Genomic DNA, 557590 nt, shown 5'->3' with positions numbered 1-557590 from the left:
TAAGATTATAATAATAAAATTATTAATACTATAGAGTATATTCTTATAAATTTATATTTTCTAAAAAATCTAAAAAGTATAGAAGAAGCTATTCTTATTAAAATATAAATAAAAATTTATTTAATAAATAATTTTAAGACTAATATATTAATTAGAATAAATATTTTTATATTATATAAGTTTCTATTAGATTATAAGTTATAGTTTACTATCATAAATACTTACTAAAATATTAAAATTTCTACTTATTCTATAATAAAGTCTTACTCTTAAATTAAACGAGTTATAAAAATAAAGTCTATATTTATATTATTATTTAACTTCGTAATAAATATCTTAGATAGCTATTATAATACGCTCTTTAATAATTATAATTATCTATTTAAACCCGAATTCTTAATTTTTCTTAAAAAAGAAAATAATATCTTTATTTATATTATAGATTTTATTATAACTTTTATATAAATAAGAAATTCTATAAAAGTATTAGTTTTACTTTTTAGAAATATAAGGCTAGATACTATAATAGAGTATATTATAAATAAATACTATTAAATTTTTTATAAGTTAGCTAGCTTAATAGCTTATAAGTAATATACTTTAAATTAATTAAAGATAACTATTATTATTATAGCTATAAATAATTTTATTAATATAAATTATACTATTATAATAGATTTTAATTTTAAATATATACTTTTAAATAGCGTAATCGTCTATAATAAGAATAAGGCTTATTATACTTTTAGCTTTATTATAGTAGAATTTAAAGATATCTTTATAGATTTAAAAAGTATTATAGATATTTCTAAAGAATAGTAGATATTAATTTTACTAAAGTTAAACACTAAAATTAAATTATTAAAAGTCTATTTTTTTAATTATAAAGATTAAGAGATAATTAATATTATTTTTAATAAGTTATAATAATAAAGAAAGCTTTATTTTTTTATATAGCTAACTTCTTATAACTAAGTAATTCTACTTTATAATCTAATAAAATATATTATAAAATTATAAAGAAAGAGTTATTATTAATATTTAAGAATTTAATATTATAATAAAAGATAATAACTATCTATTACTCTTATAATTAGATATTATTATTTTAATAATAAAATATATCTATATCTCTATTATAAACGAAGTTATATAATTTTATTAATTTAATATAAAACTTTCTAATAAATGTAAACTTACTATTATTAATTATCGCGATTAGAAAAAATTTAATATAGTATTTATAAGATATAAGAGATCTTTATTATATATATAACGTTAGATAAATACCCTACTATATCTATTTTATACTTTTATATATACTTTTATAAATAATATTATTATTTTTAATAGAACCTTTTAGAAATATAAATCTTATCTTCGATAGCTCTTTTAGCTATTATAAGAGAAATATACTTCTCTAATATTAATAAAATCTTTTCTAGAATTTTTATTTATAATATTACTAAGATAGCGCGTGAACTCCCTTAATATATTTATAATAAAAGAAAAGATTAAGATAATTATTATATCTTAATTTCTATTAAATCTTTATAATTTAAAAAAAATTTAACTTAATAGAATAGCTAAGAAATTCGATTTCTCGCTATATATAGCGTACTTAGTTATTATAGAAATAAAAGATTTCTCTTACTTAAGTAATAGTAGCTAAATTTATTACTTTCTTAAATTAATTCGAAGTTATTTCTAAAAAATAATTTATTAAATTTATATATAAGTAAACTTCTATATTGTTATAGTAGTATAAGATCCTTAGAAATCTCATTTCTAAGAAAGGCGTTTCTTGAGTAATAATAAAGATGATTCTTCTCCTATAAGATTTAGTTGCCTAAATATATATACTAAGCCATACTAAGCTATTAGCCTCTAGCTTCTACTATAAGTATAATTTATAATATATGTCAATAATTAAAAAAAAGATAGCGTTCTCGCTATAAGTAAAGAAACCTATTTTTTTAAAGTAGTTTATTTCTTCGGGTAAATTAGGTAGAGATTATAAGTAAAGAAATTTATTTCTTTAGACCTTTCTTTTCGTAGTATAATCCTACTTCATAGAAGAAATCCTTTTTATAAAAATAATTTTACTGAGTAAGAAGTTATATACTACGATAGATAGTAGAAGTAGTAAAAGTAGTAGGAGTTAAAGAAAGATTTAATAGCGAAGTAGACGGTGACGTAGACAAAGGTATAATCATATTCTTTACGGGAATTAGCGCTTTTATTATAGTTCGAATAGATCTTTCTTAGAAAGTATAATTTTTCTTATAAGGACGTTCTAGCTTTCTAGTAGCAACAGCCTAAATCTCGAGATTTAGTAGAGTAAGTATCTTCTTAGTCGGTGTTTGTATAGCGGGCTACTTCTTCTCCCGACGATTTCTTATAGAATTAGTAGAAATTCGGGTATCATATTCTACTATAAGATCCTTTACTTTTAAGAGGGTATATAGAGAGTATTAAGCATTATACTTCTTATCACTATTCTTTCAATATATTAAATACTTAATATTTCTTTCTATTCCCTATCTATTACTTAGCTTCTCAATTTTAAATAGTAGAAATCTAATAGTAAGATCTAAATCTATCTCTTCTTCTTCTTCTTCTACTAATTATAGTATATATGATTTCCTATAATAAAAATCTTTAGATTAATTTAAAGCAGGTTTTAATTAGACTATAGATATTATAGAATAAATATATATAATACTTAAAAGATCTAATCGATAAGTAAGATTTTTAACTTTCTCTAATATCTTAAATAATCTAACTCTTTAATTAAAAAGCTTAAAATTAATATTGAAAATAGAGTAATTATAATATAGCCTTAGATAAATTAATAATCTCTCGCGAAGATTAATAGCTTTATAGCTATTATTATAACAAGTTTTTATTATAATATTAACGAAAGTAATAATATTATTAATCTCTTCTCGTTTAATAAGATATAATTAATTAAGATTCTCTAGCGATAAGTCTACTAGTAGCTCTAGAGTGTCTTATACTCGAAATCTATAAGCGATTTTATTTAATATAAATCCCGTTAATATAACTAAGTTATTAAGATATATTTAAAGAAATAAAAATACGCTTAACTAGTTATCTATATTAGTAGTAAGATAAAATTATAGAATAATCTCGATAATCTAATTCGTTCTTTTTAATTATCTATTTATCTAGAGATAATAAATAATCGAAATCGCTATAATAGTTTCGAGCTTCTCGAAAATAGCTTTTTAAAAAATACTTATAAACTTAGTATTATAGTCGCTAATTATAGCGATAGAAATATTTTAATTATAAGATACTAGAGTAATAAATAAAGTATTCGCTTAATCGACGATAGTTTATTTATTAAATTCTAATATAAGAAGTTTTCTCTTAGAGAATTTATATGTTACGATAAGAAGTATATTCTTATCTTCTTAGAAGAAAAGCGCGATAATAAAATTTATTACTATAATATAAAAAGGAATTAACGATATAGAAATTGAATTAAGCTCGCTATAAGTCGAATAACGCTTAATTTAATTAAGTTAATATTTAGAATAATACTTTAGATAAGTTTAAAGATACTTCAATAAGCTTTTAATATAGATTAATAACGATATTCTAGCGTAGATAGTATAAAAACCGATATAGAAATTTCGATTATATACTAGCTGAAAAACTTCTTACTATATAAACTTAGAAATATAGAGTTTTTACTTATTAACGTAATTAAGCGTAATATTATAAATAAGATTATTATATTTTTAAAAGCGGAGTTCTTTCGAAAGGTTAGGCTCGGGCTACTTAAGTAAGTTAAGAATCTTAATTTATTAAGAATCCTTACTATACGCCTTAATAAGGCGTTTCTTAAAGTTATTATTTATCTCTATTAAGATTATATAATAAACTAAGATTTCTTTAAGCGGTACTATTCGTTTATTTAGTTCTAGAATACTTTTATAAAGACTTTCTAGTATTACTTACTTTTCTTTAAAATTCACATCTACTTAAAGTCTAAATAATATATTAAAAACGATATTTATCTTATTAGTCTTATAGCGTATAGTAAGATTAAATCTTAATAAATATTAAGAAATATAAATTAATTAAAGATTTAATTTATTTATAAATAATATAGAAAGCGTAGTTTATTAAGCGATCTAAACTATAGTAGAGTAATCGATATAAATTACTACTAATAATACTTCGAATATTTTAATTAAATACTTAATTTTATAAACTATTTAAATTATAGTAGCGATCTTAAGTTTTATAGACTAGTAGTTACATTTCGCAGTATTAATTAATTTACTTAGAAATATTATCGCTTATACGTCTTCTCTAGTAGAAGTAGAGATTTCTTTTTTTTCTCGCATATAATAAACTATAATAGCGAATTTCTATACTTTGAAAATATCGATATTAATATATAACTTCTACTTTTAATCGAAGTATATTAGAAAGAAAAGTAAGCGAAAAGCATTCTATAAATTCTAAAAGATAGAGATTTTTTCCCGAGTCGATTCGTAGCGTAATTATATAGAAGTTCGCTTATATATAAGTCTAGTAAGTTATTTCTTAGAAGTAACTTTAGATTAATCTAAGAAAATAGTAGACTTAGCTATTATTACTTAAGTAAGAGAAGTCTTTTATTTCTATAATAATTAAGCACGCTATATATAGCAAGAAATCGAGTTTCTTAGCTATTCTATTAAGCTAAGAAAGATCTTTAAATTATAAAGACTTAATAAGAACTAAAATATAATAATTATCTTAATCTTTTTCTCTATTATAGATATATTAAGAAAGTTAACGCGCTATTCTAGTAGTATTATAGATAAAAATTTCAAAAAGAATTTTATTAATATTAGAGAAGTATATTTCTTTTATAATAGCTAAAAAAGCTATTAAAAATAAGATTTATACTTCTAAAAGATTCTACTAAAAATAATAATATTATTTATAAAAGTATATATAAAAGCACGAAGTAAATATAGTAGAGTATTCGTCTAACGTTATATATATAATAGAGATTTCTTATACTCTATAAATACTATATTAAATTCTTTCTAACCGCGATAACTAATAATAATAAGTTTATATCTATTAGAAAGCTTTATACTAAATTAATAAAATTATATAACTTCGTCTATAATAGAAATATAGATATATTCTACTATTAATATAATAATATCTAATTATAAGAGTAATAAATAGTTATTATCTTCTATTATAGTATTAAATCCTCGAATATTAATAATAACTCTTCTCTTATAGTTTTATAGCGTATCTCGCTAAATTACAAAGTAAGGTTAGCTATAAGAAGTTAATTATATAAAGAAATAAAGTTTTTCTTATTATTATAGCTTGTCGAAAATAGTATTAACTACTTCTTAATCTTTATAATCGAGAAAATAAACTTTCGATAGCTTTATTTTGGCGTCTAGCTTTAATAAAATCGATATTTACTATTCTTTAGAAATATCTATAATACTTTTTAAATCTATAAAAATATCTTTAAATTTTATTATAACGGAGCTAAAAGTATAATAAGCTTTATTCTTATTATAGATGATTACATTATTTGAAAATATATACTCGAGATTAGAATCTACTATAGTAGTATAATTTATATTAATAGAATTATTCGTAGCTATAATAACGATTACTATCTTCGATCGATCTAAAGTACGCTATCTATAAGCTATTAAGTCTACTAATTTATAAGAAACTTAATAGTATTTATTTATAATATACTCTATTATAGTGTCTAGCCTCGTATTTCTAAGAAGTAAAACTAATACTTTTATAGAATTTCTTATTTATATAAAAGTTATAGCGGAATTTATAATATAAATAAAGATATCGCTTTCTCTATTAAGAAAAGTTAAGAATTCGAGTTTAAATAGATAGTTATAATTATTAGAAAGCGTATTATAATAGCTAATTAAGATATTCGTTATAAAGTTAGATAGTAATATAAGTATAGACTTTACTTTTATAACTCGCTTAATTTAAAAATAAAGCTTCGTCGTAGAATAAATAGAGATCTTAATATTTTAATAATTATCTATAATAGTAGACTGTAATTTATAATTTAATAGAAACTTATACGATATAAGAATATTTATTTTAATTAATATATTAATTTTAAGGTTATCTATTAAATAAATCTTTATCTATATCTTAATAAAGATAGCTTCTTCTATACTTTCTAGACTTTCTAGAAAGTATAGATTTATAAGAATATACTTTATAGTATTTATAATCTTATTATCGTAGTCTTAAATCGATATAGAAGATATTTACTTCTAAATTTATTTCTCGAAATTAAATAAGAAAGCTAGTAAAGCTTAATCTTCGAGAGTAATCGAATATTTAAAATCTAGATAAACTTTTATATCGAAAGAATTCGGATTTAGATAAGTATCTATCTTAATATACTAGAAACTATAAAAAGTGATTTCTTATTTATATTTAGGCGGTGCTACGATAGTAGACTTAATAATTTTAAATATAAGATCCATCTCGATAGTATAGATACCCACTTCGATAGTATACTTGAGATTCTTAGAATTCTCGGGATTCTTAGAATTCTCGAAATTCTCGTGATTCTAGTACTACTATCTGAGGTAATAGAATAGCTTATTTCTAAATTTAAACTTCTTATAATATCGCTAATAAGAGTGTTCTAGTAGCGGCGAGTCGATAAAGTTAACCTTCGGTTTTATATTTCTATAAAATTCGTAAAAACTAAAATAATCGTTTTCTTATTTCTCGATATTCTTCTTATTATAGTCGTTATGAAAGTTATTAGAATCCTTTAAATAACTTAGATCTCACTAAGAATCCTCAAATTTCTTTACTTTATTAATTAAGATTTAATAAGCTTATTACTTCTATAATTAAAAAGATTAAGTAGTAATATTCTAATAAACTTCTTTAAATTAATATAAAATATAACTAGACTAAAAAGATTAATAAGAATTATACGCGTTTTGCTATTAGTATTAACTTAGACTAATAGTAATTTAACGCTATACTAATAAAGCTAATAGTGTTTACTATATATCTCTTTAAGAATAGTTTTAATAAATAGAATCGTTACTTTAATAAGCTAATTAACGATTTTAAGATTAATTATAAATTTAATAATTCTACTAATTAAAGAAAGCTGAAGATTATTATTATAACTAATTAAAATTCTAAAAATTAGAGTTTATAGATTAATTAGATATATCTCTTACTTAATTATATTAATTAAAATTATCTCTATAAAATAGATTTAATATATAAGAAGTATTACTTAAACTAAGCTTCGTTATTTTTAAAATCTTTATTTACTATTAATTCTTTCTTATATTTATAATTATAAGAAATTAATTTAGCGTAATTTAAATAGTAGATAAATCTATATTAGATTAAAACTCGATATTAAGATTATTTTAAATAATATTAAGCTAATTATACTTATTATCGAGTTTTACTATTTTAGTAATTTTAATAATAGTTATAGTATATTTATATAGCTTATAATATCTCATAATATCGTTAAATATATATCGTTTCTTAATAATAATAGCTATTCTCGATACTTTAATAAATTTAAATCTCTTAAATAAAGTAGTACTTTATTTTTTAATATTATTATTATAAGTTAGTAGACGCTTCTCGTTATTAATAAATTAATATATATATTACTCGAGTACTTTATCTCGAAGATAGATCTATAGATTATTTCGTAGTAGCTCTATATTCTTAACTCTCGTAATATCTTTAATTCTATCAATAAAAATAATAATATTTCAAAAATAGATTTTTTTCTCAATATACTTTATATCTATTATTGTATTAGAAGATTTACTATTATAAAAAGGATTAAAAAATCTAACGTCGCTACTAAGAAAGCGGGGTTTGTTACTTTTATTAATAGTATTCTAATCTGATATTTCTGGATTTTCTGAATTTTCTAACGAATCTAATAAGTTAGAAGATTTTAGATTTAAATAATTCTTTACATAGTGATTAATAGCACTAATAATAATTGCTTTTATATTAATAGCTTAAGAGTCTACTTCGAATCCTTCGTCTACTATTCTATTATTATTATAATAATAAATAATCTTATTAGCGAAAGTATTTGAGATTTCTAATAAACGATATTATAGATCTCCGAAGTTAGTTATAATTTAAGAATTACTACTTAGAGATCTAGTAAGCGAGATATCTACTTACTCTAGCGAAGTATATCTTTCTACTTCTAGATTTTTTTTTTTTTTATTAATAAAAAGAAATAGTTTTTTTTTTTTTTTTTTTTTTTAATAAAAAAAATTTTTTTTTTTTTTTTTTTTTTTTTTTTTTTTTTTTTTTTTTTTTTTTTTTTTTTAAAAAAAAAATAAATAAAAAAAAAAAAAATTTTTTTTTTTTTTTTTTTTTTTATAAAAAAATTATTTTTTTTTTTTTTTATTTTATTTTTTTTTTAATTTAATATAATATTTTTTTATTAGTTTTTTTTAAAAAAGGAGTTTGTTTAATGATTTGAGATAATGAAATCTTATAGCTACTAAGCCTAAATAACTATATTATAAAAAGTTAGCTTAACGAGTATATAGAAGTAGCGAAAGATAAAAAATTTTTATCTTTTTAAAATTTTATAGAATACTTTTCCGCTCTTTTTTTTTAATTTTTTTTTAAAATTTTGCTCTTCTTCTTAATATACTTTTATTAAAAGCGAAAGTTATATATCGATATTAATACTTTTAAAGTATAAAAATTCACTACTATAATTTATTATATATAAGAAAAAAAGAAAGTCTTTATTTTTATTAGAGGAGATATATAAATTATAATATTTTTAAATAAATTAATTAATATTATAAAATATAATTATTAATTTATAAAGCTTAAGATTATTATTATAATTTAAATAATTTATAAAATTAGATATCTAATTAAAGTATTAGAAGTATTATTGATAGTAATTTATATTAATTATTCTACTATAATTTAGATCGCTTAATAAACTACGCTTTTTATATTATTTATTAATAAATTAAATCTTTAATTAATTTATACTTCTTAATACTTATTAAAATTTAATCTTATTATATATTATAAGACTAATAAAATAAATATTATTTTTAATATATTATCTAGACTTTAAATAGATATAAATTTTAAAGAGAAATAAGTAATACTAAAAAGTTTTTATAAGAATATTCTAGAACTAAATAAATAGATAGTATTACTTAAAGAAATTCTAGTCTATTATATAACTTTAATAGAAATAAATAATAATTTTAAAAAATATCTTATTAAGGCGTATAATAAGAATATTTAATAAATTAAGATTCTTAACTTATTTAAGTAACTTAATTTATTAAAAAGACTTCGCTTTTAAAAATATAGTAATCTTATTTATAATATAATACTTAATTATATTAATAAGAAATAATTTTATATTTCTAAATCTATATAGTAAGAAATTTTTTAATTAATATATAATTAGAGTTTCTATATTAGTTTTTATACTATTTATATTAAAATCTCGCTATTAATCTATATTAAAGACTTATTAAAATATCTTTAAATCTATTTAAAATATTATCTAAAGTATTAATTTAATTAAATTAAATAATATCTTATTTATAGCGAGCTTAATTTAATTTCTACGCTATTAATTTTATTTTATATTATAATAATAGATTTTATTATTATACTTTCTTTCTAAAAAAATAAAAAAATACTTCTTATTATAATATATAAGTTCTTTAAAAGAAAACTTCTTATATTGGAATTTAATAAATAGACTATAATTAATTAAATAAATACTTTACTTATTACTCTAATATCTTATAATTAAAATATTTTTATTATTATAATTAATAATCGTAATACTAAGTTTATAAATATCTTCTAAAAAACTATTTTTAAGAAACTCGAAACTATTATAATAACTTCGACTATTTATTACTCTTAAATAAATAATTAATTAAAAAGAATAAATTAGACTATTAAGATTATTCTATAATTTTATTTTATTACTAATATAAATAACTAATTAAACTATTTTTATTTTTTTAAGTATATCTTAATAACTTAATTATATTAATAAGATTTACACTAAATAAAATCGTCTATAATTTCGAATAAAAGATATTCTAAGATTACTTATAGACTTATTATTAGAGAATCTTAATTAATTATATTTTATTAAACGCGAGAAAGTTAATAATGCTATTACTTTCGCTAATATTATAATAAAAACTCGCTATAATAATAGCTATAAAGTTATTAATCTTCGCGAGAGATTATTAATTTACTTAAGACTATATTATAAATATTCTATTTTTAATATTAATCTTAAGCTCTCTAATTAGAGAATTAAATTCTTTAAAATATTAGAGAAAATTAAAAATTTTATTTACTAATTAAATCTTCTAGATATTATATATATTTATCTAATAATATTTATAATATAACTAAAATCGATATTAAATTAAGCTAAAGATCTTTATTATAGAAAATTATATTCGTTATAATTAATAGAGAAAGAAGAAGAATAAATAGATCTAAATCTTATTATTAGATTTCTATTATTCGAAATTAAGAAACTAAGTAATAGATAAGAAATTAAAAAGAATATTAAATATCTAATATGTTAAAAAAATAGTAATAAGAAGTATAATACTTGATATCTATTATATATTTTCTTAGAAGCAAAGGATCTTATAGTAGAATACGACGTCCGAATTTCTATTAATCTTATAAGAAATCGTCGGGAAAAGAAGTAGTCTACTATATAACTATCGGCTAAGAAAACACTTATTTTATAAATTACTATCCGGGAATTAAGCTAGAAAACTAGATCGTCCTTAAAAGAAAAATTATACTTCTCTATTACTAGTCTAAACGATTTCTAAAAATTCAACTTCGCCTATTCTACTATTACCACTTACTTTACTATCGAATATTTTTACTACTTCTACTACTCGTTATAATATATAACTTCTAACTTAATAAAACGCCTCTTTAAGAGAGATAATTCTTATATAAAGAAAGAAAGTCTATACTTTATATAAAGAAATAATTTTCTTTACTTAAAGTTCTTACCTAACTTATATAAAGAAAGAAAATCTATACTTTATCTAAAGAAATAACTTTCTTTACTTTACTAAGGAAAGGGAGAAAGTTTATTCTTATAAATCGCTCTTTACTTATATCTGCAAATCTGAAAAATTAATTTCCGTACGATTTCCGCCGGGTCCGCACGATTAGTACGATTTAGTCTATTTAGTAGACTTTATCTATATTTAAACCCTTTCCGCTAGTTCTACTAGTTTAGCAACTTTAAAAAATTTTAGTAACTTCAAAATTTTTACGTAATATACTCTAATATACTCTAAGTATTATTCTATATACATATGGCATTAATATATATTATTATTAATATACGCATTATTATACGCTATATTAGAGTATCACCCACGCGACTAATTTTATTAAATTATTTAATTCTATAATTAAATTTAAGTTAACGTTGATACTCGTTATTATAGAACCTTATCATCACAACGTCGATTATTAGAACTTTTCTTTTTTTATATATATTGCTGCTAAACTAGTAGAACTGATAGAAAAGATTAGAACAGTTACTAAACCGGCGGAATTTAGACAAATTCTAATCAGATTTGCTAATCCGGCGGATTTTGTGATTTCCGCGACATACGCGCGATCAGCAATTTCAAATTTTGTAGAAACTTTTCAGATTTGCAGATGTATAGCGAGAACGCTATCTTTCTTTCTTTCTTATTAATATATATTATAAATTATATTTAATAGATATACTTAATAGAAGCTAGTAGCTAATAGCTTAATATAGCTTAATATTAAGATATATTTAGACAATTAGATTTCATAGAAGAAGAATCATCTTTATTACTACTTAAGAAACGTCTTTCTTAGAAATGAGATTTCTAAGGATCTTATACTATCTTAATAGTAATAGTAATACTATTACTACTTAAGAAACGTCTTTCTTAGAAATAAGATTTCTAAGAATCTTATACTATCTTAATATATTTAACTCGTATATTAATCTAAAAATAGATTTATTAATTTATATAAATTAAATATTATAATTATAATCTAATAAAAGAGTTTAATTATCTCTCTTTAAGCCTCTTTTAATTTTATTATTATACTCTTTACGACTTATATATAAAATATAATACTTTCTTATATCGATATTTAAAAGCTTAATAATCTATATTATCTTTAATAGTTTTTAATAAAAAAATATAAAAATAAAATTAAGCTTTAATTCTTTAAAGTTTTATATTATAATTACTCTAGTAAATAGTTTAATATATCTCTTAAAGAGCTTATATAAGAAGATATTATTAATTTAAACTAAGTCGAAGTTTTAAATAATAATAAAATCTTTAATATTAAATATAATTTAATACTTAAATATTCTATTATAATTTATTAATAATTATTTATTTTATATAGCGGTTTTTATAATTATTATTAAGTCTATATATATAAATAAATAATAAAAATACAAGTAAAGGCCTATGAATTAAATTCATAATCATTTTTTTTTGATCGGGGCTGTCGAGTAAATTTTGGTGAGCGATCTTTGGTGAGCGGTATCTGAATTCCTTACCTTTAAATATCTATAAGACCAAATTTAGTAATTCTTTTTTTATCTAAAACCCCACATTATACTCTATAGTTGAAATAAAAAATTTTAAAATTTTAATAGAAAACAAAAAAGTTATTCTAAAATTAAATAATGTGTACCTGTTTTTTTTTGATCAGGGCTGTCCGGCTGTCGAGCGAACTCTGGTGAGAGATATTCGAATTCCTTGCGCCTTAATAATTATAAGATCAAATTTCAAAATTTTTAAAAATTCGAAAAGCCCAGACTGCGCTCTAAAATTAAAAATTTAAAATCTCAAAAAGTTAATAGAAAATAAAAAAGTTTTTCTATATGTTAATAATGTATACCTATTTTTTTAATAATTACGGACGCTAATTTGTTTACCCGCGGTGTCTAACCAAAAAGCGTAGACCTAACGAATTGATGATTGGCTGCATATATAAATTCAAGGTTTTCTAGTTCAGCTCTATCTTATTCTATTATATATACTAATAAAAGCTATTAAAGAAAGAAGAGTTAGATATCTTATTAATTTATAAAGTTAAACTTTTAATATTATTATAATCTAATATATATAAATAAAATAATATTAGACTTTTTATAATTTATTTTATAGATATATTATAATAATATTAAAAATAAATTATTAAGAGTAAACTAATTAGACTATAAAGATTATTTTAAATTCTTTATAATATATTTATAATCTAGATATTCTAGCGCTAATAATCTTTTATAAATTATATCTTTAATAATTATTATTTAAAATTAATATAATTTTTTTTTTAATATTTAATTTAGAGTAGAATAATAAATTAATTAAAAAAATAAAATATTTTAAATATATTCTTATTATCTTTATAGTTAATTTAGATTTAATAAATATATATAAATTAATAAAAATAAAGTTTAAAGTTTAATATAAGCTCTCTTTACTAAATAAAATCTTTTTTATATCTTAAAAGTTAATTTAAATTACTACTTTTTTAATAAATCTTTTTATTAAATTAATATAGAGATAATAAATAAGACGAATTTTATATATATATTTATTTTTATTTTTATTTTTAAAAATAATATAATTATTAGAAATAATATATTTTATAATTATATTCTTATAGTATAGAGTAATATATATATTTAAATATACTATAATATTATAAAATATTATTATTTACTTTCTAATATTATTTTAAATTTTAAATTTTTTTATTAAAAATTTATATTTTAAATAACTTAAGTGCTATAACTCGCTATTTTTAAATATATTTTCTATTTTAAAATTATTATATAAGAGATTATTTAATATTATTTATTTAAAAAAGATAAGATAATTATTACGCTTAAAATTTTTAAAATAAATAAAAGTAATATATTAATAAATTTTTAATTTTTTTTTAATTATAATAATAGCGATATTATATTCTATTAATTTATTTAATTTATATTCTATATTAGAATTATAATATTACTTTTAATTATAATAATATAATATATAATAATTAAATTAATATTATTAAGATTTAATATTAGAAATATTAATATAATATTTTAAAGTATAGTCTTATTAATATCTTTATAGCTATTAAGAAAGAAGAGTTAGCTATTAAAATAAAAGATTATATTTTAAATAGCATTAATTATAATAATTTAATTATTATTAAAATTTATTTATATTTAATTTTAGATATTAGTTTAATAGCTATATACTTCGCGTAGAAGTTAATTTTAATTATTAATATAATATTATTCTAATCTTATTAGATTATAAGTAGATTAAAGTTAATAATAAGATTAATATTCTTTATAGAATTATTTTTTCTAAGCGAATTTAAATTAAATAAAGATAGAAGTCTTCGATAACGATTTATTTATATTATATATTATTTAATAAAGAAAAAATATAATATTAAGTCTTAAGAATATAAATAAGATTATTAAATAATTTAAATAAAGAAAAATATATATTAATTAAGAAATAGATATAAAGTATAAAAGAAGAATTAAATTATTTATAAGTAAAAAAAGAAAAAATATATTTAGCGCGAAAAGTTTTAGTAGCTAAAAAGAGAATATTATATTAAAAAAAATTACAATATTTTAAAAATTATTATTATTATAAAAATCTTTTTATTCTATAATTTAAAGTACTTTAATTTATAAAAGAAATTACTAAAAAAAAAAATTTAATATAAAAAGTTTTAATATATAAAAAAAGAAATATTATATTAAAAAAAGTTATAATATTTTAATACTATCGTTAGCGTAATAAGCTATTTATATTATATTTAAAGTTTTTCTATCTAGTAAAGAAGAAATTATTTATATATCTTATTTTATAGATCTAGAGAGTTATCGAGCTTATATTATAATAGATGATTATAAGAAGATTTTATAAATAATATCCTCTCTATTAGATCGCTACTTTATTTAATATTTAATTTTATTTAATATTATTATAAAGTAAGTTTCTCGCTATATAAATACTATAGTAGAAAAAAAGAATATTATTATTTATTATATATAAGTCTTTAAAGAATATAGAATTTAATATATTTAGAAGAAGATATCGTAGATAGAAGAGCTTTCTAATATTTAAATTAATATAATATATTCTTATAATAATATCTCTACGCCTCTAATATAAACTTTATTTAAATATATTTTACTTTTTTTTTAGATATATTATTTCGATAGATCGATATAGATAATAGAAGAGATTTTCTACTCGTCTTCGCTATTAATATTATTAATTTAGTTAAAAAAAGACTATTAGCTTAATCTAGCGTTTATTTATTATATCGATTATCTAAGATAAATTATTATTATTATTAAATATTATATTATATTAATTTAAGAGATAGATAGATAATTATTTAATAGAAGAATTATAATTATATAATTGAAAGTTAAAAATCTTTTAATAGACTTTTATAGAGTTTATTTATTAGATATATATCTTAATACTCTTAAATCTTATTTATCTAATCTAGACTTATATTATTCTAATTTATACTATTTTTATACTCTATTTAAAGACTAATCTAATTACTATTTTTATAAATATATTTAAAAATATATTTATAGACTTTAATATTAATATAAATCTTTATATTAATATAAGCGTTATACTTAATTAATAAATAGAGATTATAAGATATTACTTAGTAATTCTATTTAGATTTATTATCTAATATCTTAATAGACCTATATTAATAATATATAAGATATTTAAAATTTAATTTAAAGATAATATAATCGCTAAAGTTCTTCGAAAATTATTTATTATATATATCTTTATCTAAGTTTTAATAAGATAAGATAGTATTTATTCTATTAGTAATATACTAGCTATAATTTCTATAAAGTATATATCTAATAACGATTATATAGAGATTAAGAAATAAATTTTAATTAGAGATTTTAATATTAATAGCGATATCTATTTTAATAGCGCTAAAGAATCGATTTTTAGAATATAATATAATAAGAATATAGATATATAATAGATTTTATTTTTGAAATTCTATAATATAGATATAGGCGGAAACTTAATTTATTACTTATAAAGTTAATTAGAATTAAAATTAATCGATATTTTAATTAGTTATACTTCGCTCTTATAGAGATAAAGATTTTTTTTAGATAGTATTATAGAACTAATTAATAGAAATTATAATATATAAAGAACTAAATTATACTAGAAGTACTTCTAGAAACTATTATTTATACTAATTATCTAATTAATATATCGTCTAAGAGACTACTCTATTAAATAAAAAGAAGAAAAGTTATTATATTATAATAAGGAATAAAAAAAATAGAAGTATATCTACTATCTTTTTCTTTAAAATATTATTTATAAAAGTTTTTAGCTTTAGTTTAAATATTTTAGTAATTAAATTAAATCGATTAATAACTCGTTTATTAAGTAGAAGATTTTTAATAGTCTTAATTTATTTTAAATTATAGATAAAAGTTATAAAGAGATTTAATTAATTAAATTTAATAGATAGAGTAATAATATTTTAATAGAGTTATTTTATAAATTATAAGTTTTCTTAATAGAAGAAAGAGAGAATAATATATTATTTACTAGTCTAATTATTTATAATAACTCTATTAATATAAATATCGATAATTACTTAATAAATATTAGCTTAAATAATCTTCTAATTTATCTTTAATTAATAAAATTTATTATTTTTAATAGTTATATAGATATTATAGATAAAATATTATAGTAATCTATCTTAGTAAAGAAAGCGATTAAACTTACTAAAATAACTTTATATTATATATCTATAAGAAGTTAGTAATTAATAGAATAAAGAAATAAATAATATAGATCTATAATATAAGATAAGCGTTATTTATATAGAGTTATTTTAATTAATAGTTCTACTAATTTATAAAGCGATTTTATTATTACTACGTTAATAAATAAGAAGACTTTTACTTAGTATAATATCTATATTAAATATATTATTATATTATAACTATTTATCGAATAAAAATATAAGAGAATAGCGTAAGAATATATAGATTAAATATTAATATAAAATATTAAATCTCTTATTACTTTAAATCTTTATTAAGATATTCTTAATCTTAGATATATCTAATAGATTATTTATATTATTCTCTTAAGCGATAGCGATCTTATCTAAAATAAGACGATTATAAATACGCGAATTATAATATTATAAATTCTTATAAAATAGCTTATAGTCTTATATACTTAAATTAATCTTTAACTTTTTAAATCTCGATTTAAGAGTATTAATATATAAATTAATACTTTTAAGAATTATAGTTATTTTATAATAAAATATTTAATTAATATAATTATAATAGCTATATCTAATAAAGTTAATATGAAAAACGCGATTAAAAGAAAGTTATATCGTATTATAAACTAATCTTAGATATTATTTATAATATAGATTTCAATTAAATATCGATTTTTTATCTTTTAAAGATATTAAGATAGATATATAAGTAGTAATTATTTTCTAGATTTTATATATATATAGAACGATTAAATAATTAATAATAATCTACTATAAGATTATAAAGGTTATATTATTATATTAAACGCTATAGCGATAAAATTCTTTATAATTATTAATAAGATTTAAGGTTTCTAGCGTTAAGAAGTAGAGAATTTAATTAATAATATACTCGCTAAGGTTAATCGAATTATTTATACTCGTTTTAACGCCTTTATAATCTTATTTTATATTATCTATTTTAGATATACTAACTTTAATCTTTTCGCTATCGTAGTATTATTTAACTATTTTATTTTTCTATAATATTATATTATAGCTATTATAAATCTAATTTATAGAATCTAAATTATATTATATAGACTTTATAATATATAAGTAATATATAATATAGCTAGTAAGTCTTATTAAAGGCTAAGTAGAATTTAAATAAGAGTTAAAAAATAAGTTAAAAGAATATAGACTATTAAAAAAGTTATTATTAAAGAAGTTTATTAATAAATCTTATAATAAAGAGTTTTCAATAGCGTCTTTCTCTTATTTAAAAGCTTTTTCTTAATAGTATTTAGAATTTAATATACGTTAAGAGGCTTTAAAATAGAATAATAAAGAACGAATAGAGGAGAATATCTGCAAATCTGAAAAGTGAATTTCCGTACGATTTCCGCCGGGTCCGTATCATAAGCACGATTTAGTCTATTAAGTAGACTTTATCTATATCTAATTCTTTTCGCTAATTCTATTAGTTTAGCAACTTTAAAAAAATTTAGTAACTTTAAAAATTTTATATAATATACTCTAATATACTCTAAGTACTATTCTATATACATATGACATTAATATATATTATTATTAATATACGCATTCGATAGTCATTATACGCTATATTAAAGTATTATCTACGCGACTAATTTCATTAAATCGTCTAATTCCGTAGTCAAATTTAAGTTAGCGTTGATACTCGTCGTCGTAGAACCTTGCCATCACAACGTCGATTATTAGAACTTTTCTTTATTCGTACGTATTGCTATTAAACTAATAGAACTAGCGAAAAAGGTTAGAATAGTTATTAAACCGGCGGAATTTTAACTAATTTTTGAGATAGTTACTAAACCGGCGGAATTCTTAATTTCAGCCCTATTCGCAAGATCAGCAATTTGAAATTTAGTAGGAACTTTTCAGATTTGCAGATGGAAGACGCGTTTTAAAAGATAGTATTATTAGATAAGAAGATATTATCGCTAATTTAGAAGGAATTTATAGAGAAGAATATATTTATTTAAGCTCTTTTTAAAAGTTTTTTAACGCGTTTATAAGTAGTAGTAGATAGTTATTAAACTCGCTTATAGCCTTAATTATTAATAATAGCGAATTTGTTAAGAGATAGTTTAAGAGCGTTAGTAGAGACTTTAAAAGACGAATAAAAGAAGTATATATATCTTAAGTATTTAATAATATTTTCGCGAGGGGTATCGAGAATAATTATATTTATATTAATAGAATTAATAGAATTAATAGAGAGATAGAAGAATAATAATTATATAAATAGATGAAAGGATTATTCGATCTTAAACGCGTTTTATATAATTATATTTAAATACTACTTCGCTTTATTAATAGTAGATTAAACTTTATAATTTTTATAGCGTTAGAAAGCGTAAAGCGAGCTTTATAATTTAAGAAATTATAAAGTAACTATATATATCGTAAGCTAAGTACTTTAAAGTATAAAACTTCTATATATAAATTTTTAATAAGAAAGCTTAAAAGAGTTAATAGACTAATTTAGTCGATCTAGCTAAAGAGCGTAATAACTCTAAATTTATAATTAGCTATATATATAAATTTAAGATTTTTAAACTTAATTCTATCTTATTCTATTATATATATTAATAGCTATAGAGATTTTTTTTAATCTTTCTAATATTTATATCTCTCTCTTTTAAAATAATCGTAGTTTAAAGAAAATAAATTATCTCTATTATAGATAGTATTATAAAAAATAAAAAATAAAAAATAAAAAATAAAAATAAATTAAAATTAAAATTAAATTAAAATATTAAATTTACTAAAACGCGAACTCGTTAAAAATTAAAAACTATTAAAACTATTAAAATTATAAGATCTATAACTATATAATTATATAATAAAGTTATATTATTAAAACTCTCTAAATCTTATTTATCTTTATCTTTATCTATTATTTTAATTTATTAAAAATAAAGCTATTTTATATTAAAAATAAATATTAATATATATAAAAGAATAAGATAGAGTTTAATTAAAAAATCTTAAATTTAAATATACTACGAGTAAAGGCTTATAAATTAAATTTATAATTTTTTTTTAATTAGAGCTATCGAGTAAATAGATAAGCGATCTTTAATAAGCGATATTTAATTCTAACGCTTTAATAATTTATAAGACTTAATTTAAGATTTTTTTTATCTAAAAGCCTATATTTCTTTTTATAATTTAAAAAAAGAATCTTAAAATTTTAATAGAAAATAAAAATGTTATTTTAAAATCTAATAATATATATCTAATTAGAGCTATTCGACTATCGAGCGAACTTTAATAAACGATATTCGAATTTCTTACGCTTTAATAATTATAAGATTAAATTAAATTTTTTTCTTTTAAAAGCCTATATTTCCTTCTATAATTTAAAGAAAAAATCTTAAAATTTTAATAGAAAATAAAAAAGTTATTCTATATATTAATAACGTATATCTATTTTTTTAATAGTTAACGTATATCTATTTTTTAATAATTACGAATATTAATTTATTTACTCGCGATAACTTAGTCGATCTAATTAAAGAGCGTAGTAATTCTAAATTTATAATTAACTATATATATAAATCTAAGATTTTTAAGCTTAGCTCTATCTTATTCTATTATATATATTAATACTATAATTCTATTAAGTATATTATCGATTTTCTATTAGCTATATAGCGAAAATATATTAACTATTTATTTATTAGTCGAAAGTTGAAAATTAGCTGTTTAACGACTAAAGAATTATTTTTAAATCGATGAAAAACCCACTATTCTTTGCCAAGATCGTCCCGTGTACAGTACTGCTTCAGTTTTCTCGAGCTATTGTAGGTACGTATACATTACGCTCAGATATCTTTCGATGTAGACAATTCCCCAGTTCACCCTTTCGTCCTCGTAATGAACGGGTGCCGTAATGCTTCCGCAGGTGTACATCGTCTCTCAGGATTCAAGGAGAGACAACGGTCCAGCAGATCCACGAACGCATTTAATTCCTTGATCTCACCATCATTCATACCCTTTGCATTAGCCATCAATCTGGTTTTAAGGTCACGTGTAGGCTTGGAAAAGCTCATGATCCGAACAACATCCTTTTTCAAAAGTCAACTGTCTGATTCTCCGAGCTACAAGAGTTCGGGACAGAGAGCCTACCTTTCCCGTGACCTTGTCCTTTTCCACGCTTCTGAAGTTCAATAGATCATCGAAATGAAAGGCGGCGAATTGGGCCTTTCGGAGTATCTTGTGGCTGAATTTGCCTCGGCACTCCATGATTGCACGTAGCATTTGGTTGTTGCTACGTCCAGTGAACAGGATCTTTCCCGTATAGAGCTCAAAAAGGGTACATCCGACTGACCATACGTCAATTCCAAAATCGTAAGGCATTCCGAGAACTATAAATTTCCATCAGTGTCCCGGTCTGTAGCGGCATCAACAAGCAAGCACGTACTGATTTCTGGGGCCCGGTAAAAACGACTAACGAGGTATTGGGTAATTTCATTCTCAGACGCATCAGACGCAGAACCAAGATCGCAGATCTTGAGCACGTTGCGTGCCTCGTTGACCTTTAGCGGATCAGCACATTTGAGCCAATATTGGAAGGGCCAGCCACTCACGAGCACATTGTCCGGCTTGAGGTCCGCATGAAGGACGTTGCACTTCCTTAGAAGGCTCAAGCCCAAGAACATCTGCTGTGAGTACGCTCTGACGGCTTTCAAATTTATGCCCACGTCTCTCCCAAATTTCTTCAAGACTTCACGTAGGTTAATACTGACAGCGTTAGCGCTGAGGTCGAATGGTAGATCGAAGCGATACACATTGCTTATTACCTTAAATTCTCAAAGACCATGCACAAGTGGCCTTTGTGTTCAAAATAGCGTTCAAGTCTTATCATGTGCTTCTTGTCCTCTGGATCCGCATACGAAAGCTTCTGGAGTATCTCAATCTCTTTGAGCCCAGCCTTCTTCCTAGGAACGATCTTAGCTCCAGACGCGAGTCCCAGGATGGATTGGCCTTACATTGTCTCATTGTTTCTGATAAGCTTGATAGCTACAAGACGCTTGGTGGTTTGGTCTGTTGCTCGCACTACTCCAGAAAACATCCCTTTACCCAGATTAGATTGAACGTGATAACGCCCGTCGAGAAGCTCGCCAAGTATGACTTTGTAGTAGCCTTCTGGATCATCCCAGTCATCAAGCATACTCATGTCAAGTGCTTTGGCTTGAGGTATGGCTACGGCTTTGGCAGCTATTTTCTCTGACTTCCGTGATGCGGCTGGAATTTCCGCAAACATATCAAGCTCATCATCTTCGGCGAACATATCCAATCCGTCGTCTGCCTTCTTCTCGACTGACTCTTGGATATCTGCGTCAGGTAGCAGAACATCTCGATCTTCCGTTGCCGTCTCATTGTAAGCCGCAAAAGGCATTTCGTCTTTACGCTGGTGCTCATCATGGCGCATCTTATCTTCTTGCATATCCTTCGTGGGATCGTAATCAGCCGCAGAAGGCTCATCTTCCGGCGTGGGCCCAATCGCTACGGCGCTACTGTTAGCAAGGTCGGTATCCTTAAATACCACGAAGTCGGTAGGTGATTCCTGTCCCGATGTGACTTGGGAGGTAGGACGAGGACTTTTCTGGGTGGACGCTTATCGTCACGTGTCAGCGGGTGCAATCAACGGAAAGCATTACAGCTTACCTTGGGCAGGATTGACCTCCGGCATTACGGTTGACTTTGGTGTCGATGGTGGAGAGGTAGTATCTAACGCTAAAGCCTGAACCAACAATGGGGTTGCTCGACCTCTATGCCTAGCCTTGATAGCCTCACGTCGTTTGCGACGCTCCTCGATCAAGATGGCCTCGTCAGCTGGCTGCGTACTTGTGGGTTGCGCGAATTTCCCTTTCTCCGCCGTGCTATCATTCTTGCTATCAGCAAATTGCGACCCTAGAGAAGACGGAACGTACTCAGCTTCCGAATCACTCCGTTCCCCAGCAGAAGTGTCAATACGCTGTATCTGATTGGGTCGAGTTTCAGCATCTCGTTTAAATTTTGCAGCAGCAACTGGGGAGTGACCCCGATCGCTCACTGACTGTTCTCTCGAAAGCCTCCTCTGGCTTTCTCTGTACCCTCTGTCAACTTGCTCACGCCGATGGCGGTCCCAATTTTCTCCCGTATGATGCCCACGAGTCTCTTCTCGCCTGGAACGGCCTTGCATAGGGGACCGGCTCCGCACAGTTGGCCGCTTGTCCCGCAGCCGCCCATCCGCATCTTGTTCTTCGTAGCGGATGCCCCTGTCCGGACCATTGAATCCATTCGAATCATGATAGGGTCCGCGCGCGTTTGACCTAGAGCCTTGCGGATGGTCTTCGTAGCGGACCTTGAAACGACGGGGATCGTTCCGCGAGCGATCGTAGTGGTCATCGTCAACAGAGCGCTTCGCTCCCCGAACTTCTCTGTAGGGTGACCGAGAATCGGTGCGAGACTTGTGACGTCTGGGGGACCTAAGGGGTGAAGGAGATCGAGAGACTGATACACGTGTTCTGAATGAACGGTCAACGCTGTTGCCTTTCTTTGAAACAAATGTTGTAGTTGCCTTCTCTAAGTCTGACTCGACTATTTCACCCTCAGACGGTGGTGATATTGAATGAGAAGACATGATAAGTCGGTGAAAAGGGTCACTAGAACAGAGTCTTATCTGTATATGGTGATTGGTTGTGAATTAGCCACTGATGCCAGACTGTGGTGAGGCTTTTGGCAATCGGTGAAAGATCCCCTCCCAGCACTATCCATGCATCATTATCGGTATAAGAGTATTCTCGAGGAAGCTTTAGTTTTCAAGAACTTAGGACATTATAACCTTAGATTTTGTTTGTCAGGTTTTAAGGTACATATCGGGAGCGTGCCACATTTATAGGAGGCTAAGAAGCGGCCAGGGCGGCTCTGGCGATTCCTAGACGCCACATGTAAAATCCCAATTCTGATATACCCCAAAAACAAAAAATAAGAATTTCAACTTTTCTATATATCTTCACAATTATATTTATTATAATCTAGAAAATTATTAAAATATAGTAAATATAATATAGATTAAACTATTAAGTTTTTAAAAGATTTAAATATTTTATTATATTAGTACGAGTAAAGGTTTATAAATTAAATTTATAATTTTTTTATTTTTAATTAAGGCTATCGAGTAAATTTAATAAGCGATCTTTAGTAAGCGATATTTGAATTCCTGACGCTTTAATAATTATAAGACTAAATTTAGAAATTCTTTTTTTATTTAAAAGTGTCAAGGAAATGGATGACTGGGTCATGAATTCATGTGTGGTGTAAAAGATGTTCATTATTCTATGTGCCTGCAGGGCAGATATGTGCGGTGCCAAGCCACGCTAGGCCCAATTGGCTGGTGGCTCTGGAGGAGGCCTTGGCGTACCGTGACAACATGCCCGCAAAGAATGAAAAAAAGACACGTCCTCGTGGCTGCATCCCTGGATAGCTACATTGAGCATGAGCCGTCCATATATCCATGCACCTATCCTTGGCCTATAGCCTCCATATCCTTCGCGAATCGAGTGTAACCGAGCGGAGAGGCGAAAGCGAGAAGAGAGGTGAGAAAGGTGGCGAAAACTGGTGTATTGCTGAGGCGAGGGGAAGGTTCTCCGCAAATATGCATAGTGGCCTGGTGTGGGATTATGGAGAGTGTGCCCGCTTGAATAGGACTGCTGTGGTTCGTGCTCTTGTTCTTCTCCATAGTCTTCTCCGTAAATTTCTCCGCAGTTTTCTCCACATTTGCCTGTTGCAATGGCCTATGCTCTTGTTCCTGCTTTGATAGCTGTGCCGGCTTTGGCATTATGACTGACTGCTTTTGCTGTGGCTGCAGTGGGTTGAAATACTTATCGAATGCCTGGCGAAGCATTACTTGAAGCGCTGGTAGAAGGATATTCGTGAAGGAGTGATTTTGCTCTGCCGTGAAGCCGCGAATTATCTGGCTGTTGGAAGACATGATGTAATGTCAAATGGCCTAATGAAAGGATTGACTGATTGGCTGATTTGCGTAGACTGAATCTAGCTGCGTAGCAGAAGCGCGGGGGGCTGACTGTCGGTATATTGTGACTACTGGTCGAGTGACGATATAGACGACTTGAAAGAGGACCTGGGTTAGGTGTGGCTATCAATTGTCAAGGAAATGGATGACTGGGTCATGAATTCATGGTGTGGTGTAAAGATGTTTATTATTCTATGTGCCTGCAGGGCAGATATGTGCGGTGCCAAGCCACGCTAGGCCCAATTGGCTGGTGGCTCTGGAGGAGGCCTTGGCGTACCGTGATAAAAAGCTTACATTTCGTTCTATAATTTAAAAGAAAAATCTTAAAAATTTAATAGAAAATAAAAATGTTATTTTATTATTATATATAATAATATATATTAACGAGTAAAGGTTTATAAATTAAATTTATAATTTTTTTTTAATTAGAACTATCGAGTAAATTTAATAAGCGAACTTTAATATATAATATTTGAATTTCTTACGCTTTAATAATTATAAAACTAAATTTAGAAATTCTTTTTTTATCTTAGAGCCCAGATTTCGTTCTATAATTTAAAAAAAAATCTTAAAATTTTAATAAAAAATAAAAAAGTTATTCTAAAATCAAATAATGTGTACCTGATTAGGGCTGTCCGACTGTCGAGCGAACTTTGATGAGCGATATTTGAATTCCTTGCGCTTTAATAATTGTAAGACTAAATTTTAAAATTCTTAAAAATTCGGAAAGCACAAACAGCGCTTCAAAAATTAAAAAAAAATCTTAGAAATTTAATAGAAAACAAAAAAGTTATTCTATGTGTTAATAATATACACCTGTTTTTTTGATAAGGGAGGCGCAGGGGCGCGGGAGGGCGAGATTCTGATAGTTGCGGACGCTAATTTATTTACCCGCGATGAGTTAGTTAGTCTAGCCAAAAGGCGTAATAACCTCGAATTTATAATTGGCTGCGTATATAAATTTAAGATTTTCTAGTTTAGCTCTATCTTATTCTTTTATATATATTAATAATATATATCTATTATTTTTTAATTAGAGCTATTCGATTATCGAGCGAACTTTAATAAGCGATATTTGAATTTCTTACGCTTTAATAACTATAAGACTAAATTTAGATTTTTTTTTATCTAAAAGCCTAGATTTCGTTCTAAAATTTAAAAAAAAATCTTAAAAATTTAATAGAAAATAAAAAAGTTATTCTATATATTAATAATATATATTTATTTTTTTAATAAGAGAGCTTAAAAGGGCTAGCGGGCTAATTTAGATAGTTTAGTTAGAAGACGTAATAATCTTAAATTTATAATTAGCTATATATATAAATTTAAGATTTTTTAACTTAGCTCTATCTTATTCTTTTATATATATTAATATATAAAATATATTTTTATAATTTCTAGGTTATAAACCTATATATGAATTATTTAAGATTTTAATTTTAGATTTTGAGGTGTGCCAGAATTGGGGAATTTTTTCCCCCCTCAAGGATTATGCAATCAGGGGTACTTGATTAGTATCCCGGGCCCGTAATTATTTTCAATTAACCTCACATCCTAGCTCGCCTCAAAATCTCAGCCATAACATATACCCCATAAGTCTCCAGTGTGTTAAGTCTTCTTCAACATGGGAGGAAATAGCAGAGAAGGTATTCCATGACAAAAGACATCAATAACTTATGTACCAACTAATCCTGATCTTAACGACAAGGTGGTAAGGCCAAGCCTCTCAAAGCACCCAAGAAGGAGAAAAAAGATCTGGACGAGGACGAGGTTGCATACAGAGAAAAGCAGAAGGCTGGTGGGTCATCTCAGATCTTTACCGATGAATTCATTGGCTAATTTGTGCCACCAGATGCGAAAGCGCAGAAAGAAATGGCCGAGAAGGCAAAGGGAAAGGGACCACTGAATGCAGGACAGCAAGGCATCAAGAAATCCGGGAAGAAATAGTTGATGTTATGAGAAGTGCTAGGCGACACGATACAATAGCGACTTGAAGCCCTGAATGGAGCTGATCGGGTTTATCCCAGACACTGCGAATAGTCGACGACTTCCATTGATGGTTGCTCATAATTCATCTACCACCAGTATCATTGTGGGGAAACACAACGATAATCACGAAGTAAACAGATCAATACGTGGTTATCTTAATGTACTTGAAGAGTACGTCTACCTATTCTGCCGTTGCAAGCAGGCCAGTTTTGCTCGGAATCCATTCATGTTATACAGAAGACCTTGAATCATTCTTTCTAGATCATAGAAGTCTAATACCGTTGCAAGGAAGCATCGCTGTAAAAGCTTCAGCTGGTCACCCTTCTGACCCAAATACTTGTAGGTTCATATGCTGCGAATTCATCATCTCGTTTCAGCGCTCGATGCAGCATGAGACCCGTCTCGTGCTCATCTTTTCCGACCTCTGCAAGCTCCTTACCCAAAGCGTCAACTGTCCGTTTGATTTCCTGCCTCGAAGCCATATCATATGCAATGGAGCTTGGTTGCACAACGTTTGTTAGCTCATGGATGACGGTTTGCAGATTTTTCCTCCGTTGATGGAGATTATCTAGCTTAGCTTGGAGGCTTGCGATACGAGACGTAGCTTCAACTTCTGGAGGGGATTTTGGCAGAGACTTCCGTTTGCCTTCTGGTACCTGTTTCGGGGTTCCCAGCTCGGATGGCGTGGGCTTACGAGCAGTGACCTTTGAATTGGAAATCCCTGCGGGTGGCACAGGACGTTTCCTATTCAGTATTGAGTTTGGTGTTGTGGAGATTGCAGACATGGATGGTGAATTTGAGCTCAGCTCTGGAGTTGTTGGAGGACTGTCGTAGGTGGTCGTCGCGTAAGTCGTCGAACTGAAACGGCTGGGTGGTTGGTCTTGTAGGTGTAGGTGTTGTAGATCAGCACGAAATCTGCTCTCGATTCGACTCGGATCGCGTTCTGTGTCACGGTTATTCAACACAGCTTCGGGTATGGTTTGGGAGCGCATCTCTTGCATTTGCTGCAAGTGCGGGCTGTGTACGTCCTTGGCAATGGTCTGTGGAACGTCTGGTAGCATTTGCAACCGGTGGTCTTTGATTTCTTCATTACTTGGATTGCGGGCGAGGGGGGACCTTGCGTCATCAGTCGAAAGACTTGAATTTGGGGATTGAGTATTTTGCCGAAATGTTGGCGGGATCACTGAATCGGGAGAGCTCTCGGTCTTGGCATCTGGCGAGGTGACACGCTGACCGAGCGCCTTGTCATTAAGGGTGATGGATGGTCGGGTAGGTCGAGTCGTCAATTCCTGAGGGGAGTGGCTAGGTGTTGAAGATTCTATTGTCCTGTCTTGGTCTCTCTGATCTTTTTGATGTTTCTCACTGCCCGCAGGAAATGTGGGAGACTTTCCCGGCGGCAGAGGTTTGTCAAGAAGTGGATTCACAATCTTGTGACGTCCACCAGCGCCCCTCCATTCAGGTCGGACGATAGGTGCATTGTTCAGATCCCTGCTTGCGACCCTCTTACGCCCAATAGTACTACCACTACTTATGTGAGTAGAGGTCCCAAAACTCTCAAGGTTGCCATTGAGCCTGCCAGGACTTGGCTCCGCATTCAACTTCACCGCGCTGGGGGTCGTCTGTGGGGGTTTTCCCTTTTCCCTCGTTGTTGGCTCTCCCGAATATACATCCCAATGCGTCAGACTGGAGCCTTGTTCTGGAGAATTAGTACTTGGCCGATTCCAGAATTTCCGAGTCTTCTTGGCGACTGGTATGTTACTATTGAATCTGCCAGATGTGAAGACAGGCGATCGGTCTGCTAAAGGACTTGGAGACTCAGATACCGGTGAAACGTCAGGGCTACTTCTTCTACTTGGGCCGTTGTACCCGTCATTCATGTGTGGAGATCCCGGAGGCGATACGTCGTCGGGGTAGAGGGAAGAAGACCTGATCTTATGGCCGTTCTTCCGTGTCGAATCGCTGTTCAGCTCCGGCGAAGGTTGTGAGTAAACTGAAGATGCAGTAGGAGCTTCAGATAATGGTCTGCCGTTTGTGACGCCGGAAATTTGCAATTTGTTGCTTTCTGTGTCAGCCTCGGATGCTTCTTGGTTGAGAATGGGAACATACAATGGCAGCGCTGGCAGCGCTTTGAGCACATCCTCCGTCCGCTTTCTTCCAAAAGCGGGCCTTGAGCTTATGCTGAAGGAGCCGTTATTGATATTTGGTGTACCTTGTAACGTATCCTCTTCCGCAGTAGTCTCGGTGAGAGTCGAGCTCTCAATCGCGATTTCGGCTTGGCGGTCTTTGTTATTGAGACGTTTCCACATCCTCCCTTGCCTGGCGTATGGGTCGGCAGTATTATTGCACGGTGCCTCCTCGAGAGTCCAGCTCGTAATCTGAGGACATACGCCGGCACAGAACCGGAAGAGTTATGAAGCGATAAGGTGCAATAACACATTCGCTAGATACACGGCAACGTGATTGTGGGTAGAGAGATCGGGCCTTCGAACAAACAGTGTTGTTGTCTGTATGCTTTGTTATCTCACAACAGTCCGATATTTAGGGAGGTATAGAAGACTTTCTCTGCAAAGACAGTTTGACTCGGTACACCAAGCCTGGTTTATGAATTATGACACAGCTGAAACTACTTAGGCGGCTTGCCCCGCCGTTGATTGATCGCCCTCGAGTATAAATAGGTCAGCCTTAACTTTTCATTAGTACCACTCTTATAATTACCACATCACTTCTCCCAAACACCATCGATTGAGCTCGTTTCACCTGTGACGAAGGATATGTCTGACAGTGAGTGCTCAGACCCCTTAAGTTGATCTAGCCGGCTCACAGATTGATGGCGCAGCTCCAGCAGCTACCCAAGCGTGAGCTACTTCTCCTTCTCTCAACTCTCAACACCACTGACTCGAAGATTTTCAGCGCCACAATCGCATCGCCGATCAACCTGATTCTTTTCTCGCTCCTGATTCTGCTCGTCTATTTCCGTCTTCGGCCAAGTCCACCATCTACCCTACCGAAAGGTCCTGCACCGGTTGTTTTCCGTAAAGTCACACCCGGACGATTGTCCATCGCATGTGTCGAAGCCTGACTAAGTTAATCCACGACCAGGCACATTTACCCCACCAACATTGAAGCCATACAATGGTGAGAAGAACATGCCCGTATATCTAGCTGTACGAGGCAAGGTCTTCGACGTTACGCCCGGCAAGAATTTCTACGGTCCTGGTGGACCCTACGAGAATTTCGCTGGACGAGATGCGAGTAGAGGCCTGGCATGTGGTAGCTTTGACGAGGACATGTTGACCAAGGATCTTTACGGACCGTTGGACGATCTCAGCGGACTGGGATCGGATGAGAGGCAGGCAATGCAAGATTGGGAGGATAGATTCGCTGGTACGTTGTTCTGTACTCTCACAAGCCAAGAGTCCGGTTCTCCAAACACAATGTTGAGTCTCGAGACATATCTTAGGAGAAAAAATACTCTCTAGATATGTTTCCAAGCTCTGAGGTCCCGTCTCGCACCAGCTGTGCTGACTACAAATTTTGATTAGATAAATACTTGGTTGTCGGAAAGCTTGTACCCGTATCTGAAGCTCCAAAGGAGGAATCCTAGATTTGCCGATTGGCTCGTCATGGAGGAAGCACATGGTCGGATTTGCTCCTTTCAACATTGGGTAGTGCCCGATGATCTCTTCCATTCAGTGTGGTATGGCAGAACCGCTTTGCTAGCTTGTAGATCCGCCCGCAGAGGAAATAGAGATACGTAGTCACAACAAATTCAAGCAAAGAGTACTCTACTCTACAGTTAAGAATCTACAGTCTTGAGACTGGCGCGGGATCATGAGCGGGAAGCCCGCCGTATGCCGATAGAGAGACAAGGGTCCGCAGATCTCAGGTTAGAGTACTCTACAGGGGCTTTAGGTTCACTTGAGCATTACCTTAGTCTTGGCGAATAGAGGCTTCACAACTACGCATGCACCTCTAAACATCGAAAGATTACTGTCATCCTCGTCACTTTACTTCGAGTTGCATCGCGGCCTCGACTTCCAACATCCAAGCCGGACGGATCGACAATGGGACTACAAGGCTTCTCGTTAGGACATTCATAGCACTTGCTCCAGAGGCTCATAGCCCCCTCGAACCTTCCTCATGGTAGACAAGAAGCCGAACCGGCACGACCCGCATGGGTCTTTGCCAATACCTACCTATGACGAAGCGGTCAATGCCCGTCCTTCCTCCTCACAGCCATTCCTGGGGGCCGAAGAAATCAGCAATGATGCTGAGCGACAAGGGTTGCTTTGGAGAGAAGAACAAAGTGGCCATCAATCGTCTGCAGTGGAATCTCCTCGGTCGAGCCTGTCATTCAGCAACTCCTCAAGAGCTTCTACCGAGGAGTTGCGGCATGAGATGATGACGCAGATGGATGTGCTCGAGCCGGAAGCAAATGGAGGTCGCATAAGAGGAAATTTGCTGCGAAGAAACCAACTCTCGAAGCGTATCACGAGTCTGACACATAGCCTTTCCTCTCTCTCATTCCGTCAATGGCTCCCCTCCTGCGACTATGTCATAGCAAAGATACCTACCTTCATCCGCCAATTCCAACCAAATTGGGCTATCATGATATCGCGTTTATTCGCCCTCTTTCTTGTTTTCTCCCTGGTCTATCTACTATTCTTTTCTGACGTCTTTACCGTCGGCCGCAGGGGACCCGGTTCCGCAACAAAATTCCCTGATATGGTAAGAGAGTTCGTACGTAGCAATGCAAATGCTTCTAGCATACGAGAAAGTTCCAAGTATTTGACACTCTTCGACCATGTGGCTGGCACCAAAGGAAGCTATGTTTTGGGCGAATTTGTAGAGAATATGTTCATAGAGAGTCGATTGGAAGACGTGCAGATGGAACGTTTTGATGTGTATGCTTCGAACAGGCCCCACCACTCATAGATTTTCACTGACAAGCAAGTAGATATCTCAATTATCCTAAGCTGGGCGGAAGGAGAGTTGCCATAATTGACCCTCCGGAATTAGCTTGGGAAGCTGTGATAGAGGAAGAGCAGGCTCATGAGTCTCGCGAACAGACCATGGTCTTCCACGGGCATTCGAGGTCTGGAAAAGTCAAAGGCCCTCTCGTCTATGCCAATTATGGGTCAAGAGAGGACTTTAAGAGACTTCAAAACCAGGGGATTGATATGGGAGGCTCAATTGCTCTTGTGAGGTATTACGGCAGCCAAGGGGATCGAGCTTTGAAGGTCAAAGCGGCTGAACTAGCTGGAGCCGTGGGGTGCATCATTTACAGCGATCCGGCAGAGGATGGCTTTCTTCTGGGGAACGATACGGTCCAGAGGGGAGCTGTCAGCCTAATGAGTTGGGTTGTGGGCGATGTCCTAAGCAGCGGATTTGCTTCCTTTCCTGGAGAAGAAAGGAGAGACTCCAAGGACGGGAACCCTGGACTGGTCAATATCCCATCGGTACATAATTCTCATCTTTGAGTTACTACACGTGTCTCGGAAGCAAAAGTCTCTTGCGACCCCCCCAAGCTGTCTTACAGCCTATGAATGTTGCGTTGGAAAACCATTGCTGACTACGAATCCTCGGCAGATTCCATTGTCATGGCGAGACGCCCAAACGCTGTTGCAAGCGGTAAGAGGACATGGCATGAAGCTGGACGATCATTGGAAGGGAGCAGTCCCCCAGGTGGACGAATGGTGGACCGGTGATGCCAATTCCCCTATTGTACTACTGCAAAACGATCAGGAAGAAGTAGAGAGAAGCCCAATCTATAACAGTAAGGCACTTTTCGAAGTTATCTCTTCTTGTTCGAGACTGCTTTCCGAGTCGCGAGACATGTTGGAGGAAACAAGTCGCATATGTTGCCACCCTTTATACTCCCCAAACAAGTCTTATTCCTCAATTCATTATCGACGAATGGAAATGCTGAGTCCGAAATGTGCTAGTCCTGGGCAAAATCACAGGAGTTGAGCAACCAGAAAAGTCCAGTACGTATCTTCGGCAATTACCTTCCCTCTTTCGGACCAGATGTTCCCAATGCTGGAACATGTCTTGGGGGTAATTGCTCTCTGGACATGTTCCAAGACTTGATCTACCCCCTCGAAGAGGCATTACTGACTCCGGTTCCTTGATCTAGTAATTGTTGGTAGCCACCGTGATGCATGGTCAGTGCGTATTCTGGAGCAATTGCTTCCTTATCCATCCCTCAATCTTAGACCGCGAGGCCATGCTCGCGAGCCAAAGGCTCATTGTACTACCCAGACGTGTCTCATAACCGATATTTTTTTCTCCAAGAAGTAATGCTGACTCTGAATTGTGCAGGTGTTTTGGCGCTGCAGACCCGGTTTGAAACACCATAACTTATGAAATCTCTCAAGCTGACTGCTGCGCAGGGAAGCGGGACAGCAGTAATGCTCGAGGTTGTTAGGATCTTTGGCGAGCTGAGGAAGAGTGGATGGCGTCCGCTAAGAACAATCGAATTTGCGTCATGGTAAGTCTCATGTATCCCAATACTTCATTAGGTTGAGCGGATTGGATCATTCATTACCAAGCCCAATCCTCTTCTATTTTCCTTCCTTTTTAGAATTCATCTTCGTTCTTTGATGTTCCGCTTCAGCACAAACCGCATTGAAACCTTTCATTTAATGGGACCGCTAACAAGAGCATAAGGGACGGAGAAGAGTACAATCTCATAGGGTCCACGGAACACGTTGAAGGAAGACTAGAAGAGATTCGCCGCAATGGATTCGCCTACTGTACGTATATCTCGGAGGGCTTCCACCCTTTTCGGGAGCAACATCTGCGTCGCAAGACATGTATCGAGAGCAGAACGCTCTTTTTCCTCGTCGAATCTGTCGTATGACTCGGGTTCTTGCCTTGAAGAGACTATACTGACTCGGATATTTGCGTAGTGAATGTAGACATTGCCGTGAGCGGAAGCGACTTTGAGGCATCAGCTTCACCCCTCCTCCAAATGGCTCTTCTGCGCGTTCTTGAGCGTGTCGTGGATCCAAAAAAGAACAAGACTCTTCGAGCAGTGTGGGCGGAGAAAGGTAGTAAGCTTGGAGGACTGGGCGCAGGTAGCGAGTATGTATCTTGGGAGCCCAAATCGTCACTTTGAACCAGGTTTTGAGCCGTGAGACTTGTCCCGGGCCTGTGTACCCTGCAGACATGTCTCCAGACTCAAGATTCACTCTTGAAATGGCAATACTGATTCTGTATTCTTTATGTAGCTACGTTGCTTTTCAGGACATCGCAGGGACATCTTCTCTCGACATGACGTTCAAAGGTGGCTCTTATCCCTGTACGTCTACAACTCCGAGCACTCTCCTCCCAATCCGTGCCCCAATGAGTGTCCTGAGACATGTTCCGAGAGTATCGAATTAACGCACGTTGTCTTGGGACTTCTTCTCCATCTCAAAGAAGGACGACTGACATTGAATATTTGAAGATCATAGTTGCTACGATAATTTTGATTGGATGGATACCGTCGGCGATCCTGGGTTTGTTTTTCATAAGACAATGGCTCAACTCTGGGCACTGCTCATACTCGAGCTCGCGGACAGAGAACTGTTGCCTTTTAACTTCATTGACTACGCAGAGGCTGTTAGAAACTACGTTGGTGACCTTCAGACTTATGCCGAAGCTAAGGGTCCGAAAGAGGGCCTAAACATGACCTCTCTCCACCAAGCTGCGGATGATTTTACCGAGAATGCTGCTGAATTTCACGCATGGAACAAAGCGTGGGAGGACGCTGTTGGGCAAGGTTATGAGACCAGTACGTGAAATCGGAGGCCAGATGCCCTCCAGACCAAGTGTCAGGTCTCATTGCGGAAATGTGTCGAGGCTCGAAATTGTTTCTTGGACAAATGCTAACTCCAGAACCTTGAGTAGATGAAATGGCCATTAAACGAATTTCGCACAACACAAGTCGGTTAATCTGATTCAAGCGTCTATGGTCTGGATACTTACTGTTTGCGCTAGGAATGGCGAACTTTGAGACCAATTTACTTGACATTGGCGGAGGTGTAAGTAGTTGCCTGTGTACACACTGTAGCACATTGACCACCAGACTGAGAGAATCTGCAGTTACCTGGTCGTGAACAGTTTGTGCATGTGATTTACGCTCCACAGGCGTGGTCTGGATACGAAGAAACGTATTTCCCAGGTATGGTCATTATCAATATGCCCCCTGGTGTCGTACCGCAGCATCAGCCAATTCTAATGGGACCCAGGAGTCCGTGATGCCATTGACAATGGGGATTGGAAATTAGCGCAGGAGCAGGTTGAGAAAGTGGCAGGGATACTGTCGTCTGCGAGTCACAAGCTCAACCATTAGCGAGCACTCTTGCTTCTTCTGTTGTATTCTGGTACGGTTTCATGACAATTCCCACAGAGAAAGACTGTGGGCGGACACGGATCTCATAGGGGCATAGTACAACGAAGTCCTTTTCCTCATACCAAAAAGGCGCCAATGGGTGGGAAAAGCATATGGATCATGTGCTGCTCTTATGACCTCCCATTACTCCGAACTTAGAAGCGTACAGAGTATGATCAGTATACTGCTCCAACACGATGGCTTGGCGTACTTTGACGGACCACTTGAGGGAAGAGGCAGCTGACGCGGCTCTCGGTACGGGCAATGAAGAAAGACGCAGCGTGTGTCATACGAGGAAGTTGGAGGGGAGTGCATCGTCAAGGGCCATCCCTTCATCGCAATGATTGCACTGGTTTTTCGAGTCGGCAGCGACCAGTAATCTGGCGATCAAGGCCAGGCTCACATCGGATCTGCTCAGGGTCCGCAATCTAACATGAGGAATCTTCAAGCGTGCTGACTGCTTACCCACTCGACAAGCCATTCTTGGATCTTTCAACAATTAATTTTAGATCGTGATTCGTGAATGGTCAAGTCATTCCCATGTCAGGCAGCTGCAGATCTTCAGACCCGCAGCCTCCTTTTTTTTCCCTCTTCACGATGATGCGACGTCGATCCGGGCGCAGCATGAGCAATTCATTGGTCCGGCCCCCTTTCCCCCACCCACACGCTGCAGCCTTTTTGCGACCCCGTCGCAGACCTCGTACGTCTTTTCCCATATGGTGAGAATTTAGCGGCTCCCTGAGATGCAATCATGCGAGAGGGGTGACGATCGGGATGAGGTGATTCGAGGTCATCATTTCACGCGCCCCTTCTTTCGGCCCCATCACCATGGAGTAGGCGCCGTCGGGAATACAAATGTGGAACGGGTGGGTGGGGAGATCTCGGACGTTTGACATTGTGCTCTTACATGAAGCGAGGTTGGGCTTGGGCTGGTGCGATGGGTTTTGATTGATTGATTCTCGATTGCTTGACTTTGATTGGGGCTCACCCCGTCGTAAGCTGGAGGTTAATGGGTTGATTGTGGCTCTGCTGATTGATGGATTGATGGATGGATGGATGGATGGAATTGATGGATGACTATGAAACGTGCTCATGGCTTCAGAAAGCCGCGCGAGTAGAAAGGTAATTCCCCACGGCCAGGCGCGGAATTAATTTCTCATTAATGTCTCAAAAGGACTGCGTCGAATCAGTCGCCTTGAGACGATATGAGCCGTGTGGTGCGGTGTGAAGGGAAAGACTGCACCCCACGGATTTAGAAGAAGAAGATGATCATCATCATCATCATCTTTATTCTAGGCTGATGTGTCGACGTGTTGCCACTTGATTGATCCTGCATGGCCATTACGTACTAATTTTGTGTGGGTGCATATGAGATCTGATGAGAGATTATTTTTGCAATTAATTCGGAGACCGGAGAACCTTCCTTTCCTTTCCTTTCGAATCCGCGTAGAGACCTGCCGTATCGCCATCCGAAGGGCTGATCGAGATCCGCTGCTTGACGGATGATAATGAGGCGGCCAACCAGTGTGCATCCTGCGTCCGATTGGGGAGAAACCTCGAGCGAGGCTTTTCGAAGGAGCCAAAGCACCCGACCCAGCCAACGCAGCTGACACCGAGTCCTTAGCCTTCACCGCGCTAACTTTAGGGCAGAAAATCGTTGCATACGCAGTCGTCTCACTACGCTATGTACGGTCAACGACTCGTGCAAACATGATACACACGAAACACGGCGTACTGGCTTCCTACAAAATGGTCACATTCTACAATTCGGCGAGACGCTGGACTGGCAGATCCTTTGTGTGGATATATTTGCAAGGCTGCTTGCTTCTAAATCAAGAGACCCTTGACGGTGCTCCGTGTGATCCCTCTATGTACATTCTCGAGCGATAGCATGTACTAAGTTTGTTCTGTAACAAACGTCCGTAGACAAAAATGAATCGAAGCATTACTCGTTCGCCATTGGTGAATAGTCGTCCTGGTCCACTCAGGGTTATAGCGGGCCTGATTCAGGGTAAAGCCTCCGTTTCATGTCCTCTGGCATGGCAATTTACCCCAGGAGCTGTCCGGTGGCCGCGCATGAATGCTTGTAAAGTAAATCAAATTTAGAAGCCGAAAAGCACGCAGTGGGCCAAATCCATTCCGAATCCCTTCTCCCCTAGCCGCTCTCTGCAGACGGATGCCTGTAATCTTCCACGAATTCCGTCCCCCAAAATGGCCGTAAATCTCTATCGAGGTCTCCAAAGTCCAGACTCGGAGATCCTCTGCATCCAGAAAACTCCTGATTGCTCCATCGCTTGTTTTGTAAATCGCAGGATATCGCCCAAAATCACAAACTCCTCCGGTCTAAGGTGCCATCTTCGAGTAAGGTACACAAAAAGAAAACATGGAATACATCATTGTCATCATCGTGCAAACGTAAAAACGTTCCTCCAAGGCATGACAGGAAGCCAGCCAGTCCAGTGGAAAACAAATCCTGGGTTCCGTCAAGACTTCCTTATTAATTGGCCGCGATCGATGGCATGCATGGTTGCTGCATCATCAAAGACCCAGAAAATGCAAAAGAGCAACTGTAAATGGGCCCCGTTGGTTGTGGAGCCGCGTATGTGATAGGTTGTGGGGCTTTGGACACACTTTCATAGCTATCGCAGGATGAAGTTGAAGAACATGAGGAAGCCGCCGAAAAGATGGATCCATGATCCGAACCCCCAGAAGATGTCGAGCACTGTGCCGTGACAGGATATGCGGCTAATGATGGAGCTGCTATCCTCCCGGATGTGGGATATTGGTCGAAACCCTGTAGAGGTTGGGCAGAGGTGTGCCAGGGGGCCTCGGGTCCAGGAGCATACTGCGGTTCGCTGGGAGGTGTTGGGGGGAGAGCACCGGTTGAGCGAGTTGTGAAATTGTTACACCTGAGGATTAGATCCCTAAGCTCCGGAACATTTATTCTTCTCCGTGGGTCATGCTCAAAAATGCGACTTAAGATGAAGTCAAGCTCCGGTGACAAAGGAAGTATCGAGCTCAAGAACCTCGGATTATTCCGGTAAGCCCTGAAAGTCGAATCGTCCATGGCCGCCCGTTTCCACGGATTGCGGCCACAGGTAAGGTTCACTAGGATAATCCCCAGGCTCCACACGTCATTGGGCCCAGAGGCATAAAAGGACGGGCCTGCAGGTGTTGCTTGACATTCTGGGATACAAGGGTCAGTCGATGAATGGAATCGAACGTCAGCTCCAGCCACAAAGAATGCCTACCTGGTGACATGTAGAAAGTAGAACCGCAACCGAAGTCGTCCGTGCAAGGTTGCTGAGTCGCAAGGCCAAAATCCGCAAGTTTGACAGTACCGTTGGAGACCAGGATGTTCTCCGGTTTGAGATCCCTGTGATAGATGCCAATGGAATGACAAAACTCAACAGCGTTCAATATCTGGAGAAATGCACTCTTGGCCATGAAATCATTGCCGAGGTAATGGCCCTTTTCCGTGATGCTGGAGAACAGATCACCTTCGGGGCAGAATTCAAGGACTACAAAGGTGCAGTCGTAGGAATCCATTATCTTGACGAGGGAGACCACATTTGGATGATGGCTGGCCGCATGATGTAATTGGATCTCCCGTTGCTGGAAACTCCGCTGCCGTGGATCCAGACCAATCTTGTTCAAGGCCTTGACCGCATAAGGAACATTCGTGTGAACGTCAACGGCAGTATAGACGACGCCATATGCTCCCACTCCCAGAATACCTGTTAGCTCCAGCCAGTCGGCTAAGACAAGGCCAAGTCGATCTTCTGGCGCGCACAGTCCTGATAACAATGGAGACGGTGGAGGTGTAGGCAACATGGCAGACAGAATCCAGTCCAGGCACAGAAGCAAAGAAAAAAATTCCTTAGGGCAGTCCGCAAGGGGAGAAGAATATCCAAGTCTATTTCGAATGGTCCGAACGGCTCTCAATGGGACGTGAGGCTCCAGAAGCAATTATGGTTCAAAGTGGGTCAGTTGATTGCCCTGCGGAATAGAATGTCGAGAGAGCGTGAGGAGAGAAGGAGAATGAGAAGCGGAAGGTCGTAGTCAAGACGGGATCGAGGAGGAAAGTGGTTGGGGATGCGGTGGAGGAGGAAGAAAGTAAAGGCGTGAGCCTCGCAGTATTAAGAGGAGGTGGAAGGAGTGAATGGATGAAAGTGAAGTCGGAGTCACGTAGTGGTTGGTAGCGGCTAGGCTGGGGAGAAGATGATGGTGCACCCCTTTGACTATTATGCATAGCCATGACCCACGCCTCGTACTCCGTTAACGCTCTGGATAGGAGGAGGAGGTGGAGGATGATTCACCCTCACACGGTTTTTTTGCAAGGCGAAACGAGCAGGAGGCTAATGCTTGGCTAGACTATCCTTGGCTAAATGTTCAATTTCGACTTTGAACGGTGAGAAGCCGGCGTTGACGCTAGCAGAGACTCCGAACTACGGGCGTGTCATGTGCAAGCGAAAAGGCAGGGCGAGGCTAAATCCTTGTCGACTAAGACGAAAAGGAAGGAAGATGTGCAAGAGTGGCATGACAAACATCATACATGGGGCTTTGCGGCTAAGTTGCTTCATGACGGCAAACGAGCATTTGTGGGTACTAACTACTGACTACTAACTGGGGCGTGGGAGGGCGAGGCAGGGATCGTTTACGCGTAACAGTGGTGTGCTTTCGTTGGTCTGAAGCCTCATTTCCCCCCCCCTCTCTTTCTCTAGCCACTTTTTGGAAGTTTGAGGTAAGGCAAAGGCCAAGGCAAGGGAAAACCAATTACCAAAGCCTCGTAAGATACCGCCCGATTGTTAAAATAAATCATAGGCACTAAGTGTAGGAGCATAAGGACTAGGGACTACCTTAGGCACTTGAGACTAAGGGAGAGTTGGAGAGACTTGGCTTGTTGGTGGCCCGATTCCCAAATTTGCCTGCAGCCTGCCGCCTGCAAAATGAGAAGCTAGGGGCGGGGGTTGGTAAGAAAATTGGTTGGTGGGCGAATAACAAGTGGCAGAGCGGTGGCAAAGAGATGATTGGAAGAGGGATTACTTGGCCTTTCGGGCCTTTCATTGGTGAGCAACGGCGGGTGCGGGGCCCTTTTTGCTGGTGGACATACAGTCTCACACGGACTCACGGAGTACGGAGGAAAGATCCTTCATGATTCCTTCGCGTAGGGCGTCCCCATCCGAATCATACCAATGGGACAAGTCTCAAGATCAGCAGGATTTGCTGCATCCCGCCTTGTGGCACGACCTGATTCGTAGGAATCCTGCTTACGTTGGAGATTTTGGAATAATGCCTCACAGTCACACCTGCACGATGGCCATCACATGAACATCTTTGCGTAGCCGTGCGTTTGCTATCGCGACTTGCTTTCTTTGGACGAGGGATTTGCGGAGCAGAGGGATAGGGGGTGGTCCCATTGGTCCAATTGTCATTGGCCGACGTCTGGAAAAAAAATACGTACGTAGAACACGTTGCCACGTTTGGCCGTAGCCGTTGACCCTTGGCAGCCTCGTTCCTTTTTTTGAAGTTTTGATCGATCGGTCTGGCTGGCTTTCGATGAACCCTGGAGGACCGCAAAAGCACGATTGCGGCACATAGCCTCGGCTTCCCTTTTCTAATATCGAACCGTGATATGATTGGTGCACATCAATCACTCTTCACTCTTTGCTCAGACGAAAATCCAAGAGTAAGAGAGTAATGATGTCGGCGCCAAGTGCTGCACGTAGGACCAGTCCGGACGGTGTTGTTATATAATTCTTGTTGAGATACTCCGTACAAGCGCGGTGCAAGACTTTGTAGGTTTGTGTGTTACAGAGGATTGAGGAAGGCCTAACACGTCGACAGCTTTCCATTGGGCTTGTTTTCATCATTATGGCGTATGGAGAAGGCATTCATTCCACTCATCCAGACTGGCTACCTGCGCTGCGTGCCAGAGAGAACTCCAGGCTTTGGGAAGAGATTTTTGCTGCAAAGACGATAAAAGCCCGGGGTCCCTTAGGGGTTTTGGCGGTGATAAACTTACCTAGGGCAGCCTCATTCTTTTAGTGTATTCTAGAAGGAAAATAAGCGGCATGATTTCTTGTTCGATAGATAGAAGGTATCGGATATTATTACGTACCTACCTACACTGTAGAAATTGGTGAATAGAGAGTGACCGGAGATTTGCCCCTTTAGACTACCCGTTGCCAACATGGAAGGGAAAGATGGAAAAGATGAGCCTTTGGCAGATTCGCATGTGACGATGTGATGATGTGATGATGTGATGCGACAATATGCATATGCACGAAGGACAATAATTAAACATTGACCGACGAATCAGCAAACGTTTCGCATAATTACTCGTGCATGTACCGATATCCTTTTTTTGCCGCACAGGCCACACGACTGAGTGGAGAATTCAGTGGAAATCTGGTGGAGAAATATTCATGGACCAGCCTGGGCTTTCATCTGATCGTTCCCCCCGTTAACATTTTAACCAATGGCGATCGCTTAGAGTACAAGTAGTTGCCACCTTCCAAAAAGTCAAAACTCACCGCTTCCGAGGTTGGTGCGCAAAGCAGCAGGCAGCACCGCCCGTTAAGCTAAGCCTTTTCTGGTTGTCTAAAAGTACTTTTACCTTACCAAACTTGCTGATTTGCTGGTTTGCTGATTCGGGTCAGTTAATAAACAAGGACTCCGGCAACCGGCAGCCGCTTCCAAAATAATTGCCTCATCGAGGTAGGGTCTGTTGATTCAGCAGGCACAAAGAATATCAACCCTCACTCTCTCCACTTTCCTCGTACGATACCACATTCAATGAACCCTGGCTTTACGGAGGTAGCTACTCTGCCGACCATGCGTCGCCTATAGCAAGATCTTCATCGAATGATGCCGCGAATAGATGATTAGGTGCTAACTCGGTGTAACTCAAACCTGCAGCTGTCGCTGACTCTTTACGGACTGTCCATGGGTTCCAGTGAAAAGACGTCCTTTGCAGAGTCTCGCGCATTTTCTCCACAGAGTGGGACAGATGCCAAACCCAGAAACTCTCAGGGAGTATATGGACATGCTGTTTAAGGACACGTGCATGATGTTGCTGCCGCTTCCGCCCTTTTCAATCCTGATGTGGAGCCAGGAAACAACGTCTTTCTGTTTCTGGAACGACGACTGCCAGAAGACAGTCCTTCTTACCATGTTTAGGGACGATACTTGTTAAGTTTGGAGGAGAGGTGCTCCGACGTGTTCTCGGAGAGGGGGTGCTGTAGATGCACTGTCGTAAAGTCTATTTTCTACCAATGCTTCATTTGCAGAAACAACTTCTGTGCGTGGAGTGACTGCCAGTAATTGAGAGACCGGCAATCTTCGCCTGTAAAGTGTCCCTGTCGGATAGCTTTTGGTCATAGTGATGGAAAGCATGTACATGAAGTTGGGATACCCAGCCCTGACCAGTATCAGTGCTGACTAAAAGCAAAGAATCATCTGGTGACCCATCCAAGGAGCTCATGGGGCTCGACTCGATGGGACAAATGTACATGCAGATGAATCCTTAACCATTTTCCCTCAATAGCCAGGACTCCAACTACATGCCTGTTTCGGACTGTCAAATTTCGTCATCTGCGCTGCAGCATTGAACGCCTGTGTAGTCGTCAAATTGCCACCGCAAACGGGTCCACACCATAGTGGCCGGCTGTTGTCCCCGATGTACGGCTGCAGAATGTACTGCTTATCCTGGTAGTCCGCCTCTATGGCCGTGCTGACATCGCAAACTGGGATGGTGAAAGTACCTTCCCAGCTTGCACCTTGGGCGCCAGGATTCGCCCATTGGCTTTCGAGCGCAGGTCTCACCCTGTTACACCCTGTGTTGTTGTCGTAATCGTAGCCAGCTACTTCATACGGACTTCAGAAAGACAGAATGACATCCAGCACGGTAACGCCAGCCCATTCTCCAGTACCAAGGTTGGCAGCCCCTGGTGGAGCGGCAACCCAACCCCCATTGATGTGATGTCACGGAGATTACGTTGTCTTCTTGCCTTATTTTTTTTCTGTATCAGCGAGGCTTAACAGGCAGAAGGGAGTTCTGCCTGCGCAGGGGCTACAGACCATCAATATAGATATCAGGCAACGTTGTTTACACAGACACTGTAGGGTGCTGGACCTGAACCGATGCCTTGGACACGCACCACCGCCCTGATGAAGATCATTTGTGTACGCCAGAGCTGATTCATTGAATCGTCCGAGCAGGAAAGAGTTCATTGCATTTGTCACATTGTCTTTGTCCACGCCACCAAAGTCGACAAACGCTCCACCCGCAGAATATGATCGAATGTCGCCGGTGCCGTCGTAGTTGTTGCCCTCCATCAATTCGTTGTTGGCCAAGGTAAAACCCTCCATGGCGCCTACAACAATTTCACCAAGAATTCCTCCAAGGTCCGCCAACTTTTGGATTGGACGACAATTTTCAGAGTCAGTATTGGCTATTTGAGGGGTGATTTGAGTCTCAGGACATGTTTCGAGAGTGAGCACTTCCGAGACATGTGTCAAGGCTCAAATTTTGTCAAGCAGAGGAAACATGGACTCCGAGAAATACACGTACAAGTGTCGTCCTCGCTAGCAAACGTTGGCATAGGCAGCCGAAAGACCTCGAGACCTATGTGAATCATTCCTGGGTAGATTAAGGATCTGTGTAGGTATTGCAGCAATAGCGGCATTGGTCGCATCACCAAAAAGTGCGATCCCACCACTAGCTATAGCATCTTCGACCGCCGGTCCCAAGCCAGCCAAAGCAGCCCCGATCCCGATGATTATCTGGAGAAAGGCAAATACCAACCTGAGTGCAGTTAGGCTCTTAACGTCTTTGTCTTCATAGAACGTTTCCCCCAATCATCCTTGCTCAACGCGGTAGCAATGGCGCTGACCTCGAAAACTTGACTGACTCAGACCAGTGAAATACGTGTGAAACCTGTTAAGAGATTCCGTTATATAGTAGGCGTTGGCCACGTCGGGATTGGTATTAAGGGGAATTACGTTGCGTGGGTAAAAATCGCAATCGGAATTGGACCTATCATCCTGACAGTTCAAGTCTGGGTCTCCCACTGCCCAGTTGCCAAATGCTCTAGTGGCGTTTTGAGAGTCAGCAGTCCCTCTTTGACAAATTCCGGGCACAAGACATGGAACGGCAATAACAGAGAGGCCAAAATGAAAGGTTGCTCCGCAAATATATCATGCCACTGAGTCAACGGTGCTAAATGCGAGGGGACTTACTCGGCACCGTACCCACCCTGCCAAACCGTAGCTGTTGGCCGAAATTGCCGAAGAGTAAGTACTAAACCACACGTTGAGCCATGTAGCCATGTCAATTGCCTCCCAACTTGCCGCCATCTGGCCAAAGAAGGATTGTACAACACCGCAGTCATCGGTGTTACTAGCCGCCGATGCTGACATGGTGTTGGCGCTTGAGAGAGTCAGGGACGACATGGTAATGGTATCAGTCCCCGTGGGCAACGAACCCGATCCTGGTCCATGCCTATCATGAGCCAGGGTGATCACGACGATGGTCTGGCCTGCCATAACAGAAAGATCATTGCCAGATCCGAGAAGTTGCGCAGAAGTAGCAGGCAGACCGGTGCTTGTGGGAAACGGCGATTCGTAATTGCCGGATGAGGATAGCGTTCCTGCACCAGCACCGACAATTATCGATGACGCATTATTACCATGAGATCCGGATGTGGCTCCAGCACGCGAGGAGAAAGGCAATGTCCACTTATGGACGAGAAGGTTGTACGTGGGCCAAAGCCAGCGAGAGACGATGCTTGTGTACTAACGGGTGATGAAGATGGGGCAGTGGGCACGTACGGCCTATGGTGTTTGAATGGAGGTCTCGGAGGGCCCTTAGACGGAGAGTTCATCCAAGGTAGAGAAGATGTAAGGGGCCCACCATACGTTGTTTGAGCATGGCTGGCTGAGGATGACCCATTGGATGTCGTCAAAAAGGTCACTGCTGTAGGACTCAGAGAGGGAATGCTAGTTGAGAGGCTGATGGACGGCGAGGTGGTCGGCAGAGCAAGAAGAAACGCCGCAAGAAAGACCAGGCATCATATGTCAAGCAGGAAATCCACGGCGAATGACCATTGAAGGTGGTAGAGAGCAGGGAAAGATAGGTACGATGAAGGAAAGATTCTCAGTCTTTTGATTTACCCCTCCAGGACCATGGAGTTGCTGGCCCATGGAAACATCGTAGATATGTCGTGCAAGATGCCGCGGTTTAAAGTTCAACGACGACTGTGCCTGACTCGAAGCATACTCTGAAGATAGCGTGCAACAGTGACGCAAAATGGGTAGCCACACCTGCTACATAAAGTCGGGCCGTTGCGTCGTAGGGGCGTTTCGACAACTTTGAGGGTTATAATCCCAGACACTGTGAAGGCCAAAATAAAAGCTGCAATGCCGCAATATTGAAGAGCCCATGACTTTCATGGAGCTCGTGTATGTCACCATGGGGCGCAACCGATCGATTGTCCAATTCGTGGTGAATCTGAATCAACTTTTGGCCCCTCCCCCTGCTCTCAAGAGGCTCGCAGTCAAAAACATACCAAGAACAAAACGTAACAACAGGGCGACAGAACCCTTCCAAGTTCCCACTCGATTCACGAGTATCTTGCCTCAATGGTCGTCCGGCGGGCTTCGTGCCACCCCCTTGGCGGAATTTTTTAGGTTAGCAATTACCTGCTAGGAAATGCAGTTCTTAAAATCCGATAAATCCGACGTAACACTAAAATGCCTATTTTTTACTAAAACTCTATAAGAATTCGATATAATAATAATAATAAATATTAATCTTCTATATATAGTTAATTATAAATTTAAGTTCGCTACGCTCTTTAATTAAATCGACTAAATTATCGCGAATAAATAAATTAACATTCGTAATTATTAAAATCTCTCTCTCTTATATCTCTCTTATTAAAAAAATAGATATACGTTATTAATATATAAAATAACTTTTTTATTTTCTACGAGTAAAGGTCTATAAATTAAATTTATAATTATTTTTTTAATTAGGGCTATCGAGTAAATAGATAAGCGATCTTTAATAAGCGAACTTTAATAAGCGATATTTGAGTTTCTTGCGCTTTAATAATTATAAGACTAAATTTAGAAAAAAAAATTCTCTAAAAGGTTATATTTCGTTCTATAATTTAAAAAAAAATCTTAGAATTTTAATAGAAAACAAAAAAGTTATTCTAAAATTAAATAATATATATCTATTTTTTAATTAGGGCTATTAGACTACTTTAATAAGCGATATCTTTTTAATAGTTACGAACGCTATTTTATTTATTCGCGATAACTTAGTTAATTTAACTAAAGAGCGTAGTAATTCTAAATTTATAATTAACTATATATATAAATTTAAGATTTTTAAGCTTAGCTCTATCTTATTCTTTTATATATACTAATTAAATTTTAAAGATTTTTTTTTTAATTATAGAACGAAATATAGATTTTTAAATAAAAAAAGAATTTCTAAATTTAGTCTTATAATTATTAAAGCGTAAAGAATTTAAATAACGCTTATTAAAGTTCGCTCGATAGCTAAATAGCTCTAATTAAAAAATAATAGATATATATTATTAATATATAGAATAACTTTTCTATTTCTATTAAATTTTTAAGATTTTTTTTTAAATTATAGAATAAAATATAAGCTTTTAAATAAAAAGAGAATTTTTAAATTTAGTCTTATAATATTAGAGACTTAATAATATATATAATAACTCTATATTATAGTATAAAGAGAATACTATCTATATAGAATTATTATAAGTATAGACTTTATAGTAAGATAGAAAGATTAAAAGATCTTAATACGCTAAGTCTAATTAGGCTATAATATAAATAAGTAAGATTATAAGATTATTAGAATCGTAACATTATTCTTCTTTTAATTTAAAGCTTCGACGACGACTACTATATAGTAGACGCCGATCTTATAAAAAGTATATTTAGATATATACGAAGTAATATTCTTAGATACATTAACTTAGTATTCTATTACGATATTAAGAGTCTTTTTATAAATCGATATAGCTATTATAAATTAGTAGCGCTAATAGAGAAGACTATTCTAAAGATCTTTTAAATAATAAATAAGAGCTAATAACCCTCGAGGTAATAATAATAGAAGTCTACTATTAGATTCGGATATTCTATTATATTCGTAAATAGTTGCTAGAATAAATTTTCCTTAGTCTCGAAGTCTTTATATCTAATTTTATATATAAGATATTCCCTCTTACTAGTTAAGGAATTATTCTTTTATTTATCTAGCTTAAATTAAACTATTTCTTTAATATCGTAGATTTCTTCTTCTTTATTAATATCGATAGGCGGCGGCGAAGAACTCGATCTATCTTAATAATAGGTTACTATTATTAAGATATAATAGCTATAAATAAAAGATAGAGTAAATATTATTTATGAAAGTCGGGAGTTCTAACTTGTAAGCGAAATTATTTAAAACTTTAGTAATTTTAAATAATTCGAAATTCTTATAGTCTAGTAATTTGCTAAAGCGTATAGTTTTAATATTTCTTTTATTAAGTATAATTATATCTTCGACTTTAAATTCTAGTATTAAAAGTCGATAACGATTAGCTTACTTCTTCTATAAAGCTCGTAATTATTTAAACTAACTTCTTAGATAATTTCTTATAATATTTATTTTCTCGATAAATCTATTAGCTAACTTAATATCTCTCTTCACTCTTTAACTAGCGAATTAATCTTAAGAGGTTAGAGAATTCTATCTCTAAGTGAGAGAATATATTCTTTAATAAGAAGGAATAATAATACTATCGAATAAGGCGTTCTTATTGAAGTTAATTTCGAACTCTACTATTAATAATAGATTTATCTAATTATCTTAATTATAATTAATATAAGCTCAAGATATTATTTCAAAATAGCGTTAGCGTTCTCTATCTATTTATTAATTTTCGAGATAAAACGTAGTAAAGAGTTTAGATTTAGTCTTAATTCTTTCGTATAGTCTTCTTTAGAAATATACTATAAACTAGATACCTCGATCAGAAGATAATAATAAATAGATATTCTTTCTCTCGCTATATGAATTCGATAAAGACCTAAACTACTACCTTCATTTTCAGAGAGTTTAAAAAAACAAATTTCTTCTTCTTACTAAGTCTATCTATAACTACTATAATATATTAATAAGAATCGATTTATATTTAAGATAAATAGATAGTAATATAATGAAGTTAATGAAAATATCTTATTAGTATTATTCGAGAATAAAAAGAAGTTTAAGTAGATCTTACTTACTCTTTCTTATAAGTTTTAGATTTTTTATAGATATAATAACTCTTAATATAGCGGGTAATAAAATTCGTTATTCTTAGCTAATAGTAAAGTCTACTCGACTCTATTATATATTAATAATTTATTAGTGTAATCTTCGAGTAGAGAGTTATAAATATCTCTAATAATTTTAGTTTATAATTTAGAAACGTTTAATATATATAATCTATTATTAATATATAATAACTCGTATTATAAAGATAATAATTACTCTAGTTCTTAACTTAAAATTATTCTTAATTATTTTAAGTAATAGCTTTCTCTATCTAGATACCTTTAACTAAATAATTTCTCTAAGCGATATTATTATAATTATAAACATTTTTTATCTAATATAATAACTTAGAAGTATTAATAGTAGAGACTTCTCTCGATTCTTCTAAGAACTTCTCTTAAGAAGTCTCTATCGAGGCCCTTAATAATAATTCTTTATTAGACTCCTTACTATTAATATTATCTTGTTTACTAAATTTATATAATATTATAGCTAAAGAGATAATACTTTCTCTTATATCGTCTAATAGTATAATAGTAAGGTATATAATATTCTTAATACCTTTGTTAAGATTATTATCTTTAAGAATTATATAATATTAATAACAGGATATAATTATTATTCTTGTTTTTAGATAGATCTTTTACTTATCGAGTAAGGCTATTAGATTTAATACTTTATTTCCCTAAACGATAAATAATATAAAAGTTAAATTCGAAGAGAAACTTTGTCTATCTTACTTAATAAAAGTTAAGTTATTTAAAGAATATAAAGTATTATAAGTTCTTATAATCTAAAATAACTTTAATAGATTCCTCGATAGAGATACTAGTTAGTTTAAGATATTATTCTTTAAAAATCTATATTATAGCTATAAGTTTCTTATTATAGATATTATAGTTATACTCTATAGAAGATATCTTCTTAAAGAGAAATATTATAGATCTAAGTACTTTATCTTTATCTTCTTATAATAAAATAATAGTAATTATAAAATTAGACGCGTTTATTTCTAGCTAAGTTTTTTTATTTAAGTTAAAATAAGTAAATATAGAGGTAGTAGTAAAAGCTTTCTTAAATATTTCGAAAGTAAGTTATTTAGAGTACTCTTAAGTTTATATAGATAGATAAAGTCTTTCTTCTATTAAATATAAATAAGATTCGTTAAAAATATAGCGATTTTAGAGTACTTCGTAATAAACTTTCGATAGAAATTAGTAAATTCTAGAAATACTTATATATCTTTAATATATCTAAGTTCTTTTTATTAAGTAATAATCTTAATTTTCTTTATATTTATTTCTACTTCTTTTATAATAATAATTAATTTTAGATATTTAACTTTAATAATATAGAAATTATATTTATTAATATTAAGATAGAGGCTAGCTTATTGAAGTTTCTCTAATATCTTTTCTATATACTAAATATATTTATCTTTAATATTATTATAGATAAAAATATTATCTAAATAAATAGTATAGAATATATTTAAATATTCGCGTAAGATATTATTAATAAATACTTGAAAAGTAGTAGAGATATTATATAACCATCTGCAAATCTGAAAAGTTTCTATAAAATTTGAAATTGCTAATCGCGCGTTGGTCGCGGAAATTATAAAATTCGTCGGATTAGTAAATCTAATTAAAATCTATCTAAATTCCGCCTAATTAGCAACTATAATCTACTTTTTATACGCTATCCGCCGATTTAGTAATTACTATTTACTATTAAAATACTATTCGTCGATTTAGTAATTACTATATACTATTCGAATAATATTTGTTAATTTAATAATTACTATATACTATTCGAATAATATCCGCTAGTTTAATAATTACTATATACTATTTAAATAATTTTTTTAGAAATAATAATCGTCTTATACTAATATTTTATTATTTCTATAATTCGCGATATCGATTTAACTCTATAAGTCGAGTTTAACTTAACTTAGTTATATTATAAGCTTAATTCGACTTAACTTAATAATACTATCGCTAGATATTAAATTTATATATATAAATTTATATTACTATATCGAGTAATCTATCTTCTCTACTAAAGATAAGAATATTATTATTTATAATATATCTCGTAAACGCTAATTATCTAAGAAGAAAAATCGTTATTAATACGCTTTCTCTATCGCTATAATCGCGTTAAAGTTAATATAATATATATAAAGATCAATAATATATATTTATATTTCTTATTACCCGATCTTAACTCTATTAACCTCTTCTCTTAATATCTAAATCCCTTCGAGATTTATATATATTAATACTCGTTAAAGTATTAGATATCTTTCTTATAAAATTAAAATCGACTTTCTTAAGTTAGAAGTTTTGACTTTTAGATAATTATATATATAAGAGTATAGCGAGTAATAATATATATAAATCTCCCCTTATAATATCTTACGTTAAGGCTTTCTTCTAATTTATTATATTTTTAAGATAAAGATCTCGATTCTAGTATTATTATATAGACTATTAATAACTCTCGTCTTATACCCCTATAATAGCTTATATTAAGACTTTCTTCTAATTTATTATATTTTTAAAATAATATATCTCGATTCTAATATTATTATATAGACTATTAACGACTTAAGAGAAACTTTAAATAATAGCTCTTCGTTATAGACGATAATATTCTTTAAGTTATAAGAAATCGCGAATTAGTTTAATAGTAGTCTTCGGCGTCGAAAATACTTAATTAGATACTTTTTAAAGCGTATTAATATCTTTCTAATTAGAAAAGAGCTCGCTCTCTCTTCTCTTTCTAATTATAATATCTACGTATATATTCTATAATTATAAAATCTCTTTTTACTCGATAAACTCTAAAGATAATTTAAAAGTTATTTAAGTTAAGAAGAATATTTAAGTCGAGAAGAATATTCGAGTTAAGAAAGATATTCGAGTCGAGAAGAGTAACTAAGATCGATTTTATCTATTATATATTTAGTTTTATTTCTAATATTCTAAGATTTAGATTCTTAATATCTCTATTATCTTATAATATAGCGTATATTAATCTCCTTTACTACTCTATAGCTCTTATTTAGAAAATTTAAATTATAAATATTATTATATTAATTAAAGTCGATAAAGCTATTAATATAATAAAATTTCTTATCTTTTATCGACGCGGGTATAATATATATACTTCTCTCGATACTTACGAGGCTATAGAATCGTTATTTTTTAAGAATTCTTAAATTCCGCGCTATTAATAGCTACGCTCTTTCTACTTTCACTATATTATAATATTTCTAAACTTATTTATTATATCGATATTTAAATATCTTTATAAAAATATCTCTATAGATAAGTCAATCTTTATCTAAAATCTCTATAGACTAGATCTATTACTTTTATTACGACTAATACTTTTCTTATTAGTTTTCCTTAAAAGAATTTTATTAGTATCGAAGGTTTATTAATTATATTTATAGACTTAAGCGTAGTTTCTATATTATCTTTTTTAAAAGAGTTAATTAATAGATTTATAGATGATAACGTCTTTAAATAAACGAGCTATATTTAGAGAATCCTTCTTTAAAAGTCTTTTAATATCGAATATTAAAATAAATATAGATCGAATATCGATATATCTTATTTATAGTTCGTCTTACATATATTAATATTATTATCTCTTCTTAAATAGATAATATTCTCTTAATTTTATTTGATCTATTCGAATAAAGGCGATTAAAGCTTCGAGAAAAGTATTTAACTTTAATTATTTAGTAACGACCTCTATTAGTTACTCAATAACGACTATTATAATAATTTATCTATCTTATAATATTACGCTTTTTATTATTCGCTTATTAACTTTAGATATAAAGATCTAAAGAAGTTCCTATCTTAGTCTTTTTTCTTTTCTTTTATAATCTCTTAATTATAAATAATAATACTTCTATATCTTAATACTTAACGAGATTATATATTATAATTATCTTCTAATATATAATATTATAATATATAATCTATTTAATATAGTTATTATACTTATTCGTTAGTTTATAATACTTTTTAAAGAATTTAATATACGTCTTTTCTCTTATTTAAGTAGTTAATTTATCGAATAAGTTAAATAATTATATTATTTCGAATAAGTAATTAATATTATAAAACTTTAGAAAATTAAAGTAATCTTTATTTATCGTTTTATTTAGAGATTTATATACTTAAAAAATCTCTTTTAGTAGATTAATTCGAGTTAGAGTCGCGAGTAGATATTAAATAATATTATTATTATAAGAATAATATCTCGTTAATATAATAAGATTAAGAATAGCGTAATCTATATATAGTATATTCTAAATTTAATTTAATTAAGATCGATATAAAGGTAGCTATTATCGTCCTCTATAGAGTTTAGTTATTCTCTTCTTATCTATTATATCTTCTTATTTAGAGACTTAATACGTCTTAGATTAATATAATTAGAAATTATTTGAAAGCGAGTATTAAGAAGCTTATTTATCTTATTCTCTATCTTTATAATCTTAATATATTTAATTTATTATTTAAATAGATAGTCTATAAGTTTCTTAACTATTAAGAAGTATAGAATATCGAAGTATTATAATCGATATATATTAATAGCGAAGTAGCTATTAATAAAAGAACGGCGATTATAAAGTATTATATCTTAGTAAGTATTTTGATATCTTTTTAATATATCTCTTTTATAGTCTTAGCTACTCGACTATACGCTTAGAGTATTTATTTAGAATATAGAGTTAAAGAATATAATCGCTTTCTCTCTATAAGTAAGATCGTATATATAGAATAGTATCTATCGCTTAAGATTAAAGTAATTATTATTTATTTTTTATAGTTTAATATTATAGTAGCTAGTATTAAATAATATCTTCGAGTTAAATCATTCGCGTATTATATATTAATATTATATTTAAAATATTCTTTAATTATTAAATATACTTTGTTAGTAGATAGTATATCGCGAGAGTATAAGAAGTTATTTTTAATTATTAAATCTAAGATATAGTAATAGATCTAGGCCTTAACTTCTTTTTTTATAATAATTAATATTATTTCTAAAATCGCTATACTCGATCTACTATATACGTATCGCGTATTTTATTAAAGATTTTTAATTATAATATAAATCGACTAAGTATATTAATTCTTATATATTTAAGAGAGATAAGTTTTATTTAATATTAAAATAATAAGAATAATAATAGAGTTATTAGATAGCTTATTCTACGTTTTCTACTATTAATCCGCGATATATATCTCGCTATAGACTCTCGCTTTATTAGTATTTCTTTAATATATAGATTAATAATATAGACTTATATTAAAAGGTTTATATATTAGAAACACTTTAATAATACTTATAATATCGAAGTAAATAACGTAATATATCTTCGATCTTAATTCGAGTTTAAAGTTATAAATTTTAAAAGACTAACTAATTTAGCCGCCGTCGATATTATCGCTATATATATTCTATATCTTATATCTTAATAATTTCGCGTTATTAAAGCTATAGTCATCTCGAAATCGCTATAAATAAATATCGCGAAAGAACTTATTAATATTATTATTAAAGAGTTTTAACTTAAAAAATTATAGCGCTAGCGTATAATCTTCTCGAGAATTTAAATAGATTTTAAAAATTATTTATATTGGATATCGACTCGACGTTCGATCTAGTTTAATAATTAAATATCGATTTTATTTAATTAAGAGACTTTGATTTAAATTATAGTTTTATCGATCTTCTAGCGTCTCGCTCTTTTAAATATAATTCTATAGAGTTAATTATTAAAGATGAAATTATAATATTATAACTTAAGTCTATTATAGAGATAAGAGAGTACTATTATCTTATTATTTAGATTTATTATTTATATCGCGTTTATTTCTTTTTCTTCTATCTTCTACTTATTTAATTACTATTATAATATTAAATTCGTAGTTATATTATCTTCGAATAAATATATATCTTCTTCTCTTACGATAATTAGAGCTATTAGATTATTAATACTTATTAACTATATCGCGATTTATAATATCGAAAAACGCGTATAAAAGAATCGATTTTCGCTTTCTATAACCTCGTAGATATCTAATAAGTCTACTATTATTTTTATATTATTTTTTATAGAAGCGATATACTCGATATATATTCTCTTATCTATTATTAATTAATTATAAGATACGCATTCTTTAATAATTAATAACGTATTAACGTCTTAACGAATATATATTATTACTCTAGCCTTACTTATCGCGAAGTCTAATTTTAACTTTATATTCTTTATAATTATATAAAAGATATTTATAAATTTATATATAAAAAATATCTTATATTAATAAGATATTTATAAAAAGAAAGAGTCTATAACGAGCTATTTAGAGGAGAAATACTTTTATTACTTTTAAATATTTCTTTATATTTAATACGTATATAATTAAAGCGCTTTTATATATATAAAATTATATTTATATATTTACTTTAAAATAGTAAAGTCGTCTATAGAGTATATAATTTAGAGATATATATTTTATATAAAAAGAAATTAATTTTACTTTAATTTAAATCGTTTAATTTAGATAGTAGTATCTCTAAAAATAATCTTAAGTATTATAAAAGAAATATATTAAGTCTATTTATCGTTATTTATAATATATAGTTATTTTATTATATTTAGCTAGCTAATATATCTTTATATTAAAATAAAAGCCTTTTAGATATAAACGATCGAAGTTAAATAAATTATTAAGAGTTATATATATTCGAAGAGAAGATAATCTAATTAATCGATTTTTATAGATATAAAAAAGAAAGAAGATTAATATATCTACTAAAAAAGAAACTCGACTATCTACTAATCGATTAAAGAGTAAATAAAAATTATATAGATATAGTATTTATTAGTCGCTATATCTTACTATTATCTCTTATATTAAAGAGTTAAAATAAGTATTAATTTTCGAAATACTAATTATCGAAGTAATTATTATCGCTTAAACTCTATTAAAGATTATTAATTTCGAAATTATTAGTAGAGAATAGATCTTAGAAAATCTATATTATTATTAAATAAATTTATATCCCTAATAGATATAGTAGCGAAATTCGTACTTTTATTATTAATATACGCGTTACTAATTTTAACGCTAGTTAAAGCTTCTATTAAAGTTTTTATTAATAATTAATTAAAGTTAGTTAAAGATATAATATATTAATATTTAATTAAGACTATTAAGATAGTTATTAATAAAGTTAATATTAATTAAAGTTTACTTATAATTAATTAAAGTTAATTAAAGATATAATATATATTTTAGAAAATAATATTAAATATTCGACTCGAACTCTATAGTCTTATTTAAATTTCTTTTATCTTATATCTTACTTAATCTAACGCGCGTTTTCTTATTATTATATTATATATATTATTATATTAATATCTATATTTTCTTTAAACGATATACTTATAATAGTAGCGTTTATCGAAATTAATTTCTATTTTAAAATCGACGTTCGCTAAGTTAGACGTTATCGCGAATCGAGATAATATTTATAAAGAACTTCGATTTTTAGAGCTTATATTTAAAGTAATAAAAGAGAAGTTCTCGCGTTAATTAAGATATAAAGACCTTTAAAAAAAGTTTATAAGATTATATAAGAGAAAGATTAATATTATTATAAGCGAGATTATTTAATTACTATTTATTTCTTAATTATATAATCATATAAGACTCTTAGCTTTCTTCTTAAATTCTTATATAAATTAATTTTATTAATTAATAAGGTGTCTATAAAGTAAGAGAAGCGATTATTTAAGAGGGAATTAATAAAAATATAGAAAGATGAATATATAAAGATCTAGAAGCTCTTAATAATTAAGAGATTAATAAATCTCTATTAATTTAATAGATTATTAATCAAAAACCCCTCTAGTATTAACTTTCTTTAATTTATTATTATTAATAATCTAAATAAGTATAAGCTTATCTCTATTTAGAAGTTAATAAATAATTTAATAATAATCTCTTAATTCTAAAAGTAACTTAGTCTTAAAGCTCTTATTATCTATCTTTAATCAAAATAATTCTAAGATAATATTAATAAAAATTCTATAATATTATTTTATCTAATTTATAGAGTAAATAATATAAGCTTAATTATAAATAATAATAATAATTTATAAGAGGTATATAAGTATTAAAAGCGAGTATATATATTTAAATAGCGAATATTCTTATAGCGCGTAATTAAAGATTTATTAATCTCGCTTTTTTATATTAATAATAAGTATTAATATTAATTCTAGCTTTAATTAAGACGTTAGATATCGAAGCTAATATCTTTAAAACTTCGCGAGACTTATTAATATACTTATATTTTTAATCTTAATAATTTTCTAAGAATATTTAAGTATTTAATTTTTTCTTCTATTAAGTTAAAGTAAATCTTAAAGTTTTTAATCTCTTTTAATCTTTATAATACTCTATCTTAATCTTAATTCTATCGAAATTTCGCTTTCTCTTTATTCTACTATTATTTAACCTTTAATCTTATTATCTAATTTACTTAATATCTATAAAAAAAATAAAATAGATTCTTAACTTATTAGTATTAGCTTAAATAAGAATAATTCTTAATTATAAGTTTATCGCTATTTTTTATAAAAGAAGTTCATTAATAATTTAATAGATAACGTTATTATACTTAAAACTTATAAGAGTAATAATACGCTTTTATTATAAAAGAGAAAGCGTTTAATAATAAAAGATATTATATTAATAAAGCTCTTAATTAAATAAGATTATATTCTTTAATTAATTAACTCTTATAATATTAAAATTAATAAGATTATAAATTAAAGAAAGATATAGAATAATATAAAGATCGACGATAGAGATCTAATATTAGAGTATATATTCGAGTATTATTAATTATTTATTCTTTATATTAATTAATATAATAGAAAAATAAAGCTTAATAAGAAAGAAGAGTTTTAATAATTTAATATAATTTAGTAAATTATAAAGTAAGTCTTATAGCTTAATTATAATAATATAAGTATTAATAATATTTAAATATTTAGAGACTTAGACTATATCTTAGATTCGCGAGAAATATTAATTTCTATTATTTTAAAGATTTATTAACTCTATAATTTAATATAATAATATCTTTTAAGTAAATATCTATAAAGAAGCTATTAATATAAATAAGCTTAACTTTAATAAGATAAATATATTTAATTCTTTTATTTAACTCGCTAATATAAATATTTCTTTAGACTCTAATATTATTAATAAGTTAAATATTTAAATAATAACTTACTTTACAATTTAATATTCTTAAAGAATATTAAAATATTATTATTATTAAAGTCTTTAAAAAGTCTCTCTTCGCGGGTAAATATCTTATATTAAGATTTATTTGAAAGAATTAATAGTTTTAATATTCTTTGATTAAGATATTTAATATTATTTATTTATATAAAGATAAAGCGAACTATATAGTCTAAATAATATTTAAAATAAAATTCTTTCTTATTATTATTCTAGTAAAGACTTTCGTAAATTAATTTATAAAAATTATTAAGCTTATAAATCTCGATAATCGCGATATTATATAACTTCGTATATTTTATATATATAAATTAACTTGATATTATAAAGTTAGCGCTAAGCTCTTAATCTCTATAAATATTAAATTACTTAAATATATAATTAATAATTAAGCTTAATCTAAATAAGAGAGATTCTTAATTCTAATAATTCTCGAAGTTATATAAGAATTATATAAAAGCTATAATTAAAGATAAAGAGAAATTTAAATATAACTTCGCTATCGACTAGATTTACATTAATAAATTTTATAATATAAAATTAGATATCGCCTTAATTCTTATATTAATTAACGTCTATAAGATAGAGTAATCTAGAATTATAATTAACGATCTTATAAATATACAAAAACTATATAAGAAGAGGATAAGTATATTATAATAGACTAGCGAAGAAGTATAAGTATTATCTATTATTTATATATAAATACTTAATTATATTATAAATTAAATTCTTTATAGATATAATAATGATAATTCTCTTAATAAAGTAGTTATAATAGAGAAATAAATCTTGTTATATCGATAATAATAGAGAAAGTATATTATAAGATTAAAAAGCGAATAGAGAATATAAAAGCTCGCTTACGTAGTCTTATCGAATAAGAAGTTAAAGAGAAATATTAATAAAATATAGATAATTCTAGATAAGCTAATAATTAAATAAATAGCGAAGATAAGAATTATTAATAGCGATATTTTACTTATTAAACTTTTATTATATAAGATAAGAAAGATTATCTATATATTAAGCGAGAATTAAAGAAAGATATTATAGAATATTAATTAAATTATTTAAAATTAAATTAAAGTGAAGTATATTATATAATATAAGAAGATTATAATCTAAGATTATAATATCTCTAATTTTATCTATAACTTATACTTTAATAGAGTTTATAAGCTTTAAATAGTAATAGTAATTTTAAATATTCTTAATTTTTTTAAATAATATTAACTAAAGCTAATTAATTCTAAGTATTAAAATAATAAAAATTATTATAAGATAAGATAATAATAATTAAACTTTATAAAGCTAGATAATAAGAAAGATAATTAGCTTTAATATCTTAGAATATAGTATTTATAATTACTATCTAGACGAGCTAATATAAAATATTTTTAAGCTTATCGTCTTAAAGTAGCTAATTAATACTCTTAAAGAGAATATATATAAATATATTAAAAAATTAATTATTTTTATAAGTTTCTCTATTGTTAGTCTTATTATTAATCTAATATATTTTTCTTCTTTATCTAATTAATCTTAAATAATATTAATAAACTCGTAGTAACTTAAATAAGAGTATTTAAATTATAGAAACTCTCTAATACTTCTTAGTAATTTTTTTTAAAAATTGTAATAATATAATAATATGACCTTTCGAGAATAATAACGAATCTCGCTTTCTAGTTTTTATTAAATGTTTTATAAATATAGATATAATCTTAATAAGATTCTTTCGCTCTATAAATCTAGATATTAATTAAAAGAAATAATAAGATATTTAAGTAGATAATAGAATAGTATAACTATTATAGAAAAATAAAAAGATTTATAATTATTACTTAATATTAAATAACTTAAATAGCTTAAATAATAAGATATTAAATCGAAATATATGAAGAGAGATAATTTAATCTTAAATATATAATAATATTAGAAATAAGAATAATAATATTAGAAATATAGATAACGCGAATATATAGATAGCTTAGATATCGCTTATTCGATTTCGATATTACTATTATATTTAGTATTCGAATTAAATAAGCGATATATTTAAGTTAATTAATAGTAATAATAGACTTAATATTTAACTTTTACTAAATATCTATAATTCTTTTAATTATAATTTTTAATTATTAATATAATCTCTAATCTAGCTTCTAAATAATATAAATTATAATTAAATATTTAAATTAAATAGACGATTTAAATAGTCGATAAACTATCGAATTAAAGTTAAATAGTTAATTATCGCGCTAGTTATTAGCGCCTATAATATTATATTCTACTATTTTCCCTTTATAATTTATTATTTAATATTTACTTTATAAACTTTATACTATAAATAATATTTAATAAAATCTTTATCGAAGTTACTCTTAATTTTAATATCGAGTTCTATTTAATATAAATCTTTTATCTTAATTTCTAAGACTAGCTTTTAATCTAAATAAATTATTAATAATATATTATATTCTTCTTTTAAACTTTATTTATTACTAAAGTAAATTATTAAATAAATCTCTATCTATAAAGAAGATTAAGTTATTTATTAAAGTATTTTAACTCTAACTCTAATTCTTAATATTCTTCTTTTTTATATCTTTCTTTTACTATACTTTATATAAGATAATTCTTAGAAAATCTTAAAGTTTTTAATCTCTTTTAGATTTACTAATATCTCGCCTTAATTTAAATCTACTAAAACTTCGCTTTCTTCTTATTCTACTATTACTTCGCCTTTAATCTTATTATCTTAATTTACTTAATATCTATAAAGAAAATAAAATAGATTTTTAACTTATTAGTATTAGCTTAAATAAGAATAACTCTTAATTATAAATTTATCGCTATTTTTTATAAAAGAAGTTTATTAATAATTTAATAGATAACGTTATTATATTTAAAACTTATAAGAGTAATAATACGCTTTTATTATAAGAGAGAAGATATTTAATAATAAAAGATATTATATTAATAAAGCTCTTAATTAAATAAGATTATATTCTTTAGATTAGCTAACTCTTATAATATTAAAATTAATAAGATTATAAATTAAAGAAAGATATAGAATAATATAAAGATCGACGATAAAGATCTAATATTAGAGTATATATTCGAGTATTATTAATTATTTACTCTTTATATTAATTAATCTAATAAAAAGATTAAGTTTAATAAAAAAGAAAGATTATAGTAATTAGATTAGACTTTAAAAAATTATAAAGTAAATTCTATAACTTAATTATAATAATAGAAATATTAAAAATACTTATATTTTTAGAGGTTTAAGAGTATATCTTAAGTTCGTAAAAAACTCTTAATATCTATTATTTTAAAAATCTATTAGCTATATAATTTAATATAAAGATATTTTTAGATAAATCTCTATAATAAAGTAATTAATATAGATAAGCTTAACTTCGATAAGATAAATATATTTAATTCTTTTATTTAACTCGCTAATATAAATATTTTTTTAGACTCTAATATTATTAATAAGTTCGATATTTAAATAATAACTTACTCTATAATTTAATATTCTTAAAGAAATATTAAAATATTATTATTATTGAAGTCTTTAAGAAAGTCTCTCTTCGCGAGTAAATATCTTATATTAAGATTTATTTAAAAGAATTAATAGTTTTAATATTCTTCGATTAAGATATTTAATATTATATATTTATATAAAGATAAAGTTAACTATATAGCTCAAATAATATCTAAATTAAAATTCTTCTTAATAATTATTCTAGTTAAAATTTTCGCGAATTAATTTATCGAAATTATTAAGCTAATAGATCTCGAAGATTATAATATAATATAACTTCGCGTCTTTTATATATATAAATTAATTTGATATTATAATATTAGCTCGAAGTCTTTAATCTTTATAAATATTAAATTATTTAAATATATAGTTAACGATAAAGCTTAATCTAGATAAGAGAGATTCTTAATCTTAATAATATTTAAGTTCTATAAGAATTATATTTAAGTTAAAATAAAGAGCTTATTTATATATAACTTCGCTATTAAATAAATTTATATCGATAAGTATTATAATATAAAATTAAATATCTTCTTAATATCTATATTAATTATCGTCTATAAGATAAAGTAATCTAGAATTATTATCAAAGATCTCGCTTATATATAAAACTTGAATAAGAAGAAATAAGTATATTATAATAGAATAGCGAAGGAGTTTAAGTATTATCTATTATTCGTTTATAAATATTTAATTATATTATAAATTATATTCTTTATTAATATAATAATAATAATTCTATTAATTAAGTAGTTATAATAAAAGATAAATATCGTTTTATCTAAGATAATAGAAAAGAAATATTATAATATTAAAAAGTGTATAGAGAATATAAAGTCTCGTCTACGCGCTTTATCGAATAAGAAATTAAAGAGAAATATTAATAAAATATAGATAATTCTAGATAAGCTAATAATTAAATAAATAATAAAATCGAGAATTATCGATAGCGACGCTTTACTTATAAAGCTTTTATCTTATAAGATAAGAAAGATTATCTATCTTATTAAGCGATAATTAGAGAAAAATTCTTTAAGATATTAATTAGATTATTTAAGATTAGATTAAAGTCAAGTATCTTATATAATATAATAAGATCTAGAGCTAAAGAGTATAATCTATTTAAATTTATATATGAGATTATACTTTAATAAGACCTATAAACTACGCGCTATAACTATTATTTCTAATATTCTTAAATTCTTTAAGATGTATTAATTAAAGCTAATCGATATTAAGTATTATAATAATAAGAATTATTATAAATCTAAATAATAGCGATTAATCTTCTAAGCTAGATAATATAAAGAAGAAATAACTATAATATTTATAAGATAGTATATATAATTACTATCTATATAACTTAATAAAAAATATTTTTAAGCTTATCGTATTAAAATAGCTAATTAATACTCTTAATAAAGATATTTATAAACGTTTTAAAAAGCTAATAATATTTATAAGTTCTCTTATAATTAATCTAATTATCGCTCTAATATAATCTTCTTCTCTATTTTATTAAATTTAAATAATATTAATAAACTTATAGTAGCTTAAGTAAGAGTATTTAGATAATAAAACTCTCTAATACTCTTTAGTTATTTAATTTAAAAATCGCGATAATTTAATAATATAACCTTTTAAGAATAATAATAAATTTCACTTTTTTATCTTAATTAAGCGTTTTATAGATATAGATATAACGCTAATAAGAGTCTTTCGCTTTATTAATCTAGATACTAATTAAGAAGAAGTAATAAGAATATTTAAATAGATAAAAGAGTAATATAACTATTATAGAAAAATAAAAAGATATATAATTACTACTTAATATTAAATAATCTAAAAAGCCTCAATAATAAGATTTTAAATAGAAATATACGAAGAGAGATAATTCGTTCTTAAATATATAATAATACTATATTATCTTTTTAGATACGCTATTTATAAGTATACTCGATTATTCTAAAGCTTCTATACTATTTTAATATATAATTATAATTTAATATTAAATAACTTATAAGATCTAAATAAGAAGATTCTAAATAAAAAGATTAAATAAAAGATACTTAACTTGAAGAGTTAATATTTATAATAAATATAAGAATAACGATATAAGTAAAGAAGTAAAAGATAAGATAATTTAGATATACGATAGATAGAGGGATTAAGAGAGATATATATTATTCTTAAATAGATATTTTAAATATCTAAATAATATATAGTATAGTTCGACTTTATATTATATTATTCGACTTTGACTATTTAACTTAATTATTAATTAATTCTCTAAATAGATAGAATAAATAATATAATAGAGTTTATTAAATAAAGGTCGGCTCTATAAGATCTATTTCTAAATTAGAATCTCTATTAATTCTATAATATTCTTTCTAATATATCCTTCTCTAGAATTATTCTACTTCTTTTAGAATTCTATAATTTAATTAATCTTAGATATAAAATATAAGTCTTTATAAGTTAGCGTCGCGTTATCTTTATCTATTTTATCTAAATTATTCTATATTAATATTAATTTAAGAATTTAAATAATATTAATTATCTTACGTAACTTAATAATAGAAGAGTCTAACTATAAAAAGATTCGCTTCTTTTTAAAGTAAGAGATAAAAAAGAGATATCTAATTAAGAGCGCGCTTAATATTTTTTATAATTAAATAAAGCTCGATAAGGCCTTTAAGTAATTAAAGAATATCTTTTTAAGAGTCTTTACGTCTAATATTTTAAGAAAATAATTAAGTAATTACAAATTAGATATAGCTATAAAAATTAATTATATATATATATAAACTTATAAATATAGACGATTAAATAAATAATCTATCTCTATTAATAATGTCGATTTTATATTATAATTATATATCTTTAATCGAGCTAGTTTCTATATATATTTAAGAAGAACTATAATCGATACGCTAATATTATCTCTTAATATTATTAAGATTTAAATATTAATTCGCGTTATAATAAATAATATCGATTTCGATATATTTATAAATATATTAAAAGAAGATAAAGTATATAACGCTATAATAGATCGAATTATATATTATATCGATAATAAAGATATTAAGATTAATTATTCTCGAAAGTTTAAGATAATTATATTATCGATATATAAGCGAGACTAGAATTCTATATTCTTTATAATTAAAGAATATTAGATAAATAAGTATTTATTTTTTATATATATCTACTATTACTAATACGCGAAGAGATTATTTATCTTAAGAAAAGAAAAAGATAATAAAGATATTAAGAGAAATATATAAAGCGATATAATAGTTCGAGTTAATTATTCTCGCTATTAGCGAAAGAATTCAAAGTTATAATATATATATATATAAGAAATAGTTAGATATTTATATTATAATTATTATATTCTCTAAAGCTTAATTAATTTCGAGAAATTCTATAATATAAAGAGTTTATCTTATTAAAATAATCTATAATCTTTACTTTCTCTAAATATCTTCTCTACGCTTTATATAATATAAGACCTTTATCTTTAATATAGCTAGCGTCTTATGTTATTTAATAATATTAAACTTAAATAACTTCTAGAAAATTCGCTAATATAAGTTTTCTTTATAGACTATATTTTAATAGACTTCGATTAAAAAAAATATATAATCTTTATTAAATAGAGAGAGATAATATAAAAGGCGCTAAAGCTAATATTTAACCTCTATATTCTATTAATAGAGATTATAAAAAGACGATATTAATTATAGTAGAAATATACTATTATATATAAAATAACTTTGAGTTATTAAAAAGAATTATATATTATCTTTAATAGTTATAAAGTTTATAATAATATTGTTATCGATAATTATATAAATTATAGCTTTATATATAACGCTATCTAAGAAATAAAATATATTATTAATATATTAAAGTAATTGTTATCGATAAGTATTTATATTAGAAGATCTATAATTATATATATTAAAATAGATATTATTTATAGAAAAATACTCGAGAATAGAAAAGTAAATAAAGAAGTATAATTAGAGTAATAATATTTAATAATAAATAATAATTAACTTAGCGTTAATTATTAATAAAAAATTTATTTAATTCGAATAGAGATTATTAGCGAAAATATTATTTAGTTTAAATAGAATATTTAAGTTAAATAGATAGTCGAATTTAAATAGAGATTTAACGCGCTTTAATTTAAATAAATTAAAAACGCGTTAATTAATAGCCCCCCTTTTTAAGTTAATAACTTTCTTTTATTCTTTTATTTTTTTATCTATTTAAATATATTTACTTTTATATTTTATCTATTATTATCTTTAATATTTAATATTAATTTTATTCTAACTTTTAATAATAATAGAAGATTTATAATACTTTATATTCTACTAAGTAAGTCTACTACGTTTAAATTATAGAGATTATAAAAACTTTAAAATAGAACGCGAAAAAGAGAATAGCAATAAAGAGAGTTAAAAACGCTAGAAGAGAGAAGAAAGCTAAGAAGATAGAAAATATAAATTATAATCTACTTATTCGCGAAGATATTATTAATTATATATTAATAGAAAGCGAGTAAAATAAAGAAGATTAATAAGAGAAAAAGATACGTTAAAGAATATAGATAGATAGATTCTAGATCGTCTAAACGTCGTAGAATATATAAGCTTAAGAAGAATATATATATAGTATCTAATTACGATAATAATAAATTCTTAAATAACTCTATTAATTTAGAGAAGATAAAGAAGTTATTAATAATTATAACTATTATATATAACGAAGCTCTCTCTTAATATTAATGATACTCTCTTAATTTTATATACTATTATAGATATTAGAAAAGATTTCTCTTTTAAAGTTGAAGATAAAGGCGAAGATCGTAAACTCGATATATTCTTATTTAATTTATATCTTCTATTAAGCTAATATCTTAATAGAAAGCGATAGAAAAACTTTTATTCGAACCTCGATTAAGTATTAAAATTATTAAATCTAGAATAAAGAGTAATAATATTAATTATTAGTTAATTAGTTTTAAAATTAAGTAATATCGATATAAACTAGCTAATATAAACTATAGAATTTAAAATAATTCTTATTAGCGATAAAGAATTAGAATTAATAAGAGCGAAGTAAGAATATACTATATAACTAAATATCTAAATTAATAAATATATACTAAGTCGAGATAGAAAATAACTTATTAAGAGAAATCGTCTTTATAATAATAAAGCTAGAGTACTTCGTATAAGAGCTTCGATATAAGAATAAGTATATATTTTAAATATAGTAGAATAATAACTAAATCGCTATAGAATAATTTGATATTAAAAAGTATTACGTTAAATAGAGTTATTAGATATTATTATATCGAAGTCGCGTTATTAATATATAGCTCGTTTAAGCCCCTTTATTAATACGCCTATTAAATAAAATAAAGAAATTTAGAGCTTTATTAACGTCTCTAATAATATCAAATTATATATTATTAATAGATTAAAATAAAGAAAGATATATAGATTATACTTTATAAGATAACTTAAATAAAGATAATCGTTAGATCGCGCTTTAAGATAATTTAATATAATAAGAAAAGCGCGATTATAATATTAAGAAAGAGTATCTTAATATATTTGAGGCGATGAAAGAGTTATCTTATTTATAATAATTATAATTAGCGAAAATCTTAAATATCTAAATCTTTAAGAGCTAAGTTTCTAGTTAAAGTATTATATTAACGCGCTTAGTTAAGTAATAATTAAAATATAAAAAAATTAGAGATAATAACTCTATAAGAATACTCGATTTATATAAAGTATCAATAATTAATCTATATATTTCGAGGCGAAGAAAGATATTAATACTCTTAACTAATTATTATTATTAATACTTTAAGCTCTTTCTAATAAGAATATAGCTTTTTGACTATATAGGCAATTTTCGTTTAACTCTAATAAAGAAAATTCGAGATATTATTTAATCTTATCTTAAGGTCTATATAACGTTGTCGCTTAAAGATATAAAGGCGATAGTTAGCGACTTATTAGTCGACCTTTAATTTATATATCGAGATTTATAAAATAAATAGAATATAATATATTTTATAAAACTTAGATTAATCGACTTCTCTAGCTAATAGTCTCTAAAATAAAAAATACTTCTTATCTCTAATTAATAGTTATATTATTATATAAAATTTTCTTTTATAATAAGAGAGTATTTCTCGAATTTAGATAAAGAAGTAAGTATCTTTAATTACTCTTATTTAATAATACTATAATTCTTATAGTAATCGCTCTTTATTATAGTCTAAAGAACTATAATTCTAGATATTTTTATATTAAAAGATAAGATAATAAGAAAGTCGAAGATAAGCTCTTTACTATTATTTTACTACTCGTATAATTATAATACTTCTTAGAAATATACGAGTATATTAAGAAGTTCTAGAGAGATATAAAATAATAGAAAAGGCTTATTATATATCATATATTACGATAGCGTATTCTAAAGATATATCTCTAGATTAATAAGAAAGATATAGAGACTTTCTAAATTAAATAATCTTATATAAGAATTCGCTAAATAATATTATCGAGAAATCGAGCTTCGTAAGCGCCTTAAAAAAAGTTATATTAAGATTCGCTAATATTAAATTATTTAAGAGGTTAAATTTAAGTCTAATCGAAGATAACAAGAAAATCTCGCGAGCTATTAAAAAATAATTGATATATAAAATAACTAAATAAAAAGAAATCGGTTTAATAAATAATAACTAGAACTCGAATCTCTCTAAGCTCGAAGTATAAATACTCCGCGTCTCGATAAGTAGAGAGGATAAGTAAAAAAAGACTAAACTTTAATATATCGTCTATAGCTCTACTATAGTAGATAAGAGAAAGACGATCTATAAAGAGAATAAGTATCTATAGATTAATAAAGTTATACTAGATAAGAAGAAAAATATAAAGAATATATAGCGTAGTAAACTTTAGAATAGAGAAGTTAATCTCTTTATCTACTATGCGACATCTATAAATCTGAAATGTTTCTACTAAATTTCAAATTGCTGATCTTACAAATAGGGCTGAAATTAAGTACATTTCGTAGGTATTAGTAACTATCTTAAATTAATTAGTTAAAATTCCGCCGGTTTAGTATACTATCTCAAAATTAGTAATCAAGTTCCACCTAGTTTAGTTAACTCATTCTAATCTTTTCTATTAGTTCTATTAGTTTAATAGTAATACGTTATCGAAAAAGAAAAGTTCTAATAATCGACGTTACGACGATTAGGTTATACTGCTGTTAAGTATTAATATTAACTCAAATTTAGCTAAGGAATTAAATGATTTAATGAAATTAACGATAAGTAATACTCTAAAATAGCGTATAATAATACGCATATTAATAATAATATATATTAATGCCATATATATTTATGAATAATCTTACTAGTAGAGTATAAATTAGAGTATATTACGCAAAATTTTTAAAGTTAATAAATTTTTTTAAAGTTACTAAATTAATAGAACTAATAAAAAGAATTAGAATAAGAGATAGTAAATAGGGGAAAGAGAATAAATATAGATAAATTAATGAAAATTAGATTAAATCAGAAGAAAAATATAATTATAATATATAGTCGAAGAAAATAGAATACGAAAAGTAATCTCTTTAATTTATTAGATGAAATTAAATAAGAATTAATAAAGAATTAAGTATCGCTATAGCGCTTAAAATTTTAATTATTTAAGAATCTATATCTTAGAGATTATAAATATTATTAATATTATAATAAGATATCGCGATAAATCTTAAATCGATAACTTTTATTAGATATCTAGAGGTATCGAGTTCGATTTAAATCGAATACTCTAGAGATATTATTATAATCGACGATATTATTTAATTCGAATACGCTATAAATATTAATATTACTAGCGAGACTAGTTAATCTAGAATTTTTATAGATATTATTATAATTAATAATACTATCTAGCTCGAATAGTCTCAAAAATCTTTTTAATATATATTTAATTAGTCGAATTAAACTTTTAATAGATATTATTATTACTAATAATATTATCTATCTTAGATAATCTAAAAAATCTATCTTACGTATAGTCCCTCGAATTTTTAAATATATACTATTAAATTAATAGCTTATAGTCGCTTTAAAATCTAGTTAACTCAAATAAATACTATCTTAGCTTATTAAACGCGAAGTTTATTATATTTACTTATTTTTCTAGTTTTAAATTATATTATTGTGAAATAATAAGTTATAAGAATTAGATTTTAAAGATTGCAAACCTAGTAGATTGCAAATCCTAGTGAATACGAGTAGGTAAGGACAATACTTTACACGATCAAAGTAACGCATCCATCTTTCAAAGACTCTGTTCAGCGTGTTATCGCATAGAACCTTCCAACTATCTCCTAATTTCTTGGGTCAAAATCCTTGATTGTGCACGTAGTAGACCACGCCAGCAGACAAACCTGCCACTCCGGTGACTCTTTCTGCCAGCTCGCCGAACCTGGGAAAAGCACATCGGAATTGGCCACGACGGGGACAACAGGCATATTTGCGATAGGAAATTGCCTTCGACTTCGATACATCCACGTGTATCTGTCGCTGATCTATCTGTTTTGCATTAATCAAAAAGCTAGGCATGTCGCTCACTGGCTGTCCTACTCCTTGTCCTTGCTAGCGATTCAGTATCTCTACTATATCCTGATACACAGACACCCTTAGCTGACACTGCTGTCTTTTTGCTAGGCGCTAGCATTTCTGCAAATGCCCCGCAACACTGCTTTCCACTCGCAGCGTCACGAGCCGTTCCGATCCCAAAGCTCCCTTGAGCTTCAGCATGATTGCATCACTGGCCCTTTCTCTTTCCTGAACCCCACTCGCGCTGCATTCAGACATTCCATCCCCGATAGCAAGGGCTCTAACGATCTCGATCTTGGTTTGGAAGAAAAATCCCCCGAGCGGAAGGACGAACAATTGGCATCAAACATCGAGTTGATATGGCGTTCTCGAGACAACCGCAAAGGCCGTCATACTCTCGTCGTGGACCCGTCATCTGATCCCTCCGCCCCTTTTCTGGCGCCCAAATCAACTTCTGGCCTACGAGAAGTCGGTAGAGGCATCATCCGGATGACGAGGCAATACCCTTACTGGGATGTTTCGTGGCTCGTTGCCACAATATTCACTCTGGGCTCAGTAGTCTGGGTAATCAACGCCTTTTTCGCCTACCTGCCTCTTGCGCAGCCCAGTACCTTATTCAATAACGAGGTCCTGGTAGGGGGAGGAGTTTCTGCCTTCGTAGGAGCCACCATTTTCGAGATTGGGTCTGTTCTTCTCATGATAGAGGCTGTGAACGAAAATCAAGCAGGGTGTTTTGGTATGTGTAGTCGGGAGCAAAACCCATGATCGTCGATAGCGCAATCGAAACTTCCCCAAATATATATGGGAAGCAAAAGATAATCTCTTCTCAATATTCATCCCTATATCCTAGCAAGGGAAAGCTGACTCCAAAACGTTCGCTAGGCTGGGCACTGGAGCAAGCCTTCTCAGGCAACGGAGGAGGCAAAGGCAAGCTCAGGATCAGGCCTGACGAGGACAAATGTGTCCATCATCACACAAACAAGGGCAACTTTGTTGGCAAGGGATCTGGTATGGTTCAACAAAAATAAATCTAATCCTCCATGCTCACAAGTCTTCAAAAGTCAAGGCATCCTCCGGCGAGGCTCTTTCAGAATCCCAAGCCTCATCCAATGCCGACTTGGAAAAGTCTGTGGACTCGAATAGTCCCGGCAGATCATGGGTTTGGTTCCCATCAACACATGACCTGAAGACCCATTACGTACGTATTCTCGGAACCCTAATCTCACTCTTAGGATCGGATTCCGAGCCTTGCTGTACATCTCGCGAAAATTCACTTTATAGACGTATTTTCAGGGCTGAAATGCCATCTTGATCAAGCAGCGCTGACTCCAAATTTTTCGATTCAGTTGCGAGAATTGGGTTTCCTTGCGTCGCTTGCTCAATTATGCGGAGCGTAAGTGACACCGAAGCAGCTATTTGTCGATAAAGGGGTACTGATCGCTGCACACTTGGAAAAGTACAATATTCTGGGTTAGTCGCTTACCTTCTATCACAATATTAAAGATCCTGCTTACGCTGATCAGATATCTGGCTTCACTGCTCTCCCTGGCATCAACAACAGAATGTCCCAAGGTCTACTTGATGGCATATATTGGGTACCGCAGATGGTATGTACATCTTTGGAGCAATTACTTCCTATTCCAGAATGTTATTCGATGTGCAAGACATGTGTCGTAACCAAAAGGCTCTAAGAATCCCTTCGAGCTGTTCCACTGCTCGGGCTTTGCCTTTATGAACGAATGCTGACTTTACAGGTTGGGGGATCTGGTACAAGCTGGTATCCATCACTTCGGAACAAAATTAACACGATTTGTTAGGTTTTATCATATCCGGGACGCTTTACATGCTTGAAACGCAACCGAAATGGTACAAGCCGGCATGGGAAGTCCTTGGATGGCACATTGGGCTTTGGAATGTATGCATGTTGTTCAGCGAACTATCCTACTCAATAATTAAAAGGGTCGCAGGACAGGTTTTAGAAGCAGAAAGCTCTATAAACCCCACCTCCCCCCCTTGGAACCTGTCTTGCGACTCAATGTTCCCTTAGAACAGGCAATACTGACATACTTCAGTTGATAGGAGCCCTGGGGTTCACCCTTTGTGGTGCGTTGGGTCCTGCATATGGCAATAGCGGCGCCCAATACGAGGCTTCGTTGGCCACATTTTGGGGGTCATGGGCATTTTTGATTGGTTCCTTGATCCAATGGTACGAAAGTTTGGACAAACATCCCGTGATAGAGCGATCCAGCTACTTGTCGTGAAAGTTGAGAAAGTAAACCTGCGATCCAGGCCATTTTCCGGGGCATTCTCCATTACGATTCTTCAAAAACTATCACATTTAAGCACCCGAGAATGATGATGGAAAACACATGAGTGAGAACAGACCATGGCTGGTAAAGGTAGTTCCCAGCTCTTGATCAGGTACACTACAGGCAAGGTGCCAGAAAGAGTCGCTGTCGAAACTTTATGAACCTCCCACCAATATAGATAGATCTGCATAGCTAATATTCTCGCCATATTGCGAGTATCATATCAAGACCATTCAGATCCAACTCCAACCGCTAACAACGGAGGGTTTCTGCTTACTTGGGGAGTCGTATCGTCTGTGAAGTCTTTGTTGCGTGATGGGTTTTTGGCTATTATACAGTAAATCATATGAAAATTCAAAAGATTATTATCTTCTAAAGTCGCGTGGAAAGAATCATTAAAACCGATGCTTTTTTGATGATCTTTGTCAAGCCTGACAGTATTCAGATTGTGGCACTTTTTGCGTAATGCCTCGTGTACAATCGAAGTGAAAATGGTTGGGAAACCTCCCTACCGTCTTGCAAGCTGTTCGATGAGAAGCCTGAATGCTTTCTTCGCTGAGCAACCAAGACCATTGGAACCTAGGAAAACTTCCCTATGAAACGATAGCGACAGGTTCTGGTGTTGCTGTGTACATAGAACCCCTTCGGAGCGGGTGGGCGGGAAAATGGAGATGGGAAGGGGATGTTTATGTTCAAAAGTCTGTTTTTTCGACCGGACCCAATTCCACCGTGATGCCTGCTATCTACTCGAGGGGGAAAAAAGAAAGAAAGAGCAAAGATGAGAAGGGTGGGATTCGAACCCATGCGGATTTTCATCCAAATGAATGCAGCAACCAGGTCTGATCCACAGGAAAGCATTGCCTCTCTTGTAAACGATGTCCACGAACCACTCAAGCGGAGAGCCACCAATTGTCTAAAACTTGAGAACGTATAACATCGGAGAGAATCAAAAAACAATGTGACTCTTCTGCAAATAGAGTAGCCAACGATTACCGACTCTTCCCTATACGCTGCCCTTTAACTTGTGCCTCAAAGTCTTCCAGCAGCCGCTGCGCGTTCCTTAACTCGCATCTGGGCAGCGACATGTTCCAACGCACCTTGTATTCGTAGCCCATACCCGTCTGTCATTTGCCGACAATTTTTACAATCTCCCATTCCTCTTTATTTAGTGTCAAAGCTCTTCGGTCCCGAGGCTGCTGAGGAAGTGGTGGGGTAACGGTGGAGTGAGAGGTATGTAGATTTTCTGAAGTCAAAAAATGTACTTACGGCGATTGGAAACTACGTACTGAGCTGAATATTGGGCGCTCTCCAACACATAGCCTCCCTTTTCTCTTTTCACTAACCGGCCAAGTAATAAAGTTCGATTTCTCTAAAAGCGCCATGTTTTATAAGAAGAGCTGGTCTCTGATAATCGGCCAGTAAATTCCGACTCGGACGGCGGTTTTGATTCGGATACGAAATTTATATAGGATGGAAAGAGTAATATAATAGGTTTGCATATGAAAAAGGACCGTTCTATTAATACTTCTAAGAGCGAATCTACTTATAACAGTAAGGCAAAAGAGGAAAGAAGAATTAATTAAGGAAATTAAGGAAATTAAGGAAAATAAGAGAAAGGAGAAAAAGGAGAAAAAGGAGAAAAAGGAGAAAAAGGAGAAAAAGAAGGAAAGAAAGAGAAAGAAGAAAAGGAGGAAAAGAAGAGAAGAGAGAGAAGAGAGGAGGAGGAGGAGGAGGAGGAGGAGGAGGAGGAGGAGGAGGAGGGAGGAGGAGGAGGAGGAGGAGGAGGAGCAGTGCAATACAATGCAGGGAGTCTAGTGTAGAGCAGAAGCTAAGGAATATTGCAAACATTGTATCCTTCGAGAAGCGTGTACTTACATGGTCAATAGTTTGCCCATCTGCGCCTTTGAATTACGTTCCCACTGGAACCTTGTCTGTAGCATTAATATGGCTACTCTATTCAATACGTGATCATACATATTGAGCTCGAGCCAGTCGCTTCTCAGTAGGCCAAAATTGACTAAATCTATTGTATACAAGTAAGTACGGTATGTTGATCGTGCAATGATCACCCGGCTCGCGACCGTAGGGCGGCGCTCAACCTAGACTCTAAAAGGGGCGTCTGCAGTGCGAAATACAAAATCCGAACTTTAACTCCAATCGTGAATCTCTGTCATTTCTTTCTACACGCTCATTTTATCAAATTGACTCGGCATTTCTAAAGCCATGTCTTCCAAAGAAAAATACACGGTCATTCTACCAACCTACAATGAAAGAAGGAATCTACCTATCAGTAAGTCAAACCCTAGCTGCCTCTCTCCCCTTTGTCTCCATACTGATGGACGCTTTCATAGTCACTTGGCTCCTCCACCGCACCTTCACGGAGAAGTAATACCTCCTTCTTTCCGCGAGACCTCCTCTGACGAGCTCTCTCCCCTGCAACATGCTAACGCCCTGGCTCTCCTCAGCAAACTTGACTGGGAAATAATCATCGTCGACGACGGCTCCCCTGACGGCACCTTGCAGGTAGCTCAACAACTCCAGAACTTCTACGGCAGCCGCATCGTCCTTAAACCCCGCGCAGGCAAACTTGGACTGGGTACTGCGTACGTCCATGGACTCAAGTACGCTACGGGGTCCTTCGTAATCATCATGGACGCAGATTTCTCACACCACCCTAAATTCATTGCCCCAATGATCGAAAAACAGAAGACCGGCGACTACGACATCGTGACTGGCACTCGATACAGCGGGGACGGTGGAGTTTACGGCTGGGATCTCAAAAGGAAGTTGGTTTCTAGAGGGGCGAACTTGTTTGCGGATACGGTGCTCAGGCCAGGGGTCAGTGATTTGACAGGGAGCTTCCGGCTATACAAGAGGGCGGTGCTGGAGAGTGCGATTGCCCGGACAGAGAGCAAAGGATACACGTTTCAAATGGTACGTATACTCCAGAAGGGTCCATTCACCGGCGAGTGGCAACTTGCGTCGCGAGGCATTTGATGGGACCTACAATGAGGACCCTCGAATCTGTTTTCCAACCCAGCTCGAGGCTTGGAGGCAGACACGCTGATAGTGAAATTGTTTGTAGGAATTAATGGTCAGAGCGAAGGGTATGGGATATAGAGTCGCGGAGGTGCCGATTAGCTTTGTTGACCGAGGTGAGACTCTCGTGCAACTTGGTGCTGACGTTCAAGCGGCTGACAACCTCAAGTTTACGGAGAGTCCAAGCTAGGTGGAGATGAAATCGTTGAGTATGCGAAGGTGAGCCCTGTGAGAAAGTACGATCCTCGAGGCTGTCTGCTAAATCTGATACGTCTAGGGAGTTTTGAATCTCTGGTTGAAGGTCTAAGGCCTGATACGGCGTTGTAATGGGAATATACCCCGTGTCTTGGTTCTTCAAAAGGGTTACTAATGCTGTCCGACAATCATAATATTGGCGTTCAGGCGTTTCTGACATATGAATGTTTCCGAATTTGCAAATCCGAACTGCTAACGTTTGTGTACCATCGCCCTCAAACCTCCCAGAAAACGAATCGAGGACAAACCGTCAGTATTGGTATTAGAAATTGAAGACAGAGTATAATTTATCAGCAGCGGATCTATTAGCATGATTCTATTGAGCAACCAAGGGGTCCAGTTCGGAGTCGAACCCAATTGTAGCTTGCACATGGGTTCGAAGGGGCTAAGGTGCATGTCAAACTACAAACAATGGGGCATCCTACCTACAGTGATATATCGTCCACGTTTGCCGTAGGTTCCAGCAACTTGAACCGCTGGCTATCCTATATCTGTAACAAGTTGTGGTGCTGGGACATGGAGCCGGCGGAGAAGATCCTTATCTCCCCCCCTCCTCCCCCCTTGTTCGGCATATACACGGTCTTGGTTAACAAATGCGTTCGAATTCACCAGAAAGATGCCAGTCTAGGACAGATCTTGTCCGAGCAGATTCCATTGCGTCAGCAGCTTCTCGATGAGATGAAATTAAATTCGACCCCCGATCCCAAAATCATCTCCCCCGGACGCCAGTGCTCAGGGACAAATCCCTTCTATACAGTAATACTCTTACATGTTTCTACCTCCAGTCACCTGTATTTATCAGCCAATACTCCCTCCTATCCAAACCGTAGAATAGAGACCTTACCATGATAGTCTGGCCATTCACATACGAAAATAAAGGACTAGCAACTGCCAAAATTGCACTGGCTGCTTCCGTTGCGGTGCCTGGTCTTCTGAGAGGAATGTCGGCATATGAATTGCTCCCTGCGGCTTCTTTCTGCGCCCTAGGTATTCCAAGGGCAACCTGGTTACCATCCGGGGTCGTCACAAAGGCGCCTTCTTCTTTGGCGGCTGTGAGGCGTGTTAGGATGTGGCCAAAGGCGACGCTGTAATGGCAGGTGGTCAACTGGAAGGAAGCGACAAGGAAGAACAGCGAGGGAGAAATACGTATTTGCACGGACACCAAACGAAGGACCCCATTCTTTCGCTATGACTTTCGAAAGACCGGTCACGCCTGCTTTCGCAAGTCCATAATTGGCTTGTCCTCTAGTGTCTATCAGTGAGATATCTCAACGGTTTTTTTTCTGATCCCATACGCGTTGCCATTAATTCCACTCGTACTGCTGATGTTGATGATATTTCTCGGCTCTCCGTCCTTGACTCTGAAATACGGGGCGGCTGCTCTGACAAGTTTGAACGGTGCGGTATTGTGTAAAGCGATGATGGTGTCCCATTGTTTGTCCGTCATCTGGCCCATACCATTAACAACCATACATTCCCGGTTTCGGACTCAGAATCGGAATCGGCTTCTGGAATAAGGCCCATACCTTGTGTATTACTCCGTCCCAAGTGAAGCCAGCATTGTTGACTATAATGTGGATCTTGCCCCCTCCAAATTCGGCGGCTTTCTTCACAAGCTCGTCAATGTACTGTGCGTTTAACATATCGCCAGGCACAGCTATTGCTTGTCCGCCTGCGTCATTGATGGCTTGTGCGACTGCGTTCGCCTTAGCTATTCATTAAAGGTTCATCAGCGTTCATGCCGGGGAACGGTACAGCAACTTGGCGGAGAAGTACCGGCATCTATATCCTGCACCACAACTTTTGCGCCCTCACGTGCAAACAATTGCGCGGCTTCTGCCCCAATGCCTTGGCCTGAGCCTGTTATGATGGCCACCTGACCACCCAGCATACCCTTGGCAAAGAGGTGCCCGGCAATCTGAGCGACACGCTTCTCTGCCATGGTTAAGGACTTTCAGCAAGTGGATTGACAGAATCTCCAGGCTTGGGGTCGAAAGAAGTTGTAGCCAATTGCGAAGGTCCAAGCAGTCATTGAATGAGGTTTTGAGCGGTATTTCTACGAAGAGTTAGGTTTCTGCGGCAGCCGAGGCATGACGTTGTCAGGAGCCCACTCTGCATACGGGAAAACCTTTCTCCTAGCGCACCGCAAGGTCACCCAGGCAAATTGTTTTGATACATACGAGCAATCGCTTCTCTCCAAAGTTGAGAAATCTTCGAACTGTCCCCTCATGACGGAATGATTTCCCCGAAGCGCCCCTGCTTGCTTATGAAGCCTGTATGCTGGCATCAGAAGCAATACTGCTCGTTGCTCTGCTGGCTCGTAGGATGAACTGTGCTGGTTTCTCGGATAAATGAGGTCCAGAAGAGTCGCATGTTCATATCATTTCCGTTTGATCTGTCTGATAGTAACGACGTCCCCTTCCAGCCGCCAATCCACGTTGCTTTTCTCCTTGAGCTCCCGCCATCGTCGTTGTGCCGACCTCTCTAGAAACCCTGGGTCAACGCTCAAGTAGCTCTTCCCCAAGCACTCTAGAGCGCGCCGTCTCATCCCTTCCTCACTGTACTCCAACAGCCGTTGCTGATGACAGCTCATCAATGTTTTCACTTTCCAGAACGCATACCAGTTATCGTGAACAAGAGCCTTGAGCACTGCTTCAACTCTTACATTCTTATAATTGTAGCGACATTTCACTTCAAATGCTGTAGCTAGATTGTTCTGCCGGCATGACACGTCGAGTATATAGAATCCCATGAACTCGTGGTATTCAGATGCGGTCAATGGAGTTACAGGATGTATATTGCGTAATAGATGCAGCAACGCTGGATGGTAAGATTCCATGTGTCTCATCAGTATAGTAGCGCGGATCAAGAAAGCATATGCTCGTAAGGCAAACATGTCTTTGCGGGCTGAAGCTACGATTGCTTCACGAACTTTTCGCATAGCCATCAATATCACTGACTGTTCTCTCGAGTCTTCTGTTGAGACTTGAGGTGCACTCCCTGAAGCTTTTGCCTCTGAAATGGGGTTGGGCCGATCAGAGCGATTCTCAGAAATCCCATCGATGGAAAGAGAGGCAAATGCTCCGTCGAGAGTGTCGTTATCGCCACCATGAGGATGGCACCGTTCGTATCTGTCAACGACTTTGCGGAAGTATTCTTCTTGCGTCTTGAAATTTAGCAGCCTACGGAACGCGTCAGCGCAACCTGATAACAGAGCAATTTACGGACCTGTTATCGCCTTTCGAGGGTAAGCCTATGCTTTCCAGAGGATCCACGGAAACTTGCTTGAGTCTACTCATCCCCCTAGGTGGACGGTAGGGTTCTAAGCCGGGTTCCATAGCGATAGGGTCAGCTGTTGGACGTGACTGGGTGTCCCATCAATTCGCAGGGAAATTGCCGCGAAGAGTGCAATGCGAGCAGGGAAGGCACTGCGAATAGCATTGAAATACAGTCTTTATGCGAATCGATTGGTAGTTAGCTTGGTGCTTGGTGCTTGGTTGAGCTTGCAAACCGAGGATTGGGCCTTAGCTACGAGAGATCGACCAAGACACCTGAAGCTTGAAAGCCAAGGCCGGAGTGGTGTCTTGGAAATTGTGCGACCATACTACAAGAAACGATCGGTTTTGGGTGGCACGGTTGCAGTCCTTGCAGTTGTTATGTGGGTACGGAGTAGAAAGGTTGAACGCGCAGAAGACACACGCAGGGATTACTTGAAGTTTAGCTGCATGCCTCTGCCGGATGCCCGCCATCCTGACTTGAGTCACGTGACATGGTGAAACAGCATTTGACAACTGCTGGAGCGTGCAATAATAAAAAGTAAAGTATTATAATGGCCACCCGTCGTATCCCTTCACGCGCCAAAACGACACCCATTGAGACCCTTCACAGCCTCCTGACCGTGCAGGAAGCGGATACTGCATTCAGAAGCCGGCCTGTAACCAATTTCCTGCTCAATTATGATGAGCTACCTGCCTGGCGACAAGATAACCATTTCATCTTGACCCATTACCGTCCGACATCGAATTCGGTCTTCACTTCTTTCCAGAGTCTATTTCAACTGCATAACGAATCCGTCAATATCCACTCTCACCTTTCCGCTGCTTGGATTTTTTTCTTCATCGCCCTGTCTCTTTATGCCTTCGAACGACACGCGGTCACATCGGCCGATACCATAGCCTTCTTATTCTTCTTTTCCGGTGCTGTCACATGCTTAGGCATAAGTGCTACCTACCACACGGTATCGAATCATTCACCAAAGGTACGGCTACCCCTGACAGCATGCTTCTTCCCAATCTAAGTTCGCAGATCAATCAATGGGGAAATCAAATCGATTACCTGGGCATCGTCATTCTCATTTCTGGAAGTTTCGTGCCGAGCGTATATTATGGCTTCTATTGTGAGCCAATGCTGCAAAGATTCTACTGGGGCATGGTACGTTTAAATAAAACGTAGAGTAGCCCCGCAACGATCCATTTCTGAACAACGGGTCCGTAGATCTCTACAATCGGCATCGCCTGCGCTGTTGTATCCCTGAACCCAAAATTCCGCTCCCCTCTTTGGCGATCATTTCGAGCAGGCATGTTTCTCGGTTTCGGTCTCTCCGCCATCTTCCCAGTCTTGCATGGAGTGTATATGTATGGACTTGAGCAGATGAGATATTCGATTGGTCTTGATTGGGTCCTGTTGCAAGGTTTCCTCTACATCTTAGGAGCCGCCATTTATGCTGTGTGTTTTCGCTCCTCAAATCTCCGTGTCTGCACTGAAAGGCTGATCCAAGATACAAGGCACGTGTACCTGAGAGGTTCCAGCCTGGGAGATATGATATCTGGGGGAGCTCCCATCAAATATTCCAGTAAGACGCATTTCTGAGTTGTCATTCCCCAATCCGAATTGCTTTCCAAGTCGCAAGATATGTCTCAACAGCAAAACGTTCCGGCAAGCCCCAGCTTACTCCTTCAACGTGTCTCATGACTCCTTTCTGTGTCGTGTTAAGAAAACACTGACTCTGAAATCTACCAGTGTCCTAATAACCCTGGCCGCAATGTCACAACTCATAGGCCTGTTGACCGCTTTCCACCATGCACGGACATCGTCCAAATGCTAGAGCGTGACGGTAACCATATACGCTCATACCTCCCCCTTCGGTAACATGATATTACGCTTCAGGTCCGTCGGATGAGGATCGCTTCTATTTGGCTTCGAACTTGCAACCCTTCTGTACGTGGCTTCCCGTCGTTGTACAGTCTCTAGTACAAATAAATTTTGAGCAGCCAGAGTCAACATTCAAGGAGGAAACGAGAGAGACGACTGTCCATCTGCTCCACTTGCCAAGTGATGTTGGGATGTCGTGAAGACATAATAAATACTGACCCTCGCTAGCTTCCGTATGAAGAAACTAGAGAGCGTGAGAGTAAATGGAAAAGCGGGTGGAAAAACCCCAAAGATCACCACCAGCGTTCGCGTACTTGCCCAGGAAAGACAGGGAGAAGAATAATTTTGCCCGGCGAATGTGTCACCATGGGAGCTTTGTACCGCTTGGCTTGTTCATCTTACAGTTTAGAGTACATCGAGGCAAAGCCTTAAAGGCTTGGAGCCAGCAGGCAGCGTCTGCAAGAATTCCCTAAACCATACCCAGTCTACTGCTTAGCTTGTAGTACAACGCCTTCATACTCCCTGCTCTGGATGTAATCCAGCGTTCTCTGGAAGTGCTTTTTCGGAGCCTCTAAGCTCGAACTTTCCTGGTTCGTTTGCAGATTCGAATGTATGAGCTCGATAAGGCCGTTTAGGTATTTCGTCGTCACCTACTTCACCGTCAGTACGTCTTGATGACGCTGTCATGTTCCTGGAATTAGGCCCACCGTCTCATTTTGCTGATCGAAGTAATATACATATCTATTCAAGATCTCCACGAACAGCTCCACTGACACTGCGGTATCCATACAAGCATCTGCCACGCGGAGCGCGCGCTGTAGACATTCAAGCACGCGCTTGCCGTCTCGATAGAGCTGATCAAATATCAGCCGTCACTCGCCGTGATCGATGCATCGATTCAACCTACATTCTTGGCATCCTCCTCGCCTTTCGCCGGAATCTCCACGGCCCACCAGAGATGACTGGCCAAATATACAGCTCGACACTGATCCGGCTTCTTCAACAGTTTACTGCCATGTAACGCGCATTTGGTAATTAGCGTATCATAATTCTCTTTTCCGAATCCTCTGGTGGAATGCAGCGCGCCTGCAATCACGCAAACGGCTTGGAACTGAGCCCTCGAATCGCTGATAGCTTCCTCATATATTGTAAATGCTTGCGCGAAGAATTCATAGGCCACCTCTTCAAAGCCTGCTTGGTCGGCCACTTGACCGCAGGCCACGAAAAGGCGGAGACATAAATCAGCGGCGCCATTGCGGGTATAAAGCGCAGATATCGACGAGTGCATGAATTTGTAGAGTGCGGAGGATTGGGATTGCCAGCTGTCGTCGTAATGTTCTCTTATTTTGTATCTGCGGGCGAGCTTGAGGGATGAGGTGAGTAAAGCAGGCGTAGTGTACTTGATGCGTTCGTTGCCATCCGAAAAGGCGTTGCGAGCAGCTTGGAGCAGCTTGAACTGTATATCGTTGTCGGGCGATTGGATAAGGTGCACCAGTCTAGCAAGCAATCCTTGCTCTGTTACTGTCTCGTCTGTCTCGGCACCTCGTCGCTGACTTGGGACACCGGGATAGCCAGCGGGCTGCTGGATGCCTTCCTTTATGAGCACTCTCAAAATTTCAAGTACGTCGTCTAGTTGTTCGGATGACGAGATTCTAGTCTGATTGCGGAGGAGGTTTTGAACCACCTCACAAGCGACTGCACGGCGCGTAGGATACGTCTGTACGTGAAGAAGGGGTATGAAGTTTGGGAGAGCTAGGGCTGTGTACAAAGAAACATAGGATTTGATTGGTGCGAGAAGAAGAGCCAAAATGTTCGATTGTGTAGGCGCTGAATGCAGGTCGGCACTGTTCGCAAACTGTGCAACTTTTTCGCTGGCGTACGAAAGTATCTGGTCGACATATTCTGCGCTTCAATTAGCAACAAATCCGAATCTCGAAAAGGGTGAGGCTACCTAGCCGTTCGGGATATATGTTTCTATTATCGTGTTAGCTGCGTTCCATCTGGAAGACACCCTTACTCACAGAGCAAGTTTGGATAAGGAGACGAGCAAAGCGATAGTATCTTGGATGTGTAAACGCTGCGTATTGACCAAGTTGACGACTTGTTCGTAAAAAATCTCATAAAGCTTGACATCTTCAGGTATGCCTCGGTTCTTGCTCAAGGGTGGCTTGTCACCATCTTCTTCAGAGGTGGCGGGTTTTTTTGAGTTCTCGTCTGGCTGACCTTCAATCTCGCTCGACGGTAGTTCTGTCGGCTTATCGCCATTGACTTGCTCGCCATTCGTTTGCTTTGCCTCGGTCCCATCAGCCTTTGCTTGCGGCATCTCGTTCCCTTTCGATACTCGGAGTTTCTCCAGTAATCTGGTAGTGGCTTCTTCTTCTGTTTGCTTGCGGTCTTCGGGTGATTCTAACTCTGCTTCTCGCGCAGCATACGATGATAATCGATCCATCAGGCCAATTACTATCGCTTTGATATTGACGTGTGGATTCAATCGAGCAATTGCAGAGAGCAATTGATCCAAAGTATTAAGATGGAATTCGTCTGGAAATACCTGCGTTATCACTAGATCTCGTATTAGTTGCTGAATGTAAAGCACGCTTGTGCCGGTGTGCAAACCTTCTAGAAGATACTCTTGTGCTAAAACGTCTCTACATTGAACGACTTGCTCCAGAAGCGGTTGCAGAATGACCGTCTTGTATGCATCGAGGTCGACTAGTTGACTCAGTCGTACCAGATTATTTCCCACCAGTAGCTGTAACTCTTGCCTTTCCTTCGTTCTCTGTTCCCTCTCTCTCGAATGTCCCTGGTGTTGCAGCCTTACCCACAACTTGTTCATTTCAACAAAATTTGTCAATATGAACGATATTGAATCCTGAAGATTTCCTTCCGGCCCATCCCCACTCCCTGCAGGCAACGAATCTCTTGCCTGTCCAGAGAGATAATATCGGAGGAACAGACCGCGTATTGGATGTTGTACCCCTCGACTCATTTCCATCATGTCTTTCATAATCTCTTTTACAGGCGCATCTTCAATTCCCATATATACAGTTCCAACAGTGATCATGAGGTACAGTCGAGGTACGATATTTCCTGCATACTGGACTAATTCATACAGATCTGCCAGATGATTGACAGGGTGAGATTCGCGGAGGTAGACGGACAGGTGCCTGAGAGCGTCGAAGACAGACATATAAAGCTCGTAATACTGTTTAGGTCCTAGGCTGCTTGTCCGAAGCTCGGACACAAGTGTGGAGCTTTATGGAGACAGCTTGCAGTCAGCCCTGTTGTCTTTCAAAGCATTGAGAGCATTCATAAGTTTCGAGCTTCATACCTGCACTTCAATGCATCCATGAGCTTGCCTGGGGTCTCCAAGCACTTGCGCATGAGGTGTGTTTGTTGCCGTACCAGGACCAAGGCATCTTCGAGTAGCCTAGCTTGATCCTCAATGGCCGGAGGGGAACCCATGCGGTCGGACATTTTGATGGCGGGATGTTGCAGTTGGCAGCTTGTGCTTTGCTGCAAGCACTTTCACCTATGCAATGCCTGTAAAAACATTCGTGGTTCGTTGTTGAGCATTACTATTTGAGCCGCGCTAAGGGTTTCCGTATATGCCGAGACGGAGCTAAAGCCTGGGGAAAAGACAGCCAACTCAGTTATTTCTGTACACACAGAACATGGTAACTATTTCATTGGCAGGTTCAAGTGATGTGGAAACCACCGGAACGGTTTCTTTAGTTCTGCCATTACTTTCATGTCGTTGCCATTAATCTATTGGTCTAACTCTAGCTCGAGCTCACACGCTTCAAAACGCCCTTCGCTATGTAAGACACTTTTTGGTGCATAAATCGTTAATCGCTCGCGCATTTCATGGCTTTTATTAATCTCGAACCATAGAATCGTCAAGCCATCAAACCATCGTACCACCGAATCATCGTCTTCTTGTCCAGCATTTCCGTAAAATGGGGGATCCTCCAGCCTCTCTGCTACACTCACTGCCAAGAGGCATCGAAAGCTTCTTGTAGAAGTCACTCCATGCAGATCAAATTTGGCCTCGCACAGTCGTGGGGCCCCCGCATGGGTTGCGGCTGTTAATGACTTTCGGGAAGCTACTCGGAGCGGACGTATAACAGACAATTTGTGTGTTCGCAGTCTTACGTCTGAAAGGTGCCGTGTGACATGGTTTCAGCCTTTTTTCCAGAGGTTTTGTGCTCTGCCCGTACCGACTGCCGTTGCTGACGCACCCGAGAGCAATGTTGAGGTCGCATTCCACACCGGATAAGAAGTATGCCACATCCCATCATCGTATGTCTTCGTTGAAGCCGTCGGTAGAGTGCTGGAACTTATGACAGCAGGAGGTGGAGGTTGAAGGGGAGACGGAATGCTCGCAGCGGCTTCTGGGCCTTTTGCTTCCGGATTTTTTGCTTCTGCCGGCTGCGCAACCTCCGAAGCCCGATTTGAGCTTGCCAAGGACATAGAAACAGTCGGAATGGAGGTCCAGGTGGAGGCCGAGGATAGCGTCGAGGTGGAGAACGAAATTACGCATTTCACACTTGAAACACTGGTAAAGGTTTGGCTTGGGGGAGGCACTGTTGACGATGATGTTGGTGTTTCTCCAGGATTGACGACGGTGTAGGACGGAGATGTTGTCGGAGCAGGGTTTTCCGTGATATCTTGAGTAAAAATTATATCCACGGTCTTTGCGGGCTCTTTTTCGCTGACAATTTTCGTCGTTATAATCGTTTCGATCAACGGTGGCGTGCTGCTTGCGGAGGCGGTGACGGTCTTAACGCTGTCCGACGTCTGGATGAGAGTGAGGAGATCTGGTACCGAAGTTGATAAAGGTGTGGAAACTGAGCCTCCATCAACGGCCACAACAGAATATGCGACGCGCCTTCGGACTGCAGGCTGTTTGGGAGGTGCCTGGGGTTTCAGTGGAAACGCATGGGAGATGTGAGTTAGAGAGGAGAGCGCTGATATGACTAGAAGAGACGTGAGACGCATGATTGAGGTGATCAGAGCAAGAGAGTATGAACTGGGAATTGTCGAAGGGAGAACAGAGTGGAAGCACTCGAGAATCGAGATACTTTCGCAACAGGTGGGAATTGCGCAGTATGCAGATGCAAATGCAGCGTGGGGGAGAACGAGAGACAGAGAACTTAAGAAAAACATTTTTCTACCAATTGATAGAAATTGAAGATGGCTGGTGAACATGGTATGTATTTTTGGAATGGAGGTTCGCGAAGGAGGAAAGAGGTTGGGCAACCTGAACGATCACCGGAATTCACGTGGCTGGAGCCCGGACGCGCTAGTTATGTATAGGACCTCCGATTAGCGCATTCTACTATCAGATCCGATAAGGAGTTCGTGAAAATAAGTTGCATCTGACTGCATGTCGCAGTGGAAGTTTTGTATCGGTTGGTGCGCCGGCTTGTGGAAAACCCCAAAACCTTTCAAGACATCTCTAATTCAAGCAAATAAATAATGAAAACAAGAAGCCCAAAACAGACCATCAAGCATTAAGACAACCTCATCAAGACCGCGCAACCATCAGCGACCTCAGATACTCGGCAAAACCTTCCTCAATGCTCGCAGAGAAGTTTACAAAGAATGCCATCGCTTTCGAGCCGGGAATCGGGCAATGCTGCAACAAAGCTTTTACATTCAGGACCTGTAAATCCTTGATCGCGACGACGTGCTTCATCCATTCCATGTCCTCGTCCATTTCGTCCAGTCTTACTATCAAGGCAAAATCCGCCTTGCTGTAGGTGTTTTTTTGTTTCCAGTATAAGGCGGGCTTGTTTGCAAGCGACGGTGTCCCTCCTTCGACATAGAGGTCAAGTTGTACCAAGCGCAAGTTCTGCGAGATGAACGCGCAGGCATTGCGCCATTCGCAGCGATCAAAGTCTTTGGTGTATGGTAGAGAGCGTTTGACAATGTTCATTCGCTTGATGGCGGAGAGAGCGGCAGGCGTCAGGTCTTGTAGGAAGGGGAGGATGCTTTCGATATCCGTGCCAAAATCGAAAGTATGCTCCGAGTACAAGACGTGGGAGGCCTCGGCGTGGATCTGTTGGTTCACACCTAGGATCGAGGAATGTATGTCTCCGGGGCCTCTGTAAAGGCAGTATGTCGATTCGGCACTGCGAGAGCGCATTCGATCGGCTATGTACCTGAACTTGCTTCGTCGTCGCATTTCTCGCTTGCGTCGCCCGTATATGAATTGCTCCTCCGTACGTATGCGTAGAGTCATATCCTTGTGATGCGAAAGCAAGAGCTTGTATATAATGAGACGGATCTCTGCTGGCACCTTCAGGAAGGGCGCCGTGGCCATTGTAGACTCCGACATGCGGGCAACGTCTGCGTGCACAAAGAATCCGAGACTGATTCCCTACTCTGCACCACTAGGTAAGATGAATGTGTGGATGGACCCAGCGAAAACTATGTGTGATGAAGATTAGACCACGACGTGATTAAGATGCGCGGTTAAGAGCTCTTATGCATTTCTGCAAAGAACATCGAGAGAAGGGAAAATTGTTCCCATCTCGAGTCAGCTACTCGTATCATGTTAGATACGTATGTTATCGTCAGATGCGTTTGAATGAATGTACTAGTCCTAGTGTGTCCTTGTGGAATCAGCGGTCAGTGTCGTAATACGACCAATCAGCGTACGATCGCATCCGTTCTTAACCTCCAGGGTGCTCCGTAGTCTAGTAGACTGGGGCCAGGTGGGAAATCCCCCGTACCTCCTGCGCCTCAAGGAAACGATATCTGACTGCATCTGAAGATTATTGATTATCTGGCCTCTTGGACCGAGGGAGCGATGATTGACTGTCAAATGTTTGCGGCCTCGGTGGAATTTTCCTCTTGGCGAAAGCTAAACAGAGGAAATTTTGGCCCGTACCATAAGCTCAGCATCGTTGCCAATACACGGTAACATGAATGAATATGGTCACGGATGAAAGATGGTGATCTGGCTTGGTTCCTAGGACGAAGCCGAAAACAGTGGGATTGCAACAGTTGGGGTATCGTAAATTGAATCCAAGGCAAAGCTTCAAACTTCAAACTTCAAACTTCCACAAAGCGCCTCTCACGATGGGCCCCTTGCTCTTCCTCTTCCACTGCCTATGCCTCTTCCAATACCGCTCCCGGCCCTTCCAGGCGTTGTGCCACCTGCTCTGGCCGTTCCTCTTACTCCTCCTTGACCGCCCACCCCAACATATCCATTGCCCCCTGCTCTGCCGACCCCTCGGCCTACACCTCTACCTCTTCCTCGTGGGCCCTTGGTAGTCAACCCTTCTGTCATCCTCCGTCTTTCCTCTTCCTCCTTTTCCCTCCCTCTCGCTTCCTCCCTCCTTGCCTCTTCTACTTCTCTCCTTTCCTTCTCCTGCCGCCTCAGCACCACCTCGTTCTCCCCATCCGCGATATCCTGACTTGCCCCCTGCCATCGCGGATTCAAGATTAGCCGTTGATTGTGTTCGGTCTGGCTGAGTATGCGCGTCCACGTTGTGAGGAGAGTAGATGCATTTGAGACTGTAGCAGAAACTGTTTCCATGTTACTCTTGGCTTTCTCCAAAGAGTCGACGACCCCTGAGATGACCTGGTTCATGGTGCGGACGGAGGACAGTTCGCGGCGAAGAGATGCTTCGTGGGCGGCAAGGTGGTCTTCTTCAGTATCTGGTGGTTGGGCAGGAGGTTGGGACTTCGAAGTCTCAGGTTCAGGTCTCCGCTTTTTGGTGGGCACGGAGGGTGAGGCGAAGAGGTCTTCTGTGTCGTCGGCGTCGCTGTCCGAGAGGGATAGGGAGTTAAGGTCTGGGGGAGTGACACCATTTCGAGCCATTATTTTGTAACAACAGGAAACACAATGTTTACACGACCGAATCGGAGACCTCTTGCGCTGACTGGTTCAGTTGTCAAGCAGGGCGGGGTTGGAAGACGTGTTGTTGATATTGGAGGGTACTCTACGCGCTTAGGCTTTTCAGCCATTCCCCACTAAATTCCCGCCCTGCCACAGCATTTTGACGACATTCCATCCTCAACCACCAGAACATAACTACAACTTCCTTACCCTCTGCTTCCAATCCCTTCTACTCCAGATATTGTAGCATCATGCATTTGCAGCACATTATTTATTACTGCATTGAATAGCTAGCTCCGCCGAATCCTGTGCTCCAACGGCTTCAATTCGCCCGACGATCAACCATCGTTCCAGCACCCCCTAGCTAATATTCACTTGCTGCGCTCTGAGGTCGACAAAAAGCTAAGCAGTTAGCACCACTAAGCGACCGTGTTGAACGCCTCGGGTTGTACTTGGATATTGCAGTATGGCAACAACGCCTCCGTCAACATTAGCTGTATATACACCACCGACGCCGCTTCACGGTGCAAAGTACGACGAGCATTGCCCGAAACCCACTCGCAAAGCCACGCGCAACTCTTCATCACGCACCCAACGCGCCATTGAGACCCCACCTCCAAACCCGGTTAATTCTCAACACATTTCAGCATCCCTAGATCCGAAGAAGCCGAATACGCTACGTCCTGCCCCTCACACCTATTCTCCTCCGTCTTCGACACATACGTCTCCTCGTAAGAAGTCTTTAAGAGGCCCATTTTCATACCACAACAAGGACGCTAGCGCCATGGATGGTGCCGGTCCATCTTCAGGAGCTCCATCGCTCGATCTGTTCCACAACCCTGACAAAAATCCCACCTTGCAACAACCGTCGTTACATCCTGCTGCAAATATGCTTCCCACACCGGCGAAGACACCACGCAAGAAGCCCGTGCAGCCAGCAGCCGTCCAAGCTGCAGCTAGAGTACTTTTTCCTTCTCGACCAGATACAGTGGAAGATGCAATGCCGAATCCACGCAAGAGAAGAAACAAGAGGCATGTCGGTTTCTCCCTTTATAGCTCCATGGAAGATGATGGCGACGCGGGCTCGGAAAACCAGATCGAAATCTATACGGACTCCAAAGACAAAGTTCCAGAGCTGGATCCGAGTGAGGACAATCCATTCTACGACCAACATGCCCGGACTGTCGCTTCTGTAGAGCCTCGCAAAACGAAAGCTAGCAAGAAGCGGAAAGCGGAGCACAGTATAGATACGAGTACAGAGATCGAGGAGGCATTCAACCGCGAAGAAGGCATGGTCTACGTCTTGTAAGCACTTCCATCCCTTCATCTCACTGAAGGTGGCACTGATTCTTGTGTTCAGTCGCGGCAAGAAGATGTATCGAAAATTTCCCCATGATGGTCTAGAGTATAATGACACCAACAACCGTGGAGACAGTGAGCGCGAGTCCTCTACTATACGTCCATTGACTCGTTCCTCAATCAAACCGCGCCTCCTTTTCCCAACGACGCAACAAATCCACGAGCGTACCGTATCTACCATTGACGATGAAGAAGCTCCCACTGACATCGAAGATCCCCAAGATCATGAGCTGACCGACCCGGAGGACGAGAAACCGATTACCACTCCAATTAAGGCCTCAGTTTTCTCACCTGCAACTCCGCCGACCACTGGCCACGCAACTAGAGCAGTCACCAAGAAGGCAGCACTTGACTCGCCTTCAGGTCGACCGGAGCCGGTCCAAGCCGTTCCGTATGAGCGGCGTGGTAAGAAAGTCAGTCCGTTTGATGCATGGGCACGTACGAAGGCTGGCATGAGTGGGAGTGAAGGCAAAGGGAAGAAGAGGGAGGGAGAGGCTATGGAGAAGAATGAGGGAGTAGCAGGGAGCAAGAAAGTCAGGGGCAATGGAGTGGTTTGAACGTATCTAATAGACATGCTACGGCATGTATCCCACTCAGAGCTTTCGAGCTCGCCAACAACGGACTTCGTCTCCAGCTGTGTTTGCAATTTGGGGTTTTATTCAGCGTTTGTCAACGACAATTGTGATAGCACAGCCGATCTGGCGAGCTGTCGGGGGTGGAATGGCAGAAGTGTCTTCATCCACGGTCATAGAGGCTGCATGAATGCAAAGACCGGGAATTTTTCCATGCTTGTAGCCTAGTCTGGCTAGATTGGCTCTCTGCTTTTGCTCATAACATTGGGTATTCGATAAACATCTCAATATCAAATGCAACACCTGCCGCAACCCTCATAATTTGAAGTCAGCCACACCCCTTTCCCCACCCCCTGTTTCCCCAATACGCTTGGAAACCCTTTCCACCAGCTCCTCTTTCTTTTGGCTGCCTTTTTCACTACAAAGCTCATACACCGTCGCTAGATTGAAAGTCAGCGCGTGGAAGCTCCTGCCCTTCTCAACTAATTGATCCAGCAGCTCCAAAGTCTTATCCACCTTGCCAGTGTAGAACAGACAAACGGCTAAATTCTGTGTAGCGAGATCGCTGCTTGGTAAAGCATTCCACTCCTCCACCGCATCTGCATAGCGGCCATCTGCCATGCTGAGCAACGGTCTCAAGTCTGAGGCGCTGGTATCGGAAAGACACTGCCGTGCTGCATCCACATTTCCAACGTGGATGTAGAGAAGAGCCAGGCGCCCTTCTAGGACTTCATCCTTTCCGGTTTTAGGTCGTAAGCTCTCCAAATGCCTTACGGCAGCTGCAGCATCACCCATCTCAGTCAATGCGTTAGCCACGCACAGTCCCAGTTCCTTCAATCTCTCCTGCCATTTTCGGGTTTCTTCCGGGTCCACAGCTTTCTTCACCTCTGCCCTTGCCTCCCTTGCTAGGTCGTAATAACCTCCGACACCTCTCCTACCATCTCCGTATCCCACTCCTTGTAACCGCACGGCGAGAACCCTCAACTCCCACGGTAAGATGTTCTTTCCAGTAACTTCGTCGCGGTAGAATGGGCTGTTGATGTCTTGCAGCGCTTTTGATTCTTCGGCAGCGAAAGGGAGGTGACTTATGAGAGTCAAACAGGCGAGACGGGTGTAGAGAAGCGGGAAAAGCTCGTTGGGAGGGGGCGCAGGTGGCGTGCAGAGCCGTAAAGCTGCAGCTGTGGCGGCAGAACGAAAATTGTGATTTGCGAGAAGGGTCGGTGTTGGGGTGGAGGGAGGTGGCTGGCGTTTGGGCGTGCGGAATTGAGAGGGTAGATCCTAATGGATGTCGTGAGCTCTGCAGGTTGTATAGAATCCGGGGAGATTGCGTACTAGCTGAGATAAGGGGTGGTAGATGTCTGGCCGGAGCAGGTAAGTGAAATCCTTGCTAGGCGGGGGTGGAGGGGCCGTGACGGCGGGTTGAGCGAATGGGCGCTCTGGACTGAAAGATGTGGTAGGTATAGGGATATTCGCGGCTTCAATGGTGACATGGCTGGGTGTTTGAGGAGATTGGACAGCTAAAGGACTGAGATGTCAATGTCATGCTTCAAGGAGGGACAGGGCAAGCATACTCGTCCGAATCGAGGGGCCCCTTGGTCATACGTCTTGCGAGGGGAGCTGCAGGATTGTTAGTAAGATAAGCTTGAAGACCGACTGGCACAGGTGTGGAAAGTTGTTGTCATGTCGAATTACCTCGATTGTAGGAGGCATTTCTTGAATGCCTTTTGGAGGTCGAGCTACCTTCTAGACGCTGCGGACTTGTCATGTTAGGATTTGCCAATTTAATCAGAGGCTGGGTTGAAGTGGAGATGATGTAAAGAATTCGGGTGTACTCTAGGGCCAAGTTCCGAGGGCATCTACCCTAAAGTATAGGTACTTAACCCCTGGAATCAGTCGGTTCTACGCCCCACCATCTCCCCACTACTCCACTCCCTCAAACATGAGCTCCACTGACACTTATCCTGGACTTTTGCACTCCATCTCCCCACCTCTTGTCGCCTTTGAACATCGCCACAATCCTCAATCTCAGGCTTCTAATACCCTTATTTTCTTAGGCGGCCTCGCCGATGGACTCCTCACAGTTCCATACGTTCCCCACATTCAATTCGCCCTCCCTTCCTCGTGGGCTCTTGTTGAAACCACTCTTTCCTCTTCCTATAGACAATTTGGAATTGCGTCACTGGGTGAAGATGTAGCCGAAATAGCGCGGCTTGTTGAATACTTTCACACATTGCATCCAAAAGGTAAAATTGTTCTGCTTGGTCACTCCACAGGAAGCCAGCAAATTATGCACTACTCCATTGCCCCTGGTTCTCGTCCAACGATCGATGGTGCCCTCTTTCAAGCCAGTGCCAGTGACCGCGAGGCGTTGGCGTCTTGGCTCTCGGCAGATGAATACCAGTCTGCTTGCGCAGTCGCCCAATCTTATATTTCCGAAGGCAGAGGAGAAGATGTCTTGCCCTTCGAGGTGACCGCGTCCTGCTTTCAGACCGCACCCTTGTCGGCAAGTAGATGGATCAGTCTTGCAAGTCCAGGAGACCATGAGGGAGAAGATGATTATTTCAGCAGCGATTTTGACGACGAGAGATTAAGTAAAATATTCGGAGAATTAGGAAAGACGGGCAAAAGAATTGGTTTTTTGTACAGCGGAAGTGATCAGTATGTGCCTAGTACAGTCGACAAGTCGAAGCTCGTGGAGAATTGGCACGAGCACGTTAGGCGTGGAGGAGGTATCATCGACGAAGGAAGTGGAATCGTGCGAGGCGCAAGCCATACGCTTAAAGAAGGTGGAGAGCCGCTTGAAAATCTAGTCGGAAGGGTTATTGGTTTTCTAGAGAGGCTGGAAAAAGAGGACAAGTCGTAGAGTAAGGTGCATGCCAAAAGAGTATACAAAATGCTAGATTCTTATGGAGGTATTTTCTCTTCGACTCGATGGATAAGGGGTGAACCTATGCAGGGGAGCATTGATGTAGGCAAATGATGGTCCGAAAACACGCAGCTTATAGGCAAGTAGGATACGGATACCTTAGAGGTAGCAATTCAAGGCTAATGTTACATCGACGAGCCACAATGTATCTCTAGTATGCAATAGTGATGAGACAAGCACAAAGCTCGCCAAAAGTCTGTGCAACGTGACGTGTTGCATCTGCATGCACGAAAACAATAAGAAAGCTCAAAAGGCCCCAGGCTGCTGGAAAAGCCTCTGACCACCAATTGTTGGCATTGCGCCTCCAACTACAGGACTGCCAATATCAGCTGCTCTCACACTCCCACTTATGGACGAATTTCGTCCGGGCTCGTATCTGATGATCCAACCCGATGGGTCCTGTAAACGAGTAAACGAGCCATCTCCGTTTTGTATGTTACCAGGGATATCGCAAGTTTCGAGCATCTCCAGCAACGAATTGATGGGCGCTTCATGTGACGGCTTCACCAATTGCACTTCGCGGAGCAAATCTTCAGCACGGAGCCAGCCAGAAGCCTGCCCGTTCAAAGGCCTGCCTTCCATCTTCTCGCAGGCTGTGCGCACCGCCATTCTGATTGTCGCAGCTCGGGATGGGTTTGCGCGACTGGCGCTGCCGATAGATCCAAAGGCATTGCTATTGTTCGGTCTACCAAAGCCTGTAGACCTGTCAGCAAAAAGGCGATTCATCGGAAAGAGTCCTCCTCACCAGGCCCATTTGACCAAAGTGGCGGACCTGACGTTGGTGGACCTCCAAACAGCGACTGCTGAGCTGACCAAGTATTCCCATTTCCGTTTTGCATCCCACGAGGAAGATTGTCAGTCCTTGCAGCTGTATCGCGGGTGATCAGCGTTGAAACGCAGAAGTAATAAAGACCGACTTACTACTAGTAGGATCTGAGAACCCCGAGTTGATACCAAATCCTTGCCTTACGGAACGAGGTGCTCCGGGTGCCATACTTCCTCGCCGAGAATCGTTGGAATTAAACGTCAGCGGAACATCAGTATCGTCAAGTAAAGCTTTGCTCCCAAGATGATTACTGAGGTCGTCAACGTCCGTACTGGTAGGCGTTGCGTTTCCCCCTTGCTGGTGAGGAGCGGCACTTGAAGGTCTTTTTATTGGAGCTGGGCGGGCGATGGGTTGTGCTTGCGCAGGCGTAGTTGGAGTCTCAAAACCAGACCTGTCGAAGGAGGCTGAAGCATTTCTTGAGTGGGTATGAGATGGTATGTTGTCTCGAGACAAGCCATAGCGAGAAACATCATTCAAACCGACGCTCGGCAGGCCAATGGGCGATATTTGCGACGGTGGAGGATCCATCATCCCTCGTCCTTGCGGCATCTGCCTCGATCCATTGACCCCAGGCGGGAATGGTATTCCATTTGGTGCCATGAAGTTTCGGTATTGGTGACCGCCAACAGTGGCTTGATTTGAGTACATGGCAGGATGGTGTGGCGCTTGTTGTGTCATTGGTGACAGCGGAGGACCAAAGGTTGACGAAGGAAACGAATTTGCTACCATTGATGGCATGCTAGAGAGGCCTGGAGGCTGTGAGACTTGGCCGGAGTGCACACCAGTTTGAGAGTAGTGAGAGGATGGTTGAGATTGCTGTGTGAGAATGGGTTGAAGTGCTCCTTTTCCTCCGCTCAACGTGTTGTTCGGCCCAGCTGACACACCCGGGGAAGTTGTGGAGCTCGACGAAGCGGGTAGCGAGGTTTTGGGAGAATTATTGCGGGACTCTTGGAATGATGGCTGACGCTGGCGCATCGGCGTGGGAGCCTTGGGGACAACCGGAGTGGCGATCTGAAGATGCGGGGACGCATGGCTGCTTGCTGTAAGAGGGGGATGAAGGCCCGGAGGCACTGAGCCAGCGATAGACGGACCGTTGGCCGGCGATGGTCTCTTTGGAATACTTTGGGCGGTTTGCACGAATTGCTTCGCCGCTGATTCATCTTTTCTGTTTTGGGTTTTTGCCTCCGCTTCGCTCTTCGCTCGAGCATCACGCTCTTTCTTTTCCCTGGCTTCCTTCTCCTTCGATTGTCGCTCTTCACGTTCCTTTTTCTTGCTCTCCTCACGCTTCCTTTTCTCGTGTTCCTTTTGCTCTCGTTGTTTCCGCTCCTGTTCTGCCTGTTGTTCTTTGGCCTCTTGCAGCCGTCTCTGCTTTTCGGCTTCCTTTCGTTGTTTCTCTTCTTCCTGAGCTTTTTTCTCCGCTTCTTTCTTCCTCCGCTGCTGTTCTTTTCTCTGGCGCAGCTCCTCGGCCTTTTGCTCTTCAAGTGCTCTGGCAGCAGCTTCTTCGGCGGCCTTCTCCGCGTCACGTTTGGCTTTCTCCTCATCCTTGGCTTGCTTTTGCTGGCGCTTCTTGTCCTTCTTCTTTTGCGCTTCCTTGGCTTTCTTGGCTTCACGTTGAGCATCGACACGAGACTCGTCGTCTAATTCCTCGAGCAATTTTTGTTGTCGCTCAAGTGCCACTTTCTCTCGGTATGCAGTTAGGACTCGTTGTTCGAACATTCGCGCTGCGAATATTTGGAACATTCTACGTCCTTCTTTCATCCGGTCCTGCTCGCTCATTGACCCCTAAAAGTCGTCAGCACGAGTTCAATGAGTGTTTCATTAGCCATTACCATTTCGTCTTCTTCATCGTCTTCATCGTACTCTTGACTATCGTACTCATCGTCTTCATCGTCATCATAGCCATCATCGTCCAGAGGCGGACCATGATTGTGACCTTGCATTGACGGATGACCCATACCGTTAGCAGCATACTGTGCTTCTTCTTCTCGTTGCATCCGCCGTTCGGCAAGCTGCTCCATCATCTCGATAAACTTCTTGCCATCGTTCTTGATCAGATCATCTGCAACTGTCAGTATCCCATCTGGAAAGCATCAGCACATTGGGAGTAATGACTGCCTGTATGGGCGCGTGGCGTACCTTGCACGGTTAGGTTTTCAGGAAAATTGAAGAAGTCCGCAGCTGGTCCAGCTTGGTCTTCTCCGTCGTCGTCCTCGCTTATCTCATCGTCCTCCTCTTCATCACTGTAGTCATCTTCTTCGACAGCCTCGTCATCTTCGCCGATCTCCTGAATGCGGCCCCTGGAAGACCTTCCGTTGACGATTTGAGGATGCCGATTCGGCGGAGCTCGAGACATTGGATGATGGAATTGAGGAGGTGCCAATATCTTTCCGTCCTCGCCAATGATCTGCTGATTATTGGCATATTGTTCCAGTTCTTCGTAATAAGCGTCGTATAATACCTCCAGCTCCTCCTCAATGGCTGTCCGCTTCCGACCGCACACCGTGCAACTACAAGAATGCTTTTGCTGTTCCTTCATCTTCTTCAAAACGGCTTCCTTTTCAACTTTGACCAAAGATCGCCGGTCTCCTTCACCCAAAGACAGCCAGAACTCTTTGATCCTCTCTCGTTCTTCCGCTGTCGATGTGTTCCAAATGCGGTCTTTGGAGGCATTTTGTGAAGGCTGATGGATTTCTGACGGGAGTTGCTGCCCAAGTGGAGGTGGAGGCGGTGGAGGTGGCTGGAATGATGTGGGGTTAGAGGGTGGCATATGGTTGGCCGCAGAGTAATCTACCTGAGGAGCTGAGATGGACTTTGCCTTCTTCTTCTTCTTGGCTTTGCCACCAGACGGCTCTGGAGGTGCATGATTGTGTGGAGTGTGACCATTAGTTCGGGGTGGAGGGTAATTACTTCTGTATTCCCAAGAGACGTCCTCCCCATCATCAGGTTCATACTGCTCTGGTTCGTCATAATCCGAACCTCCGTAATCATAACCATTGGCCTCTCCTCGAGCTTGTGCCGCAGCCATCTCTTTGACGATGTCCTGATATGCACTGTCTGCTACATTCGCGAATTCCTGTGCGAGCTGGGAACCCGTCATTGCATGCTGCTCTGCGGCCTTTCTCGCGGCTTCCTTTTGACGTCTTTTTTGTTTCTTCTTGTTAACCCCACTACTACCAGGCGCATCATCCAGAAGTTCGTGGTTGATGTTGCTGGTGGACTGTGCAGGCCCTAGGGAGGATATTCGAGCGGTGGCCTTGCCCGCTAGCTGATTAGGCTTCGTAGTCTCCAGAGGCTTCATAATATCCGGTGGGGGTGCACTAGTCTTTATGTCTTTCGCCCCGGTGGCCTTTGACACATTCTTCGTGGCTAACGGCTTGGTTTGATTCTTTGAGCCCGATGTTTTAGTTTGTGCATTTGAAGGCATTTTGCTGCATGCTACCAGCTCTGAGGGAACGTAAGCACTACAATCTGCAGAGCTTGCACAGAAGCCTCCAGAATCCGTGGAGAGTCAAGGAGGGTCTGTCAAAGTAGTGGAGACGAGCATTCGGTGTTGATGAACGGGATCCAGTTCCTAAGCAGGATTGAAGGAACAGGTGGCGGCAGAAAGGTCCGAGGTAGAATTGATTGGTGGTCCGTAGTTTCAACAACCAGAGCTCCAAACTTGAATGTCAGTGCTCGGGAAAGGAAGTTTCCTGGATCATATGCTTTGTTCGAGGATTGAGACGTCCCACCAGCCCCCCAAAATTACCGCTAGTGTATCGAAAACCATCCCGCCAATTGACCGAAATAGATGCAATTGGTATCAATCACTGCTTACTTTCTGTATGGATGATCTATACTGATCAACAGCTCCTATGCCCATCTACCCCATTGCATTGGATTCATGACGGCGGGACTGTCATTGAAGTCCATCTACTTTTCGGATCCAACCATACCCAAAGCTACCTTTCCCGCAAGGCTGATTACACGGCACCTTGTGTTGAAACGACTCTCCTCGGCCGCAGGCAGAGAGCCCCCTTCTCCCGTTCACCATACACCGGGGTAATAAGAGAGAGCGTTACGGATTTGGATACGGCTCCAGTGCTTAAAGCTGCACCGCGCCCAGTTTGCGCTTGTTGGGATTGTATTACCGGGGCGGGACAAGAAGAGGACCGAGACACTCCTACAATGACTCAACAACAAGGGCAGAATGTGATGCGAAGGTACGTTGTGATCATTTCTGGAAAATTCAACACTTGTGATAGCATGGTTCACTCAGCATTCCCAATATGAGGAGAAGCGGAGTCACATTCTCATACGGAAGATCTCAGAGGTTATCATTTTGGAGAGTCCATGCCCGGGAGTTACTCTGTTGGTCAACATGAACGGGCTGTACGTGGAACTTTGCCACGCCAGATTCGAGTCTTCCAGGTTAAGCCAAATTGATACATCTTTACATAGAAATGATACTTCAGTCTCTTCTTAGATGCTGACATTTTTAAACATCCAGGAAGCTGGTAATTATTGGCGACGGTGCCTGCGGAAAGACAAGTCTTCTCAGTGTCTTCACCCTGGGATATTTTCCTACAGTAAGTAGCATCACCACCGAGGCGTGCTCCATGGCTAATTATATGTAGCATTATGTGAGTTCAAAAAAATCTACAGAGATCTGCGGGATGGCAAACGTAAAGATACCTTGAACAGGAGCTAAACCTATTTTTCCTGTTGCAGGTGCCTACGGTATTCGAAAATTATGTCACGGACTGCAGAGTAGACGGAAAATCTGTGCAATTAGCACTGTGGGATACAGCAGGTCAAGAAGACTATGAAAGATTACGGCCTTTGGCGTATTCGAAAGCACACGTTATTCTGATCGGCTTTTCCATTGATACACCAGACTCACTAGATAACGTGAAACACAAGGTACGCTTATGACACTCATGAAAGTGGAGAATGCTCGGATTTGCTGATCCTCGCAGTGGGTCGAAGAAGCCAATGAACGCTGTCCCGGAGTTCCTATCATCCTTGTTGGCCTGAAAAAGGACCTCCGAGAAGACCCCGTGGCTCAAGAAGAAATGCGCAAGAAGTCACTGCATTTCACGAGCGAGAACGAGGGAACAAATGCGGCTCGGGAAATAGGTGCACGGAAGTACCTGGAGTGCTCCTCTCTGACCGGCGAAGGAGTGGATGATGTGTTTGAAGCTGCGACTCGAGCAGCCTTGCTCACTTTCGAGAAGAGCGAAAGAGGAGGATGTTGCGTGATCTTATGAGGATTTGCACGAATACGAACTTTACGCTGCTGTTCATGCGTCTCGATAGAGACTAGCGACTTGGGTCCTACCGGGATCCGACCCTGACTGAACCTGCTTAGCATTTTCTGGCGTTGCTACGGCTTTGTCTGTGTATTTTAGGTTGCTTTTATCGGAGGGAGGGCGGCCATTGAATATGCAGGTTCGAAAAGCGTTAGATGGGGCATTGCGGGACTTCGAAGCATACCTCACAAAATGCATTCTTATTCAACTCGGACATGCGCATTCAAATTAGTTCAGTATCTCCCATCACGAATGGATCGAATGCACACTCTTTCAAGCCATCGGCTGTGCCGTATTACTATCATGTGCCGACGACGATGCATGAAACTGATGGATTCATTTGACAACTGAATATGATACGGTATAGTCAGGCCTCATCATCGTACAGCCTCCTCATCCCCTTGTCCATCCTTCATCCCAGCCTCCGCGACTAGGCCCCTCCGTCTGCGCTCTCGCATACTCAATCGGTATACCCCCATTTCCCACGACCCCTCCCCCTTCCGCGACCCTTGGGCCCCCAAAGATTCCCTTCCTGCTCACGGCCTGCCTATACAACCTCCCTCCATCACCCACACCTAATCGCAATTCCTCGCAGGCGGCGCGCATGGCATTGTATTGGCGTTCTAATTCTCGGTCTCGCAGTAAACGGTCACGGTGCATGACTAGCTGGGCTGCACGGTGAATGGTCCAATGACGAAGGGAGCGCAGGCGGGAGAGGCGGAGGGGGCGAGGATTTAGAGGGTGGTGGAGATGATAGCGTATTAGAGCTGTGGAGACATACGTTTAGTTTGGGGGACAGGAAATGGTTGCAGGGGAGATGCACTTATTCGCGGATCTGTCCTCGGACGTTTGCTGTTGCGAGCCTGAAGTTTTGCAGTTGTAGAGAAGGGCGAAACTGGGTATGTCAGTTGCGTTTGTCCGACAATGGGCTTGGCCAAGCGCATGGCCGAGCTTTCTCGAGTCAAGACTGGGATTCGGAGAGCCGTTGCGAGCGATCTCAGGACCGGGGAGAGCTTCATTATGGTACAACGCAAATTGTTGTATTTCGGTAGTTGACGAGAAGTTGTTTGTCTCATTCCTGCCAAGTTTGCATTGAATTGTACCGCACTAAATTTATGCATACTGTATCACCCGCCAAGCATTAAAGGTAAAATTACCATCTAGTCCTCCCCGAGTTCGACACCTCGCATGGATTATCACTCTCCGGGAGTATTGGGCTGAGTCCATGGCTGCCACGACAATCTCCCCATCCAACCAATTTCTAGGCTCGTTCCTCTTACACATCAATCATCTAAACACAACGAAGGCACCGAACACCTTCTCCACAATCTACTACCGACTTAGTCGCCTTGCACACCTTGCCCTTTGCAAATGTCCAACGCTACGCTTCGTTTCCTATACCCTACGGAATAAGGACGCAATCGAGCTTGAGACTATAAGCGACGTCTCCCAAGGATGACTCCCTTGAAAGGTATGGGGCGTTTGATGGTTTTAGTGGTCAAGTCGTCAATCAAAAGGTATTCAGGCTCTAGTGTCAAGTCTAGCGAGCTCTCTCAAATCGCTTTTTGCGTTTCACACTTTGGAGATCACCTCTATCAAAGTTGTCTAGGTATCTCTTTTGCAAGTCTTTGTGGCATCTCCTCGCTCTGGATGCCAAACGGCTCATCCCGTGTTACAAGAAACAAAGAGCTAGCGCAAATTGGGGCTTCAGCATGATCTTACTCCAAGCCGAACGACTTGACCTTGGAGACAGAATCAAGATTCCAGCAGAGCCTTTCGTTGGCCGACAATTTCCTTGAACCCTGAAGGCTATGTGTCCAGTCCCCGAGCGGTTGATGCAGCCAAGACCTCCGTTCGTTCTGGCAGTCGGCGCGCTATGTATATTCATCACTGGTATCGCGATTCTTGTGCTTTCCTGATTCTTCAATAAAATTTCCTCTGCTTGTCTTGGCTGTCGTGATAGCCTTTGCAGGGGACGACGAAGGCTTGCTTGTAGCAGACTTTCAGCCGTTACAATTTATCAGCATGGTGAAGAACTTCCCTGGAGGATATCTAAGTAAGAATACTTATGCTAATAGGTAATGGCCAATTTTAACTTTGGCGATTATCTTCCGCTGCGCGGGACGGGCTAGAGCGCAGTGGGGTAAGACATCTTAGCGGCACTAATCCCCAGGAAAGATGCATGTAAACCCCGCCCTCAAAACGACCATCTATGACGTCCTCCTACATCTTGTCGGACCGTCTTTGCATTCTTATTCGGCCCTTTCTCCTCTCTTGTTGATAAATACCGCACCTGCTATGCTCATGCTTCACATTGACAACCCTTGAATCATGGCTATATTCACCAAAGGTCGAACAGGAGCGAAAGCCCCATACTTTGGGTTGACTGGAGGATGGCTTACATTCTGGGTGGTAAGCACTCTTTCCGACTCAATTTCTTCCCTTCCCATACCCCTTTTGGAGTCTGAAGACGTGTTCGAGTAGCATGGACACATGTTTTGCTCTTCGAACATGTCTTCAAACTCAGGAATCCGTCTTAAAAAGAGAAGTGCTAACCTCGAAATGGTGTAGTCGGTTGCTTGTGCTACTGACATGACCTTATTTGGATACGACCAAGGTGTTTTTGGTAGATCCCTCCATTGTCAACAGCAATTCAAGACTTCGTTAACCTTAATTCCATGTAGGCGGTGTGATTGTGACCCCGGACTTCCTTGACACATTGAACTTATCTGGACCCGAGCATACTTCGCTCCTGGGAACAGTCACTGCCCTATACGACGTTGGATGCTTTTTCGGCGCCGTGTACGTATTCTCCGGGGCTAGATGTTGGTCGCATCGACTCTCAAGACATCTGTGTCTTGAGGATCCAGAACCGCATACAGGTTTCAAGGCTCGAAATTCCGTCTTGAATGATCAACACTAACTTACAATCCTACTCCAGAGCAGCCTTTTCTCTAGGTGAAAGATTGGGCAGGAAGAAGTCCGTCTTGTTGGGAACGACCGTGATGAGCATAGGAGCCATCCTTCAGATCTCGTCCTTCAGCGTAGCACAAATGATTGTTGGTCGCATTGTTGCAGGTCTCGGCAACGGCTTGAACACCGCGACAGCCCCTGTATGGCAAGCTGAGACGTCCAAGGCCGCCTGGAGAGGCAAACTCGTAGTCATTGAGTTGATTTTGAACATTGCCGGCTTCTCTCTGAGCAATTGGATAACTTACGGCTTCTCCTACGTCAATGGGCCTGTTGCTTGGAGATTCCCATTGGCTTTCCAGTTCATCTTCATATTCATTCTCTATGGAACAGTTCCCTGGCTTCCGGAAAGTCCAAGATGGCTGATTGCACACGGGCAAGTTGAAGAGGCTGAGCACATCATAGCTGATTTAGAGGCGACGACGGTTGACGACGCCTACGTTGTCACGGAGTCCAAGGAAATTCAATGGGCAGTCCAATATGAGCGCGAGAACGGCGTTAGCTGGTGGGACCTGTTGAGAGGCAAATCCGGCAATGGGACATCAACAGTCCGTCGATTGCTTCTTGGAGCTGGAGCCCAGGCAATGCAGCAACTCGCCGGCATCAACGTGACCAGCTATTATTTGCCAACAGTGTTGATCCAATCTGTAGGGCTGAGCGAAAAGCTGGCTCGTTTGCTAGCAGCTTGCAATTCCGTCAGCTACCTCGCGTTTTCCATGATAGGGATTCCTAATGTTGAGAGGTGGGGCCGACGAAAAATGATGATATACGCCTCCATTGGCCAAGCGCTTAGCTATATGCTCATCACCATTCTTCTGCGGTACAATGAATTGCCGGGCTATAGCGGCAGTAAGCAAGTTGCCTCGGCATCAGTGGCCTTTTTCTTTACCTATTACATATGTTTCGGCATCGGGTTTCAAGGTGTTCCTTGGCTGTATCCCACAGAGATCAACTCTTTGTCCATGCGGACGAAAGGTGCCGCTCTTGGCACAGCGTCGAATTGGGCTTTCAACTTCATGGTGGTAGAGATAACGCCAATCGGCATCCAGTCCTTGCACTGGAAATTCTACATCATCTGGACAGTCTTTAACGCATCTTTCGTCCCCATTGTGTACCTCTTCTACCCCGAGACCGCAGATCGGACCCTCGAAGACGTGGACCGTCTTTTCCGCGAAAATCAGAACGTAGGTTTAATATCACTGTTATCTCCCATTGCAACAAATTTGCTGATGTTCCGTCTGCTAGATATTTGTTTTCAGGGATCCAGATGCCATATCTACAAAGAGACCGTTGGCGTACATTGAGCATGAACAGGCCGAGGTGAGGCGAAATAGTAGTGTTGTCAGCGCAAATCCAGAAGCCATTAGGCGGAGGTTGGAGGCTCTGGACAGAGCGAATAAGGAGGTAGACGAAGAAAAAGGGGCAAAGGTATTGGAACAGGAGTAGATGTTTGTTGAAAAGTGAAAGCTCGAGAGTAAGTTGGGGTGGAGTGGATACAGACTTACAGAAGAAACACCGGGCATCTACCGGCTTCCTGCCCAGGAGAATGGGTTTGATTTACAACGGACCCGAGCGATGGCAAATTGCCATTCATGTAGCGCAGTTCAAGGATCAATCTTGTTTCCGAAGAGACTATCTTTTGTCTCTCCATTGTTCGGCACTACCTGCTGGCTCATTCCGCACGTTTCGCAGATTTTGGGGCTGGTTGTCCTTGTTCCGTGCACAGATCAGACAAAGGTTATCAGTAGTCCTTCCTTATAGGAGACCTGCTTTTAAAGTCTCTTCGCTCATTTCCCTACCTAGACAGTTATTGGATACTTCAGTAAAGGCTTTTAAACTTCTTAGCGCCGCTCCACTCCTCACTGCCCATTTAGCCCTCCTCACACCTTCCTTCCACCGTCCATTACCTGGACCCCTTTCCGTCACCACAACCCCTGAATCCCCTTCACCCATGTGGCTGGTCTCCCCCCTCGCAGATGCCACTTACTACTAGCATTGCCGCCGTATTCATTAAGACGACTTGCATTATTGGATCTTCGTGTTCGAGCTTTCCTTCAAGTAGCCGCATCAATATGTCTGCATTGTCTTTCGGCGCGTCTCCCCCTCGGATTGCACTCAGAGGATGAGTTGGGAACCCGAAGTCAGTCGGCTCTAATTGGAAGTGCTCGATCTCGACCTCTGCCTGTTCCGAGCACTCCAATGGCTCATTGACCTTCCAACAATCAGTCATCCCTGCGCAAGAGATTTCATCCAGTCCTTCCCGCCCAGACACAACCATCGCTTTCCGCATACCCTTGGCCTTTTTCAATCCCGATATACGCAATGCTTCTGCGAATACAGGACCGAGCGCTCCTTCCGTAACGCCTATCAAGCGGGCTTCGACCAATTCCTCTATTGGGTGGGCCAGCGGGCCGAGTAGGTTGAAAATCGTGCGTATACCCATCTCCTTGCGTAATGGACCCGCATAGCGCATACCAGGGTGGAAGTTGGGGGCGAAGAGGAAAGCGTAGGAAGACTTTTCATAGATCTGCGGGATGTTCTGGGCGTTGGAGGCTGTCAGGCTTGGCGGGGTTGGTAGTATGGAGGATAGGATGTCTGCTGCGCCAGAGACAGAGGTCTGGGCTCGATTGCCATGTTTGGACATCAAAAGTAGAGAAGAGGCAATGAGTGAGGCGGTAGTGCTGATATTATATGTCTGGAGCGAGGAGCCACCTGTACCGACAATATCACACTGGCTGCCTATGTTAGAGTATGTCGACATCGAACGCAGGCAAATGTACCAGCCCGCCATGATATGTTCCTTCTGTGACTCCTCGGGTCTCCACAATGCTCTTCAGAGCTGGTAAATCCACATGAAAGGCGGCTTTGCGCATGCGATCGGCACATGCTGCGAGAACATCGGCATCCTTGTCTCGTGATGTCAGTGATAGAAGTGTCAGGAATGTTGCGGCTTGAGCTGGTGAGAGTCGATCTTCGAAGATTAGGGAGAAGGCCTCGGCAATGTCATCTGCGCTGGTAGGTGTCTGCGTATTTCGCAGACTCTTGAGGAGGGACGTGATAGGAGTGTATTGGGAGGATGGGTGTCCTGTGGAAGACATGGTTGACTGTACCCTAGTTTCCGGTCTCTGCTACAGAATCAGGGAAGAAATCGTCCTTTTCTGTACATCTTTGAGCCTTGAGACTCGTTCCCACAATATTGACAACTTGACCGTACTTAAGTAAAGGCTAGAAGCCTGCCACTGCCAGTCGAGCCAGTCTAGACGCCGGCCCGGGAGCGCTGCCCGCGCCCCGCGAAGCCACTACTAAGTAAAAGTAGTCTACAACACAAAGGTTTGGGGGTTGATCGATTAAGGTACTCCGTATAGTACAGTAGGTACAGCACATTTTCCCCTATGTACTGTATATTCGCAGCTTTGGAAATGTACTCCTAGGATCTCTTGCCAACGGCATTCTAGCATGAATATATTCTATCTTCTGTCGTAGAGTCTGATTGCGAGACCACCAGGGCTAGCGATGGTTTCACGAGGATGCCTCAAAAACATCAAACCCCTCCACTGCCGGATGACCCAGCCAGACCCCTGAAAGATGATACGCTGACCGACGCCCACGCCTCCGTTTCAGTTACTCCTGGATTGCTACTGCCTGACTTTCTTTCCAGCGAATGGCGTCTTCAACAACAAGCCTCATCTCCTTCGTCATCTCGAAGCCCCCAACTTCATCTTCAGCTGCCTATATCCCCTCAGAATGCTCTTCGGGATTGACACGGAGTGTTTCCTTTCTGACCTCGCACACAAAATTGAGCTGCAAGGAGGACTTTGGCAACACAACCTTCTCCTCACCCTGCTTAACCGTCTTCTCTGTGGCATAAGCAAATGGCTTTGTGCTCGCTTTGACAGGGTTGAACGATAGAGCAGTTTCTTTGTAGACTTCTCTCACCAGCGTTTGGAAGATTTCGGCGTCTGTGTCTGCGACATGGCCGCCTGGGATTTGAAACACATTAGGAAAGAACTTTTCGTTGGCCGCGCGCTGGAGAAGAAGGATTTTGGCGGGAGATCAGGAAGTCGGGTGGAAGATGACCGCGCCCACGATGATCTTATCGTATGGACGACCAGCTGGTGACGAATGATTGATCCGGTATTGTGACTTCGTTAGACTGAGCAAAGCCTGCAAGTCTATTCCGGAAGTCATGGTCGTGAGAAGTGTAGATAAGCTGAACGAGATGCTTGCTTTGAGGCTATGTCTGAGAATTATGTGTGTGTATTTGTGTTCTTAAGCCTAAGGGATAATGAGACGACTCGGCCGAAGAATGGTCTAGGTTAAGCCTTGATGCCTCGAGGTGGTTTACGTTTTACACCAGGTACACTACAACCTCGATGATCTCGATGACATTGTTATGCCATCCCCAGAAAATGAAAGGCAGTATGAGGATAAAGTAGCCTCTCTTGTTGGTCATCTTCGTTCCTTATAATTTGAATGGAACTTACGACGCGGAATCGATACCGACGCTCCAATCGGGGGCATTGTGTATTCGCAGTCATACGGTCTTTTCAAAAAATCGATACAACAAACATCTCACGTAATGTAGTATCTTGCCTTAGCAATTGCGGCATGTTTGGCACGGCCCTAAAATGATACAATATGATACCCAGCCTTAGGTTGCCTCGTTACTACCTCTCATTAGCTGACCAAATTCAAACACGGGGCATTTCAATCTCTTGGCCTGTCAGGCGTTATACGTACTCATCAGTGCTGCCTAGCGCCGATGCCTGCGTACCGTCTACCGTAATCATCATCATCCGTGGTGCCGGCGACTGATATGCCAAATTTGAGCTCATGCATGCAGAAAACCGCTGCTTCGGCCCCCTCCAAAGAATCAGAAAAACCCAACAAAAGCGATATGTATCTAACGAAACTTACGCCTTGTCTACTTCTTATGTTCACCGCCTTATACAGCCCTGACAGCATGGATAAGGGGATAAACATGCTGTCCGTGTGTGGATATGGCCGGTGATATGGATGGCCCAAGCTTCTCCTTACCAGCACCAATCTATATTTGTATATCCAGAGGCACGAATACGATTCATGGGAAGCAACCGGTCGCTATTCCAACGGATTGGCTGACGCAATTCCCGAAGACCTCACCACAAAGACCAGACTCTGAGATGGCACCTTGTGCAGATCACTTGCGTCTCAGGGTGCTGAGGCTGGAGCTATCTGTTGATCTCTTCCCATTTCCTGCAGCAGAGAGGTCTGCGTGAGCCCAAGGAAGATCTAGCTTTTGTATCAGCGGTCAGGCTTGATGTGCTCTCGTGAGGGCAAGTAGCTCGCTTGTTCAATCAGGTATATATCCCGGCGCCGAAAGTTCAAAGCCTGATTCAGTAACGCTCGTGGGTCCAGTCCCGGGACATGATAGGTGGGGAAGGTATGCTGTTTCAGCAGATTTGAGCGATTCACGCTTTGTACATAATCTTCTACCTGTCTTGTGGCATGCACATGGCGGCCAGTCAAACGGCAAGCCTCTAGGCACCTTTGGTGATGGCGCAGTCTGGTCGCTTCATGGGCAGAAAATCGTGACTGGCGGCGAGGGTGGCATTACTTTAACAAAGCGGACTTCCACTATCGGCAGCTACTCTGGGGTCATTACAACAAGAGATGCAAGGCCGAGATTCCGGTAGACCACCCTCTGCGGTCATACAGCTTGACTGGAGCTGGCTTGAAATCCAGAGCACATCCGTTAACTTGCGTGTCCAATGTTCGATGGCCACTCCCGAGCAGAGACTTGACTCGGAACCACCTTTTTACATTTCACTCAACCAAAAGTCCGCGCTTTTCTCGCAATCTTTTTTTGCCCGCTCTCAGTATCCATCTTGCCCCCAGAAACCTGTTGAAGTAGGTCTTAGTGTTGGTGCGGATGTCAAAATCCCTGTCAAGACTCGAACTGGTCTTCAAGTTCACATGCCGTCCATATAATTTATTTCCAATATCCCTTCTGGAAATCAAACCCAAATGCATCAAGGATTGCTGCTTCGCCCTCCATCGTCGCCTAAATTTGCCACTGTCGTCTAGTATCATGTCTGAGTGTTCACTGCAGGTAGACCGAGGATTGAGCCACGGAAAGCTGTTGTGGACAAAGAACGGTTTTGGAGAAGACGCTGGCTGTGTCGAAGCCTCCTAAATGGTTATGCGAAAGTCCTCAACCGGGTGGAACTGCATCATTGCAGATCCAAAACCCTTCCCTTTCTCTTCACTCCAATGGCCGATACTTCGAACACCTTGCCTAGAAGCATGCTCGGTTTCGTTCCATACAGATGCAGCCGCAAGAAAAGTATCCTTGTCGCCTTCGCCAGGTGCACCTTGCACCTTGAGAAAAAAAGTGTAATATTACATTGGCCCGAAGTAATCATGCTGAGTGGACAGAATTAGTGTAAGTTCGTGGCGTTTTCTGGAATAATATATCACCCTACTTTGTTAACTGACGTTCTGGCAAGCGAGGAATGGCTCTCTCTGCTATGTCACAGTATATGTACTAGGTTGAGCTGACCCAATAGTCTGGAAACATCACTAGCTGTTTCGACAGGAAAGGTTCCGAATCGAACACTTCGCTCGGGTCTCCCACTGGCCAACAGTGGGCGTCGGCGAACAAGAGTTCTTCAAGCAACGAGAACAACATCGAAAACGATTTGTATTGAATTATGGGTAACCTATCGGCTGAGGTTTCGAGAAGGATGGACAGTGTTATACATTCAACGTCAGGTAGAACGAGCTCACAGATATGGCTCTCCCCTTACTGTTCCGAGGTCTGAAATACTCCAATAGGCAGCTGGCGTCCAGTCCTTCTGACCATAGGCAGGGAGATGACCAGGAGTGGGAGTCAGTCCCTCCCAACAGAGGAGATTAGATCTCCGAGCCAGGTATATAGCTTATGCTCGAGAGATTCGCTTCGATTGCTTGGACTACGCGCTGATGGGTCTCTCGCATAGTCTAGATACCCTCCTCTGACATTGAGAGGGATTTCTGTCTAGTGAGTTCATTTGACGCCGTAAATTGATCAAAATGGTGGGCGTTTTGCAGAATTGTTCCTTTCTGGTGGCTGGCAATCGGGTGCTGCTGAGGCTAAACTGGCTTGGAATGCGTCGCAAATTCAGTGTACTGGTATCACGGTCGACAACAACAAGACTACCAATTGGTGGTGGCCGGCGGGAGAAATAGACCTTCCATAAGACGATTTCCCCAGCAAAGAGTACGAGACATACTGCCGTTAACATTGGCTTGGCTAGGTCATGTTGAACTTTGCAAAGTCACTTCCATCGATGGATCTGGGACCCAGATGGCAGCTAAGATTATGTTTCCCAAAAAAAAAGGCCACGAGACTTGATCGTTGAGATACTATATGTGGGTACCGAGGTAAGGTACCTTGGCTTGGGAATGGTAGAAACCGTTGAATACTGAATAGCGTGGAGATAAGATTAGGGGTGGTGGCAGTAGCCTATGACACGTTTCGTAAGGCTGATGGCGAAACGCTAAAGTGTAAAGAATCTGGCGGTTCGATCCGTGTCAACTACCTTATCGAGTTTGTACTAAGAACCAACTTGTACGGAAACTCCATACTTCCCATTCCTATAATGCATATACTTGTAATCAATGATGACGGGCCTCCATCGTAAGTACCAAACGTTACATCATCTCAGGGTCAGTGGTAATGTAAAATACTAATGATTTAACAACATGAAAGCAATCAATCCTCCCCATATGTCCACGCATTTGTGCATGCTTTACAGAAAACAGGTCATCATGTATCAGTCATACTACCCCATCAGCAGCGTTCATGGATTGGAAAAGCCCATTTTGTAGGCCATGTGACCAAGCCCACCTACTTTCGTCCGGGAACACTCCACGAGGATGACGGCACTACTCATCCAAGACCTCTGTCGTCTGAAGAAGACGAGGAGGAATGGGTCCTCGTCAATGGAACTCCAGCGACATGCGCTCAACTCGGGCTTCATCATTTCTTCCAAGATAAACCACCAATTGATCTGGTTGTCTCAGGACCCAATTACGGACGGAATTCTACCTCGTTGTTCAGCCTGTCAAGTGGGACCATTGGTGGAGCTATGGAAGCTGCTGTGTGTCGGAAGAAGGCCATTGCCCTCTCCTTCGCCTTCTATTCTCGAGACCATGATCCAGAATTGATTGCTGGAGCTTGTCGTTTGTCTGTCAAACTAGTCGAGCATCTCTACAATCACTGGGATGAGGATGCGGACCTTTACTCTTGCAACGTACCTGTAGTCGCAGATGTTGAGAACCACAAAGTCCTCTATACCCATGCTTTGCAAAATTACTGGACTTCAGGTAGTTCTTTCCAAGAGATTGAAGCTACCGAGGATGATGAAGATCCTCAAAGCCGGGAGCAGGAGATTAGGGAGAGCGAGGAATCACAGAGCGCCAGCGCCCAGGGAAAGACGACGAGACACCAGCATCGGCACTTCAAGTGGGCACCAAAGTTTAGCGATATACAGAAATCTATCGACGAGAGTCCACCAGGCAATGACGGATGGGCGATCCATCAAGGATATACCAGGTGAGTTGCTTGTCGCACCGTAGACATTGTAGTGCAGCCTCGCTAATCTACTTCGCAGTGTGACTCCTTTAAAAGCGAACTACCGGCATGCGTCCAATATATCGATGGGAGAGATTAAGCTGTGAGTAAGTCAAAAATGTATATAATCTCAAAGCCACATAGCCGCACACAAATCCTTACAAAGGTCTAACATAATTATCCACGTGCTCGTTGGCCGCTGTAAAATGACAGCTCGCATTTGATTACCACGAGTTGGAAGTCCATCACTGACCTCTCTTGCTGAGCTTTCTAACATCCTCATGACTAGGTCTCCGGCAAACTCTCGGTCATCAGCTCCAGTATTCTACGCCGTCATCGACGCAGATCCTTATGTGCTCCCACTGATTCACAGCGCTCTCTCAGCGAATTTTCCTACTCAGTCCTATGGATTCCTCGACTCGCCTCGCACAACTACCATCCGATGTCCATAAGTTGCTTCAAATCATGCCGTACGAATCTTTAGACTTCACCCATCTCCTGAAACACCCAACAACTACCTTGGCAAATAGCTACATTATCCGTAAAGCATTGATCCGCAAACACTATTTACACAACACTATAACGAGTTGGTGGAGCAAGCATCCCAACGACACCAGTCTCAAAGGTCATGTGCCGCTGACGGTAGGGTTTGAGGTTGATTATGCAGAATTTTTAGACGAGGCGCTTGTGGAGTGTTGGGAGCTGAAGGAAAGCTGGGAGAAAGACGAAAGGGAGTGGTGGGTCTTGAAGCCCGGCATGAGTGACCAAGGACAAGGTGTGAGGCTTTTTAGCAGTGAGGAGGAGTTGAGGTCTATTTTCGAGGAATGGGACGAGCCTGACAGCGAAGACAATGAAGGTGTGGAGACTCCACCAGCTATCAATGGCCAGGACGTGATCGGTGCAGGAACCATGACTTCGCAGCTTCGACATTTTATTGCCCAACGATACATATATTCACCTCTGCTTTTGTCATCTCATGGAAAGCGGAAATTTCACATTCGCAGCTACGTACTCGCTGTTGGCGCATTGCGTACGTACGTCTATAAGGACATGCTTGCGCTCTTCGCACCGTTGCCATATACCGCCCCTGGCGCCTCATCTTCGGATACACGTTCTACAGCCTCAGACAACCCAATAGATCCAAGGGCCCACCTAACCAATACCTGCCTTCAGGATGGCAGTCGCGAAGGCAGTGTTGTACGTTTCTGGGATCTGCCAGAAGACGCAGACAATCTACCGTATCACTGGAAGAATGACGTTTTGGAGCACATCTGCCGCGCAACGGGCACGCTCTTCGAAGCTGCAGCGAGGGAACAGATGATTCACTTCCAAACACTGGAGAATGCATTCGAGGTTTTTGGGATCGATTGGATGGTGGACGAGAAAGGCGGGCCATGGTTGTTGGAGGTCAATGCCTTTCCCGATTTTAAACAGAGCGGCGAGGCATTGAAAGCTGTCGTTCAGGGGCTATGGAACGGGGTAGTTGGCGTTGCCGTCAAAGGCTTCTTCAATCCTGGGGCTGTGACCGAAGAAGGGATTGAGGAAGAGCGATTCGGAATGCGAAGGGTGTTGGATGTGGATTTGGGAAGGAGATGAGCCTCCCCATGAACGAAAGCTCAAGCCGCACGGTAGGAAGAAGTCCAGCCAGCTCACTAGAATTGAGTTCCAGACCGCGCTGTCCAACCTCCGCGAAGACTGGCCCTATCACTTCTTCTTTGCCGCTGCCGCCTTGCCAAAGAAATCGCTCATCTTCTTCATCCCCTTCGTATCGACCTTCTTAAGGTCCTTGATACCTCTAGACTCGCTAGCTTTCCTTTTCTTCTCTTCCTCTTCCTTCTTCCTCTTCTTCTCTGCTCTTGTCTCTGCGGCATCATCGTCCTCGTACATGCTCCTTTTCCGGCTATAGTCTCCGAGTGATCGCGAAGCAAGCGCTTCGGCGCGCATTTTGGCAATGTTGGCAAGACGCTCGTCGACTAGCTTGAAATCTACTTGACTCTTGCCAGATGAGATCAACGTGTTCAAAGGTTCTGCTATTGCTGGTGGGACGTAGCTTGATATAATGTAAGAAAGAGCTGTGCGCAGCCGCAGAAGGTGGTAGAGCTCGCTTTCGTTTGTCGCGGGAGTGATGTCTTCTGGAGTCGTCATCTCTGTGGTTGTCGAAAGCGCAGAACCCGTCGACTCTGCGGAGGCAGTACTGGCCTGTGAATCAACGGCATCCGATACGATTGACTCCGAGGTCGGCGTTTCGATCTGAGATGTTGTTGCATCAGAAACGGAGGTTTCTGAGTGCTCTACAACCATCACAGGAGTCTCTAGGGCCTTGCGGATAAATCGTTCCTCCATGCTGGCCGGCAACCCCTTGGCAATTATAGTCTTCGCTTTCCGCACCAGTTCACGCAAGAGCTTCTCATCACTGAGACGATACATCTTCTCGCCTCCAGCGTCCACGGTATCGCACACGGCTCCCATCCTCTGCTCCATTACCAAGCGTGTCTGCTCATGACCTGATATATGACCGAAATGTTTTGACTTCTCGGAGAGCTTTTCCAGGAGGTCATCTGCGGAAAGGAACAATCTCTTAGGCGTGGATGATTTTGCTGACGATTCATCAACGAATGAAGGCAACAGCAAGAATAGCTGGTCGATCGGGGTCGCAATCAGCATCTCTGCATTCTTGACTGTGTACCCGTCCGAGATCGGCCTGTCATTGGCTTCCGCGAGTTCTGGCTTAGGCTTCTCCATAGTCCTCGGAGCCTTGCCGGATGATGCATCCTCATTGTGGCTTATAAGCCTGGTTTGGCGACCTATCAGCCAACTTCGGCATGCAGATTTTGGCGCCGTGACACGTGTGAATTCGTAGAGTCCCTTGTCAGGGTCAAAATAATATCGGCTTGGAGTCAACGTCCGCGGATGAGCCAATGTACAAACGCGGGCTTCCGGGGAGGCATGTTCGGGCAAAACGAGGATTTTGGGAGGGCAATCAGCCTGCGGGAAATCCATTTTCGAGTCGCGGACGGTCGATCGAGAGATTACTGCGCTGACCGAGTCTTCGTGGTTCTCAAAGAGCAGCTTCGAGGACGCAGCCACGCGTTAGAGACGTGACAAGCGTCCCGCGACGCGACGCGCTTCTAAGCGCAGGTTTCATCAATCTTGATAAGTTCATGACACAGCGCTGTCATTCCTATTCTTACGAAAACAACTTGGACGCAATTGTGGCCATTAAGTTCGGGAAACTGTTTACAAAAAGGGTCGATGGCTAAGATCTAGCTGCCCACAGGCGAATGCAGAGGCTCCCATTGCATCGACGCGATTTGCAGTACCATGTCTACTGGTATGCTTTCCAATACAGGGAGAAACGAATCCGCTGCTGATCGGGATGTTCAGGGGCCTTCGACCTAAGATGGCCGCCTCGATCGCCGCATGAGGCTCTTCTAAGCTCTCCGACGGGCCGGCAAAAGATCCGGCAGTACTACGATCGGACGTCTCCCTCTCCATCGCCTCTAAAGATTCCATCCACTACAACCATTCTGGGTCCGATGAGACGGAAATTGACCCCTCCGGATTCCCCTGGCGAAGATGGCGGAGAAGAAGATGAAGAGACCTTGCAGTTGAAGTTGGCTGCGATCGAGGCAAAGCTCAAGCTCAAACGATTACAGCAAAAGAAAACTAAAGCCGGTGTATCTAGCTCAAATGTTGACTGCGAGAACCGCGGAAAGGATCAAAGCTCAAGAAAAGAGAACCTTCCGCCGCCATCTCAGAGTCGAGGGACATACGGAAAAGTGCCCTTGGCCCGCCCCAAGTCTGCTACGGACGTTCAGATACCGGTGTCTCCGCAGAGAAAGCACGTCGCGGCTGAAGAAGCACATTCGCCTGGGAGGGTATTGCTAGGCATTGACAAGGGTTTGAAGGGGAAAAACATTTCGTTGCGTCGTCCTCAGGGGGCACAAGCTAAAGACGAGGATCCTTTCCGAAATACAGCGCCACTTAGTAGTGTTCCAAGAAGTGTAGGACTTTCACGCAGCTCCACTGTCCCTCAGTTGGATCAATCGGGTAGATCCAAGTCCTTTAGCGAGAAAATTGCGGAGACGAGGCAGCAAGACAAGGCCCGCAAAGAAAAGGCGGATAAGCTGCAGCGACAGAAGAGTTTAGGGTTCGGGGTCCAGCAACAGGATATTGATGCCTTTAAGACTGCCGCCGACAGTACAGAGCAGGTTACGGAACGTCGATCAAAGCACGACCCTCAGGTTGCGAGCAGCGGCTTCTCGAGAGACGAGGTACTCAAAGCTGTAAATAAACCCAATGGAGGCCTGAATGAACGAAGCAACACCAGTGCTGGTGTAAGACGTGCTCGAGCCCAAGGCAAGTCTTCTAATGATATTTGGATAAACCCCAACGCGCAACCTGAGATGTTGAAACCATCTTATCCCGCATCAAACGATTCGAGGAAAAGGGCGCGATCTCTGTCACCAAAACCCAAAGCTTCAGATCCGCCTCCGAGGGAAGCCAGTCCAGAAACGTCCACCTCTCTCTTCGAGCCCTTCGCATCCCTTCACCTCTCTAAGCGCCTTCTGCCTCACAACTTTTTGACTGGCACCTTTTCCGAGAAACACATCTTCTTGCTCCCGTCACTCCTTAGCGCTGTCAAGTCTCCCGACTTTTTACTTCCAGATGTCCCGGAGCCGGATCACGTTGTCCTCGCTATCATCGCGTCTAAGTCATCGCCTCTAATTCACAAAGGTGCTCACAAATCCACAAGCGCAGAGAGCACCTCCATCGCTGAAGCGGCCGACAGCGAACAGAATACAAATGGCAAATATATGGTCCTTACGCTGACCGACCTGAAATGGACGGTAGACCTCTTTCTCTTCGCGACTGGCTATACAAGATTTCGGAAGCTCACTCCTGGAACGGTTGTTGCTCTTCTAAACCCTGAAATCATGCCACCACCACCCGGTAAAGCGGATACGGGTCGATTTAGTCTCAAGCTTGCGTCCAGTGATGACACCGTCCTTGAGATAGGCACCAGCCGTGATCTGGGATGGTGTAAGAGTGTACGCAAAGATGGTAAGCAATGCGGAAGCTGGATCGACAAGCGCCACACCGACTTCTGTGAATTTCACGTCGACGTTGTTGTTGAGCGTACGCGAAGAGGAAGAATGGAGGTTCAAGGTATGAGCGCGCCCTTTGCGCCTGGCGGAAGGCGGGGAGGGAGGACAGGGCATTTTGGCGACTATAGACGGGGACAGAAGCCCGCACGAGACGACGGACTTTCCAGAGAAGGCCCTCAGTACGATCGCGGTAGTGCTTCCCGATACTTTGTCGCCCCCTCTACCCCAGGTTTTAGTGCCGCTCAGCTACTGGATGCAGATGGTGGGATTGAACGGGGAGGGAGTAAGGAAGAAAGGATACGTAAGCGACTAGCGGAGAGAGAGAAAGAAAATGAGATCGCAAAGAAGCTGGGAGAAGGTGGTAACGGAGCAGGAAGCGAGTATCTGCGCCTGAGGACAGGAGGCGAGACATCAGCGAAGAACGCGGACCCTCAGGCAGCTGATCCCATCGATGCGACATCGCTTGGACTACTGGGAAATAAAGCGAGAAACGTCCACCTGAGTCCCATCAAGAAGAAGAGGAAGGTCAGCGCACTGAGCGTGGATGGCTCCAGAAAGAAGACACGTTTTGTGACTGATCGGGGTATCAAAGAAGCTGGGCGGGAGAGCTTTGGTGGGGACGTCGCCATGGAGGATGCGGACGATGATGATGACGATGACGGATTAGAGGTTGTGTAATCTATATGCGCCCCCATCAAGAATTCGTGATGAAGCTGAGACTCCTTTCCTCAAGATATCAAAAGAACAGGCAGGCTTTATATCCCCAGCAGTCCGTGGGAGTGGTTTTATTCTTCACTCCCCCTTAGCTCTGTACACCATCTGCGCACTAGCATAACCATGCTGTCAGAGGATACCTAGGCTCTATTTTAGCTCTCTTGACGAATGGCTTATGCCTTGAGAGCCCTTACTATTTAGCTCGGCCGAGCAGCTCCAACGGTTGCATCGCGAATTGGTAGAACGGCTTACGTCCCTAAGTCCAATCTCCCACAATACCGCGAGAGTCGAGCAAAGTCGCCTGGGTAAGATGGACCGAGGGACTGCAAACTTCTTGTGCTTGCACCTGGAAAAGAGCTAGATCACTGTTCCTGTACCTCGTCGGGCTCTACCACCCTTGTCAAGCGTGTAATATTGGAGAGCTGAACACCTGGAATCGCAGCGGAGTCGGTCAAGTTGACGAGGCCCGCCGCAGCAGGATTGATGGCCAAACGATCGCCTGGTGTCAAGCCTCTAGCCGCGAGATCGAAACGAGAGCCCCAGGCGTAGATGATCACGAAGAGGCGTCCATGCTTTCCTTATGGTGTCTCGTCAGTACCACACGTTCAGAATCCTCCGCAGATGAAAATACCAGCGACTCCGTGCCCACCTCCCCGTCCATATGGGTCTCTGGTTTTGTGCAACACGCAGTGGTCGAGTATAGACTTCCCGCGTTGCGTAATTTCACTCCACAGCCCACTATCTGTTCCGGGAGACCCGTCGACGTTACTCCCGACGATGAGGGCTATTTTGCATTCACCTATCCTAGGACTAGTGTGCCCCTCTATGGAAGTGAACGTTGCTTCGAAAAAGACTCACGGGTACTCCATACTTCGGGCAAAGTAACATGGTTTCTCCACTGCGCAAGAGTGAAATCCGAGGCTTTCGCGAAATACGGAAGGAAAAAGGCATGATCCAAGGAATCTAGATTGAAGGTTCCTTTCCTGACTGGCGCTTTGCCGTATAGGAGGGAAATTCAGGCTTCGTAGACTGGCTCGCCGTAGTCGCTGCGGCTGCAGTAATCTGCGGAGAAGGCGAATGCTGACAGAGAGACTAGTATGAGCAACGTACGTAATATGACATTGCATTGCGCAGTTGAAGCTGTTATATTCATGTCAACTTTCATCTTTATTAACAGGCATGAAGGACGAAAGATGAGAGGCCTCTGGCTTTTTTTTTATTTCGGCAATTAGGACGCACCATGGCCTCATATCGCATGTCCGTGGATTTGTTCCCCTGGAAGTCAATGCCTGATGTCCGTGACCACCATGCGCAGTTGGTGAATTCATGCGAAATGCGATACTGGCCGAAAAATCGGAACAACCTCCGTCGTGTGTGTGTACGGCGAGAACATGGACACTCACGATATGGAGTCCTACTAAATTCTAACAAACATTGTTAGCTACGCCGACATTTTTGGATAGATTCACAAGGCTGCTGCATACAAACACACAGCAGTGCGTGTCGAGAAGGATTGTCCTATACGGAGCATCGGTCTATCGGATTTTGTCTGCAGTAAGTTATATGTACAAGTCCATTGCATATTACATGCAAGGTCACGATAAGTCAATGCTAAGGCGTTGTCAGTCGGGTAATGATCGGGCCATCACCAAGAAAAAAACAGAAGCGACTTACATCATAGAGCCATGTCCTGGCTCACTTACCACCACCGCCTCAGCTAGCTTCTCTTTTGTAATATCGGGTTCCCTTCTCCGGTAGTACTTCTCTTCCCAAGCTGCCTCGATAGCCTCAACCCTATCCTTTGGCACCAAATGCACAGAACATCCACCCCAGCCTGCTCCGGTGACTCGGCCACCGTACGACCCGGCCTCTCTCGCAATTTCGCACATCTCATCGATCTCGGGACAGCTGTGAACGTACACATCTCGGCTGGAAGTGTGACTTTCATTAAGTATATCGCCCAATCTTGGAAGCAAAACGGTATCAGCATCAGCGGGTGGGTTTAGCAGTAGCTGTTTGAAAGCCTGTACGCGGAGAGCCTCAGTGAAGACGTGACGCGCTCGTAGCCCAAGATGGAAACGCTCGGCACGGATGGGAAACTTGGTCATGAATCTTCGCTCAAGAGCCTCGACTGACATAGATAGAGTGGAGGCAATCTCTTCACGAGTATAGCCTTCAGAGTTGTCGAGAAGCTTGTCTATAAGCGAGAGCATTACTCCGATCTGTTCTTCAGCACTGGAACGCTGATCCGCTTTCTCGGACTCGTAGTAAGCATTTTGGAAACCACGAAGACTACTGCCCAAGGGCCCAGAGTCGGTCTTGAGCTTCAATCGTAGTTTGGCGGCCAAGACCTCTGCTGCAAGCGTGCATTCGACGACACGCAGATTATACTGTTCAGGAGCTGCAACATGTTTATCTGCAGCAATAAAACTTTGGGCGATCATGAAAGTTATTGGAGGGTCAGTTTTGGGAAACGGTAGCGCCTCGGCATACAACTCGGGCGAAAATGAGATGCTGACTGCATCACCTCGAACGGAGAATACAGACGCTGCTTGATCCATGCCTCCAGAATTTACTCCGACGGACCGCTCCGATACAATGGCAAGTTCCACCAATTCCTTTTTGGGGACTTTGTCCGAGCCATTGGCCCGCAGAGTTGCTAAAGCACTTGCGCAGACGAAAGCAGCGCTACTTGATAGCCCACCGCCCGCTGGCACAGTGCCGTCAATAAGGACTTGCATTCCACATGAAGAGAAACAGGAATTCTGTTTTCGAAGAAGGTCGACGGCGCCGCTGAACCCGGCTTTGAAGTAGTTAGTCCATTGAAGTGTGGAAGCATCAATCTCGACGTTTCCATCTTTCTGTACCGAAAACTCGCCCGATTTGAATTTGTGAGGGTTGAGATTTTCAACTTGAACCTTCACTTCTTCTTGATTTTTTCTCGGTACTGGGGAGACTGCAATGAGCACATCTGCGGCTATGGCCATGGGAAGGACCTCATAGAGCGAGTAGTCGATGTGCTCTCCAATGAGATTGACGCGGCCTGGGCTGCGAGCAATGAACTGGGGAGACCGTCCATATAGCTCTGAGAATCGAATTTTGAGATGTTCAAAGCGTGCCCTTTGGGACTCGAGAGCATCTTTTGGGTACAAGTCTTCCAGGTTTTTGACCACTGGGACGGGCTCGTTCATCGAACTTTTGGAAGGCATCCCAGAGACTTGGAGGGTAGATAACCCGGTGAAGGTGAGGCTTAGATAACCTTTTAGATGGATGATGATCTTCGTGCTCAGAGTTTCTCAGTAAATTTGTGACTATGATTACTGTAAATTTAGACGTAAGGTATGTAAGATATGTTCGAATTGGCACGCCACACGACCTCAAGGCCTGTTTATTAGTGATGAGCCCGAGCAACGTCTTTGGCGGTGCTCTTGCCCCCTGTTACATTTGCTATGCTATGCTGAATGAACCCCTCCGACAAAAGGGAATTCAAGCGTTTTGGCCGTGACTTTGATACAGTCTGAGTAGACAAAAGGAGGTATAGTACACCAAGTGTGTGGAATTTATCATTGAACGAGGGTGGAGATGCAGAAGCACAATCTATTTCCCCACACTACTTGACGCTAGTAAAGTAAATCTTGGCAAACTCCTATGGACATGGCCGCTTTAGCGGGTGAGCTAGCTCGGCACCTCGGCTAGCTATGAGTACTCGTAAGCAGAGTTGAAGAAAATGTTCACACACAATTCTTCTTCGCGCTCTCACTCAGCCTGACATAGATACTTCAGATACGGTATAAATGAGGGGGGAAAAAGCTCAAAAGGAAGCGGTGCGCCATCTCTTCTCTCTGACTCTTCGACTTGACAAAGTAACGTTATTTAATACAGTGAACATCATGGAATATCATAGTACACTTCACACGACTTTGCCAATACTCGCAGACTCGTCCACCTCGATGCTTCCATAGTCACTCATCTCAATATCTGCCCTTTTTTTGCCACCATCTTACCCTCATTGAACTCATGAATCTTCGGAGTTATCTCGACACTCGATAATCTCTCGGATGTTTTGCTGCGGTCCGAACGACGTAAAGCAAGGCTAGTAATTTATGGGGTCGTCTATGTTTAGTGAAGACGGTGCGCGTCTGATCAGAGGATTTCGAGGCGGAATACATGCTGCTAAAAGGCCAATAGAGACTTCCGCGGTCGTCCAGAAGGTTTGGCGGGGTTGCAAAATGGTTGGTGTTGCCTTTCGAAGGATCCAAGGAGACTATACTATGTCAGTGTTCGCCATTAAGAAAAAAGTGCTGACTGCGACATTGAGAATATGCCGTGTGGGGAGCATATTAGCAAACAGCTTGGTGACGTAAAATAATCATACTATGCCAAAGACGAGTGATCTATTCAATTAAGTCAGCATTCGAATGATACTGATAGTGTATGCGTGAGAGAGCAATTCGACTCACAGCGTGCCCAGCAAAATGATGGCAGTCAACCCGACTTTGGCCCTTCTGCTTATCTGCAACTTGCGAATACACGGGTATGGCAGCGCAAGAACTGCAACATCACCTAGTAAATCCATGATAGCGAACCACGAGAGTAACCACTCCTGCGAGATATGAACATTGTGGCTTTCAAGAACTACCTGCATTAAAAAGAATGTGAGACCCCAAAGCGTGATGAGGACTATGAGAGTACTGTTCACGATTCGGAGTGATTTACGCTGGGCAAAGATGCGGCGGTAGAAGAAGAGTACGCTAAGTTTGATGCAGCTGTATGTGAATTTCTCGATGACAATAGTGGCATTGTCAATCTGTAGCGAATGTTGAGTTAGTGAAACGTTTTAAACTTCAGTAGTACAAGCTTTGTGCTAGATGTATCGGAAATATATACCTACCTTGGTCTGATGTGCAGCGCGCCAACAACAGTCGACTCGTTATCTCTTCTAAGCTCTTCTATGACAGCGGCTATGTAATGCGAGAACGATGATTCTTTTGGGCCTTTTCATATTTACACAAGCTGATTAGGAAGAAGAGGCTTTGTTATCATACCGACGATCCGCATAGCACCTTGACCAAGGACTAGGAAACAAGAGCAAGCGATCAACCAGTCATCGATCCCTACAAACGTGGGCGTAAGACGAATACGCACATGAAATCCCAAGCACACAGCTACAAAGCCAAGCAGTGGTAAAACAATGGCCGTAACGATGACACTAGCGACTCCGTACATGCTGAAAAGCAGTCCTTGATATGTTTAGAAGGGTTACTTTGCGGAGTCAGTAAGATCTCAACTAGTGTAGGATTTCGACCTGAACGACGCTGTTGCCACCACCCATATTAATTGTGGTTCAGGCGTCCATCAGCGCTCAAGAAACTCATCGATCCAAGGGGTAGCAGGTGTGCTACGCATTTCGTGCCGCAAAGGATAAACGAAACTTTGCGATGCATTTGTACGACCTCATCTACATAAACATACTTCCATTTTTGACTGAGACTTGATGTTTATTGGCTAGCAGTCTGGATGCACACCATCAGAAACAGATTCTGGGAAGATCTGGGGTCACAGTCTAGGAAGACCGCTAAGCAAGCCAATAGCTTGCGCGGATGTCCTGCTATTCCTGCACACATCCTTCAATGACATATCTATGCATACCATATGTCTCGTCGGCGAACACGGCTCCATATCACGTACCTCATTCATGTACTACCCGTCCATAAAAAGAAAAGAGGCCTTATCCTATGAACGAAAGATGACCCGCACCTTCTGATTTTTCGAATAATAATGGTGGGGTCTATACCATGCCCACACTCCTTGTCCTCCTTAAGCATGATCGAGCCTGATTACACGCAATCGTCACCCCATATTCTGAAAAGGGTTGGGGTTCAGCTCACCATGTGTTCGGGCTCTTTGATGCCATACTCCGCGGCGGAGTCTCGTGCTCTTGCTGACCGAATAGCATCGACTTGGGTGCCTGATTGAAGACATGTTGCGCCCCATCTCCCTAGGTGGAACTCATTTCACATTCAGGGTAATCTCTTCTTATACTTGAATTAGTACGCCGCTTATGAAGGACACAAGATGGAATTGGAGATCCTGAACGGATACACCATTACGTTAGCGGTATTTGTCTTGATATCTTTTCACAGATTGAATATCAGCGCCAGTTACCGTCTTCCCTCTCTTCAATCCATAAGCAATTTCAGTAAAGATGTACTCTTGGTTTGGAAGAAGATATGGCTCTCAAACCTCGGTTTTAATAGCTCATGTCTTCTTGTGCTGTCTCGCTGTGCTACTGACAGCGAACGAGATCCTTTTGGGAGACTCTTGACAGACGGTGTATATCAGCAGCATTCGGCGGAGTCTAGTGAGGGAACGGCGAAGATGTCAAGTGCGGGATTGTAAGTACTATCAGATGCGATTGGATCAACCTTGGGGAGAAGATAGCAGGGATTTGCCGGTTCTTTTCAGACTGCATGTGGTAATGGTATAACTCTTCTCCACAGAGAATGACTACTTCGATATCAGTCCCTTAGAAATGCAAGAGCAAGACGCATTCTATAACTTCGCTGGCGCCAACTCGCCTTAGGTTTTGGGATCAGTTCTGTCTGTGAAAGGGGGCAACACATTCGAGCTCCTTAGAGACTGCTACATTCACGATGTTGTGGAAAGGCAAGCAGTCACTGAGCGCGACGGCTCCCCGGCGGTGGAGTTGCATCATGTGTACATGGAACCAAAAACGCTTTGGGATAATGAATAGCTTGCAAAAGCCTAGACAAGGACTCAAAGAAACATAGACGACCCAACTTTCCGTGAGTACGGACACGGTGGTATCGCTATTCCAAGACAATCAATTACAGCACCTAGAATTTTCCACTGTTAAATTTTATGTTCGAGGTGCATTCATCAAGCAGTACAGTGAAAGAGGTAGAGCATGTCGATGAACAACCATCGCTTGCGAGCGACTTCGCTGCTAGCGATTCAGCTTTAAAGAGAACTACTCTTGAATTGCCCTGGGGATTCCGTTTACCGTAGGGCTCTTTTTACCCTGGTGGTTCCATTTGGCCTGGGTTTCGCTTTACCTTGCGTTCCATTTGCTACTGCTTGGCTTGATATTTCCTACCTCCCCCCATCTACTAAGCTGCACCCGTATGAGAGATATTTGGAGTCCAGGCAGATGTTCCATCTACAACACATTGACTCAAGGAACTGGCAGGCGTCTCTCAGTCTCACTTGATTGGTAGACATGCCGATCCCAACGTGGATTCTTGCGTGGCATGCCGGTCAGTATTCTTTCATCACCATGGAATATCGTTGTTAGACCGCCATGTCCTGTATTCTGACCAACCCACTTCCCCAACCTACGGCCAACCATCCTCCACATCCACAATTGTTTGGGTTCCATGCCAACGCCGTCACAGCGGTCTCCTCTTCGTAAATTGTACTCTTAGCCACGCTTTCCTTAGGTTTACTCCCATGTTGCAAGCCAAAATACACCATTTCTCCCTTGTAACCTTCCGTAATACGACTCATACCCTGATGAGGGCCCTGCCCTGGTCTCCTCACCCACTCATGCTTGAAGACAACTTGCTGCCAGCCTGCATCTTTCCTCCCGAGCGCTTTTCTCATCGGGTTCGTGATAATGACACTCCCATCGGCTCCACCTGCAGCGATAGAAGAATGACATTTGCCTACATCCACGATCCCCTGTCCAGGCCCCGGCGCGCTTCCCAGCTTCCCGCAGGCAATGCTGGCATAGAAACAACGCAAACCCCACAACCGTAAGGTCTCCGAGGTCTCCTCTAGAGCGACCACTGAAAGGAGGCTGTCGCAGTACGCGAGACTTGATGGTGGCGTACGTGTGCGCGTTGAAAGGACGTAATCGGTTGTAGGTGCGCGGAGAGAGGTCAGGCGAAGGTTGCCGGATAGCGAGGAAGAGATTAAGAGGGTGGGATGAGTGGGATAGGCGGTTGTGAGCGACAGTATGTAGGTCGAGTGTAGTTGGAGGAACAGCCAAGGCCCGATGTTCACATGCGTTGTTTCGTCTTCTAGGTCGTAGCCACTGAGGGACGGGAGGCTTGGGTTCCGGGATCCACCATTGGACGCATTAGCTGCTTCAGGAAATTCATTGTGCTCAGCTGGAGCAGGGGTAGGAGGCCATGCGCTATCATCTGCCGAGTTATTCGAGTGCAAATTTGGTAGCGATGAATGGGGGACTTGAGGGTAGATATTGTAGATTCCGAGGGCGCCATTGGAGTATCCAATGGCAAGATCTGTGGCCGAAAGCCAAGTCAGGCACGTGGTGACCGGTCTGACGTCTTCTTGCTCTGTAACTGCGAGAGGTAGAAGCCCCGAGCTGGCCGAGAACACTGCTGACTGGACCTTCACTATTGGTATTTGAATTGTTGGTAGCCATTCCACGTACGTCAAGCAATTGATCACGGCGAAACTTACAGTAGCTCGTATTGGCCCCTTGCCCCTTTTCAAGCTGGACGTCCAAGACCCTGGCGCAACCGTCACCCCAAATACCGGCGAGCAACCCAATAGAGATCTTGCCAAGAGCGTCTTCGTCTCTCTTGGCCCTGGGTACAGGGCACCATCTAAGTTGAGTAATTTCTCCCCATTCGGTACATAACACCTGTTTGAGTTCAGGTCGTTGGGTGGGACCCATGGTGTTGTTGGAGGATTCAAACGACCATATCTGAACACTCGAAGGAGCAGAACACGAGGGTGTGAATGCTGGAGCTTCGATTGGCGTTGTTGCGCGAGTGGAGGTCGAAGCTTCAGCAACTGCCAATGCCAGATACTGTGTATCACCGTAATGATTTGGGGCCCAATCTAGACATCTTACACGGGTACCAACATTCAACATCCAGCCAAGCCTTCGTCTCTTGCTGTTTCTGAATTCTTCTCCAGATTGTTCAGACGATTCGAAATCAGTGTCCCATGCTTCCTCGAGGCTTAGGGTTTGCGACAGTGGTAGGGTAAATACCTTCTGTCTTCCGTAAGGCCCCATAAGAAAGCTGTGACTGCTAGATGTAGTCGGAGGCAAATAAGCGACACCCTCTTCCGAGCTCAGCACTGGTACTTTTTGCTTCTTAGCAAACAAATTTCGACCTCCGTGGTCATAGTACCAGTCCCAACCTACCGTTGCTTCCATCTGACGCTTTTCGTCGGTGTGCGAGACTGAATGGCACATATTCCCTCTGCATGGTAGTGTGGGATCAGCAGCCCATTGGTCTCTTGAATTGACAACATGCAAAATGTCTTCGACGTCTGAGCCGGAAAACAGCATGACCCGGCTTCGGTCATGGTCAGTTCTCGTCGGATTCTCGAGCATACCTCGAGAATGAACGTTAGCATCTTGATTGGAAGAGTAACCCCTTGGCTTTCGCTTATGGTCTTTGGTAGTACTTCGAAGGTCACGTTCTTCTGGATCCGAGCTTGCATATGACTGGGCATCTTCATACTCTTCCTCTGGTGTCAGGATCGCCGAGCCATCAGAAACTTCGTCAGCGAGAGACTCTTCCTCTTCGTTGCCGTCGACATGGTCTTCTAAAAAATCATGGTCATTTTTTGAGTCTTGCAGCTGCTGCAGTACTTCAAGATCTTCCTCAGAATCCGAATTCAACAATGTCGAGGCCTTCAAAAGCATCGACGGTATATTTCTTGTTGGGCACTCGCTGTCTGCCAGACTTTCGGACGGAATTATTTTGAGCCATAGCCTGAAGTGCAATATTCTACTTCATCACAAAGCGCCGATTCTCTTGCCGCATTCTGTGTTTACGTGGGTTATAAGACTCGAGCTTCGGCGTTGACTAGTCAGCAATTTGCTCAAAGCCACCGTTGAAGCATAGACTTGGGCTTTGAGTTACTTTCATAATTTAGCAAGCATTGAATGGTCACTTCAATTGGCCTCTGACCTCGTCGTTGTTGTTCCCTCAGTCCGTCAGACGTGCCAAGATCGCTAAACCTCTTCGGGTTAGCGGCCCTTTGCTTAGCCTCTTTGGGTTAGAGTAGTCCGCTGACTTCGCAGCCTTCCGTAGTAAGCAGAAGGTGCTAATCCGAAGGAGCTTAGCGGACTGAGCACTCTGAGGGATTGAGGCAACAGACAGGAGGCCTCAGAGTCATCAATCTACTCACTCGCTCACTTACTGGTCCTTCGCAAGCTCGTTAGCGGTTAACGGTGCTCGTGGTTTGAATACTACTCTGGCCGCTCTAGTTATTCCTTTGGTTCGTCATGACCTCTCTACCTCCTCAGCGCCAACAGCCCTCCCAACAGCGCCGATCGTCGCCTGAAGCCTCATCCTCGCAACAACACCGGAGATCAAGCATACCTCAATCTACGACTTCGGAAGACTCACAAACTGTTCTACTAAACCACCCCTCGTCGTCGGAATCCTCTCCGGAGCCAGAGCCTCAGCCGAAGCAACAAGCGAGGCCGAAAATACAAACAGCGGAATCAAATAAGGAACCTCGAAAATGCTGGATATGCTTTGCGGACGAGACAGAAGATACTCCAACTTCTTCTGAGTGGCGGTCACCTTGTCCATGTTCTCTGACAGCTCACGAGTCGTGCCTCCTGGACTTTGTGGCGGACCTGGAAGCCCCACAAAACAGGAAGAGCTATGGCCCTCCGAAGATAGAATGCCCGCAGTGCAAAGCCAAGATCACCATAGCTCGGCCTCGTAGTCTTATTGTGGAAGGTGTGCGAGCAGTGCAGCGCGCTGCTGCACGACTCATCTTGCCCTTCACTTTCGTCACCTTGTATGTACACTTCGGACCCCGTTCTTCCTCATCCGAACGACTCTTCGAGTTGCAAGACATATTCCGGATGCAGAAGACCCTTGACACCTCTCCGAACTGTCTTGTTACTCGGCTTTGCCTCGAAGAAGTAAGGCTGACTCCGAATTTAGGGCTGGAACGGTAGTCACGGGATGTCGGATGCACGGGTTTAGCACCATCTACCTTTTATTTGGCCCTGAGGACGCCGAGCGTTTGTTAGGAATCGATAATGCCGTCGGTATCTACAGCAGATGGGCCCTGGGTCTGCCCTTTATTCCCCTCGCACTCATAGCTGCGAGGACCAGATACGCTGACAACCTCTTACCTATCCTGCCAATATTCTATTTTGCGTCGACTGGCCCGCAACGGGACGGCCCACTTTGGCCACCAAGTGCTTCAATGACCGTGGCTATCTTACCCTACATTCGCGCGGCGTACAATGAATTCTACGACAGAGTATGTGCGCCGAGGGAGAAGGCTTGGATCAAGCAGATCCAACCGCGAGCTGGTGATCATGAAGGAGACGAAGAGCATGAACAAAATCAAGAACAAGCAAATGAATTCGAGGATGGTATGGACATCGGGCTTGATCTACAGGTCGAGATTGTTGAAGAGGAGGAAGGCCACGAAGAAGGGCAGCCAGCAGGTAACGCTCCGGAGGAAGAGCAGGGCCCCGCCAATCAAGGTCAAGACCGAGTTCAAGATCAGAATCCGAACCAGAATCGGCCTGCGGAAGGTAACCAAGCTCATGTCCCAAATGTACAACGGCGTTTACACCACCATCAACATCAACACCAACACCAAAATCAGAACGGGGTACAGGGTCTCGTCCTGAATTTCTTCTCTCTACCTCAAACCATCATGGGTGCTCTACTCTTCCCTAGTATCTCTGCGGCCATGGGTGCTCTGCTTCAAGTAGCATTACCTCGTTCTTGGACAACACCACCAGGCCGCTGGGATCGATATCCAGCTGGTTTCTTGCAGTCTCGCTTTGGGAGGAGCATCGTCGGAGGGTGTTTGTTCGTTGTGTTGAAGGATACGCTCATGCTATACTCGAGGTATAGATTGGCACAGGACCACAAAAGGAGAAGGGTGGTCGATTATGATGCGAAGAAAGGGAAGAAGGCCGGTGCAACTAGGTAATGATAATTCGGTTGCATTAGGACAGCGCTCAATGGGCGAAGAAGATGGACACATGGATGGCACTTCTTTGAGGATGGCAAGCCTGCGATAGTGATAGCAGGGTAGACTTAGCTCTGGGATTAGTTCATCTGAATAATGTTCATCAATGAAATTTTTGTAGCCACCATTTAGTGATCTGCATTGCAGTGATTGTACCTACCTTACCACCTTACCTACCTACCGTACCGTACTAAGTCTTACTCGAGGCGGCGTGCCATGCCCATTCTGGATTAGTCTCTTTTGACATCCATCAGAGAAGTAACATCTCTGGTGTCCTGGGTGCCAGTATCAGCGGAGCAAAGTAATGTGTTAACTCTACAAAAAAACAAGCAAATCGAGATGAGATACCTTCGATGTGTCTCAGACTGATTATATGGATGTCTCGAAAATGACAGCATATCCTTCCTTGGTTGACATTTGTTGGCGACAAGCGCATCCGCTGATGGCTAAACCCCATGTCTGCAAGACGTTCGCGCTGGAGGCATAAGATGTCGGCAGTACCGGAGGATGAGGAATCACTCTTAGCTTCTGGCCGAGAATCAGAAGACCTTTCTCGCGGGTTCGGAAAGACAACAAGGTGGCAGGGCAGATGCCGTTCACTTTTCCGACAGCGCGGGATTGGGGCCGGAGTTGCGACCATCATGACATTGGCTACACTTACTGCAGGCTTCATAGCCCTCTGGATGCTGTATGTATATCATCCTTGAACTTCTTGATGTTATTTCTGACAGTCTAGATTCTCCAGAGAATCTGGAGCGACTGCGGGTTGTGACTCCGTTCTGGAGGGCTACCAATGTCAACCAGAGCTTTCTCATGCTTGGGGACAGTATTCTCCATATTTCAAAGTGCCATCCGAGATCTCTTCTGACGTACCATCTCATTGTCATGTTGCCTTTGCACAGGTACTTTCTAGGCACGGGGCTCGAGATCCTACCATGTCAAAGACCTTGGCTTATTCTCAAGTCATCGGAAAAATCAAAAGCAAAGTGAGGATCTTTCAAGGCGATTTTGCTTTCCTTGCCAACTACAGCTACACATTGGGCGCAGACCAGCTCACCGACTTTGGAAAGCGAGAACTAGTAAATTCAGGGAGGGCTTTCTTTAATCGATACGAAGATCTTGCCAAGAACACCCTACCATTTGTCAGAGCCTCGGGTCAGCCGCGTGTCATTGACTCCGCTCAAGAATTCAACAAAGGGTTTCATCGTGAAAAGACAGCTGGAGGAACCCAGGATGACGAGTACCCGTATAGTGTGACTGTTATCAGCGAGGCTGACGGTTCGAACAATACCCTGGATCACGGGCTTTGCACCGCTTTCGAGACCTCTAATATTAGCTCCACCGCTCAAGCCACATATGCCTCCGTATTTACTCCATCGATCACTGCACGTCTGAACGCCAATCTTCCAAACGCAAGCCTCACCCTTACAGACACAATTTTAATCATGGACCTGTGCCCATTCGAGACGGTGGTTTCATCGTCCAGCAACCTATCTCCTTTCTGCGCTCTCTTCACTCGAGCCGAGTGGAAGCAGTATGATTACTACCAAACACTGGGCAAATACTATGGCTATGGCGCTGGTAATCCGCTTGGACCTACGCAAGGTGTTGGATTCGTCAATGAGCTTGTTGCGCGCCTAACGGGGAAGCCGGTAGTTGATCATACGAGTGTCAATCGAACGCTTGATACAAACCCCAATACTTTCCCCCTGGGAAGGAGCCTGTATGCAGACTTCGGGCACGATAACGACATGACTGCCGTCTTTGCGGCGCTAGGACTGTATAACAGCACCCTTCCTCTGAGCACGACTCATACGATGACTGTGGAAGAAATGCACGGGTATTCGGCCGCTTGGACTGTGCCTTTTGCGGCCCGGGCGTACTTTGAGAAGTTGCAATGTGATGGGGAGGAAGAAGAAATGGTGAGGGTGCTGGTGAATGAGAGAGTGCTGCCCTTGGAGAGTTGTGGAGGCGATACACTGGGCAGATGTATGCTTGGTAGATTCGTCGAGAGTCTCGGCTTTGCGCAAGCTGGTGGGTATTGGAACCAATGCTTTGAGGAATCAGGCGAAAGAGGCGACGTCGAAGTGGCTTAGTAAATCTCCCCAACCTTCGTGTTGTTCGGTCTGAAGGCTAGCACAGCTCAATAAGCGGCATCATGGCGGTATCTCTCCATTCACAATGACGTTTCGAGGGATATCAATACTCCGAAACGAGTAATTTGGGCTTTCCACCGCTTACATGCGCAATATCAGCGGGCAATTACCCATTTGTCACCCGGATCCCGAGAGCTTGTAATTGAGATTTGCCCACAAAGCTGCCTCATCATGACACCCTTGTGGCTTGCTCCTAGGATACAAGGCCTCGATAATTTGACGATGCTGCAGGTATTCTTACCTTCGTTAAGTCAATGAATGGGGATCTAAACCTCCTTCGACGATCATCTTGTCAGCTCAGGGGATTTCAATTTAGGAAGCTTGTCAACTCATGATGATCTCAAAGGCCACTGACTTGCTTTAATCGAGAACTCCAGAAATCTCCTGCCATAGAGAACGATTGCAGAGATGATAATTCACTTTTCTGGAATAGCGGTTCTGGCCGGTATGAAGACTGTAATTGACATCAAAACAGAATCCTTCGCTAGATCTGACATCCATATCGATTAATCACGGCTTCGTCCTACCGAATAATTCGCTTTCACAGATATCCTGTCTTCTCTTAAGACAGCTTGGGCATGACTTTGGTGATTGTATTATTCAAGTCCGGGCGTTTGCCGTCACTTGTTTGGTAACGAGTTCTATATCTTGGTCAACCCTCAGGAAATCTCATCACACCTATTGACGCTTGGAAAGGGGTTTTAATTCTCATGCTCAAACTTTAAGAGTCAAGCATCCCCTACTGTTAAGTCTTGCGGACCAAGTTGACATTGTCCACCCGACAAAGAACCTTCTCCGAAGCTTCATGCGTAGGACGAGGATGAGACTGAGCGTTCTGCCCTAATTTGTCCGCCACGTCGTCTAAAATTCAAGCCGTAATCCTCTCAGTCGAAGGCTTGCTATGAGATGCATAACAATAGATAGGTAACAGCTCTCGGGGAGGCCAATTGGTGACTTCCAGAGTGAAATAAATCAAGGCATGGACTGGGGAGAATCCATTCGTCCATGTTATATATAAAAGTCACTATTTCATCTGCGGCTCTGTGGTACGACTAACTGATGCTTTCGAAGGCGTGCACATGTTGGCAGGATTTTAAGTCAATTGCTCACTAAGTCATCGAAGGAGCTCGATGGACACGAATTTGACCGGTGGTGATCCGTGAATGCGGGCAAATGGCGGTCGGTACTTCTCCTTCAGATTGCTTTCACGGCTATTTATACCCATCATTTGATCACACTTGCACGGGATCAATGACTGCACCATTCTAGAGCAACCAATACCCTATCAAGCGAAGAGCAAGAAAGAGCGACCACTGCGGCGCCTCAAATCCGACAAGCAACAGCGGCGAACAGTGTATTACCGAGTCACCCCTGTTCTGCTGGGCTCTTGGTCTTCCAGGACTTGGTCAAGCAGAAGGGTCTGAATACGTGATTTGTACGAAGCAAACAGTGCCAGACAACAGAAAACCTTGTCACACAGTTAACGAGGAGGAAAATGTCACTCGTTCAAAAATTTCTCGTAGCAGCCGCAACGTTCTGCGAATGTTGATCATTTTTGGTGTCTACGTATCAAGAGTGAATGTTCACACAATTCAGGAGTTGCATTGTTCAAACTCCGGGTTTCAATAGGGGCCATTTTCAAAGGCATTGTTGCGCACGTTTTGACAATAGGGGTCCGCTAAAAACCAACCGAACGACGGGCGAAGTGGGTGCGACGAAATCTCCAAATTGATCACAAAGTGGAAATTCACTCAATTGAGACCTGGTATTGACGATCTGTTGTCCTATTGTCTATTCCCAAATATCTTGCTTTTGTCAGATATAAAGGTAAGTGCTCGTCCGTTTTTTTTTTTGCCTTGCCTATATGATCAACGTAACCACATCCTACTGCTCACCCACCACGCACATTCTTCTTTGATCTCGTCACCCCATTAATAAAATCCCGCTCGCTGGTCGAGTGCATGAACACTGTCCTCTTACGGTCAATCACAACATCGAAATGGCAGCAACAACTGGCTGGAAGGACGACTTGGAGGTCCCTCACCCCTTCCCGGTCGCTTCGAACTTGCCAACGAATACACCGCCCCTCGCCGAATCTGCTGTTTCTTCCTTTTCCGGCTCCAGCGGCATCCGCAAATCTACCAGTATGTTGGTATTCGTCCGTTCAGTCCCCCACTAACCTGTGTAAAGTTGACATGAAGAAGAAGAAGGAGACACACCTTCGTATCTCAGGCCCTGCCCCTGCTCACCGTATCCGGGCCATCTATGACCAGAAGATCGCCGCATTGGAAAATGAGGTGAATTGCCTGAGAAACTGGTGGTGGGTGGACATGATGGATCGCCCGGACAAACGAGACTGGGGCCAGGACGGCCGTTGGAGCGAAATTTACAAGAGGGAGCACTGGCTCCGAGGGTTGGAGTTGGCAGCAAACGGGTGGGTCAAGGCTGACTTCGCAAGGGAGAAGATGATGCGGGCAGACATGAGAGCCAAGGAGAGGGAGGCAAGGAAGGCCAAGGAAGCGGCGGAGAAAGCGAAACGGGGAGCTGGCCACCGCGAAAGTTGTGCTAGCTGCGGTGAGAAGGGAGCTGGAGGAGAAGAACGATCAGGTCGCAATCGACCGCCAGTTGGCTATGACTTTATTGGCTGCTACACGGTAGCGGAGGAGAGACATTGGGCTATGCTCGTTAACTGTGTGACAAGGTTTTCTGTTGTGCTTGTCCGTGGCCCTTGGGAGGACCTGTCACGGTGGCTGGATAGCAGGCAAGCTGTCAAAGAAAGTAACATTCTGGAGCGCTAGACCCCTACTCACGTAGCTTTTGGGCATCGACCCGGTAGCGTTGGTCACTCATGACAGAAATGGCCCCAGAAAGAGCGCTAAACAGCCTAGGAACTTCCTCGTTGATGCTGCTCTGGTCGAAGGTTTGAGGGTTGGTATTGTCTCGACTGTCATTTCTTTGACACCTATCCCAATAGCAACCCTTGTGACATTCGAGAGGTATGAAAACTCGCTGCATGGGACTTGACACGATGAGAAACTGTTGACTATATCCAGCATTGTGCTCTTCCGCTGTCTTAAGTATCACGTGAAACGAAGGGGGATTTATGCCACATTTCCAATCCATCAGCTAGTCTCTTTACCTTCACGACGTCATCCCAGAGCGCTCCTTCTGTACATGACATCATGTCCCATAGTCCTCAGATACTAACAAGGTTGCAGATAATTGCTCGGCACCAACCCTGGTCTGCTCTTCTTGCCTGTCGCCTCCGCCTCCCACCATCCATCATCTTGCAGTCTCAGAACTGCTAAGACATCACCCTTTGCGAAGCTCAGCTCCTCCGCTATAGCGGCGCGATACATATACAATGCTCTTGCTGTATTAGTGTATTAGCATGATTGTCGCCACAGTATCTCTTCCATCATGGTCACAAAGATACGCAATGTCCACAGGTGGAGGGACTCACCAAAATGCAAAATTGGTCTTCCGTCTTGAGTGTACTTCCGTCCGTCCGCTGTGCTCCTACTCCTAATTCTGCTAGCTCCGTGATCTGGCTGCTGTGGCTGCCCGCCGTAATAGCTGATTGGTCGCCCTCCGTTTCCTCGCCCTCTTTGACCGCCGCTACTGACATCTCCGTTGGAAAGCTGCATTGCCATACCGCCGCTGCTATTTGGCCGTTCTTGTCTTGCGTACTGTGGTTGTGGCGAGGGTGCCCGGCCTACGTCGTCCGGTGAGTTGTGCTGAGAATAGAGGGGCTTTGTAGGGCTCGCGCTGGGGCTTTGCCTTGGGCGGCCGACATTGTTATACGGATTCGGGCTTGCAGCTCGTGGATTGCCCTGCTGACCTTGCCCTTGGTATCCAGGTCTTGGGCTAGTGCTCCTCATAGGACGAGGTGATGTCGCGCGAGGCATCTCAGGCCCGCTACCACGGGTACCAGGGCGAGAAGAACCGTACATTTCTTGATTCTGGCCAACATATTTGCGAGTGGTCGACTGCATCTGCGCAGAGGTGAAGGCCGGTTGCGGAGCATCAAGACGTCTGACAGATTGGTCGGAGTAAGAGGGTGGTGGTGTGCCTCGTTGCGCAGCTGAAGTATCTCCATTCTGCATTCCGGATGCGCTCGGAGGTCCAGGGGTAGCAACGCCCGCATAACGGTCTGCTGACATGCGGACTGAGGATTCTTTGTTGACACCTTTAAGTTCAGCGAGAGCAGCGGCGATGGGGTCTAAGTCCTTGACGGGAGAGTGCATGTTCCTTGGAGCGGGCTTGTTGCGGTTGGAATCAGGCGAAGCAACATCGAAGACGTTGGGTCCAACGTTCAACTGGAAATTGGCTCTTGGATCGACGGGCTCGGGACTTCCTGAGTAACGGTCATGTGAGTTTCGAGCATGGCCGTACTGGCGAGTTGGGCTAGAGTCATCATGCCGGCTATTCGAAGAACCCCAAGTGTTCCGAGCAGTAGGGGTAGCTATTGCTGGAGCCTCTTTCTCGTGCTTGCTCTTTCTACGGAACGGGCTGTTGCTGAAGAAACCACTTCTCTTCTTCTGGATCTGTTTCGTCGGGCTCATTGCAGGCACCATTTGACCTTCGCCGTGCTTGATAGGCGATTGCTTTCCGCTCACAGGCTCCTGACTCGAAAAGGACGTAGGATTTGAGTACTCACTCTGAGAGTCTCGACTTGATGGTCTTACAGGGCTGGCAGCAGAGCTACGCTCAGAAGGTGGTGCAGTTCGACAGAACATAGTCATTCCGTCGGTAGGATATTCGTTGTGGGGCACAGTGGGCAATTCATCTACCTTGTGCTGATAAGGAGCCTGCGTCTGGGCCTGTCTTCGATAGTCGATCAATGGAGGTAGCTGTTGCATGGCTTTCTGTGGGGTCATGGTCGTCTCACGACTCGGAGGTGTATTCGTCTCAAGGTGGCCCATGCGTGCAGCCAAATCTGACTGAGGATCGTGGTGGGATTCGAACGTTGAGGGTTGAGGAGAAGAGCTGCGGAAAGCAGGATTGATGGTCCTCTGGAACTGAGCGACTGAATAATCGTCTTCTGAGGCTTCCGAAACATTGTCATTGACATCGCCACGACAGAAGTTGATATACTTTGGAGGATCGGGAATCTCTTGCCCAGTCCCTTTCTCCTGAATGAAACCAGAGATGTCCTTTTCGACTTCGCACCCTTCAAGTGAAAGCCGTATCTTCTCGCACGACTTGGAAAAGTTAGCAAAGCCTTAGATCGAGCTTTGATAGACACTGACAGCGTCATCGCTAACACAAACAGTCGAGGCCACGTTTGCAAAAGTCCACAAACTGCTCTTCATAAAGTCAAGTCTCTCCTCCTCAAGATCTTGAAATTTCTATGACCATTAGCTGCGCTCAACCTCTACAGAGTGCAATGTTTCTCACATCACATGCAGCCTTCCAGTCTCTATTCCATCGTCCTGTCGTTTCTTCAAGTATTTTAACGGCTGCTTCATACTCGTTGCTTGTGGTAGCTAATTGGATCTGGGTCTTCTCCATCTTGGCTTTGTTCTTGCGCTCTTCCTGCCCCATTACCATATGGCCTTGGGCTAAGTAGCCTTTTATCTTCAGACAGTCCTGTTCATACCGGTCTCGAGACTACTTCAGGTCAGACAGAAGCTTCGGAGTCTCGATTATGTTTGCGCACCTTGTTCACCGCTTGAGTCTGCTGTTGCTTCTGCTTGAAAAGTTTCTCGATACCAGTCTGTACAATCTTTCTCCGCTCTTTCATTCCTCCGGCAAACGCAGCCAACGGTTCTTCTAACTCGCTTTTCATTTGGCCTGCGATCCCCTGATGCGCTTTTCCCATGGCTTCGACTTCTCCGCGCATGACGTCGAGGGAGGCTCGTAGAGTACCGGCTTCTGACGAACCGAGCGGTTTGCGACATAGCGCAGTCATCTTTCGGGCATAATCGTCTTCTATCGCAGCTCGAGCTAAACACATGTGAGCCTTCGACTCCATTCGAAGTTGCGCTCCGGTGTGTACTGTTGTAGAACGCCTTCAATTCATCGCAAGTTGCTTTCCCATTTTGCATACGCTCTAGCAGTGGCTGAACACCAGCGTCATCCTTGCCCCAGAAATTGTTCGCGACTGCCAACATCAGCGCCATTTCCCCAAGTGCACGTTCCATATTCTTCTTACAGGATAGGGAAACGCTGGGCCCTTCTGCGACAGTTCCAGGCATTCTGCCGACGTGCTGGGGCGTCGATCGCCCGGTCCCCCAATTATTCTTCAAGTACAGTTGTTAACCTCGAACGTCAAACTTCTTGAAAAATGACGGACTTGATTGTATGCAAATTGTATGTGAACTGTATATGAATTGTAAGACAGTAATATAATTACATGGATAGGAATGATACTCAAAGGCTAGCCTTTATTTTTCATCTTCCATAAGCTCAAGATTTTTAAACACGGCTGTTGTCCCAGAGACAAAGGGGGGGGAGGCTTATACTGAATAGGCTTTAAACCAGATAGTTCATCTTCGGTTAGCGGCGCCAAGTCCTTTCGGGGTTGAGCCTCAGAACATTGACCTTTTTCTACTTACATGCCTCACTTCTGTACTCTATTCGAATGACATCAAGCTCTCTCCTTCCCCCTCTCTTGTTCTCTTGTTCCGCCCAAACAGTGATCCTATATCCACAGTCACCAGATCCCGTCAGGATCCTTACGAATGTTTGTCTATCCTAGATGACCAGCTTCCCTCCCCCTCAGCCTGCAGCTCAGAACTCGATTGCTTCCAGTACAAACAGGAATTCGGGCGCACAGCCAGTGAGGGGACAACAGTCAGCCTGGGGGCTACCTGCCCCGGGAACAAGCGCTCGCCGTGGGCTCACTCCTTTGTCAACTAATCTTGGCTCCTCGTCGCTTGAATATTCAGGGCGCCCAAGTCACACCTCATCCTCCTCGCCATTCACACCATCCTTCTCGTCCGTTCTCAACTCCTCAACACAGAACGAAAACAGCAGACAATCATATCCCTCCTCTATAGCAGCGACAACCTTTCCTTCACTGCAATCTGGATCTCAACAAGCTCCATCAGGTCAGTCGCTCTTGTCACCTCGGTCAAGAGCCATCACGCCATCTTCGACTCCATATTCGGCGTCCTCCGCCGCGGCTTCGACCACCGCATCTCAAGCTGGAGGAGGTGGGGGTAGTGGTGGCGGAGGAAGCTCTAGGCATCAAACTTTCTCTCCTCCATTACCACAATATAGTTTGAGCTCTCCCACAACCAACGCCTTTGATCGACCATTCACGGGGTCAATCTCCTCTTCGGCTGCGTCTGGCCAATCCTCTGTATCTAAGATTGTCGTGACTCAGGTCTTTCTGCTGCTGGGCTCTATAACGGAGAAGGAAGGTAAAGCAAAGTGGGACGCCCAAGCAGAGGCTATCCACAAGGTATGACTCTCCAAACCTCAGCCTCCAATGATTTGCTCTGTGTAGCTTTATTGTTGACCGTTTCGTTTGTAGCTCGTGGACTCGAACGGCATGGAAGTCTTCTCTAAATATTTTCGTCGCCTCCTTGTTGGGAACTCTCCCCAAATATTCCCAGGTACCAATCGCAATGTTGAAAATCCCAGCAACTACTACCTATTAGTGCAAGAGATAGAGAAGATAACGCAAGATTCTGAGCAAGCTCCAAAAATTGCAGAGATAATAGACACTTCTGAAGGCGATATCTTTCGTGACTTTGACCTTGCGACGTTCATGAATCACTTCGGACTAGATCCGTTGGCGAAGACTTTGCTGGCTTCAGCTTTTACGCACGTCTCGAAAACAGATCTGAAGGCTAAGGGTATTCTCCAAACCACGTCGTATGTCGGCTTCTGTTACTGAATCTTTGCAGCTGGAGCCATACTTCTTGAGAATTTCGACGGCATCATTGCAAGCCTCGCAAATCTCGAAAACGACAACTACGATGTCGCTCCTTCGTTACTCGCAACATGCGCCCTCAGATTCTTCGAAGATTTACCCCAAGATTCAAGAGCAAATATTGACCTGAAGCGCCTGGGCTACGCGCTGGAGCATCGCTATTCTCAAAAAGGCATAACAGTGCCATCGGAAGTACGATCAGTACTCTTCTTATTCAACCTGTTAGAAATGAAGTATCACCTGGTGAAGGAGATTCATCTCCGTGGCCCTCAAGTAACGAGCAGTCCTACAGCCGCAAAAGAATTTCTATCACGGCATACGGATGAAACCTTGGATGAGAGACAGGTAGCCGGTGCACTTCTCTTCATGGTGCTGATCCCAGCGCGACAGCAATACTCTCCTGCTGTGTTTGTATCTGCGGTTCACGACTACGTGGAGCGTTTCTTTGACTGGCAGACAGTGGTTCGGGAGCTGGATCTCAAAGGTCTTGAGGTCTCAAGGGACCAATTCCTCGCTCTATATAATGCACTGCTCCCAATGTCTCAGGAGAACGCTCAATTTGACATCCAGCAACTTTGGGGAGGTCGATGGCGCAACCCCCAGACACAGGTCTCATTCATCCGAGCTTTCCTATCGTGTCAGCCATCAGAGCTCGATGCAACGAACATACCCGACCTACGCCCAGCTTACGATGCCCATGCGTTATTGGATGCCCCTGAGAACGTTGCGCAGCATGCCGAAAGAGCAATACGAGACACGATGATCTCATTAGATGCAGTCACGGCTATGTTCGATCTCATCGTTCGCCCTGATGAAATGCCGTCTCAGGAAGTGGAGGCACTATTGGCGGAGATTATTCGTGGCAAAGAGGCACTGTTTCTTTGCTCGTCTGCAGGGATCGCAAAGCCATGGAGCAAAGGACAGGAGTACATCATGTCAAGTCTATTGAGGATCTTCCTGGACAAGGAGCGACCAGATCACAACTATGTTCTTCACTCACTGTGGAAACAAGACAAAGGATGGGTCGCGACGAAACTCGTCGAAACCCACATCGACGATCCGCTTGAATTAACCATGATAATGGATCTTGCACGGGAGCAAGAGTGGTTGGTGGACTTGTTCACACTCATGAATGGATTTGGCCTAGATCTAGCTGCGCTAGCACATCGCGAAGGCCTCCTTGACCTTGAAAGTTGGGCAGATGACAAAATCGCACAGGATGCCAGTGGATTCGTTATGGGTGTTTTCAAATTCTTGATGCTGAAGGCCCAGGACGAGCTCCGAATCGCACGAGACGAACAGTCGGAGCCGCGGACGGTGAGCCTGGCCATGAAGACGGTCTATGATTTCCTGGCCATGCTAGACCAGCATATGACAGATAGATCCGAGCTGAAAGCACTCCAACGACAATGCTTACAGGCATACCCAAGATTGATCATCTATTGTGAAGGGATAGAAGAGAACGTTGATGTCGACTGCAAAGAGAGCAACCGATTACCAAAAACTGCGGACCATGAGATGCAAGCGCTATACAAAAGGATGTACAATGGTGACCTGAAGGTAGAGAACATCTTGGAGTATTTACAAGAATGTAAAGCCTCCAATGATCGGAACAAGGTTGATCTCTTTGCTTGTATGATACACGGGCTCTTTGACGAGTTTTCATGTTTCGGCGAATACCCCCTAGGCCCGCTAGCAACGACTGCCGTGCTGTTCGGTGGTATCATCTCAGTCGGCCTCATATCAGATCTAACCCTTCGAGTGGGTCAAGAGATGATTTTGGACTCCGTCCGGGACTATCCGCAGGAAGCGTCAATGTACAAGTTCGGCCTTCAGGCATTGCTACATGTTCTTGATAGGCTTCGAGAGCCGGAGTGGACCGAATACTGCAATCGACTGGCGCAAATTCCCGATCTTCGTGGTACCGAGCCGTACAGAAGAGCCCTCGAGGTGCTTTCACAAAATGGTTCTCAAGGACCGGATGATTCAAATGCTGTCAATGGCTTAGCGGATGGAATAAGCCTTCCAAACGGCGACATTGACGACTTCCTTTCTCCAGACACAACCTTCCGCTTCAAATCCGTCAACGCAGAGCCCTCTTCAGCTTATGATGAGCCTGACGAAGAGACACAAGAAAAAGTCGTCTTCTTCTTTAACAATGTTTCTGAGCAAAATCTGAAGAGTAGATTGGGTCAGCTCCAGGAAGCGCTCCAGGACAGGCATCATCAATGGTTCGCCTTCTTCCTTGTTGAGGGGCGTGCCAAAGTCGAACCAAATTATCAGCCGCTTTACCTTGACATATTGAACCTCCTTGGCAACAAAGTTCTATGGAATGAAGTCCTTCGAGAAACCTATGTCAGTGTCCAGAAAATACTCAACGCCGAGTCCACAATGCAATCTGCATCCGAGCGAAAGAATCTAAAGAACCTTTCTACATGGCTGGGGTCTTTGACGATTGCACGCGACAAACCAATAAAGCATAAGAACATCTCCTTCTTGGACTTCCTCATCGAGGGTCTCGAGACACAGCGATTGATCCTCGTTATTCCGTTTACCTGTAACGTCCTGGCACAAGGCACAAGGTCGATCGTATTTAAGCCACCGAACCCTTGGGTTATGGAAATAATCGCAGCCTTACTCGAATTATACTTCCATTTCGATATCAAGCTGAACCAGAAGTTCGAGATTGAGGTTCTCTGTAAGGAATTCGGCATGGTTGTGAACGAGGAGGATGCTTCGACGACGATTCGAAACAGACCTCTCCACGACGAGGACTTGCCGAGTAGTGTGCTACCCGACGGGCTGGACGGCTTCGACGATATGAATTTGAGTGGAATTAGCCGGACCGGTCGAAGCTCAAGGTTTGATACTGACACATTGTCTTCTGCTTTGCCGGATCTGGAATCTGTGCTCGTGTTTCCGCCAGCCACCGGCAGCCCTGCTACTCAAGCTCGACTACGTGACATTGTTCAAGAGGCCGTCAAACGCGCTATCTTGGAGATCATCGCTCCGGTTGTGGAGAGATCAGTCACCATCGCAACGATCGCAACTAGTGCTCTGATTCATAAGGACTTCGCTCGCGAATCGGACGAAGATCGAGTGCGCAGAGCTGCACAACAGATGGTGCGCCAACTGTCTGGAAGTCTTGCCCTCGTTACTTGCAAAGAGCCCCTCAAGATGAGCATGACAAATTACATCCGCATGGCGCAGCAGACAGATTTTCCAGACCAAGCATTTCCTGAAGGTGCTATTCTGATGTGCGTGAATGATAATCTGGACACGGCATGCAACATAGTAGAGAAGCAAGCTGAAGAGCGATCTATGCCCGAGATCGAGGCTCACATCGAGGCTGAGATAGCACAGCGACGACAACATCGGGCCGAGCACCCCAGCGAGCCCTACATGGATCCAGCTTTCAATCGGTGGGCCGGATTCATCCCAGATCCCTACAAGCAGGCATCTGGCGGTTTAAATCAAGAGCAAATGGCAATCTATCTTGAGTTTGCCAGGCAATCCCGGGGACCCGCAAGCCACACTCAAACTGCTTCAGCAGACAGCGGGAGACAGCTGCCCGACGTACTACAGGAGGCATTTGCATCAGTGCCGAATGTCCACACTCCCGCCGAGACGCTACCAATGCCACACCAGCATTCTCAGCAGCAGCAACAGACCGGTCGTATGCTCCCGCCGCCGGTGCCTAATTTGATGGCCGCAGCCCAGACAAATGGATACGCGGATCTTGACGCCGTTCAGGATCGCTTATCCCAGCTCCTTGGTGAAACCAGTCGAATGGTGAAGGAAAATCCAGATCGATCTATGAGTGAGATACAACGAGACCGTTGTTTGGTAGAGGTCCTTAGCCAAGCATGGGACCTGATTGCCTCGTCTCCAGATACCATTGCCATGAACTGTGCCGAGGAGATCTGCAAAGGGATCTATGGGAATTCCATGATACGTCTCGAGATCGAAGTGTTCGTGCATTTACTGGCACGATTGTGTCTGACGTACCCAAGCATCAGAAAGGAGGTCGCGATATGGGCAATGAATTTAGAGGAACAGAAACTTTTCAACATCGATGTAACGGCCGCACTGGTCAAGGTTGATCTTTTGCAACTAAAGCAACTCGACATGTTTTTGACCGGTTTGATCTATGACCGGGAGGAGCTTGCGCTTGAAGTCTTGTCCGACATCATGGATGCCTTGCTGCTCAACGACCATCCGACGGCACTACGGGCCGATTTTGCGAGCAGCTTAGGTGCTCTAGGCCAATGGCTCATGGAGGATCCCGCCCTGATCAAGGCCGAGGAACTTGTCCAACGACTGAAAGAGTGGGGAGTCAATGCGACTGTCGACGTCAGACCCGACGAGAGTCTTATTAGAAAGCATCAAATGCAGTACATATTCGCAGAATGGGCTGCAATATGCGATGCTTCGCCAAAAAGCCCTAGCGAAAATATCTTCCCAGCCTTTATATCACAGTTGCACCAGAAACAGTTGGTCAGCTCACAAGAGGATATGTCTGTGTTCCTTCGATTCTGCATTGACGACGCGATGGATAATTACGGCCATGCTAGTCTGAATGCTGATGGGAACTCGGACGAACCGTTTTTCAAGGTCGATTGGTTGGCCAGGCTCATTGTGCTACTGGTGAAGAACCAAGGCGAAATCAATGGGTCTGTGAAACGTAACAAGGCCGCGTATATGAATTCAATCTTGGCCATTCTTACCTTGATAATCAACAACCATCACGTCATGCAAGGAGAGCGCTTCAACCAACGGGGTTTCTTTCGCCTCCTTTCGAGTATTCTGTGCGACTGGCATGACTTTGGGCGAGAAGGAGATACACCGGACCGAGACATGCTCATCGTCTTCGCAAACAACTTTCTGATGTTGACACCTCATCACTTCCCAGCTTTCGCCTACAGCTGGCTTATGCTGATCTCGCACCGGCTTTTCATGCCCAGCCTGTTGAAGCTCTCAAACGATGAGGTGAGCTATGCTCTCTCCTCTACGCACTGCTTTACTAATATCTGGCAGGGTTGGGACTCATTTGCCAAGCTCATGGAGGCAGCGCTGTCGTACATCTGCCAGTTTCTGAAGCCGAGCACCATCACACCTCTCGCAATGGACCTCTACCGAGGCATACTCCGCATTGTTCTCATCTTGCACCACGACTTCCCTGAATTCTTGGCGGAAAATCACTTCCGCCTCTGCAACTCTATCCCACGGTACTGCACGCAGCTTCACAATCTTGTGCTCAGCGCCTATCCGTCTTCCTTTCCAGAGCTCCCTGATCCATTCGTGACAGGACTAAAGGTAGATCGTCTAGAAGAGATGAGAAAAGCCCCCAGGATCGTTGGCGATTACACTGGACCTCTCATTCAAAGCAACACCAAAGATGTCATCGATGCATCGCTAAGGAGTAATGAGATCTCGAGTGACAATCTTACTCATCTAGCTAACGCAGTGTACACGTCGATTGATCGTGGCCTAGCTGTGGATCCCTCTCTTCTACACGCTATCGTCTTGTACATTGGTCAAAGCGCAATTGCGACGGCTGGGCAGAAGGGCGGTCAGCCATTTACCGGTGACTCTCCTCAAGCCTCTTTAATGACCAAGCTGGCGAGGGAGCTTCATCCAGAAGCACGCTACTACTTCCTTAGTGCTATGGCTCACCAACTTCGCTATCCCAACAGTCATACCCACTACTTCAGCTATGCTCTCCTCCACCTTTTCGGAACAGATCTGGCGGATCAGCAGGAATCGGATGTGCGCCAGCAAATCACTCGAGTACTGCTTGAGCGTCTCCATGTGATCAAACCACATCCATGGGGCCTTGTCATCACAACATTGGAACTGATCAAGAATTCGGACTACAATTTCTTCCAGTTGCCATTCATCAAAGCTTCACCATTGGTAAATCTCTACATACGATTTTCTACGAATGAGTGCTAACCTATTGTTGTAGATTCGAACTATGTGTGAACGCTTTTCGCATTCGGCGCAAGAGCGAGAGCATTGGGGTGATCAATTTACTCAGCACATATGAATGCGGCGCTGGCAAGGCGCACGGTGACATGACATAGGGGCACGCGCAGGCTACTTTAATAGAGGAGTTTGACGATTGCAAAAGCGACGGCGAACGGAGACTCGGGGCTATGACAGGAGGTGTTTGTGCTTTATTCCATCATACATCATCATCTGCCCACAATTATGTAGGGCGAGAGGAAAGGTGATATACTGGCTTTGTGGTGTTGCTTTTGATCAGACCCGTAACCCATGGGCGGTCCACCCATGATGTCTACCATGACTGAAGAGACTGAAGAAACGGAGGAGCAGCTATGCTAGCTCATGTATCATAGGCAAAGGGTGAATTGTAGGATAATTGGGTGCTTTGATTGCTATAATGCCTCTCCAAGCACAAGACTTTGGCCATATGTTTGCCATGTCAGAGCTTAGACAGCTTTTCAAGCCACAGCGGATTCAGTACGCCAGGGTCAAAAGGCGGCTGCTGCTCCTTCTTCCTCATCATCTCGTCATGCCACTTTTGCAGCTCCTTTTTCAGCCATTCGCTGATCTCTTCGGCAGCTTTTCCGGGCATTTCCAGGTGTACAGCATGGTAAGCCCCCTTCACGTATTTCGACTGTACTTTACCAGAGACAACGCCGCCATTCCCATCATCCCCGACCCCGGTTTGGTCAATCACCGTTTGGGGATACGCAGAATTGCCAATATCGGACTTGGTACCCCACAGAAACAAGAGCGGTGGCAGAATCTGAGGTAGAATACGCCTCACATGCTTGACTTCGCCACGATAGAAGCCTGGAACTACAACACTATCGCCGGGACGGGTCTTGTAGTCTGGTGCCGCCTCGTAGCCCGGGAAGGGCGGGTCAGGCCGCGCATAATTGTATACTTCTTGGGCTTTGGGAGTCGTCAAGGTCACGGCGTGCGGGTGCTGCTGCGTTGGCATGTCACGCAAGTCATACTTGACCACGCGTTCAAAGACGCGCGGATCGAAGACGGCGTAGTAAGGAGTCGCGCGCAATTTGGCCGCTGCTTCTTCGCGAGATGTCCACGTATCTCTTCGTCTTGCCAGAATGGCGATCCGATGCTGGGAGTGCTCTGGAGGCTTGTCGACTCCGTGCGATTGGAGTCGGTATCCGGTTTCGAAATAGGGCTCAATTAGTACCATGCCTGCGAAAAGGCGTTGGTGGAGGTGGGACACTAGAACTATGTTATTACAGCCCCATGACTGGCCGATACCGTAGATTGGAGGAGGCATCTGGGCTGCGAATGTATTGACCATGTGGAGCATATCCCTGGCGCTGTCGAGCCAGTGCGGTTCGTCTCCTATGATTTCTTCATTGAGTAAAAATGAAGCGCCATGGTGGGTCACGTCGCACGCCCAGGCACCGCGGATTGGTAGGTGGGCGACAAGTTCGTCGAGGAATGGCTCGTAAGATTCTTTGGAAGAGCCGATGCCGTGGGCTAGGATTAATGTAGGGTCTCCTGGTTTTGCTTGTCGGTCTTTTGGAACATAGTTTTTGAGAGATAAACGTAGATGGCCGTTTTGCTCGTCTTGGATTCCTCTTCTAAAGCCTCGAATGTGAGATGCAGGAATGATGTGCGAGGTGATGTTGAACAGATGCTCGGACATAATGGCGCTTGCAGGTAAGACAATCAGGAGTGAGTGGGCCAATTATCAAGACCTACTCTTTGGTCTTATATCAATCTGTGTCGAGCACAGGCTCTGCTAGCATTCTGCCGTTTTTCTTTAATTCCTGCCATTCTCAAGTCAAAGGAAGTAATAGCGAGGAGGTCGGCTTGGCTGAAGTCGATTACTCTACCTCCGGAGCAGCACGCTGACGCGCCTGAGACGCCCGAGACGCCAATGCACGACATCTCTAAGAATAGTAAAGTACTTAGCCTAACAAAAAATATTTATAAAAAACCTTTTTCTATTAATCTTTATTGTATTTAAAAAAAAAAAAAAATTTTTTTTTTTTTTTTTTTTTTTTTTTTTTTTTTTTTTTTTAAAATAAAAAATTTTTTTTTTTTTTTTTTTTTTTTTTTTTTTTTTTTTTTTTTAAAAAAATTTTTTTTTTTTTTTTTTTTGGGGGTAAAAAAATTTTTTTTTTTTTTTTATAATTATAAAAAAAAGGGGAAAAAAAATAAAATTTTCTTTTTTTTTTTTTTTGGCTACTTTCATGTTTACCTACGTCACTTCTAGCCTGTCACTCTCCTTTCTTTGTCTTACTTAACATTGTATACATCTGGCATCTGTAAATTGTCCATTCATCACAGCTCAAGTGACGTTCCTTTTGCAGGCAAATCCCGCATGTAATTGAGGTAGATGTTTCCATGACGAGAGGTAGCTTAGCTCTGGACTCTTCGATAAGTGAGACCTTAGCTCATCCGGTATTTCCTTCACGGTATCATCAGTAGTCTCTGGATTCTCATCCGAGTGCAAGAAGATCTTCATTTCCTGCTGATCGCAAAGTCACCAGCGCAGCATGAGTCGAAAAGAGGTGGTAGATGACAATCACTATGAAGAGTTTGAGCGTCATCATGGAAATGTGAACGCACGAACAAGTGCCAAAGGCCTATGGCTTATGCAACAGGCCTCTGACCTAGAACTTGACAAAAAAAATTTGCACCGCCTCCATTGCTCTGCTCAGATGGGAATATTGGCACAAAGATTGTTGTTCGCATAGGACGGCAGCGCAAGAAGAAATTCTTACCGCTATCGAACAGAGTGTAGAAGTGGCCAACATCTGGAGCAAGAGCGCTTGGGATTGGCCTTGGACCTATTTTGGAAGGCTCGGACTGGCCTCCGCTTATATCAAGGAACTCGCGGTTCTGGTGGTTTCCCCAGATGCAGAGCTTCTCCATCTGCTATCCTCTGGCTGGCCTAGCCCTTTCTTCGCAAGTTCAGGATCTGAGAAAGCTTTACCTCTCCCTTCCCTCCCCATCCCGCAACACCATTCTCGACTTCCGGTCTGACGGCTACGTACCAAGCCCACGCTCTCTTGTCGAGCTCTTCGCGGTCCAAGAGTGCCCAAGATTGGAACACTAAATCCAATGCCCGTAGGACCAGGCCTAGGTTCCATTGTTTTTCCACTTTTAGCATGGCTGCAGACTTCTTCTTTGGCGACGATGCTTCGTCCGTTGGAGACGGTACCGAGGCAAACGACTTAAGCAGATACGCTCTTGCGGATTGAGCAGTGTAGATGGGCAAGCCGGAACCTTCCGCACCCTGCGCACCAGAGACCAGCGGACCATTAGAGGAACGCAAAGCTTCGAGGTCAAGGCCCCACAGTGCTGGCTCATCATCGGCTTCGCTGTCTTGCTTCAAAGTCTTTTGACTGTCCATAGCATCTGAGGTCTCTTTCAGATTTCCTGCCGCCTCAGGTTTCTCCTTCCACTCGTAACCCCATCTCTTCATAACTCTAATACTCCTTCCCATTACACGAATTTTGGGCTGCCCTTGGCCCCAGCCATCGTTTTCAGCACTAGTCCCCTTCTCTATGCCCAAGCTGAGGGCTTTAGTCCTTGCATTCACGCTTACGACTGCTTGAGCCAGGCTTAGTCGGGAGGATAACGGCTGGGTTGGCATTGTGAATTCCAGTAACTTGGTCGCAAACGCCAAGACTAGTGGGGCTCGATTGGTGTGTACAATAATCTTCGCCAGCTCTTCCTCGTCAGCATCGGATTTAGGGAGGGCCAGAGACTCTTCGATCGCAGCTGGAGTAGCAACGTCTCCCGTAGATACGGTCTTCTTGCGCTTGGCTGGTGATTCCGAAGAAGGGTCTCCAGGCTCCCTCCCTCTCTTCTTGGTGATTCTTTTGGCAGCACTCAATACTTGCTTTGCGAGCTTCTCATCTGTAAATATAGCCTGGATAGCTGTGATGGATGACTTTGCAAGAGAGTCTGAGCTGAGTCAGAGGTCAGCTTGTTTTAATTTTGGACCAGACCAGAAAGACTACTCTTGCCTTGTGAGGTTGGCGCTCTGTAGCTCCTTAATCTTGCTCATAGCCGTTGGAAGCGGTATTCTCGCATCTTGGGAGAGAAATCGCAGCAGCGCCTGAATCTCTTTTTTGGTGGTCATCTTGGCTCATCAACAGTTGACATATTTCCTATATCGGGAGACAAGAGAGTCGAACCGTGAGACCGAAGGACGCCTGCATCACTCATGATGGCAAGGTGGAAGGAGGCAGCAGCTCCACCTAGCGTTTTACAGGCCCGCTTCACGGACTTATCTAGTCTGCAACCCTTAAAGCCGATCGGGAAAAACACGCTGTTGAAGCAGCGTCCGATCTCTATACTGAGTTACTTGGTTACTGACGCTGCAATCATCACTGCCATTGTGAGCTTCAGTTCTCCTTGTCACATTCACCTCGCCATGGTAAAGGACTCCAAAATCAAAGAGTTCCCGGATATTAGCAATAAACTTACAGCACCGACCAAGAAGTCTATCTTCGAAAAGCAGAAAGCGGAAGCGGAAGCAAAGCGTCAAAGAGAGCAGGAAGAAACAGCTGCTGTCTATGAGGATTTCGTAAAGTCTTTTGACGATGAGGAGAATGGAGTGAGATCAAGTGGTGGCCCTTCAAGAGGAGGAGGCTTTGGAGATCGAGGAGGATTCACGGGACTTGGAAAGAGACACTATTCTGGGCCACCTGCCGGAAATGCTGGCAAAAGTGGCTTGGGTGGAGGACGTGGTAGTGGACCAGGCAGTCTAGGGCCACCTTCGACATCACTATCACGCAAAAGAGCTTACGATGGATCGCTACCTACGCAGAGGGAAGGTCTGTTCGCTTTTGAAGATGCTAGGGAGGGTCCAGCAGACCCCAAGACTGCTTTACAGCACTCAGACGACGAAGACACTGGCAGTAATTCGAGGACGCAGGAGAGAGCTATACCAAAGCCTACAATTCGTCTGTCATCTCTGCCACCAGGCACGTCGCCTGCCGCAATCAAGGCTATCCTGCCCCCAAATTTGACAGTGGACGCAATACGAATGTTGCCTCCCTCTGGGCCCGGAACAATGGAGCGGAAGTCTTCATCAGCGGTTGTGACTCTGGCTAAAGACACACCCGCGCTCGACATTGATACCGTTGTTAGCGCTCTGCAAAACAGATACATGGGCCGTGGCTTCTATCTATCGCTTTCGAGGCATTTATCCTCGGCTTCGATAGGCCTGGATACGCCATCGTTGGGCCTCTCGTCTTCAATATCCTCCCTCCCATTTGGTGCACGTCCTATACCACCTCCCAATCTGGGGAGAGCACCCCCAGGTGGACATCGCGGCGGATTTGCTCCACCATCATCGTACAATTCAACACAATATGGGAGAAGCGCTCCTCAAGTCCAAGTCAATGTCAATCCACCAGGAGATCTTAAGCAGCTCAAGCTTATACACAAGACTCTGGAGGCGCTACTGACCCATGGCCCTGAGTTTGAGGCTCTCCTTATGAGCAGAAAGGAGGTAAAAAACGACGAGAAATGGGCATGGCTATGGGATTCTCGTAGTGCTGGCGGTGTGTACTATCGCTGGAGACTGTGGGACATTCTTACAGGAGCATCAAGACGAAAAGGGCGCGACTTCTCATCTTCCCAGCACATCTTTGAAGGTGGAGCAGCATGGGCAATGCCAGATAGAGGCCTGCCTTTCGAGTACGCGACCCGCCTCGAAGAGCTTGTCTCAGACTCGGATTACGACTCATCTGAAGACGAAGACTCTGGAGACGAAGGACGTAGACGATACGCTCACCATCACGGAGGAGCACCCCCACCCGACGGACCCAGTCTAGATGCCGACAACGAAGCCTACCTTAACCCACTTCAAAAAGCGAAACTTGTCCACCTCCTCGCAAGACTTCCTACAACCAACGCCAAGCTCCGTCGAGGCGACGTAGCTCGCGTAACGGCTTTTGCAATCCAGCACGCCGGCGAAGGCGCAGAAGAAGTAGTCCAGATGATTGTATCCAACGTACAAAACCCCTTCGCGTTCACCAGCGCCAATCCAGACCGCCAGCCCCCAAATGAAGAAAAAGACGACGACCCACCCGCGGAAAACACACCCAACCCTTCAACAATGGAAAAAGAAATAGAAGACCTTTCCCCAGCCAAACTCATAGCTCTGTACCTAATCTCCGACATCCTCTCCTCCAGCTCCACCTCCGGCGTCCGCCACGCTTGGCGCTACCGCCAACTTTTCGAAGCCGCCCTCAAACGCCACAAAACCTTCGAACATCTCGGCCGCCTAGACAAACGCATGAATTGGGGCCGTCTGCGTGCCGAGAAATGGAAACGCAGCGTCCAAAGCGTGTTAGCGCTATGGGAAGGCTGGTGTGTCTTTCCGCAAGCGAGTCAGGAGCATTTCGGTAGCGTCTTCGCCAATCCGCCGCTTGGGAAGGAGGAGGAGGCGGCAAAGATGGCGAGTGAGGAGGCAGAGAAGGTGGCGGAGAAGGCGAAGAGTAGGTGGAAGACGGTGGATGAGCAGACGGCGGAGAGAGAAGCTGAGATGGCGAAGCGGGCGGAGGAGGATGATAAGATGGATGTGGATGGTGAGCCGATGGTTGAGGATGAAGGAGATGTGGATGGCGTGCCGATGGAGGATGAGGATGAGGATGTTGATGGCGAGCCCATGGTTGATTCGGACGACGAACAACCCAGCGTTCCTAGAACAGAAGGATCAGAGGATCAGCCTAAAGCAGAGCTGTCGAGGCGGGAGGCACTGGCTGCTTCCATTGCTGCGAGATTGGGCAAAGGAGCTGGTCCAGAAGCTCCGAAAGCTGCGTCGCCCGCTGCAGCTGCACGGACGCGAAGGCCGAAAGCAGCAGATATGTTTGCGGATTCTGATAGCGAGTAAGATGGTAAAACATGTATATTTGATTACATCCTGGTAAATAGTGCTGTGCTGGATCATGCCGGATCGAGCCGCCTGTCAGGCAAGCTATCACCAAAAGCAAAAAGAGAAAATGAAGGCGGCACTTAGTTGGAATTAAAACCGTCTCAATGTCACGTTAAACCTGGCCACCAACCCGAAACAATGCCCCGTCGGTGAACAACCTGATTCAAAAACAAAAAGTATCGAACAGCACAAGAAACTCCCCTCGTCGACATCGACTCTGTTAGAACCCTGAGGGTTGGTAACGTACCCGACCGTCAACGTTGCCTGCCGGACCTGCGTTTTGAGAGAGAGAGAGGAACCGTTCAGACATGCTCTCTCGAAAGACGGATGTTTCCGCCCTCGCTCGTTGCCGGTACGACGTTTTCACAACCAGAGTGGGGGAGCTCCGGACGGCGAACTGGGTGGGGCCTCTTTGGAAACAGGGAAGGAGAACACTGAGGCATGCATGGGAAGAGGAGCTGATGCGATTGGATGGATACGGGAACCGGGTCTCGTGCCAACGTGCAAAAGACTGTTTGTCTGATTATGCTTTTCCGCTGAGCGTTGAGCCACCGAATAAGATGTTTCCGCTCGATGCGCGTGAGAGATGCCGATTCACCGGACACCAGACGCTCGATCCACTAACGCTCACGCATATTAAATACCAGTCACGGTGCCGACACCACGCTGCATTCCTCGGCCCTAATGGATACCACCGTGAATTGAACCACCCTTTACACTCAGCCCTTCCTTCAAGTCTTCTTACAGCAGAACCGCAGCAAGCCCAATGGCACCACCAATCACGCCTCCCGCCGCCTCGATCCTCCCAGCACCGCTTTTGCTCTTCGATGAAGCCGTGGTGCTCGCACTGGTCATCGTGGCAGTGCCAGTCGAAGAAGTAGCTGCAGCAGATGAGGTGCTAGAAGCGATGGCTTGGACGTCGGAAGGCATGAGGGTACCGCAGGTCTTGCAGGCTTCAGAGCCGGGGTTGGCGATACGGCATTGGGCGAAAGTGGCTTCGCAGATGAAGTTGGGCAGGGTGCCTTGGTATGCGGCTATGTTTGAGGGACCGGTGCCGTTGGCGCAGGTGCAAGTGAATTCGAGGGATGACTAGAAGGGGTTTGTTAGCTAAGTTGGGTGGGGCGTTTTGGGGTTGAAGAATGGATTGAGAGTGGGAGAATGAGAAGGTTGGTGAGGGTGTTGGTGATGATGATGGTGACGGTGGTGGTGATGCTGCAGCTGGGAAGAGTCTTGTGTGGGACTTACGCCAGTGCAAGAGTTAGCTTTGGTCTGTGTTTGTCCACCACATAACGTTGGGCAGTTGGCCGTTTCGCCTTGACACCATTGATCTACGTTCCCCGTCAGCATTGGCGTTGTCAATAGGATTGGAAGTCGAGGAGAGGTATCATACTCTTCTCAGTCAAATCGACAGAGGTGGGATCGAAAGTGGTGTTGCTCTGCGCGGCGGCAAAGCTCAGGACGAGGGAGATAAACAGGAAAGTAAGGGATAGCATGTTGATTTTGATAGCGCTGTTTTCGCACTGGATTGAGGCTCTCTGATCTGAGGGATTGGTGAGTGGATTGATGAGATTTATAAGGCAGATGAAGATGTTGATGTTGATGATACTCTTTGACGTGATAGAGTAGCAGGTGTTTGGGGAGGGAGAAGAGTTGAGTTGAGTTGAGTTGAGTGAGTGAGTTGTGTGATGATGAGATTGCTCGGGGACTGGGGGAAATTTGAAACCGAAATATCTTGGACTTTTAAATAATCGCGCTAAAAAGATAAGTAAAGTACCTTACTGCAAAATAAAGTAAGGATAGAAAATACGCTAACGATTTAACGTCCAGAATCCGACCAACCGGGACAGATGGGTTCCAACGGCAACGATTAGGTACATGTACATGTATATCTTATTAATTAACATATCGCCACCTCCAGAATTACGGCGGACGAAGGCTGATACTACGACAAAATCAAATCATTAGATTTTTTTCTGATTCTATTTTCTTTCTTTACGATTTCTAGTATCTATAGATTCTAATGTCTTAAGTTCTCTTTATAATATTTATAGAATACCTTCTTAAGATAATCTTATTAAGATTTCTTCTCGAAGTATTCTCAAGACACTCTTTAGGGCATACTCTCCGAGGTACTCTTCGTGATACGCTTCGGGTACTCCGGTATTCCCGAGTCGCTTCGGGTACCTTCGGGGACGCTCGAGTACTCTCCGGTAATCTTCGAGATCCGCTTCGAGGTACCTGAGAATTCTTCGAGAAATTCTTTTAAAATACCCTATAAGCTAGAGTTCTCTTTATAATATTTCTAGAATACTCTTCTTAAGATGATTTTTTAAGATGTCCACCAGGTCCTTCTCGAAGTTTTTCTCAAGACACTCTTTAGGGCATACTCTCCAAGGTACTCTTCGTGATACGCTTCGGGGTACTCTCCGAGTATTCTCCGAGGTTCGCTTCTGGTACTCTTCGGGGTACGCTTTCGAGTACTCTCCGGGTAATCTTCGAGATCCGCTTCGAGGTACTCTTGAAGAGATATTCTTTCGAGAAATTCTTTTTTAAGAAATACTCTTTGAGTTGACAGGGGTTGCCTAGCCAACATGACTAGTGGGCCTTGACCATAGTAGATATCAGGCTCTACACCAGTCATACATAGTCCAACTTATCCTTCTACCTCTGAACGTATCTAGTTAATCCCTCTTGCAATCAAGTCGATTTTGTTTTTGATAGTTTAGTTTTGTCGTAGTGTTATAGCATTCGTCCGCCGCCGTAACAGATCGATTTCAACGGCAACGATTCATAGGTACATATATATGATTATGTCGCCACCTCCAGAACCTCGATTCGTCTCCCCCATAATATAAATAGGACATAAATAGTAAAGTAGTCACGGATAATAAATACCTTTCACCCGACGGCATCCGCCCTGCAGGCATTATTCTTCCTCTTTGGCGTTTTCAATCTTGGCTTGGCTCTCAAAACTTGACTTCTAGTGGAATCGATCAGTATACATTGTAGGATTATCACACCTACGTAGCTCTTTGATAGTCGCCCAAGTCAAAAAAGCTGGTGCGCATGAATATCTGTCGAATCCCGAATCGAAAAAAGACGCCTCATACCGAATTGCTAAGTCCTGTAAAAGGGCTCCCAGGACCTCGGTCTCATATGCGCCTTGGTGAAAGTAAATCCTTTCCCCCGAGAACCATGGGCTGGCAGTCCACATAACTTCAACATATCATAACTCCTCTTCCATTTCCTCTGCCTTCACTGCCTCATCTACTGCCTGTGATCCGAGCTGGCCGCCAAATATGACCTTCTCTTGTGTAGACAGGCCCAAGATATCGCCAAAGCCAGGCTTGTCCTGTGCTACCGGCCCAACATTCTTCTTGTCTTGCGCAGTGGCTCCAAGCACATCTCCATTGGCACCCAAGAGTCCCAGTCCAAGCTTCGATCTCACACCTTCCTCGTCTAGTCCTGAGACGCTCGCTCGCTGCCTCTTGAGTGGGCTGCCAATCATTGCATCCTCAGGTGCTTTGGAAGAGCCTCCGTCATAGACAGTACTCGGGAGGAGCGTCGTGGGTGATTGCGCTACGTTTTGCTGATATGGAGGGGTAGAACCTGCGGTAGGAGTGTTGGAGGGGGGAGATTTCCTGTGAGCAGGCGCAGGCGAAGGCAAGTCCATCTGATCAGCGGAATGCTGTCGTTTTAACTAGATTGATTGTGAGCATCGGCGAGAGTCTTCAGTGGACTGAGGTATGCTTACCCTTATCTTCTGGACACCTTCTGCCAGCTCGCCTTGGCGTCTGGCGTCCTCTGGCGATAGCATACCATTGGCTTCCTGGATATCATCTCCCTCGGTCTTGATCAACACTTCTTTCGAAATCCCAACGTCTTCGTCGCTGTCTTCATCGTTGGACCTCTTGTTGCCGGCTTTGTCTTTGACCCCGTTTGTCTCAGATCGCTCATTTGGGTCTCGAAACGTCGAGAAGCCCATAAGACCGTTCGGGTTTAGAGGTTTCAGCTTGGCAAAATCGGCTTGCATTGATCTTCGCTTGCCGTTCGAGGCTGCAAGCTTGTCTGGGGTTTTTGGTGATATGGGGAGGATCCCCATCTTCTGGAGTTGCTCTGGTATACATTAGCTCCGTAGCGTATTTTATGATTGAAGAGTGCTTACTTTCGCCACGGTACAGAAACGTGAAGACAGCGAATGGTCTATCTGGAGGATCGATCCCAGTCACCGTCTGCGTACTAATCGACTTCGGATCTAGTGACTTCGGCTGGGCAAAGCTCGTTGTATGATCTACTTCTTCAGTGCTGTTCCCATCAGTCTTTGCTCCGTTCTCATTGCCTCTGCCCATCTCATCGTCATCATCGTGAGCATCGAATTGGGGCGAATATTCTCCCCTCTTGATCTCTCCAGATGCCAGTACCCTGAACAAAGCAACCTTGATCTGCCCCGTTGATTCAGGTACTGGGTCATCATCTGAGTCCGAACCTGACCCCGAAAGGAACATCTCATCCGAATCCGACATCTGCTCCAAGGGCGATTGGTTGTCTGCCCCATACCGAAGAACACCTTTTTCGGACCGGTCTTGTCCTCCCAGCAGCGAGGACTCAGCTTCGTCATCGCTGTCTGTTTTTAGCTTTCTCCGCCGTCTCTTTTTTTCTATCTTCTGTCGTCGTCGCTCAATCTTTGCGGCTGCATCCTTCCCTTCCAGATCAAGCCCGTTCAACCATCTCTCAAGCCCTACTTCTCGAAACAGGAACTCCCGTTCTGCAAGGCCCCCACCCTCTGACTCGGGTACACCAACCCATCTTGAGTTGACCCATGTCTCCTCTCCTCTTCGTAGAAGCGTAGCAACCTCCTCTTTGGCCCTGCCGTCAAAGTAGATGTACGCAGCGATGGTCTCGTTGGGTGATGTAGTTAGAGGAACGTAGGGACCGATAACACTCCCATATCTCCCTCGATCTCCTGTGAGGCTTGGTAGCCCACTGACTATTCGAGGTCTTGGGTAAGGGTTCTCTGGTGCTGATTTGGGTTGGGAGTACGGGACATTGAGACCCGGCGTGAGTAGTGTAATAGAGATAGCGAACGTAGATTGCTCAGGTTGGTTGGACGTCGAGTTCTGTGGTATTTTGGCAGGTGGAACCGGGATGTAAGAGCTTATGCGAGAGAATCGGGATTGCTTCTGGATGGAGTACTCTGGAAGTGGACCTTCCGGTGTATGAATGCTGACAGCAAGACCCTTAAAGCAAGGCATCTCTGCTAAGGACTGTGCTCTGTCGACCCAGAGCTTGGTGAATCGGCTCACCCCAAAGAGCTATCGTAGAGCTTTGCTAGCAAACCTCGTCAGTGCCAACAGGACAGATTCGCTGCGACGACCCGCGTGGCTGATGTACCCAGTTTGTATGCCTGGATCGGCGGCTGAATTTGGATCCAAGAGAGTTTGTCGGTCAGAAACCTTGGGGGCAGGAGAGCTTCGGGAGACACCAAGTCTTCAGGCGGGGCCGGGACGAGAAGAGCTGGCCGGTGAAGCTGTAAGAGCGAGCATCGCCTCTACAATGAATACGGCATATGCAAAAAAGGGGAGCTAAGAAGAAGAGCAAGTGATCAGATCATCTCTGTGGTGTTGAGTCCTGGGAAAGAGTAATGCTCGTGACGCGGAGAGTCGCCTTCTTTCAATATGGCTTTAGCCTCAGACGTAGGGCTGAAGCAAAATTGGGGATAACGACGGTACGAGCAGCACCATGAGTGCTAGTTTGAGCGTGTTTCAACGCAGATTTTTCGGGCAGTCTTGCACCGACGTACTGTTGGTCATAATGTTTCCCTGACCATTTATGTTAGTCGACTGATACGTCAACATTTACTCTACGCTAACATGGTGGCAAAGCTAGGAAGACATGCAAAGCCGACACACAATATCATAGAACTCCAGTGGGAACACCTTGCTCATAATCCCACCCGCGATACCCTCATGACCCACATCATGTTCTCAACGCCCCCAGTACCCTACCATCGCGAACCTAACCCAATCACAAAGAAGCGAAAAGTAGAGGGGCCAGAAAGTATGCCAAACAATCAATGAAGCAAGAATAGTCCACCAGCGTTAGTCAGTCATCCATCCATCCGCACTGACAAGAACTCGGAGGTGTAAATCTCTTGTCCATGGCTCCCCTCTTTTGGGAAAACCCGATGGTGAAGCAGCAGGCGCTGAAAGAGGTGGACCACCAGTGATCCCCTGCATCGCCTGATTCTGAATGAGGCTTTGGCTTTCAGTCTCGGAAAGGTAAACGGTGTTTACCAGGTGCGTACTCGGATTGATGACAGGACCCGGTTGGTAGGTATTTAGGATCTGCATCTGTTTGCAATATGGCTGACTAGGGTTTAGTGGGCGGCGCTCTTCGATCTTCACAGACTTGGGATAGGATGCTGGACTTGTAGGACTTTGACGTTTGAACCGTGATCCCGGGAATTGAGAAGACCCTGAGCTCGATGCTGCTGCGCTGGGAGACGCATTCGATGCACTGGCGCTCGCGTCCTGAGTAACGAAGATGAAACCTTCAAGGATCGTATTGTTCCAGTAACAGAACCAAGGCCTGTCGACTGGTTTTGCAATTGAGTCACTCGTCCATTCATCATCGTCTTGCCGTCCTATCAAGCTTCCGTGGTTTTCAAGTCCTTTGTCGGAGAACCAACGCTTGAGAAGCGACCGCTTCGCGTTTGGTATTCCACCGGGTATATCTCCTTCGTGGACAATGACAACCTTGTCGTACTGTTGCTGAAAAACATACGCAGGGCCCTTGTTGAAGTCGTCTTTGTCTTTCATGAGCACCAAGTTGGCTGGTTGCTTGAGTTGCGGAGGCTGGGAGCCATAACGCACGTAACCGTCAGAGGGCGTCTCATATGATAGAGATATTATTGGAGCATTCGAGGCTGCCATGGTCACTACCATACTTAGATTGGCGCCCGTTGCGCAGTCCCAAGCACAGCTTTGAGCACTGTTGGTCAGGCATGAGTTCGTGTTAGAGACGGAATTGGTCAGAGAAACAGCAAAGGTGCCAGTTGGAAGAGCTGGAAGGTTGGCTGGGGTGGAAGCAAGCGGTACTGCATCCGGCAGGCTCGGCATCATGGTCGCCGTGACTGTGGCAGTCGGTGCACTGCTTGAGCAAGTTAGCGATTGTAGAAATTGAGTAATTTGGTATATCCTACGCTGAGCTTGCTGAGGCTGTGACAGTATGTGCGGCTTCTGGCTCATTGTATCTTGTGGCTTCTTCGATGTGCTTATGGGCTATCATACCCCCAATTCCTCCTCCCAGTATGACCGCGAGGATCACGACCACTGACATGACAAATAAAAGCCAACATGGGATTACGCCGCAGCAGACTCGAACTCTGCTCTTGCTCTTTTCTCGGACTCTTTCCTTGAAGCTCCCACCTTCGTCTTTTGGAATGGCGGAAATAGCAGCAGTCGAATTTAATTGCGTGGAGCTGTCACCGAAAGGATTTGTGGAGCTTGCGTTGTCTCTTGAGCTATTCAGATGGTGCCTGGTGCTATGCAATGTCTCCTGTGAGTCTTCTGGTGCAGCTGGCACAGCGCTTCTCCTGATACTCCCGCTTTCGGAAATGTAATTTGGCGGTACGCCACTTCTCCTAACACTCCCCATTCCTGACGTGTACTTAGGTGGTATGCCGTTGGCGAATCGAGTATAGGGAGGGAGTTGCTCTGCATAGCCATCCGGGCCTATAAGGTCGTCAACATCTTCTCGATCAGGTCCAAGATGTCGCTGATAATCCTGATCCATGCCCGGAAAGCCAGCAACAGGAATTTGCTCATCCTCCGGGACAGTGTTTTGCGGGTACATGCCGTAGGGTTGTGTAGGTCCACTAGGTCCGGAGTAAGATCTCTCTGGTTGTCTTATCGTTGACGTTGTTGCTATGCTTGGAGTTCGTGTCAATCCGATGTCCTGCGGATACATTCCATACGGGTGGCTAGGTCCCATTGCTCCCCGATAAGGACTTTGTGCGCGAGAGAAGTCAGACATCGGTGTGGTCCTTGTTGATCTTTGTAGTGCTGGAGTAAAACTTCCGAGGTCTGAAACGGACGTGACACTGCGAGGTCCATGAGAGACTCGTGAGGCATGATCATCAACTGTAGGTGCAACTGAACTGCTCGTTTCACTTCGCTGTGACCCTCTGCTTCGCCGTGTTCGCGATTCGAAGGATTGTTGTCTATACGATGATCGCCTGGACGGAACGAAAAGTGAAGTGCCGTCATGACCATCATCACGATCCGTAGGGGTTTCGTAATGGCCATCGGTCACTTCATATGGCTCCAGGGCAAATTCATCGCTGAACACGTCTGTATGCGAGGAACGGACAGATCCACGGGCTCGTGATGGTATCTCGAGCATTGAACGTCGGTCGGCCTGGTTCGCCATTGGGAGAATCTCCGTTCTGCGCAAGTTTGGACACCAGCCTCGGAATCAACAGCGGCGCCAATCAATCTCTGTCGACGTCAATGCATTCTCAACTCTCTCCTCTTCTCAACTCCGCTCTCGTTTGCGGCGGCCAACTTCTGGAATCGTGGTGGTTGAAGATGGAATTGTGGACAACTGATCGGGCCAGGAGGTGCGTTCGGCCGGTCAAGGCTTGGCTTGGCTTGGCGCTTCAACGGAAAATACCAAAGACAAAAAAGCCCCTGAAAACATCCAAATAAAAAAAAAAACATTAAATCAAAAAAAACCCTAATAAAAAAAAACACCATAATCTAATACAAAAAAATAAACTACAAAAACCAGAGAAAAAGAGAAACAGGTGGACCAAAGCCTCTCTTTTGTGATGTCAAATTGCACGTGGATGGCGATTTGTTTTCCGATCCATTGATCATCGACCGGTATCTGCCACGATTCGCATGCGTCTATAAATGTCTTCATACACAGGCTATTCCTTGCTCATTTTGTACATACTATCTATCATACATACGATATAGTCACAGGTTCGCGGATAAACATGGTCCGAAATCTTCCAGTTACAGACTTGACACTCCGTACCGTCGAAGGTATTGGACTGTAAAATAGTTCTCTAGTATCGCGATCAACTCACCAACATAGTACGGACGTTTGCGTGTCCTAATGACTTGATCAGGTAATGACTTGATCAGGCTAAGATGGAAGTACCGTATACGGTTCTGCGGCGAGGATAATATACCAGGTCTCTGCCCGTGTTCAAGGATTTAATGCAGCTTGGCGCTCGAGAATCAGGGTTATCCTGGATGCACAATGGCGTGCAAGGTCTTACGTCTAAGGTATGGTACTGACCGGCTCTGGGACAGCCAGTCATTCCACAATATTACAGCCTTATGTAAAGTACCGGATGATATGATAGTGCTTCTGTTACGGGCACCAGGGGGATTGATTGTTTCGAAAACCAGCACTTTGTCAGGTTTCCGCCCATGCCTTGTTGAAAGATACAGTAGCTGCTGGCCCAACGCTGGAGATGAGCCCGTAGATGACAGCTGGGGAATGATCGCTCCAGGGAGTATTGCTATCCTCCAACGTTTCACTCCTTCTTGCAATGTAGGCCTAGGCTTTGATTTCGTATTTTCGCTTGAACATCTCATCGACTTCGGTCAAATAATAGGTCCCCTTGGTAATGGTCTCGGGGTTGCCCTTGGGCGTGTAGCCCTTTTGCAGATGTGCCTTTTCTCGAAGTAGGCACATCTAGTACATCGTCAGCAAGTACGTTCTCACCCGCCTAATGAATGATGGCTCACCTCATCATACGTCTCAGGGGGCACCGTCCTTCTTGCATCTAACCTCTCATGCAAGTTGAGCTGCTTAACCATGGGGCTGATGTCCCCTACAACCTTCAAGCTGAAGAAAGAGCTAGCCAGGCCGCTTCCGTAACTGAAAATACCAACGCGTCTGCCTGTGAACCCCTCGCGAGGTGCGTTGCTCAGTAGAGCGACCAGAGAACCGTAAACGCTAGCACAGTACATGTTGCCGCACATCGTAGGCACTTGAACACCAGGCTGCACTCTCGTCTGGAACTTCTTCTTGCTAAGAGCCATGAAAGTTTTCTCAACGGTCTTGTCGGTCAGCGATTCCTCATAGCTCAAGTCTCGAAGCTCCTTCGGCACTGACTCGAACGTTGGATTTTCCGGATTGACTCGGTAATCGTTGTAAAGCAAACGGGCGTAGGATTTAGCAACCAGCTTACACGTTGGAGAATGGAAAAGCACATGGTCGAAACGGTCAAGTGGGGTGACATCTTCTGGTGTGTTATGGACTCCGTTTGCAATCCCGCTCTTTTGTAAAGACGCTTCGCGTTCGTTGTACGCCTTGTAGCAAGCGTCCACTGCTTCAGTGTAACAACTGACGGAGAAGTGGCCATCCACAACGGGATACTCGGAGGTCAGATCTGGCTTGTAGAAGTCGTACGCATGCTGCATGTAGGTACCCCGCTTGCCTGGCTCGAAGGCAAGAGGCGCATCAGGACCTACTAGCATAGCAACACAGCCGGCACCACCTGTAGGACGAGCGTTTCCCTTCTTGTAGAGAGCGATATCTCCAGCGCAAACGATAGCGTCGCGTCCATCCCACGCAGAGGATTCTACCCAGTTGATGGCGTTGAAAAGCGCGTTAGTGCCCCCATAACAAGCGTTGACAGTGTCCACTCCTTCAATGTTGGTGTTGCCGACATCTTGGAACAGTTGCATAAGGACTGACTTGACCGATTTGGATTTGTCAAGAAGCGTCTCTGTGCCGACCTCTAGGCGGCCGATGGACTTGGGATCTATGGAGTATTTGCGGAGAAGGGTTGAAACTGTTGTCAGGGCGAAGGAGTAGATGTCTGCATGATGTCTCGGTCAGCTTGAGGGTACTTTGAAACCCTGTATTATTTATGTTTACCTTCTCGATCATCGCAGAAGCTCATTTTGGTCTGTCCAAGACCGATTGTGTATTTCCCTTGGCTAACGCCATCGAACTTTTCCAGCTCAGCCTGGTCGACACACTATACATTCGAATCAGTAAAATCCCTTATGTGAGAGTAGGATGGAATGAAAAATAGGGCAGAAGCATTGGAGACCTACCTGGCTCGGGAAGTAGATTTCGATGGCCTTGATGCCAATGTTCTGGGGTCGAGATGCCATATTGGACGTAGTCAGGCTGCAGGGCAGAAAGTTGGAAGTCGCGTGAGGAAGTAAACAGATGGAAAAGGGGTGTGAGAAGACTAGAGTACTGAGGGAATGATGTATAAAGACAGTTCCAATGCAATATGCGCACAGCTGAGCTGTTTCCCCTTTCTACTCGGGTCTCAATGACCTGTAATAAGGATAAATACGGTCTACTTGGTACTTGAGTAGGAGCTCAACAATCTTCGGATTTTCTCCACCCCGAGATTTTCACTCCGCTTTTCATTGCTTGCGACTGTGCTAAGCTTTCTCGGGTCTTTGCCGAACACCGGGGACGATCAATAGTATGCCGAGTCAAGTGAAGAATAATAAACATTGAAGGAATCCAGATAAGGCAGGAAAGGATAGGTACTCGTACGGTACTCAAAATAATGTCCAGATACAAGCGCCTACTCTTGACTTTTGATGCTTTCGGCACTCTCTTCACTCCCCGAGAAACCATCGGCAAGCAATATGTATGTACGTTTCTGACTGTTTCTCGGCATTTCGATCTAATTCGTGAGACCTGCCTTGGACACGGCAATGGCTCTTTCCCCCCGGTTGTGCTCGCTGGCCTGATCTTACTGTTCGAAACTGTGTGATGTGAAAGGCAACGCTGATTCCCACGTCTTCATCAGGCCGAAGTTGCCCGAAAACATGGGCTGTCTGGCTTTACTAATGATCAGATAGAATCGAGTTTTCGAGCTGGTAAGGCCTCAAAATCTTTAGGCACCGGGATTTTGCTCCAAGATCCATAGCATGCTAATCTTCTGCACGATCTAGCATTCAAATCAGAGGCAGGTCGATTTCCTAATTATGGAAAGACCGTGGGGATGAGTCCTTCTCAATGGTGGTCCAACGTAAGATGTTTTTCTATAATTCTATTACACGAGATGCGTGCTATATGTTTCAATTAGACTTGGGCTGTCAACCATTCAAATCAATTTCCACAACGTTTTGTTCGTTATCTTGAGGCCATTCTCCCTCGAAGTCGAAGTATCCAACAGAAGGTTCTCTTGGGAAAATGGGCTTGTCTTAGTGTGTGTGTTGCTTGCCTGCAAGGCAATGTGAAACCAATATCTCATGTCCATCTTCCTGAGTAGAGATTTCCTAAGAAACCTGGCAATTTACAGATCATTAACGCCACATTTCGTCCTTTCAACTCTGAGAACAGCCTGCCTGAACGACTTGTACCGGACCTGTTGACTCACTTCAGCTCTGCAGCAGGATACACGTTGTATCCCGACGTTCTGCCCTTCTTCAAATCCTTAAGGCAGATAAAAGTAGCCTCACATGGAGACTTCGTTTGGTCTAAGCCTATCATTGGCGTCATCACGAACTCGGACGACCGTGTGCCGTCCATCCTCTCAAGCTTGGGCTTGCAGGTCGGCTTGTGGAGACACGGAACTGACTTCCAGGCCTCCTTCAACGCAGAGGATGACATCAACTTTGTCATGCTGAGCTACGACGTCGGTTTTGAGAAGCCTGATTCTGATATATTTGATACCACGAAGCAGATGGTGCCCGGACAAGAGCGACTTCTGCACATTGGCGACGATCTACAAAATGATTACTACGCGGCAAAACAAGCTGGATGGGAGGGGCTCCTGCTGGATCGAAATGCTCAAAATAGACAGGAGAATTCTGGACCAGTACCGCGCATCACGGATCTGCAAGAATTGACACCATACATCAAATGATCCTTACGAAAAATCTTTAGGTCCAAGATAGCACCCACACTCAAACTAGGTGCACTATTTGAATTTGCTGGAAGACCACACAATCAACGTTTTCTTTTCAAAATGTTGTATAAACGTTTGGAGCGTGGAAGCCATTCGAATTCAAGCAGAAGAGTTTATAGGGAGAGACATTCAAATTCCACCCTGTTGAGCCATATTGAGGTACTATTAGGGCATGGCAAGAATAAGCATTCCCCGGAGAGCTCTCAGAGAGCCCCCGAATGATTCGCGTGCTTCGAAGTATTTGAGTGGTTCTTTGGGGGAGCCCCCCGAAACCCTCCAGGCCCTCCGGGAGCCCTTCTCACAAGCTCGATAGTGTAAAAAGAGTCCACTCATATTTCCTTACTCTTAGTACATCTTTACGTACACTTTATCAAATTTCATCTACGCTATAACATTGGAAAGCGCATAGTTTAGTCTATAAGTTTATAAGAATTTATTTTTATTTTCTAATAGAGGTGAGGAAAGGAACCAAAAAAGATAGATTTAAAGATTTTGAAGTTGCTTTTTCCAGCTTTCTCTTTGGGACGGTACGTCTTTTACCAAGACTCCCAAGCCAAGACCGGATAACGCCCCGGGCGATGCTTTGGGATTACACCCAGGTGAAGGAACCCCAGCCTCGATGTGGGGTTAAGTCTAGGCTCAGTGCCCGTATCGCACCCAAAGAAGACACCTAAAGTTGAAATTATCCGCTTGCAAAAAGAAAGTCTTAGGTCTCCAGCTATAGGGCTCTCTTCCGAAAGTAGGGTTAGGGCTTACACTAGCGCTGCCTACGACTTTTGGTGCAGACCTCCGTACTCGTATAATCCAGAAGTGAGTTCTTTGATAGAGTAAATTAAGGACACCAATAGATTAACCGACATTCGGCTAAGTGGAAGGATTTATTGGTGTCCTCGCTCTATCAAAGAACTCACTTCTGGATTGTACGAGTAGAGATGAAGAGATAAGGTGAGTTTTAGCACCGGGGAGCAAATTTGAAGGATCTGATTGGTTACTGAAGTTTTGGCTCGCTGAGAAAGCAAGCTTTCCAATTAAGAGAAATCAACATGGATTATACTTCGGATGCTATTCCCATTGCTTTCGACATACCGGTATTTCAAGGACCCGTACTTTACCTGATGGTAACCGATTCCCGGGCACTTGCAGAAGTCCCTGCATCTCTAGATTCGGGCTCTAAGCCAGACGCTAGTGAGATGCCGAGCTTCGCACATATACGGAGATAAGTGGACTTTACTCATGAGTTCATGACCATCTGGCTTGAGACAAAACCATATAGTTCAGTGAGTACCGCTCTGAAGTTTCTCTACGGGTTTCTTTTTTCTTTGACTTGCACACTATACCCATCCTTGCCAGTCGCTTCTGCTTTTTAGCCCCACTGTTACATAGCATAGCGCCTGCACCATGGACCTATCGAGCCCCGCAGCGATAGCCCGCCTCATCCTTCCCAAAGTCCCTCTCATGCTCCAAATCGCAATCTGGCATTCCCTCCGGATTCCTCAAACTGCCACGAAATGGGATCTCAAAACCGAGCTTATTGTCAAGACATTGCGATCTATGCTCAATTCCTCCCACCCTACGCCAATCTCGGAGCAGCAGAGGACGTCCTTGCACGACCCAGGAATAAAAGGGAAGATGTGGATATCGAAAACTACATTTCCAGCTCCAGAACAAGACCATGTTCTCAGAATCCTTCATCAAGCCGTAGAAGATTTGAAAGAGCCGGGCGAGAGATATACACCTGCTGTCATGGCTGCTGTTGAGGTAGAGTGGACCGGCTACCGTGCTAACGTTGACAATCATCGCCAACGGCCTGACCTTTCCGAACGCCAACACTACTCAAAACTCATGTCAGAAGTAAGAAGTGACGTGACGTTACTCTACTTTCATGGTGGTGCGTTTTTCATGATGGACCCTTCTACTCATCGGGCCACCACCTCCCACCTCGCTCACTTGACCAATGGCCGCGTCCTCTCTGTCCGCTATCGTCTTGCTCCTCAAAATCCTTTCCCCGCCGCCCTCCTCGACGCTTTGATAGCCTACCTCTCTTTACTTTACCCTCCTTCAGCAGAGTCATTCCATTCCCCTGTCCCAGCACCCCACATAGTCTTAGCAGGCGACTCTGCAGGTGGCAATATCTGTGTCTCCCTCGTACAGCTACTCCTCCAAATAAATCGCTCCACAACAAAATCAATACTTTTCCACAACCACACCATTGATTTACCTCTGCCTCTGCCAGCAGCGTGCTCGACCATGGCTGCATGGCTAGACATTACACGGTCTATGCCCTCCGTGACAGCGAACGCCCGTTACGACTATCTTCCCCCACCCTTCAGTCGAGAATACGCATCTACGTTCCCACACTGCGAAGCTTGGCCTACGGATCCACCAAGAGGGGACCTATACTCGGATACCAGCATTTTATCTCATCCTCTGGTGTCTCCGCTGACAGCGAAAGATTGGACCGGTAGTTGTCCGCTGTGGTTTTCTTACGGCGAGGAAATGTTGGCGGATGAGGTGCAGGTTGTAGCGTCAAAGGCGGCGAAGCAGGGTGTGACAGTTGTCTCGGAGCAGTGGGAAGCTATGCCCCATTGCTTCGCTCTAATACTGTTGGGGAGTTCGATGAGCAAAAAAGCCTACCAAAATTGGGGAGCATTCTGTCAGGACGCCGTGAAGGGAGAAAATTCAAGAACAAGAGGGCTGTGGATTGAAGCAAAGACAGGAAAGGAGAAAGAGGTCGACATAGAAAATATATGTAGACTTAGTGATGGAGAGGTTAAAGAGAGGATGGAAGCAGCGAAAGCAGCAAGACATTTAGGTGTCGAAGGAGAAGGCAAGTTGTTGCCAAAGCTGTAAGACGAAGCCGATTTCACAATGTATGCAAACTGAACCGGCACATATGGGTGTTTCCATGTCACCCAGATAGAAGATTGATGGAACGAGAAACCCGATACTAGTGTTACAGGCTCGCAGGAAACATCTCGGAATCCGTCAAGTGCATTGCTAGGATAGTCAGGGGTCGGCATGAACCTCTTTGGATATCAGAAAACATTAACTGCCGTTGGTATATGCAAACACTACAAGGGGTGGGTTGCCACTTTCCTGGGCAACTTACCTGCCGTCCCCACGCGCAAATAAATGTTACCTTGCGCCCTATACTCTCAATCCACGCATGAAGATATACAGATAAGCATGGCTTCTTCTTGAAACCGTCGACCGTGCTCCGGAACAACATGATCTGAAAAAGAGCTTTCGGTCGCTCTAACTTTGACAATGGGTCGATCGATGGGATCGTCGCGAGCTTCAAATGGGGTTAATTCCTGATGCAGGGCTCAAAGTATTAGCTACTGGTCATTCCGCGAACGTGTGCGTGCAGTAGGGACATTGAATGCAGGATCAGACTGTTGAGCTTGAATATTGTTTTGTTACTTCATGAGATATCAGAAGTTATCGTTTAGAAGTAGGAGTCATCACGGTAGAAATGAAAATCGAATCATGGAAGAAGACCTACCAATTACCACGCTCAATGGCCGGCGGTATGCGGCCTTATGACTTCGCCCACAAGATTTATTTAAGATAGCAGCAATCATTTCGGTGTCAGTCCGTTGTACATGAAACCCAGAGGGTGATCTGATGTTTTTGTGGAGATGTAAAAATCGAAAGACAGTTTGAGAGCTTCTCAAGCGTGGGGCTTTGCCGCGGGCTTGGCATCCCAGATCCCTACTCATTTGGTCATGTCTCTCCAACAGCCCATCAAAGACGAACCCATCGCGTGAACTGTCTACGGACGAACCTCCATTGCGAGTTACAAGACTCGAAGTCCATATCCGATAGACCAACAGCCCAAGACCTCACAAAATGGGAGGTAAGCAAGCTCTTTTCTTCCGCCTGCTCTAGCCACCGCGCCCAAGGCAGTGCAACGGTGCTGCTTCCCACCTCCCTGCTAACACCTCCTCTTAGACTTCAACGCTATCGCTCGTAAGTGTGATACACCGCTGCATAGCTCCGCCTCTCGAATACGATATTGAGCAAGCCGAGATGGACTAAGCAACATGCAGAGCAATTCACGGAATTCTACTACAACACCTTTGATCAGGACCGCAAGAACCTGGCTGCCCTCTACGTTCGTAGCCACCTCGAAACTCTAGACTCCGATTTACTGAACGAGTGCCTGAGAAGCGCGACAACTCTATGCTCACATTTGAAACATCAGCTATCCAGGGCGTGGCTGGCATCATTGAGAAGCTAACGGTATGGAGCACGCTCCAAACACAACACGTCGATATGCTAACGCGGCTCCAAGAGCCTGCCATTCAAGACTGTTGCCCATAAAGTGTCTACCCTCGATGCACAGCCCTCGAACGAGAGCGGAGGTATATTGGTCATGGTCACTGGGGCACTGCTAGTAAGCCCTTGCTCTATTGGTGGCTGTCTGTGGTAATAGCTGACGTATTGGCTGTTTCACAGGTCGACGAGGAGCAACGGCCGATGAATTACACCCAAGTCTTCCAACTGCTTCCGGACGGCTCGGGCAGCTATTTTGTGTTCAATGACGCCTTTCGGTTGATCTATTAGTGGATAATCGATACGATGGGGTGGAGAGGAAGGGCGATTTGCGGATGTCCTCAAGATGATAAACATCTCCTGGGCAACACGAGATATCGGCTGTTTGTTGCAGGTAGAGCAGCATAGCGGGAGTTTGTACTTTAGTTTAGAAGCACTTGGGTACTTTTCCCAAAATCTGAGGGTGAAATACACAATTATGTTCCTTGTAATTGATACGAATGGTTGCTCTATTGCTGTCATGATGTGACGACGTGGCGCTGAGGCTGGGACTCATGTCGCCTCTTGCAGGCAACAACTTGCTACTTTGCCTTCTCCGAAAACCGGTTGATAACAGCACACCATACTCTCAATGAAGAGAAAGCTTGCCCATTCCGTTATTTTACCAAAATCAATGATCGTTGGATACGGCCGCTCTCATAGAACTGCGGCAGTCGCAGATCTCTGAGCCCTGCGCTAATTCGTAGACCTACCCACGCGGCAGAAAGCCTAGACACTAACCAAATGGAGATTACGGCCCCCCACCAAATTTCTATGCGGAATACCATGTTTCTCCATTAATAGCCGTCCTTCGTCCATCACCGTCTAGAACAGCCTACGATCCTTTCAGGCATACTAATTACACACTCATTTATGGACTAAGAGGGGGAAATTTGGGTGTGAAATTGTATGGGGGGGCCCTTGATCTCCTAGCTTAATATCAGGTTAGTGTCCAGGCTTTCTGTCACCCGCGTGCTACCTTAGTGAAACCTTGACATTTATTGTCAGCAATCTGAATTCTGGAGAAGCCACGACCAAGAACCTCAAGTATTGACCAAAAGCTATCTTCACTGAACGATATCTACAACGTCCTTAGTTTGCAGCTCTTGCTGCCCGTCGACCATCGTTAGACTTCTTCCCTTGAAGCAACCTTGAACGCATAACCGCCAAAAGAGCAATTGCGCGAGCGCTCATCCCCTCACCTGTTGAGCCAAGTTTGGCGAGCACAAAGGCCCTTCAAGACGACGAGAGTAATCTGGAGGTTCTAAGATGACGCTCACCGAAGAGCTGAGGTCGCGCAACTTCAGTGAGTAGCGCGACAGCTCTTGGACACGGGGCTCTGCTAATACACTGCGTGCCACAGGCATCTATGGGCAATGGTGAGCGATACCTCTCTCTCATTGACTTTTATACGAGTTCTAGAGGCGTTCATCATCGACTCTAGAAGAAGCTTGAAAGAGGGGGTTACTGGTTGTTGGCTATCAAAGGCGCCGAGCCTTGGCGCTGTCACTCAGAGCTTCCAGGCTTCGAAACTATGGGTGACGACTACGAAAGCGCTCAGTAAAGGCTGAGCTTGCAAAACGTCGTTGGAAGAAGCAGAAATGGTGTCTGAACATTCGCGAATATCGCTGCTGATGATGTTTTGATAGGATGGGAGTACTGTGCATAGTCCTTTGCATTGCTCTTGGCATATCGCATCTTATTCATGCCGGCCTGCTCATCATATTCGGCATACTATGCCTGTAAGTGACTTTGATGCGTCCTGTGAGAGAACCCTACTGATTGTACATATAAAGCTGCTCGGGCCTCACACTCATCTTCGTTGAAATACCCCTGCTCCTTCGCATATGCCCGACTTCACCCACCTTTGACACTTTCATCCGACGGTTCACCACCAACTACATGCGTGCAGCTATCTACGGTACCATGAGCTTGATTCAATGGCTTAGCATCATCGAAGGACCCACGAGCTTGATCGCGGCAGCACTCGTGTTGCTGCTTGCGGCATCCTGCTATCTCATCGCTGGACTCAAGGGGCAAGGGTTCGTGGGGAGCAAGACGCTGGGTGGACAAGGTGTTGCACAAATGATTGTCTAAGGGTTTTGGGACTAAGGTTAGGCAGCCGTACCGAAGATTGATGCAGTGGAGGTCTTGGTATGAGGGAAAAGCCATGTTGATGGAGCGATTCACCAAGAGCGAGTTGACCCCATTGTCACCGCAGTATCATGGCGTTGTGGAAGAGAAGCAGTCCTTTGTACCAGTACACTGTCTTTTTATTGATTCATCCTTGCATAAACAGCGGATTAAGCGGGTCTCCTGAAGCGTGTGCTTTGCAGGGAAAAGCCTTGGAGCGCCAGGTGAATTAAAGGAGCGAAGGGAATGCATGAAGGACCAGTCAAAATCGATGGGTAACTCCACCGCCGCGCATCCCGGTTTTGCACCCGTTGCGTCCTCACAGCGGGGAAAGTAATACCTAATAAGACGTTGAAAAACACGTGAGTTGCAGAGCCCCACAACCGGCTCCACCGTTCTCTGCACCTCTCCTGACCGAGTACTCGTAGTAGACTAGGTACTTATCCATTGACGCAAACAGTTCCTCACATCTGCCTACTAGTACTACTGTAAGATACTACCTACCTACCTATCCCATTCAACCTGAGAGGTGGAAGAATTCGCGCATGGTGCGCACAGCTGAAAGAAAACGCTGGCCTTAAGCACGTCTTTTGCTTCCTTTAACCTTGAAAGCAACCGCTGCCGAGACATCCTTGGCGCCAATCATTCTCATCTCTGCCGTCTGCCCTGTTAAAGGATTGGACCACCCCCACACTTGAGCAGAAAGCTGCATCTTCCATTTTCTGCATCTTCTCAACCTCTTCTCTTCTCTTTCAAATACCATCATCCATTGCTTACGCTACCTAGAGAAGAAGTGAGTCGAACTGCAAAACCTTGCTCTGCCTCCTCCTCCTTTAAATGCTCCATCGATGGACAACAAGAGGGGAAGCCCCTCAACCTGTGAAAGAATGTACATATGCAGGGGATGAATATGTTTTGATACTTAATAAAGTCGTTATCAAACCCTTCCTGCATTGTCCCATTATCCCCTTTTCCCTCTGATGCATGCATGCTACCAAATTGCGTCATTGCTTTTGATCTTAAGCAGCTGATATCCAGTATTTGGCACGTCACGCTGGCGACTAACCAAGCATTCACAGAGTCAACGCCAACGGATACCTGCTATCCTTCATTATCCTCGAGGCCAACTAGAGAATCATGTCCGTCCCACAGGTACCTCCTCGTCCCGCTCGCTCGCAGCAGCAGCATCCCAATATGGCTGCGCCGGATATCCCCCAAATCCCCCCACGGCCGGGAGAACGTCGAACCTTGGAACGTTCCCAATCGCCAAACCGGGACAGTTTCGCCCGGTCTCCTTTCCATGAGCCTCCTCTGGGCATGAGCCTCGGGAACAAGAGTGGGGCCACATACACCCAAAACGCCTCCATTTCCAATTTGGACCTTCCGCAACGTCCGCCAAGTGTCTCTTTGCCATCGATCGGGCAAGAAGGAAACGAATACGCAGAAATCAAGTACAAAGACGAGTCTGCAGCGGCCGAGCCAGAAGGCAGCGGTAATGAGCCGCAAGAGACAAGAAATGTCGGCAGTGATTTGCCTTTACATGCCCCAAGGCCATCCTTCTCCAACTCTACGGCCAAAGCTAGGGTCTCAACGGTCACTCGTACTGACTCAACTCAAGCAGCTGCAGCAGGCATTGGGAAAGCGCTTCCTTTAGTCGACGACAAGGATCCTCAGGACCGTGTGCTGAAACCTAGAGTGAGCTTCCGCACAGCATCTTCCGCATCCACCGAACGTCCTGGTTCTGCACAAGCCGAGGATGATCGTGGCATTCCTGAGATCGGGCAGCGGGTGCCTATGTACCCAGATGCCGGAGATGTTCAGGCACCGTCTCCGTCTCCTTTCCAGCAACAGTTCCCCACTGCTGTCGGATTCCATAACTCTGGTATGCAGAAGCCTTCTAGGCATCATCGTAGAACGCCCAGCGGCAGAGAAATCTTACCTCCCGGAAGCTACGGAATGCATGGCCATGGTGTTCCGTCTACGGATCAGTTCGAGAGGTCCTGGTACGAGAAGCATCCTGAGGCCCTTGAAAAGGAAGAGCATGGACAGTATGGGCCGGGTATTGGTGGTGGTAGAGGCGAATGGGCTCTCAGCAGTGACGATCTCAATAAGCTGGTCCGGGAAACTTCAAGTAAGCAAGCTCAAGAATGGTCTGATTGACGCTTAGCTAACGTAAATTTCGCCAAGGATCTGGACCTAATACGCCTGGATTGCCAAATGAGCAAATTGGGTATATCGCTTCAGAAGAATATGCCTCTCGTCTGAACACCCCGGCGTCTGCGACCTTCCATAGACCATTGCACTCAAACCACTCACAACCACACGTCGAGTCACCTCTTCGTAAACAAAGCTTCCCTGTCGATGCCGAAACTAGCTACGGACTCGAGAAGAAGGATTCCCATGCTTCTCACCGTCTCTCGTCAGAGCATGCTTTGGAGAGTGAGACAGAAGACGACGAACTCTACGTTTCTCCACCGACCGTCCGAAAGAGCAAGATCCATGGAAACGGCTATGATCCGCCCACAGTGGATCTTGGACCGCGTGGAGGCAACACTGAAGCCGTAGGCGGCTTTATTGAAGAGCGAGGCCACGGCGTGCCCATACTCGCCTCGGACGAAGTCGCCAAGACACCCGAGGCAGAATACCAGCAGCCTGCTGTTTCTCCGGCCCAAGAACGAAGAGGCAGCAACTACTATTCTGGTGTCGACTCGGAATACCAAAGTGGATTTAAGATCGGTAGTCGCTCTGGTAGCGCGTCCAACAGCAGACCAACGAGTCGGCCTGGTAGTATTTATTCACTTCCAACTCTGTCAAGATTCTCAATTCACGATGAGGACCGTGAAAACATGCATACACCATTGGAAGATGTCGATGAATACGAGCCCCTCTTTCCTGATGAAGAAGGAAATAAGAGACCAGTCACTGCAGCCGAACGTCTCAAGCTCCGCGAACAAATGAAAAGATTTCCTAGTAAGGATATCTGGGAAGACACACCAAACAGTCTGCAGCTCCAAGCTACCGTGGAGACCCCCGAGCCATCCAATGAGCAGTCTGATCCATTTGACAAGGCGCCTGCTACAGTTTTTGAGACGCCTGAGCAAGAGAGTGCTCGCAAAGGCGAGGTCAGCGAAGAGGAGAAAGCGAAGTTGATATCTAGAGAAGAGAGACTAGCCAAGTCAAACTTCAAGCCTCATCTCCGTCAAGAGATGCACAGGCCTGGGTTAGCACAAAGATTTCCGAGTAGAGATATTTGGGAAGACTCGCCGGATAGCGCTCGCCTTGAGACCACAGTGGGAGACTCACAGGTCAGCGATCCCAAAAGCCCCCCGGACGAAGGTCTGGAAGCTGGTGCAGTAGTCCAAACTTCTGGAGCACCAAAAGAAGGCATCATTGCAGGAGAACAAGCTCGAGATGGGGCAACTGCTGGTGCAGCCGCTGCCAAGCCTCATATCCCCCCAAGACCCAATAAAAGCAAGGTATCGCCGCCGTCCGCGGACCTAGGCCAAGCTCCACCATCTATCCCGGTTCGCCCACCAAGAAGGGTTCATCAAGTCCCTCCTGCCGATGCGCAGGTTCCGATCGTCCCGTCAAGGCCTTCAGCCATTGAGGCAAAGCAGCCATCTCCAACTGAGACTCGAAAGGGTCCAATACTGCCTGAACGGCCAAAACCGCAAGTTCCAGTACGCCCAGCTAAACCTGTTGGCCGCGACTCCTCAGAGAGTGTGTCATTGTCCAAGACCACATCAATATCTTCTGTGGGCAGTGATGGAGCAATTACTAAGGAATTGACTTCTCCGCCTCCAGCGCCGAAACCGAAACCTGCGGTTCCTGCACGGCCTGCAGGAGGCAAGATTGCTTCATTGAAAGCTGGCTTTCTGTCTGATCTAGATTCACGGTTGAAGCTTGGTCCGCAAGGCCCCAAGCCTCAAGAAAAGGTAGAGCCAGAGGTAGAGGAGGAGAAAGCTCCTTTAGCTGATGCGAGAAAGGGTCGTGCTAAAGGTCCGGTGAGACGCAAGCCAGCGGCTCCTACGACCACAGAGTTGGCAGCTGCGGAGGGCCAGGAAGACAAGGCAGATGCGAGAAACTGGCAGATGCAGAAACCATGGACCGTTTGGGAACACGATGGAGCTTTAAAGGTTGGACAGCAAATATCGAGCACGCTGGGGGTAGAAGCTATTTCGCCGGAAGACGTCTTCAAAGCCGCTTATTTCCCAGTAGCAGACAGTCAAACGGACGGTACGGATGATGCAAAAGACATGCACCAAGCCAAGCTGGCAGTCGAGGAGTCTCTGATGGCCAATGAGCCGTTGACACAAAAAGAAGTTCAAGCACCAGATGCATTTCACGCACCGGGGGCATCAGAACTGCCCACCCCAACAGCAGAAAAGGCAGATCCGCTCAGCAGGGAAGCTACACCAGGCCCTTCGTCGTCGTCGTCTGTCCTGCCACCGACTGAGACAAACACGCAAAGGCAGACGGAGGAGAAAACGACACTGCTCAATCCTGGCAACAAGATCGACAAGACACCAACTTCCACTAACGCTGGAGAAGCACAAGGCAGCGCAGAAAAGGGGGATACACTCTAGTTCAAGATTTGTAGGCATGATTTCGGGGTTCGAGGGAGGAATGACAGAATTGGAAGTTCGATTCAATGCCTAGGATAGGGAGTTGGATTGGAAACCGAAAAGTTATAACGTATAACCGCAACCAAACATGTTCATACCACTTCACATCCCAACTGCTTCTCGGCCATGTCTGCTTCTGTAGCTGTATACGTGCTCCGGCCTTCATCTAGAAGGGTTATAGCCAAGATGGTCTTGTGGTTTGACAATTGAGTGGATCTGATTGGTCCCCTCCATCAAGCCGAGGCTCCTGCGGGAATGGCAATTGACAATTGCATGTCACCCACCACTCAGCATATCTCCCTTTCCTTTCGCCCACACTTATGTTCAGTCCTCCTTCTCTGTATTATAACTATGGCTTCCAAGACCTCAGTGTCTTTCTTAGGTAGAAGAAGTCTGACCACATCGAATGTCTCTGCACCAACCACCCGGAGAGCTTATTCACATTTCCCCCCACGCGGCGGCGGCGGTGCCTCCTGCAGCAATCGAGATCCAATTGCTTTTTAATCAGTAGAAGAACCCTCTCAACCACTCCATGGCGACGCCTTGCAGATATCGATGACTCATTTGACCCCCGGAAGCAGGAGCGTGAGAGCGATGAGGTCGATGTCTGCATCGTAGGCGGAGGTATGTCATGCGGCAGTCCACCCTTGAAGCATGCTAATGCCTCGCAGGACCTGCCGGCCTCAGCGCAGCCATTCGCCTCAAACAGATCGCCAACGAAGCCGGCAACGAAGCCTTCCGAGTTCTTCTTCTCGAGAAAGCAGGCGAGCTAGGCGCTCACATCGTCTCCGGCAATGTCATCGAACCGTCCGCTGTCAACGAACTGCTCCCTGACTGGAACAATCCAGATAACCCGTCACGTTTCGAAAGTGCTACCCCGGCTACTCATGATAAGATGCGGTTCCTTACCAAAAACAGCTCCATACCAATCCCCGCGCCCCCGCAGATGAACAACAAGGGCAACTATATCATAAGTTTGAATCAGTTCTGCAAATGGCTAGGGGAGAGAGCGGAGGAGGTAGGTGTGGAGGTTTACCCGGGCTTTGCGGCCAGTGAGGTGCTGTACAATTCGACGGACGGGTCAGTGAAGGGTGTGGCTACGAATGATCTGGGCATTTCACGCAGGGGGAAGCCCAAACCTTCATTTGAGCGTGGGATGGAGTTTAATGCTAGAGTCACGCTCTTTGCTGAGGGTTGTCATGGTAGTTTGACCAAGCAAGTCATCAAGAAATTTGATCTCCGCCGCGACAGCCAGCCCCAGACGTACGGGTTGGGACTCAAGGAGGTCTGGGAAGTCAAGCCGGAGAAGTTCAGGAAAGGGGAGATTGTCCACACGATGGGCTATCCATTGCCTTCATCTACCTACGGAGGCGGATGGCTTTACCATTTCGGCGATAATCTCGTCTCTCTTGGTCTTGTCGTTGGTCTCGACTATCCCAACCCCTGGCTCTCTCCCTATGGCGAATTCCAGAAAATGAAACACCACCCCATCTACAAATCCGTCATCGAAGGCGGCAAATGCATTTCCTATGGCGCCCGAGCCCTCAACGAAGGTGGTTTCCAATCCATTCCCAAATGCGCCTTTCCCGGCGGAGCCCTCATTGGCGACACAGCAGGTTTCCTCAACGTCCCCAAAATCAAAGGCACCCACACAGCAATGCGAAGTGGCATGCTCGCCGCCCAAGCCGCCTATTCAGCCTTGACATCGAACCCAGACAGCGGCACCGTCTTTCTGTACGATTACGAAGACGCCCTCCGCTCCAGCTCCATTTGGAGCGAACTAAAACAAGTCCGTAATATGCGTCCGTCTTTCCACTCACCCCTCGGTCTCTACGGCGGTATCATGTATTCCGGCCTCGAAGCCTACCTCTTCCGCGGCAAAACGCCTTGGACGCTCAAGCACAAAGAACCCGGCGACCACGCTGCCACGAAGCTGGCGTCCGAGTGTCCAAAGATCGAGTACCCGAAACCGGATGGTCAAATCTCATTCGACATTTTGACGAGTGTGAGCAGGACGGGCACGAACCATGAAGAAGACCAACCTGTGCATTTGCAAGTGGAGGATTGGGAGGCGCATAAGAATGACCAGTGGCCGAAGTACAAGGGGATCGAGAACCGGTTCTGTCCGGCCGGGGTGTATGAGTACGTGGAGGATGGGGCCAAGGAGTTTGGGGTCAAATTCCAGATCAATGCGCAGAAGTACGTGTCCATTTCCTCCACCGGCTTTACCGCCCAGACAGACACCCCTTGCCATCTATGCTTTGCGGAGTCGGGCGCTGACGACCCTGATCAGTTGCATCCACTGCAAAACGTGCGATATCAAGGCCCCGGCGCAGGATATCAATTGGCAGGTAAGACCACCCCCTCCCCCCATATCTACGCAACACCGATCCACCAAACACCGCTGACGCTTCGATCCTCAGACACCGCAAGGAGGCGAGGGACCAAAGTACTTCATGACCTAGATCGAACGTTGGGTCCCGGATGATGGATGATGGTCGAGTGTATCGCTTTAGGTGTACATATGGGTGGGAAGATGAACATATGGGATTTGGAAAAGGGGGTGGTTCGGTGCTGAGAGAGGTGAACAATGGTCACTTCACCTGTGGTCCTTTGATGTCAATGTCAGCTGGGCGCACGGCCTCGCACGGTGCATGGAGCCTTTACTATAAGGACCCGAGACTGTCTCCCTGGGTTCAAAGCTGTGCTGTGCTGTTCTACCTACGATGTGGATGTCTATCTAGTCAGTCAGTAAGGAACCAACTACATCGTGTCCGAGCCTAAGACTGCACTACGAGCACGAAAATGCAGCTGTGTCTTCGGACGATTCGCCAAAGTACATGTAGGGTGTGATTAAGGCAAGCATCTGACTTGGTGACACGCTGAGCAGGAACGTTGACCAAGTGGGGCGGTCCAAGCTTGAAGACAATAGACAGCCAGCCACAACGTATTAGCCTGTGGATACCATAGCCCGACACAACTTCTTTGACCTCGGTTGCAATTTTCCAATCCTGATACAAACGTCCTTTCCGTATGCAGCCTACCGCAACTTAAACCCCTGATATCCGAGAATCACCACTACCCGCTGAAAGTGTCTGGTTGGCAGGGCAGGAGAAGGTGCTCGGGGATTCTGTCATGATAAGCGGCTGCCCTCCTTCAAAGGCTCCTGCACGGAGAAGAGGAGGAGCAATCACCAGTATCTCGGCGGCGGGGGACGCTCATCGTAACCGCCATAAGCCCTCGGAGGCGATCGAGCCCTAGGCCTATCATATCCATTGGCAGCATACGGGTCCTCATATCCACGACGAGGTGGAGCGCCGTAAGGATCATCGCGGTAACCGCTACGAGCGGGTGGTGGATAAGGATCGTCAACGGGCGGGCGAGCTGCGCGAGGTGGAGGCGGAGAACGGTAGCTGCTGTGACGGGAGTAGTAATCATCACGGGGTGGGGAGCGGCGACGGTAATCATCACGACGGGGGCTGTAGCCACGCGATGGAGGTGGACCACGGCCGTAGTAGCCATCTGATGGTGGATAGCCGCCGCCGCCGCCGCCCCGACGAGAATGGTGGGGGCGAGCGAGAGCGATAGCGGTCGTTGCGGGGAACCTCGTCTTGGGTCTGTCGATGGCCTTAGTCGTGGAAGTGATTAGAAGTATCAGTGGGAAAACGTACATCAGCCAGGCAGCGAACGCTAGCTCCTTTGAAATCTTGATTGTCCAATTTGTCAACGGCGACTTTCAGGTCTCCGGCGGTCTCGAATTCCACGAATCTAGCGCTGTTAATGACGGTATAACGCTGAGTAGGTGTATGAATCTCACCCTTTGCCATCGCGGTCGCGGCCAACCTCGGAGTAGACGACGTCAAGCCCAGAGCGACGTGCAAAATCTTTGAGATCCTAAGGTCCAAGTAAGTCCGAGTCCAGGTGCGTACAGCCCAGCCAATTAGGAATGAAAGGCCCAATCCTGCTCTCCGGGGCCAGGAGCACAATGTATGCGAGATCACCAGTCCAGAACATCCCCAAAACAAAGACAAGGGAGCATGCAGGGCATTAGGTCTTGGCTCAATGCAGCCAAGCCATCCAATCCTCGGACCAATCTGGCCAGTGAATGGCTAGTTCGGACCAACGCGAAGATTCAGACTTTCGACTGTCCTTCGCACTGGATGCAGGTTACAGAGCAACAAAGCGTAGCTCGAGAGTGCAATAAGTGGAGACTCCTAATAGAGCCACAGACAGAGATGGACCCCAACGAGCATCATCCATAGATCCTAGAACCAAGGGCCAAGAACAGATGTAGTGAAGTAGAGAGCTAACCTGCCAACTGGTTTCCCCCGGAAGACCAGAGATCTGCATACGATAGGCCGTACGTCTGGGACGAGGATGCGTACGGTCGGGCGCAGGAAAGTCTCGTTGACGGGAGCCGCGGGCAAATTGAACGGTCAAGCGGGATCCGTTCATGTCGGATCCATCTTCACGTGTGCCACTGTCAGTGGTCTTCTGGCTTTAGGTGATAGAAGTGGGGATGCACGTACGGAAAGCTGTCAATGAAGGCGTCAGCAAGTGTCTCGTGAGGACGATTTTGTGCGGCATAGGCATTGGGAGCTCACCAGGAACCACATCCCTAGCATCCAATGCATCATCGTACTCGATGAAGCCGAAGCCGTTCATGAGCTTGATCTCGGTGATGTTTCCAGTACCATCCTTGAAGTGGTTCTGGATGTCTTCCTTTGTGACTGTGGTAGTGGTGGTCAGCGAGCCCTGTCAAAGGGGCTGAAAATGCCAGTAGGTGCGGGCCATTCCATCACGGATCCTTTTGAAGCCAGAGGTGAAGTCGCCAAACATTGAACAAGGCTGAGCGCAAGGAAAATCCGTCCAGAGTTATGGGTCGACCTCGGTTACAGAGCGCGTAGAGGAAAGATGGGATCATAGGATTGGCTTGAGCATACCGTCACGAGGAAGATTGCCCAGGTAGAGGCGAGTGGAGGAGACCTCTGCAGACATCTTGGAGACTTGGTCCTCGAGTTGTGCGACAAGGTAGTGAGGCGCGCACGAGATCGAAGGTGAGAGAGCAGAAGACTAAGGCAGTCTCTGATAGATATCAAAGAAACAATTCTGGGCTAAAATGCTACTGACAAAATCGGACCTCGTGGGTGTGAACGGTGAAGGTGGTGCAAAACAAATAAAGGAAATGTGGTGGATGAGGTTTTCGAAACCTGCCAAGACTTTACTAGCGTCTACGGTCGGCCACAAAACCCAAAAACCAGGTACGTATCCAACACGCAGATATTGGACATTTCTTCACCATGCCTACCCCCACCTAGGGCGACGACTGCAGCAGGTTTACATCAGGACTTCCCTGTATGGTCAAAATATTTGAACTGCTTTTTCCCCAGAGCTCCAGGCTCCGACCTCTTGTCTGGACCTTTTCGAGCACGATCAAGCTAGAGACACCAATGTGCAAGACAGCTACCAAATCACGAAACTCACACCGACAGTTACAACCTGACCAGAAGCACAATTTGTCTTCAGATTCCTGCATGGTATCGTTTACTGATATAATACAACTCATAGAGCGCCAGCTAGGCTATGTACACATTGAAGTGAAGATGGCGAGCGGATACAATTCCAGCACAGTGTTCTCCGTCAGATGCTAAAGGCAATCATACAGCTCCTCAAAACGCTCCAAAGAGGTCATCGAGATCCTCAATTTGTATGTCTTCCGCTTCTCTGGTATCCCACGTCAACCCAACTCCACTGTCTCCCAGTATGGAAGTCGACTCTTTCATTTCCACGTCTTCTCCTCCTTGCTTGGGTTCTTTTCCGACCATGATTGGTTGTATCGCTTTCATTAAAGGGCTGCTCGTAATCATCAAACTGGAATCCTGGCTGTGATGTCCACCAAATAATGCTTCTGCAGCTTCTCCGGTTCCTTTTTGCTTTCTCTTCCTCAGTCTCTTCCACAACCCCTTCACTTGGATCTTCGGTTGATGGTCTGATTGTCGGGTCGTCCAAGCTCATGCCTCGCATACGCATACTGCTCGCCGTCTGGGTGAATTCCTTCTCGTCTCCTTCAAGTGGAGGGCTTGCAGCTTTGTGATTATGTGAGAGCGCAATGTCCGATGAAGAACCGTTTGATCCATCTCTTGCTAAGCTTGACCTTCCGGAAAATGATGACCCTGCAGGCGTCGGTGGTGTTGCGAAATCATCGACGCCCGGCACCGCTACATCAAGGTCCTCGGACAGATCAATCTCCGGACTGGGACTCATAGCATCACGATTTCGTTCCTCTGCAGCCTCGGTGTCTCCATCGATGCTTGCGCTACTGATGCTGGGAGATATTATGCGCCTTCCTCCTTTACCTCCAGAATGTGCCGAGATGATGACGTCTGAGAGGGCGGTGGGAAAGTCTTGGCGGGGGAGTGTGGTGAGGAAGTAGTAGACTTTGCGAGGATGGACGGTGGTCAGCTCTTTATCGAGTGGGCACGGCGACAGGGCACTCCATGGGCGCTTGAGGTATGCTGACAGTCGGGATGAGAGTAGGGCAGCCGGGTTCGCCGAGCTAGATGATGATAGTCAGCGCAAAAGTCGTGGATTTGATGGAAGATGAGGATGCCTTACCTGGAGACAGCATCGCTTATACTCGACAGGACAGTTGCAAGCTCTTTGATCAAGTGTGGCCTATTCCCGGTCTTTTCTAGCTGCTCGATCACACCAACCACGATATCATCACTGATGCCCTCTGTGTCGACTTTGGTGTCTGTTGACGCCCGTGGTGACGGTGGTGGGGTGTGTTCGTACGCAACGCGGCCGCTACTCTTAGGCCGATCTGCAAACGACACAACCTTGGTGGAATGTGAGGTCGCCGATGATTTGGGTCTTGGTGGCGATGTGGGTGAAGGTGAATTTGAAGTATGCGACCTCTTGATTTTCTTCGTCGGTGGTTGTTGAGGTGTTTCCGTGGCAAGCGAGGCCTTGGAAATCGAAGGGCGGTGAGCTCGGGAGGCGTTGGGCAACTGTATGCCCAAGGATGGGAGAGACAAGGACTTTCGACGAGTGTTGTACGGCATTTTGATGATGTCCTTAGGGTTTCATGGATCAGAGTGAGATGTCGAAGGGTCGCGGGATTTTTCGGATTTTGTTTGCTGCAGTGGTGATGTAGCACGGTAAGCTTGTTGTGGTGGTTTGCAACGGGGTCAAGAATGCGAGTCAGACGGGTCGCGAGAATATCATTGGAGCACTGGACGGCAAGGAGGTGTGCACAGGAATGCAGCCTTGCAGGCGTGCAGATGCAGGAGGCGAGCGATCGGTCTCTCCCCAAGCCTGGGCTGACCACCTGTTTTTTGTGATTGATTCTCTTTGTTCTGACTGGTGTGGATGAAACGAGAAGGCAACAGCCAATGAAAGTTTAGGCGGCGTTGAAAAGGTTGCTCAAAGGAGCGTAGGCTTCGACCGGGTTTTCTTGACAGCAGGTTAAAAGAAAAAGAAGAAGAAAATGATATGGCCTGTAGCGAGTACCAAGGGACACTCCTGCACCTAAGGTGGTTGAGAAGAGGATGTTTGTTGTATGGGGGTTGAAAGGCAAACAAGGAAATTACGGGTGACAGAAAAAGGAGACAAGATCCAACCCTTTCCAACGGGAAGGGGAAACGGCGGAAAAAGGCCAGAGCGCCAGGAATTCGCAAAGATTAAAAACGTTGCGTTTTCAATTTATCACTTTATTACTTTACTTTTTAGGTGGCCAAACTTTGAAGCGCTGACCCGGCAAATGAGTGTGGCTTTGCCCCAAAGGACCAGTGCGGAATAAAGGTATTGGCTTTTGATTTGCTGGATGCTAGTCCGAGAAGAGGAAAGCGTGATACTGAAGCGAATACCCAAGGTAAGGGAATCCTGCGGCGACGCGCTTCAGGGATGCCCAACCCTGGGACTCCGTGGCGAGACACAGTTCCCAGCCCGTTTCTTGAGCTACCTATGACATCGGTTTTGCTGTCATCATTGCCGTGTGTGTACGAAAGTCGGTAGCAACTCACCAACTTCCTTTCACTTCTCTCCACCGTCTTTCCTTCCTCCATCCGATCGGCTCGGAAAACGCTCTCTCCAATACATACCTAAAATAAAATTAAAAAAAGGGTATAAAGACTATAGATTAGAAAATCCTGTCCCGCTCTCTTCGCATCCTGCCTTCAGAGTTAGGCCCTACGAACCGTCTCTAGAGCTCGGGAAGAGGGCACGACAAACAACGACCAACAAAGGCACATCACATCTCACCATGAGAGGACCCTCTCCACGACGGCTCCCGCGCCCCCCCCTCAACCCTGCATCCACGATAGGCCACACGCTTTTCTAAGCTGGCCGGATAGCGGGGCAACAACCCATGCAGCAAAAGGGATCTCGGATATCCAATCATAATAAGTACCTAAAGTACCTCACCAATCAGCGCAGCTCAGCCAAAAGCGGCGATCCCTTCTCGAAGCTTTGTCCTCCCCCTTGCCGCCCAAGTGGCTCTAGCTCCGAGACCAGAAGACGAACCGTCTTTCCGGAAATCGAAACCTTGGTGGTGCGGAGATACTTCCTTTTTTTACCGTACAGTAGGTAGTATCTTGGCTCTTCTTCTTCTTCTTCTTCTTCTTCTCCATGGACCCTCGAAGGTAAAAAAGGGGGAAAAAAAGAAAAAAAGAAAAAAAAAAAAAAAAGGGTCTCCTCCAATCGGAACCCTAGAGTCTGCCTCCTCTCACGGCCGGGCCTCATCGCTGGATCTAATTCCGATGAGCGCATCCGCTGCAAATATCGTGGCCTCGTACGCTGTCGAAAGCTCGTTGGAGGGCATCACGGGATCTAACCCTGTGACGCCCCTGACGCTCCGCTTTCGACACGTTGCGGACTGGGGCGGGCCATTTTCGTCGGCAAACGTTTTATCCATGGCTCGACGGTGTGGCCTGTCCTGTCCCGTCCTGTTGAAATGATATGACGCCGGTCATTGGGTTGGAACGATGTGTGACGTACCCGTAATTAATGGCAGGAAGGGAAGAGAGCCAAGCGTGGTCATCGTTTGTTTGTTGTTGTTGTGCCAGCTATGTCTCTCCGTTTTGGTTTGTGGGGGGGGGGTGGACTTTGAGCTTTGGGCCCCCATAGGTAATCTTGATAGCTGCCTCTTCCCACAAGGAGCAATGTCAATATTCAGTCAAACCTACTCTGTCAAAATCATCGGTGATTCCTTTTCCAAAGCTAGCTACAGTATCAACAAACATCCCATCGTCATCTCCTATGACGATGACCGCGTGAATCACTTCGGAATGGAACAGAGTGCCTCGTTTGCTGGCTCAATCGAGTAGAAAGAAGGCCAGAATGGCAATGGCATGTGCGAGAGAGTTGAGGGGTCATCATTACCCAATGCTGTGCTGTTCTACAAATACGTTTTCCTCCGCATGCTAGCTATGTATCGACTGTGCTAAAAGAGCGAGTACAATAAGCTCGCGGATCATATCCCATATCTCGTGTGCTCCCATCAATGCCAAGAAGCCTCGGTAAGCTTCGTAACCACTCATATGATAGTCAACTTGTGCCAGCAACAGAATGCACACAGTTCACCTCCTATATCGCTTCACCGCGGCAACTCTTGCCCTCAGGCCCATGATTAGCGATATCAAAATTCAAAGCTCTTCTCCATATCGATATCCTCACCTTGCCCCCCACCCATCCCTTCAATATCACACCCGGTTGGGAACAGACTCCCCACCCCACCCTCCGCTCTCAAGAACCCAAATTGATCCAACTCGTTCCGTGCAGTCAGATCCCCATAGTTCTGCCACAGCTCGAAAGGACCCGCCCCACCGTAAAGACCATGGGCCGGAAAGCCGCTTAGGTTGTTGTCGTAGTTGGCCAACGGCGGCTGCTGGTGTCCAGGATGAGTCGGCGCTGCTTCCTCCTCCGAAGACGTCATCATATCTGATGTGTCTCCGCCAACTTTCTGCGCCGCGAGCCGTAGCAGCTTACGCATATTGGAACAGGTGCGACGCGCTTCGGGACTGGAGTTACCAATATGATCAAGCCAATTGACGGCGGCTTTGGCCTCCGCGAGGATCTCACCCGCGGCGGACGGCATATGTTCGGCGCGGAAGGCGAGCTCGAGGAGGAGAACTGTGAGGGCGCGTTTGAGGTAGTGCAGCTGCATCCACCACATTGTACCTTCGTGGAGAATGGTAGATTCTGGTTTGTGAAGGATAAGGCTGAGTGTGGCGCGGGCGGATTCGACGCACTTGGTTGCTGAGCTGAGGTCTTCTCGTCGAGAGTAGCTTGATTGATCTTGGATACGTTTACCAAGCCTGCATAGGCACGGACGGTTGATGATTGTTCGTGCGCTGTGGAAGAGGATGCGAAGAGCCACTCGGCAAGACTCCGTTTCTGGGTCTGAGGATGGACTGGCGACGTCGAAGGGCGGCTTGACGCCGTCTTTCCATTCAAAAAGCCTTCTGTCGAATCTATGTATTCTGCTTTCGATGTTTGCCCATTTCTTTTTTCGAATACCGGGTTGATATAACTCGCCCACAGCTTCATTGGCTAGCATACAAAGCTCCACGTAATGCACGAAATAGATTGCCGCGACCTTCGTGGTGCCCTTTATTGTCATCCTATTCGATGAAGGTCCTGGTCCAGGCTTCCACATGCCCGAAGTCGAAGTATGGTGTCTGCTATCCATTGCTGATCTCTGATCGGACGATGCAGAAGGTGCGGTTGTTGTACCCGGCGCCTTACCCTCGGCAAGCTTCCTTGGAACTGTGACACTGCAATCCCGAGGATTGATCATCGCTGGCCGACCAGTCACGAGTGTGAGCATACTCTCTAGTGTCATCAGGGCGAACCAGTTGTAAGCATGAAACTCTTTTGTCTCCTCCGTTACTGAGTCCGAAACGTCCTGCAAGTGCAGACCCAATGCCTGTGCCGACCTTACCGCCAGACCAGAAAGGTTCCAGGCTCTTTGAAACATTAGCATAGCTTGTGACCTGGGGAGCCATGAATTTACCGGTTGAGCTGGTGGGTCACTAATAGATACATCGCGCCCAAGCTAAACACCTGGACCTGGCCAAGGTAGCAATCATCATTCAGAATGCCCGTGTCTACTGCTAGCACGCGTGCTTGTGAGAAGTACAACATGTGGTCTCTCGCATCTCCAGTCCAATCAGCTTGGATGAGATGGGCGTGTACGGCGGCAATGGCAAACACAAGCTGGAGCGTAGCAATAAATGTACGATCTTCGAAGCCTTCGGGATCCATAGTGCTGCAGAGCTGATCGTACTGATTCATGAAGTCCACTTTGTTGAGAATGGGAAATGACAGGTGCATCGTCGAGAAGTATGCGTTCACGAGAAAATCGGCTGTGGACTTGACCGGCAATGAAAAGGGGTCGATTTGATGTCCAACCACAGCGGTATCAGTATCTTCTGCGTACGGCTGAGGTTTTCGAGAGAAGCCCTGGTTCCAATCTTGAGATGTGAACGTTTTCGCTTCTTGCTTTGGTAGCAATTCCTTATTCAATTTGTCAGTCCACTTGGTTTGGGAGGACTGTCCTGCAAAAGCCGGGACATGATATACAGAGCTCTGTTGCAGGGTGTCGTCTTGGTTGATATGGCCCGTAGAACCCATTGAACCAAAGTCAGAAGCGTCCAGTTCACCTCCATCATCAAGACTGCCGCTTTGGCTTTCACCTGTGATCGTCTTTTTGTAGGCGTTTTTGGCGGCCTCGTCGTGCGGTGGCTAGGAACAACGAGTTATTTGAAGTCTTACCTTCGGATTATAGAGTTATACCATGAGTATGGCATCTTGTATCGCCTGTTGATCATCATCATCTACCTGAGGCACGAACTTAAGGAGTAGTTCTTCGTACGCTTTGAGCTTCTGCCAAATCTCGTCATGCTGTCTAACAGTAGATCAAGTCAGCAGAGTCAGGGCGTCAAGTGATAGTCGAGGTACAAAGAGGCCTGCTAGAGCGAGGCTGGTGTGAAGGTGCAGGATTTGAGCAGTAGAAGAGCGTGGATTGCTTGCGTCTAGCCGGTCTCAACGAAAGTGAAAAGCAGAGTAGGCATGGCCACCATAAGAGCATGAACCTCACGCTTACAAGGGAAATGGTGCTTCATACCTTCTCCCCTGGTCACGCTTTCCACTCGCATAGTAACATTCTACCCCGAGCTCTCTGCAATGCCGACACGTCGGCTGCTCCCCATAACATTTGATCTTCCTAACTCTACACGATTCGCATGCCTGTCTGACTCGTGGTGAACGTGTCCCTGAGCCGGACGACTGATTCCAGGTTTCTTCATCTCTTTTGAGTCTTTTAATGGCAATCTTTGAAATTTTTTGCTCAGAAACTGACCGTCCGGTGGGGCTGACGGCCAGCTTGCTAGGTTTTGATGCAAAGCTGCTCGCCTGTTTTGGAGACAGCACTGGGCTTTGCATGGTAGTGCTTGACTTCCTTTGCGGGTTCTTGGCAGCTTGAGTGGCCTTGAACTGTGTCAGGTAGCGCTGATATTCCCGGAAATCATGGGTCTTTTGGTACTCGGCCAGTTCCGCTTTGTATCTTTCCCAGGGTATGGCGCCCTTCGTCTTCCATTCTCCTCTCTCGTCTCGTGTGAGTTGTTGCCATTTCTCGCCAACTACTTTCGACAAGTCAGTGAAGGACAAATTTTGCTCTTTCAATTGCTCGCGTGTGTGGTTGGAGAAGAGCACGTATGCGGAGTACGGCCGCTCAGGGACGTTTGGATCCGGCTTGGGATGATGTCTGTAACCCCGTTTCGTGGGTGCGCCACCCTGCTGTACGTCGTTGCTGCTGGATGAGAATCCTCTCCGAGTGTTCGGTGGAAGAGGATCGATTCCGTACAAGGGAGTGACGAATGCCGGGTCCCGAGCGAGTCGTTTGGTGTTGGCAATCTCTCTTTGTAGTTTTCTCCGATGCCCAAGGTCCACATTAAGAATCTGAGCCTGATCAGTGGAGACCCGTGCGGCAGAGTATGTCATATACTGACGTCCAGATCATTCTCCGTGACCTCCAGAACCGTCTCCCAAGAATCGAACCCTGCTTCAATAAAGCGTTCGAGGTAGCGATCCATACCGAGCCATGTTAGGGTGAGCTCAAGGTCCGCCATGGCCAGCGAGTTGTCTTAGCTTTGGTAATTGAAGGGATAATGATACAACCGAGCACCGCGGACTATTCGCCAGGATCAAATCATGCGGGAGCTCCTGCTGCAGTAATCAGATTCACCTGGCGTTTTCAGCGCCGGCTTGCGCCCCACCTTCTTGGGCGCAGAGGAGAAGTAGATGTGCGGCCAAGAGAAGGTCAAGGCTACTATTTTGTGTAGTAGTTGGACTGCGAAAAGGGAGATGAGTAAGGAAGAGACAGCAGAGTTGGATGATATAGTTAGGAATGGATGGGGTGGGGGGGTGGAAGGTGAAAGGAAATGCAACATTATTTACTCCCAGAATCCAAAGTGGAAGAAAGTGCAGCTCTAGGCTAAGGTCGGTCATGGCGGATGAGGTACCGTAGCCGGAAAGGCAGCAGATAATCCAGCGTCCTCTCGACCTTGTACAGTAGGAAGCTGCACCGTTTGGCCTGGCGTCTGGCACGTAACGTAAAGTATTGGAGGAGAATGGAGATGGTAATGTACTTTCAGTACATTCACAACAAACTGATCATTATTACATATAATCTCTCTCGTGGCACATTCAGAAGTATTGTGGGATGAGCTAAGGTAAAGTAGAATAGAATACGGATAGGTACATTACATGAGAAATGGTGGTAAGCTGTTGTGAACCTTGTCCCTAGTCCCTAGCTAGGTACCGTATGCAAGGAAAGATCGTCATGAAAAAGCGGGAGGTGTCTCCGGTCCCAATCACCATCGGTCCTCGGAGATTCCTCCGATATCAAAAAGTAGTCCCCCTGTCAAAAGTAACCCCACCCGATTACATACTTGAAAGAGTAAACCAACCTTGGCCAAACCCTGAAAAAGAGTGAACCCCTCCCAGATGGATAACAACCACGGCAATTTCAATTACCATTTGATTGCTGTCGCTGGGCACTTGACCATACTACCGGTACCACTATAGCCAACGGCTAGATTATCTTCATCAAACTACCTACCAACAGAGACAGTAATACCGCTGCGACTTTGATTTACCCCCCCAGACAGACTTTGATTAAGTAAGCACGATTCGAGAGCGAGTCGTAGCTACTAGCGCGAATCGGACATGGGATTTTGGAAGTAAAGTAATTAGTACTAAAGTAAAGTATTCATTTCCGGAGACCGAAGTCCGGAAGTTGGGGATGCGATTTCCAAAGTTGATGTAATCATGTCACCCACAAAATCGTGACATATGCCAAGACAGCCCTCCTGATGACCTCTGCTTTTACTTCGTATTAATTGGGGGCATTAGAAGATGATTTCGATGCTCGGAAAAATGATTCATCTAGCATACCTACCAGTCATAGAGGCATTGAGCCTGCATCGTTTCCATGAAATGGTATGAAGACATAAAGTAGGTACTCGGGCATAAAGAAGAAGGGAGCGCGCCTTCGATTTGGAGAAGTGTCCGTTGCACTGATGACTCCGCTGTTCCACTTCCCAACAGGCTAATATAAAGTGAAGTAGCATTTCAACGGGGGGTGTGTCTCGGCCAACGTCATTTGGGTGAATTTGCCCCCATCTCTTTAAGGGTATCAATGGACTCCCTTGCCCTTTCGCCTTCTCGCATACTTTACCCTCATTCCCATAACAAACATGGCACCGGGTGGATTTAGCAATGCTTGGAGAACTATCACCGGCTCACACCTCCGGTGGTCTTGACCAATAAAAGGTCCACTTTGCTCGCTTAGACCAGGAATCACCAAATTTAGTCATTGAACAGTTCCGTCCGGTAACAAGGACCGTCGAAGGCATGTTGTCATAAGGCTCATGATAGCGCCTCCTACTGTTAGCGACAACCTGATCAACCCTTACATCTATCCAACAACACAGCAGAACTCACCCCATCCACCTTCACCTTAATCGCAGTAGTAAGAACAAAACAGAACAGAGCAGAACAGAACAGAACAGAACAGAGCAGAACAGAACAGAACAGAACAGAACAGAACAGAACAAAGAGAACAGAACAGAACAGATTCCGGCTTGCGACAAACCGTTGATGGCGCCATGGCTGAAACGACTGAATCAGAGATAAAACGGTCCGATACCACGGCGACTGACAGCTCTGGCCAGTCTATGCAAGATGTCCAGCCATCATCTCCCACAAATACCACAATTTCCTCCAACCCAAACGCCTCGGAACAAGCATCAAGTCAATCCAGACCTGCAACGTCCGCGGGCAGAAGAAGAAAGGTTCCTGATTCAGTCACTCCCAATGCCTGCACGAATTGCAAGAAGGCGAGGGCCAAAGTGAGTTGCTGCTTCCCCATTCTTTCGTCTTTTCATGTGTGGTGGAAAGTCAACATACTAAGCCATCGTCCATAGTGCGACGGCGTCAAGCCTGCCTGTCGACGCTGCGTGCAACGTCACGTCTCAGGATCTTGTCATTACGAGATACATGCCAAGACAGCAAAGGAGCAGATGATTCGAGAAATTCAACGTCTGCAGCGGAAGAATGAACACTTGGAAGAGGAGAAGGATTCATTAGGGGAAAAGAACAGCTGGATCGAGAAAATCATAGCTTCACTCAAAGACGATGGACAGGGTATCGAGATCATTGGCAGAATAAAGCGCGGCGAATCTAATCGAGCGATTGCTGAGTGGCTTGGGCGGCCTTCGGTCGGATCAGGTACCCAGGCACTGTCTCCCACAACCGAATTTGAGATCGGTCAAGCCATCGAACAGTATCATCGAAACTTGGTCGAGAATCATGATCCTCGCTTTTGGACCAACGTGTCCACGGAAGCGGAACTGATCGAGCACCTGGTCAAGTTGTACTTTACCTGGATACATCCCGTTCATATGCTGTTCGACGAGGCGCACTTCACGTCAAGCTTCAGGGACTGTGCGGATGTTTACTGTTCGTCAGCCTTGGTCAACATCATCTGTGCCATGTCCTGTCATCTTCTCCACGACACGGGGAGCGACGATGAGCAAACAAAGTCTGGAATCCAATCTCTTCAGACACAGTTCATCAATGAAACAAAATCTCTGATGAAGCATGCGGACTGTGCGAAGATGACCTCGATACAGACTTACGCAATAATGTTCCTCGTTGAACTTGGATCCGGACACGGTCTCATTGCTTCTTCGCACCTAAGGTTGGCTGTGGAAAGCTTGATTGCCAAGCAAACATCAGAGCAGTCTTCTGAAGCGGAGGAAGTGGCGGCATGGGGGATTCTGACCTTGCACACGTATGTTGCCAGTCCAAATTGATGTGGTCTGACTCGTGAGGCTTATGGAGGCAGTGCATGGTCAGGTCTGACCTATCAAAAACCCATCGCTCCTATCTCGACGCGTGCCAACCCTTTTGCGAACATTGCTGTAGACCTACTTGGAGGTAAATGGAATATGCATCAGCAACCTGGCGACAGTAAGCTGGAAACTGGGGAAGAGAACGCCGACGACCGACAGAGCTTCGCAGCCTTGACCGCTCGTGAACATGCAAAGCTCTATCGCATCGTCCACGAATGCATTCTTGTCTACTGCGGCAATCGTGGTAAGGTTTCGGCCAATCCCGTATTAGATCTTTTCCAGCGGTTCTTTATATGGAAAGATGAACTACCCCCAGTTCTTCGAAGCGTCGAGGGCCAACCGCTTCCTCATGTTCTATACTTACAGTAAGTGTCCCCTCAAAGCATCGTCATTCAAAGCATTGCTTATACGGGATTTTTTGCAGCCTTCAATACCACACTGCTATCATTCAGCTGCTCCTGCCACTCCTGCATCTCGATCACTATCATCAGGAGTCATACGAACAACTCGTACGATTCGTCGTCGACCATGCAAAAATAGGCGTGCAACTTTTGATCCAATACAAAAACATCTATACCAACTATTACCTCTCGCCACTTCAAATTTTTTGTCTGGTTCACTTGTGCGATGCGGTAGTGCGGTACGACGGTCAAGGTGATACGACCCCTAGAACAGTGGAATTTTGCCTCACCTCCCTCGAAGAAGCCAAGGTCGGCTACCCCGTTGCGGGGCCTTTGCAGAAGATGTTCCGTCTCTCTCTCACTGAATACGGTGTCCCTGTCCCCGACGAGCTCGAGTATATGATGGGCGTATCAGCACGCATGGGGCCCGAGGAACTGCTGGATGCGTGCACAAGATCGACTTACAAACAGCCGATCACGCAATTCTTGCCCAACATGGAGGCAGGATTAGGACAAGATTTTATGAATGAGTGGCAGCGTTTGACTGAGGGCACGTCTGCGGGACCGCCGCCTGGAGGAGAGTCTGGCTCTGGATCATCTGGAAGAGAGGGGAGGTTAAAGATTGGCTCGTTGTTGAACATGTGATTGCGTGAAGGTGACGACTTTATGCCTCGACAGCGAAGAAAGCGTGCTTGGATGGCTTGTGTGAAGGATGGGTTGTGTAAAGGACGGCAGGAGCAAGGTGCTTATGATGATCCGACTTAATGTACAGCTCTATTCGCTGTCCTACTCTTCTCATAGATCCACAAGGCCCACGCTTTGGATTTCGGCTTGATCTGCAATACCACTTCAGTTTCCAAGCCCGCATTAGCCAGGGTGTCAAGCTCTCGGTTTTCTGTCATTATGGGGAAAATCCCAGACAGTTTCCATAGCGGACTCAGTGGGATGGGTGGGAGTTGGTGCGTAAGTGCTCATAGACGCTGGTAGATCATTAAAGATAAATTACCTCGGACTATCAAATGTAATAGGTTTGGGAAGGGGGGGGATACGTCTTTTATATGAAGCTCTTCCTGATTAATCATTAGTTTATTACGTCGGAAATCACGGCAGTGATATTAACTACACGTGTAAGGAAATTCAGGGTGGCGTGCTGTTTACCTTTTACTTCTTCCATCTCGTCAGAAGTCGTGAGTCGAGAGTGGCGCTCACAGACAAACGCCCCGTCTGTGGAGATGTAGGTGGGAAAGAAAGATCGAGGAAGGTGTGCCGACACGCCAAAGCATCCGAGGATCGGCACTGGTGGCACCAACTATTCTGTGACCGTACACCGGTACCTACTACTCTCTGCACTGTACTGTTCTAGCCTAAAACCGCCATGGCAATCGTCGGCTTCATATTCAGTTAGAAGCTTCTTATCACCATCAAAATCCACTCGGAATTTACTCCCATCACTACTCCTACTCTGTGATTGAGCAATTGGACACACCGAGCTGCAGATATGATCATTGCGATCAGATGCTAAGGATCAACAGCAGATGAGCAAAGTCCGTGCATCACCGTCCGCCAACGCCTTACCATACAAGTACGTCTCTCCACTCATCCAGCCTTTCTGACCAGAATACCAACCAGTACAAACCGATTATTGACATACTCTGCCAAACAGAAATCCTCATGCAAAGCCCACATCGCCTCTCCTGTCCGCCACGCCCCGCCGCAAAGGCATTTATATAGCTAGTAGCATAGCAGTCTACGCCTTCACAGCATATGGCTTCTACCTCTACACCACCCTTTTGGCAGAACCAGATCACCCACTTCCGTTCCAAGACACAGACGTTACGGATCGCTACCACACTACAGCCAAACACTTCGACGCTGATGTCTCCTCTACAGAGAACATTTGGGGCATTACGAATCTTCGACGTCGTCTTGCTGAACAAGCCAAGGGAGATGTGCTGGAGGTAAGCGTGGGCACGGGCAGGAATGGAGTGTACTATGATCTGGAGAAGATAAAGAGTTTGGCTTTTGTCGATCAGAGTGGAGCCATGGTGGAGATTGCGAGGAAGAAATGGAATTCTCTCCATCCCGGATATGAGCGTTGTTCATTCCATACTCAATCAGCCATGGACCCGCTGTCTGCTTCCGCAATGCCGAAGGCAGGGTTTTCGACGATTGTGCAGACTATGGGCAGTTGCTCTACACCTACACCTGCTGCTACGCTGGCGCATTTGGGGAATTTGGCCGATCCGAACGATGGGAAGCTTCTGCTGTTGGAGCATGGAAGGAGTTATTATGATTGGATAAACTGGATACTAGACAAGGCTGCCGCTAGGCATGCAGATAAGCATGGGTGCTGGTTCAACAGAGATGTGGGAAGGATACTGGAGGAGAGCGGATTGGTGATCGAAAAGGTGGAGAGGAGTCATTTTGGGACCCTTTGGTTTGTGGAAGCGAGGCCAGGTGTAAGAGGTGGAGGAGAGTTGGTGGCAAGGAAAGAAGAGACAAAGGAGGAAAGGGAAAAAAAGGAGGGCAATAGCAATGGTTCCGCGGCAGGGGATGAGCAGACCGTAGTTCTGTAGAGGGAGAAAGGAGACAAGATCAAGGTTGGGAAAGGTGTGTAACGCAATGATACTCGATACGAACATTCTGCATCCACTCCGAGGGTTTTCTCCAGACTTTGCAAAACCTATTGCTCAACATCTCTGGGATCTGGATAGGTGTGTCTATAAGTTCGGGGTGCCAGCGCTGAGCAGCGTCAAAAATGCCGGAGTCCTGTCATACCTACCAGACAGTCATGGCTGTCCTCTAAACCGTTACGCAAGATATGCATACTGAGACGAACAGCGGAGACACTGGGAAGCCGAGACTAAGAGGCTGTTGCAAAGACGTCAAGCTCGCACAATCCAAGTTGATGGTCTCATCGCATCGCCCGCAGTAGAAACACTGATGCACTAGTGTTTATGAAGTCTTAGTTGTAATCAATGCTGTGAAATCACATCTGCATTTGGAATCTCGTTGCTAATATTAATATTCCCAATCTTAAAATCTGATCAACGAGCACCTACTACAACCCTAGCCATGTCTTCTCGTGAACAACAGAATATCGCTCGGCGCTCCAGAAGCCCCCATAACCGCCGTCATCATAAGCGCTCTCGATCTCCCAACTCTCATCTTTACCACCACGTCTCCCACAAGCACAAACACTCGAAGCCTTCTGCGCCGGTGCACCTCCCATTACAAGCTTCAAAGCTGCACAAACATGACTTTGAAACCGTCAAGCCGATGTTTGAGTTGTACCTGGACATCCAGAAGCAGAAGGTGCTGGAGGGCTTACCAGATGACGAGGTAAAGGGCCGGTGGAAGAGCTTTGTAGGCAAATGGTATATCTCTATCCGTTGCATATGACCCGATTCTACAAGGATTGCGAGATACAAGGAGCTGACTTTTGTGAGGAATCGTGCTGAATTAGCCGAAGGTTGGTATGACCCAGCGACTCTTCAGAAAGCACAAGCATCTGCTGCGTCGAACGCTGTCAATACCGAAAGACAAAACCAGCCGCGAGACTCGCCGAGCTATGGTTCTCCGAGGAGAGCAGAAGAAAGCAGTGATGAGGACGTTGTTGGCCCCACGATGCCTGGTGGTGAAACACAAGTCTACAAGAGTGGCAGGAGACCTGGGCCTGTAATACCCAACCCACAAGATCTAGAACTACGAAGAGGTACGGCTCCTGGGAGCATGCCCTACTTCAATTCAAAACACTGACAGTTTTGCCTCCCCTACAGAGCTCGAGCAAGAAGACTCCCTCGCCCACCGCCAAGATCTCCGTGAGCATCGACATCTCGACCGCAGACAGCAAAGAGAACGCCTTGATGAACTCGTTCCCCGCGCCGAAGCCGGTAGCAAAGACCGCATTCTGGAGAAGAAGCGCGAGAAAGCGGACTCGAACCGTGCTTTTGCTTCCGCTAAGATGGAAGCTGGAGGCGTGGAAGAAGTGCCTGAGTCAGATTTGCTGGGGGATGAAGATGGGGGACCCGAGGGGTTCAAGAAGCAGAAAAAAGAGATGGATAGGAAGAAGAACGAGAGGGAGGTGCGGAGAGAGGAGATCTTGAGGGCTAGGATGGTGGAGTTGGAAGAGAGAAGGAGGGAATATCGGGCTAAAGAGGAGAAGACGATGAGCGGGCTGGTTGCATTGGCGAAGGCAAGATTTGGATGAAGCTCTAAACTTGGGAAGGCAGGGAAGATATCAAGCTGCAGAAGGCGGTTCTTCTCGTGAGTGCATGGCTACTTATCATAAACGCTTGTAGTTGTCATCCACAGCTCCATTACATATGTCTATGCTCAAGGCTAGTCTGCTCGAGGCTCAAAACCATTGCCTCTCGCGTGGTTGACGCTGCTTGCATGATCTCAAGGCCGTGCGTTGGTTGCAACAGCCTTCTCCAGGACCTCCAACATTAGGTACGTCCTCTCTCGTCCATCCGCTACTAGTATGCGACACCCCAGCCTTTGCCTCGCTTCTGTCGTCCTCGGCGTCAAAAAGGCAGTTCTGACCTGGTCGACGATGATCTCCCATACCCATTACTTTCGTAAAAGACTGTAGCACTATCTCTTTCACATGCATGCGGTATCACCACAAAGCATCCTCGGCCTCGTGCGAAGGATGAAAGAGGAAGAATGCTTTGCGCGAGTTGCCGGTGGATGCCAAGCCGAAAAATGGCGCTTAAAGCAGCAAGGTTTTAGTATTAGCATGAAACGATTCTCGCGCGATAGGCCGCAAACGGAGCTCATTCATTGGCTTGCTTCGCCCCTTTTTTTCTTTCAGGGTCCGCCATGTTCGGTGGATCTGCAGGGATGAAGGGGCGTTAAATGCATAATTCACAAAGCAGCAAGTGGCAGCCTGGCTCCCGCGGGCATGAGTATAAAGACACGGTGATTCCCACCCTCAAATTTTAGAAAAATTCTCGCTTACTGGCCTTTTAGAGTTGTCGTCGTTGACGTCCTTGCCCCAACGTCAATTCCGCATAACCTCCGCCTCCACCTCCGCCTCCAATCATCTCCACCATCAATATCATCACATTAGATAGAAGATACCCGTTTCGCAGTTTCTAATTTAATACACTTGAAAAGGCACTTCTCACGTGCTCTTTCCCCCCACTCTCAGACGAGACTTTGCCCCTCCTTCCGATTTGAATTAGCGACTTTCTACCTTACCTCTAACCTCAAATCACATCCACCTCCTCAATCACAGATCTACCTCGTCCAATCGGCAACTCATCAACACTCACTTTTCCAATCCGGTTGACCTGAGTCACACATGCGACAGTGTTGAAGGGCAGGGAGTGTCAAGTCGAGCACCGGCTGTAGGGGAAACATTCGCTTGTTCATCTCCCGCATACGGTACGAATTCTCACAATCACACTCAACTTCCTCGACATAGGCGACCTCTCCCACCGTCGCACCATCCTTCGCCCCTCTCGCTCGAACCTCGATCTAGGATCTTTCAATCTTTCTTTCGAAGGAACCTGTTCACTCTGACCTCACGCGACACAGACTGCCGACTCTACTACGCTCACTTGCCGTCACCGACCTTGCCTTCCGACACCACCTCATCGCAGGTCACTCGATCGCAGGAATGGAAACCCTCACTACACACCCGTCCACCGCACAGCAGGCTACGGCCTTCACCTCACCTGCCTCCTTGTCTTTCCCAGGCGGAGCTGGAGAGCTGACGCCACCCTCTGAAAAAGATGGGAATCCCCAGGCGAACGGCACGAGCGGTTCATACCCAGGTGGTCAGCAGCAACAGAAAGGAGCGGATGCCTCATCCAACGGCAACGGGGTGACTCCCACAACTCCTGCTGCGACCCCTGGTGCTGGACAAGGTGTTAGTGGATTAGGTACGCTCTTCATCTCGTAGACTATACTGAGCACCATTAACTGACCTTATCGCAGTACCTACCTTGCAGTGAGTATAAGTCTTGTTATGCCTCTTGTTGATCCCGAGGCTTAATGGCATGTTTGAAGAAATATCGTTGCCACGGTCAACCTTGATTGCCGTCTCGATCTGAAGACCATTGCGCTTCACGCGAGGAATGCCGAGTACAACCCTAAGCGTTTCGCCGCTGTCATCATGCGTATCCGCGAGCCTAAAACTACCGCATTGATCTTTGCTTCCGGCAAGATGGTAGTTACTGGTGCCAAATCTGAGGACGGTGGGTCTTTCCAGTGCCATGTCGTACGCTTCCTGCTTACTGACGGCTTTCCCCCCAAGACTCTCGTTTGGCGTCGCGCAAATACGCACGAATCATCCAGAAGCTCGGTTTTAACGCTAAGTTCACGGATTTCAAGATCCAGAACATTGTTGGCTCTTGCGATATCAAGTTCCCAATTCGTCTTGAAGGCCTTGCGTCTCGTCACCACCACTTCAGCTCGTACGAGCCTGAACTCTTCCCTGGTCTCGTAAGTCTCTCGGAGAGTTTTTGTTCTTGATTGCTTCCCTGTCACGGCGCAAATGCTTACTCTGCATCTTTACAGATCTATCGTATGATCAAGCCGAAGATTGTGCTCCTCATCTTTGTCAGCGGCAAGATCGTCTTGACTGGTGCGAAAGTGCGAGAGGAGATTTACCAGGCGTTCGAAATGATCTACCCTGTGCTGAATGGTATGCATTGAATTCTATTCCATGGATAATCCAAGCTGACAACCCTAGATTTTCGCAAGGTCTAATCCAACTGCCTCGAAAACATCCGCCTCTGTGGTCGATCATCCTGTACTACCACGCCCTACAACCCAAGTCCGCCTGTACATTACACCTTCCATTTTCCCTCCTGCTTCGGCTTCACAACCATCTGCTTCAACTCCGCTGATTGCATGCACGAGCTCACCTGCACATCGGCTGCTCGCTGCACTGCTCTCTACAACCCCTTTCACAACCACAAATGCATACAAAAATGGAGTTCGGTCACGAGGTTTCGGAGAGTCTTCAATCAGCGAGCGTTGCATATTTTTTATCCGAACATACATTATTAGAAAGTCGCACGGCGGTTCTGTGCGCTGGTCGGTGGATACCGCCGGGGTGCGATCTGCGAGAAAGAACAGAAGTTCGTTTTCCAGTTGCTCAGAGAGACCGAGATACCAGATTGAGAGGCCGGAGTGGAGGAGCGGATGATCTTTTGATCGTCGTGCTGGAGAGTCTTATCATTACGAGTCAGCTTGCACAAGTGCTTGCCAAGTTCTGAGTCTGGCTTCGGCAGGCAGTCTATGATCTAGGTGCGCCGATGATCAGATACAAATTTGATAGAATGGAATACCAAATCTATTCCACCAATTGTCGGTGCATATGATCCATCAGCACATCTCATGATGATCATGTGCGCATCTTTGTCCTTCCTCCCTTTCCAATCCCCAGACATGTGTGACTCTATGAACTCAAACCCCGTTTCTCTTCCCTTTCATCTCCCCTCCCTTCATCCATTCCTTCTTCATTCCATAGCATGGCCACTTCTCCCTCCATGACCCATGATTCTGCTCCATTAGACTCCATTCTTATCATCGGGGCAGGCGTCTTTGGACGTAAGTATCAGAACATATTTGGAACTCCCCTTCCCTGTCGCCTTTCCAGCTGACTTCTCATAGTATCGACAACCCTCTCCCTGCTCGCCTCCGGCTACGCCCACACCACAATCACCCTCCTAGATCCCTATCTCCCCACGTTCGACACCCTACCCCCGTCCCCGTCCCCGTCCCCGTCCCCATCCCCGTCCCCGTCCCCGTCCGCCCCACCACAAAACCCACACGCCGCCTCCATCGATTCCTCCCGCATCATCCGCCCCGATTACGCTCTGCCACCGTACGCAAAACTCGCCTCTCGGGCCCAGAGCGAATGGAGGAGAGGATACGGCGGAGAGGGGGGTGTACAGTGAGAGTGGTGTTATACTGTCGGCGGAGAAGGGGGGGGCGAGTATGTGGGGAGCGCGATGGGCAATGCGGAGGTTCTGGGCTATAGGGTTGAGGGGTTGGGGAGCAAGGGGAGTGTGCGGCGGGTGTTGGGGACGGGCGGGGAAGGTGGGGAGAGCGGGTATGTGAATTGGGGGAGTGGATGGGCTGACGCTGGGAGAGCTATGGATCGGTGTGTGAGAATGGCGATGGAGGTGGCGAGGGAGAGGATGGGGACGGAGGGGAGGGAAAGGGGACGGGTGGTGTTCAAGAGGGGGAGGGCGAGGAGGTTGATCTTTCGAGATGGCGAGGGAGAGGGGAAGAGGAGGGTCGTTGGCGCTGCGTTGGACGACGGCTTCGAAGTCCTCGCGGACCTCACCATCGTCGCCGCCGGCGCCTGGAGCGGTGCCCTGGTCGATCTTCGCGGAAGGGCGGAAGCCCGCGGGCAAGTCCTGGCTTACATCTCCCTCACCGATGAAGAGAGGGAAAGACTGAAGGACATGCCTGTCGTTCTGAACCTCAGCACAGGCATGTTTGCAATCCCGCCGATAGACAACGCGTCTGCCCCACCGCCCGGTCAGGAGACGAGGCCGAGAGATTGGGTGCTCAAGGTTGCGAGACATGCTTTTGGATATGCGAATCCGACGGTGGTGGCGCCTGAGGGGGACGATATCGTCATCAGCTTGCCTGCAACGAGATTTTCTCCCATACCAGCAGAAGGAGAGGAAGCATGCCGTTCCTTTTTGCAAAAGACGATCCCCTGGCTCGGCGACCGCCCCTTCGGCAGCACGAGGATATGCTGGTACACGGATACTCCGACTGGTGATTTTCTGATCGATTACCATCCGGAATACGAGGGGCTTTTTCTTGCTACGGGTGGTAGTGGACATGGGTTCAAGTTTTTACCTGTGCTGGGGGATAAGATCGTCGCTGCGGTTCAGGGAGCTTTGGAGGACGAGTTGGCGGGGCTGTGGAGGTGGCCGAGGGAGAAAGTGCTGCCGTTCAGGGGGTGTGAGGATGGGAGTCGGATGGGCGATAGGGATATGGTTCTGGAGGAGGAATGGGCAAAGGGGAAGAGGAAGGGAGAGAGGGTGAGGAGTAGTAGGCTATGATGGCCTTCAAGGGGCCGATCATTGAGACTTCAGCCTGCAGGTCCACCACACCATCGATCTTGCCTGACAGCTTGACGACGTGCATGCGGGCATGACGGACCGAGAGCTGAGTGATTCTCAAGCCAGCGCGTGTGTCCTGAGTATACTGATGGGCCTTGAGATCTGGTATTCGGTTTTTTCGGGACGGACGAGTTATTAGTATGGCGAGCCTGTGTTCCTTTCTCTGGCAAAGCATTTGGAACGAAAGTGCAGCCACACATAGGACGCAAGAGCGATTCAAAACCGAGTGCTGGATCCCGACCCAAAGGCCTGTCAATGGCCTCAATTTTTAGGCCGGTGCGCTCAATCAAGTACATCTTCCGTCAGGTCCGATGACATCTCACAGGACTCGAGGTCGAAACGTACTCTACGTTTCAAAGATATCATTCACGCAAAGCCGAGTCACTTGTCGGCTAGCTAACTCCATGACTCATTACTTTGTGCTGATCATCTACTTACGGAGTTGTGATCTCTTTGGGAGGACTCGTTGACGAACGCTCAAAGTTGGCCCGGACCATATGACTCAAACGTACTGCATTCGTCTCCTGATCTATCCAGCAGGTGGAGCAATCACCCCACCCTTGACTCCCTACGGGCTACGACAACCCAGAATTCCCTACCGTCGTCGTCGTCTCCTCGAGCCACGGCTCGACCAGATATTTCCTCAGGCCGGGTTGGTGGAGAGACAGATCGACGTCGGAAACGCCAGCTCGTGCTTTGCTGTCACTCTGCCGTTCAAGCAACAAGACGTCTCTCGGAATCTTTTCGAACACGCTATCGATCAGGCTCGGAGGCGATGGGCTTGGTTTACGACATCTCGAGAGCTGGACGCCGGAAGGGGCACTGAGTTTGGGAGTCTGGGGTACCTTCTGGGGGAAATACGCCAGCAGATTTTCAAGGTGGTACTCGGGTGGTTCACGTCGTTGTCCTTACCTGACCTAACCGCTGCCGATACCAACCCCTCTCCGGCTGGTGCGGCTATCGTTACCAACGTTGGGACTTGAGTTCGACGACTTCTTCTTATCCAACACTATTCTCAAATTCGAAAGCTCCGAGGGACTCCAAGATTTCCTTTTAACAGTCGTCAAACTTTCATCTAACAAAGGTACGGCGCATCGTCGTCAGCATTTGGGTTCCTTGCGGCTGTCGTTCTCGTCGTCTGCTCATAAACTGGAGGAATGGCTGGAAGACGACGTGCTTGCAGTTACCGGCGTCGCTGCAACATGTCAGCTTTGAGTTGGACTACAATCGACCTGAAACTCGTGCGAGAAGCTGCAGACGACGGGGCGACACAAGGCTATTGAAAGACACCAAGGCGGCAGCAACTCTTGTTGAGGTCTTGAGCAAAGGGATAATGAGGAGTGCTCCGGGGGCATTGGTGGAGATGAATGAGAATGACAGGAAAAGGTTGCTTCCAAAACATTTCGAACTCTTCGATGCTGCGGTGAATGACGTTGAGAGATGACCGGGGAAGTTTAACGAGGATACTGTTGCTCATAATGACAGGTTGAAGAAGGAGGAATCTGGATATGGCTTGCTCAACAAAGGGAACCGCCAAAGCATGGCACGCGGTGGCAGCGTTAGCGATCACCGCCCTGCACGTTGAACGGAGGTATTCATGCTCCAGTTGCAAGCATATAATCAGCAAGAAATACTGACTGCAAGTGCCCTTCTCCATAAGACGTGAGCAGGCAAGAAAGAGTGCGACCCTCGGAGCCTTCAGCTTGAGCTCTTTTCGTACAGTTTCGTCAGCAATTTGACAGTCAAGCTCTTTTGGAGTGCCTTGGGTACGCTGCGAATTGTGTTTAGTATCATTAGAATACCGATCAACTGTGCTGTCACAATTGCAGAAAGCCAGCGATATACACAGCAAGTTTCTCAGCTTTCGCGAAACCCTTTGGTCTTTTGCCAACGATGTCCCCCTTTAGCTTTAGTCAAGGCATGGTTTAAGACATCGAAATCTTGCTGGAATAATTATAGTAAGTCTCTCCCTGCGTCCTGGTGCTTAGTATCAATCCCACCAGGAGAACAGCGTCTGATGTCGTTGCACATTTCTTTGGTAAAATCCCAGCCCAATTTTAGAGGTCCTGCGGAAGCCATGAATGCTACTGTTTAGTGAGAGGTAATCCGTCCACTTGTTAGAGATGGAGAAACCAGTATCTAAAAGTACTTTATGCAACCGCACGAATTTACCCTTCGCCTCGCACCCTTAGGCACGAGCGCCGATGCGCCCTTGCAGCGTCGCACGCCAAGATGGCGCTTAGTAAGCAGATCTCAAAATAGTGAGCGGCTATCCTCGCAAGATCAATCGTTGTTGATATCATGACCGACTATTCTTCCAATTCATTCGCCAATGCATTACTTTCCTCTGCGCGCATACCCTGTATAAATAGCTATCTATTTCTGCGCAATGGCACCCAATGAACCCGAGAGTCCAAGCAAGAAGAGAAAGCAGCCTGTTAATGGAGTGAAACGCGATCAGCCTTTGTTCGCTCAACGCAGACCCAATCGTTCATTGCAACAGCCGCCCGACTTTCTCACGGACAGTCTCAACACTTCATACATCCCTAGTCCTAGCCCACCGAAGAGCCCAACACGTCAAGATGTGCGCGCAAGGCCTAGACAGACGTTAGATTAATTCGAGGTCACTAGCAGCTGCTTTCAAAGCTACACCAAGGGTCAATGACGAGAACAGACCACCCTCTTCCTCTTCCTCTGATCACAAGCGCTCTTTTCAGGCACTGAATCCACGCCCAACGCAGAACGTATCTGGCCCAAATCAAAAGTCATCCAGCAAGCCAGCGCAAAGTCCTGTACCCGCGCGAACACCCAGTCCGTTGAGAGGACGGGCCCTTTCAGTCACATCGCCTGCTGCCTCTGAGTCGTCTCCGCCTCGTGGGTACGCTGAGGCCTACCAGCGCATTGTTGAAGAAGAGAACCTGGCACAGGAAGAATCAGTAGAGGACATGGAGGACATCACCGGATATGATTTCAATGAGCAAGATAGATCGCAAGATCTTGATCGTATGCGACTGCAGAGGATACAACACTCTGCATCTCCTGTATCTTTGAGGGCTTCTCGAAGAGCTTCACCAGGAGGCGCTCTCGGAGGGGGCGCACAAGCTGAGGTTGACGACAAGGAGAACATCGGGCATGACTCAGATGGTGAATCAAGCGCATCCTACATGGAGAACGTCACGGACACATCTATGGATAGCGGGTCGTCTCAGTACGCCAAAGATCTACAGAGGGTCCAAGGTGCATTGAACAGTGGAAAGAAGGCGTTCAGCAAAGCGAGGGTTGGAGATAGAGTCGGACTCACTATAGACAATCTGCAGCGCAAAGGAAGCAACGATTCTCTGGGAAGCGCGTTCAGTGCCGGGAGTCTGAGCAACAGAGGCTCTGACCCATCCGTCAACGTGCCCAAGGCCTGGGGAAGGAAAGCAAAGCCGGGGAAGGATTGGCTCAGCCGAATCAACAGCAGAAGTGGCAAGCTTACTGGTGATGTGCCCAAGCGTCATTCCTCTGGAGATCAAATTATCGCAGAGAATCAAAAACGTGAATGGGCGGAACCAATTGACGAGTGGATCTCAACCGCAGCTGAGGTCCCTTTACCCTCTGTGGAGGGTTCTTCGCAGACAGCCTTATCGTCTCAAGGCTCGACACCTACGACAGCAGTCCAGCGGAGTACCTCTTTGGACCGAAGAAGGCAGTGGGAGGTCAATGATGATGAGTTTACTGGACGATCCTTTCAGGTGTCTGATAGTCCACCAATTCGGATTCGAAGTGTTGCTCTTGATCGCATCCGAGAGCGAGAAATAGAGAGCGTCGAGAAGAGAGCGGTAACAACAAGCAGACTGGGCGAATTGCGCAAGATGTCATCCGCAGAAAGCCCGCGAAGAAGGATAGGGTTTGAAGTGATTCAGGGAGATGACAGTCGTGGTTTGAGTGAAGGTTCTCCACAAAGACATGCATCTGGCAAGTCCACTCTAGAGTCAGAGCAGCTGGATCCAGACGAAGACAACACTCCAGACCTTAACCCAGATGACACAGGAGAAGCTATTCCGGATACCCCTATTGTGATTTACAGAGCAAATTCCAATGGCATTGTCTCTTCGAGTGAGAAAAGTGCCAAGCAGCCCGAATCAAAAACGCAGTCGTCTCGCCAACCCAGCCATGAACGGAAGGACTCCCATGATCTTCTCAAACGGCTGGCTAGGGCGACGAGTGAAAGTCCCAGTCCCGCAAAACAGTCCAACGAGCCAGGCCAATCACCAAATCAAGAGGGCCAAGATCAAGTCCAGCAGACACCGCAGAATCACAGACCTACTAGCGACCTCAAGACACCGGTCATAACAGGTGCGTGGGTGGATCAGACCATGGACGACACGCCTCGGGTTTCGAGGGCAGATATCAATTTAAAAACGCCTCTAGTAACTGGTGCTTGGATCGACACCCCTCTACCTACTGGCGGTCGAGGCCCTCCAATGCCAACGCCATCTGACGCACAGGACGAGAAAGAACTGGGTAACGGCAAACTCGGTGCTGCAGAGCTGATACACAAACTCAGTCCCAATACTATATCTGCGCGCCCAAAATTGCAGAATCAGGCTCCTCTCAAGTACTCAGGACCTCCTTTGGCTAAATCTGCACTACAAGAAATCATCAACGACGCTCGAGCTCCAAACCGAGAAAGACAACCCAAGAAAACCTCTTCAGATTCCGAATCCGAAGAAGATCCCACCCTCCACCTCGGCGAATCCACTATCCAATCCCTCGAGGAATTAATCGCCAACGATGAAGACTTCTCCACCCTCCTCGCCCCCACGCCACCATCTCCCGAAACCGCACCGTCATCCTCCGAACCATCCCCTTCCTCCCAAGCTGTCACCACGACGTCCAGATCCTCACGTCTCTCCGACCTCCAATCATACACCCACCTCCTCTCCCGCCTCACAAACCTCGCCCCCTCCCTTCGCGCATCAAAAAAACAAATCTCCGCCCTCGAACGTACCATCTCCGCCTCTCCATCCATCCATCAAACCCAGACCGTAGCAGAGCGCGACCAAGGCGAGTGCACCGAAGGAGGCGAATTCCACGACTTCATCTGGCCCTGCCAGCGCTGCGGCTGCCCAGGCCGCATGGAGCCAGACCTGCAACCCCTTCTCGACCTCCGCGACCACATCACCTCCCTCACCATCCCCATCCCCCGCCTCTGGCGATGGCGCAGAGACGACTGGCGGCCTCGTCTCACCTGGCTCGGCGTCTTCACCCTCCTAGCATGGGCGCTGTACTGGGGCGAGATGTGGGCTCGAGCCCGCTTCTGCCATCCGATCTACGCGAGAAGCATGGTGGGTTATGGCGTCGACATCAACGCCCCCCGCCCGCCGTTCGTACTGGCGAAAGTGGTGTATAGACACACGGCTGTTGGGACCGTGATGGCGCCGTTCTATCACGTCGCGAGGATCATGGTCAAGCTGGTCGCGAGTCTGGTGGGCTATCTGGCGGGCTTCGTGGCGGGTGACGGGGCGAAGCAGCCCGCGAGTCGGGACGACAGGATCCCGAGACCGCCGTGGGGCCCGGATCTGAGGATGATGGACGATGAGTATTTGTGAGTGGGGTGTAGATCGAGTCTAGCGCGGTGTCCGTTCTTGAAGATGGATGCATATGGCCGAGGGCTGGCAATTGGATATCTAACCCGAAGTAGACATATGGAACGGGAGCGAAAGTGTTGACAAAGTGAATGAATCAATCAATGATAAACGGAGATGCACATGGTAGTCTCCGCGTTTTGCCATTAGGATCCACCATTTCCACGTCAGTTATCGATACAGTGGATTGGAGATGGGAATCGAAGAAATCTACTACTGGTGCACAAAAGCGCACATGGTTCGGCTATGGCGGTGCTGCCTCCGGATGTTTGAGTACCTATCCATAAATCACTGTCGCCGGGATACGTAGGTAGAACCAGGTCTTCATTCCAACGTATCCGTTCAGCGGCTGCGCTGGGGAATCTAGATCGTACAACCGGTGGCGGCTTTTTTTCATTTCTGCAGATACCGATGATCAATCTAGCCTCCTGCAAGCGATGCATCCAAAAAAAATACAAAACACCACCGTCGTTATCATAAGCCTCCGGGGGGGTTTTTTTTATATACGCCCAAGCCCCTGACATCGACATCCCTCTATTTACAGCACTTTTCCTTCTCCCCCGAGAACCCTTTCCTCACCTACCTCCACCTCTGTAGGCCTCATACCCCGTCTCCTCGCCCTGGGGTACCCCTATGTATCCAGTTCCGCCCGTCCTCCATCTATCTAGCCCATACTGTTGCTCATTTTCGGTAGTCCCAACGGGTTGCGCGGCGCTCAATAGATCCCGCTCGCTTTCGTTGCCGTTACTGTAGAGATTACCTCTTCCACCACTCGATTGACGAGATCGATCCCGGTAGGCTGGATGCATCTGTCGCGGTTCCTGCGGACTTTGTCTCCCCAAGTCACCTTCGGGCCCGGGACTCGACGCTCTAGAACTGGACGGAGAGCCGCCATCCCTTCCCAAAAAGGACCTGGGTGTGCTACTACGTTCTGACACAAGATCCTGAGCGCGTCCGTAAAGTTCTCCATCGCCACCATGCTCCTCGGAGAAATCTGTCCTGTCTTTAAAGTATCCAAAGTCGAGATGAGACTCTGGGACAACTTCGAACATGTTTCTCTCTTTCTGCTGCTCAGGCGCAAATCTTGCGGTTTTGCCGGGGACATCTCTGGACATGGGATCCATGGCGATGTCTGAGTAGCCCATGGGCGTTGACATGTTGTTCTCGGAATTGAGGCGGCCGCGGTAGACTTGCGCGATGACGTGTTGAGCTTTGGCGTGGACCATGGGTGTAATGAGTTTGGAGTAAAGAGCTGGGTGGCCAAACTTGGTACCGACACGATCGTTCTTGCGGGTCTTATGCCCTGCGTCCGTGAGGTGTTCGGGATCTTTGAGCGTAGCTCGAGTGTAGAATTCGTTCTGGTCGTCAAAAGTGGAGGCGCAATACAGTTTGAACCCGATGAGCAGGAGCGGAAGCGGCGCCATCACACCGATCATGACCCATGTGCCTGCGGATTTGAGGATGAGAGCGATGATGAAATCAGCGAATATGGTTGCGAAGACGAGGCGATTGAAGAGTATCCGCCAGTATTGACCACCAGATTCCGTTTTCGTGATCAGGACATAGAGTAGAAGATACTTTTTAAGCCAGTAGTCGACGGCGAAGTAAAAGGCAGTGATTGGGATGACGAGAGGTTGGACGGTGACGAAACAAAGGGCTACTGTGGCGTAGAAGAGGAAGTAATTGTAGTAGACGGCATAATCGATAGCCGGTGGGGCTGTCCATTCAATAGTTTGTCGAGGTGTGGGGCTCATGAACGTTCTGTTGAACCAGCCCCACGTAAGGTTGAGTACCTGTGCGAGGTCTGCGGCAGCGCCCAGATTGCGTTGCAGAAGCCAAGTCAACCAGAATGGCGATTCTTGGCATAGGCCGTATACCAAATGAAGCAGAAAGTCGCCTTGTTTTATTGCATCCCAGGCGCCCACATGATGCGGATTCAGGACGACCCCCTGTACGAACGTGAATATCACGGAGAACGTGGAGAAGACGACCAAATTATTGAAGACGAAGAAGGCGTATAGTTTAGTAGCGACATGACGCTCTCGAGAAGTTTTTGTTGTGTCACCAGCATGGATAGAGAGCCTTCTGAAAATGATGGGAAGTATCAGATAGACCAGAGAGGTCAACGCCGGAGAAGCGATACCTTGCACGATGGACCAGAACGTCGAGTGATTGTGGAATTCTTTCTTGAATCCTCCCCAAATATTGGCCAGGTTGCTCAAATTTGACAGGAAAATACCAATCAGCGCGTTGGGAGCAATCCAGATAAGGGTCAGAATGGCAATCCAAAAATTGTTGATAAATCGCTTCCAGTTCCTGTCCTTCTTCGATAAAGGTAGATTCTTCCAAATGAGATCGTTGGGTCTTGGGGCCATTTTGATCGTCGTGCCGTGAGGATGTTTCTTCTTCGCCGCATATGCCACGGTATGCGCGTCCTCGATCCTCTCATAACTGGCAAACCCGAAGGGCATAGGATTACGCTTGTCGATTGATTCTCGCACATGCTTGATTTCCATCTCCAGCTCGCTGATTCGATCAGTAAGATAATCAATCGCATCCACTTTCTGACCACCATTATTCTTACGGTATTTCTTGGATGGCGTTATTGTAGGGCGATTCGCTGGGAGGCTGTCTGGGTTCTTCAAATACTTCGCCAATACTCTCTCCAACTCCCTGACTGCCTGGTCGTGCTCTTCAATTAATTCTGGAAGCTCCTTCACATTGCGAGCTATTGCTGCTCGAGGTAAACCACTTGTCTGTTCCACCTCATCTGTCAAGCGTAAGATACCCTCGTCAGTCCGTGAGGCTGTGGAAATATCCGTGAGCATCAGGGTCCGCGAATGCAGCGCTGTTAGGTATTCAGCGCTCTCGAAATACTGCCTTCTCAATCGTGTGACTGCCGCATAGTTTCGCCACAGAAAGAAAGCCACGATGATGTTGATTGCCCAGGCACAGACAACATGAACCCATAAAGCTGGCCCTGCGACATACTGGGGAGTACTGAGGGTTAAGAAGCCGTGACTGACCACTCCGTGTACATTCTTTTTGCTACTGATGACGTTGGCTGGTAGCAAGATGGCAATCGCGACGATTGTCACCAAGGTGAATATATTCCTGCACATTTTCGTGAACCGTAGGAATACTGCAGCATCAAGCCCAACCTTTTCTACAAGCTCTGCTTCCTTTATTGAAGCAACCGGCCAGAACCAGGCAAACATGCCTTTCCCAATCCGCGGCGGAGCATGCTTGTCATCTGCATATTTCAACTTTGGGGCGTAGACGACCGAATTATGAGGTCGCATTATAGAGAAGGCGAGAGTGATCAGAATCATTGTTCCCACGGAGTATCCCAAGGCGGAAAAGACGGCGATTTGGTGAAACTAGGTGCGATTGTAAGTAAAGATGGCTTTTGCACAGGGACGTTCAAAAGCTTACAGTGTTGGAAAAAGGGTCTGCAACTAAACACAAGAGCTGCTGAGCTCCCTTCAACTGCGCGCAGTCTTGGCCATCTACCGTCCCAGCTGTTGGGTCTGACATTGTTGCGGCAGGGGAGGTTCGACTTTTCGAGGCTCGTTTGGTATGGAAGGAAGTTCGGGAAGTCAGACAGACACGACGATCAGGTCACATGAAGCTCAAGCAAGACATGAAGACTCTCAGACCGTTTGAGAGCGATGACAGCTCTCCTCAAGTCCGGTGTTGGATCTTGGCAACGGCTTGGATGCTGTAGGACTGAGAAGCTGGTTTGGCGGTGAATGCAATTGATGAGGACAGTCAAAGCAAATTGAATCAAAGAAAGGTCTTGTATAGAGGGTATACAGTGATGACAAAGATTAAGCGAATGATAGGGTGCAAGACAAAAGATTGAAGATGTTGCAAGGATTTCCATTGTTGTCTCACAGGTTATTCGGAAGCTAAGAAAGTCAGGCCCTTTTACTACTGTGCTATAAATATCCTGTTCGCTCCTTGTGAGTCTGTGACATCGCGGAGGAGCCCGCTCGTAAAATTTGAACAGAGTAATTATTCTTTCAGTGAATACGAGTAGTGGAGAACACGCTATGCATCATGGGCATCCTATCCTCATCAGGACTGAAAAATTGCAAACATTCCTACTCCCGTAAATACTGCCCAGAAGAGCTACTTTTACAATATCCTTGGCACACGACCCAGAATGTTCACTCTCCTTGAGTCCTTGTCACGCGACGACCCTCCGAGTTGACCTCGATGGGACTTCTCTTCCACTATAGCACGGGCCTCACTATCTATCCGCTGACTCATTTGGGAGCCTGAAGTCATAGATGCGTTGTGCGGAAAAGGATCCACGCGTGCTTCGATGCATGCCAACAAACGGGCGCTCAGCTGTTGTGTTGATGGTGAACAGCTATGCCTGGCTGGTCTCCTGTGCTTTCACGCTCACGGTTCTGACTACCGCCTCTCCGCCTTTGACCCGTATTGCCACTTGAAAGTCGCCTAACGCCTTCAACCTATCTCCTTCGATGCCGTTATCTTGATGCCCCAACTCATCATCCTCATCTTGGACAATGGCTATATCTTCTGCCCCGATTACGACCCTTGCTCCTCCCGATTTTTCTGCCAGGACTGCCTTTATCGATTCCGCCATATCTGCCGTGGACACAGAACCAAATATAGTGATCAATTGAGGCTGGGAGGGTTTCGGCAAAGGCACTGACGCCGCCTCAAGTTCTGCAGCGGCTGAGCTGGTGGCTCTTCTTGATCGGCTGGGCGGTTGATGAATGGGGGCTTCCGGCTCAGGGGCGCTTATGGGAGTCCTGTAAAATATGAGACTTGGGGGCAAGGATGCCTCTATGATTTCTGAAGCTCGTTGTGGCTGCTTTCATTGTCAGTCTCCGCCATCGCTCAGAAATAGCGTAGGAAACGCGTACTGCCAGGAGGTTTGTCTGGACCTCGACCACTCTCTCCTTCTCCGGCATCTTCTCCATTGGAGCCGGCTCCTCCTTCGGCTCCATGCCGAACGTAAAGTCTCGCTCGGCGACTAGACTCTGTGGCTTTAGACCTTGTAATTTAGACGTGGTCATATATTCCGCCTTTTGCCTCGGATACCAAGTGTTTCGCATACGACCCGGCTCAACAGGGCAGATGGAACCTACAATCACAACTATCAGTACACCGACTGACAATTACAGCACGTTGTGCGTCACCCTTTCGCCCAAAGCCTTTGATATCCTCCAATAGCTTCACATTGATTGTAGTTGGTAGTTTCGTAGACTTCTTCTTCCCTCGCAATTGCCGGTGAAAAGGAAACCATAACTGCGAGATGTCGCCTCCCGCTATCCACCGTATACATGATGAGCATAGATTAGATCTGTTGGGAATCGAAAGCGCAGCCATGATAGTTGATACGGGTTAGTAAAGAATGAGGAAGGAATTAAAAGCTTTGGCTTGATCTCTCAGAATCTGGAGCTAGTCTCAGCCCTACGAAGATGAGATGCGGCATGCGGAGAGAAAGAATATCGCCAGCAGCAAGTAAACCCGCCATTTCACGCATTTGCAGGTAATTGCAAACATACAAGCGCATCTAATCGCAACACAGGAAGCACGCTGCAGCAATTCCGAAGCAGGAACGCCCTTTGCCCTCGCCATACGAAGCCACCCTTAACAGGCAACCCCCACTCTGTTGGAGACTATTCTCGCTCCGTCTACTTTACCCGGCCCTCTGTTTGACCGCCGGCATAAAGACCCTCAGGCGCCGCATATTCTATCACTCCCAGAAGCCTATCCTTAGAAAGAAGTTTCCGGTCAGACCTCCCAGCTATGGCGAAGCGATAGCATACATGATGCCCGACAGACCACTCACCGTCCTCACCTACGCTGCGAGCGCCTCACTCGCCGCAGTCGCTCTTGTCTATTTCTTCAACCCCAACTACCTCATCGATAGTGACTCATCCACGAGCTCAGCGAGCACCCGCAAGAAGGGTATCGTAGGCTTGTTCAATCCAGCCAACGACTGCTTCATCAATTCCATCCTTCAGTCCCTAGCTGGTCTTGGCGATCTACGACTTTACTTGATACGAGAAATACATCGAAGGGAACTGGGAGGTCCCGAAGTTTACGCTGCAGTACCTCTCGTGGATAGCAATGGCAAAGAGGTGGACGGTAGGAAGCTCGCTAGCTTGCAGAGTGGCGAGGTCACACTGGGATTGAAGAACATGATCGATCGTTTGAACGAGCGGCCAATCTACAAGAAGACAATTTCCGCCGCGAACTTCATAAGAGTTCTAGAACACGCGTTTGGGACAAGAATAAGCAAATCCCAGCAGGATGCGCAGGAGCTGCTGCAGATTGTGGCCGAGAGGCTGTCAGAGGAATATCATGCTGGTCAAGAAGCCAGGAAAAGAGCCCGCACAGCACAGAACGGCGTTGTATCGAATGCGGAGTTGACACAGCCAGAAGCTTCTCCACCAAAGGAAGCCAACACTACGGATGGGGGTGCAGACACTGAGATTAATGACGCTACCACAAATGCGCCAACGACCCAGGAGCCTGTGAATGCAGACGAAATAGACCCTCTGGCAGAAGAAGAGGACGGTTTCCCACTTGAAGGTCAGACGGAAGCGCGTACAGAGTGCCAATTTTGCCATTTTGTACCTAAAGCGAGCCCGACAGGCTTCGTCATGCTCAATCTTATGGTACCACAGAAGAGCTCGACGACGCTCAACGAGTGTTTTGATGCTCACTTCAAAACGGAATTCATTGACGACTACAAGTGTGATAAATGCCGCCTCGAACATGCTGTGGAAGCCTACTCCAAAGAATACGAGCGTGCGAGGTCTGATGAGCGGAAAGCGATGATACAGACTTCAATAGAGAAGTTACGGAGAGCGTTGCAGGACGATCCTGAGAAGGCGCCAGAAGGGGTCGAACTACCAGACACAAAGCTAGCGCCCAAACGTAGGATAGCCCGTCACATCGAATTCACTACTTTCCCCAAAGTTCTCGTCGTACATTTGTCGAGATCCGTCTTCGATCCACGCAGCAGCTCAATCAAAAATTTAGCAAAAGTGACATTTCCAGAAAAATTGCCCGTAGGCGGATTGCTGAATCGAAGAATTTACAAGCTGCTAGGCATGGTCACCCACAAGGGAACTCACAATAGCGGCCACTACGAGACGTTTCGAAGACAGCATCTATATGCTCCTTACTCGACGCCACATGTGGTCAATGCATCTGGTCCATATAGTGCAACCCCCAGTCAATCTAGGTCGACATTACCAAGTCCGCAAGTATCTGCAGAATCGCCAAATCTGTCCCAGGAGACGAATGCTTCAAGTTCGAATCCAGATACCGCCGGGCGGATCTCTTCTTCATCTGCCTCACCCTCCTCGAACTCGCAATCACCACCTTCCACACGTCCATCATCAGGATCAATGAATGGGACGCACGCCCACAAAGAACCCGACGTGTCAACAGCCAAAAAACAGGCTCCAACAGGAATCGACGGTGTGAAAGACCGTCTTCTGAACCAAGAACAGAAGTCCAGACCTACCACAGCAAACACTTCCAAATCTTCGACGATGGACGTCAGCCGGTTCAAGCGCAAGAAACGACCTGTCGATCGCTGGTGGCGCATCAGCGACGACAAAGTCAAGGAGTGCAAAACTAGCGAAGTACTGTCGATGCAGAAGGAAGTTTACATGCTTTTCTATGAGGTGGAGAAGGAAGACAGCGAAAGGCGCTGATGATGGAAACTTGCCTAAAAATGAACAATCTTGGCACCCTAGTGCTTAAAGAGATGCAGACAACTTTGCAACAGCTCCACCTTCGTCGCCTTGGCGGTTTCAGGAAAAAGCCCCATTCGGCGCCATTGAATCAGCCCCCAAGCCAGATCGGGCTGCCTGACAGGCGACCGTCCTGCTCGTACTTAACGCTGCCGCAGAGTGAAGCGAAACGAAGCGAAACGAAGCGAGCCGCAGGCTGACACGCATTGAAACTCCTACCACCCTTACCCAGCTGCGACCGCAACCGTCTGGTAGATCTGGAGGCGAGTAAGAAGCCGCCGAAGACAGGGAGTCAGATGTAGGGTAATAAACCTGAACCTCCGATTTACGGCGACCTGATTTTAGGCGCAACAGATCGCCTTGGCTATGAAACAAAGAGAAACTCAGTCGTGTCTTCGATGTCTTTGTGGACGGCGAAGATGCGTGGCTGTGGTTGCTGCCTGGCATTTTGTGACATATGGAGCGTGCAGCGGGTAGAAGAGCTGGGCGCTTTCGTAATGAAAAGGCTTTTGTCCTGATTAGCTGGAAAAGGCAAGAGATTGAAGACTTCGGGTACACGTAATGTACAAAAGAGAGGGAGTGTCAGAGGTCAAATTATTTTTGCAAATGGCGTACATATGTATATATTCGCCACATGTCCGTACATAGCTCGACGACCATTGATCCTGCGAAAATTTCAGTTTTCCTGTGACACATCACCCATCACTCGGTGATTTGGCGTTGCACCCGAACAAGATTTTGAGGTTTAGTTTGCGAATGTCCAACACTTCGACAGAATGTAAATACGGCTAATATCATACTCCGACAAATGCTCCAATCCTGTGCAAATGCTCGATACGGAGATAAAAGGCATGAAGCGATGATATGCACGGTAAAAGGTTGAATGGATAGGTAAATGAAATCGCGTTTCCAGCGAGGTTCACGCCACATGGAATGCGTGACCGAGGACACATCCATGCCCCGACGCCCCCAAGTGAATGCTCCAAACCCATGGGTATGGCATCCATGCAAACTCCATCGCTATGCATGCAAGCAAGCAAACAAACAAACAAACAAAGATTAATTGAATCGTAGACCGGTGGATCAACCACCGGATCGGACCCCAAGCCCGGACCAGCCGAGCCCGGGACCCTTCCCCCGGAAAACCGCCTCCTTACCTCCCGGCCTTCATCGCCTGTCTCTCCTTGATCGAGAAGGGTTCCTCGGGGAAGACCCAGCCCCGGGTCCGCCTCGCCGACCTCTTCTCGCCCTCCTGGACGCGCTGCATCCACCCGTCCCGTCCCTCGGGCCCCGGCTTCCGCACGTGCTGCCTCGACAGCAGACCGCTGCTGCCGGGCGGCGGACCCGGCGGGCCGACGTCGATCCGGTAGCCGCGCTGGCCCTCCAACGGGGCGTCCCCGGCCAGCATGTGGAGGTACCACAGCGCCAGGCAGGCCGTCAGGCCCGTCTGCTCGCTCAGGCGGACGGGCGGCGCGAGTTCGAGGTAGCCGAAGTAGGGCTTTGCCTTCTTCGGTGCCCATGCGCACGCAGACGAGTTCGATTTCCGTCATGATGAAGCCGTAGCGGGTGTTGCTTTCGCGCAGCAGGCGGTGCAGATGGGAGAGGCCGGCGAGGTAGAGCGTTTGCTTGCTGTTCTTTTCCTTGCTCATGCTGCTGTTCCAGACCTCGTACGTCTTGACGAGGCCGACGACACGGCCACGGCCGAGCGCGTGGGTCTCATCGTTGGCGTAGGCAGAAACATAGAATGGGCCATCTTCTCTGTTGCGCTGCGGGACCATGGTGATGTAATGTTGGTGGCCTTGGCAGGTCTTGAGGGCAGCGTTGATTTTGGCGGCGTAGAATGTGGTAATGACGTCTTGAAGGCCGCGTTCGTTGGAGGGTTGGACTATTGACTGACTGCCATGTGGTTTCGGGAGCGCCGCAGCTGGAATGGGAACGTTGAGAAGGCCGGAGCTTTCTTCGCTGTAAGAGAAATCAGGAATAGCCACGATGGTGTCGAGGCTGAAGTCTTCCCAATCTACCAGATTTCGGATGTCCCACCAGCAATGCATATGGTGGCCAATGCTTGTGGAGACCTTATCAACCAGATCGACTGCTGGGTTTGGTCCTGTCAAGTACTCCATAACGGTCGTTGTCGGCCCATCGAGGCAGAGCTCGGGAGTGAGATCACGATACTCGGTCGGTACAGGGACATACAAACTCAGAAGAAGCAAAATCTGGCAAAATTGGCAGCACAGCGTTAGGACACTGAGATGGTTGGGTGAGGTAGACGGGACGAGTGCGGTAATTCGGATTGCCGTACCGTCGCAGAGAAGCAACATCCACGGCAGGGGTGGAAGTGGATCTGACATGGCCGAAGGATCTGCCAACATAGGATGAAGAAAAGGGTGCGGGAGAGCTGATCACAGAGTTCTCCGCCCAGGTGTCCACTGTCGAAGTGTTCGAGACTGGAGTAAGTGAAGAAGAACATTGCGGCGGGCTGGTCGTGCTTCGCTGAAAACCTGGCCTAGATGGTCGTGGTTGGTTTGGCGGATTACAATTCGTAGAAAAAGCTCGGCGATGTGTTTTGCCGCTAGAGACATCTTGATCAAGGCCTTGATCCCGAGTGCGGATTTTTGGGAGCAGGGTGGGCCCGCACGGGATTATAATTGGAGAACTGCTTGGTGTTGTTGCTCGACTCTTCGGTGACCCAGGCGAAGACCAAATAGAAAAATTTCCCGCTGATGAGTTGCGGCTATGCCCCGAGTGTTCGCCTTGGTCGGGCGTAGCAGGACGATATTGGTATGGTTTGAGAGAAGGCATGGCTTCCAGATTTGGAGTACTGTTGGACTTTGTTTCCAAGAGGGCAGCAGACTGCTTACGCGATGCGTGATAGTATAGGCTGGTATATCTTGCGCTGTGTATTAGTGGAGACCGGCTCCGATGTCTCGTCTATGATGAAGCAGTAGGAAACAGAAAGAATGAAAATTAAGAGATTCGTTGAGAAGGAACTGAGAGACGTTTCGTCGGAGGCTTCGTAACTCTGGAGAAGGAAAAAAGTGATAGGAGATGGAGAGGACTTGAGGGCGATACTTATCCTCGACGAACGCTCTCCATTACACCATTGGAGATGAAACATATCAGCAAGCTTCAAGAATCAACATACTGATGTTACAGATCTGAAACGTAACATCACTGGTTTGGGCGGACTACTAGGGCAGACAACAAGGCCATCATGGCCGTTGAAACATGGCATTCTGTCAAGACAGTACGATGTCGCGCGTCACGCCGTCAGTATAGTAAGTACGGGGCGGGTTCGGTCTCAAGCTATTTCTAGGGTACCGCGTCTCGCGGACGACCCTTGGTGTAGCCCCGCCATCGTACGGGTTGCCAGTTGGGCCAAAATACAGGCCTCAGTTGACGTATTAGAACTTTAGGAGGTAGCATTGGGCATAGCTCAGAAGTTACCAGCGCGAAGCGCTATCCCAGTTTAGAAGTTTTTCAAATAGCCAGGCGCCGGCCAAATATAGAGGAACAGAGGATTTCCGGGTCTTTCAGAAGGTCGCGAAGGTTTCGTGATTTTGGTGTCACCTTGACGCCCGGTGAATTGGAGCGTTGCGAGTGACTTTGGCGCGTAAAATCTGGGGCAGGTAGACACACGCGTTGATTGGTCCCAAGCTGTAGTGGCGCTAATCCCTTTTTGGCGGAACCCTTGGCGCCAGATGCAAGAACGAAAGAGTCATAACTCATCAGGCAAGAACGATTGGCTTTCCATGGAGCAACTCACCCATACGGGGCCTCAAGGACATCTGAAACTCTTCCTAGAACGAGTTTCAGTCTTCTTCCTGCTTCTGGTCATGCTCCTCCTGCTTTCTTCCCAAGCGCATCTAGCCCACTATGGACTTTGACTCGGGAAAAGATGCAAACCAAGGACTTTGGTTCAGCAGCCGAGAGCAAGCAAGCACCAAATCGATATCCGGGTCAGCGTGCTTTTACGAGCGATGCAGCTGTAGCGAAGCCAATCTTGGTATGCAGCGGTGGGAAAGTCATTTATGCACCTTGGTTTATCCACCATTGCTCTTCCTTGATATGGATGCAAGAGTGCTCCATAATGATGGGAGTGTTTGTCCTAGTAATCAGCTTCATCTCCTAGAAGAGTGTGCCGAAAGCAGGCCAGCATGTCCTTTTTCTTGAGGACAGTCGATGCGCGGCTTTGGGTCAAGTCGATGATCCAATATCCGGATCAAGGTTCTTCTCGCCCATTTCGTCCATGGTCTCTTCTACATTAGCCACCCACCACTCAGCCCAGTCAACGACTTTCTTCCCGTTACGAGCTTCCTCGGCTGCAAAGACCATAGCATGGCTTCTGATCACATCGTCCAACGTGCATCCAATATGCACTCGTTGAGCTTCAGCCACATTCATCTCCTGCGTGCGTACGGCCTCACACGCTTTTACAAATTGCTGCACAAGTCCTGCATCGCCTCCACCATGCCCTCCGCCCGGCTGATGAGGGTGATGAATTTGAGCATGTTCGGAAGCGAAATCGTAGACTCGGATGGCCTTGCTGTCGTACTCAATTTCTCCTTTGGTCCCATAGATTCGACCTCTTCTCTCGCACTGTTTCTCGGTCGAGGCTACCATATGGAACGTTGCAACTTTTGCGCCTCTCCCTCTGAGGCGGGACTCGATTCCTTTACTTCCATTCAAAGGGAGTGGAGTCTCTTCCCAGGTCATAGTCACCACCTGGTCATCGCAGACACTGTTGTCGGCTTCCCAGACGCAGCGGCCAAACCATCGTTTTCCATCGATTTCAGACTGTGGCGTGCTAGTGTCGTAGTCTCTTGCTAACTCCGCTTCCAGCATCCTCATGGCAGTGCCTTTCTCGCCTTGTCCCATCAAGTCTTCGATTTCAGGAGCAACAATGTTGACGGGCCATCCAGCTATGCCTTTCGCCAAGCGATCTTGTACGTAGATCTTCTTGGCGCTATACAAGCACTCAGGTTCAGCAGGACACGACAGACAATTGGTGGCATTCCCCGCCAAAGCAGGCTTCCGTGACCTTTTGAAGTACAACAGAGAGCCTGAGGAAGATACGCTGGAGGGAAGATGGGGCGGGTTTGTCGATGACGCTGGTGGCGAGCAGAGCAACCAGAGTAGCAGATCGATGTCATGGCACGATTTGGTAAGTAGAGAAGGACCCATTGACTCTTTGCGCCAATTGCCTCTGTCTTCTCGTCAGTCATAGCTTGTCTTGCTTAGACACATTCTCACCTGACGTAAGAATGAGAAAAGTGCCAATAGCCCACGGGCTCGGTGTGTTCGATTGACAGGACGTCTCCAATCACTTCATCTTCCAACAGCAATTGCCGAAGTAGCATATTGTGAGGACTGTAACGTAGAACATGGCCGATTGAAAAGATAGCTCGGTCAGGCTCACCCCCTGGAGGCTTCAGAGAACGATATATTCTCAAGCAGTCCTGCAGAGTAGTTGCCAATGGTTTCTCGCTCATGATATGTAGATGCAAAGGTGCGAGAGTAGTGATAATCTCGGCGTGCATCTCATCCAGTACACAGACAAAAACACCATCGACACCTTCCAGCACAGGCTCGCTCTTCTCCTTTCTGTTTCGTCTGTCCAGTTCGAAATCTAGAAATTCCTGCCAGGTTTCGAAAACCTCACCAGGTCTTGGCTCTTTTCTTCCAGAGACGTACTTTCGCCAGAACGAATGCCTCTTGCCGGTAATGGGCTCTGCTATGGCGCCAACGTAGCCATTGATGGTGTGATTCTCCGATATAGCAGTGGCATATGCATTGCCTCGAGAGCCAGCGCCAATGATGAGGAAGCTCAATGGCCGACTTTCTTGGATCAAGTCTGGAGGGATACTGCCGCCGGAATGACCGTTAACCAGAGCCATTGTCCACAATGTAAAATACCGAGCAATCAACTCATTCGCGGTATCTACACCATGATTATTGTCCTTTTTTGGGGTCCAATTTCTGAGATAATTTGTAGAAAGTACTCAGGGGCTCGTTCTTTCCTTCTGTAGATCTCACTCTCTTCCAGCGAGGTTTTCCCGGCGGATCCGCGCCGAAACATTTCTCACGCGTTTGCACTTTGCGGAGAATACAATGATCTCTTCCTTCTTAAAGTCTGCACTTCTACCAAAAAATCTAGCGTGGTGCTCGAGTCCAGCGACACAGCGAAAAATGGCTAGGATGCGTTCTAATGATCCTTTGATATTTATTGACTGCGAGATGACCGGATTGGACCCGGAGAAAGAGACAATCATGTCCATAGCATGCTTCATCACAGATGCTCAGCTGAAGCTTCAGGACGAGCAAGGCTGGGAGGCAATCATACATCACGACAAGTCTACTCTAGATCGAATGGGCGAGTGGTGCACCAAAATACATGGAGCGTCAGGCTTGACAGCAGCTTGCGTTGCATCCACTACGACCAAGGAACAGGCAGCGGAGGGTCTACTCGAATACGTCAAGAAATATGTCCCCGAAGGACGCAGAGGCTTGCTAGCTGGTAACAGCGTACATTGTGACAAGGCATTCCTCAACAAGCCTCCCTACAATAGGATCACGGACTATCTAAGCTACCGGATATTGGATGTCAGTAGTCTGAAAGAGGCTGCGAGGAGATGGGCTCCCGAGGCAGTCTTACTGGATGTGCCTTCCAAGAAACTTCTCCATCAGGCCAGAGAAGACATTTTGGAAAGCATCGAGGAAGCCAAGTACTATCGCGAGAAATGTTTCGTGAGGTGACCATTATCACAGCGCATATATACGGCCGAATAGAGCAAAGATTGACGTATTCCTGGTGATATTGATCCTTTTTCAGGTGGTGGCTTCTATCGGTCTTCGTTGGCCAAAAGCTACTGCGGCCAACCGCCCCACCGCGCGCTTTCAAGTTTCCGCCCCACTTCAACAAATTTACAGACCTCTTTTTCGATATCCATTGCACGCGCATTGAAACCTCTCATAACCCTACAACCGACCGCAAGTCACTACAGCTACACTATCCATCACAATGAGTGTTCAGACAGTTTCGTTGAAGCCCTTCACTGACCAGAAGCCTGGAACGTAAGTCGCCTCTCACAACATCAACAACAAACACACCGTCTCCGAAGCTCGCTGGTCCAATTCCCATAAAAGCTAACGTCTTTATAGGTCAGGCCTTCGGAAGAAGGTTACTGTCTTCCAACAACCCCATTACAGCGAGGCTTTCGTCACCAGTATCCTCCTCTCAATCCCCGAGGGCGTAGAAGGCAGCTTCCTCGTCATTGGGGGGGGATGGAAGATTTTACAACCCAGAGGTGGTTCAATTGATTGCTAAGATTGGTGCTGCATATGGAGTCAAGAAGATTCTGGTCGGACAAGATGGCATACTGAGCACGCCTGCCGCCAGCCATGTTATCAGGAAGCGAAAGGCTACTGGTGGAATCCTGCTCACCGCCAGTCACAACCCTGGCGGTACGTCCTCCACTCTCTTATTTTCGACCTCCAGCGAAGCACCGGCTAACATGTTGCACAGGACCCAAGGCTGACTTCGGCATCAAGTACAATCTGACAAACGGTGCCCCGGCACCCGAATCTGTCACAAACAAGATCTTCGCTACCTCCAAATCCCTCACCGAATACAAGATCGCCGATATCCCCACTGTTGACATATCGAAGATCGGAACCAAGACATACGGACCTCTGGAGGTCGAGATCATCGATTCAACAGCCGACTATGTGGAGATGCTGAAGGATATCTTCGACTTCCCTCTCATCAAGTCATTCCTGGAAAGCCACAAAGACTTCAAGACTCTCTTCGACGCTTTGAACGGTGTGACTGGGCCTTATGGTATTGCAATCTTTGAGAAGGAGCTAGGACTACCCAGCAGCAGCACCCAAAACTGCATACCCTCCCCAGACTTCGGTGGTGGTCACCCAGATCCCAATCTAGTCTATGCCCACTCTCTAGTAGAGGCTGTTGACAAGCACAACATCCAATTCGGCGCGGCTAGCGATGGAGACGGCGACCGCAACATGATCTATGGTGCCAACGCCTTTGTATCTCCTGGAGACAGCTTGGCCATCATTGCTCACTATGCCAAGCTGATTCCTTACTTTCAAAAGCAAGGAGTCTACGGTCTTGCTCGGAGTATGCCCACATCCGGAGCCATCGATCTTGTGGCCAAGAAACAAGGTTTGCAGAACTACGAAGTCCCAACTGGATGGAAATTCTTTTGTAATTTGTTCGACACCAAGAAGATGTCGATTTGCGGTGAAGAAAGTTTCGGCACAGGGAGCAACCACATTCGTGAGAAGGATGGTCTGTGGGCTGTCGTTGCCTGGTTGAACATTATCGCTGGTGTTGCAAAGGAGAAGCCTGGCGAGACACCTAGCATCGCCTCCATCCAACACGAGTTTTGGGGTATCTATGGCCGGACGTTCTTCACCCGCTACGATTATGAGGGCGTTGACAGTGACGGAGCAAACAAGGTCGTTGCGAATCTGACTGAGCTCATCACTACGAAGAAGTCTGAATTCGTTGGGTCGACCATCCAAGGACGCAAAGTGCTTGAGGCTGATGACTTCTCGTACACTGATCTGGATGGCAGTGTCAGCAAGAACCAGGGCATCTTCGTCAAGTTTGACGATGGCAGTAGAATTGTTGTCAGGTTGTCAGGAACGGGCAGCAGTGGTGCCACCATTCGACTATACGTTGAGAGACATGAGGGCGACTCATCCAAGTTCAAGTTGGACGCGCAGGACTACCTGAAGGATAACATACAACTCGCCGTCAACCTGTTGAAGCTAAAGGAATACGTGAACCGGGAAGAGCCCGACGTTAAGACTTAGGTCACTTTGAGTTTGAGTACTGTTGTTGAGGGAAGATTGTTCATAGACTTCGCCCCTTCAGTGCCCTATGAGCTTTTTCTGTCAAAAAAAAGTCAAGCAAAATCATGGCGAAAAAAAGGTTGGTCCTCAATACAGCCCAAGCGACACCACCAACACCATTGGCTGGTAAACCAGACGGTCATGATTGCTGCGGTATCCCACAAACTGACCTTCTCACTCCTGCAGTTCCTCTGGGCGTGGTATGAAATTTTAGCATCCAATCTGTCTTCATTCTTCCCTCTCTACCTCAAACATGAGATCTTTCAGGATCTGGAGTCAGCATCGCCTTTTCCAGTCTTCATCCTCCGTTCCTGATCAGATATCTAGCGACGTAGAGCGTGTCCGGTTCACCTCCTACTAAATGCAGCGTCCTAATCATCCTTTGCGATTAGTTAATGAAATGTGTGCTGCTAGTGTACCGATGGTAAGTCACACAAACAACAGGAGGCATTGTTTCCGAGCGATGGCTTCTAACTCATGATGATGCTCTAACTACTTGACCACTGGACTTGCCCCACAGTACATCTCAATGCTTCTCGAATTTGGGATACCCCTCCGTCTTTCCTGTCCAATGGCCGCTGTCTCGGCTACTCTGTACACATCAGCTTTCATGCTGCCTTTCCGTCTTCTACGATCCTCCTTCTGTATTATCCAGGCTGCTTCCCAAAAATGCAAGCGGTTCTCAACAGTGGCACCTTCGCGGATCAACCAGTGGGCAGTTTTGAACATCCACCATACGAGTCTACCGACTCGAAGAGTATCTAGCTGATCAGATGTAGCTCCTGTGGAAAGTGTTGACAGGCAGAACTTTGACATTGCAGAGGGTTATCTATTTCCGAAGGTATTCCTGTATGGGTTGACCTTTCTGAGGTTCTTTGTTCTTTGGGTCGTTCGAATTTGACACGATTGCTTTTGAACTTTGATTTCTTGGCTTTTCTCGGCTGACGTTACGCATGACTGTTCCCTTTATCAAGCGTGCGTAGAATGTCAGATGGAAGGTCGTTTTCCGTTCTGATGCTAGAAGAGAGGTTGGCTTTGATGCCATTCTCGCGAATGCAATCTGCTACAATGGATCGCGCTTTCGACTTCTAAGTTCGAGTTTGTCTAATACATTGAACAATACTCCGTATGTTCTCGATACGTCGTGTTATATCTCGTAGAAGGTCGTATGAACAATCAAATTCAAGCTTGTACTCAAGATAGGCAATTATGTCCCCCGAGGAAACTCGATTCAACGCCAGGGGTGTTGTCTTAGAAGGAACACGGCAGGAAAACGGGCAGCATTAGGAAAGAGAGATATAGATGGTTAGAAAGAACATAATTCCGAGGCAGCAAGACATCGACCGAGGCGATGAAACAGAGGCCGAATCAAGAGAAAATGGAGGGATTAAGTCGATTGGGGTCAATTGAGGACGAGCAGATACTGCTTCTCTATACCTTAGCGGATGGCTTGTATCAGAACTGTCTCGAGATTCGAATCTGAAACCGTAGTCGCCTGCCTATTCTGGTGGATACTCAGAAATGCATAGCAATGAAAGCTGTCATGGTTGACTTTGCTACAAGTTCCCCTCGCCCCTCGGTGACGCACAAGCGCTGCGCCTGCCGCGTGTGTTTGCCCCTCCTTGGCTCTTGACCGTTGCTTTATTCTATTCACTCTCATCTCTCAAACCGACTCCTGTTTCTTTCAACTCACCCTCAGCCATTCGTTATCCCTGTCATATACCATGTCTAGCTCTTCCAAAGGTGAAGGTGATGGCGTTGCGCCTCAGAACAAAGGCTCGTGGTCTACGTTTCTGAAGGTACGTAATCCCCCAACGAAACGATGCCTCGCAGACTCGCTGACTGCACGTCCAGTCGATAGCATCTTTCAATGGCGACCTCTCATCTATGACAGCTCCTCCGTTCATCTTAGGCACCACATCCCTCACAGAGTTCTCAGCGTACTGGACTGAACATCCATCCATTTTCGTTGCGCCAGCTTTGGAGCAAGACCCTGCGAAGCGAGCCCTGCTAGTATTGAAGTGGTTCCTCAGTACATTGAAGCAATCGTACAGCAGTAGAAATGACAAGTTTGGGTCGGAAAAAAAGCCACTGAACCCGTTCCTAGGAGAGCTGTTCATCGGGAAGTGGGAAGATGCTGCAGGGACGACGCAATTAGTATCTGAGCAAGTCAGGTAGGCAGTATCCGGGCGCCAGCATTGAACCCGATTGTTGATATCTCTTGAAGTCATCACCCACCAGTGACAGCTTACTGCATTACGAACGACAAGCACGGCGTTCAGGTATGCCTTCTTTGTCCCACCAACCCGAACCCCCTAACATACGGTTTCTCCAGCTTCAAGGATACAACGCCCAAAAGGCGTCATTTTCCCGGACAATCCACGTCAAACAAATCGGTCACGCCATCTACACCCTCAAATCCCACAACGAAACCTACCTCATCACCCTCCCAGCCCTCCACATCGAAGGTCTCATCTACGGCAAACCATTCGTCGAATTGAACAACTGCACTTACATCTCTTCTTCCTCCGGCTACATGGCTAAGATCGATTACTCTGGCAAAGGCTGGGTTTCCGGCAAGAAGAACTCCTTCACGGCTACCCTCTACCCAACAGGTAAAGAGAAGGAGATCTTATACACCGTCGAAGGTCAATGGACCGATAGCTTCACCATCAAGGCTGGTAGCGGTAGTGGCCTGAAGAAAGCCGAACCGATTGAGACACACAATGCCAAAACCACAAAAACAACACCACTGCAGGTTCCCCCTATCGATCAGCAGGATCCATACGAGTCCAACAGAGCGTGGCAGAAAGTCGCGGAAGGGATTATCAAGAGCGATATGGATGTCGTGCATAATGAGAAATCGAAGATCGAAATGTCGCAAAGAGAATTGCGGAGAAAAGAGCAGGCTGAGGGGCGGGAATGGCAGAGGAGATTCTTCAAGCGATCGTCGCCTCCAGATCCGTTGTTCGAGAAATTGGCAAAGCCCATACCGGGTGAGAAGATCGAAGCTGAAAAGACGGGCGGCGTGTGGAGGTTTGATGAGTCAAAAGTGCAGGAGGGTGCCAAGGAGCCGACGCAGGCTGCTCATCGTGAGTTGTGAACATGGCTTACAAACAGAAATGGAAAGGGAGCACTTGGAGTTGGCTTTGCTTTCTGAAAGGCATAGTGTAGGAAACATGGCCGGTCGCTGATACACATTACCCATAGCGTGATGCGTTTTTTTTTTTTTTTTTTTTTTTTTTTTTTTTTTATTTTTTTTAAATTTTTAAAAAAAATAAATTAATTTTTTTTTTTTTTTTTTTTTTTTTTTTTTTTTTTTTTTTTTTTTTTTTTTTTTTTTTTTTTTTTTTTTTTTTTTTTTTTTTTTTTTTTTTTTTTTTTTTTTTTTTTTATTTTTTTTTAATTTTTTTTTTTTTTTTTTAATTAAGTTATTTATTTTTTTTTTTATTTTTTTTTTTTTTTTTTTTTTTTTTTTTTTTTTTTTTTTTTTATTTTTTTTTTTTTTTTTTTTTTTTTTATTTTTTTTTTTTTTTTTTTTTTTTTTTATTTTTTTTTTTTTTTTTTTTTTTATTTTTTTTTTTTTTTTTATTTTTTTTTTTTTTTTTTTTTTTTTTTTTTTTTTTTTTTTTTTTTTTTTTTTTTTTTTTTTTTTTTTTTTTTTTTTTTATTTTTTTTTTTTTTTTTTTTTTTTTTTTTTTTTTTTTTTTTTTTTTTTTTTTTTTTTTTTTTTTTTTTTTTTTTTTTTTTTTTTTTTTTTTTTTTTTTTTTTTTTTTTTTTTTTTTTTTTTTTTTTTTTTTTTTTCTCTTTTTTTTTTTTTTTTTCCTCCTTTTTTTTTTTTTTCTTTCCCCCCCCCTTTTTCCCTTCTCCCCCCCCTCTTTCCCCCCCCCCCCCCCCCCCCCCCCCCCCCCCCCCCCCCCCTTTCCTCTTTTCTCCCCCCTCCCCCCCCCCCCCCCCTCCCTCCCCCCCCCTTTCTCCCCCCTTTTTCTTTTCCCTTCCTTCCCCCCCCCCCCCTCCTTCCCCCCCCCCCCCCCCCCCCCCCCCCCCCCCCCCCCCCCCCCCCCCCCCCCCCCCCCCCCCCCCCCCCCCCCCCCCCCCCCCCCCCCCCCCCCCCCCCCCCCCCCCCCCCCCCCCCCCCCCCCCCCCCCCCCCCTTTTTCCCCCCCTCCCCCCTCTTTCCCCCCCTTTTTCCCTTCCCCCCCCCCCCCCCCCCCCCTCCCCCCCCCCCCCCCTCTTCCCTATTTTCTTTCATTTTTTTTTATTTTTTTTTTATTTTTTCTTTTTTTCTTTTTTTTCCCTTTTTCTCTTTCTTTTTTCATTTTTTATTCTTTTTTTTTCTTATTTTTTGTTTTTTGTTTTCTCCTTTTTTTTTTCTTTTTTCCTTTTTTATATTTTCTTTTTTTTTTCTTTTTTTTGTTGGCTTGGGTGTTGGTGGTGGGGGGGGGGGGGGGGGGGGGGGGGGGGGGGGTGGTTGGGTTGGGGGGTTTGGGTGGGGGGGGGGGTGGCGGGGGGGTGTTGGTGGGGGGGGGGGGGGGGGGGGGGGGGGGGGGGGGGGGGGGGGGGGGGGGGGGGGGGGGGGGGGGGGGGGGGGGGGGGGGGGGGGGGGGGGGGGGGGGGGGGGGGGGGGGGGGGGGGGAAGGGCCAGGGCAGGGCAGGGCAGGGCAGGGCAGGGCAGGGCAGGGCAGGGCAGGGCAGGGCAGGGCAGGGCAGGGCAGGGCAGGGCAGGGCAGGGCAGGGCAGGGCAGGGCAGGGCAGGGCAGGGCAGGGGTTGAACCACATGGTCGGATGGACCGGTTGTAGGGATCTAAGGGCGGGAAGGGAGAGGGGTTTGGTTTGGTTTGTGGTGGTTCGGTTTGGTTTGGTTTGGTTTGGTTTGGTTTTGGTTTGGTTTGGTTTGGTTTGGTACGAGGTGACGGTTTGGCCACTCGACTCTATCCTCTATTTGGAGATGGGGAACTCGGCGTTCCCGCCGACTGGGTCGGTGGTGTGGATTTTCTTTTGCTCCGTCTGTATGATGCGGTACTAGTACGGTGCGAAAGAAAAAAAAAAAAAGGGAGGGGGAGGGGGTTTGAGTATCCGCCGTTGATTGTTTTGGAGTAGGATCGAGCAGCTGAGGCGGAGGGACTGGCTATGAACACTTTAGCTACCCTTGAGGAAATGCCCGTTGCCGGGAAAATAAAAAAACACATGGGTAAAGAAATTGTATGGTGCGGCACGAGAGGTATCTCCCCAAAACGCCAAAAACTTCACGCCAAAAAGTCAGAAGCCACCCATATAACTTTATGTATGTAGGTATCGCGCTCGTTTCGCGTAGAGTTGAAGATCAAAAAATCACCGGGGCCATACAAAAAACCCAATTTTTTTCTCTTGTTTCACATTCCAAAATTTCCCCGTATCATGTATTCCCGACCGCCGTGCTCGGGGTCCCGTTGTCGTTCCCAACACCGGCGTCCATGACTCCGTTGCTCGTTTCCCCATTCGTCACGCCCCCATTCCCACCCGTACTCATCGGGCTCTCGGCTACGGCTTTCGTCCCATTCACTTCCTCGTGTCCGTGCACCCCATTCGTTTCCTTCTGGCCCCGCGAAAACCGATATCTGTCCACCAACCCCTGATTCACCGCCGTCAGCGCCTCCCGCCCTTCCAGCACCGCCTCCACGTTCTGCATCACCAGTTTCTCGAACGCCGTCGCCGTTTCCACGCTCCCGCCGCCCGTATGCGACGTCAATGTGACGTTGAACATCTTGCTCAACCGTTCGCTGACCCGCGGTTCGTGCGCGTGCACGTCCAGTCCGGCCGCGCTGATGTGTTTGCTGTCCAAGGCGTCGGCGAGGGCGTCTTCGTCGATGCAGACGCCGCGGGCTATGTTGACGACGCGGGCGCCGGCGGGGAGGAGGGAGAGGGTGTGTGCGTGGAGGAGCGGGCGGCCCGTGTACGGGGTGGCTATCAAGACGCAATCGGATAACGTGAGCAGCTCCTCCATGGACGGGCAGAAGATGGCATCTGCTTCCCGTTCCATGTCCGCGTTCTTCTGGATGACATCATGGTATATAATCTTCATGCCGAATGCGGCCCGGACTTTTTTCGCAATCGCATGCCCGATGTTACCCAGGCCTATTATGCCGAGGGTATGGCCTCGCGGATTGTGAGACTCAAAGGGGATCAGCTGGTGCGCCTTGGTCCATTCATCGGAAGAACTCGATCGCGCGGCGAGGGAGGACCAGGTCATGTGGCGGAAAACGGAGAGGATGTGGTAAAGCGCCATGTCGGCGACGGATTCGGTGGAGGCGTGCGCCCCATTGCAGTAGAGAATGCCTGTATCCATAAAGAACATCTATCAGCAAATTCCCACTCTCAGTACAGTATGTGCATGTTTCGGAGGTCCTCGGTGTCGGAGGCACCTCCCGCCGGCCTTGCATCGATGCCTTGCATTGACGATCATGCAGTCGGGAATCGTGCAGCTGTCAGCACGGTGCATAAATAAATGCACACGCACATACCGAATTCCGCCAGGACCCCAGTATCAACCCAGTCGAACCCCGCCCCCGCACTCGCCATCACCTGCATGCTCGTCGGCAGCAATTCAATCAATTCTCTATCCCACAACCCCATCTCCCCGCCCGTATTCCAGAATGGCCGTATCGTCGCCGAGAAGTCTCCCCATGTTTTGTCTTCGAGATGTTGTTTGAAGACGGAGCGCTGTAGGGAGGAGGGAGGGGGGTTGATGATGTTGTATTTGGAGGAGAGCTGGGAGTGGAGCGTGTGGTTGTAGAGGATCGGATCGCCGAGGTGGAGGATGGTAGGTTTGGAGATGATACCGTTTGTGTGGTTGTTGTCGTTGTCATTGGGGGTGTGGATGTGTTTGGTGTCGTATGAGGAATCGGCAGTAGAGCCCATGTTGGTGAAAAGATTGAAGAGGTTTGTGGAATTGAACAGGAAGAACGCAAACAAAAAGCCGCCGGGTGAGATGTTATATACCTTGCACTCCCACCTCTTACACCTCCCCCCTCTCTGCTCTTTTTCACTCTCCACCTCTCAGCTCAGCTTCCTGGTTGTTTCCGTAGGAATTACTCAATGGGTAGTAAGTGGACGGCACTCGTTCCGTCCGTTTCCCCAGACCGGAAGCAAAGCCAAATGGTGAAGGCAGTCAGCTCGAAGGTCCACTACCGATAGTGCCACAAGCTTCTTTCCCCGGATTTCGCTTTTCACACCGCAGGCAGTAGCGGAGATATCAGTTCATGCATCATCGCCATCTTCTAAGTTGTGTCTCCGGTATGAGTGATCAAGGATAACAGGGGGCCCTGGACGAATAGCGGGGCTTCAAGCATCTTGTAGCGCGTGCTCTCTTCTCCCCTGAGCTTTGGCGGACTTGAGCTCTTGCACTCTAGTCTCTAGCTCTTGAATTCTGCTCTGGATAAGAAAGGGGAGAGACTAGAGAGAGAGGAAAAAGGGAGCCACAGCCGCGACAGCCGTCCTCATGATCAGGCCACCGCCCTCCTCTCTTCCTGGAACTCAGCATGGGGCCACCCAGGGCCGCCCCAAGTGCAAGCCTAAATATGCCCAAAGCAATATCTCAACTAATGAAAAGTCTCCGCCTGAGTTGATGAGGTCCGAGCACGCGGCCAAGGAAGGAACTAATCTTTTTGCTGCATCGAAGATCTCCTCGCTTAGCCCACCCAGGGACTCTCCAGGGCAGCTCCCCAGGGTAAGCTCAGCCTCTCAGGGCCCAACCCTTTGGGGCTTCAGGGGGCGCTATCTTTAGTTTGTCCGGAAGCACCAGAGCTGTGGTGGCTGCATATCTGAAGCGAACTTGTTTGGGTATGCCCAGCCGGCCACTCGTAGTACAGTTACTGTACTGGTGGTACCTTACCATCTTACGAACTACGGTAGGCTTAAGGAAAGACGAGTCTGCATGGGCCTTGTGTGGGATTTGCATGACGATTTGCATGAGATTTCCCATGCTAACAAATCCGATCAAAGCCGGCACAGACTAGCAGGCCAACCCCAAAAATCAAGGATATCGAGCGTCGAATGAATGAGTCAGTCAATCATCATACAGCATCATTCTTCCCCCCCCCCTTCAAAACTGCTTGCACGGGATCAACTTCCTTGCTGTACTTAATTTACAAGAACCAATCGGTCTCTAGCTGGTATCTCATTCATGCAAGTCTGTAAGAGACTGCAGTAGGTAGATACAACGCAGCTTGGCTCCTCTTCCTCCTGTCACTACGACCTGTGTCAGACCGCTGTTTGACTTTATCGAAATGCCGTCATGCGATCCTATCCATTCCTTTTCGTCGCTTACAACTCCTCCTTGACCTTGTCCGACGCCTTTTGACCCGCTTCGCCAGCGCGGTTAGTGGCTGCCGTTCCTGCTTCCTTCACGTGGTCAGCTCCCTTTTGCCCTTGATACTCAGCCTCTTTGCGGCCACTAGCAGCTCCAATCTTGAGTTGATCAAGAACCCATTGAGCACCGTTTTGTAGGCTGCCGAATATGCCGGCTCCAGGGGTGTTTGTGCCGTGGCGGAAGTATTGAGCATTGCGACGGGCCATAGCCTTGAGTTCATTTGTATTGCTACCTTGATAGTTTTTAACACCGTATGAATCGAGATATGACTTGAGGTCAGAGTCGGACCAAGTATCGAACGTGTTTTCTTTCACGGCATTCGTAGATGCTGCAAGGTAGGAAGTGACCGAGGCGTAGTTGCTGCCTCCTGATTTGGATGCGCTCGAATAACTGTCTTGGGCTTGCTTAAGGAGATCATCACGAGTCGCCCCAGCCTTGTTCGCAGCCTTCTGCGCAGCTTTGTCATTTGAAGAGGACAGGTATTTCCTAAAAAAAGCAAAACAAAGAGATCAGCGTGTTTCACAACATATAGCCGCGCCAAAGGACTTACTTCAAGTTATCGACAGTCCAAGTGTCAAATGTCCATGCAGACCAGCCAGTTGACGCCTTGTGCTTGTTGAGGCGGACTTGCTTCATAAGCTCGTCTTTCTTGCCGCCTTGAGGGACGGGTACACCCCGAGCATCAAGAAATGCCTTAAGCCGGCTGTCACTCCAGGTACCAACGGCTTGGTTGAAAGCGTCCTCTCCCTTGAGTTGGGCATCATCAGTGGATTGAGCGAATTGGTTGTTGGCTTTGGTCGTTGCAGCCCCGAAAGCGCTTGAGACTGAGGAAGCTGCGTTATCACCGGTCAGGGCACTGCGATGCTTGCGTGCGAGCGCCAGAAGTTCATTCCGCTTGGATCCTTGAGGCACTTTGATACCGTTTTTGTCGGCCCACTCCTTGATCTGGGAGTCGCTCCATGAGTCGAGAAGGGCGTCGCTCAAACTCTCTTTGGCTGCTTGGGCAGACTTCGAGGCGGAAGCAGCGGTGTCCTTGAGATTGGTGCTAGCGAGGCGTGAGTTGCGGCGGACCGAAGCAATGAGCTTGTCACGGGTGCTCGGCTGAGGTACGGGCACTCCACGCTCATCGAGGAATTCTTTCAGGTCAGACTCGGACCACGTCTCATACAGCCAGTCGCCAGGATAGTGGACGGATTGTCCAAGCTTTTTTGCGACTGAGTCATAATTTGATCGAGCTGCTGCGATCATGGTGTCGCGCTTGCGAGGCTGAGGAGCCGGAATATCGTTTTTGTCGAGGAAAGATTTCAGCTGAGAGTCGGTCCAGCTGCGTAATGGTTGTCAGTAATGAATGTGAGTAGTGAGGAATCGAGGAATACCTATCGAAAACCCAGTCCTTCACAGAATGATAGGATTCCGAGGCAGAGTCCGCACTATCCGTCCAGTAGCTCTTGACCGAGTTGACCAAGCTGTTCTTGTTCGAGTCTGCGGCTTTCTTGCTATCGGCTCCCTTGGACTTGAGATACGACTGAAGCTGGGGAGTATCCCAGTCCTTATACGGGGTAGCAACTTTTTCATTCCAATTGGTCTTCACAAGTTTCTCGAGATCTTTGCGGTTTGCGGGTGTAGGGTACGGGACATCGTGGTCTGAGAGCCAACGCTCCAGCTCGGTTTCATGCCATTTGTTATATGCTAACGAGGTGGATTAGACTGGCTCGTGAGAAGACACGCGTACATGTGCATGGAAATGTATATGGATGGAGTGAGTGAGGATGGAGCTGAAGATCCTTGTGACGTAATTGGTCATGGCAGAGCATTCCCGAACCAGTATTCGATGAGGGAGGTACACTAGATAACAGGGGAGCAGAAATGAAATGAGTACGAACCTGCCGTGGTAGCACCACCGAACCAACTGCTTGCGACAGTTGACTCTGTTGCCAACGCGAACAGCAAGACGGAGGAAAGGGAAATCTTCATCTCGTATCACGGTTGATGTATGTGCCTCAACTGCAATAAATCTATGGAAGGGTTCGTCAGAAGGGATCACGGCAGGAGGTAAGCTGTCAATGAGTTACAGAAGTGGTTGATGAGGAAGTGAGGTCTGTGTTGTGGAGTAGAAACTTCCAGCAAAAAACGGGGAAAGCTGTTAGCGCGAAGGAGCCTTGTAATGACGTAGCCGGGCAGCCACGAAATGACAACACACGCCCTTTCTCACGCGTTCACCAGTTGGCCTGGCGCGTTTCGGCCTTCTGCAAAAACTGTTGCTTTTACGAGAAGTTGCGGCACAATGTTCAGAGCTAATTCTCGGGGCTCAAGCACGAAGAGATTCAGTCAAGCCACACTCGTTACTGGGGCTACTAAGTTGACTGGTCATAAAGGCAGATAAGTGCTTGTCATCACCATAGCATTCTATTTCCTGGCTGCCCCGTATTGATGGAGGGCATTGCAGTGAAGATACGTCCTTGACTTTCATTGCCTGTCAAACAGAACATGCTGCAGCAGTAGGAGCAGTAGAGCAGTAGGAAGGGTAGAAGGGTGTTCCCCGTCGCCCTTGGTATGTCTCCTATCGTACACTTCCACCTCGCAGGCTTGCCCATGTCCCTTCAGCTCAAAGTGTCCCGTCCCATCATTCCATCATGGATTCCTGTCGGCACCACCTTGACCTGCAAGCAGTCAGCAGAGTCCAGGAGAAAACGTAGCCAGCAACTTACCACTCCAGAATCCCTTATCCACTTTGTCCTCCTTATCGACGCTTTTCTCATTAGGACGGTCATGCCTCTTTTCCATATCCTCGTTGTGCGCTCTCACCTCGTCACTGTGAGTATGCTCTTCAGGCGCATCATGCTTGTGAATCTTTGGTTGTGGCCCGCCTCCCTCTCCTCCACTTGCTCCTCCACTCCCACTCGTACTGGCCTGACCACCGGAGTCACTCTGCTGCGTATTGTGACCTTCACTTCCCTTTTTGGTAGGTCCACCTCCTGTGCCTTGACCGACTGACGGAGGAGGTGGGCCTGGGTGCTCGAGGTCGGCCGAGGGGTTCGAGCCTTGGTCTGATGGGTTCTCGCCCTTTGGGTCGCCTTCTCCACCGCCGTAGGAGGAACCGCCAGCGTAGAGACGGTGTTGCTGGGCATAGGCTGGTGCCAGGAATGATTGAGGGGAAGAACGGATTGTGGTGATACGTGTGACAATTGGGGTCATTCGTAGTCGTGTCATGGTTGAAGTATAAATGGTATTGATGGGTGCCAGATTGGATGGTTGATTGCAGAAGGCAGGTATTGGGCAAGTAGATGGTTGATGTGTTTTATTTGAAGTCTGAATGACTTCTTTATTGAAAGTAAAAGCTATACGAGAGAATACAGCTCATGTCACCAATGTCGAAAAGTCCGGAGCTCCACGTCAATAAAACGTTGATGACGTAGTTGACAACCGCTTGCCCGACCGAGGGACCCAAAAATAACATCCATCCCACAATTCCTTCGCCAAAATCAAAACTCCTGTATCCTCAACTTCTAAACGTCGACCTTTGAACCCATCTCTACCCACCTCCATATCGTCTGTCCTGGCGTCAGTCTTTGGCATCTCGACTTCTTGTAAAGAATGCATACCGCTCAAATTGTCCTGCAACGACTCACATCCTCCAATGGCTCTGCTAAATCTCTCGAATCATCCGAGCTGACCGTTGACTTTGTCGATGATGAGGCCGATGTGCCCTCGTAGCCCTCGTCCATCTTCAATGCCTTTTCACTCAGTTCAAAGTCTTGGGCTCCATCTAGCCGTGCGAAAATTTGCCGTGTGGTGTTCTGGATGTTGAACATGATGTTGCATCGCCTGCTGTTGCTCGAGTGGATGGTCCTGTTGATCTTCTCCAGTTGCTGAATGTCGTTGGTAAATTTTGCTGCGAGTTCCTTCCAGCGGCAGCTCCTCACGTAACGCTGCCATCTGCCAATGTGGTCGTTTCCGAGATGGTAGTCCTCGATGTGGTCCATCACCCAACTTGGGTTCAGCCCGGATGCATCGATCATGCCGTCAATTCGCTCTCCGATTTCGCGATCACCTAGGTCAAGATTCTCAGCAGTCTTCTTCGTCAATGATTTTTTTGCCCTTACTCGATTTCGTGCCCCGAAAGGAGACATTTTCCATACTGTAACCAAGTCTCGTCCTTCTCCTCCATCGGGGTAACTCTCATCAAGCAGTATTGATCGAAAAGCTGCTCACGCAGAAACTTTCTCAGCTGGGCGACGTCGGATGTCAATTGCTGCTGGGCATGGGCAACTCGGGCAACATGAGTGGTGACTTCATTGTCCATGCGACAGATCTGGGCCCATCTTGGGCGGGGGTGTTTGCCGACAGGAGTGCAGATGAAGGTATGGTAGGCGGAGTAGATCTCCATGAGCCGCGTCCTGAAAGTCCTCTCGATCTTGTCGGTGCCTTGTAGCGATTCGTACTTTTTCGTTCTGAGTATGGCTTCTTTGATTTCGTGCAACTCTTTCTCAGTCGGCTGGCGTCGGGAGTGAGTGGCACCGGACTCGTCCTCTTCTGGTATGGTTTTCATGGGGTTCTTCGCTAGCTCATCCACATTCTTGACGAACCGGTGTCTGGTTTGCAGGATGTCCACGACATCTGCCGCGTCCTCGAATGCGATCGCAATTCGTTGGCGGTGTAATCTCAGGGCGTCGGATCTCATCTTGTGTACGTTTTCTTCTGTGGCGGTTTTTGAAAGGTAGTTGCTGGTGAAGATACGTTGTCGCTTTGCCATGGACAGCTCGTATTGACTGGTCATCTCGGTCCAGAGCTCATTGTTGGAGGTCCGTGAGGGCTTGGACTGACGGTATGTGAGGAAAGTCCAGCTGGCTGGAGGGTAGGCAGACGCGTGGAGGGTCATGTAGTCTGCCATGATGGCGGAAGAGAAGTGATGTTGTTGAGCTGGTCGATGAGTGATGTGTATAAGTGTTCCGAAAGGCGCTTGATACGGTTTGTCTTTACTTCGTACAGTGTATGGAGATGTGGAAGTGTGAAGATCCATGTGGGCATTCTCCCTACTTTTTATACCATCCTAGTGGCCTCTTTGACTCATTTTATTCCCTCAATATATTTGTATAAAAAAATTTCTTCTGAGAGATTTCTTGGCTCCGAAATCCGCCGTTCAGAGTGGTACGCTGAGTCTGTTACCCTATGCCGGAATTCCGTGCCAACAGTTCTCTTCCAGACCATCACACTACCGAACAGAGATCTCTTCTACCACCCTGTCCCAGCTCAACTTACATCGCCTGTGCCCAGATGCCCCAAATGGAAGACATCCTCAAAAGGGCGTCAAATAGGGGTTCCTTGGCATCACGAAGAAAATTTCTATTCCACCATCTCACAATCCAAGACTCCCTCAATCTCAAAATTCCACCCTAGGGATAAATTCTAAAAGAGCAAGTTACGTGACTCACACCCCTTTCTCTGCTGCCGAAGGCTCATTTCTCAAGATGGGGAAAATCGACGCATCTGTTGTAGGTGAGTGAGTGAGTGAGTGAGTGATTCGCATGATTGATTGATTCCACATGCAGCTACTTTGACACTGCATCCAAACATACCACCGCAATGGCAGGTATCAATCCCTCGCAGCTTGGTCATTGTTCGGTTGTCCGGGATGGTGTGTCCTACTTGGCTTCTTCCACCTTTATCTAGAACCTAGGCCGAGAGGTCTTTACCGCCAAATCCTCTCTTTCTCTCTCTCTCTCTTGACTTTTCTCATCTGGGTGGAAAAGATCGGTTCCCGACACGACTTCCTAATACTGTTACGTGGCTATCCTACGGGAAGAAAAGCTAGCAGCATGCTCGAATAGTCTCGAGTTTCTCCTTCGCGCGCAAAATAGCTCCTATTTCCAACGCGTCGCCAATGCCTACTGATCTTCTCAACAGCTCCTGCGTTTTGGATTTGGATAGCATGGATAGACAGTACAGGAACATCCGTAAACAATGCTACCTATCTCTGCACGGCATAGCGTCCCCTAACATCGCCGTCGCGTAGACTTCCTGCCGCCCTCACGCTCCCCTCTCCGCCGCATCATCGACCGGAGCCAGAATGTTGGTATGGCGTGGCCGTGTAATGCTCCCCAATGTCCTTGCTAGCGGACGTTACATTGGCCGTGTCATCTCCGTTCGGCTTTGCTGGTTTGAAAGCACCCCCCCTCCCTCCCCTTTTCACTGCTGGCACCTGCAGTATCCATACTGCGCGGGGTTTGCCCCTCCCAACCTCCTCTCTCCTCCCCAATATTCCGCTCGTTGCTCTGCGGAGAGAAGTCCTGACCTGGAGGCAATGAACAGCGATCGAACGACGGTGTAGGGAGCGGGGGCCTTGGAATGGCCGAAGGTGGTTTCCGGCCATTTCGGTGTCACTAGTGGCTCGCTTTCGCCATGGTAGAACTCGTAGCGTCTCAGCCTTGCTTCTTCGAAACTCTGCTCTGCACGGTTGCAAAAGCCAGGGATGCTAACGAGGACGCATGTAGTATCCGGAACGCCAGGCACGATCGTTTGTTCCGGGCCACCAAAGGTGGACAGAGCTAATTCGCCGACTTGCGGTGGATTGCGAAGGCCAGCAGCTGTGCCGACTGCTGGAGATGGTGTTGTTGCGAGAGGACGGGATGTGCAAGGTATCGAACCAGATGCGGAGCCAGGGAACGGAGGCTTTGGTGCGTCGAGACGTTCTGTCTGAAAAGCACGGGGCCAGAAAAAGAGAGGCTGCGCGGCGTAAAACTGAACTGGAGGTTCGTCGAGGACGTTGGCTTGGACAGTTGAGGCTCTACTTGTACTGCCAGTAAGGATACCCGAACAGTTGAATTTCCCCATCAATTTGGAAAGCGCTGGGCGTACGACTAGCTTTCTCAACTGGCGGGCTGCTGACAGTTTGGTGGCGGAAGCAGCGACGCACCAGGCGCAACTCCTTCCACAGTCAGCCCAAGATTGGCCGATTCTCCATCCGAGAGGTCAAAGCCTGTTGAAAGGTTCTCAATGGCTTTCTGCATTAATTTTACTGCATCTTTCATGCTCGCTCGCCAGTGCATGGTGCTTCTCGTGCTTTTCCTTCAGAAGCCGACGACACTCTTGTGCCACTTGGAGCCCGACATGAAGGTTGAGGTCCTTCTCTCGCGGAGTTGATCTAGCTCTTCCTGAAGCAACGCGTAGTACTTCACAGCTTCAAAATGTGGGTCTTGATTGAGCTTGGGCTGGCGGACCTCATCCTCGAGTCCAGCGATCTGCTTACGCAGCTGGTCTTCGACGGCGCTAGATGGTCCTACAGTCTGCTGCGGATCAATCAAGGCTGCTGGGAAGGCGGAAAACATGCCTTTTTCAACGACGTTGGACGATCGTCATATTTTTTGTCGGTCGAGTAAGGTTACTGGAGAAGCGGAAGACATGGCTCCTTCGGAAGCTCGTGGCGATATGTATGTAGCCTAAGATGGGGATCAAGGCCCTTGTGCCGGTGGAGAGCGCTGGAAGAGGATCGATGCTTGAAATGGCAGCTCAAGCCTAGGGGTACCTGTTGGATTGCGGAATTATCATGCTCTAATATCCATGAGAACTCAGCTTTTTGTATGTTACAAGGCCCTATGTTAAGACGCTAGGCGAGGTGTTGAGGGTGAGATCTATCAGTAGAACTAGAAAATATAGACTTAAGTCAAAAAAGCAAAGGATTTGTACAGACGCGCTTGTCGACGCGATTACCGGATCATGCAGTAATCTCCATCCCAGGCATCCCCTCTATCCCCCCCAACGCTGCCCCAAAACTCCTCAAAATCGACCCCTTGTTCCTCAAACTCCTCCCTAATTCTTCTGCACCGCCTTCTTCTGCCTATAAAGATTTCGGAGTCAGTGTCTCTTCTTCACGGCAAATATCCGAGTGATGAAACAGCCCAAGAGAATGAAAAGAACTCTTTTGTTCCCCAAGCGTGATTCGCTGCTCGAAACGTGGTATGAAAGAGGAAGAACATGCTCCGAAATGTACATACCGCTCCCCCGTAAATGGCCCCGTCTGACTCGTCTCACTCTGCACAATCTCAATCCACCGAAAGAACAAATTCTCCTTCCCCATAGCCGTCAAATGATTCTTGATCAACTGCAGCTTCCTCGTGCCTTCGTCTCCTGCGCCTTCTTCCTGCTCGCGCCACACTTCCCAGATCAGCCAGCCCGATTTCTCGCTGTGGACCAGCACGCTTGTTCGGAAGTCGTCGATCTCGTTCTTGCCTACGTCAACGAGCGCTTGCGCTTCGATCATGCCGGAGAAATACAGATCCCAGTTCTGATCCAGCATTTGGTAGCTGGTCTTGCTTTTCACCCAGCCCTTGTCCACAGCCGGCAACACCCTTTCTCTAAACAATTTCCCCTGTCGCCCTTCCTGTAGCCACTCCTCTTTAACCCCGTCCCTCTTCTCCACCTCCCCTCTCATATCCTCCTCCTCCCCACTTCTCTCCGTAGCAAAGAGCGGAACATCCCACCTCCTACTCCTCCGAACCACAACCTCCACATCCCTAAACCGGCACCACCTCCTCCAACCCACCGGGCTGGCCTCCCCACCCTTCCCCAAGAAGAAGTCCCACGGCCACATCCCCACGAACCTAAACAGTAAAAAATCCCCTGCAAACATCAACGTCCTCTCCCCGCTTATTCCAAGTAGTGTCCATTGATCCGTATTGTCTTTATCGATGTTGGCGGGACTGTCATAGCCGAGAACGGAGAGGAGGAGGTAGAAATAGGTGGGGAGGGCTCGCTGGAGACGGAAGACGAGGATTATGAGAATGAAGATGTTGAGGAGGAGCGGGACGGTGAAGATGCGCCGTTTGAAAGCGGGAGGGTGCGTGTCGAGGTGGATGATATAGAGGTGCGATTTGGAGGTTAGGGTGTCGAGGAAGGTCGACAGCTCCGCGGGCGCTGGCTTGAACGGGGAAGGAATGGGCGACGTTGAAGAGGTATTGGGAGCGGTGGGCTTCGCCGGCGGCTTGCCCGAGCTCTTTTTGGGTTTGGGCATCGTGGGCACTCCCCTCTGACGCACAGTTCCAGGCAAAATGACAGGTTTGCTGATGACCGGAAGCTCGAGGCCTCCCGAGCGACGTCACAATCCCCAAAAAAAATACGCGAGCGCCAAACGCGCCTCTCCAACACCAGCCAGAACAACGACATCCATGCCTTGGAAGTCGATGGAGGATCCAAAGCCAAGAGGGCGCTCCGGCCTCATCGCCAGAGCTGTCGTAGGCCTCTCCTCATTTCTACCTAAGGACAATAACTAAGCGATCCAGGATACAGCCCTCCTCCCCGTCCACGCCGCCGCCTCCAAGCCCGCCCAGCGAGCCTACCTCGGCACCTTCCTCTTCGCCGCGACGAGCATCCTGCTCTTCTGCGTCTCGAGCGTAGCTTACACGCTGTTTTACTACAACTATGTGCCGCAGAATAGCGTGGAGCGGGTGGTGCATTTGCAGTTCGGGTGCGTTTGTCTCCGTGGTGTTTCTTGGGCGGAGGTGCTTGTTGATACAGATGCTAATACCGATACTGTGGAGTGTAGGGATGGTCATCCCCACGGCACAGCCCACCTCTCTACATCCCTGACATCGCTCCAACCCTACGACATAACCCTCAGCCTCCACCTGCCCCGGACCCCCTCGAACCTCGCCGCCGGAAACTTCATGCTCGACCTCTCCCTCCTCGGCCCTTCTACGACCGGCACTCCCTCCTCGATCCTCCCTTCCTCCCTCTCCTCCACCACCAATACGACCACCACGATCGCCCGCTCCCGCCGCCCCGCAATCCTAACCTACACCTCTGCAGTCGTCGAGACTGCAAACACCCTCAGCGGACTACCATGGTATATCCTGGGCTGGAAGTCCGAGAGCGAAGTGCTCTCGGTCAGTATGTTCGAAGGCGTCGAATTCGCAAAAGGTTGGGCGAATGTGCCGCAGAGCGTGCGCGTGGTGGTGGAGGCGGATGAGAAGATGCAATTCTATGAAGTGGGGGTGCGAATCATTGCGAAGTTGGGCGGGTTGAGATGGGTACTGTACCACCATCGTGTCCTATCGTTTCTATTCTTCACCACAGCGTTTTGGAGCAGTTCGATGATCTCGATGGCGCTGGCGTGGTTTGCTATTTCGACGTATCTTGGGTCGCCGACGACTGTAAAGACGGAGCCGGAGACCAACGGCACCATTTTCAAGCGAGAGCGCTCAGACTCGGACGCATTTGATCCGACGTCAATGGAGGATCTTTCCGACACGTCAAGGACGTTCCCTACGCTTGGCCGACAGATCCCATTGCATTTCACTGGACGCAAGGACGTCAAGAAGGAAGAGGAGATCAAGAGGGAGGAAGACGAAGTCTTGAGATCAACGGCAGTCCAGCCATTAGCTGCTGAAGCAGACGATGAAGACGACGACATGTCGCAGGAGACAAGCGGTTTCAGAGACTCGGGAATTGGGACCGGTCTTGATGATGAAAGGTTGGCAAGTGTTCAGCGACGGCGTAGAGCATTGATGAATGGAAAGGACAGTGGAGCTTGATCTATGATGTTTTCTAGTAATCAAGATTTCTAGTGTTAAAGATGCATTCATTTGAGCTCGCCTGATACCGCTGTTGCCAGCTGAAACCCACCTCGATGTTGGCTGAAATACCACCTATTTCAGCAAGCCAATGGCCTATTGCCGAGAAGATAGGATAACCTGCACTTTCTCCTGTAAACAGTAAGTATGAAAGTAGGGGTTATCTACCCAGGATCTCGTGATAAAGCATGTCATGTAGCCAATACTGAGCGACAAGATGCATCGAGAAGAGCCAATATCTGGTCATTCAAGCAATTTCAGACCCCAGTGGCAGAATTTACACCTCCAACTGCTGAGTGTGGGCCAACGGTAGGGTCGGCTGCATTGGCGGAGCCGGAAGACGTCTCGTTCGTTGAAGGATGGAGTGTATCGCTCGACCAAGCTCCAGACGCCGCGCCAGAAAGAGTTTCAGACTGCGCTGCCTTTCTACGCCGCTGATACCATTGACGGCGATGACTCTGCCCTGAAGACGCCTGGTTTGAGGCATCTGTACCAACTGCAGAGAGACGACGAGGCTGATTCTGTGATGGCTCATCGCTTGGTCCATCAGTCTGGCTACTCTTGACAGCTGATCCACTAGGCTCGCTCTTATTGTTGCCACGGCGTGGGTTGAAGTTGCCACGCTTTTTCTTGGTCTCGTGTTGGCCTTGGCCCGAGTTCTTCGAGTCAGAGGTGGTCGGCCTGGAGTCAGACACGAAAGCGTCAGATGTGGACTCCGACTCAACAGCGGGCCCTTTGCCCTTCTGATTGCGCTTGGCTCCGTTCTTTTTGAAATTGCCGCTCTCATGGCTGTGTTGGTGGGCTTCATTCCCGTGGTCGTGAGAGGCCTGCAGAAGATTTCTAGAGTCAGCATTACCTCTTCTAAGGCAAGCAACCGAAGTACGTGAAAGTTTTAAGGAGTGGAAGCGGTAGTTTTGTCTCTAAATGCCAACGTTGTTTTGGAAGTTGCCCCAGATGTACGTACCTGACCTGCGCTTGCAGACGTGCCACGCTGGACACGAGGTACGAAATCAGGGGCAGTAGCGCGAAGACTCTTGGTTCCAGAAGCCGAGCTGTCCGATGATCGTCGGTTTTCCTCGCTAGATGACTTTTCTGTAACATGGCTGAGTTTGGGCTGCGGGGCGGTGGCAGGATCGGAATCGGTGAGCATAAGACTGGCATCGATCTGTTTGTGCCAGAGTTCGTGGAACTTTCCTTTAGACTTGAGAAGCTCACGCGGCGACCCTTGCTCAACGATAACACCATCTTTGATGACCAAGATAGTATCAGAGCTGGCCACTGTAGACAGTCTGTGAGCGACGGTAAAGGTTGTACGGCCCTTGGTCAATATTTGCAGGGCATCCTGGATGTTTCCTTCGGTCTCGGTGTCGACAGAGCTCGTGGCTTCATCCAATAGGACGATCTCAGGATTCTGGAGTATGACTCTGGCTATTGCGACCCTTTGCAATTCGCCACCCGAAAGCTTGACGCCACCCTCGCCCACCTTTGTTGAATAACCTTTGGCGAACTTTAGGATCTTCTCGTGTATAGAGGCGGCTTTGCATGCCTCTATGACATCTTCGTCTGTCGCAGCTAATCGCGCATAGCGAACATTCTCCATGATACTGGTATCGAACAGCGAAGGGTCTTGTGGCACCACGCCGATGTGTTGACGGAGGCTTGACAGGGTGACGTCTCGTATGTTCTGGTCGTCTATCATGATACTGCCCTTTTTGACATCATAAAAGCGGAAGAGCAGTCTCAAAATAGTGGATTTTCCACCGCCGGTTTCTCCGACCAAGGCGACCTTTTGACCCGGTGCAGCATAGAAGTTGAAGTCTTTGATAACTTCTTTCTGGTTGTCATAAGAGAATCCCACATCGTGGAAACGGATGGTCCCACGCTTGAACTTGAAAACATCTTGACCATCCTTGACACTGGGTTTCTTCAGGAACAAGTCAAGCAGCGACTCAGCATCTGTAAGATACTGAACCAATTGACGCTGGACATTCACAAAGTTCTGAAGTTTTCCTAGGTAGGATTAGTGACAGTGCTTGTAGAATATCAGCAAAGAAGACTGCAGAAGGACTTACCAGTGAAGTTACCCCAATATGATACAAGCATCACGAAACCGCCAATTGGTGCACCTTTGGCAATCTGATAGATGGCCAGGATACAAGCGCTGATCATCCCGCATTCGATGATCGTATCTTTGGCGACTTGAGAGATGTAGAAGAGATAATACCATTTCTGCTGTGCCTTGATGTTCAGACCTGCAAGAATGTTCTTCGTCAGCGCATATAATCATCAGCGATAGGAGATGTTTGCTCACCGACGATATCCGCATATCTGGCCTTCTCGTATCCGTGGCGGTTAAAGTATGAGACCGAACTCCATCCTCCAACGCTGTTGTACATCACCTGGAATTCTTTCCTCGTGAGGGCATTGAATATGCGCCTTGGCTCCGTCTGCTGGCCAACAAAAGCAAGCGAAGCCCAGACAAAAATCGCCGTAGTTGCAGCCACGATTAGGGCCATGTAAGGGCCGAACACCCAATACAGGTAGACAAACGCGACGGCCACGTCGACAAACATGGGTAGCACTTTGAACAATAAGGCTTCAGCGATGTGTTTGAGAGAATTGCCTTGGGATATCGCCGTATATAGCTCCGCAGATTGCTTCGTTGTGTGGAAGTCTCGGGATAATCCCATGATGTGGTTGTACGATCCGGTTTTGAGAGATCCCTCGGCGTACTGTTCAATAGGTAGCCACAGCATGTACCTGAGCTCACCAAGGATCGAGTTTTGTACCCAGCTAAACAAAACCCAGAGACTGACTTCCAGAAGTGGAACGTGGCCCTGAGACGTGCCGAGGCGGTCAATCACAATCCCAAATTGGCGTGGCTCAAGGACGTTTAGTGCTCGCGCAAAAAGAAGGCATAAGCAAACTCCAAGCATCTTTGCCTGGAGTTTTCGGCTGCTTGAAGGCCATAGATAAGGTATGAAGATGGAAAAAGCTTTTGCGTACCTATTCACAAATCAGCGAATAGTCAACCAAGATTGACATTAGGGTAGAGCCGAACCCTGAAGAGGGCAATCGTGTTTGGGGCTGGGACAAATGATGAAACAAGGATAGTGCCTTACGTGAACCAATTTCCTTCAGCCTGCAGCCGCTTCTCGACCAGTTCCTTCTTTTCTTTTCGCTCCTTCAGATCCTCATCGTCAGACTCACCATCTGCATCGTCCATTTCTGCTGAGACAGTAATGGATCCATAGCCTGACTTTCCATTAGAAGTATGGGTGTCGCTCGATTCGCCTTTGTGGTGCCCAAGAAGGGACGCGGATTCTTCGTCGGCCTTGGTGCCTTTGGAAGACTTGGTGAAAAGGACGGTGGAGAGCAAGACTAGAATAAGCAAGCGGCAAGCTTGGACTGCCGTTTGAGCATAGACGAAAGCGCTTCGCGGCAAACCAAAGGCAAGGCAGAGGGTGAATATGATTGCTTCGACGACCAGCCCAATGAACCATGATCCGTAGTAAGGGTACCATACAACCGGATTCTCGGTGTCCATGATGCTCACAGCGAGAAACGCCCAGACGAGAAGGGAAAAAAGGGCGTAAACCTAAATGATTGGGGTTAATGGAGAGGACTCATGGAGTCTCGACCAAGCTTGTGGTCATTGGAAAAGGCACTCACGTTGCCATCGGTGGAGGAGTGACGAGCGCCATTAACGGCGGTGTCCGTCAAGAGCATACATGACTCCACCAAGAAAGAGACGACGATCAAGGACACGAGACAGACCAGAATCCTGCGAGGACCCGAGCGACTGGCTTTCAAGTTCTGCAGTGTGCATATGCTGACGGTAGCGGCGACCAGGAAGTACGCAAGCACCAATGCTGGTGCAATGTAGTGTAGAGCTTGAAGGAAGCGCTGCTGCTGTTGTGCTGCGGCCACCACGGCCGTCATGGTTCCATTCATGGGTGACTGCAGAGACACCATCCCTGACCTTTGCTTGCTAATGGGAAGTGTTGTGTGAGACGATGGAGAGTTGTGACAGATTCTAGAGGGGTATCAATATCAAGGGTGTCAACCTGACATAGGTTTCTTGAGTTGTTACTATGAGAATATTCAGAGTTAAGTTGTACGGGGGTGAAAGCTTCGAAGAAGGCGATTTCCGCGCTAAAGGGCGCTAAAGGAAATATTGATAGCTTTCCTGAAAGGGTAGTAACGGCTAACGCCATTCAAGTGGTCAAAAAGGGCAGCCGGGCTCAGCTCAACCACTTTTCGGCAGGATTCAGCCGCAACCGCACGGGCACGGGAGAGGGGAGGGACGGGGAGAAGAGCGGCGGTCATTGCGTGATATAAAGTAAGTCTTTCTGACCTGCTTCTAATATTTCTCATTTTCTTTTCTCATTTTCTTCTTCGCTTTTCTAGTAGCTGTGGCCAGAATTGAAGGGTCCCGATACTGGCCACTGGGAAAGAGCGACGACTCCATACCCGAAAGAATATCTGATTTTGCCCTGGGATTTGGCTTATACTCTTGACATTGCCTTCAATCATTGAACGTAGCCTTAAAACCGCGCACCTGCATTTCTTTGGTGGCTGATTTACTGTCACAGACTCACAAGGCCACAGCACCTTGAACGGCCACCATTCCTACCCCCCAGACATGATATGTATCCTCTCTGTTCCCTGTGACATAGATTGAGTAGGATGTCGAATCCGATGGAGCACCCTCCAAGTCAAGCCGAAATGTCAGTAGTCAAGGACCTTCGATCGCTTGAAAAAGGATATCAACAAATCTCCAGTGGTAGTTGACTCTCCTTGACATGCACCCGTAGACTCTCCAACCTTAGTCGCCCCGGTTTCATAGAATTAGAAGCTTATGAGGTGTTCATCATCGTATGATCATGTCCGAGAGAAAGATGTTGGCAACTGAATAAAAGAAATGCCCGAGCCTCCGGGGCCGGCTTTTGGCGCCGCGGCACAACAGTCGCCAATGCACCTCGCGCAATACGACACCCGCCATAGAATTGGCACGCATTGGAGCACAAGCATCTCAGCGTCGTCCACAGCAATCGCTCCAGAATCATGGACTTTGCTCCTTATCAAGACACCACTCCAGAATCCACACGAACCCTCTCTCCACCTCCAAATCGAATCTCGTCTCCTGCCCGCAACGCCAGATCTCCCCCTCCAACCCGACCAAACACAGACCCATTTGGCGTGTCATCCTTGCCAGAACCCAGTCATTTCAGTGATGAGCCTAGGGAAAATGCAGGGTTTGGAGGAGGAGATATAGAAAATGGCAGGCTGGACGTCAATCTGTTCGAGACGAGCCTACCACTACGGCTAGACTACGAGGCAATGCTGGCATATCTGCTGCTACCGCCTGCAGGAGGGGTATTTCTACTGGTGGTGGAACATAAGAGTGATTACGTACGGTACGTTAGACTTGGAGAAAGAGGTGTTTACGGCACTCCTTGCTTCCCGTGGAGTTGCTCTGTAACAGTATCTCTGTGCAGTTGCGCTTTTGCTCAACCTATTCTCTACCTACTTGTCTCTGCGCATCGACCGCCATCTCTCTGTGTCTGCTGCATGCATGTACTGACAAGACGTTCCGAAGATTCCATGCTTGGCAATCAAGTCTACTATTCGCGGCGATTTTCGTGGGCCTCACCCTCCGACCATTTGCGTGACGCACATCATTGACCTCGTACCAGGTCCTACACCTGATCCTCTCGTGGTCAAGCATACTATCATGGATGTTATTCGTCATTGATATAGGTCTTATCGGATTCCTTGCTATGCATGCCTACCGAGACGGTATAAATATTCCCCCATACCTACTTTCATGTTGATACTGACATGGCTGCAGCTGATGGCTTGGATCGTTTTGAAGTTCCGTTCTTTGGGGGTTTGGCGAGCTCCTTCGTAGACTCTGAGTGAGATATGCTTTTGTATGATATCGATACATCGGAAGAACGGCGCAATTGCTGGGCAAGATACCCGTTAAGAGTTGGCGGTCAATAGACAGCGTTGTACTCGTACTGTACATATAATGATAGGTAGGGCCATAGATCCTTGGACCAGTCGTTTAATCTATCCTCCGGAGAATTTCAAGTCTTGAGGCTCTAGAATTTTAAGAATGCCCCCTCTAAACTTCCACTCGCATGTTTTAAGTATTCACAAGCTCGACGTTCCGGATATGCTAAATTCCAGAAGAGAGCATCTTACGAAAACCGATAATCTTTTCAAACGATGAAGCTTATCTTTCGAGCCCCGTACAAATGCCTCGTGGCGTATGCGCCACGCTACAAGGCAGTGCTCTCAGCCTCGTCCCATCTCCGCCCCCTTCTGCGTTCCTTCCAGCTATAAGAACTTCCATCTGCTTTCTTCTGGCTTCCTAGTCATGCGACTTATTCCTCACTATGGATGGCGTAAGTATCGCTGCATCAATTGTGGGCATTGCCACGGCAGGCGTCCAAGTCTCTATCAAGCTCGTCACTCTCGCATCTCAGATCAGCACCGCATCAGACCGTATTTCATCCATCGGGAATGACATCTCTCTTACATCAGGCGTACTTCATCAGCTGGGTGAACTGATAAACCGGAAGACCACGGACGATGGCATCAGTATCTTGAACCAAGATGGCCTCAAGACTACGAAGACGTCCGCGGCGATGTGCGAGAGGATATTTCAAGAAGTTGAAAAAGAGATGAAGAGAGCGAGTGAGCAGCTGAGAAGATACAAGCCAGGTCAAGGTCGGATGAGCGGGGAAAAGATCGAGTTGTCGATGACTTAAAAGGCGAAATGGCTGTTCTTGCAGCCAAGCATTGATAGATGGAGAGCGGACTTGAGGGATGCAAAGTCGACGTTGATGTTGATGCTGCAAGTGGCGAGTTTGGCTTTGAGCAAGAGAATGGCAGATGCATCCATGTCAATAACCGAGCACCAGGACTTTGTACGTGCCATAGTGGCTTTGGAGCTACAGCGACGAGAAGAACGTACAACTTCCTTTCAACAGCAGAAAGTGTTGAGGTCCTCCAGCTCAGATGATACAACCAAAGAGAACGCCGATACGACGCCAGCGGGAGAAGGCACGTTGAATTCCGATCGTAACCATCAAATACCCGAACCCGTGGTACAGGCAGGCGAAAAGCGTACTGCAGGAGTTATTAAGTTTCGCAAGTTGTTGTCAGACGTACGTGCAGGATTTATGTCAGAGCGCGTTGAAGGTCCTGGAGTGGCCCGACCAAGGGGGCTCGAAACCCAGCATGTCGCGAACATACCTCCGGCATCCTCTCCGGATTCTAAATTGCCACGCACGGATGACACCAGCGACGTGCCAGAGTATTACACCATGGATTCTTCACACGTATCGTTCTCCTCTGACAGTGACAGCGGGACACAAACAAACCACAACACAGAGCTTCAGTCGTTCCTCCTCAAGCCCATATTCGAAGACCTGTTTGACAAAATCGAACTTCGCTGGTCGGTAGAGAACACAAATCTGCGACCTTTGGCAATTCGCCAACACCTGGCCGAGAATAAGAAGAACGATCTTCCGTCAGTCGTTGAGATGCTGCAGCATTTGCATGCCTATGAGCAAGCAATGGTTGACTCTGAAACAACAAAGGGTTCCGGAGGCTCCGTCCTATCTTTGGAAAGAACGAAGACAGACATTCAATCCAGAGACATGCTCTTCCAGGCGGTCCCAGGGCTACAATTCGTGGTCCAGCGCCGAGCACGCCAACCACCACGTTTGTTTTCCACTTCACAGTTCGAATACCGTCACCCATCTTCTAGCACCCCGACTCAACGCTCTAAGTCCGTCAATTTCCATAAAGGTGCGATGTCTCGTCGCGCCCACCCCCCGCCAGCCAAGGCCATCAACATTCAAAATATTGGGCAGCAGGAGAGCCGCAGTTCCCACGGCAGCATCGGTCATTCTCGATGAGCGGGACCAGGGCGACGACGAAGCTGACGCCGTGGTGACGGGACTGTTGGGGAAGTATACGACTCTTTTCGACTCATGAGACGGTCGGGCATGGTGTCGGAAATAGTGGCAGTCGAGTCGATAACAGTAGAATCAATGAGGAGGTTTTCGTACTGTCTAACATTCTTCCCGGAGCAAGTTTGATCCTGAATGTCAATTGTTTCCGGGTTGATGGCTGAGACTGATGTGAAAATGACAGGGTCTCAGCGTCTCTGACTGCCGCTTGTGTTGACTGCTTGCCCTTGGTAGCTGTGGAATACAATAGGGGGCTTTTACATACAGAAGCACGGGATTCAGTGGAGTGTCTTTCAATTATGGCATTCTCGCAGCGCAGGGGATATCTAGTCAAGTAAGTCAAGAAACACGAGGTATCTACACACGGCGCCATCACTCAATAGCTACCCAAACCCAACAGCGCCGGGAATTTGTACAACCGCCCTCATCAGTCATTCCAGTGGTCAGACATCAGCACCAGACGCCATTAACCGACCCAAGTCGCTGGCCTTATTCATCCATCCCAGCAACACCATCGAGTCCTTCATCTTCAGCGCCTCCATCGTCAAGCTCGGCTTTGACTTCTTGGTCAACGAACGCTTCGTAGTTTTCGAGATTTTGCTGGATGTGGACCTTGAACTTGATGACATCGTTCAAGATCTTCTCGATTTCGGTGTGCAATTCCTCGCGCAGGGCGTTGGCACGAAGGGTCAGTTGTTCGAATCTAGCAGAGTAGTCAGCATGATGTGACTCGCATTTACCCTAGAGGAAGTGAGGTTCGCGTACTCGATGTTAGTGTTCATCTCGCGCTGCTCCATTAGCTGGACGCTTTCGTCGAGGCCGGCGCGCATCTTTGCGAGCTCCTTCTCCATCTTCTCGATCTGCGCATCCGATGCAACTTTCTGGGTAGATGTGACCTGCAATAGCTGATTAGAATACCAGTAGACCTTTTGGAGGGAACGGTGGTTCTGCTTACCTCTTTGGTCTTCTCGAACTCCTCCTCGGCCGCTCTTACACGGTGCTCTAAAGCTTCTACTTCACTTCGCTTGTCGTCAATAGCTTCTTTGATAGAGTCCAGCAGCTCATGGTTCTTCATGTCCGCGTCAACTGCCAACGTTCTCCTCTCATTGATTTCTTTTCTTAGTCCGATGAGCTGGCTTTTGATGTTGCCACGTAGGTCAAGGTTGAGGACGTGAGGAGGATGGTAGCCGGTCGAAGGGTCAGCGAGCAGACGATCATTACTGCTGCCGCGCTGTGAGGCGCCCATTTGGGAAGACGAGAAGTTGGGCGTAGAATCAATGTTGAGGTGGAGCTCGAAGTCCTGGCCCTTGGCATTTGCTGCGGTGGCAGGTACCAAGGCGATCTGGTAGCACAGAGAGTTGTACTTCTCAACAACGCGTTCCAGCTCTTCCAGACTGCGGTTGGCGTCGATTTCCTTTTCGCCCGCTCTTCGCTTGACTTCCCCCAACCTGGTTGTTGTGGTCTCGAGGCCTTTTTGCAATCTTTCCCGCTCAGTAGTCATGCGGTCAATGTCCTGTATAGTGATACCCTGCCTGTCCACTGAATCTTGCAAGTTGGTCTTCTCCTGCTCAACTTCTCCGAGCTCTGCCTCCGTGCGTTCGATCTCCTCCTGCAAAAACTTGTTCCGTTGCTCATACTTCTCGACCTTGGCTTCAACGTTGGTGTTGTACTCCTCAAACTTCCGCTTGTCGTCCTCCAGAATCTTGAAATTCTTTTCCAGCTTCGCTAGATCTGGAGCGCCTGCTTCAGCTTCGGCGATATGCTGCTTAAGGACCTCATTTTCTGCCTCAAGGATCTTCATCTCTTCGGCGTACTTCTGGTTACCTCGCTCAAACTCGGCAGCCATAGCTTCAACGTGAGGTACCACCTGCCTATTCGCTTCTTCTTCTCCGTCTTCGTCTCCTTCTTCCACTTCCACTTGTATCCAATCATGATAAGCTCCGCTTAGGAATCGGAAGATGATTCTATCTCCACTGACGTCCACACCGGCTTCTGCACATGCGTCGTCGTACTCACCGACGTCGTATTTATCCATCATCTGAGCTATCTGCATCATCCATTGTAGCATTCCAAGGAATGAGGACCAATTCTGGCCGCCGACCGCTGCCCATTGTGACTTTGAGACTTTATTCTCAAACGGATACCGTAGCTGCTTTAGGATAGCGGGCCCCTCAAAGTCGATACTTTTCATGAAACGGTAGGCGGGATCTACTCGACGATACAGCCATTGGAAAATAGCCTCGAAGTCCTTTTGCGTAGGTGAGGTCATGCTCTTCTGGTTGAGCGAGCGCTTCATGTCCAATTCGAAGTTGTTCCGTGTCAGGTAGTCAAGCAAGTCTTGGCCCACTTTCGCTCTGTAGTTTGGATCTCTCCACGGTCGTGGATCTCCTCGTGCGCTAGCTGGAGCTGGCGCTTGTGTGAAAAACGATTGGTGGCCCATCCCGCCAGTGGAAGAGGATCGAGACCATATGCTGCTTCTTCGCTGCATGCTCTGAGAAGCGCTCAACGATTGCTGGTTCGCTGGCGTCATTGCGCCCGGCGCATAGCTCATTCTGTTTGCGGACACACCACCAAACATGTTGGAAGAAGAGCTTCGCTGCACTGTAGACGGACGGTTTGTCTGCCCCTCCGTGAGAGTATTGAAGTTGACGCCTGATGAGGCACGCTGAAAATTGGGCTGTTGAGGCCGACTGGGAGCGAGCGACATGCGAGAGGAGGAGACCGAGCGAGCATGGTGGGATGTGTGCGGTGCATAGTTCTCTTTGATGTTGGAGATAGAATTGGAGCGTTTTAAGGCGGAAGCAGGTTGTGGAATTGCGGAGTTGTAGTTGATACCACCCAATGTCTGCGAGGTGGATTGTCAGTAGAGCTTGAATATTGCAGGCGTGGAAATTTACCTCTCGAGGCCGGCGCACGCTGAAGAGCCCTGTATCTTGTGACATCTTCAGTGGTAAGCGGCAAGTGCAACGATCAGGTCTACAATTCGCGCAGCCAAGAGTCCGCAATATAGAACTGGTGTCGGCGAGGTTTCTTCAATGACAAGTAACGGCAGCGGTGTAGTTTGCGCCGATGTTGATGGTTTGTTTACTTTTCAGATTTTAGCGTGCCAAGACTTGCTGGCGCTGCCGCGCGCGGGCCGAGGTCCAGTTTTCCCCGACCACCCCATGTACGGGACCATCATTTTGGACCACCTCGACACCTATTCGCTTTCATAGCTTTGTATTCGTACCGATTGGATTGAGACTCTCATCAGACGACGACAAAGAATTATGACCTCTTCGATCGCCTCGTAAAAAGTGATCTGACCGCTTAAACGGAGCTGTATGCTCGACGCAGACCCAGGCGCAGCGGATCGAGATGGTGCGTGAAGATCTAGTATCGTCCGCCGTAAGACTCTGTCCCAAGCAGATGCCAGAATCGCAGCTCATCAGTTTCTAGGTTTCCTGTAAGAATTCTAACAGAATGCCACGGTGCAATGTAATCTAATGATCTTAGTTCTCCAAGACCCATCTGTCGCCGCTTCAGCCCTTGACAAAAGAATTGCCTTCCTACAATCAAAAAACCTTACGCAAGAAGAGATCGATGTTGCTCTGGCGAGAGCAGGAGATGGATCACACACAGAGAATGCAGTGGCACCACCTCCGCCGAGCCAATACCCTTATCAAGGGCAGCAGATGACGAGGCAACCTGCAGGGTATGGATACGGACCTTATCAAGGAGGACCATGGCCACAAGCGCCGCCAGAGTGAGTATGACAGTTGCTAATTGAGGCAGTACATGGACTGACGAAGAATAGACCACCTCAGCGGGACTGGAGAGACTGGTTTATAATGGCAACTGTCACCAGCGGAGTTGGCTATGGCCTTTATGCTGTTGCAAAGGTACTTGGAACTTGTTCCAGTACCCCATATCTTACTGACAGCTATACAGCGCTACGTCTTCCCCCTTATTTCTCCTCCCACACCACCTCAGCTCGAGGCCGACAAAGCCTCCATTGACGAATCCTTTAACCGCGCTTTTGCCCTGATCGAACAACTTACAACCGACACCGCCGCCATCAAAGAATCCGAATCCGAGAGAACAGAGAAGCTAGACACGACCCTAAAGGATGTTGGTAGTGTGATCGAAGATTTGAAGGCTGCAAATACGAGACGAGAAGCGGAGAGTAGAATAATAGCCGATCAAGTGACTGGCTTGAAAGATATGGTACCGAAAGCGTTGGAAGGATGGAAAGCTAACGGAGACGCCAAGTTAGAAGAGCTAGGCCAAGAGGTGCAGAGCCTAAAGAAACTGCTAGAGAATAGAGTTGGCAGGCCTAGTGGGGCACCGACACCAACGGGCAGAGGACATCCGAACGGAAATGAGAAGTCAAAAGATAATCCGTCGGCCTTCAGTTCGGCGAACAGTGGGACGACCACTCCAACTGCCGAGTCTGCCAGTGGTCCATCGGCTCCAGCGCCAGGAGTAACAGTGCCCAAGAGGGAATCTACCCCATTGCGGGGATTTGAGAGGAGTGATCGCCGAGCAATACCTGCATGGCAGATGGCAGCTGCTACCGAGAAGACTGACACGGGGGCTCACCTTCGAATGCAGAAGCAAGTACATCGGAAGCTGGAGCATAAGCAGGAGAAATCAATAGTTCCAAATCCTTGTTTGAGACCCAGTTGACCTGTTGCAAGCCTTTCCTGCATTGCACTCCCAGACCTATCCAACTGTACAAGTGACAGAGACCACGAGTCGAAGCACGAATGCAGATAGAGCTACAATGGACACCGGTACACGAGCAATGTCAAAAAGGCTAGCGTCCGGTCGCATCAATTGTCTGTGCATAGCAGGTAGAAAACATGTCGTCTGTGTTGCTACCAAACCCTTGATGTTACTATTTGTTGGGGCCTATGCAGCTGATTTAGTTTGTTGAAGCGACACAGGCCTATCTTTTGGCTTGAACTGTGATCTCCTTCAGCTGCGTTTCCAGATCGGGAACCGAGCTATTGTCGCCGCCTCGATCCGTCATCACAACCTAACATGGCAAAACCTGAAATCAGTTGAAACGAGGTGGCACTCGCTAGGCTCGACGATAAAGTGTCACGCCTGGTAGACACCGTGGATAGACAATGCACCGCAGTGAATGAGCACCCATATCCAAGATACCACTGCGGCCTCAAGTTTGATTGATTTCGTCCCCAGGTTGCGCGAGTTGAAGGGGAAGTTCAAGTAGCCCCATACAGAGCAATTTGACAAGTTGGGGGACCATCGACCGCGAGAAAGCTGGCGCGGAGGAGGTTTCGCGTAGAGCAAGGGGGAGATTCGAGGAAGCAAAGAGAGAAAGAAGGATGCTGCCGCGCAGTCGACTCGAGAAGTTGAGGCGCAAAACCAGGAGGCTAACGAGCGTCTTGAATCGCAGACATTGGGATGGAGAGGCTTGAGAAGAGGTTGGTGGGAGTGTTACCAGAGGAGAAGAGACCGAGACGAAGTTGACAGATACCAACAGACGGCAAAATGCCCTAAAAGACTGGATACAGTCGGAGCGCGAAAGCTACAGCGAGAAGCAACGCAGAGTCAAATGTCTCTGTGGTTCTGTCATGCAGTCACGGAGACAATTCAACGCGGATCAACAAAGGTTCGATACCAGATCAAGGAAGCTCGGTGAGGATGAGGAGACCCTTCGCAACGAAGTCGAACGTCTCAGGCCCCAGATCACATCCCACAATGGGGTTCAGGAGGCATTTTATCGCGATCGCAAGGCCCCCGAGGAGAGGGGAACGGCCGCAAGAAGCGCCTCAGAGGCTGCTTTACAACAGTTTTCGGAGAACATGAACGCTGCCAAGGATGCTTTATCCAAGGCACACAGGGGATCAACCATGCCAAAGACGTTGTCTACGCAGCCACCGCCAGCAGCACTGTCGCCTACCACCGCCCGGGACGAAATCCGTGGCATAAGTCGTGGTGGAAGCCCCCACTTTCCTACAGGACTACAGTCGGCTGCGACCTTTCCAAACCAATCTACTGGGTGGCTACGCATCGTTTGGCCCTCATATTGATCGCACTCCGGCATTAACCGGTCAAGCGTCATCGAGCGCTCAAGGTAGTCAGTCCGAATCTGCAACCCCGGCGAATGCACCTGATGATACCAAAGATCTGTCGAGCAAGCTGGGTTTCCTTGCCGACTGGAACGACATTGATACCAATAAAATGTTGGCGAAATCGATTCTTATTTCGCACTTCGTGTTCGATACTACATTTAGTCTCTGATATCATTATTAAATTGTCTTCTGAATAGGATCAAACCAAGGGGTCAAGTCTCAAGTACCTTTTGTATAAACAATAGACTGGTCCATGCCCAACTGCTTGTGTTTTCTTGTGTCCTTTCTACATAGTCGTACCGTCCACATAGCTGAGGTATTCGATCATGTTGGAACTACAGGTATTGGCAGCGGAAAAAGCGTATGAATGATAGGCCATGACTATTATACTCTAACAGCTATCTTGACTGTCATGAAGAATGTAAGAAAAAAAGCATCAAGGTGGCCATGCTCTAGTCTATATACACCCTGGAAATATCTCTCAGTGTTCATACGACTGAACCCGATATCTGACTTACGAATACGAACAAATCATGCATGGCGATAGCCACTAACCTCATTAGGCCTAGCTCATTGTAGCCCCATTGCTGTAGCTGACCTCAGTCAGCTTGGCACAGTAGATAGAAGAATCAAAATCTATTACCACATCTACTACTAGGACTATATCGTGTCCCAAATGTACAGATGGACCCTCTTTCCATAATAGCAAGCGTTGTAGGTGTTGCGACTGCCGCGCTGGAAAGCTCGGTCGCACTTCATAATGTCCTCAAGGCTATTCAAAACGCCCCTCGCGATATCAAGAAGCTATCTGGCGAGACCGAAGAGCTGTCTTCTATTATCGCGTCATTACAGTCAACACTCAAAGACGAAGACCAGAAGCAAGCACTGCGAAACAATGATCGTATCATCAAGTCGCTGGAACAGCTGGAAGGTCCTTTGAAGAGTTTCTCGGAGATCAATGGGAAGATTGAGAGTACTCTAAGGCCTTATCTCAAGTTGACGGATGATGGGAGGAGTTGGAAGATCTCGGATTTGAAGTGGCTGTGGGCTAAGGGCGGCATCAATGAACTTTTGGAGGGCTTTCAGCGTAGCAAGCAAACGCTCAACCTCCATATGAGCAATGTAACTATGTGAGCCCTCCATTTGCATACAGATCAGATGCCGGGATTATTTTCGAGTTCTGATGCCCACAAAAGGCAGTGTACTCTCCTTCTCACCGCCTATGACGCTGGCTCCCGACCAGAGAGACCGAGAGTAAACCGCCAAGACTCTACAAGCACGAATGTCGGTGGCGCACTGAAGAAATACGTGGCCGAAACGCTCGATGGGGCATCAGAAGGCTCGTTCGAGGCAGGACGATATAAAAAGTACGACGCAGCAGCTCCAGTTCTCGAGAATCGAGACTCCACGGCGGACATCACTAAGCGCATGGAGAAGCTTAGCCTTCAGCGGATAGCACTCTTTGACGCCGCTAAAGACGGACAGCACGAAATTGTCAGACTGTTACTCCAAGACGGCATGGATGTCAACGCGATAGCCCGAGATGGCCAAACGGCCTTGCATCTCTCCGCCGAGTACGGCCACGAAGCTGTTACGCAAACATTGATAGAATACGGCGCTAAAATCGACCTGAGAATGCTCCCCGGCAAGGCCGACAAGAATGGGAACTGCCCAGGTGGCAGAAATCCACTGCACTACGCAGCACTGAACGGGCATTTAGGCATCATCAACGTACTACTAGATCATGGAGCAGACGCTTCGCCGCAGAGCACAAATCTCAGGACACCTCTACAAGAGGCAATAGCAGAGGATCGTACTGCGGTAGCCATGCTGCTGATCAAGCGCGGTGCAAGCTCAAAAACATGCGATCGCGAGGGCTGGACGCCATTGCATTGCGCCGCTTACAAAAAAAACCTTGATATCGTAAAGGCACTCATTGCCAATGGTGCAGATGTTGAGGCTAGAACATCTGATTGGAATGTCAAGGGCAAAGAGCGCTGGCGGCGTACTACTCCTCTCTTTCTGGCTGTCTGGAACGGTCAAATCGGTGTTGTGCAAGCGCTGCTGGATGCAGACGCGGATCCTAGGGCTGATATCTCGGATGGCGCTACTTGTGTTCATGCTGCTGTCTATGGGAACCGGAGGGGGCCGTGGATTGCTGGTATGCTACTTGATGCGGATGCGAAGCGCGATGGCAGACATGATATCGCGCTGATCAATATGAAGAAATTGGATGGTAACACCGCACTACATGTTGCGGCTGCCAAGGGTCATGTTGATATGGTTGAGCTGCTGTTGAAGAAGGGGGCCGATGCGAAGGCTGTGAATGGGCTTGGGAGAGACGTGTTGCAGCATGCGAAAACGGTAAAGAAGAATGAAGCTGTGGTGAGCTTGCTAGAAGAACATGTTTCCAGGTCGAAGAAGGCGAAGGGGATAAAAACGAAACAGAAGAGCAAAGGAGGTAGTCACGAAAACCTTACTATTGAACCAGCGGACGCCAGCGTTGACCCCACTAAACGCCAACATAGCAGGCAACGCAGCTCGGCTTGTTGAAATATTCGATCGGGGACAGAGATCCCTTGACCGAAGCGAACAAGTATTCGAGGTCCGTGCCGGGGAGTGAGACTCGAAAGGGACAGCCCACATATACCGTTCATGAATTATGAGTTATGAACACTCGAACATTACCTGAATCATATGGCACCTGCCATGGAGTGAGTAGATTCTCGGAGCTGATATTGCGTGTGAACGGTGTAATAATTTTGGAGAGGTCTATGCACGATAAGGCCCGTTACTATAGATAGTGCCAAGCCGCGCTAGGCCCAACTGGACCTTGTGTGGTAGCAGGGCTGCAACCATGACAGTCTTCGACGTTAGTGATTTGTTCTTTTATCTAACGACTCGAGTTGGGCAACCAGCTCTCGACACCCGGACTACTCCTCGCTCGTTACGCCAACATCGGATAACCCCAGCAACCCCTGATTCTTCGGCATGCTACCGAGTGCGGATTGAAGACGTAACTCAATAAGCGCTCCATGGCGCATCCGATACCGCAGATGGTTTTCACAGGATTGCATGGACGGATTCGAGAATGGGATCGAGGCAAGCGGTTTTGGAGAAAAGAAAGCGATGGAGTAGAATGCAAACCGCGCGAATTTGGTCAGTCGATGGAGAGGAACTGCTTGAAAGGACGGTGACAGTCATTAAGAGTGCGTGGATTGTACGGAGGTGAGGAAGCTGTGTAGTGACTGATAACGGGGAGATCGAATTGTTGCCTTGCGCAAAGACCAAGATATGCGGAGCGTAGATGATGATGGGTACTGGCCTGGACATATGATAACATGATAGCTTGATTCAAGCTCTCGGATTGCGATGGTAATCCTGGAGCGTCAACGGAGGACCCCGCTGACAGATTCAGAATACTGTTTGTCATGACCGTTTGAACAATCCTCTTGCTGGGCATGAGCCAATAAATTGCGCTATGGTACACCTATATCGAATTACTTCAAGGTGACAGATGACTTATAAATGTACCCAGCTAAGACATGCTCAGCTTCGCGACTCAGGACGTCAATGATTGTCTGAATAAGCAGAGTATGGCAGATAAGAAGAGACTTACTCGTCATCAAAGCCCCGTAAATCCCACCCCAAATACGCCTCCATCGACTTCGTGTGCTGTTTGCGATATTCCTCCCTCTCCTCCCAAAACTCCCTTCGGAGCTTCTCGGCCTCTTCCGTAGAAATGGGATCCCCGTCAACCATGCCGATGATGTTGTCGAAAACCTCCGTCGGTAATCGCCTCATCCTAGGACTGCGTTGACGTATCTCCCGTGCCCACCAGTCACGGCGCTGGCATGGTACCATCGCGGTGCTCATGTTCCTTCTGTTGGGATCGAGAAGGTGGAGAGTCAACAGCCGACAATGGCCCGGTTTCGAAGCATCGGCGAGGCTGAATTTGTTCAGTCGGGTTTGGAAGATATTCGGGTGCACGACTGTCCTTCCTTCTCTTAGTTTCACGTCACCTATATGCTGGATCGCGGCGTCGCCGTCTTCGGCGCCGTAGATCTCAGGTGCATAGGGCGGAGAGAAAACGTAACCTCTGGCGAGGCCGGCCTCTTCGGGATTGATGCGTCGACGGAACGACATGGTTGGCGGAGCGGAGGATGAGAGATTGCTCGTCGAGTAGACGTAATGCGCAGTAGCACATATTCGCTCATTGTTCTGGCCCTGAACATGCCACGGCTCACCCTCATAACCTGGTTCCTCCGGCGTGAGGTTAATGTCTTGAAGCTGAAGAACCATCTGGACACCAACGTTCCAGAATTCCTTCTTCAGATCCACAAATATGACGTCTTGATATCGTCCTTGACGGTCAAGCCAATCAAGAGCTCGTTGTTCTGGGGGACGGAAAGGATCCGGTTCACGCTGGATCATGGGATCCCGTCCAAGCACTGCGAGGTGCATGCGTTGGTTCTGCCATCCAGAAGCTTTGAGATCGATAAGTGTGTAGTTGAACAGAGGGAGGAACGAATCAATGAGGTTTTCTGTGACGTGGTATAGTGACCGATGAGTACAAGGGTGGACGTTGTTGATATAGCTAATGATACTATGGGACGGGGAGTGGTTAGCTGATATAGATGTGCTCTTGATTTGTAACACCGTACCGTGAAGCGCTTGCACCTCTATCTTCAAATTGAACATCGAAAGGTAGCCATTGAAAGCGGTTTGACCAAGCATGATCGTTGGGATATTTTGGACGTCCTTTTTGGACGCAGTCCTCATCCGATGGCCTTTTCACCGCCTCACCCTCGCCGTACCTTGGGATACAATCATTTGAAGTCAGAGTACCGTCTCTCAGGGTTTTCGTTTGTGCAAAATTGAAAGGGTAAAGATACGGATCCACAATGTCTAAAATCATATGGCTCGAATAACTTGTGGAGTTTGTCAGAATCTCTTCTCAGGGCAGCTGCAGCTCTCTGGAGATCTCTTCGAAGCGAGGCATCTACGCAGTCATCTGATTTGAGCACACCTCCGTCCAATGCTGGAATAAATCGTGTGGAGATAAAGTTGCGAACATAGTACTTGACTTCTTCAACACACTACGTAATTTTAGACGTCAGTCCAATGAAGAGTATTCTGCCGTCTTACCCAATCGGCCATGGAACGTGTTACGTCTTTCCCAGACGCAACTTTTGCACTCTTCCATTCAAAGGTGAAATCAGGATCAAAAATCTTGCGATCCCAGTCCGGCATATCAGTCAGTTCGTTGATCAACACTAGCATAGTCAGTTCCCGAACAGTATAGCAAAAGGTGCTGCAGATCAAAATTGGCTCATCAGCTATCTCAAACGGTCGTGGGAGGAATGGGAACTCACGGATTTTCAGATCCATCGAGTGCTGAAAGAAGCAGGGTGTTCTCGTCGGGCTGAAACAGAGGCTGCCACAATCTGCTTTGCATTTCTGGCCATCTCAACGGCAGCCCAAAACCGGGGACTGTCCATCCTCGTTGTTTCCTAGAAGCCATTGTCCTATGCTGTGACTTGCAAACTCATTGCAACTATGAAGACAGTGCAGATAAGTACACAGTAAGAGTGGATCCAGCGATGACGCGACGAGGATGTTGGATGACAATGTTGGAGGAGAGAGTGGCCCCTTTTCTGGAGAGGCGCAGCTATATGTATGATCCTCTTGTCAGCTTAGATGTGAATATTGTGCCACCACTGAATACGTGTACACACCACACCCTCAATTCCCATAGAGTCAAGGTACGGTGGCCGTAAAACGCCTGAAGCGAAATTAGCGCCGAGTGCAATTTAAGCCAGTCTTCTAACTGCCATCCTTTACCCTCATCTTCATATTCGATCTTCTCAACGACGCGTATGAAGTACCAGCATTTCCAAAGTCAAAATAATCACAGAGCCATCTATTCTACCAGGCGAGATTGCAGGTGGAGCGGTGCTGCCCCACGTCGTAATAGTCTTTCGAGAATTTGGTTGGAAACAGCAGCAACACACCTCATTATGCAGACGCCGCAGCGGGCTCCTCAATCATTTCCTTCCAATGCTTAGCTACAGCCTGTTGACTCATGAATCCCAAAAAGCACGAGATGCTGATGATTGGTGCCTGTTGGAAAGGGGCAGCGTTCGTCGGGGAATTTGCACCGGATCAAAGCCGGAGCACCGAAGAGGGTGGGGGGCCGAAATGTATTTCAGCCTCCAAGGAACAAACCGTTCGTGGGGCGTCGTATAAAAATCGTCATTCCGAGTACGACAGTACCTCGCTCTGCTCTACGAATAGATGCCACATCTCTCGTATCATCTTCTCTCTGAAAGGCTGTGCATCCTGCCAGTGCTCAGCTTACCACAAACAGAAGTAGTGTGTGAGAGATACTGAAGTCTCCATGTTCTCGGCCTGTCTTGTCCTGTGAGACCTCCATTTCACGAAGGTCCCGATGTGTCGTTCTTCAATGTTGTCGAATCTTTGCCTGTATCACTGGCAATTTCTTCAAGAAAGCGTGATGCTACCTTCGCTTTCTTTGTTCATTGACCCAGAGTGTGTGTTTTGGCTTGAGCCTGACAACCTGACCTGTTTTACTTAGTCCTTGAGAAAGGAGGGGTCTCAAAGGGTTCGAGGCCCAGCCATAGCCTCATGTTCATGGCCTCGCATCCGTGACGACTGTGCCTCAAGTTTCATGTGTCTGCTTCATGACATCGCTTCCCTGGCGTAACATCTACCTGGATGTTCTTGCCATAAGGCGTAGAAGCACATGACGTACGGTATGTAGGCTTGGAGGTGAGAAGCGACTATGTTCGACATAGCCTCTACAAAAGTATAAAGAGGAGACCATCCGATCATCTTAGAGATAGGATACAATTCAACCACCTGTCAACAAAGTCTAGCCTTCGTTCACTCTACAGTCTAGTTACTATCTTATTTTCAGTATGGTCTTCTCTTCCAAAGCCGTTTTACTCGCTGCCCCAATTTTCACTCTTCTCTTCTCTACGATCGTTACTACATCTCCTCTTGAATATGCCGAAAATCATGGAGAAGCAAATGATGCCCTCGTCATCCTCAGAAGACAGGTCGCGGACCCAACCAATGTTGCACCAGAAGATGAGACTGACGCAGAGATTGCTGCGGATGGCACTCGCCCTTTACGAAAAGGTATGAGAACCAAGTCTTTCCTCGTCACTTGTCAAACTGATACTTCGAAGCTGTCACTGCTCGATCTATCTATCTTGACCAAGCCACTGCAACATGGTACCAGATTGACGTAGCCTCTAACGATCTTGCTGCCTCCTTCACAAGTTTCACAGACACAACGACTACAACATCTATTCCTCCGCCGGACGATCCCAAGCAGACATCAGGCCCGAATCCTTGGAATGTGGACCATATTTTTGAGCTTCAGATCATTGGGGAAGCGTTCAAAGCTGACAGACCGTACGCCACTGACGCCCAGAGCCTCAGATTGAGACGAAGAAGATGCTGATCAAACTAATAGTACTGATAATCCAACCTCTATCGCAGCAGCTGACTGGACAGCGGTAACCAATGCCGTCTTCACCTTATCTCCGTGAGCCTCCGTACCTTCATCCTCCCTCCGCCAATCCAATTAACCAAGCGCTCTTATAGCGCCTGCACAGCGATAGCCGAAGAAGTGACTGTCCTCCAGAACCTCGAAGGCATCCCCAACGCCGTCAACAGCTTCAAAAAGCAAGTCTTCACTGGCAATCTGACCGGCGTCGGCTTCCCCAGCACGGGCAACACCGCAACATACTACTCCTTCTTCGGCCCCGCGGTACAGAACTATCTTGTATCGAACCAACCCAATTTTTTCAGCGTCAATGGTATCGTAGACAATATTGGCGACCAGCTGTCTAGCGCAGGTAACAACAATGCTGCTATCAAGGCGTACTTTACATCCTATGCTGCGTTCCATTACCAAGGTGCTATCGACTACCTCTCCACTTGGTCTGGCAAACCAATCACACGCACAATTGCAAGTTCTACAGCCGCGACAGGCACTTCCGCTGCAGCCGCGACTGTCACATGTCAGCATAACGCCGACCCGGATAACACGTGTGCCGCTATCGCTGACAGCCTTGGATACTGCGAATGCAACAACGACGGTAATACTTACGCTATCGAGACCAGTGCTCCAAACCCTTGCGGCTGGACAACTCTGCCACCTACGACTTCCTTTGACTGTAGCAGCACCCCGCCACCTGCTCCCGTCGTCGTGACACCTACGACTACGCCTCTCGCTTGCACTTTGCGGTAAGACATTCTTCCCTGGGTAAAATACTAGCCCTATTGGTGTATGCTGACGATTTCTTCCGTGCTAGCGATGAAGTAATCGGCGGCGGTCGTGACCCTGAAATCACGCATATCTGCACCTGTAACGATGGATCGTCTCCTTCTGCGACTGTGAGCGGTGATGAATATGCTTGTCCGGCGCAGGTTAGCATAATCGCGAAGAGGAGTCCATGGAATGGTATCGATTTGGGCAACTTTGCTCAATAGAGCCGTGGTGATTGAGGATGCCGTTTCGCGAACAGCCAGATTGCTATATATCGAAATGTCGAAAATTCAGCATGGGGAATTGAGTGATGTTGTAGTATTGGCTATCTGGTTGTATTATACATTGAATAACGATGCCTTGGGTTATTTCGGCAATTGTAAAATGAAGGAGTGGCGAGTGGGCAAGGATCTTTTCAGTGTTCTTGAATTTTGACAATAAAGTCTGGCCTTCAAGGTCTCGCGGGTAACGAGATTGACCAGTATCACACGCCCCTGTCCTCAAGTGCGTGTGTGTGGCCCAAAATTTCGACGGCCTACTTCCAAACCGTACGCGTATGGCTGAGCCTCAGCAGCGTCTGGAGGTCACGAAGGTGCCGCAGCTTCCTAGGCAACACAGCGCGTGTCTTTAATGTCCATCAGAACATCTCCGCCCTGGGTGACGAGCTCAGATCCCCACTCACAAACGAGCGAATCCCGGCTAGCCGTGAGTCTGAATTACTGAGACTACCCTGTCAAGGGTAGGAGACATCTGTCCACTACGAGCTACATATCCACCTGTTTTGCACCTGACAATGGCTCTATATTCGATTTCGTCTCTTTCAGAGCCATTACATACTTTTTATCCCACCCACCCACACCTTTGTATATAGTTAGCTACCATTTCACTCCAGGTCTATGCTATAGGCATGGGAGTTTTCTCGGCGCTGGGGTACGAATACATCTGTTCAGGCCTCTATTCAGGTGTTATCCCGGCGTCGGGATGACCCAACCACTTGATACCTCATACCTATGTGCCCTGTGTATGTGTGATGCGTGAGAATGAGAACACTAAACTATGGATCTCTACTTTACATATCGTTGATATTCGCCACCGAACTTTATTATATAAATCGCTTAGTTTTATAAAAATATTTAAATAGTTTTAAAAACTTTAATTGAGAGTGAGCGAGTATAAGTATGATTTTTAAAGACGTTATAAATTAATTATACTTCTTTATTTTAATATTATTCGTTAGCAGCAGCCCCTACGGGGGCCCTGTGGAGGTATTTGAATCCAAATAGGGGTGTCTGGCTGTCAAGCGCAGACACCCCCGGGACCAGGCTTTTTAGCCGAGTTGCTAACTCTCTATATGGATGAGCAAGGCAAGTCGAGAATATAGGGGGTGAATCCACTGGGTAACCAAGATGAGTCGCGGGTATAGGGGTGAGTGTAAAAGGTGAGTAACCAAGATGACCATCATAGGCTGCCGAGCGTCCATGCTAGAGATAATTTACATGTTACTCGCGAATATTGATGGGCAGCAAGTTAGGACCGAAGAAGCCTTTGGAAATATCACGTGGAATGGTGGAAGATACTGTGGTGAGTTGTCACAATCAAGACTGATGGAGCATCTGAAGATGTTTGATGACATTCGTGAAGCGTGTCTATAGGATTCGTTCATTAATCTAGCCACGAGGCCCACCTCACTCAAATAAGGAGCTCTTCACCCATCCATGCTGTCTGTGATGAATGTATCCAGTATTGAGGAGTGCCCAGCGCCATTGTGGCCAGAGACCGCATCCCATCGCAGTGTCACTCGGTGACAGACCCTCATGGTCGACGACATTCGGGTCACATCCAAGTTGGAGTAAGGTGAGCAGCTTGAACATTGTACGCTTTTTGAGTACCTGCATCGGATTCCGAATCATCTCCAGGGCGCCGTCATCATTTTCACAGAGAATATAATCGATGCTGTACTCATTCGCTGCGCTATCCGCTTCATTGAACATATCGTTGACTATATTGTCTTGAAGTGGTCCAGGGTCGGCGCCTTCGTCATCGTAGTCCTCCTTGTGAGAGTCATCTTCTGTGTTGAAGAATTCCCGTGCATACCAGATCGCTGCATCAGCTGAACAACCAGTCGTCAAAGAACTCTGGAGCGGCGAAAGCACAGTGTAACACGCCTCGGCCTTCGGGATCAGTTGCGTGAGGGTTAGCCCCACGTCCAATGAACAATCTGAGACATTTGACGATATGAGGCAACTGTTGAGTAGCTGCAAAGAGCAGTGGCGTGAGTCCATTAGCGCTCTGCTGTTCTATGTCATATCCGATATTGAGCAAGAATTGAAGGGTCTCAATAGGTAACGTTGGATGCGCTTGAGACCAATCCCAAACAAGTGACATGGAAGAGAGCATTGGCATAGGAACTATTAAAGGAAACTGTATCCTCGATATCGCAGCCGTGGTTCAATGCAAGGCGTGTCATATTCACGTTTGCGTCAAAGGCCACGCGATCTTGACGTCCCCCTACGAGAATGTTGGTTTCTGCAAAAATTGACCAAATGGCCCAGATGACATCAGTCGTATTGGAAAATCTACGGTGGTGTCATCAGAATTTGCAAAAGATATCCAGGGAATGCAGCGCTTACAAGTTGCAATTTTGTGTGCCTGCTCCACCTTCCAAAAGCAGACGAAACATATCAGAGCTTCTGTGTTCCATGGCATACTAAATTGGAAGTTAGTGTTGGTTGTCTCACGTGCAGCATCGGGGCTGAATACCGAGAGCAATGAGAAACCACCCGAGTCAACATCTAAAGGGGAGGCTTTTCCTTCTGTGAAAAGCCGTTGCACGCCCAATATATCGTTTCCTTCGTATGCAATGGATGACCTGTGAGTCGTCTGGGATTACATTGAACGTTCTGAGGCGTGGAGAGATGCGGCATCCTTGTGATATAGATGAGATATTTTGAAACGCAGCAGAGATCCCGATTGTACGTTGCTGACTTTGGGGTATGAGAAGATATGTTGATCACAAACGGCACATCCGAAGTATCAACGTATGGGGATTCTGCTGGTGGCGTGCTGAATTCAATGTTGAGCCTTCCCATTGATGTCGGGTGCCAAGTCCTACTCGTGAGCTTCAGTTTAGGCCTATTGTCGAAGTCCCTTTCTTGTATAGGCTGGCGTCCGGTCTTTGGCGCCTCATATTCGTGGGCGTTTTCCAACGTCAACGAAAGGCTGGTTCCATTGCTAGTAACCGGCCTTGCCGCCTGTCGACGCCGGATAGCTTGCGCAGATAGTTCATAGCTCCGACAAATCAGTTCTTCTATCTCCAGCGATAGCCAGGTACTCTGTAACGTGGAGCAAAGATGATCGAGTGTGGAACCCTGACTGCCCGATTTCTCCGGATGCTCGCGTCGCTCGGAACGAGCCCTACGGACTCGATAAAATTTGACCTTAGCAATTGCAATGGGAGCATAACACTCTCAGGATCCGTATGATCGGAGGCCAGGAAAGTAAGTCGTCCATTGAATTGTTCTGAAGTCTTTGATTGGGACCCTTGCCGTTCAGGGGAAGCTCCAACTGTTTTGTCATGGAGAAACGCTCCGGGCGAAGACCGAGTACGAACATGGATAGTACTCAAGGGTCTTGATGGGTAGCGAGGTGACTGAAAAGCCATAGCGGGCGATCCAGATGACGAATTCATGCTTGGGGAAAAGTTAAGATATCTGCGCCAGTCGATGCAGGATACCTGTGAACTACTCGCTCTGGAAAGCTGGGTAGTAGGGAGGTGCTTGCGGGAATCGTCATCCTGAAGTACTCTACTGATACCGCTGTGTTCACCCTGCATTTCAGTACTTGGAATCACGTCTCCCCCGAAGTCCGCCCCTTCTATTTGTAGAGGTGCTGCAATAGGAGCTTCTGCCATAACCAAGTCACCCGAAGATTGACCAGCATATGCTAAACTATGGTCATCAGACTCTTGCATTACCGGTGGAATATCGAAGTTGAAGTCGAAGTCAAACTCGAATGGGTTGTGGAAAGCAACATTTGGGCTTCCTCTGGTCTGGTACTGCTCGAGGAGCGGCATATCGAAAATTTGCGGCGCAATGGATTGACGATCAGTAGAATTCAACGAAGCGCCACTTAGAGCATCTTGAGGGCTGTGCTGCCGCGAGGTGTACATTTTGATGTATGATGGAACAACTAGAGATAATTTTAGACCCGCAATCCACCCCAGAGATTGAAACTCACAGTCTGGCGATTGCAATGGCCCTCTTTGTCTCTTCCAAGCACGCTCCATTCGTTCTTGCTCAACATCATGACCTTTGTACTGGAAACGAGCATCTTTGCCAAGACTTTGTCGCTTTCTTTTCAAGGACAGCATGACCCTCAAATCATCGTCTGGGATATACTTCTTGACATCCCATTTCTTGAAACGGTTCTTGAGCTGTACTTCCCTGCTTGGTCTCAATATCGCTCCGGGTTGCAAGTCTACCGCACTCGAGGCTCAAGCTTACGTGATAATGAAATGGTGCTTCTCCGCCATGATAGCAACAATCTCTTTGCGCGGTACATCATCTTCCAGGAAGAGATTCACCAGCTTCTCTCTCCAGATCTCCCATTCTCCGTCCGGTATTCGCCGAGCTCGCTGGGGCACTGAAGACCCACCTTCAGCGGGCCTTGTGGATTGAGAAGCCATTTTGCTCGAAGGAATTCGCCGAAAGATCGAGATTGCCAGAATGTATTTACACTGGGACCGGTAGGTCACCAGGCGAGAATATTACTTATGACTTTGAGATGGTGTCAGAGGCGGTGTGGATCCGCGCACCATCTCCAAGGCAGAAGTCTGCCTGGAGGCCTGCATGGTAGCCTTGTTTTATGAACCTAACAGAAAGTGGCCTAGTGTTCCAAAAGCACTTTTCAAACTATTTCGGGAAAGGCGTGGATTTTGCTAAGCGAGCTTTAGTCGACAAGATGGTAATACATCTTAATCCGAGGCTCATCTCAAACCAATTGACGAAACAGAAAGCACATATGATTTCTGAGAAGGCAGCTGCAATGGCTAGCTGGGATCGTGCTTATATATGGGCATTTCTGCCCATTCAACCTTCCAACCTTTCCAATCTCTTCTCCCAGCAATTAACATAATAGATCTCGTCGTGCCTTCAGAAGGTCCAGATGTGAGTACTGCCGTCTCGATTGACAATTCATAACAATGACTAAGTATTCTACGAAGCCACATTCCACAATGCAAGACGAACTTCGCCAGCTCCAAGAGGCCGAAGGGGAGCAACATGCTGACAGAAAGAAGACTGGGACGAGTAAAAACGTTTGTACTCCACCAACAGCAATTCTCAAAGACCTACGACCGATGCTGACGAGTTTGATAGTCTAAAGCAGCGCCACCCGCGGCTGCTGGTCATTACCTGAAAAGGACATGGTCAACGGGAAATGAACCCTCGGGTGAAAGAGAGCCAAAGCATGCGCTTGTGTCCAACAACTCGTCGACAGTCGATCGGTGGTTGAAAGAATCCATGAGAGAGCAGCCATGGAACAATATCGGCGCAATCCTCGAGCCCCCTCCTACCAAGGAGGCGCCTGGGATGAGAGGTGAAACCGGTAGCAACAGTGCTGTAGCTGGATCTGAAGAGCGAAAATGATTTGAGTCCGATAGGTAATGACCCATTGATGAGATGAAAGTGACTTATAGAGCTAACAAGGTATTTCTAGCCTCGCCGCGGTCAGGCTGTCGGAAAAGAGCGTTGTGTTGAATCATTTGGAGTGTGGAATATAACGGCATCGCTAGGACATAACCACATTCTTTTCATGTAAACGTTTTTTGGGCCTCGCTCTAGGAAAACTCTGTGTCTCAGAGAGCTGCGAATAATCAAAGATCGATAGCAAATCTCAAGAAGGGCCATCAAACCAGTATCATGTCGTCGTGGTTCTACATAGCCCATGTAGAGAATCTCTGTAGAAAATTCCAATTCAATACGGGCCTCTGACAACGGCAAATAGCGCTCGCTGAAATCGCACTCGCAAGTGATGATGATTCAGATCTGTTTGAAGGAACCTGCCTTCAGCTACTGGGTGCTATCTCGTGTTCAATAGAAGACAACATTCCTCACCTAACGATCAGTCCTAGCATGGTAGCTATGTCCAGATTTTCTCAAGGGCCCAGCTTCTTTGCAGCAAAAGACCATCTCTTCTCGCGCAATCGCTTAGAGATGGTGGATGTACCCGAGCGCTTAGAAGTAAAACTCCAGTTCACCCTGGCTTACCCCTATCTCTATCTTGACCACGTTTGATGTTTTTACACGTAAAACTGCTATGGCGAGGGTACAGAGCTCCATAGCGATTTGCTGATACTCTGTGAAAGGTTGAAGTCACGAACGGGCGACGAAGATCCATCGCTGGCTTGTACAAAAGCACTGTGTTTGACTTCCTGTCTGCGGCGCTGGGAACAGCGTCCGCCGTATCTGTGGGCACTCTCTCTTCATCCTCTACGGCCTTTCGCGCAAAAAACAGCACTCGCTTTGCACTATGAGTCACGACGCATAGACGTTTTCTTCTCACGCAAAGTACGCTTACTGTGAACCAGCATCCCATTGAAAGGTCATCCTGTCTAAATGGGCTTCTATGCAGTCGCAGTCGTTGCGGCTGCTGCTGCGGGTCCTCCAGGACGTAGAGATGCTCTGCTCGAGTCCAACAATTCCTGCTGACAACGTGACTGGTACTGCCGCTGGAGCAACTGAGCCTGGCAGCCCATCTGTCGCTGCTCGGCATCGAACTGGGCTCGCTGCACTGCACGCAGCGAATCCTGGACGAACGGACAAACTCCACGGGGGCGAAGATTCCGCGAATCTCGAGCTTTGATGTACTTCAAAAGGCCGTGTTTGCTGCTGAATCAACAACAATATTTTGTGGTTATGTGAAGCGCCTGCATAAACACTTGTCTAATCGGACTTTTGCTTAAAAATATAGGTATATTCATGTGCTGGGATATTGCAGGCGTATCCTCGACCATTCAGAATAAGATGCATCAGATCTAGCAGCATATTCGAAGAAGTCTGGACAGGGAAACCCACCACGGGTATCTATTTCCATACAAACTTTCTGATATCTTTCCGTATCCCTGTACATCGACCAGTATCAGTCCCGTGAAAACTCATGTGGACATCGGAGTCACAGACTATAAATTGGAACCTTCAAAATTGTCTTTGCAGCTTGTAAGCCAGATATAATCTCGAAGCGCCAGCCCCAGTAAGAACCTACCTAGCTCTGATGATCCTCGGACCGGGCATCTCGGGGCTGTACAGAGAAAGTCCGAAACGCTCAGACTAAAGCCCCACCTAAAGGGCACCTGGATAATGCGAGAGTTCTCGAATCGCACCAGCCAGCCAGGTTTCGAGGCAATGCCCCTATCAAGCCAAAGAAGTACCTAAAGTCCCATCCATACGCTGTGAGAAGATATTTCTAGGCTTCCCTACAGGGCCGCTTCGAAAGTAGGGTTAGGGCTGCACTAGTGCGGGTGCAGGACTTTCGGTGCAGACCTCTGTACAGTCCCCCCGGATATGCAGATCCTTGCCGTCCTCGTTGGGACCTGGTCCCAGCGCTTCGGCGCTGGGATTTGATCCCGGCTGCCGATTGGTTCGAGAGAAGCACTGCGGTGACTTGGCCGAGCCTGCAGCACACTTATGCACATGCACATACAGTAGCGCAAACATTGCTTCGTCCGTTAAAGTTCCGCCTTGCGCTAGAGAATGCGTATGATAGAACAAGGACAAGGAGGGCAGGTCAATGCATGCTCATATCTTCTTCTTCTGATATCTCGCATCCAAACCAACGGCCACTTTTGATATTCACAGGTCGAATCCAGACGGCAAACAGAATGTTCGTCTCTTTATTTCAGCTTACCGTTGCTTGTGTCACTGCAGCTTCACTCTACCTATCGTACTGGAACATCACTGCTTCCATCGCTCGTCGGAATGCCATCAGCAAACACCGTTGCAAAGCCCCATTGGCCTATCCTCACAAAGACCCCTTCTTCGGCCTCGACGCCGTTCGGGATGCGATTACCGCAGCCAAGTCAAAGACTTCGATCGCGCGCCAAATCGGACAGCATCTGCGCTATGGAAGTACCTTTTCCTCCAAGTTCTTCATGACTCCCGTCATCAGTACGTCGGAGCCGGAGAACATCAAAGCCGTGCTCTCTACCAACTTCGGCGACTACGGTATCGGCTCACGTCGAAAACGGGCCTTCGCTCCACTTCTGGGCAAGAGTATCTTCCAGGTCGACGGACCGCAGTGGAAGCACTCGCGGGATCTTCTTCAGCTTTGTCTCACGAGGAGCCAGGTGGTGGATCTGCCGATGTTTGACTTGCACGTTACGAAGCTGATCGAGGCCATCTCTAGGCATGGATCCGCGACCATCGACCTGGGAATCTGGTTTCCCCGGCTGATAGCCGATTTTTCCACGGACTGCTTCTTTGGCAAAGGGATGGGTTCGATCGAAACACCTTCGTCTTTGAGCACCGAGTTTGTGCAAGCTATGCACGACGCTCAAGCGGGCTGTGAAGATAGGTGGAAGCTGGGTCATTTCAGCAGCCTGTTCCCGCACCGGGAGTTCTACAGAAAGGTCAAGAGAGTCCACGATTTCATCAATCAGCATGTGGAGAGAGCTATGGGATTGCACGATTGCTCGGAGGGAAGGCCAGAAGTTGGTCGTTCCGAAGGAGAAGACAGGCGCGTCTTTCTCTACGAGCTCAGTAAACTCACCAACGACCGGCATTTCCTTCGCGACGAGATTCTGACCATCTTTTCTGCTGCCTTCGATCCTGTTGCGGCTCTTCTCACGAACCTTTTCTTCATTCTTGCCAAAAGGCCCGATGTATGGGAGCTCCTGCGTGGAGAGGTGAGGCCCCTCGATGGTAAAAACCCGGATATGAGCCAGCTCCGGTCTTTGAAGTACCATCAGTTCTGTCTCAAAGAATGTGAGGGTCCCTCACACGACTTCATGGCTAGAATTGATTGGAAATTAACCATTGGCTTAGCTCTGCGACTTCACCCAATCCTTCCTTCCAACTCCCGAGTAGCGTATAAGGATACCATTCTCCCTCGTGGTGGAGGTCCTGACCAAAAGTCGCCAGTATTTGTCGCAGAAGGAACCATGGTCGCTTTTGGCATTGCCGCTATGCATCGTCGTAAGGATTTATGGGGCGAAGATGCAGATGATTTTCGGCCTGAGCGATGGAGAAATGATAAGTCATCCTGGGTAAGCATTGTCCTTTCGCTCGGGCTCGCTCTACTGTATTTGAAGGTTGCATTTCAGCATCCTGAGGCAGTCAATATTTCACAAGAGAGATGCTAATACATATGGCGCACTGTTTAGAAATTCATCCCTTTCAATGGCGGCCCAAGAGTTTGTCTCGGCCGTAAGTTCTCTTTCTCAATATTTCGTTTCTTTCCCCTCAGTACATGTTTTCTCAGCCCCATTTTTCTGACCAAGAACAGAAGACTTTGCCATGAATTTGACTATCTACACACTCGTGCGCCTTGTGCAAGCTTTTCAGAGCGTCGAGAGCCGCGATGGCAATGAGTGGGTGGAAGAAATACACCTGGCCTGCACGAGCCAGAACGGGGCGAAGGTCGTGATGAAAGCGGGTTGAGCCCTGCAACTGGGATCTGGAGGGGCACACAATTAGACGCACGTGTTTGAGGGAGGAAGACAATATAGAAAGATGTTGATATTCGTAGACTGGTTGCTCCTCTCTTGCTCGTTGTTCGCGTGAAACCTGGCTCTTCCTACAAGGTCGTAGTACTTCTCGTAGGCTCCAGTAAGAGCAGCAATCTTCGGCCCTGGAATTGCGGCTAGGGGCCTCAAATAGAGCCAGTGAATAAGGCCGTTACAACATAGGCTAGAAGAGCGCTAACGGAGATCAATGTGCTTTGTGATGGTCGGGATTTTGAGTTGGCAATGGTATTTAAGCCGTCCGGTCCGTTGCATGAGGGTGCAATGCAGCTAGATAGTAGGGCTGAATAGTGAATGGTGCCAACTAGTCGCTAGATGCATATGAGCCGATCTTCCAAACAAGAATTCGTCATGCACGTCGGGTTTACGAAACGAAGAAGTTCAATTTCCTTTAGTCTCTCTTGAATTTGGTGGGGAAAGAGCCCCGCACACGCTGGTTCTTGTCTTGGGCCATGTGATGCGACAATGCCAATATATGGACTGGTCCTTAGCAACTCTGTTTGCTCATGGTCCGATGAAGCTGGGATATCTCATCCTTAGGACTGGTATCCTCGGTCGTTTAACTGCAGCAAGATTTTCGTCCACTCTTCTAGGGTAGAGTATTAGATCAAATAAAGTTCCATCAACAAAGCTGTCTTCCATCTCTCATGTCCTTTCTGTCACTCAAATTTAAGAGACAACAGTTAACACCAGCGGTGCATCGCGACGGCCCCATGGACTGGCCAAGAATGGTGTTACCATTATCCAATGTAGGTCACCCTGTCCTACAAGTCAGGCCAGCGTTGACTTCTCTCTTCCTTTCTAGTCTCAGAATGTCCGAGCTTCCTGCGACGTTGTTTCTGCCATCTCGAGACACCCAACACCAGAGACAGAGGCGTTCCGACTATTGGATACCTGGTTCTGCCCAGCCACCGAGGACGCCAAGTTCTGGTGGCATATGATAGGTCGCCCTCTAGCTCTGTTACTCCACGAGGCTGGTTACGATATCCATAATCAATATGGAAGTCTTCTGTTTTTCCGCCATTGTATCGCCGGCCGCTTAGGAGCTCGCCCTACATCCACGGGATCTCCGCAGGTCTGGAGAAGTTTCATGACAGACGACTTCAGTCCCGTTGAGTACAGTTGGTGCTGGGACACGCCAAAGGGACCACCCAGAATTCGATTCAGTGTTGATGCAATCGGTCCCGACGCGGGAACACAGTCGGACCCTTTCAACCAGGAGATGACGACCGACCTTGTCCGACACGTTGAGTCTGTTGCATCAAACGTTGACTGGAAGTTGTTCAATCACTTTCGCAACGCATTCTGCGAGCAAGGATTGGAGAAGCGTGTCAGCGAGGGATGTGACGATCTTGAGAAGAGTCACACGTCTTCGATCTTCATGGCGTTCGAACTGCACAAAAGCGAAGTCGCTGTGAAAGCATACTTTGTTCCGGTCAAGGCTGAACAGACGGGCCGCTCAAGGCTCTCCGTACTCTCGGACAGCATCGTAAGCTTGGAAAAGTCGGACCTTCGAGTGGGAGCCTATGACCAGATGCTTGCCTTCATGACCAGTGACGCGGAAGGGTCACATCTCGAAATCGTGGGGATTGCAGTCGATTGTGTACTTCCAAAAGATTCGCGCTTGAAACTGTACGTCAGATCGCCTTCAACCTCATTCGACAGCGTCTGCGCGATCATGACCCTGGGCGGCAAATTAAACACTTTTCCTCAAGCTACGTGGAAGGATTTCCGCAAACTCTGGCAACTCACCTTGGGTCTCGGCGAAGACTTTGCTCCTGGTGCAAATTTACAAGCCAAATCCCATGAGACGGCAGGCGTATTGTACAACTTCGATATCAAAGCAGGAAACCTTTTGCCAGAGCCCAAAGTGTACATCCCTGTGAAACACTACGCCCGCAACGACCTGGCCGCTGCCAAAGGCTTGGCGTCTTATTTGAAATCGAAGGGTCAGGATCGTTTCGTGGAGAGCTACATGCGAGCGCTGGAGGGTATGTGCACACATAGGTTTCTGGGAAGCCAATGTGGACTGCAGACTTACATCTCATGCGCGGTGCAAAACGCGCAGCTGGTATTGACATCTTACCTTTCGCCAGAAATCTATCATGTTGCTAGATGGAAAGCATAGATAGCGGATTATACTGCATCCCCTCCCCCAAGTTCGAGTAGATTTTGACTCAAACATTTGATATAGCCCTTCGGTACCTTCCTTGTGAAGTTTGACTCGGTGCGTTTGGTTCTGATACCACCATGGTTCTTCTTCGAAGTTTTCCTTCTTAATAAAAGCATTGCAGATAGCTCCAATTCTTTCACAATCATCTAACAGGACTCCATACCATCCTCATACTGCTGCGACGGCGAAGGCAGGACTCACAACAGGCAGAGAGCCTGCTGTATTGTTGCGGGGCTCGTCTGAGCGCTCGTTCGCTAACTGGCCTCCATATCAGTTGCGCCCCGCTTGGCATTCGAGTGTCAGCGGCGTAGCCTCTGCAGATCACGTTGGGTGGTCGCGGCCCACTACGATTACCGGGACCTCTGCTGCCCCCTGAGCCACTCAAGAATTGCCCACAGTCGGTGCTGCCTTTTGTACCCTAATGCGAGCCATTTTTGCTTATACCGCATCTATTCGGTTGCTTGGCTGGTACGACTGTTGGAGGGGCAGTTGATGCGCTTTATTGGGTGATGATGGTGGTGACGATGATGTATGAATGCGTAGGACGTGCTTGCCACTGATTGTTCTGAGATGACCAAACAATTCCCCAACCAGGGGCCGCAATAGCCACTGCTTGACCGCTAGCAGAATGCGATGCGCATAGCACTGGAGGTAGAGCGGTTCAATGATGGCAATCCAGCAATATTTCTGACTCGCAAACGAGCCCTTTCACCATTAAAACGAGGAAGCTTTTGTAGCGGCTGGATGTTAACATGGATACGTTGGAATTGGTACGGCTCGAAAAGGCGCTCATGCTGTCAATAAAGAGACGACATAGTCAGGAAAAGGTGCTTTGTTGCTAAACTTTGAGCACTGAGACTCAAGCTCTCCACGATTTCATGAAAGACTCTCTTGCTGTAAGTTCTTTCATGACCTCTTGCTGTTCCACTATTTGCACATCTAGGTTACTGTCATCCCAGTAAACGAAGTCGAATCGGTGGGAAGGGTGCGTTATTTCGGCAGATGATACACACTTGAAGCAATAGTCAAAATTCGGGCATTCTGAGCATTTGAACCGAGAGCCAACGATAATCTTTGGAGGGTCAGCAGTCTCGTCCAACGGAAAATCATCGAGACTGCTACGACTCACTAGTTCACAGCCGTCGCAAAAAAATCGAGGGTGCCGCAAGGACATGCTTGAATGTTGGGTCTGGAACATTCCTGGAAGTGGCCTGTTGTAGGGTCTCAAAATCGCCGCCGCGCGAACATTGCCATGGTATGTAGCAATTGCAAAAGGGATCCACTCTTCGTCGCCTTGGTAGAAGCTGTCAGCGCCTGCATGTAGTAGCATTTTTATATTGGTGATGTTTCCTGCTTTTGCAGCCCAGAGCAATGGCGTCCATCCATCGACGTCGCTCTGGCTTGGATCGAATCCTTGTTCGAGCAAGTACTCAAGGACTGCGCGACACCCTGCAACTAGACCTGCAGCTGCATTGTGAAGACATGTGCGCTGCTGCTTGTCCAGCGCCTCGAGATCAAAGCCACGGTTCTTGAGATACTGAAGACATCTCAACCTCCCTCCATTTGCAGAGATATGTAGAAGGCTCCTTCCTTCCGGGTCAAGGGGGGCTGCTCTGAAGACTTCGCAAGCAATATTTCGAGCATAGGAAGATGACCCTTGAATGCAGCTATCCTCATTGCATCATCGAGAATACCACATTGGGCCTGTCTTTGCAAGTCATGCTTCAACAAGATTCTCGCTGTCTCTCCATCGCCAGATTCCGATGCAAGAGTAAGCGGGGCAGCTCGATATCTATTTCTCAGAATGACGTCCGCACCTCCTGTCAAAAGTAGATGCGTTAGCGATTTTTGTCTTTTCGTGATAGAAAGATGTAATGCTGTTTCTCCTCGGAGATTGACAGCATTCACATCAGCACCGTGCTCTAAGAGCAGTTGGGCCCCTTTCAGTAGCGTATCTGACGCTCTGACGTTTCGCTCTATCCAGCCCCAAGGCTCAGACACCATTGAAGTGAACATCATAGATGCCATATGCAGGGACGTATTTCCATCGCGGTCTGTTGCAGTCATGTCTGCACCGTTGCTCAACAGCAATTCCAAGATTCCTACGTGTCCACAACCGGCGGCTTGATGCAAAGCAGTATCCCCCCAGGTCGTCTTCCAAGCTACGATTTGTCTTTGGCTGGCCAGCAGGTGAGACACTGTATGTTCCAGTCCGTACACAGAAGCAAGCCACAACGCTGAGACTTCAGAGGGAAAGCGACGCATTTGAAAGCTGCCCATTGATTCTCTGAAAAACAGTACTTGAACGGAGGTAGATGTTTTGGCGCTATTTGAAAGGAATGAAAGTATCAAGTCTTTGCAGATTTCTTCTGCTCCTTGACGTGCATGCCGGCCCCAGTTGAGAACTGCGTAGCGTAGCAGAGGGTACCGTTGTAACCGAAGCTCAAAGTCTTTGTCCTCATGGCATGGTCCTTGCTCGAATTCGTCAAAGGAGAGGTATGTAAGACATGTCCGTACTATGTCGACCTGAGCTTCTGGAAAAAGGCAGTCCCCTTTCTGCTCCAGATATTGTTGAAAAGTGTAATGGACCAGGGCCAAGAAGCCCCCCCTCCTTCTCATTTGTGACAAGACCATTGCACACCGACAAAAGCAGGTCTTCCTCCGGAATGTTGTCTTCGTCTAGAGCTGAGTCACCAGTCTCCACTGCTAGTGCGTGCCGTATTTCTAACATCGTAAGGGGCCGGGAAGCATAAAATACCCAACACAGAACTTTTTTGGCCAACGTAGCTTGATCAGGATGCTGAGATTCGATTCGTTCCATAGCTTCGTCATAGGTATTGTTTAAGCCTTCGGGCAAAGCCGTCAAAGCATTCCTCGCTTTGCGAAGAGTTGTCTTTGTTGTCAAGAAATCCAGGTGGAGACGGGCTTGTAGAAACCTTTGCAATTATTAACGCAAGAAGAATGGAACGGCTGAACATTGAGAGATTAGTAGTCTTACATTCCTTCAGCTCTCGCAGCAATGGTCGTTGAGATAAGATCGCATAAGGTTGGATCTTTATCAGCATGAAACTTGAGCCTCTCCGAGCTCGATATCCGCTCTCGAAGATACTCTAAAATATCGTCAGCTCTAGCTCGTATATCTAGTCGAACCGCTTCTGAAAGTTGGCGTTCAATGGTTGGTATGTCCCTTGAGGTGATCAGCATATTGACATGTAGGTGCTGCAACTCTGTCACTAAAGAACCTCTACGCTCTTCAGGGTATTCGTCAAAAGCATCGATGACGAGGAATATTGTAGCACAACGGCTGACAACAGATCTCAGTAACTGCGTGCACTCCGCATGTGATGGACGTGTTGCTCCAGATCCGTGGGCTTCGTAAGCTTCGGTCAGATCAACCAGCAAGACTGGCTCCAAGAACGCTAATTGGCAGACCAAACTCCCCAGTAGGTTGGTAACAGTCTGTTTCTCTGTATCTTTGTAGCTAAGGTAGATGTAGGCAAGGCGGGTATCATTGCGATCCACGATTCCTTGCAAGTGGTTGATTGCATAGGAGCTGTCGAAGGTGTTAGCAGAGCGAATAAGAGCAGGACGCTGCAAGGAGCTCACGCAAAGATCGTCTTTCCGGTACCCTCTGTCGATGTCAGCACATTGCTGTGATGAAAGCCTGCGGGGATTATCAGGTAAATAATAATGTTGACTTACGTATGCCTGGACACCAAAGCGTTTCCCCAGGTCTGCTGAGCCAATGTCTAAATTCCGCGGTCTCCAGTAGCGATCGAGCGGCAGCATCCTGCCGCCCTGGTGTATTGAAAGTGTCTAAATGCTTTTTTTGGAATTCCGCGGTCAGAGGCGAAAGCCAATTATACACATTGCGACAGTACTCATTGCTCTGAGTCGCTACCAAACCATCGATAGATTTGGAGGTCTTTCGAGAGGAAGCTTCTATACTCTGGACGTTACCGAAAATCGCGGCAGATCGTTCTTGCAATATGTCAACATTAACGGAGACATTTGTTAGTCCGTGAGCAAGCAGGTCCAACTTCTGCAAAGACGCCGCAGAGCACTCAATCTGTAGAACTTCCAGGGCTAGCGTGAGGTCGTGTCGTAGCTCGATACCAAGCTCCTTGAGCTTTGCCAAGGTACTCTCCTTGAAAGGGAATAGTGTCCTTCGAAATTGCGCCATACCCTTGGCTTTCCATCCTGATTGTAGGGGAACGACGCGAATCTTGTCCAGCTTCTTTCGAAGGCTCTCAAGGCCCCTCTCCACAGACCTGATACTTTCTTCAATTCTTTGCACACTATCACGGCTGAACACCGTAGATCCAATGGCCGATTTGAGGAGTTTGAAGGTCTCGGTCAACGCCTCAATCGATGAGTACATGTGTGCCACTTGGTCCTCTGCATCCTTCCAAGAATGATAGTAGTCTAGCAAGCCTTGGCAGATAGTTATGCCAAGGGAGATGAGGCCCGCAGCCCCGGAAGAGAGGCCTAGAGGTTCCATCTGTCGACACAGATCTCAAAGTACCATTGAGGAGCTCAAGATGAATGCGGATGAAATGTGCAATAGAATCCTTCAAATAGAATCCTTCAGCCTTGTGTTTCGAAGCTGCCACGGCGCGAGGCGGTGCCATGACGCAGCCGTGCAGCGACGCTATCGCACGAACATGCGTAGCACCGTGCCGCCAGCAACGATGACGGCTCCATTTTCTCTACGATATTTTTCCACCAATGCAACTGCTTCAATATCAGCATGGGCAGATGCATCACTAAGACATGGACCATCGGACGGAGACGAATAGAATAATAGGTTGAATTCCATGATTTCATCCAATCAGGCGCTTCCGCGCGCCAAAAGTCTTGGCGAAGCAAGCGCACTTCCCACGTCTTCTCCGTTCTGAGGAATCTTTGCTCGCCCACGAGTGTGGACTACCCTTACTGGGATTTGAGACTCCAATCATCCGATTACTTTGGCGTAACTGCTCCTAAGCGTCTGACTTCAGCCCTTTCCAGTGTGCACTGCTGCTGAGGTGCAATGCGCCGTTCAATGGCTATCCTTTCGGTCTGCTGCCTTGGTCCCGAGTTCTCGTAGTGCGCCTGGGCAGCCCAAGCGTAAATGGAAAGCTGGGGAACAAGTCTGGGTCTGATCCCAAGGATTGGTGGGTTTCCCATCAATTGAAGCTTGATCCTTTCCCTATTGTGCACGGCGTACACTGCACTTCTTGCCTAACAGGAAATGCTCTTTCGAGTGATCCGATTCCCTCTGTGAATGTCTGACCATGAGACGGTGTACCAAGATCGGGTACGGAAGATCTGTGGTACGGAGGTTCGTGGTCGAAGGCTTCATCGATCACCCTGTTGGCCTTTCCGGAGAGGCGCCCATACGACCTGCGAGAAAGTGTTGTAATTGATGATTATCCGTTCTGAGATAGAGTTAGCACAGGCAAAGCGCAAGACGTCGGTCACTCACGGCTGACATGGCCGACGAACACTGGGTACCACGGCTCTTGGTTGAGAACTCCATTGGTTGTCCTCGTTGCTTTCTGGATAAGGCGCCCACGCTGCATCCATGATGCTGTTTTAGTCTAATGCCGGCTCTTCCGTCCAAATGTGAGCATGTGGAAGCGACCCTAAGGCCTCACGAGCGTCGTGCTTGTCCGAAAAATGCAGAAGAGGGTGATGATCCTCAACGCCGCGCTAGCCCCCTTAGCGCGCGCTCGTTCATCAACACAAGTGCAGCTGACCACCAAGTCCGACTCCTGGGGCAGCCCAGCCAGACAGACGGAGCCTTAGGAACAACAGCAAAAAAGGAAAGACACAAAAAAGGAAGATATAGACAGCCTCAGATAAAAAAAGAGAGGAAAAAAAAAAAGAAGCTCAGTCGAGAATCAAACTCGAATTGTCCAGGAGCATTTCCTCCGCCGACCCACCGACATGCCTCCATAAGGTGCAATGAGACACACCTAGAAAGTCCTGCAACGCTTTCCACTGCGCCATCCGAGCTGGGACCATCTAAACTTCTATTTCCGTCCATATTGCACACACGCAAGCATTTGCCTTGTTTACTGTAATTCCTTCATCGTCACTAATAGAGATACTAAATTGCGCAGATTTTCGACGGTAGATGTTGAGGATACAGGGGCATATGGATGCTCTTATGGCGCATGTGCTGTCTTTGACGCTTTGGATGTTGTTACGGCCAGCGCCCTACGAATTGCTTATACCTCTTCCTGATAGCAGAATATGAGATGCGGATATCCTAAAGTAGCAACGATGAGAATTTGTCCCCATTCCGTAGGCAGGCGTATGGCAACTACTGTGATAAGCATGGCCGAATGAGTATGCGAGCCCCTACGCGTAGCATTGTACACTACCCAATACATTCCGAGCTACCTCAAGCGACAGTCACAAGTGAGCTGAGAAAGCACAGAATGATGGGCAACGACAAGGACTGCCAGTACTACTGTGTAATCTAAATCATTGAATGCCGTCTTTCAAATCTAGCCTGTGGCAATCTAATACGCAGTCCCAATGGTCATCGACAGCATTCCATCCGCCACTTTCCATCGTCCTCGATAATAATGCAAGCTCTGTTGTTGAAACCAGAGCCTATCCTTCCATTCCCCCACGAAAATAACACATGATCTGTTGTTGAAACTAGATCCTATCCTTCCATTCCCCTACGCTGTCCTTCCACCTTTGCTGACCAGCGTGTCCAAGACTTGGGGCAAATCTTAGTCAAGCGGCTCCCGCTGAGGCGTGGCGACGTCTGACATGCTCGCCAAGCTTGTCTTTCCTAGAGCTGCTGTAACTGCAATCCTGGACATGACACTGGAAGACTTTGGAACCAGCTTGGTGGATCTTGGCGTGGCGCTCTAGGTCGGACTGACGACCGAAGGTCTGATGGCATTCTCTGCACATTGGACGCGGCGGAATTGGCGGTCCAATGTCGAAAGGAACGAGATTGATATTGGACGCGGGAATGGGGAACGGGTTTCCTGCTCCGATCTGTCCGTTATTGTAAAAGGTGGGTCCCGTGAGAACGGTGTTGTTGCCAATGGATGCGGCGTTGGAAGCAAAAGGTTGCTCGAGATAGCGAGACCGGTCCGGATTATGCCAATGAGCAGCAGGAATGTCGTTATTCCAGGAGTCTGCAAGCGCTGGGCTTAGAAGGTCGACCGGACCCGTACCGAAGACGTGAGGCTGGTCGGAGAAGGGATTCTCAACAACGCGCAAGTGATCAGACCACTCGAAAGGAGCAGCGATGTGCTTGTTTGGCAGGCCTGCAGCTGGTGGTCCCTGTGCGCGAGTGTTGGTTACAGCGCAAGGTGCATAGCCGTTGTTGTTGTTGTAGTCGTTGACAACAGAATGGTCTCCCACCGAGTACGGCAGCCCCGAGTAATCGAACGAAGCGCCGAAATGGCCTTCTGAAGAGCCTGCAACTGAATGAAACTGTGGGGTATATGTGCCAGATTTACTCGCAACAGCAGTATCATCGTTGCAGGCGATGTCGACAGCAAAAGTGTTTTGGGGCAAACGTGAGGTGCCCGAAAATGTATGGACGCCATTATGTTGTTCCAGGAGCTCCGAGGTCGAAAAAGAAGCTTCGCATCCTGCATACAGGCACACGTATTGATTCGCCCAGACCTCACGGGCTAATCGAAGGCTTGGGCCTGAAGGTCAAATTAAGTCAAAAAAAAAAAAAAAAAAAAAAAACCTACCCGGGCTGAGCTGCGGCTAAGTCATGCATATATGCATCTTGCTGCAGTCTCGGCACGAGATTGGTCCGTCCTTCTTCCATGGCGCTATCGGGCGTCGAGAGCGGCTGAAGCAGGGCGTTGTCGGCGCAGGAACGGGGCGCTCTTCGTGCAGGAACGGGGCGACCAATGAAAAAGATGGTCGATTCGGTCGTCAAATCAGAGGGTGCAAAGGTAGCAGTGGTGTCGAGCAAACCCTTTGAAAGTCGTCGGGGGAACCCTGAGCTCTTGTAGAAGTTGTCCTCACCTTCGCTGGGGGCGAAGTAGCCCCTGAAAGTTTTACCAGCAACAGATGCAGGTCCATACCGGCCTCGTCCAATCAGGACTCGACACTCAAAATAGGGCAAAGAACCTACCGCCCCTTCTCAGAAAGAAAAGGGGCCTGCCTCGCGAGGAAGGACCATCAAAGAATGCTAACATCGGCTGCTGCAGGCTAGCAGCATCAGCTTTTCTCTCCTTGCGAGCCCTTTGGCTCGCCGCTTTCAATTGCTTCAGCGGCCATCTCATCCGTCATCTTCTCCTCACCGCTCTCCTCGTTATTTGTAGAGTTACCTGCAATTTCCGCATCTTGCTCCTGCTGTTGCCCTTTCTCTTCTGGCCCCAAATCCCTCCTTCTAATTCCCCAACCGCCTCTCCACCCCACCCAACCCTTCTCCCAGGGCCCCCTCGCAAAACAGAAGCACAAAGCCGCTCCAATGAAGCCCACGCTAGCACTTCCACTTTTGTGCCATCCCCCTTGCGCATACAGCGTATTCCCCACGGATGTTCCCACAATCTGGCCAATGAACACGCTGACCATGAAAGCTGTGTTGACTCTGTTCCTCGCCTTGGGTTCAATCGCATAGATCGCTGTTCGATTGGCTATCTGACTGGTTTGTAGCCCAAGGTCGATCATGAAAGCTTGGATAATTGGGCCTGCGATGGTAAAAGTGCCTGTGTATGTACCGATTGAGATGCCGGCAATGCAGATGAATTCGCCGATGATAGTGGAGAACAGTGGCACGAATCTGTCGATGACGAGGCGTGAATACGGAGGACCGAAACACATTGCGAAGATGCCAATCAGAGCAAACAAGCCTATATACAACGGACTAAAATTGTAAGGCTCTCCAGCAAGAAGGAAAGTCAAGGTCGTCCAGTAAGAAGTAAAAGTCGTAGACGTACAAAACCCCACCAGACAGGCCTGCATGAGGACAGGATGCTTGAAGAGCATTGTGACGATACTCCATAGCATCTTGAAATAGTTGAGGCCGTTGGGGTTGGTACTGGGGTAATCGGGCAGAAAGAACCAAAGGAGGATAAAGATAAGATACTGAAGAGCAAAGGCCAGCCAGTAGACGTTGCGCCAGGAGGTATATTCGGTGACGACGCCGGAGAGAACACGAGCTATGAGGATCCCGAGGAGGAGGCCGGAGACTACGATCGAAAGAGCTGTTGCGCGCCGATGCGCAGGGGCGAGGTCGCCGACGAGGGGAAGCACTGCACAGTCGTCAATATGGGATCACTCGGGAAGTTGGAATTTGTGTACGTACTCAATTGCGGTGTCACAGTCGTCAAGGCCGTAAGGAACGAGAGAAAGCAGAATACTGGAAAGGAATTCGTAATGCATAGTCCTATCCTTGAAGCCAACAGTACCATCAGCATAGATGTTACGAAGATTCAAACGCCAACACATGGATCTACTCACCAAGAAGTAGCCGTAAACCACACCAAAAGTAGAACGAAAGGCCTTCTTTGAAAAAGATCCCCTAGTGGACACAAGAACAATAGCCCTGCCCCATATCCTGCTTGGGCCAGCGTAGGAATCAAGCTGACCCGTTCTTGGTTGACATGGAAATCATCCGCCAGCTTGTTCAGTATCGGATGGGAATAGTATAAATTGGCCACAGTAAAAGCCCCCGCAAAGCCGAAAAGAAGGTTCAATGGCATTGAAAATTCGAAAGGTTTGTCTGGATTGTAGCGACATCTTTTGGGCGTGTAGGCGATTATGCTGTAGATCCTTTGCCAGATTGTGGTGTTCCCTTGCAAGGACTGCACAGAAGGAGAAGAGACTGTGTCGCTGCCTTCGGGTCTTTTCACCTCGTTCTCAACAGATGATGCCATATCGGTATACCTGGATAAGAAAGACCACTAGGGACGAAGGAAGGGCATTACAAGGATTCGATATCACTAACCCTTCACCAACACACGGCTATAGGCTGCAGAAGTATATAGACACGGAGATGATGGAGCACAAGATAATACATAAATCTGCAAAATCTTGATGACGAATCTGTGCATGACCGAGCGCGCTTATTTCCGAAGTAAAACCCGGCCGACGCTAAACCGTGAAGGGAAGGAGCTTGCTAAGAAACTCCGCTAATACGTCTTAGCGTTACTCCCTAATCTGCTGGCCATGTCATCTATTCCACCGAGCAGTGTTGCTACGTTTAAGTAATCACAGCATAAGAGGCGGACCACGGCTTTCGCAGAAAGGGACACAAACCCACTCACTTGGTACGTCGGCAGTAAGTACAGTATGTCCTGTGACTCGTGAGCATTCTCATAGTAATTATACAACACGGGGTGACTGCCATTGCGGGAAGACGGACGAGCATTGCTTCATAACGAGGCACTTGTGGAGGAGAGACTCAGATGATCTCCTTCCATGGAGTAGAGATTGTACACGCCATGATAAAGCATTCCGGATGACATCGGACATTGTTTTGAGACTATAGGATTGGGACTTCGTGGACAGAAGGAATTAGGATCAATGACTCGCATATTTTGGAGGAGTCGGCTCAGCAGTATTGCCAGGAGAAGCGACTATCAGTGCGCGCGGGGCGACGTTATCGAACCAGACTGTGTCCTCGATCACATTCCGAATTAAGGTGTTGATTCATGGATGTAGGGTTCACGAGGGTCGGCACCTTGATGTGGACTCTGGGCGACGCAGCTTTTAGCCAGTAGGCAGAAGTCTGCCCTCGTTGTGCATGTGCTTCGAATCCTGGCATGGAGTCTGTTAATGTCAACGAATACGGAGCTTGTGATGGATCCGCGACACATGTCCAGATCACCACACTGCCTGGAAATTGGAGGAATCGTTATTGTGACTGATCAGTCCAAAGACAAAATCCCAAACAAATCCAATAATTGTACACTCAATAAGCCATTTGATCAAAGGTCCATCTTTTTGAGAACCTGCTCCCTTCTCGGCAACTTATGCACGGCTTTTTCTGATTTTTCTTCCATAAGTATTTCTGTACAAGTCGAAACCATCCCCACGAGGCAAAATTACGGCTAGTAATCAAAACAGTGGCAGCCGATCCGCTTAAAGCGGCAACCGGGGCTCATGCCAAGACGTTGAGGGGCAGGGTGTAGGATGAGGCTGTGAGGATTATTGATCTGGTTGTTGCCTGGGCTCCGAAGCCTGGGCATCACACCTTCCATCTGCGGAGATTATGAGGGAAGCTTGGTATGATCCCCAAGTCAGATCAGTACTAGCGGTAGAGAGTAAAGACAGGTAACCAGGCACCCTTGTACGCCAATAGAGTGGGTGACAGGCACTAACATCGAAACAGCGTCCTAGATCCCATTCAACGCAGGCCGTCCCAAACCCTATCCCTAGGCCATGCGCCTCCTAGACACCTCCACCATCAAGCTCTCCGAGTTCTACGGAGACGACATCCCAGAGTATGCCATCCTCTCTCACACCTGGGGCAAGGCAGAAGTGTCGTTCCATGACCTGCAGAACGTGGAAGCAGGGCAACTGGATGGATTGGAAGGATACGTGAAAATAAGAGCTTGCTGTGAATTAGCAGCTCATTACGGATATCAATATGTCTGGATAGACACATGCTGCATCGACAAGACCAGCAGTGCAGATTTGTCGGAAGCGATCAACTCCATGTTCCGATGGTACCAGAATGCCCGGATTTGCTATGCCTACCTAGCCGATTTCTGTATGCGTGACGAACTCTTAATGGGAAGTCCTATAGATGAGCAGACATTTCGTAAGAGCAGATGGTTCACCAGAGGATGGACGTTGCAAGAGCTCTTGGCGCCTGGGAACGTGGAGTTCTACGACAAGAACTGGCATTATTATGGATCAAAGTCGAGTCTCAAAGACCAGATATCGCTCATCACTGGTGTTCAACAGGGTCATATGTTTGACATCAGCGGTGCAAGCGCGGCGCAGAAGATGTCCTGGGCTTCTGGAAGGAAGACAACTAGACTGGAAGACATAGCTTACAGTTTAATGGGTATCTTCGACGTAAGCATGCCATTGCTCTATGGTGAAGGAAGAAAGGCTTTCATAAGGCTTCAGCACGAAATCGTGAAGATATCGGATGACGAATCCATATTCGCCTGGATGGACGGCGAACTTCTCGAGAGCGGTGTATTCGCACAAACACCACATGCCTTTGCTGAATCCGGGGATGTGGTTCAAATCATCGATGGTCACCGGTTGTACGTACGTAGAGCCCCGTACGCGGTGACCAATAGAGGTCTAGCCATCGAGATCTTTGCCAGCGAGAAGCATGAAGCAGCAATTATCTCAGATCAGGGCTTCTCATTCCTACCGCTCAATTGCGGACGGCAGCCAGAGTCAGGTGCCGGTTCGGTCCAATGGCTCGTTGACATTGAGCTGAAGAGAATATCTCGAGATGACTTTGTCAGGTGGTCACCTGGGAAATTGAACCCAGCAGTGTGGCCGATCAATGTGAATTGCACTCGGTTGGTGTACGTCCGGCCTGCACATGTCCTCTACGAGCCTCATGAGCAACGACGGTCATTGTTCATCAACGCATCGTCCCTGTGGAAGCGTGGACTTACGATCTCGCCAGCCTATGGTTGTCGGCCAAAGCTGTACCTTGGGGATGGGGCACAGGACGAGAGCGTCTGGAGAATTAAGCTGGGGACGGGCCAGAGCTCTGTAGCACTACTTTTCAAGAGTACTCGAGGTGACAGTCAGCAACTATTCGGAGTGATCCTGCGTGCACTCAACGGTGTCCCGTGCATAGATCTCATCATTCCCTCAGCCGATCCGACCTTCCAAAAATCAATGGACGAGTACGGTCAAATGTCCAAGTACAAGTACGTGGACGGTTCGATAATCCATGCCCCTCGCGGAACAGAAAACCGAGTCTCCAAGATACTACAAGACAATTGTTGGGTGTCTGCGATCTTGACATGGAGAACAGTTGCGCCTGGCGAAAGGCGTTTCTTTGTGGACTTCGCATTCCGAGAAGCCCAAGCGCAAATATCGGAAGTTGCAATTGGGAACGAAGCATCTCCTAATACATCAATACCACACGAAGTCAACTTATACACGGAGCGAAGAAAAGCCGCCGACGACAAACTACATGGGTGAATTTACAATTTTGACTTGCGGTATAGGCACGGATCATGGGGGCACAACTGATGGGCAATAGCGAGGACCTCGATTGCATGCACGAAACATGTAACGTAATTAACGGTTCAACGAGAATGACTCGGCTTCGAGAATCCTGAGTAAGGTAAGCACGCCATTAGCGCACGGACGGAGATGGCTACCACTGGAATTCCCCAGAGCGACGTCGTCGCCGCCGGCCTCTCCCTATGTAAGTAGACTTGCAACACCGGATGGTTTCAACTCGTCTAAGGATGAGGTCTTCCGTATCTGTGACGTGTGATCAAGAGGAGCGAGTACGTTGTGGGCCAATTCAAGAGGAGGAAGTAGGTAGGTGATGTGTCGAATGACAAAGCTCGATGTTCCCAGAAATAGATGCTTGCTTACAACTCTTTCAAATGAAGCTGACTTACAAAATTGTGCCAATAGGAAGGTTGGTTCGCATGCGATTGTAAAGAGTTCTCGAAGCCCAGACATAGTTCTTGTTGACAATGACCCGTCGATTACGGTAGGTGATGTAGCTTGCCTAATTACTACCTTGATTTATTGATGATTTGACATCTATACACGCGTCTATCCAACCTACGGAGGATAAACACGCGGCGCATTCTACGTTCTCGGTTATATATATCTGGGAAAACCCCTACCGCGACGCCGTATCAGGACAAGACCCCTTCCTCATTCTTCCAGTCATTCGCATCTTCGGATCCACATCCGATGTCTTCCGACCCAACAACAATAGACCACGAGATTCCTGAATTGCTAATTCTTCCGGCATCAACGGTTCGAGAGTCTGTGCACCCAGCTACTTACGCCGCGGTCCGTATAACTGCTCCGCTGCTAGCCAGCGTGTATCGCCCAAGCAGACCACGGTGTCCGAATCAGCCACCTATCTGGCCGCTGCCTTGGCCCGCCTTAGGGGTTGTCAGCATTTTATGCAAGATCGCTGGTGCCCGCTGCCTTTTATCAGTGGTCACCTTCCGTCCGCGAATCTCGGGCAGAATACGAAGATATGCTTAACCTTCTGCTTGCGCTAATCACTACCTTCCAATTCCACACCTACCTTACTTCCGCAACAAAAATCCTTCCATCCAATCCCTACCAAACGACTACTCTAACCCTACCTCCAAAGAACAATCAGCGCGCCTTCCACCCCGACCTCACCTCACCGTGTCAAACGTCTTGGCACCCATCACCTACCTACCCGGGGCACGATCCCCCCCGATTCTAACACCCAGCCAGCCGCTCCCCCAGCCATCGGAAATACCAACCGTTACATCCAAACATCATCAGGCACACCCTTTTCTCAGGAGCAGAGTAAACGTACATACGATCCTCCGCGGACGGGTCTAGCACCGCCGGTATCGTCGATGCTGGAACTTACCCCTCCACTCCCCTCCGCATCCCACGCTCCCTCCGCCCCGCCCCGCCTCACCCAAACACCCCCTCCACCATCCCCATCCCATCGTCCGGCAAGCTTCGTGTCAACCATCTTGCCGGAACAGCGACGATCGTGATTTCATCTCCGCACCACACTCAGTCCCCAAAGGACTAGATTTTACAGAATCAGTGTTGATTTTGGATCCGCTTGTCGTGTAACATTTATGACACTCAAAGGGTTTTTTATCGTAGACGTGATCGTTGTTGTTGGAGTGATACACCGAACCGCCACGAGGGTGTTTTTGGCCGACACCCGGAATTTTTCCACGGAGCCGGTGCATGCGCGGATGCCTAAAAGATCGCTACGCCAAGCCCATATTAGGTAGGCATTCCGTGACCAGCGCGGATAGGTACAAAGTTCGACAGCAGTTATGGCTCCGTCCACACCACACCCCAGACCCCGGTCTTTGCGAGAATTTGTCCCGCCGGCAAGGGAGCAGCGTCTCAGAAGCGAGTGTTCGAAATAAAGGTCCCCAGCCTCACACCTGTCGGGAACAAGGGATGCTGATCGCTACAAGCAACGCTGTAAGCGGGATCAAAGCAACCCTGATTCACGAGGCCGGTACGTCGACGAGAAGGATACTGGCCCGGGGAGAGTTTGGAGATGGAATGGAATGGAATGGTTACGTTGCAATCTACACGTCAGTCACTCACTCACGGTACTGGAGCTGGAGCTGGTATTTTGACAGCGAGGTGGATTTATTATAGCTAGAGCATTAGGTATATCGGATGCGTGAAAGTAGAGATGTATTGAAAGTAGAGATGTATGGAAAGGAAAGGAAAGGAAGGGAAGGAAAGGAAAGGAGTCGAGTCGAGTTGAGTCGCTGGGAAAAATTGAGTTGGGTATCACGGATCCATCGCTTTTGTTATAACCGCCCCAACTCCCGACGAAGCATCCCCATGACCGTACTTTCGTTAAAGGATCTTCGTCGTGATCACCATGTCATTACCATCGTTATCATCGTCGTTATCACTATGTCATCGTCATCGTCATCGTCATCATCATCATCATAATCATGATACCCGTCACGAAAACCGCCGCCGTCATCAATGACCCCGGCGATCCAACAGGCTCTTGGCAAGCTTCTTGACGGCTTTGACAAAGTCCTTGGCATCTGCGCACGTCAGCATGCCACCAGCGTACAAATTCGCAGAGCGGCACGGTACCTGTCGGCAAGATAAAAGTCAACTCGTGCGCGCCGGTCGGCGTCCTCTGCGGGGTGTATTCCTCGGTGAAGACGTATCGCTGCAGATCGGCCAGGTGCACCACTCCGGGGGTGTCCCGGGACATCCACGTGGGCGAGATGATCTGGTGGGTGACGAAGGCGGTCCAGATGGGCTTCCTTTGACGGCGTCAGCGCGGCCCGCGATCGGTGTTGCGGTTGCCTTTCCCACTGCTTACCGTTTGAGCGTGCCGGTTTGCGCGGAGGCCTGGAGTCGGACGACGCCGGTGTCCTTTTCCTGGAACAGTCGGAGGGCGTGCTCGTAGCGGTCGTCGACGATACGTCTGCGTGGCGTCAGTCTTCGATCGGACGAGCACCGGCCGGTACTGACCCTGCGAATAACTCCTTTTCCTTGTGGACGTCGTAGTCTTTGATGGTCTTCCAGGGCATCTTTAGGTCTTCGGACCTTAAAGCCAGGAAAGTGCAGAAGAACAGCACCATTACTTGGTCCGTTCGTTAGGTGGGTGGACCGTCTGATTTCGGGGGGATGTGGGACCTACGTTCGTAGCTGGAGAATTTGAGACACGCCCAGAGTTTGGGGTTTCCTTCACCGACATCCTTGAATTCTAGAAAGGGGCCACTCCTTGACACGATCAGTGATACCAAAGGCAAGACGACATCCTTCCGTGAGCGAGCGGGACGTATGGTGCGGCATAGGAATCTAGATCTGCAATCGTGTGATCGCCAATACAGTCGTACGAGGAGATCACCGTTTTCAAATGGTCTGGGAGATCAGCATGGTGACGGGACTCATCGTAGTCTGTTCCACTTACAGCTCGACCACGTTGACATAACCATTTTCCTCGAGCCTGGTGCTGGAGCCCGGCATGGCGTGGGCCAGAGAAGCGGATCTAAGGGGCGGTCAGAGGGTGTGCGAGTAACGACTGATGCTAGCATGACATACGTCTGACCAGTGTCCCCCAACAGTGTTGCAGGTCGGCTTTGACGGAACACCTCTGGCAACCAATGGCTACTGAGAACGGAATTGATGCTCGAGGAGTGAGTGGAGAAGGTATTGGATGTGGTTGGCGAGCGAGGAATATCAGGGGCGGGCGGAGGTCGATGGGCGCCTCTACCAAAGTCGTGTTCCATATCTGGGTGACGATGATCGCCTCTTCCTCCCCCGCGCGGGTCCGGTTGAGGCTCTCGTCGTGGCTGCGGTACGTTCTGGCCTTGGGGCCTTCTCCTTTCGAATGAATTTGGTCTATTGACAACTACGACGGTTAGTGTGTGAAATCTCTCCCAATAGGGCTACTGACCTGGATCTCCGAGGCCAATTCCGTCAAAAGCTCTCGCGAAGCTATCGTCCTGTGCATCCAGCAGTTTCTCAACCTTGATAACCAATTCATCAAACAAGTCAGGGTCGCGTGGCAAGCTAGGATATTATTAGCGTACAGCGAGATAAATGTTTCCGAACTCGTTTCACCCTTCGATCAGTGTGTCTGATAATTCCTCTAAAATAGTGCAGTAGATTTCCAATCGCCGCCGTAAAGTATTACCGCTCTCGGCGCGGAAGAAGTCACACAGATCGTCCCACACGTAGCCGTACTCGGCGCGCGGTACCACCGCGACCCTGCCCACGCCTCCAAACAGCCTCTCGACGTCTCTGATTGTGTAAGTCAAGCTGCTCTTCACAGTCGTCAGATGAGCCGAAATGTCGGGATAACGTCGATGATACGGGAAGTCGCCGATTTTCCGATCGAGTTCCCGCAAGGCTGAGCTGGTCGAGAGGCACTCGGCCATTAGCGCGGTGATTTCGGCTGACTGATCATGCACGGGGTCCAAAAATTTCTCCAGGGCCGCGGCGACGTCTTGGGCCTTTTCGGCGACGGCTAGGAGGGTCGACGCCATCTCTTCTTCAGAGTCGCAGGTGGGTCTCCGCGCCGGTCGAGCGAGATCGGGTCCGATTCCGTGGCGTTATTCATCATCTGTTTCGAAGGCGCAATCATCACTCACGTTGGGAGAAAAGCAAGGCGAGAGGTTGTGAGGGATCGGAGACTGGGAATAGGTATAATAAGAAGTTACGGTTACTTGTGAGAGATTACTGTTGCGCCAAACGCGGATTGACGTGTTCAAATATAAAGTCAACTTTGTTATCCGAAAAGCCCGGCAGGCGAAGGAAAAGCCAATTGGAAATGGGACCGTCTTTCTCACTCTCCACATACCCGGTATGCTATTGCTTGCTAAGGAAAGGATCTCGGCCCTTGCGAGAGAGAAAAAGGCAGATCTTAGGCTGTTCCTTTTTAGTGCCGCCTTGAAAGGTCCTTTGTGTTCTGACGGTGCCCGTTCGTGCATGAGATCATTTCAAACATCAGTGGTAGAAAAAGTCAATCGCGCGCCCTACTAGCGGTGTGGAAAAAGGACGCATGTGCACTGGTGCAGGGTCTTTGCTGCGGGTCGACGGCACCATTGGTTGAGGATGGCAGAGCTTGCAGCGGTCGAGCGTCTGGAAATTGCAACATGCATACAGAATCTGTACACGGATAGCATTATTAATGAATGAGAGCATGGTGAGAAGACGCATCAGCAGCGATCGCCCGGCGTCTGCCCATTTGGTAGGCTCGCGGGTATTAAAAAAAAAAAGCCTGCACACGCCAAGCAATCCTTCTGCCTTTACGGACTGAAATGATACCTTCAATACCCTCTTCACAAGCTAATACTTGCCATGAGAGTTGTTCTTTATGCCAACATCTGTCTATTCCAGAGCAAAATCTTCTCGATAAGACCTTTCGTTGGCAAATTGTGTTGGATTTGCAGATTTTGAGGGTGTGCAGGCTTTTTTTTTCACCCACGTGGTAGGGACAAGGTGGGTAGCAGAACCGACGCACGAAAAGGGATTTAGCTTGACACTAGAGCATGACATCTGAAAACGCACGGGAACAGGAAAGTCCCCGCGGCCAAGGGTGTGGTCGAGAGTAAAAGGCCCTTTCAAAGAAGTCAAGATGATATACCGGCGGAGTTGGGCGTAGCGCGGTCAGTATATGCAAGGTAAAAGGAAGTTTGATAAAGGCAGGAACGGAACGGACAGGAGCTACAGTCGGGAACAGGAAAGTCCCACACAAGGGTGAGATCGAGAGTGAAAGGCCCTTTCAAAGATGTCAAGATGATACGCCGGCGGAGTTGGGCGTAGCGTAGTCAGTATGCAAGGCAAAAGGAAGTTTGATAAAGGCAGGAACGGAACGGAACGGACAGGAGCTATAGGCCAAGGGTACGGGAAAGTCTCCAAAGGCCAAGGGTGTGGTCGAGAGTGAAAAGGCCCTTTCAAAGAAGTCAAGATAATACGTCGGCAGGAGTTGGGCGTAGCGCAGTCAGTATACAAGATAAAAGGAAGTTTGACAAAGGTAGGAATGGAATGGATAGGAGCTACAGTCGGGAACAGGAAAGTCCCCACAGCCAAGGGTGTGGGATCGAGATCGAAAAGGCCCCTTTCAAAGATGTCAAGATGATACGTCGGCGGAGTTGGGCGTAGCGCAGTCAGTATGTAAGGCAAAAGGAAGTTTGACAAAGGCAGGAATGGAACGGACAGGAGCTATAGTCGGGAATAGGAAAGTCCCCACAGCCAAGGGTGCGGTCGAGAGTGAAAAGGCCCTTTCAAAGAAGTCAAGATGATGCGCCGGCGGAGTTGGGCGTACTATGCGAGGCAAAAGGAAGTTTGACAGAGGCAGGAACGGACAGGAGCTACAGTGGGCTGACTCGTCTCAATGTCGATGATTCGTCACTGTGTCCTGGCGAGACGTCACACACAGAAGCCGTTGCGATGGTGGTCGAGAGTGGAAGCGTGGTTGGGAAAGAGCGCATGAGATTGGCAGCTTTATTGTACAAATGCTCCGGCTACATCCACGCCCCCTCAGCAAGCCTGCCGTGCATCACCATCATCTAGAGCCAGTGATGTATGATAGCGACTCCCAGCCAGGGTATCTAGGATAGAAATGCATGAATTATCCGCCTCAAAGCAAGGCTCCATCCGCCTCTTGCGAGCTGCTTCCAAGCCGCACAAGCAGAGCCACATATCCGATGTTGTAAAGAAATGTAGAAAACACGTCAGGTGATGCGAGGACGACCACGTCATGGCGAGGATTGGCTGCTCCTGTCGAAGGTGGTCAAGGAGTCGCTGGGTCGTCGGGAGGTCGTGAAAGGTGTCTACTCCTCGTCCTCCTCCTCGTCGTTGGCCTGTACGGAACCTTGTTAGGGGCAGCTCAACGGCAACAACGGCAGGTGGCAGGGTCACGTACGTTGTAGCTTGCCTTCTCATCTTCATAGCGTTGCTTGTCCGTCTTGGCCTTGGCCTCATACGGCTCGCGCTGCTTCGGATTGAGTGCCTTCCATCTCTCACCGAGGACCTTGCCGACTTGACCTGAATCGCGGGAGATGGTTAGCAAGGATTTCATAGCAGGGGATTTGGAGGTGATCGTACCGAAGCTGATGCCGGGATTCTCCTCCCTCACGTTGTCACGTTGCTCGTTGGCGAAGAACATGTAGGCAGACAGACCACGCTTGGGGGCATTGGGGTCTAGGAGATGGTCTCGTCAGCTCAGATTCAATGGAGGTAATCGAGGCAGCGAAAGAGCTCACCTTTCTTCTTCTTGCCTCCATCAGAGACGGCCTTAGCCTTGGTCTTGCGGGTTGCCTTCTCCTTAGGCATGATGATGGATCTGCCAGATATGCGCGTCAGTCCACGCGTAGATTACATAGATCGCTGGAAGCAGAGCCAATTGGCTGGAAGGACCAGGGTGTGGTTGCAGTAAGCAGTGATTGTATTGTTGCGCTCCAAACAAAACAGCCGACGAGAGGAGATAACCGTGAGGCAGCTAAGATGATACACACGTGGGAAGCTCACCTGATTTGAGTGTTGTAGTGGGTGTGATATGTGGTAGTTCTGGTGTTGTAGAGTCAGCTTCGTCGATGAAGGTGAAGAAGAACGACGACCATGGCAAAGCGTTCAGAGTGAGCGCCAGCGAAGGTCGCGACAGGATCAAAACAAGACCAAATCGCGCGATTTTGGTGTGGGAAAATTGTGGGGGAGAGAACGTGCAGTGATAAATAATGTATTAGTGATGGTACTTACTGAGATGCGCAGTACTCTTGAGTACTATGTATGAGGTACACGCAGAATTTGGGTGGGAGTTGTTTTTTGGTGAGAGAGTTGGGTGAGAGATTTTTGGTGAGGAATTTGTATGAGAGAATTCTTGGGGGGGGAAGGGAGCGGAAGTGGGCACTCAAATAGTAGGGCGCAATTTTGGCTGAGGGGAAAATCACCACTAAGGTAAGTAACTGCCGCTACCGCAGTCTTGCCGGCAAAAGCAGGCGCAATGCAACAACACAACAACGCATTCCTGCCTCTACCTACCTACTCCTTCACTTGAAGCACAAAGCACAAAGCACAAAGAAAAAGCTCCACTGTAAAACGAGACTACATGATTCTCTACAGCATAATAATCGTCACTCTCACCCTCTGCGCTTCCCTTTGTGCAGTGTTTGGGCCGTGCAAGACGCTGGTGGTGCTGGTAGCAAGCAAGCTACGCTACAAGCCTTAGGTGCTACTTGCTTTGTTAGGCCGTCCAACTTCCACGCCTAGCCACAGACATATGTAGCGCCCAGGATTTGGCAAATTGGCTGAAATGTCCGCCTGCTTTGTCTCCAATAGATTGCTTGCTATCTGTACCCGTACCATTATTCCGGGTAACGCTGAGGGAAGCTGAAATCTAGGGGTCAGCCCTGGATCCTATCGGACTGGCGCTTTCTGTGCCTCTGTGCCTTGTGCCTATGTGCCACTGTCTCCTTGTGCCTTCTAAAGAAAGCGCTTTCGCACCCACGTCCTCCTGATTTACAACGTTAAAGAGCGAACTTTGATAGGTAGTCGATTCTCTTGTGCTTGAAAATTACGCTGTGATCTTTGTGAGAGCCAGAGCGTTGGATGGCTTTCGTGCCATAAGACCATCGATGACGAAGAAACATCGACCAATAAAGCTCCGCGAAGCCTTGACCGGCATCCTCAGTCTGCTTCGTTCTCGTCGTCCAATACCAGATCTCGTAGAGTATCATCTCGCGCCCAATCCACCCCGCTCCCGGCTATGACTGCTGCAACGACACTCTTCATGATCCTCCATCTTTGCCTCGCTGTTGCAGCATCTATCCGCAATCCATCAAGCTGTGCGCTGAACCTTGGATCCATTATAATTTCATCTCGTTGGGCTTGGACCTTTTCGGCAAGAACAAGGAGTGTCGCGGTCAAAGCTCGATTCTTCTCCATTGCGCGGATGCTGTCTGCTGACAGCATGGCAGCTTCCTTCAATAGCGTTTGGAGAGTGGAGGACAGATTGGTGTGTGCTATCTCAAGCGTGTCTCGTCGGTCGATCAAAGGATGTAGAGCTCTAGAAACCATAAGCTTATGCGTAGCCTCATCGAGACCTCCAGTGAGATAGAGTACCTCTCCGTAGGCGTTGCATTGAGACCAGAGTGTACAGCTTTGAGTACTGGATCAACGATGAGGACATCTTCCACCACACTCTGCTTGAGTAAATATGTAGCTCTAGCCTCCAGACACTCTTTCTCGGCAATCGTCACCTGCGAATCCATTTCCTCATCCGTCAAAGGTTGCTGCACTGATAGAAGCGAATCAGCCGGTGCTCTTGGAACCTAGACAGATCTATTCACTTAGAGGCACAGTAGTTTCAGCTTCGAGGAGGGCCTGTTCAAGTCTCAATTCGTTCAGCTGGTCCCATAACTCCAGAATCTGGCCTTCGGTTTCGTAGAAGGGAATTGCATCGCCTGACCTGTGCGAGGCAAGGTCTGCGAACGCAATATCTGTAGAGGATGACATTGGCGCATCCTAATCCAGGCTGAAGTCCCAAGACCATCAGCTATCACTCCCATGTGACATTTCTAGAAGTATTTAAGAGCTGCGTGACAAGTGAATTTGAAAGCGGAACATGCCGGGGCGCCAAGGCTCAAGCTCGAAGGAGCTGAAAGGATTCCTCTACCAAGCATAACCACACGGCTTGCAAAACCAGTATAGAAGGATAGGAGGGGAGGGGATGTCGCTGAATATCTACTTTGCTCATAGCGGAGCAGTATACCCGGCCGACCCACGGTCCTTTACATCGTGAGCTTCTTACACCCAGACAGCTGTGGATCTCCCAAACATTGACTCCTGCATAGATTCGACAGTCTCCGGTCATGGATTGCTCAACAGACCGCTGTAGAACCTTCCCACCAGATACTGATGACAGCAAGAGGCAAGCAGGTCAAAATAGAGACCCTCAGTGTTGAGGTACGTCCCAAATGCGTCACGGTGAAGAAGCGACAAGCTAATATATCTATCAGCATGAGATATTCCTCTACGATCGAAGGATCTTAGCATCTCATTCCACGGTCAGAACAAGCACACTCCTTCCCAACGTCCGTCCCCCAGAAACCTATACCCCTGACGAGGCCCCCATCAGCCTACAACAGGATGCGACCCTGGATGGATGGCGCAAGATATCCAAGCTTCGAAGAGCATGGGCAATAAGTTTGATGGAAGGTTCTCGTAATGTCGTGGAAGGTATACGAAGCCTGAACAGTGAGATGGCTATCGTCCGACGTGGGACTGCAATAGCCGTGGAGAATGTTAAGCAACATGTGGGACTCCTGCAGCCGAAGTATCAAGAGTCGAAGACATGGGCAGATCAGACATATGAAAAGCAGACTTCTCTGCTCAACGATCTCGATCAGGGGCTGATGGTACTTGGATCCCTACCAGCATACGAAGAGCTGGGACACTGTCTGCACGGGGTGCAGGGCTCCATAGGAAACAAGCCTTCAGAAACAGTAAAATTTACCCAGGTTCCCTTACAAGACTTCGTGAAAATTTCTGAGGTCGAAGCGGCTGCGACTACCGGGAAAGACTTTGCTCGAGGGTTTGCGAACCGCGTCGCTGATATGAGCGCTGCATTTGAAGGTGTTGTGAGAAGCTCCAGCAGCATGATTGAGGCTTTTCAGCAGAACACGGCCTTGTCACATAGCGATGGGGGTGGTCAGGCGAACAAATTGACGGACGAAGTCGAGGTTATCGCGAGGAAGATTAACAGCGACTACGAGCGTGTCCTAGGTTTACCGAACGCACCAAATTCAATAGTCAAAGCATCGAAAATTGGGCATTCGCACAAGACTAGCTTACTGCCGTCATTATTACAGGCAAATGAAGAAATCAATCGAATTTTGGTGCAAACCATCGAACGAAAAGAGCAAGTCTCGAAAGCGTCAGTGCAAACCCTGCAGGATATTGCAAAAGTCCAGTCATCGGTTGGGTCAGTACACCACAAATTGGCAAATCTGGATGTGGAGGCTGGAAGCGAACAAACCTTCGACTTGTTGAACTTTGTCACCAGGTTGCCTTCGCTGTATGGCTCGTTGCTGATCGAATGTGTCAGACGGCGGGAATGGAGCGAGAAGATGATCTCTGATTCGTCATCTCTGGTAGAAGAAATGGCTACCTACAAGGAGGAAGAGGCTAGACGTCGAAAGAAGTGGATCAAAGACATGAACGGTGCTGTGGACCTCGGGTCTCTTGACGACATGGCATTAGGTATTGAAGTCAATGTTCAAGCGCAGAAGCAAAAATGGCCGAACGTCAGTAGAAGTGACATTACAGCTTACGTACAACGTCTGAGAGAGCTGGGTGACATGCATGGACACGTTAAGGAAGTGGAGGACGCTTTCAAGACCCTAGACACACCTTCAAAACAGCAAGCTCGCAGAGCAAAGGCGTTCAAGAATGGCAGCGTTCACGAGGCGGCCTATGGCAGAACGTCTCTATTACTGCGTGGAGATGATGAGGTCATACAGGCCATGAGGAACGACAAATTAAAGGTCGAGGACAAGCTCAAGAGTGCAGATAGTAGGATTCGCAAACTTGAAGATCTTCTGCACCGGCAGAGTCCAAGACCTTCAAGTGCCTCTGGGTTCCCTCCTAGTAGTGGACCTACCTTCGAAAGATATACTACGTCACCTGTGATCAACCTTTCCTCGGCTTTGTCCAAAGCTCGAGAACCGGGGTCACGCCGATCATCTGTTTCTTCGCGAATATACCCCCTCAACAATGATCCAGAGGAGAAAAGCCTGGCCCAAAGAATAGTGACCCTTGAAGCGGAACTGGCAACCGAGAAGGCTCAATCTGCGGATCTGGAGATGAAGGCGGCAGCAAGATCGAACGCCGAGGATATGCTCAAGAGTCAGGTACGGGAAGCGATTTCCACAAAAGAAGACCTACTAGGTAATTTGGAAGCTCAGGAGAGAGAATTCTCGCACGAACGCCACCTCTTGGAAGATGAGAACAACAAGCTCAAAGTCAAACTCGAGGAAGTCGAGGACGAATTCGATCGTGTCCTCGATAGCCGCGAGCATGATGATAGGATACATACCCTGGAGGAGGAGCTCGAAAGGCTCAAAAACGAGACCGCCGGTGAAGTACAGAGGGCACTGGAGCAAACAGAAACTTTGCGAAATGCTCACGACATACGACGCGAGAGAGCCAGTAACTTGGAGCGTGAAGTGCAACAGCATAAGGAAGAGAATGCCGAGCTCGGAGCAAAGACCCAGCAAATGTCGCGGCGTCTCCAAAACCACGACCATGCTCAAGCAGATCACCGTAGAGCTCTTCGATCGGCACTCGTACATTCGTCACATGATGAGGAAGTTCCTGAAGATTTCACGGCGCTGGTCGAAATTGTTGAGACTGTCGCAGAGAAATCCGGGGCTCATCTCAGGGACATCAAGGACGCTCTTGAAGCACTGCGCGCGGACAATGCCTCTTTGGAGAGCCGTGCTAAGTCTCAAGGAGATGAGATATATGATCTCAGGGAGCGCTTGGGCAGCGAAGAGAGGGCCGTCTTCTCTTTACGTGAAGAGCTCAATACGCAGCAGACACAGAGCGTGACTTTGCAGTCTCAGCTTGACTTCGAGAGACACGAACATGAGGATCTGAAATCAAGATTTGCACTGGGAGAGACAGACTCGAATTCGCTTCGAGCCAAGCTGACAGATGGCGGACGTACTATTGAAGGCCTGTTTGGAAAAATAAAAGATCATGAGGGCAAGCATCAGACTCTTGAGGGTAAGCTCAAAGAGAAGGAAGCCAGCCTTGAAGCTGTACAAACGCGCCACGACAGCCTGTTTGAACTTTGGAGCGCCCAAGCCTCACGAGCCGTTGATGTCTCTACTAAGCTACATAGGCAGAAGGATCTCCTGGAGAAGCTGCTTGAACAAGTGGGTCTTGCGGTCACAAGGGAAAGCGGGAACATGGTCATACAGAAGGCGCCACGAGCTGTTTCTGCAAGCACTATGCTGCACGATCCCTCAGTATCCATGAAACGCAGCTTGTCAGCCCCAATGCCTATAAAGAACGAGACAGAGCCTCTCATCAATCTCGAAATTCTTCAATGGGCCACAGCAGACGATTTAGAGACAACTGAACGTCTCTTTGGAGAATTTATAAAGGAGATCACAAGCTTCGATTTAGATCTCTTCAGTGGAGCCATCTATAAGCGAATTAAGGAAATCGAACACATCGCTCGAAAATGGCAGAAAGAAGCTCGTGCATACCGGGATAAGGCCCACCGCTCACAAGGCGAAGCTCATGACCGGATCGCATTTCGAAACTTCAAAGAAGGTGACTTGGCTCTGTTCCTGCCAACCAGAGATCAGGCTACCAAGCCTTGGGCCGCCTTCAATGTGGGGGCTCCTCACTATTTCTTACGCGAACAAGACACCCACAACCTTGGCAAACGAGACTGGCTCATTGCCAGGATCTCCAAGGTGGAAGAGCGTGTTGTGGACTTGTCGAAGTCTATCAAAGGCCTGAAACCCGCCAACGACCAGGCATCTGTCCAGAGTGACGGCGGTCTTTCACACAACGACGAGAACCCATACGAACTTTCTGACGGTCTGAGATGGTACTTGATCGATGCGGCAGAGGAAAAGCCTGGTGCTCCGATCAATGTCGGACTCGGCAAAGCGACAGTAGCTTCAGCGAACGTGGATGCTAAAGGAAACATCCGGATGAAGAAGTCCTCAGATGACAATGGCGTGACAAAAACCTTGAATCGCAGTCTCGACAGTCGCCGCAGCAGTACGAATTCGAAGAAAGGACTGGTGACTATCACTGGCAATACTACCACAGGGCTTACAGGCCTAGATGGTGTTCTGGAACGCAGCGTCGACCCCGCTGCCGCCGCCTCGCCCAACCTACTCCCGCCACAGGATCCCCATCGCGCCCGTTCGCCAGAAAGACCGCAGAGCAGCCAGACACCAGATTCTCCTGCTCCCGGCGGTCCCAGCACCGATCATGTAGGCACCACCAACGCTTCCGGCTGGGGTGACCGGTCCCTCCAGCTCTTCTCCGCGGGCTAACGGAAAGCGCAGGCGAGAGGCGTGGCGACTTCACCATCAAAGTCTCTGCGACAGACCAAATCTTCCCCTCGGAAGACCTCGCCCGAGAAGCCGAGGTCCAAGGCTTGGGACTCGTTGTGGTCGCTGGATTTGAACCTGGAGGGTGGAAAGGGGAAGAGGTAGCCGGTGCGGGCTCCATGGGCCGCGCTGTACGGGGTTTGGGTGTACAATCGTCGGCGAGATATCTTTGCAGTGAGGTAGATGTGACTTTAGATACCCGGGGCTGCGTCACTATTCGGACGATGATGGTGCTTCACAAGCTGATCTTCTACGGATCATGAGCCAAGTACTATACCTCTCCATTCTTGACGCAAGTACCTCTCCATTCTTGACGCAAGTACCTCTCCATCTTCGACGCATCGGTCTTGCCGAAAACCCGCGCGAAAAGGCATCGGCAAGCTCGCGGTGTTGGAATCTTGAAAGCTTCCTACCTCACAACCCCTCTTCCGCTTTGATCCTTGGTATCATCTCCCCATCCCATCTCTACGTATCATTTCCCTTCGCTTCCTCCCTCCTCTCCCCTCCCTCCCTCCCTCCCTCCCTCCTCCACATCCACCCCCACCCCCAAAATTTCCCCCACCCGTCTCCCCACTCCACCCACACCCACACTCACACTCACACCCACACCCACACCCACACCCACACCCACACCCACACCACACCACCCACACTCACACCCACACTCACACACCCACACCCACACCCACACCCACACCCACACCCCACACCCACACCCACACCCACACTCAACAACGTCCTTTCGACGCCAAAGCCCAAGCCCAAGCCCAAGCCCCCAACCAACCCAACCCAACCTCCCCCCATCTCCCAGCCCTACAGCAACACACGATGCAGAACGCACGGTTTCGCTCATCGGCAGCAAAGACGAAGCGCTCCGGATATCGTGGGTAGATAGGGAGAGGACGCTGGAGATGGAGATGGAGATGGAGATGGAGAATGGAGAATGGGGCCGAGGCGATGGGGATGGGGATGGGGGTGGGGGGGTGGTGGCCCCCCCCCCCCCCCTTTTTCTTTCTGGGGAAGCGGATGGAGTGTCGAATGGAGTCGCCTCCGGATAGTGCAGCTTTGGGATTGAGCACGGTTTCACGTCCGTCGTTGTGTTTGTACGAGGTGAGGAAAGGGATGATGGGTTGGTCTTATGTTGAGTAGTGGGTTTAGAACATATCTTGATCTGCCTGCAGTTGGAGATGGGAAGGGGAAGGGGAATGGCGTCGCTGTAGTGGGTGGGTGGGGAAGCTGGGATGAAGAGATGTCTGCACTTTGGTGTTGGGACGGTGCATGTTTTAGATCGATTGACGTTGATATGAGAGACTGTCCTGGTTTTACTAGCCCGAGGCATATATGCTTGAGGTCTTCTGTGAGCGTGGAGATTATGGCGGCGTAGACATGGAGATTTGGTCGTCGGGTGACGGCGTTGCTGTTGTTCGGATTCCGTTGTTGGGGAAGGGTCGGCTGGGTGTTGTGATGGAGAGGATGGTTGGTCCACGGGTCCTGTACCGGGTCGTTGCCGTCCGAGGACGATTGATATGGGGGGGGGAGCATGGCGACAGCGGGTCTTTAGCTGGGAAGGCTGTAGTGAGAGCATCAGATGGCAGGTTTGCAAGACCCTACTATTCCGTTTGAAGGCTGTATCTCCCAAACCTTGAACGCTCATGTACGTAAATGAAAAGACGAATCATCGTGTTCTATTCCCTGCTGCAGAGGAGTCCTGTGACCCTTCCCCGAGAGTTCAGTCCTGCTTTCAGTCGTCGACCGGTTCAGCAGGCAGCCAACTTCTTGGGCAGCTATTGCAACGATCCGGGCAAATTACAAATTCATACCCCAAAACCTTGGATCCTTACAAATTCATACCCCTAATTACATTTTCATACCCCAATGGGGTATGAATCGGTAATTCGCCATTCCTTGGGGTATGAAAATGTAATTTACCATAGTGCGCTGAGGTTAGGTCTTCGGGGGCTGCGGAATTAGCCCGGACCGGCCCCGGGAGCCCCGGAACTGAAGACCTCTAGGGTTCGCCGTCAGTGTAACTTGTCGAAACCTCGCTCCGAGGCTAAGGCGAGCTCTTACTAGGGGGTTTCAGACCACTTTTTTTGGTGTGGATTTTTCAGATCGTGGAAATTTCAGCGATTTGCCACCAACTGTTGGTGGCAAATCGCTCATTTTCCCACGATCAAAAAAAAAAAAATCCACGCCATCCACCAATGCTACCCTGGGGTAGCATTGGTGAAGAAAATCGGCCCATTTGGTGGATTTCTCATGTCGATATTCTACATCTCGTAGCAAATCTATTCAATTAGAAGGCCTTCCTTCTTACCACTACTACTATTTTACCTCCCATTGCTACTATTACCTCCCATTACTATCACCTCCCACACGTCTACGTCTTTCCTACCGTCGCTCCTACCGTCGTTTCTACCACGCCGTCGCGGACCCCCCTCAATGGCGCGAAAGAAAGCCCTTACGGATAAGTTAGGGTTAGGGTTAACCTCTGAGAATTAGATACGGGGAAGATTACACGGTTTTCTCGGGCAATGACTAAGCGGATTTATCAAAAATCCACCAAAGAAGCCTATTTGGTAGTGGGGGTGTTCAGACCAATTCAGACCAATCCATTTTGTCACAGCTGAAAGTCTGAAAATTCCACGATTCCACAGCAAAAAAAAAGTGGTCTGAAACCCCCTACTATTGTAAATCTCTAACTCACCCCAATCCGCGATAAATTTAGGTTTCAATTTTCTAGGGGGTTTTTAAGGCTCCCGGGGCTTCTTTAGGGGCGTTAAACGCCGGGCACTCAAAGACCTAGTTTGATAAATTACAAATTCATACCCCAAAGAATAAGGTAAATTAACATTTTCATACCCCAAGATTTGGTGGAGGGGTATGAAAATGTAATTGGGGTATTAATTTGTAAGGATCCAAGGGTTTTGGGGTATGAATTTGTAATTTACCCGCAACGATCCTGTTACTGTGCCGTCGGTGGAGAGGTCAACCCTCATCAGGTCCGCAGATTGATTACGATTGAGCCGGTTACGATGTCTTGTTACCTGCCTGATGGGCTCTCGGCGAAGGAAGATCCCAAATGCCCACCACGGCGTCTTTTAACACACGAATTTTCGATTTCAGGCTGTCTCTTTGGCGTTTCTGAGAGAGACGATGCCCATACTAAAGCACGTAGTAAAGTATTATTAATCCAATGGGACTAAAGTCCTTTAGTGACTATCAAGGCAGCATTTTGTGACGTCTTCAGCTTCTCACGTGATGCGGAGCTAGGAGTTCGGAACTTTTGTCAAACTCCGAAGGGGATATATGAATCCCATCTCTACCTTATGATTTGATACCAGCTCATGCACTGATAGTAACTCTACAATTCCAAGTCTGTCTGTACTGCACTCGCTCCCACTCACCCCTGCTTTCTACATTTCATCTTCCCAAGTCAGCTCTCCGATCGGAAAGACGAAACCCCAAGCAACCCCCCCCTTCACTCATCATGTCCTCCACCACCTCAACCCACCACCTCGCCGCCATCCTCCCCACGAAAGCCGCCGGAGCCTTCCAAGTCAAAGACCGCCCCACCCCGACCCCAGGTCCCCACGACCTCCTCATCGAAGTCAAATCCATCGCGCTCAACCCAATCGACTACTACCAACGCGACAAAGGCTTCCCACCCCTGGACCACTACCCCACGGTCCTGGGCTCCGACATCGCGGGCACCGTCGTCTCCGCCGGCGCCTCCGTGCCGTCCGACGCGCCCGAACCGGGCGCCCGCGTCGCCGCCTTCGCCCCGTGTTTCTTCACCAAGGGCCTCCCGGACTACGGCGCCTTTCAGACGCGCGTGCTGGTCCCGGCGGCGAACGTGGTTCCGCTGCCGGCGAAGATCGGCTTCAACGAGGCGAGTTTGCTCCCCATGGGCGTCGTGACGGCGTGGTCGGGCTGGTATTCTATTGGGGTGCCGCGTGATACGGCGTACTCGGCCGAGGATGGGAAGGGGATGCTGATTTGGGGTGGCGCGAGCAGTATTGGCAGTGCGGCGGTACAGGTTGCGAAGTCTATGGGGTTCAGTGTTTATGTCACCGCGAGCGAGAAGCATCATGAGTATCTGAAAGGTTTGGGAGCGAGCAAGGTTTTTGATTATAGGAGCGAAGATGTAGTGGAGAATATCGTCAAGGCGGCCAAGGCGGACGGGGTCACGGTTCAGTCGGGATTTGATGCGGCCGGTCAGGTGAAGTCGTGTTTGGAGATCTTGAAGGAGTTGAAGGGGGAGGGGTCGGCGAAGCTGGCGACGGCGGTCCCTCCGTCGGAGGACACGCCCAAGGTAGAGGGTGTGGAGGTGAAATTCGTCGCGGCTCCGGGGGATGAGAAGGAGAGGACGGAGCACTTCCACTTTGTCCTTGGGGTCTGGTTGAAGGAGAAGTTGGAGAAGGGGGAGTTTGTGCCGAGTCCGAAGGTTCAGGTGGTTGGGGGAGGCTTGGAGGGGATCGACAAGGGGTTGGATGAACTGAAGAAGGGAGTCAGTGGTGTGAAGCTTGTGCTTGAGGTTTGAATGGGCCACGCCTGTGGATACGTTGGGGGCTATGGTTAGGTAGTTTAGCATCAATGACTCTGTCTTCAAATGCAGCCACCTCAGAAGGACAGAATAACAAAAGATGACGCAAACAAGTTGAACGCTCATCACGTCAATTCAACCGCTTCTGTCTGAAAGATGCTAGCGACATCACAACTAGCGGACTGCACACCACGTATCGGTAGAGTCGATCACGCCATCTGCATCATCGGTAACGGTAAGACGATGATCTCGTCGAGAATAGCTTTTTCCTAGTATCGATTAACGCAGGATGTGCCTCCCTGCTCCTTTACTTGCCAGTCTACACCATCGCCTCCTCCATCTTCTTCCTCATCCTGGCGCGGGCACCGAATTTTGGCGGTCCTCACGCATACATATCGGACACCACCCGCGGAGCCTGATGTCAGCCACGCGCCGCTGCTTGCTTGCACTTGTCGTACTGGCTCCTATCGTGAACCAGGCTTTGAGATATGACCCATTCAGCTGGTCTTTCCGCCGGTCTGTGGTCGCGGCTACAATGTGCGGTCAGCACATTCCTAATGCTACCGATGTCATACTCTGTCCAAGGGGGTTGCATCGTTCGCAATATTATTGGGGTTCAGATGCAGAAGAGTTCAACCCTGATCGCTGGCCTCGGGACTCGAGCGGAAGAGAAGGCGCCCGAGATACGTACCGCCTTGCGACGTTTAGAGCGGGACTACGAAGCGGAACGATTCGCAAAGAATGAGATCTCCACTCTGATGGGTAGAAATTTTCGGCGGAAACCTGCGGAGGGGCTAGGTATTCCACCACTAGCTCACCCATTGACCCTGACGCATGTTGGGGGATTTCGGGTCCGTATGACTCAGATGGAAGGGTGGTAGGCGCGGTTTTGGGTGGGATGACTGGTTTTGATGGATTGTGAGAGTTGAGGAGAAAGCGTATGGAGAATAGATGTTAGGGAGATGGTGTTTGGGGCAGGACGCTCCAGAAGAGTGAAGGAACAAACGCGGCGAATGTTGCGGCTGCAGTCTTCAATAGCGGAACAAGAGGCGTACGGTGGTAGTTGAATATACTTATGGATAGACTGTTGTACAGATTTGAATACGAAGGGATAGTTGTATAGACTGAAGTCGAATAAGCTTGCAACACATATGGAACTTGTACGCTTGAGAATACCGAGAGAAAAACTTGCAAGGGGAAAAAGTGGCAATGCTGACAGGGAGGGAAGCTGAGTGCCAAGCCCCAGGGGAAGAACCAACCCCAGATCTTGCAAAGGCCAATAAACCTCGCCAAAATTCACTCTGGTGGACGAGCTTGAGCATGCGAGTATTTAGGAGGCATAGCTCCAGAATTCTACAACACGTGGTTTGCGTAAGAGCCTGCCTCCTTAACGTGGTCGAGACTTGAAGGCCTCGGAGGAAAGTGTAGAGAAGGTGAGATCGGATCAGAAACGGTCTTCCCATGCAGCCCCTTCGCCATCCAATTGTCTCTGTGCACCGACTGATAGGCCGCGGGACGTCGGCTTGAAGGATATGGGGCCGAAAACCCTCTGCAGGACGAAAAGAAAAGGCTTGGCAAGCACCCAAGGCTGCCGAATCTCACTTCGATCATTCTCTCTCACCGCAATTTTCTTTCTGTCGGCCGTGTGTAAGGGTTTTGACGATGGCTGTCCAAACCTTCCTACCCAGATTCCTTCAGCAAAATTTGTTGGTGTGGGTCGTGGAGAGGATCCGAGGTGAATGTCGGACGGCCGCCTGGCTATGTCGACTTTGTAGTCGTCTTCACTCATTGGAGGAAATGAAGCACGTGACTGAGTGGCTTGGGATTGGTTTGTAGTCAATTAGGATTTTGCACTCGCTGAAGGAGAAAGAGGAGAGTAGATAGGTAATGCGAATAGGGTCGCGCAACCATCTCGGTGGATCAGCCCTACTCGAAGAGGTATACTTGTAAGAATATATTCTTAGGGCTCGTGAGATTTCAGGAATCATGAAAAATTGTATAAACAGAATCCTACAGCTTTAAGCAAGGATGGCTTTGTCTACAACACTACTGAGAGTGTCTGTGTTGCCATCTAGCGGCGGAGAAACGAAGTAGTATTAGGGCTTACCGTAATCTATGGTATCTTACCATTGTCTGACGCTTGGCGTGATGTGATTGGCTGACTAATGCGACGAACGTTACTCTATCCTCTGATTGGTGTACTTTGACCACTCTCTGACTTTTTGAAACATTCAAACAAACAATTCACAGCATCCTTACTTCAATGCCCAAAGATCTTTCGTGTCGCCGCCGAACATTGATTCATAGTGCAAAGTGCTTGCCAATTGACTATCGACGATTTCAATCAAACTCCAAGAAATCAACGACTTCCACCGCTTGTTGGAAACCTACTTCTCAGCGGACCTGCCAAACACTTGACGAAAGCCATGCTATAGACTCCGCCAAAAGCTCTGCTGCACCGATCAGATTCAAACACCTCGTCTGCTCGGCTCTCTATGTCGTGGTTTTCCATCCTCCCCGCCAATCTGACCGTCATCGAAACATGGATCATCCGCTTCTTCGTAAGCACACCCAACTGCCCCCGTCCGGCCATGACATCCTCGCTAACAACCACCCTCACACACAGCTCCTCCTCGGCATCATGACCATCGGCCCCTGGGCCCTCTTCCTCATCTACGACGTGCTCCTCTACATCATCCGCGCCGTCGCCTATGAAATCCCCTACTTCGGCGGCCGAGCTCGCGGCAGGGGACGGCCTCGCGCGCCGAGCTTGAAGGAAAGACCGAACGGTAGGAGGAGGACGTTTAGCATCAGTGGGCCTTCGAGCGGGTTCGTTGTGGGGGATGAGAATGACAAGGCGGGGTTGAAGAGGAGGGGGTTGGATGGTGGTGTGCGTGATGAGGCGGGCGCTAATTCGGAGGATGATGAGGCGGTGGATATTACTGCCGAAGGTGCATATGAAATTGAATGGGGTTGTTGAGATATGTGGCTGACTGATACAGAGAGTCACATGATCCGCTCGGCGGATCTCTGGGATGCTAGGACGGACAGCCGGTTCGTGGCGTGGAATGACACGTCGAAGAAAAAGCCCTGAATGGTGTGTCCGTCCGGCATGTTGCTTTTCCCCCCTCAGCTGATCCAGTACTGTCTTCCAGCTGTCGCAGGTGTTGTTTGACAGGTGTCCGCAAAATCACGACTGAATAGAGCAGGGGTAGGATATTCGAGGCCTTGACCGACCGCAAGCGTTCAATCGAGCTGCCATTCCCCACTAAATCATTACGCCTACGTGGCAGCCAGCCCAGCGTTAACAACGTCTCTTGCGATTAGGTGCTTCCCTCGGCCGAAGATGGGGTACCGAAAAGCACAGGCGAGATATCACCAGACCGTTGAGAGACATGGAGAAAGCTCTCCAAGCGTTGAGAACACTGGATACTATTTAACCTTTGGTCAAGGCGCTGCTTAGAGCAATCTCGAGCAATCAAAAGCATAAAAAATAATGATATCTTGAGATCACTCTCCGCTCTTACTCGCCAGCATTGAAGGACCAAAGCCACTGGCTCCGACCACCAGAGTCTCTAGCCCGCACTACCTCCTAAATGACTGAAGCTTGGAAAGGTTCTCTTATCTCAAGACACGTGAAGACTCGGGTTCTGCCTCGAGCAATCAAAAGAACTAGAAACAACGTTATCCTGAGGTCCCTCTCCGCTCTCTCTCGCTAGCGTTGAAGGAGTAGGGCAAGCCCCTGGCTCAGACTACCAGAGTCTCCAGTCCGCACTTCCGCTCGGCGCCATTGCCATCATCATCTAACTGATTGTCTCGGTATTGAAACCACAATACTCCTTGTCCTGCTCCTCCAAGCACTGTGACACCGGCCTGTACACTAGTACGATAGCTCGATGCATACATGCGTTCGGTTCCTGCTACATATTGACAGCGCGGGTTCGAATGCTTCTACATCCCCCGATTTCCACCACTTCGTCATGTACCTCATCTCACCATAGCAGCCAATGGTCCCGTTGCATTATAAATTCTATGCTACCACACTCACGGTACCAACCCCCCATCCTCTCCGGTCTTCCTTCGACTTCTTCTCAGTCGGGACCAGGCAGCTAGACCCTCCTGCAGAATAGGAGACGGGCGTCGATGGGATATCGAAGGAGAACAAAAGAGCCGACTCAAGCGCATAGGAGCCATCGGGAAGCTCCACATCGTCGGATGGCGGGACTATCTCTAACGCTGTGGATAGCGTAATTTGGCTCGGGTGGTCCGGCAGAAAGAAGCATTTCCTTCCGTCTCCTGAAGTAATACTTCAGTGTCTGCAATCGCCCTTCGACAGTTCTGTGCAGCCCACCCGTACATTCGCTCCGCGTCGGACAAAGCCTCAACGTCGTCGGCATCAGGCCCTCTCCGGGAACCGACGAAGCGGGCTTGGGGTTGCCCTATTTGGTCGGAACGCGAGATCGACACATGTCGAGCTCTGGGGCACTGAGCGGAAGGCGCGCTCGAAGACTTGCGGTCCCTGCGGATGGTCGATCGTGCTTCCGAGACGACCCTTTTTCCGCCCCCGTCTGCTCTCGCAGGGCTGGGGTTTTGTGTGAGATTCGATGCTAGCACGCGGACGTGCTTGGGGTCTTTCTGCGGAAGAGAAGGGCGATGGTGGGAGTGGGGCACTGGTGCCGGCAGTGAGGCAGTATTCAATTGGGTGAATTGAAATGTTGTCGATGATGGATTTCATCGCAACTTGGGCCGATTAGCCATCCGCTTTTCAGGTATCAGATGAGGAGTTCTTACCTTGTAACAGGCTTCCCTATACCCGAGAATCTCTGAGCAGGCGTATCGGTCCATTTCGGCTTCGGTGCTCGAACCGAGTGCGGACAGGAGACCGGGCGTTCTCGCCTTCTTTTTATAAACGCCGACGTCGTCCACCACGGTAGCGTCCTCTGTGTCGCCGAGATATCTTCTCGGCTTGCGGGCCTTCTCTGCTTCGGGGCGCCTTTTTCCTCACTTGCCGAATCGTCCTCGGTGAAGCGGTGATTGTGTTGTAGGTGATCGGGTGGCCGGTCTTGTACGGCGTTAAGGTCTCATCGAGGTTTTGTATCGTGTCCTTGAGCTTTCGATCTATGGGGGTGGTCAAGGAGGGCTTCGGTGGTCGGTTTGGTTGGTTGAGTGGGAGATTTAGGAGATCCAGAGAGGATCGCGCAGCTTGCGAGAGTGTTGCCGAGCTAGTTGCAACTGGGGCTGCGATTTATCAGGGGGGAGGTCGCTGACAGTGAGGGGGCTGAACGTTCCTGGCATTTCCCAACCTCTGGTGATATCCCTGATTTCGTCAATAAAGTCTGCTCTTGATGCTACCTCCATGTTTGTCGCTGGATCGGCAGAGCTGGTGTTTCCTCCCACGATCCGACGTCGCTGTCCTCGAAGCACGCATTCACATTCCGAATCAGAGCCCGATGTCATATGGTGTAAGATTAGCCGTGCGACTCGCCGAAGCAGCTGCGCCCGTCAACACCGTCGGGCGCGGCCCTGGAGATCGTTTGGAACGCCTGACCGATCTGCAATAGGAACAGTCGCTGTTGATCCCAGCCGTCTCGATCGGGGCCGAGTCGGGCTAACGTGCCACGACCGTCGTTGATCTTCCCTTCGATGTCTCCGATGAGCATCGGCGGATCCGATCGAAGAGCATCTTGCAGAGCCTTTTTTCCTCGCAATGCGTGGATACCGACGGCGAGCGTCCCTTGCGAGATGTCGCCGTGGCCCTCGATTGAGGAGTCGTCGCTCGGAATCGTCCGGAGCTCTTTTTCAAGCCTGGAAATTTTGTTACTCGTTCAGTATTAGTACTGACCTGTAACAGAGCATCTCCCTTCCTTGCCCTTCCCTTCCGTTTACTTCTTAGCGAGCGTGAGGGCCCCTTTCGCTACGGTTTCGCTACGGCTCGAGGGGAACGGAAATATGCGTACGTGCGTGTGTGTGTAGGTAGATGGTTCGTTCGTCGGGTGTGAATACGCTGTATATGTAGATATGTGGAAATGACGGACGGGGGACATTAACGACCCTGGTCCGCGGATAGGGGTAGGTATGAGATGGGCGATGGGCTGCGGGAATTGGGAATGGCCGGGAAGCGGGGTGGGGGCTCAGTGGGAGGGAGGAGAGGAGATGGTGTGCACGGGCAGCGGCGCAGGTGCAGGTGCAGGTGCGGTTATGATTGGTGGGATCGTTGTGAGCTGTTGGATTCGATCGATGGGTGGTTGGCATGAGGATTGGAGCATCACTGCCACCCCTTGTTATTTGGTTGGCATGAGTACTTTAGGTCATGGGTTGCAGTTTTCTCTGTTTGCGTTCGGTTGGATTCAAAATTTCATAAGACAGGATCACCTTTTCTTTTTGGGACTTGAGTCGACACGTAGCTTGGTTTCGGGGAAGATAGTCTTTGTGTATTTGCGGTAGGGGTCAGATCCGTGATATTAAACGCCATCGCGTTTGGTGGGACTAGTGATGTAGCCTTGCCCTGTATCGATCTGAAAGCTGTACGTATAATGCTCTTTCTTCAACCATAGCCGTACCGGGCCTCCCGAGGCTGCGGGCCATGATTGATAGACCTCACCATCAAATGTCGGCAACGCCGTTCCCATACCGCGTTCCGCTCCGTCCTTGCGCCCCCAACGCCCAAACCCTTGACACCGTCCTCGATCCCGCTACCCCTTTCCCACAAAACCCTCCGATATCTTATCCACCAACCCTCATCTAATTTCTCCAATCTTGGTGCTTGATCCATCCGGCATGCTTTGGCCGACTTATGCATGTTCATACTCCCTCGTCCGTCAACATCCAATTACCAAGGCCTCTTCGCAAGCCCTGGAACGCCTGCCGTTTACATCGGCTAGGTACTCCAACGCCTAGTCGGCAGCTCTCGCGGTGCTCTTCTGTGCCTTTTGACGCCCACTATTCCGATGATGATGGCGACGATGACACCGACGCCGGGCAAGACCACACCGATGGCGATGGTCGAAGGACCGCTCAGTCCGCCATCGTTACCGCTTCCTTTTTGACCTTGTGAGGATGAGGGTGAGGGTGAGGACGACGTAGGAAGACGGTTGAGAAGTCCAGGCAGGCGAGGGCGAAGATCGCGGACCGGCGATGTCGGCGTTTCGGGGCTTGGAAAAGTGGTGGAGGAAGATTGGGTGGGACGGGGTATACCCGTTGCAGGATTTGGCTGCGAGGTTGGAGTCTGCGATTCCGGTGCGAAGGATGTAGGTGGTATGTCCGTTGCAAGAGTTTGCGGAGAGAACGGAGGTACGGGTGCAGAGGATGTAGATGGCGAAATGGTGGAGGGCACAGAGGTTCCCCTGCTCGTGATGTAGCCGGTATCGCGTGTGCCGTTGATCTGAGGACAGTCCACACTGAAGGAGCTAATGCTCATGCTCGTACAACTTTCCAGAGGTACCAGTGTAGCGTTGCTGTTGCAGTAATCCGTATAAATCGTGACTGAAAGGAATCATAATCAGTACATTCCGTCTTGGTTGGAAGCAGCTTCAAAGAAGCGAGCGTGGTAGATACCGGAGCAGCCATTGTCAATGGTGCTCGAACTGGCGCTATTGATGAATGTGGAAAATTGCCCACAATGGCCATTTCCCAGATCGGTGTCTGTGTACACCGTGGCGTAAAGCGTCTTGCAGGAGGAATCGGTGTAAAAGCGGACGGATGTTGTGGCGGAGACGGGGATGATATTGTGTAGGTGCAACAATATTAAAGCAACAGGTAAATAACGCCCTGCCATGGCTCTAAGCTCAGGATCAAAAAGACCGGAAGTTGGCAAGGGGTCAGCAAAGGCAAATGCAATGGGTGTGTCCTCAGCTGAGATTGCATTTTCAGCTGAGGTCACATTGGAGCGTGTCAGACAAGACTGCGGCGTCAGCAAGGCTGGATCGGTACCCGGTTTTATGTATAAATTCATTGGGACCGACAGCCCCTTTCCTGCAAAACTTGAAGGATTACGCGCGCCGGTACCCAATCAGCTGGATATGGTAAGCCGGGCTGTCCTCCTGCATAATCAATATGCTAGATAACGCATCTGGCTGCCACTCTCGCCAGCAGCCTTATCGCTAATGGAATCCAAGATTGAGTTCTCGTCGGATGACAAACGGATTAATACGACGGTCTTCAAAGGCTTCATAGACTTCTCAGCTTCACTCGAGCCTTTTTATAAGTATTACTGTAAGATGTTGTTCAGAGGTCTTCTTTAACCTTGTCGCTGGGCCATCATAAACATGTCTGCCATGCACCTAAAAATGACTCAACGCAGAAACAGCCACAACTCATAGATTGCAACACTCCAGTTAAAGATCTCAGCAACGACAGTCATATATAGCGGCCATAATGTAAAGCCTATGCCAAGCTGAGGTAGAGTATAGCAACGACACTAAGCGGAGCTCCCTACCTTCCAAGCTCCACCGACGGGTTTCGGAGAGCTTTACCTCTCCAACGTTTGAGTATGATGTAGAAATTGTATGTGATGTAGGAGGAGAGGAAAGCAGCCACGGTGAGGGAAAAACTGGCGTTGAAGACGACTGAGCCGCCAATGTTCATGAAGGAGAGTAGGCAGGTTAAGACGAACGAGACGGAGATGGCGTTGAGGAGGACGTCCCAGCCTGGTTCGACGCTTGGCATGAGCAAGACTGTCCGCATCATTCCTAGGGGAAGCACCGGCGAGGCATCTCTGATATCTTCCGCTCCCATGGAGTCAGCAGCCACAGTTTGCTACGCCTTAACTCTGAAAACTTACACATATGCATGGCCGAATTAGGTCCAGTTAGTGAGTACACTAGACCAGTGATTTCAATCAGACAAGAGAGCCCCAAGCTAGGCCAGCCACCATTAATTTGGAACTCAGTGAAAACAAGTCTCGCGAGTTTCTTCTTGGGAGCAAGGACCCAGAGTGGGATAAGGATGGCGAAGAAGCCACAAACGTGGATGAACAGCATCAGCCCTTCAACCAAGGGCAATCTCTTCGCAAAGAAAGTGTTGAATGAGATGGCAACGGCGGCAGCTACAATGATGAGGAAAGTCCCGTGCCATCTCTCGAAGACGTAGCTAGGGTCGTTGAGGATCATTATGCCCAGAATTTGGACCGCGACGAGGTATCCGCCACTGGCGATATTGACTTGCCATCCCAGCACACAACGCCAGCCTAACACGCAATTTTGTGAGAGAGTATCCAGAATTTTGGGCCTCTTCTGGGCTCTGCTTACCAGTCATGAAGCTCAGGATTCTTTGAGCACTTGGAGGCGCAAATTTGGACACCCAATGGTATTGCCCATTCAATGTCGGAGCCATACAAAGTGTCAGCAATGGATCACGATAAGAGGATAGAGAGATCTTACACAGAGGCCATCTCCGCCATTGACAACACAGCCGGTCCGAAGCCGAGCACTGAGACGACATGCATCCAGACTGAGCCGGCAAGACCGCCGTTCGTCAGTCCATATGAGCTGGCCCTGCACTAAAACATCAATCGTGAGTCAACCGGTTTTCCATTCCAACAGCGATATACAGTAAAACCGCTTCCCATGTGCACATGAGGACTGCCGTGCATCCTAGAATCGAAATGTATCGAAAATTACGCTCTTTCACTTTAGCAATCATCTGACACCTAGCAAACCTACTCAAGAGCATTTTCTCACGCGTAATCCCTGCTTCTTGCCCACTCTATGCATGTCATATCAGTCTGCAGCGGTGCCATCCTTGCTAAGCACAGTATCTTTGTGGGAATAGGTATTCACTGCGAACTGTTCACCAGGGCTAGGACCATTCTTTTTGCACATACTAGCCGAGGTGAGAATCAAATACTTAGGTTATCAAGTAATTATGAAGTGAATCAGAACCTGACACGAGAAGAATGTGTCTAGGAATGAGGGGAGTGAAACATACAAAAAGACCTGCCAGTTCGAGCATTCGAACGAAAAAGCATCCATAACATATGAACGCAACTGCTAAAGACGCACGCGCGTTGGCCGCAGGAACGACCAGATCTTCAAGGAGAGGCTTGCGAGACAAACTCACCTGCCTTGTTCTGACTGCCATGGCATATGTAAGCATGCCTCACGCCTCATGCCCACCTAGGACGACCAGCTGGGGGAGGGTGCATCGAAATCTACCACGCCGTCTGGCTCGCTGGATAGCTTGCTCGAAGATACCCCCTATTCTGCACCAGATTTCGACCTGCACTCCGGACATACTATCCAGCCGGCGTGAAAATGATATATACAGAGAAGTTCTTCACATTACCAAGTTTGACGCATCTGGACAGAGGTGACTTGAATCGTGTCATCTTCACTCTTTACTTGGACACAGATTGAGTGACCGGGCAGGCGGATACAATGTATTGTCAGAGAAGAAGTGTTTTCTCTGGGCTGTGAAACGCCATCCCTGGCTGTTCACATTAGCCCAGTAGCATGAGTCAGAACCGACTTCTCAACCAAACGTAATTATTGCGGGTGCATTTAGAACATCTTTACTTTCTGAAAAGAAGAATTGTATGAGATGAGATCAAATCCAGCTGGAAAAGTTTGTAGACCTTTTCACCCGAGCTACCCGGCGCAAGAACAACCACAACGTCAACGACAACCACTCACCACCACCCTCATTCATCCTCACAACACCATCCCATTCTCACCTTTCAACCATGACATCTAACCCCACCCTCTACGGCCTCCCCGCCCCCCCGAACCTCCAAACCCACCAAACCCCCACCCTCCTCCAACGCCGCCTTCACCTCAGCCCTCTCCTCCCTCCTCGCCCTCCCCTCCACCACCACCACCACCACCACCCCCGGCCGCGCCCGCCCTTCCAGATCCAAACCCGACATCTTCACCGCCCACAACAAAGGCGCCAAAAAGCGCGCCCTGGCCGACATCTCCGGCCCGCAATCCCACGCCCGGACCAGCGACGCCGTCGACGCCGCCACGCTGCACCGTTCGAAGCGGAAAATGGAGGACAAGGCCAGACTGTACGCGAGCATGAAGCGCGGCGACTACGTCCCCCCGGCCGACGGCGGCACGAACAAGGAGGAAAACGCGCTCGTGGATTTCGATCGCAAGTGGGCCGAGGCGGACGAGGCGGGCGAGGCGGGGCGATACGAGACGGAATCCGACGATGGCGGGGACAGCGTCGACGACGGCGGGGGGGGGGGGGGGAGACGGTGGAATACGAAGACGAATTCGGCCGTCTCCGGCACGGCACGCGAGCCTCGGCGGCGCGGGAGCTCCGCCGCCGCGACGCCGCCGCGTACGCGGAGGAAGAGCTGGGCCGCATGCGGGCGCGGCCGGCGCGGCCGGAGGGCCTGATCGTCGGCGACACGATCCAGGCGGCGGCGTTCGACCCGGCGGCGGCGGGCATGGAGGCGCTGGCGCGGAAGCGGGACCGCAGCCTCACGCCGCCGGAGGAGGTGCACTATGATGCCGGGAGCGAGGTGAGGAGTAAGGGGGTGGGGTTTTATCGGTTCAGTAAGGATGGGGAGGGGAGGCGGAGGGAGATGGATGCGTTGGGGAGGGAGAGGGAGGAGACGGAGAGGGGGGAGGAGGGAGGGGGTGGAGAGGGAGGGAGAGGAGGAGGGGGGAGGTGGAGGAGAGGAAGAGGGTGATTGCGAAGAAGAGGGGGGAGAGGCTGGCGGAGAGGTTTTTAAATGGGTTGGATGTGCCGTAGAGGGGGGAGGTTGGAGCTTACGGGGTTCTTGTGCGGTAGGGGTCCACTGAATTACTTGAGTATGAGAGGTTCAAATCTCTATCTACATATTACCCTTCCCATTCTTAATTGCCGTCGGGGACCGGCTTTGTGTCCAACTTTCCTCCCGTAGGACTGTTCGGGCCCACTGAAAACGAAATCCGTCGAGCGTTCACCTTGGAGCGCGCCTCCATGAGCGCTTTCGCCAGCTCCTCCTCATGCCTAGCCTTCCCCAACATCCCTTGAATCCACACGCGCGCGGTCGGAAAGAGTGCGCTGCCTCGGTGGAGGACCACGGTTTCACCGCGTGAGTTGATATGGAGAAGACTCGGGAAGAGACAAAGCGGGTCGAGACCCGTGGTGTCAATCTTTCCATCGGGTGGCATCGAGAGCTCCTCCATACCGCACATGTCTTCCGCTTGCCATTTGTTCTCGTCGCTGGGATCGGGCTGCTTTACGACGACAAGTCTGGCCTCGTCCTTCCGAGCGCTTTCCCACAGCGTGACCGACTTTGAGGCAATGCTGATCAAAGCCTCCTTGAGGTCTGCCGACTCAGATGGTGTAGTCAACGGTCGGAGAGTCTCGAGCACTCGTTGCACCGTGGACTTTACTTGACTTGATTCTGTGATGGGTCCGCCAAGCGCGTCGATACCGCGTAGGGTCAAGACTCTCCATACACTCTCACTTCGTCCACCCGTGGCGGAGAGTGACTCGGACACTGCTTCCAAAAACTGGCTCACCCCTTGATGATTCGGTAGGCGATCTTGGCGGAATGAACGGCTGCCATATGAAATCGCACAGGCAGATGGAGATGATATGTTGGACATCTTCTCAACCTGAGGAACTCGGAAATTGGTGTCCGCCAGATCGGCGTTGGGCCAAAGACGGGACTCAACTTGCATAACTCTGAATGAACAGCGTCGGGGTACTGTATCCCGTTCCGTGTCGATAAGCTGGGCGTGATCCAAACAAGGAGTCAAGCGAATTTTGACTTACCTTCATGGCTTCTTCTGGTAGCTTCTGGAAGTATTTTAACGATATGGCTTTGATGGAATCACATATTTGCCGAAATTCATTGGAACTGAGAACATATTAGCATATGGCTGTTATCATCTGAAAGTGGATAGAACGGACTAAAACTCGATCGTTTGTCGCTCGATAGGGAATTCGGCCTTCAATTGCTCCAGCTCCGTAGTCAGCTCCTTGTTTTCCTCGCCTAGAACTTTTTCCAATAGAGCATGTTTTGTCTTCTTCGTCTTCAGCTTCTCTTCGGCCGCAGAGGATCGTTGTTCCAGCTCTCTATTCTGTGCTGACAAATTTTCTTTTTGGTCCTTCAATTCTCGGACTTTATGTTTTTGTTCTTCTTCGAATTCGGCTTTCTTCGTCTTCACGTGCTTGTGAAGTTTGGCTTTCTCCTCCTGCATTTTCCGTTTATTCTCTTCCTCTCTACGTGCCTCTGCTTCGGTATACTGAGTTTCCAGCTCCTTTTTCATCTCTTGGCATCTCTTTCTTTCCTGGTCACAAGCTTCTTGCTCAGATTTGAGTTCCTCATTTTCGTGTCGGAGATTTTCCATTTCTTCGCTCTTGATATGAGTCAATGTCTCCAGTGTCTTGTTCAGTGTTCTGATTTTGTTCTCCTTCTCCATCTCCGTCCCATAAGCCCCTTCAACCACATCTATGTCTGGTGTGAATGAGGATTCCAGGTACTGCGCAATGCCTGCAAGGCGTTGTAGGGCCCGATTCGAGGAAGCTAGTACTTCAGCTGGGGATTGAGACCCTTCGGTACTGCGGCGGCTGAGACCACAGTTGTTGGAGGAGCCGGGTTCCTGATCCCTCTCTTGATCTGACGTTGTATTTCTGCGTTTAGATAGCCTGCCACGAGGACCATTCGCCGGGTTGGACATCGTATTCTGGCCCTGAAAGTTTTTCACTTCTTTAGCTACTTTAAATTTGGAATTCAAACGCTCGAAAGACTCTGTTACGGCGAAGGATTCCGCTTACCTCTTCTTGAGCCTGCGCACCACCGAAGAAAGAAGACTCCGCACGATTAGAGAGACGACGCAGAAGACCGTTAAAGGTAGAGTGACTTTTTGAAATAGTACGTCTGCTCTCGGTCGGAAAGTTACGATTCGGGATACGAGGACGCATAGAGTCTCTCAGCGATGGCTAGGATAAATGGATTGAGGCATTTCGAGTGAAAGGCTCGGTATAACATACGCGGATGTGTCAGGCGACTTTGGATTTCTTGGGGGAACAAGAGACTAGGCCATACCATATTGCATTGAGGTGTGGATGAAGATCCAATCATGCTAGTCCATGTGGTATCTTGGTATGCCCGAGGTGCTTGGTGGTAAGCGGTTCCACCAATAGGACAGAGTCAACTGTGTGCCATTCCCGGCCCATGTACAAAATACCACAGAAGTCTGAGGTCGTATAGGCTCACTGCTGCGCTGGCACACCCCAACTGGTGATTGTGCATTGACCATGCAGGCATCATCACCGTGGGGCAGAAACGCGATGGCTTGGTGCACTCCTCATTCTGATTAATTTTCCTGGCAAGCCCATTGCGTTGGTCTTTGAGTGCCCAGCCGTCAGATACGAGGTTTCGGGATGCTGTAGCTCTGTGGCTATGGGCGTATTTTGGGAGGCATTATCAAGAACTTCAGAATCGCTCGTGCAAAGTCTTCCTTGTGCGAAGACTTGCTAGAATACTGACAATCTTGGTAAAGTTATCGATTGAAGAGTATCAAGGTTACTCCAAAATCGCCGCAGACATGCAGATCTGGTGAGGAAAGCGGAGGCATTCGCATATTCTTCAGCATGAGAGTTGGTGTCAAGCCCAGCTGAGAAGTCCAATTTTCCTCTCTTGCTAAGCACAACTCGAGTCACTGGCTTACACGCTTCCTATAAGTCCATCCGCTGATAATGCCGGCGAAGCTGCGATGATCTGCAGGTAGAGTTCGCGGAATTTTGGTGGGGTCCCTCGGGAAGCAGGGGGGTTACCCGTGTGCCCGTGTACCCGGCTCCTCGCTTAAAGTACCTTGAACCACGGAATTCCCATATACTTGAGTATAGGGCTGACGCCGACGTCCGAATTTCGGAAGCAGCACCCCAGCTTCAAAAGTCAATTGTAGAATTTTCAACCCAACTTCATTGGGTACTGCCTGCTAAATGATCGAGATATGTCTTCCGTGAACCAGGTATATATAGCTGTTATAGGTGAGTTGCTGAGCTGGTCGATATTGTTTCTGATGTCTTTTTTGCGTGGCCTATATCTCTTCTCCCGCGGAAAGTAACAAATCAAAAACCGAACTCGCAATTGACATTTTCTGCTCCTGTCTAGAATGGACTGATTTCTCCAATCGATGGCCACTGTGATCTGAAACTTTTCGGCAACATGTGCTATTGATTCTTTCAGGTTCCTACATTCTTCGTGCTCGTTTCTCTAAAGCATGAGCGAAAACATTTCCTGCGACATAATCTGACACCCCCCAGGAGCCGGCGGCGTAGGCCGCCACTTCATCTCCCAGCTCTCTGTCCTCAGTCACAAAGTCCCCAATATCTCCCTCGTCCTCATCTCCCGCTCCACCAAAAGCCTCCGCGCCTCCCACCGCACCACCCCCCTCTCCCTCGAGACATGGGAAAAAGATCTCGAAGCATCCACCTCGCCCGCCCTCACAGTCGACCAGACTCTCAAGTTCCTACAAGAACTCCCCGACAAGCGCGTCCTGATTGACAACACCAGCAGCCAAGACGTCGCCGACGCCTATCCCGCATTTTTGAACCACGGCATCAGCGTTGTGACGCCCAACAAGAAAGCTTTCTCCAGCAGCCTCGACCTCTGGCATTCCATCCACGAGTCTTCCTACCGCCCGTACGATCCTTATCTCGGCCGCGGCCTACTGTATCATGAATCCTCCGTCGGCGCCGGCCTCCCCATCATCTCCACCCTCAAAGACCTCATCGACACCGGCGACACCGTCCGCCGCATCGAGGGCGTCTTCTCCGGCACCATGAGCTTCCTCTTCAACAACTTCGCGCCCGTGGACGGCAAAGGCGGCAAATGGAGCGCGGAAGTCCGAAAGGCGAAGGAGGCAGGCTTCACCGAACCGGACCCCCGCGACGATCTCAACGGCGTCGATGTAGCGCGGAAACTGGTGATTCTCGCGAGGCTGGTGGGGCTGCAGGTTCAGAGCACGGAGAGCTTCCCCGTGCAGTCGCTTATCCCGGTGGAGCTGGAAGGGGCGGAGAGCGGAGAGGTGTTTATGGAACGGTTGGGCGAGTTCGACAAGCAGATGGATGAGGTGAAGAATGAAGCCGTGCTTGAGGGGAAAGTGGTGAGGTTCGTGGGCAGCGTGGATGTGGGGAGGAGGGCGCTGAAGGTGGGACTGGAGAAGCTGGACAAGGCGCATCCGATTGCGGGACTCGAGGGGAGCGATAACATTGTCAGCTTTTATACGGAGAGGTATGGGGATCATCCGTTGGTCGTAAGGGGGGCTGGGTGAGTCCCCCTTTTTTCTTTTCTTTGTCTCTCCTCTGCTTCTCCTCTCTCCATTTCCTGGCGAGGCGTGAGATGGTGTTGGCGGTGTAGACTTCGTGAACATTACGCTAATAAAACTACGCATCACAGCGCCGGCGGCGCCGTCACCGCCATGGGCGTCACGGCCGATTTGATCAAAGTCATTCAGCGCGTCTCGTAGACGTGTCGAATCACTCTACCCTACATCCACCTGCGTCGTAGGCGGTGGACACGATCATAACTGTGCCCGAAAGAATATCCGATGCGAGCCTCGTCAACTATCTCAACTCCGAACTATCTTCCAAATCCTCAGCCTAGGGCTGTTAGCGAACCTTCAATCAAGTATCGTATGTAGAGGGCGCTGAATCAGCCTGTCCGTCCATCCATCCATACTTACATACTTACTTACTACACGGGCGCCTACCCCCTTTTGATTGTATACATTGAACCAAACAAGTTGTAGATAAGATGAAAATGCACGTATGGTGTCTAGGTATGTTCGTTCGGTGATGTAGATTGGATCGAACACCGTAATCGATGGGTCGGCGAAGTAATCTAAGATATACTCCAGAGATGGAATCTTCTCGTGCAGGAAGGAGCTCAGGTGCGAGTCTTGGTTTCTTTTGCGCATGTTGATGGAAGGGAGAGGGGGAATAGGGGTCAAAGGGGAAGGGAGGGAGAAACTGAAATGAACATAGTGTAGGTATTGTTGGTAAGTCATCTTGGGGATCGGTGTCGAGGATGTTTTTTGAGTTGGATGTATGTATGTAGGTATGTATGTATGTATGTATGTATGTATGTATGTATGTATGTATGTATGTATGTATGTATGTATAGGTCTGTCTACTAGACTAGATTGTGCATGCTCAACGTGTTCCAAACTAGCCGCTTTTGAGAAGTCTTTGATCGATAATCGGTTCGACGTTGGGGATGTGAGGTATGATTACGTGTAGGGATTAGAGGTGGTGTGGTTGATGAGGTTGATTAAGGGAAATAATAGATGAGTAAGTAAGACACACATGCTTTTCAACCCTCAGCTCCCTCGACAGCGTTTGTATTGAATTGCAATCTAGGTGTCGAGATGTCATGCTTGGCTTATCGGAGAGAGAAAAAAAACCTTAAGGAGAAACCTAAAAAAGAAAAAAAAAAGGCAAACAGACAAGATCGATGCGCGTTTAACTATCAATATGTATCTTTCTCACCAATCAAGGAGGCACATCTTTCGTGTTCGTTGTCAACGACGAGTTCGCCGTCTGGGAAGTTTCCTCACGGAATGATCCTCCAGTATCACTTCCCCACTCGGATGCTTTCGACTTTCGATTCTGATACGACGCTATGAATTCGCCCAAGCCTTCGGGACCGTTGGAGCCTGCGTGCTATGTATCAGCCTAGATACTCTGTTCAAATGCAAATATGAAAGTCAAAGTGCTAGCCGATGTTGCAGTTGTTGTTGGCGGGGGATTATTTCTTTGGACATCCTTACCATAAGCATACTCCCTCGGCCTCACCTCCGCGTTCTCATCGTCGAGAAAATGCAGCAGCGGCGTCCAGATCTTCCAACTCGCATCTAGCTCGTCTCCCCGCACACTTCGAGCCTTATCCCCTTTCAGCGCGTCCAGCAGCAACACTTCGTATGCTTCTGGTATTTCGCGGCCGTGGTACGTAAGGTCGAGGTCCATGGCTGAGGTTTTTTGGGTGGTTAGGGATGGGACGAAGGTGTTTATGCTTAGGAAGACGCCTTCGGACGGCTGGACGCGGATGGTCATTGTGTTGCTGGCGAGCGGGTCGGTGGTGAAGATTGCAGCGTTAGTGGAGGGTTTGAAGTGGATTTTGATTTCGGTCAGGGATTCGTTGAGAGCTGAGAGAGGCGTTGAACGTTAGCTGCGTGGGAACAGGAAAATTGGAATAGCGCCAGATAGGAATCTGTCTACCTTTGCCAGCTTTGAGCAAAAACGGAATCCCCGCCCATCGCTCATTTTCAATGTGCCCTACTGCTGCGCAGAAGGTGGCGCATCTGGAGTCATTGGGGACGTCTTCCTCGTCTTTGAAAGCGGGCTTCTCGCCATCTTCGGATTTTTCGTACTGTCCAATGATGGTGTTGACGTACTCGATGGGTAGCATCCAGTCCAAGACTCGGGCCTAGAAGAAATGTCAGCAAAGATGATTCCACATCGCCAGGGGACAGGAGTAAGAACCTTTTCGGCGCACAGATCTTCCGCTGAGAAGGATCTCGGTCGCTCCATTGTGAGCAGTGCGAGTATCTGCGTTAGATCTGCGGCGACGGTAAGACATGAAAATTTTGAAGATGGAAAGAGACTTACGGTTCTGCATCACGTCTCGAATAGCTCCTACACCATTAAAGTAGCTGCCTCGACCTTCTGCTCCTCCAGATTCTGTTATTGAGATCTGGAAACTTGTCAGAGGCTAGAAGTTAAGTTCGCGAAAGATAAAGCCTACCTCGATGTTATCAATGTGCCTGGCGTTCCAAATGGCCCCGAAGATCTCGTTTCCAAACCTCAATACGAGAAGGTTGTTTACGACTTCTTTTCCGAGATAGTGATCCACGCGGAAGATTTCATCTTCCCTCCAGTTGGGATCCAAGGCCCGCTGTAGTTCTCGTGAACTTTCGAGGTCGTGGCCGAAGGGTTTCTCGATCTGGAAAACAGCGTCAACAGCTCTGTGCCGGATATTCGGCACTTGATTTAGTTTCAAGACAGGAAAGTGTACTGACGATGATTCTGCTCGCACCTCTCTCAGAATAACAGTGCTTCCTCAAACCCTCTTGCATGCCCGTGAAGATACTCGGCGGCAACGCCATATAGAACAGACGATTCTGCTCTTTCTTTCCTGTCCCAAGCTGCTCAAGTCTCCTCCGGAGAGCACGAAAAGACTTTTCACCTCCCTCATGGCCGGATACGTAAGAGCATCTTTGGCAGAATTGCTCCAGTTGCTCTGCAAAACGCGGACTCTCGAGGTTGATGGGCGATCTGATGATGGAGAGGAAGTTGTCATGGGTCATCTCATCCGGGGCAAAACCTACGATCTTGAAGTCGGTGGGAAGGAGACATCTTCGTTCCTAAAAGCTTATTAGGCGTGCTAGCTATTCTTTGGGTTGTGGGTGCGGCCTTACGAGGCCAAAGAGTGCTGGAAACTACGTAAAGCTGTTAGTACCAAATATCGGTCTTACAGAAGTTGAACTCGCCAGCTTCTTCTTTGCAAGATCTCCTGAAGCGCCCAGTATCACCAGAATGGTGTTTTCTTGTATCTCAAGAGGGGCCGACATCCTGTCTCGGCTCTGGCTTGTAGAAGCTCGACGCAATCCACTCTCGTCGGTCTTTCAGATGTTCCAAACAAATAGATGTTCAAACCGTAAGATGATGCAAGAAGAATTATATCCTAGGAGGTATTACAAGGCGGTCGATTAATTAGCAGGTCTTCAGCTTTTTCTTGAAATTGTCATCCACTTCTAGTGTAGATGTGCATAGATCCGTTTGATTGAAAAGTACTCTAGAGAAAGCGGTCGCATGAGCGGTAGGCGTGAAGCATCTCTGGTGTGATGCTGATGCTGATACTGTCGGTAAAGAGCAGTGACATGATTTTTGCGGTGACTCCAAATCTGGGCAAACGGCACACGTCATCGCAGTACACGAACAGCAAGTCCGAATCGAGCAAACAACATTGGCAAGGAGCATCATTATCATCATCAGCGAGATCAGTACCTCTATTCTACTTCACTTATTACGAGTACAACTTGGAGGAAAAGAGGTAGAATGATGCTTTGCTTTCAAAAGGAAGATCCTACACTGCTAGTGCAGCTCCCGCGTGTACGTAAAGGCCAGGCTCAAGAGCCAAAGCCTGCTTTGATGATACAATGATACAATGACATGCCCTGAAGCACGTCGCGCTTTTGCTGTCGAGGGGCGTAATGAATACACCACCGCCCATCTCAAATCCCTTTCATCCATCAGGCACCCTCGATCGAGCAAAAAGAAACCTGTTCCCATCACAATGCACTGTAGACACTCTGGTAGAGTCAATGCCTTACTTCGCTTGACTCCTTGTCCTTTTACCCACCCCCATCGGTTTGGCAGCAGGCTTTTCAGGCTTCTTCTCCTTCTTTGCCTTGGGCGCTGCCTTGGGCGCGGAGGGATCCTTCGCAGGCCTCCCCCTTCCCTTCTTCTCTCCCTCAGCTTTAGCCGGCTTCTCTTTCTTCTCCTTTGGCGCAGCCTTCTCCTTCTTCTCCTTCGGTTCCTTCTTTTCCTTTGGCGTAGCAGCAGCGCCCTTGGGTCTCCCCCTTGACTTCTTCGCCTCCTTCACCTGCTCGGGTTCTTCGGTGGCTTTGCGCTTGTTGGCAGGGGATTTGGCGGGAAGTTTGGTTTTGGCGGGCGTGGCTTCGGGCTCTTCCTCGGCGGGAGAATCTTCTTGTTCTTTCGTGCCGTTGGCGTCACCAGAGGCTTTTTCTTCGACGTTAAGCTCGGATTGGTTCTTCACGACGTCGTTGCCGGGGCGGGCGAGGTGGATCGCAGGGTCATTGGGTTGGGCGGATTTCTTGATGGTGTTGCCGCGTTTGGATTGGACCGAGACTTCGCCTTCGGCTTTCTTTTCGGCGACTTCTCCGGATGGGGTGGAGCCGTTCCAGTTCCAGGAGGCTGTCGATAAAGAAGGAATGTCAGTCGCATTTGGTAAACATGGGAGCAGATCTTGACATTCAGAGATACAGTACGCTCAAATTGATGGGTAGAAGCCGCAAAATGAGAGTGGTTGCTCACGCGCAACGCGCTGCAAGAAGCTCCACGTACCTTTGTCGCCAACCTCGGGCGTCTTCTCGCTAGCCATGTCGACTGATAGGCTTTGTTGAGATAGAGATACGGGATACGAAGCGGTGGATGGAGTCGCGAGGTTGATGCGACCTAGTTCAAATGAGAAGATTGTATATCGATGTTATGATGTGTGAAAGGAAGGAAGGAAAGAAGGGCGAGAATGAAGCTGAGGTTGCGCCAGAAGGGGGGAGTTGTTTTGTCTTGGCGATTCTGGCGCGGCGATCGGCGACTTGGATTATGCGCTAGTGTGGGCTAGTAAAATAGCACTGGCAGAAAGACCTCATGATGAAGGTAAGAATGTTCCGTTATGTATCGGCAACCAATAATGAAAAGGCTTATGTTAATAGTGATCAGTGACCAATGACCAGTGTACGAGATGTGATAGCACCACCCATTAATCCTTCAATATAGAGCACTGAATTCAAGTGAGCCAGACAAGTGCCTTGCTGGCATGCTTGTCATTCAATTCGACTATAGAATACATGGGTGCCTCTCTAATGAGGATCAAGTCACTCCCTTTAGGAGCCATCTCCTATTCATCAGATGCTCCATAATATGCTGAAACCCAGCTGTCATACCTTTGTTGCGAGAGAAGAGTGCGCACCCAAGTGAAAGGACAAGTCGTCGGAAAGTAGCATCTGTGCATGCACCGGCACTTCTAGAAACTAGTGCCCATAGTTGGCACCCCATCCACCGCGATTGCTGTTTCCATAGAATCCCGAGCCATACCCAGGCCCGTAAGCTCCGTAGCCACCGGCTTGGTGATTCTGTCCTGCAGACTGATGATGCCCGCCGCCTAAGCCTCCGGGCCCTCCACCGTATTGCGAGCCCTGCTGACCATGCATCTGATGGCCCATATATCCACCGTAGCCTTGTTGACTCTGACCTTGACCTTGGCCTTGGGATTGTGGCAATCCTGTCTGACCTGGAACATTTGCAGCAGACCCGGGACGTCCTCCAGGCTGGCCTAACGCAGGACTGGGGCCACCAGGTACTTTGGACGAATCACCATAGTTGCGAAGTGGGTCGTCGTTGCCGCTCTGTTGGCCCATATGAGACCCAAGCCCCGAGTTCTGCGACTGGTAAGTCGACTGAGAACGGCCAAACACATCGGGCATGCTACCATGGTTGCTAGCACCAGCTCCGGAATATTGCTGAGAGTTCTCTGGTGGTTGTGTCGACCCAGTACGCCCATAGTTGCCGAGACCTCCGGGAGCAGCGCTGTCTCTACCAGATGACGCGTGCTGTTGTGCGAATGCACCTGTGTTCGCTGGTGATGCTGAATGCTGGTCGTAGCCCGTCTGCGGGGATGCCCCATACCCTTGATGTGGTTGACCATACATGCCTTGCTTCCCTCCGGCACCTCCGAAAGGTCCTCCTCCATATCCGCCTTGGCTGCCGCCGTACCCGTACTGAGGAGTTTGTGTAAGATACTGATCATCATATCGACGGACGTCGTCAAACATCGGACGCTCGCGACCATATGGATGATTACTTACTTGATGTTGGTTCGCGTATGAGGCATAGTACGGGTGGCCATAGTACGGATGACCATAAGGATATCCTCCATGCTGGCCTCCAGCCTGGCCTTGAGCCTGTTGCTGAAGCATTTGATGCGGTTGACCTGGCTGTTGTTGACCGGATAAAGAAGGGTTCGGGGTCGAGTGGCCGCTGGTTTGAGCTTCGCCGGTTTGGCCGAATCGGTTCTGAGATTGTTGAGCTTGAGTGGTTGCGTACTGAGATCCTTGCTCGGCTGCAGATGAACCGAAAGCACTACTTCCTCTCTGCTGAGATGCGCTAGCATCTTGAGCATTCTGCTGCGATTGCTGACCATAGGTTCCGTAAATGCTATTCTGATAAGCATTTCGCTGACCATCGGAGGTGTGGTATGAGGACATGTCGTTTGACGTAGACGAGTAACCGCCCTGCTGAGGCTGGGTCTGTTGGTGAGGCGGGTTTTGTCCCTGGGAAGTAGAGGGATAGTTATCGAACTGCTGAGACTGCTGGATCTGCTGACCGAACGGCTCATATGCCTTCTGCGCAGGCGCCGATATCTCTTGCTGAGGCGCCTGTTGTCCATAGCGATTGTACGCGTATTGCGAATTTTGGGACTGGAAGCCTGTGTCATTTGGCAAGGCTTGACTTGGCTGCTGTACGGCAGATGGTTGAATTACGGGTGGCAATCCTGGAGCTTGTCTAGGTGTCGGAAGAGGATCGTTCACCTGAGGTTGAGATGAGAAGCTCTGTTGCTGAGGCGCCGGTGGAAGTGCAGCTCTTGGTGCAATTGGAGAATGCTGAGGTGGTTGCGCCCGAGTCTCAGCGTCTTCTCGATCACTGTCAACGTCCACATCTTCCGTAGTCCCGTTCAGCCCCATGCTTCCGAATTGCACCGCTGCCCGATCAACTGCATGCTTCCCCGGCATTACCACAGCCTCTTGCTGCTCCTGAATCTTTCGCTGGTAACTCGGCGAGCGTCCTGGCATTCCTGTCGCTTTGTATGCACTCGTGGCAAAACCGCCAAGTGGAGGCCGCGAACCTGATTTTTGCTGAGACGGATGAAGGGGAGTGGCACCACCTGCTCCATTTTGTGGATCTATGGTGCTCGCCACTGTACTGGCTGCAGTGGCTGACGGTGGAGGTCCAGAAGCATCGAGGACCTGTTCGAGGTTTGTCTCCGTCAATTCATCCTTCGAAGGGGTAATATTGGCAGGTGGCTCGGAGGCTGCCAAGTCAGATGTTGGAGGAGTGTTTGGGATTTCCGATGTCTCATTCACCGTTACAGGTGGCGGTAGCCCAGGCATACTCGTGTCCTCGGGAATCAATGTGGACGTAATTGGTGGCTGAACAGGGGCATCATGGCTCGGGACTGCGCGAGGTGCCTTGGGTGGGGCAGGGGCAGGGGCAGGCTTGCTGAACATGCTAGCCCAGCTACGAGTACCATCAGGCTTCGAGGGTGGCTTAACCTCTTCGACTGGTGGTGTAGGTGCTACATCTGCCGAGATGTTCTCCCAGGATGATTCCATCGGTGTGCTGTCTGCTGCTGGCTGTTCCCAACCAGCAGTTGCACCATCTGAGACCGGTGTGTCTAATTCGGATGTATTCCCTGCAGGGATTGAGTTGGTCTTGCCGGCGCTTGTACTACGCACGCCGTTGGCTGCAGAAGCACCTCTGCCGCCGCGCGGTGCCCCTCTGCCACGGTCTGAGCCACGGCCTCGACCGCCGCGCACGCTCTCAAATCCACCTCTTCCACGTCCACCGCGAGCTGAGGTCGAGACCTCCGCGCCGGATGATGGCTCTTTGGCCTTTGACTGAGATCGTTCTTTGGTCTTCTTCTTCACCTCGCCCCATTGAGAAATGTTACCTGTAGAAGCGGATCCCATTAACGGACGGCATTCAAATCAAGTAGATAAAAGCGGAATACGTACCCTCGGAGATTCGATCAATGGTCCCCTCCAGATCACCGTTAGTCTCCTGCAATGCGAAAACGAGGTCCTCGTCGGTCCAGTCTGGGAACATTTCTTTGATCGTGCTGAGCTTAGGGGCATACATCTTCTTTAGGTCTCCAAGCTCTCCTTCGTCTTCATAGGGTATTTCTGTAGGGATCTCTTCTTTGTGTCCGTTTGCTTGTCGACTGCCGCCTCGACCACCTCGACTGCTGTAGCCTCCGCGACCTCGACCGGAGCCTCGACCTCTTGGAGCCGATGGCCGCGATTTTACTTCCGACATGATGAAGATGTTGTGTACTGTACGTGAGGAGGTTCGGTGATTGTTGGACAAAGGACTGGAACTTAGTTGTTCCACGTGAGGTCTTCGATCTTCAAGGGCGAAGGCCTAGGTCGAACTCACGAAGAAACCAAGGCGGAATAGAGTAATTTGGGCAGACGTATGAAGGAGGAGAATTGGACTCAGGAATAGGAAGAGGCAAGGTTGAAAGAATCGACGGTGATCTTTGTGAAGCTCTGCCAGCCCTGGTCACGACTAAAGCGCGTATCCTAGAGTCAATTTGTGTTTAGCGCCCGCTGCTTACTAAGGAGCCGCTTCGCTACCATCATGAATTGATGACCCCTCGTGCCCTTGCCTCACTTCGCTATTGACATGTCACAATTGACATGTCTACAAATAGTTGAAGAGAATACATTGATTCACCATTGTTGTTCATTGCATGCTGTGCCGACAAGGACACAATGCAAGTGATCAAATGCCTTGTTGTTGAATTCACTTCCTTACTTTGCTATTGCAGCCTACTACTACCTGCACCATCATCCCGCCCAATATGAAGACAGCTGTAGCTCACAGTTGGAAGTCTTTAGCGTCGAAGTTACATCCTCCTCTGCCCCTGTCGGCTCGAGAGTCACAGCGGCTCCTTTCACTCCTCAACGCCTCTTTCGAGCAGCAACTTGACCGCGAATATTCATCCGAATCGTCAAGCAGCGAGCACTACGCCAACCATCATCTACAATCCATTTTGACAAACCCCCTCTTCGAGGCAAAGCCTCTCTTCGAGGCAAAGCCTCGAATGCGTGCCTCTTCCAGCAAGAAAAGTCACTTCAGTGGAAGGCGCCTGGGACAGCTACAAACCCTTATGGAACGACCTATGGACGCCTTCAAGGAGCGGGTCTCCCAGGGAACAGCAGATTTGGGGACAGCAAAGGCTTTCCTCAATATCCAGTACAGGGCTTGCTTGGCTTCTCCGGCCGCCATGCCTAGGGCAGCGATGCAGTCTTCTGGAGCGGCACCGACCATCCTCCAATGGCTGTGGTCTTCTGGCATGGAGGACACAGGAGAATTCCTTACGGACCAGGAGTTTGTCGCTCATTTGGTCCCTTTCCTCATTGCAGAGGGCCGGCAACCTCGGATTCTGCGCTGGCTACATCGGTTCCACAACCCGGAAGAGAAGCCATTCCCGAGTCTACGCGGATTGGAGACCTGCCTCATAAAAGGCTTCTTGTTCGCAAGGATGATCGAAGCAGAGGCGAAAATTGGGGATGGACTGGAGTCTGCAATCACTTTATTTATTCGAAGCCTTGATGGGCTCCGGAGCTCTGGGTCGACCAAGCGTTCATTGCAGAACGGTGCTATACGGGCAGCGTGGATGCTGACAAAATCCATTCTTCGTCTGCAAAAGGCAGCGCGGCCTGAGCCTAGCAATATTCAATCCTTTTTAGAAAAGATGCGAACTTTCGATGCCGACCCCCTACTCAGTGCAACCCTTAGCATCTATATCTCGGAGCGGCGTGATCCCCAGCCGGCTTTGACATATCTTCAAAATACCTTCCCTAAGGCACTAGTGAACAGGAATGCTGGGCAGTGGTCTCATATTGTTCATCTTGGGTTGAGAGCAGCGGAACTGTTTCTACGGGATGGTCGCCAAACCGAAGCCCTCTGGATCATGGGATTCCTGCAGGAAAATTTCGCACTCGAATTAGCCTCGCGGCCAGACCCAACTCGTAAAGTTCGTGCCTCCGGTCAACCCGAGATGATGTCGAGAACGGAGGAGGACAGTCTACTCTTGCTGGATACGTTGACAGCACAATGAATATACCTTGCGTCCAAGGCCTGTTGACTGTTAAGTGCACAGAACCATGGCTTTATCATCGCAGGGAGCGACAAAGGATCTAAGAGGTTTTCGCTTGTTCATGGCTAAAACGATGCTCTGATCACCGGCAGTGTTGCCGTTCGATCAGACTCATCTTGTCTCTAGCGGTACCAGTCTACTCGTTTGGTATAACTCATCAGTCGCTGCAAATACCGTCTGGCTCCGCATTTCAATCACGCTGAAACTGGGAGCCTGCGGACGTCGCATGTGCACAGCGAGCGATCGCTACTATCGCGAAAGAACCTTACTGTTGAAGTCTTTGGGGTCGACTCCAGGGCTTGCGCAAATGATGGACACACCATTGTTTCAAGTTGAAGCTCTGGTCATATGCATACTTGCACAGTGTATGTGTCCTTGGAAGATCGAGCAAATCAAGCTTGTGCAGTAGGGTTCTCGCCATCGACATCCAGTGGCATAAGTCGAGGGCTTGCATCGATCACTTTCCTCTTTCTTAAAGTGACGTACGGGACGCTGCTTTCTTGTGACTTAAGCCAGCTGCTTGTTGTGTTTAACCAAGTTTGCCTGGTTGTTTTACCTCCGTTTCGGTGATGGCTAGAAAATGGCTGGATTTGCAAAATTATCCCATGCTGTTCTGAGCTTTTCTATGGTTGGATACGCGGGACTGGGCTGGATATGGTGAGCATGTGTGATAGTGCTCCGCTTTCAAGGGCTCATAGTCAAAAGCTTTGGCGATTAATCTTTCCACAAAGCCAGCCTATTCAAAACATCAAGTGTCAAATTCGTCAACTGCTTCAAGGTTTGAGGGCCCGCCCCAGGCATAGTTTTTGATCCTGAGCTCTGAGAAATAGAACTATCGCTTGATCTTTCAGCCGATAAACGATCCTACGGCTCGCGGCTGTTCTCGGCTTATCATCCCCCTTCCTCGAGACGATGCTCAAAATCGAGGACGAATCATGGCTGGAGATCGGTATCGCCTTTATAATTCCTCAACATTTTTCTATTTAGCGGAGTTTATCACCTCCTCAAAGGAAGCCTTCCGTGCTCATGGTACTTCGCTGATTTGTGGCCGCTTGCCGAACCCTGAATAGAAGCTCCAGCCAGGGTCAAAGTTCTACTCCGAGCTTGTACAGACCATGCAAGCCTCCACCGTTCGAAGCAGCTGTGACTATTGGAATCGCCAGACAGCGCTTGGAAGATCTTCGAAGCAAACAAAGGAACTTTGGACGATGACAGCAACACCAGAGATCGAGCACAATCAAGAGTATCTTGACTGCTTTGATGACTGCTAGTTTCTCGGAGTTTTCAAAACCAGATGCAAAACCAGGTGGATCATCCCCTCAGATTCCATTGGCATGGGAATGGTCGGTCGAAGCCAGCTTCCGAGTGTTGTGAGTCCATCCCATCCACATTCTCGTACGCCGCCAGCCTTTCAACAGCCAGCGCTGCCAAGATATAAATTCACGGCGCTTTGATCCACGAGCTTTGCCATGAATTACTGCAAATCTATGGCCGCATATGCCATGTTTCCATGGCCATTTATATACCTCTATGGATTTGAGCGCCATGGTAAAGTCTGGGCAGATCTCTTTCTGGGTTCGAACTGCCGTAAGCACGGATTGATTTCGGGCTGGACATGCAGCCTGGAGCACCGAACTTCGAATATGCAGCCGCTGATTGATTTGTGGCGGTTGGTGGAAGTGTCACCAAATCTCAAGCAGCAAATATCGGCCGGACACAGCGTAAATAGTCCTCACAAATGCAGCATTTGTAGAATTGCAGTAGGTCCCAAAACAAGAAAAAACAACCTTGCTCTCCAGTCTCCGACAACTAATGACTTTTCCCAGACATGCGTGGATGCTCCCGTCGCCTGGACTAGCCCTTGCTTCACCCCATTCGTGATACGCCTCCTGGTCGATAGTCTTACAGCGACATACATAGCGATCTTTCCACCCGTTCTGCTAGTAAGGGCCCTCTGGTCTGACGAGTTGTGAATCCAAGGGTTTTGGCATTGCAGGATGGCTGAAGTAGGTTTGCTGATCGGTGGAGATGCATTGGGGGGAGTGGGGTGCTCTCTACTCGTTCTTTGACTTTACTGCGTTTTGGGAGTGGAGAAGCAGTGGTTTGGTTTTGACAGATCAGATAAATTTGAGACATAAGGTTAAAGATCCCATCTATCTTGTTTGTTCCATTCGGGTTGCTAGGCAGAGCATGTCTGCAATGGAGCCCTCAACAGTATGAACATGGTCGTTCGTGGAGAATTGCAAACGCGTCTCTACATCTCTATCCCTATCTCTATCTCGACCCCAAGGTCCCCCAATCCACTACCGCCAAGCATACATAACACCTTGGCTTGATAATAGCGCACACAATTGAGAGGAGATACTTTGCTAAGCGTCCGACACAGCCGTCGACTTCCTCCGCGGCAAAGAGCACTCGAAACCCATCGCTGTTGATGCATACGGGCTCGCTTTCCACGCAAGAGCTAATCTTGATACCTAGCACGCCCCGTCGACGGCCAGCAAGCGCAGCCGCGTTGGCGCAACCTCCGCCGGCGTCATCGTACTCGCGTTCAAGTAACGCATGATCCGCAAGCTTTCGGCCTCGTCTGGATGCAGCGGTGGGAAAGGCGTGCGGGGCTTAGGGTTGGGGGTGCGGTCGTGGTAGAGGGTCCATAGCACTTCTTCTTCTAAGGAGGATCATCCGCGTTGTTCGAGTGGTTGTATAGTTGGTAGATGCGCCAGAACGTGGTGGTGCAGGTGAGGCGGGAGGGTGGGGTGCTGCGGGTTTTATATTAGTTTGAGAGGTGATGCGGAGCGGTGGAAATGGCGTGGTAAGGGTTGTAAGCGTGGACATCCCCGACTGTGAAAGACGCGTACGGCGGTGGGAATTGGTGCAATCGCTTTTTGACATAGTATGAGTAATGGCTAGAGACTTGCTTTCTATTCCTCTCTTTGCCCGAGCGTTTGTATATGGCAACCGAAATGATTTTGTTGCGACGTCTCTTGCCGTCCGGCTTTGCTACCATCGTTGCTGTTCGGGTGTGAGCTTAATGACACCCGGGCTTGGGATAGCATCTACCTTCGAGGTAGGCATCCTCGATATGTGGAGGCCAATGGTCACTATAATATTCCCGATATCCCTGCCTGAGACCAAGGTAATTAGAATCTCTCCATAGATCGGCGTGTGATACAGTCGAAGAAGAAAGCCACTGCTTCTGATTTGCAAGACTGGTCTTGGTGGAAAGACAATGTCGTAAAGCTCTAGACGTAGCTCCGTAGGCAAGAGGCTGAAGATCGATCGCGGTCGCCGCCATTCTAGCTTTGGCATTTCGCAATTCTGAGGTTGGAGGTCAGGAAGATCGTAGAGACCAGGATCGTGCCCTTGCTCAAGAGCTGGTCATCCCTTGCATGTTAGATGTGCAAAATCATCTAACGCGGGAACATAAAATCCCTCATATGCCGCCAATGACCTCTGTCGTATCGATACAGCGACAAGCCATCAACTTGCCCTTGGGATCCTTCAAAATTCTTCTGTAGCTCCTCCAATGTCCTTTGAGGGACCCCATCTTCCACTTTGTTCTGTATTGTATAGTGGGCCTTGAAGCTCTTATCCTGTTTGCTCAGGAAGTCCTCCCATTTCTCCTTCAAACCATTGTAGATCCCTCGGGCTGGTGGGATATTCGCATCGATAGCCACGCCATGACCTAGGAGGTATGCCTTGCCCGTGGCAATTGGGAAAGACTGTTGCTTCTCGGCTGCAGCGCTGATATCGGCCTCGATGGTGGCGAGGTGGGAGCCTGGAAGAGCGCGGAAGAGGGCGATATGGGCGGAGAGCTTGTTGAGCTTTGGTGGGAAATATTGAGTGCGGAGAGCAGTGACGCGCTTATGATGCTCAGGGTCTGTGTGTAGAGCAAGTATATAGCTATCTTCCTCTTCTTGGGCCGTATTGGGAGTATGATGATCAGCTCGGCGAGCGTATTTGTCTGCAGTATAGGGAGCAGAGGATGATTGGTGGCTGTTAGATGTGGTCATCGTTTCTAATATTTATCGATTATAAAGAAAGGCCTTAAGATCTATTTTCTCAGTCCTTATTTATATTATTAGCGACGTCTTAGCGCGCTTAACTCTCGAATATAGAAGTTATATTTATTTCGACGATGTTAATTAAATTCTTTTAAGAATACCGCCTCGCTTCTCGTTAGCCCATTTGATAGTCTATTATTCTATCGCGTGATTCCTAATAGTTATCTTAATTATCGATATTATTCTTATCTGTATAACTAACAATTAAGCTATTTCGTTAGTATTTACCTTTACTCTTTTATTATAAACCACTCGCTCTCGCTAGCTAATAGCCTTCTTCGCCTCTCTATTCGCCCATTTATTACCGTCGATATTAATATACGTCGGAATTTAGTGTAATTCTATTGCTACCCTAAGATACCTTAGCAAATTAATAATCTATACTATCTATATTATATAGATCTGCCTTGAGTACTTACCCGAGTCTCCGATAGCCTGAATTAATACTTAATTATCTATATTCACTATGACTCTATTAAGTTATAGCTTTATTTGATATATGGCTACTATAGTTAGAGCTTGAAGAATATTATATAACTCCGCCGAGTATATCGTATATTAGTCGCTTAAGTCTAAATAGATACTGAAAGTAGAATTAATATCTAACGATATCGCTAATACTCTCACCTTTTTATTAATCCCGCTACCGTCTATATATATTATTATATATTTCTTATTAATCGATCTTTTAGCTAATTCTTTAACGGCTTTCTTAGTCTTATGAATTATCGTTTTAAGAGGTTTCTAGTTAAAAGCGGCGCTGAAAGGGCGTAGTTTCTTAATCTTATTAATGTCGTCGTATCGTTTTTCGAATCTATTAGTATATCGCTTTAGTAGACTCAGTTTCCTATTCTTCTTAGATTTTCTTTTAAACTTCTATCGCTCGAAACGTGATTTAATGATCTCGCTATATATTAAATTAATAGCGATTTATAAGATAGCTTTCGAGATAATCTTATCTAGCTATTATTTAACTAATAGAAGGTATACTTCTATATCGAGTGCTGGAATAAATATAGCCTTAAATGCTTTAGTTATCTTCCTCTTTATCTGAGATTAAATCCTTTATAGCGATAAGAGGTGAGTTTTATTATAGTCGATAGTATCTTCGAGCTAATATTATGCTAAGTAGTAGTATGTTATTTATAAAATAATTACCGCCTAATAAAGCTGTCTTATGCTCTTATAATTGCCACCCTACGTCGATCTAATAATTCTTACTAGTATACTAATACTTTTAATAGCTTTAGATCGAATCTTCTTATTATAATAGTTTTATAGAAGTTTAAAGTCGATTTTGACTCCTAGATAGCGAATAAAGCGTCTCGCTTTAATATATTATTTCTTATTAAGTTATAGGAGATAATTTAAGCTAAATCTCTATTTTCTATCAAGGTATAGTAGTTGATATTTATTGAGATCAAACTTCGATTTATATTATAACGCCCACTTTATATAAACTTCAATCGTGGATTTTATAAAGTGCGTTATAGTTTTCCTCGGTGGAGTCTTTTACTATTAGAAGATTTATATCATCTATGAAGTTGATAACTATCGTTTCTAAGTCAGCGCGATTATTATATTTATTAATAAGATCTAAGTTATAGAAGAGGTAGAGTATAGGCGATAGCGGTGATTCTTAAGAAATTTCGATTGCTATGAAAGTCTTTAATGTGGAGTATTCGCTTATTTTTAGTATTATTATTCTATTAAATAAGAATAATTCTATCTAATTAACTACTCTTATATCGATTTTTCGCTTTCGAAGATTATAGAGTAGTCGAGAATAAGAGACTTTATTATATATACCTGAAATGTCTAGTAGTAATATCGTGGTTACTTTATTAGAGTTCTAGGTCTAATATATTCTTTCTAGAAGATAGTGGATGCCATATTCATATAATCGTAATCTACGGCCTCCCATATATGTGATTAGTAGAAGTTTATATATCTTCGCAAGATACGCTATTCTTCTAGTAAGAATAAATTTTATTATCTTTTCTATAGTGTTAAGTAGAGCTATTAGCCGATATTCTTTAGAAATTAAGTAGTTTTTATTCGACTTCGAAAGGATAATTATTATTAATATCCTAAAGTACTCTAAGTAGTAGTCGTTCGTTATATATATATTAAATATTCTATATAGATAAGAGAGTAATGGCTTTAGGATCTCCTTAAGAATTAGATTAAGGATCGCGTCTCCCTCGATACTCTCTTTGACGATATCTACGTTATAGTCTTTCTTATCTTATTTATAGTAATTGTACCTATTAGATAAGTTTATAAGTACGTCGTATCGACGCTAATATCATCTAAATTCGCCTATATCGGTGGTGGAAAGAATGTTCTTATAAGAAGATCTGCCTTCGGGCCTGATTCGTTATATTCTCATTTATCTTTATCAAATAGCGAAGAAAGACACGCCTATATTATAAGTTGTTTTCTAGCCTACTTAATCTTTTTTCATATTATTTACGGCGACTTATATACCTCTATTACGAACTCTCTAAACGCCTTTCTAATAGTTCTTTTAATTAGGTTATTTTTAAAGTTCTTAACGACTTTATATTTATCTTATACTTTCTTTAAGAGCGTTGTTCTCTAGCTTCTTTTTAGCGATTTATAACGCTTTTATACTTTCTTATATTCTAGCGTAAATCTCGATTTAGACTATAGCGATAATTTGATAATTAAAGTAAACTCCTTTATAGCCGCTTAAATAGAGTTAATAATAGTTATTACTTAATAATTAATACTATCGTTAATAAGGTTTTTACTATTCCTCTAGAGATTAATTAGATACTCTTTCGATATTATAACTTTAGCGAGTATCTCTCTTAGAACCTCGGCGTTTAGTTTGTTAAAGTTTCGGTATATTGTTGATGCTAACTTTATTACGGCCAGCTTAAGCTTTATAAGAATTAGAAGATAGTTAAATCCGCTTTTAAAATTATTTCCGATATTATAGTTAATGATATTTGTTATTAATACTAGAGTAGCGAATAGTAAATCTATTATTATTTAATAGTTTTCTTTATATATTATTATTTCTATTAGTAATGCTTATTTTATAGCGAATTCTTTCGCTATAAGTATTAGTTCTTCTACTCTCTTATCAATACGAGTATTCGATTCCCTCTATATTGTATAGTAAAGATTAAAGTCGCCTAGTATAATCTATTCGTTATTCTTAGACTTCGTAAGCGTCTTATATAATTCGTCAAGTCCGTTTATTTATTAATCGTCGAGGTTATAGATGTTATATATACGTATAATTCTATTATTTTCGAACTTGATATTAAGAGTGTAGAGGTTCGGTAAGTAATATAATAGATATTATTGCTTTAGTGATATTCTCTTATTAATATAGAAGTATACTTATATATTATTATAATAGGGGTAGATTAAGTTAAATCTATCCTTTAGAAAATAATACGACGTATTTATATTAGTGTTTCTTCAGGGCTTCTAAATTGCTACTATATCGATGTTATAGATCTTTTTATTATCGAAGAGTTCTACTATAATCGTTTTGAATTTCCTTATATTATATTATAGTATTAATAGCTAACTAAGATATACTATTATTTCTCGATATTATTATTAGTGTTACTTACTCGCTCCGCCTAATTCATAGAATTCATATCCCCTTTCTAAGTATTCTCCTTTTCTTAGTTATCGATAAACCGAATATATCTCTTTTTATTCCCATTAACGGAGATTATAATTCTCTTATTATCACTCTTTTAACTTAGGGGCTATCTATCGTTCTCGAGATTATTAATTTCCTCTATCGCTATATTATTCTTATATCGTTTAGCTTCATCTACTACTTTGAAGAGCGATCTATTTCTAAGTAAGGCCCTTATTAATGATATAAAAGTATATCTTCTTTTATTCGACTAAAGATTCGGTGTAGTAGTTCTTTCGAGGTCTGGCCCTCTAATTTCTCCTCTGCTAATTATCCTACCTCTATCTACTAGCCTACCGCGCGTAAATATCAGCCTTAAAAAAAATTTCTTATTTCGCCTACGATTAGACGTATTCTAAAAGTAATTACTTGATTAATCGCTTATTTAATAGCTAATCGATGCCTCCTTCGTTGTTATAAATCATAAAGGAATCTATTATCTCGCCATTCTTATTCTCGCTATCTCCCTCTCTTTACTATATATATCTTATTTTAAGCTTTATATAATCCCTCGCAAACCGGGCATTTGCGAGTATCGGCCATATATTCTTTATGATGATACTCCTCTAAGCATTTCTCGTATACTAAGTAATTCTTTTTAGGGCATATAGTCGATAGGTAATCGTATTTCTAGTATATGAAGTATTACTTTAATCTATACTATTTGTTATAGACGTAATAACTATATAGTTCTAAACCGATAACTAGGCCTTCTTTTAATACTCTATTTTCTTTCTCTAGAGATATTAATTTAATAATTAATAAACTCTTATTATAATTCTCTTTATTCGCGTTGAACTAGTCTAGCTATACTATATCGAGGCTTAGCGTATTAATATTCTCATTTTGAATTCTTTTAATTATCGTAATTATATCTTTAATATTAAATATATTAATTCTTACTCTATAAAGTAGAAGGCTATACGTTTTAGTAATTACTCTCGCGCTGTTACTTATCTTTAGAGTTTAATCCTTACTTTTTCTTAGTTTATTCGCCTTCTTCTTATTTATAGCTATAATATATATATCGCTATTCGCTAGCCTTCTAGCCGTTCTAATAGATTTTCTTATAATATTTATACTCTTTATATATCTATTAATCATCGTAGTTATCTCGCTCGATGTCTTTTTCTTTAATACTTTACTTGCTGTCTCGTCTTATAGCTTTATAATAATCTCATTTAGCTTATTATATAATATTTAGTCTTATTTCGATATTGTTAGTAATATAATAGAAATTCCTTCGGTAGTGGAGGAGGATATCGAGAATCGGCCTAGTACGCTGGCGTAGCTAGTTGTTGATATATTACTTTTCAGACTAGCTGTCTAATGCTTAATATGTATAATCTTTTCCTTTATATTACTATCTCGGTTGCTTAAGTTAATAGCTAGTTTGCGTACTTCATCTAAGATTATCTAGATTTTAGATTTATCGTTCGCTCTTTCTATAAATGCTACCGCCGCCTTAAAAGTAGCAGCTACTTCATCTATTAATGGTTTTTAGCCTTCGTCTATTATTTTTAGTATAGTGTTCATCGACAACTTTAGTATAAATGCGTGTTCCTTGAAATCGTGGCTGTTATAGTCCTATTAAGGCTAGCTGGCTTTATTCGGCATGGTTATAGGGATATGGGCGTCCCCTAAAGCTAATTGAAGAGGTACTGGCCTTACTAAGTACTTTGAATACGTGTATCTACTTTCTATAACTCAATAATATAGCATGAGCGTTGTGCGAAAGTTTTGACGGGCAGGGTATGGCGGCAGATAGGATTGTATCAGAAATGTGCCCCTTTCGAGAGTAGTGTAGGGTTAGGGCTGGTACTACTCCAGCGCTGTGGGGACTTTTGGTGTCGACCACTCGACTTCTGTGTTCACTGCGCAATACCTTTTGAATCAATCTTTTAAGAACTACTACTGCTAATCCTCTCTGATGTGTACTCGTACGTCATTCTCGCACGCAACATTGCGTAGATGAGTCACGAAGCGGCGGCTCCGAAGCGTTGGCTCTGTAAGCATGCAGCAAAGCAGGACCACACAATCACATCTCCATCTCAGAAGCAGTCGTTGAATAGATACTGGCCCCTTGGCTTGCTTATATATCGTTTTATTACCGGCGAGGTGCATTCCTAATTAAGCTAGACGGCTTGGCAGTGTCTGCATCACAATCATCGCGCCTCCAGTTGTCTCACCTCATATCCTCCTTACGATGCATCCGTGGGACTGCGGCGATGTAGACCGCAGCTGTTTGCTGTCTTCTGAGAAAAGAGCCTGGGTCTCTCACTAACATGTCCATGCGTCGAAAAGAGCATGCTGCTCGTTTTAAATCGTTATATTCGAGCATGAGGACCATTGGGCGACATGATGGCCTCATCAAGGTAGTTATGCGCAGGTAGGCGAATTGATATGTTTCAATGAGTATCCCAAGATAATCACTGTGTCTTGAAAAAATCCTCTCAAGCATGCACTATAAAGGATTGGTATTCCCAACTCCTCCGTCCCACTGCTATCATCCTCATCGTCCCTCATCGCACTGCGCTTGACTCGACTTTCTTGCAGAATCACCTTGCACTTTAGAGCCATGAAGTTTAACGCTCGTGGTGGGATTTCCATCCTCGAATTGTTTCTTTACTTCCCCTCCTTCTTCATTGCAGTCTACATCTGCTACCGTCATGGCTTCGGCCGCTCCTCTGGTTGGGTCTTCACACTCATCCTCTGCCTTATCCGTATCATAGGAGCGTGCTGCCAGCTCGCTACTTACCACAGCAAATCACAAGGCTTATTCGAAGCCACCATCATTCTGGACTCTGTGGGCATTTCGCCCCTGCTTCTAGCAACACTTGGACTCCTTTCTCGATGGTAATCATATCTTCACCCAGAAACAACCCTTTCCTCTTCCCCTTCCCCAAACCCTTCGCCTTCACGAAAGACTGATAGAACTCTCACAGCATCGACTCAATCAAAAAAACTAGCACCTTCCCCCTCAGCGCCATCCACTTCCGCACAATCCAACTCCTCATCACCATCGGCCTAATCCTGAGTATTGCCGGCGGCAGCAATAGCATCAGCTCAGGTGACAATTTCAAAGTGCAATCCACCTCCAAAGTCGGCATCATCCTCTACATCCTCGCCTACGTCGCCCTCACCCTCATTAGCCTCCTCACCGGTTTCAAGCTCTCCCAGGCCGCAAGCGGCGAAAAGCGGCTCCTCCTAGCGGTGATCCTTGCGCTGCCCTTCATCCTCGTCAGACTCGTCTACTCCACCCTCGCCGCTCTGACGCATTTCCAGGAATTCAACCTCCTGACGGGTTCGGTTGCCATCTTCGCCATCATGGCCGTCGCCATGGAGTTCGCCGTGGTTCTAATCTACCTCGTCACCGGGTGGACAACCAACGTGGTCCCTGCTTCTCAGCGTGGTCCGATCATGTCTCGCCCGTGGAAGGGAAATTCGCATGGCGCCATCTTTCACCCTGGTGGCCGTCAAGGTCGCAGGCAGGGCCCTATTCATGGCTTGGTCAATGCCGCTGTCGCCGCCGCGCAACAGCAAATTGCTCAGCAGAGCGGCGAGGTGGGGCGGTCCGGCATGCGTTAATGATGCTTCCGCATTGTTTGGTTGAGTTTCAGGTGCTCACCCTACGTGCTCGAGCGATTTGTGATTCATGATCAGCGTTGGCTGCGGAAGGAAAGGAAATGCGGTCTTGCAGAGAGCAATGTGGGGAGGACTCTAGCCTTGTTTAGATTTCAGGAAATTTAGTGCTTTTTGGGCGAAAAGTATTCGTCACCGAGATCTGGTGTTGCTTGACGCTTCACCGCTGCTCAGCTAACTCACTCGCTAGATGTGTCCGAGGTTCTGAGTGAGTGAGAGGGTGGGGGGAAGTCTTCTATGGCTTCTGCCGCCAAGCGGTCATCATCGACATCCTCTTCTTTTTGGGACTACACTGTTCGTCTCTACCATTGAAAATGAGTGTTTCGCTGCTATTGCCTTCGAATCTAGGCAGGATCCTCTTTGAGAACAAATGACAATATTCCAGGCCATCACCGTTATCTAGTCAATTTATGAGGCATGAAGTGAGATACAGTTCACCTTGACTGCCTTGCTCATTGATGATTGACAACAGACGGGCCGATTGCGGAATCAAGTTCCTGAACTGGCGACAATCGCTCGCAGTAGATCGGCCATATCAAGGACTTCTTGTGCTTCATCTCTCTCAGACACGCCGCTGATATCAACTGTTGCGGCATACCTTCGGTGTATAAGACCCAACCGTAATGCGTGTCTTCTGCAAGTCACCCCAGAGACGTCCTGTAAAAACGTCAAGCTGGTTAGGGAACAACAATACGAGTCAGGGCATACGGCTTCAGACCCTAGAGAGCACATCGAAGATTTCGATCAAGACCCTGTTCTGATGCTGTCACTCAGTCCTTCGAACCGAGTGAGCCCTTGTGGTACTGGGCGGACTTTGCCTCCAGCGGACCCTATCTAGAGCCCTCGCAGTACGCACGTCTCTTCCCTGCTCCGGCGTCGCGCGTTGCGTCTACGCCAGGGCCGACATGCTCAAGATGCAGCACACTCGGCTTCGACACGAGCCTCACCGAGTGGCATTTGGAATGGCTGTGGTGCCAACTAGAATACCTGCTGGGTACTTACTGTTGACGACGGACTGAAATGAGATGTTTACGCAGTTTCTGCCGACCTGTGGTCGGAGATTTTGGATTAGCGTGTCCGGAGGTCGTCTCAGATGACAGGGCTTTGGTATCCAGACCGTATGATCAAAGCCACATCTACCCGGGTAGCGCAACGGTTGGATCGACTCGCCCTTCTCTTCACTTGATAGCAAAGACGGGTAAGATGCGAGGTGCCTACCGCTATACACCACCTATCTGCTCTCACGAGACATTCATTGAGCCGGAAAATCGTCGAAGGTGCGACTCGTCTGCTGGGAGTACTCGCGCCTCTGACTGGGACAGCATCCCTTGCACCATGGACGGCTCATCCGTCATCACGTTACGCCGATTCTTCTATGCTGCTGGAGAAAGTCTTGTAGAGATGCTCGTACGCGGTGCAGGCGAATTAGAGCTCTGTGAGGTTCGGAACGATTGGTCGGGCCTGGGTCGTTGAGGTTCGATGGTGCGGAGACGGTGTGGCTGATCAAGCGGCAGGTATCTCTTCGCCCGTTCGTGTCGTGTAACACGTAGCTATGTCTGGGGGAAATAGGAAGGCTTACAGTCCACTAAGGCAAGTTGATCCGGACTGTTCGAGCAAGGAGCGTTGAACGGGGTTAGGTACGGTGTTTCAGCCCATGGAGTTGGTCAGAGATATCAACGCCGTTGATGGTGAAGCGGCTCGATTTCTTTTTGGGGGGCCGCGGGGGGGGGGGTGGGTGTTGACTAACTTCGCATCATTCGGGGTGATCGAGAACAGAGGACGAGCCAGAGTGAGTGAATGAGCCGGACTTACTCAAAACTGAATGCTGATTGCAAGGGAAGGAAACCCCTCAGATACTCACCTACCTCGTGAAAATACCGATAACGCAGTCCACGATTTCGTCTACAAAGAAAGATTATCCGCAGATCCAGTTAGTACAATGTTAGTACATATGACTAACTCTTGAAGGAAAGCCCTGTGAAATCGATAAGTTTTGCTGTCATTTTTGAAGACTTTCCAATGATGATGTTGACTTTGCGCAGTCCTGGAGATTGAGCGGAGTACTATCGATCGTGCTCGATGAAAGTCCGTGCTCACTCGTGCGTTTCACTGATAGGACATCTCAACTCGCATTTCCTCATCCTTAATTCCGCCTTCCACATCTCCCATCTTCCCAGCTCAAGTTAAGTCTTCAGGAAGAACCTTGCCGCCGTCTGTGTGTCTCGCCAATCTCTTCGGCCAAGCGAAAAGAATTCCGATTAGCGGCATTGTGGAACAGAGACTCCACCGTCAAAGTCAGCATAACAGAGGGTTGCTTTTATTCATCCCGGTAGACGGCAAATCCGTATCCGTCACTCTCCTAGACTTTTCATTGAGATCGTGTATTGAGTATAACCACCTGGTAAGTTTGCACTTCATTATTACATGGACTGGATTTCACTTTGTGTCAATAGCAACATAAATGGCCGATGATGCCTAGATATCATTCCAGACCGAACCGTCTGGACACTAGCGGTATAGGTCTCAACGCGACCGATGGGGCGTTAATCGGCACTAATATTCTCAAAACGCTCTTTCTATCTATCTTGGACTCGTAGTAACTGAAAAGATGACCTCTGTCATCGCGGTTGACAATGTGTGAAGCTGACGTTTCGGACGTTGGCCGCAAGCCTGAGATCAAAATTGCTGTTAAAGCAAGGAAGAGGGTATTGGTGACTGTGATTTCTAGAATAAAGAGGTATGTTGAGCTATTGTTTGCAGTAGCGAAAGCTCTAAAAATAATGCCGCTAAGTGAGGTGCAACTGGAGGGCGGCTGTGACACCGGGAAAGAAGGCGTAATTGAGCGCTCAGTGAGCTTTGATCCGCCGCGGTAGTGGAACTGGTCTGGGTTTGGACCAGGAACCAACACACACTGTCTCAACCTCTCCTGGTGGCACAATAAGCGCCCTACGTAGATATCTTGTGCGACTCGGAGACTCTATCTTCGAAGTTCGTAAGTGGTCGGGGTGACATTCACAGAGGGTTAGAAAGAGCAACCGGGTCTGCCCAGAGGCAGTGAGGTCGAAAATGTCAGGCGAGGCATGCTCGGCTCGCGATTTCAAGCGACGACGTAAGCACTGGCGAAAGCAGACGTCTTAGCGCTTTTGGAATTGGCCATCGAGGGCCGAGATGGACAGACATGCGGACTATCGTTGGGTGCTCGGATTGAGCTTCGAGCAATGCGAAGCGTAGAATCCGGCCTTTCATTCGGCGATCGACGGGGGCTTTGCTCATCTGCGGTGCGATTCGGACGAAGTGGCGGCGGCGACGCTGTTGACTCCTAAGCCAGGGCTCAAGAAAGCGCCGACGAAAGAGCCGAAGCTGGGCAAGTCGCGCCGGTTGGGGGGTTCTAGGGTGTGTTCATTGTTCCGGCGGAGGAGATGAGCAGAGAGACATCGGTCGTGTCGTTGGGTTTGGACTCGTTGGTTGCGGTGGAGGTGAGGGGTTGGGCTGAGAGGGAGACGGATGCTGCGATGGGTAGGATGGAATTGTTGGAGAGTTGGAGTATTGTTGGCTTGGCAGATGGGGTTATGAAGAAGAATGGGTTGCGTGAAGGGTTCTGGGCGGAGCCGGGGAATGAGATTTGAGAGCGTCGTGGATGATGTTCTGGTTATCTATCCGCTCGCAACTTCTTTCCTATATCTGGGTGCCCTATTTAATGATCGGACGATCTTCCGGATCGATATCGCGGTCTCTGGAAGTATCAAGCAGTGATGGATGATAGCTGCGATAGTGAGTATCGTGACTTGTATGTCTTTGAGAACCGTAGCCGATATAAAGCACGGTCAGAGAATAAGACGGTCATGCTGTTAAGATTCAAGGTTCGCAAATAAATCGGAAACCCTTTTCACGACAAGTAGAAGGACTCATATCTGAGACAGAGCATATCGCCGAATCCCTGAACTCGTATAATCTTTCCCAAACTCCACTTACCAGTGATCTGAAAAGCCTTTCTCAACATCACCCTTCTATCCTTCAATACCCTTCAACCGCATTCTCAAGCGCTTCCTCGTCGGTACCATTGCGCCCTACTTTGTGAGCCTGAGTAGGACTCTGGGGCGAACCCATTCCGTCCAGATGAACCCATTGACTTCTCAATCTCCGACTTGGGGCATTGACCCTGGTGGATTGATCGGCCATGCCGTGCGTCAAGCCGCCATTACGGCCATTCGGGGCGACGGAGCTGAGGTGTTGATAGAGACGAGGCAATACGACGAGGCAGCTGCAAAGCAGGCCGCAGGCGATCTCCGCGTCTCTGTTGTTCGATCAGCAGACAAACAGGCTGAAATTTGGAAAATACGCTTACACCCATAGAATAGACTTGATCTTAGTATAGGTGTAGTCTTTGGTGCGGGTGAGGGGGACGAGATAGATCAAGCGTAGTATGCTGGCAATGCAGGCCCTAAGGGATATCAAATTAGCTGCCGAACCATTTGAACAAGGGCAGACTCACAGCCCGCCGGTCAGGAAAATAGCAGACAGTCCGATCTTGCGCCGCGTCGACATTTGCAAGTTCCAAATCAGATAGATTGGCAGGCTCAGCATCGCTATATCCGAAAGTACGTTGAAAATGGCGGAGGCAAGATACAGGTCGTTGACGTCGAGACAGTGCCCAGCTGCTTCCGGGCTCCAAATCTTGCTGCGTGGAAAACACAGAAAGATGGGGATGAAAGCGTAAACGATGTAAAAGATGCCGTTCACCGCGATGAGGAATTGGGTTAGCCGGTAGCCTACGTCTCGCTGCACTGAACAGAAGATTCGGAGAATGAGCAGCATGATCGAGAGCTTTGTGAAGAACAACGCCAGGCTGTAGATTATGTCTCCGTAGTTGGAGTACTAGGATCTATTCAGATAATCTTATTGCGCATGAGACAGGCATACGAGATTTGGAGGACTTACTCGCCGATTGTACTGGACATCTTTGTATGACAGGTCCCATTGATGGGTACCGCCACCGTGCCTACCAATAGAGAATTCAATGGACAGGAAGACCATGAAGCTCGCCTGGAGTGGCGGGTTAGCGACTCGTGCCTGGGCAGACCCAGCAACAAAAGCTTGCAAAGGGCAATTCTACCCAACCCAAAACACACGTATCTGGCCGACGTCAGCAAAGGCACTTTTCCCGGTTCGAACTCCCTGTGGGGCTTCCTAACAATCTTCCCATTTCAGAGCTTTCACGACATAGATCTTCTGCAAGTTCTCCAGTCAATGATTTTCTTTTGAGGATCAAAATTTGAGTCATACAATTACGGGAATCAATATACTCCCGCAACTGTTCTGGCAACTCAAACCAAGGTATGGAATAGGGAGTAAAAGATTGGGGAAATTACTTACAGTATATAAGCGAGCCGCCACCATAACCGTGGTCACTATAATACATGCGACCACTGTAAGGGCCTGGTATGGCTGCAGGGTGAATGGACTAGTAAAATCCGGCGTTACTCCTGGCGGAGGGGCCAAACCTGTTCCGTTCGCAGAGGCCATTTGTGGTCGGGGCTGTCTGGAATGTGTTTTTGGGGTTTGGGCCCAGATGGAATGGAACTCGCGATAGGTGACTGAGTGCCATTATAAGTAATACCTGCCAGGGTTGAAGTGGACAAGATGGAAAGAAAATTGGAGTGGCATTGATAAACTCGCATTAGGAATGTAACGATGATACAGCCAAAAGGGGCGAAAATCTGCATGTAAAACGTGATTAGGAAGGACACTAGGGACATGGTGTCCCCAAAGTGCATGAAGAGAGCGTTATGTGCCACTCCTGAAGTACTGGCTCTTGACTCATGCCAAGTGTTCGATGCAAGTAGGGCTCAGACTGCCAACTTGGCCCTCAAGATATGCTGATCTGTTTTGAGTCCCAATTTGCACTAATACTCAGAGACCCAAACTGTACAAATGTAAAACCGGGATTTCTTTTAACAATATGAATGATCTATAGAGCTGAAGCACAAGAGATCAGGACCAGAATGATCATTTGAAAACCTTACTGACTTGGGGAAGCTTTCAATCATTCATAGCCTCGTCTCTGCTCCCCCCCTCAAGACATAGATGCTGACTTAACTTGACTCCCGGGCGAAACGTAGCCTTGCGTGGATTGATCGGCTCGCACAATGGCGAGGTGCATGCAGCATGCATGACTCGCACATAGCCGATATCATTTAGCTATCAATTCCCACCCTCAGAAAGATAAGTCGTAGGATTATATTGGCATGACATGACACATAAGTGCTCTGTCGATTGTACGGGCGCCATGGGGAGGTTTTGCGGATCAAGGGAACCAGTGGACCGCGCAGGGTAAGGTTGCAAGTTGCTGTGCGCTTAGTGTACGAGGTAAGTCAAGGTCGCTTGCTTGATCGGCCTTGTTTTATGCAATCACGCGGAGAAGGCATGAAGGATTCCATCCACATCGCTGCGATGACAGCAAAACCTACGTATCAACGTTACCTCAAGACGTTGCGATTACTAGACCTCAGCCTCGTCTCTAGTCTCCGGTAGGCCTATCGAGGCACAATAATACCGCACAATGATAAGCGGGGTGGGTCTTGGCACTTAAGTAAGCAAAATTGTGCCCCAATGGTCGGGACATTGGCCGAAGTTCAGGGCTCTAAAGTAAGACTTGGGGGGTTGTTGTTGTTCGATGAGAGGATACAAAGGAACCTGTCCCACAGCATGTAAGCACCACTGAGGCTGCGTCCTCCGGGTGCCAGATATGTGGAAGGTGAGAGACGATGCGCGCCAATCACAGCTCCCTTCACCCATCCATCTCCTTTCGTGTATCTGCAGCATAGAGACGGTCCGAGTCCAATATCTTGGGCTGAGAATGAGACCGCTAAATCATGAAAAGGGGTCGGTAGAGCCATTCATTGATTGGCTCTATATCATAGCAACCGCTGGATTGATGATTATCACCGGTTTCGTTGCTGCTGCCGCCCATCCAAGTCTAACAGAGAAGGACCTTAATTTTAAGGTCAAATTTTTCCCTGTGGAGCACGCGGGTGACAGAAATAACTATCCGCACACGCCAAGAAGTCTCTCCACCTTGTCAGCTGAGACAACTCGACGATTATTCTCTTCAAGGATAAACTTTTGCGGAGCGGTCTACTTGTATTGATGAGGTCCTCAAATTTAACTCGCAAGAATCTTCAGCTAGGATTCTTGGTTGTGAAATTATCATCGACTTTCCAATTTTAGGGTGTGCGGATATGTCTGTCACCCGCGTGTGGAGTCGTTGCGCCTACGGCTAATCACAACATGATTCTAGTACATGTGCTGTAAAGTAGTGATTAGCCATCAATGTTGTACCAGCTTTGTTAGGTCGTGAGAGCACCGGTACTGATCGAACTACTTCCTTTGCCTAGGCATAGAGACTTCTATGGTGCAGAATGATTGTCGACTCTGCTCAATTCAATGCCAGTCGTTTCTGAAGGTGGTATCCTTCTAACAGTCCACATCTTGTAGTATGCTTTTGCGACACTGTAAACGTTGAATCCTAGCACTGTGGACCCTGCGGCTGCTGCTACTACTTGATCAAGATCCGTAATAGAGCATGCAGTGCGCGGGAAGAAGTCTCGTCCAAGTCGAGTTGCATACCGGTCGAGCGTCTGCCAGAACGACGTCGTAGTAGATGTGACATTATAGTACATAGTGCTGTGCCAATATGAAGGCAGCAAGGATAGAATGAATGTCAGGGGGAGGAACAATGTGGTCACCATCGTGATTGCACGCAAGTGAAGGTCTTCGGACTTCTCAGCCAATGGTGTGCCATGTGTCGTTTGAGTGCTGGGCGTGCCTTCAGCCGCAGAACTCCCGAATCGGAAAGATATTCCTTCCCTCAGAGCTGCTTCGTTGACTCTTTCAATATCTTGTCGTGAACGTGAGGATGGTGTCCTGGGTGGGACCAGCATGGAAAAGGCGATTGCAGCACTGATCAGGCCACAAATAGACAGTGTCACTAAGATAGCTACTACCAGACCGGCGAAGTCTGCAACGAATAATCGACTGAAGGCAGGGTAGTCGCCTGCTGACACCCTTGGCTCGTATCGAAGGCCAAGGTCCATGAATCTGGAGAAGTGGATATAGCACTCGACAGCAAAGCACAGAAGTCCAACCAAGGCAACGAAGATCGCTCTCCGAATACAAACCATCCACGCAGCGACTATGAACAGGATGACGCTGATCGCCATGAAGGTCTCGGTGACATTGAACGGTGCTTCGATTGCTGCAATAGACTGTAGATACTTCCAATCGGCACTGCTGGTTGTCTGCGCATGGTTGTCTTGGTTCGAAAACTTTCGGGCCTGTGCGACCAGATGACCTGCAGCGACCGCGGGAAGGGTTAAAACCGCAATAAGATCCACATCAATAGACCCAGACTTTCGCTTCCTTGGATGCAGTGTCCATGATACTAGGACAGATAAAGCCGTGAGGTACCAACAGGTGATCGTCCCAGGTCCATAGAGCGAAGACACCAGAGCGAGTCGATTCTGAAGCTGAGAGGGAGCCGTCGCCATGTGAACAATGTGCTGTTACAGTGTGGTAGAGGTTTGAAAAGGTGCAGTTCCGAAGTAGATCTAAATGTATTCTCTAGGCAACTCTCTGGGTGGAATATTATCCGACATCTTGACGCTAGAGATCTTGGCGTCTTGGCATGTGGAACTTGCTTCAGGTACTCGATCAGATAGGGCTGAGACTAATGGGTCAAAACAGGGTTTCTGGCTCGCGAATCTTGTTTTAGTCGGATTTGGTAAAGAGAGGACACCAATGAAACGACTCACCAAGATCAGACAGGGTCATGGATCTAACAAGTGCTAGTCCTCGAGGTTGGTTGAGTAACCAGTCCAGGCTAGCGCTGTCATCTGTGTAACAGGCCCCTGTCACCACGTTACTGTCAGAATACTGTCACAGGGATCAAATGACAATTACTGCGCAACCATGACTGAAGTATCAGGAACATCCAAAGGCCGTTACCCTAATTGACAAGTCTTGTTGTACCTAGTCTCTGATTGTTCTGCGACTTAAGCCAGGACCATAATGCTTTCTGCCCGGAGGACAAGAATTGAACTTGTTGTCGCTAAAAACAAGAAAATCCACCACCTAAAGTAAAAGCAAGACTCTGGGTCCGTCCTGAGCGGCCTTGGCAGTGGTTGCGTCAGCTGCGTGCATTGGCCAATCAACGCACACTCCCCACCCCCCAAAGCTTGATGTCATCGAACATGGCGTTCCCCGTCATTGGATTCCCTTGTTTCGTCATCAAGCAAGAGGCCAGCAGGCCCTTTCAACTGTACAATTATATACATAACTATATACACGACTACATACATATATACACTTATACATATATATCTATATCTGCATACAAATATATATACACGACCATATACACGACTAAAAATACAAAACTATATATATACTATCCACGAACACCGCAACGAAAATGGGCGCCATTGAACCAGCAGCTGCGAACCGCTCCCTCAGCACCATCCGCACGGAGCTAGAATTCCTCCGCGAATCCGGCCTGCTGAACCCTATGCAATTCCAATCCATCATGAGCCAGCTTCCCGTACGTACACATCTTCCATGCTTTCAAAACCCCAAGCTTCATGCTCTCTAACAGCTAGTACAGCAACCCGGCGGTATCCCAAGTAGCTACATCGATCCGCGCTACGCGCAAGGCGCCAACAACTACGTCAACATGCCGCAGCTCGCGCAGGCAACGCAGGACCCGAATCATCCTGCCAACCCACAGCATCCCAAGGTGAGTATATCTATATATACACAAGGGCGACATCCTTTTTTTCAACAACGTGCGAAGCAAAGCTTTGAGGGAGGCTAATCAGATATCATGTACCTACAGCACGGAGCATGGGCCAAGAAGCTCGGGGAGAAGCTCGGCAACGCGGCCATCTTCGGCGCCGGAGCGACGGCAGGCTCGGACTTGGTGAATTCGATTATCTGAGCCGAGAGGGGTTGCGACCCGGTACGGAGACTGGCTTTTGGATGGTTGCTGATGATAGAGGTATGCTTATATATAGATGGGAGGAGAGTAGGGGAGGAAGAGGTGGGAGAGTGTAGGTGCTGTCTGTATTCCATATCTTGGCAAATATTTTGTATTTTGGCACATTGGTAGTACATTCTCTTGGCAGGACATCAAAACAGTTGCTTTCTTTGCAACGCAATAAACATTGATCAACAAGGCTTACAATCGACATTTCATGCTATAAATTTTCAGATCTGCCTGAATAAAAACAATTGCGAAATGTACATTTTTTCCTTTTCTAGGTCGCTTTATTCTAGTATTGTGCTGTGTTAAAAGCAACGAGTTCATTTGACGTTCGGTCGACAGCCTCTGAAGTGGACTACCTATCAAAACAGGGCTTGATACGCAACAAGCTCCCACTGATGCAAGATATGTATGCACAATGACATGTGCCATCTCCCTCAAAACTTCCCCAGAACACTCCTCCTCATCGATGGTAGAAGAGAAGACAGTGAGTGAATTCCCTATTGCCGAAGGCATACATGCAAGTGCAAATGAAGATCTGCACTGCGTGCTGCCGTCAGTGAGCCCGGCAACAGACACGCGCCTATTATTGTGAGATGTATGTAAGGTAATTGACCATTCGCGACTTTCTTTAGGAAGATCGTACAGATGCATGAACCGTCTGTTCGTGATTGCTCTGCCTACCTACTCCAGGTGTCGGGCAGGACATGGCGATGCGAAGATCCCAGGATTCTTGGGTGTTGGGCAATACGTTTCCCTTCTTGGTCTTCTGCGCCCACGGTGAGTATGTATCGAATTCAAACTACCATGGCTGATGTATGAGAACCCGTACTGGGGGCACTTTGCAGGCGGTTTTTGGCTTCCTTTCTCCTCAATCCTCACGCCCTCCATCGGCGCCTTTTCAAAAACTCTTTAGAGAAATCAAAGGTCTCTTTGCCTCTTTTGAAAAGTACAAAGGGCAACACTCGACCTCATACAGCGAGATGGACCCATCGGCCGGCTTGACAAATTCGACCGCAATCGCTGCGTCATTCGCCTTCCTCCTCCTGACCATCGGCTTCCTGTCCCCCCATATTCGCCATCTGCTGTCTCCGCACCAATATCTGCCTCGCGGTCGTAGGGTGGGCCCTCATCATCGTCTCCGCCACATTCTAGCAGACGGCTAAGGTAGCCGCGGCTGTTGCGGGCAAGTGTTTGAGTGCGGCCGGGCGTTTGGCTTCGTGGCGTGTGCGGCTGCATGGTGAATTCTCTTCGCGTTGACGTTTGCGTCGATGGATTTTCTGGTTCAGTTGCGTGTTAGCGATATGGGTTGTACTGTTAAAGGGACAGCGCAGAAAGAGGAGATGTAGACAGAGGCTGCGGTACATCAGGTGTAGTTCAGCGGTAGTCGAGGTAAAGAATTCTGGGAACGGAGTCGTGAGAAACCACGTTGTACCAGCTACCGCGAGGCTGTTTCCGCCATAAGTTTGATCAGCCATGTTGCACATCTTTTCCAGGGTGTACAATGTAAACAAATTCAATAAGATTGGGAGTTGGCTGCCGTACGGACATCAGCTCGGCGATGGTGTGTGGCATAGTAGTTACTAATGAATCTGTTACAATGTAGAATACTACGATATTGAAACTCGCTTTGAGGGTAAAAGTACGACTGGAAGAAGAAGAGAATGCACGGTATTTAAGATGTTGAGAGAAGTGACTAACTATGCTTTAGATCGGCATCTTGAGCTAGCGCTGCTGCAGCAAATTACAAATTCATACCCCAAACTATGGGATTCTTACAAATTCATACCCCATCTTACATTTTCATACCCCTCACCAAAAAAATGGGGTATGAATTTGTAAGTTGCCAGTCTTTGGGGTATGAATTTGTAAGTTACCATTTCTTGGGGTATGAAAATGTAAGATACCATGTTAGCAGCAGCCCTCACGGGGGCCCTGCGACGTCCCTACGGGAGCCCTACGGGGCCCTATTTAGGTCCAAATAGGAGTGTCTGGCTGTCAAGCGCAGAGACACTATCATTAGAAGGGTATTTTAGGGTGTTTCAGGCTATCTACCCCAATTGTTAGTAACCCGAGTTACCGCTAAGTGGTTAAATAGGGGTGTTTACACTTCACGCTGCAGACACCCCTAAGGAGCCCCGCAGGGCCCCCGGAGGAATAATTCCTAACACCAACCCGCCAATAGATGGCAACTTACAAAATCATACCCCTATAAATGGTATCTTACAAAATCATACCCCTGTCAATGGTATCTTACAAATTCATACCCCATTGGGGTATGAAAATGTAAGATGGGGTATGAATTTGTAAGAATCCCATAGTTTGGGGTATGAAAATGTAATTCGCCCAACTTCGCAAGCTACTCACCCTCACTCTTTTGACATCATCATTCCATCTCTGTCACCCTATCCCACCGAACGTCAATTGATCCATAATCTTTAGGAGTAGAGGAGGGACGTTGGCTAGGCATACTATCATTTCAAACGCAGGCAGCCATCCAAGATGCCATCAATCTCGCCACCCGCTGGAATGCACGCCGCTGCATCTTCCAACACTGCTTTGCCATATGGGCATGTTAGCATACAAATATTAATGTGAAAGAATGATGTAGTTGGTTACTATCTTAGAGTGGTAGGTCATTTTTAATTGATTAATTGATTATATCATACTACCCTAAAGTCTTACCCTAGTAGCCGACTATACGAGTTACGTAATCTATTTAATTCTTTTAATTAATCATATAATCTTAAATAAATAAAACTATATAAGTTATCGTTATAGTTCTATATCTTACTATACTTAATTCTTAAAAAGAGATATATTCTATATCGCTAGAGCCCTCTCATCTTAATCGTATTCTTCTTTTTAATCGCTTACTCTAATAAATTCTTATTATTAATTCTTATTAAGAGCTTAATATTATTTAATAAATTTAATATTTCTTATAAAGTTCGTCGCTATAGAGGCGTAGCGTAGTTTTATTAGCATATTCTTATAAGTAATAACTCTCTCTTTTATCTTTCTTCTTTCTTCGATTTACTATATTTCTCGCTTCTTACTAAATAGTCTATATTTATAAAAAATATATTAAGCTATTTACTTCGCTTTATACTTATATTCTTTATTCTCTATATTCGATACTTATCGATTATAAAGAAAGACCTTAAGACTTATTTTCTTAATTCTTATTTATATTATTAGCGACGTCTTAGCGCGCTTAACTCTCGAATATAGAAGTTATATTTATTTCGACGATATTAATTAAATTCTTCTAAGAATATCGCCTCGCTTCTTATTAGTCTATTTAATAGTTTATTATTTTATCGCGTAATCTCTAATAGCTATCTTAATTGTCGATATTATTCTTATTTATATAATTAATAATTAAGCTATTTCATTAGTATTTACCTTTACTCTTTTATTATAAATTACTTACTCTCGCTAACTAATAATCTTCTTCGTCTCTCTATCCGCCTATTTATTATTATTAATATCAATATATATTAAAATCTAATATAATTCTATTACTACTTTAAGATATCTTAGTAAATTAATAATCTATACTATTTATATTATATAGATCTATTTTAAATATTTATCTAGATCTTCGATAGTCTAAATTAATATTTAATTATTTATATTTACTATAATTTTACTAAGTTATAATCTTATTTAATATATAACTATTATAATTAGAGCTTAAAGAATATTATATAATTTTATTAAATATATTATATACTAGTCGCTTAAGTTTAAATAAATATTAAAAATAAAATTAATATCTAACGATATAGCTAATACTCTTATCTTTTTATTAATCCTACTATTATCTATATATATTATTATATATTTTTTATTAATTAATCTTTTAGCTAATTCTTTAACGACTTTCTTAATCTTATAAATTATTATTTTAAAAGACTTTTAATTAAAAGCGACGCTAAAAGAGTATAATTTCTTAATCTTATTAATATTACTATATTATTCTTCGAATCTATTAATATATCGCTTTAATAAACTTAGTTTTCTATTCTTTTTAGATTTTCTTTTAAATTTTTATCGCTTAAATTATAGCTTAATAATCTCGCTATATATTAGATTAATAGCGATTTATAAAATAACTTTTAAGATAATCTTATCTAGCTATTATTTAACTAATAAGAGATATATTTTTATATTAAGTACTAAAATAGATATAATCTTAAATACTTTAATTATCTTTCTTTTTATCTAGAATTAAATTCTTTATAATAATAAGAAATAAGTTTTATTATAATTAATAATATTTTTAAGCTAATATTATACTAAGTAGTAATATATTATTTATAAGATAATTACTATCTAATAGAGCTATCTTATACTCTTATAATTATTACTCTACGTTAATTTAGTAATTCTCGCTAATATATTAATACTTTTAATAGCTTTAGATCGAATCTTCTTATTATAATAGCTTTATAGAAGTTTAAAGTTAATTTCGATTTCTAGATAGTAAATAAATCGTCTCGCCTTAATATATTATCTTTTATTAAGTTATAGAGAATAATCTAAGCTAAATCTCTATTTTCTATTAAGATATAATAATTAATATTTATTAAAATCGAACTCTAATTTATATTATATCGCCTACTTTATATAAACCTCGTTATAGATTTTATAAAGAGCGATATAGTTTTTCTCGATAAAGTCTTTTATTATTAGAAGATCTATAGTATTATCTATAAAGTTAATAGCTATTATTTCTAAGTCGACGTAATTATTATATTTATTAATGAGATCTAAGTTATAGAAGAGATAGAGTATAAACGATAGCGGTGATTCTTAAGGAATTTCGATTACTATAAAAGTCTTTAATATAAAGTATTCGCTTATTTTTAGTACTATTATTTTATTAAATAAGAACGATTCTATCTAATTAACTACTCTTATATCGATTTTTTACTTTTAAAAATTATAGAGTAATCGAGGATAAGAGACTTTATTATATACGCTTAAAACGTCTAGTAATAATATCGTAGCTACTTTATTAGAGTTTTAGATCTAATATATTCTTTCTAAAAGATAGTAAATATCGTATTTATATAATTATAATCTACGGCCTCCTATATATATAGTTAATAGAAATTTATATATCTTTATAAAATACGCTATTCTTCTAATAAGAATAAATTTTATTATCTTTTCTATAGTATTAAGTAGAGCTATTAGTCGATATCCTTTAGAAATCGAATAATCCTTATTCGACTTTAAAAGAATAATTATTATTAATATTCTAAAGTACTCTAAATAGTAGTCGTTCGTTATATATATATTAAATATTCTATATAAATAAGAGAGTAATGACTTTAGAATCTCCTTAAGAATTAGATTAAGAATCGCGTCTCTTTTTAAGACTCTCTTTAACAATACTTACATTATAACCTTTCTTATTTTATTTATAATAATTATATCTATTAGATAAACTTATAAATATATTATATTAATATTAATATTATCTAACTCCGCCTATATCGATAATAAAAAGAATATTTTTATAAGAAGATTTACCTTCGAGTCTAGTTTGTTATATTCTTATTTATCTTTATTAAATAGCGAAGAAAGATATATTTATATTATAAGTTATTTTCTAATTTACTTAATCTTTTTCTATATTATTTATAACGATTTATATATCTCTACTATAAACTCTCTAAATACCTTTCTAATAATTCTCTTAATTAGATTATTTTTAAAGTTCTTAATAACTTTATATTTATCTTATACTTTCTCTAAAAGCGTTATTCTTTAACTTCTTTTTAGCGATTTATAACGTCTTTATACTTTTTTATATTTTAATATAAATTCTAATCTAGATTATAATAATAATTTAATAATCGAAGTAAACTTCTTTATAGTCGCTTAGATAGAGTTAATAATAATCGCTACTTAATAATTAATATCGTTATTAATAAGATTTTTACTATTTCTTAAGAAATTAGTTAGATACTCTTTCGATATTATAGCTTTAACGAGTATCTCTCTTAAAACCTCGATATCTAATTTATTAAAGTTTTAGCGTATTATTAATATTAACTCTATTACGGCTAGCTTAAGCTTTATAAAAATTAAAAGATAATTAGATTCGCTTTTAAAGTCGTTTTCGATATTATAATTAATAATATTTATTATTAATACTAAAATAGCGAATAGTAGATCTATTATTATTTCTATTAGTAATACTTATTTTATAGCGAATTCTTTCGCTATAAATATTAATTCTTCTACTCTCTTATTAATATAAGTATTTAATTTTCTTTATATCGTATAATATAGATTAAAGTCGCCTAGTATAATCTATTCATTATCTTTAGACTTTATAAGCGTCTTATATAGTTTATTAAGTTCATTTATTTATTAATCGTCGAGGTTATAGATATTATATATACGTATAATTCTATTATTTTTAAACTTAATATTAAGAGTATAGAGGTTCGATAAGTAATATAATAAATATTATTACTTTAATAATATTCTCTTATTAATATAGAAGTATATTTATATATTATTATAATAGAGATAGATTAAGTTAAATCTATCTTTTAGAAGATAATATAATATATTTATATTAATGTTTCTCTAGAGCTTCTAAATTACTATTATATTAATATTATAGATCTTTTTATTATTAAAAATTTCTATTATAATTATTTTAGATTTTCTTATATTATATTATAGTATTAATAGCTAATTAAAGTATATTACTATTTTCTAATATTATTATTAATATTACTTACTTACTTCGTCTAGTTTATAAAGTTTATATTTTCTTTCTAAGTATTCTCCTTTTCTTAATTATTAATAAATCGAATATATCTCTTTTTATTTCTATTAACGAGAATCGTAATTCTCTTATTATTACTCTTTTAACTTAGAGGCTATCTATTATTCTTAAAATTATTAATTTCCTCTATCGCTATATTATTTTTATATTATTTAACTTTATCTATTATTTTAGAGAGCGATTTATTTCTAAATAAGACCTTTATTAATAATATAAAAATATATCTTCTTTTACTCGACTAAAGATTTAATATAATAGTTCTTTCGAGATTTAGCGCTCTAATTCCTTCTCTATTAATTATTCTATCTTTATCTATTAGCTTATCGCGCGTAGATATTAATCTTAAAAAAATTTTCTTATTTTATTTATAATTAAATATATTCTAAAAGTAGTTATTTAATTAAACGCTTATTTAATAGCTAGTCGATACCTTCTTCGTTATTATAAATTATAAAGAAATTTATTATCTTATTATTCTTATTCTCGCTATCTCCCTCTTCTTTACTATATATATCTTATTTTAAATCTTATATAATCTCTTATAAATCGAATATTTACGAGTATTAATCGTATATTCTTTATAATAATACTTCTCTAAGTATTTCTCGTATATTAAGTAATTCTTTTTAGAGTATATAGTCGATAGATAATTATATTTTCAGTATACGAAGTATTACTTCGATTTATACTATTTATTATAGACGTAATAGCTATATAATTTTAAATCGATAATTAGATCTTCTTTTAATACTCTATTTTCTTTCTCTAGAAATACTAATTCGATAATTAATAAATTCTTATTATAATCTTTTTTATTCGCGTCGAACTAGCTTAGCTATATTATATCGAAACTTAATATATTAATATTCTTATTCTAAATTCTTTTAATTATTATAATTATATCTTTAATATTAAATATATTAATTCTTACTTTATAGAGTAGAAGACTATATATTTTAATAATTACTCTCATATTACTATTTATCTTTAAAGTCTAATTCTTACTTTCTCTTAATCTATTCGTCTTCTTCTTATTTATAGCTATAATATATATATCGCTACTTATTAGCCTTCTAGCTATTTTAATAGATTTTCTTATAGTATTTATACTTTTTATATATTTATTAACTATTATAATTATCTTACTCGATATCTTCTTCTCTAATATCTTACTTATTATTTTATCTTATAGCTTTATAATAATCTTATTTAGCTTATTATATAATACTTAATCTTATTTTAATATTATTAATAATATAATAGAGATTTCTTTAATAATAGAGAAGAATATTAAGAATTAGCCTAATACGCTAACGTAGCTAATTATCGATATATTACTTTCTAGACTAATTATCTAATACTTAATATATATAATCTTTTTCTTTATATTACTATCTTAATTACTTAAGTTAATAGCTAGTTTATATATTTTATTTAAAATTATCTAAATTTTAAATTTATTATTCGCTCTTTTTATAAATATTACCGCCGTCTTAAGAATAGTAATTACTTTATTTATTAATAATTTCTAATCTTCATCTATTATTTTTAATATAATATTTATTAATAACTTTAATATAAATGCGTACTTTTTAAAATTATAATTACTATAATTCTATTAGAGTTAGTTAATCTTATTTAATATAATTATAAAGATATAAATATCCCTTAAAGCTAATTAAAGAGGTACTAGCCTTACTAAGTACTTTAAATACGTATATCTACTTTCTATAGCTCAATAATATAGCATGAGCGTTGTGCGAAAGTTGAGTGGTGGGCTATGGAATAGGTAGGTAGAAGGTGAAGCCTCATACTAACCCGATTGGGAAAGAAGGTTCTGGTCTGACACCACACTGTTCCGTTCTCCTGCTTCTTCTCCCTCGATTTCGTCACCTTCAACGCAGTAAACAGCATTTTCAGCCGCGTCGCAGCTTTCATGGGGCCTGAGACCCTCGATGTCGTGCTCGCCTGCACAGATCACAAAGTTCTAGGTAATATACCTTGAAGCTTCCGACCCACATATACGCTACAGACAGGGTCTGGGCGCCCCGATCATTTCGTCTTGTTCATATATCCACAGACTCTAGTGGAGATCCGCCGAACTCCCCAGCCCTGCAGCGACGTCCCGGGAACTCCTGGCGCTGTCTCCTGGGGCTCTATCATTCTGCACGAGCTGGTGCATCTAGACGCTAGTGATACACTGGGCGTGGAGGTTGCCGATCGGCTTACAGAGTATACAGCAAGAGCTGTGCTCGCTTTGTTACCACAAGGAACGAATGCTACCTCGGAGACGAATGCGTACGAACGGGCAATTACTAATTCATACCGAAACTATGAATCTACCGAATCATACCCTAATTACGAACATACCCTAGGGGTATGATAGTAATATTACTGGGTATGATTCGGTAATTGTATTCATGATAAAAATCCAAGGAAAATCACCTGGGCCATCCGACCATAGAAAAGAAAATATCTCCGACCGTATTCAATGGGTACCTATCGGCAAATAAGGTACATCAGACGAAAGCCGAGTGGGTGTTAAGCAGCCCCACGGGGGCCCTATTCAGGTCAAATAGGGTGTTGGCTGTCAAGCGCAGGCACCCCGGGACAGGCTTTTTGCGCTTGATAGCCAGACACCCCTATTTGGACCAAATAGGGCCCCCGAGGGGCGCCCCGTGGGGTGCTACTAACAGTGGGCTAAATTGGCCCCCAGCCTGTCTACTAGCTACACCCAGTCTGGACTCTCACAATAGTCTTCACTCCCAATAGTCTACACAGCAAGTTTTAAATTACCGAATCATACCCCAAGCAATTAATCCTACCGAATCAACCCCAATTTTGGTGTAGGGGTATGATTCAGTAATTAGGGTATGATTCGGTAAGGATTCATAGTTTCGGGGTATGATTCGGTAATTAGCCCGCGTACGAACAGATGGCTGGTTTTGCCTGGGCCTTGGGCCTTGGGCCTCGGGGCGCCGTGGTGGCAAGGCGGCACAGGCCTTCATGACTTTTCCAATAGCAACTTCGACGGCATGTGGTAGCTTTTTGACCATGGGTTATCGGAGCACCCCAAACTGCGTGACGGTTTGATCGGGGGTCGGAGTAGATAGGTACCCAGCACTCTCGTGTGCTGAACGTTCTGCCCACAATCTTCCAACAAGCCTAAGAATCTCTTCTTGGGGATTGTCGATACTCTTCTCATGGACTCTCCCAACCATCAGAAGCTCCGCCAAACCAGCCGTTAAATAACGCGTTAGAGGGTTGCGCAAACCTCGAAAGAATTTTGATTGACCTAGAGGCAGATGTTATGCGATTCGCCATGGACTTATGAAGCCGACGCCAAATCGAAGATCAGCTTGAAGACCATTGAAAATCGAATAATATAAGTGAGTCGATCGTGAAGGCTTCGGGCAATATACCTTAGTATAGGCTTGATATCGTCAACACGGACGAATAATGACGGCGCGATCTCTTGCAATGAAAGATCAGGCACGCAGTCGATAGCAAAGACGAATGACACTGTTCGCAGGTCTGGATCACAGAAATCAAACCGGAGCCCATCACACTCAACCTGTTCGTATCCTGTGGAAATTGGAACCCAATTGCGAAAATATCCAAATACAATACCAACAAGTCACGATCGGGCCTAGGCTCTTGCAGGCCTTGAGAACGACGGAGGAACACACGAAGTGCCACAAAACTATTGGCCTCGAGCGAGCAGGCGAATCTTGTTGATACTATTGCTCGCACAAGGTTTTCTGCCTCTCGGACTTTGGTGACCCCCTAAAAGCCCAATATTTTCAAACCTGGGACTGACACATTTTTCATCTCCTGCAGTTCAAAGTCTCCGGGCAATACTGCGCATTGCTCTTTTCGGCCCTCGCTTTTAAGCTTATCTACTCTAAGATCTCCAGTGAACTGGTGTAACTACATAAGGTCACACAAGCGATTCCTTCACTAACCGTTCTCGGAGCCGCTGTGACAGCCTGCATATCTCAGCCTTGTGGGTGGAGGGGTGCGGCTACGTCTCATTTTTCTCAACGTTGTATCAACGCGATCAAGCCAAATAGATGCGTGCAGCACAAAAACACGCTCTCACGTCTACAAAGGAACTGCTGCTAGGCTGGAACCTCTCTAACATCCCGTCCTCTTTCTCCACACTGGTGTAAGAAAGACGTGGCTATGCCTGTGCAATTTCAGCTGGGTCTGGAGCTCACCAATATTGTCAATCCCATCAGCCAAGCCCTGTCAGCACTCGGCTCCCTGGCTCTGGTTGACGCCATCAAAAAATCGGGCTCAGACTTCATTACAGAAATTAAGCTGGCCAACCTGATCGGAAGGCACCGCATCGATCCCGTTATCAAATTCCATTTTCGGGAGATGGTTGCCAAATCCGATCAGAGTATTATATCGAGATATCTGGACATCATCATGGAGTCTGGAAGTGGACCAACGGTCCAGGAGGCACTGAAAAGTCCCCCTCTTTTCTCAATGGTCATTCAGCTCTCCGGACTGGCCTTTGCGCATCAAGAAGAGCCTCTGGCAAACGCCATTGTAGACGCGATCGAAAAAATTGTACAGGAATCAAATGGCGACTTAGGGATCGTGCCGGACTATGTGTCGCTACTGGGGACAATTCGAGCTTGCCAACAGCAGACGGCAGCATTCCGATGGGCGTATCTGTACGATGCAGCCGAGGACAAGATACACGAGGCTTTGGACGGCCTTAACAACCAGTTTTCGAACACACAGTTCAAAGACCGCTCTTTGCCGGTTGCTGTATTGCAAGGGTTGCTAATGTGGTTGCAATCCTTGCAGAGCTTCCCAGAGCACAGACTCTTGCATCTGAGATGTGACACTGGAATCAGTACCGTGGTCGTATGGTGTCACCACATCCTTGGCCTGAGTTTGATGATAACGATAAAGGGAACCGAAATTCGCTTTGGCGATGCGCCATATAACGTCGTGGTCGAAGAAAGCCAGAACCAGAAGGCTAGTGTATCGCTGATGGATCCTCTGGACCCACAGGAACCTCTGTTCACTTTGCAGAACGACGAAAACAGTACGGGGACTAGCTATGAACATCGAGCAGAAGCTTACGGATACGGTGCGAAGTATCTCCAAAACGCGAAGCTGTCCTCCCAGGAAGTGCAGAGAGGCGCGCAATGGGTCATATCTCACAGCGTTAAAATATGTGGAGCTCCTCCTGCTTCGAACTTTCACGCTCACGTCTTCAACCCACGTTACATCGATGAAGATAGACTACTGACTGCTGGCCGATTTCTGTTCGCGCTCGATCAGGTCATTACAGCTCCTAGTGACAACTCGGCCGATATGGGCGAGGATATACCAGCTTGGCAAGGCTTAATGACAAGTTTCCAATGGCTCGCTCTTGTATCTATCGTCATCACGTTTGCCCGGATCCGTGAAGATGACCTCGTGAAGTGTAAGGAGATGCCACTTGCCCTGAATAATCTTCCCATGCTTCCGACCGAGCTGGTCAGAAGATTCGAACGCAAGGATCCCGAGGTATTCTTAGATTTGTTAGGGTCGTTCGACATCCTATCTTACCTGCTGTTAGATCGCCGTATGGGTAATGACGCCTATGTCAAACCTGCTGTTCTTCTGAGTGCGTGGGGCTGGAGTATCTTTCTCGACTCGATGGATTCCGATGATCCTTTTGACGTGCCTGTTGACACACTACGAGTACTGCGCGGAGTTCCTTCTCGCCGAGGCTTCCGTAGGACTCGGATCATCGATGGACCACAGAGTATCTTGATGCTCCCAGATTTGCAGTCTTTGAGTAACAGTAGCCTTCGTGTATATTCACCACCAGGAGTAAGCAGGGCGGAAAAGGGCGTCACTCTTGTCGGCCATCTTGCCGATGCATTTCAGGTCACACAACAGTTCACATATCACCATTTGCATGGCCCCCCAACGTACACGTATGGATTCCGGAAGATGACGGAATGGTCCGTGAGGTCTAGCAGACTTTCTCCCTGCCAATGCGACAAGCCCAAATCGGAGTATTTCACTTTGACACCCAAACACACGGCCTCGTCAGCGAGCAAGATTGCCCTCATCGACAAACTTTTCGAACTGAAGGATAGTCCCGTAGACAGAGCTACGCCGCCCGACGCAACAAACAACCCTTCCCAATTTTCAGACTTGGAAAGAGTCTTCGCCACCAAGGATCGCAAAAGATACTTCGTCTACGTCTCCGACAACCCCGCCGCACGGTGGCTCCAGCTCGATACCCTCTACAGTCACTGCGGACCCGAGAACCTGGTAGGCGGCGCAACCGAATTACTACGTCGCGCTGGGCGGTCAAAACACCTGCCCCGAATGCGCGGTCCGTAAAAGCGAGCTCTTGCCGCCGAACGTGGTTTGTCTTCTGTAGGAAGGCGAGGCTGGGCTGTGGGTTGCTGATTTGCATTTTTCGCTACTTTGTAGATGAAATGACTCTCATCGGATGATCAGGGACCAGTTTGATGCTCGGTGTGGTCTGGGGTTCATGAGTCCGTGGTCGCACGCTTTTGGGCTATCGTATCAAGCTTTTTCTTTTGTTAGACCACCAAGGAAGATTTTGAAATGGTACAGAATTTTGGCAATCTGGTATTTCAAAGCAGGCAAGAGATATTAATGAAGCGGGCGCGGTCGAAATTGACTCAACAAGGAAGAAAATTGAAAGAGGATGGTTGGACTGCGAACCCTTGTGGGAGGATTTTTTTGGTACCAGGAGAGCCGGATTCACTTTCAAGGAAGGATTTTGGAAATGTTTTAGATTTCGTCTGAATTATTATCACCATCCTGATCATGCTTGAGAACTGTAGCCTCTCTTAACTCTGAATCCAGCCCAAAGACCTGTCCAATGCTCATCTTTTCCTTAACCACGACCGCACACATCTAGCTCCAAACCTCGTTCACACTTCTGCTACATCGCTTAAGTGCATGCCAACAGTAGACAATCAGGACGACACAGATACCCAGCTTCCCCGTGAACATTTCCCTAATATCTACCAAGCCGAACTTTTTTTTTTTTTTTCTTTTTTTTTCCCACCCCCCCCCCCCCCCCCCCCCCCCCCCCCCCCCCCCCCCCCCCCCCCCCCCCCCCCCCCCCCCCCCCCCCCCCCTCCCTTTTTTTTTTTTTTTTTTTTTTTTTTTTTTTTTTTTTTTTTTTTTTTTTATTTTTTTTTTTTTTTTTTTTTTTTTTTTTTTTTTTAAATAAAATTTTTTTTTTTTATATATTTTTTTTTTTTTTTTATTTTTTTTTTTTTTTTTTTTTTTTTTTTTTTTTTTTTTTTTTTTTTTTTTTTTTAAAAAAAAAAAAATTTTATTTTTTTTTTTTTTTTTTTTTTTTTTTTTTTTTTTTTTTTTTTTTTTTTTTTTTTTTTTTTTTTTTTTTTTTTTTTTTTTTTTTTTTTTTTTTTTTTTTTTTTATTATTTTTTTTTTTTTTTTTTTTTTTTTTTTTTTTTTTTTTTTTTTTTTTTTTTTTTTTTTTTTTTTTTTTTTTTTTTTTTTTTTTTTTTTTTTTTTTTTTTTTTTTTTTTTTTTTTTTTTTTTTTTTTTTTTTTTAAATTTTTTTTTTTTTTTTTTTTTTTTTTTTTTTTTTTTTTTTTTTTTTTTTTTTTTTTTTTTTTTTTTTTTAATATATTTTTTTTTTTTTTTTTTTTTTTTTTTTTTTTTTTTTTTTTTTTTTTTTTTTTTTTTTTTTTTTTTTTTTTTTTTAAATTTTTTTTTTTTTTTTTTTTTTTTTTAAAAATTTTTTTTTTTTTTTTTTTTTTTTTATAATTAATTATAATTTTAATTTTTTTTTTTATGGGGGGGGGTTTTAGGTTAAAAAAATTTTTTTTTTTTTTTTTTTTTTTTTTTTTTTTTTATAAAAAATATTTTTTTTTTTTTTTTTTTTTTTTTTTAAAATTAAAATATTTTTTTTTTAAGAGAAGAGTTTTTTTTTATAAGGAAAAAAAAGTTTTTAAAAAATTTATATCTTTTTATTTTTTTATTTTTATTTAAAAAAATTAAACCCCTTTTTTTTTAAATTTTTAAAGAGATAGTAATTTAGATAATAAGCGTTATCGTAAATAGACTCTATAATCTAAGCGGCGTATAATAAGATAAATATAGCTTATAACTACGATATCGTTATAATATACGCTTCTCGAGCTCTCTAGATAATATATTACTTTTTTATAAATAACTTTAAAAGTAATTAAATCTTCTTTACTTACTTATATTAATTAATTTCTATATTATCTTCGAGAGTAATAATAAATTTATTAAATTTTAGAGGTTATTTCGAAATAAGTTTCTTATATAATCTAGTTACTAGTTTAGCGATATATAGTTTTTATAACTCTATATTTATAAACTTAGTAATATTAATAATAATAGAGTTATTAGTTTATAAATCGATAATTACTATTATATTATCGTTAAATAATAAATAAGTATCGAATATAGATAAGATTATTCTTAGCTTCTTTATATAGTATTTATAATATATTTAAAATTAGTAAGTATCGAACTTAGCAATTCTATAGAGGGGGAGAATAATACGAAATATCGTTCTCGATGATAATCTTATTTCAGCTGAGATTAAAATAAAGATATCTCTAGTTAATTTAAATTAAGATTATATATATATCTAAGTAATATTATATAGATATAGAGATAGCTATAGAATAGCTAATAATAGAGCGATAATAAGTCGTTAACTAGTCTATTAAATAATAAGAGCCTAAGTGAGAATCCTATACTTCTTCGAGTTATTAAATGCTTATACTACTAGTCGAGACTTCTCGAAGACTTTCTTAATACCCTTATTCTTGATTTAGTTTATAAAATAACTATTAAATATTCGTATTTCTATAGAAATATCTTTAGTCTTCATAATCTTAAATATATTCTTTTCGAGTAGTTTATTAAATTCTTTTAGTCGAGATATCTAGAAGTTTAATAGAGGTAATATGAACTTAGATATATAAATAGTAATATCAGCTGAGTTCTAAAAACGGGTGGGAATATTTCGACGTCGAGGAGGGTTATAACGTAGTAGAGTATTCTAAAAAAAGTCTTAATAATCTTAATTATCGTTATTTTCGTATTAAGTATTATCTAACTATAAAGATTCTTATTTAAGAGACTCGAGAGACTCGATTAGAGTATTTATTTCTTTTAAATATAACTTAACGATAGTAATCTAGAAGTCTATAGAATTATTAGATAATTTGACGATATATGTCTCTCGAGAAGTAGCTAGCAATTTATATAATTCAGTTTACTTCTTTTAATACGTTCTCTATATTAATATCGAGAAACTAATTAAAGTATTATATATTCTTATAGTCTAGAGACTATTTCGCTAATATAGAGCGTTATTGATTTATCTCTTAGCGTAAAGTTTTATAATTTTAGCTATTACTATATTAATAACTTTTATTCTCTTAATAATAGATAGAGTTAATAAATCGTTATTCGTAATATAAGAGAAGATTTTAAAAACTAGTAATATGGAAATAATATCGTTATATTCGACTATATCGTTAAAAGCCTTAATAGCTATTTATAGATAAATCTCTTTCTTAATATTTTAATTCTCTAATTTCGTAGTAATTATTAAATAAACTCGTCTTAATAAAGTATAATATCGTTTTATTAGGTCGATAGAATTAGCGATCTTAATTAATACGTATTTTATTCGCAACAGTGGGACTGTGGGTTAGTGGGTCCATTATGAGGCCATAGCGTTGGTGGCTGTTTGATCAGCCGTTCCATCATTATGCGATATGCGATATGCGATATGCGATAGTACGGAGACAGGTGGACATGGCGAGTACTATTTGTATGGCCACTGCACCAGTAGTGGGCTCTTCATTCGAATTGTTCTCTTTCAGAGCCATATCATTGTTCTTTTATCAGTCATTGCGAAAGGATATTTCGGCTATTTCAGCCATGCGGCCATGAAGCTATTCAGCCATTCCAGCTATTTGAGGCCACTGCAGTCATATGGATATTTCAGCCCTATTTCAGCCCTATTGCAGCCATGCGGCTATGAGGCTACTTAGCCATTTCCAGCCATATGGAATTGTCCAGCATACCAGCTATTTGAGGCTATTGCAGTCACATAGATATCTGCAGCTATTCAGCCATTGAAGCCATGCCAGCCATTGGAGCCATTCCAGCCATTTGCAGCCGTACGGCCATGCGACCATGTCACTACCATTTGGATACACACTTCAGCTATTCCACCTATAACTATTCACCTCAGCTATCGCAGCTACATCGAAATTTCAGTCATTTCAGCCACTGAAGCTATACGGCTATAAGGATAGTTAGCTATTATAGCTATATGGTATGTAGTTATTTCAGCTAAGTCGGCTATCTCAGGCATCGCAGCTATTTGAGTATTTCAGTTATTTCAGCTAGTTGAGCTATTGCAGTCATGTTGCTATTTCAGCTGTTTAAGCTATTGCAGCCATGTGGCTATTTCAGCTATTTGGGCTATTGCAGCCATGTGGATGTTTTCAATCATTGCAGCTATTTCAGCTATTTGAGCTATTGAGCTGTTGCAGCCATGTGGCTATTTCAGCTATTTCAGCTATTTGAGCTATTGCAGCCATGTGGATATTTCAGCTATTTCAGCTATTTGAGCTATGGCAGCCATGTGGCTATTTCAGCTATTTGAGCTATTGCAGCCATGTGGATATTTCAGTCATTTTAGCTATTTGGGCTATTGCAGCCATGCGGTTATTTCAGCTATTTCAGCTATTTGAGCTATTGCAGCCATGTGGCTATTTCAGCTATTTCAGCTATTTCAGCTATTTCAGCTATTTGAGCTATTGCAGCCATGTGGATATTTCAGTCAATTTAGCTATTTGGGCTATTGCAGCCATGCGGATAATTCAGCTATTTGGGCTACTGCAGCCGTGGAGATGTCTCAGCTATTCCAGCTATTTGGGCTACCGCAGCCTTGGAGATGTCCCAGCCATTTCAGCTATTCGGGCTACCGCAACCATGGAGATGTCCCAGTTATTTCAGCTATTCGGGCTACCGCAACCATGGAGAAGTCCCAGCCATTTCAGCTATTCGGGCTACCGCAGCCTTGGAGATGCCCCAGCCATTTCAGCTATTCGGGCTACCGCAACCATGGAGATGTCCCAGTTATTTCGGCTATTCGGGCTACCGCAGCCTTGGAGATGTCCCAGCCATTTCAGCTATTCGGGCTATCGCAACCATGGAGATGTCCCAGCTATTTCAGCTAATCGGGCTACCGCAGACATGGGGATGTCCCAGTTATCCCAGCTATTTGGGCTACCGCAGCCATGGAGATGCCTCAGTCATTTCAGCTGTTTAGGCTATCGCAATCATAAGGGTATCTCAGCTATCGCAGCCATGGAGAACTCTCAACTATTCCACCTATTTGGGCTATCGCAGCTTTGGAGATGTCTCAGCTATCCCAGCTATTTGGGCTACCGCAGCCCTGGAGATGTCCCAGCTATTTCAGCTAATCGGGCTACCGCAGCCATGGAGAGGTCGTAACTATTCCAGCTATTTGGGCTACCGCAGCCATGGAGAGGTCTCAACTATTCCAACTATTTGGGCTACCGCAGCTATGGAGATGTCTCAGTTATTTCAGCTACTTGGGCTACCGCAGCCTTGGGGATATCCCAGTCACTCCAGCTATCGGGGCTACCGCAGCCGTGGAGATGTTTCAGCTATTCCAACCATTTAGGCTATCGCAGCCACAGGGATATCTCAGCTATCGCAGCCATGGAGATGTCTCAGTTATTTCAGCTGTTTAGGCTACCGCAGCCATGGGGATATTTCAGCTATCCCAGCTATTTGGGCTACCGCAGCCATAAAGATGTCTTAGCTATTCCAGCCATTTGGGCTATCGCAGCCCTGGGGATGTCTCGGTCACTCCAGCTATCGGGGCTACCGCAGCCATGGAGATGTCTCAGTTATTTCAGCTATTTGGGCTATCGCAGCCATGGAGATGTCTCAGTTATTTCAGCTGTTTACGCTACCGCAGCCATGGGGATGTTTCAGCTATTCCAGCCATTTGGGCTATCGCAGCCATGGGGATGTTTCAGCTATTCCAGCCATTTGGGCTATCGCAGCCACAGGGATATCTCAGCTATCGCAGCCATGGGGATATCTCAACTATTCCAACTAATTGGGCTATCGCAGCCATGGGACGTCTCAGTTATTTCAGACATTTGGGCTACCACAGCCATGGGGATATCTCAGTCCAACTACCACAGCCATATTCCAGGCTACCGCAGCCATTGGGATATCCTAGCTATTCCAGCCATTTGGGCTATTGCATCGGGCGATGACGCATGCGCGTCAAAGCCTTACATCAGGTGGGAAGCCCCATCTGATGCCGGCCATTGGAAACCCCACCTGATGCCAGCCATTGGTACATGATGTCAGTCATTGGTCTTGATGTCAGTCGTTGGTACATCAGGTGGGAAGCCCCACCTGATGTCAGTCATTGGTACATGATGCCAGCCATTGGTACATCAGGTGGGAAGCCCCACCTGATGTCAGTCATTGGTACATGATGCCAGCCATTGGTACATCAGGTGGGAAGCCCCACCTGATGTCAGTCATTGGTACAAGTCCTTCCGCAGAGGGGCTGCAACTTGGTGTTGAGGGAGTCAGATTCCTACCGCCTTTTCGTCACTCACCCAGCCTACCTACCAATCAGTGACGCTTGCCTCTTAAGGCCGTTACCTGCAACATCAGTGACGCTTGCCTCTTAAGGCCGTCACCTGCAACATCAGTGACGCTTGCCTCTTAAGGCCGTTACCTGCAACATCAGTGACGCTTGCCTCTTAAGGCCGTCACCTGCAACGTGACGCTTGCCTCCTAAGGCCGTCACCTGCAACATCAGTGACGCTTGCCTCTTAAGGCCGTTACCTGCAACATCAGTGACGCTTGCCTCTTAAGGCCGTCACCTGCAACGTGACGCTTGCCTCCTAAGGCCGTCACCTGCAACATCAGTGACGCTTGCCTCTTAAGGCCGTTACCTGCAATATCAGTGACGCTTGCCTCTTAAGGCCGTCACCTGCAACGTGACGCTTGCCTCCTAAGGCCGTCACCTGCAACATCAGTGACGCTTGCCTCTTAAGGCCGTTACCTGCAATATCAGTGACGCTTGCCTCCTAAGGCCGTCACCTGCAATATCAGTACATGACGCTTGCCTCCTAAGGCCGTCACCAGCAACCTCCGCGAGGTGCTGACGTCACTTGGGTTGAGGGCTATTATTCAGGCCAGTCCTTCCGCAGAGGGGCTGCAACTTGGTGTTGAGGGAGTCAGATTCCTACCGCCTTTTCGTCACTCACCCAGCCTATCTACCATTCACTACGGCATTAGCACCTTCTAGCCCGTCCGCGCTAGTGCTGCCGGTTCTTATTACTTACTGCGGTAGATATCGTCAAAAGTCCTCCTCGAGACCTTTACCCTCTTAAACGACGTCTTAGATTTGGGAGTTTTTCTAGCGCTAAGAGGCCTTTTTCGCGACTATCTGCTCAATCCAGATGTCTAAAAAGCTCTTAGCTGCCCCAGTGTTAGATATACCCAATCATATATCTACATATCTACTTGTGCATGCGTTGTTTCTGTATGGCCTCACTGTTTGCGAATACTAATTAAATATTTAGAGTTCTAGCGTTTTATCTAAACTCGATATTATTAAAGTTAGTCTTAGCGTTATAAATAATAATATTTAAAGATTTAATATATATATCTATTTAGTATAATCTAAGTATATTCTATATATAAAAGATAGTTATATTTATTAGTTATTAGACGATCTAAAAGAAAGTTCTCTTATTAATAATTTATAGAATTAAATTATTATTAATATAGAGAACATCGATAATAATTATATAATTAAAATAGATATTATTCTTATTTTTAAGTAAGAATTTAAAATAATCTAAGAATTAAGAGTACTTTTAATAGAGTATATAGAACTCGATAATTTATTTAAATATATAATAATATTCGAAGTTATTATAGCCAGCTTTCTTTAAAGTTTAAATAAGTCTATTAATTAAGAAATAATTAAATCGACGATATAGTTAATATAACTCGATATCGATTAGATAATTAATTAATATAGAACTTTATATTAAGAATAGATATTTATAAAAGCGAATAAGTAAAATCGTAGAATTATTTCTTAAAATAATTTGATTCTTAAGATTATTTAGATAGATTTCTAGTCTATTTATATCTTAAATATATAGTAGAAATAAGATATTAATTTATATTATATGAAAATCGACTCGGCTAATAAATAAATTTACTATAAGTTTTCTAATTAATATTACTATTCTAATTTTAAATTAAGCGATAATACTATTAATAGTAATATTTAATTATATATTAAATTCTCTTATATAGACTTTTACTTAATTATATCTAATAGTAAATATACGTATAACTTCGATATCTAATATAATACTATAAAATTACTTTAAGATATATTAGCTAATATTAAGAAAGCTATTAAATTTAATAATATTATTAATATATATAAAAGAATAAGATAGAGCTAAGCTTGAAAATCTTAAATTTATATATATAGTTAATTATAAATTTAGAATTATTACGTCTTTTAATTAGACTAACTAAGTTAGCCCGCTAGCTCTTTTAAGCTCTCTTATTAAAAATTTATATATAGAAGTTTTATACTCTAAAATAACTAGCTCTCTATAAATACTATTTCTTTATAATTTTATAAATTATAGAGCTTAATATACGCTTTCTAACGCTATAAAAATAATAAAATTTAGTCTACTATTAATAAATTAAATAGATATTTAAATATAATAATTATAATAGTTATATTAGACGCGTTTAAGATCGAATAATAATTCTTTCATCTATTTATATAACTATTCTTCTTCTATAATTCTATTAATTTATTAATTATAAATAAATTCGCCCTTAATACCCTTCGCTTAAATATTACTAAGTATCTAAAATATATATCTCTTCTACTCGCCTTTTAAATCCTCTATTAATATCTCTAGACTATTTTTTAATAAATTCGCTATTACTAGTAATCGAGGTCGTAAGCGAGCTTAATTACTTATTACTACTTATAAACGTATTAAAAAACTCTTAAAAAGAGCTTAAATAAATATATTCTCCTCTATATACTTCTCTTAAGCTAACGATAATATCTTTTAACTCAGCGATACTATTTTTCAAAACGCGTCTTTCTCCTCTACTTATTCTTTATTACTCTATTTTAAAGTCTCTTAACGCGTATTAGATTCTAAATATCATCAAGAAAAAGCTTTTAAACGAGAGAAAAACGCTATCGAAGATTTTCTATTATAAGATCTATTAGTAGATTTCTTTAGTAATAATAATTTTAATAGTCTATATTCTTTTAATCTATCTTTTAATTTTTATTTAAATTTTATTTAATCTCTAATAAGACTTACTAGTTATATCGCGCGTTATCTATATACTATAGAGTCTATACGATATAATTTAAATTTTATAAATTAGATTTATAATCGCTATAATATAATATTATAGAAAGATAAGATAATCGAGTAATATTATAATAGCGAAAAGATTAAAGTCGATATATCTAAAATAGACGAGATAGACGATATAGAATAAGATTATAAGAGCGTCGAAATAAGTATAAACGATCTAATTAATTTCAGCGAGTATATTATTAATTAAACTCTCTACTCTTTAATATTAGAGATTTTAAATCTTATTAATAATAGTAAAGAATTTTATTATTATAGCGTTTAGTATAATAATATAATCTCTATAGTCTTATAGTAGATTATTATTAATTATTCGATCGCCTTATATATATATAAAATTTAGAGAGTAATTACTACTCATATATCTACTCTAATATCTTTAAAGAGCGAAAAATCGATATTTAATTAAATCTATATTATGAATAATACTTAAGATTAATCTATAATACGATATAACTTTTTTTTAGCCGCGTTTTCTATACTAACTTTGCTAGGTATAGCTATTATAATTATATTAATTAGACGCTTTATCGTAAAATAGCTATAAATCTTAAAAGTATTAATTTCTATATTAATATCTTTAAATCGATATCTAAAAGATTAAAGACTAATTCGAATATATAAGACTATAAGCTATTTTATAAGAATTTATAATATTATAATCTATATATCTATAATTATTCTACTTTAAATAAGATCGCTATTATCTAAGAGAGTAATATTAATAATTTACTAGATATATCTAAGATTAGAGATATATTAATAAAGACTTAAAGTAATAAAAGATTTAATATTCTATATTAGTATTTAGCTTATATATCTCTACGCTATTCTCTTATATTTTTATTTAATAAATAGTTATAATATAATAATATATCTAATATAGATATTATATTAAATAAAAATCTTCTTATTTAGCGAAATAGAAATAATAAAGTTATTTTATAAATTAGAGGAATTATTAAATAAGATAATTCTAAACGAGTAATACTTATCTTATATTATAGATCTATCTTATTTATTTCTTCTATTCTATTAATTACTAACTTTCTATAGATATATAATATAGAATTATTCTAATAAGTTTAATCGTTTTTTTTACTATAATAGACTACTATAGTATTTTATCTACGATATTTATATAACTATTAAAAATAATAAACTTTATTAGCTAAAGATAAATTAGAAGATTATTTAAGTTAATATTTATTAAGTAATTATCGATATTTACGTCGATTATTATATTCCCGATATAGTATATCGCTTTCTTTTCTTTCTTCGAGAAACCTTACTAGCGTGACTTAGTATATCGCTTTCTTTTCTTTCTTTAAGAACGTTTATAGCTTTAGCTTAATTAATTAATTAATTCTAATTAAAACTAAGTTACATCTTTCCCTTCTTCGTAAAACTTCTTTCTAGAAGTATATATATATTTCTTATATAGTATTTCTAATAATTAATAATAATATATAGCTTTCCTATATTCTTTAACTATTATTCTTATTATTTTTCATATTAGAGATACTATTCTTATACTAAGAAGTTTTACTTCTATTACTTTCTTAAAAAAAAAATCTTTTTCTAAAAGAAAGAACCGCTACGAGAGTTACTTAATTCCCCCTATCTTTTTAAATAATTTTCCTTCTCTTAAAGAAAATTTATCTCTTATCTTTAACACTTTCCTTTCTTCAGCTTCTTAATAAATCTTTCTTTTTATATTCTCTTTATATCTTTTTATAAATATAACTATTTATAATCGACGAAGTTAGGAAATCTATTCTATTAGATTTAACGATTTTACTCGCCTTTTAATTTTAAGCTTTCTTAATAAAAAATTCTAAACTTTACGAGTAGATTCTTAACGAGAATTATTATTAGATTATTAAATCGATTATATAAACTTATAATCTATCTACCGACGTTCTATGTAATTAAAATTTATATATTTAATAAAATCGATCTTAGAGTATTAACTCGATCTCTTTTTCGAAAATTACTCGATTAGAGAAACCTCTTATCTACTCTCTTTTCTAAAATTATAATTTTAAATCTATAAATACTCTAATAAGAGTAGTTATTACCTTTATATAAGAAGTTTATTATTATATTAATAGTAATCACTTCCTTATCTAATAAGTTAAAACAACTCACTCTAAGTTTAAGAATACCTCTATTTTTAAGAATCTAAGCCCCGACTTAAGAGATTATATAAATATCTTTTTAGAGTTATTATCTTCTCCTTTTTTTAAAATAATCTAATCTTCTTATCTTAATAATAGAACTTCTTTTTCTAAGCTCGATAAAGATAAAGAAAGAAGATTTATTAATCTTTTCTTATTATTACTTATAATACTTACGCGAAAAACTTAATCTCTTTATTAATCTTAGTCTCTATCTTTCTTCTTATTACTTTCAAATTCTATATTAAAAGTAAACTCGATTCTAAGAAAATTAAGTATATTAAATTCTCGGAATTCTTATATAGCTATAAACTTAATAAATAAGATTCTCTTTTTATTAGATTAAGCTATATTCGATAAGATATTAAGAAATAATAATAAAAAATATTGAAACTTTATAAGTATAGGATTTTCTAATAATAAATCTAATAGATCGATTTTTAATTAGCTAGAATCTTTTAACTTAAGAAATACTACTTCGAGATTTAATTCTAGCGAAAATTAGCTTTTATAAGATTAAGAAAGCTCTTAATAAATATCGTCTTTATCTATAGAAGTAGATTCGATAATATAATAAATTATACTATAAATTATATAAGTAACTATAAGAAACTTATAATCTATATCTAGTATTATAGATTTAATAGACTTATAGAATCTTCTAGAATCTTCTAGATAAGCTACTTTAAGGGAATCTAGTAATAATTTCTATATCTTCGATCTAAAATTCTTTTATTTAGATCTTAAAGAATTATATAATATTAATAACATTATTTTTAGTAATAAAGAAATTATATATCGAGAAATATATTCTTTCTATCGGCGTGTAAAAGACTACGTTATAATTAAAAAAGAGAATATTATATATATAAATCTCTCGACTTATTTTCGAGAAGCTATCTTATTCTAATAACTAAATACTCTATCTTAAAATAAGAAAGACGCGATAATATAACTTTAAATAGAATTAAAAAGAATACTTATCCGACTATAAGATCGTTTTAAGATATCTATATTCTTAACTCTAAATTAATTTATAAGATAAGTTTATACTCTTAATAACGCTAATAATAGATATAATCTTATAAGCTATATATAGAGCGTCTCTAAGTATATTATATAAGTAGAAATCTTCGAAAAATATACTTAAACTACTTAGACGTAAAATTACTTAAAAATCGAGTTATAAATTACTATACCTTCTTTAACTTCTTAAATTACGCTTTATAAATTTACGAAGAAGCTTAATAATAGAAAGAAGCTATAGCATTATCTTAATTAGTAAAAGAAATTATAATATAAGAATATATGAAAGAAAGTTCGAGATTAAGATCGAGAGAGAGATTAAGATCGAGATTATAAATAACGATCTAATAAAGATAGATCTTTATCTAGAGAATAATAAGATAGATTTCAGAAAGCTTAAAAGCGACTATTTCTTTCTTCTTGCCTTTTTATAATAGATTTACGAATCTATAATACTCGTTCTTATTAGCTAAGATTATTATACTTAGACTATAAATATTAATAATAGTTAAATTTCCCTATATATCCCTCTTATACTTTTTAAGCTTATACGCCTTACTAGTAGAATTAAGGCGATTAAATATCTTCTTATATATAATTACTCGAATAGCAATTTCTATAAACTTCGCTTTAGACTTAAGCTCAGATTTAGGCTTTAACTACGGCTCTAAGAAATTAAGCTCTAAGAAACGCCTTATTAACTTCTAAGTAGCCACTTATAATTATAATAAAAAACGCTTAATTAAATTAGTTATAATATTTAAATCGAATAAACTATTAGAATTATAGTAAATATTCGTTTTATCTAGCTAGATAATATAGTAATAACTAGAGATATAATAATTAGAGATTTACGAGAATACTTATATCTTAACCTCTATAGAAAGTATACTTTTACAATCTTAAAAACGAGAACTTTATTTCTAAAGGCTATTATAAAGACTATAATTTTATATACTTATAGAATTCTTCGATATATTATATAGGTAATAATTATTATTTTTATAATACGTATAAGAATAAGACTTTAAAAGATAAGAAATCTAATTATAAGGACGAGGAAGTCGATATTAAGTTTATCTCGATTACTTATTATATTATTATAAGTAAAATAAAAGATTTATTAATTTATTAAAAATATTAAAAGAAGTTTTCGTCTAATAATTAGTTATATACTTATCTTAAAAAGAAATCTTATTATTAAATAGCCTCTTTAAAGAATACTAAGAAGATTTCTAAAGAGAAGAATTCTATACTTAACTTACTACTAGAGGAATTAATATAAATCTTTAAGAAAATACTATTATAAAAGGCGTCTATTCTTAAGAAACTCGAGTTAATTAAGTTCGCAGTACTTATAAATTCGAATAATAAAATAATCTTTCGATTATAATATTATCTTATCGAATTATTTAGTCTTTCTTTAAGAGCTTTATCGAAATTAGAATATCTAAATATCGAATATCTAATAAGTATAGAAGATCGAGTTTTCTTAAAGAGATTAATACTCTCTTTCTCTACTAAGAAGTATATAGCTTTAATTATCTTATATGAAATTAACTTAAACTAATATTCTACTAATAAATAAATTACTCTTTTCTTCTTTATAAAAAATAAAACTTTAAAAGAAAAGTCTATTATAATTAAGTTTATTTAAAATATATATATTATAGATAATCTTAAAGTAAATCTTCTAATAGAAATAAATATACTTAATTTAGAAGGAGTAGTAATTAATCTTCTATAAAAGAAAGTAATTCTTATTAAGTATAAAAATATCGCTATATTAATATAAGCTACTATTAGAAATAATATAAGAATTCGATAAATCGTAAGATCGAAACGATATTAAGTTATTTCTTCAAAATCTACTAGATTTATTACTATATCTTTGCGAGATAAGAATCTACTTTCTAATTAAGACTTTCTTTTTAAATCGAAAATAAATGAAGTTTATATACATCTTATAAACGCAAATTTTAATTTTATTTCTATTCGAAATAATAGCTTTACTTTACTTATAATATCTCGCTATTATAGAATTAACTCCGTAATTAAATATAAAGCTAAAAAAGATTACTTGATTTAAGTAGAGAATTACTCTTTAATAGCTAAGGTATTCGAAGATAAAAAGCTTATACTTAAGAAATTTATTAATCTTATTATATTAAAGTTAGCTATCGAAAAGATAACTATAGATCTTACTTTAAAAATACAACTATCTAATAAAATTACTATCTATAAAAAATAGAAATATATCGATATAATATAAAGTATCTTAGAAGAAAACCCTCGTATCTAAGAAAACTCTAGCGATATTATTAATCTTTCTAAAGCGAAGTAGCTATAGATACTAATTACTATAAACTAATAATCTTTTTTAACAAAGTTAAAGAATAAGATTTATTTTTTAACTCTAGAAAGCTATAAGCTTATTAATAAAAAGTTTAATAAGATATATATATAAGATAAGATAAGCTAGTCTAAGAAATTAACTTCTTTTATTTTCTCTATTTTTATAATCTATAAGATAGTCTATATTAAGTTTAAAAAAATATCTAAGCGAAAGAGAAAGATTATTATTAATATTAGAGATCTTAATAAAATTACGATTTCTAATAATTATTCTCTTTCTCTATAAAATAATATAATTATAATTATTTAAAAATATACTTTTATTAGTATAGTTAATTATAATAAATAATTTTATCTTTTTTTAATAAAAAAAGATTATTAATAACGATTTACTATAGTATCTTATTAAGAATTAAAGTATTTTAACGTAATAGTAATAGATTTCAAAAACTTAATTAAAGAATAAGAAAGAAGATTATTATTTTTACTAACCACTCTATTATTATTAATATTACTTATTAAATTATACTTTCTTCTTTATTCTCTAATTAAATAAATTTATAGCTTATATATACTTTATAATATATCTCTTAATTTAATCAAGATATTTAATAGAGACTCGATAAATAAAATGTAATTCTCGACGCTTTATTTAGATTACTTCGTAAGTAAAAAGAGAAATTCGACGCTTAAAATCTAGGAATTCTTAACGAGATTCTTATATACAACTTAATACTTATAAAAATATCTAAAAAAATTTATATTAAACTTATACTTAGCTATTAAGAGAATAAGAAATAATTAAAGATTCTCGATACTCTCGTCGCTTAAAAGATATAGCTTCTCGAGAAATAAGAATCTATAAAATACGTTAAACTCTCGAATATATAATTTCTACTTTAAGATGAAATTATTTACTACTAAGATAAATTTAACGAGTAAAAATAACTTTATATTTTAAAGAAGATAGAGTAGAAGATTTTCGAGCTTACTTATAATAATTATAATTATATTAATTTTTATAGATTATATAAGAGAATTATAAAAATCTACTATATAAGATATTTAACTCGATACTTAAAGCGCTATATTATTTATTACTCGAAGTATTAGCTAAATTAAACTATAAGATATACTCTATATAAGAGTCTTAAACTTATTATAACTTCTCCTTTAATTTTTTATATAATTACTATTAATTTTATTCTAGTATTACTACTTCTAGAAAATAGATTTAATATAATAATAACTATTACTAACAAGTTTTCTAAAAGAAATATATATATATTAAAAAAAGATATATTAAATACTATCGAATAAATAGAAGTCTTACTTCTTATTCTCGCTAACTAAAGAATTTCTAAAGCTATTATTTTAGATAAAAATTTAAAATTCCTTTTAAACCTTTAAAAAGCTATCTTTAAAACTTTAGAAACGAAGCTTCTTATATTTACTACTTATTACTTATAAACGAATAATTAATCTAAGCGAACGAATTAGATAATAAAGATTACTTTAAAATTTTATATTTCTTATATTCCCGATAATTTCTAGAATAAATTCTTTATATATCTTAGGGATAGTTTTAATAACTTTATAAATATATCGATAGAAAAGACTTCTAATAAGATTATCTATAATATAAAATTTAATAATAAATCTAATATAATAGACGAGTAAAGGCCTATGAATTAAATTCATAATCATTTTTTTGATTAGGGCTATCGAGTAAATAGGTGAGCGATCTTTGGTGAGCGGGCTGTCCGGCTGTCGAGCGAACTTTGGTGAGCGATATTTAAATTCCTTGCGCTTTAATGATTATAAGACAAATTTTTAAAATTCTTAAAAATTCGGAAAGCACAAATAGCGCTTCAAAATTTAAAAAAGAAATTCCAAAATTTCAATAGAAAACAAAAAAGTTATTACTATTGTGAATAACGTACACCTATAATTTGATGAGGGAGGCGCGGGAGGGCGAGATTTTGATGGTTGCGGACGCTAATTTATTTACCCGCGATGACTCAGCTGGTCTAACCAAAGAGCGTAGTGACCCTGAATTTATGATTGGCTGCACATACAAATTCAAGGTTTTCTAGTTCAGCCCTATCTTATTCTTTTATATATACTAATATCTTAGTAAAGAATTAGATAGATATTGTAAATAATTATATTCGATATCGATAGAAAGCTTTAGATACTTTAACTTTCGTAGCGATTAACGCGAAATTTAGATATAACTCGAAGTATAAAGCTTTAATTATAAAGAAAAAGAATAAAGCTTTCGTTAAGCTCTATAGAGAATATTATCTTCTTAAACTTAAGAATATAAAACTTTTAAATTAGAGAGCTAAACCTTTTACTATTCTTAAGCAAATTAGAAATTTAATCTATAAACTTAATCTTCTAGCTATTTAAAAGATTTATCTTATTATCTTAATTATAATACTTAAATCTATATTTAAAAAGAAAGATTCTTATTATTAATCTTATAAGAAAGAATAAGCTTCTATATTCGATTAAGAGGAGCTAGTAATTAAGAATCGCTATAAGATTTAGAGATTAATAAATTAATATATTAATCGATTTCATCTGCAAATCTGAAAAGTTTCTTTCCGTACGATTTCCGCCGGGTCCGCACCATAAGTACAATTTAGTACGATTTAGTCTATTAAGTAGACTTTGCCTATATCCAACTCTTTCCGCCGATTTAGTAACTATCTTAATCCTTTCCGCCAGTTCTATCAGTTTAGCAACTTCAAAAAAAATTTACAACTTCAAAAATTTTGCGTAATGCACTCTAATACACTCTACTAGTAAGTACTATTCTATATACATATGGCATTAATATATATCATCATTAACATGCGTATCATTATGCGCTATATGATTAGAGCATCACTTACGCGACTAATTTCATTAAATCGTCCAATTCCGTAGCCAAATTTGAGTTGATATTGATACTCGTCGTCGTAGAACCTTGCCGTCGCAACGTCGATTATTAGAACTTTTCTTTTTCATGCGTATTGCTACTAAACTGATAGAACTGACGGAAAAGATTAGAATAGTTATTGAACCGGCGGAATTTTGGCTGATTTTTGAGATAGTTGCTGAACCGGCGGAATTTTGGCTGATTTTTGAGATAGTTGCTGAACCGGCGGAATTCTTAATTTCAGCCCTATTCGCAAGATCAGCAATTTGAAATTTAGCAGGAACTTTTCAGATTTGCAGATGTTCTAGATCGAGGAAATAAAGATAAAGAAGATATTATAGAGTATCTAGTAAAATAAAAAGATTAAGAAAAGATCTATAATATATAATATAAGATAAAAGATTTAAAGAACGCGAAGGATTTAATTTACGACTACGATTTAAAGTATAGAGAATACTTATAAAAAGAGTATTAAAAGAGGAAATCTTAGAACCCTACGTAAGTCGATAGCGTGAAAATTATTTCTTACGCTACTAATATATCGTTAAGCTAAATATTAAACGAAGTATAGTTTTTAAACTTTATTAAGCCGCTAAATTATAAATATAATTTACTTTATTAACTTATATTTTCTAATATATTATTATATAGAAGCTTAAATTCGAAAATTTCGAGAATCTCGAAAATTTCGAGAATTTCGAAAGACTTTATAACTTATAATCGCGAAGTAAAGTAACTTAACCAGCCCCTTATTTCTTTTCTTTATCTTATTATATTTTCTTTTAATACTTTATAATTAAATATAACTCTACTTCTCGAGAAAAGATTTCTTATAATTCTAACGATTTAGAAGTTATCGCTAAGAAAGCAAAGCTTTAATAATCTTATTCGAGATTTAAAGAAATAGAAATAGCGAATTTTAAAATCTTAAAATTAATTCTCTAAAGTTAAATCGAATATATATTTAAATAATTTAAATTCTTTTAATCGAGTATTATAAATCTTTATAAAATAATCGATTATATTTAACTCGAAGTAAAAGAAGATTTACTCTTAAAATAATAGCATTATAAAAGCTTACTATAATATATTCTTAATTATTCTTTTTAAATTTATCTAAATTACTTTTATAAACTTAAAAATAAATTTAAACGAATAAATATATTTTATAATTAGAATTCTTATTATCTCTATTTATAGCGAGACTTTTTCATATATCTATTAAATCTTTATCACGAAAATTTAAATAACTTTCTTAATTCCGTAGCTCGTTACTTAAGAATATCTTTTATTTTAAAATCTAAATTAATTTTATATTAAATAAAGAGTCTATCTAAGAATAAAGACTATTACTAGAATAAAACTATTTCTATTAAAAAAATATCTAAAGATATTAATTCTTCTTCTCGCTATATAAATCTTTTAAATACTTAGATCGCTAAGATAATAAAAATACGAAGCTTTATTAGATCTTAGCGATATTAATATTAGTCTTAGATATTCGCGAGTAAATATCTATACTAGAATTATATTATAAAAAGTTAATTAATAAAGATAAATATAAAAGATAATAATAGAACTAAGTAATATTATAAGGTTATATTTAAGATTTAATAGTTATATAGAGATAAAGAGAAAGAATAAGATTATTCTTAAGATATTAGCGATTATACTAATATTACGAAGTATAATAATTATAATCTCTATTAAGAATATCTCTACTTTATTTAAAACTCTAAATATAACTTCGAGAAGATAAAGAAAGTTACTATAAAGAAGATAGATTCCTTAAAAAAGTCTAAGAATACTTTACTAAAGATTAAGAAATAAACGATATTATCGTTAAACGCTAATACGAAATAACTTAAAAAGAATAAGGCTATCTATAAGATTAGATCTATAATAAAAAATATTATAATTAAAGCTAAATTCTTAAAAAAGATAGTTAAGAAGTCGGATTCTAAGAAGTTAAAATCTAAGAAAGTAAGTAATAAGATAATAATTAAGAAGAAATTGATTTATTAGTTATTTATCTTTAAGAATTTAAATTTAGAGTTAAAAGTTAAGAAGGTAGATACTTATAATAATTACGTATATATAAAAAAAAAGATTAACTTACTAAAGAATACTCTTTTAAAAATATAAAAAAAGCTAATAGCACTTTTAATCGCGACGAAAAGAATTTATAGAATAATTACTTTATTCTTAGTATAGTATAAAAGCGTAATAAAACTTATTAGAGACGCTACGAAACTTTTATCTTTTCTAAACTAAGATTATAAGTAAGTTAAAAATAAAAAGACTAATATCGAGAGTATTAAGGAATACTAGAATATTAATAAGTTATTATTAGATAAGATTCTTAATATCTTAAATACTATATAAGAGGTCTTCGCTAAGAAATATCTAGATCTAGCTACCTTCGTATTCGTTCACGATAACGATAAAAATCTTTTCGCAGAGTTCGAAGAGTAAAAGAAAGGTTTCGTTTTTAATATTACGACTGGGATATAATAGCGCTAATTATATATCTTTACATCTAGATCTTTACGAGATAAGAAACTACTAAAATACCCTTACGTCGAATACTTTTACGCTTTCCCTTTCACGAGAAGTAAAATACGTATATCTTCTCTTCTACACCTTTACGTCTAGACCTTTATAAGATATCTTAGTTTCGTTCGAGAAAAAAACCCTATACCTTTACGTCTAAATCTTCACGAGATAAGAAAAAGCTAGATTCGATATATTTTTCTTTCTCTAGATTCGGCTAGACCTTATCTCAATACTCTTACATCTCTTAAGAAAAGTATATACCTTCCTTTAAAACCCGCATATCTTCTCTCCTATACTTTCACATCTAGTCTATACTTTTACATCTAGATTTTTATAAGATAAGAAAAAGTCTAAGAACGATATAGCTTTTCACGAGGGAGAGTAACTATTATATTCCCGATATAGTATATCGCTTTCTTTTCTTTCTTTGAGAAACCTTACTAGCGTAACTTAGTATATCGCTTTCTTTTCTTTCTTCGAGAACGTTTATAGCTTTAGCTTAATTAATCAATTAATCTTAATTAGAACTAAGTTATATCTTTCTCTTCTTCGTAAAACTCCTTTCTAGAAGTATATATATACTTCTTATATAGTATTTCTAATATTAATAAAGTTATTATAAATAATTAAGCTAATAAATAACGTATTATTCTTTCTTTCTTCTATTAAGAAGATCTATAATTTATAAAATAACTCTATTAGAATACTATTACTCTATTTATTAAGTTCGATTAATTAAATCTCTTTACGACTTTTATCTATAACTTAAAATAAATTAAGATTATCGAAAATCTTTTATTTAATAAACGCGCTATTAATTAACTTAATCTAATTATTAAAGTATTTAGACTAAAGCTAAAGATTCTTATAAATAATATTATAAAGGGAAAGATATTAGATATACTTTTATTCTTCTTACCCTCTATTATAGTATAATAGTCTTTCTCTATTCTATCTAATAGAATAATCTCTTAAGCGATATATTAGTTAGACGATTAATATAGATTATAGTCTTTAAGAGTACTTCTAATATAATTTAATCTATTATACGTCGTAATTTCTATTAATTAACTCTACGATATTATTTAATTTTTTTTTCACCTCTATAAGGGCGAAGTATAGTCGATTAAAATATCGATTAGTTTTAACTCTAACTGACTTTGCGAGTAATAAGTCGAGTTTCGGCCTATACCTATATTATTAAATTTTAAAAACGAGATTTATCGTATATTTATATTCTTATTATTTTATACTCTAAAGATTAATTCTTTAGCGTCGCTAAGATCGATGTCGCTATTAATACTAAGATCTCTAATTAAAGTTTATTTCTTAATCTCTATATAATCGTTATTAGATATATACTTTATAAAAATTATAATTAATATATTATTAGTAGAATAAATATTATCTTATCTTATTAGAAGAGTCTCTTTAGAAAAAGCTCTCGAAGAGCTTTTGAAAAGCCTTCGAAGGGTTAGAAATTTTTAAAAGCATCTTTCTTTAAGTATATTATAACGTCTCTCTTAATTCTTAAACTTAAACTCTTTAAAATTCTTTAAAAACTTTAAAGCTCTTTAAAGACTCTTCGAGAATTTATATTAATTAGGCTATTAAAGTTAATTTAAAATTAATTAAATATTATTAAAATAATTAAATTTTAAACTTACTTTAATAGCTTCTTCGATATAAACTCTTAAAAAACTCTTAAAGAGTTTTTAAAAAGTTCGAGAGATTTTAAAGAATCTCTCTAAGAATTAAATATAATTAAAAACTAGTATTTAATAAGCTTTTTACTATTAGAAAGCTTACGTCTTAGTATATATTATTCTAATTAGTATATATAATAGAATAAGGTAGGGCTGAGCTTAAAAACCTTGAATTTGTATGTGCAGCCAATCATAAATTCGGGTCCTGTACGCTTTTTTGGTTAGACCGGCTGAGTCAGCCCGATAGCCCTCCCGCGTCTCCCTTATCAAAAATTTGTGTATAGAAGTTTTACACTCTGAAATAACCAGCTCCCTACGGATACTATTTCTTCATAATTTCGTAAATTATAGAGCTCAGTTTGCGCTTTCTAACGCTGTAAAAATAATGAAGTTTAGCCTACTATTGGTGGATGAAATGGATATTCAAATATGGTAGTCATGGTAGTCACACCAGACGCGTCCGGGATCGGATAATAATAATCCTTCCACCTGTTTGTTATTCTTCCACCATTCTACCAATTCTACCAATTCCACCAATATGAACACAATCGTCTTCGGTACCCCTCGCCCAATCCAATTAGAGCCCCTTACTGACGCCCCCAGGCCACCCCTCGGCGAATCCGCTACTGCTGGCAATCGAGGCCGCAAGCGAGCCCAACAGCTACCTACTACTGCTCATAAACGCGTTGGAAGGCCCTCAAAAAGAGCCCGAACGGATACGTCCTCCCCTACATACTCCTCCCAAGCCAGCGATAGGTGGGTTAAACTAACATTCGAATATTGTAGTCACACCAAACGCGTCCGGGATCGGATAATAATCCTTCCACCTATTTGTGTAACCATTCTTCTTCCACCATTCTACCAATTCTACCAATTCTACCAATTCTACCAATTCTACCAATTCCACCAATATGAACACATTTACCCTCGGTACCCTCGCACTCAGTTGAACAAGAGGAGGATCTACAACAGGCAAATGCGGAGAACACTGCGGAGAAACCAAGCGGCAACAAGGCCACCATCGTCAAAAACACGGCTCAGCTCTCCAAGATCCCACGTCATATGCTCTCCACGGTTCCACATCAAATCATCACTCAGCAAGCGGAGAACACCACTGCAACTTAGGGCCCCTTTGGCAACCACATTCAAGCCCACATTTTCAAGAATTTCAGGTCAAAATACCAACTTTCTTTTCGAGCACAGGTATTATACGTGCCAAGAATTCAAGGTTCGTAACGAAAATGCCCCCCTTAAGCCCCGGACAGCCCGTACTATTTTCGAATAACATCATAATAATTTTCAATATAAATCTAAAAGTGCATATTAAAGAGAATAACGTATTTATACTTCTATATTAATTGCGCAAAATTTAAATCGCTTTTAATTTCAATATTAGTTATTTTCTTTAATAATTCACGTAGACATCGCTTTGATTTAGCGCACATTTTTTAAAAAACTAGGGTCGGAGTCGGTTTGCAAACAAATGTGCTTTTTTGCCCTTAAGGCTGAAATAGATTTTGATCTTGGCGCCAAGGTTGCATAATATTTCAATGCACGTATTCAGGCCGTAAAGCTAGTATTTGACTAACGAAAATCAAAATGTAGATTTTGGTTGCCAAAGGGGCCCTTAGCCTATCATCCCCACTGCATTAAGGAGTAAGAGGAGGAACTACAACAGGCAAATGCGGAGAACACTGCGGAGAAACCAAGCGGCAACAAGGCCACCATCGTCAAGAACACGGCTCAGCTCTCCAAGATCCCACGTCATATCAGTCATCCACTCAGTCAGCCACTCAGCTAGCCACTCAGTCTGATACTCTCCCTACAAGAGGAGGAGCAAGAGGAGGAACTACAACAGGCAAATGCGGAGAACACTGCGGAGAAACCAAGCGGCAACAAGGCCACCATCGTCAAAAACACGGCTCAGCTCTCCAAGATCCCACGTCATATCAGTCATCCACTCAGTCAGCCACTCAGCTAGCCACTCAGTCTGATACTCTCCCTACAAGAGGAGGAGCAAGAGGAGGAACTACAACAGGCAAATGCGGAGAACACTGCGGAGAACACTACGGAGAAACCAAGCGGCAACAAGGCCACCATCGTCAAGAACACGGCTCAGCTCTCCAAGATCCCACGTCATATGCTCTCCACGGTTCCACATCAAATCATCACTCAGCAAGCGGAGAACACCACTGCAACTTGGCCTGTCATCCCCACTACATTGAGGAGCAAGAGGAGGAACTACAACAGGCAAATGCGGAGAACACTACGGAGAACACTGCGGAGAACACTGCGGAGAACACTGCGGAGAACACTGCGGAGAAATCAAGCGGCAACAAGGCCACCATCGTCAAGAACACGGCTCAGCTCTCCAAGATCCCACGTCACATGCTCTCCACGGTTCCACATCAAATCATCACTCAGCAAGCGGAGAACACCACTGCAACTTGGCCTGTCATCCCCACTACATTAATATGGTATATCACTACAATAACGTCACAAGAGAAAGATCTACTGCGACGATCACAGCCAATTGGGCCTCTGCAGGAGGAACATCGGACGATACATATTTGGACGAATTGAAACCGTCCGATATCTTGCTCTGACAGCTATTTCATTATTCGAAAGATTTCACTGCGGCAGGAGATAATGTGGGATTCACACCACTGATTGGCATGTTGTCTCCATTTCTTTCCGGTATTTCGATACTTCTTGCCATAAGGACAATTAATTCTCTACACTCGATATACCTTCCTAATTAGGCCTTAGCGCGCCTCTCTCCGCACATATGTGCCTGTATATAGGTCAAAAACGCACAGCAAGCGATCAGAGTTCGATTTGACTTAGGGCTAGGGCCAAAATTCGATTCAACTTAGAAAAATCCAACTCCATGAATTTAATTCATGGGCCTTTACTTGTATTTAATAAAAGAATAAAAATTAAATATTATTAATATATATAATAGAATAAGATAGAGTTAAGCTTAAAAATCTTGAATTTATATATATAATTAATTATAAATTTAGAGTTACTACGCTCTTTAATTAAATTAATTAAATTATCGCGGTCTCGCGAGTAAATAAATTAGCGTCCGTAATTATCAACTATTAAAAAAATAGATATACGTTATTCACAAATAGAATAACTTTTTTATTTTCTATTAAATTTTTAAGATTTTTTTTCAAATTGTAGAGCGTAGATTGCGCTTTTAAATGCTTTAAAATTATTAAAATTTAATCTTATAATTATTAAAAAGCAAGGTACTTAAATATCGCTCATTAAAGATCGCTTATTAAAGATCGCTCCTTAAAGATCGCTTATTAAATTTACTCGATAGGCCTAATTAAAAAAAAATTATAAATTTAATTTATATATCTTTACTCGTTACTTATTATATAATTAAGATATTTAATTAAATTATTAAAGAAAAGTTATTTTAATCTTTATAACTAGTTTATACTCTATAAGCGATACTCTTAAATATATATTATACTAATCTAAGAATAGAAAATATCTCCTCTTAGCGCTAAGAGTATTCGTTAAACGCCGAGAGATAATAAATTATTTTCTCCGTACTATTATTTCGATTACTATCTTATTATATTTATATAATTTAATAAATATAGTCTAGATCTATTATATAGAGTTTAATATATTATTTCTTTCATGAAATCGTCTTACGTAATTCTCTTTGTGATATAAAAAGATCTAATATACTTTATATCCCCCGCGTATCTTGAAAGTATTACCTCTATTCCCACTAATCTCTCGTCTAAAACCTCGATTTTAAATGTTTTTACGATATATAAGATACGCCTAAATAGCCTTTAAGTCTTATTAATTATAATTACCTCGTAGTGCCTTTAATAGTATAGAGATAGAGGTGAGATTTAGCCTTACTCGATAGATATCTCCTTCTTTTAATAACTCTATTATTATACTTTTGAGGAATTTCTAATGCTCTTAAGTGGCTCCCATTGGTTTATAGAGCTTGAAAGCATTTATGAGACTTCCATTTAAATACCAGTGGAATAAGGGTATCTAATTACGATTATAGGCTCGCTGAAAAGTATATATAGTCACTAGAGTATTGAATCGATCTATCTTTTCTATATACTTGTTATAATAGTAGAAAAGCTTAGAAACCTTAAATTCCTTCTTCTAGATATTCTTTTTATTCTCCTTGAAAGCAGGTAAAGTAATACGAGTATTTGTATTGGTTTTGCTAGGACGTTTTCTTTTTTAAAGATATAGTTATTAATCTCTCGAATACTATATTTAATAGTAAGTCCTAAAACGAGATTGTTATCTTGTCAGGCTATTATAAGAATATTATTCTAAACTATTATAGTAAGAACTCCGTAGGGAATATCCTTAGTAAATATCTATTTCATCTCTATAAGTAATTTTAGAAGATCTCGTCGAGTAGGCTTTATAGTTCTATATATCGTAATTCTCCTATCTCTTAGAGTTATAGCCAGCTTCAGACAAGTGAAATAGTTATTTATAAAGAGAATAGTATTCTTTGAGAGGGTATTCGTAGCTAATTTGAATATCATAGCTAATGTTTCTTTAAGTCCTTTAATTTTTAACCTATCTTCTAGTTTTTATATCGGGGAATATTATGCGTAATTATAGATATAGCTCTTATCATTAATTATAAAGAGCTTATATTCCTTCTTAATTGACTTATCTAAAGCTATAGTAGAATAAGATATACGCCCTATCTTCTTAATCATATATTTATTAATCGCTATATAAGAACTCGAGGTTCTAAGAAGACTCTAATTCTTTCGAATCTCGCTGATAAATGAAAGAAGTTTCTTATACCACACCGGCTGCTTTTATCGACCTATTTTAATAGTCGTAAGATTCTCTTAAGTAAGATTTGAATAATATATATACTTTCGAAGAAGAATATAGCGGTTTCGAGCTATTTTCTTTATAATTATTAAAGCTATAGATGTAATTTTATTAGTTCTCTAATAGTTATAAATAGTAGAAAAGTAAAAGATTTCTATATAGATTATAATAGCGACGAAGATTTTCAGCTCTGATATAGTTATAGAGTATCAATAAGAATCGCGAGAACTTTAAGTAGAGGTATATAAATTGATATTATCTCGAAGTATTTCTTAGATAATAGTGTTGAAATATTCAAGAAGGATGGATTGATTTCTCCAGAAGCACTCTGGGACGGGGTTCTATGTACAGGACAAATTCAGGTGGCTGGTCCAACAAGGTGGCTGGGAAGGCTGGGAAGCTTGGGGGCCAAGAATTCCAACAATTCCAACACGCCCCTGCAGCCAAGCGTACCAGCCCATCAACAAAAAACATGTAACTATACAAACATCTCATCGCCCCTGCAGCGTCACAGGCCCTCCAGGCCCCACACCGTCCTGGTGTTCACACCGTCTGGTGTTCGCAAGCCCTCCAGGCTCCACACCGTCCTGGTGTTCACACCGTCTGATATTCACAAGCCTCCAGGCTCCACACCGTCTGGTGTTCAAAAAGAAAACGCAATCGCCGCAGTGGCCTCGTTCTCGGTGCGCTTCCGCTTCGTACCTCTTGTCATCTCGTGATACCACTCTGGAGCCAATTCCGGATGCTCGGTGTAACACACTGGTCTATGCATCTTGCCACACGTCTTGTAACTCTTTCGATTATCACTCCCACTTATAACCCCCGCATTCGTAAATATACTGGCTATCTCCTCCGCCTCCGTAAGCTTCGGCTTTTCCCCCTTTCTCTCCTCTTCCAGGAGTATATTTACCGCTTTGTGAGCCGTCATATCGGGGGTAACAGCCCAGATTTTGGTTAAGTATTGGAGATGATCGGGAAGGGACATCGATAGGCAAAGGATCGTTTGTTTATCGGGCGTAAGTTTGACGTTGGTGGCTGCAATGCGCTCTTCGAGTAACTTGATATGAGTGATATAGTCGGTCACGGAGTCGAATTTGTTGTATTTGATAGTGTAGTATTGTGCGGTGAGGCGCATGAATTCGTTATCCCCGGTGGGACGGTAGAGATCCGCGAGGTGGGACATCATTTTGAAGCCACAATTGAACTCATCAGCTGCAAGTCGTTGCTTGACAGGGCCACTGATAGTGGGTGTCATCGCATCAGCAGCCTCTTTAGAAGAATCCTTCCATTTGGCCAGGGCTGTAACGGTCAATGTCCCGGGAGGGGTCTCTTGGGTATACTTCCATAACTTTTGTTTACGTAACAAGGCACGCACGTCAATGAGCCACTCCGAGTAGTTTGTCTCAGTGAGTTGACGAATGGGTGACTTGAAGGATAGATCCAAGGCAACTCGTTGGGCCATGATTGATGCTGGTGCTGATGCTGTAGGTGCTTGAAATTGATAGGGATTAGGGCTAGGGTTCATGAAGGTGTGTGATGACGATGATGTATATAGCAACGTTATAAAAGCGTCGGAACCGGGCTCATAACCTGTTGAAATATTCAAGAAGGATGGATTGATTTCTCCAGAAGCACTCTGGGACGGGGTTCTATGTACAGGACAAATTCAGGTGGCTGGTCCAACAAGGTGGCTGGGAAGGCTGGGAAGCTTGGGGGCCAAGAATTCCAACAATTCCAACAAATAGTAGTTTATATAAGGCTAAATACAGTATGTGGAGTAAGAAACAGGTTACTTGGAAGATGACTGACAGCTGCCCGATACTTAATTACCATTGGTTGATACTCTGAAAGTGGTGGAATACGCTGGAGAAGATTGTCACGTTTTTCAAGAAATGCCTGTCTCTCACTGGTTTTCGTGGATTTTTTTTTTTTTTTTTTGGGGGTTTTTTTTTTTTTTTTTTTTTAAAGGGGGGGGGGGAAGTAATTTAGAATTTTTTTTTTTTTTGGGTGGGGGTTTTTTTAATAAAAAAAAAAAAAAATTTTTTAAATGGGGGGAAAAATCTCGGTTAAATTTGTTGTCTCGGCGTCGGCGTTTATCGGATAACTGGGAACTTAATAGGGTCGGCGCGCTAAGCCGGGTGAGGTACGGCCCGTACTAAACCAAAACTCTGCTGATTCATCGCCCTGTCACCGCCCCCTTGACTCCCTACCCTGTTCACCCCAAACCAACACACAGGGCCCTTCGCCTGAGAATACCGTCGGCGATATCTCTCATTTATCAGCATTCAATCCTTCCGTCTAGAGCGCCGAGAATATGTGCCAAAAGTGAAGCCCATTGATATCGGAATTGGATCGGACGGGCCTGCATTGCTTCCTATCCGAGAAAGAAAAAGAGAGAATGCCACCTGCCGCTCCTGATCGAACATTTTCAGGACTTGTTGGGGGTTGTTTCAGCATTGTATCGGGCAAGCGCAATGATGCCGAGAACGGCGGCCGTCTTGGTGTAAGTCTCCCTCCTGGATACCCGTTCTCTATCCTCCTCAGCGCATCGCTGCTGCACGTCCAACCTTTCATCGATAGCGTTCCGTTGAATGGAAGTCTGGATTTTCAAGCCGCGAAGCTAAATGGGCATACAGAAGCGTGATCTCGGGCGCTATGCCTACGAGAACAAAATGCCTGACTGGCTATACTGCTTGCTTGAGGATGAGGGAAAGCAGCATCTAGAAGATGCGCCATCCGGAATTTCAGATGTTCTTGGCAAGCTAATCGACCAAGACCGAGACGTCGAGACAGCGTACATCTGCCATTTTGCTGTACGTTATGTTGGGAAGATCAAAGTCAAGGGTAAAAATGAGGGTAACAATTTCTGTGGTTATCACAATATCCAAATGCTCGTCAGCTACATCAATGCCGCAGAGGTGCAAGGTTCTGAAAACTTTGCTAATGGTATTCCCACCATCTGGGAGATACAAAATATTATCGAGGAGGCTTGGGATCACGGTTTCAATGAGTCTGGCCGGCTGCAGACGGGCGGGATCAAGGGCACTCGAAAACACATTGGGACGCCAGAGGTATGCGCAACACTTTTTTTTCAACCCATGCTGCTGGGGGGCACTCTTACGCCATCTTTGAACCGCTGTCGGTAGCGAATGACACAGAGTGAACAAGTCATTGACATACTTACAGGCCCAAGCACTATTTGGTAGCTTGAAGATCCCTTGTAAAGCGGACAGATTCCAGGACATCAAAGGTGGCGCCAAGGCCTACGAGCAATTGCTCGATTCCGTGGAGTACTATTTCTCCAACTCAATCACCACTTCACACCTGAGGACGTCTCCCAGAGTCCAGAACACCGAACTCCCTCCCATTTATCTCCAACGGCCCCGTCACTCAATGACCGTCGTCGGTATTGAAAAGCGGAAAAATGGCTCCCGCAGCCTGCTCGTTTTCGATCCAGCTTACAATCCCTCCAAGGAAATGTTGAAGATGTTAAACCTCGCTTCTGCCACCAATAGTGATACGCCTTCAATATCATTGATCAAACCCTACCGACGTGGGAAGAGGTATCTTAGAAGATACCAGGCTTTTGAGACTTTGCGCCTTGTCCTTCAGCCTTCCCTTTCCGGTCAAAGAACGAATCAGAGCAGCTAGCGAAACAGATTGGACCAATATGGGTCTCTGAATATCATTTAAGGCCGGGGTTCTGGATTCAGCGTTGGGCCTGACCTTCAAGCAAGCTCCCACAAATCTGGTCCTATATTGATGCCCGCAATTGAGGAGGCTCCCACTGTCAGAACAAGTTCCTGCAATGTCATCTCAACCTACTTCTAATTGAGGAAATAAGTCTATTATGTCTTCCTAGAGACCGCGAGCTGTCTGCTTCGCGACGAAAAATCTGTGAGAAGCAACGATGCTAGACCCGTGCCGATTCCTTAAGCTGCACGTCAAGGCGCATATCCCACGTTCGTTCGCAAGCTCCGAAGACTCCCGCGAGCGACCGGAAATCTTTGATATTTCGCCCATCTCTAGAAAGGCTTCAGATAGTCTCTGGTAACCGGCTTTTCCCTCTCTCCTTCGCCCAGCCCTCATAACCGTTCGGAAATTTATCGACGAAGTAGCGCATCACATCGGTGCACCTATTTGCACTGTCAGCTCCAAAGTGCCAAAGACCCCGAGATGCTGGAGCCCTCACATCTTTCTGTATCGAAGATTGCCGGGGTACAATGTTGAGCAATTCATATCCCAGCGACTGGACGTACGTCTTTAGCGATAGCTGCCGATAAGAGCTGCAATTTTCACTTACAGGCAGTACAAAGCATTCCGATCGTCCTGGTCTTCTTCTGGGTCTGACATTTGGAAGTGTTCGAAATAGGCTTTCACGTATTGCTTTCCCATCTTATGGCGGATTGGTCGCAAAGGCGCAAGTTCGACTACTTCGTCAGTGCGGTCGAAACATCGGAGTGTCATTCACATACTTTCATTGTGAGCATATATGCAGGTAGCATCATAAATCACAGGTGTGTTCGAGTTTAGGTCTGTGGAGACGTTGCCGTCCCAAATATCACCATGGACCAATCTCGGCTTGATCATCCTACCGCCAGTCTCCAATGGCCGAAGCAATCGAGGCACCACTTTCTCAAGAGTCAACCTACACAGTTCATGCACTTCCTCGTCATACCCCTGCGACTTCTCTTCGTTCTCAAAGACGCGTCTGATGGAATGAGAAAAGAACTCTTCCCACGTCTGAGTCCACTCAGTGTACTGAGGTATCGTGCCTTGAAGAGTTGGCACATGAAAGCCATATTTACCGACCGGGTTTACGCCGTTCATGTGCAGTTCTGCCAGACCGTGCACCAATTTCTGAACGTCAGGAAGGTCTTCGTCCATGTCTACAAAGCCGCAGAGGAAGAAGTGAATGTTGGGGTCGGAAGCGTAAGTTCCTGAAGCATAGGGGTGGGGGACGATGTACGGGAGCGCCTTGTAAAGCGATAACATTGAAACGAACTCGCCGTCGACCATGGCTTTGCCGGTGTTATTCTGCGTGACCTTCAGAAAGAAAAATAAATCCGAACCGTCAGCTTGCACGGTTGAGATCTTGGCTGTACGTGTCCAGTAGCTGAACCCGAAAGAGGCGATGTCTTTGATCTTGGAGCCTGGTGGCAACTCTACTAGTTTCAGCTACTTCAATCATCAATTCATCTTTATTAAGCGGCTCACTTGCTGAGACATTGTCATCGACGGATTCAATCCACTTTTCGTCAACAGCAACAGGCTTATCCCAAACCGGCTTGCCTTCTTGATCTTCGATTCTTTACCATTGTTGAGCAGTCTGTTGAAACATGAGGTAGGGTACTTGGTTGTATGAATTGTGTGTGCTCCAGAGCCCCTCGAGCGACCATGATCAAACGCGCCAGGGCTTGGCGTCATGTGACCCTGCGGCTCGAAAAAAACGCACCTCCTTGCATGCCGGGTAATACACACCAGTGCCAACGCCACACACCACTATGGCTATGAAGGATGCGGCATAGCAAATGGAGAAGAACCAATCATGAGACAAGAATCCACATCACGGATTACATACATTGAAGCCTTAACTTGCATATACCTGTAGCGGACAGCTATCTGAAACGAGAAATTTCCCATTAATGATAGGAGGGGAAAGGAACGCAGATACATCAGGGTCAACGAAGTCCCATAATTCAACTAACACACAAATCTACAATCCTTCCCACGAGCCATGATCTTCCCCACGACCCAACGCGCCCCTTTTGTCCCATCGAAATGAGAAGTACTCCGAATGTTCGGATACCTACGTAAGACCATTTAGGTCATATGACATTCTCTCCCCCTCGCAGCCCTAGAGGCATATACCTCAGTAGGGTTGCCCGCCTAGCACACCACCGGTCTAAGAGCTTACGGAGACGTAGGCTTCACGCCCTGTTTGAAATATTTTCTGAGTTTCGCTCGCCGAGCAAAGGTCTTGGTTATGAGCACAATTTCTTTGATGTTTCTCCGATGACGGCACGTTGAGCACGGGCACTTGCGTTGGAAAGATCAATATCGTGACTTCCGGACTAGCGGCTTTCGATCTATAAGCTCGATCGGCTGTCAAAAGCTGGAATGGAATCTATCCACCGATGATTGCGTTTCGACCGGAGGCTGTGAGCTTTGGTTACTTCTCGTGCAGATTGGATCGGCCGGAATGGCTCCGCTGGAGGGAAACAGGACGGAATGTGCCGTTCGACGTTTGCATACTATCATCTCCTTCTCGATGTATTGCCGAGAAGTCTTCGTCCAAGGCCTGTCTGACAGCAATGAAATTGATGTGGGAATTGAAACCCTGCAAGAGCTGAGAAGAGCGCATTGATTTCTGAGAAGAGGGTTTGTTGCACTGATTGAGGCTAGAAGCATTGTGTAATACGAAAGACCTGAAATTGCACTAAAAAGAAAGAAGAAGGTCAATACTAGATGTTGCAATGCATGAAGCAACACTTCAGTCCGCTTTTTGACAGGCTCTCATCATGATCGTCTGATTCGTGTCATGACTCAGAGCCTCTGTCTGCAATCAATGCCACGATTGATCTATTCTCCCCTCTTCCGCTCACCACCTGTCATGTTCAGAGACTCGGTCGTTGCTCCTCGACGGGTCCATCGAAGATCGTTTCCCCAATGCTCCTGAGAACGTCCCCGATTTGAGGAACTTTCCGTCTCTGCCACCATATTAGCCGATGCCCGCAGACGGAAGTCACAGTGTCATGAGAAGATGAGTACTATGCACTTGGACTTATACATGCCCTTTTATGGACCCCAATACACGCGTTTCGACTTTCGCCTTCTGTGGCACGGACGTGTTCGAATTGACCCGATTAAAATCATGGAGAGGTAAATCCGAACCCTCCTTCGACCTCGGTTTGAAGATGTGCAACAGCGAGTGGGTAAGAGAGGTTATGTGGGAAAAGTCGACTTTGTGTTGTCGAAACAGGCAAGGGAGATGAGGGACTGAGCTACAGATCACACCGAGGCTGATCTCGACGGTCCTGCAGTAGGAGCGGTAAGCGTATTCTCGAGTCGAGGTCGAACGCGCCTGAGCTGGGAGATTAGTGATGGAATGCTTACGCTAAGCCGATAGTTGGTGGTAGCCGCCAAGTCAGATCGGAGCTTCTAGCTTCGACGACGCGATAGTACATGCCTGCTAATATACTGGCGAGAATCGCTCTGGACCAATTTGGAGTTTGGTAAGTAAATGCAATGATCGAAATGGGATCGATCGTGCTGACAGGTTTGAAGTGTACATACATGAAGCCTACCAGGAAGATACTGCTGACCCCAAGCTTTTTCCTTAAGGTCATTTGCAAACGCCATAGGACTGGCAGCGGCAGGATGAAGATATATATGTCGGAGAGGACACCGAAAGGACCCTGGACATAGGCAATGCTCTCTGATTTCTGGCAGCGCTCAAGGCTAGTAATCGACGGCCAGTTCTCGCCGGGCCTGGGGATACAGTAGGCGATAAAAACGGTAGCGGTTGCGGTGTAGAAGAGGAAATTCATGCCGATTCCAAAGATAAATCGTAATCTTTGTTCCGCGGTTGCACGAAAATAGGCGGAAGTAGAGAAAAGAGAGCTAGTTTAGCAAAGAAAACAGGAAGTTGTAGACAACTCCATAGACTACAATTTCAATCTGACATTTTGGTTCCTTGTCAGAACATTTTCACTAAACCGATGAATGATTTACCTCAACATAATGCGGCGTGAATGCTATGGCTCGTACGTCCCAGCCATGTGGGCCGAGGGTCTTCATTCCTAGATGTCTCTTAATCTTGACGGGCTTGGAATGAGATCGGGACGCGTACCCCATATCACACATGCGGCATACGACGTCGCACCTGTCTTATCATCTTTAGCTTAATCACAGCGACACGAAAAGAATAACGCTCACAATAGCAAGCATGGAAGACGCTGCCACTAGATCTTAGCAAATATCCATCCGCGGGGACCAGTAGACTGACCATCATCCCATCCGAAAGCGTGGCTTATCCACACCTTTGCGTAGATTCTCAGCAAGAAGATTGGCCACATCAGCGCAATACATGTTGAACAGATGATGATGATGGCGGGCGCCCGGGTCTCAGGATTCTCGAAGTTTGACATCTGTCCTGGCGGAGGAGGCAAGAAAGGATAATCCTCGATCGAAGACATGACAGTCGTGGCTTTGTGACGTGGCAAACTGAGAGAATACTCTAGGCTGCACGGAACCGATGGTAAACAGCAGAAAGTATTTTTAGAAGCCAGTGGCATTTACCAGATCGTGCTTCCCCAGGTCGAGTGGAAGTTGCTGTCTAATATTCGCACTGCACGTGTAGAAATATTCCAGGAGACGTGACTCATGTTATTGTTGCTTGCTTGGTTGCACTAGAGCCATCATTCCGTCTGGACCGCTCTGGAATCCGGCGAGCGTACGAGGCTGACATTGCTGGACCTAGTGAATATGCTTATCCATTGTGCGAATCTTCTCCGTGAACCTGCAGACATAAGCGTGAAGTTGATATTTGACTGTATCGTTTCTGCTGCAGTCGGAAGGAGCTGAAAAGATTTTCAAGAGCCTGCAGCCGCAGTCTCAGCAAGATGTCCGACTGGCGCGCATCAGAACGAGAAGAAAAGGGTAGCCAGTGACGGTCGCGCCCGGCTAGCCAGGCAAGGTAATCATGCCGCAGAGAGGCTGTCACCAACATAAGTTTCGGGGTTATCTTTGCGTCCACGATGCAGCTTAACTTCGTCAGCGAACCTAGCCAAGCTTCTGTTCTCGGATCAATTCACTTTGCATCACACCTGAAACCTTTCAGACCGAACGAGGAACTGATATTCCCAAAACTCGTCAGGGCCGAGGGAACATCGGCCTCCTGTATCTTACGCTACTCCTATCGCCGCTAATGAGCCTAAGACTGGCGTGTCTTGCAAATCGCAAAAGGTGTCATTTTTCAGCCTACTGCGCCAGCTCTTCCAAGGAAAGGAGCGAGAGTTTTGTTGGGCCCATCTCAATGTCAAGGCCAACGCTTGCTGCAACAAGAGGTATCGTACGGAGTACACAAAATGAGTTTAGCGACTGCCAGATACTGAAATCTGGACTAATCGATTGGATGGGAATTTCTTTGAGGCTGCAAGAGGTTCGATCTTAAAGTGTTCTGGGCCCCGTGTAAACGTTCATACAAATGCCGTCATCACTAGCCTCGGCCGTGTCTTGCATTAGTCTTGCATAGCACTCAGCCCCTCAACATCCATCCTCTTAACTTGCGACGCTTGATCGACTGCGTCTTCCACAACACACACACACACACACGACTGAGTCTGCGTATCCCATATCCTGATAGTAACATCTCTTGGCAGAACATCAATAGACTGTTGCTTTACATCGGAATAACTCTGGATTGAGAAGATTGACCACTAAATTTTTATTACAGAAATTCAAATCTGCCCAAGAAAATAAATTGTGGTATAAAAAGGATCCCTATAAAGTTACTTTGTTATTGAGCTGTGCGGGATTGAATGTAACGGGTTTAGGATGTTTGGTCGGCAGCCTCTGGAATTCATTACCTGTCTGGATATATGGGATACTGCTACCTCCTTTTCCAGAAGCAGGCACAGATCTCCCTAACCCCACAACCTGGACCTTCCCATGTCCTCTGATTCATTTGTACAGACAAGCAGCCTTTCTGCACTTACATTGTACCGCCTTTTCAACGTTATTATTCGCCATGTCAAACGAGGGAAACGTGGACATCAATACTCACACAGGTCTTGTAAGAACCTTACATCGGCTAGGATGTGGGACAGCTCTCGGTCAGCCGTTGCTATCATTCGCTCGCAGCTACCAGTCGAGGTTTTTGGGCCCCAATACGATGCTGAGACAGAAAACAAGTCTATGAAGTGACTGGGGGAATTGTGGTATGATGTGAAGATCTGATGTAGTCATTAGAGAAGTGTTACTTACCTGTGACATTTCTACAGTTACCCAAGTCAGACATGCCTGTCCTATTACTCCCATATCCGCTGCGACTGGGAGACCGTAGTGATCTACCTCCGAAACTCAACGGCTTTGAAACGAAGCTATTTCGCATGCCTTCAGGCTGGCTAGACGGAACAGTGACAGTGAATGGACGAGACGAATCTCGTATCTCACCAAGTCCTCGATAATTTTTCATATTCCGAGGCAACATGACGGTCTGCTTCGGCGCTGAGGATATGCGCCTTTGCGGCTGCTTCTAGCGCAGCTACAATGCCACTAGAAGAGCTTCGATCAGCGGTGTTCTGAGATTGCGATGCTGTATGAATGGTTTCGATTGGCGCTGCTGCATTGTTTGCCGATGCGCCTTCTTCTAGCTGAGGAGGCCCCTCGCCATCTCTGTGACGAGCGACATGATCTCTGGTGTGTTTGACTGATCCGAGCAACCTGGTCCTGAATCGATCTTGAAGCAGCAGGTCCTCAATAGTTTTTATCACGCCCGCGAACGAGAAGAAAAGTTGACAATATCCAGTGCTCACGATGTAAGCAATGAATATGTTGCGGCTGTTAATTTTGCCAGCATCTGTATCCAGATTTCTTGTCCATACGAAGCCTTGATAGATGGCCAGACCCAAAATGAAACTCAAAATAGCATACGACATCATGGTGTATGGGGCGGATAGAATGAATATAGCGGATATCGAGGCTTTCTTTTCTTTTTTCTCTCCTGGTCTTGTCTCTTCTGACCCACTCTGAGGAGCTGCGCTGAGCCAGTCGCGGATGAGCTCCGGCTGGTATATTTTTCCAATATCTCTCGAGAGACTACATGCGTAGTAAACCGAGAGGCAGCCAGCCACTGTCGCGAAAAGCAGGAAAGCACGAGCGGTCCAATGCGCTAGACTTAGGTCCGTAAGAGAAAGCGCCGTGAGAGCGACTTGGGCGATAATTGCACCCTATCAAGTTCTCAGCCCACGAGATATCTGTAAAGCCCCAAATTGGTCCGGGCACGGTCAACGAGGGACACTTACTGCGACAGCAGTCATGTTGCACTCGCTAGCTACCGAGTCTCGGAAACGCAGTGCTTCATCGTCGCTACCCCGAAGTATGACTCGCTGGAGTCTCTCGTACTCGGATGCCGTGCTCCCAAAGAAAGTCGAGATGAAGAATCCGGCCGTCCCTCCGTAAGATTGGGAAAGGGTCGCTCTCTCGTAGGCTCTCAGATTTAAAGAGATCTGGGTGGCCAGCGATACTAAGCTAGCAATGCTGGTAACAACGCTCACAGGGTCAGCCATTGTGCCTGATCTGTTATTTCAGTCGCGGTTGCTGCGTGAAGATTTTGCCGCTGAAGGTGCGCGTAGAAGGAAACGCGGGTTCCGGTCGCAAGAGCTCAGACTCGAATTCATATCTATTCAATCAAGTCTTTCCAACTGGCCAGTAATCCTGCAAGATGATTTATAAATGGTATGAAATGCGCCGAACGATATGATAGCTAGTGATATGAATGCTGGAAGGGAGCTGAGGAGGATGAGGCTGAGCAGCTAGGATTGTAGCCTAAGTAGGTGCAAATCAAAAAAGCCTGCAAAAAACTAAGAACTTTAAGATGCTTCATAGTCAAGCTGAGTGGGCATGAATCAGCAAACCTCCTTTAAGTCTATCGGCTCCACCTTACCTAACCAAATCGAGCCTGCCACGGTCTTTCACCGCCGCATATGCAAGGCATGGACATGATTAAATAATGGAACGTTAGTACCTGTCTTGTAGTGAAAGCCCACCTTCAATGAAAAGCCATATTAGGATTTAGACAGTCTGATTGTGATTGGAAACCAAAAATATAAAGCAACATTAGGCATCTTTCTGCCGTAAGCGCTGTCCTCTATAAAGTACTTCTACAAAAGCCGTCTACTGTTATCTTGAAGCCCCTAGCGCGTATGGGACACAGGAGACAGCTTCCAGGTCTCGTAGCCTCCCTAGTCTGAAATCCCTGAAAAGTTTCCCCCTAGAAAACGTTAATGAGAACAGCTTATCATATACGATCCGTTTCCAATAGCTTTGCAAGATTGACATTGGCCAAGTATTAGAAAAGTCACATAATTGTTTCAAGAGATACACCCTTCTTCCGCAATAAAGGCATCATCCATATCGTGGACATGGGCAGCTGCAATATCCTTCGGACCACCGCAGTGAACAGCCGTCATCTCCTCGAGGATCTCAGTGCAAGCCATGAAAATTTCAAATCAGTTGACTCTGACCACCGGGAACTTGCCCTCCCATTCCGGGCGCACCGTGGATTCGAGAGGCTCCCAGCGCACAGACGAGTGGATGAGCGGCAATTTGCCGCGCGGTATTCATGACTCCGTCGCTGGTAGCCCTGCTGCCCTTATCCACCTCCCCGCCACACGGGCGCCCACTGGTGGCAAAAAGGTCGAAAACCGCAGTCATTCAATCCAGTCATTACCGAGAGACTGTGTGGATGAAGCCGTTTTTGGAGAACTTTGGGCAACCCAAACCTGAATGTACGCGTTTTCTTATCGAATTCAAGGGTCATTCCTTGAAATTTGCATACTGGGAGAAGGAACTAAAGGTAGTATGAGGGCCACGAGAGATATTGTGGCCGATGTGTTGGCAGAGATGCTCCAACAGGACACTTTCATCCTCGATAACGTCAAGTTGTCTGAGGAAGTTGTATAGGTGTAGAGCGGCCCCAAAATACTGCGTGGGGTTACAAAAACGAGTTCAGAGATCGGTAGCTATAGCAAGAATCCTTGTCAGCTGATGGCCCGCAACCACTGGTGACTGATGATAAAAATCGAATCGCTTTTCGCTTGAGAATGTAGACAGGTCGCTTTCAAACATTCGCAGGCTCTCCATAAGACCAGATCAACGCAATCTTCGCAATCGCAGTCCGATGTGGGTTGCAAACTTTTCGCCCTCCCTAGGCAGGATTAACCAGCTCTTGTATGGACAAGATCAATCGAAGCTCAAATGTCGCGCTAGTCGGTATTGGTCGAACGTGTTCGTGTAGGTTAGGCTTACGTATGAAAGAAAGACCCGTAACAAAATCATGTTAATCTTCCTCTTTGCAAGAGAGCTGTTTCATACTCTTTAACAAGGACTTGAACACTTTCGTCTCCGCGTCAACTCTTTTGATGCTGTCGCAAGGTCCTTCTAGAGCGAATGATGTAATCTTGCAAGCTCTCGATGATTCTTTGCCGCGACTGCTCTGCATGATATGATCATCGATCCCCTGCTGGCCTAGAATGATGGCCATGACAGGATGTGTGAAGGTATTTATGGCAACAGGATCCGAAAACGTCGCTGTTCCAGGTATGCCGAGTGTTGATGACTTGTATTCTCGACTATATCGAGTATCTCTTTGTATCCGATTATTTCACACGTATCGAAGAATCGTCGTCCACAGTGGAAGCGAGTTGCCACACTCACTATGGCAGCGTTGGTGAGGAAGGCCGCGAGCATGAACGGCATCTCACTTACTGCAGCATCGGCCCAATATTTCCTGACCTTTGAGCAAGTCGTTTCGAGATCCTGAAGAACGGATCAGTCTGGACGGACACTTCCCTCAAAAAGGCGGAACGAACCCAAAGCACAAAATACAACTTAAGATCCTGGACAGCTGCATCACTCTTAATGCCGTCATCTCCTGCGTCGTCTCGTCCATCTCTCGAGTGCTCGTGGTGTGTCTCATAGGCCTCATTATCTTCGTTTCCGCTTGCACTGGGTGACTCGCTCTCGGTTTGCAGATTACTGAGTGTCTCGAAAGGATTCAAACCTGGCGTGCTTGAAGAATTCGTCTCGTTTGCCTTCGAGGATGAGAGTCCGTCGGAGCTCAGAGACTTGAAGATGGATTTAAGTCTACCAAAATGTCGATGCATCTCGTAAATCTGTCGAAGAAGCTAGAAGATCACATTTGGTGAAATGTTCATGAGACAAGTTGTTGGGATTAGCCGTCTTTGTGGCAAAGAAACCTTTGAAGTGACTCGTCACCTCAGAGCGAGCCGCGATAGCCTTGTCGAAGGCATAGTAGATCAGATCGGGGACCTTGATACGCTTATCCTTGATGGAACTTGCTGCTTGTTGCATATCAGATATTATCGATCTGGCCTTGATATCGATTCTATCGGAAGTGACAGCTAGCCATCTCTCAACCACCGTGGTGGCTTTTTTGTATGATAGAAAGACCTCGTAGAGATCTGGCGTCAGCTTTTTATCAAAGCGAGGCGGCATGGTACTGGTGTAGACATTGATCGTAAGGTGTAAAGTCGAAAAGAGGTAGGTATGATGAGGTGAGGTTAGTCGTAAGGCAAAGGCCAGTGAGTGAATGATCACGCACCTGTTGACGAAAGAAGCGAGGAGTTTACCGCGACTTGCGGTTCCAGTGAAGCACAAAAGCTGCGGTATCTCCAGTCGGCTGAAACGCATGCATACATTCTAGCAAATACTGTTCTATCATACAACCATGTCCATTGCCAAACTGCGAATCCTAAGGTTCTGCACTAGCCTCTATCATCCTGTCGTACAGAAAACCTTCGCTCCCAGCATCCGATCTCATGAGTGGCATATCCCACAACTTCCATCCTTGCTTTTTGCGCGTTTGCAACTGCCATTCCAGCATGGGCAAAATCCCGCTGGAATTCTTCCACCGCTCTTCATACTCCGCGAGCTCATGATTCCAACCACCTGTTTGGATCTCGTACATTTGCTCTTGGATGTCGGAAGTCGTGCCTCGTATCTGGCGTCTATTGTTGTCGATCATCTGGGAGAGGACTGCTGGTGGCATGGCGTCCAAATAGTCTCTGGTCTTTTTCTCGGCTTCCACGCGTTCTTGCTGGCGATGATATCGTTCGTGATCGGTTTCTGAAGGGCCCTGTATCTGCTTCGCACAAATGTTCTGATCCATGTTTCCTCCATGTGTACCCCTTGTCGCTTTGAAAACTCGGCTTGAGCGCTCCACTAAGCCCCATGGATTGTCCCAATCCGAGGTTTGCGGGCCGTCGTAAAGCATGAGGGATCTGAGATTCTGCTCATTACCACCATGTTCGACCACATGACGAAACGCATGTTCGACCGCTGCTAGGGAAGACTTGTGTTTTTCATAACCTTGGGGTTTCTGAGTATGTAGTGTCATTTCTGCTAATTGTGGGATCTGGCTGAGAGCGGAAAGATGATCCTGTGACTCAGTATCGTCAGTAGGAGCTCAGATTACATATTAGGTCTGGAGACTTGCCGGGTTATCAGGAGGCCAACGGAGGTTCAACGCCAAGTTGGTCAACCCTGGACAGAGGCGTTGGATAGCCTGTAGAAGACAAAGCGGAACATCTTGCATATTTATCCAATTGTCTAAAGCGTCTCGGTGGGGATGGATCGCAAGCGTTTCCAACGAAGGTCCGCAGATCATTAAGGCTGAGAATGGAAGTCGAGACTCTTCGGTCTTTATCTTCAATTCCGTGAGTCTGATGGTTCGCGAGCATATTGATACGAGAGCATTCTCATTTTCTGCTTTCGTGTGGAGGAGACTGATTGATCGCAAGGATTGCTCGCAGCCTTGGAAACCGTACAGGAGGCGGTCATCCCAGAGTGTGATCTTAATCAACTTTGTCCAACCTCCTTTTGCTCCCCACTTCAACAGATCGTCTACCTCAAAAGTTCTGTCTGCAATCGTAAGTTCCGCGAGTTGAGGTAGAAGAAACTCAGGCTTCAAATCATGCCATGGTTCCGATGCTCCAAGGCCGCGATTATTCCTGTAAACATTGGGATCATACGTAGTAAGGCTGTGTAAACCTGGACAACTTCTTAGTGCCCACAAAAGCTTGCTCTTTGCCACACGGGCCTCTTTTCCGACTCTGTCATATGGATAGTTGGGCATGCAGACATGGAGCGAACGTAGCATGTTTGGAGCTAGCCTGAGGACTTTCCAATCCTTTTTGATGTCGCACTTGGAAAAGCTTGTACGCATGTCTAGGTGAGCTTTTGGCCAGTGCTGACCGAGGCTTGTGAGCAGACTCGGTGGAAAAGAACCGTCGCAATTCCAGGAAAACGAACTTAGCTGACGGAGTTTGGGGAGCCAGCCTATCAATAGCTCTAGAGCACCTGGATGAACTCCGTCACGGCCAAAGACATGAATGTTTCTGACCAAAGCAAGGACCGCGGGTCCAGCAGAGAGCCGTGAGATAAGCGTGCTGAGAGGCCGTTTGGTAGGCGTGTGGTCCTCCACGTGGGGGTGAGGGTAGGTACAGCCAGAGATGTCAATATAGATAGTCTGATAGGTCAGCGGTGTCACTATTCTGTAGAAATGGCGCGACACCAGCGCAACCGGAAGCAAGTTCAGGAGACCGTCAGCGCGCAGCTTTATGGTATTAGCTAAGCCAATCATCGCCTTGAGTGTCCTCATACCTTCATGAAGATCTCATTCAACAGCTCGACGGGCATTCGTATTATTTCCATCGTGACTACCTAGAGGTTGATGAGTCCCTTGTGAATCCTGGAATCTTGGAGTGCTGATGTCAGGAAGATTCATGCGGATAGAAAAAGACCTCGAAGGGGAGCTGTGAAGGTTCAGGGAAAAACCACAACCGTGGTGAGTGGTGTACACAAAGAAGGAAGAGTTCTATGGGTGGAATGGACAGTGGTTGGTGGTGTTAGACTTAATCAGCGATGGTGTTGGAGATTGGAAAATGGAATAAGGTGTTTACGAATCTACTTGATGGCGCTAGGCGAAACGAAATAGATGTGTTTTAGCTTCAGCTTGAAACACTCTCAAATTGATATGCGGGTGAGCCCAATTCTGTGGATGAATTCTTTTGAGCTCCTCCGAATAAATTTCTCTATTTCTGCTCCGATACTGTTTATCCATGTGTAAGGGGTGCGGCATAGTACTACTTCATGAGACTACTCCTAGGGGACATCTTTGTGGCATCTCTCTTGCATAAGATTAGATCATAAATCCAGCTGTAGAAACAGCAATCTACAGACAAGCGTACTATTCAGTGTCGAGTTCCCAAAGAATTTGAGCAGCTGACTCTTTTGCATCTGTGAAATACCGTTACTGGCAACGACAGCGAGGATCTCCAGTGGTGCGAAAGGGTACGCCAAGGCGCGGCTGAGTCGCTCTCCAGTTGCACGGGGTTGACAATCTGTGCGCGGCAGAGAGAGCAATGGTTGTCGAAACTGGCCGACAGCATCCACCGAGCGAGGCAATGGAAACCGAGTATGTGACCGCATGGTGCTAGTGCAACTGGACGATGTACTGTCCCACCGAATTCCTCCCCCATTGTTTCTGTATGGCTCCTTGCAGACGCCGCATTCTTCTTTCTCGAGGGGAGGAGTTAGCTCGATAGTTGGGATGTTGCAAAGGAACTGAAACTTGAACGATTTTCTTATCAAGCTTTGCGTTGATAGGTGCCGGCATGATAGTGATACTCAGGTAGGGACGTAGATACTATTCTGAGGTCGTAAGAAGATGGTATTTACCCAATATCGTGGCTCTGAAGAACTTCATAATCTGGAAGGGAAGGGGACTCAGCGCTAGAAAAGTTCTTACAGTGATCATCTAACTGGAGTGTCATAAATGCAATGTGTCAACTGTCGGATACATAACACAAGCCAAGACCAACCGGATCTCCAGCACATTGAAAAAGCCCAAGGGCGTTTAACACAAGCAATGAACAATGAGACTCTCGGCACATCCCTCGAAGTCACTTCTTCGCTCGTGATTTGTCACTGATGCGATCCCCCATCTCGCATTTTTTGTCTCCCCAATTCCGCCTACCACAACTTGCGTTTCCCAAGCTGGTAAGTGAGGCCTTCAGGAGAAATCTTGCCGATGTCTAAGTGCCTCACCAACCTTTCAACCAACGCAGGATGCGACTCACTGTCTGATTCACTGTCGTTCAGGCCAAGACCTCTCCTAATACACCAAAATTGAGCCGTACTCGTCCGGCTCTTTTTCCCTTCCCCTTTTCTTTTTTTTTTTTTTTTTTTTTTTTTTTTTTTTTTTTTTTTTTTTGTTGGTGGGGGGCGGGGGGGGGGGGGGGGGGGGTTTTTTTTTTTTTTTTTTTTTTTTTTTTTTTTTTTTTTTTTTTGTTTTTTTTTTTGTGGGTTGGGTGGTTTTTCTTTTTTTTTTTTTTTTTTTTTGGGGGTGTGGGGGGGGGGTGCTTCTTTGTCCAAAAAAGAAAGCAGGAACCCCCGTTTGGCGGGGGGTTTTTTAGGGGGGGGGTTTTTGGTTGTCTTTTCTGGGGAAAAAGTTGAGGAAAAGTAAACTGTGACTCCCCAAGTGGAGAATTGAAGTTCAGCATCTGGGTCAATCCCTCATCACCAGCGACGTAATACTAGAGAGACCAAAATGAGCGTAGATCGTCAGCGCACTCGAACTCCAACTTAAACTCCAACTCGGTCACGTGTGAGGAGCTAGGGGAACCTAATGCCGTTTCCGGGATTTAGATGCAGGGATCCAGATGGTTTCGGATGTGAGTTGGATACCCATTGTACCGCTCGCTGGCCTTTCTCCGACGTGAAACCCAGTCTCGCTATCAAAAGCCAGTGTGGTGCAGACTGGGATTTACTAGCCTACGCCCATGAACTCCGAGCCATGATATGGGAGCATGTGTCTCATGCTGCTGTAGAGCTGCCGCTGTTTGAGAGCGCTTTCATCGTTGATTCGTTAGGTATGCTATCTTCATCCATGCTTGTATTCTACCCCCGGAACGCCAATGAGCCCAGACCGTACCCTCGCCCCTTGATAATCAGATCCGATCTCAACTGTCTCTCCAGACCGCCAGTGCATTGATTGAAGTAATCGTGTCTGGATGATTTGCCCCTAGATTCTTTGTCCTTAGCTCCACAGCTTGCTCCATCAATGTGATTGCTTCATTGTGACGATCGAGATCGTGATAAGTACAAGCAAGGTTGTTTATGGCGGTCAGTGTATCTGGATGTTCGGCTCCCAATACTCTTCTATTCATCTCTAGCACCTGCACGTTCAGTGCCTCCGCCTCAATCCACCGGCCTTGGCCTGAATACGTCGATGCCAGATTGTTCATGGTGGTCAGCGTGTCTGGATGCTCGGCTCCCAATACTCTTCTCCTCGTCTCTAGCACCTGCACGTTCAGTGCCTCCGCCTCAATCCACCGGCCTTGGCCTGAATACGTCAATGCCAGATTGTTCATGGTGGTCAGCGTACCTGGATGCTCGACTCCTAATACTCTTTTACTTATCTCTAGCACCTGCACATCAAGTTCCTCCGCCTGAGTCCACCGTCCTTGATCCCCATAGGTCGTTGCCAGATTGTTCATAGTGATCAGCGTGTCTGGATGCTCGACTCCGAATACTCTTGTACGTATCTCTAGTACCTGCACTTCAAGTGCCTCCGCCTTACTCCACCGACCTTGTTCCTGATACGTCAATGCCAGATTGCCCATGGTGAACAGCGTGTTTTGATGCTCGGCTCCTGATACTCTTTTTCTTATCTCTAGCACCTGTATATTCAGTGCCTCCGCCTCAGTCCACCGACCTTGTTCCTGATACGTCAATGCCAGATTGCCCATGGTGGTCAGCGTGTTTTCATGCTCGGCTCCTAATACTCTTTTTCTTATCTCTAGCACCTGTATATTCAGTGCCTCCGCCTCAGTCCACCGACCTTGTTTCCGATATGTCGAGGCGAGGGTATGAAGACTACTTAAGGTGATTGAATCGTCTGAATCCAGACACATCATTTGGATATCTATGGCTTTTTGTACCTTTTCCTCCGTAATGTTGAACCTCCCCTGAGCGCCAGCGTAGTGAGCCCCGTTGTAAAGGATGTCCGATTGCTGAAGTTTGCAAGCTTCTGAGTCATAGGTGTACTTCAGGACAACTTGCGCATGTGGTTCCAGAGCTTCACATACTGTCCAGTTTTCGTATGTGCCTACTGGATAATGGTCCGAGATTAGTCTCAGAGCCTCTTCTTGAGCTTTCCCCATCTCTCCATATGCTTCAAGCCATTTCCTCGTTGCAAGCTGCACAAGTCGATGGATTGCGAACCCTTTGTTTCCCTGCTCTTGTATCACAAACGAGAATCGGAGCAGAGTTCCAATAGCCTCTTCAAAGTTCAGAGACTGATCGCCATCTTCACAGAACAGGAATTCGGGAATCCCTTGTCGATCAAGCATACACATGCATGATAAGAGGTCAGCTGCGGCTGGAGTTTGATCTTCGATCTGCGAGAAGGAAATCTGCCATGTTCTGATGACCGAATTTGGGACTCCAGGATCTCTTCGAAGGTCTACCTCGTTTTTGCTGAGTAGGTCTATCTGATTCTTCTCATCATGTCGCAGCAATTGAAGATACTTTGCCACCGTCATCCTTGAACCTTGGACAGCGATGTACGCTGAGGCTTGAGTGACCGCCAGTGGTACTGAATCAAGTTCGATGATCAATTCTTTCTTTGCAGAGTTATCCGAGGGGTCTTCGGGCAACTTTTTGGTAAGTAATGCGATGGTATCATCCTCTGACATGACGTCGACCCGCAGCACTTGTTTCCGTCCTCCAGTGAGACCGAACGCTGTGCCCTCGTCTCTGGATGTTACCAATATTGATCCGGTTCCTGTCTGCGGCAAAAACCGTGACAGGCATGGAGGTTCGATACTTGCTGCATCACTCTGAGTCGTGGGGCCTACAAGCGGGCCGAAAAACATATCTGCATCATCCGCGTTGTCGAGGATCAAAAACCAATCACCACTTTCGGAGCTGCCCAGCCATTGAGACACCAGATTCAAAACATCGACATTGGGGTACTCGATGCCGGGGATCTTGGTGGCGGTAGCGATATTCCGATAGCCCTGTTCAAAGCGAGCAGCATTGTTGGCGTGGACCCAGAACACAGATCTTGCCGGCCATTTCTTTCGCAGTCGATATGCGTATTCAATGGCAATTTGGGATTTACTTTCACTCGTCAGCGATTTCAGCACTTCGAGCGAGTAAACCATACCCGATACCGCCCAAACCTGCCAAGGCCATCCGTCGAAGAGATGTCGATTGGGAGAACCCCTCATCAAGACTCGTTATGATGTCCTCACGCCCAACAAAGTCTTTGTCCTGCGCAAACGGCATTACAACAACAGCACCTGGTTGCGGTAAAACTGTTGCTCGTCAGCAGGTCAAGAGAATTTTCGATTGAAAGCCAGTGGACGCACTTTGATGGGCTGTATTTGTGCTTGAAATTGCTATGAGAATTACTCAGTTAGGCTGTCTTTTGGACTCATGCGTGTCACGCCGTACCCGTATCTTCCCGAATCTCGTCAACCCATCTCCTCAACCTATCAGACAATCGCTCATATCCGACTTGGGACGAGTGTTGGAATTTAGTCATGCTCATGTGGTCAGCAGGGATGGTGTTTGACGTGCAGGGGCCTGGAAACCGTGCCGAAGCAGGCTCCACGACACGCTAGATAGAGATCAGCGGAGGTGACTGGAGCGGAGTGCCATGTACACTCACGCGACCTAAGCCTTGTACTGGATTCTCTTCGGTACAACAATGAATCGCTAGAGACTTCTTGCCCTGTACTTGCCGTCCGGTGATCGCTTTCATGAAAGAGTCCTGGATATCAGCTAGAACTTCAGAGTCTTTTTTCAACACAGCAATGTTGCTTGTATTGGGATTTTTAACCAAACTGAGTTTGATGATGTAGCTTAATGCAAGAGCAAATTTGGTCATATCAGAGCCAGCGTGTGGGGTTCCTAGGAAGACGATGCCATGCAGCGAGTCTGAAAGTTGATGTTCTGCCTCGAAATCATGATTTGACAGTACGATGGCCTTGGTGAAGGTTAGGAAGGCGCGAGATATTGAAGACGGATACACAAGTCACGAGTACAGACAAGTGGACCATACCTGTTCACAGACCAAGCCTCCCAGACTGTGAGCTACAAAAATGAGAGGCCGCCGAAATGATGATGTTCGACGCCGAAGACTGGTCAAATCTCCGACGAGATTCTTGGCATGTTCGCGGACCGTGTTCTGTCCCGCCGGCTTGATGAAGTGGACGACGTCGGCATTGTAACCGTATGTGATAATACGGGCTTCTGGTATTTTTTTGGAGAGCAGTTCTTGAGGCCACGGCCGTGCAGCTCCATCAGCCAGCCAAGTCTTTGTGCGTTTGCCGGTCAAGCCGTGAACGAAGACGATGCTTGATACAAAGGTCAATCCAAAAACCCACTTCACATTGAGATGTAGAAGCCATACTCGACGAGCGGCCCGTGGTCCACAGAGGGCTCGCTCCAGACTTTCGGGCCCAGGCCATCGGGGCCATCGGGGCCATCGGGGCCATCGGGGCCTTGGGAGCCTTCAGGGTCTAGCAGGCTGGTCCGAAAGTCAAAAGAAGATTTTTAAGGTACTTAGGGGGTCATTCGCGCGGGAGCTTACTTTGAGGCTGATAAACTGTCTGTCAATTGTCCGACCGTCCCCTCGGTCGTCCGATCTCGTCGCGAGACAGCGCGCTTACTTCGCAGCTTATCAATGATGCGAGACATGGTCACGGGAGAGAGTACCTTCGCAAACGAAGCGCAAAAGGACGAAGAAAGAAGGAAGAAGGAAGAAGAAAGAAGAACCCAAAAAAGGAGGGAATAGTTGTGCGAGGCTGAGGCTTATCAACCCCACTCTTGCTCCAATCCCTCGGATCGGATAAGCTCGCTGATCCTTTTCGTATTAGGCTTTCCTGTCAATCTATACTACATCCAGCTAGCCGCTCCTGCTCTCATCCCAGCTTCACCCCTATCACTCCCGCAACTCGTCACGCAAGAAGCACACAACGCCGGAGGCTACCTTGACATCAGGTACTTGAAATGCGATTACATGAATCCCCTAGTTCGTTGGGGCGCGACTCGTCATCCCTTGGAAAGACCAAAGACCTGTACCCTGACAGTGTTTCACTAGACCAAGTACCCTTTGCGTCGGTCAGTTCTTTGTACAACAGACTTTGATAAGCAGTGAGTCTTTACATGCAGTACTCTTTTAGACAATACCAATCAATGTGGTATTTTTGTCAAACTCAAGTGCCGTAAATGGGTCTCAGAAGAGTCTAGACCGATGGCGCGAACATCCTGTGCGACTGAACGTGGTGTCGTAGGATTGGGCAATGTTGCGGGCAGCGAGGCTGCGGGTAGCGAGGCTCAGCTCAGGCGCGAGGCTGGGTTTTCCTCCATGTTCCATAGGCCATGGATTCATGGAGTTTGAAGACTAATGCAGCGCTAAAATCTTACATCTCTGTCGGTGGATGACAAAGGCAGAAAGTGGAGAGGCCGAAAAAGTATTGATTAAGCGAGTGCCAACTGACCTGGTCCTGGAAGACAGATAAATAACGCCAATCAGACACTTGACATTGGGCAGGTGGAGCGTCCTCGTCCTGCCATCGCTACCCCATCAATCACGTAATTTGTCACCTCAATAATCCCTACTAAGGGATCAGGAATGATATATTGGCCCGTGAATAAACTCTTCCTGGGCATCCCTTCAAATGGCAAGAAAGACATCTCTCAAGTTGCCAGGGCAATGGTACGGTTCTAGTTCGGCTTCTGATTTTGAAAGCGTTGAAAGTGAAGATATATGGTATATAGTGAAGGTGGGTCATCTCCAGCACCAGACCTAGCACTCATTAGCGAATTATTTGAAAATCTCGAGCGGAGCCCGCTGGGTCAAGAGGCTCGTATCTTGCTAATGCAGCATCATGCCATGTGTGGGTGGCATGATGCGGCAAAGAAGGAAGCGCACCGAGTCTTGTAATTTGATCGCACCGCCAAAGAAGCCCAGAAACATTTAGAGCATCATCCCAAGGTGAGCCTGCGAGGGTGCGATGAAGCCGGGAACAGGAACGGGAAAGCGAAGTCATCCAAAGACGACATCAAGTCCAAAGAAAAGCATGGAGAGGCTACAGATCACCAACGGCAGAGCGCTCAACCTCCAATAAGGCGACCGAGTCTCTTCACAATCACCTCTAGCCGCGCCGCTGCAGGAACTTGAGGATGGCTATGCTGCACTGCTGGAAAATGCTAAGCTTTGCCTCAGTGAAACCAAGCTCTTGAACCACCTGGAGGTTCCAAACCGTGAAAACCGAACATTGGACCTCGAAGCATTGTCAAAAGGTCAGGTGAACAATGTGGTGAGGCCTAAGCCTCTAAGAAGTGTGAAAGTAGTCGCGGAGGCCATAGTGGTCGACAGCAGGGATGGAGGCTAAAACGGATTGAACGCTGCGGTGAAGGATCTGGAGGACTTGGCCAGGTGGTGCAGGAAGTCAGAAAAGTCCACGGAGGGTTCTGGCAAGGTCAAAAGCAGATCAACTGGCGACCATGACCATGACAGAACTCGTGAGGCGCTGGTCAAGCGTGTGAAAGCATTGAAGGCTTTGTTGCCCAAAAGTTTGCAGCCACTTGCAGGTTTGGCAATGATGCAGAGATTCTTCATCGATCGAGATACATCAACGATGAGACTATGGCTTTAGATGCAATATCCAGTATCCCAAGAGCCAACTTCTGGACTAGTGAAGATGGTTGGAGGAGGGGGGTTTGTGGGGGGGGGGGGGTGTGGGTTGTTTGGGGTTGGGGGTGGGTGAGGAAGGCTATTTTTTGTTATTTGTATTTTGTTTTTTTTTTTTTTTTTTTTTTTTTTTTGTGGGGGGGTTTCTGTGGGGTGAGAGGTAAAGAAGGGTTGGTGTTTGTGGGGGGGGGATTTTTTTTGTTTTTTTTGTTTGTTTGTTTTTTTTTTTTTTTTTTTTTTTTGTATGTAAAAAAAGATTTTTTTTTTTTTTTTGTTTTTTTTTTTTTTTTTTTTTTTTAGGGGGTGTTGGGGAAGGGGCCGTTTTTTTTTTTTAAATGGCGGCGGGGGAGGAAAAACGGGGTTTTTTTTTTTTTTGGGGGTTGGGGGGGGGGAAAAAAAGTGGGGGGGAAAGAAAATTTAGCCCTTAGGGGGGGGGATTTGTTGGTTAGGGTTGTGAAATTTTTGAAGGGGGGAGAAGAGCGGGCGAATTGGCAGCTTTGAGAGACGATGCCAAGAAGGCCAAGCATACAACATACGTGTAGGATATGGGAGGTCACGCTAGTCTAGAATCTGGATCGACGGTGGCCGTTTTACGCACCCTCCGAGCTCTATTTTGCCGGGCCCGATCCTGTTCCTCGCACTGAGCTCCCTGCACATGCTAGCCTAGCTCGGATCTGGGAGCAATTGAGGCAGATCTGGTCATTTATAAAAGGTCATCCTGCAATCTCAGAGGAAGTAGCCCCAGTATACGAATCATCTCTGCAGATTTCTCCACTTAGTCCAAGGTCCTGATTGAGCTCAGGGTCGAGCTCTCGGACAGGACTTGACGGGAATCATGAGTACTCTCCACCTGGGTTTGGCCCATCTCGAAGCCAGACAACCCTTTCAGAGCGCCCACGAAAACCACACGTGTGCGCCATGACAGTGTCACAAAAGTCTCCCGTCGCCAGAGACTTTCGAAAAAGTACGCTGCCCAGTGGAAGGAGGGAAGCCACCTTCGTAAGAAAGTCTCGTAAGGATGACCTCAAGCTAGGAGGGTCGGGAACCTGGAAGAGGTAGCAACGGTGCTCAAGCGCGATATGGACTCGCCCATAGCGCTGGCTGCTGTAGAAGAGATCCAAAATACGCCGATATTCACATGGTCGACAGAGGAGAAGTTCTAGCACATCGACAGTCTCCAAATTGCAGCGACAAAGGCCGACAGGCAACATGCAAAAGTCTCCATGTCATCTCCTTACGCCCCAGCCGAAGAGAATGATGAGGTGGCGAGGTTGTCGAAATGGGAGAAGTTGGTTCTTTACGGTGTAATAGAAGGAATCCATGTTAGTTTTGAGGAAAGGCAGAACAGGATCGTCGCAATATGCGACTCTGTATGAGACCGCTGGGAACAGTCTCCACGAAGTATCGGACATAGCGTCTCGCTAATCAAAACCATCAACAAAGCTAAACACTCTCGTGTCAGCTAGCAGGATCTTGCATTATTAATTTCCACGAAACTGCGATGCTATAGTCGTGTCAGAATACTGGAGTGTCCTTTACAAAATACGCCTGGGGAGCATGGCACGTTATGCTCGCCTTTGTATATTCATAAACTGATTGGCTCCTAGGATGACTGAGTCCTTGGGGGTACAAGCCGGTGACTCACCGAGGTTTGTACTTCGATTGGAAGTATCCAAACGGGCGTGCACCCCGGAGATGGTAGCAGGAATCTCCGCTACCGAACCTCGCCACAGTGGGACTGGGGGTCAGTGGGTCCCAGAGTAAGCAGTTGGGTTATTCCCAGTGGCCATACCGGATCCAATACTAACAAAGATTGACATTCATCAGCAGCAAGCGAAGGCGGAATGAGGTACTTCGATCGTATGCTTGAAAGCATCGAGCAGCGCGCATCAATGACTTCGACGAGCTTCAGATCCACGCAGAGATTTCACATGTTTTGGTCGTGGAGTCCAGGTTGCTAAAACCAGTTTTAAATGATAAGGCTATCGTGATACTCACCGTTGCGACCTTCATCATCTTTCTTCGTCATGTTTTGTAATTCTGTATCTAGGTATGGATATCACCGATTCCCGGCGGACTTTTTTCTGGGCTGTTGGTGCTCCTGTGACTTTTGTATTATTCACCGCCGCACTACTGGCTGCGATCTACGGATCCCTCACTCAACGCCTGACGGGAAGGACTTGGAGGGGCAAGGAGAAGGCTGATTGGTATCAGTTGTTACGGTATGTAAGGAGAGATAACATGCGGCAAAGAGATGGTCTCACTTCTTGATACATCATCATATCTAAGCGGCTGGTATATCTACAAGAAGGGAAAGTACCTTGACAGCCCGAAAGGGGGCCACGGGTCCAGTGTGGTTCATCCACTCATAACGTTCTAGCAACGACTCCTTTTCACAACTCCCTGCCCAAAGCCTTGACGTGAATCCTTACGTAAGGGCCCACTTCTTTTAAGAGTCTGTTCACTCAAAACTTCCTCCCTTCTTAGCAAGACCTTTCAATTCCTCATCACACTTGCATTTGCGATCCATTCAAGTAGCCCAGACCCACACCTATCTTCAGGCCGTCAACATCATCTTCTCATACAACGACCGATTCGAGCAATCGAAAGCCTCAACGCATCTTCGGAAGCGGACACTGACTTCCCTCTCATTCGACATTTCACACATAATGAAGCATCATGGAAACCCCCTGCGAAGTCAGAAACTCACTCACAAGTGCTCGGTGTGGTGCAACGTGCCAGAAGAGTGGCTGGAACGCGCAACAAACATTCTTGCAAAGCGTCCAAAAGACGACCGGGCCTTGTACCGCGCGGGAAATATCGCCCAGTGGCAATACTTGGCATGTCTTTGACAGAGAGCAGCCTGGCAGAAGGCGTTATCATACCTTTCCCAGATTTAACATTCCCAGACGCCAAGGACAAAAGAGTTATCTTGTCTTATACTCTGCAACCATACCATCGCTTATCAACACCATCGCATCAAAGATATCCCGAAAGACATCTCTCGATTCTCAGCCGCGAAAGCGCTCGCCTGCAACAATGCTGACTGGACCATAGCCATCTCCTCCGCAGTCGACGACGCCACCGCAAGAGTCGAGAACGCACGGTTGATCATCAGTCCGATGCGCGCAGACTGTCTTCCTGGCACAACGGCCTTCCTCCGCGTAACTCTAGTCATCAACGAATGAAGTCTACGCACGCTTTGGACATGATGGCGGCACGGTATTGCTGGCTTGAGTCTGCTGTTTATGCCTCGGCCTAGTTTTTGGAGGAAAGAGAGTCGAGATCGTAGGGATGTTCGTGTGGTTTTGGGGGGAGGACGGCACGAGTGTGGAAAGGGGAAGGCTGGGCGGTTGGTTGGGAGGGAGGGGGGTTCCCTGGTTCAAGGGATGGATCGAGGAGCATGTGGAGGACGGCTTGAACCGTGACCTAAGGGAATGGCGGCGAAATACTATTGCCTCCGTAGCTATGCTGAGGTGCGATGGGGGAGGAGTTCAAGATCAGGCTGGATTCGCTGTTGGGGGTCATGTTGAGCGGATGGCTAGATTTAAGACTGATGTTATGGAGGGTGAGAGTTTAGAGGGTCGACCTGCCAGGCTGAGTTCGTCTTCCGCTGTAGGAGATACATTATGCTTGTTGTATGAAATCTTCAGAGGAAGTATTTAGCTGCAAATGGAAGGATCTCGGCCTCATTGGGGGATCATAATAGGAGTTTGCATGCTAGACAGGATGACCGTGAGCCATTACTGGGGCCAAGCATATTTGCAGATCAGAATATCGACTATCCAACCTCTCCCCAATCTCATAGATCAATCTTCTTCCCAACTTTGTTCGGTGCGTTCGCCTCCCTCATCAAAAACGGCATAACCTCCACCCCACTGCCCGCTCCATGCTTTCCCATATCAATCACCATCTTATCCACCGGCTCCCATCCATGTTTCAGATACAGCGGCAATCCATCAGGCGAGGCTTCAATGTAGGTCTGTGCGCCGGCTTTGTCCGCATCTTCGAGACCCGGACGGATGAGCATGGAGCCCAGACCCCGGCGCTGGTAGGCGGGGTCGACGGCGAGGATGTGGAGGACTGGTGGACGTGAGCATATGGTGGAGTAACGAGGTGAGTCCAATGCAATCTAGCGCCGTGCTTGGTTCAGATGGTCCTTTGGCTCCGAGTGCTAGCCATCCGGCTTAGGAGTAGGTGTAACAGAGCTATGGAAATTGCTGCATCAAGGTATGGGCGCAGATTGCACCAATAGATCGGAGTCAGGCAAGAAAAAAGTAAAAGTAACTTACAAAACGTCTTCTCCGGCACAAGCCACCTCTCCCTTCCCGCAATCAATTGCGTGAAAAAATCCTTCATCAACCCCTCATTACTCCCCTCTACCACCTTCTTCAGCCTATCCTCCATCGCCTTCCGCTTCTTCTCCGCCCGTTGCTCCGCCGTAAGCGCGTGAGGATAATCCCACTTCGAGAAGGCGACCGTTTTGCTAAACCGGAAGAAAATTAGATATTCATCTGACAACAGAGAAGAATCATAGAGAATGTCCTCGACAAGCTTCATTCGTGTGTCTAATGTGCGTGTGGATAGTAGGGGCAGGGAAGAGGGAGTGGGTTTTACTAACCCGGAACTTTCCTCGACAACTTTCGTGAGACGGCCGCCGTATGCTGCGCTCTCTGCGATCTGCGTGGAGAAGAATTGGAAATCTTGGTCCCACTTCAGGCGGTCGGGGGTGCGGGGGTGGAAATGACTCATTATGTGGTCGTTTGCGAATGCGGATTGGAAGATTCGCGTGATGTCTGAGACATCTGCGGGTCCGACGGGTTGGAGGGTGAATGCCATTGTGGGCGGGCGTGGAGAGTCTGCGATTCAGAGGTTGTGGGTGGGAGTGGGCTTTGCTGGATGGGGTGTTGGGGCTGGTTTTATATATCGGCACGGTTGCAGTGAGTCATCTCGACATTAGGGCGAGCGGTATGATATCATTCTTGTCCAGTCATACCTTGCGCTTGCGTATCCACGGCTTGTTGTGGACCTGTCTAGTAGGGAAAATTAGGTGACTGATATGTCTGACTTGTATGTAGGGATAGTGCCAATTCGTCGTAAGCTTCCACCCAAATCAATTGTATAACCCTTCGCCCTTGCTCTTGCCTTGTCCATCAGACGCCCATCCTCTCTTAGTCCTATCGTCACCTCGAAACTCTCGTAGCGACGCATTCGACTGTGCTGTGCACTATTCTATCCTCTCATCCCTTCCTTATCACGAGCATGTTGCACAGCTAAGTAACCCTCAGTTCCGCCTTCGCGGTCATCGGAGGTTTCATTCCGCCGCATTCCGATTGCTGCGCTTAAACCTTGATCACGTGAAACACATTCTATATTTAACCAGCACTTGCAATGCAACGAATTCTATAGTTTTTCTTCAACTGACTTTCGGCCCAGCGCTCACCATCGAGCTTTGCAAAATTAATCACAAAAAGAAAAGACACCAACAAAACCTCTACCGCACGATGCCCATCCCTCTCAAACAAACCTCTTCACCATTCTCCACCCCCACCCCCACCCCCCTAACAGCGCAGTGATGCCGGTAAAGACAATCAACCATCCATACTGCGTCTCATAGCCCATCTGCCTAACCCCCGCTCCGCCCGCCAATCCCCATTCACAAGGGACCAACCCAACCACCCCGCACAAGCGCGCGCGGTACTCAACGGCCCACTGACCACACTCCCCGACCTCCCCCCAGCCAGCAGTCCAAACACGAGCCCCGTTTCGAGCGCCGACGTCTCCTCCTTGACGCACATGAGCACCCCGGACCACATAGCGCTGTTGCCGCCGGCGAAGAAGCCGTACAGGATGGCGAAGACGGCCAGGAGGGCGACCCGGTCGCAGAAGACGAGCGTGGCGAGGGCGGAGCCGAGGGTACAGACGAGGACGACGGTGGTGACGTGAAAGCGGTCGCCCAGCATGCCGATCAGGACGCTGCCGGGCACGCTGGTCGCGTTGAGCAGGGCGATCATGAGGGTGCCGGTCGTGGCGTCGAGGCCGATGGCGCGGGCGTAGGGGGCGAGGTAGGTGGTCGGGAGGGAGTGGCCGAGGGATTGGAGTATGTTGCCCGGTTGCAGCATCCAGAAGGACTGGAGTTTCAAAAAGGACAACGAAAGCCGCTGTGGGGAGGTTGAGCTTGGCGGTGGGATGCGAGGGCGGAGGAAGTAGAGGAGGGGGGCGGTGAGGGCGAGCTGGGTGGTTGGATCGTTAGCGTTTCTGATCGATCTAGAAAAGAGGTGAATGTATGTATGGATGTGAGTGAAACGGGAGCATTGCCGGAAGACGCACGGAAGCGACAGCCCACGCTCTTATCGTGGTTCGAAACCCATATCTGTCCAGCAAGAATCGCATCACGAACGGCAATCCCACACCCGCGGCGCTCTTACTCCCCAACATGACTCCGTACGCCAGCCCTTTTCGTCGAATCCACCACTCGTCGAGATAAAGTGTTGTCGGACTCTACAGAAATCCACTGCCGAGGGCGCAGATGACGCCTTGGGTGACTTTGAGCTGCCATGTGGAGGTGGCGAAGGATGAGAGGATGAGAGCGATGGTGGAGACGAAGAGGCCGAGGGGCCCGAAGAAGGGGCGGAGAAGGGGGTATCGCGTTAAAAGGGTGAAGGTTAGGGGGGGGGAAAGGTACAGGATCCCCTGCGGTACGGATATACTCGTGAGTTACCATCGTCCATGACCGACTGCTTTCAATTTGTAGGTTTTTCTGTGACATTGGAGATGCATACGGAGGGTGCCAATGCTAGCGATACTGGCCCTGTCACCTTTGAGATCCGGCAGCCTCATGTAATATTCCTGGAAGACGCCGAAACCGAGAGAAAATCTTGCTCGCTGAGATTAGTACATGACGGGATTGTTAGCCCGCCGTGTTCAATCTCCATTGCGTACCCCAGACTGGCGCTTGGATGATGGAACATCCGGCGAGGACCAGCCATGCCGCTTTTCCTCGGTCGGTCGGTGGGAGTGGTGTCTGCTCGATTTCTTCTAGTTGTGATTCGATATCATTGTTGATGATGCTTTGCTGATCTCTGCGAGGGAATGAAGAGCCCGGAGCAGGAGGGTCCGTCGATGCTGTCATTTTCAAGGGTATCAGAAGTGGTAGCTCTGTATTTCGATTTTTGATTTGAACAAGAAAATTGATTGCATGAGAGGTGGTGGTTCGAACGAGGAACAAGTAAGATTACCCATCAAAATTGATTACCCATATCACTTAGGGACTTCAAATCACAACTTCGAGTCAAGCCGGCCCCTTTTTCTACGCCTTGATCCGCTCCAAGCCTCAAACTCCCACGAAAGTCTCAACCCTTGAAGCCGACCGGCACCGAAGATGGTGATATCAAGCGCTCAGCGACCGACCTGCTAGCTCCACGCGGCTTTCCGCGATCGGAAATCGCTTCGCGGGTACACGAGGGCTCGAAGCAGGGCGGCGGATTCTCCATGGACCAAAGTACAAAGGGGTGATGATGTCTATCAGGGAGCGCTTTTTTGGGGTGAAGAGAAATAGTCAATCAATGTGACATGGGCACGTGTTACGGATGTTTTGGTGAGCCGTGGGTACCTGAAGATTATACTTGGGAATGGTGGTGGTAGGAGGCTTTTAGATGTTTGGGAGGTAGACTGGGGATTGGTGGGGAAGAGAATGTGAGATAGGGAAGGACATCCCAGCTTAGGTACGTATAAATGATGGGTAGGAGAGTGAGACCCGTTAAATAGTGCTCTTTGCAAGAAGAAAAACGACTCTTAGACAGATCAATGTCATCAATGTATTCGCCATATCCCCATCTTCCTCAGCCATCTCAAATTCCCCCATTCCTTGGTGCTGAAATCCGAAACGAAGATTAGATCTTCTCACACCGCCATCGAAAATATCAGGCTCCGTTTTTCCATATCCCAGCCTGGTGATCAACGAAGCAGAGAAGCGAGGAAAGCCCACTCATGTCACCGGACTGGTCAGGCGCAATTTGCGTGACTTTTAATCAAAGTCTCAGTGTCCAGACGGAGGAGAATGTCTCATGCCATTCCGCACCGTCGTTCTCGAAGCCCAGCCGATCTGTTCAACAATCCGTTCTTAGGGACGGAAGCAAAAACATAGTCATCACTTACCCTCTTGTCGAGCTCTTCTCGCAGTTGAGTGATCATCGCCGTTCTATACGATATGGAATCCCATTGCAAGAACGTGTTCTCAGCATTGGCTGTATTCACGATGCCCAAGTTGTTCAAGGTTTTGCAACAGTCGCTCACGCTACTCAGCATTCCACACGGATATATCCATACCACTGATTTAAGACAGCCCTCCCTCTCATATGAGACGGGAAATAGAAGATTCACCTCAGCAATCACCTTGTCCAAACCTCCATCCCCCATCCTCCACAATCTTCCTTAAATATCTATATATATACCTTGAACCTCCCCAACACCGAAAAACCCAACTCTACACTTTAGTCCAGTCCGGTCCCATCCACATCCCCCCCCCCATCTCAACCCTCAACACCTAAACCTCTCAACCTCCCTAACCCCTCAATCTCAACCCTCAACACCTAAACCTCTCAACCTCGAACCTCGAACCCCCCATCCCCCGTACCCATCATCATCATCATCCCGCCGATAAATCCCGCCTCTCCGGTCCTAAAAATTGTAGATCCGCTATCACCCATTCTCCACCGCCGGCTTCAGATCAACGACTCCAACTCACTCACTCACTCACTCACTCACTCACTACTCAATCAATCGTGCCATGCTTGCAGTAGGCTACAGTACAATACGGATGGACAAATACAGCATAAAGAAGCTTCTCACACCCCGAGCGCATCCATGCCCAGCCAGCCGGCCATGGAAACAGGATAGAAACAGGACAGGATAGGACAGGACAGAAGAGCGCAAACGTAAGTAATTCAGTAAGTAAGTAAGTCAGTCAAACCCACCGAGCCATCTCCCTCTCCCTCTCTCCCTCCTCTCCCCCCTCCCCTCCCTCTCCCTCCCTCTCTCCCTCCCTCCTCCCTCCCTCCCTCCCTCCCTCCCCTCCTCTCTCCCTCCCTCCCTCCCATCTTCCCTACCCCACCTTACCCACCTTTTTCCCCACCTTACCCACCTTCCCCACCTCTACCCACCTTCCCCACCTTCCCCACCCACGGGCGTACACCATCAACCTCACCCCATGGACTACGTACGTACGTCCTCGCAAACGCATCAGCTCGTTTCTTTCTTCCCCCAGCCCGAATTCCAAAAACGAACGATCCGATCTGCCGGGGGCGGGGGGGTTTTCATAACTCGCTCGTTCGTTCGTTCGTTCGTTTGTTCATTCGTTCGTTTTGTTTATTCCGATAAGAAAGAAAGAAAGAAAGAGTACTGACGAGGGTGATTGGGTGGATTGGACGCTGGGACGCTGGGACGCTGGGACGCATACGACGCATACGACGCATACGCATACGATGGTTGAAAACGGGGGAAGGCGCGAATGTGTATCTTATCGAATTCCACGCGCGTGCTGAAATTGCCCTCTCCTCCCTCATCTTCCCTTCCCCCCTCCCTCCCCCTCCCCCCTCCTTCCTCCTCATCGCCCGGTCCGGTCCGGTCCGGTCCGCCTCTGCTTGCGAAGGGGATGTATAATGCGCTGGGACACGGTGGTCTAGAGGAGGTGTATGTGAGTACTGGCTTTTGTTCCGTTCGATCCTATTCCGCTTTCTTCGCCCCCTGGATAATCTTAATCTTAATCAGTGAGTCAGTAAGTAAGGAAGTAACTGACTAAGTAGCGTAATCCACATCCACATCCACATCCACACACACACACACCCTCTCTCTCGTTAATCGCTACCGATGGCGTGAGTGGGTGAGTGAGTGAGTGAGTGAGTGAGTGAGTGAGTGAGTGAGTGAATGCCATCGGTAGAACGGTATACCATCCTATCGTATCCACGGCGGCGGCGCGTGTGTTGGCGTCGTTGCGTTGCTATCGTGTCGTTTCATAGCGTAACAAGGGTTGTTAAGGTGGGGGTTGAGGTGGTGGTTAGGGTACTGTTCGGTATCTGGTGTTTTATGGATCGGTGGATGTGTGGATGGATGTGATGGATGGATGAGTTTGGTGTGATGGAAGGTGGCGATGGATGATGGATGGATGGATGGTGTGGATGGTGGATGATGGATGGATGGATGGATGGGTGGTGAGTTTGGTGGCAGGTGGGCGATGGGGGAAGGGTGTTGGCTCTACGATGGACGGGGGATTTCGTCGGAAGGGCATGGATGGAGGGAGGGAGGGAGGTGAGGTTGATACTTTTGCTATCTAGAGATGAGATTGGAGTCGGGAGCTTTTTGGGATTTTTTGGGTTGTTTTTAGATCGGTTTTCTTTGACTGATGATTCACAGCCGAGTGGATGGACAGGTCAAGAGCCGGCTTGGGACTGGGGATTATCTTGTACACAACCACCACCTCTGCATACATTGCCGACGAGCGGGCAGACGGGTTCTGAATCCGAATGTTATTTATTGATTTACTTATTTATTTATATATTGAATTGAATCTGATCTGATCTGATCTATTATACTTTTTTCCTTCCCCTCTCTCCGCCCATAACACCCCACCGCACATCGAGAGATGATGCAATCGCAATCGCAAGAAATTCCCCCTTCTCTACCGGTAGAGTAGAGCCAAGTCCAGCACGAACGCACGCTTACCCCCACAACCCCAACCACACAAAATCCATCCCCCAAAAATAATATGTACCAGAATCCAACACCCCCCTCCCCACCCCCCCCGGCTCTAATCCCCCACCACGCTGCCCTCCCTCCGCTTCCAGTGCATGTAGCGCTGCCACGTCTCCGTCCAGACCATGAACCGCACGCTCTTGAAGGCGGCGTCGAAGACGCGCTCGTCGAACTCGCCCGGCACGGCGACGCCCTCGAGCGGGTCGCCGTCGCCGTCGCCGCCGCGTGGGTTGGCGCCGACTTCGTTTTCGCGCACGTGCACGATGTGCTCCCTGCTCTCGTTGCGCGAGCCTTTGCCCATGGGGCGCATGGGGTAGGAGTTTTCGGCGATGGCGTCGTTATCGGCGACGGTGTCGAAGTACACACCGGTGGCGGCGGTGTTGCTGTTGTTGTTGTTGTTGTTGTCGTTGTTGTTGTTCTTGTTGGTGGGGCCGTCGTCGTGGTCGGCGGTGGTGCTGGCGGCGGAGGAGGTGTCGGCGGGGTCGTCCCAGGGGGTGACCTTGGAGTTGGGGGACGCGATGCTGGGCGACCGGGACTGTTTGGCCGAGGCGACGAGGGCGGTGGCGGGGCCGAAGACGGCGTCGAGGCGGGCGTAGATGTGGGATTCGATGTTGATGGGGTAGGAGGCGGTGCCGGCGTGGACGAGGGAGACGAAGATGCTGAGGCCGGCGCGGAACATGGCGGTGCGGGCTCGGCGGAACTCGGCGGTGGAGCGGCAGGCGTCGGCGAAGGCGCGCTGGCACTGCTGGGTGAAGGCGATGACTTTGGTGAGGAAGATGATGTTCTCGCCGTTGAGCTCCATGCAGGAGGCGTAGACCTGGAGGCCGTCGTGGTTGCCGGCCAGGCAGGCGTCGAGGGATTCCATGGGGTACATTTTCCCTTTCTTGCTGGAGCCTCTGGAGGAACCCTTGGTTTTCAGGGAGTGTTCGGAGCCGCCGAGCGTGGTGCCCTCGTCGAAGGATTGGAGGTGCTTCTGGTCGAAGTCTGCGAGGGCGTTGTTGACTTCGCGGGCGGCCTTTTTTGTTCTTGTAGATGGCGTAGATGGGGAAACCGAGGGTGACGATTTCGATGGTCATGAGGCCGGGAATGAGCCTTGAAAAAGGTCGGTTAGCGATCATGGCTGCTTCTCATGCGGTTGGAGGGTCACGGACCACATTGCAGGGAGCCAGTATTTGTTGACTGGCGCGAATTTGTCGCTGTATACAGCTGCCAGCCATATGGGAGCTCCAGGAAGCCTATTGCGGTCAGCCTCCTTTCTTCGTTGAGGACCAGACCAGCATACCCAGCGATTATGGCAAGCGTGGTTTGTAGCCGCCAATGGTAGATGTCTTTGATCATGCGAATATTCCAGAGCAGATACGGACCGAAAATATAATTCCACGCAAATTGCCATACTACGGTTGGAACCCTTCCGCATTGTTAGTGGATTCGCAACCAGCGCACTCTGATCAGACTTACCATTCCCACCCTCGCCGACATAAGCCTGGAGATGTATGATGGTCGACAATGCCGTAGTGGTTGAATTTGCGCGAGATGTTATAGATGATGAAAGACACGGTGAACTGGAGGACCATGTGTTAGCGATGGTGATGGTCAAACGTTAGCAGCGCCTACCTGGATGACGATGCCAATCAACACGAACCCCTCGTATTTCCCCTTTGAGCTGACTCCCTGCCACCAAACCTTGAAGCGAAAAGCCCAATACTTGGGACCGCCAAATCCCTTTCCCTTTGGAAATATCGGCTTGAACAGCTCATCCTTTGTGATCAACGCCGCCTGGCCACGACTGACGATGAGCAATTGCTGGTTGTAGGCCTGGTACAAGCCGATGCCGATGGGCAAGTACAAGCACATGCACCAGTACTCGACCTGGCACGGGAAGGCACCGTTCATTGTGTAGACGATCATGACGGCAAAGGTGAAGACATGCATGGTGAGCAGGGACAAGAGCATGAGGGGAACGTTGCGCATTCGGAGAACGGGATGCTTGCGGTACATCCAGGTGAAGAAGCATGCGGAGTAGAAGAAGAGCGAGTATATGACGATGAAGACGATGTTGGAAATGCCATAGCCGTCCAGATTCTCCGATCCGAAGTCGAATCCGCCTGGGTTGAGGTACACCATTGTGACGATGTGACTGACGCGATTATTAATGCTGCCGAACGAGGAGACCGGTCTCCGGTGCTGCTAATTATTCCTGTATACACTCATCGATCGTCGTGTGCTCGTGGTGTGTGTGTGAAGCCAATCTTCACCGTTTTACTCCGACGAATCAGACGAAAGACCGAAGTGACGGAAGACCAGCAGCTCTGAAAGGTGAGGGTCGATTCGGAGAAGAAGGATTATGGGTGGGATGGAAGAAGTGATTGTTAGGGAATGGCAGGTGAACAGGACTCGAGATACAGCCTCAGTCGCATACTCTCACGTCGATGACATTCAAGATTCCACCTCAAACGACGAGAAAGGAGTCACAATTGTGACAAGACAGCCGGGCGCGAGATGATAATAATAATAATGGGTGTGATTGATCGGAGGTGTGTCCATTAGGGAAGGATGAAAGAAAGGTACCATTCGATAAAAGTAAAGTAAGACGGGATATTTAGAGTGGGGAAATGCACTAAGGATGCAAGAAGTGGAAGAGTGGGAAAGATGATCAAAGTTAAAGTCAGCCGAAGAGGAGGCTCACCCCGCTCCCCAAGATCCTATTGGTCAAAGTCAAAGGGTAAAAAGGATGAAAAAAAAGGGTGACCAGTAGTGCCAGTTGCAACGAATCGTTTGGAGGGAAGCTATCCGATACGAAACTTTGGACGCTATATGCAAGGTACCCCAAAACACATGGCATGGCGTGATCTTACTCGCATCCGGCTAGCATCGTGCACACGCCTTCACCTTAACTGCCCTGGGGGCGCTATGGTAGCGTGGAGGCACTTTCGCCTAGCTCCGGTGTCTCACACCCTCTTTTCTCCCAGGCAAATAATTCGAGCCAGGGTTAAAATTTGGGAGGCGGTGGGACAGGGAGCGCTGTTAGACGGCATTTGAAATGTGATTCGTTAAGAGTGAGACAAGCTTTAGCTAACAAAAAAGGAGACATACCTTAACCAATGCTACCATACATCTCGATCACCTCGGGAGCCTCGGCTAGCTAACGAGTCCAACACGGCCGGCCGTTCCTGGTCTATGACGGACCGTCGGTATGTTGGGTTGATAGTAGAGAACACCCATCGTGAGGAATTCCAGATGCACCTTGGGCGTGGGGCCTCGAGAATCCCTCCGAGGAGTGTGCCACCTATCAGAAATACCCAGCGCAGATGCGAGACAGATGGGATCCATCAATCACACGCCTCGGGAGTGCAAAGCCTCGCGCAGGATACCTTACCCACATACATACTTCAAGGAAAAGAAGGATCGAGGAGCAAGAGAGGAGAGATGATGTGCAAGCCATGAAACAGACACTACTGCAGGCAGCAAAAAAAAAAGACGGGACTCGGCCACCGCATTAGCCTCACCGCACCCAATCTCTCATCTCCGATTGCCTTCCGCGCTAACCGTTAGCTCAAACGATACCAGGTACCTATCTTCCCGAGGTCAGATCCTCGTCCAACTGCCATCTAAAAGTACCTAGATCATCACCCGCATTTTTCCTACCTATTGTGTAAAGTAGTATTTGTAAAAAGGAAAAGCCCAAGCCACCGAAAATATTTAAAAAAAATGGGAAAAATGGGGGCCCAGGGTCCATTTGTCAAACTCCGTGGCCCCCCTGCTCTCGATCCCCCTCTCTCTCCCTGAAGGTATGCATGAGCGTCATCGGAGGATTTTCGCATCGGAGGATTTTCGAGGATTGGGCATTCGCGGCTGAAGCACCCATGACCGCGCCACGAGGCGTGGAACAGGGTCAGGGGTCAGGGGCTTGCGGGAAACGAAACGTGGCTTGCTGCCGATTGACTGACTGATTGACTGACCTGATTGATTACTTTATGATGTATGCTTTTTCATACGATGACGATTCGCTCTTACAGTACTCTTACGAAGTCTGTACAATTGGTACCAGCTGCCCGCGTCATCCTCGGCGATGGAAGTAAAAGTGTCCAGCATGATCGGCTAATTATCTCGCTCCGCTTCCGCACACGATTACGAGCCAACATGATCGGTACCGGAGCCCATCGATCCTGTCCTGGCGCCTGCCGTGGGTTCGATGATGATATGTCTTGGCTGAGTGGTAAAGGTGGCTCTTTTCACTATGACACGATAAGTAGCTTGGGAATCGGTAAACGGCCTTTACGATAGAGAACACTTTCAGGTGCACATTTTTAGATCTGTTCGATTTCAAGAAGAAGAAGAATAATTTGCCAAATCGAATATTTTTCTCGTGGGCGTTCTCGTCGTTGAGTCACTGTGGGATTCAAAAAAAACGATGGACCTTTTTTCCCATTCACGCAACTTTCCATTCAGGCCCCGGTGGGGATTTGATCATCGAACCCTGCCAGTGAGTGCATGGGATAAGCCATCTGTGCCCCTCAAAATCAGGCTGAGGAACAGAACAGGCTTCCGGCCTCCTCCGTCCCGAGGAATCCCCACCGCTATTACCGTAAAGAAAGGAGCACAGATAGGTAGGTACATAGTCAACACGTGACGGACGGAATATCATACACACGATCGCGCATCAAGCTATATCCATGCAAGACTTTCTCATCACATATCATCCCTTTCATCCCCGCAGTCGCGATGGAATGACATATCAACCCCCCCCCTCCCCAGCCCCTAAACACCAAATCAAATCAAATCATCCTCCATCCCCATCCCATCGATCACGTCGCAGGATCTCCGATGCAGACCGGAGTCCCTCTCCGCACCTACCTACCTACCATTAGAATCCAGACCCACCCCCGCAGCCCACGCGCAAAAAAAAACATCTCCGTCCGTAGCGCACTCACGATCCCGCACGGCTCTTTCCGCCTAGGTAGGTATTTTACATAAGCTGGGTAGGTGTAGGTGAGGTGATCGGAAAGGTACGTATCTTAGGTAAGAGAATCGACACGTCTCAGATCGCGACGCCTGTTTCCGCGTCCGGGCCACGGCATTCCGTCGTGCGGCGGGAAAATGGATGATGGGGAGGGGTACGGAGGGGTTAGAAGCTTTTCGTGCGTGCGGATACGAAGGTCCCCACTTTTTGGTGTCTTGTGTGTTGATGGGATGGGGTGGGATGGGATACGGAGCATTAGTAGGTATCTTGCTTGCCAGGGAGCTACGTCGGCGGGCGGGGGGGGATCGGGAACGGGGCAAGGTTTTGCATGCAGGCTGGAACAATGATAGGTATTATTGAAAGGCATCCGTGATGGATGGCTTGCAGCTTTAGGAGGGGCATATAGGGGCAGACGGTGTCGGTCTGACGGGGAGTCCGGCAGGCACATCTTGTGAAGGGGAGATGGATTGCAGAGCAGGAACATATTGAAAGTTCATAGGTTGTTGAAGAGTGGAAAAGCGCAGAGCTAGGGAGGCGAGAAAATGTCCGAGTGAGAACACGATACCGCATTAGAAACGGAAAAGGTCCGGCGACGGACTTAGGAGAGGCCAACGGATGTTGTTGGCTGGGCGGTCTTCACCGCCTGGAATTGGCCGCAATGGTACACCGGCACAAACGGTTCGCGGAATCCTCATACAGCAAGTGAGAGGTTTGCCTAGAGAGACGAACTGTGCTACAGGCAGAGCTGCGCCAGACACTCGGGCCGATGAACTCTGGAATGTAGTGGATATCTCCGATCGAGCCTAGAATGCCCCGAACGCTTCAGCTACGGCTTGCCATCCGCCCTCCCAAACCCAGCGTGCCAGTTATGTCCCGACTCTTCACATGCTCCATGCACGCGGACGCCAGCTCTGGCCTGTGGGTATCGCGTCTAGCAGCAGCATTCGCAGCATCCCTTGCAGCACTCGAAGCACACGATGGCGTCGACACTGTAGACGGGGGCGGGAGAAGTCAGCGATGTTCAGCCGGGGCGGAGATGCGGGGCAATTGAGGACTGGATATTGCAACTCCGCTGCATGACTGGCTGGGGAAGGAGCAGGGGAGGAGGCAGCGCGCTCTCCGACTCTGATATGACAGTTGGGAATGCCGTGCCACGTACCAGTCGCCAATGACACCCCCACCGCGCATCGACACCTGCGGCTCGGCTTGCATGCTCATCTTGCGGGAGCTCTGAAGACGCCACGTCAGCACGGACACCGAGGGTTGTTTAGGAAAGCAGTGTTCACATACAGGCTGCTCGGAGATGATATCCTTGGAGTCGCCATCGCGCAGATGCGCACCCATTGGCTTCTCGGGCTGCGGTTGGAGATCGATGGTTTTGAAATTCTGCGACATTTTTGCTGTGGTTGGGCGGGGAGTGGTTGGCTGTAAGGAAGGTATCGAGAGGCTGTGAGCTTGGGATAACGAAGGTGGGTATCGGCTGATCTGGTTGGGATGAGAGAGAGGTGCGAGGGGATGATGGCGGTGAGGTGAGATGAGATGGTTAAGAGGATTAATGAAGGTGTGGAAAGGGTGAAACAAGCAAGCCTGGCAAGGAATGAATCTTGAAATTGGACGACGCGTCTTAGCGGCTAAAACCGGTTTCTTGGCGCCCAAATCAAGCTTCTGTTCCCGGTAGATGCCGGTAGCGGTGGAAAGCTTGGCTTCCTTGGCATCGTTCCTTGATTTGTCGTTGGGAATATGTAATCCAGCAGCTCGTCAAAGTGAGAAGTTTCGAAATTGTTCGAGCTTGGGTAGGGCTTACTTCACCTCGAATTGTACTCCGGACGGGGTCTAACATCTGGACGTAAAGATTAGAAGCAGCGTCTCCTTTTCCTATCTTCAATACCTTCTCAATCCAAGGCCTTCATTTAACTTTGTTTTGGTACACAATATCTTTTTCAATTACATCTACAACTTCAAAGCTGAAAGTATCCTTGACATTAACCTCAATGTCAAGCCGTAAGCACGACTATAGAAGAAATGGACCGAGATTCTCAAAATCTCAAGGGTGGTCTTCACGTCTTCACGTGCGCTAGAGTAAGCGTGATCCAGCCGATCGCAAGCGAGGATTCGAACCGGTCAAATCTTCGACGTGATATGATATTGCACAGCAAAAGTCGTACTCGAGCACCACGGGGCTTTGGTGCCGCAACTGGCAACTGCGCCCCTAGGCGGCTTCTTTCAAGTGGCTTCTTTGTAGGCGCAGTATTTGCCAGGGGTCCGCACGAGGGGGTGTAGCAGGCTAGGAGAATGGGAGATCATCAGGCACTGTTACGCCACGAAGTTCTTGGAGGCAGGGAAGATGGAAGAAGGGCAAGATATCAGGTGCGGAACGATTGAAGCCGTCAGTGCACAAGGCCGCCACCCTCTGAAATTGACGGTAGGTTGAGGACCCGAGGTGAGGATTCGTGGAGCATGGAGTAGAGTGGAGTGTGGCGCTAATGTACTCGAAACCCATGTTACGGGTCTGTCCCTATCTCGACGAACTTGATCTTGGGAAAAGGAGAGATGAACAGCGCTTGGTATAGGTCTACCCTACCTGCCCTGATATCTCGTCGCCAGGTTCTCTGTCCCCGAGTGTGCGTGTTTGGCGGTATCGTCTCTACGTGTGCGGTACGTTGTGGATTTCCGTACGATGGTCGACGATAACCCTGCAACTCACCGTCACCAAACCCTGCTGCTTCTGCGCTAACCCAGCGGATAGTCTTGTCCCCCTCAGAACCGGACACGCTTTGACATTGTCCGCAAGGCTGTGATGGGCGAGCATCGTTCTGGGCAAGAGAGGAACCGGTAGGGCCGTGTTTCTATACTGAAACCAATCCATGCTGATTTCACCATACAGAGCAGACTCCACTACAACGCAACGGGTGGTACTGCAGATGCGATTGAGGCTTGATTCCTCTGCGTTCGTTAAGATGGGATGCAGCGAGCTATGGTACCTCGGTGGGTGTCTCCGCGAGGCGTGACATGATGGAATAAGACGGTGCCTGTCAGATCGAAGACTTCGATGGCGAAAGGTGTCCATTGGCAAAAGCAAAGTATATTACGAAGGAAGGAATCGAAGCGAGCTGTGTTGGCGCGTACTATGAGTAGAGTAGCGTGAGACGGTTGAAAACTTTGGGAATATCCACGTATGACATACACATGTCTAACCAATCAATCAATCAATCGTATCGTATCGTATCGTATCGTCACGATACCATCGAACTCCATCTACGAGCCTGACCTTGCGTCCTTTCACCCCGTCATACACGTGTACATTTTGTGAACGGGTCGAATTGAAGGACGGGGCGCCAACCGCGCGGGGGAAAAGTCGTGGCTTTTTCGAGCGCCGGAGATCGCTGAGGTGATCCGGTCGTCGGTCGATGCTGGTTGGGTGGGAGGTGGGGGGAGGAAATGTCGTGGGATTGAGGCGTGGTGGGAGTGCGGTATGCGGGTCCTGTTTTGGCATAGTTATTTTCCTGGTGACGAGTCGAGACTTTGTTCAAGGCTTGGCTTGGTCTTTCATCTCGCGTAGAAGGAAGGGTTGGGAATTGTGTGTGGTTGACTGTTGAGCTGCTGCTGCTGGTTTGAAAAGCACACCCACTTCGCTCCTCCGCGCAATGAGCGCACGGCCGCTCCTCCCTCTTATACTGCCACCTCAGCCTCAATCAAGCTTTCGGTTCCTTGCTCATAGGTCCAGATTCCTTTGACCTCCAACCCGGCCTGCTGTAATAAACCTCGCCATTGCCTCTCCGTCCGCTCCTTCACCGCGCCCAACGCCATCATCAGCCAGTCCATCGAAGTGATCGGCCACGCTGCTCCAAAGTCTGGTACTACATTCTCGTTGATCAGGAGCTTGGAGTATCCAGGTGTCATGGCTGGGACAATGTTGTGAAGAATCTGAAGGCACGATGCATCGTCCCAGTCGTGAAGTACGGAGTGGAGATAGTACGCTTTGGCGCCTGCAGATTGTAGTAATTTTAGTCCTGCCAGGTCTGGTGTAACGGACACGGGTATGTACGATTTGGGACATACCTTTGACAGGTTGGGGAGTAAAGAAGTCGTGAACAGCCAGCTCAATGCCTTCCGCGGCATTCCCAACCTGCTTGATGACGTCGGGCTGATCCTGAAGGATCAGACGGCCGGAGAGCTCGGGGTGATTGGTCCTGAGCTCGAGCAGATCATGACCGAGGCCACCACCCACATCGACAAGAAGCGGCGTTTCGGGATTCAGCCCCTGGCCAATTCGATCCATCACGGGGTAGAAGCCTTCGTCACACCAGCTGCGCTTTCCCTGGCGATATCCGCTCATGTAGTTATTGAACTGTTCTCCGTATCCTGGGTGCTCGGCGAGCCAGATGAAGAAAGGGTTCTGCGTTTTGTGTGCGAATTGGAAGGGACCGTCAGCGATGTTTCCCGGGTTTCCGTACCCGGTTGCCTTCAGGTAAGCAGGGATGGAGTGAAATGAAGGTCCGGCAACATTGAAGCTTCAGGAAATGGATCAGTACGAAGAGTGACAATCCTGCGGAGGGGCATGCATACAGATAGCTTATCCCATCGCGAAACTTGGGAACGGTCAAGGCGGTCGAGATTGGTGTAGAAATATATTCGTCTGCCCCTGTTTCACCAACCACGTCCATGGCCGAAAGATGCTTCATTGTCCTGGCTATGCAAGTAGTGAGCGTTCCCGCTTTTGGGAGCCTTGAACGTCGAAGGCACAATGGAAGACAACCCACCGAGCAACGCAGCATCCGCACCTGTAGATTTTGTCAGATCGGACAGGCTTACGGGAGCATCATGCGCTTCTTCGAGCTTCTCGAAGATTTTGAGGTCGACAGCGAGTTGAGTTGCAGCAAATCGGGCAGGCTGACGAGACTCAGCGTAAGACCCCATGAGACTTGTACGCTTTTGGAGACGAGTCACATACCTCTGCCCATCCCATCCTTTGTATTGTTTCGCTTGGCGTCTCGAGAGCAGATACTAATTGATGGGACAAGGCCAGTACTTTCTCCCGTGCTCCTGGCTTTTGTTGGGCAACAGCTTCAGTAGATGCGGCAATAGCTCCTAGGATGTCCGCTACGCTTCGCGTGGAGTGATCTGTGGATAAAGCCATGATCATGCAGTCACAAACTGGACGGCTGTTGCTAGAAACGGAGGGCTTTTCGAGAGAGGGAAGAGTCTAAAGGGCAAATGTTGGTAGAAGAAGGCGTCTTATAATACAAATTTGAGGAAGGTGTCAGCTCAATTCTATGGTGGGTGAGTGACGAAGATTCTAAAGCTAATTAGAAGTAAGTAAGTAGGTAAGGTAAGGAAGGTACAGTGACATGTAAATCGTTGCCAAGGCGCTAGTCCCGAACAGCCCCCTGGAACTCCGAAAAAGATAGGATGTGGATGGGAGAGCGCAGAACTCGTCATCACGCTTCAGCCGCTTCATGGTACGAATATCATCCACCTCGGGAAATACAGGGAATCATCATTGCCAACGGATCAAGCATCTGACATGCATATGCACGGTGGGGGTCCAGCCAGGCAGACTTCACCTGCATTAAGTGTAGCGTGTTCCCATACGATTAGTGCTCGTGGATCGACAGTTTGTAACTCGGCGACCAAGATTTACGGGAGAGCAATGACATCCTCTATCAGATCGTTTTCGGCAACGGTGAGTTTGTAGAGAGCCTAGACTGGCCTTCTAATCTTACTTACTCGGATGTATCTGTCTTGCGCTAATCATCTTCTGTCTTGGAACCCTACACTCTTATCCGTGGGAGAAGCTCCTTTTAGGTCACTACTTCTTGGTGCTCATGTGGGCGAAAGGCAACTCTTACCTCGCAACCATTTCCAACGCCTAAGGTCTCGCTAGAATTGCAAGAATTGTGTCCGTCTGATCTACACTGTCGAAGCCCAAAGTCTGCAAACTAGAGTTCTAATTACCTCATTCCTTTCTTCTTCTCGCTACAACTATTCTAGCTTTGTTGGACATGATTTGAAATGCCCCTCGAGTACGATTTCAATTGGTTTTCTTGAACCACCTTCGGTGGAGTCGAGCTAGCGCGACTCAACCCACCCTCGGTGCTATTGTTGGATCCATTGCCATTCTCACCCGGTACCATCGGCTTCAATGCAAGAGGTACATCACTGCTATGCTGTTGATACCAAGCTCGTTTGGGGCGAGACTTGCCATTACTATCCCGGAGGGACTGGCCGACAGATAAAGCGAATGGACGGAGGCTTGGAATGCAGGCGGCAATGATGATCACATCCGCCTCAACACTGTGTAAACAAACAAGTATCAGAGTTGGTGAAGCCTCAAGAGTGACATAAAATACTCACACGGCCCAAATCAAAAGGTCCACACTGGCATCTGATGCAGCTGTCAGCGATGATCGAACGACCTCAGAGCCGCACTGGATACGAGGTACGCACATGTAAAATCAGCCAGATCAGCCAGCTCATTGAGTTTAGATGTTTTGACAATCGCACATATTGCGGCACTGGAAATGTCAGATTTTCCGGTACGCTACATGGCACTCCAATACGTACAAGGCCGTGGTGCTCATCAGAAAACACAATCCAAGCTTGGTTTTGGGCTTCATTTGAAGTTTCCAGAACGCAAATGCAGGTATGATCGCGAGGAAGACATCTGTGAATGCAGAATACGCTGTAGCGAGTAGGTCAGCAACACATGATCGTTATGGTGATATCCGAATGCTCACCTCCGACGAAGTAGGAGTATCCAGTGAGTACTGTCGCGGAAAGACACCTCGCGGGAATTGCAGGATCCCAAAGAAACCGGGAGGGTGTGCACTGAGCGAACAATAAAACGCAGGATATCCCTGCAATCACACACTGGGCGATTGGCACGCTGTACAGAAGCCATTTTTGCAATCTTGGAAGGCGTAAAATCCTATTGAGAAAGATTGCAACTGACAAGTTGGGAAGTGAGTACGCCATAATACCAAAAGGGTTGGATATATAGTTGAGCTTCGTCGCTTGTATTCTCTGGTGGGGTGAGAGGTAGTATCCATGCCGTCCCATGCCGGCGCTCACACTGGCAGTAATGACAGAAGTGCATACCAGAATGAGAACCTGTACCGGACCATTTGAGTAGATATCCGGCCAACTGAAGAAGAAAGATACAACCAAGAGCGCGAGCTTACCAGAGAAAGAAATGTAAATACATCATCAAGAGCAGTCTCTTTCAAGATTTTGACCCTTGTGAACAGCCTGAGGCTAACAACGAAGGAGGCCAGCGCGGTGAAGACCCAAATAACGGCAACCAACTCGGGGCCTCTGTTCTGATCACCTCCGGCCGGGGGTTCCAAGGAATCCATGTTGGGGTATTCTGATTGAACGAAATTGAATAAAGATGCTTTATGTTTCTATTACACGCAGGCCAAACATAAGCCTCACACCGTCTGGTGATCTCAAGAGACTTTGCAAAGAGTCCCAAGACTTGTAGGAGAAGGCGAGAAGGATGTCATGTGCCGATGAAAACGTATTCCGCAGCGACCACTAAGGAATTCCGCGATCCTTCTACTGCCGTCTCCGCGCAGATCTGACGACATTCCACACTGGTCGAGCTCATGACCGGCAATGTGCGTAATTGCATCAGAGGGTATTAACCCTGTTTGTGCATGTATGTCTAAGCGATATACTACACAACGGACACCGAGCATTGACGAGGTACCCACACTTGTCTCAATCGGAGAGCAAAAGTAGAGGAAAAGAATAAATCCGAAGCTGCAGATGGGCTCATCCGGTGGCGATTCGGAGAACGGGGAACATGCGAGCGGTGTGAGGCATTTATGCAGTCATTGAAACGGAAAGCTCCCGATCCTCCGGACCGTTCGTTTCAAGGCAAATTTAAGGCTGTTTATCACTTTCCCCATCCGTCCTCTATTTGTATTATCTCTCAGACCAATTGACGGAGGTCTACACCAAAAGTCCTCGACGCCAAGACTCCTGCACCAAGATGCCGGGATTTTCTTTAGCTTGAAGGGCGAGAACGGTTGCCTGGATCTTGCGCTTGGAGCTCCAAGGTTCAGCTAATGCGCTCCAGTCGATCCCCGGAGAATAAAATAGGAGTAGGGCTGGCACTGATTTTGCTGCAGAGCTTCGCGGAGGGTCCGAATTAATCATTCGGTGGTCGAAGACGATCAGCGCATTAAGTTCAGCAGCTATTAAGATTGGGCGAATTACTAATTCAACCCCAAAAGTATGGATCCTTACCCAATCCATACCCAATTCACTGAATCATACCCCTACACCAAATTTCACCCAAATATGGGGTATGATTCGGTAATTTGCCATTGCGGGGTATGATTTGATTAACTAAAACTTTAATGAAGTTAATGGTAGTGGTAGGCTTACTGAGCGTCTGGTATAGTCGTCGACTAATTATAATAACGGTGTATTACGCTGCGGGCGGGGTTCGGGGCGGGGATTGTTAGCAGTGGCCCTACGGGGCCCTACGAAGGCCCTACGAGATAAACCCAACAAGGGTTACCTGGCTGTCAAGCGCAGATACCCCCGAAAGCTTTTTAGCTAAGTTACTAAGTTTAACCCTCGAAGCTTACCCCGCCCCGTTGCGCAGCGTAATAAAAATTACCTTCGGGGGCCTTACGGGGCCTACAGGACCCGAATAGTGGTGTCTACAGCGTGAAATGCGGACATCCCTCGGGCTAAATTTCGCCCACTCGGCTTTCGTCTAAATGTTTTTAGGCTGATAGAATTCTTATCAAATGCGGTCGGAGAAACTCCCTTATTTCTATGATCGAATAAGCCAGATCGCGGATTATCTGCTTTATATTTTAGGCCACTTTGATAACTTACTAAATCATACCCCAAGCAATAACAAATTACCAAATCATACCCCATATTTGAGTGTGATTTGATGTAGGGGTATGATTCGGTAATTAGGGTATGATTCGGTAAGGATTCGTACTTTCGGGGTATGATTCGGTAATTTGCCCTATTGAGATTACTCGTTTCCAGCCCTATTTGCAAGTTACCCCCATTTGCACGCTCTTAAACCCGATAAATCCGATATAGATAGTTACTACTACTATAGCTACTACTACTTCTTAATTAAATAGACTACTATTATATTTTACACTTCTGGGTGAATCAGGGATTGGAGGATCGAAAGGATGCCTTGGGACGCTTAAGACCGAGCTAAGCTTGAATGCCAACCTCCTGAAAGTCTCAATAAAACGCGTACGCCCTTCTTTCAAGGCATGTACACAGGTCATGGTTGCTCCGCTCTGAGGCAATGCTGCAGAAAACGTCTTCGACTACTTTGATGGTCAAGGACATGTGAGAGATTTTCATGTCGTATTCTAGCGGGATCCTGCAGAGAACGGATCCAATAGGCTGCCGAGTCGAGAGATAAATCTCCGGTCTTGTCCGCTAGGTAAGCGATGACCAAACATTGAGCCCGACCCGAGTGCATCTCGTAATTGCTCCTACAGCATGACAGCTCTAAGAGCAACCCACATTCGTCTGGGTCACAGCGTTGGAGATGACCTACGTCGTGCTTGGACCCGGTTGAGGCCTAGCCGTATGCTAATGTCACATTCTCTGAAAAAATCGCCGATAGGAGCCTCTGTGATATCTACACAAACTTCCCGTGGCATGCATTTGATCGCATCAAATCCATTAGCTCCAGTCATGTCTACCATGCAATTCTGCACGAAAAAGCCTCGAGCATATCCGTATAACACAGCCGCATAAAAGATCCTACCGAAAGGAGCTCCAGCTCATCGAAATTATCTCGGTCGAACGTCCATCGCCCCATTTAGTTGCTGTTGATGTATCGTTGTGGTCTGTTGGATTGCTTCTGCCTGGATCGAGGACGTGTGTGTGTGTGTGTGTGTGGGTGTGGTGGTGTGGGGGGAGGGAGAGGGGGGTGTGTGGAATGCCGGAGTTAACCGATACAGGACCGCTCGATGTTGCTCTTTCAACCATTCTCATCCTTCTATTTTATAGACTACACCAGGAATACAATCTTCCAACACTATCTACAGTCATGCATTTCACAACCAATTTTATAACAGATGCTTGGAGGTTGCCAGGTGTCATTCTGCCCGGGTTCCTATTCATAACCTTCCTAGCTCTTGCCGCGTTTCTCGTCTACAAAGCAGTCTACAATCGCTATTTCCATCCTTTGTCGAGGTATCCTGGACCATTTTGGGGTAGTGTAACAGACTTATACAAATTCTACGCCATCAATTCGATCCCAACAGAGGGTCTAAAACTGCACCAAGAACACGGTTTCTACTCCAATCGCGTTGATCTAGAGAAAATGGGCTAATGCATAATCGTTGATGCAAGGGCCTCTCATCCGTCTCGCTCCCAACCTTTTGTCGTTCTGTGACCCACGCCTGTTACCGGACATTTATCATGCGCGGGCTGACAAAACACCTTTCTATAGCTCCTGGCTGTTTGGCAACGCGGTTGGAATGTTTCAAACGTTGGATAATAGGGAGCATGCTAGGAAGTCGAAGATCGTGGCTCCATGCGTAAGTCAAAGTCCTCTGTTCCCAGCTATTGTACTCCAGACATCCACTGCCTGAGTGCACAGTGCTCGATGAAGACCCTGAAGAAGTTCGAAAAGACAATCGATGAACGGATTGCAGAATTGTGCGATAGGATCAAACAGAGATCTACGGCACACGAAGCTGTCGACTTTTCAGAGTACGTTCGGTAGGTCTTATTTCCGAATTCTACGCTACATGTACTTTCGTAATACTTGAGCATCCTCTTCCCACCGCCTGAGGTATGTTGTTTGCGCTGTCTGGGCTCTTGCCCGCAAGGCTCTGCTAGATTCGTGATTGCGACTACTCGTCTTGTGAACTGGCTTTTACTTGATTTTAGAGAGTTTCTAACGCCTATGCCTCAGTTGGTGGCTTGCCGATGTCTACAGTCACATCGCCTACGGCGAGCCGCTGGGATGCGTCGCACGGGGACACGACGTCAACGGACTGATCGATGCTATACAAAGCGCATACTCTATGGTCGGTACCGTAGCAGTTCTACCCTGGCTCTTCATCCCTCTCATCAAAAACGCTCTCTTGAAGAAACTGGTCGTGCCGTACCTGAAGGCTTCAAAAGGCATCAAGAAACTCACAGACGTACAGGCAACCCCGAATCTTCCTTTGTTCAACACGCTTCCCAATCACTAATCTTCTCCTGCAGAACTACGAGAACATGATGGTCAAACGATCAACGGAACCCCATCTCAAATTCCGGCCTTGCCTCTTCGACAGGTTCACCTCCCCCCCTCCCTTTACCCGCATAACTTCCCATCCACCACTTCCACTGACATCTTCCCTAGCCTCTTGATCCCTAACCCAAGCCGCGAATCCCTAAGCCCTTCCGAAATCGCCGCCGAGCATATCCTCTTCACCTCCGCCGCCCTCGACGGCCTCGCCGCCTTCATCTCCCCCTTCATCGACCACGTCACCCAAAATCCCTCCATTTACCGCACGCTCATGGCCGAAATCACCGACTTCGAGCGCCGCGGCGCCCTCTCCGGCCCCGTCGTCTCCCACGCCGAAACGACCGCCCTCCCGTACTTCATGGCCTGCATCAGCGAATGCTTGCGCTTCGAGTCCCCCGCGCAGACCATCTTGCCTCGCTATGTCTCGGCGGGCGGACTGGTGTATGACGGCGAGGTCATCCCGGCGGGGACGGAGATGGCCGCTTCGCCGTACATCATCCATCGCAGCCGCGCCGTCTTTGGCGAGGACGCCGATACGTTCCGGCCCGAGCGATGGTTGGAGGATCAAGAGCGCAGTGCGCGGATGGAACGGTATGGGATGTGGTGGGGTTACGGGACGAGGCAGTGTACGGGGAAATATCTGGCGCAGATGCAGATGCAGAAATTGTGTTTGGAGATTCTGAGGCGGTTTGAAGTAAAGGCGAAGGATCCGGAGAGGAGATTTGTGCATAAGAGGTGGGCGGTTGGAATGTTTTGGGAGCAGGAGATGATGTTTAGAGGGCGGGAGATGGGAAAATATTAAGCGCGCGCTGGTGGTGACGCTGTGGGGTGTGCGCTTATTCGGGAGATCATGTCAGGAAATATGGCCATGTGAGGATACTCATAGTGATTTATTGAACGAAAGTGGCATATCGAAGGCTTGGTTGGTGGTGAAGATGCGTCGGATGAGGTCAAGGATTCGGGCGTTGACGGTGAATTCGAGGGTGGGGAGTTCTTTGCCGAGTATCAGCAGTAGCTTGAGATTATACAAATGTGCCTCATTTCATGGACGCCCGGAAACTTTGGTGGGTTTCTTCGCTTCTTTGTAAAGAAATGCAAAGCCTGCGTCTGGTGCAGTCGCGTACCATCGCATTGTGTGCCTAGTGTGAAATTTGATCGTCGCTTGCATCACAACCAGGTCATTGGTATGAAGTAGCTTCGGACTAACCCAGGCCGGAGAGCTTTTGTAGATTATTTATTTTTCTCTTACGAAATTGTTATAGCATCGCGAAGCCTCACCATACTTCCTTAACGGGCCTGCGACGGCTGGAGCAATTCGACCATGGAGTGTGGCCTTGAATAGCAAACAATGTGGTAAGGACGCCAGAAATGGACCTTTGAATTGACGCAGCTTGCGATACGAGATGGTATACCTTTAAGGATGTAGACGAGGAAGGGGTTAAAGCCAAACAGCGGAACGGAGGCGGGAGGTGGGAACAGCAGCGCCATTGTCAGATCCCGGAGTTGGGTCAACTACCGCGGAGTCTTGAGGACGCAGAACTGGTGGAAGACGGTCAGATGTGGTTTTACTTGAGAAAGGGAGTACTGTACTGCTGAGAAGCTCCTACTGTAGACATACATGGTCAGATGCTCCACTATGCACGCGCTTCTGCAGCTGTACTAGCCGCGAAGGCGATCTCGAAATAATGACCAACAAGAAAGGAGGGGCTCGAATCGATCAAGGCATTGCTTGCGATAGCCTGCATGAATGGGACGAATCGTAGTTTTTGCATGATGCCAGACTGGGGATACTAATTGTCGTCATGCGGAAGACGATTGAGCCAAATTCAACAACTTGCTAAAACTTGTCACCATCACTGCACTGCAGTCAACAAGCTGAGCTCCAGATCATTGGTTTTATTTCAGCTGGGCTCGTCTTTAACAATAGAACAGTCAGTCCCCCATCTCCAACGCCACGCTAACACAAAGAATGATCAGTATCAAAGACGCTCAATAATTATGCAAATTTAAGATTCGTGTTGACAGAAAAGATGACGCTCGGCGATTGTGTCAACGCATCCCCTCATGCTGATTTGAGGGTCCAGAAAGCGATACTGACAGGGTCCTGCGACAAAATGGGATGCTTGTGGTGACTCGTTGTTTCGAACTCACGATAGTGCGGCATGCGTTCTCGCTGACCGCAGTCCAAACCGGCATGCTCGAAATAACAAAGAGGGCCTATGTCCCAAGAAATGTGGTGATGAACATGGGTGGTTCTGTGGTTGTTGGGCTAGTGCTGACGGGCATTGGGCGCGAGGGCGCAATGGCTGACCGAAGGAGGCCCATTCCAAACTTCGAGCACGAGCGGGCTTGCCGTGCGCCTTGGTGTAGCCTTCTTCATATTTCATGCCTCTCTGTGCCCTGAGATTTCTTCCTCCAGCTCTTGATTATTGTCAGTCCCGTAGGAGTTTCTGCAGCTGAGTCGTATTCCCAGACAGCCAATCCACCTTGTCCGCTTCCCTCAGAAGTGTCTCACGTAGAACTTTCTCGGCCTCTTGCACCTCGCGGACATGCTTGTTTGCCGGATGATCCCTGAACCACTTCCCAGTCTTTTGCAGCGTCTCTTTTGCATCCCTCACATCATCCCAGAAAGCCTTGGTCTCTTTCTCATACGGCGTCTTTGAGAGATCCTTTGTCCAGCTCTGCGGGTCAGTCTCTGCCCTCTCTAGATATTTGCGCATCACGGCACTTTTCTCTTGACTACCTCCTCCAGACTGGGCACCGATTCCAGCAAAATGTAGCAGCATCTCGCCAGGTTGGTCGCCGTCGCCCGTGAAGAAGTATCGGTTCCACCAGTGGCGAGGCTGAAAGATGAAGTGTTCTTGGTTGGCCGGTAGTTGAAAGACCCAGTCAAGGGCGCTCTGGTCGTAAAAGGGAAGACCGACGCTCGGTTGCAGAACAGGAAGGGCTAGGACCTGACTGAGTACTCGGACGGTCCATTGATCAATCCGTAGTATGAGCATTCCAGCGTTGAAACCATTGTTGTCTTGGGTGCCGAGTATGTGGTAGTCGTGAAGGTCGGAGGGTGGGAGGAAGATGGTCCAGGGGATTTCGGGGTTCATGATGACACTATCTCCGTCAAACCACCTAGCAAGGATTGTCAGAGACATGCACCGAGATTGGGTCGGAGCAATGCCTTACACTATCCAGTCCGCCCGTTTGGCAGCAGGCTTAGCCAACTCGACCATTATGAGAGACTGTAGGTACGCGGGCTTGTTGAAGTATGAGTTGTCCTCATACAGAGCATGGCTAAGCACATGGGTCGGAACTCCCCATCTATCACCATGCTTCCGATGTGTCTCGACACAGCGCTCGTAGATGCCTCTGAGTTTGTCCTTGTCCCCCTCATACAGCATGGTTGCCTGGCGGACCCGCAGACCCTCGTAGCTGGCGTCGAAGTCATCCGTACAATTCTCGAGGCCCGCATGAGTGCCTAACGATTCAGATGGAGGTATGGGAGGAGGATACGTGAATGGTCCGGAATGTTTCCCTGTGAAGCTGAAGAAGTAGATGAAGACGAGGGCGGGAACAGCTATGAAGAAGAGTGGTCGCCGGCGCGCGGCCATAGCTTGCTGCATGGGGAGCAGGCAGGAGCAATGAGGGATGCAATGGCTTGGACAAGAAAGCTATGCAAGCATGAAGAGAAGTAGAATGGATGTTGATGTTGATGCAATTGCAAATGCAGATAACAAGCAATGCCCCCTGATGCTGAAGATGTGAGACTTGGTCGAAACGAACCCTCGGGACAATGTATTCCAACCCCGGGGTTACGCCGACGGTCTAGCGGCTAGCGCCACACCTTCGCCCGAAAGCTTGATCTTTTGCCAAGACCTGCAATAATCCAAGCACCTTTTGCTCAGCATACCTATACGTGTCTGAGGTTTCACGAACAGCTATATCTATATTCCCTCTGTTCCTATCGAGATGACTTTGGCAACACAAAAGGCACGCAAACCTCTCCCGAGATCCTTTAGCTTATTCGTATCCACCCGGAAATGCCTGCTACCCACGAACTCACCCCGAGCCCACCCTAGACTTTATTACACTATTTATATGACTTTATCAATACAACTCCGATTCTAAGAGTTGTTGAGGTTCCAAATATCTTATTCTAAACGCTTTATCATGTATTTTTCTAAAAGTTTTTAGAGACTGTTGTGGAAGGATGAATTATAAGAGAATCGGATTTATTTGGTTTCAGACCGTGCATAACGATCCACTTCCGTAGTAAAAGAAAAGTTGCTTGCAAAATTGGGTGGGACAGAACACCAAGGCGTTTGAGACGAGCAAGCAAAACAATTGCAAAAGGGAATGAGTCAGACAGTCTTTCTCGCAATGATATGGGAGTAAAAGCATTATCAAACATTTGATCGAATGTGTTGCTCTGCGGTAAAGAGACACAGGCTTCGCTAGAGGGGACCAGGAAGTCGTAGGTTTGTTGAACAGCCAACCAGTTCAGTCTTGTCCCTAGGTCAGAGGTTCCTTTGCTTCTAGTGCTCTCATTCTTGCAAGAATATCCATCTCAGCCTCTTTCAGTCTTGCTGACTCTGCTTCTCGACCCATCCCGCCCTCCCCTTCCATCGAAACGGTGCAACTATAAAGCAGGCCAGGCTATAGCCCGGAGAACTCTATGTCTGCGAACATCCTCGTGCGTGTCGAGCATATCGGAGTGGATGAGCTCACCTCGCCATGGATGGACTCTTCGATAAGCGTTTCGAATCGTGCCCTCGCTGATGCCGACGACCTCAGATATCTGCCTAATCGGTGTGCCGAAACTCGCGAGATGAGACGCCATGTAGAGACTGACTGCGATGACCGGCAGAGGAGAGAGACCCGCCAGATACAGCCCAGCTCGTATTTTCCCAGCAATCTGTAGACAGATGTCACGAATACCTCCGAAATAGGCCAGCTCGTCGCTATATTGATTGCAGAGCTCCTCCAGTCGCTTCGGCTGAGCAGGAACTAGATAGTGCTCAAGGTCTGTGCCACCTTCTTCCTGATCTGTAAATCCGTTCTCAGTATTGGGTGAAGGTAATGATTCGAGAAAATTCTGTACACTATCACCGCCGAGCGCCGCAAACATATGCGGTAGGATCAGCTGCTCTCGAGTGGGATGAATACGTCTGTAGGCCTGGTGGATCTCTTCGGTCTGGACGTTTGCGATTCCCCTTATCTCCTCGAGCGATCTGCGTTCATTCATGATGTGCGTTACCATGTAGAAAGTGACGGACACGATGTAACCTGGCGTGTGATGCTCGCCCATACTGAGCGCCAGACGTTGAGCCATTTCCCGCGCGACATTTAACGTGTTATGGGATACAGCGAGCTCTTCGCAGAATGCATCGCAGAGGTAATCGATATCTGTGGTCACGTAGGCCCAACGCACTGTTGCTGGAACGGGCTCGTACATCAACTCCAAGGGTCCGTCCTCCAGTGAGATCTGGCTCGTCCTCTATCTCTGAGTCTTCGTCCTCGAATGGAATCGAGTCAAGGTAGGGCGGTGGTTGGGCGGCAAAGAAGACTCGGCGGCACACGGGGCATGTGTTGTTCGTGCGCAGCCAAATTGCGATGCACGCGGATCCTACTCTGTGAGAGCAAGGGAGGCGAATTTCACATTCGATGACTCCTGTTTCGGAAGACTTGAAGGTCGACGTGTTAGCGTCTCTTGTAGTACGGTTTCCGCTCAATCATCCGAAAAGAGTTGGAAATAGAATTCTTCTGGGACAAGTCTCGTAGCTTTGATTCCGGGCTGACGGGGAGCTAATCGTGTATAGAAATAGACTTACTAGTGTTCCGATACCTTGCAAGCAGATGCAGCAAGCTTCGCTCGAGTCCGACTCTACTTGTAGGAGTGAAGCGACTATAGAGTCTGCGGTCTCGTTCTCGACTTTGAGAACCTGGCTGAGGAACTGCTGCGACATGGTGGGGGTTTTCGATGGCTGATGGTCTCCGAGACACCGACTCAAGAGATTCTGGAACGAATTACGGGGATTTGAAGACATCCGCGTGCGAATAAGTATGAGGTCACCAGGTTTGAACTTGAGGATTTGAGAGTCGTAAAGAGTCACGACAAGAAGTGTTGTCGGCGTGTTGAAAAAGATTGTTTTTCTCGTGTTCGTGCCTCTTTCAGAAAGGCTTTGCACAAAGAGGTGTCTCTTTGGAAAAGGTTTGTATCAACACATTTGGAGAGGTCCCCGCTTCACAGTCCCGCTGTCCACTACCTCTAAGTATCTCACCATCCCGCTCCCTGCATCGCCTCCCTCAGCCCTATCCATCAGCACGATAAAGCTCGTCTCCCTTTCCAAACCCCACAACATAGATTGTCAGATAAGATGGATTACAATGTTCCAAATGCACCACGGATTTGATAAAAATTTGTGCGTACCGTTCATCATGAATGCGTCGCTCCTCTCAAATGGCCCAATTCCCGCGCGCTCAGCATTCTGTCTAGTAAGGCCTGAGTCGCGCAACGGTAGACGATGTGTACACCGTCTATGCTTCTATAGAGGCCGCTGCCGTGGGAGTAGATACTAAGATGCGAGGGAAGAAATTCGCAGTGGGAAGGGTCGCTGATTGCGCTGGCCTGAGATACCATAAAAGTGTCGATGATGAGCATGTCTTGCAAGGAAGGAAGAGAAACATTTCAACGATGGAGTTTGGAACATCAGGCCGTACGAGAATGTCTGGGTTACTGTTCGCTATATTTGGTACTGACAACAAAAAGCTGTTACGCTTTCTATGGGAATAGTTTGATGTGCGTGTTCAGACGCTCCGCGCATAGTAAAACGACGAAACACCGGCCCTGCCAGGAGATGGGATACCTGTTGATCAAAATTCGGAAGCCCACATATTGAAAGCGGCTCCTGGTGGAGCAGAAACCGTGCCATTGTTAGATATTGTTGAAGCTCCCGGAACTCCTCTGGCATCCGTTCCAGTAGCTTAAGATCATATTAGCTGGATCATGTGCTGGCATATTCTAAGTCATGATGTCTAAGATCCAAGTTCTGACTCTTCCATACATATCACTAAAAGGTTGGCTGATGAATCTGGAAGCTGGGGGAAGTCATACGCTCGGGCTGAAACATCTAGTGAAGGACGCATACGGCCGCAGGTAGACACCAACCTAGCCTATCGAGAACGCTAGCCCATGTCCAACGGAGCCTCAATTACCTCTAGCGTTTGCCCGATATCAGCGATGATCGAGGCACTGTCCGTCGTGATAGCTCAAGGGCGAAAGACTCTGTATTCCAGCTGTGGTCACAAGGCCAAAGCGCACACTGGATTAAGACCATCTCGGATCTAGGCTTCCTGAGAAAATCGAATCATTAGCCAGGCTCCTGAGGAGCTAGTCTTTTCACGCAAGGTTTTTTCCCTGTGGGAATCAGCCACACCATCTCCAGCGCTGACATAGCCCATGTTACTGCGCAATAAATCGGCGGCGTGAATGGATGCTATCATCAACGGCATTCCCGGCACTGTTGCTTAGAAGGTAAGAAGTTTTGAACCGGCAGTGGCAAAAAGGTCGCGAATCAAGAAGTACGTCGACAGCCACAGCATCACCCAAAGAACCTACAATTTCGAAATAGAATTCGACTATTGCACAGACTCTTGGATAGTCTTTTGAAAGAAGGATCTCAGCTGCGAGTTATGTAACGGTAAGACGGAGATCTGACCATTAGTAAATGGCTCAAGTTTTTTGAGTGCTTATTGTTTGTCCGTTCGTCCGTCCGTCCACACCTTGTCATCCTTGAGGACCTTCAGGCTCATCAGGATTGGTTCAATCCATTCTGAGCGACCTGGACGAGGAGTAAGACACTGTCTGAGGAATACTACGGGGCTGTAAGCTGACGCAAGAACACAACCCTGGCTTCGCTGGGCAGAGGGATCCCAGCGTCATGAACACATACTCTTTCTAGGCAAAATTTGGCCACAAGGTCTAGATTCTCAAAGTCCGTGTAAGGTCATCCATTAGCTAAGCTAAGAAAAAGGTCATGTCTCCGCGCCCAGTGGAGAATCTTCACGGAGATTAAAGAGGTCCACGTGCTGCAGGCAGCCGAGCGTGTACCTTACACCCCAGGCGCTGGAAAGAGGGGTTGCTGCCAATGATAAGCCGGCGATTCTCAGAACCAAGGCCATTCCAGAAGCTTTCTGGCTCAGGTGACCAGTCTTGTATGCATGATGGAAGTATCTCGTAGGGGTGAAGGTGGTTTCATGTGCTTATAGACTACCGAAAGACCTTTGCCACAGGCCGAGAGACGCGGAAAGCACTCTCTGTCAAATTGCCACAGGGCACCGTGCTTCGGACTTCTTTCCTAAGTTGGAAATCAACGGCATCCGACTGGTCTCAACTGCAACCCCCCAGTGTAAGGGCAGCAAGCCAATACGATGAAGTAATGTGTAATGTATCATTCAACACAATCTTTTTTAGTCACATGTAAAAGGGGTCATGGCGTATAAAGCCCACCTTTTGGGCTCCAGTGTCTGACTTTTTCCCTCTCCAGACCAGAGTTTCCGAAAGCCTTGCAACACACACGCACCTCTTCGACTTACCAAGCCTCTCAAACAAATCCGCACCATGCGTTTCGACATCTTCAGATATGCCTTGCTACTCTCTACAGCATCGGGTCAGTGATCTAACGTTCTCAGGTTTCTTCTAGTTGCATCGATCGTCTTGACTAACCTGACTCAGCTGTCCTCGCCACTCCCCTATTCTCTGAACGGAGTGCGGAGGGGGATATCGTATGCCCTCGTGTCTGCGAGGGAGAAGGATGTGTGCCATGTACTCAGCCAGAGCCGATCCTACCATGTCCCGATATCTGCAATGAACATGGCTGTGTGCCCTGTGATGAGGAGAGCAAGAAGCGCAGCGTACTTGAAGAGAGAGTCGTCCACCCATGTCCTGACATCTGCAATGAGGATGGCTGTGTGCCGTGTGATGAGGAGTCTGTCGTGTAAGGATCGAGGTAGACAGTGTGTGCGAGAAGTCCAGCGAGGTTAGGAAAAAGACGTTGTCTTTACAGAGAAGGAGCATGCTTTTGCGATGATCTGTTCAAATGAGGGCCATAACGACAGGCAGAATGTACTAGGACTCAGCGATCATGCAATCGATGATTGTCCCGTATTCACTCTACAAACTGTGCGAGATTCTGACTAACATACCATGTTCTTCCCGAAGACCAAGACTCAAGGGTCTTTTGTGAACGAGAGATTTACCACCCAGGCCAATTGAGATCTTGAATGGGTCGTTTGGGAAACCTCAAGTAGCAGCTAATGCCTCCTATTGTGACATTAGAACCCCCTTCCTTGCTTTGCCCTGCAAAAACCATAGGAGCAGGGTTACTGTCCTGGCTAGAACGTCTCGTCAGATAAGGTGAGTGCCGTAAAAGCAGAGAAAGATTTTCTACTTTAGAGTTGCCGATTCTGTGGTAGATCCAAGCTGCTTTGCGGATTATCATTGTCCACTACCACAAGGCAGATACCGTGATTCTTACTTGTTTGCACAGATTTTTGCCCGAAGGAAGGCATGTGAGTGAAGAGCCCTGCTGCCCGTAGATCTTGGTCTGAAGTGGGCGCTCACTTGTTACAATGTCCATTCCTTGCCTCTTACCGTGGCATCACATCAGATCATACACGGTTTCTCCTATTGATTCTATCTAACGGATATTAATTCATTCATGGGTGTCCATCAGCTTCGTGTTCTTTCCGTGTAATTCTAGCCAAGCCCGATCTTCATCTGATTGGCTGTCAACTCATGACTAAGCTGTTGCACTGCCCCGCATTCAGCCTTCCACCCGAAGTCAGCTTCCAACTCATGAACTCGTACCATTCTCCAACACCATCTCAATGGCTTTGAGCTTCCTCGATTATCCACCCGAGATTCGTGAGCAGATATACAGTGACGTTTTATCCACTGCTGTCTCCAAAGTCGAATCTGACAAGCCCGACGAGCCTGCCCGCTATGAGTTCCAGCTGGACATTCTCCTGACTTGCCACCAAATTCATCGTGAGGCCAAGAAAGTCTTCCAAGACAATGTTTTCATTAAGATCACTACGCCATGGCCTGAGTCCATTGAACACATCAGGAGCGAGGGTAAAGTTCCAAGCGTGACGACTGGAGAGAAAGCCGAGCTCTTCCGGGATTTCCACCTCTGGGTTTTCATCGATACTCCCGGAAGTCCTTATCCCAGTCGCCATGGGAGATTCAGCATGCTTATCTCCCTCGAAGATCTCGAGTCCTTCAATAGATTCTGGCACTTCTCCAACCTCAATCACCACGGTCTAAACCAGCAACTGCGCCTCAAGCTCACCCTCCAGGATCCCCATGTCCGAGACCGCAAACTTCCCAAAGCGCTACAGACCCGTCTCTTGCTGCCCTTTGGCATGATCAAGGACCTCGACACCTTCACAGTTCACGGCTCGAAGCTCTTGCCCTCCGTGGACGAAGCTCTAAAGAAGGAACGAGCTATTCCCGACCCAACGCCGGAGCAGTGTCTCGAGAAAGGCTTCGCGCTCAAAGACGCTGGTAACGCGCTTCTTAAACTCGGGTTATACCGTCAAGCACTCCAGAAATACATCGATTCGTTCGGCGCGATCCATATCTACGTCTCGGGTCGTGTTCGCACTGTGCATTGCGACGGCTTCTACATCCGCGACCTCAACTCCGGCACTTATAAAGGTCAACGTGCCGACTACGCACGCATGATCTTACGCGTACAACTAGTTGCCAATGTTGTTTTTGCGTACCTCAAGCTGGAAGATTACAGCGAAGCGCATTTCTGGGGCAAGCGCAGCATAGTCCTCTTCCGCCATTCCCTTACCGGCGATGAGAGTGACGAAATTGGCGATGATGGCCAGGCCTGGTTGAATCAGACTTGGCCGGTCAGCTTCCCAGGTCATGATGCGATGGGGAAGATCTTTTACCGGACCGCACTGGCGAGCAGAGCTTTGGGAAAGGTGGCGGATGTGAAGACTCTGATGAAAGCAGCCGCGGTGTATTTGCCAAATGATGAGGTTGTGCAGAAGGAGATGAGGGCTCTAGAAGAGAAACAGGGAGTAGCTTCTCAGAAGGTATGAATGGTAGAACAAGATTTACGAGGATGATTTGAGATTGACTGACGAGAGAGTTCGGATATTTGCATTCTGGCATTTGCGTGATGGTTGCTTAATCCTGGTTTATCTCAGATAGCACGTTGACGCAGATCTGAGATTGACAGATTGAACTATCATTGACATTCTCATAGCCGCCTAGACAGAAAATAAGTAAATTCGACTCTTATGGTATAGCCTAGAGTTACACTGCTTGCAAACTTGGAAGAAGAGCTGATGTGGGATTTTGGAGAGATGATGAAGGATGTTTTGATCCTGCAGCTGACATGCTATTTTTAGCAGATGCACGTGATATCGGTCCAATGACTTCGTCGTACTTCAAATGCTGCCCTCTACTCTTTCTTAAGTCTACGTGCAGCCATCACTGTTGACTCAAAAAAGCCTTCCAATGCCCTCTCAAACATGTTCACCGCTTCCAGTATAACGGCCATACATGGGATCATGCTACCAACAGATCCTGAGGGAACGCGGGGGTATCCCATCGGCTGGTCAGACCGGACATCAAAAAGTCTCTTGTTGCAATCCACCGGGACTCAACAATGAGAACATCTGGGAAAGTCTGTCTAATTTCCCGATCACTCTTCTCAAGCAATTTTAGTGTTTATAGCCTGAAAATATTCTTGTAAATGTTGTTAAGTAAAAGACATTGCGTTGCGCAAGTATAGCATTTTGATGTTCTGCCAAGACTCTTTACCCCCTAGGCGCGCATATTGGAAGGCTTCGAGGCTTCCCCTTAGAAAGCAGATGTTGCAAGTGAGCTTGTACAGGAGGCTGATGCGAGTGGACTGCCTTATTTCTACATTTGGGGCTGCAGCAAATGGTAAGCTGATTGTACATGATCTAGCGAGACTACATGAGTTTACATGCTGCTGAAGAAGATTGGGTTGGTGGCCTTGAATTTGCCATGCAGAGCAATAGAGGGCTAAATTTACAGCCTCATCTAATTGGTTTTTTTCCCTCTGCTTCCTCCTCTTCCTCTTCTCCCTCTTCTTCTCTCCTTCTTCTTCTTCTTCTTCTTCTTCTTCTGAAATTAGATAAGAGTTCTTTCGCGTTGTCTCATTCTCTTTCTGCCTTCTTCTGGTTATGGGTTCCTGCAACTTCTGCGGTCTCTCGGAGACGATGGACTCCAACCTTGCTTTCGTGCGGCGGTCCGGGAAACGGAATGACCACATAGAGCAGGCTTCGGCTCCCCGGTTGAGCAGAAAGCGCGATCTCGTGCTCGCATTTGTCATCGTTTCGCTTCCGTTGCTGGTCATATCAATACTCTTGTTGGCTTTCATTTCCCTCTCAGACCGCGAAATGCCAGCCTCGTATGCAGAAATCACCGCGCTTCCGTATACCGAATACCCTTCACTCGACGCCTTTCACACCAACAAGGACCCTGGGTGTTTCTTGCTGGTTGGGAGCTGGGCAAGCAATATTGCCGAGATGGTCGTCGCGGTTTTCATGGTGCTGTTCTAATACGCTGTTGCTCTAGAATTTCTTCCACACGCGAGGAGTGACCATGAAGCAGACTCGCGGCCTCTGTTGCTGCGCGAGATCATGAGAGGCGCTCGTGGCGCTCGTGGTGTGAGTGAGTAGGCACTGGGTTGCGCAGAAGTCTTATAAGAGACTTGAACGCGCGCTTGGAAATGAGCCGGTTCTGTGCGTTGTCGATATCGCTAGTGTAGGGCTTTCAACAGCGACGCTACTAACGTGAGTAAGGATCTTCGATATGAAACTATACTTTAGACCAACTGACCCGATGATTCGGCCATGGTCATTTTTGGGAATAAAAATGGAGACTCCTGACGGCCGGGAGTAGCGCTAATTATTATCATAGACAATCGGCTCCATGTTGCTTCACAGCCATTCCATATAACGCACTATGCCGATCCGTACCCGGGCAATGGCTCGCTCGTAGACGCTGGACAAGGATTCACAGCCTTCGCTTAAACCTGCGAAGCGACAGTCTACGATGTTACTTTCTCCATAATCAACGGTTCTTTCTGGGACTTCAACACCAGCATCAGCTTCCCACAAAGAGCATCCATCGTACAAGCGCCACTACACCGACCAGTACTACTTGTATCAAGCCGCTTCACTAGCAGTCATGGCGATCAACAACTCCATGGCTAGGTCTATGGGCAAGGCGTTGAGCCAGACTGGCATGGCGCTGGCGTCGGGTGTCTCTTCGATTTCGATGACAAAATTCAGCAACGCTTTCGCTGGACTGTGCACGTCACCAAGGTCCCTCAAGCGCCGTTCTTCTATCTCGTCGTTGTCTGCATTGTATCTTCGGTGTTCGGAATGGCGATGACGGTTCTGGCGTTGCATCTGAGGGGGAAACCAGAGATTAGGGACCAGCAGGCTAAGCTTGTGGTTGAATAGGCCCTGAGTTACTTCGGATGGATCACCATGAAAAGGAGAAAAGGACGAGGAAGGAAAGAGAGGAGAACGGATCGTCGCAGAGGTGCTCTAGTGATCTCACGGATATGTTCAGCTGACCGGTGATCTTGATGGAAGCGAACCTCAGAGTGAGGACTTCTTACCATTCAATACCAATCGACAGGAGATACACTGCGGCAAGCGGACATAATAAGCTGGAACCAATGACATGCATGCATACAGATGGGGGTTCCGACTTCATGCGCCAAAGTGCCACAAGCGAAAAAAATACCGTGGGGTTAACCATTTTCAATCGATGCGTTCATCTCTAGGTGAGAATTGCATCCAACATGGCAATCTTCGCCGCAAATTCTCATCTTCTGCCTTTCCAGCTACTTTGCGCCCTTGCCTTCTCCGCCGCGCTTCTACCTTCGCAATCTCTGTCTTTGTCTAACGATCAACCGTCGATCCTTAGACCACACTTCAACATCACCCTTCGGCTCCCAGGACTTCCAAAGTACGTCCCCACTTCATGTCTTCCCCCAAAACACAACGCACAAAGACACCCCAGCTCATCATCACATCTCTCCCCCCCAGCTCCCTTCCCCCAGAAGACTACACCTATCGCGTCCCCACCACCCCCGTCTCCGTCAAGTTCTACCACTACGGCGACTCCCTCCGCGACGCCATCGCCACGCAGGAGGTCCTCTACGCCGCCTTCCAGGACGCCGCCTCCCACCCGCCCGAGCTCGACATCGCGGCCACAAAGTTGCAGTACAGCCGGAAGTACGTCAACACGGTCGATGTGGTCCTCCTGCCGGAATCGGCGATGAAGTGGGAGATGTGGCGCTTTGCCGTCTTGGGCTTGGGCGCGTTCATGCAGTGGTGGGATAATGTGTGGTTGAGCTTCGATGTTGAGGTTGTGGGCGTGGTGGGGAGGGTGGGGACGGGGTATGTTTTTAAGAATTTTGAGGGGAATTGAGGAGGGTTAGGCGGGTTGTGGGTTGTGGGTTGCGTGGATTGTAGGGGAGCAGCGCGAATTGGGGGCGTCTCACTCATGGGGTTGCCGGGAGGCTGCGTTGGCAGTTACTTAGAGACGAAGAATTCGGTGTTATTGTTCAACCACGAATTTGGGTGTGAAGGATTGTCGATCGAGAATATGCTCCTGGAATTAACACTATATCGTAGTGACCAATGAACAATGCTGCTAGCACGACAGATGAAGTGGCTGACCTCATTGATGTGTTTCAGCTATAATTCTTTCTGCCCGAATGCACTGCTCGTGTGCACTATGTATGCCTATCAAGTCACTGCAGGCTCCCGCCTGGCGCCGCTCAAGGTTGGTTGATACAAGGACTTGTCGTAGTTAGACCGGGCAACAGCTCTGAGACCCAATACGAAAATAGGTCACAACTCGCGTGTACACGCGAAAGCCATCTATTACGAAGATCATGGCAGCTTTACACAGCCATGAGAAAATAAAAAGCACCGCAACACCATTGTACCAGCGCCATTAGGAATCGAACCTAATACGAACTAAATACCCCCATCAACACCATGCAGCAGATTTAGAGCCTTAAGCACAGCGCACAACGGTAGCATCGGATGCGATCATTGTCAGAGATGATGATGGCACTTAGTGATATCTCGACCGACTCGCGAGTGAACAATGTAGACTACTTTTTACATGTGATAGTCAGAGTTGATGGAAAGCTGGAGGGAGATTTCCAAGACTCCGCGGGCACCAGGTCTTGGCGTCACGTGACAAGTCTAAAGATAGTACTTGTATCTGGGGGCTTGGCAAATTTGTCACTCTCGCTACGATACACTGTCCCTATAGACAGAGCTCTAGGCTGAGAATGATCGTAACATATCCGTCGTGGAGTCTGCTTCAAACGAAGTATCTGCTCTCGGCCTCCAGGTTTCTGGCTCAATGTCGGTTGTCAGGACACATGGCTTGAGGGAGTCACAACGATGATAGCTGATGCTTTTGCCTTGCCCCTAGTTTCATGACGGGCGAAATTCTTGTTTGGAATGACGCCAATGACTGACCTCGGCCGACCTGTTGGACCTCTTTATCCATGGATGTTCGTCTCCTTGCATTGAAAGGCGCCGTGGGGGTACCTTTTATGCGCTCCAAGTTTCACAACTAAGACCGCAAATCACAAATCGCTCAATCGCGTTCGGCAATCTCCGTCATGCACGGATATATAGGCGCCAGATCTGATGATCTCCCCGAGTCCCTCACTTCAAATTGCAAGGCAGGCTTCACTGCCGACCACCCGCCTCCCTTGTCTTCCGGAGGTTGAAGATCAAATGTTTTCCTCTCTAGCAGCACTTGTAGGCAGTTCAATTAGTTTTCAAAATGCCCTGGATACTGCTGTTAGAAGTCCTCATCCTTCCCGCCTTTGCACTATGTGCAGTTGTCCCGCAACCCTCGGACACCTATGATCTTTTGCAAGGACCTGTCATCTCCCCTGCTCTCTATTTTCCTGAGAACCTGTCATCTGCAACTAACGACACATCCTTCGACGAAGTCTTGAAGCTTAGATGCGACCCAGTACGCTATGGGAGGAATCTGAACGTGGGAAGTTGCAGGAAGGTCTTCAACTTCATAGCACAGGATGACACACAGACCGTTTTCGCAGAACGCAGTAATGTTCAGCCGCATGATTTAAATCTTCCTTTTAGGGCTACTAGCAGTGAGTCCCCAATTACCTCAGGTTTGCTGCACATGACTGTTCTAGAGCGGAAAGGCAGAACATGGATTTTGGCTTGCTAAACTTGGTGCGCAGGTGATGGGTTGTGTTATGTCCAGCCAATACTTGCTGAAGGAGCAGTGACCGCCCGAGCTTCTCCGAGAGAAGTAGGCAACGCTGCCTACACTCTCTTCCAGGAGTGTGTTGTCAAACGTGGTATGGGCGGAATAGCCGGAGACATTGGTCAGTTAAATCCAGTTGAAATAGTAGGGCATTGGGGGTTCAAGTAATGGAATCGGAAGTTGTTTGCAAAATAGACATCATAGCCGAGAGACGGCTGACAAAGTAACGACAGGAGGTGACAACAACTTGGACGTGATGATTGCATCCTACAAGCCGAATGTGCGCTGCAACACTTTCTCTGCTCCATCATGGAACTCTTGCGTCAGCATCTTCTCCAATATGAATGCGGCCAAAACCAGGCAGACCTTTGGGCATTTGCCAGATCAACGGGTGCAAGTCCGATTGCCAGTCACGTATAAAGCTGGTAAGAACTTGCGCCTCTTGTTACACAGAGCTTGCTTACTTTGGATAGCGGATCGGAGATGCATGGTGAAGATTGATATCACGGGCCAACCAACGGGACTGTCCTGGTACGAAGTATGGGAGGCTGTCGTGGCTTTGGCTTCTACGTGTGTGCGAGGAAGGCAGAAATGTGGGAGAGCTGCTGGGCTTGGTTCGTATACATTTGTGGAAGTACGAGCGAGGGTGGCTAATGGTCTCAGGTGTCGGCCGCAATATATTCCTTCAATTGTCCGACGAGCACCCCGACGCGACAACGCAGCCGTTGTCAATTGGTAGTCAGAATTTGTCTTTCTTGACAAGCGGTGAGGGTATAGCGAGGTGAGACCAGGCGATTGAGTTATCATTTAAGACGCGATAGAAAAGCAGGCTGTCTCGGCAGAACTTGAACTTATGTTGCATTGACAGTCCGGATTGCGTTGGCATGGGCCTGGACCATATTGATGAATAGCACATCTTATTTCCCCGTCTCCTTATCAACTATTGACAATATCCATCGCATCTGAGGGTCTAGGAAGCTCGACCAAGCCTAGAAGTGATGTTTCATTGTTGATCGATGTGGTCATAGGCGCACTGCTCCGCAGAACTTTGTCTAGGTCTGAGCCCCGTCTGAGAATGAATACCCCGATGCTAGCCATCGCTCCTATTCAGTAGAGCAAGAATCAGCAGTTTCTCGGTGCGCCCCAAAGTGCAAGTCGAAACGCAGGTGAATTAAGCAGCCAGCAGTGCGCCCCTACCTGCAGAAGACCAGCCGGCTTCAGGGTCCAATTTCTTCTTCACACATTCTGAAGACAAGCTCACGGCTACATCGTATATCTGGTTGAAGGTAGCTATATCAGATTGTGCACACTGCTGTGGCCTGAGACCTGGTAGGATTCCGGGATAGAAAGTATCTAGCATTGCAATGACGATGACACACGTCCCTATTATGACGGTCCAATTCAGAAAAAATGACTGCTTATGCCGAACTCTGATTGCTCACCATAATCATGCTTCCTAGGCGTTACTATGTAGGGCAAATGAGAAGTCCGCGGCACTCCGCGGGTGAGGAATTCGTATTTCTGTCTTCCTCGCGGCGAGACATTCGTTCTGTAAAGCTCCATGATTGCTTCTGCGCAGTCACTTTGAACTATTCCATTTCCAACCCAACCTTCATTGTCGCTACAGTATGCCGGATGATAGCCCACTGTCGCGTTTGTGATTGCCGTGTTTAGGAATCGCGAAATGACGGCGCTGTGAACCAAGGAATTTTGAAGCAGCAGAAATTGAAGCATGCATCCAAGTACAAAGAGATTCAGCGCGTGCGAAGACATCACTTCAGACCTCATTCCTGCAGGTCTTCCAACCTGGGACTCCCCCACTCTTATTCCACGGATGGGTACAGGGCAAGAACGGTAAGCGCAAGGCTCGGCGCATCCGCAGCCACAAGTCTTCTTGCGCGAGGCGGTTGTACGGATGTGTCCGGATTTCTCTCCTTACTAGCGCGCAGGGCTTTTGCTTCGCGAGTCGGAGGAATGAGTAAGAAACGCTTTTCGAACCTTTTGCTCTTCAATAAGTTACTTCTGGAACATCGAGGACATGTAATGTATAATTCCCCTCGCCAATCTGACCATTTAACGATGTTCTGTGCATGCAACCGTTGCTGGCGTTATGCATCTCCAAGCTCACGTGCCTGCAGGATCAGGCCACGTGTTTGGCCTTACCAGCCTGCGTTTACTAAGCGCCGACGTGTTTGCGTGGGGCTTGGATCGATCACTTTGCTTCCACTTGCTGTCTTGTACAATTATGCACCAGCGACTGGTTAGTTTTCACGCGTGGGGTTATGCGCACCCGCTCCCATGAAAGAAGTAGTACTTTGTTTAGATCATCCGCTGAGGAGGAGAATTTCTGATCTCTCTGAAACTGCGTGGTCAAGAAAAGTCCACAAGCCATGTGACAACACCAGTGGAATAACAAATTACCGATTGCACAAGGTGAGAATAGTGGGCTCACTAATATCGCTGCCTCCCGATTCGGCAAGCTGTAGGACAACCAATTACGCTCTGGCTGTCCAAATCCGCAGTCCACAACCTGGACAGGCTAGGCCCCAAAGGAATCAGTTTCTTCGCGGCGCATTGCTCCAAGTCGACAACCGAGTTCGCAAACTCAGTTTTCCTTTCGTAGAGAAGTTTTGCGACAGGTGCAGAAGTGTGAACTCTCTGTATAGGTTACAAGAGACTTGACAGTGCATGGTGTCGGTGAACGTCAACGGTGCAGGTATGAGATTAGCAAAGCCAACGGGCTTAACCCGATTCACTGCGGTGCAAATAGAGGAATAATTTGGATTTCCCCTCTCTCGACAAATTCCTCTGAGATTCCACAAAAGCGACTGCTTGCTTCGAAGACGATTGGCCCAGATATGGCAACAGTCGCTCGCCTCATCAAATCATCCATCAGTACTGCTTGTGACCACCATGAGCAGTCTCTTTGTGCCCACGTCCGTTGGCCTTATGTGATAGTAATTATCATGCATCCCACAACATTCTGAAGTGTGGGACACAGTTTCTTTGTAGCACTACTCATTAAGAGGTATGCGGAAATTGCACAAGCAGCGTTGATGTCGATATTCAACCTCGGATCAACCGGCTTCCGCCTGTAGCGTCCCAAACCTCACCAACCCCAATATTTAGCACCTCATGGTCATCATTAAGATTGGCACTCAAGTGGTAAGACCTCATCTGTCGCCAGTTCTCGATGTTGTAACCTATGTCCCCTTCATTGAAGCCATCCCTTTCGCAATATTCCTTGGTGTAAATGATGATTGATACGTTAGAGCTCTCGCCAGCGTCTTAGTGGGTGTGGATGGTAACGCCGGCGATATTGGGAACGAGGTGAAGGTGGAGTGGTGTAGCTTTTGCGTTATTGTTAGATTAGGGTCGATAATGGTGTCAGTGCCGTTGAGGAGTATGGCGCTTTTTTCGATGGAAGAGAGGCTTTAAAATTTTGCATTGGTTAAGGAACGGAGGAACGAGGTTGAGAGTGCTTACGTTGGTAGATTGCGTTCCTCAGATACTTCTAGCGTACGTTGGTAATTCAGATCAAAAGCAAGCCCACATTGAAAGTAAGTTTGAAGTACGCAACAGTACCTTCTAGAGCATCGGTTTGGGAAGCAACATCCTTTGATAGCATAAAGGTCCGTGATCTCCCTACACTTGTTTCGGGCCCGAGGAAGATAGCGGGCATATTTCCCGCGGTGATGTTGTTAGCGTCGCGGATGCCAGCTGCGTACTAAGCCTTGAATCCAATGTCACTCTGTATGACAGAAGTTTGACATGTGTCGGATTCGTATTCTGCGTCTGAGGGGGGGAAAGCTGTATGTTTGGTTCTGTCCAGCAGCTGTTATCAAAAGAGTTCCAGTTGGGAGCGGAGTTCATGATCGTGCCGTCTGGGAATGGGCCATCTGTGATCAGTTTCGAGCTACTTAATTGCGGTAGCGGCCTCCGCCCACTTCCCACTGAACCTTCGTGTTTATGGTGATCTACCGATGGATGTGCGAAGGCGATGAAAGGCGCTAGGATATGCGCAAAGAAGTAGGCGCATTTCATAATGGTAGGCTTGGTTGTTCAAAATTAGAATAGGCACCTCAAGAACGGTGGTGATTATCACGAGCTACATAAGTGGTGGAAGATGAGCAACTATACATGCTGAGAGATCTACTGCCTATCCTGTTACCTTGCCATTGTTTAGTGACTCGTGCAGTGAAACAACTGCTTATACAGAATTGTTTGGCTTTGCCTCGTACCGAAGGAGCTGAAACACTTCATGTTTCCACCTTGATCAGCAAGTTACCGGCCACTGTCGAGGTGATCCTTAGAGCATTTCCATTGAAATTCAGACACCTGAATTCTGTTTGACACTGTTTTGTAATAATCTAAGACATCGAACGTTTGTCTGTCTTTGTTTGTTTGAGGTGGAAGTCGCGATGCCATGCCTTTGTGAGATTCATGCCCATTCTGAACACTAAGTACTCAGAAGTCCATCTCGGCCTTGCGTGGGTGTAGGGACGTGACCAGTTGCTAGAGAGCTGATTGAGGAGAGAGAGTTGGAGAGAGTTGGCGTGAAACTGACAAAGAATATATAATGTCCAGTGGGAAGCAGAGACGACAAGGAGCTTGAGTAGACAATCGTACTCAGCAAGACTATCAATACTGACGGAACGCTACAGCTGCATGATCTGGAGGTATACGGAGATCAGCTTATACAGTGTAACTGCTTTGATCGCAATGCTGCTGAGTTGGCTATGGAGGAGACGGGTAGCAATGGCTTGGATAAAACACATTTCTATCGCGACGTAGTTGTTAATAGGTAGTAGATTATCTATCTCTATCAAGATGTTTTTCAATGTAGAGATAGTAGCAAAAATCTGTGGCAAAAAGACCCTAGTACCTTGAAATAGATATGATATGGCCATGTGGACCAATGGTATGTCCATGTGACCATTGAAACCTTCCCGTGCGTATGACGCACCCCGAACAGCAGCGAGCTTATCATTCTCAGCTCTATGGAAATCGTTCCTAGCTGAAATTTTCCGGTTTAGAATATGTATGCCCTTTGAAGTTAAACTGCCAAAACTCACAATTGGCGGAATATCGCCGGAGAGCTTGGAGCAGACGTAATGCAAGCGTACAAAAACCAGCTGATCCGGATCTGCAAGCGTGAGGTGAAGATTTATTACAAAAGTCACAAGTACAGACTCGTGGACGGGAAGAAACGCGAGGATCTGGGAACCTCGGTGGTCAAGGCTTGTTCGCACTCAACAAGTCTCATCTGCCCCTTGAAACCTGTCGAGATTGTTGATTGAAGTGATGAGCACTTATGGCTGCAAGTCCGCGTGAGATGGGACCGAATGGAGAAAAGCTGCAGGTAGCACTGATGGAACGGATTTATCTCAAGTTCAAAGCAATGGCGACAACAGCGATTAAAGTGAAGTAGTCAATGCCGACTAATTTGCAGCTGTTTGATCGAGCTAAGGTACACAAGTGCAAAGACAAAACAATTCGAAGACATGACGAGCCTCAATCATCTTACTAATAGCGGATCGCTTTCATAGAATGGGTTGCCCTCGAAGAATGGTTCCCTTTCATAGATTCCTCCTTGGGGCACTCGAAGTGGCACTGAAAGTAAGTCACCGCGCCACCTTGTGTGCTTCCGGATAAGCTACAGTTACTGCCCTGTAGCCCTAACTCTAACCCAGGGTCGAACACCATTGTTTCTACCATAAAATCTGACGGTACCTGCCACACCATGTATACCCTAGAGTAATTGTAAAACTCCACACCTCCAGAACCGTTAATCCCTTGGCTCTCCATGGGCCAAATGTTGAGAGACTTGGTTCCGGCGGGTATGGTGAGGCTGGTGGGATCATCAGTATTGTAATTGAGTGTTGCGAGTGTGGTTGCATCCATTTCGCCCATCGCATGGTTGAGAGCATCGCGAATCCAGACTTGGTATTGTGGGGCTTGTCCAAAGCCCCATTGTGTCACGCAGACTTGACAGAGGCCTGGGGAGAAACTGTCCTTAGCCATGGGGACGACAGGTTCGACGGGCTTTGTCCAGCAGCTTTGTGGGCTTTTGGTAGCGTTTGGGTTGTTTTCGGGATTAGGGTTGATGACGGTACCGTTGGGGAGCACGCCGTTTTTCTCGGCTGGAGGAGAATTTCTGGGGTTATCTTTAGTCCAAGCAGAGAAACATGCACCGAAGTTCTTACAATGATGCAGCAGAATGACGCTTCCCTACTGGCGCTGAGCGCGGATGAGAAACGGATGAATGCTCGTTAACACGAGAGTCGCTGCTTGAAGATGCCGTATTTTGGGTACGTCGGCTATTTGCGCCCTTGGAGGCATCCGAAGCTTCGCAAAGGAAGTAGCATTGAGCTTTAGTCTCTGTACTGTCTTGTGCATCCTGGACGGCATTGCAGCTCGTTGAGTTCTCGTGTGTCGCAGGGTCCAAGGACATCTGTGGCGCCGGTGGCTTTCCCAGCAACAGAGATACGCTAGATGCTTTGCTAGGTAATTTATTGTGACGGATGGCTACGGTGAGATGCTCAGGACCAGCGTTGAAGCTATATAGGCTCTCATTCGCTGTCTCGGGTCCGAGGTTTACGGCGGGTGTAACTTCCATGGCGAAGTTGCTCGCATCCCGTGCCCAGGCTCCGAACCAGGAGTTAAGGCCAGTACCGTTCTGATTGACACAGATATGACATATACCGGGGCTGTAAGCAGAGCCAGAGACGATCCCATTTGGTGCTGTCCAGCAGCTATTTGGGGTGGGGTCGGTGTCTGGGAGCCCATCTGGAATATACCCATACGGGGTTTCTACTACGGGTTCCCTAAATAGGTGTTCAGCACGAATATTCCTCGACGAGGGTAGATGGTATTCACAGTGTTAGGTCGGCCGAGCGCGTGATGTGGCCTGCGAGGGCGACAGATGACGCTAGGAGAGAGATGATGACGTGGAAGAGATTCATAATCAAGCCGTTGTTCTTGCAATTTGCTATTGAGAGTCTAGAATTGTAGTGAATATGATGAGCTGCATGAATAACAGGATGTGGACCACGTTTTGTATGCAAAGCAGGCCTGATACAGAGAGGACATAACGCCTGTCAGTGTTAACACCCAGTGAATTAGACCATGAAACGAACAATCAAACCAAGCACGTCGGCCTCGGCCATGTACTCCATAAGCTGAAACCCATCATGTCTTTAGCTATAGCAGCAAGTGATTCGCTCCGAACCTCCCCTCGATCTTTCGATTCATCTCCATTGTCATTGCAAGCCTGATATTAGGGTTTGATACAGTTTCATCACTAAGATATGCGCAACGTATGTTTTGTTTCGTGTGAGAAGAGAAGCGGCGCCTCAATCAGGTTTCAGCCTTATTTCTGAAACATCGTAGATTTTGTTTTCGGATTCACGGCGCTCCATCATCTGTCCCCAAAACCAATCATTCTGTGAGTTGATGCAAACACTGCTGTGAAAAAGGCGCGTTACCGCCCAGTCTGTTTCGTGCTTCAGTTTTCATTGAACAATCAGCTCGGCTCTCGTCGGATACCCACCAGACACGGTTCAGACGGAGAGCGTACCCTTCTCGAATGGAACGCACACCAAACAGTACGTAGAATTGCTGATTCGAGTGACATTGATTGTGTGTGAAGCTACGTGTGTATAATATCATCACGGGCGGCATAGTGAAAGCAAGCTGTATGTTGCCATCCCCACTGCATCTTCGAACCCGTCGTACACAATGCATACATGGCTGCGGAGCCTTCCGAGGAACTTTGGGTGTCGGATTCTGAAAGGATCAACTTCCTGGGTGGAGATTTCGTGAAGCTTAGACCAGACCCCATTCGATAGACCCTGTGGACTATGGAACCCCCTTACCCTCAAAGAGACCCAAAAGATCGAGCCAGTAAGACCATCGACGATGACGGGCATCAATTCCCCACTGAAAGTACACTCCAGTCCATCTGCCGCCATCCTTTTCATCCCTTTTAAAAAAGCCCGCGACTATCGCCCATGGGATCCCGAAGGGCTTCCGAGAATAAATGTCGAAAGCAAGAGCACCACGGCAACCGTGCGTGATATCATGTGTAGATTAATTGGGTACAGACAGGCCTCTACTGCGGCATCGTAGAATGCTTCGAGACCTAGCGCAGCCACCTGTGTTGGGACCTTTCTGTATAAGAGCTCGAATCGGGCTGTCCATGAATGCTGTACGCCTTCGAAGACTCCAAGTAAGAAACAACGCCTGATACCCTGGATAACTATGACGCGCTATACAAAAGTAGTAGACCGGCCCGTTGCGAGGCTTTCTTGTTGGCTAGCGTTCTCGCTGAACAGCAGTGAGAGACCTGCGGCCCCTTTGTGTTTGGTCATAGCGCTCTTGTGACCACTCGAACCAGAGAATATCCGAAGCGTACTGCAGAGCATTGTGAAGGAACTCAAAATTGCGAAGTGATCACCCGCTAGTGAGAATTCTTTTTGTGGAGAAACAAACAAAAAGAAGTAGATGACGCAAAAGATATTGCTCCTGCGGGATTACCAAAGAGTCTGAACTTTTTCTATAAGCGTTGAACGTTGATCTGCACTCTTGATTCGACGCTTCAATTTAGCCTTACAACAGAACATATTTTCGGCCTCGGACGCCAATTCTTAATCTCTGCTACTCATATGAATACTATAATTCGCCATGCATATCCGAGAAACTTGGATACGAAAATAGACAATGCGTTGCGGTGCGTTGCATTCCTTGTGCAGAAAATGGAGGCAGACTTTTTGAGACTCAACTCAGATCCATCTAGTCCGCTCAATTTTAGAATTAGCCTAGCAATGCAACTCCCTCTAGTCTCCAAGAATGGAAATCAAGTTCCCTTCGATAGCCAGAGCCGTAAATCCACCCTCCAACCAATCCGTCATCAGCCATTGCAACAGATTACCAACGGTTTGCCCGACAATCTGCTGCGCCTGAGCTTGGGTCGGGATAATGAAACTCCCCTGCTTTATGGGAACAGGCGATCCGATGATCGTTGTTAGTTGAGTGGCTACCGGATCTCCAATCTCGTCGAGAATGTTCACGAGAATGGTCTTGGCGCTTCTGGGAGCTGTCTGGTTTAGGAACCCGGTATTTATCAGTGACAGGCCTTGATCTCCTTCGAGGAACTGGTAGAGGGTCGTCATGTATTGTTGCAGTGCTGCAACCGTCGTCAGCTCCCCCTCTTCATACATCAAATGTCTTGGCTTCCATGCTTACCCCAGATACTAGCCACCCCGTAGCTCGCCTCGGCAGATGCGCTCTCGAACACATCTATACTTGGCTCAGGGCAAGTATTAGGTCCTATCAGGTCGCAACGTATCGACGTTGTGGTGTTGGTGGTAACACCAGCCTGGCGCATAAAACAGTTTGCCCATCGCTCGCCGGGCTCACAGGTGGTCGTTGTGCTGTTCCATGTGTTTAACCAGGACTCCATGCCTGTACCGCGAGGAATCAGATCCCAGCATGATGCGTTGAGTCCGAGTGTCACGTTTTGGCAGTCAGTGACAGCGTCTCGTGGGACCAAAGTTTGAGGGGGCGAGGTCAATGGCGTGGCGCTGCATAGGTATAGTGATGCAGTCAAGTAGAAGACACTTTGGAGAAGCATTGCGCAAGATTTATCGTCTCAGCGTCGCAGGTAGAGGGATAAAAGAATGAGGAACAAGAAAAATGCGTTTGCGAAAACAGATGTAGACCAAACCACCTCGAGATAACAGATTGCTTTATGGGAGGCGGCTTCGAGGGACCAGAGGCGCATCATTGAGAGCCTATCAATCATGCGTCTCTGTTTCGAGATTTTGTCGAACGTCTCGCGCATGTACAGACCCTCTATATTAAGCGCACACAATCACAAAGGCGCTTGAACACTCTAAGCGCCGCAAGCTCCAGGTACTTTCAAGGACCTTGCGACAGCCGTGGGGATGCAAAGATTGAACCAATCATCAAGGATGCCGGAGGAATGCTACGCTAGCTTGCAGACTTGGCTGCTTTGCATATGCTGGATAGCCGCCGTTTATGAAACTAGAGGTCGATAACTACGGGTGAAAAAATATACATTCTGCGACATTCCAGGTTCGTGGGCACATCGTCCGCTCGTGGGGAATGTTTACTCGTTCTTGCTGACTTCACGGGTACTTTGCCAGGTGTTGTGAATCCTTGGAGCCTCTGGCCTGTTTCACCGGATGTAGATGTCGATCCCTGAGCATGCTCTCAGCCAAGCTTTGTTTCCGCTGGCCATTGAACACGATCACAGCACCTACTATCCGCGGCCTCCAGCGCCCCATGTTTGGAAACTCTTATTCCTGAAGCGATCCATTCTTCACAGCGGTTCCCGCGCTCTTGACGGTCGCGTTCCTCTTGTCCGATTTTTCACGCTCCATTCGTGCCAGTCTGTGTTCAAAACCCCGATTGTTCCCATCTGGCGGAGTCCCATAGAACAAAACCCCATTCACGAAGGATTTTGTGGCCGTTAAACAGCTTATAGTCAAGAAATAAGCTATCTTCGTATGCCCACAGCCATCCATTTTTGGGACCTGCGTCGGTGTCACCGGCACTTGATGAATTCAGTACGTTGTCTCTTGCCTCCGAGATGTAGTCTCTGAAAGAAACCCTTGCCACTTGTTCCATCAAACCTTTCCAAGTAGAGAGGTCTTCGTGCAGTGACTCCCAATCGAGAAGCATGCAGCGATCAGCGTAGGTAGATGCGGTCTCAAGTTGACGGATAAATGCAAGACCGCGCACGAAGAAACGCTCCTTCCAATGGTTATCCCGGTAAGACAATCCATCGGCCCAAGGGATGCTGAGCTCGCCCCTGAGCGTGTCATGCTCTGCGACGTGTTGAAGGCTGGATTCATTAGCAATGCGACCCTTGATACTGGAGATGCAGGGGCTCATACGTATCGACAAGCGCTAGCCCTGATTAACACCTAGTTGTTCATTCTCCCAGACTGGGGACCTATCATAGAAGATTTCGCACTGTTCCTTTAGACTAAGCCTGTCCACCTGCATGGGAATGGATCGGTTGCAGGAAACTTCACGATAGATAGGCCTGCGTGTTCGGAATTGAAAATTCAGCCCGAATCGAGAACACCCCCGTTCAATGCGATGCCGTCTCGTCAGCGAGGACTCTCCCGGCCCAGAGATACTCGTGAGACGCCCTTGAGAGGAGTAGGAGAGCAGAGGAAGCGAAATCGTTAGCGGAATATTGGACAGTGCTGTGGATGTTGCTGAAAGACAGAGCATCTTGGAGTTTCTATTCGTGATGGCCGAGGCGAGAAGATCGGTCATGATTGTATGTGGCAAAGAGGTCGCACACTTCCTCTTTACTCCAAGTGCAAGCAGTAGGTCGTAAACCCGAGGAGCAAGATGCTACGAGAGCATCTGTGATAAGGTCTGGATAGATTTGACTTTCAAATACTTTGGATGGGTGAAGAGACTCGGAGTCGGAGAAAGTGTAGTAGAAGAGGTGCAAGTGAGAACGACGGATCTCTACGAAGGGACATTTGGAAGGAAGAAGAAAACTGCCTGCTTGAGGTCCGGCGCAAGCGCCACGAACGGAGTCAGAAACGACGGTGCTGGCGAAAGAGACAGGTCAAAGCCTCTTCTTCATATTGTTCGGCCCTTGTTGCCTGAAAAAATCAGCTTGGGCGAAGGCAAGCTTGAGATGGTAGGCTATTGTCACATCAGACATCGCCAAACCCTCATTTCAACAAGAAACGGGCGTATGCGTGGTATGTAAAAGACTAGAGAGTCAAAGTAAAAGCGGGGCTAGCGCCAGTCCCCTACGGAGACATGCCACCACATGTAGCGCAGCTCTCAATAAAGTCGTCTCCATCTTCTGTGATCCCTATTCGGACAGCGATTAATGTGTCGCAGCATCTGCTAGTGAGACTTCAGACGTCTGGGACCTGAGGGTTACGGGCCTACCAAGATCATTCAAATAGCTTGGCAACAATCCAATTATGCTCTGGGTACAGTTGCTGAGTGCGCTTTGCATTGGTATCAACATCAGAAGTTCTTTGATTGAGGTCGGGAGACCTGCCAACGACTTACTGGGTTGCACGATGGACAAGGAGAAGGTCTCTGGCAGATACTTGTCCAGCACCTTGCTAAAGACCGCAGAACTGTTTTAATTGATGGTTGCTTGGCTCGTTCATGCGATTCATCTCCAGGATCTGAGCAGCCGACACTGATATCAACATCTCAAACCCTGCCAACAAACCCTTGGCCGGTATTAAATCGGTACATTCAGACCACGTGAAGTTACTCGTACCGAAACACAACCAATCAGAGCTGTCAGCCGAAGCAACGTGTCTTATTAGCCTTCAAGGTCATCCTTAACAAGAGTTTCTTTCAAAGTTTAGCCAGTAATGCAAAGCAGGAACATCCAGTGGTCCCAGCAGTGCTCTGTCCAGTGCTCCCAGTAGCAGTGCTCTGTCCAGTGCTCCCAGTAGCAGTGCTCTGTCCAGTGGTCCCAGTAGTGCTCTCAGTAGTGCTCTGTCCAGTGGTCCCAGTAGTGCTCTCAGTAGTGCTCTGTCCAGTGGTCCCAGTAGTAGTGCTCTATCCAGTGCTCCCAGCAGTGCGCTGTCCAGTGCTTCCAGTAGTAGTGCTCTGTCTAGTGGTCCCAGTAGTGCTCCCAGTAGTGCTCTGTCCAGTGGTCCCAGCAGTGCTCTGTCCAGTGCTCCCAGTAGCAGTGCTCTGTCCAGTGCTCCCAGTAGCAGTGCTCTGTCCAGTGGTCCCAGTAGTGCTCTCAGTAGTGCTCTGTCCAGTGGTCCCAGTAGTGCTCTCAGTAGTGCTCTGTCCAGTGGTCCCAGTAGTAGTGCTCTATCCAGTGCTCCCAGTAGTGCGCTGTCCAGTGCTTCCAGTAGTAGTGCTCTGTCTAGTGGTCCCAGTAGTGCTCCCAGTAGTGCTCTGTCCAGTACTCTCAGTAGTAGTGCTCTGTCCAGTGCTCTGTCTAGTGCTCTGTCCAGTGGTCCCAGTAGTGCTCTCAGTAGTGCTCTGTCCAGTGGTCCCAGTAGTAGTGCTCTGTCCAGTGGTCCCAGTAGTACTCTCAGTAGTGCTCTGTCTAGTGGTCCCAGTAGTGCTCTCAGTAGTGCTCTGTCCAGTGCTTCCAGTAGTAGTGCTCTGTCCAGTGGTCCCAGTAGTGCTCTCAGTAGTGCTCTGTCCAGTGGTCCCAGTAGTAGTGCTCTATCCAGTGCTCCCAGCAGTGCGCTGTCCAGTGCTTCCAGTAGTAGTGCTCTGTCTAGTGGTCCCAGTAGTGCTCCCAGTAGTGCTCTGTCCAGTGGTCCCAGCAGTGCTCTGTCCAGTGCTCCCAGTAGCAGTGCTCTGTCCAGTGCTCCCAGTAGCAGTGCTCTGTCCAGTGGTCCCAGTAGTGCTCTCAGTAGTGCTCTGTCCAGTGGTCCCAGTAGTGCTCTCAGTAGTGCTCTGTCCAGTGGTCCCAGTAGTAGTGCTCTATCCAGTGCTCCCAGTAGTGCTCTGTCCAGTGCTTCCAGTAGTAGTGCTCTGTCCAGTGGTCCCAGTAGTGCTCTCAGTAGTGCTCTGTCCAGTGGTCTCAGTAGTAGTGCTCTGTCCAGTGCTCTGTCCAGTGCTCTGTCCAGTGCTCTGTCCAGTGGTCCCAGTAAAGTAGGTAGGTAGGTAGGTAGGTAGGGTAGCTGCGCAGCAGTGGAGGTAGGTAGGTAGGTAGGTGCAGGTGGGTGGGTAGGTAGGTGGGTGGGTAGGTGGGTGGCAGCGCAGTAGGTAGCAGTAGGTAGGGTGGTAGGGTAGGTAGGTGGGTGGTAGGTAGGTAGCTGCATGTAGTAAGGTAGATAGGTAGCTGCGCAGCAATGCAGATAGCTACCTACCTACACTGCTGCGCACCTATCTACATTGCTGCGCCTACCTGCCTGCCTACCTACCCACCTACCTACCCACCCACCCACCCACCCCACCTACCTGCCTACCTACCTACCTGCCTGCCTGCCTGCACTGCCTGCCTGCCAGCCACCCACCCACCTACCCACCTACCCACCTACCTGCCTGCCTACCTACCTACCTACCTACATTGCTGCGCGGCCACCTACCTACCTACCTACCTACACTACTGCGCACCTACCTACCTACATACTATGTCCAGTGCTCCCGGTACTACTTCCAGTAGTGCTCTGTCCAGTTGCTCCCAGTAGTGCGCTATCCAGTACTTCCAGTACTACTCTCCGTAGTGCTCTGTCAATTGCTCTTAGTACTGGAAGTAGTACTGAGAGCACTGGATAGCGCACTGCACTACTGAGAGTACTGGACAGAGTACTACTGGGAGCACTACGGGGAGCACTACTGAGATCACTGGACAGAGCACTGCTGGGAGCAGTACTGAGAGTAGTACTGGAAGCACTGAATGGAGCACTACTACTGGGAGCACTGGATAGAGCACTGCTACTGGGAGCACTGGACAGAGCACTGCTGGGACCACTGGACAGAGCACTACTGGGAGCACTACTGGGACCACTAGACAGAGCACTACTACTGAGAGTACTGGACAGAGCACTACTGGGAGCACTACGGGGAGCACTACGGGGAGCACTACTGAGATTACTAGACAGAGCACTGCTGGGAGCAGTACTGAGAGTAGTACTGGAAGCACTGAATGGAGCACTACTACTGGGACCACTGGACAGAGCACTACTGGGACCACTACTGGGACTACTGGACAGAGCACTGGACAGAGCAGTACTACTGAGAGTACTGGATAGAGTACTACTGGGACCACTGGACAGAGCATAATTGGGACCACTGGACAGAGCACTGGACAGAGCACTACTACTGGGACCACTGGACAGAGCACTACTGGGAGTACTACTGGGATCACTGGACAGAGCACTACTGGGAGTACTGGACAGAGCACTACTGGGAGTAGTACTGAGAATGGTACTGGAAGCACTGAATGAAGCACTACTAGCAATATTGGGAAAGCATTGCGATGATATAGCGACAGCGACAGCGTGGCTGTGGAGGTCTAAAAAAAGCTACATCAAGTTCTTCGGCAATTGGACTATACACGGCTTCATATTTAGACGAATCTACAGCTAACCTACAGCTATCTACCACGAATTTGGCTTCTGCGTACATTTGGCGGTTAAAAGATTTTACTATAAAATAACGTCTTATAATCGCTAAGATCGAAAATCGTCGTCTAGAATAAGAATAAGAATTAATTATATTAAAGATTTATAATCGCGAGCTTTATAATATTAGCTTATTATCTATAATTAGCGAAAGCTTATCTATATTAATTATTATCGCGCTTTTAATAAATTTATTAATTAAAATAAAAATACTTCGCTTTAAAAGAATATATCTTTATAAAGATATTAATAAGAAAAAGTATTTACGCTAATTTCGCGAAGTTAAAATTAAGTTCTTTATAAATTTTAAGTATTTTATTACTAATTAAATAAGAATTATTTATTATATATAATTCTTAAAAGATAATCTTAATATCTAATAAAATAGATAATTTAGAGAATATAACTTTTAAATTTTTTTAAGTAATTTCTACTTAATTTAATAGCGGATTTAGTAAATTATTATCTTCTTATCTATAAAAAATAGAAGAAGATTAAATAACACTTCGATTAGAAGATATCTATTTTTAAGATCTATTTAAAGAAGTTAAAGATCTATTTATCTCTATTTTCTAAAAAGTATTAAGCTAATTTCTTCTTAATTAAACTTAAATTAGAGCTTAAAAATAAGATTCTAAATACTAGTAATATATTAAAATAATAAGAAAAAATTCTTATCTAGATTATTAATTTAGAAGTATAAGTAGCTATTCTAGTTATTATTCTAGTTAATTATAACTATTACTACTATAGCTATTATTATTATAACTATTACTATTATAACTATTACTATTATAGCTATTACTATTATAGCTATTACTATTATAACTATCTATTATAACTATTACTATTATAGCTATCTATTATAGCTATTACTATTATAACTATCTATTATAGCTACTACTATTATAGCTATTATTATTTATTATTAAAATAGTTTATTATTATATAGTAGTTATAATAGTAATAGTTATAATAGTAATAGTTATAAAAGTAATAGCTATAGTAATAATAGTTATAGTTAACTAGAATAATAACTAGAATAATTACTTATACTTCTAAATATAGAAATCTTAATTAAAATATCTTATATATATCTTATATTATAATATAATTTCATAGATATATTATATTATAAAATATTTTACTAAGATCTCGAATTTATATTAGAAAAATGAAATAATATTTAATTCTACTTATATTATACTTAAATACGATATAATATTACTTAATATAAAATATTTTATAAAATATATTATATCTTTTCGATTAGTAATCTTATTTTTACTTTACTTTAATAATTTAAATAAATCTAAATTAATAATTAATAAATTATTAAGAATTTTCTAAATTTTTATAATTATTAAGTTAATAGCTTTAGTAGATAATAATACTATATATTAATAAATTATAATTAATATTATAATTAATTATTATATTAAGAGATATAGCGCTATTAAATATATATTTACTTTATAAAAATAATATTATTAATTTAATTTAATTATAGAGTATAGAGAAAATAATTTTTTTTTTTTAAATATAAATAATATTATAATAAATAAGTATATTATAATATAAATACTATAATAATAAAAAGAATTTTTAAAAAGAAGAGAGTAAATTAGAAAATAATAATATTAAATATTTATTATTAAGCTAATTAATATTATATAACTAAAATCTTATTAAAATAAAATACTATTTAAAAATAAATTAAATTTAAATATTAATTAAAAAGCTAATTAGAAAAAAAGATTAATTTTTTTATTATTAATATATATCGTAGAGCTATATATAAGCGCTTCTTTCTATATTTTAAATATACTTTAAATATCTATAGCTATATATATATACCCCCTTTTATATTTTATATATTTCGATATTCTTTATATACGCGATATATCTATTAAAGATAATCTTATTAATTTAATTAATTTCTATTTAATCTTATATTTATTAATTATAAAAAAGACTCTTTATTCTAATATTATAACTTTATTAATTTATTATTCTTAAATATTAAATCGTTTATAACTTATAATTAATTTATTTACTCTCTTCTCTTCTTCTATTATAAAAATAAAAGAAGATATTATTTCTTTTTCGCCTTCGTCTATAATAAACTAATTATTATTTTTATAAAATTAAAAATATCGATTTAAAGATAATATCGCTTAATTAAAAGCGAAAAATATAATATTTTAATATTTTAATATTTAAATAAAAGATATTATAATATTATTTAAATAAAAGAGAGTTATATTAATAAGAAAGATTTTAATATTTACGAATAATCTTAATATAATAAAAGATTTAATTTTTATATATAGAAGATTTAGATAATAATTAATTTAGTTAATTAAATTATTAAAGCGCTTAAATTAAATTTTAATTCTATATTAATATCTAATAAAATAATTTTAATAATTTTAAAATATTAATATATACTCTTATTAATATAATTAGCGATTAAAATATTAATTAAATAAATATAATTTCTAATTTTAATAATTAAAATAATATAATAATAAATAAGTATTAATATTAAAGCGAATAAAGTATATATTATATTAAATAAAGAAGCGTTAATACTAAAGCTAATTAGAGTTTTAAATTAATTAAATTAAATATTAATTCTATATTAGCGTTATTATATATTTTTAAATATATAATTATTAATTATAATATTAATTAAAAAGAATTAATTTTTAATTTAAAATATTAAGAATAATATAGCGATATATTATTAAAGCGATATAAGTTTTTATTATAATAAGAAGATAGAATTTATATATTAAATATTAATCTTATTTTATTTCTAATATTTTATTTATTTATATATCTCTTTTATTTTCTTTTTTAAATATCTTAATTTTAAGATATTAATTAAATCTTTATTTAGCGTAAACTTAACTTTCTTAATTAACGATACTTAGTATAAGATATTAATAAATATATTTTAATATAAAGATAATAATAAATTTTACTTTCTTTTTAATATTAATAATAAAAAATAAAAAATATAATAATAAATAAAAATAATATAAGTTATATAGAATTAGTTTAAATCTAATAGCAATTATTAATCTATTTATTAAGACTTAAAAATTAGAAAATTCTAAAAATAAATATATTTTAATAAATATACGCTTATCGATTTCGAGAAGTTATATATTTTTTATTATTACTATAATAAGATTCTAATTTATTTATTTATAGATTATAAAATAAGCGATATAATAGTATATATTAAATTTAAGATATATATTAAGAAATTTAATTTAAGTAATTTATAATAAACGAATTTAATTAATAATTATAAAAATTAGATATATTTCTAAACTAGACGATATAGATTATTAATAAATAAAATAATAAATAAAATATCTAGCTTACTATTTACTCTAGAAAAAATAATATTAAAATTTTCTTATAATATTAGAAAATCGAAAGTTTATACGCGAAGATTTCTTAAAATAATTTTATTACTAAATTATAAATATCGATATTTTATTTATAATTATTAATAATTCTAAAATATTATAATTCTTATACTATCTCGATTTTAATATATAATTATAATTAATATTTATTATAAAGAATTAGTTAATAAAAAAAACTATAAAGCTAAAGATAAGATTATTAAAGAATTTATTAATCGATAATATTAAAGTCTCTTTAGCTCTAAATTATTAATTATTTTATAATTATTAATTATTTATAATAATTTTAATCTTTTTTATTAATATTAATTAATAATAATATAAGATTTTTATAGACTTTAAGTATATCGAAGATAAATATATTAATTAGAAACTTATAAGTATTATTAATCTAATTTTTATAAAATTTAAAATTTAAATTTATATATTTAGATTTATAATTAATAATATTAATAATAATAATATACTCTTTAATAATTTAATTATTTATCTTTTTATTTCTTTAATAAATAACTCGCTTAATATTAAAGAATTTAAGTTCTTAAATTATTTATAATATATTCTCTATATAATATATATTATTTAATTAATTTTAAAAAAACTTCTAGATAATATTAGAGTTATTTTAATAAATAAGAAATTTTAAAAAAGTTAAAGTAATAAAGAAAATAAAAACTAAGTTTAAATAAGTATAATTAATCTATTAATAACTCTAATAAAAATATAATATTTCTTATTATTATTCTAGTTATTATATTATTAATTATATTAAAATTTAAAAAACTATTATATATATTAATATTAGCGATTAGTATAAAAAGATTTTTTTATATTATAAATTAAATAGCTTTAAAATAAAAATATTTTAATACTAGATAAATGTTAATCTTCTAAAAAAAAGTAATATTATTAGAAATATTCTTTTAAGCTTTTTTAAAATATTAAGATTCGTTAAAATTTAATTTATTAGATATTAATTTACGCTCTACTTCTTTATATTAATATTATATATTTCTTAAAAAATAGATTAACTATTTACTTAAGATTAAATAATAAAAAATAATTATAAATTAAAATTATAATTTAGGCGTTTAAATAATTTTCGATTAATTTCTAATAGATTTAATATTTAATTTAGCTTACTAGATTTTTTTATAAATTTATAAAATTAATAAATAGAGAAAAGAAGGTTATAATTTACTATATTTTTAATATCTATAATTATCTATTTAATTATATAGATAAAAAACTCGGAAAATTAAGAAAAAAGAGAGTTTTTTAAAAAAAAAAAATTTTTAAAGCTTTTAAAATAGCTCGCGAGAAATTAATTATCTATTATAATTTAATTTAATTAAATTTAAATTATTTATATAAATAAGCTATACTTTTATATTTAAATTATAATAATATAAAATTAAAAAAATTAAATTAAAAGATTAATATTAAAAAAAAGCTATAAACGAAGATCTATTAAGAAATATTTAAAAAGATAGAGAGAGTTAGTAGTAATAAATCTAATCTCGAAAAAGAGATTTAAAATAATTTAAAAAGTAAATCTATTTATAAATAGTTAATAAGTTTAATTAGATAGAGATAGATTTAAGATATTTAAAAGAATTAAGATAAAGTAGAATAGAAGAGTAAATTAGAGTTTAAGAGAAGAATAAATATAAAGTTTATTAAGTTTATCTAACGCGTTAAGATAAATATATAAATAAAAATAATTATAGAATTTTATTCTTATAATATTTAAAGATTTAAAATTTAGAATATTTTTTTATATTATAATTTTAAAAAGAAGAATAGAGATACTTATAGTTCTAATTATTATTCTAATTATTAATATTAATAAAAAGATAAATAGCTATATTAAATTACTCTTTATATTCCCTCTCTCTTAATAAAGAAGAATAAATATATTCTATATATCTTAATCGAATTATTCTATAAATATAGAAATCTTAATAAAGATATCTTATATATATATATTATTTCATAATATAATCTCATAGATATATTATATCGTGAGATATATCGCTAAGATCTCGAATTCATATTAAAAAAATAATATAATATTCGATTCTATTTATATTATATTCGAGTATAATATAATATTACTTAATATAAAATATTCTATAAGATATATTATATCTTTTCGACTAGTAACTATTCTTATTATTATTATCTTATATATATATCTACTAATAAGCTCTAGTATCTAATTTATTATATAGAACTTACTTTTATTAAAATAACGATTTATATATTTAAAATAAATTTTCTCTTTATAATAATTATAAGATCGAAAAGCGCGATATTAATCGCTATATTAAAATCTCTCTATATCTTTAAATATAAATAAAAAAATTAATATAACGCTATCGTCGTATTAGATAATCTTAGAAGCTATCTTATTAACGAGCTAAGTTTAATAAGAAGATTATTTAATAATATAAATTATAAAGATATATAATAATAACGACTTTAATCGTCTTTATTATAATTATAAATTTTTAAGATTAATTTATAGCGATAAATAAATATATAATAAAGTTATAGAGAATAAATGAATTACTAGAGAAGAAGCTTAAGGGCCTTTATCGATATATAATAAATATCGATAAGTATTAACTCGAAGATTATACTTTAATTATCTTTTTATTAGAAAATTAAATTAATAAATTTAATTTAAGATCTAATATTAAGATAATAAAAAATATTTAAATAATAATCTTTTTTTAGTAATAGCGCTAATATAAGATTTCTAGATAGTTCTTTAATAGTTACTCTAAATAAAAATACGTTTATATTAATAATATATATTTTAATATAATAAACTTCTTCTATAGTAAAGCTTAATAGATAGTTAAATAATATAATTATTTTATTAATCTATATTTTAATAATAGTAAATATAAAAAAGTATATATATAATATAAGTATTATTTAGAAATATATCTAATCTAATCGATAGTTATATTTTATTTTATCGTCTTTATATATTTATCGTTAATCTATATAATTAATCGAGCTCTTTAATAATAAGAGACTTATTATTTATTATTTAATACTTTTATTTACTATTTATCTATTTATAGACTTAAATTAGCTTATTAATATTAATAAGTTTATTATCTAATAACTATTAATTATACTCTTCGCTCTAATTAATTTATTTAACTTTATATTAGATATCTTTCTTATATTTAATCTTATTAATAATTTCTTTAATCTTTTAAAGCTTATTATTATTAATAAACTCGAGAATTTATATAAAGATATTCGCTATATTATTATAATCGCGATTATAATAAAATTTAAATAATAATAAATAAAAGATATTATGAATTTTATATATCGAGAGTAAAAGTAAATAATATATTTACGCTCTTATCTTATCTATAATTTAAAATAATTTTATAAATTTATAAGATAACTTTTTATTTAAATATTTTTACTTTAGATTCTTAATTGCTAATATTATTAAATTATCTATTTTATAGCTTTAAAATTAATATATTTTATTATAATATTTAAACTAAGTTATAATAGCGCTATAAAAATACTCTATTATCTTATTTCTTAATATTTATAATTTTTTTACTCTATTATTTATAGTAAATATCTTCCCCTTAATAAAGTTATTCTTAATCTTCTAATAAATTTTAGACTAATATTTATATATTAGAAAGAATAATATTATTTTAATAAAGAAATATTAATTATTTATATAAGCGAATTCTATTATTAATAGTTATTTCGCTTAAATATTCTACTTATTATTAGCGAGTATATATAAAAAATATTTTAGTATCTAATTTTAACGCTTTATTTATTTATTAATTTATAAATAAAAGATAATATTTAAGTATTACTTAATTTTAAAATAGAAGTAAATAATAAATTAGAAGTTATTAATAAATATAAAGTCTCTATTATTAATAATATTATTTAGTATATTATAGCGATATACTATTTTAGAATAAAATACTTTTATTAGTTAAGCGATATTAATTATAATAAATATAAAAATATATCTTATTATTTTTATAAATCGACTTATTATAACTAGAATAATATTATAAATAATATTTTTATATTTATTTACTAATAAATCGATAATAAAGTTTATAGAAATTTTCTTTTATAATTTAATAATAATAATAAGCGAATTTAACTTATTATAGAGGCGATATCGCGAAGTTTTAATTCGCTAATAAACGTTATATATCTTAATATAATTAATAATTTACTTTAAATTTTTATTTTAATAATATTTATAAATAAATAACTTATATATCTTCGTAGCGTTAAAGTATTTAAATAATAAATTATCGTAATATTTACTAATAAGCTCTTCTCTTAAAATCTTATCTCTAGAAATATAAAGTCGACTATTATATCTTAATAATTTCTTAAAATCTAAGATTTATATTTAGCTATATACGCGACGCTTAATTACTAACTTATTAATATTAATTCGAAAAAACTTACTTAATTATTATAGACTTATAAATCTCGAATTAATATTTTTATTAGTCTTTAAAATATATTATAAGTAATCTTTTATATAATCTTAAACTTTCTTTTAGAAATAATTATCTAGATATTAATAATATAAAATATAAATACTATTATTATTATAATCTTCTTATCTCTTTATAATTATTTATTACTAGTCTAAAATATAAATTTATTCTATAATATTAATAGTAGTTTAATATTTAATAGCGATATTTCTTTATAATTAAAGCGTTATAATAGCGAGTTTATAAAGTTTAATTTATTTATTTAATAAAAATCTTAAAGTTATAAAAAGCTAACTTTAATATCTAACGAGTTTATCTAAAGTTTAATTTCTTCTACTTTATAAAGTTTTTAAAATTATTATAATTTATTAGAATCTTAATATAAAATATACTATCTTCTAGATAATAACGTTATTACTTTATAAATATTATAATAATAAATAACTCTTAATTATAAATCTTATAGTTTTACTTTATAGAAATTATTTTTCTAGATTAGAATATTATTAATTATTAATAATTATTTTTATTTAATTATAAAAATATAGTTTTTATATCGAAGTTAAAAGCGTTAATTTTAAGATATAACTTTAAATTTAAATTATAATAGCGTAGAAATAATATAATTATAAAAATACTTTAAAGCTATTAAAACGCTAGCTTAATATTATCTATTTACTCTAATAATCTAAATTTCTTATTATTTTTACTTCTTTAAGTAAATTAGTAAATAATATTATTATATTAAAATAGCTATAGATAAATTATTAATAGAAATTAATAAAGTTTAAAAAGACTTATATATTTCGATAATTTTTTAATTTTAACTACTTTTTAATAATAGTAATATATTTCTAATCTATTATAATATCTTTAATAAATATAATAAATCTTAAAAACTTAACTCGTTTAATATAGAATTAATATTTTTTTAAGCTAGCGTATAGTTAAAACTAATATAAACGCTTAAGTACTTATTTAATATATTATTAATACTTCGCTAAATTAATATTATAAATTAGAATATTATTTAAATATACTATATATATTATATCTATTAAATCTATAAAGACTCTATTAATATATATTTAAAAAGTTATTAATATATTAATAAGTTTAAAAGATATAATTAAATATTTAAAATAGTTATAGCGATTATAAAACGCTATTTTTTACTTATTATTTTCTTTAATCTAAATTTAATAATAGATATTCTTAAAATTTAACTTTATAAAAATCTTAAACTTATATAAGCGATTTAGAATCTTAATAATTAGAGATAGTAAATATTAATTTTTAATAGTTATTATATTTAAATCTTAATAATTAATATAAAGATAAAGCCTCTTATTCTTTTTAAAAATAAAAAAAATTAATATTTCGACTAAGAAAATCGAGTAGTAAATTTAATTTTTCTAAAAAGAGTTCTTTAAATAGCGTTATAACTTTATTAATTTTATTTAAAATAAATTATATAAGAAGTTATATAGCGACTTCTTATTACTTTTAATCTTAATAATATAATCTTTCTACTTAAGCGTAAATAAAATCTCTATTTTTTATTTATTAAAAAAATATTATTAAATTCTAATAACTTCTAAGAAAGCTTTAAATTACACTTATTTTTTAATTTTCTTTATATTATCGCGATATATATAATTATAAATATATTTAACTTCTATTTAATAATTTAAATAAATTTAATTAATTTTTTAATTTATAATTTATTAGCGGTAATTTTAAATTGCTATTACTTTATCGCTATATTTAATAATATTTATAAGTAATTTAATTTAAATATATTTAATATAATACTAAATCTTTTTAATTAATAATATAGAAGAGTATATTATACTCTCTATTTTAATTTTAATTATTTATTAATTAATAATCTAACTAATATACGCTATAGTAATATATACTTTAATTACTTAACGCTTTTAATTATAATAAGATAATATTATAAAATTTTAAATTCTATTAAACTACGAACTTTTATAAAATTAAATTAATATACGCTTTTATATCGAGTAAAGTAATAAATTACCTCTATTTACTCTAAAGCTTTATTTACCTCTTCGTAAAAATAGAAAAGATTATCTCTATTAATTATTATTTTTATCTCGCTTCTAAGACGATTATAAGATTTAATCTTTTTTTATTAATATTATATTAATATTAGCGATAGATAATTTATTAAGATTTAGATATTTAGATATTTAATAATCTTACTTATTATAATAAAAAATAATTATTCTTTTTATAATTAAAATTAAAGAATTTAACTTTATATTTTATATTATTATCTTAAGTATATATTATATAAACGCCGTTATTTAAAATTAATTTAGATTTCGAAATTTAATTCTCTAAGAGCTTATTCTTAATAAATCTCCTCGAAGATTTTAAATAAAAATCGTTATCGAAGCGTATACGTTTTAAAATCTTTTTCTATATAATAAATTATTAATAACTATTATCTTAATAAATTATAGTTTAAATATTAAATAAATCTTAAAACTTTAATTTCTATATATAATGCTAACTAAGTACTACTAGTATTTTTTTGAAATTTTTAAATATATTATATATTTATTACTAGATAAATCGATAAGCTAAGAGTTCTCTTAGCGTTCTTTAACTCGAAGTACGTATAAAAAGATTTTATATTCTAAATAATAACTCTATAAGTAAATCTTTTCAAAAAATATTCGTTAAAATTCTAAAATTATATAGTTTTTTTTTAATATTTTTTTAATATTTTTTTTTTTTATAAAAGAATTAAGTAATTAAATATTTAATTTTATTTTAGAAATATTAATAATAAATAGATTAGTTTTAATTTAATTTTCGAAATTTTTAAATTTATAAATAGTACTAATTAAGTAAATATATTATTTTTTTATAAAATAAAATAAAATTATATATTAACTATAAGAAATAAAATAATTATATAAAATTCTCTTAACGTTAATAAATTAAGAAAACGACTTTATATATAGACGTTAACGCTTAAGCGAAGTCTAAGTAATAATATTTTAATATTTATAATTTAGATTTTAGATTAAATATTAAAATTAATATAGAGTTTTTAATAGAATTTAAATAAGATTTAAATATATAGATTAAAAGATAATATATTAATAACTTAATTATTTCTTTATATAATTTAATAGTTATTAAAAATATTTTTATAGAATAATCGAAATATAATATAATAGTTTTAATATTTATTAGAATATCTAAATTCTAACTATAAATAAATTAAAATAAGATTTTTAACGTATTTAATTTAAATATTTATTTTAATCTTATTTTAAAAAAAATTAATAATATTTTTATATATTCAAATAGCTCTAAATAGAGTTTATATATTTATATATTTTTTATTTAATAATATCTAGAATAATAGGTCGAGGAATAAGAAATAAAAATTTAGATTTATAATAACGAGTATATTTATACGAAGTAAATCTTCGCGCTAAATCTCTTCTTAATATTAAAAAAATCAATTTAGTAGCAAATTTGAAAATTCTTAAATTATATACTTTTTATAACTTTAAATTACTTAATTTTTTTGAAATTTTATAGAATAAAATTTTTTAAAGAAAATATAAAGAATAATAATATTATAACGAAGAAAGTTCTTAGTTTATTAATAATTATATATAATAATTTTTATCTAAAAAACTCTAAATAATATTTTTAATATTTTTATATTACTAAATAGCTCTTAAAGTTCTCTATTACTATACGTATTTAAAATTATAAATTTTAAATAATAATAATAAATACTAGCTTATCGAGATTTCTTTATATAGTAATTCTATATTAAATCGACATTTTTATTTAATAATATAATAATTTATAATTACTTTTTCGTTAAGATTATATCGTTAAATAATCTATTTTTATTTTTATAAATATTATTATATGAAATTATATATTAATCTTAAATTATTTTAAAAGATAATTCGAGGATAATTAGACGCTAATATACGATTTTATTAAAGAATTAAATACTCGATAATAATTATCTTTTCATTTTAATATCGTTAAATAGCCCTTAATTAGAGCTATAAATCATCTTATTTAAATATTTTTATTTATTATAAATTCGCTATTAACGTTAAGATTTTAGATAGAGATATTAAAATACTCGCTTATTTTTTATATTATCTATAACTTTTCAAATATTAATAGTAAAAATATAAACTTAAATATTATTATTAATTATTTTTTTTATAGAGTTCAGCGATATAATAAAAAAAAAAATTTTAAGAATTTAAAAAAAGTGGCGACGATGTAACTCGAACTCTCGATCTTATTTATTTAAAAATAAAAAAAATTCTCTACTTATTATATCGATTATAGATTAAGATAACTATATCGTAAATAAAAAATAAAATAATTTCCTCTATTATATTATATAAAGAAAATAAATTCTTTAATATATTAATAATTTCTTTAATATAAGATAATAAATATTACTTTAATAGATTATAACTCTAATATTACGCGATAATTAAATTTTAAATTTTATTAAAAATCGCTAACTAAGTATAACTAACTCTAATTTTAAATTTCTTAAATATATTTTATATATAGAGCGAAATAAATTTCTAAGCTAAGGGTTTTTTAAACGAAAAAATAACCGATATATATATAGAAAATTATAGAATTTTAAATAACGAATATAGAAGTAAATTTATTTAAAAAATACGATTTTATTAAAGAATTAAATACTCGATAATAATTATCTTTTTTATTTTAATATCGTTAAATAGCCTTTAATTAGAGCTATAAATTATCTTATTTAAATATTTTTATTTATTATAAATTCGTTATTAACGTTAAGATTTTAGATAGAGATATTAAAATACTCGCTTATTTTTTATATTATCTATAACTTTTTAAATATTAATAGTAAAAATATAAACTTAAATATTATTATTAATTATTTTTTTCATAGAGTTTAGCGATGTAAAAAAAAAAGATATTTTAAGAATTTAAAAAAGTGGCGACGGTGTAACTCGAACTCCCGATCTTATTTATCTAAAAATAAAAAAAAAAATTCTTACTTATAATATCGACTACGAGTTAGATAATTATATCGTAAGTAAAGAATAAAATAATTTCATCTATTTTATTATATAAAGAAAATAAATTATTTAATATATTAATAATTTCTTTAATATAAGATAATAAGTATTATTTTAATAGATTATAACTCTAAAATTACGCGATTATTAAATTTTAAATTTTATTAAAAATTACTAACTAAGTATAACTATTTTTTTTTTTTAAGTTTCTTAAATATATTTTATATATAGAGCGAAGTAAATTTCTAAGCTAAGAATTTCTCTTAACGCGAAAAGTAATCGATATATATATAGAAATTTATTATTTTAAATAACGAATATAGAAGTAAATCTATTTAAAAAATACGCGTTAAAATCTTAGAGTTATCTAAATTATTTTAAAAGATAATTCGAGAATAATTAAACGCTAATATACGATTTTATTAAATAATTAAATACTCGATAATAATTATCTTTTTGTTTTAATATCGTTAAATCGCCCTTAATTAGAGCTATAAATTATCTTATTTAAATATTTTTATTTATTATAAATTCGTTATTAACGTTAAGATTTTAGATAGAGATATTAAAATACTCGCTTATTTTTTATATTATCTATAACTTTTCAAATATTAATAGTAAAAATATAAACTTAAATATTATTATTAATTATTTTTTTTATAGAGTTTAGCGATATAATAAAAAAAAAATATTTTAAGAATTTAAAAAAGTGGCGACGATGTAACTCGAACTCCCGATCTTATTTATTTAAAAATAAAAAAAAATTCTTAATTACGATACTACTACGAGTTAAGATAACTATATCGTAATAAAAGAATAAAATAATTTTATCTATTATATTATATAAAGAAAATAAATTATTTAATATATTAATAATTTCTTTAATATAGAGATAATAAGTATTATTTTAATAGATTATAACTCTAAAATTACGCGATTATTAAATTTTAAATTTTATTAAAAATTACTAACTAAGTATAACTAAGTTTTTTTTAAGTTTCTTAAATATATTTTATATATAGAGCGAAATAAATTTCTAAGTAAAGGGTTTCTCTTCGCGCGAAAAGTAATCGATATATATATAGAAATTTATTATTTTAAATAACGAATATAGAAGAAAATCTATTTAAAAAATATGCGTTAAAATTCTAAGATTCTTAAGTTTTTTTATATATTTTTTTTAAATTTTTTATTTTAAATAATAAAAAAAATTAATTAAATATTTAATTTTATTTAAAATATCTTAATTCTAAATAAATTAATTCTAGAGCTATTTATAAAAATTTTAATTTTTATATATAATACTAATTAAGTAGTACTATTATTTTTTTTAATTTTTAAATTATATTAATTATTCGTTATAGGAAATAAAATTATAATATAAAGTTCTCTTAGCGTCGACGAGTCAGGGAAACGACTTTATATATAAACTTTAATATTTTTTAAAAAATAACTATAAGACTAAATCTCGCGCTATAAGGGGCGCTATGTAGCCCTAGCTTAGGGCTATTCGAATCTAAAAAAATTAAAGAAATTCTATTAGAAAAAAAAGGCGCGAGGCGTATTTCATTAATAAATATAAAAGTAAATATAATAAAATACGTCTTTTTTACGACGCTTAAAAAGAGCATAAAGTATTCTAATTTAAATTTTTATATATATAATTAATAAGATTAATTCTTAATAATTAAGATTATTAAATTTAATTAAAATATATTATTTAAAAAAATATTAAATTTTAAAAACTTAATATAAATTATAATTTAAAAAAATTATAATATTTAATAATTATTATATATTAAATTAATATAATATATTTAATTATATATAATTAATAAATATAAAAAAATATTTTTAATTTATATAAAAAAAATATTTTTAATATTAATAATATAATTTTAATATATATAAATAAATTTATATATAATTATTTTATATATATAAGTAAGTAAAGATCTATAAATTAAATTTATAAAGTTAAATTTTTTATCTAAGTTAAATAAAGTTAAATTTTTTAAGTTAAATAAAATTTTAATCTTTAGCTCTAAGTTAAATCGAACTCTAATCGCTTACTATACGTTTTTAATCAATTTACTTTTATTATTATAAAATTAATAAAGAAGATAAAAGCTTTAATTTTAAGTTAAATTAAACTTTTATTTACTTTCTATATAATAAATAATTTACTTCTATTACTATAAATCGCTAATTAATTATATTCTTATTTAAAAAAAAAGTATTTATTTAATAATCTTATTTTTAATATATCTTATTAATTAAGTAAATTATTTTTTTAATAGATTATTTAAAATTATAATTAATAAATCGATCTTATTAATAATTTAAGCTTAAAATTATATATAATTAATTATAAATAAAAATCTTAAAATATAAATATAGATTAATTTACTATAATAATTAATTTTAAAATTTATTAATTATTATATTAAAGACTAATTAAATTAAAAATTAAATATATTAAAAGAAAGTATATAGATTATTCAAATTAGACGAAGCTAGAGAAATATATAATATATAATATTATTTATTATTATATTTACTTTTAAGAATATAATAATTAAATATCTTAAATCTAATATATTTAATTTATAAATATATTTTATTATATAAATTTATACGCTACTTTAAATTTCTTAATAATATTATTATATAATTCTATTTTAACTTTAAATAATAAGATAAAAGCGAGATTAATTTAAAGATATTTATTATTTTAATAGATAGAAGAAAGCTATCTTTCTTATTAATAACTTAATCTCTATTATTATAAATAATTTTAATTTTAAAAAACTTATTAAGAACTTAATTATTAAATTAAGTAATATTCTTATTAAGAATATAAAGAATTATTTTAAATATATAAAAATTAGCTATTTAATATAGATTAAGATTATTATAAATAATATTAATTAGTTAAATAATAAAATTATTTAATAATTATTTGATAGATTAATTAATAGCTTCTTATTCTTTAAAAACTTATTAAGATATTATTATCTTATATCTAATAGTTTTTAAATAAATTTTTTTATATTAATTTAATCTTAATTAGTTAAATTAAAATTTTAAAGTCTTATATTTTTTATTAATTTAAGAATTTAAATATAATTTTAAAGATAAAACATTTTTAATATAATTTAAGCGATATAATCTAACTTAATATTCTTAATAATTAAAAAAATTTAATAAAAATTATTATAAAAGTATATAATTATATTATTAAAAGAAGTAAAATTTTTTTAAATATTTTAAAGTATATAATTAATAATCTCGATATTATAGCGATTTTATATAAAGATCTTATTTTAGAAAATAAGCTTAATCGCTTTTAATAATTAAGCTAAATTAGATTTTATTAATATATTATAATTAAATTAAATAATAATATTAAGAGAAATCTTAAAGTAAAAATAAATAATAATATTATTTTAAAAAAGAATAAAGATAATATTAGATAAAGTTATAGTAATAGCTATTTTAGAGTTATTTTATACTCTTTTATAATATAATATTCTAAAGTATAATTTTATTAATATCTTTATAATTATTAAAAAAAAAAAGTTAATTATTAAAATAAGAGATTATATTTTAAATAGCGTTAATTATAATAATTTAATTATTATTAAAACTTATTTATATTTAATTTTAGATATTAATTTAATAGCTATATTCTTCGCGTAAAAATTAATTTTAATTATTAATATAATATTATTTATAATTTTATTAGATTACTAATAGATTAAAATTAATAATAAGATTAATATTCTTTATAAAGCTAATATTATTCTTTTTTAAGCGAATTTAAATTAAATAAAGATAGAAGTCTTCGATAACGACTTATTTATATTATATATTATTTAATAAAGAAAGAGTATAATATTAAATTTAAAGAATATAAATAAGATTATTAGATAATTTAAATAAAGAATAATAAGTATTAATTAAGAAATATACGTAAAGTATAAATAAAGAATTAAATTATTTACGAATAAAAAAAGAAAAATATATCTAGCGCGAAAAGTTTTAATAGCGAAAAAAGAATATTATATTTAAAAAAATTATAATATTTTAAAATTATTATTAGCGCGAAAATCTTTTTATTCTATAATTTAAAATACTTTAATTTATAAAAGAAATTATTAAGAAAAAATATATCTAATACGAAAAGTTTTAATATATATAAAAAGAAATATTATATTAAAAAAAGTTATAATATTTTAGTATTATTATTAGCGCGATTAGCTATTTATATTATATTTAAAGATTTTCTACTTAATAAAAAAGAAATTATTTATATATTCTATTTTATAATAATTTTATAAATTTAGAGAATTATTAAATTTATATTATAATAGAATTATTATAAAGTAATTTTATAAGTAATCCTTTTTTTTTATTAAATCGCTATTTTATTTAATATTTTATTTTATTTAATATTATTATAAAGTAAATTCCTCGCTATATAAATATTATTATATAAAAAAAGAATATTATTAATTATTATATATAAGTTCTTAAAAAATATAGAATTTAATATATTTAAAAGAAGATATTATAAATAGAAGAGCTTTTTAGTATTTAAATTAAATTTTTTTTTAATAATATCTCTACGCCTTTAACGTAAACTTTATTTAAATATATTTTACTTATTTTTTTCTCTAAATATATTATTTTAATAGATTAATATAAAAAAAAGTCTTCTATTTATTTTAATTATTAATATTATTAATTTAATTAAAAAGACTATTAGCTTAATCTAGCATTTATATACTATATTAATTATTTAAATCAAATTATTATTATTATTAAATATTATATAATATTAATTTAAAAAAAATAATTAATTAATTAATAAAAGAATTATAAATATATAATTTAAAGTTAAAAATCCTTTAATAGACTTTTATAGAGTCTATCTATTATATATCTTAATACTCTTAAATCTTATTTATCTAATCTAAATTCATATTATTCTAATTTATATTATTTTTATACTCTACTTAAAAACTAGCTTAATTATTATTTTTATAAATATTTTTAAAAATTTTAATTTTAATATAAATTCTATCTTTATATTAATATAAATATTATACTTAATTAATTAATAGAGATTATAAAATACTATTTAATAATATTATTTAAATTTATTATTTATTATTTTAATAGATCTATATTAATAATATATAAGATATTTAAAATTTAATTTAAAAACGATATAATCGCTAAAATCCTTTAGAAATCACTTATTATATATATTTTTATTTAAATTTTAATAAAATAAAATAAAATAAATTCTATTAATAGTATATTAATTATAATTTTTATAAAATATATACTTAATAATAATTATATAGAGATTAAGAAATAAATTTTAATTAGAGATTTTAGTATTAATAGCGATATCTATCTTAATAATATTAAAAAAATTAATTTTTAAAATATAATCTAATAAAAATATAGATAAATAATAAATTTTATTTTTAAAAATCTATAATATAGATATAAATAAAAATTTAATCTATTATTTATAAAGTTAATTAGAATTAAAATTAATCGATATTTTAATTAATTATACTTCGCTCTTATAGAGATAAAGAATTTTTTAAATAATATTATAAGATTAATTAATAGAAATTATAGTATATAAAATATTAAATTATATTAAAAGTACTTCTAAAGATTATTATTTATACTAATTATCTAATTAATATATCGCTTAAAAAGTTATTCTATTAAATAAAAAGAGAAAGAGCTATTATATTATAATAGAAAATAAATAAAATAGAAATATCTTTAATATCTTTCTCTTTAGAATATTATTTATAAGAATTTTTAATTTTAATTTAAATATCTTAATAATTAGATTAAGTTAACTAATAACTTATTTACTTTTTTTTTAATAATTTTAATCTATTTTAATTTATAAATAAAAGTTATAAAGAAATATAGTTAATTAAACTTAATAAATAAATTAATAATACTTTAATAGAATTATTTTATAAATTATAAGGCTTCTTAATAAAAGAAAAGAAAAATAATATATAATTTATTAATTTAATTATTTATAATAATTTTATTAATATTAATATAAATAACTACTTAATAGATATTAGCTTAAATAATTTTCTTATTTATTTTTAATTAATAGAGTTTATTATTTTTAATAGCTATATAGATATTATAAATAAAATACTATAATAATCTATTATAATAAAGAAAATAATTAAATTTACTAATATAACTTTATATTATATATTTATAAAAAATTAATAATTAATAAAATAAAAGATATAGATAATATAGATCTATAATATAAAATAAAAATTATTTATATAAAATTATCTTAAGTAATAATTTCTCTAACTCGTAAAATAATCTCGCTATTTCTATTATATTAAATAAATTTTTTTTTTAATATATTATTTATATTAGATATATTATTATATTATAATAATTTATTAAATAAAAAAATAAGAAAATAGTATAAGAGTATATAAAATAAATTAGTATATATAAAAGAATAAGGTAGAATTAAGCTTAAAAACCTTAAATTTATATATATAGTCAATTATTAATTTAGAGTTACTACGCTCTTTAGTTAAATCGACTAAATTAGCCTACTAGCCCTCTTAAGCTCTCTTATTAAAAATTTATATATAGAAATTTTATACTTTAAAATAATCAGCTCTCTATAAATACTATTACTTTATAATTTCGTAAATTATAGAGCTTAGTTTACGCTTTCTAACGCTATAAAAATAATAAAGTTTAATCTACTATTAGTAAATAAAATAAATATTTAAATATAATAGTTATAATAGTTATACTAGACGTATTCGAAATCGAATAATAGTTCTTTTATCTATTTATTTATGTAATTATTATTCTTTTATTATTCTATTAATTCTACTAATATAAATATAATTATCTTCGATATTTCTTATCTAATTAGAGCCTCTTACTAACGCCCTTAGATTATCTCTTAGCAAATTTATTACTACTAGCAATCGAGGCCGTAGCTTAATAGCTATTTACTACTACTTATAAACGCATTAAAAGACTCTTAAAAAGAGTTCGAATAAATATATTCTTCTTTATATACTTCTTTTAAGTTAGCGATAAATAAGTTAAACTAATATTTAAATATTATAGTTATATTAAACGCGTTCGAGATCGAATAATAATTCTTTCATCTATTTATATAACTATTCTTCTTCTATTATTCTTCTTTTATTATTTTATTAATTCTATTAATTTCACTAATATAAATATATTTACTTTCGATACTCTTATACTTAATTAAATAAGAGAAGAATCTATAATAGACGAATATAGAGAATATTATAAAGAATATTATAAAGATAGTTATTAGTAGTAATAATATAATAAATCTACTTTCTATAATCTTATATTAATTTACTTAATTAATATAAGAGAAGTTAATATAATAAGCGAATATAAAGAATATTATAAAGAAATTAAGCGGTAATAAAGCTTTTAATACTAAGAATACAACTTAGCTCTCTAAGATTTTATATTATATACTCTTTATAATTCTATATTAAATTATTATTTAATAAGCGAAGAATATTACTATAACTTAGCTTATTATCTCTACTATATTAAAAAGTAAAAGAAGAAATTATAATAGATAAATACGAAGAATACTACGGAGAATACTATAAAGAATATTATAGAGAAATTAAGTGGTAATAAGATTATTATTATTAAGAATACGACTTAACTCTTTAAGATTCTACGTTATATACTCTTTATAATTTTATATTAAATTATTACTTAGTAAGTGAAGAATACTACTATAATTTAATCTATTATCTCTACTATATTAAGAAATAAGAGAAAAAATTATAATAAATAAATACGAAGAATACTACGAAGAATATTATAGAGAATATTATAAAGAAACTAAGCGGTAATAAAATTATTATTATTAAAAATACAGCTTAGCTCTTCAAGATCCCACGTTATATACTCTCTACGATTTTATATTAAATTATTACTTAGTAAGCGAAGAATATTACTATAACTTAGTTTATTATTCTTACTATATTAAGAAGTAAGAGAAGAAACTATAATAACGTTATAAGAGGAGAATCTACTACGATAATTATAGTTAATTAGACCTCTATAGAAGAAATATCAAATAATATATATTTAAACGAATTGAAATCATCCGATATCTTACTCTAATAGCTATTTTATTATTCGAAAGATTTTACTATAATAGGAGATAATGTGAGATTTATACTACTAATTAGTATATTATCTTCATTTCTTTCTAATATTTTAATACTTCTTATTATAAGAATATAGCCTTTCTCTATTTTCAATTCTCTACACTCGATATACCTTTCTAATTAAATCTTAGCGCGCCTCTCTCCATATATATATATCTATATATTATATAGATTAAATTAATTTTATAGTAGTAAAAGTAGGTTAAAAACGTATAGTAAGTGATTAGAGTTCGATTTAACTTAGGGCTAAAGCTAAAACTTCATTTAACTTAGAAAAATCCAACTCCATTTAATTTAGAAAAATGAAAAATTCAACTCTATAAATTTAATTTATAGGCCTTTACTTATATTAATATAAAATATTAAATTTCTTATTACTTCGAGTTTTTACTAATATATCTCTAATTTTAGATATATCTATCTTAATAAGTTATTAATCTTACTTTTCTAGATAATATCGATTTTGTATTTAATTAATATAATTATAATAGCTATATCTAATAAACTTAATATAAAAAACGCGATTAAAAGAAAATTATTTTATATTATAAATTAATTTTAAATACTATTTATAATATAGATTTAATTAAAAATCGATTTTTCGCTCTTTAATAATACTAAAATAGATATATAAGTAGTAATTACTTTTGAAATATTATATATATATAAGATAATTAGATAATTAATTATAAGATTATAGAGATTATATTATTATACTAAACGCTATAACGAATTTTTTTATAATTATTAATAAAATTTAAAGTCTCTAATGTTAAAAAATAGAGAATTTAATTAATAATAGACTCGCTAAGATTAATTAGATTATTTATACTTATTTTAATATCTTTATAACTTTATTTTATATTATCTACTTTTTAATTAATATCTATTTTAAATATATTAATTTTAATCTTTTCGCTATTATAGTATTATTTAATAATATTATCTTTTTATAATATTACGCTATAGCTACTATAAATCTAATTTATAAAATCTAAATTTTATTATATAGATTAATATATATAAAAGAATAAGATAGAGCTAAATTAGAAAATCTTAAATTTATATATATAGCTAATTATTAATTTAGATTCTATACGCCTTTTTAATTAAACCGACTAAATTAGCTTAATAGCCCTCTTACGCTTTCCTTATTAAAAATTTATATATAGAAATTTTACACTTTAAAGTACTTAGCTTACAATATATAATTACTTTATAATTCCTTAAATTATAAAGCTCGCTTTACCCTTTCTAACGCTATAAAAATTATAAAGTTTAATCTACTATTAATAAATTAAATAAATATTTAAATATAATAGTTATAATAGTTATACTAGACGTATTCGAGAATTAAATAATAATCCTTTTATCTATTTATATAATTATTATTCTTTTACTAATCTACTAATTCTATTAATTTCATTAATATAAATATAATCGTCTTTAGTACCCCTCGCCTAAAGGTTACTTAATATTTTAGATATATATACTCCTTTTACTCGCCTCTTAGAGCCTCTATTAACGCCCTTAGACTACTTTTTAGCGAATCCGCTACTACTAATAATCGCTATCTACTACTACTTATAAACGCGTTAAAAGACTCTTAAAAAGAGTCTAAACGAATACGTTCTCCTCTATATACTTCTTTTAAGTCAGCGATAGATAAGTTAAACTAATATTTAAATATTATAATTATACTAAACGCGTTTAAGATTAAATAATAATCTTTTCATCTATTTTATATAATTATTCTTCTTTTATTATTCTATAAGTAAAGGCCTATGAATTAAATTTATAGAGTTGAATTTTTCTTAGTTAAATCGAATTTTAGCCCTAGTTCTAAGTTAAATCGAACTCTAATCGCTTATTATACGTTTTTAATCTACTTCTATTACTATAAAATTAATTTAATTTATATAATATATAGATATATATATACGGAAGAGAGGTTCGCTAAGGTTTAATTAGGAAGGTATATCGAGTATAAAGAATTAATTTATAATAATTATCTATAAAAAATAGAGAAAGGCTATATCCTTATAATAAGAAGTATCGAAATATCGAAAAGAAATGAAGATAACGTACTAGTTAAGGTAGTGGTGTGAATTTCATAATATCTTTTATCGTAGTAAAATCTTTCGAATAATGAAATAGCTGTAGATATCGAACGATTTCAATTCGTTTAAATATATATCGTTTAATGTTGCTTCTATAGCGTAGTAATATACTATATTAATATAGTAGAAGATAATAGATTAAGTTATAGTAGTATTCTCCGCTTACTAAGTAATAATTTAATATAAAACCGTAGAGAGTATATAACGTGGAGATCTTAAAGAGCTAAGTCGTATTCTTAACGATAGTAGTCTTATTGCCGCTTAATTTCTCCGTAGTATTCTTCGCATTTACTATTATAGTTCTATTATAGTTTCTTCTCTTACTTCTTCTTTTATAGAGTATTAGATTAAATAGCTAGCTAAGTAACTAATTAAGTAAATAACTAATATAACGTAAAATCTTAAAGAGCTAAGCCGTATTCTTAACGATAATAATCTTATTATCGCTTAATTTCTTTATAGTATTCTTCGTATTTATCTATTATAGTTTCTTCTCTTATTTCTTCTCTTATAGAGTATTAGATTAAGTAGCTAGCTAAGTAGCTAACTAAGTAAATAACTAATATAATATAAAATCTTAAAGAGTTAAGCTATATTCTTAACGATAATAATCTTATTACTACTTAATTTCTCCGTAATATTCTTCGCATTTATCTATTATAGTTTCTTCTCTTACTTTATAGAGTATTAGATTAAGTAGCTAGCTAAATAGCTAATTAAGTAAATAACTAATATAACGTAGAATCTTAGAGAGCTAAGTCGTATTCTTAACGATAATAGTCTTATTATTACTTAATTTCTTCGTAGTATTCTTTATAGTATTCTCCGTAGTATTCTTCGTATTTATCTATTATAATTTCTTCTCTTACTTCTTAATATAGTAGAAATAATAGATTAAGTTATAGTAATATTCTTCGCTTACTAAGTAATAATTTAATATAAAATCGTAGAGAGTATATAACGTGGGATCTTATAGAGCTAAGTCGTATTCTTAATGCTAAAAGTCTTATTACCGCTTAGTTTCTTCGTAGTATTCTTCGTATTCGTCTACTATATTAACTTCTCTTATACTAGCTAAGTAGATTAATATAAGATCGTAAGAGAGTAGATCTATTATATTACTACTACTAATAACTATCTTTATAATATTCTTTATAGATTCTTCGTATTTATCTACTATATTAACTTCTCTTATACTAGCTAAGTAAATTAGTATAAGATCGTAAAGAGTAGATCTATTATATTACTACTGCTAATAACTATCTCCTTAATATTCTTCGTAGTATTTTCTCCGTATTCGTCTATTATAGATTCTTCTCTTATTTAATTAAGTGCGAGAATATCGAGGATAAATATATTTATATTAATGAAATTAATAGAGTTAATAGAATAATAAAAGAAGAATAATTATATAAATAGATAAAAGAATTATTATTCGATTTCGAACGCGTTTAATATAACTATAATATTTAAATATTAGTTTAACTTATCTATCGCTAACTTAAGAGAAGTATATAAAGAAGAATATATTCGTTCGAGCTCTTTTTAAGAGCCTTCCAACGCGTTTAATAAAATTAATAGAATTAATAGAATTAATAGAATAATAAAAGAATAATAAATAGATAAAAGAATTATTATTCGATTTCGAACGCGTTTAATATAACTATTATAACTATTATATTTAAATATCTATTTAATCTACTAATAGTAGATTAAACTTTATAATTTTTATAGCGTTAAAAAGCGTAAAGTAAGCTTTATAATTTAAGAAATTATAAAGTAACTATATATATCGTAAGCTAAGTACTTTAAAGTATAAAACTTCTATATATAAATTTTTAATAAGAGAGACGCGAAAGGGCTATTAAGCTAACTTAGTCGATCTAATTAAAGAGCGTAGCGAATTTAAATTTATAATTAACTATATATATAAATTCAAGATTTTTAAGCTTAGTTCTATCTTATTCTATTATATATACTAATATTAACTTCTTTTATACTAGTTAAGTAGATTAATATAAGATTATAGAGAGTAGATTTATTATATTATTACTGCTAATAACTATCTTCGTAATATTCTTTATAGTATTCTTCGTATTCATTTATTATAGATTCTTCTCATATTTAATTAAGTACGAGAATATCGAGAGTAAATATATTTATATTAATAAAATTAATAAAATTAATAAAATAATAAAAGAAGAATAATTATATAAATAGGTGAAAGAATTATTATTCGATTTCGAACGCGTTTAATATAATTATTATATTTTTAGAAGCTTCTTCTTAATGATATTTAGAATCTAATACGCGTTAAGAGGCTTTAAAATAAGATAATAAAGAACGAATAAGAAAGAAAGACGCGTTTTAAGAGATAGTATCGCTAGATTAAAAGGTACTATCGCTAACTTAAGAGAAGTATATAGAGAAGAATATATTCGTTCGAACTCTTTAAGAGTCTTTTAACGCGTTTATAAGTAGTAATAGATAGCTATTAAACTCGCTTACGATCTCGATTATTAATAGTAGTAAATTCGTCGAGAGATAGTCTAGAGATATTAGTAGAGACTTTAAGAGATAGATAATAGAGATATATATACTTAAAATCGAAGATAATTATATTTATATTAATAAAATTAATAGAATTAATAGAATAATAAAAGAAGAATAATTATATAAATAGATAAAAGAATTATTATTTAATCTCGAACGCGTCTAATATAGCTATTATAAATATTATATTTAAATATTTATTTAATTTATTAATAGTAGATTAAACTTTATAATTTTTATAGCGTTAGAAAGCGTAAAGCGAGCTTTATAATTTAAGAAATTATAAAGTAACTATATATATCGTAAGCTAAGTACTTTAAAGTATAAGACTTCTATATATAAATTTTTAATAAGAGAGCTCGAAAGGGCTATCGAATTAATTTAGTCGATCTAGCTAAAAGACGTAATAATCTCGAATTTATAATTAACTATATATATAAATTCAAGATTTTCTAGCTTAATTCTATCTTATTCTTTTATATATATTAATTTTAAATATTATTTATAATATAGATTTAGCTAAATATCGATTTTTCGCTCTTTAAAGATATTAGAGTAGATATATAAGTAGTAATTACTTTCTAGATTTTATATATATATAAGGCGATCGAATAATTAATAGTAATCTACTATAAGACTATAAAGATTATATTATTATATTAAACGCTATAATAACGAAATTCTTTACTATTATTAATAAGATTTAAGATCTCTAATATTAAAGAATAGAGAATTTAATTAATAATATACTTACTAAGATTAATTAAATCGTTTATATTTATTTTAATATCTTTATAGCTTTATTCTATATTATCTATCTTATCTATTTTAGATATATTAACTTTAATCTTTTTAACTATTATAATATTACTCGACTATCTTATCTTTCTATAATATTATATTATAGCGATTATAAATCTAATTTATAAGATCTAAATTATATTATATAAATTTTATAATATATAGATAACGCGCGATATAGCTAGTAAGTCTTATTAGAGACTAAGTAAAACTTAAATAAGAATTAAAAGATAGATTAAAAGAACGTAGATTATTAAAATTACTATTAAAGAAGTCTATTAATAGATCTTATAATAGAGAATCTTCGATAGCGTTTTCCTCTTATTTAGAAGCTTCTTCTTAATGATATTTAGAATCTAATACGTATTAAGAAGCTTTAAAATAGAGTAATAAAGAATAGATAGAGGAGAAAGACGCGTTTTAAGAGATAATATCGCTAAGTTAAAAGATATTATCGCTAGCTTAAAAGAAGTATATAGAGGAGAATATATTTATTTAAGCTCTTTTTAAGAATCTTTTAACGCGTTTATAAGTAGTAGTAGATAGTTAAACTCGCTTATAATCTTAATTATTAATAGTAGTAAATTCGCTAAAAAGTAATCTAGAGATATTAATAGAGAATTTAAAAGATAAGCGAAAGAGATATATATCTTAGATATTTAATAACATTTAAGCGAGAGATATCGAGAATAAATTTATTTATAATTAATAGATTAATAGAATTATAGAAAAAGAATAATTATATAAATAGATAAAAGAATTATTATTTAATCTTAAACGCGTCTAATATTACTATTATAACTATTATATTTAAATATTTATTTAATTTACTAATAGTAAATTAAACTTTATTATTTTTATAATATTAGAAAGCGTATATTAAGCTCTATAATTTACGAAATTATAAAAAAATAGTATTTATAAAAAGCTAGTTATTTTAGAGTATAAGACTTTTATATATAAATTTTTAATAAGAGAGCTCGAAAGGGCTAGCGAGCTAATTTAGTTAGTCTAATTAAAAGACGTAATAATCTCGAATTTATAATTAACTATATATATAAATTTAAGATTTTCTAATTTAACTCTATTTTATTCTTTTATATATACTAATAAATATATAATATTAAATTTTAATATTATTAAATATACTTTAAATAAGATATAGCTATAATTATAAATAGAATTAATAATTATAAAGTATAAATTTATCTAAATATCGCTTATTCTAATATATTATACGAGTAAAGATCTATAGATTAAATATATAATTATTTTTTTAATTAGAGCTATCGAGTAAATTCTCTATATATAGATATTCTTCTTTCTTAGATATTATTAAGACTATTATATTTAATAATAAGTCTTATTATATAAGTAATTATATATCTAGATATTTATTAATATTAATTAATATACTTTAATACTAGTATATAAATTAGTAAGACTATACTCTAAAGAAAGTTCGTTTCGATATCGTCGCGATACTTTATACGATTCTATATTACTTAATCGATTTCGCTTATTATAACGATTCGATTAAATAGAACTATAATTTCTATAATTTCTACGACTTCTATCTAGTAGAGAAAATACCTAGAAAATATTAAATATTATTAAGCTTTATATTATATTAATATATAATATATACTTAAAATAAACTTCAAATAATAGAATAAGAAGATCTAATTTCTTTAGAGATATTATTAATATTATAATTAAAATTAAAGAAACTATTAAGAAGTTAAGTTATTAGATATTAAAGAGAAGCTTTAAAAATTCGTTCGTTAAAGAATATAATAATATATAAGATATAAATTTACGATATACTCTCTAACGTCTTTACTTAACGACTTTATCTAATACGTTAGAGAGAACTTTAAGATTCTTAATAAGAACGTTATTATTACTATCTACGAGATTATCTATAAATTAATAAAGTCTATATTAAGAAAGAAAGAGAACTCTTAATAATAAAGAATTAGCGGATATAATTAAGAAAGAGATTCTATAGCTCTTAGACGACGAAGATCGTATCCTCTATTAAAATTATCTCATTACTATTCTTAGTAACCTTATTTTAATTAATATAGAAATAATAGCCTTATCGATTACGAAGAATACTATTTCTCTCTCTCCCGTAACCGCCTTATTAATCGAAGAATTCTACTTTAATTCTCTTTCTTAATACTAGCTTACGACTCAAATTATCGAGTTTTATATCTACTATCCTCGCCTTATTAAGTTATTTAAAACTTCGATATTAAATAAAATTATAATTATAATAAGAAACTTACTATTCTAATTAAATTATATACTAGTAAAAAAAAGTATAATAAAAGTTCTATCGAAAGTCTTAGCTATAAATTTATAATTTTTATAAATCTTTATAAGAGAGTTAAGATTTCTTAGTAGATTCTTTAAATAGTATTTTTAATTATACTAAAATCTATAATATTAAAGTATTATTACTCTAATTATTAAGAAATTAGTCTTATTATTTAATAACTCTTTAATTAATTTTAGAGCTATTTCGAGAGAGAAGAATATTATTACTCTTATACTTTATAAGTAAAATAGTATTAGTTTAAGAGACTTACTTCGAGCTAGTCTCTAAAAAGAATAAAGAAATTATCTTTAATAAGATAATTTAATAACTTCGTTAAATTTAAAGAGAGTTAAATTACGAATTTTAGTTAGATATAGTACTTCGAAATAAGATAATTATCTTTTATAGTAATATCTCTATATATAGTATTATAATTCTATAATAGATAATTATAATTACGAGGCTAATTAATAATATCTATACTATAATCGAGAATTATAAAGAGATTATAAAGACTAAGAGATTCGAGTTATTTAGATCTATAATATACTTTACTAATTAAAAGTATTATATTAATTAATCTTTAAATTAAAGTAATTAAGTAATTATAGTAGATTATTCTCGATAGATAAATAGCTTTTAGAAAAAGTAATACTTTATCTATAAGAAGATAGACTACTAATTAACTAAGTATATTAATAAAAAACGCTAAAAGTCTTAAAATAAGTTCGCTAAGCGGTTTATCGACTTTATTAATAAACGATATAACTTTTATATTTAAGAGTTTAAAGATTAAAAGAATAAGATCGAGGATCTTAAGATCTTAACTCTCGATATTTAAGATAATAACTTAAAAGAAGATTAAAAACTTTATTATAATTACTTTTATAGTTATATTAAATTAAGTTTAAATATATTATTTAAAGCTTTTTAGCTATTTTATATATTATAATATTATTAAGTCTAATAGCTTTCTTAATATTAGTTAATATATCTTTAAAAGTAGTTTTATAATATTATATTAGATATCGAAGTTATATATATATTTACTTACTAGATATAATTAAGTAAAAGTCTATATAAGAGAATTTAATATATAATTAAATATTACTATTAATAGTATTATTATCTAATTTAAAATTAAAATAATAGTGTTAATTAAAAAACTTATAGTAAATTTGTTTATTAATCGAGTCGACTTTTACAGTAATATAGACTAATATTCTTATTTCTATTATATATTTAAGATATAAATAGATTAGAAATCTATCTAAATAATCTTAAGAATTAAATTATTTTAAGAAATAAATCTATAATTCTTAATTATTCGCTTTTATAAATATCTATTCTTAATATAGAGTTTTATATTAATTAACTATTTAATCGATATCGAGTTATATTAACTATATTATTAATTTAATTATTTCTTAATTAATAGATTTATTTAAACTCTAAAGAAAGCTAACTATAACGATTTCGAATATCGTTATATATTTAAATAAATTATTAAGTTCTATATACTCTATTAAAAGTACTCTTAATTCTCTAAATTATTTTAAATTCTTACTTAAGAATAAGAATAATATCTATTTTAATTATATAATTATTATCGATATTCTCTATATTAATAATAGTCTAATTCTATAAGTTATTAATAAGAAAACTTTATTTTAAATCGCTCGATAATTAACAAATATAACTATCTTTTATATATAAGATATACTTAGACTATACTAAATAGATATATATATTAAATCTTTAAATATTATTATTTATAACGCTAAAATTAATTTTAATAATATCGAGTTTAGATAAAACGCTAGAACTCTAAATATTTAAATAAAATATATATTAGTTAAAGTCGCTAATTCTATTAATCTAATAAAATAATATTATACTTTATTAAGACGAGTCTATTTAATAATTACTACGAAATTAAAGAATTAAGATATTAAAAAGAAGATTCGTCTATAAATAGCTATTAAGACTATTAACGATATAGTTAAATATAATAATATTATTTCTTATATTACTAATTTTTAAAATCTTTTCTCTATATTATAAATAACGATATATTAACTTTATCTACTATTAAGAGAGTAAAAGCTATTAATATAGTAATAATCTAAAGTTATAAAACTTTACGCTAAGAGATAAATTAATAACGCTCTTATATTAGCGAAATGATCTCTTAGATAATAAGAATATATAATATTTTAATTAATTTCTCGAATATTAATTTAAAGAATATATTAAAAGAAGTAAATCGAAACTATATAAATTGCTAACTACTTCTTAAGAGATATATATTATTAAATTATTAAATAATTCTACTAGATTTTCGAAATTACTATTATTAAGTTATATTTAAAAAAAATAAATATCTTAATTAAGTCTTTTAAGTTTCTTAAATAAGAATCTTTATAGTTAGATAATACTTAATACGAAAATAACGATAATTAAGATTATTAAGACTCTTTTTAAAACGCTTTACTACGTTATAACCCTTCTCGATATTAATATATTTTTACTCGTTTTCGAAACTCTATTAATATTATAATCTATATATCTAAGTTTATATTATAATTATCTTTATCGAACTTTTAGATATCTCGATAAAAAGAACTTAAATAAATTACTTAAAAAGAGTATATTTAAGATTATAAAGATCGAAGATATTCTTATAGAAGTATAAATATTTAATAATCGTTTTATAAATTAAATTAAGAATAAGAGTATTAAGAAAGTCTTTAAGAAGTCGCGATTAGTAGTATAAGTATTTAATAACTCAAAGAAGTATAGAATTCTTACTTAGGTCTTTATTATTTAACGAGACTAGTTAATAACTTATTATCGCTTTATTATTAGCTATTTTATAGCTATCTCTATATCTACGCGATATTACTTAGATATATATATAATCTTAATTTAAATTAATTAGAGATATCTTTATTTTAGCCTTAGCTAAAATAAGATTATTATCGAGAATAATACTTTATATTATTCTCTCTCTCTATAAAATTACTAAGTTCGATATCTACTAATTTTAGATATATTATAAATACTATATAAAGAAGCTAAAAATAATCTCATCTATATTCGATACTTATTTATTATTTAATAATAATATAATAGTAATTATTAACTTATAAATCTAATAACTCTCTTATTATTAATATTATCGAAGTTTATAAATATAAAATTATAAGAATTATATATCGCTAAACTATTAACTAAATTATTTAAGAGACTTACTTTAAAATAATCTCTCGAATTTAATAAATTTATTATTATTTTTAAGAATAATATAAAAATTAGCTAATATAAATAAGATAAAGAAGATTTAATTATTTTTAAAATTATTTATAAAAGAATAATATATCGTCTAGAGAGTATAAGAAGTATATATTATAACGATATTATAGTTATAAGCTATATTTATCTTATTATATATCGCTTAGATTATAAAGTCTTATTTATAATAATACTTAATATCTAAATCGCTATCTTTTATAATAAATAAAAAAAAGAGATCTTATATTTATTAAATTAGATATAATATCTCTAAGAATTATAGTTTTTATAAATTCGTTATTCGCTAATAATAAAGATCTTTCTTTTTAAATCGACTATATAATAGCTCTAGCTAACGCTTAGAATAAGATTAATATTATTTATTAATAATTAATTAAATATCATTAAGTTACTAGAAGCGTATTAGCCTTCGAACTTTATATATTATCTCTAAAATTCGATATTATAATTACTATAAAATCTACTCTAAATTAAATCTTCTCTAATACTTTTTAGAGAAAGATATCTCTTTCTATATATATAGACTCGAAATCTTTATATAAATATCTTATTAAGCTAGAAATAATATAAGAGAAAAGATTAATAATAGATATTCTATATCTAAGATAGTTATATAAATAATAAAAGATTATCGAGATTCTATAAATTAGAGAAGATAAGAATTTAGCTAATTTAATAATAAAGAATAAGAAATATAATATATTATAATATCTAGTAAATATAAATTATCTAAAATTAGATCTAGAAGACTAGATAAAAAGATAAGATATTAATATTAATTAATAGAAAGTCGTCTTAGTATAATATTATTAGAAATACGTCTAAGTATAATTAAATTTACGCTTACTATAGTAGAGAAAGTAATTACGATTATAGAGATTATAAAGAAGAAATATAATATATAAATAGTCTTATTTTCTATTTTTTACTAGTATTAAAACGACTTAACACTCGCTATTACTAGTACTTATTCGATCTAGTTATAGATATATAAAGATATAGAGGATGGCATGAGAGTCCTCGCGTCTTTCCCAAAACAATCCTCCATTCGACACTTAACGTCGAAATGCCGAATCCCACTCCCTCAAACTACCAACTGTTTAATTGGGTGTCGGCGGGTAATGTATGCATTGACACGTGTGATAGGCCGATGGGTACTTTGTGCAATTTCATCCCGCAGAATCTCAGGGGGAATCAAGCAAAATGCTTGGCTCTCAGCTGAAAAGGTACCGCCCGCTTTCGTTTCCAACCGGACAATAAGGGTGTGTCGCTATCCAATTATATGCTGACACACTGTTTGTGCACCGTCCTAATGCGACATGGAGGGGTGCAATGCATGGAAACATGCACGGAAAGAGTGGAGCACGGAGAGGGGTGCGCCGCCTGCTATGCAAATGGTGAGATCTGACATTCATTCAAATAGTTCGCTGGGTGCTGCTCGCTGCTCGCAGATTTTTTTCTCCTCTTGTTTCGTTGCTCACCAGATTGACCTTCGTCACCCACGTTCCTTACCAATCCATCTCTGCGAGTCCAGAGATAATCCACTCATTATAACTTGTACATTTTCGCTTTTTGCTCCAACATATCGACTTCTAAGCCTGGTGCCAAGTTCCGTCTTACTTGCAAAGCATTCTTTACCACCCTTCAGAAGCCTCTGCCGTCCTTCTTCAAGATGAAGACAACCTACGCATACGCGAGCATAGTCCTCGCCCTCATGAGTTCTGGCAATGTCCTCGCTCATCAACACCACCACCACTCCAGGGAGGTGGAACAGCCAACCAGCTCCCTCTCTCTCTCCGCGTCAGTAATTGCCACCACCTATCCTACCGCCTCTGCGGCTGCCAACTCCACCTCTGGGGGCAATTCCACCACGGGAGGCAGCCCCATCACGGCCGGTACCTGCAGCAACTGCGACGGCGTCTGCGTTACCTTCGGCGCCACCAACGACGACCTCTGGTACTGGTGGAACGGTGGGCCCGGCGGCGATGCCTCCACCTTCGCCAACAACCAAATTGGCACCATCTGCCTCACCGACGCCGGCGCCATGTTTGTCGGCAGCTCCAGCAACGTAGACTCGGGGGGCGGCAACACGAAATTCGAATGGTCCATCGGTGCCAGCACGTCCAATTTCGATGTCAGTGTATGCGACGGCTTCAGCGTGCCCATGTCCTGTACCGGCTTCGGCGGTAACGAGAGTCCTTATGTCACGATCGGCGGGGGCGACTTATGCACCAGCGATTGCCCAGCCGATGATCAATTTGACGGGAATTGCAGGAATTTGGGGGCACATACCGGGAATTTGGCCGCAGTGCCTAGCTGTTTTCAGGAGGGGGCTGGGGCGGAGGGAAAGAGTGGGACGAACAATTATTGGCTGTATGACAACTACTCTGTCCAGTCCATATTCACCGGCAGGACTGGTGTTGTCTGCACCGTCGGTGGATCGAGCTCCAAGACGAAGCGGGACATGAGACAGAGTGCGGCGGAGTTGGGGCCAAGGGCGAGCATGCATCGTCAGCATGGACGCCACCAGAGGCGTGCGCATGGACATGGTCTACACGCGGTGTCTTGAAGGGATAGAATTCGAGAGCTAAGCTGTGATTGTGGTGCCTATGGACATATTTCGCTTCTACTACTACTCTTCGGCTGGTTTTGGTGTATCTTGGATCACTTTGATGGGGAAGGAAATGGATATCATACATATGCTTAGATGTCACGCTCGTTATGGGATCGCAAGCCCATCTTCTTGTCGCGTTAGAATACATATCGTGATAGTGGAATGACTTCACGAGACTGGTTCATAGAACTACGGCACTCACGAAATTATAAATGATACAACATTCAGCACCGAAGAGATAAAGGAGGCATGATTGGCTTAAAGGTTTGCCGCCGACGTAGACAGAGACTAGCCTCGAGGATCTCAATTCAAGTGCCAAGAGCTTCCGCCGGCGGAATTGAAAGCAACATCAAAAGTTGATGTTGCTTAGGATTAGGTTACATCAACAACCCAATCGCATCCAATACAAACCTGACAGGCGATACTTTCGCTACGCCATGCTTACGCTTACAGATCTCTGACAGAATCCTTTTCTCAGGTATAGAAAGATTTAAGGTTCTTACCTCTTATTAGAGCGCCTCGAATCGATGTTTCATTCTAGTCTTCGCAGCATTCCCCTGAGTTACAGATCGCCAGCGTAGGCTTCATACGTCGTAGTCTCCACCATGCCTCTCGTTCTCTCTCCAGCAAGCAAAGAAGACATTCTTCGCGTCGTTGAAATCGTCTTCTCAGCCTTCGCCAACGACCCACTGCTCATGACATGCTACCTGGCAACGCCGTCAAACCACACGTGATGGCTTCAGACAATCTTGGACCAAATGCAGTACCCCTCAACCATCATCATCAAGATAGCCGCCGACGAGAATGGGGAAACATCTCATTTGCAAAATGGTTGATCCAACAGGAATCGAACGAAGGTGGTCATGGTGGAGGAGCTTCGGGTGCAGTGCAGCCCACAAATCCATCTCCAGACATGAATGTTTTAACTTGCCAGAGCCTGACAGAGGCGCAGTACAAGATGCGCACAGCACTGATGTCCACCTGTTCCCACATCTGTAAGTAAGAGTCCTCCAGTCTCAGGTCCTAGATATAGCCCTGAGCAAAGACAAACCAAGGGTAAAAAGCGTTGGCGACATTTCCAATTAATCAGCGCCGCGGGGCGGCGACAATGCTTGTGCAGCGAGGTACGCGGAAGGCGCAGCGAGAGAATCTTGAGTGTTTCAGCGCTTGCACAAGCGACGCTAAGCCTAAAATTTGTCGAAGTTTGGAGCGCGCTGGGTGGAGCATGAAGGGGTCGGAATATGTGCTGCCATGGCGGGACCCGGGCGTATTTAGGGCATGGAGGGGATCTACATGAGCGCAATTAGCCTGAGTCTTTTCGCAGACCAAATTCGGCCGGCCATTATAACTGAATATCCCAGACAGGGGAGATGATTCGCAGAGCTGTGCGTGACGGAGCTTATTCTATGACTTGTTGATACTAGAGCACGAGTTTCATTGGAACCTTCGGCGCCCAGCAGAATAGCTGATGTGTACTTGCAAAAAGTTTTAGGGCTGAGTTCTTGCATGAATCGGTTGCGCAGCGCGGCGGTGACAGTGTGTTGATTAAGCGTTAGCGCGTGAAGCGCTGAGACTTACTTCTTGTTTGCTCTGGAGCTAAACGCTTGAAGGCATAGTGAGAGACTCGCTGTCGGTTATAACCCATTCTCGCACCTCTTATCTGGCCTCAAGAGCCTTCAACACTTTCTGGATGGGACGACTTATTCATCCGGCATAGTTAACAGGTTCACTTTTCAAGAACCAACAACAGTATTTTAGCATAACGCGACGAACTTTTGTAGAAGCGAGAAAATACTATTACCGAGCGGTCTTGATAGCGTACAAGTAAGGTGAAGATTCATTCTAGAAGCTCGTGCAACAGGAACAATTTACCTTCGCAGTGCAAGCTAAATCCAATTCCTTCTCGAGCCTCTAGTAGCCTTTTTCAATTATGATTGAATTCATCAGGGTACTCCACACTTCACTCCCATTCTCACAAGGACTTTGCCTACCCATATAGCAAACTTGCTGTATGTTGCCGCTTGACCTCGTTTGCACATAGAGAATTTCCTAGCACTAGAAATTTCTGAGCGGACCTCTACCACCAATTCAGACATACTGTACAGATGACTAACAGCCCCCGTACTTCGAGTGTCTGCGTCACTGTCTTCCGGCTAAGTCTTTACTGGTAAAACATCATAACCCCCATTCCATTTTACAGCCAGTCAGCTTTGGCCACATTTAGTTTGCCTTCCCATGGTTTGATGTTTGACGATAGTTGCCAAACAGCCCTTTTCGTTCCGAGATTCTTTTTCAACAAGTTCTCTTCAGGTTCTTCAGTCAAAAATCAGCTTATCACTGCATTCACCGTCATCATGACTGACATGCTGCCTATCAAGACTGCTCAATTAAAGTTGCCTTAAAGTTAATTTTTAATCTCTATATTATTTAATTATAATTCGTTTATTAAAAACTTGAATAAGAAATAGATTAATAAAAATAATATACTTTAAAATTGTGATAAACTCGTCTATATATAAAGCGAGGTTAATAAGATTTATATTTATCGTTAGTTAACTATCTCTATTATATATTAGTTTATATTCTAAATCTCTATATTATTAATTTATTAGTTATTTCTATTTACTTTATCTTTTTAATTATTATCTATATCTCTTTAAATCTTATAATTAACTTTAATCTTATTATAGTAAAGAGAATATTAATATTATCTAAGAAGAAAAGTAATATTATATTACTTCTTTTTATATTAAGATAATAATCTTATAATAGTCTTCTTTTTTTCTTCGTTTTAAAGCGATAAATCTTAAAATATATTAAATAAATCTATTATAAAATATTCGATATTAAATATCTTAATAAACTATTTAATAGCTTTATTAATCGCCTCGCTAATGATAATAAAAAGATTAAGAAACTTAAAGAGCTTCTTTAATACTTCGAGATCTATAGTTAAATTATATATTTCTTTATCTATAAAATAATTATTCTATTTCTTTAAGAAAGCTCTATTAAATTATCGCTACTATATTTCTAATCTATTAACTATCTATATCTTTTAATCAATATATTATTTTTATAAGATCTTCGTTTATAATAGAATTTAGCTTTATTAAGATGATATCTATATATAAGAGAATATTCGATAATTATTTAGAAAATCGAATTTTAAGATAGCGACTTTTATCGATTTAATTAAAAGTTTATCTATTATATAATTTATATCTAAATTAAACTTTATCTTAGATATATTATAATATTACTTTTATATCTTCTTATTAAAATATTTAAAACTCTTAATTATTCTATTATAATTAATTTAATTATAATAAATTCTATAACGCTTAAGATTATCGCTATCTATATATATATAATATATATAATTTATTATATTCTATTATTAGCTATATTAATAAAGTCTTTATTAATATTATCTCGCTAAATATAAGATTTTCTTTTATCTCTTAATTATAATTAATATTAAGAAGTCTTAAGTCGATAGTTGAGTTATTTTTATATATACTTATCTCGCTAAGTAAGTCTCTATTAAAAAGATATAGTTTATTAAAGAAAGACGACTAAAAGAAATAGCTTAAGAATTATCTTAATTAGATATTCGCTAATATCTTACTTATAATTATCGCTCGCGATATTAAAATAGACTATTAAGATCTTAATTAATTATTATTAAATAAACTCTTATCTTAATATCGCTATAATATTTAAAATACTATTTAAAGATCTTTAAAAGTAGAAGAATAATAATTATCTAATAAGATTAGATATAAAACTCTTAAAATACTTTATTTTGTTTTTATTAGATCTTATCTTCGAAGTATAATAATAGCTAAAGAAGAATTTATAATCTTTTCTTTTTATAACTATACTTCGTTAATTACTATATTTATAAGATTTATAAAGTACTCAAGTATATTATATTAGATAATATTATCGATATTTTATTTATTTAAAATTAGAGATATAATTATAATTAAATAAGATCTTATTAATATATTTAGATATATTTCTATAGTCGAGTTAAACTTTTAACTACTAGATTTCTTTTAAAATAACTTCTATTATATTAATAGATTCTTATTATTTAATCTATATATCGCGCTCTTTTATTTTTAATCTATTCGCTAAGACCCTTTATTAAATACTTATTATTATTCTCTTTTAAAGTATTATATTTTACTATCTAAATAACTTCTTCGCTATTCTTTTATCTAATAACGATATAATTTAATTTAGTAAGAACTTTAATATTATCTATAATAACTATAATTTAAAAATAAATTATATTAAGAATAAGAAAAATATTTTTATTAAATTTTTAGAAATTTAATTTAATAGCGAGAAGATAAAGATTAGACTCTCTTTTAATAAGCTAAAATAAGTAAGAAAGTTAATAAAAGCCCTTTTAAATAGATGAAGTATTTTTTATAACGAGCTTAAGTTAGCGATAGATCTATTATTCTTCTTCGTTAAAGTAATAATCTCTAATAAAGCTTTTCTAAAAAGACTTTACTTTATATTATTTAAAAAATAAGAATATTATTATATTATCGCTATAATTATAGCGAATCTACGCTAATAAAATATCTTTCTATTTAGATAAAATAAGATATATCTACTTCGTTAGTATAGTCTATATATTATTATTATTTTATATAAATAAATACTTCTAATAAGCTATAAAATAAGAGAGTATATTCTCGAGAATATCGCTATTTATTCTAAACTAGACGATATATTTAATATATACTTCGCTATTCGCTATTATAAGAAGAATATTTAATTTAAAGAGATATTTATTATTTTTATAATTATTTATAGATAGCTATCTCGCTTATATTAATTATATCTTATACTCTATTATAATAATAACGTTATTATTAAGAGTATTTATAATAGTTCTATATATAAGTTAACTATAATATTACTTAGATAAATAATTATATTATTCGCTTAATATAATATTATTTATAATATAATTTAAATTTCTATTAAGTAAAATACTTTAGTTAACTTACTCTCTTACTTTTAAATTTAATAAAATTACTAATTTATATTTATAGCTAAGCGCTCTTAATCTATATAGAAATTATTAAATTATAATTTATCTAAATTATAATATAAGAAGACTTCTCTAAATTATAATATTATGAGATATCTCTAATAAGATCTAGTTAATAAAATAAGAAGTAGTTATTAAACGACGAAGGCCTTCTATATCGAATTTTATATCTCTATTAAGAATTATCGCGTTTTTTTTTATTATTTAATTATTTATTAACTAAATAGTATATCTAATTAATTATTATATTTAGATTAAATTTATTAAGATCTATCTTATAGATATTCGATTAGCCTATATAAATATAAAATTTAAGAATCTTAAGATCTTTTATTATTTACTATTATAGCGAGTAATTATTAATATTTATAGACTATATAACGAGATCGATATTAAAGAATATCGTTTAATTATATAAGATCTATTACTTTATATTCTTATCTAATTTAATAAAACTTTCTTAGAAAAAGCTATCTTATATACTTTCTTTTATCTTATATTTACTATATTTCTTTATATAGACGAATTTATATAATTTTAAACTAAATTTAAGAATAGCGATTTCGAATAATAATATATTATAAGATATTTAATTACGCTTTATAGTTATTATATAAAACTATTTCTATTAATCTTAAAGATAAATTTATTTAAAAGAGAAATTACTCTATTTATTATCGCTATAAATAATAATATCTACTCTTATTTATTCGCTATAAAACTTATTTACTCGCTTTTCTATTAATAAATTATTATCGCTATTTAATTTAAATAAGATCTTTATAAGATAATATATTATCGCTATATTATATAATACTCTATATATACTTAATTACTCTAAGTTATTACTTAAAATACTCTTTTTATAAAAGAAATCGCTATCTTCGAGAAAAATATCGATTTAATTAATAATAAGATTTAACTACTTAATCGTTAAAAAGTCTAACTTATATTATCTATATATCGAAATATATTTAATTTATATTCTCGTTATATTATATTATCTTTAATATTCTTATTTAATTTAAAGCTAATAGTTTTCTATTAGATATAAATTTATTTTAAAGATTTTTCTAAAATTAAGCTATATAGTAAATCGCTATCTATATATAATTAAATCTTAAAATCTAATTAATTATTATTTAGATAAGTCGGCAGCGTAGCCTTGATGCTTGGGCAAAAGCTGAACAATCGACCCGTCTTTTGCGTACTTCATTTGCTCATGCCTTCCATCGGACATGAGTGTTCCCCCGGCTCACACTCCTCACAGGTTCTTACAACACACAGTCGGCACGAGGGTCTGACATCAGCTTCGACCGCTTGTCCACATCTTGAACAAAAGCCCAATTGCACACCTTGACTGGTCAGATATGCCGAGACATCTCGGCGATGAGGGATGCTGCCAGGACCAAAAACCTTAGTGCTAAGTTCCCTCTCTGATGTCATGACCACATCCATCATGGGGAACCAGCGAACATACTTGCCTGCGTTTGCTCCCATAATGGGTGATGTGATGCGAGCTTGGTCTTGAACTCGCAGATATATAAGGCTATTTGACCCGCCTATTAAGGAAGATTTGATGCCCTCTGATTCGATTAGGTTGCGAAGTATACGGCCAATTTCACGAGCACACTGTGGCCACTGTTCCTTTTCCGCTAGCACAATCGTTCCCCATGAGGTGAGCAGGCTCGCCGCAGGTGCCATCTCCGTAAGCCGCTCTTGCCATTGAAGCGCTATAAACAGGCGTTCTTCTGGATCGGTAACTTCCAGTTTTTTCATGTTGACGCCTCGCCAGTCGACGGCAATGCCGTTTGTTCTCACAGCCTTTCCAAACAGAACAAGGTCAGGGACCCCATGCTTTTGGAATTGTGGTAGCTGATAAGCGAACGGTGCGCCGCAACGAATTGCGGTCAACGCTTCATCGACGACTAGTACCAGATTATTCTTTTCGCAAGCTCTCAACAGGTGTCTCCATGCTGATTGACTGATAACCACTCCGTCACGAGCGCGAACGATCTCTGCTATTAGTGCCACACATCCCGTTCGCTTAGCTTTTCTCACCTGGTCATCGATATTAGCTGCGTTGTGGGTCTTTATGACAATAGGATTTCTCCCGTTTGCCAGGGGTCTGACGAATTCCAGTACTGAGTTGTGTGCCAGAGGCCCGTATCCTGCTCCATAAGACCCCTCTAGGATTGCGACACAAGGGTTGGCTTTGTCTGCTTCCTCGAGAAAAGGACTGCTCCCATTTGTGGAGCCACGAGAGGCAAGATGGGATATCAGACTCGTCAAGAGCGCAGGGCTAGACGCGTCACTTACGTGGCCGTGCAGGCTGATTGGTTCCGCCGTGAAGAAACGCCGAAACGCGTCGCGATACCGGTCACCAATGTCGTGGATATGATGCTGAAGCATGGTTGGAGACTTGTTCAGAAGAGTCCAGTACCTACCAACGTCTTGGTCAACACTATCCAAGACTGGATTTTTGTGACTTAGAAACAATCCAAAGGAATGATGAAAATCGAGATCAGGAAACTCCTCTGGACGACACTCTCTGCGAGTAGTACCCACGTCATCCTCGCCGGAACAGGGGCTGCAGTGCTCAGCAAAGTTGGCTTGCTCTTCAGGCTGGAACTCGCCTTCGTTGCAATGACGATCGCAGTAGGGACATTTGTGCTGGCTCGAGCGAAGATTATAGGATCCCTGATTATTCTTCCGTCGCAAAGTGGTCCTCTGGAGGCTGCTGGAACAACGTCGCTCTGTATTCGGGTGCTGTTCTACTACCAAGCGATTGGAGGTTCCGCGGGCCTGCCGCGTACGTTGGTGAGGCTTTCGAGAGTGTCGTTTTACGAGAGACATTCCGCTTATAGGTTGTAGGTGCTTGTCTCCAATCGTTCTCGCAGTTATCTAATTGTTCAGAAAGGATCGTACTCACTTTTGTTCCCCGCTCCATAATTAGCTATCCCACGAGATCAGCGCCGCTGCTTTTCCTTTTGTCCGTATCGTTGGCTAGGACAATGGAAAGTCGCGAGTAATTAATGCCAATAGCTTTTTCCGCAGTCTCAATCCTAAATTTGAAGCTGTTCGCATTGTCAACCTCCGCCAAACAACAAAGAGGACTTTCACCGATCTATTTAAAGACATAGATAGAACATGGGAAAACCACCCGAGTAGGAAAACCGACGTAATGAATACATCGCTCAAAACATCGCTCAAGGTTCTTCTGTAGATCTTACCTGAATTTCAAGAAAGTCGAGGGCTGTAGAATTGAAGACTAATTTTTTTTTTTTGGGGGTTTTTTTTTTTTTTGGGGGGGGGGGGGGGTTTTGGGTTTGGGTTGGTTGGTTTTTTTTTGTTTTTTTTTTTTGTTTTTTTTTTTTTTTTTAGCTACTCAAAATGTAATCCTTCACATTTTGGCAACTTATTCCTACGTCAATTTCCAGCCAGCGCTTAGTGCCAAGCATTCCTATGTACTCAGGATTCGAAGGGTTCGCACCGCTATCGATGACATATACAGTAACACCCTCTCCTGCAGCCGAGGAGTACGCATAGTAGGGCACCACATTACCGCCGAGGTCGTCCTCGTCTCCACGAAGGTCAAGACCGACACCTTTGGGCTGTGATACAAATCTGAGCTCGGGCGGTGCGGACTCTTGTTTCCCGTCCACATCTTCACGTTTCGCAAGATCATGCTCAAAGATACCCTGATCTCTATTTCTAGCTCGTCGATGTAAGGATGATAATAACGTTCCGGCAGGAGGATCATCCCATATCGTTTGCGCTACGTCGGCCACAACAGACTCAACCTGTAAGATAAAGTTATTGTTAGCTGTATCTCTATAGACAGATCTGCAGCGAGTACCCCGACACATGGAATGATTGCGTCGATCTCATCATGTCCCGTAGTAGACTAGTATCGCGAGCAGCTCTGTGTTTAGTATCCATGCATGCATGCTATAAGTACTTCATGGACAAGGATTCTCCATGAAATACTTACATACCTTGGGATTTAGTGTCTGGAGGTCTGAGGCGAATATTTCGCTCGAGTATGCAACATACATGACTTGGTCACCAGCGTCATTTAGAGAAATTGGTAATACATTGCCGGCCCCTAGTTCATCTGTGAAGTATTCCGTGAGGGCAGTCAACTCGCTAGAAGTTATGCCAGCCGTAGGGAAGATCATGTATTCGCGTGATGAACCACCGGACGTACTAGGAGTAGTATCTGAGATGGTACTCGAACCTAAAGAGGAAATTGAGGTCGGCATAATGGTTAAGGTGGTAGGTTCCTGGGACTTTTTCTCCTCCGATGTTGGAAGGGAGCAAATATTGTCATCTTCACAGACTTTACTGTCACCACCTTCGCCATCAGCGCTTTCCTCGGTAGGTATACCATCCAGTCCAATGATGAAAGGAGGCAGCGGGGCAAAGTCGAACTCGGACCCACATCCGAATACTGAGCCGAAGATTGAACCGGATCCGCATCCCGTGCGTCTGGGATCTGCTTGTGCGCCTCCTAAAACAGCAATGACAATACCATGGTGAAGACCCCCGCAAACTTTGCAGCCGACCAAGACAGGGCGGATGGTACCCTCTATTAAGGTCGTGGTGTCTGTAGTCCAGTCACTATTCGACGCTGTTGAGGTGAAGTACGCCGATGGGGGAGATGTAATGGTTGTCGTTATCGGCATGCTGTAAATATCTGAGGCACTAGCACCTGTCGATGTAGTTGAAAGCCACGCAGTAGTGTGCGTAGAGAAAGAAGCTTGGCTTGTTACACCCGAAGCCAAGTTGGGTGATAAAGTAGCAGATGTATTCAAGGCGCTCGGTGCCGCTGCAGTGCTAAGCGCAGCCAAAGGCGAGAAAAGAGAAGATCTTGAGAGTAATGTTGAGAAGGACTTCAGTGCCTGTGAAGTATTCCAGGCGTGTCGCCTGAACGGGAAAAGAAGGACCAATTGGAGATGACAATTGGAGAATACCACTCCGGGCACTCTGGGCAACCCAAGAGCTTCCGGATCCCGAGACGGATGGTCCATGGATAGAGGATGTTTCACCTGCAATGGTTGTGGAGTGTCTAGCAGTACTATTTGAAGGGCTGTGTGAAATTACAATCTTGACAGATGAGGTAGTTTTGTAGGCCAAATGGGAAGTAGCGGCAACTTCCATCGCTCTCCCCTGGAACGTCAACGAGTAATTCCACGATGAAGCCGTGGGCGGTAGACTGGACGCCGCCGGCCATTTCGTAGCGGAGGAGATTCCAGAGGCGCGACTTGGTACTCTCTGTAGCGGGTAATGCTTGTCAGTGGAGCTCTCTTTGAAAAAATCAGCATTTTGCGACTCGACCATCTAAAAGGCCACTTACTAGTCGTGTGGCAAGACTAGCCTTGAGATTGGTCAAGTTGACTGCATTGGATGTATATTCATGACCCGCAATCGTCGTTATGCTTCGACCTGGAACATCAATATCAGCAAAGATTCCTTTCATTGGTGAGCTATCTGGGCGATATACTGTTTCTATGACTGTCTCTGGCAACGTTCTCCAAATTATGAGAGGCCGCTGATATACCGCTTGAAATCTTTTGGGGTTCATCTCTCCTGAATCTACCCTCAGGATGGTCATTGTAGATCGCATAAACCAGAGCAGGCGCCAGATACAGCAAAGATCGCAGAAAAAACATGAGTGATAAGAAAGAAGCAACCAAGAAAGGTCGAACAGTATGTGAGAGATGGCAACAGCAAATGTGACACCCATACCTATTGCTTTATATATGACTATTCGTAGTTTAATAATAACACTAAGATACTAAATTAATACAGCGAGCTGACCAGAACTGAGTGCAGTCCACTGCTCTTCAACCCAGACGGTAGAAACCTAGCCATACAAAACAACAGTAGCTTGTCCCCACTCCCTTGAGCGTTGTATCACTATCCTTAGCGATCCCGGATTTGGTCGCACGGCTCGTAGAACCATTAGAGAAAAGCTGGACAGTCCTGGAATTCGTCTAGTACTCTCGGGCAATTAGCCATTGGTCCTGTTCAGACAGCAGAGGTGCCGCTACAGGCGTGTTAATGCGCATTGAACAGTGGCGCGACCATAATGCATTCACATTTTCAATCGCCTTCTGTCTTGTCCAAAAGACTGCATGATTGACACTGACAGAACACAGAAAATTTTTTTTTTTTTTGGTTTTTGTTTTTTTTTTTTTTTTTTTTTTTTTTTTTTTTTTTTTTTTTTTTTTTTTTTTTTTTTTTTTTTTTTTAAAAAAAAAAAGGAGTTTTAATTTTTTTTATTTTATTTTTTTTTAAAAAAAAATTTTCTTTTATTTGAAAAAATTATTTTTTTTTTTTTTTTTTTTATTTTTTTTAATTTTTTTTTAAAATAAATTTATAAAAAAATTTATTTTTTTTTATTTTTTTTTTTTTTTTTTTTTTTTTTTTATTAAATATTTTTTTTTTTTTTTTTTTTTTATTTTTTTTTATATTATTTTTTTTTTTTTTTTTTTTTTTTTTTAAAAAAAATTTTAATTAAAAAAAAAAAAAAATATTTTTTTTTTTTTTAATTTTATATTATATATTTTTTTTTTTTAAATATAAAAAATAGGTTGAAAAAAACGCTTTTTTAATCGTATTACTGCCTCTTATAATACTCGATCTTCGATTAAGATCTTAATATTATAAATAACGTCTAATTTAAATAAAATATTTATCTTATAAAGAATAAGATTCGCTATCTTATATTACTTCTTAAGCTCGAATTTATTTAATATTATTATCATTTTTAAATATCCTCTAAAAGTCGTCTTATATATTATCTACTATAAACTCTTATAATCTAATTACTATTTTAATATAATATATAAATTTTAGTAATCTTAAATCTAAATTTGTTACGAGCGTACCCTTGACACACCACTCAGCCCTATGGCGAGGCATACCCTAAGAATCCCCTACCATATGCCTTCCCCTTCCCACATACATAGTTCGGTAGCCTTATTATCCTAGTTCTACCTCACCCATACTGGTATCGCACCTATGCTGGTCATGACATTATCAATAAGGCTCCTTCGACCCCCCGGCGAAAGAATTGACGTTTTCCTTTCCTTTCGGAGCAAGCGACCGAGCCTGATAAAAACACTGGGTATTTTTTTCATATAGAAACCCCCCCACACATCCAAACCATCAGATACCTACATCATTCGAAAGAGCCTACATCATTACAACGTACATCATCAACGGTAGCCCAATCCATCAAAAAACGACTCCCCTACATCGAATACAAGAAATCCTTCTCTCCGCTCCGTTCCCCCAAAAAGTTTATCATCAAACAAACCCCGGCGGACTTTCTACCATTCGAAAGGACACTACTCAGAGTACTCATAGTCTTTACGACGACTTGATCGGTCAAGAAACGAGTGTTGCAGACCCCCGCGAAGAAACAAATTTCAACACTCAACACAGAGATCTCTCCATTCCACTCGACAAGGAACTATTCGATATTGCAATAAACCTCCACGGGGAAGCCTAGCCAAAATCGCCATTTTTACGCCTATCTTCTCCACTTCGTTCTTACCTACATTCAACACATCATGAGTTCCTCAAATTCTCACTCAAATCCACCTACATCAACACCAAAATACGTCCCTCCGCATCGCCGATCACCTACATACCATGGCCAGCCTTACCTCACATACGACGACCTACATAGAAGATACTCACCTCCAAATTCACCACGACTCCATATGCCACGTGTGCAGCGCTCTATATCTGCTGAGGATCTTTATCAGCGATTCAACCAATCAAGAGGAGATACCAGGACAACAACAGGAGACGCAGGGCCAAAACTCGCCTGGGATCTCTGTTCCACCCCCGTCCCCACCTCCACCCACTCCACGAGATTTCGAGGCACTCAGAGCAAACCGACATCGGCCAATATCACCACAGTCAGTCAGACAGCCACTCAGACAGCCACTCAGCCCAAGGCTACCAGATCCACCTGTCTTCACGGGCACTAATTCAATATCATTTGATGACTGGAAAATGAGAATCCGAGACAAGCTTACCCACAATGGTGATCATTTCCCCACCGATGCTTTCAAAATTGCCTACGTTGTAGCGAGACTTGGAGGGGAAGCCAGTCAGCACGTGTCTACCAGACGACGATATCGCTCGTACTCTACAGTCGATGATCTTCTAGATCATTTAAGCAACGTGTATGAGGTACCCTTATCCGTTCTTAAGAGTACCTTTGAACATGCTTACGACAAAATAAGCCAAGGAAGTCAACCATTTCTCAAATTCTACGGTGATCTCATCAAATATGCCGAACATAATTTCAAGAATGATAGTCTCAGGAATGACAGTCTGATAAACGATATACGAAAGAAATCGGAACTCCGTTTATGTGACTCAATTAATCTATTGGCAAGGGATTGGACTGTGTCTGAATTAAAGGAACGTATTATGAGAATGCAGCTTCAATATCAACAATCTGCTGAGGAATTCGCCGAAAAGAAGGCCCAAAGATTCGCGGAGCAATACGCAAAAGCAAAGGCCGAGGCTGACGCAAAGAAGGGTAAATACTCGATCATGACTCGCCCTACTTTCAATACAGAGGGTTTAAGTCTTGCTGAGGCAGAGGACCTTGCGGATGAGAACTGGGCTTATGCACAAAAGCATGGCAAATACTTCGAACCCGGTATGGATTTCGACGAAGCATACGAGCTTAGTTGCCAGGGCTTCCTATGAGCGACCCGGCAATACTTCGGACATCGTGTTTTTGGACGAATTGAAACCATCCGATGTCAGAATGGCCTCCTTTTTTCACATCGGGAAACCGATTCCCCAGGCCCATGTTGCTCACCAATAGCCTCATGTCAGGCCCACCAAGCAGGCTCCCCTTGTTGTCATATGCCTGAAGGGCTTCCGAAGCCATAGTGCGTCACCTATGGACCTCACTGTCGCCGTCGATAGCCTCCATCGGTATCGGTTATATGGCATCCCATGGAGAAACTCACTTGATATTGGATTAGAGTTTTAGCGCCTGCGGCTCGGTTCGGTTCGGGAGGCCTCAACCAATCAAATTGCATCATTTCATCGGTTTCTTCTCCATCATAAATATGAAATCAGGTGGCCACCGCATGGCAAATCATTTTTCGGTCATTATCCATTCAATTCTTCATGGATCCTCGTCAAATTGGAAGCCCCTTGACGCTACAATAAAGTGCAAGACGACGCGCTAGCGGAATCTCCGGGACGCGATATTGCTGTCGCCGCCGCCGCCGGAGAAAGGTACTAATTTGGCCTGGCATACTAACACCAAAAGTTCTTTGTTTTTATGGATTTTCAGCGAGCACAAAACATATGCATGCGATGGAATTATTCACTTCTTTCGAAGGCCTACGGCAGGCAGGCTGGAGGGAAAAAAGAAAACTTGGAGAATCTTGCCGATACAAGATGTGGCTACATCTCCGGGATCTCAACCATCTCCAGCCAAGGCCTACACCGACTATGGATGTTTGGAGATACAAGGCAAGCAATGGGCCTGCATCTCCGGTCTACCAGCCATGGGGGCCATGGCTATTTGAGAGGGGGGGGTAGTGTTACGAGCGTACCCTTGACACACCACTCAGCCCTATGGCTAGCGGGCCTTGGCGGAGGCATCCCCTACCATATCATGCCTCCTTCCCACATACATAGTTCGGTAGCCTTATTATCCTAGTTCTACCTCACCCATACTGGTATCGCACCTATGCTGGTCCTGACAAAATTAATATAATTAGTATATATAACAGAATAAGATAGAGCTAAGCTTGAAAACCTTGAATTTGTATGTGCAGCCAATCATAAATTCAGGGTCACTACGCTCTTTGGTTAGATCGGCTGAGTCATCGCGGGTAAATAAATTAGCGTCCGCAACCATCAAAATCTCGCCCTCCCGCGTCTCCCTCATCAAAAATAGGTGTACGTTATTCACGAATAGAATAACTTTTTTGTTTTCTATTGAAATTTTGAGATTTTTTTTTAAATTATGGAGCGTCGTTTGCGATTTCCAAATTTTTAACAATTTTGAAATTTGGTCCTATAGTTATTAATAAGCAAGGAGTCTAAATATCGCTCACCAAAGTTCGCTCGACAGCCGGACAGCCCGCTCACCAAAGTTCGCTCACCAAAGATCGCTCACCTATTTACTCGATAGCCCTAATCAAAAACATGATTATGAATTTAATTCATAGGCCTTTACTCGTCTATAATAATATAATTAGCTATCTCGTATAGCGATATCGATTTATACTCTATTAATATTCTCTCTATATAAAAGAAAAAGTCGAATATTTTATAAAGGTATTAAATAAGTATAAAGGGTGTAAAATAATATAGATATTTATAAATAAAATATTTTAAGACTTTTATCGATTAAAGTATATATAGTAGATAGATTATTCTAATTATAAGAAATATAAATATTATTAATAAGAAGTAGTTAGCTTAAACGAAATACTCTTTAATCTTATCGATCTATATCTTAAATCTAATAACGATAATAAAATACTTATTTAGTTAGATATTCTATAGAAGATTTAGAAGTTCTAGCTTCTAGAGAGTAAAGAGTTATTTCTTTTTAATAATTAGGCGTATAAAGTTATAATGAAAATTATAAGTTTATTTAAAGAGGATAGATAAATAATACTAGAGTCGAAAGTCTTTTTTAATAATAAGACTTCTAGTATAAGAATTAATATTAAATAGATCTTTAAGAGAACTTAATAGATATAGATAGCTAACGTATTTAAAATATAGTAGAGAGCTAAGACGTTATCGATAGTAGTATACTATTAAATATTTATACTACTCGTTAATTATTTTATATATATTAGAGAAAATACTATAAGTAGTTAATTTCTAATAAGACTATTAACGCTAAAAGAGTATTTAAAAATAGTATTATAGCTATAGATTTTATAGATATTAGCTATAAGAGATAAAGTTATTTCTATATTAATTAATTATCTTTTATTCGCTTAGAATCTACTATAGACGATAATTATAAATTTATTTATATATTTAAGTATAATAAGTATATAATTAATAGTAATAAGAGAAATATAATAGCTACGTAAAGATATTTATATTTAAAGAAGTCGCGATTAAGTGAATTTACTTAGGGCTACTATACTATTTAAATATATATAGATTTTATATATAAGAATATCTTTCGAAGTCTTAAAAAATATATATATAATACTTTATAAAGTTATTTCTAAGTATATTAAATACTTAATATTCTATTATCTTTATACTAATTTACTTTATAATCTTTTTCTTCGCATTTTTTCTTTCTTAATTACTATCTTCTTAGTTTTCTTATTATTTATTACGCTTAGAACTATACTCTTAAATCTATTAAAGCGAGTATTAATAAAGTTAAAAAAGTTACTTTGCGACTAATTCGCGATTAAACTTTATCTCTTATAACGTTTCTCTTTAAGTCTTTCCTCTTTAATCTTCTTATAAGCTTTCTTCTTTTTATTTAAAGCGAGTCTTCTATAAGAGCGTAGTTTACTAGCGATTAGCTAGCGAATATATACTATAAAAGACGTAGTATTATTATAAAGTTTAATAGTATATTTAATAGTAGAACTAATCTCTAAGAAATATTAAAACTTTAAGATATATAAAGTAAATCTATATTCGTTAAGCTCTTAAATATATAAGATATATTATTAAAACTAGATTCTAAAAGAAATCTTAATATAATATATACGATATCGACGTCTTAGTATAAATAGCGCTAAGGTCTATAATAGTATTAGATCTAATAATTATCTTTTCTTTTAGACTCTAATTCTTAGACGTCTAAGTAAAAATAAAACGCTTATTAAAAAACTTTTAAACTCTAATAGAAAAATAAGAGAAAAGTGTCAGGACCAGCATAGGTGCGATACCAGTATGGGTGAGGTAGAACGAGGATAATAAGGCTACCGAACTATGTATGTGGGAAGGAGGCATGATATGGTAGGGGATGCCTCCGCCAAGGCCCGCTAGCCATAGGGCTGAGTGGTGTGTCAAGGGTACGCTCGTAACACTACCCCCCCTCTCAAATAGCCATGGCCCCCATGGCTGGTAGACCGGAGATGCAGGCCCATTGCTTGCCTTGTGTCTCCAAACATCCATAGTCCCTGCAGGCTTTGACTGGAGAGGATTTGCCGAGGTGTAGTGGTAGTAGTCGGAAACATCGGATGGTTTCAATTCGTTCAAAAACACCATGTCCGAGGTTTTGCCGGGCCGCATGCTGGTCTTGACTGTGCTATGCCTGCCATACCCACATTGTCCTTCAGAGATCCTGGAGATATTGGCCATATCTTGCCTGCGTGCCAGCAAGATTCTCCGAGTTCTTCTCCTTGTCCAGTCTTCTTGCCATAGTCCTTCGGTAGAATTGAAGAAAATCCAACGCATGCATGTGTCACAAATCCCCCCAACACCTGTTGGCAGCCTGGCCTGGGAGCTTCACTGTAGATTTGCCCTGTGTCTCCCATGCTCTTGCCATCAAAAATCCATCCTCCGTTCCATTCCATCTCCTTTGCCTCAATTCGTAGCCATCTTGCTTCGTAGTGCTATCCATTGCATCCATCCGCCTTGTAAGCCTACCGCTTCGACTGCCGGTCCCACGTACCCGCTTCGACTGCCAGTACCCCGTAGGCCTACCCGTCCTAAGCTGCCAGTCCCATGTACCCGTCCTAAGCTGCCATAGCGAGTACTCAGCAGCCAATGACCTGACTGACATAGACCACTTCCGTAAACTCATGCACTCGTCGATTCGTAGGGTCTGGTAGGGAGGTAGGAGGTGGGAAGAATCGAATGTGTTGAATGCCATTTGGTAGCAGGCTCACTATGTGTGTTGTCGACATGCTCAGTGAAGAGGTCGATATGTGTCGTTTCGGGGCTGTTCCCGTCGCCTTGTAGCAGGCTCACTGTGGGGTGTTTTGATGAGTTCTTTTCGATTCGCTAATCCTACGAATGGTCCAGCGGTGCTTTATCCCTCCTGCTGTCCAGAGGCCGTTCCGTTATGCCGAAACGAATTACCCGTTTGGTGGGCTGACCCAAGGATACGATGCCTCAAGTTCCTGTCTTGACCTCAACCGGTCGTGGTGTCTTGGTCTCAAGTTAGTATCTTGACAAAGCCCTTGCCAGCGCGTTTGTTTATTAACCATTCGTCCGCTAATCCGAATGGGCGTGAGTGTGCGTTGATTGGCCCGTATGTGTTTCTCTTCGCCGGGTGTACGAAGGAGCCTTATTATAATGTCAGGACCAGCATAGATGCGATACTAGTATGGGTGAGGTAGAACGAGGATAATAAGGCTACCGAACTATGTATGTGGGAAGGAGGCATGATATGGTAGGGGATGCCTCCGCCAAGGCCCGCTAGCCATAGGGCTGAGTGGTGTGTCAAGGGTACGCTCGTAATAAAAAGAGTCGATTTATTATAATATTATTTTGATAAAACGATAGAATTAATTATTACGCGTCGTAGATATATTATTAATATATTATATAATAATATTAATACTATCTTTAAGAATAATATTACTTTTATAATATTAATTAATAATAATCTATAGTAAGTCGACGCGCTTAATATTAATATATCTATAGCGCTAGCTAATAATCTTTATAGTAAATAATATTAGATTTAAGAATTTATAATAAAATCTTAAAAATTTAATAAGTAAAAGAAGGGAGAAGAGTTTTTCTATAGATAACGTTATTTCTATAGCGTATTATTTTTATAGCGAAGTAATATAGTAATAATCTTTATTATAAAAATTCGAAGAAAGTAATTAATAGAGCGATATATTTATAATAACGCTCTTAATTATTAATTAATAATAATAGTAGAAATAATTATAATAATTAGATAACGCGGCTCTATAGATAGTAGCGAAATATTATCGCGTTATTACTATCTACGTTATTTAATATTATTAGTATATATAAAAGAATAAGATAGAGCTGAACTAGAAAACCTTGAATTTGTATATGCAGCCAATTATTAATTTGTTAGGTCTACGCTTTTTGGTTAGATATCGCGGGTAAATAAATTAGCGTTCGCAACTATTAAAAATCTATAAAAATCTATGTGTAGAAGTCTTATCCTCTGAAATAACCAGCTTCTTACGGATATTGTTTCTTTATAATTTAGTAAATTGTAGAGCTCGCTTTACGCTTTCTAACGCTGTAAAAATTATAAAGTTTAGCCTACTATTAATGAATTAAATGAATATTCAAATATAATAGTTATGGTAGTTACACTAGACGCGTCCGAAATCGAATAATAATCCTTTCACCTATTTGTTATTCTTTCATTATTCTATTAATTCTATTAATTCTATTAATTCTATTAATTCTCCAATTCAATATGAATATAATCGTCTTCGATACCCCTCGCCCAATTAGAGCCCCTTACTAACGCCCCTAGGCTACCTCCTCGGCGAATTTGCTACTGCTAGTAATCGAGGCCGTAAGCGAGTTTAATAGCTATCTACTACTACTTATAAACGCGTTAAAAGACCCTTAAAAAGAGCTTAAATGAATACGTTCTCTTCTATATACTTCTCTTAAGCCAGCGATAGATAAGTTAAACTAATATTCAAATATTATAGTTACACTAAACGCGTCCGAACGTTATATACTCTCTACGATTTTATATTAAATTATTACTTAGTAAGCGGAGAATACTACTATAACTTGGCCTATTATCCCCACTATATTAAGGAGTAAGAGGAGGAACTATAATAGGTAAATGCGGAGAATACTGCGGAGAAACTAAGCGGCAATAAGGCTACCATCGTCAAGAACACGGCTTAGCTCTCCAAGATCCCACGTTATATGCTCTCCACGGTTCCGCATTAAATCATCACTTAGTAAGCGGAGAACACCACTGCAACTTGGCCGTTCCACATCAAATCATTACTTAGCAAGCGGAGAATACCACTGCAACTTGGCCTATTATCCCCACTACATTGAGGAGTAAGAGGAGGAACTACAATAGGCAAATGCGGAGAACACTGCGGAGAAACCAAGCGGCAATAAGGCCACCATCGTCAAGAACACGGCTTAGCTCTCCAAGATCCCACGTTATATCAGTTATCCACTCAGTCAGCCACTCAGCTAGCCACTCAGCTAGCTACTCAGCTAGCCACTCAGTCTGATACTCTACAAGAGGAGGAGCAAGAGGAGGAACTACAATAGGCAAATGCGGAGAACACTGCGGAGAAACCAAGCGGCAATAAGGCCCCCAGCACCAAGAACACGGCTCAGCTCTCCAAGATCCCACGTCATATGCTCTCCACGGTTCCATATCAAATCATCACTTAATAAGCGGAGAACACCACTGCAACTTAGCCTATCATCCCCACTACATTAAGAAGTAAGAGGAGGAACTATAATAGGCAAATGCGGAGAACACTGCGGAGAACACTATGGAGAACACTGCGGAGAAACCAAGCGGCAACAAGGCCCCCAGCACCAAGAACACGGCTCAGCTCTCCAAAATCCCACATCATATGCTCTCCACGGTTCTACATCAAATCATCACTTAGTAAGCGGAGAATACCACTGCAACTTGGCCTATCATCCCCACTGCATTGAGGAGCAAGAGGAGGAACTATAATAGGCAAATGCGGAGAATACTGCGGAGAAACTAAGCGGCAACAAGGCCACCATCGTCAAGAACACGGCTCAGCTCTCCAAGATCCCACCTTATATGCTCTCCACGGTTCCACATCAAATCATCACTCCGGAACGATGCATATTTGGACGAATTGAAACCGTCCGATGTCTTGCTCTGACAGCTATTTCATTATTCGAAAGATTTCACTGCGGCAGGAGATAATGTGGGATTCACACCACTAATTGGCATGTTGTCTCCATTTCTTTCCGGTATTTCGATACTTCTTGCCATAAGGACATGGCCTTTCTCTGTTTTTTGTGGGCAATTATTACGGATCAATTCTTCACACTCGATATACCTTCCTAATTAGGCCTTAGCGCGCCTCTCTTCGTACATATATATCTATATAGTAGGTTAAAAACGTATAGTAAGCGATTAGAGTTCGATTTAACTTAGAAAAATTCAACTTCATAAATTTAATTCATGGGCCTTTACTTATTCGTTAATAATAGCGCTATAATAGAGAATATAAAAACCTCTTTTAAATTATTTATTTTTATTCTTTATAACTTCTAATATTTTTCTTATAAGTATTTACTCTAATGTTATAATATTAATATAAGTAAAGGCCCATGAATTAAATTCATGAAGTTGGATTTTTCTAAGTCAAATCGAATTTTAGCCCTAGCCCTAAGTTGAATCGAACTCTGATCGCTTGCTGTGCGTTTTTGACTTACTTTCATTATTACAAAATTAATTTAATCTATATAGTATATAGATATATATGTGCGGAGAGAGGCGCGCTAAGGCCTAATTAGGAAGGTGTAATAATTACCTATAAAAAATAGAGAAAGGCCATATCCTTATGGCAAGAAGTATCGAAATACCGGAAAGAAATGGAGACAACGTGCCAATTAGTGGTGTGAATCCCACAATATCTCCTGCCGCAGTGAAATTTTTCGAATAATGAAATAGCTGTAGACATCGGACGGTTTCAATTCGTCCAAATATGCATCGTTCCGGAGTGATGATTTGATGTGGAACCGTGGAGAGCATATGACGTGGGATCTTGGAGAGCTGAGCCGTGTTCTTGACGATGGTGGCCTTGTTGCCGCTTGGTTTCTCCGCAGTGTTCTCCGCAGTGTTCTCCGCATTTGCCTGTTGTAGTTCCTCCTCTTACTCCTTAATGTAGTGGGGATGATAGGCTAAGTTGCAGTGGTGTTCTCCGCTTGCTGAGTGATGATTTGATGTGGAACCGTGGAGAGCATATGACGTGGGATCTTGGAGAGCTGAGCCGTGTTCTTGGTGCTGGGGGCCTTGTTGCCGCTTGGTTTCTCCGCAGTGTTCTCCATAGTGTTCTCCGCAGTGTTCTCCGCATTTGCCTGTTGTAGTTCCTCCTCTTACTCCTTAATGTAGTGGGGATGATAGGCTAAGTTGCAGTGGTGTTCTCCGCTTGCTGAGTGATGATTTGATGTGGAACCGTGGAGAGCATATGACGTGGGATCTTGGAGAGCTGAGCCGTGTTCTTGGTGCTGGGGGCCTTATTGCCGCTTGGTTTCTCCGCAGTGTTCTCCGCATTCGCCTGCTGTATTGACTTCTCTTGCACTGGCTGAGTGGATTGGTGTGAGACCGTGGAGAGTAGGCCTGTTGTGTCACTGCTGCTGATGACTGTCTCCGCAATGTTCTCCGCAGTATTCTCCGCATTCGCCTGTTGTAGATCCTTCTCTTATTTAACTGAGTGCGAGGGTACCGAGCTGAGCCGTGTTCTTGGTGCTGGGGGCCTTGTTGCCGCTTGGTTTCTCCGCAGTGTTCTCCATAGTGTTCTCCGCAGTGTTCTCCGCATTTGCCTGTTGTAGTTCCTCCTCTTACTTCTTAATGTAGTGGGGATGATAGGCTAAGTTGCAGTGGTGTTCTCCGCTTGTTGAGTGATGATTTGATGTGGAACCGTGGAGAGTATATGACGTGGGATTTTGGAGAGCTGAGCCGTGTTCTTGGTGCTGGGGGCCTTATTGCCGCTTGGTTTCTCCGCAGTGTTCTCCGCATTTGCCTGTTGTAGTTCCTCCTCTTACTCCTTAATGTAGTGGGGATGACAGGCTAAGTTGCAGTGGTGTTCTCCGCTTGCTGAGTGATGATTTGATGTGGAATCGTGGAGAGCATATGACGTGGGATCTTGGAGAGCTGAGCCTGTTCTTGGTGCTGGGGGCCTTGTTGTCGCTTGGTTTCTCCGCAGTGTTCTCCGTATTCGCCTGCTGTAGTGACTTCTCTTGCACTGGCTGAGTGGATTGGTGTGAGACCGTGGAGAGTAGGCCTGTTGTGTCACTGCTGCTGATGACTGTCTCCGCAATGTTCTCCGCAATGTTCTCCGCATTCGCCTGTTGTAGATCCTCCTCTTGTTCAACTGAGTGACTGAACCGGACGCGTTTGGTGTGACTACAATATTTGAATGTCAGTTTAACCCACCTACCGCTGGCTTGAGAGGAGTATATAGGGAAGGACGTATCCGTTCGGGCTCTTTTTTGAGGGTCTTTCAACGCGTTTATGAGCAGTAGTAGGTAGCTGTTGGGCTCGCTTGCGGCCTCGATTGCCAGCAGTAGCGGATTCGCCGAGGGGTGGCCTGGGGGCGTCAGTAAGGGGCTCTAATTGGGCGAGGGGTACCGAAGACGATTGTGTTCATATTGGTGGAATTGGTAGAATTGGTAGAATTGGTAGAATTGGTAGAATGGTGGAAGAATAACAAACAGGTGGAAGGATTATTATCCGATCCCGGACGCGTCTGGTGTGACTACCATGACTACCATATTTGAATATCCATTTAATCCACCAATAGTAGGCCAAACTTCATTATTTTTACAGCGTTAGAAAGCGCACACCGAGTTCTACAATTTACGAAATTATGAAGAAACAGCATCCGTAGGGAGCTGGTTATTTCAGAGTGTAAAACTTCTATATATAAATTTTTGATGAGGGAGCTCGGGAGGGCTAGCGGGCTAACTTAGTCAGTCTAGCCAAAAGGCGTAATAACCTCGAATTGATGATTGGCTGCATATACAAATTCAAGGTTTCCAAGCTCAGCCCTATCTTATTCTTTAATAAAAAAAAAAAAAAAAAAAAAAAAAAAAAAATATTTTTATATTATTATTTTTTTTTTTTTTTTTTAAAAATTTTTTTTTATTTTAATTTAATTTAATACGTAAGCTAAAAATTTTATAATATTCTTTTTAATAATAATAATAATTTTAATAGTTGTTACGAGCGTACCCTTGACACACCTCAGCCCTATGGGCTGGGGCCTTGGCGGAGGCATCCCCTACCATATCATGCCTCCTTCCCACATACATAGTTCGGTAGCCTTATTATCCTATTCTACCTCACCCATACTGGTATCGCACCTATGCTGGTCCTGACATTATAATAAGGCTCCTTCGTATACCCGGCGAAGAGAAACGCAATCGGACACACTCCATTCGAATTAGCGGACGAATTCAAAGAAATGCGCTGGCAGGGGCTTTGGCAAGAAACCAAGTTGAGCCATCGTATCCCTGGGTAAGCCCACCAGACGGGTAACTCGATTTCATAGCGAATCGGACTCGGCAAACAGTGGTCGAGAGATAAACAAGGCATTGGACCATTCGTACGACTAGCGAATCGAAAGAAATAGTCAACAACCCCACACACAGTGAGCCTGCTACAATGGCAGCAAACGTTCGACCTCTTCACTGAGCATGTCGACAACACACTCATAGTGAGCCTGCTACAATGGCGACGGGAACAGCCCCGAAACGGCTACGATTCGACCTCTTCACTGAGCATGTCGACAACACACATAGTGAAGCCTGCTACCAAATGGCATTCAACATATTCAATTCTTTCCCTACCTACCTACCAAACCTACGAATCGACAAAGACAAAGGATGGAATGGAGGATAGACTTGATGGCAAGAGCATGGGAGACACAGGGCAAATCTACAGTGAAGCTCCCAGGCCAGGCTGCCAACAGGTGTTGGAGGATGACACATTCATGCGTTGGATTTTCTTCAGTTCTACCGATGGACTTGATGGCAAGAGCATGGGAGACGCAGGGCAAATCTACAGTGAAGCTCCCAGGCCAGGCTGCCAGTAGGTGTTGAAGGCGAAAAAAAAAAAAAGTGGAGGACTATGACAAGACGACTGGGTAAGGAGAAGAACTCGGAGAATCTTGCTGGCACGCAGGCAAGATATGGCCAATATCTCCAGGATCTCTGCAGGACAATGTGGGTATGGCAGGCATGGATGGCACAGTCAAGACCAGCATGCGATCCGATGTTTTCGACTACTACCACTACACCTCGGCAAATCTTCTCCGGTCGAGGCCTACACGGACTATGGATGTTTGGAGACACAGGGCAAGCAATGGGCGTGCATCTCCGGTCTACCAGCCATGGGGGCCATGGCTATTGAGAGGGGGGGTAGTGTTACGAGCGTACCCTTGACACACCCTCAGCCCTATGGCTAGCGGGCCTTGGCGGAGGCATCCCCTACCATATCATGCCTCCTTCCCACATACATAGTTCGGTAGCCTTATTATCCTATTCTACCTCACCCATACTAATATCGCACCTATGCTGGTCCTGACAATAGTAAGTATATAGTCGTCTTATAAACGCGATTACTAACTCTTAACTATTCTTACTAATTAAAAAGATATAATATAATATAGAATATTAATCTATTATATTATACTCTAATATAATATAAATTATTAAGATTTATATAATCTTATATCTAATATAATATAGAGATCTTAGCGAAATATTTTACGATATAATATATCTATAGTATTATATTATAAAATAATATATATATAAAATATCTCGATTAAGATTTCTATATTTAGAAGTAATTATTCTAATTATTATTTTAATTAATAACTACGCTAAATTAATAAGATATAAAATTAAATATAATTATATTTTATTATTTTATATATATAAAAGAAAGCGAGCTATATCTATTAATAATAAGAAAAGCTTATCTTTCTCTAATATTAGCTACGCGAAATTCGTTAATACTTTATAATTAAAATTATTAACAATAATTTTATATATCTATTATATATTTTCGATATCGCTATTTAATATAAAATTATATATATTATAATTATAATCTTTTTATTAAATTATTAATTTAGAAAAATTAATATATCTCTTAATATTCTCTTAAAAGTATTATAGCTTAATATAATAAGCTATATTTCTTTAAGCTATCTTCTCGCGATATATAAAAAAAGATTAAATATAGAAAGTATATAAAAGTATATTTAATAATTCTAGAATAAATTAATAATATTTATAATAATAATTAAAATTAAGAATTAAATATACTTAAATAAGAAGATAGCTTTATATTATTTATATAATAGCGATAATAATAATTAAGATTAAAATATTAATTTAAATAACGTAGCTTTTATAATAAACTTTTTATTATTATATATTAGATTAATTATATATAAATAAAGATTTATAATTTTATCTTTTAGATATAATTATATTTAATATTTTAAGATTTTTATAATAGCTCGATATTTATTAGTTAGCGCGTTAATATTATTATATCTAAGCTATAATAACGCTTATTATTAAATTCTATATTACGCTCTTAAATAGCTTAAAAAATAAGATTTACTTAATTATTAGTATATATAATAGAATTATTTTTAATACTTATATTTTATTTAACTTCGATATTATTTATTTTCTTTTAATTTAAGCTTTTATCTTTATTTATATATATAATAATTTACGCGATAAATAAAACTTTAAACTTCTTTATAATTACGCTTATATATTTTTTATATAATATTATTAAAATATAAATTTATTAGAATAATAATTAGAATTAGAAATTATTTATTATTTATCTATTATATTTTATCTAATTTATTTAAAAGTTTACTTCTATTATAATAATAATATATTAATATATTTAACTTTATACTTTTTAATAATTATAATATAATTAATAATTAAGATATTAACTTTCTTTACTTTTTTAATTAGTTTCTTCTTAAATATAAATATATTTATTCGCTATCGCGATCTCTTAATATTTTTATTTTAATTAAACTTATTCTTCGCTTTTTATTTTAATTAAAAATCTAATTGTTATTTAATTAATTTATATTAAAACTTTTTAATATCGCTATTATTATTAATATTTAATATTTATTATAATAAATTATTAAACTTAATCTCTTCTATTTTAATTACTATAAAAAGATAAATTAATAAATATATATAAAAGAATTAAAGAGCTTATATAAATATCTATAAATACTAAGCTATTCTTAATTTTAATTAAAGCTTATTTTATTAAAAAGTGCGTTAATTCTAATAAATATCGATATTAGAAATAAAGAGAATATATATTATATACTATTATAAATATATTATTATAGAGTTTAATTTAAAGAATAATTATTTCTATAAAGATAATAAGACTTAAAAATAAGAAAGTAAGAATAAAATATATAAAAATTTTAATAAGTTATAATAGTTTAGTATTAGTTAAATTAGATAAAGATAATTATTTACTAACTCGCTCTTTTAAATCTTTTATCTTTTAATCTATATAGAATAAATTATAATAATAATTATAATTATTATAAAAATAACTTAAGATTATATTAGATAATAGTACTTAATAAGCGTAATTCGCTTAAATTTAAATCTTTAAAATTAAAGAGAAAGCGTTTTATTAATATTTAATTTAAGCTAGATAATATAAAGTAATCTAAAAATTTAATATACGCGATAGATATCTAAGCTTTTCTTCCCTCTTCTTTCTCTCTAAGACTTTCTTTTTATATTAATTCTTCTTATTATTAGACTATCTTCTTTATATATTAAACTTCTATTTAAATAATTTAATATTATTATAATAATATTAAAAGTATAATATAATCGTTAAATTATATATTTATTTTTTATCTTTTAATAACTTTAAACTAATATATAAATAAATCGCGTGAAGAGCTTAATTTATATATACTTAATCTATTATTAATAGCTCTTTAAAAAAGCTAATACTATTTTAAAGTATTAGATATAGCATTAAAATAAAGTTTTTATTAGATATTATCGCCGCTTTAATCGCTATCGCTATTACTTTTTAATAAATATTATCTCTACTTTAATAGATATTACTTAAAATATTAAAGTATTAATAAAAACTAGATAATATATTTTTTTAATTATTATTATATTTATTATATATAACTAACGTGAGTTATAGCTTAAGCTTTACGCGAGATTTATTATTATTAAAAATTAACTAATTTTATAATTTTAAAGCTTTTCTTCTAGTGTCTAATTTATTAAATTATACTTAATTAAAATTTATTAAAACGCTATTATATTTAAAGATTCATTTTTAAAGTATTATATAAGATAATAAAAGTCTTTCTAATTTATTAATTTAAGAGTAAATCTTTTATTATTACGCTTTATAATTAGCTCTAATAATCTCTATTTAAATAAATATTTATCTTTATATAATATATAAAAAACGAATTATATTATAAAAAAAAAATTTAAATCTTATAATTATTTTAGCTAAGTCGTTTAAAGTAAAGAAAAAATATATTTATTTTTAATTATTAAATTAGTTAATTATTAGTATATATAATTATAAGAATAAGATAATATTTAAAAACCTGAATTTATATATATAGCTAATTATTAATTCGAGTTCTATATTTTAACTAGATCGGCTAACTTATCGCGGGTAAATAAATTAGCGTCTAATTATCAAAATCTCTCACCTTTCTTATTAAAAAAAAGGTGTATATTATTAACACATAGAATACTTTTTGTTTTCTATTAAAATTTTGAGATTTTTTTAAATTTTAAAGCGCTGTTTATACTTTCCGAATTTTTAAGAATTCTGAAATTTAGTCTTATAATTATTAAAGGCAAGGAATTCAAATATCGCTTACTAAAGTTCGCTACCAAAGATCGCTCACCTATAGTATCTACTTACTCGATAGCCCTAATTGAAAAAATAATTATAAATTTAATTTATAGGCCTTTACTCTATTATATATATAATTATAAAATATAATTATATATTATTAATTATCTCTAATAATTATAAAAAGTATAAAAGAAATAAAATTATATAATTAAGTATTTATAAATTTTTCTCTTCTAAATATTTATTTTAATTTAGAGTTTAATTACTATTTAATTAAAAAAAAGTAAAATATAAAAAGTATATAAAAGTATATTTAATAATTCTAGAATAAATTAACGATATCTATAATAATAATTAGAATTAAAAATTAGATATAAATAAGAGATAGCTTTATATTACTTATATAATAGTAAGAGTAATAATTAAGATTAAAATATTAATCTAGATAGCGTAGCTTTCGTAATAAATTTATTATTATTATATATTAAATTAATTACGTATTAATAAAGATTTATAATTTTATTTTCTAAATATAATTATATTTAATATTTTAAGATTTTTATAATAGCTTAATACTTATTAATTAACATATTAATATTATTATATCTAAACTATAATAGAGCTTATTATTAAATTTTATATTATACTTTTAAATAGTTTAAAAAATAAAATCTATTTAATTATTAGTATATATAATAAAATTATTTTTAATACTTATATTTTATTTAGTTTTAATATTATCTATACTTTTAAAATTTAAACTTTTATCTTTATTTATATATATAATTATATATATAAAAGAATAAGATAGAGCTAAGCTATAAAATCTTAAATTTATATATATAGTTAATTATTAATTGTTAGAATTACTACGCTCTTTAGTTAGATACCGAGTAAGTTAGTTTACTAGTTCGCCGAGCTCATAAAAACTTATTAAAAATTTATATATAGAAGTTTTATACTTTAAAGTACTTAGCTCTCTACGCTATATACTAGTTACTTTATAATTTCGTAAATTATAGAGCTCGCTTTACGCTTTCTAACGCTATAAAAATTATAAAGTTTAATCTACTATTAATAAATTAAATAAATATTCAAATATAATAGTTATAGTAGTTATATTAGACGCGTTCGAGAATTAAATAATAATCCTTTTATCTATTTATTATTCTTTTATTATTCTATTAATTCTATTAATTCTATTAATTCTATTAATTTCACTTAATATAAATATAATCGTCTTCGATACCCCTCGCCTAATTAGAGCTTCTTACTAACGCCCTTAGGCTACTCTTTTAATGAATCTATTATTACTAGTAATTGAGGCCGTAAGTAGAGCTTAATAGCTATCTACTATTACTTATAAACGCGTTAAAAAGACTCTTAAAAAGAGCCTAAACGAATATATTCTCTTCTATATACTTCTCTTAAGCTTAGCGATAGATGGATTAAACTAATATTTAAATATTATAATTATACTAAACGCGTTCGAACGTTATATACTCTCTACGATTTTATATTAAATTATTACTTAGTAAGCGGAGAATACTACTATAACTTAGATCTATTATTTCTACTATATTAAGGAGTAAGAGAAGAAACTATAATAGGTAAATACGGAGAATACTACGGAGAAATCAAGCGGTAATAAGGCTACTATCGTTAAGAATACGGCTTAGCTCTTTAAGATCCCACGTTATATACTCTTCACGATTTTATATTAAATTATTACTTAGTAAGCGGAGAATATTACTACAACTTAGCCATTCTTATATTAAATTATTACTTAGTAAGCGGAGAACACTACTATAACTTAATCTATTATCCCCACTATATTAAGAAGTAAGAGAAGGAACTATAATAGGCAAATGCGGAGAATACTACGGAGAAATTAAGCGGTAATAAGGCCACTATCGTCAAGAATACGGCTCAGCTCTCTAAGATCCCACGTTATATACTCTTTACTAATTTTATATTAAATTATTACTTAATAAGCGAAGAATATTACTATAACTTAATATATTATTTCTACTATATTAAGAAGTAAGAGAAGGAACTATAATAGGTAAATGCGGAGAATACTGCGGAGAATACTATGGAGAATATTACGGAGAAATTAAGCGGCAATAAGACTCTTAGTATCTAAAGAATACGACTTAGCTCTTTAAAATCCCATATTATATACTCTTTACGATTCTATATTAAATTATTACTTAGTAAGCGAAGAATATTACTATAACTTAATCTATTATCTCTACTATATTAAGAAGTAAGAGAAGAAACTATAATAGGCAAATGCGGAGAATACTACGGAGAAACTAAGCGGCAATAAGATTATTATCGTTAAGAACACGACTTAGCTCTTTAAGATCCCACGTTATATACTCTCTACGGTTCCAATAAATATACAGACACACTAAATTGGATATCTTATATATACATCAGCAATAGTCAAAGGATTACTGCGACGATAACAGCTTATTGAACTTCGAAACGATATATATTTAGACGAATTAAAATCGTCCGATATCTTACTCTAATAGCTATTTTATTATTCGAAAGATTTTACTACGGTAGGAGATAATATGGGATTTATATTACTAATTAGCATGTTATCTTCATTTCTTTCCAATATTTCGATACTTCTTACTATAAGGATATGGCCTTTCTCTATTTTTTATAGGTAATTATTACGGATTAATTCTTCTACACTCGATATACCTTCCTAATTAGGCCTTAGCGCGCCTCTCTTCGTATATATATATCTATATATAGGTCAAAAACGTATAGTAAGCGATTAGAGTTCGATTTGACTTAGAGTAGGGCTAAAATTCGATTTGACTTAAAAAACTTATAAATTTAATTTATAGGCCTTTACTTATAGAAAGTTTATATAAAAGATATTTAGTAAAACTCTAGAACTTAAATTAAATAATATCTATAATTTTTTATATAATAAATATATAAAATATAAATTTACTTAAATTAGAGATAACTAATTAGATTACTTAAAAAATAATTATTAATAATTTATTAAATTTTATCTAAAATATTAATCTAAATAGCTTAGCTTCTATTTTTATATTAAATTTATTAATATAAATTAAAATTTATATCTATATTTTTATATAAATATCTAATCTTATCGTTTTAAATAATATTTTATTATTTAAGACTTTTAAATATAATCTATAATAAGAAATCTATTATATAAAAAATTAATAAATTAATATATATTATTTTTATAGCGATAAAAAAGTCTAATTATCTTTCTAATTATATATCGTATTTTAAAATAATTATAAAAGCGATAAATACTTATATTCTTATTATTAGCGTTTAAAATTAGAATTATATAATTAACTTATTAAGATTTTATTTAATTTAAATATTATCTATACTCTTATAAAGATTCTAAATCCTTAAATATATTAGCGATATTCTTATATATTAATTTAATATTAATAAATTTAAAAGTCTAGCTTATATCTAAACTTCGCTCGTCTTATTAAATATAATCTATATTTTATTATATTATAATTCTTAAGTAATAAATCTAGTTAATTCTAATAATAATTTTTTTTTTTTTAGTCTTAAAAATCTATATTATCTAGTTTCTAACTATTATATATTTTATCTTAAAGCCCTTCTATAAGTACATATTTTCTAAAATATGTTAATATATATTAGCTTATCTCTTAGTAAATGAATGAAAGTTTATATTTTATTTTTAGATAAATATCTTGAAAATATCGTAATAAATAAGTATCTAATTATCTTCGAAGACTTTTAAATATAATTCCTAATTAAAAAACGAATCTAGTATAGTAGAAAAATTATATCTAGATCATAATATATATTATTTAATAGTCTTATAGAGAATTTACTAACTACTACTATACTATAGAATAATTATTAAGATTTATTTAATATAGATATAGTATAGCGAAAATAGACTTATATTCTTATTTACTTAGTCTAAAATTAAGAATTATATTAAGTAACTTAGTAAGATTTTAAATTTAAATAATCTATACTCTTTAATAGAGATATTTTGATTACTTAAAATATATTATTATAGTATAAGATAAGCTCTTAATATATTAATTTAATATCCTAATAAGTTATAAAAATTTAAAATTTCTATATACTTTACTACTCGCTTATTAAGTATAAATCTATATTTTACTATATTATAATTCTTAAATTATTATCTAATTAATTCTAATAATAATATTACTATTCTTTTTTATTCTTAAGCGCTTATACTATATTAACTTTCTAAGAATTATATATTTTATGGGGTCTTAATAAAAAATATATATAAAAAAAAAGATAATAAACTTTTTTAAATTTTATAATTAAAGATAATTAATAAATAAGTTTAATATAAATAAAATTAGTATATAAATAACGAGTCTATTTAAATATAAATTAAAATATTAAAATTAAAATTAATATAAAGAAAAACTTATATTAATAAATATTATTTTAATAATTCTTTTTTAAGAAAATTTTTATAAATTATATAAGACTTCTACGTAATAAGAATAAATATTCTTTTAAGAGTTTATTATATCTTCGAAAATTTCTAAATATTTAATCTTCTTTCTAATAGATTTAATTATAATTTATTATACTTATTATTATAATAAGAAGATATCGATAAATATTTTAATCTTTTATACTTATATCTTTTCTATTAACGTTATTAAGAAATTTATATTCTCTAAAAGAAATTAAAAATTTTTAAATTGCTTAATCTTTTAATTAATAATATTTAATTATATATTAATAATTATATCTTTATCTTCTTTCTTTATATCGAGCTACTTATTACGCTTTATATTAATATTCTTAATAAAATCTAAAATTAAAACTATATCTAATAAATTTAATTATTTATAAAATTTATTATCTTCGATATAATATATAAAATATTATATATAAATATTAGCTATAATATTAAAAAGATATTAGAATAATTATAATAATAATTAGAATTTATAATAAGTATATCGATTATATATAATATATTTAATAATTCTTTTTTTTTTTTCTTCTTTTTCTTAGAAGTAATTATTTAATATTTAAAAAAAAGTTAGAAGTTTTTTCTTTAGCTATAGATTTCGCTATTATATTTATATTATTTTATTTTTTTAAAATTACTTTTAATAATTTATATATATTTAAACTTATTAAATATTAGCGCGATTTTACTATATTCTTATTTTTAAAATATTTATCTATTATTTTTTATATCTTATTATTATTTAAGTTTTTAAAATATTTTTATTTTTTTAAAGATAATATAATAAAATAAATTAAAGCTATTATCTTTATTAATAATATTAATTTTTATAATATTAAGAAATAATAAAAAGTATATAAATTTATTTATTTAATTAAACTCTTATTTAAAATAGTTATAATAATAATTTTTATATAAAAAGCTTATTATAAGATATTAAAGAATATATTATAAAGAGTATATTAATATTATAATAGAAATAATAAAAAAATTTAAGTAGAATTATATTACTATAAAAGATAATATAATTAAAAAAAATATTAGAAAAGATTAAAATATAAGAAAATTTAAGAATACGCTAATAAAAAAATAGGCTAATTTACTAACGCGTTTTCGCGTTTTTTTAAAATCTTATTTATAAAAATATTTAATATTAATTTTTAATATTATAAAGTCGAATTTTAATTAAATTTTTTTAAATTTAATAATCTAATTAGAATAGTTAAGAATTATTATTAATAATAAACTTTTTCTAACTTTTATATAATAATAAATATTTATTTTAAGCTTCTAAAAATCTAGATCTAAGAATCTTATAAAATAAATTTATCTTTTTTAAGATTTTATTTTACACTTTCGATTTATTATATATATTTTCTTTTTTAAAGAATTATTAAAAAGATAATTAGAATATTAATTAAATCGCTTACTTTTAGAATATTATTTATTTTATATTTATATTTAAAAAGATATAATAATAAATATAAATACTTTTAATTAAGAATCTTTATTAATAAACTTTTAACTAGCTATTTAATTTTTTAATTTTAAAAAAATATTAAATTAATTAGAAGATTCTAAAAGTAATAAATTAGAAAGTTCTTAAAGTAATTAATTAGAAAGTTCTAGAGATATTTAATTAGAAAGTTCTTAAAGTAATTAATTAGAAAGTTTTAAAGATAATTAATTAGAAAGTTCTAGAAGTAATTAATTAGAAAGTAAAGATAATTAATTAAAAAGTTTAGAAGTAATTAATTATAAAGTTCTAAAAGTAATTAATTAATAGATTTAGATAGTAATTTATTAATAAATTTAATTATATTAGAAAAAAAAGATAGACTTTATTATAAAAGAAGCTTAAGATTAAAAACTTCTAATATATAATAAAAATAATAATATTATAATCTAGCGATAAGTTTTATAATAAATCTATATAAATTTATTAATTTTAATATATAAATAATTAATATAATTAGAAGAAGAAGAAATAACTCTTATAATTTTAATTATTATAATAAAAAAGAGTTTAGATATAATCTTCTCTTTTTCTAATTATTATTCTAATTATTTAACTTTCTAAATTAAATAAATTTAAAAATATATTAATAAGAATAAAGAGTTAATATATATATTTGATAATAATATATTTAGCGATAATAATAATACTTTATTTTAAGATTAAACTATCTCTTAATCTCGAGATATTATTTATAAAAATAGAAATTTTAATAATATATATAATAAAAATATTAAAATTATAATAATTAAAGAATATCTATCTACGCGTAAATTATTAAAAAAAAATAAATAATAAAAAACTTAGAAAGAGAAGATTTAATATATTTTTTATAACGACATATAATAGATAAAATAATATTTTAAATATTATTAATAATAAAAGTAGCTAGAAAATTAAGTAATAAGACTTTCTAGAAAATCTATTATAAGTAAAAAGAATATAAATAAAAAGAAAAGCGTTATTAATTATATATTTAAAGTAAGAAAATTATATAGATTCTATCTAGATAGTAAATTTAATCTTATATATATTTTTAATTATCTTTCTAATTATAGTCTACTAGCTATTATTCTTTACGAAATTAAATATTTTTAAAAATTAACTATACTATTAATTTTAAAAGCTTTATTTTAAAAATTTATTTAAAAAATTTCGTTAGATATAATAAATAAAATCGAGAATAATATTAAATATTATTAATAAAGTTCTATTATTAAGATAATATAGAAGATAATAAAATCTTTTCTATCTAATAATTTTTTAAGTAAGACTTTTTATTATTTTTATATAAAATTTGCTAATAATAGAATATAGATACTTAACTACTAGTAATTTATAATAAATATATAATATTATAAATTAAGAATATATTACTTTTATATAAACTTTTAAAATTATATAATATTAAGTTATATATAAATATAAAGATAGATTAAAAGCTTATAGTTTAATTTAAATAGATTATTAAATTACTATAAATAATAAAATAAAAAACTTTATAATTAAATTATTAACTTTTTAATTTATAATATAACTCTTAATTATAATATTACTTATAAGATTATATTCTACTTTAAATTCTAATTATCTTTAAAATTAATATTATATAATATATTTAATTTATAATTTAAAAGATTTATATTATACTAAAGAATTAATAATTTTTATTATTATAAAATTATTTATATTATAATTATAGTTTTAATATAAATATATATTATATTTTCTTATCTAATTATTAATAACAAGTAAAGGCCCATGAATTAAATTATGGAGTGATTTTTTTAAAGTTAAATAATTTAATTTTATATCTAATTCTAATTCAGAACTCTAATCCTTGCTTGCGTTTTTAACCTACTTTACTACTATAAAATTGATTTAATCTATGTAGTATATATAAAATAACATTATTAGGAGAGAAATTAGGTATAACTAATAAGAAGGTGTATTAAGTGTGAAGGATTGATCCGTAATAATTGCCTATAAAAAACAGAGAAAGGCCATGTCCTTATGGTAAGAAGTATCGAAATACCGGAAAGAAATGGAGACAACGTGTTAATTAGTGGTGTGAATCCCATAATATCTTCTGCCGCAGTGAAATCTTTCGAATAATGAAATAGCTGTAGACATCGGACGGTTTCAATTCGTCTAAATATGTATCGTTCGAGTGTTCCTTCTGTAGAGGCCTAATTGGCTGTGATCGCTCGCAGTAGATCCTTCTCTCGTGACGTTATTGATGTACCATATGAATGCAGTGGGGATGATAGGCCCTCTCTTAAGTTGCAGTGGGGATGACAGGCTAAGTTGCAGTGGTGTTCTCCGCTTGCTGAGTGATGATTTGATATGGAACCGTGGAGAGTATATAACGTGGGATCTTGGAGAGCTGAGCCGTGTTCTTGGTGCTGGGGGCCTTATTGCCGCTTGGTTTCTCCGCAGTGTTCTCCGTATTCGCCTGCTATCGTGACTTCTCTTACCCTGGCTAAGTGGATTGGTGTGAGACCGTGGAGAGTAGGCCTATTGTGACATGCTGCTGATGACTATCTCCGTAGTGTTCTCCGCAGTGTTCTCCGCTTTTGGCTGCTGTCGTGACTTCTCTTGAACCTTGGCTGAGTGGATTGGTGTGGGATTTTGGAGAGCTGAGCCGTGTTTTTGACGATGGTGGCCTTGTTGCCGCTTGGTTTCTCCGCAGTGTTCTCCGCATTTGCCTGTTGTAGTTCCTTCTCTTGCTCCTCCTCTTGTAGAGTATCAGACTGAGTGGCTAGCTGAGTGGCTGATTGAGTGGATGATTGATATGACGTGGGATCTTGGAGAGCTGAGCCGTGTTCTTGACGATGGTGGCCTTGTTGCCGCTTGGTTTCTCCGCAGTGTTCTCCGCATTTGCCTGTTGTAGTTCCTCCTCTTGTAGGAGTATCAGACTGAGTGGCTAGCTGAGTGGCTGACTGAGTGGATGACTGATATGACGTGGGATCTTGGAGAGCTGAGCCGTGTTCTTGACGATGGTGGTCTTGTTGCCGCTTGGTTTCTCCGCAGTGTTCTCCGCATTTGCCTGTTGCAGTTCCTCCTCTTGCTCCTCCTCTTGTAGAGTATCAGACTGAGTGGCTAGCTGAGTGGCTGACTGAGTGGATGACTGAGTGACTGGCTGACGATCTGACTGAGTGGATTGCTGAGCTGATAGGGTAGGTAGTGTTGACTGAGCGGCTGAGAAATATGGTTAAAATAGGGTGATGAAGAACGGATTAAGGAGGAAGACGCGTCTTGGGAGGTAGCATAGCTGGGTTTAAAAGGCACCACCGCTGGCTTGAGAGGAGGATATGTAGGGGAGAACGATGGCTGTGAATCCGTTCGGGCTCTTTTTAGGGCCTTCTAACGCGTTTATGAGCAGTAGTAGGTAGCTGTTGGGCTCGCTTGCGGCCTCGATTGCCAGCGGCCCAGCAGTAGCGGATTCGCTGAGGGGTGGCCTGGGGGCGTCAGTAAGGGGTTCAAAAGACGGGCGGAAGGGATACGTGCCTTAGATACTTAGCAATATTCGGGCGAGGGGTATCGAGGATGTATTCATAATTGATGGATTGGTAGAATTGTAGAAGAAATATGGTTACACAAACAGGTGGAAGGATTATTATTATCCGATCCCGGACGCGTTTGGTGTGACTACAATATTTGAATATCAGTTTAATCCACCAATAGTAGGCCAAACTTCATTATTTTTACAGCGTTAGAAAGCGCAAAGCGAGCTCTACAATTTGAGGAATTATGAAGTAACTGTATCCATCGCAAGCTGAGTACCTCAAAGTGTAAGACTTCTACATACAAATTTTTGATGAGGAGGCGCGGAAGGGCTATCGGGCTGACTCAGCCGGTCTAACCAAAGAGCGTAGTGACCCTGAATTGATGATTGGCTGCACATACAAATTCAAGGTTTTCTAGTTCAGCCCTACCTTATTCTTTTATATATACTAATAAATATCTAATTATTTATATATTTTTATAAATTCTTATTATTATCTTAAAAAAAAAAAAAGATTTTATTAAAGTCTATATATATTTAATTATTATATTAATTCTCGACTTAGAATTCTAATTATCTTTATAATTAATATTATATAAAATTATTAATTTATAATTCTAAAAAATTATATTATATTAAAAAATTAAAATAAATTATTATTATAAAATTATCTATATTATAATAATAGTTTTAATATAAAAGTATATTTATTATACTTACTTATTTAATTAATAAATACTATATTTATATAATAAATTCTTATTATTATCTTAGAAAATAAAAGATTTTAATTAAAATCTATTAGATATTTATTTATTATATTAATCTTAGATTCGTATTCGATTTAGAATTCTAATTATCTTTATAATTAATACTATATAAAATATTTAATTTATATTTTTAAAAAATTATATTATATTAAAAATTATATTCTATTAAATTATAAAAAAATCTATTATTATAAAATTATAAGTATTATAAGTATAATTTAAATATCTTATTTTCTTATTTAATTAATAAGTATTATATTTAATAATAGATTTCTATTATTATCTTAAAAAATAAAAGATTCTATTAAAATCTATAAGATATTATATTTTTTATAAATAAAGATCTATAAATTAAATTTATAATTATTTTTTTAATTAAGACTATTAAGTAAATAGATAAATAATCTTTAATAAGCGAACTTTAATAAGCGGGCTATTTAACTATCGAGCGAACTTTAATAAGTAATATTTAAATTTCTTACGCTTTAATAATTATTAGATTAAATTTAGAAATTCTTTTTTTATCTAAAAGTTCTTATTTTATTCTATAATTTTAAAAAGAAATCTTAAAATTTTAATAGAAAATAAAAAAGTTATTTTAAAATTAAATAATATATATTTATTTTTTAATTAGAGCTATTTAATTATATTTTTTTTATAATTATAAATATTAATTTATTTATTTATAATAATTTAATTAATCTAATTAAAAAGCGTAATAACTTTAAATTTATAATTAATTATATATATAAATTTAAGATTTTTAAGCTTAGCTCTATCTTATTCTATTATATATATTAATAGAATTAATTATTAATTATTAACTAACTTATTAATATATAATTAAATTTATAAACTTTTCTTTAAATTTAAACTTAAATTCTTCTTTAAGTTTTTTATTATATCTATTTTATTCTTCTTTATTTAAAAATCTTATAATTTTATAATATTAATTATTATCTTCTAAATTTTACGCGAGCGCTATAAATTAAAATAAAAACGATAAACTTTTTATATACTACTTCTTTTTTTTTTTTTTTTTTTTTTTTTTATTATAATATTATAATAATTAGAAAGATAATTAGAAAGATATTTAGAAGTTATATTTTATTTTCTTCTTATAAAATATCTTTTAAATACTATTATTTATAGATCTAATAAATATATATATTATAAAATTAATATAATAATAATTTTATATAGCGAGAAGATAAATAATAATAGAATTATAAATAATCTATTATTAAAAATAAAAGATAAAATTCTTTATTATTATAAAGTAAAATTAAATTTATAATTTTAATTATATATATAGAAAGTAAATAATATAAATAATCTTTAGCGAATACTTCGCGATAATAATCTTTTAATTAAATTCTTCTTATTTTTATTATTATTAAGATCTTATAATTATCTAATTAATATTAAAAATTATAAATATAAAATAATAGAAGAGCTCTCTTAGAATTCTTATATTATTAAATTTTATTAATATATAATAACTCTCGAAAGTATATAACTTACTTAAAGCTCGCTTATAAAAAATATATAATATTAATCTTAATATAATATTAATCGTGAGAGATAAAGTTAAAAATATAAATAGATTTAAAAGTATAAATTTAGAGAAGTAGAAAAAGATATTATAAGAGATTAAAGATATATATTTTTATAAATAATAAGATTAATTATATTATAGTATTATTAGATATTAATATATATAATTTTTTTATTTAATATTTTAAAGAAAAAGTATATATCTATATTAGCTATATAATTAAGTCTAAATAATTAAAAATAAAAAAGTGCTATTAATAATAATAAGAGTATAATTTTATAATAAAAAGATTTAATAGAGAAGAAAATATTAAATAATTTTATCTATTTTGTAATTTTAAGATAAATAAAAAAAGAGAAAAAATAAGAGATAAATATATTATTAGATAATAATTTAAAGTTATTAATTAGATTATTTAATATAATTAAATAATCTTATAAATAAAGATTACTTTTTATCTTTATAATAATTTAAAAATTTTAATAAAGAGCTTATTAGTCTTTATAAGCGAAAATAATATATATTAACTTTTATAACTATAAATTTTATTATATAATTAAAATATATAAATATAGAGATTTTATAATATAGAATTATTCTTCTAAAATCGATTATAAAATATACTATTATTATTTCTCGCGTATATAAAATTATTAACTTATAATTTTTAGATTAAAAAAATATATAATTATATATAAATAAATTCTATAGTAAATATCTTTTTTTATTTATTACTCTCTCTTTAATAAAAGTATATTAAAAATTATCTAGACTAATTAATTAAAATTCGATTTATTATCTTTATATATTTATTTTAATAAGATTAAGTATGTAATATAAAGAAATTTAATAATATAATAATTTAATATAAATAATAATAATTTTCTAGATTTATTAGACTTAGCTAAATAATAATTAAAGAATTATAACTATACGCTAAATAAATAAAAGTTAAATAAAGATAATAATAAAATAAAAGAGGTCTTTTTAAATAATAACTAATAACTATAATAATAAAATTTTAAATCACTTTTTATTTTTATTATTAAGATATAAATATTTAAATATAAGAGCTTAAAAGAAGAGATTATAATAGATTTCGCTATCTATTAATTAAAAAGATATTTAGAATTTTATAATATAAATTCTTTTTCCCTTATATTAAACGCTAATTCTTAAAGTTTATAAATTTTTTTTAAGATAATTAAGAGATAGTAGATTTATTAATATATTATCTTAATAGCTCTTTATTATTAATATCTTAATTCTTTATAAAAGCTACTTTTTATATATTAATAATAGCGAAGTAATAATTTTATATTATTAAGTTTTTATTTATTTACGCTATCTACCTTATAAGTTCTCTTTAATATTTCTATTAAGAGTTATAATTAATTTTAAAATATAATTCTTTTTGATTATAATATCTTTTTTATACGATAAGTACTTTTTATTTATAAATATATCTAGAAATAGATAATACTTCTCGAATTAAGATTTATATCTTAAATATTTATATTTATTAAATATATATTTTATTCTCTTTAAACCTTTCTTTTTATTAGCTTTAATATTTCTATTAGATTTATTCTTATCTTTCTTTC

At 42.7% G+C, this 557590-nt stretch overlaps 163 protein-coding genes across 163 annotated transcripts; 68 read left to right on the top strand and 95 right to left on the bottom strand.

The window, feature by feature from the left end:
* Positions 1-20849: 20849 nt before the first annotated feature.
* On the bottom strand, positions 20850-23620 carry HO173_003010 (uncharacterized protein; the record flags this gene model as incomplete). Its single annotated transcript, XM_037304940.1, has 7 exons — positions 20850-21059; positions 21121-21359; positions 21416-21530; positions 21582-21735; positions 21795-21932; positions 21984-22611; positions 22663-23620. 7 exons carry the CDS (start codon positions 23618-23620, stop codon positions 20850-20852), a joined length of 2442 nt encoding a protein of 813 aa, XP_037168433.1.
* Positions 23621-24499: 879 nt separating this feature from the next.
* HO173_003009 (uncharacterized protein) lies at positions 24500-24970 on the bottom strand (the record flags this gene model as incomplete). Its single annotated transcript, XM_037304939.1, has 1 exon — positions 24500-24970. The coding sequence occupies one exon, from the start codon at positions 24968-24970 to the stop codon at positions 24500-24502; it is 471 nt and encodes a 156-aa protein (XP_037168432.1).
* A 1666-nt stretch (positions 24971-26636) lies between these two features.
* On the top strand, positions 26637-26959 carry HO173_003008 (uncharacterized protein; the record flags this gene model as incomplete). Its single annotated transcript, XM_037304938.1, has 3 exons — positions 26637-26658; positions 26721-26810; positions 26865-26959. 3 exons carry the CDS (start codon positions 26637-26639, stop codon positions 26957-26959), a joined length of 207 nt encoding a protein of 68 aa, XP_037168431.1.
* Positions 26960-27309: 350 nt separating this feature from the next.
* Positions 27310-29307, bottom strand: HO173_003007 (uncharacterized protein; the record flags this gene model as incomplete). Its single annotated transcript, XM_037304937.1, has 1 exon — positions 27310-29307. The coding sequence occupies one exon, from the start codon at positions 29305-29307 to the stop codon at positions 27310-27312; it is 1998 nt and encodes a 665-aa protein (XP_037168430.1).
* A 465-nt stretch (positions 29308-29772) lies between these two features.
* Positions 29773-30605, top strand: HO173_003006 (uncharacterized protein; the record flags this gene model as incomplete). The annotated part of the gene is made up of 5 exons (XM_037304936.1): positions 29773-29782; positions 29838-29856; positions 29912-30033; positions 30101-30385; positions 30544-30605. 5 exons carry the CDS (start codon positions 29773-29775, stop codon positions 30603-30605), a joined length of 498 nt encoding a protein of 165 aa, XP_037168429.1.
* Positions 30606-31141: 536 nt separating this feature from the next.
* Positions 31142-35245, top strand: HO173_003005 (uncharacterized protein; the record flags this gene model as incomplete). Its single annotated transcript, XM_037304935.1, has 14 exons — positions 31142-31905; positions 31959-32460; positions 32591-32777; positions 32947-32988; positions 33138-33165; positions 33323-33344; positions 33394-33491; positions 33671-33756; positions 33913-34087; positions 34234-34304; positions 34452-34778; positions 34895-34930; positions 34985-35028; positions 35090-35245. The coding sequence occupies 14 exons, from the start codon at positions 31142-31144 to the stop codon at positions 35243-35245; spliced, it is 2538 nt and encodes an 845-aa protein (XP_037168428.1).
* A 3165-nt stretch (positions 35246-38410) lies between these two features.
* Positions 38411-39212, bottom strand: HO173_003004 (uncharacterized protein; the record flags this gene model as incomplete). The annotated part of the gene is made up of 3 exons (XM_037304934.1): positions 38411-38486; positions 38540-38564; positions 38630-39212. The coding sequence occupies 3 exons, from the start codon at positions 39210-39212 to the stop codon at positions 38411-38413; spliced, it is 684 nt and encodes a 227-aa protein (XP_037168427.1).
* A 1318-nt stretch (positions 39213-40530) lies between these two features.
* On the bottom strand, positions 40531-40977 carry HO173_003003 (uncharacterized protein; the record flags this gene model as incomplete). The annotated part of the gene is made up of 2 exons (XM_037304933.1): positions 40531-40644; positions 40843-40977. The coding sequence occupies 2 exons, from the start codon at positions 40975-40977 to the stop codon at positions 40531-40533; spliced, it is 249 nt and encodes an 82-aa protein (XP_037168426.1).
* Positions 40978-42201: 1224 nt separating this feature from the next.
* Positions 42202-44020, bottom strand: HO173_003002 (uncharacterized protein; the record flags this gene model as incomplete). The annotated part of the gene is made up of 4 exons (XM_037304932.1): positions 42202-42320; positions 42944-43243; positions 43541-43756; positions 43954-44020. The coding sequence occupies 4 exons, from the start codon at positions 44018-44020 to the stop codon at positions 42202-42204; spliced, it is 702 nt and encodes a 233-aa protein (XP_037168425.1).
* A 26445-nt stretch (positions 44021-70465) lies between these two features.
* Positions 70466-72600, top strand: HO173_003000 (uncharacterized protein; the record flags this gene model as incomplete). The annotated part of the gene is made up of 9 exons (XM_037304931.1): positions 70466-71075; positions 71222-71347; positions 71401-71537; positions 71686-71732; positions 71797-71809; positions 71863-71946; positions 72094-72106; positions 72157-72254; positions 72412-72600. 9 exons carry the CDS (start codon positions 70466-70468, stop codon positions 72598-72600), a joined length of 1317 nt encoding a protein of 438 aa, XP_037168424.1.
* Positions 72601-74871: 2271 nt separating this feature from the next.
* HO173_002999 (uncharacterized protein) lies at positions 74872-75994 on the top strand (the record flags this gene model as incomplete). The annotated part of the gene is made up of 6 exons (XM_037304930.1): positions 74872-74938; positions 75000-75033; positions 75114-75582; positions 75734-75803; positions 75857-75906; positions 75965-75994. The coding sequence occupies 6 exons, from the start codon at positions 74872-74874 to the stop codon at positions 75992-75994; spliced, it is 720 nt and encodes a 239-aa protein (XP_037168423.1).
* Positions 75995-76707: 713 nt separating this feature from the next.
* Positions 76708-77884, bottom strand: HO173_002998 (uncharacterized protein; the record flags this gene model as incomplete). The annotated part of the gene is made up of 6 exons (XM_037304929.1): positions 76708-76731; positions 76787-77027; positions 77089-77187; positions 77238-77389; positions 77469-77653; positions 77719-77884. 6 exons carry the CDS (start codon positions 77882-77884, stop codon positions 76708-76710), a joined length of 867 nt encoding a protein of 288 aa, XP_037168422.1.
* Positions 77885-78322: 438 nt separating this feature from the next.
* Positions 78323-79280, bottom strand: HO173_002997 (uncharacterized protein; the record flags this gene model as incomplete). The annotated part of the gene is made up of 2 exons (XM_037304928.1): positions 78323-79124; positions 79171-79280. The coding sequence occupies 2 exons, from the start codon at positions 79278-79280 to the stop codon at positions 78323-78325; spliced, it is 912 nt and encodes a 303-aa protein (XP_037168421.1).
* A 491-nt stretch (positions 79281-79771) lies between these two features.
* On the top strand, positions 79772-81046 carry HO173_002996 (uncharacterized protein; the record flags this gene model as incomplete). Its single annotated transcript, XM_037304927.1, has 5 exons — positions 79772-80200; positions 80248-80373; positions 80437-80667; positions 80727-80794; positions 80962-81046. 5 exons carry the CDS (start codon positions 79772-79774, stop codon positions 81044-81046), a joined length of 939 nt encoding a protein of 312 aa, XP_037168420.1.
* A 532-nt stretch (positions 81047-81578) lies between these two features.
* On the bottom strand, positions 81579-84570 carry HO173_002995 (uncharacterized protein; the record flags this gene model as incomplete). Its single annotated transcript, XM_037304926.1, has 7 exons — positions 81579-81743; positions 81801-81947; positions 82001-82995; positions 83045-83067; positions 83115-83655; positions 83710-84347; positions 84425-84570. 7 exons carry the CDS (start codon positions 84568-84570, stop codon positions 81579-81581), a joined length of 2655 nt encoding a protein of 884 aa, XP_037168419.1.
* A 705-nt stretch (positions 84571-85275) lies between these two features.
* HO173_002994 (uncharacterized protein) lies at positions 85276-87421 on the bottom strand (the record flags this gene model as incomplete). The annotated part of the gene is made up of 2 exons (XM_037304925.1): positions 85276-86013; positions 86753-87421. 2 exons carry the CDS (start codon positions 87419-87421, stop codon positions 85276-85278), a joined length of 1407 nt encoding a protein of 468 aa, XP_037168418.1.
* A 756-nt stretch (positions 87422-88177) lies between these two features.
* HO173_002993 (uncharacterized protein) lies at positions 88178-88927 on the bottom strand (the record flags this gene model as incomplete). The annotated part of the gene is made up of 1 exon (XM_037304924.1): positions 88178-88927. The coding sequence occupies one exon, from the start codon at positions 88925-88927 to the stop codon at positions 88178-88180; it is 750 nt and encodes a 249-aa protein (XP_037168417.1).
* Positions 88928-89411: 484 nt separating this feature from the next.
* On the top strand, positions 89412-90861 carry HO173_002992 (uncharacterized protein; the record flags this gene model as incomplete). Its single annotated transcript, XM_037304923.1, has 2 exons — positions 89412-90250; positions 90306-90861. The coding sequence occupies 2 exons, from the start codon at positions 89412-89414 to the stop codon at positions 90859-90861; spliced, it is 1395 nt and encodes a 464-aa protein (XP_037168416.1).
* A 330-nt stretch (positions 90862-91191) lies between these two features.
* Positions 91192-92641, bottom strand: HO173_002991 (uncharacterized protein; the record flags this gene model as incomplete). The annotated part of the gene is made up of 4 exons (XM_037304922.1): positions 91192-92154; positions 92209-92401; positions 92448-92493; positions 92569-92641. The coding sequence occupies 4 exons, from the start codon at positions 92639-92641 to the stop codon at positions 91192-91194; spliced, it is 1275 nt and encodes a 424-aa protein (XP_037168415.1).
* Positions 92642-92815: 174 nt separating this feature from the next.
* On the top strand, positions 92816-93739 carry HO173_002990 (uncharacterized protein; the record flags this gene model as incomplete). The annotated part of the gene is made up of 1 exon (XM_037304921.1): positions 92816-93739. One exon carries the CDS (start codon positions 92816-92818, stop codon positions 93737-93739), a length of 924 nt encoding a protein of 307 aa, XP_037168414.1.
* A 309-nt stretch (positions 93740-94048) lies between these two features.
* Positions 94049-98052, bottom strand: HO173_002989 (uncharacterized protein; the record flags this gene model as incomplete). The annotated part of the gene is made up of 6 exons (XM_037304920.1): positions 94049-94497; positions 94548-94670; positions 94724-96410; positions 96458-96687; positions 96765-97365; positions 97420-98052. The coding sequence occupies 6 exons, from the start codon at positions 98050-98052 to the stop codon at positions 94049-94051; spliced, it is 3723 nt and encodes a 1240-aa protein (XP_037168413.1).
* A 743-nt stretch (positions 98053-98795) lies between these two features.
* On the top strand, positions 98796-99877 carry HO173_002988 (uncharacterized protein; the record flags this gene model as incomplete). The annotated part of the gene is made up of 4 exons (XM_037304919.1): positions 98796-98830; positions 99118-99196; positions 99339-99530; positions 99587-99877. 4 exons carry the CDS (start codon positions 98796-98798, stop codon positions 99875-99877), a joined length of 597 nt encoding a protein of 198 aa, XP_037168412.1.
* A 435-nt stretch (positions 99878-100312) lies between these two features.
* Positions 100313-100938, bottom strand: HO173_002987 (uncharacterized protein; the record flags this gene model as incomplete). Its single annotated transcript, XM_037304918.1, has 2 exons — positions 100313-100686; positions 100743-100938. 2 exons carry the CDS (start codon positions 100936-100938, stop codon positions 100313-100315), a joined length of 570 nt encoding a protein of 189 aa, XP_037168411.1.
* Positions 100939-102250: 1312 nt separating this feature from the next.
* HO173_002986 (uncharacterized protein) lies at positions 102251-104335 on the top strand (the record flags this gene model as incomplete). Its single annotated transcript, XM_037304917.1, has 5 exons — positions 102251-102331; positions 102491-102545; positions 102604-102721; positions 102861-104073; positions 104135-104335. The coding sequence occupies 5 exons, from the start codon at positions 102251-102253 to the stop codon at positions 104333-104335; spliced, it is 1668 nt and encodes a 555-aa protein (XP_037168410.1).
* Positions 104336-104834: 499 nt separating this feature from the next.
* On the bottom strand, positions 104835-105987 carry HO173_002985 (uncharacterized protein; the record flags this gene model as incomplete). The annotated part of the gene is made up of 2 exons (XM_037304916.1): positions 104835-105620; positions 105670-105987. 2 exons carry the CDS (start codon positions 105985-105987, stop codon positions 104835-104837), a joined length of 1104 nt encoding a protein of 367 aa, XP_037168409.1.
* A 523-nt stretch (positions 105988-106510) lies between these two features.
* On the bottom strand, positions 106511-107077 carry HO173_002984 (uncharacterized protein; the record flags this gene model as incomplete). The annotated part of the gene is made up of 3 exons (XM_037304915.1): positions 106511-106618; positions 106673-106869; positions 106996-107077. 3 exons carry the CDS (start codon positions 107075-107077, stop codon positions 106511-106513), a joined length of 387 nt encoding a protein of 128 aa, XP_037168408.1.
* A 3434-nt stretch (positions 107078-110511) lies between these two features.
* On the top strand, positions 110512-111937 carry HO173_002983 (uncharacterized protein; the record flags this gene model as incomplete). Its single annotated transcript, XM_037304914.1, has 4 exons — positions 110512-110549; positions 110622-111467; positions 111526-111588; positions 111775-111937. The coding sequence occupies 4 exons, from the start codon at positions 110512-110514 to the stop codon at positions 111935-111937; spliced, it is 1110 nt and encodes a 369-aa protein (XP_037168407.1).
* Positions 111938-111950: 13 nt separating this feature from the next.
* On the top strand, positions 111951-113081 carry HO173_002982 (uncharacterized protein; the record flags this gene model as incomplete). Its single annotated transcript, XM_037304913.1, has 1 exon — positions 111951-113081. The coding sequence occupies one exon, from the start codon at positions 111951-111953 to the stop codon at positions 113079-113081; it is 1131 nt and encodes a 376-aa protein (XP_037168406.1).
* Positions 113082-113189: 108 nt separating this feature from the next.
* HO173_002981 (uncharacterized protein) lies at positions 113190-114485 on the bottom strand (the record flags this gene model as incomplete). The annotated part of the gene is made up of 1 exon (XM_037304912.1): positions 113190-114485. One exon carries the CDS (start codon positions 114483-114485, stop codon positions 113190-113192), a length of 1296 nt encoding a protein of 431 aa, XP_037168405.1.
* Positions 114486-114806: 321 nt separating this feature from the next.
* On the top strand, positions 114807-117271 carry HO173_002980 (uncharacterized protein; the record flags this gene model as incomplete). The annotated part of the gene is made up of 2 exons (XM_037304911.1): positions 114807-114816; positions 114870-117271. The coding sequence occupies 2 exons, from the start codon at positions 114807-114809 to the stop codon at positions 117269-117271; spliced, it is 2412 nt and encodes an 803-aa protein (XP_037168404.1).
* Positions 117272-117669: 398 nt separating this feature from the next.
* Positions 117670-118176, bottom strand: HO173_002979 (uncharacterized protein; the record flags this gene model as incomplete). Its single annotated transcript, XM_037304910.1, has 3 exons — positions 117670-117884; positions 117939-118111; positions 118166-118176. The coding sequence occupies 3 exons, from the start codon at positions 118174-118176 to the stop codon at positions 117670-117672; spliced, it is 399 nt and encodes a 132-aa protein (XP_037168403.1).
* A 726-nt stretch (positions 118177-118902) lies between these two features.
* On the bottom strand, positions 118903-120498 carry HO173_002978 (uncharacterized protein; the record flags this gene model as incomplete). Its single annotated transcript, XM_037304909.1, has 2 exons — positions 118903-118918; positions 118982-120498. 2 exons carry the CDS (start codon positions 120496-120498, stop codon positions 118903-118905), a joined length of 1533 nt encoding a protein of 510 aa, XP_037168402.1.
* A 4120-nt stretch (positions 120499-124618) lies between these two features.
* Positions 124619-126956, bottom strand: HO173_002977 (uncharacterized protein; the record flags this gene model as incomplete). The annotated part of the gene is made up of 2 exons (XM_037304908.1): positions 124619-125688; positions 125756-126956. 2 exons carry the CDS (start codon positions 126954-126956, stop codon positions 124619-124621), a joined length of 2271 nt encoding a protein of 756 aa, XP_037168401.1.
* A 585-nt stretch (positions 126957-127541) lies between these two features.
* HO173_002976 (uncharacterized protein) lies at positions 127542-129229 on the top strand (the record flags this gene model as incomplete). The annotated part of the gene is made up of 2 exons (XM_037304907.1): positions 127542-128068; positions 128218-129229. 2 exons carry the CDS (start codon positions 127542-127544, stop codon positions 129227-129229), a joined length of 1539 nt encoding a protein of 512 aa, XP_037168400.1.
* A 680-nt stretch (positions 129230-129909) lies between these two features.
* HO173_002975 (uncharacterized protein) lies at positions 129910-131364 on the top strand (the record flags this gene model as incomplete). The annotated part of the gene is made up of 2 exons (XM_037304906.1): positions 129910-129956; positions 130005-131364. The coding sequence occupies 2 exons, from the start codon at positions 129910-129912 to the stop codon at positions 131362-131364; spliced, it is 1407 nt and encodes a 468-aa protein (XP_037168399.1).
* Positions 131365-133423: 2059 nt separating this feature from the next.
* Positions 133424-134222, top strand: HO173_002974 (uncharacterized protein; the record flags this gene model as incomplete). Its single annotated transcript, XM_037304905.1, has 2 exons — positions 133424-133568; positions 133615-134222. 2 exons carry the CDS (start codon positions 133424-133426, stop codon positions 134220-134222), a joined length of 753 nt encoding a protein of 250 aa, XP_037168398.1.
* Positions 134223-134627: 405 nt separating this feature from the next.
* On the bottom strand, positions 134628-137624 carry HO173_002973 (uncharacterized protein; the record flags this gene model as incomplete). The annotated part of the gene is made up of 7 exons (XM_037304904.1): positions 134628-134797; positions 134888-136628; positions 136677-136775; positions 136825-137037; positions 137087-137373; positions 137426-137530; positions 137582-137624. 7 exons carry the CDS (start codon positions 137622-137624, stop codon positions 134628-134630), a joined length of 2658 nt encoding a protein of 885 aa, XP_037168397.1.
* Positions 137625-138127: 503 nt separating this feature from the next.
* Positions 138128-145358, top strand: HO173_002972 (uncharacterized protein; the record flags this gene model as incomplete). Its single annotated transcript, XM_037304903.1, has 5 exons — positions 138128-138835; positions 138908-139232; positions 139284-144298; positions 144347-145225; positions 145278-145358. The coding sequence occupies 5 exons, from the start codon at positions 138128-138130 to the stop codon at positions 145356-145358; spliced, it is 7008 nt and encodes a 2335-aa protein (XP_037168396.1).
* Positions 145359-145757: 399 nt separating this feature from the next.
* HO173_002971 (uncharacterized protein) lies at positions 145758-146969 on the bottom strand (the record flags this gene model as incomplete). Its single annotated transcript, XM_037304902.1, has 1 exon — positions 145758-146969. The coding sequence occupies one exon, from the start codon at positions 146967-146969 to the stop codon at positions 145758-145760; it is 1212 nt and encodes a 403-aa protein (XP_037168395.1).
* A 1254-nt stretch (positions 146970-148223) lies between these two features.
* Positions 148224-149420, bottom strand: HO173_002970 (uncharacterized protein; the record flags this gene model as incomplete). Its single annotated transcript, XM_037304901.1, has 2 exons — positions 148224-149247; positions 149305-149420. The coding sequence occupies 2 exons, from the start codon at positions 149418-149420 to the stop codon at positions 148224-148226; spliced, it is 1140 nt and encodes a 379-aa protein (XP_037168394.1).
* Positions 149421-149504: 84 nt separating this feature from the next.
* Positions 149505-152183, top strand: HO173_002969 (uncharacterized protein; the record flags this gene model as incomplete). Its single annotated transcript, XM_037304900.1, has 1 exon — positions 149505-152183. The coding sequence occupies one exon, from the start codon at positions 149505-149507 to the stop codon at positions 152181-152183; it is 2679 nt and encodes an 892-aa protein (XP_037168393.1).
* A 783-nt stretch (positions 152184-152966) lies between these two features.
* HO173_002968 (uncharacterized protein) lies at positions 152967-153718 on the bottom strand (the record flags this gene model as incomplete). The annotated part of the gene is made up of 3 exons (XM_037304899.1): positions 152967-153314; positions 153471-153553; positions 153616-153718. The coding sequence occupies 3 exons, from the start codon at positions 153716-153718 to the stop codon at positions 152967-152969; spliced, it is 534 nt and encodes a 177-aa protein (XP_037168392.1).
* A 1733-nt stretch (positions 153719-155451) lies between these two features.
* On the bottom strand, positions 155452-157477 carry HO173_002967 (uncharacterized protein; the record flags this gene model as incomplete). Its single annotated transcript, XM_037304898.1, has 3 exons — positions 155452-155925; positions 155980-156341; positions 156391-157477. 3 exons carry the CDS (start codon positions 157475-157477, stop codon positions 155452-155454), a joined length of 1923 nt encoding a protein of 640 aa, XP_037168391.1.
* An 846-nt stretch (positions 157478-158323) lies between these two features.
* On the bottom strand, positions 158324-160655 carry HO173_002966 (uncharacterized protein; the record flags this gene model as incomplete). The annotated part of the gene is made up of 2 exons (XM_037304897.1): positions 158324-159374; positions 159427-160655. The coding sequence occupies 2 exons, from the start codon at positions 160653-160655 to the stop codon at positions 158324-158326; spliced, it is 2280 nt and encodes a 759-aa protein (XP_037168390.1).
* A 1143-nt stretch (positions 160656-161798) lies between these two features.
* On the bottom strand, positions 161799-163369 carry HO173_002965 (uncharacterized protein; the record flags this gene model as incomplete). Its single annotated transcript, XM_037304896.1, has 4 exons — positions 161799-161936; positions 161990-163068; positions 163128-163230; positions 163310-163369. 4 exons carry the CDS (start codon positions 163367-163369, stop codon positions 161799-161801), a joined length of 1380 nt encoding a protein of 459 aa, XP_037168389.1.
* Positions 163370-163782: 413 nt separating this feature from the next.
* On the top strand, positions 163783-165090 carry HO173_002964 (uncharacterized protein; the record flags this gene model as incomplete). The annotated part of the gene is made up of 4 exons (XM_037304895.1): positions 163783-163866; positions 164029-164098; positions 164174-164250; positions 164524-165090. 4 exons carry the CDS (start codon positions 163783-163785, stop codon positions 165088-165090), a joined length of 798 nt encoding a protein of 265 aa, XP_037168388.1.
* A 1440-nt stretch (positions 165091-166530) lies between these two features.
* HO173_002963 (uncharacterized protein) lies at positions 166531-167982 on the top strand (the record flags this gene model as incomplete). Its single annotated transcript, XM_037304894.1, has 1 exon — positions 166531-167982. The coding sequence occupies one exon, from the start codon at positions 166531-166533 to the stop codon at positions 167980-167982; it is 1452 nt and encodes a 483-aa protein (XP_037168387.1).
* A 1002-nt stretch (positions 167983-168984) lies between these two features.
* Positions 168985-169701, top strand: HO173_002962 (uncharacterized protein; the record flags this gene model as incomplete). Its single annotated transcript, XM_037304893.1, has 6 exons — positions 168985-168991; positions 169087-169104; positions 169185-169249; positions 169306-169377; positions 169430-169531; positions 169594-169701. 6 exons carry the CDS (start codon positions 168985-168987, stop codon positions 169699-169701), a joined length of 372 nt encoding a protein of 123 aa, XP_037168386.1.
* Positions 169702-170718: 1017 nt separating this feature from the next.
* On the top strand, positions 170719-171546 carry HO173_002961 (uncharacterized protein; the record flags this gene model as incomplete). Its single annotated transcript, XM_037304892.1, has 4 exons — positions 170719-170755; positions 170813-170828; positions 171099-171191; positions 171246-171546. 4 exons carry the CDS (start codon positions 170719-170721, stop codon positions 171544-171546), a joined length of 447 nt encoding a protein of 148 aa, XP_037168385.1.
* Positions 171547-172719: 1173 nt separating this feature from the next.
* HO173_002960 (uncharacterized protein) lies at positions 172720-176168 on the top strand (the record flags this gene model as incomplete). The annotated part of the gene is made up of 2 exons (XM_037304891.1): positions 172720-173713; positions 173770-176168. The coding sequence occupies 2 exons, from the start codon at positions 172720-172722 to the stop codon at positions 176166-176168; spliced, it is 3393 nt and encodes a 1130-aa protein (XP_037168384.1).
* A 390-nt stretch (positions 176169-176558) lies between these two features.
* On the top strand, positions 176559-178672 carry HO173_002959 (uncharacterized protein; the record flags this gene model as incomplete). Its single annotated transcript, XM_037304890.1, has 5 exons — positions 176559-176589; positions 176757-176831; positions 176879-178406; positions 178501-178558; positions 178631-178672. 5 exons carry the CDS (start codon positions 176559-176561, stop codon positions 178670-178672), a joined length of 1734 nt encoding a protein of 577 aa, XP_037168383.1.
* A 725-nt stretch (positions 178673-179397) lies between these two features.
* On the bottom strand, positions 179398-181205 carry HO173_002958 (uncharacterized protein; the record flags this gene model as incomplete). Its single annotated transcript, XM_037304889.1, has 7 exons — positions 179398-179817; positions 179879-179975; positions 180025-180101; positions 180519-180673; positions 180737-180742; positions 180812-180937; positions 181151-181205. 7 exons carry the CDS (start codon positions 181203-181205, stop codon positions 179398-179400), a joined length of 936 nt encoding a protein of 311 aa, XP_037168382.1.
* A 702-nt stretch (positions 181206-181907) lies between these two features.
* On the bottom strand, positions 181908-183271 carry HO173_002957 (uncharacterized protein; the record flags this gene model as incomplete). The annotated part of the gene is made up of 2 exons (XM_037304888.1): positions 181908-182763; positions 182823-183271. 2 exons carry the CDS (start codon positions 183269-183271, stop codon positions 181908-181910), a joined length of 1305 nt encoding a protein of 434 aa, XP_037168381.1.
* Positions 183272-185844: 2573 nt separating this feature from the next.
* HO173_002956 (uncharacterized protein) lies at positions 185845-189337 on the bottom strand (the record flags this gene model as incomplete). The annotated part of the gene is made up of 5 exons (XM_037304887.1): positions 185845-187174; positions 187222-187952; positions 188004-188115; positions 188335-189167; positions 189218-189337. The coding sequence occupies 5 exons, from the start codon at positions 189335-189337 to the stop codon at positions 185845-185847; spliced, it is 3126 nt and encodes a 1041-aa protein (XP_037168380.1).
* A 2040-nt stretch (positions 189338-191377) lies between these two features.
* HO173_002955 (uncharacterized protein) lies at positions 191378-193671 on the top strand (the record flags this gene model as incomplete). Its single annotated transcript, XM_037304886.1, has 4 exons — positions 191378-191620; positions 191696-192564; positions 192619-192990; positions 193050-193671. 4 exons carry the CDS (start codon positions 191378-191380, stop codon positions 193669-193671), a joined length of 2106 nt encoding a protein of 701 aa, XP_037168379.1.
* Positions 193672-194401: 730 nt separating this feature from the next.
* On the top strand, positions 194402-195602 carry HO173_002954 (uncharacterized protein; the record flags this gene model as incomplete). Its single annotated transcript, XM_037304885.1, has 3 exons — positions 194402-194426; positions 194542-194608; positions 194690-195602. The coding sequence occupies 3 exons, from the start codon at positions 194402-194404 to the stop codon at positions 195600-195602; spliced, it is 1005 nt and encodes a 334-aa protein (XP_037168378.1).
* A 499-nt stretch (positions 195603-196101) lies between these two features.
* HO173_002953 (uncharacterized protein) lies at positions 196102-196428 on the top strand (the record flags this gene model as incomplete). The annotated part of the gene is made up of 1 exon (XM_037304884.1): positions 196102-196428. One exon carries the CDS (start codon positions 196102-196104, stop codon positions 196426-196428), a length of 327 nt encoding a protein of 108 aa, XP_037168377.1.
* Positions 196429-196653: 225 nt separating this feature from the next.
* On the top strand, positions 196654-197236 carry HO173_002952 (uncharacterized protein; the record flags this gene model as incomplete). Its single annotated transcript, XM_037304883.1, has 2 exons — positions 196654-196741; positions 196806-197236. 2 exons carry the CDS (start codon positions 196654-196656, stop codon positions 197234-197236), a joined length of 519 nt encoding a protein of 172 aa, XP_037168376.1.
* Positions 197237-198652: 1416 nt separating this feature from the next.
* On the top strand, positions 198653-199746 carry HO173_002951 (uncharacterized protein; the record flags this gene model as incomplete). Its single annotated transcript, XM_037304882.1, has 6 exons — positions 198653-198917; positions 198973-198985; positions 199045-199232; positions 199292-199479; positions 199555-199681; positions 199730-199746. The coding sequence occupies 6 exons, from the start codon at positions 198653-198655 to the stop codon at positions 199744-199746; spliced, it is 798 nt and encodes a 265-aa protein (XP_037168375.1).
* Positions 199747-200996: 1250 nt separating this feature from the next.
* HO173_002950 (uncharacterized protein) lies at positions 200997-202067 on the top strand (the record flags this gene model as incomplete). Its single annotated transcript, XM_037304881.1, has 1 exon — positions 200997-202067. One exon carries the CDS (start codon positions 200997-200999, stop codon positions 202065-202067), a length of 1071 nt encoding a protein of 356 aa, XP_037168374.1.
* Positions 202068-202624: 557 nt separating this feature from the next.
* On the top strand, positions 202625-203110 carry HO173_002949 (uncharacterized protein; the record flags this gene model as incomplete). The annotated part of the gene is made up of 1 exon (XM_037304880.1): positions 202625-203110. One exon carries the CDS (start codon positions 202625-202627, stop codon positions 203108-203110), a length of 486 nt encoding a protein of 161 aa, XP_037168373.1.
* A 1406-nt stretch (positions 203111-204516) lies between these two features.
* On the top strand, positions 204517-207721 carry HO173_002948 (uncharacterized protein; the record flags this gene model as incomplete). Its single annotated transcript, XM_037304879.1, has 2 exons — positions 204517-204703; positions 204759-207721. 2 exons carry the CDS (start codon positions 204517-204519, stop codon positions 207719-207721), a joined length of 3150 nt encoding a protein of 1049 aa, XP_037168372.1.
* A 611-nt stretch (positions 207722-208332) lies between these two features.
* Positions 208333-211294, bottom strand: HO173_002947 (uncharacterized protein; the record flags this gene model as incomplete). The annotated part of the gene is made up of 2 exons (XM_037304878.1): positions 208333-211137; positions 211193-211294. The coding sequence occupies 2 exons, from the start codon at positions 211292-211294 to the stop codon at positions 208333-208335; spliced, it is 2907 nt and encodes a 968-aa protein (XP_037168371.1).
* An 841-nt stretch (positions 211295-212135) lies between these two features.
* HO173_002946 (uncharacterized protein) lies at positions 212136-212811 on the bottom strand (the record flags this gene model as incomplete). Its single annotated transcript, XM_037304877.1, has 2 exons — positions 212136-212603; positions 212659-212811. 2 exons carry the CDS (start codon positions 212809-212811, stop codon positions 212136-212138), a joined length of 621 nt encoding a protein of 206 aa, XP_037168370.1.
* Positions 212812-213221: 410 nt separating this feature from the next.
* HO173_002945 (uncharacterized protein) lies at positions 213222-215472 on the top strand (the record flags this gene model as incomplete). The annotated part of the gene is made up of 2 exons (XM_037304876.1): positions 213222-213259; positions 213327-215472. 2 exons carry the CDS (start codon positions 213222-213224, stop codon positions 215470-215472), a joined length of 2184 nt encoding a protein of 727 aa, XP_037168369.1.
* Positions 215473-216305: 833 nt separating this feature from the next.
* On the bottom strand, positions 216306-217883 carry HO173_002944 (uncharacterized protein; the record flags this gene model as incomplete). Its single annotated transcript, XM_037304875.1, has 1 exon — positions 216306-217883. One exon carries the CDS (start codon positions 217881-217883, stop codon positions 216306-216308), a length of 1578 nt encoding a protein of 525 aa, XP_037168368.1.
* Positions 217884-219708: 1825 nt separating this feature from the next.
* HO173_002943 (uncharacterized protein) lies at positions 219709-221408 on the bottom strand (the record flags this gene model as incomplete). Its single annotated transcript, XM_037304874.1, has 2 exons — positions 219709-220717; positions 220765-221408. The coding sequence occupies 2 exons, from the start codon at positions 221406-221408 to the stop codon at positions 219709-219711; spliced, it is 1653 nt and encodes a 550-aa protein (XP_037168367.1).
* A 340-nt stretch (positions 221409-221748) lies between these two features.
* HO173_002942 (uncharacterized protein) lies at positions 221749-222267 on the top strand (the record flags this gene model as incomplete). Its single annotated transcript, XM_037304873.1, has 1 exon — positions 221749-222267. One exon carries the CDS (start codon positions 221749-221751, stop codon positions 222265-222267), a length of 519 nt encoding a protein of 172 aa, XP_037168366.1.
* A 265-nt stretch (positions 222268-222532) lies between these two features.
* On the top strand, positions 222533-222838 carry HO173_002941 (uncharacterized protein; the record flags this gene model as incomplete). Its single annotated transcript, XM_037304872.1, has 2 exons — positions 222533-222585; positions 222673-222838. The coding sequence occupies 2 exons, from the start codon at positions 222533-222535 to the stop codon at positions 222836-222838; spliced, it is 219 nt and encodes a 72-aa protein (XP_037168365.1).
* Positions 222839-222912: 74 nt separating this feature from the next.
* On the top strand, positions 222913-224352 carry HO173_002940 (uncharacterized protein; the record flags this gene model as incomplete). Its single annotated transcript, XM_037304871.1, has 1 exon — positions 222913-224352. The coding sequence occupies one exon, from the start codon at positions 222913-222915 to the stop codon at positions 224350-224352; it is 1440 nt and encodes a 479-aa protein (XP_037168364.1).
* Positions 224353-224883: 531 nt separating this feature from the next.
* On the bottom strand, positions 224884-225207 carry HO173_002939 (uncharacterized protein; the record flags this gene model as incomplete). Its single annotated transcript, XM_037304870.1, has 1 exon — positions 224884-225207. The coding sequence occupies one exon, from the start codon at positions 225205-225207 to the stop codon at positions 224884-224886; it is 324 nt and encodes a 107-aa protein (XP_037168363.1).
* A 13-nt stretch (positions 225208-225220) lies between these two features.
* Positions 225221-225436, bottom strand: HO173_002938 (uncharacterized protein; the record flags this gene model as incomplete). The annotated part of the gene is made up of 1 exon (XM_037304869.1): positions 225221-225436. The coding sequence occupies one exon, from the start codon at positions 225434-225436 to the stop codon at positions 225221-225223; it is 216 nt and encodes a 71-aa protein (XP_037168362.1).
* Positions 225437-226115: 679 nt separating this feature from the next.
* Positions 226116-227494, top strand: HO173_002937 (uncharacterized protein; the record flags this gene model as incomplete). Its single annotated transcript, XM_037304868.1, has 4 exons — positions 226116-226190; positions 226246-226565; positions 226619-226673; positions 226727-227494. 4 exons carry the CDS (start codon positions 226116-226118, stop codon positions 227492-227494), a joined length of 1218 nt encoding a protein of 405 aa, XP_037168361.1.
* A 2292-nt stretch (positions 227495-229786) lies between these two features.
* HO173_002936 (uncharacterized protein) lies at positions 229787-231288 on the bottom strand (the record flags this gene model as incomplete). Its single annotated transcript, XM_037304867.1, has 2 exons — positions 229787-230706; positions 230892-231288. The coding sequence occupies 2 exons, from the start codon at positions 231286-231288 to the stop codon at positions 229787-229789; spliced, it is 1317 nt and encodes a 438-aa protein (XP_037168360.1).
* A 1404-nt stretch (positions 231289-232692) lies between these two features.
* Positions 232693-234712, bottom strand: HO173_002935 (uncharacterized protein; the record flags this gene model as incomplete). Its single annotated transcript, XM_037304866.1, has 4 exons — positions 232693-233224; positions 233289-234062; positions 234115-234427; positions 234622-234712. The coding sequence occupies 4 exons, from the start codon at positions 234710-234712 to the stop codon at positions 232693-232695; spliced, it is 1710 nt and encodes a 569-aa protein (XP_037168359.1).
* Positions 234713-235369: 657 nt separating this feature from the next.
* HO173_002934 (uncharacterized protein) lies at positions 235370-235948 on the bottom strand (the record flags this gene model as incomplete). Its single annotated transcript, XM_037304865.1, has 2 exons — positions 235370-235398; positions 235447-235948. The coding sequence occupies 2 exons, from the start codon at positions 235946-235948 to the stop codon at positions 235370-235372; spliced, it is 531 nt and encodes a 176-aa protein (XP_037168358.1).
* Positions 235949-236343: 395 nt separating this feature from the next.
* HO173_002933 (uncharacterized protein) lies at positions 236344-236757 on the bottom strand (the record flags this gene model as incomplete). The annotated part of the gene is made up of 1 exon (XM_037304864.1): positions 236344-236757. One exon carries the CDS (start codon positions 236755-236757, stop codon positions 236344-236346), a length of 414 nt encoding a protein of 137 aa, XP_037168357.1.
* An 80-nt stretch (positions 236758-236837) lies between these two features.
* HO173_002932 (uncharacterized protein) lies at positions 236838-237758 on the bottom strand (the record flags this gene model as incomplete). Its single annotated transcript, XM_037304863.1, has 1 exon — positions 236838-237758. One exon carries the CDS (start codon positions 237756-237758, stop codon positions 236838-236840), a length of 921 nt encoding a protein of 306 aa, XP_037168356.1.
* A 1166-nt stretch (positions 237759-238924) lies between these two features.
* On the bottom strand, positions 238925-239569 carry HO173_002931 (uncharacterized protein; the record flags this gene model as incomplete). Its single annotated transcript, XM_037304862.1, has 1 exon — positions 238925-239569. One exon carries the CDS (start codon positions 239567-239569, stop codon positions 238925-238927), a length of 645 nt encoding a protein of 214 aa, XP_037168355.1.
* Positions 239570-239604: 35 nt separating this feature from the next.
* HO173_002930 (uncharacterized protein) lies at positions 239605-239784 on the bottom strand (the record flags this gene model as incomplete). The annotated part of the gene is made up of 1 exon (XM_037304861.1): positions 239605-239784. The coding sequence occupies one exon, from the start codon at positions 239782-239784 to the stop codon at positions 239605-239607; it is 180 nt and encodes a 59-aa protein (XP_037168354.1).
* Positions 239785-239805: 21 nt separating this feature from the next.
* On the bottom strand, positions 239806-240063 carry HO173_002929 (uncharacterized protein; the record flags this gene model as incomplete). Its single annotated transcript, XM_037304860.1, has 1 exon — positions 239806-240063. The coding sequence occupies one exon, from the start codon at positions 240061-240063 to the stop codon at positions 239806-239808; it is 258 nt and encodes an 85-aa protein (XP_037168353.1).
* Positions 240064-240544: 481 nt separating this feature from the next.
* HO173_002928 (uncharacterized protein) lies at positions 240545-241745 on the bottom strand (the record flags this gene model as incomplete). The annotated part of the gene is made up of 2 exons (XM_037304859.1): positions 240545-240572; positions 240730-241745. The coding sequence occupies 2 exons, from the start codon at positions 241743-241745 to the stop codon at positions 240545-240547; spliced, it is 1044 nt and encodes a 347-aa protein (XP_037168352.1).
* A 37-nt stretch (positions 241746-241782) lies between these two features.
* HO173_002927 (uncharacterized protein) lies at positions 241783-243264 on the top strand (the record flags this gene model as incomplete). Its single annotated transcript, XM_037304858.1, has 2 exons — positions 241783-241965; positions 242014-243264. 2 exons carry the CDS (start codon positions 241783-241785, stop codon positions 243262-243264), a joined length of 1434 nt encoding a protein of 477 aa, XP_037168351.1.
* A 296-nt stretch (positions 243265-243560) lies between these two features.
* Positions 243561-247245, bottom strand: HO173_002926 (uncharacterized protein; the record flags this gene model as incomplete). Its single annotated transcript, XM_037304857.1, has 6 exons — positions 243561-244130; positions 244268-245313; positions 245376-245555; positions 245615-246309; positions 246426-246901; positions 246976-247245. 6 exons carry the CDS (start codon positions 247243-247245, stop codon positions 243561-243563), a joined length of 3237 nt encoding a protein of 1078 aa, XP_037168350.1.
* A 1125-nt stretch (positions 247246-248370) lies between these two features.
* On the top strand, positions 248371-249228 carry HO173_002925 (uncharacterized protein; the record flags this gene model as incomplete). The annotated part of the gene is made up of 4 exons (XM_037304856.1): positions 248371-248723; positions 248906-248948; positions 249003-249105; positions 249158-249228. The coding sequence occupies 4 exons, from the start codon at positions 248371-248373 to the stop codon at positions 249226-249228; spliced, it is 570 nt and encodes a 189-aa protein (XP_037168349.1).
* A 482-nt stretch (positions 249229-249710) lies between these two features.
* HO173_002924 (uncharacterized protein) lies at positions 249711-250085 on the top strand (the record flags this gene model as incomplete). The annotated part of the gene is made up of 1 exon (XM_037304855.1): positions 249711-250085. One exon carries the CDS (start codon positions 249711-249713, stop codon positions 250083-250085), a length of 375 nt encoding a protein of 124 aa, XP_037168348.1.
* Positions 250086-250160: 75 nt separating this feature from the next.
* Positions 250161-251240, top strand: HO173_002923 (uncharacterized protein; the record flags this gene model as incomplete). Its single annotated transcript, XM_037304854.1, has 1 exon — positions 250161-251240. One exon carries the CDS (start codon positions 250161-250163, stop codon positions 251238-251240), a length of 1080 nt encoding a protein of 359 aa, XP_037168347.1.
* Positions 251241-251783: 543 nt separating this feature from the next.
* On the bottom strand, positions 251784-254236 carry HO173_002922 (uncharacterized protein; the record flags this gene model as incomplete). Its single annotated transcript, XM_037304853.1, has 4 exons — positions 251784-251997; positions 252060-252190; positions 252250-254139; positions 254192-254236. The coding sequence occupies 4 exons, from the start codon at positions 254234-254236 to the stop codon at positions 251784-251786; spliced, it is 2280 nt and encodes a 759-aa protein (XP_037168346.1).
* A 543-nt stretch (positions 254237-254779) lies between these two features.
* On the top strand, positions 254780-255962 carry HO173_002921 (uncharacterized protein; the record flags this gene model as incomplete). The annotated part of the gene is made up of 3 exons (XM_037304852.1): positions 254780-255039; positions 255091-255175; positions 255225-255962. The coding sequence occupies 3 exons, from the start codon at positions 254780-254782 to the stop codon at positions 255960-255962; spliced, it is 1083 nt and encodes a 360-aa protein (XP_037168345.1).
* Positions 255963-256706: 744 nt separating this feature from the next.
* On the top strand, positions 256707-257335 carry HO173_002920 (uncharacterized protein; the record flags this gene model as incomplete). The annotated part of the gene is made up of 2 exons (XM_037304851.1): positions 256707-256726; positions 256786-257335. The coding sequence occupies 2 exons, from the start codon at positions 256707-256709 to the stop codon at positions 257333-257335; spliced, it is 570 nt and encodes a 189-aa protein (XP_037168344.1).
* Positions 257336-258061: 726 nt separating this feature from the next.
* On the top strand, positions 258062-259930 carry HO173_002919 (uncharacterized protein; the record flags this gene model as incomplete). The annotated part of the gene is made up of 2 exons (XM_037304850.1): positions 258062-258507; positions 258574-259930. The coding sequence occupies 2 exons, from the start codon at positions 258062-258064 to the stop codon at positions 259928-259930; spliced, it is 1803 nt and encodes a 600-aa protein (XP_037168343.1).
* A 607-nt stretch (positions 259931-260537) lies between these two features.
* Positions 260538-260840, bottom strand: HO173_002918 (uncharacterized protein; the record flags this gene model as incomplete). The annotated part of the gene is made up of 1 exon (XM_037304849.1): positions 260538-260840. One exon carries the CDS (start codon positions 260838-260840, stop codon positions 260538-260540), a length of 303 nt encoding a protein of 100 aa, XP_037168342.1.
* A 59-nt stretch (positions 260841-260899) lies between these two features.
* On the bottom strand, positions 260900-262295 carry HO173_002917 (uncharacterized protein; the record flags this gene model as incomplete). The annotated part of the gene is made up of 3 exons (XM_037304848.1): positions 260900-260915; positions 260997-261983; positions 262042-262295. 3 exons carry the CDS (start codon positions 262293-262295, stop codon positions 260900-260902), a joined length of 1257 nt encoding a protein of 418 aa, XP_037168341.1.
* Positions 262296-264318: 2023 nt separating this feature from the next.
* On the top strand, positions 264319-265903 carry HO173_002916 (uncharacterized protein; the record flags this gene model as incomplete). Its single annotated transcript, XM_037304847.1, has 5 exons — positions 264319-264541; positions 264592-264820; positions 264882-264953; positions 265013-265657; positions 265726-265903. 5 exons carry the CDS (start codon positions 264319-264321, stop codon positions 265901-265903), a joined length of 1347 nt encoding a protein of 448 aa, XP_037168340.1.
* Positions 265904-267364: 1461 nt separating this feature from the next.
* HO173_002915 (uncharacterized protein) lies at positions 267365-267961 on the bottom strand (the record flags this gene model as incomplete). The annotated part of the gene is made up of 1 exon (XM_037304846.1): positions 267365-267961. One exon carries the CDS (start codon positions 267959-267961, stop codon positions 267365-267367), a length of 597 nt encoding a protein of 198 aa, XP_037168339.1.
* Positions 267962-268986: 1025 nt separating this feature from the next.
* HO173_002914 (uncharacterized protein) lies at positions 268987-270363 on the bottom strand (the record flags this gene model as incomplete). Its single annotated transcript, XM_037304845.1, has 3 exons — positions 268987-269867; positions 269916-270121; positions 270182-270363. The coding sequence occupies 3 exons, from the start codon at positions 270361-270363 to the stop codon at positions 268987-268989; spliced, it is 1269 nt and encodes a 422-aa protein (XP_037168338.1).
* Positions 270364-270912: 549 nt separating this feature from the next.
* HO173_002913 (uncharacterized protein) lies at positions 270913-271324 on the top strand (the record flags this gene model as incomplete). The annotated part of the gene is made up of 2 exons (XM_037304844.1): positions 270913-270993; positions 271055-271324. The coding sequence occupies 2 exons, from the start codon at positions 270913-270915 to the stop codon at positions 271322-271324; spliced, it is 351 nt and encodes a 116-aa protein (XP_037168337.1).
* A 2231-nt stretch (positions 271325-273555) lies between these two features.
* On the top strand, positions 273556-275332 carry HO173_002912 (uncharacterized protein; the record flags this gene model as incomplete). Its single annotated transcript, XM_037304843.1, has 3 exons — positions 273556-274938; positions 275056-275098; positions 275178-275332. 3 exons carry the CDS (start codon positions 273556-273558, stop codon positions 275330-275332), a joined length of 1581 nt encoding a protein of 526 aa, XP_037168336.1.
* Positions 275333-276062: 730 nt separating this feature from the next.
* HO173_002911 (uncharacterized protein) lies at positions 276063-279857 on the top strand (the record flags this gene model as incomplete). Its single annotated transcript, XM_037304842.1, has 3 exons — positions 276063-276164; positions 276221-277406; positions 279838-279857. The coding sequence occupies 3 exons, from the start codon at positions 276063-276065 to the stop codon at positions 279855-279857; spliced, it is 1308 nt and encodes a 435-aa protein (XP_037168335.1).
* A 216-nt stretch (positions 279858-280073) lies between these two features.
* On the bottom strand, positions 280074-282089 carry HO173_002910 (uncharacterized protein; the record flags this gene model as incomplete). The annotated part of the gene is made up of 4 exons (XM_037304841.1): positions 280074-280524; positions 280587-281141; positions 281195-281219; positions 281291-282089. 4 exons carry the CDS (start codon positions 282087-282089, stop codon positions 280074-280076), a joined length of 1830 nt encoding a protein of 609 aa, XP_037168334.1.
* A 2234-nt stretch (positions 282090-284323) lies between these two features.
* On the bottom strand, positions 284324-285153 carry HO173_002909 (uncharacterized protein; the record flags this gene model as incomplete). Its single annotated transcript, XM_037304840.1, has 2 exons — positions 284324-285062; positions 285149-285153. 2 exons carry the CDS (start codon positions 285151-285153, stop codon positions 284324-284326), a joined length of 744 nt encoding a protein of 247 aa, XP_037168333.1.
* A 631-nt stretch (positions 285154-285784) lies between these two features.
* On the bottom strand, positions 285785-287445 carry HO173_002908 (uncharacterized protein; the record flags this gene model as incomplete). The annotated part of the gene is made up of 3 exons (XM_037304839.1): positions 285785-286821; positions 286875-286960; positions 287030-287445. The coding sequence occupies 3 exons, from the start codon at positions 287443-287445 to the stop codon at positions 285785-285787; spliced, it is 1539 nt and encodes a 512-aa protein (XP_037168332.1).
* Positions 287446-288952: 1507 nt separating this feature from the next.
* Positions 288953-290695, top strand: HO173_002907 (uncharacterized protein; the record flags this gene model as incomplete). Its single annotated transcript, XM_037304838.1, has 1 exon — positions 288953-290695. The coding sequence occupies one exon, from the start codon at positions 288953-288955 to the stop codon at positions 290693-290695; it is 1743 nt and encodes a 580-aa protein (XP_037168331.1).
* Positions 290696-293200: 2505 nt separating this feature from the next.
* On the bottom strand, positions 293201-295227 carry HO173_002906 (uncharacterized protein; the record flags this gene model as incomplete). The annotated part of the gene is made up of 9 exons (XM_037304837.1): positions 293201-293268; positions 293321-293496; positions 293556-293660; positions 293708-293819; positions 293877-294100; positions 294150-294227; positions 294281-294590; positions 294636-294751; positions 294803-295227. 9 exons carry the CDS (start codon positions 295225-295227, stop codon positions 293201-293203), a joined length of 1614 nt encoding a protein of 537 aa, XP_037168330.1.
* A 2289-nt stretch (positions 295228-297516) lies between these two features.
* Positions 297517-298018, bottom strand: HO173_002905 (uncharacterized protein; the record flags this gene model as incomplete). The annotated part of the gene is made up of 4 exons (XM_037304836.1): positions 297517-297546; positions 297609-297730; positions 297791-297886; positions 297949-298018. 4 exons carry the CDS (start codon positions 298016-298018, stop codon positions 297517-297519), a joined length of 318 nt encoding a protein of 105 aa, XP_037168329.1.
* Positions 298019-299368: 1350 nt separating this feature from the next.
* HO173_002904 (uncharacterized protein) lies at positions 299369-300196 on the bottom strand (the record flags this gene model as incomplete). Its single annotated transcript, XM_037304835.1, has 3 exons — positions 299369-299747; positions 299804-299978; positions 300031-300196. 3 exons carry the CDS (start codon positions 300194-300196, stop codon positions 299369-299371), a joined length of 720 nt encoding a protein of 239 aa, XP_037168328.1.
* Positions 300197-300410: 214 nt separating this feature from the next.
* HO173_002903 (uncharacterized protein) lies at positions 300411-304926 on the top strand (the record flags this gene model as incomplete). The annotated part of the gene is made up of 4 exons (XM_037304834.1): positions 300411-300478; positions 300535-300646; positions 300700-304701; positions 304777-304926. 4 exons carry the CDS (start codon positions 300411-300413, stop codon positions 304924-304926), a joined length of 4332 nt encoding a protein of 1443 aa, XP_037168327.1.
* A 3385-nt stretch (positions 304927-308311) lies between these two features.
* On the top strand, positions 308312-309364 carry HO173_002902 (uncharacterized protein; the record flags this gene model as incomplete). The annotated part of the gene is made up of 1 exon (XM_037304833.1): positions 308312-309364. The coding sequence occupies one exon, from the start codon at positions 308312-308314 to the stop codon at positions 309362-309364; it is 1053 nt and encodes a 350-aa protein (XP_037168326.1).
* A 2498-nt stretch (positions 309365-311862) lies between these two features.
* Positions 311863-312461, top strand: HO173_002901 (uncharacterized protein; the record flags this gene model as incomplete). The annotated part of the gene is made up of 3 exons (XM_037304832.1): positions 311863-311928; positions 311994-312318; positions 312370-312461. The coding sequence occupies 3 exons, from the start codon at positions 311863-311865 to the stop codon at positions 312459-312461; spliced, it is 483 nt and encodes a 160-aa protein (XP_037168325.1).
* A 1136-nt stretch (positions 312462-313597) lies between these two features.
* On the bottom strand, positions 313598-314212 carry HO173_002900 (uncharacterized protein; the record flags this gene model as incomplete). The annotated part of the gene is made up of 2 exons (XM_037304831.1): positions 313598-314002; positions 314159-314212. The coding sequence occupies 2 exons, from the start codon at positions 314210-314212 to the stop codon at positions 313598-313600; spliced, it is 459 nt and encodes a 152-aa protein (XP_037168324.1).
* Positions 314213-314835: 623 nt separating this feature from the next.
* On the bottom strand, positions 314836-315996 carry HO173_002899 (uncharacterized protein; the record flags this gene model as incomplete). Its single annotated transcript, XM_037304830.1, has 2 exons — positions 314836-315172; positions 315896-315996. The coding sequence occupies 2 exons, from the start codon at positions 315994-315996 to the stop codon at positions 314836-314838; spliced, it is 438 nt and encodes a 145-aa protein (XP_037168323.1).
* A 248-nt stretch (positions 315997-316244) lies between these two features.
* Positions 316245-317318, bottom strand: HO173_002898 (uncharacterized protein; the record flags this gene model as incomplete). The annotated part of the gene is made up of 2 exons (XM_037304829.1): positions 316245-316849; positions 316922-317318. 2 exons carry the CDS (start codon positions 317316-317318, stop codon positions 316245-316247), a joined length of 1002 nt encoding a protein of 333 aa, XP_037168322.1.
* Positions 317319-317797: 479 nt separating this feature from the next.
* Positions 317798-318697, bottom strand: HO173_002897 (uncharacterized protein; the record flags this gene model as incomplete). Its single annotated transcript, XM_037304828.1, has 3 exons — positions 317798-318087; positions 318147-318551; positions 318613-318697. The coding sequence occupies 3 exons, from the start codon at positions 318695-318697 to the stop codon at positions 317798-317800; spliced, it is 780 nt and encodes a 259-aa protein (XP_037168321.1).
* Positions 318698-319815: 1118 nt separating this feature from the next.
* On the top strand, positions 319816-320706 carry HO173_002896 (uncharacterized protein; the record flags this gene model as incomplete). The annotated part of the gene is made up of 2 exons (XM_037304827.1): positions 319816-319819; positions 320141-320706. 2 exons carry the CDS (start codon positions 319816-319818, stop codon positions 320704-320706), a joined length of 570 nt encoding a protein of 189 aa, XP_037168320.1.
* A 462-nt stretch (positions 320707-321168) lies between these two features.
* Positions 321169-321984, bottom strand: HO173_002895 (uncharacterized protein; the record flags this gene model as incomplete). Its single annotated transcript, XM_037304826.1, has 1 exon — positions 321169-321984. One exon carries the CDS (start codon positions 321982-321984, stop codon positions 321169-321171), a length of 816 nt encoding a protein of 271 aa, XP_037168319.1.
* A 231-nt stretch (positions 321985-322215) lies between these two features.
* On the bottom strand, positions 322216-322986 carry HO173_002894 (uncharacterized protein; the record flags this gene model as incomplete). Its single annotated transcript, XM_037304825.1, has 1 exon — positions 322216-322986. The coding sequence occupies one exon, from the start codon at positions 322984-322986 to the stop codon at positions 322216-322218; it is 771 nt and encodes a 256-aa protein (XP_037168318.1).
* Positions 322987-324264: 1278 nt separating this feature from the next.
* HO173_002893 (uncharacterized protein) lies at positions 324265-325782 on the top strand (the record flags this gene model as incomplete). Its single annotated transcript, XM_037304824.1, has 3 exons — positions 324265-324301; positions 324578-325583; positions 325713-325782. 3 exons carry the CDS (start codon positions 324265-324267, stop codon positions 325780-325782), a joined length of 1113 nt encoding a protein of 370 aa, XP_037168317.1.
* A 1024-nt stretch (positions 325783-326806) lies between these two features.
* On the bottom strand, positions 326807-328884 carry HO173_002892 (uncharacterized protein; the record flags this gene model as incomplete). The annotated part of the gene is made up of 9 exons (XM_037304823.1): positions 326807-326970; positions 327085-327459; positions 327533-327740; positions 327797-327873; positions 327923-328007; positions 328059-328256; positions 328333-328677; positions 328732-328752; positions 328804-328884. The coding sequence occupies 9 exons, from the start codon at positions 328882-328884 to the stop codon at positions 326807-326809; spliced, it is 1554 nt and encodes a 517-aa protein (XP_037168316.1).
* Positions 328885-329642: 758 nt separating this feature from the next.
* On the bottom strand, positions 329643-330437 carry HO173_002891 (uncharacterized protein; the record flags this gene model as incomplete). Its single annotated transcript, XM_037304822.1, has 2 exons — positions 329643-330250; positions 330401-330437. 2 exons carry the CDS (start codon positions 330435-330437, stop codon positions 329643-329645), a joined length of 645 nt encoding a protein of 214 aa, XP_037168315.1.
* Positions 330438-331086: 649 nt separating this feature from the next.
* Positions 331087-334147, bottom strand: HO173_002890 (uncharacterized protein; the record flags this gene model as incomplete). Its single annotated transcript, XM_037304821.1, has 3 exons — positions 331087-331833; positions 331921-333782; positions 333847-334147. The coding sequence occupies 3 exons, from the start codon at positions 334145-334147 to the stop codon at positions 331087-331089; spliced, it is 2910 nt and encodes a 969-aa protein (XP_037168314.1).
* Positions 334148-334694: 547 nt separating this feature from the next.
* Positions 334695-335957, top strand: HO173_002889 (uncharacterized protein; the record flags this gene model as incomplete). Its single annotated transcript, XM_037304820.1, has 1 exon — positions 334695-335957. The coding sequence occupies one exon, from the start codon at positions 334695-334697 to the stop codon at positions 335955-335957; it is 1263 nt and encodes a 420-aa protein (XP_037168313.1).
* Positions 335958-339406: 3449 nt separating this feature from the next.
* On the bottom strand, positions 339407-340009 carry HO173_002888 (uncharacterized protein; the record flags this gene model as incomplete). The annotated part of the gene is made up of 1 exon (XM_037304819.1): positions 339407-340009. The coding sequence occupies one exon, from the start codon at positions 340007-340009 to the stop codon at positions 339407-339409; it is 603 nt and encodes a 200-aa protein (XP_037168312.1).
* A 6320-nt stretch (positions 340010-346329) lies between these two features.
* On the top strand, positions 346330-347339 carry HO173_002887 (uncharacterized protein; the record flags this gene model as incomplete). The annotated part of the gene is made up of 2 exons (XM_037304818.1): positions 346330-346607; positions 346697-347339. 2 exons carry the CDS (start codon positions 346330-346332, stop codon positions 347337-347339), a joined length of 921 nt encoding a protein of 306 aa, XP_037168311.1.
* A 4068-nt stretch (positions 347340-351407) lies between these two features.
* On the bottom strand, positions 351408-352427 carry HO173_002886 (uncharacterized protein; the record flags this gene model as incomplete). The annotated part of the gene is made up of 4 exons (XM_037304817.1): positions 351408-351687; positions 351739-351834; positions 351886-352268; positions 352332-352427. 4 exons carry the CDS (start codon positions 352425-352427, stop codon positions 351408-351410), a joined length of 855 nt encoding a protein of 284 aa, XP_037168310.1.
* Positions 352428-354799: 2372 nt separating this feature from the next.
* Positions 354800-355939, bottom strand: HO173_002885 (uncharacterized protein; the record flags this gene model as incomplete). The annotated part of the gene is made up of 1 exon (XM_037304816.1): positions 354800-355939. The coding sequence occupies one exon, from the start codon at positions 355937-355939 to the stop codon at positions 354800-354802; it is 1140 nt and encodes a 379-aa protein (XP_037168309.1).
* Positions 355940-356862: 923 nt separating this feature from the next.
* Positions 356863-357384, top strand: HO173_002884 (uncharacterized protein; the record flags this gene model as incomplete). Its single annotated transcript, XM_037304815.1, has 3 exons — positions 356863-356988; positions 357052-357183; positions 357283-357384. 3 exons carry the CDS (start codon positions 356863-356865, stop codon positions 357382-357384), a joined length of 360 nt encoding a protein of 119 aa, XP_037168308.1.
* Positions 357385-368434: 11050 nt separating this feature from the next.
* HO173_002883 (uncharacterized protein) lies at positions 368435-372214 on the top strand (the record flags this gene model as incomplete). Its single annotated transcript, XM_037304814.1, has 2 exons — positions 368435-370604; positions 372195-372214. The coding sequence occupies 2 exons, from the start codon at positions 368435-368437 to the stop codon at positions 372212-372214; spliced, it is 2190 nt and encodes a 729-aa protein (XP_037168307.1).
* Positions 372215-393073: 20859 nt separating this feature from the next.
* On the top strand, positions 393074-393660 carry HO173_002882 (uncharacterized protein; the record flags this gene model as incomplete). The annotated part of the gene is made up of 3 exons (XM_037304813.1): positions 393074-393092; positions 393139-393291; positions 393482-393660. 3 exons carry the CDS (start codon positions 393074-393076, stop codon positions 393658-393660), a joined length of 351 nt encoding a protein of 116 aa, XP_037168306.1.
* A 557-nt stretch (positions 393661-394217) lies between these two features.
* HO173_002881 (uncharacterized protein) lies at positions 394218-395118 on the top strand (the record flags this gene model as incomplete). The annotated part of the gene is made up of 2 exons (XM_037304812.1): positions 394218-394264; positions 394365-395118. The coding sequence occupies 2 exons, from the start codon at positions 394218-394220 to the stop codon at positions 395116-395118; spliced, it is 801 nt and encodes a 266-aa protein (XP_037168305.1).
* Positions 395119-398041: 2923 nt separating this feature from the next.
* Positions 398042-398860, bottom strand: HO173_002880 (uncharacterized protein; the record flags this gene model as incomplete). The annotated part of the gene is made up of 1 exon (XM_037304811.1): positions 398042-398860. The coding sequence occupies one exon, from the start codon at positions 398858-398860 to the stop codon at positions 398042-398044; it is 819 nt and encodes a 272-aa protein (XP_037168304.1).
* Positions 398861-399989: 1129 nt separating this feature from the next.
* HO173_002879 (uncharacterized protein) lies at positions 399990-401229 on the top strand (the record flags this gene model as incomplete). The annotated part of the gene is made up of 4 exons (XM_037304810.1): positions 399990-399995; positions 400035-400469; positions 400585-400951; positions 401093-401229. The coding sequence occupies 4 exons, from the start codon at positions 399990-399992 to the stop codon at positions 401227-401229; spliced, it is 945 nt and encodes a 314-aa protein (XP_037168303.1).
* Positions 401230-401434: 205 nt separating this feature from the next.
* On the bottom strand, positions 401435-403762 carry HO173_002878 (uncharacterized protein; the record flags this gene model as incomplete). Its single annotated transcript, XM_037304809.1, has 6 exons — positions 401435-401534; positions 401591-401647; positions 401702-401828; positions 401874-402563; positions 402616-402707; positions 403644-403762. 6 exons carry the CDS (start codon positions 403760-403762, stop codon positions 401435-401437), a joined length of 1185 nt encoding a protein of 394 aa, XP_037168302.1.
* A 237-nt stretch (positions 403763-403999) lies between these two features.
* Positions 404000-404948, bottom strand: HO173_002877 (uncharacterized protein; the record flags this gene model as incomplete). Its single annotated transcript, XM_037304808.1, has 2 exons — positions 404000-404108; positions 404515-404948. 2 exons carry the CDS (start codon positions 404946-404948, stop codon positions 404000-404002), a joined length of 543 nt encoding a protein of 180 aa, XP_037168301.1.
* Positions 404949-405362: 414 nt separating this feature from the next.
* HO173_002876 (uncharacterized protein) lies at positions 405363-405596 on the bottom strand (the record flags this gene model as incomplete). Its single annotated transcript, XM_037304807.1, has 1 exon — positions 405363-405596. The coding sequence occupies one exon, from the start codon at positions 405594-405596 to the stop codon at positions 405363-405365; it is 234 nt and encodes a 77-aa protein (XP_037168300.1).
* A 1044-nt stretch (positions 405597-406640) lies between these two features.
* Positions 406641-407394, bottom strand: HO173_002875 (uncharacterized protein; the record flags this gene model as incomplete). Its single annotated transcript, XM_037304806.1, has 2 exons — positions 406641-406817; positions 407386-407394. 2 exons carry the CDS (start codon positions 407392-407394, stop codon positions 406641-406643), a joined length of 186 nt encoding a protein of 61 aa, XP_037168299.1.
* Positions 407395-407570: 176 nt separating this feature from the next.
* HO173_002874 (uncharacterized protein) lies at positions 407571-408689 on the bottom strand (the record flags this gene model as incomplete). The annotated part of the gene is made up of 2 exons (XM_037304805.1): positions 407571-408350; positions 408426-408689. The coding sequence occupies 2 exons, from the start codon at positions 408687-408689 to the stop codon at positions 407571-407573; spliced, it is 1044 nt and encodes a 347-aa protein (XP_037168298.1).
* A 1772-nt stretch (positions 408690-410461) lies between these two features.
* On the bottom strand, positions 410462-411639 carry HO173_002873 (uncharacterized protein; the record flags this gene model as incomplete). The annotated part of the gene is made up of 4 exons (XM_037304804.1): positions 410462-410740; positions 410839-410940; positions 410994-411296; positions 411400-411639. The coding sequence occupies 4 exons, from the start codon at positions 411637-411639 to the stop codon at positions 410462-410464; spliced, it is 924 nt and encodes a 307-aa protein (XP_037168297.1).
* A 256-nt stretch (positions 411640-411895) lies between these two features.
* Positions 411896-412540, bottom strand: HO173_002872 (uncharacterized protein; the record flags this gene model as incomplete). The annotated part of the gene is made up of 1 exon (XM_037304803.1): positions 411896-412540. The coding sequence occupies one exon, from the start codon at positions 412538-412540 to the stop codon at positions 411896-411898; it is 645 nt and encodes a 214-aa protein (XP_037168296.1).
* An 81-nt stretch (positions 412541-412621) lies between these two features.
* On the bottom strand, positions 412622-413856 carry HO173_002871 (uncharacterized protein; the record flags this gene model as incomplete). The annotated part of the gene is made up of 2 exons (XM_037304802.1): positions 412622-413758; positions 413806-413856. 2 exons carry the CDS (start codon positions 413854-413856, stop codon positions 412622-412624), a joined length of 1188 nt encoding a protein of 395 aa, XP_037168295.1.
* A 2309-nt stretch (positions 413857-416165) lies between these two features.
* HO173_002870 (uncharacterized protein) lies at positions 416166-419913 on the bottom strand (the record flags this gene model as incomplete). The annotated part of the gene is made up of 8 exons (XM_037304801.1): positions 416166-418329; positions 418376-418526; positions 418581-418610; positions 418666-418831; positions 418883-419200; positions 419276-419570; positions 419627-419743; positions 419807-419913. The coding sequence occupies 8 exons, from the start codon at positions 419911-419913 to the stop codon at positions 416166-416168; spliced, it is 3348 nt and encodes a 1115-aa protein (XP_037168294.1).
* A 5801-nt stretch (positions 419914-425714) lies between these two features.
* On the bottom strand, positions 425715-426751 carry HO173_002869 (uncharacterized protein; the record flags this gene model as incomplete). The annotated part of the gene is made up of 3 exons (XM_037304800.1): positions 425715-425995; positions 426205-426398; positions 426534-426751. The coding sequence occupies 3 exons, from the start codon at positions 426749-426751 to the stop codon at positions 425715-425717; spliced, it is 693 nt and encodes a 230-aa protein (XP_037168293.1).
* A 752-nt stretch (positions 426752-427503) lies between these two features.
* Positions 427504-428350, bottom strand: HO173_002868 (uncharacterized protein; the record flags this gene model as incomplete). The annotated part of the gene is made up of 2 exons (XM_037304799.1): positions 427504-428145; positions 428243-428350. 2 exons carry the CDS (start codon positions 428348-428350, stop codon positions 427504-427506), a joined length of 750 nt encoding a protein of 249 aa, XP_037168292.1.
* A 4366-nt stretch (positions 428351-432716) lies between these two features.
* On the bottom strand, positions 432717-433526 carry HO173_002867 (uncharacterized protein; the record flags this gene model as incomplete). Its single annotated transcript, XM_037304798.1, has 1 exon — positions 432717-433526. The coding sequence occupies one exon, from the start codon at positions 433524-433526 to the stop codon at positions 432717-432719; it is 810 nt and encodes a 269-aa protein (XP_037168291.1).
* A 249-nt stretch (positions 433527-433775) lies between these two features.
* On the bottom strand, positions 433776-434785 carry HO173_002866 (uncharacterized protein; the record flags this gene model as incomplete). The annotated part of the gene is made up of 4 exons (XM_037304797.1): positions 433776-433896; positions 433944-434069; positions 434120-434223; positions 434276-434785. 4 exons carry the CDS (start codon positions 434783-434785, stop codon positions 433776-433778), a joined length of 861 nt encoding a protein of 286 aa, XP_037168290.1.
* Positions 434786-438447: 3662 nt separating this feature from the next.
* On the bottom strand, positions 438448-439016 carry HO173_002865 (uncharacterized protein; the record flags this gene model as incomplete). The annotated part of the gene is made up of 4 exons (XM_037304796.1): positions 438448-438537; positions 438598-438610; positions 438781-438851; positions 438912-439016. The coding sequence occupies 4 exons, from the start codon at positions 439014-439016 to the stop codon at positions 438448-438450; spliced, it is 279 nt and encodes a 92-aa protein (XP_037168289.1).
* Positions 439017-441290: 2274 nt separating this feature from the next.
* On the bottom strand, positions 441291-442764 carry HO173_002864 (uncharacterized protein; the record flags this gene model as incomplete). Its single annotated transcript, XM_037304795.1, has 5 exons — positions 441291-441607; positions 441681-442132; positions 442188-442311; positions 442382-442511; positions 442573-442764. The coding sequence occupies 5 exons, from the start codon at positions 442762-442764 to the stop codon at positions 441291-441293; spliced, it is 1215 nt and encodes a 404-aa protein (XP_037168288.1).
* An 844-nt stretch (positions 442765-443608) lies between these two features.
* On the bottom strand, positions 443609-444976 carry HO173_002863 (uncharacterized protein; the record flags this gene model as incomplete). Its single annotated transcript, XM_037304794.1, has 6 exons — positions 443609-443915; positions 443976-444006; positions 444069-444136; positions 444186-444303; positions 444359-444731; positions 444803-444976. The coding sequence occupies 6 exons, from the start codon at positions 444974-444976 to the stop codon at positions 443609-443611; spliced, it is 1071 nt and encodes a 356-aa protein (XP_037168287.1).
* Positions 444977-447116: 2140 nt separating this feature from the next.
* Positions 447117-449668, top strand: HO173_002862 (uncharacterized protein; the record flags this gene model as incomplete). The annotated part of the gene is made up of 7 exons (XM_037304793.1): positions 447117-447204; positions 447584-447916; positions 447978-448165; positions 448228-448349; positions 448546-448777; positions 448842-448912; positions 448981-449668. 7 exons carry the CDS (start codon positions 447117-447119, stop codon positions 449666-449668), a joined length of 1722 nt encoding a protein of 573 aa, XP_037168286.1.
* A 1630-nt stretch (positions 449669-451298) lies between these two features.
* Positions 451299-452471, bottom strand: HO173_002861 (uncharacterized protein; the record flags this gene model as incomplete). Its single annotated transcript, XM_037304792.1, has 2 exons — positions 451299-451992; positions 452047-452471. The coding sequence occupies 2 exons, from the start codon at positions 452469-452471 to the stop codon at positions 451299-451301; spliced, it is 1119 nt and encodes a 372-aa protein (XP_037168285.1).
* Positions 452472-453499: 1028 nt separating this feature from the next.
* On the bottom strand, positions 453500-454826 carry HO173_002860 (uncharacterized protein; the record flags this gene model as incomplete). Its single annotated transcript, XM_037304791.1, has 3 exons — positions 453500-454355; positions 454491-454531; positions 454692-454826. The coding sequence occupies 3 exons, from the start codon at positions 454824-454826 to the stop codon at positions 453500-453502; spliced, it is 1032 nt and encodes a 343-aa protein (XP_037168284.1).
* Positions 454827-454923: 97 nt separating this feature from the next.
* On the top strand, positions 454924-459978 carry HO173_002859 (uncharacterized protein; the record flags this gene model as incomplete). The annotated part of the gene is made up of 2 exons (XM_037304790.1): positions 454924-454936; positions 458666-459978. The coding sequence occupies 2 exons, from the start codon at positions 454924-454926 to the stop codon at positions 459976-459978; spliced, it is 1326 nt and encodes a 441-aa protein (XP_037168283.1).
* Positions 459979-462081: 2103 nt separating this feature from the next.
* Positions 462082-462685, bottom strand: HO173_002858 (uncharacterized protein; the record flags this gene model as incomplete). The annotated part of the gene is made up of 2 exons (XM_037304789.1): positions 462082-462327; positions 462671-462685. 2 exons carry the CDS (start codon positions 462683-462685, stop codon positions 462082-462084), a joined length of 261 nt encoding a protein of 86 aa, XP_037168282.1.
* Positions 462686-462910: 225 nt separating this feature from the next.
* Positions 462911-463360, top strand: HO173_002857 (uncharacterized protein; the record flags this gene model as incomplete). The annotated part of the gene is made up of 1 exon (XM_037304788.1): positions 462911-463360. One exon carries the CDS (start codon positions 462911-462913, stop codon positions 463358-463360), a length of 450 nt encoding a protein of 149 aa, XP_037168281.1.
* A 1383-nt stretch (positions 463361-464743) lies between these two features.
* Positions 464744-465984, top strand: HO173_002856 (uncharacterized protein; the record flags this gene model as incomplete). The annotated part of the gene is made up of 5 exons (XM_037304787.1): positions 464744-465080; positions 465174-465320; positions 465433-465624; positions 465673-465813; positions 465863-465984. The coding sequence occupies 5 exons, from the start codon at positions 464744-464746 to the stop codon at positions 465982-465984; spliced, it is 939 nt and encodes a 312-aa protein (XP_037168280.1).
* A 4741-nt stretch (positions 465985-470725) lies between these two features.
* On the bottom strand, positions 470726-472164 carry HO173_002855 (uncharacterized protein; the record flags this gene model as incomplete). Its single annotated transcript, XM_037304786.1, has 3 exons — positions 470726-471356; positions 471406-472026; positions 472079-472164. The coding sequence occupies 3 exons, from the start codon at positions 472162-472164 to the stop codon at positions 470726-470728; spliced, it is 1338 nt and encodes a 445-aa protein (XP_037168279.1).
* Positions 472165-474036: 1872 nt separating this feature from the next.
* HO173_002854 (uncharacterized protein) lies at positions 474037-474833 on the bottom strand (the record flags this gene model as incomplete). Its single annotated transcript, XM_037304785.1, has 2 exons — positions 474037-474386; positions 474446-474833. The coding sequence occupies 2 exons, from the start codon at positions 474831-474833 to the stop codon at positions 474037-474039; spliced, it is 738 nt and encodes a 245-aa protein (XP_037168278.1).
* Positions 474834-475621: 788 nt separating this feature from the next.
* HO173_002853 (uncharacterized protein) lies at positions 475622-479016 on the bottom strand (the record flags this gene model as incomplete). Its single annotated transcript, XM_037304784.1, has 3 exons — positions 475622-476069; positions 476122-476134; positions 477567-479016. The coding sequence occupies 3 exons, from the start codon at positions 479014-479016 to the stop codon at positions 475622-475624; spliced, it is 1911 nt and encodes a 636-aa protein (XP_037168277.1).
* A 312-nt stretch (positions 479017-479328) lies between these two features.
* On the top strand, positions 479329-479980 carry HO173_002852 (uncharacterized protein; the record flags this gene model as incomplete). The annotated part of the gene is made up of 2 exons (XM_037304783.1): positions 479329-479335; positions 479493-479980. 2 exons carry the CDS (start codon positions 479329-479331, stop codon positions 479978-479980), a joined length of 495 nt encoding a protein of 164 aa, XP_037168276.1.
* Positions 479981-514180: 34200 nt separating this feature from the next.
* HO173_002851 (uncharacterized protein) lies at positions 514181-515361 on the top strand (the record flags this gene model as incomplete). The annotated part of the gene is made up of 2 exons (XM_037304782.1): positions 514181-514189; positions 514402-515361. The coding sequence occupies 2 exons, from the start codon at positions 514181-514183 to the stop codon at positions 515359-515361; spliced, it is 969 nt and encodes a 322-aa protein (XP_037168275.1).
* Positions 515362-521698: 6337 nt separating this feature from the next.
* HO173_002850 (uncharacterized protein) lies at positions 521699-522898 on the bottom strand (the record flags this gene model as incomplete). Its single annotated transcript, XM_037304781.1, has 1 exon — positions 521699-522898. One exon carries the CDS (start codon positions 522896-522898, stop codon positions 521699-521701), a length of 1200 nt encoding a protein of 399 aa, XP_037168274.1.
* A 292-nt stretch (positions 522899-523190) lies between these two features.
* On the bottom strand, positions 523191-526161 carry HO173_002849 (uncharacterized protein; the record flags this gene model as incomplete). Its single annotated transcript, XM_037304780.1, has 6 exons — positions 523191-523442; positions 523915-524289; positions 524485-525537; positions 525593-525763; positions 525846-525934; positions 525993-526161. 6 exons carry the CDS (start codon positions 526159-526161, stop codon positions 523191-523193), a joined length of 2109 nt encoding a protein of 702 aa, XP_037168273.1.
* Positions 526162-528151: 1990 nt separating this feature from the next.
* HO173_002848 (uncharacterized protein) lies at positions 528152-529228 on the top strand (the record flags this gene model as incomplete). Its single annotated transcript, XM_037304779.1, has 1 exon — positions 528152-529228. One exon carries the CDS (start codon positions 528152-528154, stop codon positions 529226-529228), a length of 1077 nt encoding a protein of 358 aa, XP_037168272.1.
* An 8994-nt stretch (positions 529229-538222) lies between these two features.
* HO173_002847 (uncharacterized protein) lies at positions 538223-538992 on the bottom strand (the record flags this gene model as incomplete). The annotated part of the gene is made up of 2 exons (XM_037304778.1): positions 538223-538580; positions 538988-538992. 2 exons carry the CDS (start codon positions 538990-538992, stop codon positions 538223-538225), a joined length of 363 nt encoding a protein of 120 aa, XP_037168271.1.
* Between the last annotated feature and the right edge of the window lie 18598 nt (positions 538993-557590).

This window comes from Letharia columbiana, assembly GCF_014066305.1.
Source record: "Letharia columbiana isolate WasteWater2 chromosome Unknown Sc0000006_s0, whole genome shotgun sequence".
NCBI lineage: Eukaryota > Fungi > Ascomycota > Lecanoromycetes > Lecanorales > Parmeliaceae > Letharia > Letharia columbiana.
The sequence above is the reverse complement of the archived record's forward strand: the minus strand, read 5'-3'. Positions and strand labels throughout refer to the sequence as shown.